A 558,867-nucleotide genomic window follows, 5' to 3' on the forward strand; every position below is an offset into this window, starting at 1 on the left:
TGTAGCCTTGTGTTGAAGTGATATGAGTTTGAAATATATTGGGAAAACCACTTCGTGGAGCAAAAGCCATCTACATAATTAATCCTCTTTTTAGAAAAATGACCTATATGTTGATGGCAGGTAAATATTCACAGAAGAGTAATTGGGCATTCAGAGAAAAATGAGTTGAAAATTTTGGCTTAACTTTCCTGTCTTGAACGGATCTGCTTAAAAGCAATAAAGGTTAATAGTAGTTCCTCAATTTGTTTTCTAGTCCAACAGTCCCCAGCTTTTCTGGCGTCCGGGACCAATTTCATGAAAGACAATTTTTGCACCGACCTGGGTTGGGGGGAATGGTTTTAGGCTGATTCAAGCACATTGTGTTTATTATGCAGTTTATTTCTACTATTATTACATCAGTTCCACCTCAGATCATCAGTCATTGGATCCCAGAGGTTGGGGACCCCTGCTCTAGTCCATGGCAGTGAATGTCTTTGCAACTGCCGGCTATTGGTCATAATAATTTGGGCATGATAATTTTACTGGTTTTGATAGCCTTAGTCACCAATATTGAACAGTTGTCCACCTAGCCAGGGCAGAGGGATTGAGCTTTGGTAACTTTAAAGAAACAGCAGATCTGTTAGTTTCCTGTACATGTGAGACAGTGTTAAATTTTAAATTAGTTCACCGGAGAGAGTCTATTCAGCAAAACCTGAAGGAAATAACTTCAGGTTCAAATGTCAGTAGTAGGTTGTTAAAGAAGTCTAAAACATTTAGACCCTTGCCCTGGACATGCATACATGTGGGAGTATACACAAACAAAATGCAAATAGAATCTGAGTACATCTAGTCAGACTTAAAGGACAATGAATTGTTCTTTAAAAAAAAACTGGCGGTAATTAGCAAAATAGAGCTTGGTATTTCAATTGCCAACAGGTTAAATATTTTAAAAATTTTAATTCGAAAAGTAAAGAATAAGCCCAATGAGTTACAACTTATCTAAAATGAAACTATGGTGGAGTTCAGTTCAGTTCAGTTCAGTCACTCAGTCGTGTCTGACTCTTTGTGACCCCATGAATCACAGCACGCCAGGCCTCCCTGTCCATCACCAACTCCCGGACTTCGCTCAAACTCATGTCCATCGAGTTGGTGATGCCATCCAGCTATCTCATTCTCTGTCGTCCCTGTCTCCTCCCACCCCCAATCCCTCCTAGGATCAGACTCTCTTCCAGTGAGTCAACTCGTCTCATGAGGTGGCCAAAGTATTGGAGTTTCAGCTTTAGCATCAGTCCTTCCAATGAACACCCAGGATTGATCTCCTTTAGAATGGACTGGTTGGATCTCCTTGCACTCCAAGGGACTCTCAAGAGTCTTCTCCAACACCACAGTTCAAAAGCATCAATTCCTTGGCGATCAGCTTTCTTCACAGTTCAACTCTCACATCCATACATGACCACGGGAAAAACCATAGCCTTGACTAGACGGACCTTTGTTGGCAAAGTAATGTCTCTGCTTTTTAATATACTATCTAGGTTGGTCATAACTTTCCTTCCAAGGAGTAAGTGTCTTAATTTCATGGCTGAAATCAGCATCTGCAGTGATTTTGGAGCCCCCAAAAATAAAGTCTGACCCTGTTTCCACTGTTTCCCCATCTATTTCCCATGAAGTGATGGGACCAGATGCCATGATCTTTGTTTTCGGAATGTTGAGCTTCAAAGCCAATTCGGAATGTTGAGCTTCAAAGCCAACCTTTTCACTCTCCTCATTCACTTTCATCGAGAGGCTTTTTAGTTCCTCTTCACTTTCTGCCATAAGGGTGGTGTCATCTGCATATCTGAGGTTATTGATATTTCTTAATATTAAAAACATAAATACGGTAAAATTTTTCTATAGAAAGAAATGTTTTATTGGGTAATAGTTGGTAGTTTTAGCCAACACAAAACTGCAAATTCCTATGCATCATTCATTTTTCCTGTTGTCTGAAGAAATATGACATACAATAGCATTTACATCTTCTCTTCTTACAATTTTTAAATTATTCAGTTACTTTTGTGTAGGTGTATGAATACCTGGCTTGACTCCTAAATGATCACTTGACTTATTTAATTCCATCATTTTCAATACACTCATTACTTGCTGCTGCTGCTGCTGCTGAGTCACTTCAGTCGCGTCCGACTCTGTGTGACCCCATAGCTCTAAAGATGTATAGCATCAGTTCAGTTCAGTTTGGTCACTCAGTCATGTCCAACTCTTTGCGACCCCATGAATCGCACCACGCCAGGCCTCCCTGTCCATCACCAACTCCCAGAGTTCACTCAATAGGTGTATACATTTATGAAAACTTGTATACTGAAAACATATGCATTTTATTTATGTAAATCCACGTAAAATACTGATAAATATTTAAAAATTCAAATAAATAAGTATATAGCACAATCCACACCTAAAATTAGCTATGTGGGCTTAACTACACTTTCAGGATTTTGTGTGCAGTATCACAGAACTCCATAGTCTTTTTCTAAAAATTATTATCCATATCAACTTTTTATTTTTAAAACTTGATTATTTACCTATTTTGGTCATGCCATTCAGCATGTGGGATCTTACTTCCCTGACTAGGGATGGAACCCACAACCTCTCTAATGGACATGCAGAGTCTTAACCCCTGGACCACCAGGGAAGTCCCCAGGAATCCATATTCTTAATATGAACCATAATTAAGACAGTGCTCTCAAATCTATGATAGATCTCAAACTGCCTTCAAGCTCAATACTGTACCTTCATCCTTCAGATCAATACAGGATACCTCTAGCCTTTTTCTCAATCTCTTGAAAGCTTTTTGTCATTTTTTAAATTGTCCTTTATAATCATTTAAGAAAGAATTAGGTTATCTAATGTTTATTTTTTGAAAACCCAATACTGTTAAGCAATGATTAATATTTAAATATTCAAATATTCTTAGACTTCCATTGGCATCTCCAAATACAAAAGACAAAATAGACAAACATAAAAGATACCAAAATTAATGAATACTTGGTATCACTTAGAAGAAAAAGCTAGATTTACTGTTTATCTGGCTAAGCAATATACAACACACAAGGCATGGCCCCCTGCACAAGGGACTTACAGAAACTCACTTAGGATTCATGTGACATAAGCAATATGTTTAGACTTAGGAAGAGAAGGCAAAAGATGTAACAACTGTTATTATATACTTGAAGGTTGTTTTGGAAAGGAGAAACTTGTTCTATGTTATTTCAAGGATAGAACCAAGAACAGGAGGGGAGTTAAGGAAAAAATTTTAAAAAAATTTCTTTTGGTTGTGCTGGCATTCGGGGGCTACTCTTCATTGTGGTGCGTGGTCTTCTCATTATGGTGGCATTTTTTGCAGAGCACAGGCTCTCGGTGCACAGGATTCAGTAGTTGCAGCAAGCGGGCTCAGTAGTTATGGGCTTAGTTAGCCTGAGGCATGTGGAATCTTCCCAGACCAGGGATTGAACCCTTGTCTCCTGCATTGGCAGGTGAATTCTTATCCACTGTACCACCAGGAAAGTCCAAAAATCAAATTTTTAACTCATAGCATTTTCAATTAGCACTGCCAGCTAATAAAATAGTCCATCTACTGAAAAGCTATAGGCTGCTTGAGTTGAATAAGATAGCTTCTAACGCTCCTCCCAGTTTTGGAGAATTCAGTGAAAATCTTTCCCATCTCCACAGGCTATCCTCAAAGATAAAATGAACCATTGTAATAATGTTAGTTGGACTAAGACCCAGCTGAATCTTCAATTTTTCCAAAAGTGAGTTAGCATGAAGAATTCAAAATACGATGAGATTTGGAAGCAGTGTATATATAATATGGGGAAAGTTCAGTTAGTCTAGGCTTTATTTTCTGCTTTTTAAAAAAATGGTAAGTATTTGTCATCTCATAAATGACCTGAGCAGACTATAATTTTCACTATAGTATTTTCACTATCTGCCTTTTGAAACTATGTAAACATGAAATTTGTATGAACCTCACAAATTCCATTAGCATTCAAAAATTCCATAACAGTAGCTTTAGTCATTGTTTGCTGAGGAATTTAACACTAATTATTTGAATAATCAATTCAAAAAGAAAAGCCAGATAAAACTTTGTGAAGAAGGGTACAAAATTAAAACTTACTTTATCTTTTTAATAATACATTTCATTTTTTGATACAGTTTCAACGTAAAACAGGGAGTCTGTACTTATGTTTCAGTCAGTTCAGTTGCTCAGTCGTGTCCTACTCTTTACAACCCTGTGGACTGCAGCACACCAGACTTCCCTGTCCATCACCAACTCCCAGAGCTTGCTCAAACTCATGTCCATTGAGTCGGTGATGCCATCCAACCATCTCATCCTTTGTCGTCCCCTTCTCCTCCTGCCCCCAACCCCTCCCAGCATCAGTCTTTTCCAGTGAGTCAACTCTTCGCGTGAGGTGGCCAAAGTATTGGAGTTTCAGCCTCAGCATCAGTCCTTCCAATGAACACCCAGGATTGATCTCCTTTAGAATGGACTGGATGGATCTCCTTCAAGTCCAAGGGATTCTCAAGAGTCTTCTCCAACACCACAGTTCAAAAGCATCAATTCAAAGTAATGTCTCTGCTTTTTAATATGCTGTCTGGGTTGGTCATAGTTTCCTTCCAAGGAGCAAGCGTCTTTTAATTTCATGGCTGCAGTCATCATCTGCAGTGATTTTGAAGCCGAAGAAAATAAAGTCTGTCACTGTTTCCATTGTTTCTCCATCTATTTGCCATGAAGTGATGGGACCAAAAGCCATGACCTTCGTTTTTTGAATGTTGAGTTTTAAGCCAGCTTTTTCACTCTCCTCTTTCACCTTCATCAAGAGGCTGTTTCATTCCTCTTCACTTTCTGCCATAATGGTGGTGTCATCTGCATATCTGAGGTTATTGATATTTCTCCTGGCAATCCTGATTCCAGCTTGTGCTTCATCCAGCGCAGTATTTTGCATGATGTGCTCTGCATATGAGTTAAATAAGCAGCGTGACAATACATACAGCCTTGACATACTCCTTTCCCAATTTTGAACCAGTCTGGTGTTCCATGTCCAGTTCTAATTGTTACTTCTTGACCTGCATACAGATTTCTCAGGAGGCAAGTAAAGTGGTCTATTTCCATCTCTTTAAGCATTTTCCATAGTTTGTTGCAATCCACACGGTCAAAGGCTTTGGCGTAGTCAATGAAGCAGAAGTAGACATTTGTCTGGAATTTTCTTGCTTTTTCTATGATCCAACGGATGTTGGCAATTTGATATCTGGTTCCTCTTCCTTTTCTAAATCCAGCTTGAACATCTGGAAGTTCTTCATTCACGTACTGTTGAAGCCTAGCTTGGAGAATTTTGAGCATTACTTTGCTAGTGTGTGAGATGGCTGCAATTGTGCAGTAGTTTTAACATTCTTTGGCATTGCCTTTCTTTGAGATTGAAATGAAAGTGGACCTTTTCCAGTCCTGTGGCCACTGCTGAGTTTTCCAAATTTTCTGGCATATGGAGTGCAGCATTTTCACAGCATCATCTTTTAGGATTTGAAATAGCTCAGCTGGAATTCCATTACCTCCACTAGCTTTGTTTGTAGTGATGCTTCCTAAGGCCCACTTGACATTGCACTCCAGGATGTCTGGCTCTGCTGAGTGATCGCACCATCATGATCATACTTATGTTTAGAAGGGGCTAAACTGACAATCTACATTTTAAAAAAACTTTGACAAGGAAACAGATGACATGAGACCTCTGACTAATAAAGTTGTATGTATGTGCTGTATGCTCAATCATGTTCAACTCTTTGTGATGCCATGGATGTAGCCTGCCAGACTCCTCTGTCTGTGGAATTTTCCAGGCAAGAATACTGGAGTGGGTTGCTATTTCCTACTCCAGGAGATAGTCCTGACCCAGGGATCAAACCTGTATCTCTTGCCAGGGATTGAACCCACATCTCTTGCATCTCCTCATTGGCAGCCGGATTCATTGCCATTGCATCACCTGGGAAGTCTGCCTAATAAAGTCACTTAGTTGCTAAGTCACTTCAGTACTGTCCAACTCTTTGTGATCCTATGGACTGTAACCTACCAGGCTCCTTTGTCCATGGGATTCTCCAAGCAAGAATACCGGAGTGGGTTGCCATGCCCTCCTTAGTACAGTTAGATGTCACTAACAATTGTATATTTTGAAAGGATTGTATTTGAAAAGACTGCAGTTTCTTTAGGCTAAATTTTTTTGGAAACAATTACATATCAAAATTAGACTTCATTAGACACATTCTCCATCAAGTTCCTCTCTCCATCAATGAAAAATAGCAAATCAGGTTTCAAATCCATCAAAAGCCTAATTATCAAGGAAGTACTTAGGATAAAACCCTGGTCTCAATTCAGTAACAGTATGTTTAATATTTAAGCAAAAAATGTAATCTATAGTCGTCAGGACTTATTTTGGAAGTTCATAAAATCAGGTCTGTACAGTGATTTGCATTTGGAAGGAATAAAATAGAAATACCTAGTAGGATAAAATCTTAGAAAGCACACACATGAATAGTTGTATGAAAATAAGCATTCATTTATTAAAAACAAACTTCAGAAAAGTATGTCTGTTAATGTTTAACAGGAAGTCAGTGAGCAAAAAGCCTGATAAGGAAGAAAAATATCAGTTACTAAGTACTAGTATACCCACTTTGATTATACCCCCGGTTATCTTGAAAAGCATGATAGTAGCTCTAAGGACTTTAGACAGTTCTGGGTTTATGGCACGATCTGTCTTTCATGTTTTATTGATTTCCACCTTTAAAAGCATAGGCCCAAAGGGTCGTATTTTATGACACTAACCCACTCCAGTACTCTTGCCTGGAGAATCCCATGGACGAAGGAGCCTGGTAGGCTACAGTCCATGGAGTCACAAAGAGTCGGACACGACTGAGCGACTTAAAGAAAGAAGAAGAAGAAGAAACCAAAGGTATATTCTAGGGAAATTCCTCTCTTTTAAAGCAGTCTATGGAATTTTCCTGTCTGATTCCACTATGGAATTCCACTATTCCAATATAAAAAAATTTTATATTTTTGCTGTTGTTTTCAAAAGCTTTATTAATCCTTTAAACCTTAGGACCAAACTGCCCTTAAGTTTTTCTAAGGAGAAGGTAGACAGCCATCCAAATTTTTGCAACATTGCCTCTTTGGCCCCCTTTCTTAAAAAGGGTATAGGTTCAGTTTAATTAACATTACTTTTTAAATGTGCAAAAATCTACCTCTGCTTTTTTAAAGCAAATAAAAGGAAGAAAAATATGGCATCATTCCAATAATCAAATGCCAATAAAATGGCAACAGTACAAAGATCTAAGCAAATCTCAAATACAGCAGATTCATAATTAGAATATCATGTAATAATTTTAGCAAGAAAAAGCTTAATAATGGGTAAAGGAAACCAAATACTGTGGTAACCGTAATTAATCTTACAAACTTTCCAATATCATAACTACTTGCTTTTGAATAACTAAATGTAAGCCTCATTTTTTTAAATTAAATGCCTAGTCAACAAAACTAAATGGAACAAATACATTTATGCAAATTTACATCCTAGAATACCAGAGTAAATAGGAGACATCAGTCAAGAGTGAATAAGAAAGTTCTATTCTTTTTCATCATCTGTGTGATCAGGTGGCAAAGGACATGCTCTGTGGAAAGAAAAGAGAATTTCAGTAGTCACCCGAGTCAAATGTTTTAAAAACAAAACATGAAGTTTTTAAAAACTTATGTAAATCAAGAACATTAACAGTGCAATGGATCTGTTCAAGTGACTAGAAATGAGAGTAAATTAAATTCCCATAAACTGACAAATCCCTACAGATTCCAAATACTAAAGTGACAAAAATTTTTAATATTTTGTCTCTTAATTTGCCAGTCAGTTTCCCCTTTAGAATATGTTGCCATTTTTAAGAGGGAATCTCTATTTCTATAACATCTTCTTTCAATGTGTTAAGTAGATTGATGAAGCAGTATAATCCTTTAGCAAGAACTCTGTGATAATAGAAAGCAAAAAAGTTCAACCAATCCACTTGAACAGAGAATACAGCAAGCTGTCATATTTGACTGTATATCCTTTGGAATTTATGAATGTGTTATCTAATTAGAAAATGTCCAAATTGTATTGTTGGCATATGGTAGACATAGCTTTTGAAAAACAACTTACACTATCCCAAAGTCCTCTGGTACTCAGTATAATTTTTATAGAGAAAAAGTCAATTAAAATTTTTAAATCGGAATTTTTTAGAGCTGCTAAAGATTTGTGAGATCTATCCTAAAACAGTCAGTCTTCAAATTAGATCTAGACATAGAGCTAGAATGTTAAAGAAGGAAGCTAAAACAAGGATATTCTGACTTGATGTAACATTACCATTGACTCATCCACTATTACATTACCAAGAGGTCTTCATTGTACTTTCCTGGAAATTAAATGAAGTTAACAAATGAACACTATTGTAATCCAAAATTCTTTTCTTCAAAGGCCTGATTTAAGGTTTTAAGAAGACAGTTTTTCTTGATTCAGATTCTCCTCTATGCAACAGGGAAATTTACCTTGCCTTTGTGAGAATAATAAAGCCATAAGAGTAGCCATATTCCAGATTAAGAACTAGGGAGATCATAATAGAAATCCTTCTGATATACTGATAGTTTTCTATTTATAATCAATAATAAACTATTGAAAGAGTTCCTACCACAAGGAAAAAATTTTCTATTTCTTTAATGCATCAATATGAGATAGATATTCACTAAACCTATTGTCATCATTTCATGATGTAGGTAAGTCAAATCACTAGACTGTACACCTTAAACTTACATAGTGCTGTTTGTCAATTACATCTCAATAAAACTGGGAGAAAAAAGTAAATCTATTGATTTACTATAAAGGGATAAATGCAACTCTCAAACAATAACAAATCTAAGAAAGAGGCCTAAAGCAATAAGATAAACCTCTATTACCTAGTTTTATGTCACAGATTTTATTATACTATGGATCAAAGTTCTTTATGAGACTATATGTGTAATCTTTCACTATATGATAGGAAACCTTCAATATAGGTTTTATTGCTATGATGATCAATGGTACAGCCATATTTGGCAATATTGCCAAATATTTTGTTTCTTTAATTGAAATCACAAATAATTCAAGAGGATTGTTGAATATTCTTGAATATTGACTATTAGTTTGTTCATATTAGAATGAGAAAAAATAAGAATGGTGACAGTAAATGAGAAGGAACTAAAAGAGACTTTTAGGATCATGATAACAAGTCTGTTAAAAAAACTCTATATAAAAATGTATCCTCTTGCTTGTTGATTTTATTGAAAAAGAAATGATAATAGTGATATAGCAACAAAGTATAAAGTTCAGCTACTGCTCCAGAATTTGACATTCCTTTTAAATATCTCATAAGTTGGATAGTAAGCATTCAATAATAATTTACTAAATGATTTTATGAACAATATTCTTAAAATTTTAGATGCAAAAATATCATTTTATATGTTAATTCCTTTGTTTTAACTTCTCTTTAACCATTTATTTTTATCTAGCTGTGTTCAATGCAAATCAAATCCAAACACAATGTACAATCCAAAATAGGTGTACGGTGTTCAGATATGAAGCAAGAGCGTGTTCATTCACACACATGGATCTCACATAACTTGAGATGGATGTTAGGTCTGGTTGTTCCTGTTTAGATTTCTAAAGATGACAAATATTGGCTAAAATTTATTTAGAGTACTATAAGCATTGAATACTTATCATTTAAGCATCATTGTATGGACATGTAAACCAATGATTTCTACTTCTAAAAAGATTTCTATATATCAAGGCAGTTCTAAAGTTTTACTTTCCAGAGTCCACTTAGGTTTGAAGTGAAGTGAAGTGAAGATGCTCAGTCGTGTCCGACTCTTTGCGACCCAATGGACTGTAGCTTGCCAGGCTCCTCAGTCCATGGAATTTTTCAGGAAAGTATTGGAGTGGGTTGCCTTTTCCTTCTCCAGGGGATCTTCCCAACCCAGGGAACGAACCCGGGTCTCCCACACTGCAGGCAGACGCTTTACCGTCTGAGCCACCAGGGAAGCCCACTTAGGTTTAGAATCATCTAAAAATAATGACTGATGTAGAAAGTGTTCCCCATGTAGCTATTCTTATTCATCAAGTTTAATATATAAATGTATATTTACAGAAAACACAAAACAGTTATGAATTTAATGCAGGCAAGTTTCCAATCTTCACTTCCCAACTACCTAATACACATTATTTGTTACCTCCTTCATATATTTGCCACTTAATTTCCAAATTTATCAAACATGCCTTCAAAACAGCAATTTTTAGGTTTTAAAAATTATTCAGTACATGCAGAAATAAAAAGCAATATTTTAAGATTGTTTGAAGTCAATGCACTTCTGACCTTGGGAATCAAATTAAGAGATCAGAATTAGCTAAACTAAATCTGGCAATATTGTTGTATGGGAATGTGTGACAGGAAATACCTGTAATTTGACTTTTAAGTACATATGCAGGGATTACCTATGTTTGGATTTGTAGTATATTCCAACCCATCATTGCCCTCGAACATCTCAGTTATTACAGAAATCCAAATGCAAAGTCAAATTCAAAAGCCCAGAGGAAAAGAGTTAAGTTCCCAAGAGAACAATGAAAACAATGTAAAACCTTATGGAGAGTATATCAGCATTAAACCAGGCCTGGTGAAACAATACACAGAGGATTTAGTAACTGCTGATTCTTTCCAGTGTACATCATAAACAGAATCACTGAAGCTTTTTGCATCACCTAATTGTTTACCTTCTAGATTTCTTGAACCAAAATGAAAACTGAATCTCCATTCCATAGCTCATCCTTTTTCTCTAGATGAAGATGCAATTATTATCTAGATGCAAGGTAGAGTTTGAAGTGTCCATGTTTCTTGTTACATTTAATCAATCACATCATTAATTCCTGATATTGTCTCCATTCTTATAACCAAACTCCAGGAGATTTAATATTGGCTGTCATTATCTGCTCAAATCCTTCAGATGTTCTTTAAACTAATCCAGTTTGAGACTCTCAACATTTTCTGCCATAAGGGGCGGAATTAATGGATTTGATGAAGACTTTCTTATTTTCTTCCTGACACAGAATTTCTAGATGCCATATGGACTGGGCTTTAGAATATGGGTTGGTAAACCTAGATGTTTCTTGGCCAAGTCTCTTAATGGTAGAGATGTAGAAGGGCAAGCAGGACAACAAGGAGACTAGCTGTTGACCGCAAGGCACAGCTGACCGCTGTAGTTTGGATTGGAGGACCCTCTGTGCTGGTTAAAGGAACGGATGAATAAACTTGTTTGGGTAGGAGCAGAACCAGAAGCAGCAGCCCCAGTGTGAGCCCGGCCACCACCCACTTGTCCATGTTGATCCCTCCGCTTTGGGCCGGCTAGTTGCTTGGTGCCCAGGAGGATCACCTGCTCCTGGCTGGTGCTGGGAGGTGACTAGCAGGGTCTTAAATCAAAAGGCTTCATAATGGCAGTGATGTCATACCACCCACGCTCACCACGCCCCACCTCCAGTCAAATAATTTCTTTTTGAAATGAAAACGTCAATACTCTTTAGAGAGTCTGCACTATTTCTCATAAATCTATTTAAAAAGCAGGTTTCCCTTGTTTTTTCCTCCTCAAAGTATTTTTCCCTCAGATTCTTAAAATCTGTTTGTTGTTGAAAATTGGTAGCGCGGAGTGTGAGGAGAGGTTTTTAAAATATACTCATGATATTTGGTATATTTTGTACAGAGATTTGGTGTATTTATATACATGTCTTTTATTCAATAATGATTGTACTTTTGAATCCAGTTTTGCTCAACATTTATCTTGAGCATTTTCCTGACATTAAAAGCTTGAAAGCAGCAGCCCCAGTCACTGAGCCGCCACCGAAGACTCAGCAGCCTCCCGCTCGAGGCCCCTCGCTTCCCAACGCTCGGTATCCGCTACCCCACTTCTCCCGCCGCTGCCTTCCTCAGGCTGTTTCCACCGAGGAAAAGGAATCATATTTTATGTCCGCTTTCCAGAACCTCCGCTCTTTCGACCCCTTTCCTGATGCAAGTAAGGGTAATGATCTGCTTCCTGCTGCTGCTGCTGCTAAGTCGCTTCAGTCGTGTCCGACTCTGTGCGACCCCATAGACGAGAGTCCACCAGGCTCCCCCGTCCCTGGGATTCTCCAGGCAAGAACACTGGAGTGGGTTGCCATCGCTGATGATTATGATAAAAAGAAACTAGTGAAGGCGTTTAAGAAGAAATTTGCCTGCAATGGTACTGTAATTGAGCATCCAGAATATGGAGAAGTAATTCAACTACAGGGTGACCAGCCAAGAACATATGCCAGTTCCTGGTAAAGATTGGACTGGCTAAGGACCACCAGCTGAAGGTTCTTTTAAGAGCTTTTGGCTCACTGAAGTTTAAGTGAGGATTTCCTTTCAATGAGTAGAATTTTCCTTCTGTCCCTTTTCACAAGTTTAAAAACTTCACAGCTTGTATAATGTAACCATTTGGGGTCTGCTTTTAACTTGGACTAGTGTAACTCCTTCATGCAATAAACTGAAAAGAGCCATGCCCCCCCCGCAAAAAAAAGCTTGAAAGCATGATTTAATTATCTTCTTAGAAAGTTTACACAATGAACTCTGCATGTGTGCAGTTTTATCCCCATCTTGTTTTGTTTTGAAGTATTCTTATGTATTTACAGAGAAATTGTAAAGAAAATATACCATGGTATTAGTTCTGGTTGTTTCTAAGTGATGGGGTTTTCTGTATTTTCCAACTTTTCCACAATGGTTATATATTTCCTATGGAGGCTGGACTACTAGGTTTATTCAAGGTGGGGTTAATGGAAATCAAGGTAAACCAACATGGAAATTACTTTTTGAAAATAAAAAGGACTATGCTGCTGCTGCTAAGTCACTTCAGTCGTGTCCGACTGTGTGACCCCATAGACGGAAGCCCACCAGGCTCCCCCGTCCCTGGGATTCTCCAGGCAAGAACACTGGAGTGGGTTGCCACTTCCTTCTCCAATGTATGAAAGTGAAAAGTGATAGTGAAGTCACTCAGTTGTGTCCGACCCTTAGCGACCCCACGGACTGCAGCCTACCAGGCTCCTCCATCTATGGGATTTTCTAGGCAATAGTACTGGAGTGGCTTGCCATTGCCTTCTCCGAAAAAGGACTATAGAAAATAGAAAAAAAAAAAAGAGAATAAAGACCAGAAGTTCATGATTAATAAAGTAGCACTTTTCATCTGAATGGGAACTGATCCTCTTTAAGTAAATGAGTAAAAATAATACCTTTCATTGATGCTTGAAATTTGGAAGTGACATAATAAGAGGTTAGCATAGTTTAAAAAACTTCTGGTTTGTATTTTCTTATCTGCTCAGATAAAATTTAAAGTTAATATTTAGTTGCTTTTTATTTTCAAGAATATAAGTATTTCTTTATACTTCAGAATATGAAAACTTACTTTCTCTTTGCTTTTCCCAAGCCACTGCTTCCTGCCTCCTCAGGAATTCTATTCTCTTTTTCTGAATCTTTAGGGGACAGCCTGAAGAATTCTCCAATTCCTTTTTGCCACTTGGGAGTTGGGCGCACACAAACTGGATTCCCTCCTGCATACTTATTTTCAGCTATAAAATAAAACAGAACTAAATAAAAATTAAGAATATAATTTCCATTCCTTAAAGGGAAACAATTCTTTAACATCAAATTCTAAAGGATATTAAATGGTGGTACATCTATCTTTAAAGTGAATTTTAAAATATGACATGATAAAGTTGTATTCAGTCAATAGTACATTATACATTAATTTAACATAATGCAGAACATTATTATATATATTATTTAGCCTAGAAAAACAGCATTAACAAGATGTTTACAACTAGAAAATATTTTTCATATTTTGTCCATGAGCAGAGCTATTCAGTTAGTCTTATATACTGTCATACTAAAGTTTGACACACTTTTTCCTGTATATTCTTAACTAGAGCTTGCAGAATTAATCTTCCAAACTGCTCAACTTCCTTCTAAAAGGAATGAGAGACACCAGATGGCAGGGTATTTTCTCAACCTCTTCTAGCACAGAAGGAATAATGTGAAGCTCTCTCCTTGGCCCAGTTTTCCCTCCTAATGTCCAAAAAACAGAATCAGGAGCTGCAAGGTTGGAATACACACAGACACACACACTGACACCAAACTAAAAAAAAAAAAGAAAAAAGAAAAGAAAAAGGGAAGAAAGTAAGGTAATAGGAAAACAAAGAACAATATGCAGAAATGAAAATAAAAACGTGATTAGCATTGTCAACTATTGTCTCAATTCTAGTAAACAGGTGCTTAAGTAGCCTCATACAAGAAAAAGTCCAGTTGTAAATATTAAGAAAAATAACAACGCTAAGGCAGAAAAGAAAAACAGATCTGAAGAGAAAGTGTGTCCGTCCCTAACCCAAGGCTTGAAATTTTTGAAAACCGTGCGACCCCTCCACCTCTACCCCAGACCGCCAAAGAGACCAAGGCTCGCTTATTACATCAAAAGGCAAGGAAGGAAGAAATTCTGGGGGGTGAAGGTCTCAGGAAAAGAAACTCCGTGGTGGGTATGGGGAACAGTGGTGCCTGGCCTGATCTCCTTTTGAGAGGGTTCATGTAGGAGCTTGCAGGGGCGTTTTTACCTTTCCTTGAGGAAAGCGGCGTGGAATTAGCGGCAGAAGTCGAGGAACCAAGCGCCTTCCTGGGGGCTCGAGAAGCCACCACTGCGGAGAGATGGAAAGGAGGGCAATCAGAAGGGGGCACGAAGAGGCTGGGAACCACGTTCTCACCGCACTCTCCGACACAGCCTATCGGAAATGATTGGAGAGGAGAGCCCCGCGATCCAGAACAGCCGCTAACGCTCCCCTGTCCCCGCCGTTTCCTCCTCCCGGTTAAAGGGCTCAGGCTGCTGCTTCCCGGCGGGCTGGGCCAGTCTGGCCGACAGGAGGGGAGGCCGCCTCTTCTCCCGCCCGTAGCGGAGCTGCCCAGAGAACCACCTGCCCTCCACTATTGTGCCCGACTGCCTCACCTTTTCTGTATCTGCCAGGCACGCTGTCTGCTTTAGTCCGCACCATGCTCGATCTCGAGAGGAGAGCAAACTAACTCTCCAGCCGAAGATGTTTCACGGGACAAGGCCCAGAAAACGAATCTCCCGCCACAGTTTATATTGGTCCCTTTCCCGCGCGCTCCACCGACTCTCCCAGACCGCCACTCCCATTGGTTCCGCGCCTTTCAAGCGCAACCAATCGCCAGTGTCCAGTGGTGATCACGGCGGGGCTGGGCGCCGTGTCAACCCGTCCATCAACTTGTAGACGCGTGTGATTCGTATCCGCCTTATGTGGGAGGTGCCAGGGCGCTTTTCTTGGATGCCCTGTGTGTTGGGTGCTAAGATCCGTGCTAAGATTGTGAACTGGGTAAAACAGACTGCTTAGAAAAGAAAACCCGGGAAAGACGACCAATTCCATTTCTTCATAAATTAACTACAGGCTTAAATCCATAATCTCACTCCTGGAATTGACTCCTGAAATGTAGCGGACTTTTTAACATCTCAGGCATGAATTCTCTTTACAGCATCCATACTAAAAAACTCTATGGAATGCTCAAACGCTGCTGCTGCTGCTGCAATTCAGTTTATTTACAGGGATGATTCCACCCCCCCGCCCTTGGCCAGGAGGTGCAGATTGTGGGATCTTAGTTCTTGGATTAAGGATCGAATCCAGTCAGCAGAAATCCCCGAGTCCTTAACACTGGACTGCTAGGGAATTCTCTATTTACAGGAATAAAACTTTTTTTAAAAATGGAACTTTCTAGGATGGTGTGAAACAAGAAAAAACTGAGCAAATTGTACATTTTAAAAAGTCAAAGTGTTAGTCGCTCAGTCGTATCTCACTGCGACCCCATGGGCTGTAGCCCGCCAGGCTCCTCTAGTCCATGGGATTCTCCAGATAAGAATGCTGGAGTGAGTAGCCACTTCCTTCTCCAGGGGATCTTCCCGACCCAGGGATCCAACCCTGGGCTCCCACATTGCAGGCAGCCTCTTTAGGGCCTGAGCCACTGTACCTACATAAAAAGAAACATTATTATAATAATAAGACATTTTCGCTAGACCTATATGGAATCAGAATTCCTTAAAAAGTGAGCATGACCTTAGACTAGGAACTCATAACTATTTTCTATCCCTATGCTTATCTTAATTACTCACAATACACCTGGGGAATGATTTTCACACGGTGAAGACCAGGCACAAAACCCGATCAGATGAAATTGCCCTAGGATGTACTTTGTTAAACCCGCACTTGAAAGGCAACCCTGAAAGTGTAAGCACGGCATTAATTCTCTCTAATAAATTATGCTTGAACTTTCATAATAAAGGCTACTTAGTGCTTTAAAGAGTCAACAATTACTTTATGTTTTTGAATTCGAGACTCTAGACATCAGATGAAATTAACATTATAATAGGAGGGATGGTATTGCAAATTATCTGCAGCTTTGTCTAAATCTTAGAGACTAAGATTACAGCCAAAGTCCTGTCAGAAAAATCAACAAGCCCCAGGGTACCCCTCCTTGTTCTTTATCATCAGGCCCCTCTCAGTACACAATGTTTCTTCAATGCACACTATTTCCTTTGTAGTTAAGTGGCTTCTACAAAGGACTGAATTACCCAGTTCCCAGATCCTTGTAGAAATTAGAGCTGCATAGAGAATCTGCTGGTCTTTTCTTAGTCAATATGCCAAGTAAATTGCTAAAAGTATTGCAGATATATCTTTACACACAGAGGCAATCTACGTATCAGTTTGTATGTCTATCTTTTACATGCCAATTATAATAAGGAAGGAGGCATATTAGAATAAAAACTTAGGAAAAAAGCAGTGATACTTAGTAAAAATTCTTAATTTAAATGTTTGCTTTGGAAAAGTGCTTCTCCATTCCAGTTAAATAAACTAGACAGTTGTGTAGCGTGAACCTGAAAAATTTAAAGGCCTATGGCATTAAGAAAGTTGTAGTATGTACAGATGAAATTTCTGCCTAAATTTCTGCCTAAATTTTTGTCTAAATATACAGAAGAATATCGTTACGGTATGTTAAGTAGGTGTGCTTGCTTTGCTCAGGCATAAATTTATATTAATAAATGGTAATGTTATAAATGGCTTTACATTGCATATATTACAAATAGAGATTATAATCAATAACATATTCCTTATGAAAAAAGAATACTTTTATTTTTGAGGACCTAGAATGTCCTATTGTACAAAAAGTTTAGGTTACTTTGTCTTCAAGAAGTTATTCCTCTAGTAATGGGAAGAGAACATGTATAAAAACAGGTAAAGGATTTGGATAAGTTATAATTTGTATTAAATGTAGCAGATTTTTATGAAGAAACAAAACCTGTACCCACAATTGATGAAAATTCAGTCTTTTTTAAATGAGAAAGCCATATATATTTCAAATTAATAAAATAGTCTAATCTCAACATATGATTTTGATTTTCTCAGTGAAAACTAACATAAAGTAGAAACAACATCCAATTAATGTAATTATTTAGTATAAATAGCCTAATGGGAATGAAAAGCCTACACATGTAACACAAAGCCAGTCAATTAAATTGACCAATGAAATATATCAGGAGACATCACGGTTTCCAGAGAAAGCTGGCTGAATTTTCCCGTTTGTTGTCCCAAAGGAGAAGGGAGTAGCAAAAAGACCCTTAACTCTTGTCATCTTTAGTTGAAAAACCTTTAACTTCTTTTCTAAAAATTTTATTTTTAATTGGAGGATAATTGCTTTACAATATTGTACTGGTCTCTGTCATACATCAACATGAATGAGCCATAGAAATACATATGTCCCCTCCCTTTTGAACCACCCTTCCTCCTCCCACTCCATCCCATTCCTCTAGGTTGTCACAAAGCACCCGATTTGAGCTCCCTGCATCATACAGCAAATTTCCATTAGCTATTTTACATAGGGTAATATACGTTTCCAAGCTACTCAATTCCTTCCACTCTCTCCCTCCCCTACTGTCTACAATTCTGTTCTCTACGTGTCTCCCCTGCTGCCCTACAAGTAATTTATCATCATTACCATCTTTCTAGATTCCCATATATATTCACCTTTAACTACTGACTGAACTTCTTAAAAATCAATTGAGAACTCATATCGAAGGTCATCAAATCCAAATCCAAGCACCTGTTTTATTAAAGTTTTTTTTTCCCCTCCCTCGAGCTTACAGCGTTGTCTTGGCTCTAATAGAAAAGACTTGGCTCAAAAAACCAAATAGAGGTTTTAAAAGTAGCACGAATCAGATATTAGACGACTAAGAGCATCATAAAGCCTCTACTACTAGAGAAAACCCTTACAGCGTTTACTCTAGCTTTAAAGTGTTCTTTTAAGTGTTTTCAATAAAACCAGAACAATATAAAAGCTGACCTCTCAGGTTACGGGGTATTGTTTTGAAAGACCTCCGTGGAGTATCTTTCCTCAGGGGAGACCCTTCCCAGGGAACAGCGAGACCATTCACGTTCGGATGCAAATAGCAAGAGGTTTATTCAGATACACAGGTACCTGGGGCGACAAAGTCCCTCGGTGGACTTGCGCGCCCAACGGCTGGAGCAGGGGGTTTTTATGGGGTTGGGATGCAGAAAGCGCGGGTACAGAAGCGAGAAGCTTGGTTACAGGGTTTTCATTGGTTGGTTTAAAAGAAAACCAAATATGGCGGGGACAGGTTCCAGGAAGCATGATTCAACCTGACGTTGGGGACTTTCCATCTGGCCTAAGGGTGTTTTCCTTGCCTGTAACCGCCGATATCCTGTTGGTGCTTCTGCATGACTAGCTGGGTGTGGCTGTTATCTAGGGTCTAGTACTTTGCTTAAGATGGCAGAGCTGTGGCTAGGGTTGTAAGCTAAAAGCTGGGGTCTTTCATTCCCCCATTTTTCTTGTGACTTCGAATGGAATCCTCCATTCGGGAATCGGGTCATTCTTCTACCTCTTGGTCACTCTGCCTCAGTTGATGATACTGCTGGGTTAGGACCAGGGCCTGGATGACTGACAGTCTATTTTTCATAAACTGTACCAACCGGTTGAGAATGCATGGGCCAAACAGTAATATCAGTAGAACGACCATCAGGGGACCTATAATGGAGGAAACTAGGGTTGTGAACCAAGGGGATCGGTTGAACCACCCCTCAAACCATCCTTGTTCGGCCTCAAATAGTTTCTGCCTTTGTCTAAGCCGTTCTCTCAGCTTGGCCATGCTATCTCTTACCAGTCCCGTATGATCTGCATAAAAACAACATTCTTCCTTTAGAGCCGCGCAAAGGCCTCCTTCTTGCAAGAACAGGATATCTAATCCCCTCCGGTTTTGTAAGACTACTTCAGAGAGAGAGGTTAACGACTTTTCAAGGGCACTGACAGATTCTTCTAGCGCCTGGATATCAGTATGCATAGCCGCCTGGAGCTGTCTGAATTGACTGGTTTCTAGGAGGGCGGAAGTCCCTGTGCCCACTCCTGCTGCTATTCCTCCTACTGTAAGGCCTCCTAACAACACAGCCAGGGTTACGGAGACGGGCTCTCTCTTGAATCGGGGTCTTTCCTCGAAATGGCTATAGACATATTCAGAATCATGGTAGGTTACTCTGGGCCATAGCTCAACCAGAACGCAGTAATCAGAGGTTATGTTAAGCACAGCAGCTGAGACACAGGGAGTGAGTCCCGTATTACATGCCCAGTAAGTCCCGTTGGGGGCTGCTAGGTAGTAATTTCCCATGGGCACCTTTTCGGTGATGTTGCATAGGGCCTGGTGGGTCCCGGGGATGGTTCCAAGGCAAAGTCCTTTCCCCGACACTTGAGATAGGGTTAGTTTGTGCTGGGAGCCAGTGGTGCAACTGGGGGGGGGCTTGGGTATGGTTGGAGAAGTTGCCCCTAACAGCTACCCCTTCATAGTAAGGGGGGTTAGTAACCAGGCATAACCAACATTCTTGGGTTCGGTTGGGATCAGAAACGTTAAGGGCAGAGTAGGCTCCCTGTACTAGGCTAAATAACCGGTCCCCGGTCCCGGTTGGGGGTGGAGGCAGAACAGCAGTCTGGGTGTGGTTGGCACTACCGTTGGTCGCAGTGTTGTATGCTGGGAACTGAGGGTAAGGCTAGTGTTGGTTGGGACGGGGGTCGTTGGTCTCCCAGGATGGTGTTGGGCCCGACGGCGGTGGAGGCTGGGGTTTCTATTTTTAGTCTGATTTTGAAGACAAGGCCGTCGTCCCATCGTTCTTTGTATAGCCTGAGCCCCCATGAATACCCAGCGCCCCACCACCTGGTGGCCTTTTTTCCTTTTTCTGTAAATGACACCCGTAGGGGATGACACCAATTTTTGCATGACCCGTGGCTAAGGGTCTTCCAATCTTTGAAGGGTGGATGAGTGTAATTTGCCCTGACAGTAATATAGTCCCAAGTGGAGGAAGGGTCCCAATATGTGTCTCCAGTAGTCTCGCACCCCCAGCTCCTACAGTAGAAATGTTCCCCTCCTCCGCATTGGGGATTTAGCCCGCGATCCCTGTGGTACCCAGGGCAAACGTAGAAAGGGAGAGTGCTTAACATGGCTCGTCTATCAGGCGTTCCGCACCCTCCCCATGGGTCTAGTCCCAGCCGCCCGGGGGGGCTCTCCTTTTGGGGCGCCTTGGAAGTGTCAAAGTATCCTTCTAGGTCCCAGGGGTGTGGGACCCCCAGGGCCAGCTTACATAGGTCAGGATATAGGTCGGGCCACCAAGTCCCCGTGGGGGCAGTTTTGGTCGTTGACCAGATCACATCACCCCCGGATGTCAGCACCTGCCAGGTTAATTGCTTTGGGGCATGGGGGTTAGTAGGGGATGCAGGGGACAAGGAACCCAAGATTATAAGGATTACAGCTATGTAATCTTTGAGAGTCTTATCTTGAGTGGGTTTTGAGAGCGCTGGAGCTTCCATTGAGGCGGTCTGTCAGGGCTGTCCTGGCTGTTGTCGGCGGAGCTCGATGGCGGGGCGCGCTTAACGTGTGAGGAGTGGATCCAAGCAGCGATGCCGTCTACCTTCAGGGCTGTTGGCGTGGTTAAAAGGACTGTATACGGTCCTTTCCACCGGGGTTCTAGGTTTGTAGTCTGATGTCTGCGGACCCAGACGGAATCTCCGATCTGGAATGGGTGTGGAACTACTGGCTTTTTCAGCTGTTCCTGGTAAGCTGCGGCCAACGGTTTCCAAACCTCTCTCTGCACGATCTGGAGTGCCTGTAAATGAGCTTTTAAGGAAGGGTTGTTAGCGTGGTTTGCAATGTGGGAGTCAAGGAGGGTGGCGGCTGGTGGTGGAGCCCCGTATAATATTTCGAACGGTGTCAGACCATGGGACCCTGGTATAGGGCCAGAGGCAGTAGGAACACCCAGTCTCTAGAGCCAGTTGCAAGCGTTAATTGGACAAAGTCTCCTTGATGGTTCTGTTCATCCGTTCTACCTGTCCTGAACTCTGGGGTCTATAAGCACAATGTAATTTCCAATTGATCCCCAGTAGCTTAGCCACCAGCTGACTTACCTGGGAGACGAAGGCTGGCCCATTGTCTGTCCCCAGCGTTTGGGGCATCCCGTACCTGGGGAAGATCTCTTCCAGCAATTTCTTGGTGACTGTCTTGGCTGTTTCTTGTTTTGTAGGGAAGGCCTCTACCCAACCGGAGAAAGTGTCCACGAATACTAAGAGGTATTTGTAACCATATAGTCCTGGTTTTATCTCTGTGAAATCAATTTCCCAATGAGTACCCGGTCGGTGTCCTCGCGCCCGGGCCCCGGCTCCATATCGGACTCTCCCAGCATTGACCTGAGCGCAAGCCCTGCAGTTGTCGGCTATTTGTTGTAAGAGATTGTCTCTTTCTAACAAATAGTGGGTGTTTTCTTCTCTATCCAGGAGGGTCTTTGTTTTTCGGGGGCTGAGGTGGGTCAGTCCATGTAAACGGTTTAATAATTCTAAAGTCTGTTTTTTTGGCATTACAGGTTTTTCTTTATAAATCCAGTACCCTTGTGTTGGTTCATAGGAAGCCCCCATTTTTTTCAGCAAGTCCGTATCTTCCTTGGTATACTGGAAGGGGCAGTGCACGGGAGCAGTATCAGCAGTTTTTGAGGCCAGGGGGAGGGTTTGTGAGGCTTTCGGCGATTTACATGAGGCTGCCTCTCGGGCGGCCTGGTCAGCCATTCTGTTACCGCGTGCCTCAGGATTGTCTCCCTTCTGGTGTCCCGGGCAATGGATGATACTGAGTTTTTGGGGAAGGAACAGGGCTTTTAGCAGAGCCAGGATTTCAACCTTATTTTTAATCTCTTTTCCCTCAGAGGTCAGGAGCCCTCTTCGCCGATAGATTTCTCCGTGGATATGGGCTGTGGCGAACGCATACCGGCTATCCGTATATACGTTGAGCCTCTTACCTGCCGCCATCTGGAGAGCCTTGGTCAGGGCGATAAGCTCGGCTCTTTGGGCGGAGGTTCCTGGCGGTAGAGCCTCTGCCCAGATTACCTCTGTTTCTGTAGTCACGGCCGCTCCTGCCCTTCTTTCCCCATTGTCCATGAAGCTACTGCCATCAGTGTACCAGGTGATATCTGCATCTGGGAGTGGTCGATCTGACAGGTCTGGCCTGGTTCCGTGGGTTTCCGCGAGGATCTGGTGACAATCGTGCAGCTCTGGTTCTTCCGGGAGTGGGAGCAGGGTGGCAGGGTTGAGTGCCACGACGGGACCAAAGTGAACTCGGTCCGTGTCCAGAAGCATAGCCTGGTAGTGGGTCATTCGGGAGTTGGACAGCCAACGATCTGGTGGCTGTCTGATAAGGGCTTCAACCGCGTGTGGGGCAAAGATGGTTAAGGGCTGCCCCATGGTCAACTTGTGGGCGTCCTTGATAAGGACCGCAATAGCTGCCACCATGCGCAAACAGGGTGGCCAGCCTGAAGCCACGGGGTCTAGCTTTTTCGAGAGGTAGGCTACAGGGCGTTTCCAGGGTCCTATATTTTGGACTAGGACCCCTTTTGCGTAGCCTTGTTTCTCATCTACAAACAGTCCAAAGGGCTTGGTCAGGTCTGGGAGCCCGAGAGCCGGGGAAGTCAATAGGGCTCTCTTGACATTTTTGAAGGCCACGGAATGTTCCTCCCGCCAGTCAAAGAAGGCTCCTTGTTTTGTAAGGGGGTACAGAGGTGCGACCATTTCGGCAAAGCCTGGTATCCAGAGGCGACAGAACCCTGCAGCCCCCAGGAATTCCCGCAATTGGCGGGGGCTTTTGGGGGCAGGGATGTTCATAATGGTTTGTTTACGAGCTTCTGTCAGCCACCTCTGTCCCTCTTTGATCTGGTATCCCAGATAGGTGACCTGTTGTTGACAGATTTGGGCCTTTTTTGCCGAAGCCCGATATCCTAGAGTCCCCAGGGTTTCAAGGAGGGCAGACGTACCTTCTTTGCAGCTTTCCTCCGTTTTTGCCGCTAACAGAAGATCATCTACATACTGTAGTAGGATGAGAGCTGGATGTTGGACTCTGAAGTCAGCCAGGTCCTGATGCAGGGCCTCGTCAAAGAGAGTTGGGCTGTTTTTGAACCCTTGTGGGAGGCGGGTCCATGTCAACTGGCCGGATATCCCTTGCTCGGGGTCTCTCCATTCGAAGGCAAAGAGGAGTTGGCTATTTGGGTGCAGTCTTAGGCAAAAGAAGGCATCTTTGAGATCTAGCACTGTATACCAGGTGTGTGACGGTGGCAACCCACTTAGTAGATTGTATGGGTTAGGGACTGTGGGGTGAATGTTCTCCACCCTCTTGTTGACTTCCCTCAAGTCCTGGACTGGCCTGTAGTCTCCTGACCCCGGTTTTTTTACAGGGAGGAGAGGGGTGTTCCATGGCGACTGGCAGGAGATCAGAATCCCCTGATCCAAAAGTCTTTTAATGTGTGGCCTAATTCCCTGGTATGCTTCTTGGGACATGGGGTATTGTCTAATCGACACAGGGGAGGCTGTGGCCTTTAGGGGTATTATCAGTGGCGGCTGTCGGACGGCTAGCCCCATTCCCCCGGTCTCGGCCCAAGCTAGTGGAAATTTTTGCAGCCAGGGGGTGATGGCAGCAAGTTTTTTGGTCTTGTCGGGTCCTGCTTCTTCGTAAAGTTTGTATTCATCTTCTAACTTTAGGGTCAGGACATGAAGGGGTTGTCCTTGGGGCCCGGTAACATGGGCCCCTGTCTCTTTAAAATGTACTTGTGCTCTCAGTTTTGTAAGGAGGTCTCGGCCCAACAGAGGGTAAGGACAGTCAGGTACGTGCAAAAAGGAATGAGTTACCTCTCCGGTAGCCAGATGTACCTTCCGGTCCGTGGTCCACCGATACCGCTTGCCTCCTGTGGCTCCTTGGACCCAGGCCGATTTGTTACTCAGAGGTCCCGCCGGATGAGTCAACACGGAGTGTTGTGCGCCGGTGTCCACCAAGAAGGTGACAGGTTGCCCCCCAACGTCAAGGGTTATCCTAGGCTCAGGGGGGGGCTCCTGGCCCTGACTTTCCTAATCTTCTAGGGTCAAGAGGGACGTCTGGGGCTTTGGTCGGCGGGGCCCCTTTGGTCGCCTTGGGCAGTCCTTGACCCAGTGACCCTTTTCTTTACAGTAGGCACATTGGTCTTTTTCCACTCGGGGCCCCTTCTTGTCTCCCCCTAACTTATCTTGTCGCTGCCCTGATACTACGGTGGCTAGCAATTTGCTAAATTCTTTATTTCTCTTGCGATCTCTCGCATTTTCTCTCTTTTCTGCTTCTTTTTTAAGCCTCTCGTCTCTTTCTTCTGCCTCTTTTTTTAGTCTTTCATCTCTCTCTTCTCGAGTCTCTCTTTTATTGAAGATGCGTTCTGCCTCTTTTACTAAGTCTTGTAAGGAACTTTCTTTGAGGTTGTCTAGCCTCTCAAGTTTTTTTCTAATGTCTGGTGCAGATTGCCAAATAAAGGACATAGAGAGATTACACCCTGGGTCTTCAGGATCATAAGGAGTATATATACGATAGGCTTCTTTAAGCCGCTCCAGGAAGGCGGAAGGGGACTCCTCAGGACCCTGAATAACCTGTTTTACCTGGGCCAAATTGGTGGGGCGTCTTGCTGCCCCATGGAGACCCGCTATGAGCAACTGGCGATAGAGACGTAGGTGGTTCCTACCTTCAACTGTAGAGAAATCCCAGTCGGGACGTTCCAGAGGGAAGGCGGCATTAATCTCGTTAGGCAGTTGCGTGGGACGGCCATTTTCGCCTGGGACGTTTTTTCGAGCTTCCAGGAAGACCTTTTGCTTTTCTTCAGTAGTCAGCAGCGCTTGTAGCAGCTGCTGGCAGTCGTCCCAAGTGGGTTGGTGAGTAACTAGGATGGACTCAATCAAAGAGGTTAACATGGAGGGATCTTTGGAGAAAGGGGGGTTGTTATTTTTCCAGTTGTAAAGGTCGGAAGCAGAAAAGGGCCAGTATTGGGCCTGGCCGTTGGGCCCTGCTCGCAGGGGAAGGGCCTGGGAGGTGGAATCCGGAGGTGGCTCTCTGCGGACCCTTAGTCGTCCGGCCACCGGGGACGGTGCTGGAGCGACTGGGGCAGGAGCCGCCGCTGCGGCTTCCCTTATTGGGGCTGGGTCTCGGTAGGGTGGAGGGTCCTCGGCCAACAGATCTATGAGCAGTTCGTCTCCCGGCGGCAACACTGTGGCTGCTGTGGGTTTTTCTTTTTTAACTTTTTCCTGTGGAGACTTAGTTAGGGTGGGATATAGGGACGAGTGGGTAGGCGGTCGGGCCGGAGCAGGGAGGGGGAGAGGTGGAAGGGCAGGGGCCGATGGAGGAAGAGGGCGCTTGGGATTGACGAAGGGCTTGACCCATGGCGGAGGGTCGTAGGCCAGGGCTTCCCAAGTCACGATGTATGCAACTTGGTCGGGGTGACCAGGGGGCCCGGGATCCATCACTCTGGCTTTTACCTGGAAAATGATATCAAGGTTAAAAGTCCCATCCTGTGGCCAGCCCACATTGAAGGAGGGCCACTCGGACGAGCAGAAGGTGATCCATTTCTTTTTTGGGACTTCTATTGACTGATTATGGGCGATGTCTTGAACATCTCTCCAATGCTGTAAAGTAAGACTCAGGGGGGTGGTTAAAGATTGACCTATTTCTTCTAGTAAGAGTACTCCTGTTATAAGACAAACAAACACGACACAGAGACTAATACACCAAAATCGCACGTTGCGGTTTCTGCGCAAAACTGAAAGCAAAAGCTCGGATGGAGGCGTAGATGAGGGTCCGGATCCCTCGCCTCCCTGAAGTTTCACGTACCCCTCGGACAAGGGCGGAGCCCCGAAAAGTCCGACTCTGGTCGTGAACTGAGACGGATGAGCACCGAAAAATCGGGCTCCAGTTAGCCTTGGAACGTCTTCCAGGCTTGCGGAGGGAAGTTCGAGCTCGTCAGCTCCTTCCTGACTCCGCCAGATACAGATTGTTTCAGCTGAAACTCAAGTCGCACTACAACAGACACACAGAAAGCACGAGAACATAAAACGCTGGCCAGCTTACCTCCCGACGATGGGTCGGCGGTCCCTGGGCGAGGGGGGGGTCTCCGGATCCCGGACGAGCCCCCAAATGAAAGACCTCCGTGGAGTATCTTTCCTCAGGGGAGACCCTTCCCAGGGAACAGCGAGACCATTCACGTTCGGATGCAAATAGCAAGAGGTTTATTCAGATACACAGGTACCTGGGGCGACAAAGTCCCTCGGTGGACTTGCGCGCCCAACGGCAGGGGGTTTTTATGGGGTTGGGATGCAGAAAGCGCGGGTACAGAAGCGAGAAGCTTGGTTACAGGGTTTTCATTGGTTGGTTTAAAAGAAAACCAAATATGGCGGGGACAGGTTCCAGGAAGCATGATTCAACCTGACGTTGGGGACTTTGCATCTGGCCTAAGGGTGTTTTCCTTGCCCGTAACCGCCGATATCCTGTTGGTGCTTCTGCATGACTAGCTGGGTGTGGCTGTTATCTAGGGTCTAGTACTTTGCTTAAGATGGCAGAGCTGTGGCTAGGGTTGTAAGCTAAAAGCTGGGGTCTTTCAGTTTTATTGTTTCCTAAACTGTAGTTTTTAGAGACATCTGTATCGTCTTAGAATTCCCAGCTCTCGAGCCCCGCAACTGACAATGCGGAAGAACCAGGCGCAGATAGAGCTCCGGTTCAAGTGCAAACACCAGGAAGCGGGAAGGAGTGGGAGGAGGCATAGGTGGGCAGGGTCTGCGTTGGGGGCGGTGCTAAGGAGCGGGGCGGTGCAGGCCGGCGGAACCTGCGCGAGCGAGGTCGGTTTCGCTGGGGGCCTAGTCCAGCGTAGAACGCCGAGCTTTTGCTGCCCAGCTGGTTCCGGCTCGGGAAAATGGCGGTGGCTGGGGCGGCGTCCCGCCAACAGCTGGTGGGCTGGTGCACGCAGCAGTTGCTGAAAACTTTCGGCCTGGATGTCAGTGAGGAGATCATACAGTAAGACCAGTTCGGGTCCGAGGCGGGAAGGAGCTCTGGGATGTGTACTGACTAAGCAAACGGGGAAGCGGAAAGGACTAAAAAGTTGATGAGAATGAAGAAATTTAATAAAAGGGCTGCTGTCTATCTCCGAGCGCCGAATTTTGACCTCCGGCTTTATAGTTTAGCTTCTGGAATAGGGTGTCATGCCCCACCATCGGCTAGTGGGGCCTTCTTTTCCCAGGAAAACGCCAAATCCCTGATAATTAGACCTATAAAGTCTAATTATCCTTCCTTATACATTTTAGAGAGAAGGGGCAAGCCAAGTTGTCTTTTCAGAAATTCCTTGCTCTGAACATTTTATCAATAGTTTGCCCAGTCCTGCTTGTGTCAAATAGGGCCTGAAATTTAAATAAGGGTGGCGTGGTACTGTGCAAAGATACCTCCTGACTTGGGAATCCCTGGTTCTGTTTTCTGTGGTTATTCACCAGTTTCGAAAGCTTAGGCAACTTAGGTTCCAATTTTGTACCTTAGTTTCTGTACATCTGTAAAATGAATAATTCGCACTAATTATCTAACAATTAATGATTCTTGTGAAGTGGAAGTGGTGACTTGATTTAATATCTGCTTGTAATTAATTTAAGTATTTTTTTTTTTGTTACTGCATACCAAGTGCTGGGACAGCACAGATGGTTGATGAGTGCTAAGGTGAAGGAAGTGCAGGGTATTGGGGAGCATCGGAAAAAGGAGTCTGATTAAGGTTTGAGAAACTCATCAGATTAATTGCAAGGGATGAATTTAACTTGAGAACTAAAAGATAGGTAGGTGTCAGTGCAGAGTTCAAGAATAGGGAAAATTTTCTACAAAAAGTGGACTTAAGAACCTAGAAGTGTTTCTTGATTTGGCTCCTTGCTCATTGATGCTGAAACTTAAATTGCAGCTGTAGGGCTTTTGTAGAAAGTTAGGTGAATTTCTGAGTTTGGGAGAAAATAGGCTTGTTGGCAAGGAGAGGTTCAGTTCAGTCGCTCAGTCGTGTCCGACTCTCTGCGACCCCATGAATCACAGCATGCCAGGCCTCCCTGTCCATTACCAACTCCCGGAGTTCACTCAAACTCATGTCCAACAGAGTCGGTGATGCCATCCATCCATCTCATTCTCTGTCGTCCCCGTCTCCTCCCGCCCCCAATGCCTCCGGTAATAGATTATCAAAAAATCCCAGTTAAGTGAATATTGTATGACTTATATGTGGAATTCTAAAAAGTAACATCAATGACTTTTATTTACAAAACAGAAACAGACTCACAGACATAGAAGACTAAACTTATGGTTACCAGAGGGAAAGGGGAAGGGGATAAATTAAGAGTGTGGAATTAACAAATACATATCACTATATATGAAATAGTTGAACAACGATTTACTATATAGCACAGAGAACTATATTAAATATCTTGTAAGTAAGTGTTAGTCGCTCAGTCGTGCCTGACTCTTTGCGACCCCATGAACCGCAGCCCACCAGGCCCCACTGTCCATGAGATTTTCCAGGCCAAGGATACTGGAGTGGGTTGCCATTTCCTTCTCCAGGGGATCTTCCCAACCCAGGGAATGAACCCGTAAGAATCTGAAAAAAAGTACATATCTAAGTCACTTTGCTGTACACCTGAAACTAACACAAAATTGTAAATCAACTATATGTCAGTTTTTTTAAATTTTAAATATTTAAAGATATTTTTTAAGATTAAAAAATAGAAAACCAATCCAGCCAAATTGTATGGCTTGGCTTTACCCTTCTTTGAAGGCAAGATCAAGTTAAGTAGTTTTCAGACATTTTTTCAAGCAGTGGAATGCTGTCAAATGAAATAAAGCTTTGTAATATACTAAACAGAAAAAAAAATCTATCAGTTAAAAAAGATTGAGGCTATTTTTGATGAATCAACAATGGAGTTTGTATAGTTGCAGGCTATTGGGAACTATTTGGGTAGTTCTCAGTCTCAGAATCCAGTTGTATTATGTTGTTTATACAGTATTAGGAAAATTCTAATTCTCATAGATTGTGGTTTAATAGCTCATTTTGCAGCCTTAGATTTTCCTCAGTTAAACTTATCCACATAGTTGAAAGAGTGATCAGAAATTTCTGCTTTAAAGTTGCAGTACTAAGTATGACTGTACACTTGCTTGTATTTAAAAATATTTATAAATATAAGTTTGACAAGAATTGTCCAAAACGTAAAACAAGCCCTAAAGCTGCCATTAGAACCACTTCTAGGTTTTCACTAGCTATTGCACAACAAGCTATGATGCCATGATGAAAGCATTTGCTGTGTAGATTTGCTGTGCCTTGTCTTGCTTGATATTTAATTGAGAATTACCCAGATATACTATAATAGTGTGCTAACTTGAACAGTTTGACACAAGTAGCCTGAATTTTTTAAAAAGACAGCATAAAGCTGTTACCTTCCTAGTCAGTGATTCATTTATTGGACATTAAGGTCTGTACTGTGGTGCTGGAGAAGACTCTTGAGAGTCTCTTGTACTGCAAGGAGATCCAACCAGTTCATTCTAAAGGAGATCAATCCTGGGTGTTCATTGGAAGGATTGATGCTAAAGCTGAAACTGCAATACTTTGGCCACCTCATGTGACGAGTTGACTCACTGGAAAAGACTGATGCTGGGAAAGGTTGGGGGCGGGAGGAGAAGGGGACGACAGAGAATGAGATGGCTGGATGGCATCACCGACTCTGTGGACATGAGTTTGAGTGAACTCCGGGAGTTGGTGATGGACAGGGAGGCCTGCTGTGCTGTGATTCATGGGGTCGCGGAGAGTCGGACACGACTGAGCGACTGAACTGAACTGAAGGTCTGTACACAGAGTTAGCAAAATAAACCTTGTTCCACAGTCTGCATTAGTTTTGGTTGGATCTGTTTTGTTAAGATTTGATGTTTAACACATTTGGATGTATGTTGCTCTTTATTAATATTTAAAATTACAGTTATTCAATTGTTTCTAAAACTCTTTAAGTAATTTCCTAGTGCCTTGCATATTCCAGAGTTAAATGATACTTTGAGGTTCTTTGCAGCTCTCTGAATACTTGATACCAATTAATCTTTTAATGGGGCCTAGTAAGTTTGGGGATCAAGTTGGTTAAACCTTAAAATTCATTAAAAACAGTTGTCTGTTTTGTAAAAATTTGTATTTGATTAGAAGATGCTCTTAAGGAGGCCCAAAGGCACAGGTTTGTTCTCTTATAGATTCTGACTCTGCAAATCAACCACTACATTAAGTAAAGAACCTAGTACATTTACTACCAAGGATGGGACAATTACATGATTTTTTTTAAATTCAAAGAATATAGCATTATTGTAATACTTTTTCTTGCATCTCATACCAGTGTGTCTATATTACAGTTTCCTCAGATCATGTAATGTCATGGTTGATATCTGTATTTTTTCACTTCTCTAATGATGTAACATAGTCACTGTAGAAAACAAACAAAAAAAATCAGCAAAGGGTAAAGGAGGAAACCAAGATTACCATAAAACCATAATCCAGAGATAACACTATTTCTCTCTTAATGTTTTTTCCTATTCATATTGTAATACATTTCCAAAATATATTCGTTGTAAAGGAATAAAGAAAATAAAAACAAACCCAACTGTTTTTAATCATCTCTGTTAGTGGTAATCATTTTAATGTGTAACCTTAGAAGGTTTTCTACAAAAAAGAAGCCTTTTTCCTGCACACAAGTGTATGGATATACTCATTCCTTTTATAGCAATTGAGATCATATACTGTATGGGTTGTCCTACTATTTCAATTTATATGAGAGCATTTTTTTCTCAAGTAATAGTAACTATTCAGGGAATTCCCTGGGGGTCCAATAGTTCGTACTCCAGGCTTTCACTGCTGAGGGCACAGTTTAATCCCTGGTTCGGGAACTAAGATCCCTCAAGCCTGGCGGCATGGTAAAAAATAATAATAATAACGTAAACAAGTTAGTGATTAAAAAAAATAATTATTATTCAAACATTTCACTTTTAGTGACTGCGTTATTTGATTTTGTAAAGTCCAAAAACTTGAATTCATTTGCCCTTCCATTAATGAAGGTTTAAATAGCCTCCAGTTTTTCGCTAACTCAAATAATGATATAGTTAACATTTTTGCATAAATTCCTTTGTCTCTTATTTGTTAAGGTTAAGTCGCTCGCTCAGTCATGTCCGACTCTTTGCGACCCCGTGGACTGTAGCCATGGGATTCTCCAGGCAAGAATACTGGAGTGGGTTGCCATTTCCTTCTTCAGGGAATCTTCCCGACCCAGGGATTGAACCCGGGTCTCCCGTATTGCAGGCAGACGCTTTAACCTCTGAGCCACCAGGGTAGCCCCTCTTATTTCTTAGACTTCTGTAAATGGAATTACTGGATTGTTTTTAAGGCACTTTTAATATATTGTCTGATTGGTATCTAGAAAAGTACTGACTTGTACTCTTACCCCTTTTAGATTTCACTTTTAGAAATCCTTCATCCTATTTTCTTAAAGTAGATCTGCTCATTCTGATATGATGCTAATCTTTTTTTTTGCTAATTTTAATTGATAATTTTTAAGAATGTTAAATCAGTAACTGGTTAGCTTGTAGTATACATATTTTTAGCAAAAAAAGAAAGATTTTAAGTTTTACAGTATAAAAATTAAGTACTTTGTATTGTTCCTAGGAAAATACAATGACTGCAGATATGTAGTTATGGAAAGTATTCTTATGTTTTTAAAAAAAAGCAGTGATTTTTAACAGTTTATTGAGATGTAATTTTTGTTCAATAGTCACTTGTTCAAACGTAAAATTTGATCAATTTTACAAATACGTGTAGCTTTGTAACCATTCCTCAATGAAGACATAGGTAGTTCTTGCTTTGCGCGGTAGTATGGAACCATAAAAATGACTGTGCAGGCTTAGACCCTGCAAAGTGATCTTAATTTTAAAAAACCAAAGACAGTATTTTTGTTATTCTGTGACCTTCAAAAATGTTTGTCAAAATGTTAAAAATTCTGCTATCAGAGTAGAGAAATTTAAAAAATAATAAAACAAAAACTTATTTCATACACTTAATTTTATGTTGGAGTCTGGTTGATTAACAATGCTATGTTAGTTTCAGGTATATAGCAAAGTAATTTAGTTATATATATATATACATATATCAGAGAAGGCAATGGCAAGCCACTCCAGTACTCTTGCCTAGAAAATCGCATGGACAGAGAAACCTGGTGGGCTGCAGTCCACGGGGTCACTACTAGTCAGACACGACTGAGCGATTTCACTTTCACACATTGGAGAAGGAAATGGCAACCCACTCCAGTGTTCTTGCCTGGAGAATCCCAGGGACAGCGGAGCCTAGTCGGCTGCCGTCTATGGGGTCGCACAGAGTCGGACACGACTGAAGCGACTTAGCAGCGGCAGCATATATATATATGTATCTGTGTGTGTGTGTGTATCCTTTTTCAAGTTATCTTCCCAGTTAGAAAGTATTTCTATGTTTAGGAAAGTCCCACAAGCCTAGCTTCAAAACACTAATTTGATTCTAGAAATAAAATTTGTTAGTTTCAGGTGTATAGCAAGTGATTCAGTTACACCTATATATTCTTTTTCAAGTTATTTTCCCATATAGGTTAAAAAGTGTTTCTATGTTAAGGACAGCCCCACAGGCCTATTTTCAAAACACTGATTTGATTCTAGAAATATAAGAAGATAACATGAAAATTAGATTATGAACTAGTTGGCTTTAGTCTTTGTCCTAATCAAATTTATATCCTTAGCATCTAACCTTGAACTTGACTCAAAATAAACACTCTAATGGATTAATAAATGTTTTTAACAACCCTGATCTCTGTTATGATTATTGAAAAACATAGTATAAACTAACTTTGTTTTAACAACTTATTTCTTTGCTTCTTGAGGTATGTTTTGTCAATTGAGAGTGCTGAAGAGATACGAGAATATGTTACTGACCTCCTTCAGGGAAATGAGGGCAAAAAAGGTCAATTTATAGAAGAGCTTGTAACCAAATGGCAAAAGAGTGATCAGGAGTTGACTTCCGATGCTCTGCAGCAGTCCTTCAAGAAAGATGGTAGGTTAAGTTAATGTGATTAACTTAAATAAATTAAAGGTTGAAATATTGGTAAATTGGCTGGTTTATAGGGCCACATATGTTCTATCACCCCATATTCCCTCACAGCTAACTTAAGCAGAATCGTGTTACATGTTTTTAGTTCAGTTCTCTTGTATAGTTGCTAAGTCATGTCCAACTCTTTGGCAACCCCATAGACTGTAGCCCTCCAGGCTTCTCTGTCCATGGAATTCTCCAGGCAAGGATACTGGAGTGGGTTGTAATTTTTTCCTCTAAGAGGTCTTTCTCACCCAGGGATCACACCTGAGTCTCCTCCATTAGCAGGTGGATTCTTTACCACTGAGCCACCTGGGAAGCCCAAATTCAGTTCTACTTGGTCTGTAATGAATATTGTTTTAGTTCAGACTTTTTCAACTTAGAAAATATCACAAAAATACTTGTTTGTAGATACAGTTGTAGCTTCAGAATAACTTGAAAATTTTAAAACATGGATTAAAGAAAAACATTATACAATAATGTAAGTAAATGTTGACCGGTTTCGGTATGAGTAGCATTTACAAGTAACTAATAAGTTAAACAGTGCTAAAGATGAGCACCAAACTAAATAAGTCATTATTATTATAGAGTCTAAAATGTCAGATTTTAATTTAACTTCTGTGTTTTTGGCTGTACTACATGACTTGGGGTACCTCCGTTCCCCCGACCAAGGCTTGAGCTCTGGCAGTGAAAACTGGAGAGTCCTAACCACTGGGAAACCAGGGATTTCTATTTAATTTAACTTCTTTTTTAAAAAATTTTTATACTCTTTTTTTTAACTTGGAAGATGATTGCTTTACAGTGTTGTGTTGGTTTCTGTCATGCAATGTAAATCAGCCGTAAGTATAATTTAACTTCTTAATGTTACCCAGTAGTCTTTATCATTAACTATAATCTTGAAAAATGATAGTTTGAATTTAATTTGATTTGAGAGGAAGAGATAATTTAAAAACCTGCCTGACTTCTTGACTCTAAATATTAAGCATTGCCTTCCTTTTATTAGCTATTAACTTACCAGTGAATCCTACTATTTCCAATCTATCTATGTACATACACACACACACATATCTTTTTCTTCTTCTTTAAATAAATGTTAGATGGCCAGAGATCAGGAGACCAGCTGAAGAGGAGTAGGCGGAAAGGCAGAAACAAACAGGAAGCTCCTGCATTTACTGAACCTGATACAACCACAGAGGTCAAAACACCTTTTGATTTGGCCAAGGTGAGTGCTCAGAAAATGAGACTTTTTCTGGTTCTATGGAAAAGATGAAACACCTGATACATTTCAGAGAGCAAGGGGTATACATTGGTCTAGAATGGCAACTTGAAACAAGTGCATGAATTTTAAAGAGTGCTCAGTTCAGTTCAGTCACTCAGTCATGTCCGACTCTTTGCGACCCCATGAATTGCAGCACGCCAGGCCTCCCTGTCCATCACCAACTCCCGGACTTCACTCAAACTCAGGTCCCTCGAGTCGGTGATGCCATCCAGCCATCTCATTCTCGGTCATCCCCTTCTCCTCCCGCCCCCAATCCCTCCCAGCCTCAGAGTCTTTTCCTGTGAGTCAACTCTTCACATGAGGTGGCCAAAGTATTGGAGTTTCAGCTTTAGCATCAGTCCTTCCAATGAATACCCAGGATTGATCTCCTTTAGAATGGACTAGTTGGATCTCCTTGCACTCCAAGGGACTCTCAAGAGTCTTCTCCAGCATCACAGTTCAAAAGCACCAATTCTTCGGCGCTCAGCTTTCTTCACAGTCCAACTCTCACATCCATACATGACCACTGGAAAAACCATAGCCTTGACTAGATGGACCTTTGTTAGCAAAGTAGTGTCTCTGCTTTTTAATATGCTATCTAGGTTGGTCATAACTTTCCTTCCAAGGAGTAAGCGTCTTTTAATTTCATGGCTGCAATCAGCATCTGCAGTGATTTTGGAGCCCCCCAAAATTAAATCTGACACTGTTTCCACTGTTTCCCCATCTATTTCCCATAAAGTGATGGGACCAGATGCCATGATCTTAGTTTTCTGAATGTTGAGCTTCAAGCCAACTTTTTCACTCTCCTCTTTCACTTTTATCAAGAGGCTTTTTAGTTCCTCTTCACTTTCTGCCATAAGGGTGGTGTCATCTGCATATCTGAGGTTATTGATATTTGTCCTGGCAATCTTGATTTCAGCTTGTGCTTCATCCAGCCCAGCGCTCCTCATGATGTACTCTGCATATAAGTTAAATAGGCAGGGCGACAGTATACAGCCTTGATGTACTCCTTTTCCTGTTTGGAACCAGTCTGTTGTTCCATGTCCAGTTCTAACTGTTGATTCCTGACCTGCATACAGGTTTCTCAAGAGGCAGGTCAGGTGGTCTGGTATTCCCATCTCTTTCAGAATTTTCTACAGTTTATTGTGATCCACACAGTCAAAGGCTTTGGCACAGTCGATAAAGCAGGAATAGATGTTTTTCTGAAATTCTCTTGCTTTTTCCATGATCCAGCAGATGTTGGCAATTTGATCTCTGGTTCCTCTGCCTTTTCTAAAACCAGCTTGAACATCTGGAAGTTCACGGTTCACGTATTGCTGAAACCTGGCTTGTAGAATTTTGAGCATGACTTTACTAGCGTGTGAGATGAGTGCAGTTGTGCGGTAGTTTGAGCATTCTTTGACATTGCTTTTCTTTGGAATTGGAATGAACACTGACCTTTTCCAGTCCTGTGGCCACTTCTGAGTTTTCCAAATTTGATGGCTTATTGAGTGCAGCACTTTCACAGCATCATCTTTCAGGATTTAAAATAGCTCAGCTGGAATTCCATCACCTCCACTAGCTTTGTTCGCAGTGATGTTTTCTAAGGCCCACTTGACTTCACATTCCAGGATGTCTGGCTCTAGGTGAGTGATCACATCATCATGATTATGTGGGTCGTGAAGATCTTTTTTGTACAGTTCTTCTGTGTATTCTTGCTACCTCTTCTTAATATCTTCTGCTTCTGTTAGGTCCATACCATTTCTGTCCTTTATCGAGCCCATCTTTGCATGAAATGTTCCCTTGGTATCTCTGATTTTCTTGAAGAGATCTCTAGTCTTTCCCATTCTATTGTTTTCCTCTATTTCTTTGCACTGATCACTGAGGAAGGCTTTCTTATCTCTCCTTGCTATTCTTTGGAACTCTGCATTCAGATGCTTATATATTTCCTTTTCTCCTTTGCTTTTTGCTTCTCTTCGTTTCACCGCTATTTGTAAGGCCTCCCCAGACAGCCAGTTTGCTTTTTTGCATTTCTTTTCCATGTGGATGATCTTGATCCCTGTCTTCTGTACAATGTCACGAACCTCTGTGCATAGTTCATCAGGCACTCTGTTGATCAGATCTAGTCCCTTAAATCTATTTCTCACTTCCACTGTATAATCATAAAGGATTTGATTTAGGTCATACCTGAATGGTCTAGTGGTTTTCCCTACTTGCTTCAATTTAAGTCTGAATTTGGCAATAAGGATTTCATGATCTGAGCCATAGTCAGCTCCTGGTCTTGTTTTTGCTGACTGTATAGAGCTTCTCCATCTTTGGCTGCAAAGAATATAATCAATCTGATTTCGGTATTAACCATCTGGTGATGTCCATATGTAGAGTCTTCTCTTGTGTTGTTGGAAGAGGGTGTTTGCTATGACCAGTGCGTTCTCTTGGCAAAACTCTATTAGCCTGCCCTGCTTCATTCTGTATTCCAAGGCCAAATTTGCCTGTTACCCAGGTGTTTCTTGACTTCCCACTTTTGCATTCCAGTTCCCTATAATGAAAAGGACCTCTTTTTTGGGTTTTAGTTCTAAAAGATCTTGTAGGTCTTCATAGAACCGTTCAACTTCAGCCTCTTCAGCATTACCGGTTGGAGCATAGTCTTGAATTACTGTGATATTGAATGGTTTGTGATGGCATATTCCTTTCTATATGGTAGTTTTTTTTTTTTTACCGCTTGATTAAATTAGTATTATAAGGATATCTTTTAGAGATTATAAATAGATAGCTACAATAGGAAATATTTAAGGAAATGCACCAGGGCTTCAATTTCAACATTTTTTGTGAGTTTGTACTGAAAGAATTTGAACTCTTTTCACTTTCTTATGGAACCCTGCATTAGTCAAATATTATAGTTTAATTTTTTACCTATAAAATGGAAATAACAATCCCTGTCCTATTACACTGAAAATAAAATTGTAAGTGCTAAAAAAAAAAAAAAAAAAAGAATTTGAACTCTAGCTGTTTTAAGATGTTCCTATTTTAGGACATTCACTGCTACCACCACTGTCATCGTTATTTAGCATTTAAAGTTCTTTCATAGTCTCTCTTGGCTTCCAAAGTAGCCCCATGAAGTAAGCAGAAATATTTATTTTCAGGGTATTTAGTTATGCTAAGATGGAAGAGTAGTGATCAAAAAATTCATTTGTGGTGACCGTGCAAGAACATGTGGAGAAGGGTTTCCAAAATAATGTAAACTTAAAAAAAAATTGTCTTAAGCCTTTTTTTAATTGGAATAAAATGAGCAAAGAGTGTCATAAGCAAAAGAAAAAATACAAATGACCAATAAACATTAAAAATGTTTATCCTTACCAGAAATTAAGTGACCAGTTTGTCCCCTTAGTTGCCTGGACTCTCCTGGTTTTAGCACTGAAAATCCTGTATTCTGAGATTTCCCCTGAGTCCTGGGGAAACAAGGATGTTTGGTTATGCTACTGCTGCTGCTAAGTCACTTCAGTCGTGTCCGACTCTGTGCGACCCCATAGATGGAAGCCCACCAGGCTCCCCCATCCCTGGGATTCTCCAGGCAGTAATCAAATAAATACACGTTAAATCCCCTGAGATACTACTTTTCAAATTGTGGAAGTTTTTGTTTTTTTTGACTGCACCACTCAGGTGTGAGATCTTCGTTCCCCAACCAGGATTTGAACCCATGCCTGCTGTGTGGGAACTCGAAGTCTTCACTACTAGACCACTAGGGAAGTCCCTATAAGTTAGTATTGAATAGAACTGAGGTTTTTCTCTCCTGACTGATTTCATTGTCATTATTATTTGACGTTATTTCTGATATATTTGTACAATTAGGCACAAGACAACAGCAGCTCCTTGAAGAAGAAGACGAAGTTCGTCAGTTTATATACAAAAGAGGGACAGGACAAGCTTGCAGTCCTGATTCCAGGTCGCCACCCTTGTGACTGCCTGGGCCAGAAGCACAAACTCATCAACAACTGTCTGATCTGTGGGCGGATTGTCTGTGAACAAGAGGGTTCTGGCCCCTGCTTATTTTGTGGTTCTCTGGTAAATTGTTTCTCCCCTGTTTTACTACAGATTTGGTTTGGTTTCGGTTTTTTACTATACTTTTGACTTTATTACACCCCTGGTAAGTTCTCTTTTTCTTAGTAAATTTCTTCCCTAAGGTGTTCAGTAAATTAAAAAAAAATTTTTTTTAATTGAAGTACAGTTAATTTACAGTGCTGTGCTACTAGTAAATTCTTATAGCACGAACTTTAGTCAAAAACCCAAGGTGATACCCTAGAATGAGGACTATTTGTGAGAAGGACTTTGATCACATACATTGTGAGGAATCCCAAGTCTTGTGTCAGATTAAATTAAATTCAAGAAAACTTTAGGGCCTGAAATGTCAAAAAGTTTTGTCAGATCTCAGATGTGGCTCATATTTCTAGGGATGCAGAGTCACTGTGACATAATCCTCAGGTCATTATAGCTTGTTTTTCCAGAAAACCTTCTTTTCATAATGCTTCATTATCTGAGTGAGTGATCTCAAAAGTGTAGCTGTAATTACAAGCACCCAAGTGAGTTGTCTAGAAGGCTTGTTCTGCCAGTTGAGCTGACTGGCAGAAACATTGGCATTTGTTATTGGTGAAAGCATATTTTGTGTAGCTTTGTTTTCCCTTCTCTTGTGGGGCCTTTAATTTTTCAATATACTCAGATAATAAGTTGACTGACAGTGGTTGACCTGAAAAATCTAGTATCTAATATCAAAAATGTTCAGAAAACAGCAGCAAATATCCTCCCCTGTGGGGCTTTTCTCTAGAGAAATACCCGACAGCTGCTGCCGGAACTCCATGTGCCACTCAGGCAACTGATAGAAAGTACAGTGTTTTCTGTTTGGTCCCTTGGATACTTCTGTTTAAGAAACAAAGTAATGTAAAGCAGATTGGCCTTGAAGTCTTGCAGTTTTATTAATTAAGCTTAGTATGAAATTGTTTTTAAGTAACCTCCTTTTTTGAAGTAAAATACCTTCTTATACTTTTAGTCATTTTATAGCAGAATTTTTTCTTTGCTTATTAAGTTTGTTACTTTACAAGTAGGTAATGTTTGAAGGCAAAGAAACAAAATACATATAAAAGCTAGACTAGTTTTCACTGTTGGCACTGTATTTTGCTTCTTTTTTTGACTCTTTTTAGTAAGACACTTGCGGGACTTCCCTGGTGGTCCAGTGGTTAAGACTCTGTGCTTCCATTGCCATGTGGTGCAACCAAAAATAAATAAATAAGATACTTGCTTATAATTTCACTCCTAAGACTTGAATTTTATGATTAGAAATGGAAGACTTTTAAAAAATGTATTTTTCTGTATTATTAGTGGTGGTTAGTTTTTGTCTTAGCCTTTATTTTTAAACTAGTCATTTAGGGACACTTGCAGTGAGATCAGTTTTTTGTATGGTTCATAAAAGAAGGAAGAAATGGAAAGCGACTAGGGCAAAACTCATTTGGATATATATTTTTTGGTATATTTGTCTTGATTAAGAAACACTGACAGTTATTTTATTGCTGTATCTAATGTGTAATCTGAGGTTACTTTTTAAGTATAGCAAGCAAACAATATCTTTTAACTATTGGATCTTGTGTTTTGTCACTTTATTAGGTATGTACTCATGAAGAACGAGATATTTTACTGCGTGACTCAAATAAGAGCCAGAAACTACTGAAGAAGCTCATGTCAGGTAGGCAGCAGTCTTTTCATTGGATCACTGTGGTGATGAATGTGTGATTATTGTATCTGTGATTGTTTAAGGAGATCCAACCAGTCCATTCTAAGGGAGATCGATCCTGGGTGTTCATTGGAAGGACTGATGCTAAAGCTGAAACTGCAGTACTTTGGCCACCTCACGCAACGAGTTGACTCACTGGAAAAGACTCTGATGCTGGGAAGGGTTGGGGGCGGGAGGAGAAGGGGACGACCGAGAATGAGATGGCTGGATGGCATCACCGACTCTGTGGACATGAGTTTGAGTGAACTCCAGGAGTTGGTGATGGACAGGGGGGCCTGGCGTGCTGTGATTCATGGGGTCGCGGAGAGTCGGACACGACTGAGCGACTGAACTGAACTGATTGTTTCTCTTACTTGTATCCTGGTGTGTAAGATGCAATTTATTGACTCATTTATTCTCTAAACATTTTTTAAAAAATACTCTTATTAAAACCACCTAACATTGCGCAAAAAAAAAATAGTAATAATAATACTATTGGATTATAACCCGAAGAATATAAGAATTAACTGAATAATAAATGGGGGAGAAGGGACTGCTCTTACAGAATGCTAATTAATAAAATGAAGGAATTATAAGAACAGAAAAATCATCATTTCTACACCACAGTAGTAATAATTGCTACAAGCAGGATCTACTAATGAATGCTGAAATTATTGGATGAAAGTTTAAGAACTGGAGATGTACGTGATCGTGAAAGAAAAGGAAGGACTGAAAAACTGCCACAATTTGAAAAGAGACTAAGGAGAAAGGACGACTAATTGCCGTGTAGGATCTTGAATTGGATCCCTGAACAGAAAAACAATATCAGTGGAAAAAATGTTGAAATCCAAGGAAAGTTTGTAATTCAGTTAATGATATTGTACCAAAGTTAATTTCTTACTTTTGATAATTGTACTATGGTTATGTAAGATAAGGTACTAACATTAAAGGAAGATGAGTCAGTTATACAGGAATCCTCTGTTTTTTGCACCTCTTCAGTTTTTTATAATTCAACAAAGCATAACAGAAATAGTTAAAGGAAAAACAGTCTACTCAGCCATTTCCATTTGTGCAGATGTTTTGTTCCTGCTTTATTTCATAGTTGTTTTTTAAATATAAGTAGATTGGTTATGTTTCTGAACTTCAGTTTCTTTGTCCGTAAAATAAAAATAATAAAAACTGTCTTACAAGGCTATTGTGAGAATTAAGTAATATATAATTTTATAGTCATCCTCATTGCTTTAACATCTGACAAGTTCTCGTTATTGATTTCTGTTCCTTTCCTGAAATTTCTTCTTTTTTTTCCTTTTGTTATTTAGTTTTTAACTTTGATATATAGAAGTAGTTTAAAGATGATATTCAGCCCTACTCAATGAAGTTTTTCATTTGTAAGGCATTTTTATGTTGTTTTACTAAACAGTCTGTTACCCTTAGTAATTCACATTCCCATAAGGAAAGAAGTGGATCCTTAACATTGATTGAGAACTTACTATGTTTCAAATGCTGCTTGATGCCTGTGGTGCCTGTTTGTTTTCCATTAAAATGAAGGCTATCATTAGTGACACAGCCACACCTTCTGATATTTTTTTCTTTGCTGCACATGATACAGCTACTTTGTATGATACGCTGACACCATTTGATTTCCTTATTGAATTTCAGGGACAGACAATTCTGGGAAAGTGGACATCTCTACCAAGGACCTTCTTCCTCATCAAGAACTGCGATTTAAATCTGGCCTGGAGAAGGCTATCAAGCATAAAGACAAGCTGTTAGAGTTTGACAGAACTAGGTATGATGTGGTTAGAATTAAAAAGGCTAAGAAATAGAGTAGTCCATCATTTTGGTGCTTTACTTACAGCAAAAGAAGAGCAAATGCGGTAGGAGGTCAACCGCTTGTTTTTGAATCATGTTTGACTAAGATAGGCTCCCATCAAGAGGACCTAGCCTGCAACATGTTTTGTTTCTTGGCAAATGCTAGTGTACCCCCCGGAAAGTTGATTTGGATGGAATTTCCCACTTGTTTTACTCGAAGCCGTTCATTAATTCAGTCAACATATGCTGATACTCCATAAGAAACTGTCTCTGGGAGAATGTTAATACCATCTCATGGGGACACATGACTTACTCTCCCTTTTTCCTTTGACAGTAAATTTATTTTATGATTTAATAATGCCCCTAAATTGAGTTTTATACTCCTGTGCTTTTGTCATTTAGCCCTGTCACCTCTCTAGGAGACAGGTTTATGGATTTGTTAGTTCTAATTTTTTTTCTTCTTTTGGGCAAAATATGTGTTGAAACCCAATTAATGGTAAAGAATGTTTGAATAAGACGTGTATGCTCACTTCTCAAGTAGCCATGTGGGAATCCTTAGAAAGACCCTGAATCTCTTACTGTCGCAACTGAATATGTCTGTTCCTGGCATTATAATCCTTTGGTTATATGCACCTACTACTTCCAAATCATTTGCTAGGAATACATGAGATATACTTTGAAAGCTATTCCCTAAGTAAGCCCGTCACAAGATTTTTAAATATCACTTTTACCCTTACTCAGTGAAATTTATCATTAGAAATAGAGTACATTTTTTGATAAACAGAAACTGGAAAAGAGTCTCTCCCTATTGATGTTTCCCTTATGCCAGTGTGTTTCCAAGGGCACCAATTTCATTATATAAGTTTGTGTATAGGACCACTCTCAGTCTCTTTTAAAGCTTTTATAATTCCAGCCAAGTCCTGGAAAATTGAAATCAGAATCTGATTTGCAGTATTGCACTGTGCCTGTGTATATCACTAATTAGTAATTATTCCTTTGAGACTGATTTTGTGATTTTAGAGTAGTCACTTAACTACTTTGAGGCCCAGGTTTATTATCTATAGAAGGAGAGAGTTGGGTCATTAGGATTCCCTCTAGTTCTTAATTTCTTTGTTGGTATGATCTTAGAAATAAGCCTGATTGTCTTATCTTGGAACTTGGCACTTGTATAGTGAGGGACTGGGGATGAGGTTAGGGAGGGGGTGGAGGAGGTGGTGGAAACTGACATGTAGTAGTAATGCAGTAATAAGATATCCTAAGAATAAGCTCCAGGACTGAGAGTCCAGGATGGAAATTCAGTTTCTAAGCGAAGTGGCAGCAACTGGGTCTAGCAGGAGTACTCTATGTCTAGATCGTAGAAAGACTAGGTTATTGAGTAAGCTGCCAAGACATGAACTCAGAGGCAGCAAAATGACCCATAAGCCCAGTTATAAGATGGTGAGAGCTGGACTAATAGGAAAATAGGAGGACAGTGGATATGGTGCTGTGTCTTTTTCTGCCCAAGGGTGAGATTTGTTCTAAGAGCTGAGCCTGCAGTAGGAATAAAGTATATACAGAAGCTGGAAATCAGAGCTTGACCCTGCTTTGGAAACATTCTGGAGCATCTACATTTGAAATAAACTTCAGGACAGCATTTCAGAGTGAGCTACTTGTAACAACTTCCCAATAGTCAAATCCCTGTTTGTTAACAGGTGACCTAATTGCCATGTGTTCTTTTTCTTTCCTTAGCATTCGAAGGACCCAAGTCATTGATGATGAGTCAGATTACTTTGCTAGTGATTCTAACCAGTGGTTGTCCAAAATTGAGCGGGAGGCCATACAGAAGCGAGAGGAGGAGCTGAGAGAATTTCGACATGCTTCTCGGCTCTCTAAGAAGATCACCATTGATTTTGCAGGCAGGAAAATTGTGGAAGATGAAGATCCTCTAGCTGAGTATCACAGCAAGTAAGTGGGCAAAACCAGAAAGGTCTGAGAGAATTGGGGAGTTTAACTGTAAAGGATTTGCCCTCCCCCCAGCCCCACCCTTTAATGGGTTTGTTATTTTTGTTAATTTTTAAAGTAATACATTCATTTGGAGTAGAAACATGGACAAGTAACTAAGAAAATTTTGAAAATGAGCAGTGAGGGTAACTTGTCCTATTAGATAACTACTGTGGTTTTATAAAAAGTTGTTTTTAAAGCAATGAGGTATAGTTTGGGCACAGGAATAGATAAATGAAATGTAATAGAATCCAGAAAAGACACCTGTGTGTCTGCATTGTGTGTGTATGGGTGTATGTTTATAGTTGCATAAAACTTTTCTGAACAGTAAAAAAAGGATTAAATAAATGAAGGGCTACCAGCTTTGAAAAAAATCTGCATTAGATCTCTACCTCCAAAAAAAAATCTCTACTTCAAAGTGTGCTGTGATAATAAGTTTGACTAAAGAGTTAAATGCAAGAGAATTCCCTAGTGGTCTAGTGGTTAGGACTCTAAGCTTTCACTGCTGGGAGTCCCAGTTTGATTCCTGGTCAGGGAACTAAGATCACATAAGCCCTATAGTGTCGCCTCCCCACACACCAAAAAAAAGGCTTAATACAAAAGAAAAAGGATCAGAAGGGAATAAAATAGTAGAAATTTATAATATAGTTAATGTCTTGGTATAATAAAGCTCTTTCTAAGCAAGATACAAAACCCAAAAGTAAAAAAGACTAAGATATTTTAAATAATGTAAATAAGTACAAGACTGAGAAAGCATTTTAAACAGTTTTAACAGTTCAAAAAAGCAATACTCATACTATAAAAAGACCTGCAAATTAGAAAGACACATCCGATGGAAAAATGGGCAAAGGCTAAGAACAGATAGTTTACAGGTGAGGAAAATAACCAATAAACATTTGAAAAGATGCTCATTTTCTTATTAGGGAAATGCAAGCTTTGAAACATAATGTATCATTAAGTTGTCTGAAATATAAAATTTATAATATTGCATAATCTGTGACTAATAATATGAATATATTTTCTTACTGTGGAGGGGAATAGTAAAATGTTCAAATCTCGTCACCAAGCATGAACCCTAATGGAAACTATGGGTTTTGGTGATAATGATGTGTCAGTGTAGGTTGATCAGTTGTGACAAATGAGGTGAGGGAAGTTGATAATGGGAGAGGCTGTGGGGGGGTGCAGGGGATCAGGAGGTAAATGGGAAATCTCTGAATCTTCTGTTTAGCTTTGCTTTGATCCTAAAGCTGCTCTAAAAAGTAAAGTTTATTAAATAAAACTTGCATCATGGTCAGTTTCGGGTTATCAATATGAAGTCACTGAATATAGAGTTGAGAAAAGATGAATGTTAGCTCTAGCATAGCACTGAAAAGAAAACATGTGGATATCTCATTCCACATGTTTTGGAAATGGCATACATATCTCTGTCTCTCCTCTCTCTCTCTCACACACACACACACAGAAAATTGGATACTGGCGAACACACTAATGCTTTCTACTCGACCCAGTCCTCGACCTTTCTCTTTGATTTGTGGCAGATCCATCACAGATTTTTCCTAAACAGAGGTTATTCTCTCCTTAAGGCAAATTCTGCCACTAACTTCAGTAAATTTGTTTTCAACTATTGCATGTATGATACACAGATATAAATAAAAATTATTTCTGGGTGATGGGTATAGGAATTTTTCATTTTATATTAATTTGTATTTTCTTGTTTTCCATAATATGCATGATTTTTATAACAAAAATCATTTTTATGTTCAATAAAAAGCAGCGCAGACTTTTAGAAGTAAAATTGGACGCTATCTCAAAATTCAAATTGTGCATAGCTTTTGACTTTTTGACGCTAGATACCAAGATGCTAGTTTCTTTGTCTGTTTCTTAACAACAACAAAAAAATAGTTGCCATTCTGATACATAAAAAATGGTTATCATATTTTTATTCACTTTTTCCCCGCTTTGGTTGTATGATAGTAAGTGTGAGCATTCTAAAATGTATTTAGTAGCTATTTGTATTTTTTCTTCAGTAGATTCTGGAGTTCTAGACGTCAACCAGTGTACTGTGTCTTAAATCTGTTTCCCGCCTTTATATTTCACTCTCCCTGTCCTATTTTAGACTCACTTCTTACCTCAAATTCTTGTAATTTTTGTTTTGTTTTGTCCTTGCTTCATGTCTTTGTTTCTGCTTTTCCCTTGCTTTGGAAATCCTTCCTCCCAACTTTGCCTTTCAAATATCTGCCTCCCCTTTGAACCTTCTTGGTACAACACATGAGATGACAAGTAGTAACTACCAAATGGATTGTATCTGTCTCAGTAATAATTACATCCTCTCATGTTTTGTTTATCATTATTTTAGCTGTCTTAAACCTGCCACTTAGAGTCAAAGCTTCCTGAAGGCAGGAAAACCCTGATCTCCTCCCCTTTTAAGGTGCCTTGTGTGTAAGAAGTTCCTAACAAATACCTCTTTAATTGTATTCAAGGTCAGGTTCAGCCTTCCCTTCTAGAACCTTTTCATTATGTTGTTTAGAATTTATGTTTAGAATTACCATCTTCCACGAACGTTTGTCAAGCAGGGGCATGGTAGTACAGTGGCAAGTAATGAAGAGCTGTAGAGCAGAGTAAGATATGGTTCCTGCAGGACGTGTGATCACTTACTAACCAGTAGGACTAGTTCCATACTCTTTAATTGAAATCATCACATTCTTTTATAGGTTGAGAGCCAAATATTCATAGCAAACACCATAGACACAGGATAACATGGGGTATATTTGGTGACTCTTTAAATAGTAAGTGCTGCAGGACTTCAGAGAAAGGAATAAGTACTTTTGTGCTGGGTGGGTGGAGGGACTCCTTAGAAATTCTGGGCCACGAAGCAAGGATAGAATTCAGATCAGCATGGAGGAATGGGAAGGGACTGTTGAGCAGGCAGAAGAATAATTGAAGGTGTTGAGAAATAGTCTGCCCTAGAATACTCTTCTGTGGGTCAGAGTGTTTCCAGGCAAGTTTTCTAATCTTGTCATTTTTAATAACGTTAAAAAGATGAGTGATTATAATGTGCGCTACCTGTTTTCTTAGTGTTCTGAAACTTTTACTAACTCCTCTTCCTTAGGGTTCTTGGAGTGAAGAGAAGAGAAGGGAAGGGGAAGTTAATAGGGGAAGCAGGGAACGTCATCTGTGGAGCCCTCTTTGAATTTCAAATTGTTACTAATGAAGTGTCTTATGTGTGTGCCAACTAAGCATATTCTGAGCGTAGGACATTGCCAATTACTGCATCCTTTGGTTTGTTATCACAGACTAGATGAGGCAATACATGCCATTGCCAATGGAACCTTGAACCAACCACTGACCAAACTGGATAGATCTTCTGAAGAGCCTTTGGGACTTCTGGTGAATCCCAACCTGTACCAGCCCCCTCCCCAGGTTAGTGGATCTTTGCTCTAACTGATGGTGAGAAAAGTTTGGGCCCAGATATTTCGTCTTTCAAGTGTGCCTGTTTCATAGGCTATAGACACCAATCTGCTCTCTTAATACTCCTACCCACCTTATTCTCTGACCCAGTTTGTCCAATTTTTTTTTGCAGCACTTGTAACAAGTTACCATTTGAGTATTACCCAAGAGAAGGTTTTGTTAAGTATGCTAGAGGTTTAAGGGCTTCTCAGGTGGCACTAGTGATAAAGAATCTGCCTGTGGTCTCAATGTAGACGACCATAAGAGAGACGTGGGTTGGAAAGATTCCCTCGAAGAGGGCATGGCAATCCACTCCAGTATTCTTGCCTGGAAAATCCCATGGACAGAGAAGCCTGATGGGCTACAGACCACGGGGTTGCAAAGAGTTGGACACGACTAAAGCAACTTAGCATACGCACACATAGAGATTTAAACAATACTCCCATGGTCCTTTTGTTAATGCTCTTTGTTTGTCTTTTATAGAATGTGGGTAGTCCCCTAGTGTTGTATTGTAAATTAATACATTAATTCACTTACTCATTGTTGTCATACATTTTGACATTAAGTACGTTGAGCATCTAATGTGTATAATCCCAGAAGTAAGTGATCAACTAGACACTGCTTCTGTCCTCAAAGAACTCATGGACTAGTAGTGGAAAAGATTACATATTCAGTTCTAATATTGATAAAGATATAAATAAGTACAGTGGAAACCCAGAGGAGGGAAAGACAGTTGAGAGGAATAAAAGAGGCTTTTATAGGGAAACTGGCATTTATTAAAAGTAAGTATCAAAGTAAATGGTGTTTGGGGATGGTGGGGGAAAAAACAGTCCAGTCAGAATTAACCGTAGGAGCAAGGCATGGGAAACACACACAGACAGACACACACACAGACACACACACAGACACACACACACAGACACACACACACACACAGACACACACACACACACAGACAGACACACACACACACACACACAGACACACACACACACACAGACACACACACACACACACAGACACACACACACACAGACACACACACACACAGACACACACACACACACACACACACACCCCTGAACAGTGTAGGAAGGACACACACACACACACACACACACACACACACTCACACACCCCTGAACAGTGTAGGAAGGACTGGGAGTGGTGGCCCTCTGCACAGTCAAAAATTTGTGTTTCAGTTATACCGTAAAGTAGGTCCACATCCACAGTAGGTTCCACATCTACAACCAATCATGTAGTTCTACAGTATTCATTTATTTATTTAGTATTTATTATTGGAAAAAAAAAACCACGTATAAATGGACCCACATAGTTCAAACCTGTATCATTCAAGCATCAACTCTATAGGGAACAGTGAATTTGGACTACAAATGTAGTACCCATAAAAGGAATTTTCATAGAAATAGAGTGGGGTTAAGTAGGTAGAGTCAGATCACTAAAGAGTTAAATGTTCAGCTAGAAAGTTTTCACATTTTTATTTCATAAATGTGAATCATAGAATGTTCTTAAACAGAGAGATGCAATCTGAGCAGTGCTTTAGACAGTTTAGCTGGAGATCCTCATGCAGCACTGTACATATGCCAGGTTCTTTGCTGAATGCCCGCATGCATGCTCAGTTGTGTCCGACTTTTTGCAACCCCATGGGCTGCAGCATGCCAGGCTCCTCTGTCCTTGGGATTTTCCAGGCAAAAAATACTGGAGCAGGTTGCCATTTCCTACTCCAGGGGATCTTCTCGACCTAGGGATCGAACCCAAGTCTCTTGCTACTGCTGCCTTGGCAGGTGGATTCTTTACCACTGTGCCACATGGGAAGCCCTCTGCTAAGTGCTGGGAAATTAAAAGATAAAAGCTCTTGAGGTTTTTAAGGACTTCAAGTTTAATGGGAAGATGTGTTTTAATACAAAGAATTTCAGTTCCTTAACATAATTGCTATAATAGACACATGTCATTAGGAGAGAGATCATAAACTCACAGGAGTCACAAAAGAAATGGTGTTTGAGAAGAGACTTAAGGAATGAATAAGCAGACAGATTTGGGGAGGGACTTCTAGGTAGATGGTATAACACATACAAAGGCTCTTAGCAGCTTGAGAGCACTGTAGGTTGGGAGAACCACGAGTAACTAAGTATTCTTAGAGATTAAACTGTTAATACACTATTAAGTGTATTAGTTTCCCAGGGCAGCTGTAATAAAAGACCACAGCTGGTTGGCTTAAGACAACAGAATTTTATTCTCTCACAATTCTCAGCACTGAAATCAAAGTGTTGGCAGGGCCCCACTTCCTCCAAATGTTCTATGGGAGAATGCTTCGTTGTTTCTTTGAGGTTCTGGTGACCCTGGGCATCCCTTAGTTTATAGCTGCATCACTCTACTCTCTGCCTCTGCCTTTATGTGGACTTCTTCCCTGTATGTCTTTGTCTCTAGGTATTCTATCCTTTTTTTCCTCTCTCCTTTTGTAAGGGTATCAGTCACTGGATTTGGGGTTCACCCTAATCCAGTATGACTCTATCTTAGCTTGATTACATCTGTTTGCAAATAAAGTCAATTTCACAAGTTCTGGGAGGACATAAATTTGAGAGGGATGCTACTCATTCCAGTATAGTAGGTAACATCATATCATGAAAGCCCTTGTATCTCAAGAGTTTGGTTTTATTCTAAAGTAGGGAAGACAGTGGGTTTCCCTGGTGGCTCAGATGATAAAGAATCCTCCTGCAATGCGGGAGACCTGGGTTCAATCCCTGGGTCAGGAAGATCCCCTGGAGGAGGGCAAGGCAACCCACTCCAGTATTCTTGCCTGGAGAATCCCCATGGACCAAGGAGCCTGGTTGGCTACAATCCATGGGGTTGCAAAGAGTTGAACATGACTGGGTGACTAAGCACACACACAGACAGGGAAGAGTCTTTGAAGAATTTTAGCAGAAGACTGGCATGACTTGCATACCTGTGTAGAGAGCGGAATGGGGGGGAAAGTAAGACAGAAGCAGGGAAATTGCTAGGACAATGATTGAGCTAGCATAGAGTGAAGACGATGAGGGCCCAGGTTAGTGTTCCTCGGGCAGTAGAGAGTTATTTAGAGGTTAAAAATGGAGATGAGATGGGTTAGCAGACTCTAAAATAGTATTATTAAAGACAATAAGATTAATTTAGAACAGTAGCTGTGGGGTAGAAAAGCAGGTAATATGAATTAGAACTGTAATAGAGATAGAACCAGAGAATTTGGGCCTCAGGATTGTTCAAATACCAACATTTTTATGAAATCACTTTTTTCCCCTGTAATGAATCAGTTGTGCTTCTGTGTTCCCACTTATGGACTTAAATCCTTGTGTAGTAATTACTCATATCTGCCTTATGTTTTGGACAGTTATTTAAGTGTCTGTCTTCTACTAGGATTGTAAGTTCCTTGAAAGCAAGAACCTTGTCTTTTTTTGTATTTTATGTCTTCCTACTTTATATGCTTTTCACATATACTGCATTAAGTACTCAATAAGGGGTTTTTTTTAGTTATGACACAATTAATTACAGTCATTTTATTGCAGAAAGATTCTTAGAGATTCATTTAGTCCAACTCCATCATTTTACAGTTGAGAAAACTGAAATCTTAGGGGTTAAATGATTGCTTAGAGCCTCTACCCTCCTAACATTTTTGTTTTCCCTATAAATTATTAAATAAAAGATTAATAAATTAACACAACTAACTGAGAACCTCATCATCCAGACAGAGCCTCTTTTTTTGTAAATAAATTTCAGAGCACTCAGTCTTCTTGCTCAGGAAGAAATGTTAACCTTTGTCATTCTCTGACTGAACTACTGCCAAGACTCTTTAGCCTCCTATAATTATTCGTAGCCTGTAATTTGGTATTCTTTTTACATGATGGGAGCCTTGTTTCAGTGTGCTCCATCCTTTCTTTTAGGGGACAAGTTGTTCATTGCAGGATAAGAGTAAGAGTATTAATAACTTCATATATCCAACAGTGAGAACCTCTGCCCACTGAAACCATCTGTTTGGCTTTATCATGGTAACAGTATGTGACCCAGTTCCTTAAGCATGTGAAGAACATGTGAACCAAAATGTTGAACCTTCATTTGGCTGATAGAACTGTATTTGAAAATTGCCCAGAATCTAGTATGGATCATTAATAATTTCAAACCAGTTATTTGGTCTGATAGTTGTGCTCTTGCTGAAATTAAGAAGCTATATTTGGAGAATTCAGCATTATCTAACTATCCTTTAAGATGGGACCATGTTATCATACCTGGGACTTCTGCTGAATTTATACCTTCTCCACTTTTTTTGACTTTGTTTCAGACAAAGGTTGGGGTACATTTTTCTAAGAGAATGTTCGCCGCATGATTCATTATTATTAGAATTCATCTCATTTTGTATGCCTACTCCAGATATTTCTCTTGTCAGACAAAATTATGTGTTTGATTTCTTTCTTGCATAGTGGATAGACCAGACGGGTGCAGCCTCACAGAAGAAGGCTTTCCATCCAGCAGGATCAGGACTAGAGTTCAGCTCATGTCGGCATCAGTTTCGAATCCAGGACCAAGAATTTCAGGAAGGCTTTGATGGCGGCTGGTGCCTTTCTATGCATCAGCCTTGGGCTTCTCTGCTTGTCCGAGGGATTAAAAGGTAAGGACAGAAGTGAATTTTGACAGTGAAAGAGTTTACGTAAATTTGATTTAGCTTTATGGATTGGGATTCTTCTTCCCAGCCTAGCAATGATTTATAATACTCTTCGGCACATAGAACTTTAAGCAGTGTATTCATGCATGTTATGGACTTTTTTTTTTAACTGAATAGTTTAAAAGAAACTGAGTTTAGAAAGATGACAGATCCTAGTCATAACAAAGAATAGAATGTAAGTTTTTTCTTCTTTGGAAGGAAGTTTATTGAGAAAACTTCTCTTGCCTTTGCCTTTGTAATATAGCACTCAGCAGCCTTAATGGTTTGATCCTATTGGAAATTCAGAGTTCTTATGCCTATTTTTTTTTTCACTAGCCTAATTATGACTTTGTTTTTCTATCTATACGTCTGTCTTTTAATATGAATAACCATATTAAGAAGCTGTTTTACCACAAATTCCTTTTCTACAAAAAGTGGGGAGGAGTAGTAAGGATAAGTAGAGGTATTGTAAAGTCATTGTACATATGAGTAATGGTGATAGCTTACTCTTCCATGGTTTCATATATTTCCTTTGCATTCAACTGTTCCCTTTGCTTTTGTAAATGTAAACAGAAAATTGATAAATACAGAAAATGAGCTAGAAAAAGAAAGATCATCTATAATTCCACTGCCTAAAAATAGCTGTTGTTATAATTTTGGAGTGTTTGTTTATATCCTTTATCCTTCGCAAATTGTTATATAGTGAGGTCATAATATGTATATATATGTTCATGGTTTTCTTCATTCACTTACTATTATATGTTCATTCTCCCTTGTTTCCCTAGTTTTATTGAGATATAATGGACATAAAACATCGTCAGGGCGTACAGCATAATTACATATATATGTATATTTTGCAAAATGATCACCATGATATGTTTGTCTTAAATCCATCACCTTGCATAGTTACAAATTTTTTTGTTTCTTGCGATGAGACGTTTCAAGACCTACTCTCTTAGCAGCTTTCAAATATGCAATACAGTATTATTAACTATAGTCACTGTGCTGTACATCACATCCCCAGGGTTTATCTTATAATTAAAAGTTTGTACCTTCTGACTGCCTTCACTCAGTCTACCACTGTATTTATGAGTTTGCTTTTTTCAGAGTCTACACGTAAAGTAAGATCGTAAAATATTTATCTTTCTCTGTCTGACTTACTTAGCATAATTCTTCAAGGTTGGTTCATATGGTTGCAAGTGCAAGACTTTGTTTTCTTTTATGGCTGAATAATCTTCATCCATCCATTGATGGACATTTACATTGTCTCCATGTCTTGGCTGTTGTAAATAATACTGCAGTGAGTGTGAGGATACAAATACCTCTTTTTTCCTTCTTGTTTTATCTGTTAGAATTTTATATCCCTGGCAGTGTCCTAACTCATCACAATAATAATGCCTTATATTTAAATACAATTTTATACTTTTCAAAACAGTAGCTGTATTGAAGTATCTCAGTCCAGTATTATTACAGTCTTAAACACTTAAGCAGGCAAAGTATTGGATTGACCAAAATATATGTTCGGATTTTTCCATAACATGTTATGAAAAACCTGAATGAGGACTCCCCTGGTGGTCTAGTGGTTAAGAGTCCACCTTGCAGTGCAAGGGACGGGGGTTCCATCGCTGGTCAAGATCCCACATGCTGTGAGGCAGCTAAGCCTGTGCACTGCAGCTCGAGAGCCCATGAGCCACGACTGAAGAAGCCTGGGCACTCTAGAGCCTGTGCTGCATAACAAGAGAAGTCTGCACACCGCAACTCGAGATAAGCCCACATGCCGCCATGTAGAGCCTACACACTGCAGCAAAGATCCAGTGCAGCCAAAAATTAAAAAAAAAAAACAAACCCAAACAGACATTTTGACTAACCCAATAGCTTGCTCTGAATTGAAAAGCCTAGTTAGTGGCAGATACAGAACTAGAGTTCTGGTTTTCAAAGTGCTGTTTCCACTCTTACTTTGTAAGCTTCAGTCATTTCTTTGCTTTCTTGAAAGAAAATTATTATCAGAATTTAGGAGCAATCATTTCAACTTTAGTGTTTTCCATGGTTAGCTGTGATTTACCTCCTCATGAAGGTGCGTTACCATTTTTCTCCCTTCTTGAAAGTCCGGCTTTCCTGCTTTGCCTCCTAAATGTTCCATAATCCACGTACGTAGTGGCATTACAAGTGCATGTGAATCTGCTTCTGCTCCAGGGCACCTGGGCGCTCAGATGTCTGTTCTTCTCATTCCGTTCTCTGCAGTTGAGGTGTCTTCCTTTCCCAGAGTAGAATACGAAACAGCTTGCTTTCTGCTGAGGGAATCAGAATGTTTATATTGCTCTCATCCTATTTTGGATCTGTGTTATCCACATTTTCTCACTGAAAAGAACAGGATGAACAGCATCCAACCCACAGTCACTAATCCCACAGAAACAAAGTGGGTGGTTCTGCCACATTTGTGAGACTGTTTTCCCAGTATCCCTTGGGATCATTTGGAGTAGAGGGAAGAAATGTATTGATACATTCTCCACTTATTGGGTATCCACCACGAGCCTGGTGCTCTTCCAGTTCATCTATGTTAGAAAACTGAGGATAAGAGAATTTCTCTGTTTCCCATTATAAGGCAAATATATTATCAGGCTACTTTATTTTGTCTTTTAGAAACTAAAGGAGACACATCTTTCTGTAATCCTTAGAAAGTAGATAGCTGTAACATTCTCCTGATTGCATTTTATTATTCTACTTTAAGATTCTTTCAAATTAGTTAACAGGTTGTTTATCTACAAAGAATATAACCCTTTTTAAAATACTTAGAAAATATAAATGAATATGGTTGCAATTTAAAGATGATAGCATTTTTATCTAGTTAAACTCTTAAATAGTAACTATGAAAGTACTATTCTTGAGGAATTATGTGTGAGTGAGAATTTTTCTGTCAGGTTGGAGAACAATGAACAAATCTTTTATGACTCAGAGGCAAGGATTTTAATTTTTGTGATACAACTCAGATGCTTTGAAAACAGAAAATTTGGATCATGGAGGTCCAAAGGCTGGTGGAAAGCTTCATTTCTAAGTTACAGAGATAGGTAAAAAATAGGAACTGAGATTAATTGTGTTTGTTCTAATGAAAGGGAAAACTAGGGAACAGGGTTCATAATCAAGGGAAAGGTATTATAGGAGAAATTTATTTTTTTTCTACCAGAAATACCCCTCTTGGTGAGATATCATCTGTAGATCTCTTGGCTCACCTGGATAATTTTCTGTATGTTAATGAGATCCTCCTGGAGAATGAACTAGCAACCCACTCCAGTATTCTTGTCTGGAGAAACCATGGACAGAGGACCCTGGTGGGCTGCAGTCCATAGGGTTGTAGAGTCGGACATGCCTGAGTGACTTAGCTCGAACGTGTGAGATCCTCTGTGGGAGGAGGACTCTACAGTTACTAGCTAGATCATGGCAATAGTTATTTTGTGTGTGTGTGTGAATTGTTTTTTTAGGCAGAAATGTCCACGTACCAGTCCTCCACATACTAGGAACCAAAGCATCACTACGTTTTTTTAGTAGACACTAGCATTTAGATTCTTCCCACTAAATTTGTATTTGTTTAAGGGTGGAGGGCAGAAGTTGGTACACCCCTCACAGAGGAAGACTTTGGATAGCAGCCACAGCAAAAAGACCCTCTCCTCAAGAAGTCTCAGAACTCCAGACTACTTATCTCCTCCTCCGTGGGAAAGGTAACAGCCACATACACTTCTAATTTCAGTCTTACTTTGTTGAGAGAAGTCATTGACGTTCATCCTCTTTCACTTCCTTCTTCCTGTGGCTTTTTTTGGGTTTTTTTGGCTGAAAGGGACTTTAAACTTTGTGTGTGTGTGTGGCAAATCATGGACAGCTATTCCAAGCATTTAGTCCGCAAACAAGACAAAGAACAATCTCAGTTCCCAGCGCCAGGAATCAACCACCTAGTCTTAATTTTCTACATTTTTTGTTATTATGAGAGTAAAATAACTACTAGAAATTCTGGGATCTTTAGATTGGGAAGAAAAACCACAAATAAGACCTTTTTTCATTGGGAGTGACTCAAATAGACATCTGCAATCGGATTTGGACAGATCAAAGTTAGTTGACTTCAGCAGTGAGTTTTGAGAATCACTGCAAGCACTCTCAATTTATATCCTAAAAAACAATTCTGACCATTAGGTGTCTTGGTTTCCTTTCCCTGATTCAATGCATATAGTAGTTTTGAAGGTAAAATGAGAGAATAATTACAGAACCACCTTTAAAAGTTAAGAAATCAAGCTTTAAGAATCAGAAGTGCATGTTTCCTTAAAAAGAACTTTTTGTTTTGACTGGTATGACTGGGTTCTTTAAAATTTGTATTCTGACATTATTATGTTTTTTACTACTTTTTTATAGTTTCTCTCTTGAAACCTCAAATTTCCAGAACCCAGCACTACCAAACTCTAGTCCGATCCAGTTGAGTTTAGTGGAATTGATGTGTTTGGAGTGAAGTTGTGGGGTCCCTGAACTTCAGTGGTTTGAGGCTTATTTTCCTAGAGCTTAGGATGTGGATAGTGGACTAAGCCAGTTAACCAACATTTTTGTTAAAATTCAAACAATTGTGCTAGGTAACAAGCTTCATGGTTTTCCTTATGTCTACAAACAGATGAGAAAATGATTTATTCAGAATTGAAAACAGATTTGTGAATTCCAGGGTCACAAAGAAGGAAATTTATATAATCCTTCTGTTATTCTTAATTTAGATGTGGAATTTCCCAATGACTATCCATCAGGCTGTCTGCTGGGTTGTGTGGACCTAATTGACTGCTTGTCCCAGAAGCAGTTTAAGGATCAGGTGAGTAAAGAATATGTCTTTTGGACAGATGCTTGATTTGCCAGGATAGCTGTCCTGTAGATTCTTCAGCTCAGAGTATCCTGTATATGGTAAGGAGCTAGAAACTGAATTTAGACATGTGAGGAGAATCTCCTAAGGAGGAAATACTGGAGAGAGAAAAGACCACAGCAGAAGGAAACAAACAAAAACATAGTGATGATGCTTTGCTTCGTAGTATGTGGAGGACTGGTATATGTACATTTCTGCCTAAAAAGCTACTGCCGCGATCTAACTAGTAAGTGTAGAGTCCTTTTCCTTAACAAAACTTTCCTGTTCTTGGGGAAGAAACTGTTCATTATTCCTTGAATTATTTCAGTTAGATGGTGGGAATGGTAGATTTTGTTATATACTCTGAAACATTTGGTCCAGACTAGAGAATTCATGAAAGACATGTATGTTTGAACTCTGATTGCCTGGACCATGCCATCTTTGGGTATGTGTTTGTGTTTGTATATGCATCTTGTATGTATTTTTATTTGTTTTGATTGCTAAAGATTTAAAGGTGGCTCAGTGGTAAAGAATCCACCTGCTAATGCATGAAATGCGTGTTCGGTCCTTGGGTTGGCAAGATCCCCTGGAGACGGAAATGGCAACCCATTCCAGTATTTTACCTGAGAAATCCTCCAACAGGAGCCTGGGGTTGCCGAGTCAGACACGATTGAGCACAAAGCAGAGAGTACAGTTTTGAACAGCAGAGGGAGCTGAAGGACTTTAGCTTAATTGGAAAACTTTAGAAATTTAAGCCTTATGTTAAGACTCAGACTAGCAGGAATCCAAAATAGGAAAGTCCCATCCTTAAAGCCTGAAGAGTCTTCCCTAACAGTATGGTTTTCCTGTTTTTTAAAACAGTTACTTTATGCAGTAGGGGTTCCACCACTGTACTTAAGAATATGTTCTTCACCTTAATTTTCTCAGTTAATTCTTTGTTTTTCAGAAACTCTTAATTCCCTTTCATTATTAATTAAGTGTCTGCTTAGAAAAAAGAAGAAAAACCAAGGACTTTCCTGGTGGTTCAGTGGCTGAGACTCCAGATTCCCAATGTGGAAAGTGCGGGTTTGATCCCTGTTGCCTAGAAAATCCCATGGACAGAGGAGCCTGGTGGGGCTACAGTCCATGGGGTTGCTACTAGTCGGACAAGACTGAGCAACTTCACTTTCACTTTTCACTTTCACACATTGGAGAAGGAAATGGCAACCCACTCCAGTGTTCTTGCCTGGAGAATCCCAGGGATGGCAGAGCCTGGTGGGCTGCCGTCTATGGGGTCGCACAGAGTCGGACACGACTGTAGCGACTTAGCAGCAGCAGCAGCAGGGAACTATACCCCACATGACACAGCTAAGACCCAGGGCAGCCAAATAAATTAAAAAAACAAAAAACTGTTCTCATCCATCTCATTTTTTCTATTCGTTCCTCACAGGCTTTAGCCAATAGGTATTATCCCTCTAGTTTTCTGTGTTTCAGCTTCTTGTGAATTGCCTCCTCAGCCCTTTTCTGATTACTTTGTGTTTGTGAGTACAGTGCTTTCAATCGGTATGAATTTTGACTCTGGCCCTTTTGTTTTGCCCTTAGTACCTGAGCTAGACCTAGGCAAAACTGCAGATACACGAAGGCCGTTTGTTTTCCACACCCTTGTGCCTGTTCTATCTTTCTATGGACGTTTTGCCCATTTTTTTCAGTGTCTTCTTTCCTCTTCTCTTCTCCCTTTTTCCTTTTTTTCATTCTAAAAATAATAATTGTAAAAATTCCTTCTGTTGATGTAGACTTTACAGTTTTAGAGATCCATGAAGAGCTTAATATCACTTGATATATCATATTTCCTTCGTAGGATTGCTGCATTCTCAAAGAGAACACAGGAGCATCTGGCCCTGTGTGTGGTGGGTTTTGGCCAGGGGCATTCCTTTATTATCTCATTTGTTGATCAGGCAGACCACCACTTGATTCAAGGTCAAATCAGTTTCTAGGCAGTTAACCAATCTTCTTTCTGCCACAAATTTGTGTTGAGAAGGGTAGGAGGCTGTAATCGTAGTCTGTAGAGTACCACAAGGTTTATGGAAATAGAAACTCAGTTAACAGAATAAATCTTTTTGGTTTCTCAAGAATTTCTCTATTTCAGTCAGCATGATACCCCTCCTTGAGCTTATTTTCTATCTTTTATCCCGAGGATGATGAGGGCAGCACCCAGAAATGTGTGCTCTATGTGTTCCCAGCTGGAGGTCCTGGCAACTGTTTATGAATTTTCCTGATGTGTATGACATTAGACTATCCCCAAATGCCGAAAGCCACGAGACTTACATCAAACAGGAGCCCCATATCTGTTTTTCCTATGGTCAGGTTTGCTGTGGCTTTTCCGCATTGGTTTTTGTTGTTTTGTTTTTACTTCTGTTTTTGAGAGTAGCACATGAATGTATCCAGAATTGATAATAACTCTTTTAGGGGATTATTTATTGGATAAGGCTCTTACCACTTTCAAAGGTTGTAGCTTTGGTATTTGGTTATCTTTTGGAAAATGTCCCAAGCACCTTTGGTCATCCACCTGTCTCTGAGTTAGGGTTCTGTGATGTAAGAATTGTGATTGCCTAGTCTGTTTTACTAACGTTATTCTCATTTTTTCAGGAATGAGTTGAGAGTTTAGGAATAATAGCTCTAGACTAGCATTTCCCAAACCGTTCCATGGCATAGATGTTCTCTGGGGAAAGAAAGGGGAAGGCATAAGGGGTTTATGTGGATGCACAGAAAATTTATGCAGATTTGGAAAATTTTTTTGGATTTAATAAATTTGTTTGTTTGCTGCAGAGTTTCTCAGAGCCCTTAATGTGCTCGTGTCTATTATGACTCTCTGAAGTAATTCTCTGATTTATTTGATCAATATAGTATACAGTGTTCTCATAACTTTTTGACCACAGCCCCACCCCCTGCCACCCCCACGTATTTACATACCAGTATCTTGTGGTATATATCGTTAGCAAGTGCTGGTCTAAATACGTTTGAGTTTTTTTTGTCCTCGTAGATCAGCTCACTGAGGGACAATAATCCAGGAAGCAGTTTCTTGACTTATGTCTTCTTTCTGCATCTTCACGCTCATTCCTCACCACCAAGCTGAATTGCATTTTCTTTGAAAACCTGTGTAGACCTAGTAATTTTTATTTCAACCGAAACTAATCTCCTTTGTGACTTGGGACCATATTTTACTTCTCCATCTTGTTCCTAAATTTTTCCGTCCCCAGAGGAAGTCAGTAATTTACTTCCTGAGCTTTCATTCTTGGCCTTTCTTTGATTAACTTATTTTTGGGCATAGTATGATTATTTAGTTCCTTAAAAGAAATAACAGAAAAGGTTTTATTGGTGGTTGTTTAAAATCAAGTGCACTACACTATAAGTGGCTTTAAAAATATGTGCTTAAAATTCTTTCCCCTGAGCTAAGAACTCATCTTCCTTTTATCTTCTAAAAGTAATATGGCTGGCATGGCTGATTTGTGCCAGGAAAAAATCCTGCTAGACTGTCAGTTGTCCTGAGTAATGGCCACAGATCAACCTGAACAAGTTAGGAGCAATGCAGAAAAGGCTGTAGCCTCAACTCAGGAAAGAAAGGTAGGTGAGAGCAGTCTAGTTAAGACTTCTTCTGTATTCCCCTGGAATCAGCCCATGCCTTGCCAGGGTTTTATCTGCCAGCAGCAGATGTAAGCTCTCAAAAACAGCAGGGAGGATGTTGACTGCAACAATGCATCAAGGCTGTGGTTTGTAACCTCAATAGTAAGGCAGTTAAAACCTTTTTTTTTCTTTTTTAACAAAGACATTTTGATTGCCAAATCCATAACCATTAGCAGCTGTGGTCTGAGCAGTTCTCTAGACCTAACAAGTTTTCAAACAGAAAGTTGAGTTGGAGGCTTTTGTTTCTCTGTGTCTGTGTTGTGTTTGTGATATTTATATCTCTGCCTTTAATAGAAAATCTGATTTGTCTGAAATCTCCGAGGTCATTGATTATTCTACTTCTGTACTGAATCCATTCCTCTTCTGCTAGCTTACTGATTTTTCAGTCCATTTGATCTTAAAGGCTTTTGTAAGAGCCAAGATCCTGTATTTAAAGAATTAATGCTGGACCAGTTCTACTGCTGGGTTCCTATAAATTGACATCAGCAAAATAAGTACTGTTTTCCAGTGGGGAAGAGAGTCTTACTTGTTCCATTTTCTGTAAGAGTATCCATATGATACAGATCTTCAGGAAGACTGCATGTATCACTTCATGTGTGGAAACCATCAGCTTCTATCACCAAAGGATTATCTGTAAGACTTGAGAGGTGAAAAATTAAATAGTAGTCAGTATTCAAACCAGGCATTGGCATTGAAAAATGCAGAATCCTCAAATTCCCTTTTAAATTATGTGAAAGTGTTTTCTTTGTTTTACTAAGAAAACCTGCCAATTCATTGCCTAGAATGTATGGTTTCTAAGGCATCTTGAGGGCTGCCTCTGAGCCCCAACAAGGAGGGGAACTGTGTCTGCAATGACTAGCCCAGTCAGCCCTAGGCAGTTTTTTAAGATCTCAGCTCACTTGAGGGAGACAGGGAATGTATTTTCAGAATTCTCATGAAGACTAGAACATCTCCTTGAGTTTTTAGGTCAAAACAGACTGTCTTTTGAGTTGTTTGCAACCTTGGTATCAAGTGCCCACTTGATGAGGTGAGGACAACCATGTACATTTTAAAATAATCCAAGAGGCATTATGCTTCCTGTTGTACTTACCCTGAAGAGAAGAAGGGGAATATGAACACTTTTCTGTGCATTTATATGAATTCTTTAATGTTTATTTTTTCATCTGAAAATAAACATATAATTCTTAAGATTTTCTTTATTATTTATACAATGCTTGAGTGCCTTTGTTTTAGGCATTAAGAGAAACAAAAAGGTGAATCAGCCATGGGTTCTGTTCTCAGAATGTTTGAAAGACCACCAGGTAGATGAGATATATCTACAACCAGATTTGTAAACAACGAAATAGCGAAATAGAAAGCAAAGATAACTGTGTTAAGAGAAGTAAAGACTGCCTCTGAGGAATTTAAAGGAGAGAGAGGTTGCTTCCAACTGGGAGGAGGACTTTAATTAGGAATGTGGCTTAGTTTTCCCCATGGGGACTCAGGATTTCTTCAGGATAAACTCTAAGAAGTAGAATTTACAGAGTCTGAGGTACATACATTTAAAAATTGTTACAAAGTGCTAAGTTACCATTCTTTTTTCTTTTAAGTTACCACTCTTAAAGAAAAATCTAATTTAAAATTCTGCCAATGGTGTGAGTCTTTCCTATACCAATACCCTAACCCAAACTGATTATTAATGGTCAATTTAATGGCTGCTAATAAAGTGGGTGAAAACTGTACTTTGTTCAGTTCAGTTCAGTTCAGTCGCTCAGTCGTGTCCGACTCTCCGCGACCCCATGAATCACAGCACGCCAGGCCTCCCTGTCCATCACCAACTCCCGGAGTACACTCAAACTCATGTCCACAGAGTCGGTGATGCCATCCAGCCATCTCATTCTCTGTCGTCCCCTTCTCCTCCCGCCCCCAACCTTTCCCAGCATCAGAGTCTTTTCCAGTGAGTCAACTCGTCGCATGAGGTGGCCAAAGTATTGCAGTTTCAGCTTTAGCATCAGTCCCTCCAATGAACATCCAGGATTGATCTCCTTTAGAATGGACTGGTTGGATCTCCTTGCAGTATAAGGGACTCTCAAGAGTCTTCTCCAACACCACAGTTCAAAAGCATCGATTCTTCGGCGATCAGCTTTCTTCACAGTCCAACTCTCACATCCATACATGACCACGGGAAAAACCATTGCCTTGACTAGACGGACCTTGGTTGGCAAAGTAATGTCTCTGCTTTTTAATATACTATCAAGGTTGGTCATAACTTTCCTTCCAAGGAGCAAGCGTCTTTTAATTTCATGGCTGCAATCAGCATCTGCAGTGATTTTGGAGCCCAAAAAAACAAAGTCTGACACTGTTTTTCCATCTATTTCCCATGAAGTGATGGGACCAGATGCCATGATCTTTGTTTTCTGAATGTTGAGCTTCAAGCCAATCTTTTCACTCTCCTCTTTCACTTTCATCAAGAGGCTTTTGAGTTCCTCTTCACTTTCTGCCATAAGGGTAGTGTCATCTGCATATCTGAGGTTATTGATATTTCTCCCAGCAATCTTGATTCCAGCTTGTGCTTCTTCCAGCCCAGCGTTCCTCAATTTTCCTGACCATTTGGTGACATTTTTGGTAAAGAATCCACATGCAATGCGGGAGACCTGAGTTTAATCCTTGTGTTGGGAAGATCCCCTGGAGAAGGACATGGCAACCCACTCCAGTATTCTTGCCTGGTGAATCCCCGTGGACAGAGGAGCCTGGTGGGCTGCAGTCCGTGGGGTTGCAAAGAGTCAGACACTACTGAGTGGTTAAACACAAGCACACAATCATCTTTTCAAATATTTACTGGCCATTTATATATTTATTTTTATTGAAGAATAGTTGATTTGTGATGTATTAATTTCGGCTGTATAGCAGAGTGACTCAGTTAACACATGTATTTATTCTTTTTAATATTCTTTTTCAATATGGCTTATGCCAGGATCTTAAATATAGTTTAGTTTGTTTGTTAGGACATTGTTGTTTATCCATTCTATATGTAATAGTTTGTGTCTCCTAACCCCAAACTTCCAGTCCATACTCCCTCCACCCTCCTTCCCCTTTGGCAGCCACAAGTATGTCTGTGTGCCTGTTTTGTAGATAGGTTCATTTGTGGGATATTTTAGGTTCCACAAGTAATCCCTGGTAGCTCAGTTGGTAGAGAATCTGCCTGCAGTGCAGGAGACCTGGGTTCGATCCCTGGGTCAGGAAGATCCCCTGGAGAAGGAAATAGCAAACCACCCCTGTATCTTTTCCTGGAGAATCCCATGGACAAAGGAGCTTTGTGGGCTGCAGTCCGTGGGGTTGCAGAGAATCAGGCATGACTGAGTGACTCGCTTTAGTATGATGGTGGTGTTTTAGGCATTAAATCGTGTCCGACTCTTGCGACTCCGTGATCTATAGCCTGCCAGGCTCCTCTGTCCATGGGATTCTCCAGGCAAGAATACTGGAGTGGGTTGCCATTTCCTTCTTCAGAGTGACTCACTTTAGGTTCCACATATAAGTGATGTCGTACGGTATTTGTCTTTCTCTTTCTGACTTACTTCACTTAGTACAATAATCTCTTGTTGCATCCATGTTGCTTCATTTGGCATTATTTTACTCTTTATGACTGAGTAGTATTCCATTGTATATGTATGTACAATTATATATATATATGGTACATCTTCTTTATTCACTCGTCTGTCGATGGACACTTAGGTTGTTTCCATGTCTTGGCTATTGTGAACAGTGCTGCTGTGAACATAGGGGTGCATATATCTTTTTGAATTATTTTTTTGTCTGGATGTATGCCCAGGAGTGGGATTGCTGGATCATCTGGTAATTCTGTTTTTAGTTTTCCGGGGAACCTCTCTAGTGTTTTGAATAGTGGCTACACCAGCTTAATTCCCACCAACAATGTAGTTTAGTTCAGTTCAGTTGCTCAGTCGTGTCCGACTCTTGGCGACCCCGTGAATTACAGCACGCCAGGCCTCCCTGTCCATCACCAACTCCCAGAGTTCACTCAAACTCATGTCCATCAAGTCGGTGATGCCATCCAGCCATCTCATTCTCTGTCGTCCCCTTCTCCTCCCGCCCCCAATCCCTCCTAGCATCAGAGTCTTTTCCAGTGAGTCAGCTCTTTGCATGGGGTGGCCAAAGTATTGGAGTTTCAGCTTTAGCATCAGTCCTTCCAGTGAACACCCAGGATTGATCTCCTTTAGAATGGACTGGTTGGATCTCCTTGCAGTCCAAGGGACTCTCAAGAGTCTTCTCCAACACCACAGTTCAAAAGCATCAATTCTTCGGTGCTCAGCTTTCTTCACAATCCAACTCTCACATCCATACATGACCACTGGAAAAACCATAGCCTTGACTAGATGGCTAGGATTTTCTTTTCTCTACACTTTCTCCAGCACTTGTTATTTGTAGACTGTAGTCTACAGTAGTCAGAATGATGGCCATTCTGATCAGTGTAAGGTCGTGGCTCATTACAGTTTTGACTTGCATTTCCCTAATAATTAGCAGTATTGAACATCTTAGGATTGTGGCTTTTAAATTAACCTTGAAGCGTAGTAATAATAAAATCACTTTTTGATTAGTTATTATGTGCCCAGCCTTTTATCTTATTTTTTAATCCTCATAACAACTTGATACCAGACAAAGTATCATAACCCCTCTTTTAGAGATGAGAGAACTTAAGACTCAAGGTTAAAATAACTTGTGTACTGTCAATCAGTAAATGGTAGAATTGGAGTTTCTGTTTAAGTCTTCCTAGTTATAGGTAGAAAAGCATATTCTAAGGAGAGAGTAATGTGAGGTGAGAAGTCATGAGCCTGCATGGAGAATAATAGCAAACCAGTTTGTTGAATGGAAACGGATGCTGTGGTCAGATGATAGATAACTTTGAGGACAGGCTGCAGAGGTTAGACTTTTCTCTCTAGTCAGTTGTGGGGTGGGAAGGGATGTTTTGAAAATCACTGGAGCCAGAAAATGAATACGGCAGCAATGTAGAAGGTGAATTGTTGTGAAGAGACTGAAGGTAGGAAGTCTAGTGAGAAGGCTCTTGTCATCCAGGTTGGATATATTTTTAAAATCTGTTCCAGAGACTGTCCTGACAGTCCAGTGGTTAAGACTTTGCATTCCAGTGCACAGGGTACAGGTTTGATCCCTGGTCAGGGAACTAAGATCCCACATGTCTCTCGGCCAAAAAACATAAAAAAGAAACAGTCTTGTAAAAATTCATTGAAGACTTTTAAAAATGGTCCACATCCAAAAAAAGAAAAAAATTATTTTAAAAAATCTGTTCTAGGAAATGCCTGTGGAGTTAGACAGAAGGGGTGGGGACAAATGCAAGGTTTTATGCAGGTAGATTCGGTCACTTAATATGACACCTTCATTTAACCTGTAAGTAAACTCAGACTTCCCTGGCAGCTCAGTGGTAAAGAGTCCACCTGCCAATGCAAGAGATGCAAATTTGATTCCTGGGTTGGGAGGATCCCCCAGAGAGAGAAATGTCTGTCCACTCCAGTATTCTTGCCTGAGAAATCCAATTGATGGAGAAGCCTGGTGGGCTACAGTCCATGGGGTCTCAAGAGTCAGACATGACTTGCAACTGAATAGCAACACCACCACCACTACCCAGGCTTAGAGAGAAAGCAGTCTGTTTGATCTCGAAGGAATCTGCTGTAACTTTACAATCTTGCTGTCTTTCTTCAGTCTGTTGAAAGGCTTCTTAATTTGTCGAGTATACTGTATGAACCAAGAGGCAAATTATCTTCTAATTTAAGATTTTACTGCTCAAACTATTATATAATCACACATTCAACAAGCATTTATTGACCATTGTGTCATGTGCAGGCACTGTGCACATTAAGAATCCAGAGTCTTAACAAGATATTCCATCTTCTCTTCATCTTTTAAGTCTGCTGCAAGAGACTGTGACAAGGAAACCCAACCATGATAATTATCATATGTCCAAAGGAATACATAAAGGAGGAGATCTAACTCCTAACTCACCTTGACTGGAGGCAGGTGGGGAGGGTTAAGAAATCTAAAAAAGGCAATCCTTGAAGAGAGCAGAATTTATATCTTCCTCAGCATACCATCCTATATCTTCATGCTTATGTCCACCATGAGAGTTCTGTTCATTCTTGAAAGAGCAGAGAGTTCTTTGTTAATTGCCTTCTGTAGAGTCTTTCCTGACCTCAGCCTGTTTCCTCCCTGACAGGATTAATTACATCCTTCTCTGGGCTCCTGTGTTCATATTTCTATTTGCATCTTTAACCTTTTTTTTTTTTTCCAATAATTATATATTCACATGTAGTTCCTTTAAATCACCATCTGTGTCTAACCTTGTTATCTCCAGTGCCCTAGCATATCGCCTGGTATATAGTAGGTGTTCACTTAATGGTGATAACTATAAATTGAGGGGCAGGCATTGGTTGGCAAATGAGAAGCCTTAAATGCCATGTGAGGGAATTTAGTATTCTGAAGGCACTTTAGAAAAATTGTTTTGACAGAAGTAGGAAGGAATGGCGGAGAAGGCAATGGCAAGCCACTCCAGTACTCTTGCCTAGAAAATCCCATGGATGGAGGAGCCTGGTAGGCTGCAGTCCGTGGGGTCGCTAAAGGTCGGACACGACTGAGTGACTTCACTTTCACTTTTCACTTTCACACATTGGGGAAGGAAATGGCAACCCACTCCAGTGTTCGTGCCTGGAGAATCCCAGGGACGGGGTAGCCTGGTGGGCTTCCGTCTATGGGGTCACACAGAGTCGGACACGACTGAAGTGACTTAGCAGCAGCAGTAGCAGCAGGAAGGAATGGACTAAATGGGGCAAGCTGAAAACAAGTAGATAATTTAGGAAATTATCATGATTTTCCAGGTAGAGGCATGATGGAGGCCAGCAGCAATGGTCTGGCTGTCAAGTTGGAAAGAAAGGACCAGATGATTGGAATGTTTCGAAGATAAAGTCTATAGGACTTGGTGATTTTATTGGTTGTGAAGGGGATAGAGAAAGAAGTCCAGGTTAGATTTTGGTTTCTAGCTGTGGTAAGGGGTAAATGGTAGTATCATTAGTCTGCATGGGTTATACATAAGAAGTGAATTTGCTCAGTCATGTATGACTGTTTGCGATCCCATTGACTCTAGCCTACCAAGCACCTTCATCCATGGAATTCTCCAGGCAAGAATACTGGAGTGGGTTGCCATTTCCTTCTCCAGGGGATCTTCCCGACCCAGGGATCGAGCCCAGGTCTCCAGCATTGCAGGCAGATGCTTTAACCTCTGAGCTACCAGGGAAGTGTACAGAAGAAAAGAATTTTCTTTTAAGGAAAATGACTTTTTATTTATTTAATTTTTATGGTTTGTTTTGGCTGTGCTGGGTTTTTGTTGCAGCGCCCAGGCTTTTCTAGAGTGCATGGGCTTAGCTGCCTTATGTGAAATCTTAGTTCCCTGATTAGAAATCGAACCCAGGACCTCTGTATCGGGAGCATGAAGTCTTGTCTGCTGAACCACCAAGGAAGTCCCTGAAAACGGCTTTTTAAAATAAAGGAGCTGTAGCAAAGGAAACCTGTATTGTTGCAGTGAAGGAGAGAGGTTCTGTAGCGTGTGATCTGTGCACATAATACAAAAATCAGTAGTACAAAAATTTAGAGCCGTGCAAAAATCACTTTTTCTGTGATTTTTCATTTGGATTGTTTAAAATATTTTAATCTGTTTTGTTCTGAAAGACAAAACCCCAAAGGGGTATTGTTGCTGTTAATAACACTCTATTACTTGATAATGATCTTACCTTGATATGTCAACTCATGTCAAAGGATTCTGTGAACTCTGCCTCAGTAGTTGTTCTCAGTTGAGTCAGACCAGCCATTGGGAGATAAAAATATAAAGTCGGCAGAGCCCTTAAAGCAAGAGGAGTCCTAGCATTCTGAGATACTAGGGCAGATTTGAATGGGTAAGGGCTTTACAATGTAGTATCTTTGCACTCTCACTCAGTCATGTCTGACTCTTTGCGACCCCACAGACTGTAGCCTGCCAGACTCCTCTGTGTATGGGATTCCATGCCTTCATCCATGGCATTTTCCAGGCAAGAATACTGGAGTGGGTTGCAATTTCTTCCTCCTAGGTTAGGGGATCTTCCTGACCCAGGGATTGAACCTTGGTAGGTGGATTCTTTACCACTGAGCCACTTGGGATTAAGAGCAATTTTCTTTTGGTTCTTACTAGTTAGAGTGAAAGCCTACTCTATGAAAATTAAGACCAACAATAATTGTTACGAATGGATGATTTTCATTTCGGTCTCGAAGAATCAGGGCAGAAGAGCTATGAGGTTAATTTTAGAGAAAACATAAGTCCTTCTGTTCTCTTGTGTGTAGAGGTTCCAGGATAAATAGGATTCACAAGGGCACAGAAAGTCACACTGGGAATTTTAACAGCAACCCACTCCAGTATTCTTGTCTGGAGAATCCCATGGACAGAGGGACCTGGCGGGCTTCATTCCATGGGGTTGCAAAGAGTTGGACACGACTTAGTTACTAAACAACAAACAAGGAAGGGACCAGGATACCAGTGCTGTGTGGCTTCAGCCAGATCATCTTTCACAAGTGTCTGAAAGACTTCAAGCTGAATATCACCTATCCTTATTCCTCCCATTTGGTGCAAATATGAATGGTCTCTGTGGCATTGAGTTGGAACCCCTTGTATTTGATATTAGGCACATGATTTGCATTGGGTACTGGTACATGAGTTCAGCTGTCCCACTTTCGGACAGTTGGCATGATCTTTATCCGACTCCAGTCAAATATGCTGTAGTCATCTCATCAAAGTATCATGATCAATACATTAACTCTGATGTGAGAAAACGCTTATCCTCCAGTACAGTGGGGCCCAGGGTACTATTTATTCTGTGAACACCTTGAATTGCTTTGAAGGAAAATGAGAACAACTATTTTTTTTTTTTTAATGAGGGCTGTTTATCAGAGAACACAGTTGCTTTCAGGATATACTTCTTTGGATCTGTTGTGGTCTTTTTATCAGACTCATTTCCTTTTCTCTTTCTGAGTATTATCACCTCAATCTTCTTGGAGTTGGTTTTCAGCTAACTAGATTTCAGAGCCTGATTTCATGTCCTGTCTAGTTCCCTAGAGTTCAAACCAAGAAAACCTCCAGCAAACATAACGTTCTTTATCAATGAGTTTCTTCTTAACTGTTTCCTTTAGCTGTTAGTCCTTGGAGACAGGTGTAAGATTTACATGTGGGACATCTGGGGATTTGTTGGGAAGAGTGACATCGTGTAGGACTTTCTGATCATTTCAGTACAAGGATTAAATGGAGGCTTGTGGAGTTGGTGAAAATGCCCACTTGGCTCTGAGACTGTAGTGGTTGCCAAGAGCCACTAAACTTTTTTTTTTTTTTCCCTCTTATGAAAATGGCAAGAGAAATGTTTTCTAGATGGCTGGTGAACAGTTTCCCTCTGGAGAGGAGAAGAAAACGGCTGTTTAGTAGTTAATTACCTGTTATGTTAGACAGCTATGAAACTTATGAGGCATGAAAGAAGAGTAAGCCCACCTCCCCCGCTCCTCAGGCTGGAAACCAGGTGATAGGAGTCATGTTGGTGAAGGCAGGAACAGCAGCAGCATCCTGAGGAGTCTGTTATTGAATGTAAATGATTGCTTTGAATTGCTTGGTCTTATAACTCTCATTCCCTATCCTGTCTGTTGCACTATCTCAATGACTCTTAATCTAATATCCTCTCCAAATCGGATATGACATTGAGAGTTTATTTACATTCCTCACAAATATGAACCTTCTTTTTTTCAATTTACTCTTTCTCTAGGTCAGCTGCATTTTAGTCTTTTGACTCTCAAACCAAAACTCTCTTTCTTGCAAGTCTCTGACTTTTTGGTGTTTAATGTGGTCTATTAGTGTCCAAGACTCAGTTTCAGAGATTATACATTTCTTCAGGTACAGGTTCTGCCAAGCTAGCTTTGCTTTAATGCATTTTACCATAAAAAATAATCCCTTCTTCCAACACACAGGCCTACTTTTCTTTATTCCCGTAGGCTTCTTTGCTCTTTAGCTCTGTTTCTTGTAAGTCTCCTCAAGTTTAGTAATAGAACTTGGGAACAGGAATAGTCACATGAAACTTGGATTTAGATTCAATTGGGAAAGTTAATTTTAGTGTTTATCTTTATTAGAAGGCATGAATGGGCCCAGAGAACCACTTGTTCTATAATTTCATTTATCCATCATTTTCCCCATTATTTGACATTTTCTGACTCTGTTAATATATGTCATGGTAGTTTTTATTAAACATAGGGCCTTACTGGCTACTTCCCAAGACACAAAAGTTCTAATTTAGCTTGAGGAATAACAGATTATAGACTAGTACCTGCTTTGAGCCAGAGTTTAGTCCTAAGAGTGTCCAGTTCCCAGCATGTATGTCTTTAGCATGGTTAAGATAACCTAAAAGCACAGGTTGGTAATTTTTTTTGTTTTTTTTTTTATCCAACAAATATTTATTGATTGACTACCATGTGCCAGGCATGATTCCAAGTGCTAAGGAGTAAGCAAAACAAAGATCCTTGCCTTCTTGGCGCTTTTATCCTAGTAAGGAAAGTCCAAATTTTTAAAATTTAAATAAGTGAATTGGTGGTGGTTTAGTCACTAAGTCATGTCCAACTCTTGTGGCTCCATGAACTGTAGCCCGCCAGGCCCCTTTGTCCATAGGATTTTCCAGGCAAGAATACTGGAGTAGGTTGCCATTTATGATGGTAAGTGCTGTAGAGAAAAAATAAAGAGATGGGGGCTAAGAATGCCAGAGGACCCACTATGAAGTTGACATTTAAACAAAGTTCTGAAGAAAGAGGAAACCAGGTAGATACCGAGCAGGGAAAGCATCCCAGGAAGAGGGGTAAGCTAGTATAGACGTCCAGAGGCAGGAACAAGGAACCCTGTTTGGCGGGAGTGAAAAGTGGGGGAGAGTAGAAGGAGAAGGCATCAGAGAGGAAGTGGGGGCCAGATTGTCTGGGGACCTGTTGGTCATAGTGGGGACCTGTACGTCATAGTGAGGACTTAGTCTTTTATTCTGACTGAGATGAAAAGCCTTTGGAGAGTTTTAAACTTCGGAGTGACTTGATCCGATATATTGAATATGTTTAAAAAATAGCTCAGACTGCTGTGATGTGAACAGACAAGAGGAAGGTTAAGGGCAGAAACAGACCGATTAGGAGATTATCATGGTAATCCAGAGAGACATTGTGGTGGCCTGGACCAGGGGAGTAGCAATGGAGGTCTTAAGAAATGGTGGGATATTGGATATCTTTCGAAAGTAGAGTTAACAGGATTCCCTGAGGGTTGGTTATGGGGTTCTTGACCTGAACAAGTGGAAAGATTAGAATAGCTATTTAAAAGGGATATGAATGAGAGAGGAGCAGGTTTGGAAAGAAAATCTAGGACCTTGATTTTTTTTTAATTTTATTGTGGTAAATATACATAATATAAACTTAACCATTTTTAAGCATACAATTCAGAGGTGTTAAGTATATTCACAGTGTTGTGCAGCCATCCATGTCTAGAACTTTTCATCATCTCAGACAGGAAGTCTGTGCCCATCAAACAGTAATTCCTGTTTCCTCCATACCCCCGCAGCCCCTAGTAACCTCTATTGTACTTTCTTTCTCTATGGATTTATCTTTTTTTTTTGGCTGTGCAGCTCAGCTTGCAGGATCTTAGTTCCCTGATCAGGGATTGAACCCGGGCCCTAGTAGTGAAAGCACCAAGTCCTAACCACTAGACTGCCAGGGAACTTCCAAACTTGTCTATTCTAAGCACCTCACATAAGTAGACTCAGAATATTTGTTCTTTTGGGTATGGTTTGTTTTACTGAGCATGATTTTTCTAGGTTCATTCATGGTGTAGCATGTATCAGAATTCCATTCCTTTTAAAGGCTGAATGGTATTCCATTGTATGTATATGCCATATTTTGTTTATCTATTGTTAGACATTTGGATTGTGGAAACTACTGACTATTGTGAGTAATGCTGCTTTGAACATTGTTGTACAAATATCTGAATCCCTGCTTTCAATTCTTTTGAGTATATACCTAGAAGTAGAACTTATTTGGCAGCATGGAAATGAAAGATGACCTTCAGAAGAACCGTTCTGGTGGAATGATGGAAGAAAAGCCTCTTTATAGTGACTTCAAGAAAAAATAGAGGAATTTGAGGCAAAGTGTATAGTTAATCTTTTAATGAATTTTGTTGTGAAGGGAATCTGAAATTGGGGCAGTAGCTGAAGGAGAATGTGGGATCTGGGGAGTTTTTGTTCTATGACAGACATTATAGAAAGTGTGTTTGTTAACGGGATTGATCCAGTAGAGAGAGAACATTTATTGATGCGCAAGAAAGAGGAGTGAAATGGCTTGTCGTTTTGGAAAAGCAGAGCTGTAAAGTCCTGGCAGGTTTGTCCTCTGCCTCAGCACTCTGTGAGACACAGAGAAGAGAGAGCAGGAAAATCAAAGAGATGTGAATTGTGACTGTTGCTACTTTGGTGTCTGTAGAATTAGGTTTAAAGATCTTGATGGCAGCCTCTGGTTTTATTTGTGCCAAATCACCTCAACAGTAACAGCTGGGCCCCACTTTTCTTTTACTTCTAAAGATCCAAAGGGTAAGAAAAAAAGAAAGTTTCTCCTTCCATCTTCATTTTTTTAAAATGCATTTTATATGTTTATTGACTGCTCTGGGCCTTGGTTGCTGTGCGAGGATTTTCTCTAGTTGTAGTGAGTTGGGGCTACTCTCTAGTTGCCTTGCATGGGCTTCACATCATGGTCGCTTCTCTTGTTGTGGCGCGTAGACTCTAGGGCACCCTGTCTCAGTAATTGTGGCTCAGTGGCTTAGTTGCCCCACAACATGTGGAATCTTCCCACACCAGGAATTGAACCTGTGTCCCCTGCATAAGCAGGCGGAATCTTAACCACTGGACCACCAGGAAAGTCCCGACATTTGAATTTTCTCCCTTGTTCCATTGAAACCTCCATTTTTACTTTAGAGCCTTAGATCTTTACAGGATACATCTTAGCAGGTAAATAAGAGTGGAGAATAATTTCACAGTTTCTCATTACTAGGAGAAAGGCTGCTTTGGTAATGAAGCCTGACCCATGGCCATAGTCAGCTTTAGAGTTGTATTTATTGAACATACTAAACACAAGACATCCCAAGATAGGAAATGTTGAAATACCAAGTCAGTTGCACATTGCTGGAGAGCACTTTTCTGCCAACACCCACTTGTTCCTTAAGTTGTGATCGTGTGGCCAGATATTCTTACTCTAGGTTCTGTGTCTGTCTTTGCAGAAGGAATAAAAGTCCTAAGTATTCACACAGATTCATTTTGTGATAGGAGATCCAAAGGAGGCTTCTAAATTATTTTCAGAATTGCTCTACCATTACCTTTTCACCCTAAGTGAGTCTGGAATGCGTCCAGCAAAACAACTTTGGCATGTTCATACCTTTCAGAATGAATCATCTTCCTTCCCCTTAGTGAGAGAAGGGCCCTGTTGATTGTTTCTGGCAGAATTTCCACAAATGTTCTATTTTTCTTAAACCTTCCAGCTTTTCACTTGAGCTGAATCTGGAGGTGGGTGCCTGATGTTCCTACAGGAGACCTCTGAATCTCCCAATTCACAGTTGCTTATATTGAAAGATTAGTCAGTTTTGATTCTCTGGAAAGATGTCAAACATCTTTTTTTAAGAAGTTGTTTCCATTATAGGAAGTCACAAATGGTGGGCAAAAGACTGCATAAGAATACTGTGCTAAAGCTTGGGGGAAAGTGGAAGGTTTGTTCTTGCTTGTTGAGCATTATCGTCTTTACCTGACTATGTAATGGCGAGTACTACCATCAGAATGTTGAGGTGGATTCTGGGACATCCTTTGATCTCGTTGAAATTCAAAGTTTGTCCCAACTAGCCTGAACTTTTTATATTTTGCAGTATCCGGACATAAGTCAAGAAGAATCTGATTCTCCGTTTGTTTTCATCTGCACAAATCCCCAGGAAATGATTGTGAAGTTTCCTATTAAAGGAAATCCAAAAATCTGTAAGTCACTAGCTTCGATGGTCTATTTTTTTTTTCTTTTTATCTTGAATCTCACTTGTTTACCTTAAAATTTTTTTCTCTTTTTATCCTGTTCCATATCATCTCAAATACTTGAAGGATTAGAAAAATTCTATTTATCATATTCCTGAAACTAACACAACATTATTAATCAACTGTTTAATATTAAAGTTACTGTTAATTAAAAAATTATTTTTATCAATAACTTTAATGTTAGGTTAACTACAGTATAGCCTTTCTGAAGCATACTTTGATCTACAATTATTGGTATATGAGTGAATCAGTCTAAACTTTCAGTTAGGACCCCATTACCTTTAAAATACCATTTGTAAGCCAAAAGCGTACATTTACCCCACTGTACTGTTCTTATCCGTTGTTCCTCAGTATTCGATTCAAGAATAAGACAACTTTTTGGAGGTACCACTTCCCACTATTGCTTTGATTACTGGTCCTAGAGGTCTGCTGTAGCCCTCTTGCTTTTCATCCTCTTTTTGAAACCTCTTGATGGTTTTCTTTTCTGTAATGTTTGCTTTTATGTGTTTGTGATTATAGTACCCTCTGCATGTTCAGTTTTTAGGGAGTGCTTATGACTTTATTCTTTCCACTTCCACCCCACCTTCAACTCCGAACTTCTCTGTTTAGTCATACAGCAGGTTCTTCTATTTCCAGGCAATCTCAAGAAACACAGAGTGTTGTTCTCTCTTTCTTACTTTTAAACACAACATGAAAGCTCTCCCATTTGCTTGTTTACTGTTACTGTTCTGTGCCTGTGTGACACTGCTTTCCCACTGTGTGAATTGGATGCTCCTAGGGCATGCATCGTTGTCAGCTGTCCACAGGGCTACCTGACCTTGTGCCTCAGTTCAGTTCAGTCCAGTCGCTCAGTCGTGTCCCACTCTTTGCGACCCCATGAACCGCAGCACGCCAGGCCTCCCTGTCCAACACCAACTCTCGGAGTTTACCCAGACTCATGTCCGTCGAGTCGGTGATGCCATCCAGCCATCTTATCCTCTGTTGTCCCCTTCTCCTCCTGCCTTCAATCTTTCTCAACATCAGGGTCTTTTCAAATGAGTCAGCTCTTCGCATCAGGTGGCCAAAAATGTATTGGAGTTTCATCTTCAACATCAGTCCTTCCAATGAACACCCAGGACTGATTTCCTTTAGGATGGACTGGTTGGATCTCCTTGCAGTCCAAGGGACTCTCAAGAATCTTTAACACCGCAGTTCAAAAGCATCAATTTCTCGGCGCTCAGCTTTCTTTATAGTCCAACTCTCACATCCATACATGACTACTGGAAAAACTTTGTGCCTGGGGACCAACTATTTTATAAATCTGTTCTATGGAGAAGTAATTCTCATAGTGATTCTCAAAAACCACCTACAGAGCTGTTAAAACACAGATTCCTGGGCCCTCTCTCAAGTAATAGTAATGCTCTTGGTTAGCTGACTGACTACACAATGGATAATACTGCTTTTGGGCACAAAATGAAATGCTTGGAGTATGAATTTAGATGAATGTGTATTCACTCCAAAATTCAGGCAACTCTGATGATTTATGAACTATATTCTTGAGGTTTCCTGCAAGTCAGAAAATCTGAACATAAGTTGCCCTTGACTTAACACAAGTTATTTACTTCATACTTTACCTGCACTGTTAGCCAAGGGGCCCTGAAAATTCTTTTTCTTTCTTCTTAACTATTTAGGATTTAAATCTTCCTTTTTTTCTCCTTTTTAAGTTGTGAAATTATACCCCTTCCTACTCTGGTCTATTCTTAACCTCCCCTTAGGCCCTGAGGGCAACACTGGTGGTCAGGCTTCTCTCCCAGACCCACTGCTATTTGATCTTTAGTTCCAGTTACCTTTTCAGACCTTCCTTCCTATCTTGGTTCTCATCTGCTGCTTAAACTCTTGTGAGAAAATGTTCTGTGTAAACAGAGTTTATATATTTCTCTGAAATGTTTTACTTCAGCACTTTCTCATCTCAGAGACTCACCTTCAGCACATATATGACCTTGGTTTTTATCCACAAGGTTTAGTAGGGGGTGGAGTGAGTGGTGATCTTAAGAGAAAGCTTTTCCCTGTTGCTTCTATTGGTTAAAAGCTTTAAAAAAGCCAAAATGGGCTCTGTGCTTCAGGGACAGCAGGGCTGGAAAAAACTGTGAGACTGCAGCTTTTCCCATAGTAGACCAGGCAAGGTAAAACATGGGTCAGAAACAATAGGTAAAGGGGGTGAGTGGGGTGTGGGACAAGAATAGAATGACCAATCCCTGTGTTTCAGAAAAAGATTTTCTGTTGAGAGGGAGCAAGCCGGAGGATTTAGTCTGGTCTAAAGTTTTCATTCCCTCCAACTCTTCATTCCTTGATCCTTCATTCATCTTTGCTATCTTTAAAAACCTTAACACTTTGTCAGAACTTCCTTCCCTTAGGCCATAGAGGCCCACCTCCAGTAGTTCACAGCTGGAGAAGTCCTTATTCCCACTGCCATAGGGAAAAATACATACTTGGCTCTTAATTTGGAATGCTTCACATTTTCTTCTTAGAATATTGCTACATGACGTGGTTAAGTTCCATGGTATTAATAATATTAGTAGTCCAGTTACAATTCTGTGCCTTAAATATTTTTTATTGTGTGATGGCTTAGGAATTTCACCACTCTTCATAGATTAGTTCTATGAGAAATTTATCCTAAGTTGCAGACTTCTGACTTGCAAATAAACTTCTACAATATAACTCATTTACATGTTGTATCATATGTGTGTGTGTGTGTGTGTGTGTATGGTTTAAATTAAAAGCATATATTTTTATTTATTTTTTTGGACATACAAACTTGTGTTTGCTTGACCTGAGGATAATTGTGCTTCTTGAAGTTAAAATAATTCACAAAACAGTGCACAATATGAAATCACTTGGCTATGTGTCTGCTCATATTAAGAAATGCAAAACAGCTAAGTATAGTAGAATATGTAGGTTGAATGCTCAAAGAGATGAAGGAAATTTTTTACTTTAAATGAACTACATGCTTTATAAATTCATGCAAATTCTGCCTTATATCTTATGCAAAGCTTGTGAAAATCCCTATGAGAGTTCTATCGATTGATGGCAAATAGTTTTTTCCCTTTTAACTTCTCCCCCATCTGCTGCATATGCATTTGATTTTCTTTTAGGCACCATGATTGAGGATGTGGTTTAACACTGAAATGCTGTGCGTACTAAATGTAAAAATATTGGGGAAATACAGAAACTAAGCATTATCACTCTGCTTTTAAGAGAATATACTGTATATTGCTGTAGTTAACTGTTCAGATCCCAAATCTTAAAAAAACAGGCTAACCTAGAACTCAGAGTTCAGAGGGCATCCACAATAACTGCTTCTCCGTGCAAGGAACCCCAGGTCCTGGCCTTCATTGCCCAGGTGACCTAAGGATTGCCACTACTGGCAGTCACTATGTTAGGAATGCAAAGAAGATTTTAGTTGTAAGGAGCTCACAGATTGCTGGCACATGTATGGTTTTCTTAGGTTAGCCTAGGGGATGAAAAGGGGATGAAACACTTCTGAATCCCTGGGAGTACCCTGGAAATCCTTCCTTTCTATCTCCTTTCTCTATCAGTTTTCCATTTTATGACATCGTCATTGAAGCCAGAGATTAGTTTGCCTACCATTGAGTACTTTCCTCCAATGGGTTGATCTTATCTGAGTTGGTCTCACTTGAGGGCTTTCATAATCAGACTGGAGTTTTATGAAAACAATATTTGGGATATTCTTATACAGGAAAGCCTTGAGAATGTGAAGAAGGTAATGTCTTTTTTTTTTTAATATGAGGAGCCTGAAATAAATAGTTAAAAGTCTTGCCTAGAGATGCTGGTAAATTTGGTAAATTAAAAGTACAACTGGGATCATAACTACGAAACACAACTCCCAAGCCTTAGCATAGATAATAAACTACTGTTAATTTTTCAGAGACCTCTGAACTTACGAAGCACTTGAATATATTTTATTTCAATCAATTGTTTGATTAAATGACTTAGTGTATATAAAATATTTGGTTCGGTGCTTCGTATTCAGAAAAGCACTTAGTATTGGCTGTAATCCTCTCAACAACTTTGTAAGTTAGAAATTTTTTTCTTCCTTTCATTTTATAGTTGAGTGAACAGGTTTACAGAAGTTGTATTTTGCTCAGGTCTTTCTATCTCTAGATTTCCTGCTTTTCTCACTTTTATCACATTGCCTCAGAAACAAAGTATTCCCATTTACATTTCATTTTCAGTCCAAAGTATCATAGAGCTGCAAAGGGCCTTCAGTACTGTGTAGTCCAGTTTCCTTGCAGTATTGAAAAAGTTGAGGACAAGAGTGACTAGGTGACTTCCTCAAGGTCATACAGATAGGTAGTCTTAGGACTAAAACTGGGACCTGCATCCTCTAACTTACTCAGTGCAGAGGACTAGAAGTCTGGAGTCCTAGATGGAATTCTAAATTCTGTCCTAAATTGTTCTAAAAAGCTTAATGAGAGGCAGTACTTCGTACCTCTGGGTACCACCACCTTTACAGTGAGTACTCTTTTATGTTTATCTGATATCTGCTATTTTTGGTTACTTAGTAGTTCCTAAACCTTTGCAGTAAAGGTTCTGAAATTTGCAGTGCCTGCTTTCTTTAATTCATTTATTGAGCACCTACCATTTGGCAGTCACTTTGGTAGTCTTAGGATACAAAGGCAAATTTGCCTCATAACAGGGCTTTTTGCCAGATTGCTGGCACCTGTTTGGATTTGCAGCAAGGCAGCCTAGGGGGATGAAGGAAATCCTAAGTCCCTGGGAATATTCTGTGTTTCTAAAGCCCGAATTAAAATCAGCATCATTGTGACTGTTGTGGACATCATTTGTGGTCTCACTCAATGATGGTTTCTAAGGAAGCCCAGAAAAGGAAGTAATGTTATTCCAAAGGCAGGTATAGTCCTGGAGAGATGAGGAAGAAGAGAAAAATTAAGAAAACAGGGAGGAAACTTGTTAGATTGAAGTAATTTTTTTTTTCACATTCTCTTTTAGCAGTAGTCATGACATGAATTCTTATCTTTGTTGGACAGATGAGGATACTGAAGTCCAGACAGATCAGATGACTTGTTTGTATCAGACAAAGGAGGACTAGAACCTGGGTTTCTTGACTTCTTGTCCAGTGCTTCCTCTCTTGCCCCTGATTACTGCGACAAATGAAAATGATAGAGTACAAGGGGCCAGGGTTGTGGGTATAGGACTGTAGTACACTCAGCTGCTTTTGTTTTGGTGTTCGTTTGTTTATTTACTGCCAAGGCTGAACTGAACTATTTCTCTTTCCAGCATCAGCATCTCTGTTGACTTAAATAAGACTTTTTTTGTGGGAGAAAGCCACCTGCCAGCTCTGTTCTCAGGCCAGACAGACAGGAACTCTGTTGAGTTCTTTCTGAGATGGATATTTCTTAAGGCGGCTACCACTGAACTGACCTTTATCCTGGTAGATCTGAGAAGTCAGAGGTCGGAGACCACATCAGTGGAATACGTCTCGTTAGGGTCACCTGGGACAGGAAGGTTGCTTGTTTTCTAACTTTTAACACTTAGAGGAGTCATACAGCCCATGACCTTTGCCCTTCTTAGCTGGTGATAGGGCCCCTTTGTCAGAAAAGCATTCATGTGGATTCTACCTCACTGTTTCAAGTCACTCCCCCTATTAAGTCTGAGGCAGCAAAGGAGTGAATTGAATTGCTTTTCTCACTGTGAGGGAGATTCATGCATTATGCTCAGCCAGTTAACAGGTCAGAGGAATGAGTTTCCCACTGTGTGAAATATCTTCCTTTATCATTATGTTTGTATTCTTTAAAAACTTGCCTTAGTATCAGACACTCCGGAAAACGTGTTTGGTTTTTTTCCTAGTAACTACAAAGTTAGAAATATTAACTCCTTAGATTCTTGCTGTGAATGCTCATTGTGTTGGGTGTGCAGACGTTTGTGTGTCCCTGTACAGTGTTCCCACTGCTTCCTCATTCTTACAGAATGAAACTCTGAAGTTTGAAAGTGTCTGAGTCCTGGAGCAAGATAATTGAATGTGACAGGAACACAGTAACCAGAAGACCTGAGAGGCCGTGAAAGATTTGCATTGCAAATATAGAAAATAAATAACGAGGCTTCTTTTTCTCCCTTACAGGGAAACTGGATTCCAAAATCCATCAAGGAGCAAAGAAGGGGTTAATGAAGCAGAATAAAGCTGGCTGACCCAGGAAAAAAGGAACTCTACAGCATAGTGGAGTTCTGTGTACTAAAATCGCTGTCCACTGGTCTTTTGAAATGGAAGCAGTAGCAATCTAAGGACTTGGCATCAGGCTTTAAACTTTCTCTCAGAATTTAAACTCTTATCAAAATCTGTATATTTTTCTTAACGAGATTCTTACTGTATGTAGTGGGTCAAAAATCTTTGGATACATTATTTATAAAAACTTATTTTAAAAATTCTCAATCTTTGACATTTTTCTTAGAATGATACAGAAGAAAATGGACCAAGTTGGAAATTTCCTCTCTGAGGCTTGGATTTATTTTAGTTAGGAAAATTCTTAACCTAGGTTAACAATATTTTAAGGGACCACTTGAATTTTAAAGTGTTTTTTTTTTTAACCCCAGAGTGATAGCTTGGTGGAGTGTTAGGATGTTTGAGGAATTCTATGTTTGATACAAACAAGTGATGGGAACGAAAAGTCCCCAAACTTAACAGGTTTGCTGCTCTAGTCCAGCATCTCTTCAAGTGAATAGTATTCAAAAACTGAGTACTTTGTTGGCAGATTTTGGGGGGGCTGGTGGGGCTGGGTTGGGGGTATAACATGAAGAGGTGCTGCCACTTTGTTCTTTGGTTTGAGACATTAGGACATGAGAGGATCAGGCTGGGATGAGATGGAGCCACCTGCTAAAGCAGCATGAAATGGCGCTACTTATTTTGTTGGTATTGCAAGAGTATCATTTGGATGGAGCAGTTAGAAACAAACAAAAATAAAATCCGTTCAGTAAATGCATCTAGATAACCCCAGAATGCTGAAACCAAACCCTTTAAGGCATCCATACCCCAGGAAGCTATTGAGTTTTGAAAAAATAGGTTGGTTTGAAATGAGAGTTTTTGCTAGTCATTCTGGTCCCACTTAGTGAAGTACTTTTTTTTTTCTGAGGCTGTTCAGAAGAGCTGTCAGAAGCTCAGTTGCTGGCATCCTCAGGAAATTCATGGTCTTAAATGTGTATGTTCTGCTTTTTATAAAGCAGCACTGCCACACTGGGGAAGTTGGATTCCCTCCAGCAGTTGTGTGCATGACTTAAAAAAGAGAACACAAGGGAGAGAAAAAAAAGTGCCCTGTGTTATGAAAAAGATTAATTTCCCCTTTCTTTAATCTTTCATATTCAGCATTTATTTGCATTGAAATTCCTCCACTTATGCATTGTTCACTCAACTGTGAACCCTGCTTGTTGCATGGCTCTGGGCATTGGTTTTGTGGGGAACTGATCACCCTGGATTCCCAGAGAAAACCCACCAGATTCTTGTTCTGGTGATGCAGACATGCTGTATTCTTTTTTTTTTTTTTTTCTGTTCAACTTGTGCAGAGAAAGAGGAAAGGATACTAATGGCACGTCTTTAGGGGGAAAAAAGTCTCTCTCTGGCCTTCTACAGACCCTAGTACTATTAATGAAGCCACACTAGGTTCACTATGCAGTTACTAGTTTACCAAGCAGTAACAACTTGAATTCTGTGCTGGAATTGTTTGGTTTTTTGTTTGTTTTAATACCAAAATAAAATTGAAAGGCAGGAGGTGAAGAGCCCAGGGAGCAAAAGTAAAGTTTCTCTTTATGCCTTTTTATTTGAATGACAGCCTGAGCACAGAGGAGTATGGATTGATTTCTTCCACCTGGATAGATTGTGTGCGCATGCCTAAAGAAAAACATCAGGAGATGCAAGAGTTCAGGTTACGCAACCATTTTGTGTACTGTGATAAGAAAGTTTACAAGAACTTCACACGTTTATGAGAACCCAACCTCAGCATCCAGAATACACAGCTGGAGCCACATAAGTGCGGAGTAACTTGGAAAATTCTCCTTTTCATGGTCAGCCTGTGAAAGCCTCCCTTCAGTTCACATGGTGGTGGTATAAGGTCTCTCTTTTATTTGTGGAGACACCCGGGAGGAAGTGTGGGAGAGACTTGGGGGTAGATGGCCCTCAGTTGCTCAGTGATGAATAGCATAATTTAAAGTCTAGTGGAAATTCTTAGCAGCCCGAGTACAAACTCGCCCAGGAATAGCCTGTCAGTACTTTACAACACTTCGCACTGACCCTGTTACTCTGGAACAGCTTGGCCTGAGGGAAGGTCCACATTTCTGAACTGGTTTTCTTCTACAGGTTAAAGATCTTACTCTTTTTTGGATGGTTGGGTTCAATGGCTGTCAGTTTGTACAGTTGCTAAAGGATTCAGCTTTTTTGTTTTTGTTTTTCTAGGCAGGACACAGTCTCAATTATATAAGCTCAAAGTAGGATATATATAAAACTGGAGACTTTCCTCTGTCAGGATTTAGAAGGCTTTGGCCATGCAGACAGATGTTTAGAATGGAGTGTGGGGTATGGGGTGGGGGTGGGAGGGTGGTTTGCTTGCTATAGTTAATCTGGAGAAAGAAAACTAGGTATCCTCCCTTCTTTTTTTTTTAAAGCTTATAGAAACCCTTTTTTTCCTTAGGGAGTAGGTATAAAAATTTCAGACTTTAAAGGTCGCTTTTATAAATAATTATAAAGTTATGGCTTTTTATGAGTTATAACCCCTAATCTCTTTCCATTTTAACTACTGTCTCTACTAAAGCCCATTTATGTGAATTTCATTTCATTTGGTTCATTTGGTAAGTTTTTTTTTTGTGTGTGTGTGTGTTTTTTTTAATGTCTTTGCTAGAGCTCCTAGCCAAGACTGAGACAGTATTGGGGTTGTTCTCTTGCCCAGTTAGAAAAGGCCAGTAAAAAAGCAAGCATCTATTAAACTAGAGAAATCAGCTAACTTCAGTTTATTAGGCCTGGGGGGAGGAAAGAAAGTCCTGTGGTGAAGGTTTTTTTTTCCTTGAGATTCAAATAGCAAGTGCACATCTGCTGTTGTCAGCTTCTGTGAATGTGTTTGGAGGGAGGTGATCCATATCACAGGCTCCAGCAGCATCAAGGGATCTAGCATGTGGAGGGCTTTCTACTTCTCTCAGGCAGAGAAGAAAGAACATTGGCCACAGCGCCACCCTCTCACACAGACTTGTGTAAATGTGTGTCCATTTATGTTTGTACACATCATGTGGATTAATTCATGGGGTGAAACTTCATAGACTGATCAGATTTCTGTTGTGACAATGGAGATCGGAGTCTGGTAGGTGACATGGAGATGGTGACTGAGAATGTGTAGATGTGTCACAGGAAGGGAGTGAGATGTTGGTCAAGCGGTAAAAAATGTCAGTACAGAAGAGCCGAGAAGCGTCTAGAGCTGTACTGTCTTAATACAGTAGCTACCTGTGATTATTCAAGTGAAATTAAGAATTCATTTCTTCAGTCACAGTGCCATATTTCAAGTGTTCACATAGCTACATGTAGCTAATGACTTCTGAACTGCGCAGCACGAGTATAGAATAATTCCATCATTGCCAAAAGTTCTATCAGACAGTCCTTGTTTGGAGTAGGGGTCAGCACACTTTATAAAGGGCCAGACAGCAAGGATTTTAGGCTTCCCAGGTTATATGGTCCTTGTCACAACTATTCAACTTTGCTACTGCAGTGCAAGTGAAATGAATCCATAGATAATACATCGGTGAATGAGCATGGCTTATGAGCCTCTATAACTTTTATTTATGAACACTGAAATTTGAACATATTAATGTAATTTTCACATCACAGAATAGTCTTCTGGTTATTTTTCAGCCATCCAAAAATGTAAAAACCATTCTTAATTTATGGGATATACCAAAACAGGTATTGCCCTAGATTTGACCTGTATAGGACCTCAATTGCTTGAAAATTTTTAATGGTACTTCTAAGCTTGAGAAATTTCTTTAAAAATTCACTCTAGGAATGTTTGCTTTCCTTTGTTCCCCATTTTTGCAATTCAGTGTTTTCTGGTGGTAGAGTCAAGCTCTTCAGTAGGAGATGCCACTTTAGTGTTAACTCTTAAGTCATACCTGTCTCAAATCTAACCCTTCTCTTTGTCTACCTGCAAATAGCTGAATCCTCACTTGTAACATCATCACCTGGGGTCAGTTTTGTTCTTGTACTGTCCTACGGGTGAATCAAGGGGAGATTATTTTTCCTAGGCCAGAGCAGCTTAGCATCTTTAGCCATTACCCCCTGACACACACACATACTTTTTGCATGCCTATGTGGAAATGGAGAGCAAAGGGGTTTTATGATCTGCCTTTATCCCCAAATCACATGCTATCTTGAGTAGTACTGTTGAAGGATGCCTCAGGGTAAGGGAAAGGAAAGATTAAAAACTGCAGAGCTGGGACTTCCCTGGGGTCCAATGGTTAGGACTTCGAGCTTCCACCGCAGGGGGACACGGATCTGATCCCTTGTCAGGGAAGTAAGATTACAAGTGCTGGAGCATGCAACCAAACAAAACCGCTGAGCTGACTTAGATGGCAAGGGCACAGGAAGGATATAACTGAGGCTAAGACTTGAGAATTAAGAAAAATTTCTTCTCGCTAGGAAAGGGAGTGGACGTTTTAGGGAAGAGGTGGTAAAGAGTATGATGAGTTTCCTGAGTGAGAGGTAGGTGGGAGGGTTCACTTAAAGAAGGGCTGGATGCCTACTAGGTAGTGTGCTGGGCAATCAGACGAATGGCAGGTAAGAAAAGATAAAAGCTAAAATCGTTAGAAATAGAATGGTGTGTTGAAAAAGGACAAAGTAGGACTTAGAGATAATAAAAGGCAAGATTTGGGGTGACAAGGTGAAAGGTGATATTAGAAGGATTAGAAATGGGTGCTTTGAAGAGGAAAACTAGTGGTAATCCTAAATAAGAAATTGGAGAACAAAGGGTAAATTATTAGGGGTTGCTACTTTGCTGAACCAAGACATAAAGTGGATGAAACCACGATGAGCTGTGCTGGCTCTTCGGTTCTTTGTGATGTTCACGTTCAGACAGGCCCTTTACGACCCTTTGCTCTTCCCATGGTTGGACACCTACAGACCTGGTGTCTTCCGTATTTAAGGTACGATACTTCCCCAGAGACCTCTCTGCGAGGAAGTCTGGTCCAGCGAGAGTTCTTTCCACGAGGAGAGAGCGTTACGTTCGAGCTCTCAATCCAGGCTGCTTCGAGTTTATCTCTGTTTTAACCGGCTTGCCGGGTTTTCCGGCATTCCCAGAGCTCCGCGTCCCTAATCCGGGCTCCGAGTCTCTAATCCGGGCTCCGTGTGACCGTGCGTTCCGAGACCCAGGATTTGGCTCCTCCATCCAGGTTCCGGGTTTGCTCTGCGCTCTGCGGCTCCAGACGGCACAAGGATCCGGATCCGAGGGCCCGGTAGTCCAGTGTCCGGGTCTTCTGGGCGGCCCTGGTTGTCCCGGATCGCGGCGGCGGCGGCGGCGGCGGCGGCTGAGGGACCCGCGGCCCCGGACACAGCGGCCCCGGCGGGCGGGGCGGAGCGGCGCGAGGAGGGGGCGGAGAGCCGCAGCCGAGGCGGGGTGGGGAGGGGGGGAGGGGCCGCGGGAACGGATGGCGGCCTGGGCCCCGTAGCAGCAGCGGCTCCGCGGCCCGGGGCCCAGGCGGGCGGAGGTGGCGGCTCCCGGGACCGGCCGCGCGGTGAGTCCGGAGCTTTGTGTGGAGCCGGGGCTGGGGGAGGAGAGAGGCGGCGGCGCTCCGGGGGCCGGGGATAGCGGCGCCTGACGGAGGAAGTGGGGGTTGGGGGGCTGGGGAGGAGCGAGGAGAAGGTGTGTAGGGCGGGGGGGGTGTCGTTGCCTGGTTGGGGGAGGGGGCCTCGAGGGGCGCAGGGTGAAGTTCAAAGCGTGGCCAGGGCTGGTTCAGACAGAGGGTAGGGGTGCTCGAGAGGGGATTAGGGTCTGGCCAGGTTGTGGGGACAGGCCAGAGAGTTTCCGAGGCGAGTCTGGGTATCTTGAGGGGGCCCGGGGCGACTGGAGCTAGTGAGGGAGTTAGGGGGGTTCAGGGCGAAGGGCTTGGGAGCAGGACGTGCGCGTGGCCCAGGCGGGGGGAGCAAGGTGGCTGGGAGTGTGCAGTAAGTAGGCTGTGGGTGTGTGCTCCTTCCAGGCTTCAGGTCACATTTACTCCTGTCCTTTTCTTCAAGATGGAGGGATTCCTGGGCCTGGCCTTAACTGCTCTCCTAGTGCCCCCGGGAGGGTTTGTGACCCTGTCCTGTTTGGAAAACCCGTGCTGCCCTCTTTTCCCTTTATGTGTAATTACGGTTGGATCATCTCTGTGCTTTGCTCAGATTCTCCTTCCTCCCTCTGGGGTTGAGGAGGAGGAGACACATCTGACCAATTAATGTGTGTTTGTGAAACAGGCAGCAGCAAACAGTCATTTCAGCTTCTAGGAATTAGGCTCACACAGGGTGGAGAGATCAGAGCCCTTCAGGGGGAATATTTCTGAACAAATCACAGATGATTAAATTCTCTAAGAAACAGCTTCCTACCTAAATGAGAGTGGGAAAGATGGGGGAGAAAGCCTGTCTGTTTCCAGCCATGTGTCCAGAGCCCCAGGGGTTGAGGAGAGTCCCCAGTCCCCCCACAGGCCTCTCTTTTTCTCTCTGAGGCTTTGCTCTGCAGCCTTGAGTTAATTTCACCCCTGCTGCTTTGTCTTGGGGGAGGGAGTGCTGGTTTAGGCTGTTGTGAGGAGATGCCTGTTTTGCTGCCACACACAATAGTCGTGTCATTTCATCGGGAGAGCTACCCCAGGGCTGAGAACTGCTGCTGCAGAGATAAACCCGTCCCTCTCACCCGCCTATTGTGTACACAGTGAAGGTCATAGGTTCAAGTCTTGTCTGAGAGCTTTGGATAGGCTCCATCTCCCAGGCTCCTCAGTGCCATTTTCTTCCTTTTCCAGACTGGGGCTTGCCATTGGAGGAGGCCAGACAGAAAGGCTCTTCTTTTTGAGTGAGGAACAATGCAGAGCTCATTGGCACACATTTTTCAGAAGAATAGGGAATGCCAGCCATGTTGTGCCTGCCTCTTTGGCTAGCCTGTACTAAGTTGAGGAGAAATAGTGGCAGGGAGACTCAATCCTGAGATTTGTGTCAGACTTCTAAGGAAAAAGACTCTAAGCTGGTTCGAGCCAGCCAATTTAATCCTTTTTATAGAGATGGGACACTCCTACAAAGATGTTTGTTTATTTGTTTAGGAATACCACTAAAAACCTGTGCAGGGTTAAAATAGGGAGTCACGGATCAAGTACCTTTGCAATGGGGACTTCCTGGTCAGAATAATTGCACAACAAAAAACCCCACAGAATTTGCCTATCTGGGCAAGAGCTGGGGGAACCAAAATAACTTTCCTTTTTATCTTTAATTCTGATGAAAGGATGTGACTTGCTTAATGTTCAGAAAATCCATATGTGCGTCTGTGTTAGGGAGAAATTTGCCAGAGTAACATAAAAAAAATTGAAATCCTGGGAGTTACTGACGAGAGAAGGATGAGAACAAGCTAGAAGAAACCCTATCCTTGTATTTACCTCATAGAAATGCCCAAATAGTACTATTAGTTGGGTACTTCAGTACTATTACTTGGTTAAACAATTATTAGGGACTAGAAATGAGGTTTCCCTTTAGGACATTAAAGAAAACTTTTCTTTGAAAAGAGATTAGAAATCAGTTGTCATTGTGAGAGGACAATTGTACACAATATATGCGGTACACAATAGCCAACCATTTCCTATAGGGTGTCATTGAAGAGGAACTTGAGCCTTTGGTTGTGGTAAGGGTCTTTCCAAGGCCCTCAGTCTGACCACATTGCCTCCCTTTTCTCTTTATTTCAATGAGTTTCTTGAAAATGACGGCTTGTCACTTAGGTGTTAGGCTTTGTTAGGAGGGAACAGGTTGTTCTGACCTTTATATTTCTTGGTGACAGAAGTGTCTTAAGGCCTTGCTAGAGGTGTTGTCTGTCTTTAGACTGCTTCCAGCTGTGTGTCCTAGGTCCCTGAGTGAAGTCAGCTAAACTGAGTCCAAAACTTTTTGCTCTTGGGCTGTTGACTTTGATTTCTGAGTCCTGTCAGGTGACAGTGAAGGCAGAAGCCTCAGATTAAATTTGCCCTGATTAGATTTAGTGGTTTCAGAATTGGGCCCTTCCCACAAGGAAACTTACAAGCCTTCTGATTGTGACCATCTTTCAGAGAACACTTTGGATTTCCGCCCCCCCCCCGCCCCCCCCCCCCCCCCCCCCCCCCCCCGCCCCAGCTTCTTGTTAGAAAATGTTTCCTTGTGAGAGGTCTAGATAGCTGGACAGATTAGTGCTTATTTTGTGTGAGGATATGGAAACATAATTTTGGCTTCTGGTAGTAATTATGTTGCAATTAGCATATAGCAGCTAAATGACTGGAACAGGATAATTTGTTGAGGGGTTTACTGATTGCTCTGTCAAGTGGAAGTGCCACTCCTTACTTATTTGACTCAGAATACCACTGCCTGGGCTCAGCCGTGGAGACCTAACAAGTACAGGAATGATGTGTGGTCTCCAGAAGTTCTCTGCTTTCTCTCTTATTACTGCCAGGTACAATAGAACCTTCTAGTGCCACTTTCTCCTGCTCATAGGTACCTAAGCAATTGTTATTTCCCTTGTGGAAACTGGTCATGAATGGGAATACTGCCAGACAGATGGGGCCACTCTGAGATGAGGCAGCCTTATGTTGTGTGGCAAATTTTCTTTTAAGCAGCTGAATTCTCACTTCTGCCTGATTTTTAAAAATCAGTTTCCTTAAAAAAAAAACTTGCAAAATACAAAATCACATAGTAACTAAATATACCTTTGTGATATCTCATAAAAGTTGGCTGTGACAGACAAAATGAAGATAGGCAATGCTGATTGGCATGTTCTGGGCCCACTAAGAGTCAGTGAAGGGCTCTTTTCACTAGGGAACAGGTAATTCACCAAAGCACCTGCCTGGCTGGGCATGTGGAATTGGCAGCAGCTGTGCAGCTGAAGAGGGATTATTGAGCAGGTGGTTAAAGAATCACATGCCACAGTGACAAGAAAATACTTGGTCTTCTGTGGTTTAGGTTCAGTTCATATGTGTGAAATTCTTCTTTGTTTCACATTTCTTAATGCCTGATGCTGGTGTGTTAGTGAGGCGGTAATGAAATAAAGAGAAGAGATTCTTCCTTCTCTGTATTTCTTTTAGATTACTGAGTAGCATGCCTTAGACGTGGTCCTAAACAGCCCTATTGTATTTCTGTGAGTTCTGGCTTTATGCCCTGTGAATGGGAAGGAAATAATGGTAATTCAGTGTTTCTAGCACTTGTTTATTAGAGGGATAGGGAAGGAGAAAATTCTTTGCTTTTAGTGTGGTGAAAAAGATTTATCCCACTGGGAGGATACCCAGCGGGTTTTGTGCAAAGGATGTAATTGACTTTTTGTGTGAAGTCTACCTGACATGGCTTACTCAAGACTTTCACATGTGTTTTTATTTTATGAGTGTAATTCTTCACATGAAGTTTGCATCTGTTCTGTTGTTTGTTTTATTCCATTTTTAGTTTCTCCCAACACCTTTATAACTCTTTTTTTTCTGGCTTTGAGTTTAACATCACTGTTAGGATCAAGTCATCACCAGAGGGCTAAATCATGTCAAGGAAGTAGCTCAAGTAAATATTTATCTTAAAAACAAGTGTAGCATTTCCTATAACTTGGAGGAGGACTTTCTATTTTTAGGTTTTCTGCAAATTCCCAGATTTTCCTTCTAGGTTATCATCATCTTCTGTTAATGTGATTTCATTTTTCTTTCACATGTTCATGCCACTATAAGTGGCAGTGCTGTGGAGCCTAAAATTTATAACCAAGCATCTTGATGTTTATTTTGTGACTTCTCTGGTATCCTCCAGTCATTTTCTGTATTAGGCTGACAAATTGTGTGCTTGAAATACACGCATGCGCACACACACACACACACACACACACACACACACACGCAACCTAATTGAATTCACAAGGTATTAATTAGCAGTTGATTGACAGGAAGGAAGATATAGTAACTGTTTTGGAGTTCAGAAATCACTTTTCCAAGTGAAGTGAAGGCTTAGATCTGTTTGTTAGAAGGATTGAGACAGATTTGGATATTATAGATGGATGGATACATTGATTTTTTTGATTGATTCAGGGAAAAGGGAGGCAAATAGTGGACCACTGCAGAGACAGGGACATTTGCAAGAATCTGTTTACACCTAGTTCGTAACCTAGCTTTGAGTAGCAGCCTAGCCGTTATTTGTATAATTTCACTTCTGGGAAAGAATATAAACTTCTCTATTTCCCTATATGAAGCGATCACAGGTGTTTGTTTGTTTTAAACTGTTCACAAAGCACCATGTATTTTCCTAGCATTCTCAGTAGTTTGCTTCCTCCTGTTTTTCCCCCTCCCCCATGGCCCCTCCACATTCTCTGCTCTGAAGACTTCTCCAGCAGCTTGGAAACACTCTAATTACTGTAGCTATTATAGTCACAACGCAGATCTTCCACCTCCTTCCCACTCACCCCTTTCTGTCTTCCTTCCCCCTCCTCTTGCTCTAGCAGCAGGAGTTGAACTGCAGTCTCATGAGCACAGTCAGATCTATGAATGAGCTTTATATCTTGTCAAGGCAGAACTCCAGATCCAACAGGGCTGATTTTTCATGGTTCTCTTGCTGTTTGTTCTTGGATCAGAGTCCCAGAAATAAGAGATGGCAAATACCTATTAGGTCATATCTAATCCATCACTCAGGAGCAAACATCTTTCTTTTGTCTCTGTAAGAATCTTTTCCCTTCTTTCTTTTGCAGGTGAGAACCGTCTGATGCCAGGCAAACTCTGAAACTGCTTTCTTTTTATTGTGCTCTCTGGTCATTAGTATCAGGCCAGCTTTGCTCTTGGATTTTTATTCTTATCTCATTTTCAGGATTACTTGCTCCCGGCAGAATCTCCACCCTCTTCAACTCGGTCCTCTCTTCTTGATTGCTGGCGCCACTTGTGTGTATGTGGGTTCCTTTTGTACCATCAGTTATCTGTGCCAGAAGTTATCACTTCTCAAACCTTTGCCACAAGAGTCATTGTGGCATCCTCTTAAGGAGTTTCATTTGATGAAAGCACAGGACACAAATACCTGCAGGTGATAATTAATAAAATGGCTCAGAAAATATGTGCCAGGTTATGCCCTTAGGAAAGTATGTAGTAGGTGAACAAATGCTGCATCTTTCTGTTTGATTTGGGGTACTTCCTGGTCTAGCCCTTTGTTCTCTTTATATGGGTAAATTTTATTTTTGTGTGGCTTAGTTACAGTTATTTTCTGATTTAACAGTGTAGAATGTTTGCTAATACGGCCTTTTAAAGAACAGAGGAAACAGCGTGGGATCGTGTGCCTTAAATCCCAGACCCTGATCACTGTGTTGCCTCTGACAAGCTGTCTCACCTTGTGCTGGTCACTCCTATGTTTTCCTTTTCCTTATCTCTAAAATGAGCATGTTAGACACGATCATCTCTAAAGCTTCCGTGTAGTGTTGAATTTTATGATATCAAGATTGTGATGAAAGAATGGGACAAAAATGATTAATGTAAACTTTTTTTTTTTAATCATGTCAGTATTTAGAAGGGAAAATAAGTGCAATCTTAGCTCCAGGGGCTTGACTCTCACTTCTCTTTGATATGTTTATATTGTTTTGTTTTGTTTTGTTTTCACTAAGCTGTCTTCTTTTGGAGAGTCTTGTACCCTCATTCTGCAGGTTCACCAGTTTTTCAAATATATCTTTTTCTAGCTTGCTCCAGCTATAACAGCGGGGATCAGAAAGCTGCAGAAAAAAGAACCTCAGCTTGGGAAAAGGAAATCAAACCTAGAAGGATTTACCTGATATCAATAAGAAGTAATTTTGTGTATTCGGCCAGGGATTTAAGATCTTTAAATCTCATATCTGAAATCTTTAGCCAAATGGGACTGATATTGGAGGTAGGATTGGGCATTTTTCTGTTTCCGTCCAGTTAGTGAGAAACCTACTTTGAATTAATTTCTTGGGATTGTATAAAAGTTGCCCACTGTTTTGTTTAGAAAATAAAATTGTTATTTTTAATGCTCGAATGCAGAATCAGCAGTTTGACCAACAAGGGGGAATCTCTGAAATACACCCTAAAAGGGACTGAGCAGTTTGAAGCTGATGGGTGACTTTGCTGCTGCTGCTAAGTCACTTCAGTCATGTCCGACTCTGTGGGTGACTTTAGGAACTTTGAAATTGGTAGTACAGTTGATCCTTGAACAACACAGGGGTTGGGGTACCTCCCCCACCCCCAGTGAAATAAAAATATCCTCATATAACTTTGTAGTTGGCCTTCCAGTATCCAGAGTTCTAACCATCTTCTGATTGTGCAGTACTGTAGTATGTATTTATTGAAAAAAAATCCAGATAGACATGGACCTAACATAGTTCAAGCTCGTAGTGTTCAAGGGTTAACTGTGATGTTAGGAAGTCTTTGCTTTCAGGTAGTTTAAAGGAATTGGAGAAGGCAGTGGCACCCCACTCCAGTACCCTTGCCTGGAAAATCCCATGGATGGAGGAGTCCGGTAGGCTGCAGTCCATGGGGTCGCGAAGAGTCGGACATGACTGAGCGACTTCACTTTCATGCATTGGAGAAGAAAATGGCAACCCATTCCAGTATTCTTGCCTGGTGGGCTTCCATCTGTGGGGTCGCACAGAGTCGTACACAACTGAAGTGACTTAGCAGCAGCAGCAAAGGAATAAAAGTGTATAACCTAGTTGTTAAGCCCCTAAGTTAGAATTTTAATCAGCATTTCCCAGTTAATTTTTGGATTTGGAACTTCCAATAGGAGCTTTTTATTGAATGTTAAGAGGGTGATGGTCTTTTCTTTCTTTATTTTGAGGGAGTGTATGTTAACATAACAAAATCACATGTTTAATCTACCTTTGAACATTGGAAAAAACATTCACTGTTCTTAAATTTGTACTTAAAACATCCATCAGTCCGTAATAGAAAAATTTGGTGGGCGGAACTGTTGTTTATTTTGGACTCATAAAAAGTCCTGGGAGTGTTCTGCTTTATTCCCAGCCATCTGTAGCGCATTACTAATTCTCAGGTAATCTAAAAGTTATTTTGGGAAGTGTTCCACTTGAATGAGATTTTTGAAAGATTTGTATTAGAAATATAAGTGGCTTTTGTAGCTGGATTTTTTTTCCCCCAAGTGTCTGGGTTTTGAATTGGACAGTGGCCAGAATAGGTGCTGTGCAACCTTTGGAAATCGTACTACCCCATGATTGGAAATCCAAATCTGGCAGGTAGGCCGTTGCATTGTATGCTGATACCACATTGCATGTTAGTACCTGTAGTTTCTTAGGCTGTGGTTCAGTATTTATAGAGTAAGGCAGCATTGTCTTATCTATTCTACGTACACAGTAAAGCCAGTGGGTTTTTGGTATGTTACCAGAATGTTCCTGGTAATATTCCTAGGTGAGTCTTTGGGTTTGGTTGAGATGAACATTCATGTGAGCAGTAGTGAATTCAGGAATGTACCTTGTAAACTGCAGTTACAAATTCTGAGGTTTCATGTGAAACTCAGCAAGAATGGTCTCAGCAGTGGAGCTAGAGAAATTGGAAGAGACAGTGAAATTGTGAGTCTCACCGAGTCTATGAATCTGAATGGTATAGAGGAAAGGGGGAATTTTTTTTCTACTTGGTATTTGCTCTCAAATGTACCTCCAGTCCATCATTTCTGCAACTTGCTTCCCCTTTTCTCTGCTAAGCATTACAGTTCTCCCAGTTGCCATGACACAAAACTTTGGGTTTGTGTTTTGTTCTTTTTTCTTCCTTACCACCTCATCTGATCACCTCATTCACTAAATTTGAATCATTCTAGATATCTTTTCATTTGGCGTTGCCTTTTCACCTGACTTAGTTTAGGCCTCCATATTTTGTATTATTGTAGTAACTTCATGGTTAATGCTTCTTTCTGTATAACATGTCATATACTGCTGCATTATTATTATAGTTTCTATTTAGTTTATACAGACATCCCTTTCTTACTATGCTTCACAGATACTGCATTTTCTACAAATTAAAGGTTTGTGGCAAGCCTGTGTCAAGCATGTCTGTTGGCACTGTTTTTCCAACATTTGTTCACTTCATGTCTCTGTGTCACAGCATTTCGCTAGTTTTTACAGTATTTCATACTTTTCATCATTATATTTGTTACGATGATCTATGATAGTGATCTTTGATGTTACTCCTGTGACTTGCTGAAGGCTCAGTTGATGGTTAGCATTTTAAAATTAAGGTATGTAGATTGTTTTTTCAGACATAATGCTATTGCATACTTAATAGACTACAGTATATGATAAACATAACTTTTATATGCACTGGAAAGCAAAAACTTTGTGTGAGTTGATTTACTGTGATATTTGCTTTCTTTTTGTGGTCTGGAACTGCATCCCTAATATCTCCAAGGTACGCCTGTATTTATTGAACATTGTGTGCCAGGCCAGATGTGGTCTCTGTCCATTCAGGACTTACTCGTCTAGTTGGGGAAACCAGCAGTCAATTAATGAATGTATGATTCTGAGCTGAAGTGCTCTGAAAGGAAAGAATTTGTTTCTAGAAGAGTATGTAGCAAGGAATCCTAGTGTGGACTTAACAAAAAGTAGTTCTGATTATTTTACTTCTTTGCTGAAAACCTTTAATCACTCCTTGTTGCCTGTATAGGCTAGCACTCAATATCCTCTATAACCTGACCAACCCTGGGCTTCTTCAGTCTCATTTCATTGATTTCTCACTCTTTTTACAGCCATTCCTTCTGCTTAGCTTGCATTTTTCAGTCTCAACACCTTAGTTTTTTCTTTTCTTTTTTGTTGGAATGTCCTTCCCTGCTCCAAGGCATTCAACTTCAAATTTGACTCTTCCTTCAACCTACCAAAAAATTTCACCTCCTTCCTGAAGACTTTCTTAACTTTCTTCTTCCCATCTACCTGTGTCTCCAGAATTGATTTTGTATTTCTCTGTATCTCTTTAACTCTTTGCTAGGATCTCTCTTATAGCACTTTGTCATACCCTGTCTTTGATTATCTAATTATCTAATTATTCATATCTAATTGATATGAATATGTTTTTTCCTCCTTCATTCTAAACTCCATAAGAGAACTGAGTCTCCTGTTTCCCATGACTTTCAGCCCAGTGCTTTGAATATAACTTTATTATGTAATGCTTGCTGAATTGAATTGGAATTTGTCTCTTTGAAAACAGAAACTTCTTGAGATTTTTTTTTTCCCAGAACTTTCTCTGTGTTAAGATAACTTGCATCTAACACATTTTGTCCCAAACTGAATAACCTGGGAACAAGGTGCAGACTATGAAAGCCTTCAGAAAACCTTCAGACTCAAGGACAATCATGTGTCACCCGTAGTTGCCTGCAGTAGTACTGTGGTTCCATATATCCTAGCTGATGGAGGAATTGGGGTGAGGAGAGGCAGTACATGACAAACAGAAGTAATGTAGATCAGGCACGGGAACCAGACCGATTCTGTTAGAGGAGCACAGGCACTGTTGGGCCCTCTAGATATTGTTGGCCTCCAAGAGGTCTTTTTAGTTCTTCTTATTTACTTCTTGCATTCCATAAATATTTACTGGAGTCCTACTATATGTGAGGTCCTGTCCGAGCTGCTTAGGATCTATCAGCGAGCAAAATAGGCAAAAAATGCCAATCCCATGGATCTTATCTTTTAACAAAAGGAAATAGAAATAAGCATAATTAATAATTATGTAGTATAAAGAGGGTGATAATTGATGTGGGAAAAAGAACAGAGTAAGGAGGGTTAGTAGTGTAGAGGAGGGATAGATGAAGGAGATAGGAAGCTTGCAGGTTTAAATAAGATGATCAGAGTCGGCATCTTTTGAGAAATACGGTGCAAGTGTGTTACTGGGTTGTTAGGCACTTCCCTGGGATTGCTGAATGTTCTGCCCAGAAGAGAGAAAGAGGCACTGTCTGTAGTTGTTCCAAAGGGTCTAGCTGACAGTGAGGGGGAAGTATGTTCTTTTTTCCTGGCTGCCCCTCTGGCTGGCATTCCTGGAAGTTAATCATGGTGAAAATTGCAGTCATGTCTGGAAGACAGCAGGGGTAGAACAGAAGGCCTTATAGCCAGTTTCCCTGAGGAGTGGTATTTGAGCCTTGGGTGCCTAAGTAATAGGTGAGTTAGGCCTCTGAATTTTCTCCTTCCTCAAAGGGAAAAGCCCAATATCATGATAGTCCCTCTTTCTAGTGAGGTCTCAGCAACTCTGGGGGTTGGGGTAGCTCATTAAAAATAAGCTTTCAGGGACTATACACTTTGCTTCCAGCCTAAAATTTTAATTTTGAGGTTTGTGTTATTTTGATTTCCTCTCAATGCATAGCTGGCTTTGTTCTGGAAGTCTCAGTACCTGATTCATCAGCCTGAGGGTGAAGATGTCTTGTGATGTCTAGCTGCTCTCTTGTTTGACTTGTGTTTTGTAAATTTTCTTATAGTTCCCTTGCTTGCTCTTTCCTAACCCTTCTACTATTTCATTATTTTTCCTGTTACCTCTTCTCTTTTTTCTTTACATGAAGCTGATAGGCAGCAAAAATCCCTTAGGCCAGACTGGCTGTTTGGTAATTGACTGGAAGCCAAAATTCCTACCTAATGTGTAGAGATGTAGTCTTATTTCTATCCTTGGGTTATGTAAAATGCTCCTTGTGAACATCAAGCTCTCAGCCTGTTTGTTATACTGTATGCCATTTGAGCTAGCTGAGAGGTGCAGGGTACCTGTACACCCTATTTTTAGTTATTTATATCATCAACTTGTGTGGTTGCAATATATAAGGAGGCCTATTTGCCATTCTCTAAAAATGTGCTATTTTTGATATAAAATTTTAGAAGAAAGGTTCTTAATGAACTTGGGATTGATGCTTAAGAAAAATCTGTTACTTATAGGCAGAGAGGGTCCTGGACAGATATCACATTGCTTTTCTTTGTCAGGATTTGCTACATGTCAGACTTGACGTCATAGACTCTCACCACATACGCTCAAGCGGTACAGTACTATATGACTGATATTGTGAATGTTAAAGCCGGTGGCTGTTAATTCGTTATGTCATTATTTTTCTGTAGTGGTTAAAAAGGTCTCAGTTTAACGACCAAGTAGTTTTGCTTTATTAGTAGAAATGCTTTTAACATAGTTTAGTTTGCTAGTGATAGTTGTTTGTTTTCAGTAGTATTGTTTCTGGGGTTTGTATTAGCAGGCCCTTATAGTCCTAACAGAGCTAGAAGTCTGGCAGTGTTTGTTTTCAGATGAGTTCAGTAACACCATCTGACAGAGAGGGAAATGCAGGACAGTGTCTGGTAATATTTTTTTTTCTTATGGAGCCTTTCTATAAAAAAAAAAATTCAGTTTTAACAAGATCACATTGAGGTAGGTAATATAACAGTGAAGTGACATTTTCTTCCAGCAACAAGTCTATAATATATTTTACCTGAATTTGTGATCGGAAGCATTAGATTTATTTAGAAATGTTGCATAAACATGACGAGTGCCATTTCTGTCATCCTTATATAATTTTTTTCCTTCTCCTTTCTTGGTAGGCAAAATAATGATAAACAGTGATTTAATTCACATCTCAGATACTTGATGGAAGGAAACAAATTGTTGAAGTGTTGTGCACTTCATAGGGATGATACAGGCAACAAGGGATTACATTTTTATAGTTGGTGATGGACAGGGAGGCCTGGCGTGCTGTGATTCATGGTGTCGCAAAGAGTCGGACACGACTGAGCGACTGAACTGAAGGATCGAAATCCTCACTTAAATAAAAATGTCATAATCATAATCAAAATAATGTGACTGAGTTGAAACTATTAAAGGAGAAGCTACAAAATTAGGCCAGATAATAATAATGTGGGGTTTATTTACTCTTCATAGATTGGTTAACTACTTTATTAAGAGCAAATTTAAAGATATGGTTTTGAGTAAGGTAAACTTCTTTGCACAGTTGGCAGTTTTAGATCCTATAGAGCAAAGAAATAAACAGGATTTTTGCTTTGAGGAACAAACAAGAATTGAGAAAGGTTTCTGTAGGTCAACACTGTTTAAGATAAATCATATTTTGATGAAGCTCAGCCTTCTTCAGGGAGAGGAAGAATAAAATCTATCCTGTGGGGGTTCATTTTTAAGAAATTGAGCTGCAATAAAGTATGTACAGTAGGAAAAGTGGAAAGATTTCAAATAGCAAATAACCCACTGAAAGTTTAAAGACTTAAAAACCATTTTATTAGAAAGCAAGGGATCAAAAGCACCATACAAAACAGATGGTCATTTGTCATAGTCTCAGAAGCTGTGGAGAGGAGAAAAGCATCTTTAAAAAAAACTTAAAAACATTTTCAGTCAAGACCGAAGAAACCCACAAAGTGATGATGGTTAGTCATGCGTGCTGCCTAGAAATTTTAGGTGAAAGAAGAAAAAGATGTTGAATTAGTTAAGTTGTTTGCTAAACTGATGGTAAGAGTTTTTGTCTTTGCTTTTTTAAGAAGACCGCTAGAAAATTGGTAAGACTACTCAATCATGGTGTGAAAGATCCATTCAGGGATGAAGAGGTTGGAGAATTCTCACTTCTGTTTTTCCCTCTTTCCAAGCAGTTTAAAGCTTCTGGTCAAATGATGATAAACTTAACTTTAAAAAATAAGAAATTAGGACATGAATTAATCTCTTCTAATGCATATAAAGTACAGAAAAATGTATAGAAGTTCCAGAAGTTATTCCGGAAGTGGTAATATTTAGTTAGTCGTTCCAACACATTTTTTTCCCCTAGCTGCCTAACTTTTCTGGATCAGATCTATCTACCCTAGAATTGAGGAAAAAATTCAAGGATAAACTGCAACTCTTAGTGAAAGTACATCACTTCATGATCATTACACAAAGGGACTGGAGTAGATTTCACCATGAGGACGGTTTGGAGGTGGAGGGAATAAAATCTATATTAGAAAGTTGATAAAATGTAAATTAAAGATTGAGATGACTTGGTAGCATTAATATAACTTACTGGGGCCAAGGCAGTGGGTTAGTTTACGTAAAGAGAAGTCACATATGACAAATCATTGACAGTTGTGTGTGGGCAGAGTGGTTACCAGTGGACATCGTTTAGTTTTATTAAAGTCAGGCCAAGGCTGTTTAAAAACTTTAGCCTTGGAATGGGAGAATATGTTTTGTTTTGTATTAGTAAACTGACTTTCTGACAGTAATCACATCCATGTAGGCCTACAGTTCCTTCTCTGCAGTTCTAAAACCCCCAAATTCTGAAAGCTGTTAAGTGTTTTTTTTTAAGGTAGGCACAAACCTGACTTCAGCTAATGAGGCTATTTATGGCTGTTTTCATTGTTGTTTGTTCTGTTTCAAATAAATATTTATTCATTTTGTTGTAAGAATATTAATGAGTTTGATGTCAGGGTGCTATTCCAGTTTCTACTGAGAGTATTACACTGTATGGTATATTAATTATCTCAGCTTTTTATAGGTAAAATAACAGAGGCTCAGATAAGTGCAGTGACTTGCCCAAGATTCTTAAAAATCTACAAGGAGGGTAAGACTAGAAGTGAGCTTTTCCTGCCTCCTCCTTTGTTTTTTCCACTGCACTGTGCTGGTTTCTCATGATATTACCTCCAGAAATTATCTCAATGATAAGTTCTTCTAGGTGGAAGAGTTTAAGCAGAGACACTCATTTTATTTGACAGTTTAATAAATGTTTTACAAAAGTGACATATTCAGGTTTTCTCATGACACTAAGCTCTTTCAAGTGCTTAGGTTCCCAAATTGTTTAAGATTATACATCCAAAGTATCTTGACTGTGTGGGAGGGATGAAAACTCAAAGATGAGCTTCAGTGTGGATAGTATTACATTAAAAGGAGGCAGAAAGTCCAAACTACTTTGCTAGCATGAGTATTCCTAGAGGAGACTGGAAATCTTGGTAAGCTATTCCTTGAAAAATTAGTTCAGTGTGCTGCCAGGGTAAAGCTAGGCATCATTAGGAAGAGAACTAAAGAAAGATAAAAATAAACTTCACCCTGTGCAAAACCAAGTTTTGTCCATGTTTGTGATATCGCCCCTTCTTTTCATCCCTAAGAAATATGTATCAGAACTGGAGACCAAATGAAGTGAAGGCTTTAATGAAAACATGTAAAATGATTTTTAAAAAATCCAGTTTTTAAAGACAGAGGGAATATTATCAGACTCCATCAAGCGATGAGAAGAACTTGTTCACTAGTTCTTAGGATCTGTATTAGATAGAGAGCACCTTTTCAAATTAGAAATAAATTTAGCTTAATTACTGGGTTGCTCTTATCAATAGTAAATAAATAAAATTTGTTAACACTCGAGGTAGTAGAAATTATAAATAGGGTCTAGAAGGATTTTTTTGGTGTGTTTTTTTTTTTAATTAAAACTTTTAAGATAATTGTAGGAGTCTCATGCATTTGTTGGAGAAGACAATGGCAAGCCACTCCAGTACTCTTGCCTATAAAATCCCATGGATGGAGCAGCCTTGTAGGCTTCAGTCCATGGAGTCGCTAAGGGTTGGACACGACTGAGCGACTTCAGTTTCACTTTTCACTTTCCACTTTCACACATTGGAGAAGGAAATGGCAACCCACTCCAGTGTTCTTGCCTGGAGAATTCCAGGGACAGGGGAGCCTGGTGGGCTTCCATCTATGGGGTCACACAGAGTCGGACACGACTGAAGTGACTTAGCAGCAGCAGCAGCAGCATGCATTTGTAAGGATAATACAGAGGGATCCTTTGTACCCTTTACCAGTTTCCCCCGGTGGTAATGTCATGCAAATATAGAACAATATCATTCCCAGATATTGACATTGATACAATCTACCCAGGTTGTTTAGATTTCCCTAGTTTTATTTGTATCCACTTATGAGTGTGTGGATTTGTGTTAGTCACTCAGTTGTGCCCAACTCTGTGACCCCATGGACTGTAGCCCATTAGGCTCCTCTGTCCATGGAATTCTCCAGGCAAGAATACTGGAGTGGGTGCCATTGCCTTCTCCAGGGGATCTTGCCAATCCAGGGATCAAACCTAGGTCTCCTGCATTGCAGGCAGATTCTTTACAGTCTGAGCCATCAGGGAATTCCCACAACAGTCAAGATACAGAACAGTTTCATCACCACAAAGGTACCTCACATTGCCCTTTTATACCTGCTTCACTCCTGCCTCTCATAAGATTTTTGATAAATTATTGGATTAATATGTTTCATAACTTGTAAGGAAATCCAGGAATATTTGGAGAAGTATATATTTTTATAATATTATGTTTAAATATTTTATTTATCAGATTAATTGTTGTCATTCTGTTGCTAAAGTGGTGTCCGACTCTTTGTGACTGCAGACTCTTTGCGACTCCCATGGTCTGCAGCACACTAGGCTCCCCTGTGCTCTACTATCTCCCAGAGTTTGCTCAAAATCACGTCCATTGAGTTGGTGATGCTGTCTAACCATCTTATCCTCTGCCGCCCTCTTCTCCTTTTGTCTTCAATCTTTCCCAGCGTCAGGGTCTTTTCCAATGCGTTGGCTCTTGGCATCAGGTGGCCAAAGTATTGGAGCTTCAGCTTCAGCAACAGTCCTTCCAATGAATATTCAGGGTTGATTTCCTTTAGGATCGACTGATTTGATCTCCTTGCAGTCCCAGGGACTCACCACAATTCAAAAGCATTAATTCTTCGCCTCTCAGCTTTCCTTATGGACCAACTCTGTCGTACATGACTGCTGGAAAAACCATAACTTTGACTATACAGGCCTTTGGCAGCAAGGTGATGTCTCTGCTTTTTAATACACTGTCTAGGTTTGTCATCGCTTTCTTCAAAGGAGCAAGCATCTTTTAATTTCGTGGCGCAGTGCTTTTGGATACCAAGAAAATAAAAGCTGTCACTGCTTCCACTTTTTCCCTTTCTATTTTGCCATGAAATGATGAGACCGGATGCTGTGATCTTAGTTTTATGAATGTTGAGTTTCTAGCCAGCTTTTTCACTCTCCTCTCATACCCTCATCAAGATGCTCTTTAGTTGTTCACTTTCTGCCATTAAAGTGGCATAATCTGCATTATCAGATTAATACATACACTTTTTTGTTTTTGTCCTCCCATGAGCTTTATATTAAAGGTCAAATATTGCTTTTAATGAAAATCTGTAATCCACTATTTTTTTTCATAGTACACTTTTTTATGTATCAAATATAAGGTACATAAGTGATAATAAATGTTTTTGAAGCTGGGAAAGTAGGTATGCCATTCCCAGTCAGATGTAAACTTAGTTATCACATACATAAATCTAAAATGACATGAAACAGAAAAAATGGAAGAACTTCCTTTGCTTTCTGAAAACAGCCAAGAAACCAAAGAAAATTATTTTTAAAAATTCAGTGAAAAATTTTTTTTCATAGTAGCCAACATGCCTTCCTTAGGCATTAAGAGATATTTCTGTTCATAACCTTAATACAGCCATATTTTTACTCTTTATGAAAATCAAGTGACCTAGTAAAAATGGCCTTTTACCACACTAATCTTTCAATTCCATCACTAAAAATGAAGTTATACTGACCAATTTCTAACCTCTTAGAACATTCTGCGTAATGAACTTTAGTCACTGGAATGAGTAATTGCCCAGAAAAGCAGCACTGTCTGAACTGTGATACAATTTGTAGTCAATATTCTTGTTTTCCAGTAAAAAGGAGATCTCATAAGAAGAAACACTGGGCTCCTTGTGGTTTCATTGATCAAGGGAACGTTTCTGATCTGCTTCTGAGCAAGCATTTCTTAATAGGTTGATCACCGATCTGGGGTCTTGACTTCTCATAATGACACTGCCAGACATGATCATGTTAGCTTCTGCCTTTGTCATCATATCTTCCATGAATTTCTGCCCTCCAAACCCAGGTTCTACTGTCATAATCAGTGATATATCTATCTGATTAGCCCATGGTGCCAAATACTCAACTGTAGTTCTGGTTTGATCGCAGTGCCATCCTTCATTCTGTTCTCCTGTGTGTCTTTGATCAAAGCTCCTGGGTTCTCAGTAGCCTCGAGATGAAAGATATATTAATTGGCTCCTGCTATAGCCATTGGTTTTGCCCACTTTTCTGGCCTGGACACCTTCATGTACATGTCAAAGAAAGGGTCCTGGTCTAGCTGCTTTTGGAGGCTTTCTACCACAGGATGACGAAAGGTGATGTTGAGAGCAAAATGCCCGCCTGCCTGTTACATCCAGGTGCAGATAATCGACCTCAGAGTCCAGCAGCTGGAGGCACCTGGCCCCTAAACTGGCCACATCACTGTTGAGGATGGACAAGCCGGTTTATAGCCAGATGCCATGGTGCTGTTTCTCTAGAGCAAGTTACTGCTCAAGAGCCCCAGCTAGATGAAGGCACCTTACCCCAATTGGCCATGCCATTTTTAGTCATCCACTATTTACCCCTTCCCATCACCAAGTCTCACTCCCAGTGGGCAACTGCTTTAGGATTTTCAGTCTTTTTCTTGTATTTACTTCTGTATTTCTAACAAATAATCTGCTATCCTATTGTGCTCTCCTTATCAAATCAAATTTTTGCTTTTATCAGTATCCATTATTTATTAAGTAAATATTTATTATTGAGCTATTTAGTATACTACTATGTTTTCTTATGTAACTTATGTTTTTTTTCCCCAGGGTTTAATATCATTAGTAACCTTAGTGTTTTTAGTTTGTTACTATAATTCATTCAGACTCTCCAACAGATCTATAAATCTCCTCACAATATAGTGAAGCACAGGGTAATCCTTAAATGTAGTTTCTTTCCTTCTTCCCTTTCTTTTCTAAATATCCTAACCTGTGAAGACTACTGGCCTGATTCCTGTTTACTGTGATCACATAAAATGCTATTTTAGGAGCAGGACCATGATCCAGTAGTATAGTACTTTTATTCATAGGTGTATGATTTTACCTTTTTTAAAAAAGATAATGTGCATATGATAAAGTGCATTGAGTATACCGGTCTTCAGTGCATAACTCAGTTTTGCATGTATATGTAGCCATATAACCACCATCCAGTTCAAGAATTAGAGTATCCAACACCTCACAAGTTTTCCTCATGCTTCTTCCCAGTCAGTAAACTCCTCTCAGAAGTGGCCATTTTTCTGACTTCTGTCCTCCTGGATTCATAGGTGTTTAAACTGTGATGCCTCGGCAGTTTCAGTCTGATAGACTGTATCATACGTTTAAGTCTGAGGGCTGCCAGGGGTTGGCTATGTCCTGGTTTGTGGGCTAGCCCTATTTTGGGTAACACTCTGCATGGATGAGGCTGAAGGCTGAGAATATTCTGGACAGTCAGGCATTTTAAGAAATGTGAGGACTAAATTGTTTTCTAACTTTTCCCCTAGACTCTTAATAAATTGTATCCTTTATCTGTATCTTAGAAGAAAGAGAAATCCACTCTCTGTTCTGATAAGTTTGAAGCCTGTTAGGTAATTGAGACAGTTTATAACTAGTGACAAATCAAGCTCAAGTAGGAATGAAGAAGAGAAATGGCAGCCTTGGCACTGTTATGGTTCTGCCCACTGAGGAAAGCAGTGTTCATTCACTCATTTATTGACCAAAATATTTATTGAGGGCATACTGTGACCCAAACCCTGTTATTAGGATATATGATGAACAAAAGAGACACAGCATCTTGCTCTCAGGTGCATGCAGTCAGGTGGAAGAAACAAATGTTAATCAGATCGCTGCCCTGGGAGGCACGGTGTGAGCAGGGAATGTCTGAGGTAAACGCCATGAGGCGGTAACGTGGGTGTGGGGTGCAGAGGACAGAGTGTGTCCATGAGAGACGGCTGGAGAAGTCAGTCTGGCTTAGACATCCTAAAGGATGTGTGTGTGGATCCCTCTATTTTTATGGTCAGGCTGACAGTGTAGATACTATCTTTTGATAGAGAAGTTTTATGTACGCTTTAGAGTTACTGTAGGATAGTAGTTAAGAGATTTAGGAAGGGAGATGAGGCCTAGAATATTAAAATGAAGGTAATTCCTCATGTTTCCTGAAAAATGCCTGAGTTTTTTCCTTTTCGCTCATTCCTATGAGCTCGACCCATAGTATTCCCTGTTTTAGAGGTGAGGAGACTGAGCCATAGAAAAAAGCTTTGCCACAACAGTTCTGTGTGGAGGGCCAGTTTCTTAAATCTCCTGATTCCTAAGCTAACTCCACTTTTTTCTTGAGAATTTGACATCACCTCTTTGGTATATAAAGTTTATCTCTGGGGAAAAGAAGTGAATTATAAAGGGTTACAGAGCCCGTCTGTTGTTCGGAGAGGGAGGATGGTAAAGCTTTATCGTCTGCTTTAGATGATCTTTGCCTTCTGCTTCTTGGCCTACTTACACATAGGCCTTAGTAAGGGTTTTCTCTGTGAATCAGTTCCACCAGTGAATCCCTGTAGGGTTGGGACTGAATTATTTGCATTTTTAGTATGTTATTTAGCCTATTTGAAATGTATGCTGGTACTAAGCAGTACTGACAAACACTAAGGCTCTAAACCTGAGCCCTGTTGAATAGCTTTGTCTAGTGGAAGTGTCAGTTGATTATGTGAAATGAAACAGGTCAAGCCTCATAGTCTTTGTATGAGAATAGCAGCCTGTGAAGACCATAAAACTATTCATGATATGCAGCATATAAACACTGAGGGACTGAGAGATGCTACACTTTTGCTCTTCTGTCTTTAAGTGACACATGGTCAGAGGAGCTCTGCTGAATTGGACCCATCTTCTCAAACTGGCACTGTTAGTCTGTCTTTATTTAATTCCCATTGGAGATATAAACTAAGAGCTGTGGTACTGTGATACTTTAGGATATGACACAGTTCCTTTGTTACAGTAATGAATGTAATAAATTAAGGGAGATACCCAAAGGAAAGTTGATTATTTACCGTTAGAGCTCTAGTTGGAAATTCAGTTGATTAGTGAGGTCTAGTGTGGCAGGTAGAGAGGGAGATGCCTGTTCTTCCAGCTGGATAAGCTGAGTCACCACTGAGGGTTTACATGTTGTACTGGCCTCACCTGAGGTTGACCGAGTATGGTGTGATTTCAGGGTAGCATCTGAAATTCAGGGAAGATGGTATAGTTTGGTTTTCTTCTTGCAACTTTTGTTTTATCCCACTGATTTAGTGATAGTTTCCCAAGACGTCAAACCCTATGAACCTCACACAGTTTAGATTTGAAGGCCTGTCGGGGGTGGGGGTGGTTGGCTCAACAAACTAGTAGATTGGAACAGTTTGTAAAAGAGATAATCCAATCCAGATGTTAAAACCATGAACTTTGGGATTGGTACCTTGGCCCTGAGGGATTTTTGAAGCAAAATGGAGTCTTTCTGTCAGTCACTATAGTGTAGAGTTTCCTGAGCCACATCTGAAGGTACTCCTAGCCTCAATGGAAAACCAGAACAACTGAGTAGTTGAAAGAAGAAAGGATTGCCATTTTCTTTCATAAAACTCAAATGGATATCAGTACTACCTATAATTTAATTTGTAAAAGATTTTCAAATATTTATTTTTCCTTTATTTAAAATACTTTAGACCCCTGTACAGCTGTGAAGCAATCCTCTTTTAGTTGAGACCCTAGAACATTATGAGAATATTTGGGTCATTTTATTGAGTTGTCACATTTTTCAGATTTGGATCCTCATAATATGCTTAGAACCAAGATGGATTCTCCCTCCATTTTATAATAAGAAAATTAATATTTAATAAAGCAACTTGACTAACATCCTGGCTGGAGTCATTGGAAATTTGAGTCTGGAAATCACTTCTCTTGATTCTAAGCTCAGCTTTCTTTTTTTCTACACCATGCTGCCTTCCTGGAATTGAGCATAGCCTATTTTTCTTTGTCCATACAGCTTTTGGTGAGAATTAGTGTTCTTGCCTGGAGAATCCCATGGATGGGGGAACCTGGTGGGCTTCCGTCTATGGGGTCGCACAGAGTCGGACACGACTGAAGTGACTTCGCAGCAGCAGCTAGCTAAGACTGATCACCCTCACATCCAAATGTGTGTGACCTCTCTGGTCACAAGCAGATTATACTCACTCAAACACAACTGTCACTTGATCAGACCAAAGCCTGTGAGAAGATTAATCCAAAAACTGTAACAAGAGGGGAGGACAGTTAAATTTACAGTGAAACAGCACTGGACAATTTGCTACATAGACCAGATTCAGTTCAGTTCAGTTCAGTCGCCCAGTCGTGTCCAACTCTTTGTGACCCCATGAACCACAGCATGCCAGGCCTCCCTGTCCATCACCAACTCCCGGAGTTCACTCAAACTCATGTCCATTGAGTCGGTGATGCCATCCAGCCATCTCATTCTCTGTCGTCCCCGTCTCCTCCTACCCCCAATCTCTCCTAGCATCAGACTCTTTTCCAGTGAGTCAACTCATCCCATGAGGTGGCCAAAGTATTGCAGTTTCAGCTTTAGCATCAGTCCTTCCAATGAACACCCAGGATTGATCTCCTTTAGAATGGACTGGTTGGATCTCCTTGCAGTCCAAGGGACTCTCAAGAGTCTTCTCCAGCACCACAGTTCAAAAGCATCAATTCTTCGGCGATCAGCCTTCTTCACAGTCCAACTCTCACATCCATCCATGACCAATGGAAAAACCATAGCCTTGACTAGACGGACCTTGGTTGGCAAAGTAATGTCTCTGCTTTTTAATATGCTATCTAAATTGGTCATAACTTTCCTTCCAAGGAGTAAGCGTCTTTTAATTTCATAGACCAGATTAGCTATAGGTAATTGGCAGTTAAAGAGATCCTGTGTCTTTGAAGTCCTCTAGGATGGATATAGAGCTCTATCTAGCAGAAAAAGAAGTATTATTTTTCTTATTGTGTTTGGACATAAGTAGGGTCAACTGCTGTTTATGTCCTCTGGGCAGAGCCAGAGTCCTCTCATGAAGACTCTTTTCCCTATTCTTAGCCTGGAAGAGAGGCCTTGCTCATTACTGAGGTAGGGAGGTGGTGTGATCTATGGCATATGTCCTGATAAAAAGCAATTAATGACCTGAAATGTGTGATTACAAACCAGTCTGTGGGCTGGAAGTCAGAGATGGAGTTGGGTTCCAGAGAGGAAACGGGAATTTGAACATTTGTTGTTACAGATACAGGGAATGGGGAGTGATTGTCATGGCCTATTTTGGTCCCTTAGCTATAGCCACTCAGAGGAGAGTTCTTGATGATCAGGTGCAGAACAGAGTGCAATAGCAGTGGCAAATAATTCCAGAATTTGATACATAGGGAATTATAGTACAGTTAGGCAGAAGGAGACAAGAGAGGAAAATATATGCAGGAACTCCTGCAAGTTGGAAGTGCTTTGTGGTCTCTGTAAGGTATTGGTCCTCCCGATTCTGTACTTTCTCTGCCATGGAAGTAGCAGGTCAGTGCTTTTTATTTCCAGCTACCATGTTGGTTACCCTTCCTTCTGTGGTTAAACATCTCTGCAGTGACCTGTCAGAGAGTTGATTATTAGCTGCATAAAGCCAGGGATGCTGGAGAGAGCAGATGGAAAGTGGTTTGGCTGCTACAGCCAGACTGGTAAGAATCCTTGGCAGTTTTTCAGTATATCTTTGGAAAGGTACCATCAGAGTTACTATGAAGGCTGTTGGGTTTGGAAAGCTGAATTTCTGAAGAGTCACCTGGTTGAAAAGTGGTCCTTAACACACTCAGAAATAGGGCGGTGCTCTCTATAGAACATCAGGACCACTACCTATTGGTTCTCAGGATATGTTTTTTTTGTTTGCATTCTGGTCATTCAGAAATTCTAGGTAGTTTTCTAGTAGGGAAGGCACTTTTTGAAAGGTACATTAATAGAACTTCAGATTTGAAAAAGGCCCTGGGCATGTCCAGGCTACCCCTACCACACACTGAAGAATTCTTCATATAATTAGCTTGAAAGGAGAGGATGCTTTTTCTGATCACTGCTTTCAGTGGTAGAGATATGGCTTCATTAAGCATTGTGGGTCATTGTTGGGAATTTCAGATTATTACATTTTTTTCCCTGAACTAAACATTGTCTTTCTGTAACTTCTACTCATTGGTTCTGTTTATACTCTCAGCATCACAGAATAAGTTTCTCTTCCACATTGCAACCTTCATACCCATCTCCCTTCAGTTAACTCCTTTCCGTACTAAAGAATACCAGTTTCTAAGACCTTTTCTCTTATGAAATGGCTTCTTGAGGTTTTACAGTACTCTTGGCTATCTCTCCATTTCATGAATATCTCACAGAAGATGTGGAACCTGAAAATGAGCACAGACCATCAGATGTTCTTTTCATCTCCAGCTACTTTTTAAGAAGCACTTTTAAAAAAAATGTTAATGGCAATATTTCTGCTTACTAGAAAAACCAAAGCAATTTGCCACAACAATTTGGAATTGGGACAAAAAGAATTTGAGGAAGTCTTTTTTTTTTACTGATATTAAGGCTGTAGTTTTTGAGGTTCAACATTATTATAAGCATTGATTTTGCCTCATATCTTCTCCAGGAATATATGCATTGAGTTTACCCTTAAGATTATAAAAATAATTTGATATTTATGTTTACAGGAATTATTCAAATTTATGCTACGCCGAAGTGACTTTAATGCTTCAGATAGTTTTTAGCAAGATGAATATATGTGTGTTACATAATGGAAAATCTATTGTTTTAACACATAACAAACAACATGACTCTGTAAGATTCTTGAAAAATAACTTTCTCTTCAAAACTATAGATTTTTTATTCTTTTTTAACATTTAATGTTACAGAACAGTCTGAGGTTGGCCTAATTTTTGTTCTTTGTAATTTAAAATTTTTGCTAGAATGTGTGCAAGTTTGGCTTTTTAAAAAATTGATTTTGCTGAAAAATTAGTGAACTTTTTCAAGATCTTTTTCAGTTCAAGGTGTTAACTTATTTATTATGTCTTGATGGGATGCTTTTTCCCATTTGTTCTAGTGTCTTCAGTTTTGCTTTGAGTATTATTAAATACTTCCTTTTAATTTCTCTCATTATTTTCTTTTTGCTGTCCTTTTTCCTTTGAAATAGGATCCTCTACTATTGGAATAGTATCCTCTACTCCTCCAGAGGAGTATCTCAAATTTTCTTGTAATTTCTTCCACAGTTTTAGTTCTGTGTTTTTGATTTCTGTATGAATTTTAATTGGTGTTACAGTTTTCATTTCCTTGCATATTCCTTTTTTTAAAAAAATTACATTCTTTTAAGTTCGTATCTTTTCACTTTAGCCTGGTATCTTCTTAATGCTCTGCCTTCCTTACTGTCATGCTTTGTTTATCTTGCTCCATACTTGACAGGTCAGCCCATACAGTAGAGTGAGAACTATCAGGAGCTCTCAGTGAGCTCTAACATTTTCTTATACTTTATATTCTTTCCTTTATATACCCTTCCAGAGTCTCTGTTGCATTACCATCCTGTTTTGTAGAGGAAGAGTTTTTGTTTGTTTTTTAGAGGAAGATCTTTTGAAACTTCTGTTGTTTTTCCAAGAATAAAAAAGCATGGGATTGTTCTAATGATTTACATTACATACTAATGATGGGGCAGCTCCAGAGGAAAGAGAGTCAGTGGTAGGTGAGTGTGGGTTGTGCTCTAAGCCTCACCACAGTTGCAGAGATTGAAAAGGTGATAAATTATGATTTCGGGCAGAACTATGCTTTAATAATCCTTCGTAGTACAGATTCAGTTGGCGTTCCCATTTCTTTGCCCTTCATAATACAATGATTTTCAATATTATGTTTCTACTGCCTTATTCACTCTCATTTTCTGCTATATTCCCAGCGCATAGTTTAGTGCCTGGGACTTAGTAGGCAATTAATACATTTTTTTTTTAATGAACCAGTAGATAGTATAGAGAATTCCAAGCATTTTACTAAAAATTTCTTCAGAGTTTTAGATCATTTTCAGCGGTATCATTTCTCTAATTCTTCAGAAATTATGTTGCTTTTACCTTGCGGGTCGCATTGTTTCTTAGTTATGTGTTCCGTCATCGTTTTTGTTTATCCTTTTATGAAGTAAGATCTATGTGGACTCAATGCCAACTGTGGTTGTTTGCTGTTGGCACTAAGCTCTCTACTTGATTAAAGGATGTATTTTCTTCTCAGTGCGTGTGTGCTAAGTCGCTTCAGTCTTGCCCGACTCTTTGTGATCCTCGAGACTGTAGCCCACCAGGCTCCTCTGTCCATGGGATTTTCCAGGCAAGAATACTGGAGGAGGTTGCCATGCCCTCCTCCAGGGGATCTTCCAACCCAAGGATCAAACCTGCATCTTATGCCTCCTTGTTGGCAGGTGGGTTCTTTATCACTAGTGATTTTCTTCTCAGATCTGTGGCTAAATGGCAGATTAAAGTGCAGTCCTTTCTCTCTTAAAGCCCAGTTGCTCTCAAGCATTCACTTGGTATAGCTGTGGTCTCCTGGGCTGGCATCTTCTCTCGAACAGGTTCTCTTGAACCCTGGTTCTTTGACACTGCCTTGAGAGAGTAGGTGGAAAAGTACAATTTGTCTTATCCCTGTTCTATCTGTAGCATTTACCTGTTAGATATTTACTTCATAGGATTCATTGTGCCCGCTCCGGTTTCCTCTTTCTGCTCTGCCATCTTCTGAGAGTTATTTTTTAAATGCACATAGAAAGATGGTAAACAAGGGAGTAAGTAAGAACAGAATTCTTTGGCTTCATCATAAAGTAATATCTGGATGGTATATTTTGGCTGTCAGGTTTTCGAGATGGTACACTCCCCAAGGAAATATATATATTCCCTTTTTTACCACCCACTTCACCCAGCCCTCTTTTTAGCTATCTCTGTTCCATGTTGTGAGGCCCTGATGTTTATCAATATAGTGTCATCAGTCTTACAAGAATAGGGAGACTTATACCACATTCTAGCATTAAGTTTTTTAGTACTGTTCAGTTATTGATAGGGTAACATTTTTTTCTGTCTCTGTGTGTGTCTATCTTCATGAGGATTTTAGTGGGAACTACATTGAATTCTGCTATTTAGACATAATTTGAAACCTGGAGTTTAATAAGGCTGGCTTAACTGAATGTAACCTGATGGGTTAAGTCCTCTTTGAGGATTGTCTCCTCTAATTCCAGTTTTTGTCCCTATCCTGATATTGTATTTTTCCCCAGTCCTGTTTACTTTGCTCTTTTGCTTACCTACAACTAGATACCCTCCCCCTGCCCCATATTATTTTTAGTAGGAACAGGTCCTATTAGTAGAGGGATTTAGCCTTTTGCTAGGCAATGTTCTAAATCTCTGATAATTCAAGAAGAAGCATGGAGAAGTGATGTGAGTAAAATTGTGCTGGGGTATGTGCCAGGGCCCGTATTGACTGAGGGAAGATTGCCAGCTGGCAGTGGTAGAAGAAATCAGTCTCTTGGGAATGGGAAACTAGAGGATTCCTAGTTAAATCTTAGCACAGAATCTCCGGGCAGTTGGAAATATTGTACTCTCCCCTGGGGAGATGGAGTGGGAATTAGCTTTTTCCTTGATCCAAAGTGACTTGGTTGGAAATACAACTGAACCTGTTTGTCTTGTCCATTGTGATGTGATAGCCACATCGCAAGGGGCTGTTTTGTGTGGGAGTTTATTTCAGGCTGCCTCTTTGCCTGTATTGTTTCCTTTAACAGCTCTTTACATTTTCTTTTTCCAGCAATGATGTTGTCCACTGGGCATGTACTGACCAATGTGGCAGGTCTGAGAACGTAGCTGAAGCTGAAACTAGGAAAGCTGGGGGCAAGGAAGAGCCTTGAATCTTGAGGTGGGACGTTGACTCTAAGATGTCCTTGAGCAGTGGAGCCTCCGGAGGGAAAGGAGTGGATGCAAACCCGGTTGAGACATACGACAGTGGGGATGAATGGGACATTGGAGTAGGGAATCTCATCATTGACCTGGACGCCGATCTGGAAAAGGACCAGCAGAAACTGGAAATGTCAGGCTCAAAGGAGGTGGGGATACCAGCTCCCAATGCTGTGGCCACACTGCCAGACAACATCAAGTTTGTGACCCCAGTGCCAGGTCCTCAAGGAAAGGAAGGCAAATCCAAATCCAAAAGGAATAAGAGTGGCAAAGACACTAGCAAACCCACTCCAGGGACGTCCCTGTTCACTCCGAGTGAGGGGGCAGCTAGCAAGAAAGAGGTACAGGGACGCTCAGGAGATGGTGCCAATGCAGGAAGCCTGGTTGCTGCTATTGCTCCCAAGGGCTCAGAGAAGGCGGCTAAGGCATCCCGCAGTGTAGCGGGCTCCAAAAAGGAGAAGGAGAACAGCTCGTCTAAGAGCAAGAAGGAGAGAAGCGAAGGAGTGGGGACTTGTGCAGAAAAGGATCCTGGGGTCCTCCAGCCAGTGCCCTTGGGAGGACGGGGTGGTCAGTATGATGGAAGTGCGGGGGTGGATCCAGGAGCTGTGGAGCCACTCGGGAGTATAGCTATTGAGCCTGGGGCAGCGCTCAACCCTTTGGGAGCTAAACCGGAGCCAGAGGAAGGGGAGAATGAGTGTCGCCCGCTAAAGAAAGTCAAGTCTGAAAAGGTAAGAGGTGGCCAGATCTGGCTGCCCACTGCCAGTCAGAACTGCCCCGGACTAACCACCTAATGCTGTGTGCACTCTGTGGGAGGCTCATTAGTTTGTGGGTAATGACCAATTACAAGGTCAGAGCAGCTGGTAATGATAATGTGGTTTTGTTCCAAATTAGGGGATTCCCTGCAGATTTATTAACAGCAGGCCTGGACATTTTGGAGAAGAATATCTGTTGTGGGGGGCAGCTGCTTGGTAGAATGAATTTTCTATAAGCCAAGAACCTCCCACCTTGTCCTTGTCCCACCTGAGTCACTTGTTACTAGAGATTGGCATTAGCCTTTATTGGGTTCCCAGCTTGACTGACATTGCATCCTTAGAATGATTGATAAACTTAACAAGTTGATAAGCTTAATAGGCTTTCAGTTGAATGCTGTTTTAAATGGGATAAATGGTGATGCTGGGTCTCTGGAAGAGACAAGGGTTAAATAATTTTCATTACATGTAATCTACCAAGTGTTCTATTGGTGACTGCCAGAGAGCAAAATAAACAATGGAGCAGGAGGTCCTGAGGTACTTAATCAGCTTTTATGAATTAGTGTTGTGACCATGAAATTTTGGCCTTGAAAGAGAGTCTTTGGCCACTAACGTATAGTTCTTGGCCAGGTATCTCCCTCAACTATTGGAAATCAAAGTCTCCTGGTGATTTAATAACTGCCAAACAGTGTAATGATACCTTGCCTTCTGCTTGACTTGGAAGAACAGGTGCCTACAGCCTCACTAGGGGCTTTCTTCCTTTGGGAAAATTATCTTAGTTCATGTCTCAGTAAATGGAGCTTGCAGGTCTGGAGCAGAGTGGATGTGAGTCTAGGGTCAGCTCAGGCTGCCTTAAACTTCTGCAGCTTACAGTTTCCTACAAAGCGGCTGGCCTGGTAATGAGCTCTTCATTGGCTCTTGATTTTCTGCTCTCTGCTCACCCTGTGCTTTCAGCTGATCCCAGCAGATGCAATATAAATTGATTTCTCTGTAATTGCATCAGCTGCAGCAGGGAATACCTATTTCCATATGTAAGTGTTAATAAATAGAGGCTGGATGTGTATGTTTGGGTGGCAGTGTCCTCTCAGTGCTAGCTTATGTTTTCTTTGCTGTAGGTATTTTGGTCCTTGCCTCTGGCACATCTGTAAGTCTTAGCAACATCTGGGCTTCCCTGGTAACAGTGCTGTCAATTTTTTTCCACTAATAACCCAATGGTTTATTCCCTTTTACCAGTGGCAGCTGCCAGAGAGACTACCTGTTTAGGTGACAGATGCTACAGGCCACCTCAGCAGAGTCAAGTCCCGGCAGGTTACTGGCGTGATGCATCCTGTGCTGGCTGTGATTTACCATTTTCTTTGGGGTGCAGATGGGTAATACTGTTTTAAAGAGGCCTAGGAGTACCAGGAGTTCTTGCTTCTGTTCCAGGCCCTTTAGACTGTTCCCTACATCTGGCATCAGGAAGCTTTTGCCACATATCTATTCATGTTCATAGTCTTTGTTCTTCCTGTGCTGCAAAGTGGCCACTTCTGAAGGTGACCTTCATTTTCCTTTCTGTTTAGAACTCTTGACTCATGTTGCAATCTTCTAAGCCCAGTAGTGGTCTGTGGGTGAAAGGATTAATGATGCTTAGCTTAATGTTGGGTTTAAGTCTAAATGTCCTTGAGAGTCTCCAACAGAGAAGCAAATGGAATCCTTACAGGTTCAGGGACCAGGTAGGTGGCTGGCCTTCAGATTATAAATTGGGCTGAAAGATGCAGTATGTTCAGCTAAGAATATATTTTGGTCAAGGGAAGTTTGCTTCTTAATAAGATAGCTGTGTTATACACTTTGTCTCCCAAAAAGACTGAGAATGGGGCAGTAGAATGAGAGAGAAAAAGGAGAGAGACTGCTTCTGTTTTTGGAGGAAAGATGAAAGTGCTGAGAAGTACTTTTAAAAGAGGAAATTTGCTGCACAGTTTGCTGTTAACTCTAGGCAAGAACCTGCTTTCTCAATTCTTTTCCTTGTTCCTTCAACCCTTCTGAACGGTCTAGTTCTGGGGGGTGCCATTCTAAAGCATTTGGCCGTCGGAATAAATAATTATGTAAATAAATGTTTGGAAGTTGCTAGGAGATGAAAACACTGTGCAGAGAGACAGCATTTCTGGAATGGGAGGAGGGGAAGATGCAAAAGGGAACACAGGTTAGGAATCTTGGAGTAGAGTAGCTTTGAGAAACAAGGACCCCAGGGATTGGGGCATAAAGGGTTTTTGAGTTAATGTTTGATGATTGATACTTTACCTTAAAAGCTAAGTCTTTGAAAACTTGTTTAAGATTTTTCTGTCTGAGCTATGGGCTTGCCTATGGCTTAACTGGTGTGGAATGTTCCGTCCATGTGGGGACAACCAACAGAACCAAAACAGCAAAACAGATGTTTTGATATAATCTAGGAATTACATATGCTCAGCTGGAAACTGTCATGAAGAGGGGAAACTCATAAAATTTGGAAAGGTTCTTAGCTGGAGTCTCCTTAAACCATACCCATTCCTCTAGCCCCTTGGAAACAGGAGAGAAGAAAATGGAGTTTGTGGTGTAGCACAGAATTGTTATATGTCTACTGCTAGCTAATGAGGGGGATTTGAATATTCAAATTCTCTACTTCAGGATGTTCTCTCTCATCAGGGTTTAGGTGTCTCAATCTGCTGCGGCTGAGCAAATTCCTGTCAGCAAAGGAGGTGGATTTCCCTTCATGGGATCTCACTTCTGCTCCCCACACTTCTCTCTGGCAAGGCTCACTGTGCTGTTTCCCAGAGTTCTAGGAGAGACCAGAGATGGCTCTTAGCAACTACTGCTGCCCTGAATTGTCATCGAACACTCCTGCCTTATACTTCCTGCCAGCTGAAGAGATGGGGGAAGGGAGTGTTGAGGCATAAACAAGACAGAGCCTTCCGGCTCCTGTCTGTTCCCTTGCCTCTGATTTGATTGATAGGTTGTTAAGTTAGGGATAGAGGGGGAGGTAGGACAAGGGAGGGTGCCGGTCTGAATGTCCCCAGCTTGGTGCTCGTGCTGCTACTCTGACAGGCAAGAAAAAGAATTTCCATACCAATGAAGGCAGTGATCTGTCTTGACTTTGTTGTGGGGCTTAAGCCAGGAATTTAAGGTGAGGCTCCTTCCCCACCCCCGCCACCCCCCCACCCCCCTGCACATCATGTAAAGTAAAGCTCTAGTGGCTAAAGGATACACCAGAAGCTCTCCGTGTCTCTTTAGCTGCTGGTTTTGATCTTGGAAGGTAGAAACACTGCAGTGTGCTTTCCCCATATTTGTGTCTCAGCTGCTGCTGCTCTCAGAATGCTGCATACACATACTTACCACTTCCCTCACTAGTTTAGGATACAAAGAAAGCTCAAGTGTGCTCTTTGCTCTTTCACCTTCCGATCGTGCTTGCTGTCATATCCTGTGTTCTAAGAGCATCTTTGCCCTTGATTTTGTTTTCTTGCCCTAGTTTATGCCTTCCAGCTCATTTCTCTCGTGTTGCAATCCCTCATTGCTCAACCAAGGTCAGGTCTCTTTTATTCTTTCTGATCCAAGGCTTTCTCTCTTAACGCCTTCCTCCTTTGCTAGCTGTTCTTTCTCAGCTATTGATGACATAGCAGTTAGCCTTGCTTCCTGAAGCCAAATGTCCTCAAGCGTTTTCCTTCATGGAAAAAATTAAAAAGAAGTTGAGTTGATATTTATGCGGGACAGAGATGCATTCTCAAACTACAACGAAGCCTGAACTTAATTTTAATTTTTCTTCAGCAGCTCTGTTTTCCATCTGGGTGTTGTAATTCAAGGAGGGCCCTGAGAAAGATTATCTAGTCCAATCTTCTCACTTGATAGAAGAGGGAACTGAGACCAGGGAGGTCATGTGACTTACCTAGACTCAGAGGTAGTCAGTGGCAAAGCCAGGTTTTTGTTTACCAAGTTCTTGTGACATATCGTTACTCTGGGATTCTTAACAAATCCTTCATTGTTATGAAAGATTTTGTTTTCCCCCTCTAAAGACTACCTTAACAATATTGGGTATATTAATAAATGCCCAGATGCTCTTAAGACTGCTTTCATTGGTTTTCTGTATCGATTTTAATATTGTAGACATTCAGTAAACAACGGGTCTTTGAGTTTCGCTTTCTTTAGTAAGTTGATGATGTTTACAAAGAACAACCATTTGTAGCTGATGCTGAACCTCCTCTATTGTATATACAGAGGGAAGAATGTTGCTTTTAACTCTGTACTTCAAGCTTGACTTACTGAGAGTGTGTGTTTGTGTTCTGGAGTATTATTGTTCAGTCAAATATTCATTGTTATCACTGAGGCATTGCCAGCTCTCTCTTTATTTGGCAATTGCAAGTATGAAAAAACAAAACCCTGCCTTTTTGCTTCTTTAATATATCACTAATAGGCAGACCTTAAATGTATTAATATTGTGGATATTAACCGTTTTGTAAAGACATGAAATACTGTTAGGTACCATTATCATCTTTCATTCATTCTATGTATTAATTGAATGCGTTTTAGATTCCAGGTATTATGCTTAGTACTGGATATATACTGATGAATAGAACAGAAATGGTTGCTGCTCTTTGAGGAGCTTACAGTTTACTGGCTAGGGCAGAGTTCTTGAAATTGTGGCCCATAAAACCATGTGCATCATATCATTCCAGTGTCAGAAATGCAGATCCTTGGACTCTACCCCAAATCTGCTAAATAAGTTTTACGGGTAGGGACCCAGAAATCTGTATTTCCAGAAAACTCTCCAGATAATTGCTATATACTTTAATGTTTGTGAATTTTCTTTAACCATTGTTAAAGATGGGCACTTCATAAGGTGGGCGTTGGGAGCCACTTCTAACCTGAAACACCAGACTTGTAAACTTAAATTGCACGTTAGCTCTTACTTATAACTTAATGGTTAAGAGTATAAACTCTGGAGCCAAACTACCAGGGTTTGTATCCTAGCTTTGCCACTTATTAACTGAGTAATGTTGAACAAATTACTTAACTGAGCTGCCTCAGTTTTCTCGTCTACCCAATGAGGAAAACAGTCATTCCTTACTAGAATTTTTATGAAAGTAAATTAGTTAATCCATATAAAACACTTAGAAAAGTGCTTGGCACATGGGGAACATTCGATAAATATTGGAAAAGAAGATAAAACATGATTTGAGTTGAAATAGGTCTCAATTGACTCTAGGCAATAATGAGCTGAAATATCACAACATTCCACCTATACAGGAAGCCCAGTATAAACAGATAAGCACGTTGGCTAAGACTTTCAGCACTGTTCTCAGAAGATGTTCCAAACCTGGATTGGGACCCGTGTATGCTTGTGATGTGTTCTAAAGGCCTTGGTATTTATAGTGGGGTTTGGTGAGGTAGAAGACCAGAAATTGGTTTCCAAAGATATTGCAGTGGCCTGTTGAAATTCAGATTTCATATGAATTGAGTTTCCTTTTTGGCCAGAGCCCTGGTGTGGGGTTGAGTATGTTGGATAGATATTGCTGTGGGTTTGCCAGCATGTGCAATCTCATGTATGCTGGAAGAGCACTGAATGTTTTTGTTTCTGCACAAGAGTGCATGGAAAATCTAAGTCCTAGTCCTTAATCTTTCTCCCCCAGTGTGAACTTGTATTTTTGCCATTTGGGTATAAGAGCTGTTACCAACAGAGCTCATCCAGGGAGGCAGCAGGGCTTGGGCTTTTAGGCTGGAGGTGGCAGTAACATGCACAGCTGAGATACTGCCACTGCTGGCTGTCTGAGCCCTCCTCTCTGTGGTTTTCACTCTTCAAGCCATGCTTGAGTAACCCGCCTCCAGAGCTGCTGACAGGGCTGTGTTCAGAGGCCTTGGAAATTACACTGTTCATTTCCTTATCATCCCCTGACCTGCAGTGCAGAGCCTTCTGGTGCAGGAACAAGGCAGAAAGAAATCCAGACGGCTCCCAGCCAGCATGTGTCAGGGACTACAAAGAAGGAAATTGGACTTGCTCACTTAAAAACCATGGGGTTAGGCTTTGATTTTTGGTTCCTGCCGAGAGTTATTTGTGTGTGTGCACATGTTCTATCTCAGTGTGCATGTATAGAATGAGGCTGTACATGGCAGAGCTGTAGAGGAGGAGCGTCTGAAAGTAGAAAGCAGAAAGGAGATTGCTTTTCTCATCAGTTAATTTCCCAGTCTTGCCACTGGGTTGGGCCTGGAAGGATTACCATCAGGAAGGTGCCAGGCCATATTAATATTTTAAAATATATATCTCTCTAGGTACAGTTTAGTCATGGTTGAGAGCACCCACCCAAGTAAGAAGCTTCCCAGGCTAGCTGAGGAGACATTTTTAACAAATCCTATTCTCTGAAGTTGTTCATCCTAGATGACATTGACATAGTCAATATTTAAGCTGGACAGGGAGGCCTGGTGTGCTGTGATTCATGGGGTCGCAAAGAGTCAGACACAACTGAGCGGCTGAACTGAAGAAAGCAGAGTTTGGTCAGTATCGGGTAAAAGGGGTAGCTCTTTTGAGATGGGGGATAGTATGACAAGGAAAGATAGGAAGAATTTATATCATTCTGTGACTTTTTTTTAAAATTTCTGGTGCAAAATTCTATTATGTTTTCAGAGCCTGTCCCTGTGTTTTTTTCTTATGATCTTATAAAACAGTCTACTTCTTTTTTGCTTTTGAATTTCTCTTGCCCTTGGAGACCCAAAGGAAACTTTTCAGACTGAAGAAGTACTGTGTGTATGGTTCGGTTCTTGAGCAGAGTGTACAGTCATTTGGACCTTAATTTTCCTTTTTCTGTATTTCTACTACTTTAATGTCCCTCATATCTCAGCTGGTAAAGAATCTGCCTGCAATGTGGGAGACCTGGGTTCGATCCCTGGGTTGGGAAGATCCCCTGGAGAAGGGAACAGCTACCCACTTCAGTATTCTGGCCTGAAGAATTCCATGGACTATGTCCATGGGGTCGCAAAGAGTCAGATACGACTGAGTGACTTTCACTTTCACTCTAGTCTATAAAATGCTTGCTTTCTGCAGAGTGTAATATTTTCCTGTCTGCTTGCAGTGTTGGTTGATATAAGAAATGGCCAATGTCATTTGTGATATTGGAGCCCTTGTGAAGTGGGAAAAAAAGAACTCTTTTAAGCTTTCAGTCCCTAGAGATATTTTTAAATCCCAAGTGTCTCTCTTGTTGGAAGTGCCCTGTAGAGAAGTGTTTTTGCATGAGAAACATGACAGCTAAGATGAGAGGGAATTATTTCCTTTTGTTCTTGTTGTTTAGTCGCTAAGTCGTGTTCAACTCTTAGCGACCCTATGAACTGCAGCATACCAGGCTTCTCTGTCCATCACTGCTTCCCTGATGTTCTTTGAGTCAGTGATGCCATCCAGCTGTCTCATCCTCTGTCACCCCCCTTCTCCTCTTACCCTCAGTTTTTTCTAGCATCAGGATCTTTTCCAATGAGTCAACTCTTCTCATCAGGTTGCCAAAGTATTGGAGCTTCAGCTTCAGCCTCAGTCCTTTCAATGAATATTCAGGACTGATTCCTTTAGGATTCATTCACTGGTTTGATCTCCTTGCTGTTCAAGGGACTCTCAAGAGTCTTCTCCAACACCACAGTTGGAAAGCGTCAATTCTTCGGTGCTCAGCCTTCTTTACTGTCCAACTCACATATCCATACATGTCTACTGGAAAAACCATAACTTTTACTATACGGACCTTTGTCAGCAAAGTGACATCTCTGGTTTTTAAAAAACACTGTCTAGGTTTGTCATAGCTATTCTTACCTTCTTGTAAAGCAGTGATCCCTACATCAGCAACATCAGCATAGCACCTGGAAACTTGTTAGAAATTCAAGTATCAGACCCCGTCCCACGTCCCCAAATCAGAAACTTCAGGCTTAAGGCCCAGCAATTTACGTTTTACCATTCGCTCTCCCACTGATCATGCGTTAAGGTTTGAGATCCATTGTGGTAGAGCACATTTCCTCTTAATAGTGAACATCAAATTCACCAAAAAGTTTAAAAGGTAAAAAATAACTCTGGACAGTAGGTATGATTTTTTTTTTTCCATCCTGAATGATGTTCATATATATCTTTTTATGGACAAACTGACAGGAACCTAAAATTGGAAGGAATACCTAAGGATTTGGGAGTTTGAGAGCAGAAGAGATATTTATTTATAACTTTTCTAATCCTTACTTTTCTCATCTATAATATGGAAGTGACTAACTACTGACTTCATAGGGTTATTATGAGTATATTAAATAAAGAAGGTTAAACACTCAGCACAGTGTCTAGCATGTAAAGTTGAAAGTAAAGTTGTTAGTTGCTCAGTTGTGTCTGACTCTTGGTGACCCATGGACTGTAGTCTGCCTGGCTCCTCTGTACATTGAATTCTCCAGGCAAGAATACGTAAGTGGACAGTCATTCTCTTCTCCAGGGGATCTTCCCAACCCAGGGATCGAACCTCAGTATCGCGCATTGCAGGCAGATTCTTTACCATCTGAGCCATCAGGAAAGCCCATCTAACATGTAGTAAGTACTCAGTAAATATTAGCTGTTGCTGGTAGTACACTGTTACTAGCTATGAGGTGCAGAGTGATTGTGAAATTAAGGAGAAAGGATATCCTTTGAAGAGATAAGCCCCTAGAGGTTTTGGAGAGTAATGAGTTTATGATAGCTAATATTTTGAATCCTGATTTCCAGGTAGGCTTAGGAAGAGACTGATTCAGAGCATTTGGAACCATTAATGTTTGGGATTTTATCATTTGCTGATTAGTTTGAAAGGGTTTGTTGGACTCCTTTTGGTTACAGAGCTGATCTCATGTTGAAGAACCATGGCTCTTGCTTAGCTATTTCCCATTAATGGCTAAGGTTTGGTATATACTCCAGCTTTCTGAATTATTTTTCTCAGCATTGGAATGGCTATAAAGTGATTATTTTGTGGCAGGAATGGGAACCCTTTCCAGGGTCCAAGAGTGGGTTCTTATCTAACACTTAGAAATGTCCAAGGAGACACATGTGCTGACAAAGCAAGAGACTTTATTGGGAAAGGGCCAGGTGGAGAACAGCAGGGTAAGGAAACCCAGGAGGACTGTTCAGCCATGTGGCTTGCAGTCTCAGGTTTTATGGTAATGGGGTTAGTTTCCAGGTTGTCTCTGGCCAATCACTCTGACTCAGGGTCCTTCCTGGTGGTGTGCGCTGCACTCAGCCAAGTTGTTTTCAAGTAGAAAGAGTCTGGGAGGTTGGCAGGACATATGGACTGGAGTCTTCACTCTCCTTTTGAATTTTCTCTAATTCTTCCTTTTGGTGGTAGCTTGTTAGTTCTATATTCCTTACTAGGACCTCCTGTTTAAGATAACTCATTCAAGTGGTTACTGTCAGGCCTGACCAGGGTGGGTAGTTTCAGTCAGTGGTTCCCCTAACATTTATAGTTTAGAGAGTTTTTTCTTCTCCTCTGTTAATCCCTGAAGAGTGCAGGCTTTAGAAGGGATTAGAACTACAGGTAGTCTAAACAGTCAGGAGAAGAATAAGGATTGAGGTACTTCTTTTTGTGAATTTGTCACTAGCTGCAGGAAATAAAAGAGCAGTCCTTAGGTTTTTAGGAAGTGGTCCAGAGTACAATTTGACTGTGTGCTTGAAAAATACACTAATTGAATATTTTTTAATTTGAAATCACTGGGTTCCAGCCTTAGTGGCACTACTAGCTTGGTTTAAATGAACCAGACCGGGTCGTTAAATCCTTTCTTGTCCTTTTTTTCTTTTTTAATTGAGGTACAGTTGACATAACATTTTCTAGTTTCAGGTGTACAATGTAATGATACCATGTTTGTGTTGCAAAATGATCATTTCAGTAAGTTCAGTTACGTCCTCATTGCTACAAAAATTTCTTCTTGTGTTAAGAATTTTCACAATTTATTTCCTAGCTACTTTCAGATATGCAAGAGAGTATTATTAAGTGTGTGTGTGTGCGTGTGTTAGTCACTCAGTTGTGTCTGACTCTTTGTAACCCCATGGACTGAAGCCCGCCAGGCTCCTCTGTCCATGGGATTTCCCAGGCAAGAATATTAGAGTCATTTCCTTCTCCAGGGGATCTTCCTGACCCAGGGATATGTGGTCTTAATTTTCCAGAAATCCTTGACACCCCAATATAAAATAATAAAGACCTTATTCCTGAACCTGCTTCTGGACACATTCAAATTAAATACACTCTTTTAAGAAGAGACAGAATCACTTCAGATAGGAGTAGTAAAATTTCTCTGTCTTTCTTTGCTGTTTTTTTTGTAAACACATACTATTTCCTTGAAATCAGGAAGAAATTAAATGTTTTGAATATAAACTATTTCCCTAGTGGGATTCTAAATCTCATACCCAAGAAAGAGTAATTATAGTTAGAATGCTAATTGTTATCAGAGATGAACATATACTTGACTATGCTGCAAACTCATAGTTAAAATAATTATGGAATATCATGTTTGGGGCAAAATCATAATGACATAATCTAAAATTTTCATATAATAATTTTGTTTTGTTTTTTGACTGCACTATATGATATATGGGCTCTTAGTTCCTCAACCAGGGATTGTACCCAGGCCCCTGCAGTGGAATCATGGAATCTTAACCACTGGACTGGCTAAGGAAGTTCCCATATAATAAAATTTAAAACATGGTTTTTAGTACTGATACAAGTGTTATCTAGGCTTTCCAAATTTACATTAATCTGTACTTTAAATGGATCTTTTTTGGTTTTGGTGTATGCATATACCACTGCAAAGGAGGAGAAAAAAATGGCAAATGTAGGGAAGAAATCATACAAAGTGACTGCACATTTATATACACCATATTAGTCTAGATCTTAATTCTCTCAGTATGCAGATTTCTAAACATCTGGTAGACTGTCTGTTTTAGATAAGACATGCCATAAGGCATTTTTCATTTTACTTATACATATGTGCTTAGATTGAGAATGTGATTGCTTATTACAATTTCAGAAAAAGGTTGAGAAATTCTTTCACTTATGTTTGCACTCTGGTGTCTCTCCTGTCCATTCCCATCTCTTACACGGATCAGGTTCTAAAGTCAGGGTTTGATATACTTGGTCAGAAAGTACCCTTGAAGATTACATGGGTGGTACCATGTTAGAGATTGCCATTCAGACTTCACAGAGTCAACATAAACAGTTTTTTCTTTAGCATTGAAACAAACCATCCTTTCTTTAGTTGAAGTCTCATGTAAAAGCTGGCTTTTTTTTGAGGACTGAATTGATGAAAAATATGTTTTGTAAATACTAGAATTAACCGATCCCTTCAAAATACTTACACTATGCGAAGACACAAGGAAATGGAAACCAGATAAATGAACAGCCAGTTCAAGTCTCCCATCTCTGACTCCCTCCAGAGTATATACTCAATGGATGGAATAACTGCAAGGCCCAGACCATTCACATTATTCTTTGTGTTTGTTGTTGTTTTGCCAGTCACATAAAGTTGATTTGTTTATGTTATCTGTTTAGTGTACAAAAGTATTTTATGGCCGAAGAAATATTGGGCTCCTCTTTCTCTCTTTAGTGTAATATTACAGGTCCATGGATTGAATCCAGCCTAACGATTATTCTTTTTAGCATTCCTACCAACATAAATATTCTTGAGCCTAGTCTCTTTCTTAGGTTTAGTGCCTTTGGTAGCCTCTTTCAGCTACTCTTCATTTTCTGTACTTTTCTGACTTAGAATCTAAATCATGCTTTTTTAATATCTTGTAGTTGTTTTATAATAATTGTTTTTTGTTATTTATGATACTCAGTTTTACATTTGTGAATAGGTCCTGCCCTAACCAGATGGGATTATATTTAGTTATGGAGATTTAGAGAAGGGGCTTTTCTCTTCTTCTCCAACTGAAAATAATTAACTAGGAAAAAATAGTCATTTTTATATGTTCTACCATGGGTATAGCAGTCTGGGCATAGCATTGGTTGTATCAAGAAAACCACTGTACTACTGGCTGCAAGTTTTTACCCATAGTTTGAAATCACTATTAGCTACTGCTTAGGGATGATACTGTTGTGAATAGAATGCCTTATTTGAAGGCTTGTTGCCAGTGCTATGCTTTTGGCTGTGTACTGGTGGCAGCTCTTGGCCAGCACATTGCACCTGTCCTATAGGACTGGAGAGACAGAAGTTTTCATGTTGAAGGGCTAAGCGCAAATGTTTCTGGGCGTAGGCCAGTACATCACTGAGGAAGAAGAAAAGTACAGTTTGCCACTCCCTGGGAAGCAATCTGGCCAGGGCAAGCCTCCCAGAACTGGAAGTTTATTGATTTAGGACGGTCTGGGGGTTTGTCTCTCAGCCTCTGTGATATGGAACTTATTTTCAAAGCAAGGGAAGGGATGGGATAGAGCAGACTTAAAAGTAATGTCACTTCTCAACTCTCTAATGCCCCTTTTAGGGCTAAGCAGGTGGTGGTGGTGGTTTAGTTGCTAAGTCGTATCCGACTCTTGCGATCCCATGGATGGTAGCCTGCCAGACTCCTCTGTCCTTGGGATTCTCCAGGCAAGAATACTGGAGTGGGTAGCCATTTCCTTCTCCAGAGGATCTTCCTGACCTAGGAATCGAACACGGATCTCCTGCATTGCAGGTATATTCTTTACTGACTGAGCTATGAGGGCAGAGCTAATATCACACAAAGAGGAGAAGATTGATTGTTGATAAGAAACCAAGTAGTTAAGGCTGTGCCTAGCTTCTGCTGGGTTAGTGACGTGAAGTGGCATTTAATGTAGAGAAGAGTCTGGGAAAGTAGTTGGAAAATAATACTCCAGTGACATTTTCATGTTTGACTAAATTTTTTCAGATTTTTCACTTGTTTTTATTCTGTAGTTACATTTCATCTTCTATTTCATATCTAAACAAAAGCAGGAGCAAAGGGCTAGGTTAATCATACTTTAATCCTTCCCATTCCCTTGCCCGAATAAAGCCTAATACTAAGGAAAGCTTATTGAAGTGAACTGGGAGCAGCTGGATAGGTATGCTTGGAAGATTGTGAGGAGGTAGTGGAGTTGGGCTTTGAAATGGTGTGTGTGGAGAATAACTGCGTAAATATAAATTTTGATGGTTTCATTTTGCTTTTAACAAATAAATACTTTCCTTATCACCTGTTTACTTGCCACTGGCAAGAAAAACAGCAAATGGCTGGTTTACCACCCTTTAAAGATGGTTTTAACTAGCAATTGGAGATACTAAAAAACCTCTTGATGAAAGTGAAAGAGGAGAGTGAAAAGGTTGGCTTGAAGCTCAACATTCAGAAAACAAAGATCATGGCATCTGGTCCCATCACTTCATGAGGAATGGATGGGGAAACAGTGGAAACAGTGTCAGACTTTATTTTTGGGGGCCCCAAAATCACTGCAGATGCTGATTGCAGCCATGAAATTAAAAGACGCTTACTCCTTGGAAGGAAAGTTATGACCAATCTAGATAGCATATTAAAAAGCAGAGACATTACTTTGACAACCAAGGTCCGTCTAGTCAAGGCTATGGTTTTTCCCGTGGTCATGTATGGATGTGAGAGTTGGACTGTGAAGAAAGCTGATCGCCGAAGAATTGATGCTTTTGAACTGTGGTGCTGGAGAAGACTCTTGAGAGTCCCTTGGACTGCAAGGAGATCCAACCAGTCCATTCTAAAGGAGATCAGTCCAGAGTGTTCATTGGAAGGACTGATGCTAAAGCTGAAACTGCAATACTTTGGCCACCTCATGTGACGAGTTGACTCACTGGAAAAGACTCTGATGCTGGGAGGGATTGGGGGCGGGAGGAGACGGGAACGACAGAGAATGAGATGGCTGGATGGCATCACCGACTCGATGGACATGAGTTTGAGTGAACTCCGGGAGCTGGTGATGGACAGGGAGGCCTGGCATGCTGTGATTCATGGGGTCGCAAAGAGTCGGACACGACTGAGTGACTGAACTGAACTGAACTGAATCTTATTTATTTATTTAATTGATTTATTTATTATTTTTGGCCAAGCCAAGGGGCTCACAGGAGTTCCCTGACCAGGGATTGAACCTGGGTTATGGCCGCGAAAGCACCGAATCTAAAACAGTAGACTATGGCTTCCCTGATAGCTCAGTTGGTAAAGAATCCACCTACAATGCAGGAGACCCGGGTTCAATTCCAGGGGATGGATGGGGAAGATCCACACCCTGGAAGAGGGATAGGCTGTGGTGGTGGTTTAGTCATTAAGTCGTGTCCGACTCTTGCGACCCCATGGACTGTAGCCTGCCAGGTTCCTCTGTCCATGAGGATTTTCCAGGCATGAATACTGGAGTGGGTTGCCATTTCCTTCTCCAGGGGATCTTCCCGACCCAGGAATCGTACTCAGGTCTTCTGCATTGCAGGCAGATTCTTTACCGACTGAGCTACAAGGGAAGCCCAGGGATAGGGCCTGGAGAATTCCGGGGGCTGTATAGTCCATGGGGTCACAAAGAGACACAGCTGAGTGACTTTCACTTTCACCAGGGAACTCCAGGAAACTTAGATTTTAGTGTAGTTCTGTTTATAAAAATTATCTTTTCTTAAATATTCTTGTGTTAATCTTATCTTAGGAACGGTTCCTTATCATTACATTTATCCTGCTTAGGTTCTTCTATGTGTTTCAGAAACATTTCCAAAGTTCGACTTGCAGCTGATGAGTAATAAGTCTAGTAGGAGGGACAGAATGTAATCAAATAAGCACATAAGCTTATGAAGGCTAAGGTCAAAGAAAATATCCATGAAGATATCTGAAGAATGAATCGGATCGATAGTTTGGAGAAGGGAGTAAAATGAATGGACAACCAAGTGGAAATGTCCCTTAAGGTCCAGAGGTTATGAGAGAAAACTGGAAATCTAAAGATGTGGGAGTTACTAATGTGAACAAATAAGCGATAATTGATGCCATGAAGGTGGGTGAGCTTGCCCAAGGAGAATGTGTCTGTTGAATGAGACAAAAAGAAAGGGGCCCGGATAGATCTCTGAAGAGCACCAAGAATGTAGGTACGTGGATGACCTATTAGGCGGTGCTTCCCTGTGTATTGGAGAGAATACAGAACTGCAACAGGGGACACATGTCTAGAAAAACATTTAAAAATTCTCTGAGAGTGATTATAGAACTTGCTTAGTTCTGTAGTTAGATTTGGACTGAGTCATGCTGTAAGGAAAAGTGCCTTTCCCATGCTGTTTGTGAACAATGAGAGAGTGATCTTTGGTTTTTACTTTAACCACTTTCCATACTTTTTCTGCTTTTCACAGCCTCTTCCAAATCATGCTTATCTTCCACCATGGAATTAAAATGAAAGCGTAGACTTTGTAATTAAACCTGTGTTCGAACCCCAGCACTGCCACTTAATAGATATGGAATCTTGAAAACTTCCTCTCTGGATCTCATTTCCCTTAAATTTTTATGGATTAAAATCACACTGTAAGTGCACAGTATATGGTAGTCTAGTACTTGTTAACCAGCAACAAATGTTTGTTCTGTTTTCTTTTTTCTTCCTTGCAGTTTCTCCTGTTTTTCCCAGGCAGGGTGATTTTTTTTTTTTTTTTTTTAAAATCTGTGATCATGTTAACCACAGCTTTTCTGCTAGAGCTAAGGAGTTTTGCATTTTTGGTAAAAGCCCTTACTAGAGAGGAAGTAGAAGGAGGGCTTCTAGAACATAATCCAGAAGTTTCAACAACAGCATCATTGGTAGTTGGGGCTAGGAGCAGTCTGGTGTATTGTAGGATGTTTAGCAGCGGCTTTGCTGTTACCCACTAGGTGCCAGGAGCATTCCCCCCAAGCTGGAACAACCAAAAATGTTTCCATACATTGCCAGATGTCCCTGAAAGGACAGAATTCCTTTTGAGAACTGTTTGCTAAAATACTTTTTCTTGATATGTGTGTTACTTACACGGCTGTGTTTATGTAATTTTATGTTTGTGAAAATGCAGTGAGTTGCATAATAAATGCAGTTTTCCGTTGCAAATGTTATGTTCCCACACACACAAAAAAAATCTGTAATTCTTTTTTCACCAAAAGCAATAGAGAACCAGGCACTAATCAATAACTGTCTAAGTATGTTTACATTTTCATCCTCTTTCAGCCCCTAAAAGATGGGGTAGAATTAGCGGGAAGAGGGGTCTGTGGTAGGATGGAAAGGCAAAAAATATTCTCAAAACTTGGCTTCCAAACGTCTCTTTTCAACTCCTAGCTAGTAGGATGTTGAATTTCGAAGATTTCAGTATTGAATTCTGGGTTCAGGACAGAGTTGAATTATTAGCAAAACATGTATCTTCCTTCCCACCTTCTCTCCTGTACTGTGACAGCAAAAGAGAAGGTCACCCAATTTGGTGACCCTCTTTCAACTCTCGGGCCCTCGTTTCGATTCTTGGTACCTCACTGAAGTTACTTCTGAAAGTGTTTGCTTTTATCTTTAATATAAAATCTTTCAGTTTTTCTTTACTTGGTATGGGTGAGTAGTGTCCTTCCGTATTGGATGATGTTGACTGCTCCCTGTGAATACTGACTGTCCCCAGAGAAGTCCTTGACTAGGACCTAAGCTGGAAGCAGTAAGTTAAGTAAACCACCTCCGTGTCTTAAAAGGAGTCCAAAAAAAGATCCCGTTTTGAAGTTTGAAAGATCCTGTAAAGAGAGGGCAGGCCTTAGGCCAAACAGCCTTTGAGGTGGTAACCGGCTCATAAACGAGAACTGGCATGTGCCAACAGAATCTCTCATCCCAGCTCCAGAGTTGGCTGAGGAGGGAAATGTGTGGAAGGCTCTGTAAGTGGAAGGATTGTTCTTGGCTTTGGCTGTAGTGTAGCTGGAAACAGCAGGGCAGGAGCTTGGACCTGATCTCTGGCATCTGGGTATTTCTCTGAGAAGAAGGGTTTTTTTCCCTTCTTTTTATTGTTGATATTTTTCCTCTCCCCTCCTCCCTCCTTCGTATTAACATTTCAAGGTACAGGAAATGGTTGGATATTGAGTGTTTTATAGCTCTTCTAGAACAGCCTATTAATATTGGTCTGCCAAGACGAAAGCCAGAAGGGATTTAACTAGGTAGAATCAAGGCTCATAACTTTTATGAAAGTGCCCCGAGCAAGGTATCCTCAGTTTATTTGGAAATGTTTAAGTTTTACTAAACTCCCATCATTTCCAGCATGTTTTTATAAAGAGGATAGACAGCCATGGTGGCTAAACCAAGGAGAAATCTTAAGACCTGAAGTTGGCAGCAACACAAGCCATCTGAGGACCAAAGGAGAGCATTGGTGTGGCAAAAAAATGCAGCTATGTCTCTGGACCCCTGTCCCCTCATTATTCTCTACTGGCCCTGACAGCTGCCAAAGCTTGCTCAATAGAGTTGTGGGCTGGGGATTGTTTCTTAATCCTTGTAAGGAGTACCAAACCTCAGCTGTGTTATCTAGGCTCTGAGCCTCTGGCACTTGGCGAATGGACTTGCTGAGGCATCTGGTGACTCTAGACAAAAGCCTGTTTTGTCAGTGAGAAGATTGGGGCAAAGTACAAGCATTGTTATCTCTGATGCCCTCAGGGCAAACTGTCCTCTTGGCAAGTGGGAGAATCTTGACCTTGTGAATTACAACAGCCTCTCCACTGGGTTTTAGGTTTCTTTGAGATATTTTCTATTTGTCCACTACTAATGCTTTAAAAAAAAAAGTTTTAAAAATAAAAGCATTAAGTGCTTTATTATAAAGAATTTGGAAAATGCAGAAGGTAAAAGGAAGAAGAGAAAAATCATGTCTAATTCTACCATATTTATTTTCTTCACAGAAGAATTTCTTTAATGTTGTGAAACTGGTTGAGATTATTAGTTCACGGTTGGTTTGTACATGACCTGTACCTCATGAAGCTCAACCTTGTTCCCTTAAGCGTCTTTTATTTTACCATTTGAGAACTGACCTGGTCTGGCTCTACTTGGCTAGATTTCATTACATTTGATGAAATCTCACCCTGGAGTACAAAGTTATCTTCTATATTTAAGTTTTTGTAACTTGTCTCAAGCCAAGTTTTTATCTTCATCTGTGATTGTCTTTAGAAGGCTGGTTGTTTTTTAAATTAGTGATGGTGAATTAGTCTGCCGGGGAAAATGATTCTGTTAGTGACTAATAGATAGCTGGGAAATTTGGGAGCAAGCTGTGAACTGAACAGGTTATAGATGGAGATTTTTACCCCTCGTACATATTTTTTAAAATTAAGGTCATATTTACTTTTTTTAAGTGTTTAACTCAGTGGTTTTATAGTCACAAAAAATGGTGGTGCAGCCATCACCATTTCTTAATTCCAGAATATTTTCATCACCCCAGTTATCAGTCTCTCTCTGTCACACACACACACACACACACACACACACACACACACAGCCATTCTCCCTAGCACACACACACACACACACACACAGCCATTCTCCCTAGCCATCACCATTTCTTAATTCCAGAATATTTTCATCACCCCAGTTATCAGTCTCTCTCTGTCACACACACACACACACACACACACACACACACACACACACACACACACACACACACACACACACACACACACACACACACACACACACACACACACACACACACACACACACACACACACACACAGCCATTCTCCCTTTCCCCCACCCTCTGCCTCTGTTGACAACTAGTCTACTTTCTATCTCTGTGGAGTTGCCTATTCTTTTTTTTTTTTTTTAAGTCATCAGTTTGGTTTATTTTTTTGTTTCTTTTTTTTCCTACATGCTAGTTTTTTTTTTCTTCCTATAGGTATTTTATTTATTTATTTTTTTATTACTTTACATTATTGGTTTTGCCATACATTGACATGAATCTGCCCTGGGTGTACATATGTTCCCCATCCTGAACCCCCCTCCCACCTTCTTCCCCCTCCCATCCCTCTGGTTCATCCCAGTACACCAGCCTCTAGCATCCTGTATCATGCATCGAACTTGGACTGGCGATTCGTTTCACATATTGTAATATACATGTTTCAATGCCATTTTCCCAAATCATCCCACCCTCGCCCTCTCCCACAGAGTCTAAAAGACTGTTCTATACATCTGTGTTTCTTTTGCTGTCTCGTTCTTTTGGTTATCGTTATCATCTTGCTAAATTCCGTATATATGCGTTAGTATGGAGTTGCCTATTCTGAACATTTCGTGTAAATGGAATCCCACAACATGTGACCTTTTTGTGTCTGGCTCCTTTCCCTTAGCATATTTTCAAGGTTCATCCATATTGTACCATATATCAGTACTTCTTTTTATAGCTGAATAATGTTCTATTGTATGGATATATCACATTTGTTTGTCCATTCATCATTGATTGCCATTTGGATTGTTTATACTTTGGGGCTATTATGACTAATGTGACTATGAACATTTGTGTATAAGTTTTTGTATAGACATGTATTCGTTTCTCTTGGGAATATACCTATGAGCAGAATTCCTGGGTCATGTGATATTTAACTTTTAGAGGGATTGCCAGCTTTTTCCTAAAGCAGCTGCACCAATTTTCCATTTCTACCAGCAATGTATGAAGAGTCCCATGTCTCCACATCCTCACCAACACTTGTGATTGTCCATTTTTTGGATAACAGCTATCTTAGTGAGTGTGGAGTGGTATCTCATTGTGGTTTTTATTGACATTTCCCTTCATGTGCAGCTTATCACTTCATGTGCATATTGGCCACTTATATATCTTCTTTGGAGATAATGTCTATTCAAATTCTTTGCTCATTTTTTTTTCTCTAAAATTTTGTTTTGTTTTGCCCATGTTTTTAATTGAGTTGTTTGTCTTTTTATTGTTGAGTTGCAAGTCTGTCTTTATTCTGGATACCAGTCTAGTCTCTTAATAAATACATGATAGGCAAAATTTTCTGCCATTTCTGTAGACTTGTTTCCTCAGTTTCTTGATAGTGTTCCCTGAAGCACAGAAGTTTTAAATTTTGAGAGAGTTGAGTTCATCTTTTTTTCCTTTAGTTGCTTGTGGTTTTTGGTGTCATATTTTATTTATTTATTTTGCTGTGCCTTGGGGCTTGCAGGGTTTTAGTTCCCTGACCAGGGATTGAACCAGGGCAACAGCAGTGAAAGCACCATGTACTAACTAACCACTGGATCACCAGGGAACTCCCAAGGTATCATATTTTAAATCACTGTCATGAAGATTTATGTCTATGCTTTGTTCTCTTTTATTATTTTAGTTTTTACAGTTTGATCTTTGATCCATTTTGAGTTAATTTTTGTACATGGTGTGAGGTAAGGGTCCAGGCTTATTCTTTTACATGTGAATATCCAGTTTTCCCATCACCATTTGGTGAAAGTGAAGGTGAAAGTGAAAGTTACTCAGTCGTGTCCGACTCTTTGCGATCCCGTGACTGTAGCCCACCAGGCTCCTCCGTCCATGGGATTCTCCAGGCAAGAGTACTGCAGTGGGTTGCCATTTCCTTCTCCAGGGGATCTTCCTGACCCAGGGATCGAACCCAGGTCTCCTGCATTGCAGGCAGACACTTTAACCTCTGAGCCACCAGGGAAGCCCCCATTTGTTGAAAAGGCTATTTTTTTTCCCTATTGGATTGTCTTGACACTCTTGAAGAGAACTAACTGGCCAAAAATGTATGGGTTTTATCTGAGCTCTCCGTTCTGTTCCACCAATCTCTGTGTCTATCCTTATACCAGTAGTACCATCTGGATGACCACAAGTTTTTTGGTTTTTTTTGTAAAATTTATTTATTTGGCCCTGTTAGGTCTTAGTTGTGGCACACTCGGGATCTTTGTTGTATCATGTGGATCTTTTGTTTTGGTGCATGGGCTTGGACTCCAGTGTGTGGGCTTAGTATTTGTGGTGTGCTGGCTTAGTTGCCCCATGGCATGTGGGAGTTTAGTTCTCCAACCGGGGATTGAACCTGCATTGCAAGGCAGATTCCCAGCCACTGTACCACCAGGGAAGTCCCAATTACTATTGCTATATAGTAAGCTTTGAAACCAGGAGTTGTGAATTTTCTAACTTTGTTCTTTTTAAGCGTTTTTGGATTCTGACTCCCTTGCACTGCCATAGGAATTGTAGAATCAGCTTGCTGATTTCTACAAACAAGCAAACAAAAACGCTATCTAGGATATTATAGTGAATTGAATCTGTCACATAATTTACAGAGTATTGCAGTCTTAACAGTTTTCCAGTTCATGAACATGGGATATTTTTCCATTTATTTAGATATTTAATTTCTTTCAATGATGTTTTGTGGTTTTCAGAGTACAAGTCTTACAATTTTGTTAAATTTATTCTGAAGTATTTTATTCTTTTGATGCAATTTGTTTTGTTTTTCTTTTTCACATTCTTTTCCCATTTAGGTTATTACAGAATATTGGGCAAAGTTCTCTAAGCTATATAGTAGGTCCTTGTTGGCTGTTTTAAATATAGCAGTGTGTACACGTCAATCCCAAGATCCCAATCTGTCCCTCTCTGCCTCCCTTCCCTGCTGGTAACCATAAATTCTCTAAGTCTGTGAGTCTGTTTCTGTTTTCTAAATAAGTTCATTTGTGTCTTTTTTTTTTTTTTTTACTTTCTGTGTATAAGTAATATCATGATATTTGTCTTTATCCATCAGGCTTACTTACTATGATAATCTCTAGGTCCATCCATGTTGCTGCAAATGGCAATTTTATCCTTTTTAATGGCCGAGTAGTATTCCATTGTATATATGTACCACATCTTCTTTATCCATTCATCTGTTGATGGACATTGAGGCTTTTTTAGCTTTATTTATTTATTTAATTTTGTGGCTGTGGTGGGTCTTCATTGCTGCATGTGGGCTTTCTCTGTTGTGGTGAGTGGGGGCTATTGTCTAGTTGCAGTTCAAGGACTTCTCATTGCGGTAGCTTCTCTTGGTGTGTGTATTTGGAGAAACCTATGTAATGTAAAGTATAAAAGATTGAGAGCACCTGAATTCTAGTGCCCATTCCACCACTTAAATTATATAACTTAGGACATTTTGGTTTATTCTCTGTGCTCCCTTCATTAATGCTTTTTTTCCATTAGATATTTATTAAACGTCTAGTTTGCCCTTACATACTTGAGGGTAAAACAACTGAAGTCATTGTCCTCGGATATAGCCTCTTATACTCTGTGCCAACAACCTCAGTTTTTTAATCTAGAGATAGAGGTGTTGGGCATATGTTCATTTGTGGGCATGTGTTAAGACCCTGCTTATTTTCAGAGTTTGGTATGGCTTTGGTGTTAAGACTGGCCTTATAAGCAGATAGCGTACGTGTCAATCTTATACTCTCACCCACTCCAGTGTTCTTGCCTGGAGAATCCCAGGGACGGGGGAGCCTGGTGGGCTTCCGTCTATGGGGTCACACAGAGTCGGACACGACTGAAGTTACTTAGCAGCAGCAGCAGCAGCAGTCACAGCAATGACCTCTAAATCCTTGTCCTCTGCTCTGACCTCTTTCTAAAGTTTGGCCATGGTTTCCAGCTGTCTAACATTTCCTTACTTGGTTGTCCCCAGTATAATTCAAACTCACAATGTCCAAAGCAAAATTGTCCCTAAAGCCCACCTCATGCTTACTCAGTTTCAGTAATGGGATTATTTCCTTCCTTTTGCCCAAACTAAAAACTCCTGAGTCACTCTTACCTTTTCCAGTCTCTTCACATCTAGTGTATCACAAAGACCCTTTGAGAGACCTTCTCCTGTGTATCTCTTGTTATGTCCCCTCTTTTCTATACTAATTGCCACTTTTTTGTTTAGACATTTTTCATTTTTTAACCTAAACCAAGCTCTACTCTTACCCGCTTTGATTCCCACTTGGTAAATTATTTGTCATTGAGGACCCAGCTTGAATATCACTTCTTTTCAGCATATTCTTATTAGCCAAGTCCTCAGGCTTTAAGGTGAAATTAAATATCTTTCTGTTAATGTTATGGAGAGTTTGAATATTGTATAGGTATTAATAACATCCATTGAAAAATCATACAGACTTGAGTTTGAATCCTAGTTCAGTTCAGTTGCTCACTTGTGTCCGACTCTCTGCGACCCCATGAATCACAGCACGTCAGGCCTCCCTGTCCATCACCAACTCCCGGAGTTCACTCAAACTCATGTCCACAGAATCGGTGATGCCATCTCATTCTCCGTCGTCCCCTTCTCCTCCCGCCCCCAACCTTTCCCAGCATCAGAGTCTTTTCCAGTGAGTCAACTCGTTGCGTGAGGTGGCCAAAGTATTGCAGTTTCAGCTTTAGCATCAGTCCTTCCAGTGAACACCCAGGGTTGATCTCCTTTAGAATGGACTGGTTGGATCTCCTTGCAGTCCAAGGGACTCTCAAGAGTCTTCTCCCAACACCACAGTTCCAAAGCATCAATTCTTCGGCGATCAGCTTTCTTCACAGTCCAACTCAGTAGCGTATTATGCAGCTTCTCTAAGCCTCTGCTTCCGTGGTGGCTCAGAATCTGCCTGCAACGCAGAAGATCAAGGCTCAATCCCTGGGTCAGGAAGATCCTTTGGAGAAGGGAATGGCAATCCACTCCAGTCTTCTTGCCTGGAGAATTCCATGGACAGAGCAGCCTGGCAGGCTATCATAGGGCCGCAAAGAGTCGGACACAACTGAGCGACTGAACTGAACTGAAGCGACTAATACATACACACACTGTCTAAGCCTCAGTTTCCTATCTTAAAGTAAAACTAATAATTACATCATAGAGCAGAAGTAAAGACTAAATGCAGTTATGAAGGTAGTGATTATAGTAATCCTGGTCATGATATATTGAACATTAAATACAATATAATACTTGTTTCAAATTGCATATTTAAAGAAACTAGCTTAGTGCCTATTGTATAGCAGACATTCAGTTTAAAAAAAGCTAATATTTTCTGTGTTGTCTTCTTCCACTGAGCAAGAATCATGCCTTGTTTTTATGCTAGTGTGGTAGATCATCAATAAACAGTTGTTGAATTTGAATTTATTTACTGTGATTTGATGAAATGTTAGGAGGGTCTTATAAAATAACATTCCCTTCCAACTTGACTGTAGTTCCTTTGGGATTTAAAGGTTTTGAGTTTCCTATTAAAGTACATACCCCTGGAGAGAGATAATACCTTGCTATGTCATCAAGAACTATCCTGTGGGAATTAGTTGTTTATCAGCTACTTTCTAATCTGCAAAAGATCTTGAAGGATGAGACTGGGTGGGGAAGAAAGGGGAGAGGAAGAGATCTGAGCACATAGTATCATGGGAACAAAATCACCATTTCCCATTTGCCTCAGAATTATTGACTCTCTTTCCTAATTTGTAATGGACATCACACCGCCTAATATGCAGGGGCAACATTTGGTAGTCTTGGCTCTGCTGTAGAGCCACAGGATTAGACCATGTAAAAGTAAGTCATTTCTGTTCCTTGAAGGTCTGAATTAGTTACCACTTTGTGATGTTACTTGCGTGATTGCAGACTCACTCCCTGTATAGACAATTAATAGCTTTATATTTATTACTGAGAGAGGATATTCTAGACGTAGTTCCTAATTTTGGCCAACTGTCTTGTAAATGGATGTCAGCTATCACCTACCCAATGAACTGCCCAGAGGATTGTTGAGCGCAAGAACAGGTGATAAACCTAAAAGCACTGAAAAGGCTACACAAATGCAAAGTGTATTATTATTCCAAGTCTAATACAGTAAGTCCCCTACATTCAAACAAGTTCCGTTCCCAGAGCACATTCGTAAGTCCAGTTTGTTCATCAGTCCAACAGAGTTACCTTAGGTACCCAACTAACACATGCTATATAGTACTGTATTGCACTAGGTTTATAATACTTGTCATACAAATAATACATAGAAAACAAACACAAAAACTGAAATATTTTAAATCTTGCAGTACAGTACCTTGAAAAGTGCAGTACAACAGCTAGCATACGAGGCACATTCATTTGTTTGAAAGTTCATAACTTGAAGGTTTGTATGTAGAGGACTTACTGTACATGACTTTGGAAAACTCATTTAACTTCCGAGGCCTTGGTTTCCTTATCTCTAAAATGAAAAACTTGGTAAAAGGTATTGCTAATACTTCTATCAGTTCTAAAATTCTGGGATACTCTATTCTGTCTTGCCTTTTAACTGATGTCCCTTGCTTCCATGAAATCTCGGCACATCAGCCATAGTTATTCTAATAAAGTTTGTCAGTCACTATGATTTCTTTCCTCAGAACCCTCCATTGACCCTTTGTTTCATCCTGTTAAATCTGGTGGTCCATAATGCCGTGCATGGTCTGTACTTCTCCCTGCCTTGCCTCTATGACCTTATCTCCTATTTTCCCCCTCTCTCCACTCCCCTTCAGCTTTTCCTTTGAACATCTCAGGTGTGTTTTGGGCTTTCACACTGAAAGTTTCAGCTTCTAGAATTCACAGACAGCAGCATTATCAAGTCCCTCATCTCCAGGGTTTTACTCACGTCACTCTGTTTTAAATTTGCAACTGCCTCTGCACTGCCTCCTCCTTACTCCTTTATCCAGTCGCATTATTTTTGATTTTTTCTCAAAGTATGTATCTCCTCCCAGTGTATGAAATGTGTACTTTATTATAATGTTTATTGTCTGACTCTATCTTAGACTGTAAGCTCTATTCACCCTTGTTTCCCAAACACCTTTCATAGTACTTGCCCCATTAAATATTTGTTAAACATGTGGATAGGCTGTGCAGTGTGGTGAATACTGATCTCATTTTTAGCAGATATAAGCCTCAGTTGACTCATTTATGAAGTGCTGGTTTTTGATCTCTATCTATTTTGTAAGAGGTTTTCCTCAGATATTTGATAGTCCTTGGGTGTCTGCTCATGTTTTAAACATCTTTGAGATGGAACACTCAATGATTGGAATCTGAGTGCATCACCAGAGCATATTATAGTGAACTTCACAGTGAGATAGTTATTAAGTTGGCAAACCCTAAATTTCAATATCTCTAGGTCTTTTCTCATGAGTTTACCAGATTCCTTAGAAAAACCTCTTCTAATCCTCCTGCAAGGTAAGGACTTACTGCCAGCTTTCTTTGTCCAAGTGAAAAAAGAGGACTGGGGCCTCGGCCTTCAGCAATCAGTATGCTTAAGTCCATATTTAACCCCCTTATATTAGATGTTCCTTGTGCCCTCCCCTATGCCTGAAGTGCTCTAGTCCAGAGATTCTCTCTTTCCAGAGAATAAATCTCCAGGCTTCTTAGTTGGGGAGGGTATCTGAGTGAGAAGAAGGATTAAGGATATAATTGTCTCTGAAACAATTTTCAACCAGCCTTATTCAGACTAAATCACCAGGCTATCACTTCCCCACTCCCAGCTTGAGTTTATCTGGCACCACCAGTCCCTGAGCTCTTGGAGATGAACCATCACATCAACTCCTGTGATGGTGATAGGTGTGGTTGAAAGTTTTCTCTCTTGCAGGGTTAGTGGTCATCGTTCTTATGTTGTCTTAGTCTGTTGCTGCTGCTGCTGCTGCTAAGTCACTTAAGTCGTGTCGGACTCTGTGCAACCCCATAGACGGCAGCCCACCATTCTTCCCCGTCCCTGGGATTCTCCAGGCAAGAACACTGGAGTGGGTTGCCATTTCCTTCTCCAAAGTGTGAAAGTGAAAAGTGAAAGTGAAGTCGTTCAGTCGTGTCCGACCCATAGCGACCCCACGGACTGCAGCCTACCAGGCTCCTCCACCCATGGGATTTTCTAGGCAAGAGTACTGGAGTGGCTTGCCATTGCCTTCTCCGTCTTAGTCTGTTACAGTACTTTTATCTGCTTTCTAGATTCCAGAATGTTAACTGTTGTCTCCTCCTTTTCCCTTCCTTTTGAGTTTGTCTTTTAGAAAATCCTTCAGTGTAGTTTTAACGTGTTTTTGTCTACTATATTTATTATAACTATTTTCTTCTCTGTCATTTGTGTTTTTAAAAAATATTTATTTACTGGCTGCATCAGGTCTTAGTTGCGGCACCTGGTATCTTTCTTTGCGGGCACGTTGGCTTTAGGTTCCGTGGGTTTGGTAGTTGGGGCTCGCGGGCTTAGTTGCCCCACAGCATATGGGATCTTAGTTCCCTAACTAGGGATTGAACTTGTGTCCACTGCATTGCAAGATGAATTCTCAGCCACTGAACCACCAGGGAAGTTCCTGTCTTTTGTTTTTAATTGACATTTTATTTGAAATAATCATTTAGAGTCACATGTAGTTAAAAGAAATAATACAAAGATTTCCTTGTACACTTTACCCATTTTCCTCCAGTAGTAACATTTTGCAAAACTATAGTATAATATCAACCAAGATAATGACATTGATACAATCCACCAATCTTGCTCACATTTGTTTGGTTTTGCTTGTTTCTGTGCAATCTTATTGCATGTGTAATTTGTTTATCTACCACTATCAAGATTCTGACCCAGTCCACCACCACAGTCAGTGTAATTCTCTCAAGGTTCATCATTGTTGTGTGTATCAGTACTTCATTTCTTTTTATTGCTGAGTTCCTGTGGTATGGGTGTGTATGTGCCACAGTTTAACCAGTCACCTGTTGAAGGACATTTGGACTGTTGCCTGTGCTGTGCTGTGCTTAGTTGCTCAGTTATGTCCAACTTTGTGACCCAATGGACTGCAACCTGCCAGGCTCCTCTATTCATGGGAATTCTCCAGGCAAGAATACTGGAGTAAGTTGCCATGCCCTCCTCCAGGGGATCTTTCCAGCCCAGGGATCGAACCCAGGTCTCCCGCATTGCAGGCGGATTCTTTACCAACTGAGCCACCACGGAAGCCCTGGACTGTTTCCAATTTGGGGTTACAATGGGAAAAATTGCAGTGAATGTTCATATACAGACTTTTGCAAACATGAGTTTTCATTTCTTTGGGATAAATGCCCAATAGTGCAATTCCTGGGTCATATGGTAATTGTGTGTTTAATGTTTTAAGAAACTGCCGAGTTGTTTTTTCCAGAGTGGCTGTACCATTTCACATTCTTACCAGCAATGGATGAGAGATCTTTTTTTTTCCCATATCCTTGTCAGTATTAGCACTAGTTTTACTTTAGTCATTCTTATAAGTGTGTAGTGATGTTTCATTGTGATTTTAATTTGCATTTCCCTAGTAACTAGCAGTGTTGAAGTTTTCTGTGTCCCTGTTCATCATCACGTCACCTCTTCAGTGAAATGTCTCTGAATGTCTTCTGCCTTCAGTTTGGGTCAGTGATTCCTCCCACTTTATTTTTCTTTGTTGAGCTTGTTTTAGTTATTTTTATGGAAAGGCCAGCGCCTTTAGTTTATCTATATCTGCAGAGAACCTTGGTAGGATTTTAATAGAATTATGCTAAGGAGAGAATTGACATCTTATCAATATTTTGTTTACTGATACATGTTTTTGATCTAATGAAAGTTTATATTTTATGAAATCTGAAAGGTGTTTTTTTTTAAATGACTCCTGAATATCATGTCTAATTTAAAAAGAAATTCCTCATCCAAGGTTATAACAATATTAACCTGTTTTTTTTCCCTTTAAGTTTTTTAAACCATCCAGTATTTATTTAGGTATCCTGTAGGAATCTAATATTCTGTGTTTTAAAATCCAGTTGGAGAGTCAGTTACTCTCATTATTTACTGATTATTATTCATTGATTGGAGATGCCATCTTTATCATAATCCAAGTTGTTATATGTATTTGGTCTGTTTCTGGGCTGTCTTAGTCTAGTCATCTGTTACATTATCATACCTCAATTCTCATAATCTTTTGTAGGCCTATGAGACAACTAGTGTCTAGGAGGAGGCACAGCATGATAGTTTAGAATTTAACATGGAGGTTCAACTTGCCAGGTTGAGTGCTATTGATATTTCCACCTTTACTAGCTAAATGACTTAGTATGAGTCACTGAAATTCTCTGGACCTTAGTATCATCTGTAAAATGAGGCTTATGATATTATATACATTAGTAGGTTATTGTAAAGAGTAAAAGCATTAATATAAGTAAAGGTCTTTTAATGTATAACATAGAGCCATGTAAGAGTTAGACTATTGTAACAGGAAAAAGTTGTGCTAATAGTTGGTCTTTTCAGATTAGCTTTCAAAATGTTTTTTATTCTTCCCCAAATCCAATTCAGCTATTGATTGGAATTACATTGACTATATTTGAGGGAGAAATAGTCTTTACAATAATGTAATAAGCTATTGAGTTATCATTATACATTATTTGTTTACCACCCAAGAACATGGCATAATCTCTTCATTTATTCAAGTTTAGAGTCTTGTGTCAGTTCTGGCTTAATTGATGGAGAGAATATTTTTTGTTCTCTTCCAATCTAAAACATGAAAAGAGAGAAATATTAGAACCTATGTAAGCTTCACAAGTATAACATTGCGTTTCTTTTCCTCTCGAATAACAAATGCTGGAGAAATGTGATGCCATAGACAACATCGTTAGGTGCTGTGTAGGTGTTTGTGCCTGTGTTGGTAGTTTAAACATCTTCTCAGTGTTATCTCACATTTCTTTGCCCTAAAGTGCATGAGCATTTTAGCAAATAAAGAAGAAAAACTCAAAGAATGGAAACCTTTGGAATGATAATAAAATGCAGAATATATGTGAAAAAATGTATGTGTATATACATGTGAATATTGAATGAATATATGGAAATGAAATATACAAATACAATTGATACCTTTGAATTTCTCCATTGGAATTTTCCTAAGTGAGAGCCCCCTGCCCCCCCAGGTCCCTGCTTTAGGAGAGAATGCCTATCTATTCAATCCCTATCTTCTTTCCTCTCCTCAGTCTTTCTTATCATCTGCCTACAAGCTCTAGCTATATTCTTTACATTTTAGATTATTCATTTTTAGAAGAGAAACTGCTTTTGATTGTGTGTAAATGAAATACTTGAAACCCAATTCCCAGTCTGCATGTATCAGATTAACTGCTTCAAGAAAATAGCACATTTAGAGAAAAAAAGGAAAAAAGAAAATTCCAAGTAGAGTGAAAGACTCTTTAATTCCAGTGAGGGCTACGGGAGATGTCATGTACACAAGTAGTTAAACCACGCTTGTTCCTGTTTTTCTGATTTTTCTCCCCGAATTCTTTAGGTTTGATAAGTGCTTATATTTATACTAGGAAGTGGTGGACGAGGGATAAACAACAATATAGCTGTATATTTGGATAAGAAGTTTTGAGTTGACAGACAGATCAGTAAAGATGCCAATCATGATGCACCAATATATACTATTCTCTCTGTATATTTGAAGTTTTTAATAACATTTGGGAGTACAACAATATATGTAAGTAAATAGAGGTAATAATTGTCAATCATAGAATAATATATACTAAAAAAACCCATGTTATTATACATGCAAACAATGCACTAGTTGTAAGTTTACAGCTCAATGAATTTTCTCAATTTGAACACACTCATGTAACTAGCTTGGAGATCAACAGAACATTACTAACCCCTGTAAACTTCCCTTGTGCTGTCTTCTAATCATAAGTCCTCTAAGGCTAACCACTATTCTGACTTCGAACAGCATACATTAATTTTGCCTATTTAAAATATTTTTTTTAGTTGAAGTGTATTTAATGTACAATGTTACATAAATTTCAGTCGTACCACATAGTGATTGACAATTTTTAAAGGTTATGCTCCATTTATAGTTATTATAAAATACTGGCTTTATTCCTTCAGTTGTACAATATATCTTTTTTCACTTATTTATTTTATGCATAGCAATCCGTACCTCTTAATCCCCTGCCCGTGTCTTACTCCCTCCTCTCTACTCCTCTCCACTGATAACCACCGTTTGTTCTCTGTGTTTGTCAATCTGTTTTTTTTTTTGTTATATTCACTGCTGCTGCTGCTGCTGCTGCTAAGTCACTTCAGTCATGTCCGACTCTGTGTGACCCCATAGAGGGAAGCCCACCAGGCTCCCCCGTCCCTGGGATTCTCCAGGCAAGAACACTGGAGTGGGTTGCCATTTCCTTCTCCAATGTGTGAAAGTGAAAGTGAAGTCACTCAGTCATGTCCGACCCTTAGCGACCCCACGGACTGCAGCCTACCAGGCTCCTCCATCCATGGGATTTTCTAGGCAAGAGTACTGGAGTGGCTTGCCATTGCCTTCTCCAGTTATATTCACTAGTTCTTTTTATTTTTTAGATTCCACGTGTAAGTGATATTGTACAGTATTTGTCTCTCTGGCTTATTTCACTTAGTGTAACACACTCCAATCCATATATGTTGTTGCAAATAGTAAAATTTTATTTCTTCTTAGTATTAATAGTAGTCCAGTGTGTATGTGTGTGTGTTTATTTATACACCTCATCTTTGTCTATTCATCTCTTGAGGGACACTTAGGTTGCTTCCATATCTTTGCTATTGTAAATAATGCTTCTATAAACATTGGGATGTGTGTATCTTTTCAAGCTAATGTTTTCATTTTTTTCAGATGTGTACCCAGGAGTGGAATTGTTGGTTGGTATGGTAGTTCTTTATATATATATATATATATATAAGATTTTTTGATGTGGACTATTTTTAAAGTCTTTATTGAATTTCTTATAATAGTGCTCTGTTATGTTTTTGGCCACGAGGCATGTGAGCCTTAGTTTCCTGACCGGGGATTGAACCCATACCCACTGGATTGCTAGGGAGGTCCCTATGGTAGTTCTATTTATAGTTTTTTTTTGAGAAACCTCCATATTGTTTTCCACAGTGGCTATACCGATTTACATTCCCACCTACAATGTATTTTTATATAAATGGGGAGTCATACTTTTTTTTTTTTTTTTTTGACATGTGGGGTCTTAGTTTCCTGACCAGGGATTGAACCTGGCCCTCCTGCAGTGGAAGTGGAATGCCTCAACAACAGGACTGCCAAGGAAATCCAGGAGTCATACACTTTTGAACCTATCAAAGTCATATACATAATTGCATGTAGTTGTAGTTTATTCACTGTCATTGTTCCATAGTAGTCCACTGTGATAATAAACCACAATTTATTAACAATTCTAGTGTTGAATTATTTGAGCATTTACACTTTTCAGGATGGGCTTCCCAGGTGGCTCAGTGGTAAAAAAAAAAAATCCACCTGCCAAAAAATCCAGTGCGAAAAATCCACTGCAGGAGAAGCGGGTTCAGTTCCTTGGTTGGACATATCCCCTCAAGAAGGGAATGGCAACCCACTCCAGTATTCTTGTCTGGGAAATCCCATGGACAGAGAAACCTGGAGGGCTATAGTCATAGGGTTGCAAAAGAGTCAGACACGACGTAGTGACTAAACAACAGCAAACTTTTCAGGGTACCTCTTGCCCACTTTTTAAATATCGGGGATATGGACATTTTCTGAAATACACTGTTGAGGAAATCTGAAATTTCTTATTTATCAGTTCTCTATTTTAGAAGTTCCATAATAGTGAATATACACCTTTTAATTTAGAAATTTACTATCCACATATTCTCCAAACCCATTATTTCAGTTACCTGTAACCTTAGCTGGCTTTTGCTGTATAACAAGCACTCCAACTTAATGGCTTGAAACAACCATTATTTACTTAGCTTTTTCTTTTTTTAATTCTGAGGGTTAGCCATTTAGGCTAGATTCTGGGCTTCCCGATAGCTCAGTTGGTAAAGAATCCACCTGCAATTCAGGAGACCCTGGTTTGATTCCTGGGTCGGCAAGATCTGCTGGAGAAGGGATAGGCTACCCACTCCAGTATTCTTGGGCTTCCCTTGTGGCTAAGCTGGTAAAGATTAGCCTGCAACATGGGAGACCTGGGTTCGATCCCTGGGTTGGGAAGATCCCCTGGAGAAGGGAAAAGCTACCCACTCCAGTATTCTGGCCTGGAGAATTCCATGGACTGTATAGTCCATGGGATCACAAGAAGTCGGACAGGACTGAGCGACTTTCACTTTCACTTTCTTTCTTTCTGGTGATCTGGGCCAGACTTGGCTTACCTTGGTTGGGACAACTGAGCCACCTTCTCCATTGGTTTTATATTCTGTAGCAGGCTGTCTGGGAGTAATTCACTTGGTAGTTATCCCCCTCTCCAAGGGGAAGTGTGAGATGTGTACCAGGCCTCTTGAAAAGTGCCCAGATAGAGAGTTGGCAGTGCTTTGCTTCCTCAGTTTCTGTTAGCCAAAGGACGTCACAGGGACAGCACAGATTAAAGTGGTAAAGAAGCTGAATTCCATCTCTTGATGAGAGAATTGCAAGTGGGTGGGGTTAGGGAGGGAAATAGTTTTATACTTTTTTTTTTTTTTTTGCAGTCTACCATACCCACATTTTAGCATTTGTTCTTAGGGAAATAAATCCCAATGTTCCAGCTTGACTGACATCTCTTTTGTTTTTTATATGCATTTTTATAAACTTATTTTCACCTCTGTTTAAAACAGTGGAGCGATAAGTTGAACTAGGGCTTTCTTGTGTTAGAGTGGTATTTTAATTTTACTTCTTCTTTCCCTGCTTTTTTTTTTTCCTGTGCTAGCCACCTCATCATTCAAGATACTTAAGAATACCTCTTCAACAAGCCTTTTCTGACTTTGTGTCCCCTACCCTGGCATCTTTCCTTTGACTATCTCATGACAGTATTTAGTAACGTAACATTGTATTACATTCAGTTGTTTTCATGTCTTTTTCTATTATTAGACTCAAAGCATCTTTCTGTATCTCTAGTATCTGACATGCAAGTTTTTAAAATGATAAATGAAATCGTGAGAGAGCTGCTAGATGTTTTTATTGATCAGATCTGTTTTCTCTGCTTTTGTTTTGTTTTGCTGCGCATCATGTGGGGATCTTAGTTCCCTGACCAGGAATTGAGCCCAGGCCCTTGGCAGTGACAGCGTGGAATCCTAACCACTGGACCACCAGAGAATTCTCTGTCTTCTCCATTTTAGTACAGAATTGTTTGTCCCTATGATTCTCTTAGGTGTAAATGCTGCTGCTTTGACTGGATGACAGTTAGTACTGATATTTAGATTTAGGTTACTAAGAAAGGTCAAATATCATCATCCATATATAAAATAATTGCTGTTACTTATTTTTGTAATACTTGTGTTATTTTGATTAAATATAATTTTTACTTTCTCCTAAGATACTATGCTTTTATTTATGAAGTATTATTTTATATAAATATGCATTTAATACTTTGGAAGATGGAATAATTTATACATATAATGACATTTGTCCTTTTTTATTGCTATCAATTATCTGAACCTCCGGCCATTGTGGGGATTTCCTCACCTTATAAGTCCAGTGTCCACTGTAAAATCAGAAAATGCCACATGCTTACTCTACTAGCTCTGTTAGCAGTAAGGGTTTGAGACCTGACCCAAGCCTCACCAGCTGAATATGTCATCCCTGGTGTTTTCAGTCAGTCCCTGATGCCAAGGAGTAGTGGAGGGTTGTTTATAGTGGTAGTGACAGCACCATCCAATATCCAGTTGTGTCACTGGTTCACTGGTGGCAGAGCAGTGTCCTTACCAGACTGATAGTGTGGCATGATTTTGTAAATGGTTCTGGTTGTATAGCCTCTTCCTGTACCTATTTGTTTGCTGAGATTTACTCTTCAGACTTTCTGGGAGTTCTTTGAGTCACCCACTTGCATCATTTGCTCAAATCAGCCACAATTAGTTTCTGTGAGCAACCGTGAGAGATACAGTAAGTAGTTGAATTTTGAGAGTGGAAACCACAGTATATATCAAAGAAGCTCATCTTATTGAGAAACAGAACTCATGAGATAGTAGATCTATGTTTAACAGGAAATTGATAGGTTATATAACACAGATTATAAGTGATATAAGGAAAGGAAAGATCAGTGGAAGGGTATGAGGAAACTGATTTATAGAGAAAGTGGGACTCAGATAGCGGGTAGAATTTGGATAGAAAGAAGAAATGTTTAGAGAGTTACAAGTCTTATCTTGTAACTATCTTGTATCTATTGTTAATTATCATCACTGAGAACTTTTGAATTATTGTCACCCCTGGTTCAAACTAGGTGAAATAGGGAAGGGGATGTTAGAAATAGGAAAAGAAGGGAATGGTTAGGACTGTATGTTAAGGAAGCTAGATAAGTTTGTGCTTTCACTATTAGCACTTCTCATGACTGTATATGAGTGTTACAAGTCTCCCTATGGAAAAATATGTAGACATTTACTTTTTCAGAATTTCTTGTTTTCAAGTTCATTTGAAAGCTATAAATAAAGTTTTTTGAGGACAGGGAGATTTCACTGTTTCTCTCTCTCTCAAACTTTAAGAAAAGCTGTTTGATACATGATTTATTTTTGAAGCTCATACTCCCTAAAATTTCTTGATAACCAGTAATCTGTTCATCAGTTATCCTAAGCCTCAGGGAGCATATTGGAGCTTTCTCTTTCTGCATTTGGTAAATGTATTTAATTTTATTGGAGTATAGTTGATTTACAATGTTGTGTTAGTCTTGGGTGTACAGCATGGTGATTCAGTTATGCATATACATATATGCATTTTAAAAAAGGATTTTTTTTTGTTCTTTTCAGATTATTTTCCCATATAAATTATTACAGCATATTGAGTAGTGTTCTCTGTGGAACTACTGTATAGATCCTCTTTGGTTATCTATTCTGTTAATAGTTATGTGTGTATGTTAATCCCTAGCTCCTAATTTATCCCTTCCCCTGATATCCTTCCCCCGACATTTCCTCTTTGGTAACCATAGGTTTGTTTTCAAAATCTGTGAGTCTTTTTCCATTTTGTAAGTAAAATCATTTATATCATTTTTAAAAATTAGGTTCTGCGTATATGTGATATATTTGACTTTCTCACTATGATTTACTTCACTTAATATGAAAATCTCTAGATCCATCCATGTTACTGCAAATGACATTATTTCATTCTTTTTTATGGTTAAGTAGTATTCTATATGTACCACATCTTTATCCGTTCCTCTGCAGATGGACATTTAGGTTGTTTCTGTGTCTTGGCTATTATAAATATTGCTGCAATGAACATTGGGGTGCATGTAGCTTTTCAAATTATGTTTTTCTTGGGATGTATGCCCAGGAGTGGGTTTGCTGGATCATATGGTAGTTCTATTTTTAGTTTTTTAAGGAACCTCAATACTATTCTCCATAATGGTTGTACCGATTTACATTCCCACCAGCATTCCCACCAGTGTAGGAGGATTCCCTTTTCTCCACATCCTCTCCAGCATTTATTGTTCATAGACATTTTGATAATGGCTCTTCTGATCACTATGAGGAAGCTCACTGTAGTTTTGATTTACATTTCTCTGATAATTAGTGATGTTGAGCAACTTGCTTTTTGGCCGTCTGTATGTCTTTTCTGGATAAATGTCTATTTAGATCTTCTGCCCATTTTTTTTTTTTTTGATTTGGTGGTTTGTTTGTTTTTTGACATAGAACTGCATGAGCTGTTTGTATTCTTTGGAGATTAAGTAAATATTAATGTATTTTATAGTTGACTTTGTCCAGATAAAAGTAAAGATTAATTGAGGCCTGTTCTTCTCCAGCAAATAGATTGCAAATGAATATCCTTTCTCTTTGCTCCCAGGATTTTTTTGCACTTTATTATGGCACTGACTTGTTTTATTCTATTGTAGTTTTTGTTTTTGTCTGATTCCCTAACCTCCCCCATCCCAGTCTATGAGCTATTTGATAAGGACCAGGACTCTTACTCATCTGTGTTATCTCCAATGTCTGGCTTGTAATTGGGCTCTATAAATTTTTTTTAAGATATAATAAATTATTTCCTTTAAGTGCTCCTTAGTAGGAGTTGTGAGAATAATTAAGATTTTTTTTAGCTCAGAGTTATCATGGACATTAGGATTGTCCAGTTGTTCTGATATGTTTGTTTTGTTTTGTTTATACGAAAGATTTAAGATACCTTGGTCAAATATGATTTGTTTTGGGGTCCTTTTTTTTCAATTATTCTTTTTTTTACCTTTTAGAGCATTTTCAGATTTACATAAAAATTGATAATAATACAGAGTTCTTATATATCCCAGATTCCTTTACTATTAACATCTTCTGTAATTTATATGGTATAATTATTGCTCTTATTGAAGCAGTATTAAAACATTATTATCAACTAATTTTCTCACTTTATTCAGATTTCATTAGTTTTTGCCAAATGTCCTTTTCCTGTTCCAGGATCCCATCCAGGAGATCACATTGCATATAGTTTTTTATGTCTCCTCCTCTAATTCCTCCAGCTGTGGAAGTTTCTCAGATTTTCCTTATTTTTCATGACCTTGAAAAATTTGTCAAATTTTATAGAATGCCCCTCAGCTGGTATTTATCTGATGTTTTCCCTTAAGATTAGACTGGAGTTACAGATTTGTAGAAGGACCAGAGCGGTAAAGTAACATTTTCATCCCATTACTTCGAAGGTAATACTGTTTACATGATTTATCACTGTTGATGATGACCTTTTTTCCCTAGCTGAGATAGGGTTTGTCAGGTTTTTCCACTGTAAAGTTACTCCCCACCTCCACATTTCTGTAATCTTTTGACGGAAGTCACCCTGTATAGCACACATTTGAGTCAAAAGTCCAAGTGCTGTCCCTTCTTGAGGACAGAGTAGCTACATAAATTATTTGGAATTTTTCAGCATGAGTCATTCTGTTATGCTTTTTTTTTCTTTTTCTGTAATGCTTTTTAATGGTGATGGAGGAAGGTGAAAAGGTGCAGGGTGTTCAGTAGAACTTTGTATTTTCTTGCTCCAAGGGTCTTGTCCCTAGGTTCTTGTTTCTGTAGGTAAAGTCATGATTCTTCAGTTGAGATTGTGTTCTAAGTGATTCTTTGGTTTAGATTCTGTTTCACCTCCTTTTGCTGCCTAGACTGTCTTTGAAAATAGTATTAATAAGCCTGTGGAAAACACTGAGAGCTTTGTCTATGTACCATGTCCCAAAAAAATATACTTAGGGCTCTGAAGAGTGATCTTCGGTTTTAAGGAAGAAGAGGTTTTATGACTACATATAGCCACACTGCACATTGAAAGAAAATACTTGTTATAGTGCTTTAGGAGTCAGAAATCAAGATCCACTGGACTGAATAAAAGAAGGTATATCTTCACTTTTCCTTAAATGTTTGTATCTGGTATAGGACTGAAATATAACAATAGTAAATATTTCAGTAGTACAGTCCATTAGTTTAGGGCCATGGTTTTTAGAGTGTGGGCCCCAGATCAACAGTGTCACCATCATATGGAAGCCTGTGAGAAATGCAGATTTCCATTTTCTTCCGAGAGCTACCATCTTGGAAGCTCTAGCAGTGAGGCCTTGCAACCTGTCTGTCTTCAGCCCCCTATCCCTTAATGATTCTGATACCCTGTGAAGTTTGAGTATCTGGTCTGGTTTATTGAGTGTGAATGGTAACCTGAAGAGCAGTTCTTAGGGTAGATTGGCTATGTGTAGCATCTGCTTTTCCTACAGGGCCATGAAAAATTTTTCTTCTTTTAATAGGAATGTCTGATATCTGAGATGTTAGTTTATATTTTCATCCCTTAAGATCATATTTACTGAACTGCTATATCTCTAACAATGATTGGCAGACCACAGACTACAGGCCAAATCAGAGACAGCTCCTGTTTTTGTAGTCTAAGAATGGCTTTAACGTTTTTTTTTTTTCTTAAAAAACGGCTTTATTGACATATAATTCACATAACATAAACTTCAGCCATTTAGAACATTCAGTGGTTTTAATATATTCACAGAAGTGCATAGTTTGCCACTATCTATTTTTATGGTGCTTCATCACCCCCCAAAAGAAGCATAGTACCCTTTAGCATTCAGGCCCATTTTTGCCAACCCTCACCCTACCCTAGCCACTCTCGCCCAAGGCAACCACTAATCCACTTTCTGTCTTGATCAATTTACCTATTTCAGACATTTCATATAAATGAAATTATACAGTAAATATGTGATATTCTGCGACTAGCTTCTTCCGCTTAGCATAATGTTTTCAACGGTCATTCATATTATAGTCTCAATACTTTCTTCTTCCTATTGCTAAATTGTATTCCATCATGTGGGTACATCACATCTTATTTATCTATTCATCAATTAATAGACATTTGGTTGATTTTTACATTTTTAAATGGTGAAAAAAATAAAAAATATTTTGTGATGTGAAAATTACAGGAAATTCAAATTCAAATTGTCCATAAATAGTATTTTATTGATACACAGCCATACCTACTCCTTTGATGTATCGTCTATGGCTATTTTCATGCTACAGTGGGAGAATTGAATAGTGACAGACTGTACAGTTTCAAAGCTTAGAATATTTACTGTTTGGCCCTTTGGAGAATAGGTTTGTAAACAGTATTTCTCAACCTTTTTCTTCATGACTGTTTCCTAAGGAGCCTTTTTTGATACTTTTTTCCCTACTTGCCTTCCTCCCCATGAAATTTTAATACCAGAGATTGCTATATCTCTTTGTATATTGATGCCTTGGTGGAACACAAACTGTTACAATAATATCTTTTTTTGTCTCCTCAGGGATGATATCACCCTAATTGAGAGTGATACTCTACAGCAGTGTTCTGGTTAGGTTAATATTCCCTTGTTACAGTAGGAGGTGAAAATTTTTTTCAGATGGGTTATATTTCTCTCAGAACTGTTTCTAATGTTGAGGTATTTAAGCATTATGCTGCTGCTGCTGCTGCTGTTAGATCTCTAAGCTATGTGTCAGCATAGAACACAAGATACTACCATGTTGACATTTCTTGATTTGGAAAATTTTGATGATTCTTCATCAGAATACTGCTTTTGTATTTATATCAAAACGAAGGCTTTTGCTTTAGTTCATATTAATAGATTGGTTTATTAGATTATCAGTGTTTATTAGTAAATTTGACTATAGGCAGAGGCCGGAGAGTTTAATTTTTTTAAATTTTGTCTGTAAAGAGAAGATAATTCATTACAGAAAAATTCTTCTATCTTCCCCCATCCTCATCTTTTCTTCCCTAGAGTATATGTTCTTGGAGAGGGAGGAATACGCAGGGCTTTATGCAGATTTGAGGCAGGAGAGAAGAAGGCTGGTCAAAAGAGGAGATTTTGTTTACAATTTACTTTGTAAATTGGAGCAGTCACTGTGGAGAGCAGTATGAAAGTTCTTCAAAAAACTAAAAATAGACTTGCCATATGATGCTGCAATACCAGTCCTGGGCATATATCCAGACAAAACTCTTAATTCGAAAAGATATGTGGACTACAGTGTTCATAGCAGCACTATTTACAATAATCATGATGTGGAAGTAACCTAAATGTCCATTGACTGATGAATAGATAAAAAAGGTGTGGAATATTACTCAGCCATAAAAAGGAAAGAAATAATGCCATTTGCAGCAACATGGATGAACCTAGAAATTATCATATTAAGTGAAGTAAGTCAGAGAAAGACAAATATCATATGATATCACTTATATGGAATCTGTATCACATGTGGAATCTAAAAAAAGTGAAACAAATGAACTTATTTACAAAACAGAGATAGACTCATAGACAGAAAATCTATGGTTACCAAAGAAAGGACAGGGGGAAGGATAAAGTAGGAGTTTGGGATTAACAGCTATACACTGCTATATATCAAAATAGATAAACAACAAGGATGTATTGTATACTACAGGGGACTATATTCAATGTCTTATAATACTATAACAAACAAGCTATAATGGAAAAGAATCCAAAAAAAGAATAGGGGTGGGTGGGTGGGTGTGTGTGCGTGTGGCTGAATCACTTTTCTGTATACCTGAAACTAACAGAACATTGTAAATTAACTATGGTTCAGTTTTTTAAAATGTTTTTTTAAAACGATTCTAATTTAAAACAATAGAACACTGATGCTAAGTACCTCTTTTCTTTTTGTCAATTGTTGATGGCTTTGTGTTTAGTAACCTAGAATAGGCCATTAATCTGTATGAAGACAGATATGTTTGTTAAATGTAGATTAAAAAAACTCAAGTCTAGCAGCAAAACAAAATCCAATTTTGTCCCTTTCCTGTTTTTTATCAAATAGGATATATGGAAAAGTAGAAAAGAGCTGCACTTCTTTGGAAGGAGAATACTTGGCAGATTGAAACACTGTAAATGCATTACACTAGGATGATAACTGATTTCATGGAAAGGGAATTTTTATCCAGATGGAATCTATTCTCTTTGCCCTAGCCTTTTGGGTTCTGCTATTTAGTGAACTGTGACTTTTTTTCTCATCAGTTTATTTCTTCTCTTTAGATTGTTTCTCTCCTGAGAAAGGTGAGCCCAGAACTTATTCCCCAGTATATATTTTCTATGCTATATGAGACTGCTGCTGCTAAGTTGCTTCAGTCGTGTCTGACTCTCTGCGACCCCATAGATGGCAGCCCACCAGGCTCCGCCATCCCTGGGATTCTCCAGGCAAGCACACTGGAGTGGGTTGCCATTTCCTTTTCCAATGCATGAAAGTGGAAAGTGAAAGTGAAGTCACTCAATCATCAGTGACCCCATGGACTGCAGCCTACCAAGCTCCTCCGTCCATGGGATTTTCCAGGCAAGAGTACTGAAGTGGGTTGCCATTGCCTTCTCTCTATGAGACTAGGGCAGCTTAAAAATGGTCTGATGCTATCCTTCCTCAAACTTTGAACTCGCTTTACAATATTTGTAGGCCTCTTGGGCAAAATTTAAAATATAATTTTTGCCAGAATTTACTGGAATTGTTTTACAAGTATTTTTTTTGAGAAATGGATGAAGAAATGATAATCTATTTCAGGCTCTTACATCTATGAGAATGTTATTCCTAACTTAATATTCCTTTCTGTTATTTTTCACATCATTAATGGACTGTCAGCCCTGTAATTCTGAATAGAAATTAAATATTGTCACCTTTCAAGGTTCCATACACTATAGTCTAGTACTCATAATTTAATCAACACAGTTAAAATAGTTATCTTTCTACTTAAACTTGATTGTCTAGTAGTATTCTATATCTTGGTGATGCTTAATGCATATCCATTCAGCTGTTGAATCTGAAAATGTGAATTGTTCTAGATTCTCTCCTTTTCACTTATGCAGAGTCAGAAGTCCCGTGAATGACTCCACTTGAAAACACCCTCTCTTTCCCTCTAAGACCTACAGTCCTTCAGAATCCCATCTCTGATTTTTCCTGGTTTCATCTTCTACCATTCCTCCTCTATTTCAGACATACCAGAATACTTGCATTTCCCTAGACATGCCATGGGGTTTTATACCTCCTATTGTTTTATACAGTTGTGCCTTTGTATATAATTTTTTTCTCTGCCTAGAATACTTTCCTTTTCCATTTTTGATCAAATAACTTCTGAGTCTGCTTCACAAATTAGTGGAAGTTTTACTCTGGAGGGTTTTTTTCAAGACCTCATGTTTATTTGTGTTACAGCATTTATCACACCATATTATAAGATCTAATTCTCTTTTCCACTGAGACTGTAAGTTTGTTTGAGGGCAGGTGTTGTATTATCTTTATCTTAGGCTCCATATTACTTAACACAGCATCTGGTTCCAAGTAGCTACTCCATAAATGCTCATTGACTGACTGTCATTCATGTTAAAAAGAAAAAAATTTCAATGAAGCAGACAGGTTTTCAACTTGAGCTTTAAGCCCATTTAAGTAATGAAATCAAAGAATTTGAAAGCACTTTGGGGCCTGCTGAAATATAATTTGCTGTGCTCTGTATGTTTACTGATTTCTGGTATCCAGGTTCATGCAGAATGTGACTAAAGTAAATTTTAGACAAATGATGTTGAAAGTTCTCTTTTCAGACTGATTTTCATTCCTTTATATTGAAACAGCAGGCAGCGTTCTCTTTTGGTTATAATGAAGGTGTGGTTTCTTCTACTGCCTCATCTGAAACCCCTTTACAAGGCCATGGGTCACTGTCATACTTTGCTTAGTTTTCTCAACAGCAATGTCAGGACTAATCCCCTCTCATAAATCCTCTAAGCTGTCAGCAAACAAACCCCTTCTTACCAGTCTAGCACGAAAGCCATGAGCTAGGAATACAGAGCAGGTACATGATTTATTTAAGGGCAGTTGCTTTTCAGTTTCCAGATTGCCAGTCAGTGCTTCTTTCTCTGCTGTTGGCCCATCGTCGAGTTGTAGGTATTGTGCTGGGTATCTCAGGGTGGTGCCTAAATGTTGAACACTTGCAGAAGGCTGTGATTTCCCTGTTAGGAGAGACCTCTGTACCTGTGGTTTCTGCCACTCTGATTAGCAGGTAAAAGAGATTAAGACTGGCTGCTTTCAGGATTAAGTGAGACTAGAAATCCACTTCTTTCTTAAAACCTTTGCGTCATTCCTGGAGGTACTTTCAGCTGATTCTTTTGCAACCAGAGCTGCTTGATGAAAGGGGAAAGGACTGGTATGGTGAGAAGAGGATCCAGATAATCAGGATTTTTAAAAATTGTTTGTTGAGGTGTAATATCCGCACAATAAAAATCATATATTTTAGTATACAGACAGATGATTTTTGACAAATGATTGCACCTGTTTAACCATCACCGAAGCCAAGTTGTAGACCATTTTAATTTCTTCAGAAAGTTCCTTTGTTTCCCTTTGTAATCAGCCCCCTCCCCACAATCAAGCAGTAATCTGATTTCTATTTCTATAGATTAGTTTTGCCTGTAAGGAGCCATATAGAATCTATTTTTGTGTGTTCAGCTTCTTTCTCTCAGAATGACATCTTTGAAACTTGTTGTATATATTAGCAGTTTCTTTCTTCTTATTGTCTTATTGTTGAGTATTATTTCATTGTATTGATATACCAAAATTTGTTTTTTCACTAACTGAAGAAATTTGAGTTATTTCTAGTATTAGGCTTTCATAATTATGTAAAGTTGTGAATTGCTTTTTATGGGTTTCATTTTTCTTGGATAAATACCTAAGAATGGAATTAACTGGGTCATATGGTAAGTGTAATTTAATTTAACTTTATAAGAAACAGGCAAACGATTAAGTTGTAGCACCATTTTATACTGTGGCCAGCAATGTGTGAGAGTACTAGTTCCTGCGTATCTTTGCTAAAACTTGATATCTCTTTTCATTGTAGCATTCTAGTGGATATGAAGTAGTATTTCATTGTGATTTTAATATTTGATGTTGTTCTAAATGGTATGTTTTAAATTTCATTTTTCATTTGTTGCTGGTACACAGAAATGCAAGTGATTTTTGTATATGACCTTATATCAGAGTCATTTAGTTCTTTTTTCTTTTTGTGTGTGTATTTTTGTTTTTAAATTTCCTACATAGACAGTTATGGTATTACTATTACACTTACCTTATTCAACTTTAGGCAGTAAGATGAGATCAACATAATCTGGATATTTGGCTTGTTTAAGTTTCTGGATATTTGAAAATCTTATCTTTTTAGGCTTTTGCATGCATGTTGCTGCTGCTGCTAAGTCACTTCAGTCGTGTCCAACTCTGTGCGACCCCATAAACGGCAGCCCACCAGGCTCCCCCGTCCCTGGGATTCTCCAGGCAAGAACACTGGAGTGGGTTGCCATTTGCTTCTCCAATGTGTGAAAGTGAAGTCGCTTAGTCGTGTCCGACCCTTAGCGACATCAAGGACTGCAGCCTACCAGGCTCCTCCATCCATGGGATTTTCTAGGCAAGAGTACTGGAGTGGCTTGCCATTGCCTTCTCCGTTGCATGCATGTTAGGTTGACATAATTGAAGTGTGAACCATGAATATGAAGTGGATAAATAAAGTTGCTGCAATAATGATATGTAGAATTGGCAAGGCAGATGGTAAAGAAGGCTCTTTTGCTTTTGAAAATTTAGAAGAAAGGCCCTGTGTTCTAAAGAACAATGGAATTTGACTCTGGCTCAAAAGTACACTTCCTAAAACCAGGTTACATCAATTGATATTGGCAGTTCCTCTGGCCACGTGTCAAGCTGTTTACCAATTCATTCATTGGGCAAATATTAATATTTAGTGAGTGAGTGCCCACCTGGTACTTGGTACTGCTTTGGTACTTGGGATACACTAGAGAACAAAATAGTTTAAAAAAAAATGAAAAAAACTGTTTTGACTACTTTCTTGTAGGAGAAATATGCAGTAAAATATTAAGCATGAAAATCTGCCTCTTGGTCTATTTAGAGTGAACACAGCTTTGGAGAAAAATGAGGTAGAGAAAGGGAGTAGGGGTAACATAGGAAGTATGTTGTTTTTAAGACCTTTATAGACTACTTGATTAAAACTGGAAAGTTGTCAGATTTATCCCGAAAACCAAGTACTAGGAGAAATATTAGTTTATAATTAATTAGTCATCAGTAATGGTCCTTTGAGGATAATCTCAAATTTAGATACATATTCCCTTTGTTTTTGTCTCCAACCTAATTGTATTATTTGCAAAGAGTTTTCAGAAATGGTTCCAAGCAACCTGCACTAATCCCTTGTCACAAAACATCCATTTTCATAGGAAAAGATTTGAATTTTTTCAGCATCTACAAACACAAATTAGGAAACAAAGGTCATAGTCTTACACAGTTGCATAGTTGCTCCTTTCACCATCTTGCTTAGAAATGATCACTATTATGTTTGAGATCAGTGAAGAAAAGGAAATAGAAAAAGTGTTACTTTTGAGTAATTCTACTTGTAGACATTGTAAAACATCAGATTCCATAAACACAAAACTTTGTCAGATGGCTATTAAGCCTTGCTTTTCATTATAGACTGATGAATCAATAGATGTTAGTAAGTGTGCCCAGTTAATAGGACTGGTTAGAATCCCTGAAGAGAAATTCCTGGAATGCTGTTCTCTGCACATCTGTGGAAACAGACTACTTGAACTACTCAAAACTGTAAATGAAACCTAATGAAAAAATAAGATATAATGGATATCTTCCCTCAGTTTGTGTAAATGGTAGTGCTGCATTACATCAGGAGTCACCTGGAAACCTTGAATACAAGTGCACAAATTGTTCTATCCAATTTTGCATTGGAGAAACTCAATTTCGCCTGTAGATCTGACTTCCATATTAAATTATGTTTTCAAAATGGTGAATCTAATAACTATAACAAGCACTTAAAACTGGTACTCACTGAGTGCTAGGACTGTTGCTAGAAGTTCACATATATTTGCTAAGTTAATAACCACAGCAGGTTAATGATATAAGTACTATTAATGCTATCTCCTCTGTAGCTGAAAATAAGACACAGAGCTATTACGTAATTTGCCCAGGGTCACATAGCTAGAAGTGGCAGAGCCAAGATTCAAAGCCAGGTAATCTTGTTCCAGAGTCTATACTTGGTGTTTTTGTTTTTTAATTAAAAAAAATTGTAGTAAGTCATCCGAACATAAAATTAAACCATTTTTTAGTGTACAAATCAGTCGTGTTAAATGCATTTTTTTGTGCACCCAATCTCTTTGCAAAACTGTGTCCATTAAATAACTCCAAATTTTTCTCTTCCACTGCCCGTGGCAACTACCATTCTACTTTCTGTCTCTATGAATTTCAGTACCTCATGTAAGTGAAATCACACTTTTTTATAACTGAGCACTTTTTTTACGTATCATAATGTCCTCAAGGTTCATCCATGTTATAGCATGTGTCAGAATTTAACTTTTTAAGACTGAATAATATTTCATCATATATATATCATATTTTGTTTATACATTCATCTTTTAATGGACACTTGGATTACTTCCATCTTTTGGCTGCTATGATCATATGTATGTGCAGATATTAGCTTGAGTCCCTGCTCTAAATTCTTTGGAATAAACACCCAAAAGAGGAATTACTGACTTATATTGTAATTCTGTTTAATTTTTTGAGAATTTCTATATTGTTTCCATGACGGCTGTATCATTTTTTATTTTCATACTAACAGTGCACAAGGGTTCTGGTTTCTCTGCGTCCTCACCAACACTTGTTACTGGTTTCTGTTTGCTAATAACTGTCCTCATGTGTAAAGTGGCATCGCATTTTGGTTTTGTGCTTCCCTAATCACTAATAATGTTGAGCATCTTTTCATGTGCTTTTTGTGCATTCATATATTTAATTTGGAGAAATAATCTGTTCAAATCTTTTGCCCAATTTTTAATTGGGCTGAATTTTTTTGTTGTTGAGTTGTAGGAGTTCTTTATATATTTTGGATATTAATCCCTTATTAGATCTATGGTCTACAAATATTTTCTCCCATTCACCTCTTGATACATGGAAGTTTTAAAATTTTGATGAAGTCCAGTTTATTTTCTCTCTTGTTGCCTGTGCTTTTGGTGTCCTAGTGAAGAAATTGTTACTAAATCTAGTATCCCCTATGTTTTTGTCGAAGCATTTCATAGTTTTAGCTCTTATGTTTCAGTCTTTGATAATTCTGAGTTAATTTTTACATTTGGTATAAAGTAAAAGTCCAGACTTTATCCTATGGCTTAATTTCTGGCCCACTGTTTTTACTTCTAGGGGTACTTAACCCTCAATTTAAAGAGTTGACATAAAGGATTTAGGAGAAGTGAGTGGTAAAAAAGTGGCAGTGGTAAAAAAAAAAAGTATGCATTACTCATTTAGAAATTTTAGTAGTTAGAAGGAGGAGGAAAATAAAAGGAATGCTTTTTAAAAAAAAAGGAGAGATTATGTTTTTTATTGGAAAAAAATTGGAGAGCTCAAGAAAGTATTAAGAAAAAGGGTCAACATTTTGGATCACAATAATATGTAATATTTATAGATACGTGTGTGTGTATATAAAATAAGTGCTTAAATTCTGTGCTTGGCAATGATAACCCCTGAATTCTTGATAGTGGTTTTACCTGGGCTGTGGGCAGATGAAAGGGAATGGAATGAGGGAAGGGTACATGTATAATGTTTTAATTTTTTTTTAAAAGGGACATCTAAACTAATAAGACCTAATATTAAGATTCAAAAAAACTCATTGATGGGTACAAGGTATTTATGTTTAGTCTTACCTGTTTGAAATATTTTGAAAATAATTTAAAAGAGTAAAGCCTAGATAGTTTGGTCACATCAAGGGAAGATTAGGTCTTCCTTTAACACAGGAAGGGGCAGAGAAAATAGAAAGGAGCTTTGAACTGACAAGAATAGAAATTTAAAAGAGGTCATACAAATCTGTCATACAGATCATACAAATCTGAGTCTTAATGGCAGAGTCATTTGCTGAGGTAAGGTGGGATTAATTGAATGGTTTGGGGAGTTCCAGGTTGGTTGGGAAAGTTTGACAGATTCAGGGTAAGGAGTCATGGAGGAAGAAATAAGTTGATTGCTGCATGGCGTTAAAGGGCTTCTGAAGAATGATTATCAGAAATTTGTTTTTGGGTAAGATAAACAATTAGGTAGATTTACTAACATTGCTCCATAGCCCAAGAGAAAAATAAAAGAATGAAAACAAAACAAAAGCAAAAAATTGAGTGATACAGATTGGATTAAGGTTGTATAAGAAATAATTGGGCTATAAGGAAAAGAAGTCCACTCTAACAAAAGTCAGTGGGAGAGTTGCTGTAAGGAGACAATCATAAGGGCAACCAAAGGCAAAAGTACAGCTAGATACCTTCTGAGTACATACCTATTTGCATCTCTTCTTCTCTCCTCTTTCTTGACTGTCCAGCTCTGCCCATGACTGTATGACTGACATAGCACTTACTTTGCCCAAGTCTCCACCCTTCTCATGAATTGAAGATTTGACTCATTAGTGGGTTGTGAAAGCATGTTGGTTACAGTCAGCATTAAAAAAAAAAAAATTCAGTACAGTTACTAAGGTTAAGTTGTGTGTTTGAATGCATACTTACTGCAATGTAAAATTAATTTATCCCACTTACTGAGTGCCTACTTTGTGCCACATAGGGATACATTAGTAAATAAGCCCAACTCCCTGCCCTTTGCTTCTTCCTGTCCAAAAAACCTTTTTAAGGCAGAGAAGGTAGAATTTAGTTGCGCCATGGGAAAACAAGGGAGTCAGTGCAAGGGATAGGGGTAGAATGATTTGACGATACCTGCATGAATTATATGATATATTCATCTTGCACTGTGTAGGAAACAGAGGTTATCTGCCACTGGAGTAATCTCCACCCCTGAGGTTCAGATGTGCAGAGCCTGCCTAAGGCTGAAACTGGAGGAAGAGTAATCTGTTCCCACCATTAGCCTTACACCAAGTAACAAGCTGCAGCAGTCTTGGGCAAGAACACAGAGAGATACCTTGTCTATGGCACAGGTGTACAAGACCAGCTGAAAACTGAGGATGGAACAAGAATTCTGAGAAAAATTCTCCAGCACTCTATTCCTTGCACTCAAACACAAGGTAAATTGCCAGTTCACTACTGGGAGAATTTGAAGCCTATGATGTACTAAAGCTAATTAAGCAATAATAAAACCCTAACCCACCTCACTCACTGCTGCTGCTGCTAAATCACTTCAGTCGTGTCCGACTCTGTGCAACCCCATGGACTGCAGCCCACGAGGCTCCGCCGTCCATGGGATTTTCCAGGCAAGACTACTGGAGTGGGGTGCCATTGCCTTCTCCGCACTTACTCACTAGGTTGATTCAAATCCCCACCTTAATGGCCTGGCAGAAATAGATGTGCTTATTTCTAAGCAAAATGTTGTTTTTCTGTACTGTTCTTTTAGGCATAGTACTAATTCAGTAAGAAATTAAGAGCTGCGTAAAACGACAAGAAAGGCAGTGCAAACATAACCAGATCTAGAGGTTATCCAGATGTTGACACTATGACATATTGATTTAAAGAACTGGTAAAGAATCTGGAGGAAAAATTCCTACCTTTATGGAATTATAATCTGGTGGACAGAGACAGACAATAAGCAAAATACATATGTGGTGTGTTAGATGGTGATGAATGCTGTGGGGAAAAATAAAGCAGAGAGAGGAAGCGGTGAGGATTTGTGAAGGAGAAGTGCAGAGAAGATGACAGTTGATAAATGACCTAAAGGAGGTAAGGAAGCAAGCTTAAGAGGATATCTGGAGGGAAAATGTCCTTGGAGGATTAAAAACAGCAAGTGCAAAGGTACTGAGGTGAGAGGGTGCCTGCATATTCAGGGAACAACAAAGGGGTCATTGTGACTTAGATCTAAGAGGGGTGAGGAGGTAAGTAGTAGGAGATAAAGTCAGGGAAATAAGTGGTTGGGGTGGAATACATTACAAGTATTTAGGTTTCTACTCTGAGAGTGGAAGCCATTTTAATAACTTGTTCCAATTAACATACTGTAAATTATGCATATTTAACATGTAGTCTTGGGTAAGGAAATGGCAGCCCACTCGTGTTCTAATTGACAGTGGACCCTGACGTGCTATGGTCCATGGGGTCACAAAGAGCTGGACATGACTGAGTGACTACTGCTTTCACTTTCAGTATGTATAGTGATATTCTTTGATATACACACATATATATCTGTGCTATATATGTGTATATATATATATATATATATGAAACAGTCAAGATAATGAAGATAACCATCAGCCAAAAAACTTCCTGGTGCCCTTTTGTAATCTTTTCCTTCCACCCCGTTCTTTGCTGTTTTTCTCTTTCTGCTCTTACAAGGTAACCATGGACCTGCCAATAGTATACATAAGTTTGCATTTTCTAGAACTGTATTTAAATGGAATGTATTCTCTTTTGGGGATGGGGGTCTAGCTTCTGTCAGCATTAATAATTTGAAGTTGCATTTCAGTTCAGTTCAGTTCAGTTCAGTCGCTCAGTCGTGTCCGACTCTCCGCGACCCCATGAATCACACCACGCCAGGCCTCCCTGTCCATCACCAACTCCCAGAGTACACTCAAACTCATGTCCACAGAGTCGGTGATGCCCTCCAGCCATCTCATTCTCTGTCGTCCCCTTCTCCTCCCGCCCCCAACCTTTCCCAGCATCAGAGTCTTTTCCAGTGAGTCAACTCGTCGCATGAGGTGGCCAAAGTATTGCAGCTTCAGCTTTAGCATCAGTCCCTCCAATGAACATCCAGGATTGATCTCCTCTAGAATGGACTGGTTGGATCTCCTTGCAGTATAAGGGACTCTCAAGAGTCTTCTCCAACACCACAGTTCAAAAGCATCGATTCTTCGGCGATCAGCCTTCTTCACAGTCCAACTCTCACATCCATATGTATAGTTTATTCCTTTTTATTCTAGAATAATATTCTATTGTATAAAATGTATACCATGATTCATTTATCCAGCTTGTTACTGGACATTTATATGAGTTGTTTCCAGATTTGGGCTGTTACAAATTAAGCAACCCTGAACAAGTACAAGTCTTTGTATGGAGAGATGCTTCTGTTTCTCTTGAGTAAGTTGTTAGGGTTAGAATGGTTGGGTTACTTTGTAGTATATGTATAGCTCTCTAAGTAACTACCAAATTAGTTTGCGAGGTGGTTATACAGTATTACATTCCTACCAGCAGTCTGAGGGTTCCAGTTGCTCCATAATGTTGCTAACACTTAATTTGGCTTGTTTTTGGGTTTTTTTTTGCCGGGGGAGGGGGGGCGGGGGGGGTGCTTTTTGTTTTTTGTTTGTTTGCTTGGTATTTGGTTATGTGTTTATTTATTTACTATCTTCTCCAGTGAAATGTCTCTTAAAAATCTATTGCTTATTTTTAAATTTTTTTTCACTTAGTTTTGAGAGTTCTTGATGTATACTGGATACAAATTCTCTGTCATGTATCTGATTTTGAAATCTTATCTCCCAGTCTGGTTTGTCTCTTCATTCTCTGATCTGTGATAAGAGAACAGAAATTCCTACAGGGAGCCCAGGCCTGGGGCTCTGTGATGACCTAGAGGGATGGGATGAGACTGGGAGGGAAGCTTGGGAGGGAGCAATTTCACTTTCGTATATATATATATTCATATGAAATATATTCCATATGAAATATTCATATGAAATATATTTTCATATGAAAGTGAAATCGTTCCGTTGTGTCCGACTCTTTGTGACCACATGGACTGTAGCCTACCAGGCTGCTCCATCCATAGGATTTTCCAGGCACGAGTACTGGAATGGGTTGCCATTTCCTTCTCCAGTTGATCTTTCCAACCCAGGGATCGAACCCGGGTCTCCCGCATTGCAGGCTTTACCATCTGAGCCACTTATGAGAGGCAACAGAGGATGAGGTTGTTGGATGGCATCACTGACTCAATGGACATGAGTTTGAGCAAACTCTGGGAAATAGTGAAGGATAGGGAAGCCTGTCATGCTGCAGTCCATGGGGTCACAAAGAGTTGGACAGGACTGAACAACTGAAGAACAGCTGATTTGCGTTGTACGGTAGAAACCGACACAACATTGTAAAGCAATTATCCTCCAATTAAAAATAAAATCCTTCATCTGACCTGGAAAAAAAAAAAAGCTAATTCTTCCAGGAAATATACTAAGTGTTAGAAACCATGGGAAAAAAAACACAACAGAAAATCTTAATTTTATTGTTCAGTTCATCAATACTTTCTTTAATAGGTCATGCTTTTGGTGTCATATCTTAAATCTTTGTCTAAACCAAGATGACAAAAATATTTTCTATTTTTTTCTTCTAGAAGGTTTATAGTTCAGGTTTTATATTTTAGATCTTTCGTCTATTTTGAATTAATTTTTGTATATGGTACAAGGTGTAGATCAAAGTATTTGTTTTTACTTATAAACATCCAGTGCTCTAGCACCATTTGTTGAAAAGACTTCTTTTTTCCCACTGAACTATATTTTCACGTTTTTGTGTGGTTGTATATCTTAATGCCACATTACATTGTCTTAAATGTCTTACATTGTCTTAAATTTTCTCTAACTTTATAATAAATCTTGAAGTCAGGTGGTATAAATCCTCTAACTTTGTTCTTTTTCAGAGCTGTTTCGGCTCTTTTATGCCCTCTGATTTTCCTATGCATTTTAGAATCTGTACATTTCTTTAAAAAACATTTAAAAAAGCCTGCTGTGGTTTTAATTGGGAATCTATTGATAAATTAGAGAACTGTCATCTTAACAATACTGTCTTCTGATCCATGATCACAGTATATCTCTCATTTATTTTAGGTCTTCTGTAATTTCTCTTGGCAGTCTTATTTTCAGTGTATAAATTTTGTACTTTTTTGTCAGTTTTATTCTTAAGTATTTCACATTTTGATGCTGTTGTAAATTTTGAAATTCAGTTTTGAGTATTCATTGATATATGATAGAAATAAAATTTATTTTTGTAAATTGAACTTATATTCTGCAACCTTGCTGAACTCATCAGTTCTTAGTAGCTTTTTGTAGTTCAGTAGTATCTAGCTAGACAAACATGTCTTCTTCAAACTAAGAGTTTTACTTATTCCTTTCCATCTTAAATACCTTTTATTTTTCTTTACTGCACTGACTCTGACCTCTGTAATAGCTCAAGAGAAGTGGTAAGAGTCGATATCCTTACATGGTTCCTGACTTTAGGGGGAAGGCATTCTGTTTTCATCACTAAGAAGGATGTTTTATCTGTAGGTTTTTCATGCATGCATGGTTGCTCAATTGTGTCCAACTCTGTGTGACTCCATGAACTGTAGTCCTCCAGGCTCTTCTACCCATGGAATTTTCCAGGCAAGAATACTGGAGTGGGTTGCCATTTCCTGCTCCAGGGGATCTTCCCGACCCAGGGATCAAACCCATGTCTCCCTGTGTCTTCTGCATTGGCATGTGGATTCTTTACCACTGAGCCACCTGGGAAGCCCAGGTTTTTCATAGATGCCCTTTATCAGACTGAGAAGGTTCCCTTCAATTCCAGGTTTGCTGAGCATTTTATCAGGGATAGATGTTAGGTTTTGCTAAGTACTCTACATTTACTGAGATGATTACATACTTTAAAAAATTTTTACTTTGTTACTGTTTGCTAGTGGTGAATTACAGTGATTGAATTTCAGATATTCAGACATGTTCCTGGGATAAAATTCAGTCATGATGTGGAAAACTTTTTATATAGTCTTGGATTTGATTTGCTAATTTTTAAAGAATTTTTATATCTATAATCATTAGAATATTGATCTAAAACTTTCATATAATATCTTTGGTTTGGGTACCAGAGTAATTCTGGCCTTATAGAATATTCCAGGAAATATTATTCCCACCTGTTGAATTTCCTGGAAGAGTTTGGGCAAAATTGCTAGTATTTCTTCCTTTATTGTTTAGTAGAATTTACCAGAAAAGCCATCTGCGAAGCAGAATTTTTCAGGAGGTGGAGGACTGGGAAAATTAGGAGTGGGAATGCTTTTAACTAAAAGTTCTATTTCTTTAACAGATGAAGGACTATTCAGATTATATCTTTCTCCTTGAGTGAGCTTTGGTAGCTTGTGTCAATTCTGTGATCACCCTTATATTTATTTCTCTGTTTGTAAGTCTGCTTTTAAATTTTCAATAAAATTTAGGTAAATTTAGTGAATAAAAATTTTTAAGCTTGGCTGCTTAAAATTTTTTTTTATCACTTATTTTTATGAGGTTGATTCTGATGTACCTTGATGTAATTTTCTTCATGCATCTTGTACTTGGGATTTGTTGTGATTCTTGTTGCTGTGAATTTATGGTTTTCATCATCTTCGGAAATTTTTCAGCTATTATTCAAATATTTTTCTTCCCCTCTTTGCAGACCTGAATTCCATGCTTGTTATTCTACTTGAAGTTGTCTCTTTTTTTAGATGTTTTTTTCACGGTTTTTAATTTTGTATTATTTCTGTTGCTGTGTTTTCTTTCTTTCTTTTTAAAATCTTTTGACTGCACCCCCGGACTTGTGGGATCTTAGTTCCCCTACCTGGGATTGAACCCATGTCCCCTGCACTGGCTGCTCAGTGTTAAACACTGGACTGTCAGGGGAAGTCCCTGTTGTTGTATTTTTAAGTTCACCAACCTGTCTTCTGAATTGTCTCATCAGCAATTAATCTCCAACAGTGTCTGTTTCATCCTTGACACTATTGTTTCATCTCTGGGAGTTTTATATAGATATTCTTTAAATATTCTTGTGCTTTATTCTGAGTTGTGGTTAGATTTCTTAGAAATAATTTATCCTATTAAACTTGCTTAGTAGGACCAAAGCAGCATTAAGGTAGGGCTGATTTCTCCGACTGCTAAAGCTGAACCCTCATGTGGATCCTATCTGATTCTCTGTAAATTATGAGGTTTTCCTCCCTGATATTAGGAACAAGCACTCTTTCTTCTCCTATGTGAGCTATGGGCTTTCTCTTTTAATTCTTTCGGATGATTCTCTTCCTAGACTTGAACAGTTTCCTCACAGATACATGCTAACTGGTACTCAGCTAACAACCTACAGGAGCCTTCTGCACATCTCCAGAACTGGGATAGCACTTGCCTTTGTTGTACTCTGCCCTGCAGACTTGAGCTGTTTTACCTCTCCAGACTTCCAGCTCTGTCTTCTCTGGATGACTGCTGGGTTGTGATTGGGTTCCTCCTCCCTAAACAGCTCCTCCGTCTCTTAGGTAGAGCTGGGGCATTTGGAGAACTTACCTCATTTGTTTCTCATCTCCTAGGAATCATTATTTTCATTTCCTGATGTCCAGTATCTTGAAAAGCACTTCTTATATTTTTATTGGTATTATTCCTTGTGTTAGGCAGGAGGATAAATCTGATCTCTTGTTATTCACTGTAAGTGAAGGTCTCACCATTTAGTTTTTAATGGCATCCCTCTAGCCTGTCTTGAGAATGGACTAAAGGTTGTCAAGAGTGGAAGCAAGGAGACCATTTGGAAGAGGAGTATGTAAAGTCGAAGAGAGATGATTAAATACAGTGTAATTTTCACTATATGTTACAGTCACAGAGGATGTGAGTCACTGATCTAAATCACTCTCCATCTCTTGTTTTAAATTTTCAAAGATTTAACTTGGGTCATTTAGTAGTTCTCCTCGGAGTTAGGTCTTCAGTACCTCTCTGCCGCCTCTTCTCATGTAGTGCCTTCATTATTGCAGGTGTCCCTGGAGGAGGTTGGTGTGGACAGGGCAGATTTCTTAAAGGAGGAAGAAAAGGAGGAATCAATACTGAAGTGGAGAAAACATCTTCTTAAAAGAACTTCCAAAAGATATGTTCTAAAACAGTGTATTCATGTATATTTTATCAGTTCAGTTCAGTCGCTCAGTTGTGTCCGACTCTTGGCGACCCCATGAATCACAGCATGTCAGGCCTCCCTGTCCATCACCAATTCGCGGAGTTCACTCAAACTCACCTCCATCGAGTCGGTGATGCCATCCAGCTATCTCATTCTCTGTCGTCCCCGTCTCCTCCTGTCCCCAATCCTTCCCAGCATCAGAGTCTTTTCCAGTGAGTAAGCTCTTCGCATGAGGTGGCCAAAGTATTGGAGTTTCAGCTTTAGCATCAGTCCTTCCAGTGAACATCCAGGACTGATCTCCTTTAGAATGGACTGGTTGGATCTCCTTGCAGTCCAAGGGACTCTCAAGAGTCTTCTCCAGCACCACAGTTCAAAAGCATCAATTCTTTGGCAATCAGCTTTCTTCACAGTCCAACTCTCACATCCATACATGACCACGGGAAAAACCATAGCCTTGACTAGACAGACCTTTGCTGGCAAAGTAATGTCTCTGCTTTTTAATATGCTATCTAGGTTGGTCATAACTGTCCTTCCAAGGAGTAAGCGTCTTTTAATTTCCTGGCTGCAATCAGCATCCACAGTGATTTTGGTGCCCCAAAAAATAAAGTCTGACACTGTTTCCACTGTTCCTCCATCTATTAGATCTTCAAATTTTCTTTCCATATATATATTGACATCTTCATGTCAAGTGATGGAAGATGGCCCTACAGCCTTTTCCAGACCTGGTCTGCTATGCCCAGCCCTTCAGAGAAAAGTACTGCTGAAGGGCAGACACTGATGTCCCTTAACTGCCTCTGTTCACCCTGGAAATCCAGAACTGACATTCAAGCTTCAGTTCTGGTTGGTGCATTACATCTTTTTTTCTTTTCTTCCTGGGAAGGAACTGTCCTTTATTTTGAAATTGCCTTTTCACTTTTGGTATATAAATGTCCTTTAATGAAATTATGCTGGTAAATGTAGGTGTTTTATTTTTTTTAACATAAGCTGTCAATCATGTATTTGTCTCCTTTTTTTTTTTTTTCATAATTAGTTGTATTCTATGAAATCCACCCATAGTGAGATCCTAATTTAAATGGTCTTGAAGTCAGGCCAAGTGCAAGGAAAGTGTTGGTGAGAATCAGGTAAACCTGGAATATGAGAAATCAGAGTACTGGAGTTCTCCAGTGATTCACAGTAACTGATAGTAGGGACCTGTAGGACCAAGGGCTAAGAATTATTATTGGAGGGCTTTTGTCATTTAATATCCTAGAGATGAGGCAGTTCAGAGTAATGATGAAATCCATAGAGTAGCAGTGTTTGTGGGGATAAAAATAATTGTGAAAAGTTTCATGTTACACCTTGGTCTTTTTTTTCTTTGCTTGGTGAGGCTGTAGACTGTTGGGGCTAACCCAAGTATATTTAGTACATTGTGTAAACCAAGAAAAGATCTCTTTACTTACTGCTGACTTTTGGTGAAATCTAGACTCAGGATGAAGTATTTGTTTTCTCTCTACTGTCATCTTATCCTTGCTACTATCTGCTTGTTCTTCCTTAAAAAGCTGTTTTTATTGGAGGTATACTGCGTGTGGTTTGGAAAAAAAGTAAAACCCGTCACTTCACTATACTTGTGGGTCCTAAATGATTTTGATAGAATCTTTTTTTTAAAACACAACTTTGTAATAATTGCTTTGGTAAAGAATTATTTAGTAGGAATTCTCATTGTCTTTAGTTCTGTGCATAATGGAACCACATTTTTTCACTTCAAATTGTGGTATTTGGTATGTTAGATATTATTCTGAATGCTAAAGTAGCTGTGACTCCACAGACTTGAAATATATTGTGTTTTTTTTAACACTCGCTAGTGGTCAGAGATTTTTTTTTATACATGTAATGATATTAAGGAGCATTGAGAAACTGCACAAATTCACTCTTTTCCCTCCTCTGTGAACCCATTCAAAATTGTGAAACTGTGCAAGTGTGATAAATATGTTATTTGTAGAATTGAAATATTTCTTCCAAATTTTTGTTCAGCAGGGTCTTTATTCCAAGAGCAAAAATAATTGTATCTGAGGCTGAAATTTGTGATTGGGATTGGCAGAAAACAAAGTTTTGAAGAGCGATGGAGGCAGTTTCACAAGGCTTAATAATTTGGAATGAATTCTATAGTCAGCAGAGTGCTACTAAAGACTTTTTGAGCAAGGTGGTGATATCATGAAAATGATGTTTTAGGAAGTTGAATTCTGATGGTTGTATAAAGAAGATTGTCCCAAAGGAAGAGACACCAAGAAATAATAAGCTCGTTGTGGATTCTTTAGCATCTGAGCCACCAGGGAAGCCCTTGATATACACACCAATGATTCTTGGGTTTAAAATGGAAAGTCTTATTCCAAGGTATAAGTAAGGAGCCCCAGCTTAATCTGGTTTCTCTTATATTTCCTTTTTTTTTTTGGCCACCCTGGTCTTTAATTGTAGCATGCAAACTCTTAGTTGCAGCAAGTGGGATCTAGTTCCCTGACTAGGGATCAAACCTGGCCCTCTGCATTGGGAATGCAGGGTCTTAACCACTGGACCACCAGTAAAGTCCCTTAAATTTCCATTGTTGACCTTTCCCCAGAGCCCACCATACTGCACTTCCTTCAGTTCTCGCTGTATCTTTTCTCGAAGTTGTAATGCATATATTTCTCTGTCACACTTTTATTTTCCCTTTCTTTACCATTTCTTTCCAACCCTCCCCATCACCTCCTATCTTGATGTAGAGAGAAAAATAGAGTCTCTAGAGTATGTTAGTTCTAATCCTGGTTCTGTACCTTCTTAGCAGTGTGACCTTGACATATTACTCAAACCCTCAATTTCTTCACCTGTACAGAGTAGGTAATCAGTCAGTTCAGTTCAGTTCAGTCGCTCAGTCGTGTCCGACTCTGCGCGACCCCATGAATCACAGCACACCAGGCCTCCCTGTCCATCACCAACTCCCGGAGTTCACTCAAACTCATGTCCACAGAGTCGGTGATGCCCTCCAGCCATCTCATTCTCTGTCGTCCCCTTCTCCTCCCGCCCCCAACCTTTCCCAGCATCAGAGTCTTTTCCAGTGAGTCAACTCGTCGCATGAGGTGGCCAAAGTATTGCAGTTTCAGCTTTAGCATCAGTCCTTCCAATGGAACACCCAGGACTGATCTCCTTTAGAATGGACTGGTTGGATCTCCTTGCAGTCCAAGGGACTCTCAAGAGTCTTCTTCACAGTCCAACTCTCACATCCATACATGGCCACGGGAAAAACCATAGCCTTGACTAGACAGACCTTTGTTGGCAAAATAATGTCTCTGCTCTTTAATATACTATCTAGGTTGGTCATAACTTTCCTTCCAAGGAGTAAGCGTCTTTTAATTTCATGGCTGCAATCAGCATCTGCAGTGATTTTGGAGCCCAAAAATATAAAGTCTGACACTGTTTCCACTGTTTTTCCATCTATTTCCCATGAAGTGATGGGACCAGATGCCATGATCTTTGTTTTCTGAATGTTGAGCTTCAAGCCAACCTTTTCACTCTCCTCTTTCACTTTCATCAAGAGGCTTTTGAGTTCCTCTTCACTTTCTGCCATAAGGGTGGTGTCATCTGCATATCTGAGGTTATTGATATTTCTCCCAGCAATCTTGATTCCAGCTTGTGCTTCCTCCAGCCCAGCATTCCTCATGATGTACTCTGCATATAAGTTAAATAAGCAAGGTGACAATATACAGCCTTGACGTACTTTTTCCTATTTGGAACCAGTCTGTTGTTCCATGTCCAGTTCTGACCGTTGCTTCTTGACCTGCATACAGGTTTCTCAAGAGGCAGGTCAGGTGGTCTGATATTCCCATCTCTTTCAGAATTTTCCACAGTTTATTGTGATCCACACAGTCAAAGGCTTTGGCATAGTCAATGAAGCAGAAATAGATGTTTTTCTGGAACTCTCTTGCTTTCTCCATGATCCAATGGATGTTGGCAATTTGATCTCTGGTGCCTCTGCCTTTTCTAAAACCTGCTTGAACATCTGGGAGTTCACGGTTCACATATTGCTGAAGCCTGGCTTGGAGAATTTTGAGCATGACTTTACTAGCGTGTGAGATGAGTGCAATTGTGCGGTAGTTTGAGCATTCTTTGGCATTGCCTTTCTTTGGGGTTGGAATGAAGACTGACCTTTTCCAGTCCTGTGGCCACTGCTGAGTTTTCCAAATTTGCTGGCATATTGAGTGCAGCACTTTCACAGCATCATCTTTCAAGATTTGAAATAGCTCAACTGGAATTCCATCACCTCCACTAGCTTTGTTCGTAGTGATGCTTTCTAAGGCCCACTTGACTTCACATTCCAGGATGTCTGGCTCTAGGTCAGTGATCATGTTATCGTGACTATCTTGGTCGTGAAGATCTTTTTTGTACAGTTCTTCTGTGTATTCCTGCCACCTCTTCTTAATATCTTCTGCTTCTGTTAGGTCCATACCATTTCTGTCCTTTATCGAGCCCATCCTTGCATGAATTGTTCCCTTGCTATCTCTAATTTTCTTGAAGAGATCTCTTGTTTTTCCTATTCTGTTGTTTTCCTCTATTTCTTTGCATTGATCACTGAGGAAGGTAATAATAATACCTAATTCATAAGGTTATTGAGAATCAATTGGTTAATATATGGAATATATATAGTACTTGGCACTTAAAAAGCACCATATAATTATTACTGTTATTGTTGTCTGGCTTGTCATATTCATTCTTCTAATCTCTGCTTAAATTTTACTTCTGAGAAGTCTTTCCTGACCTCAAAGCTGGGTTAAATGGGCCTTTGTATTCCATTAAATTCCTGTACTTCCCTCATCATGTTGTATTATCACTAGCTGTTTGACTGTCACAGAGTCTGTTTCTGCTACCATCACATTGTCAGATCCTCATTGACTGACACATAGTAATTGCTCAATAAAAATTTGTTGTCTAGTGCACACAATTCAAATAGAAAATTAAAATTGATGCAATGTCAGAAGATTTTGTTATTCAAACTAAACTATTGAGGTTTATTTCAAAGAATTTTATTTTACAGATTCCTTTGTATAGCTTTGAAAGTCTAAAACGTTGCTTTGTATTCATTCTTTCCTTTTCCTGTTACCATTTTCTTTTAGTCAGCAAATATTTCATCTTGACCCAGGAAGTTAAGGTTATCTGTGTGAATTCATGCTTTTACAGTTACATTCACACCTTTAGCTATGAAGAAATGCCCAGAGAGGATAATTCCCAGGCTGGACCCTAATCTCGTGAACAGTGTAGAGCCTCAAACACAAAATTTTTCATTTTAGTCTGTGAAGGTGCTTGTTATTCTGCCTTAATTGAAGTGTTTGGAAGAAAAGATGCCTTGGCTTAAAGATGGAATAAAACATGACAGTGGGGGGATTCGATTCCTGGAGATAAGAAGTGGGGAGTCAAAAGCAGACCTGACTTTCTTGGTTAGTCAGCCAAGGGTAGGATGGACAAAAACCACAAAGATTAAAGTGGCTGAGTGGCAGCAACCACTGAGGCCCTGGGGTCTGATACAAAAGGGAGACTGACCGCTGGTAGTCAAGTGAGAACCTTTCAGAAGGGCTCCTGCGGGTGAGCAACTAGAACAGCTTTTTTGTGAAGTATTCCCAATTCTGATTTATCAGAATTTATCATCTGCTGTGGTGCAGTGGTCATTGTTGGGGGAATTAAAAAATGACATGGTCTCCTAGAGAATTTCAGAATTTGATAGGAAAGATGTACATATAATTAATTAATTATATTAATAATGGCTAACATTCCCCATTATTTCCAAGGATATCAACTCTGAAAACACAGACCATATCTGTTTTATGTTTTTGGCACATAGTAGCTGCTCAATCGGAGAAGGCAATGGCAAGCTACTCCAGTACTCTTGCCTAGAAAATCCCATGGATGGAGGAGCCTGGTAGGCTGCAGTCCGTGGGGTTGCTAAGAGTCGGACACGACTGAGCAACTTCACTTTCACTTTTCACTTTCACACATTGGAGAAGGAAATGGCAACCCACTCCAGTGTTCTTGCCTGGAGAATCCCAGGGACGGGGGAGCCTGGTGGGCTTCCGTCTATGGGGTCACACAGAGTCCGACATGACTGAAGTGACTTAGCAGCAGCACCAGCAGCAGCAGCTGCTCAATAAATATTAATTGAATAAATTAGTTTACTCCTTCCCAGTTTACAGATGTCTTCATTTAGTATTCCACCATTCTCTCCTATTCACCCACTTTGTGGTATAAGCAAGATGGATAATAGTATCCATAAGAATAACATAAGTGTAACATAAGAAGGAATAAATTAAATAGGAGTTCAGATATGAGACTGTAAAGGAGAAAAAAATAATTCTGGCTTGCCAGGATCACAGAAAGCTCCTCTAAGGACATAGTCATTTGACCAGGCTTTTTAAGGAGAACAAGGTTTTGATAAACAGAGTAGAGGAGAATAGGAGCTTATGTAGCCATATCTTAAACCAGATGGGTTGCTATTCATCTGTCCTGGACCTAGAGTAACCTTTTACTCTAGGGCCTTTCAATATGTTTTACTCTTCCTACTATAGTCCTAGTTTTTGTTTTATTTTCATCAACAAAGGATCCTTTGGCTTTCTACAACCCTAGACAGAGTTTATATATTCCTTGTTCGTATTCCTCTCATACCTAGTGAATCCCTTATTTCCTCTTCCTGGAAATGAAATACTCTTTTATGCTCATTTAGATTCTGGCAGAGGAAATTCAGGGACCTCCCTACAAAATTATCCCTTCATTTTCTGTGCATTCATATGCACGGGCACATGATTAGGAAAAGGAAGAAAAGAGAGATAAAAAAGATTTTAATTCCTGATTCTTGGCAAAAGGAATAAATCAGTGATAAGTAAGGAGATACTGGCAAGACTTAGCTGACTGGATTAGCAAGGAATAGAAACAGGTCAAAGATGACTGAAATTCATAGAATGTGAATTTTAAGTGCTAAATTTCCTCCATACATTCCTTGTGAATGTTGAAAGACATTATATGAACCTGTGAACTTTAATGAGAAAACAGCATCTTTAGATTTCAGTCAATCTCAATGTCCCTAATTTCTCTGCTTAGAAGTCCTCTGACTCACTAAGTTAGGATAAAATCCAAATTCTTTTAGCAAGGCCCAAGAATCCTGCATATCTGACTATGACTGCCTATTTATATGATCTTAATCACTGTTGCCCTTTCATATAACAGTCATCTGAGATTTCTATCTGGTTTTGCCTCAGAGTTTGTGTACTTGGTCGTCTCAGCCTGGTTGCTTCTCTTTAACATCTGAGTTACTCACCATTCAGCCATCAGTTCTTCCAGAACCACTTCTTTCTCCAGTTATACTTAATCTAACTCATTATCTTCTTTTATTTTGTAATACCACTTACCGCTTTATTGTCTTGTTTGTCAGCCATTCTATTCTAGAGAGATCTTTATGGGAGTTCCTTCTTATCTATTCTTCACTGATTGCGGCAGTCCCATTGTTCAGCCTTGGTATTGTGTAAGCCTTAATATGTGTGTGTGTGTGTGTGTGTCTGTGTGTGTGTGTGTCTGTGTGTGTGTGTGTCTGTGTGTGTGTGTGTCTGTGTGTGTGTGTGTGTGTGTGTGTGTGTGCGCGTGCGTGCGTGCGTGCGCTCAGTTGCCGATCCAGGGATCAAACTTGGGTCTCCTGCATTGCAGCCGGATTCTTTACCCCTGAGCCACTGGGGAAGCCCAAGTCTTAACATAGCAAACCAAAATATATCTTAACTTCAAAAGAGTAATGATGCTACTTATTGAGATTTGATTGCTTAAGGCTTGAGCTTTCTGTATTCTAATTTCCCTTTTGCAATGCAAAACGGATTTTCTCATAGCAGTGTTCTTATCTTTCAGAGCTGATCTCTAGAGGGAAACTTGTATCTACCAAAGTCTTTTGGCCCAAAAACAGTCAAAGGCAACAGATTAACTGTTAACATTAAGTTCCCTGTCCTCTGAGGACTAGGAACTAAACATGGGTTGTGTTATGAGGATGAAAGTCTTTCAATTAGTATTTTTCAGAGCTTTTCAATGCATGCCATTTTGTTAAGCTACCTTAACAACTGGAGTTTGTGCTTAAATTTAATTGAGATAAGGATGTGTCTATTACTACCTGTGAAAATTTGGATATTATTTTAATAATGTATTATCTGACATCTGAATTATCCTTTTGAATTTCATATATCTCCAAACTTCTTATAAATTCTTGAGAATAAATCCCAGATCCTAGTATAAAACCTGTTAATTTCATTTCAATCTTTTCATTCTCCGAAGTCCACTTTTCATTCTTTTAAGTAGAAGCCTATTTATCAGTTTGGCATACTACCAAGGATATTGATGAATGTTGGTTGCCAAATAAATGTAAAAAGTCTGTTCACTAAAAGTCACTGTAATTAGTGATAATGGCTATCATTTATTTTGAGTGTCTTCAGAGTAGACAGTGCTAGGCAGTAATTTATCTTGATAATCTCACAACAACCTTGACAAGTAGATGGTAACTATTCTCGTTTTACATTTGAAGGAACTTTGGCTTAGAAACATTTAATTCTCCAAGATCACACAACAATCAAGGAGCGGAAGTTGATTTATAGCCTAGATCTGTGCATCACTTTAAAACTGGCCATCTTACCACAGTCTTGCCTGCCAGTATGGTTTAATTTGATGGAGGCACTAGTGTGACACCTACACTGGTCTCATATGTTACTAATGATCCCTCTGTATCACAGCCACACACATTCTTAAGAGTTCCTGGTTGAGTTAACTATTGAATTATTTCTCAAATTTAACTAATGATGCTAGACAAAGAGGAAATAGATTTCACATTTACAGTAATCTCATGATTGTTATAATTAAACAATAACCTGAGTTTAGAAGCCAGCAAAAATTTAATCATAGTATTAGCATCAGCTTTGTGTGTGCTTGCATGTGTGTGCATGAGCACATGCATGCATGCCTATAAGAAGAGAGAGTTACTATGCCAAGTAAGCGGTCTGAAGTCTAATGGAGGAGGGGTGACCTGTACTTATAAAAAGAATTAAAAAGATAACTAACTATATACCAAACATGAGCCAGATGAATGATAGTCACAATAATTGTCCCAGTGGCCCAGAGAAGAGAGAGCTGATGAAGTCAGGGAAGTTGCTTGTTGGGAAATCCAGTGGAGTGCAAGATAATCACGTGAGAGTTGCTGTAAGCATACTGAGTACTCTTGCTTCTCTGGTCTTATATTAAATTGGGGGGTGGTACAAGGGAGAAATTTTTAACACTCAGAGGTCGAGAGCAAACAGTGAAGGTTTATTTTTACTTTTTACAGAACTTGAAATAAAATGTGTTTCATTTGTTTTCAGCCATGATATCCATCCCGTAATTAGAACTGATTCTCCAAGGTATTTTGTCATACCAGAGGTATGTTTTGTTGTAGAGCAAGTGAAGAGTACCCATTTCAGGGTGGCTTCATCCTGTGTGATCTAAGTTTAATTAAACTGGCTGTATGTAAGAGCATGTCAAAGTCAACCACTTCCCTTCAGCCCACCTTCATGTCTGCTTAGGCTACTAAGAATGCCCAGTAAGTTACATAAGCATTTTAGTAAGTGAATTTAATGTCTTTAATTTTAGAAGCACTGACTGCAAGAAGGAAAATTAGGAAATTTCAGTTTGGCAAAAAGGCATTTGAAATCATTGCTGTGGTGATTCTGATCATCTCTTAAGAGAAGCAAGATAGGAAGGATACTATACAGAATAAGCATTGTTTTGTTTGTTTTTTTTTTCCCTTGGCTATGGCATGTGGTGATCTTTGTTTCCCAACCAGGGATTGAACCTGTGCATCCTGCCATTGAAGCATGGTGTCTCAACCACTTGACTGCCAGTGAAGTCCCCAATAAGAATCCTTAATATTGAGCCAAGTTTCTTTTTTGTGTCCCTTAAAATTAGTTTTGGTTAAAATAGTAAGGGCAATATCCACTTAATACTGACCTATTTATTCATTTAGGTACCTTTCTGTTGTATTTTAAATGAATCTTCTGAGGTAGTTGTGGAGAAAGAAGTAAGCATGACCATCAGTGACTACCATTTGAATTGTCTGCAAAATGGATTTTGTTTTATAAGAACTTCAAACGACTTCATAGGTGGATACTTGAGAATATGTGTGTATGCAATAGATATCAGAATAGGTGGCCATGATATGATTTGAAGAGACTCTAAGAGTCAGAAATGCTAGCCATTTCTAAAAAGGCCAGTTAGCTAAGCATATTTAATTAGGATTAATTTATTTAGTTGGCTTACAGTTTAAAATTAAATGTGAGTTAAAGAACAGGTACAGAAGGAATTGGGAAGGTTTTAGAATTGGAGGCTCCTAAGCTGCAAGTGAGCTTCCCTGGTGGCTCAGACGGTAAAGAATGTGCCTGCAATGTGGGAGACCTGGGTTTGATCCCTGGGTTGGGAAACTCTGTGAAGAAGGGAATGGCAACCCACTCCAGTATTTTTGCTTGGAGAATTCCATGGACAGAGGAGCCTGGGGGGCTGCAGTCCATAAGGTTGCAAAGAGTCAGACACGATTGAGTGATGAACACTTCTTTCAAGCTGCCAGCAAGGGAAGCGGTAGAGACTGTTGCCTTCTTCCCCATTTTACCTTGGGTGACCCTGGTTACAGTTTACTACTTCTGAGCTGCTTTTGAGAGCTAGGAGAAAGAGATTGTATTACAGCCTTGTAATATATGACTTGGTTCTGCTGGAGGCCACCATCCTCTTCCAGGTCATGGGTGGTATCACTGAGTGTCTTTAAGAGGTGAGGACTGTTTCATGGCAGGCAGCCAGAAACTACTGATAGCACAGAGGCCTTCAATGGTAAGCTTTGGGAAATCTGATTCCCAGAAAGAGTAAACATCATAAACCCTGTAGAGCGTATAAGTTTCACCTGTTATGCAGTTATAAGGAAATAACGGGCTATAAAGGATCTGGTTCAGTAGAATTGAGAGGAAATATTTACAATTTATAAACAGACTAAATATTTTAAAAGCAGGCTTTTATTTTATACTTCCAGTTGCTATAGTGCAAACTGGCATTCTGTCTTAAAAAAAATTACCAAGATAGCTTTTTAAATATAATGGACTAATTATCAATATATTGTGGCAGGAGATTTCCCCTCTCTCAGCCTTTTCTTATGAACAGTTTTAAATATGCAGAAAAATTCAGAGTAAAATAATCACCCACACCTATATTCAATAACTGTTCCAGTTTTGCCATATTTGCTTTGTCTATATATGTGTAGTTCATTTATTTGTTTTGCTGAACATTACATAAGTTTGAGACATTGTTTCTCTCCTAAATACTTCATGCATTTCCAAAAAATGAGGGCATTTGCTTATACAACCAAAATACCATTACTATACTACATAGTAACTCCTTAATATCATCTGTTACCCATGTGTAGCAAGATATTTTATTTAACCCCTTACTTAAGCATGTTTCTTCTTGCTCAAATAACCCTGCTGGCCCCAGGGCCTTAGTTTTTTCTTATGACTTTGCTGTGGACCTGATGCCCAGCAGCAGTTGATGAAATTGTTTGCATGTTCACATGGCTTTAAATTTGAGAACGTCTAGGGCAGTGGTTCTCAACTTGGGGTGCATTAGAATAACTTCAGTGGCCTTTAAACATTAGAATCCCGCTTCATTCCAGACCACGTATGTCCTGATTTCTGGGGCTGGGGGACTCGGGTATCGGTATTTGTTGGTTTCCCAGGTGATTTTTTAGTGCATGGCCAGGAGTGAGAATCACAACTGTGTAGATCCAGCTGATCTTTGATGAGACTGTTCAGAAGTGTTGAATGGTCAGTTGACATTTTTCTGACCAGTATAGAAATGAAGAGTGGTACGTGAAGATCCTTAGGCTATTTCTTTCAATAAACATTTACTAAACATCTGCTGTGTTTAAAGCACTGAGCTAGGAATAAGATATGTTAACTGTGATGTCCTGGAAAGATCGTGAACTTGAAGGTCATAGTTATGTGGAGTTCAATTCTAATTTTACTAGGGGACAGGTTGTATAGTTTGACAACCTGAACATCAGTGAGGCTTTACTATGAGACTTTTCTTTCAGAGGTTAACTCTACCACTTGTACCACCTCTCTTTGTGCTCCAGCCATACTGGCCTTCTTTCTGTTCCTCAAACATTACGAATCTCATTCCTACTCTAGGAGTTTTTTACTAGCTCCCCTACCCCTATCTTGCAGCCCATAACACAGTTTGGCCCTTACTAGTCATTTAGGTTTCAATTTTTTTTAAATATTTATTTGGTCGCACCAGGTATTAGTTGCAGCATATGGGATCTTTAGTTGTGGCATGTGGGATCTAGTTGCCTAACCAGGGATCGAACCCAGGTTCCCTGCATTGGGAGCATGGAGTCTTAGCCTCTGGACTGCCAGGGAATTCCCTAAGTTTCAATTTAAATGTCATCTCCTTAGTGAGGCTTTCCCTGACCACCTGATCTGAAGTAACCTCCCAAATAGTCCATATCTTATCATCATGTTTAATTTTCATTTTAGCACTTACTCTTCTTGAAATTTTCTTGTTTTGTTTGTTATGGACTCTCTCTTCTGTAACGTGAGGACACCATGAGAACTGGGACCTTATTTGTTTTGTTTCCTGTGTTTCCAGTAACTATAGGAAAATACATGAGATAAAGAGGATGCCTAATAAATATTTGTGGGATAAATGAATAAGTAAAGTGGTGACAGTAATCCTACCTTGCATTTGAGATAACTTGTGAAAAGCTCCTAGGGACAATCTCCTATCCATCCTCATATATCCTTTCCCCAAGGAGCATCTTTTCTTATGCTGAAAACTTAGAAAATCTAAGCAGCTGGGGAGTTTCTGCTGAATGTGTAAGAGAGTGTGTTGGTTGTGCCATCTCAGTAATCCCCTCCCCAGAATGGGTTTGTTGGGGATCCTTCTTGCTCTCACAGTGAATCTCCTTGTGAAAAGGCATCAACAGTATTAGTGCCCATCTTAATACTTCTCCCTCTGAATGAGAATTTGTTGTTGAACCTTTGGGTAATTCTAGAGAAATACAATATATTGATAAGTCATTTTTTGTGTATCACTAAGAGTCAAGCACTATGAGGCCGTTAGTGAACTAGTTAACTTTCTTTGTTATCTTTTATAATAGAAAAAACAAGTGTGTTAAAGAATATTCTTGACTTTTTTTCCTTCTGGTGTATTTTTTAAGCCTTAATTTATTGGTCTTATATTATATGCCAGGCACTGAATGATTAGAGCCCATCTCACAATATCTCTATGTTGTTCAGTCACTTCAATTCAGTTCAGTTCAGTCGCTCAGTCGTGTCTGACTCTTCGTGACCCCTTGAATCACAGCACACCAGGCCTCCCTGTCCATCACCAACTCCCGGAGTTCACTCAAACTCATGTCCATCGAGTCAGTGATGCCATCCAGCCATCTCATTCTCTGTCGTCCCCATCTCCTCCCGCCCCCAATCCCTCCCAGCATCAGACGCTTAGTCATGTCCAATTCTTTATCTCTCTGAGATTGGGACCATTTCTTATTTTTGTTTTCCTCATATGAGTCTTAGGAAGTTAAGAAACTTGCCCTAGCTGGCAATTTGTGAAATCAGGATTTTTAATTCAACTTTATATTCCACAGTTTTGACCACACTGCCTCCCATTATGGGCTTCCTGGGTGGTGCAGTGGTAAAGAATCGACCTGCCAATGCAAAAGACTTGGGTTCAATCCCTGGGTAGGGAAGATACCCCTGGAGGAGGAAATGGCAACCTCCTCTAGTATTTTTGTATTCTTGTTTGGAAAATTCCATCAACAGAGGAGCCTGGTAGGCTGTAGTCCATGGCGTTGTACAACACTGGACACAACTCTGTACACAGAGCACACAGGTGAGCATGCATGCACACACGCACCTCCTATTATGTCCTTTTCTCGTCTCGTCTTAATCATTTAAATATTTCTGTAAATCCATTTGAGATGACTCAAGGTGAATTTGTGTTTCAAAGCAATGAATACAAGGAAAGCAGTTCCCAGTGGCCTCGTTCAGAAATCATGTTCTATTCCATTAAGATTCTTAAAGAGTATTATCATCTATATTTGTTAATATGTGTTAGTGGCTGAGTCTGAAAATGGAACCAAGTTTTTGATAATTAAAAGAAAAATAGTTTTATTTCATTCTTAATTAACCACAGTTTTTTAACTAATGTGATATGTGGACGTGTTGGGATGTACATTTCCAAACCTTTGGAGTCAGATTGGATGTCAGCCATTTCCCATTCCACACTGATTTTTCATGTACTTGCTTCTAACCACAATAGTTGAAAATCCAGTTTTGTAAAGATACGAATATAGAGTGATCTAGTGTTGAAACTATGAACTACCTTGTAGTGTGTATGCTGAGTTTGGTGTAGTTTATATTGGTAACAAACATTACTGTGTTTCCCTCAAAATTTTAAAATATCCAGCAGTGCCTTTTTGAGTTTGTTGTACTCCCCAGGGTACCTTAACACTTAACTGGTAAACACAGCACTTTATTAGAAAAAAAAAAAACCTTCTATATAACTCATTTTATTGCTGAAACTTTCTACTTCAGTCCTCCCAAAATTAAAAGCATTAAATATTTGCCTTTCTTTATGTACTACGCACCCATTTCCACTATTGGAAGAATGGTGCATACACCATTCTTCTAAACCACATTTCTTCCCTCCCAAGCTCTACTTTAAGACCTATCTCTTTAGACTCTGGTTACCAATCTGTCACCATTATTCATATTCTACTTTGGAAGACTGGAAAAAATGTTCCCCTCAAAAGAGATCCATGTCCTAACCCCTGTTACCTGTAGAATCCCTTTACTTTGTATGGAAAAAGTGCCTTTGAGGGTGTGGTTCAGATCTTGAGTCAGGAAGAGTATCCTTGATCAGCTAGTTCAGTTCAGTTCAGTCGCTCAGTCGTGTCCGACTCTTGGCGACCCCATGAATCACAGCACACCAGGCCTCCCTGTCCATCACCAACTCCCGGAGTTCACTCAAACTCATGTCCATCGAGTCAGTGATGCCATTCAGCCATCTCATTCTCCGTCGTCCCCTTCTCCTCCTGCCCCCAATCCTTTCCAGCATCAGAGTCTTTTCCAGTGAGTCAACTCTTCGCATGAAGTGGCCAAAGTATTGGAGTTTCAGCTTTAGCATCAGTCCTTCCAATGAACACCCAGGATCGATCTCCTATAGAATGGACTGGTTGGATCTCCTTGCAGTCCAAGGGACTCTCAAGAGTCTTCTCCAGCACCACACTTCAAAAGCATCAATTCTTCAGCACTCAGCTTTCTTCACAGTCCAACTCTCACATCCATACATGACCACGGGAAAAACCATAGCCTTGACTAGATGGACCTTGGTTGGCAAAGTAATGTCTCTGATTTTTAATATACTGTCTAGGTTGGTCATTGGAGAAGGCAATGGCAACCCACTCCAGTGTTCTTGCCTGGAGAATCCCAGGGATGGGGGAGCCTGGTGGACTTCCGTCTATGGGGTCACACAGAGTCGGACACGACTGAAGTGACTTAGCAGTAGCAGGTTGGTCATAACTTTCCTTCCAAGGAGTAGGTGTCTTTTAATTTCATGGCTGCAATCAGCATCCGCAGTGATTTTGGAGCCCCCAAAAATAAAGTCTGACACTGTTTCCACTGTTTTTCCATCTATTTCCCATGAAGTGATGGGACCAGATGCCATGATCTTTGTTTTCTGAATGTTGAGCTTCAAGCCAACCTTTTCACTCTCCTCTTTCCCTTTCATCAAGAGGCTTTTGAGTTCCTCTTCACTTTCTGCCATAAGGGTGGTGTCGTCTGCATATCTGAGGTTACTGATATTTCTCCCAGCAATCTTGATTCCAGCTTGTACTTCTTCCAGCCCAGCTTTCCTCATGATGTACACTGCATATAAGTTAAATAAGCAGGGTGACAATATACAGCCTTGACGTACTCCTTTTCCTATTTGGAACCAGTCTGTTGTTCCATGTCCAGTTCTGACTGTTGCTTCCTGACCTGCATACAGGTTCCTCAAGAGGCAGGTCAGGGGGTCTGGTATTCCCATCTCTTTCAGAATGTTCCACAGTTTATTGTGATCCACACAGTCAAAGGCTTTGGCATAGTCAGTGAAGCAGGAATAGATGTTTTTCTGGAACTCTCTTGCTTTTTCCATGAACCAGTGGATGTTGGCAATTTGATCTCTGGTGTCTCTGCCTTTTCTAAAACCTGCTTGAACATCTGGAAGTTCATGGTTCACATATTGCTGAAGCCTGGCTTGGAGAATTTTGAGCATGACTTTACTAGCGTGTGAGGTGAGTGCAATTGTGCGGTAGTTTGAGCATTCTTTGGCATTGCCTTTCTTTGGGGTTGGAATGAAGACTGACCTTTTCCAGTCCTGTGGCCACTGCTGAGTTTTCCAAATTTGCTGGCATATTGAGTGCAGCACTTTCACAGCATCATCTTCCAGGATTTGAAATAGCTCAACTGGAATTCCATCACCTCTACTAGCTTTGTTCGTGGTAATGCTTTCTAAGGCCCAATTGACTTCACATTGCAAGATGTCTGGCTCTAGGTGAGTGATCACGCCATCGTGATTATCTTGGTCGTGAAGATCTTTTTTGTACAGTTCTTCTGTGTATTCTTGCCACCTCTTCTTAATATCTTCTGCTTCTGTTAGGTCCACACCATTTCTGTTCTTTATCGAGCCCATCTTTGCATGAATTGTTCCCTTGCTATCTCTAATTTTCTTGAAGAGATCTCTTGTTTTTCCTATTCTGTTGTTTTCCTCTATTTCTTTGCATTGATCACTGAGGAAGGCTTTCTTATCTCTCCTTGCTATTCTTTGGAACTCTGTATTCAGATGCTTATATCTTTCCTTTTCTCCTTTGCTTTTCGCTTCTCTTCTTTTCATGGCTATTTGTAAAGCCTCTTCAGACAGCCATTTTGCTTTTTTGCATTTCTTTTCCATGTGGATGGTCTTGATCCCTGTCTTCTGTACAGTGTCACGAACCTCCATCCATAGTTCATCAGGCAGTCTATCAGATCTAGTCCCTTAAATCTATTTCTCACTTCCATTGTATAATCATAAGGGATTTGATTTAGGTCATATCTGAATGGTCTAGTGGTTTTCCCTACTTTCTTCAATTTAAGTTTGAATTTGTCTATAAGGAGTTCATGATCTGAGCCATAGTCAGCTCCTAGTCTTGTTTTTGCTAACTGTATAGAGCTTCTCCATCTTTGGCTGCAGAGAATATAATCAGTCTGATTTCAGTGTTGACCATCTGGTGATGTCCATGTGTAGAGTCTTCTCTTGTGTTGTTGGAAGAGGGTGTTTGCTATGACCAGTGCGTTCTCTTGGCAAAACTCTATTAGCCTTTGCCCTGCTTCATTCCGTGTTCCAAGGCCAAATTTGCCTGTTACTCCAGGTGTTTCTTGACTTCCTACTTTTGCATTCCAGTCCCCTATAATGAAAAGGACATCTTTTTTGGGTGTTAGTTCTAGAAAGTCTTGTAGGTCTTCAGAGAACCATTCAACTTTGGCTTCTTCAGAGTTACTGGTTGGGGCATAGGCTTGGATTACTCTAATATTGAATGGTTTGCCTTGCAAACGAACAGAAATCATTCTGTCGTTTTTAAGATTGCATCCAAGTACTGCATTTCGGACTCTTTTGTTGACCATGATGGCTACTCCATTTCTTCTAAGGGATTCCTGCCCACAGTAGTAGATATAATGGTCATCTGAGTTAAATTCACCCATTCCAGTCCATTTTGGAGAAGGAAATGGCAACCCACTCCAGTGTTCTTGCCTGGAGAATCCCAGGGACGGGGTAGCCTGGTAGGCTGCCGTCTATGGGGTCGCACAGAGTCGAACACAACTGAAGCGACTTAGCAGCAGCAGCAGCAGCAGCAGTCCATTTTAGTTCACTGATTCCTAGAATGTCGACGTTCACTCTTGCCATCTCCTGTTTGACCACTTCCAATTTGCCTTGATTCGTGGACCTAACATTCCAGGTTCCTATGCAATATTGCTTTTACAGCATCGTACCTTGCTTCTATCACTGGCCACATCCACAACTGGGTATTGGTTTTGCTTTGGCTCCATCCCTTCATTCTTTCTGGAGATATTTCTCCACTGATCTCCAGCAGCATACTGGGCACCTATCATCCTGGGGAATCCCTCATTCAGTGTCCTATCATTTTGCCTTTTGATTCTGTTCATGGGGTTCTCAAGGCAAGTATACTGAAGTGGTTTGCCATTCCCTTCTCCAGTGGACCACATTCTGTCAGACCTCTCCACCATGACCCGCCCGTCTTGGGTGGCCCCACCGTGGCTTAATTTCATTGAGTTAGACAGGGCTGTGGTCCATGTGATTAGATCGACTAGTTTTCTGTGATTATGATTTCAGTGTGTCTTCTCTCTGATGCCCCCTGATAATACCTACCGTCTTATTTGGGTTTCTGTTACCTTGGTCGTGGGGTATCTCTTCACGGCTACTCCAGCAGAGCGCAGCCGCTACACCTTACCTTGGATGAGGGGTATCTCCTCAAGGTCGCCCCTCCTCACCTTGAACGTGGAGTAGCTCCTCTTGGCCCTCCTGTGCCCATGCAGCCACCGCCTCTTGGACGTGGGGCAGCTCCTTGATCATCTAGGTGGGCTCTAAATGCAGTCACATTATCCTTACGAGAGAGAGGCAGAGGGAGGGAGATTTGAATACACAAAAGAGAAGGTGATGTGAAGAGAGAACAGAGAGAGACTTGAAAATGCTGGAGTGATGCAGCAAAAGCCAAGGAATGCTGGCAGCCACTAGAAGCTGAAAGGGTCAAGGAACAGATCCTCTTCTAGAGCTTCTTCCAGAGGGAGTTTGGCCCTGCCAACACTTGATTTCAGCTGGCTGAAACAGATTTGGACTATAGCCTTCATAAATATGAGAATGCTATGTTGTTTTCAGCCACTAAGTTTGTGGTAATTTGTTACAGCAGTCACCAAAAACTAACACATCCACTTTCTCTATTAGTTAGCACTTTTTTTGGTATATGGCATATCTAGGATATTCTTTATAGATCCAAAGCCTAAGAAGTTCACTTCCAAGCTGTCAAAGTTTCCTTTGATCAGCTCGACCTGCCTGAAAAACTAAATTTATATCTAATTGGTTAATTACTTCATTTATTTACAAATTCATTCATTTGATAATTTTTGAGAACTTGCTATGTGCCAAACAGTGTGCCAGCTATCATTTTCATGATTAAATCGTTTCTAAAAAAAATAAGTTAATTATTGTAATTATTTGTTGTATATCATCATTAAGGAAGGAAAATCATGTTGCTCATCCTAAAAGGATGTAATGTTATGTCCTGTATTTGGGTCAAACGCTATATTTTTTAATGTTGAAAGATATCTTAAAAATAATTAGCCTAACCTTCTCATTTTCTGTGCACAGGGACTCAGTTATAAAGAAGAAAAGTAATTTGCTTGAAGTAATAAGAATAATGGCAGACCTAGAATTCTATCCCAGTTTATCCTTCTTGCCACTGTGGGCAGAACCTAATTTACTTTAACACAGTCTTAGGCAATGGCAAGCCACTCCAGTACTCTTGCCTAGAAAATCGCATGGACAGAGGAGCCTGGTAGGCTGCAGTCCATGGGGTCGCTACTAGTCGGACACGACTGAGCGACTTCACTTTCACTTTTCACTTTCACACATTGGGGAAGGAAATGGCAACCCACTCCAGTGTTCTTGCCTGGAGAATCCCAGGGACGGCGGAGCCTGGTCGGCTGCCGTCTATGGGGTCGCACAGAGTCGGACACGACTGAAGCGACGCAGCAGCAGCAGCAGCAGCAGATTTACATTTAATCTGGGAATTTTGCTCTGAAGGCTGTTTCCCCCCAAAATGAGGAGATTATTTCATTATGGCTTTTATTTTGGCTATGCCAGGCGGCATGGGGGATCTTAGTTCCTCAACCAGGTGTCAACCTGCGCCTCCTTCAGTGGAAGCACAGAGTCCTAACCACTGGACCATCAGGGAATTCCTAATTATAGCTTTTAAATACCACACCTATGCACTGAAATACTTAACTCCTTTGGATTCAATCCTTTTCCCTTCCAAACTTAAATCTAGTGTTAAAAGCCTAAGCTTTCCCAAAATTGAAAGTTTATATATATCTCTTTCTTGGTTTCATTCCTATTAGAATCACTATATTAGAACAGATTCAGGAGAGACCTGTATAATGAACAAGTTTAGTTCCCTTATTCTCCAGGTAGCCACTTTGAACTGGTAGTTCTATGGAGTAATGGAAAAGGTGCTGGATTAGGAGGGAGAGATTTAAATTCTGTTTCCAGGATCATAATGAACTACCTGTAAGTAACAAGGCAAGTTGGCAAATAACTTCTTTCCTCTGAACCTCATTTTATTCATGTGTAAAATGAAAGATTAATCTGGATAACCTCTAGCATTCTGTGATCAGTGAATCTGAGGATTTTGGCTTCCAGTTCCACACTGTCTTACTACATACCCTCTAGAGACTTTTAAAGCATATGATCCATACGGACAGGCTTATGTCTTTTCCTTTTTTTAAGTCCATGACATTGCCAGAAATGAGAAATCATTTTGCACAGAGTGAGAGTTGAGGTTGATACATAAATTGCTTCTTTAGGCTGTTAATCCTAAAAGGGAAAGAAGGAACTTTGGAGCCTAGATCCGTCAGTGGAGCAGAAAGGCAGAGTGCTTAAGATACTTCAGTAGAATAGCTCATAATGCTGCCACTGATGCTGATGGTAATGAGAATGACTGCCAGCATTTCTTTACTGAATATGATGCTAGGCACTTTAAATGGATAGATTAAATGTGTTAATAAAAGGAGAACACATAGAATAATGCTTGGTACATGATAAGAACTATATAAGTAATCATTGCTATTACCATTTTCATCGTTACCTTATTGTGGTGGTAGTAGTTATAATTAATTTTCATAGCAGCCCTAAAAGGCAGGTGCTATTTTTATTCATTTTGCACATGAGGAAGCTAAATAACAAACGTTAAGAAATATTGATAGAATAAATCTAAACTCTAGTCTATGTAGTCTAGTCTTCATTTGGTTAGTAATGCCTAGAGATATTGGGTAGCTATTATTTTATTTAGAGCAGCCAGGGAAGGCCCCTTTGAGCAGGTGACATTTAGGCTGAAATTGAAAGATAAAAAACTAGCTACTAAAAAATGAGGGTGGCGGGTTGTGCCCTAGAATGTATTCTAGGTAGATAATAAGGCAAGTGCAAAGGTCTGAAGACAAGAAAGGGGTTGATAAGGTTCTAAACATAGAAATGTGTCACTTTCTTAGTGAGTACTCTAAAATTACATGCCTACACAAACTTTCTATCCCCTCTTCCTTGTTTTATTTTCTCCCTAACACTTCTCACTGTCTCACGTATTACGCAGTTTATTTTGGTTTTGTCCACCTCACCCTGCAGTGGGATATAAGGTCCGTGGGGGAGGGGTTTCTGTCTGATTTATTTGTCGCTAAACCATGAAGCTTCTTTCAGCAAATTAGAGAAAAAGTTTCCCTTCTAAGAGGTTGCAGGCCCTCACCAGGACAGGCAGCCTAGCTACCTGTCTGAACTTCAGCCTTCTCCTGCTTCCTCAGCTGGAGCCCTCATGTAAGACATAATCGAACAAGCATTACATGAGAGTCCTGCATGCAATCATAGTACCTACAACAGTGCCAGCATGTAGGAGGCACTGAATAAATATTTACAGAATGACAGCATAGTTTGGAATGAAGGGGGTAAAAGGTTATGAGACGAGCAGGTGGGCAGAAACCAGATCTGGTGGGGACTTGTAAGGAGTTCCATTTTTTTCCTCTAATAGCAGTCAGCTGAGAATTACTTTTCACTAAATCATAATCTTCCGTATTTTTAGTAAGCAGTGCAAGTAATTCTGTAATAGAGAATAGGTCAAGTTAGTTAAGTCCAACTTTCAATACCTTTGGGCCTTGGCCTCAGGAATCTGTCTCCTGTTTGCTTTATCCTTGTCTGTTTGGTATTACAGAGCTTCGCTCATAGCTCAGTTGGTAAAGAACCCTCCTGCAGTGCAGGAGACCTTGGTTCTATTCCTGGGTCAGAAAGATCCGCTGGAGAAGGGATAGGCTACCCACTCCAGTATTCTTGGGCTTCCCTTGTGGCTCAGCTGGTAAAGAATTCCCCTGCAATGCAGAAAACCTGGGTTTGATACCTGGGTTGGGAAAATCACCTGGAGAAGGGAAAGGCTACCCACTGCAGTATTCTGGTCTGGAGAATTCCATGGACTGTATCCTGGGGTCGCAAAGAGTCAGACACGACTGAGCAACTTTCACTTATTTAGCATTGCCTTTTGTCTGCATATGTTGGTTTGTCACGTTTTATTAAGATGTGTGTGAAGGACTTTGAGATAAGCTATATATATATATATAATGATCATTTTCCTTACAATCTCAAATTCAGACACAGTAGGGTAAAATTTTTCAGTGAGGGTTGTTGCAGAAAACCCAAGACCTCTGGTCCTTATGTTTGAATTGTGATTGAGCAGGGAGTTGAGGGCATCTGAGTATCACTCTCTTTTGAAACTCCCTGTATGAATTAGTCAAGACCTTCTAATTTTTCATCAGTTCCCACCCATAGCCCCCAAAAAAATACCAACCTTCACTGATGTAACTTAAGGTTCCCAGTTCACTGGGGAGATAACAGCTGGAATTTTGGCACTAAATGACTTTTGTTTTTCTTTCATGCTGATGTTTTTTCAGTACCCAAGGCCACATTTGAGAATTTACATTCTCTCTGAGAAGTTTTTGGTGGCAGTTTTTATCTTTCTCTTCTGTGATAGGGTAAAAACATAGCTTGAAAAAAAAGAAGGAAACTGCAGGGGATTATTGTTGGAGTTCCCGCCCCCTAGACCTTAGGCCTAGTATATGCATGCTTCTGATGAATCACTGCTGGTAGTATTTAGTATTTACTGATCCTCATATCCAGAGAAGGCAGTGGCACCCCACTCCAGTACTCTTGCCTGGAAAATCCCATGGATGGAGGAGCCTGGTGGGCTGCAGTCCATGCGGTTGCTAAGCGTTGGACATGACTGAGCGACTTCACTTTCACTTTTCACTTTCACGCATTGGAGAAGGAAATGGCAACCCACTCCAGTGTTCTTGCTGGGGAATCCCAGGGACGGGGGAGCCTGGTAGGCTGCTGTCTATGGGGTCGCACAGAGTCAGATGTGACTGAAGTGACTTAGCAGCAGCAGCAGCAGATCCTCATATCCAGTATTGTAAAAAGCATAGAATCTGCCCAAGGGACTCAATAGCTGAGTAACCTACTTGATCTGTTGGTTTCTCCCCCCCTCATCTTTGTTGGTGGCCACAGGGAGGAATATGGGAGACATGGAACTGTAAGGAAGAGGAAATCTAGACTATGTAGCTTTATTGCTGCCTGGGAAGTGGCCTGGGAGTTCAGATGCAAGGATTTGATGCTCTGTGCAGCTGCCATAAATAACCTAACTCTCATTGGGGTGAGAATGAAGTATTTCCACATGGTTGCTCAAGTGTCTGTTCTCTTTGCCCTGATGCTTCCTCCCTCTTTCTGTCTTTTCATTAATTGCTTAGCAGTTGCTGATGCAATTAAAATGAGATGTGTCTGCAACCTCTGTGGTTTGCTGTCAGGGCCCTCTCTCTAAGGTCTTCATCTTGCTGCTAGGGATGGGTGAACATCTGATTTTGAAGCCATAGGAGGGAGGGACCTGTGGCTGCAGTTAAATGCACTTTTTTTTTTTTAAACGCAGCAGCTTGCAGAGCTAGATTTCTCCTGACACTCTAATCATTTTACCAAGCCAAGCGCTGGTCCCTTGTGCTGTTCATTAATAGAGCTTATATTTGGCAGCACAATATATAGAAATGAATTCTGCTGAATTGCCTTTGTTGGTAATATAGAAAGCGCTTTTTCATTTTTAAATAGGCGAACACAGAACGGAAACAGCAATCTCAAAGTGTGGAAGAGTCACAACTAATCCCCAGGTTTCTATGAAAAGCATCTAGAGATGTTAAGAGAGCTCGGTTGCAACACTTAATCTGTTTGGGATCACTGAGTAGCATATGCACTACACCCACTGTTGTGTGTATCTCCCTGCTGGCCAGCATTTTCAGCCGGCCTCTGACTTCTATCCTTTTTGCTTGTCTTTGTATTTGCCGGGAGATGCTCAGAGGATCTAACCATTGTGTTTCTTCTCAGTATCTGGTAGAAGAGTGCTGACTGCTCTTTACCCGTGCTTCTTGGTAATCACGTGGCACATGTGTTGCTTTGAGACATGAATTCTCCATCTGTTTACCTGCACCCCAGACCACTGTATGAATTTGCCTCATTCATGCTGCCTACCGTAGTGAGATTCAAACTTCAGGATGCATGCACATTACTTGGAGAGGATGTTAAAACACAGATTTCTAGGTTGAATCCACCAGATAGTCTGATTGAATAAATCTGGTGTGATGCCATTTGGCACTTTTAAGAAGTTCCTAGGAAATGCTGATGCTCCCAATCTGGAGACCTTCCTTAGAGCTTAGAGTAGTCTAGTCTAGGGATAACTCTTGCATATAAATAAGACTCAGTATTTATTGATTTGATTTTTCTTGTCTTATATGTGTTTGTGATTAGACAACTGATCTGATACATTGTGTGACTGGATGACAGGTTCCAGTTTTTTTCCTAAGGTAAGGGGGAAGTATGCAGTATGTGTTTCTTTGTGAACTCTAAATTTTTTCAGTTCCTTTACCCATTTTGGGTTGGTCAGATCTCATTCTGCTATAGCTGCAGGGATCATTATTGTTTTTTTCTTTTCAATAGACTTTACTGTTTTAGAGCAGTTTTAGATTTGCAGAAAAGTTGAGAAAGTAGACAATTATATATCCCCATATCCAGTTTTCCCTGTTAACATCCTGTATTATTAGATGAAATACTCCTTACAACAGTGAACTAATATTGCTTTATTAATACTGTCTGTATCTTATGTTGATTAACCTTTCCTTTTTTCTGTTCCAGAGTCTAATCTAGGATACCACTTTAAATCTAGTTGTCAGGTCTCTAGGTTCCTCTTGGTGGTAGCAGTTTTTCAAACTTTTCCTTGTTTTTGATGACTTTGACAATTCTGAAGTGTAGTGATCATGTATTTTGTAGGAGATCTCACTGTAGGAATTTGTCTGAAGTTTTTCTTATGATAAAATAAAGGTTATGGGTTTTTGAGAAGATAACCACAGAAGTAAAGGGCCATTTTCATCACATCATACCAAGCATTGCACATGTGCTTAGTCACTTCAGTTGTGTCCGACTCTTGTTACCAGGCTCCTCTGTCCGTGGGATTCTTCAGGCAAGAATACTGGAGGGTTGCCATGCCCTCCTCCATGCTTTCTTTACACATGAACATTGAGTCTAGGCTAGCTTAAGTGTGTTATAAATTCTGACACAGACTTCTGTGTCATGTATTTCTCCGTTCCTATGTCAACTCAATTAATTATCAAATTTTTGCTCTAAAAATTAAAGTCAGTGCACATCATTGTCAGAAACTGTATCCAAGAACAGAGCCTAGATTTTTTTTTTTTTTTATTCAGCCAAACTATCCGTCTTGTCTGGAAAGCTAGAATAAACTTGTAATGTCTCAAAAAATGTCCTTCCTTCCCATGCACCGTTCTCGGAATCTACTGAAAAATGTTCTCCACAAAATAAGGTCATAAACCAGGAAAGACAGAGACGTGACTGAGGAAATGGAAGACTCAGTAAACAAGACGAACTAGGGGATTCCTCAGATTAGTGACTGGAGGTTTCAGGTAAACAGCTTACCAACACTGACAGGGCATCCGGTCCAGATTGAAGAAGGTTCAGTCTCCAAGAGAGACTTCTTCAGGAAGATGAAACAGAATATTGATATCAGTATCTTGAGAGGAAATTCAGACAATTGGCAAAGATTCTCTGGGGCAAAATGCCGATAAATACATAGAAATCTAAGCAAGTGAGTTAAAAAGATAATACTTATAGAAAAATAGAAAACCTATGTAGGAAAGGAAAAGGAATCATGGTTTACTATATGGCTCAAGTGTGAATTGGCTTACATAATCATTACTGCTTACACTGAATATTGAACTAGTCAGAATTATAGTATCACTGTAAAGGGTAGTTTGAGAGATAGAAAGGATGCATGTGTATTTTGGGTACAGAAGGAAGAAAAGAGGTCATCTTCCAAAGTGGGAAATCAATGGATAATTCACAAAACTGAAAAATCAAGAGGTAGCAACACAAGCATGTCATTTAGAAGCATAAAGATTAGTTTGAAAATAATTAAAAGAAGTGCAATGGTTTATTCTCTAGGGAGTAGAAATGGGACAGCAACAGGGGTGAGGGGCAACTTTTTTTTTTTTAGACACACTTGGTAAAACTCTTATTCTTTAAACAATGTGTATGTTAACTTTATGTGTATGATTAACTTTAATCTCTAAAAAATAGTTGTGTATGCCTAATCATCAGGGAAATGCAAATCAAAACCACAAGATGATACCTCACACCTGTCAGAATGACTGTCATCAAAAAGAATACAAATAACATGTTGAGGGAGAAGAGAGGAGGAAACCGTAGTATATTGTTGGTGGGAATGTAAATTGAAGCCATAACTGTGGAAAACAGTATGGACGTTTCTCAAAAAACTAAAAATAGAACTACCATATGATCCAGCAGTTCCACTACTGGGTATCTTCCCCCAAAAGCATAAGCATTAATTCAAAAAGATATACACACCCCATTATTCACAGCAGCATTATTTACAGTTGCCAAGATATGGGCACAACCTAAGTGCCAATCAAGAGTGGAATAGATTGCCAATCTAAGTGCCAATCAAGTGCCAATCATGAGTGGAATAGAGGGACTTCCCTGTCCAGCAACATTGATGGACTTTGGGGGCATTATGCTAAATGAAGTAAGGCAGAGAGTGACAATTATGATATCATTTATATATGGAATCTAAAAAATACAACAAACTAGTGAATTAAAAAAGAAAGAGACTTAGGGATATAGAGAACAAAGTAGTGGTTACCAGTGGGGAAAGGAGAGGGGGAAGGGGCAAAATAGAGGTGAGGGGAGAAGTGTTGTTATGGGATTATATGAAATCACATGTGTGAAACTTTGAAAACTGTAAGATGCCATAGAATTTTAAGAATCTTTTGTTCAACTGAAAAAAAAATAGTTGTATATTAAAAAATGGTAAGGGAGAAAAACCAACTTAGAATACAGTTATTCTCTGTAAATAATAAATTTTACTATGGTGAAAATCCTAGTTCAGTACATAGACCTTTGTCTACGTTTCTGATTTATCAGTTAATATGCTTTTGCTAACCCTGTTTTTAAATGGCATTAGGAAATTTCTTATCAGTCATAACAGAATTTGAGAAATAGGTCAGGGGTGGGTTTTTTGTTTATTTGCTGTGGATTATATGCTGATTCCAGCTTTGTAAAAATTTCATCCAAATACCACAACATGAGGTTAAGAAGGGAAATTTGCTTCTAGCTAGGAGTAACAAAGCCCTTCCCAGAAGCTCCCAACAGACTTACATCTTATAACTTACATCAGACTTATTCTTACATCTCTGACCATAACTGGGTTATAAGCCCTCTTTTAAACTAGTCACTGACTCGGGGAATGGGATTTCAATAATTGTCTTAGACTGATGTTCTCAGGTGAAACGGATGTTGGAAGCTGACCACAACATCTGCTACCCTAGTCATTATGTGTTAAGTACTTTTTGAGAAACTCCTCTTTCAGGAAGCTTTACTCTTTAGTTGAAGGTAAAAAATGAGTGGATAAAGCAATCATCAATATGGACAGGGCCACAGGTCCATATTAATTGAATGAATAAGGTGAATGCAAAAAAAGCTGTTTGATATAGATGTAAGTGATTTAGGAGTTGTAAATTAGGGGGAAATAAATGAAACTAGTTTAGCAACACCAGACCAGAAAGCTTCTTGAAGAAGGAAGAAGACTTAAACAACTGTTTCCTTATTAGCTAGTCACAATGAGGGTCTACTTTTGTCCAGGGATGTGCTGGTAAATGTTTAACCACCTTGGAGGAGGAGATGGGGCTTTTTGTAGTGTTTACCAATTTTCATAATGTAAATAAAACCCTGGGTGATTTTAATCTGTCAAGGTGCAGTCAACTGCTTTGCATACCACAGCTTCTCTTTAAAGAGGATTGTTTAAATTTCTAATTAATCTCCTGAGACCACATATTGACAAAAGTAACATTTTACTTTTTTAGCCTTGTAAATGACCAATAATAAAACCTAGGTTACCAGTATAAGGTAGTTGGTTTTGTGTTTTGGACAGTGGTGTGTTAGAGAGTTGTAATTTTAAGATAATATTAAATACTGGTCTTTGTAGACTTTGAGAAATGAAAAAAACCTGTTCGCCTTAGACAGTAGGTGAAATGTTACTAATTCAGCTTTTATGGAGCACCAACTATGTGCTCAGCACTGTAAAAATGAAAATAAATAAGACTAGAATTTCACTGGCCACTCTCCTCAGTCTGATAGGAAGACAAAAAATTATCAACGGATAAGTTCAAGTGGAAATGTGGTAAAGACTCTTGGGCTTTAAAGTGCTGGAAGAACACAAAGGAGAAGTCAGCTGAATTTGGGGACATCATGGAAGAGGGTGTTTAAATTTTATCTTGAAAGAAATACGGCATTTGCATCGAGGAGATGAAAGGATCATTCCAGACAATAAGAAGCACATGCTCCTAATTGTTGAGGGATGAAAAATCTAATGTTTCATGGTTTTTTGTGTGATGTGCAGTTAAAACCCAGGATGGGTAGAGGATAGAGAGAAAAGAAAGATAATCCAAGGCCATATTGTGAAAGGGCTTAAGTCATATTGTGGAGCTTAGATTTCCTTATTATTGAGTATGAAACTTCTTAATATGAGATTTTAATATGAAAGTTTCTGCTACTCCATATCTTTAATCAAACCTGGTGTTTATGATTCTTTATAATTAATGATGTGATGAGGAAGATGCTTTTGTCATTTTAATTTGTGCCTTCTTAGTTATTAGTATGGTTGAATATAATTTTTAGAATGTATCTATTGGTCATTTGTATTTCTTCTGTGTGTTGCTTGTTCCTAACCTTTACTCATTTTTCTCTTGAATTATTTGTTTTTCCTAATTTGTGGGAGCAATTTATATGAGCTATAGATATGAATCCTTCATTTTAAGGCTTTTCTAGCTTTTGTGATGGATGGATTGAAAGAAGGAGAGATTATTGTCAATTTGGCCAATTCACCAACATTTGGGGGATATTATAATAACCTATAGCCATAGACCAGAGATGATGATGTTTTATTTAGTCACTAAGTCGTGTCCAACTCTTTTTCCACTCCATAGATTATAGCCTGCCAGGCTCCTCTGTCCCTGGGTTTTCCCATGCAAGAACACTGACATGGGTTGCCATTTCTTTCTCCAGAGGATCTTCCCAACCCAAGGATTGAACCTATGTTTCCTGTGTTGCAGGCAGATTCTTTACCAGTGAGCCACCAAGGAGGCCCCAAAGGTCTTTGATAAGATTATTGTTGTTGTTTAGTTGCTAAATTGTGTCTGACTCTTTTGCAACCCCAGAGATAATGTGATGTTAAACTGTGGCAATGGGGGAAGAGGGCAGTAGACCAGAGATCCAGCTGCCTGCCATCCAGTGGCTTTGTAGTGGAGTTTGGATTAAATGTCAGTACTACTGCTTTTTAATTTAGTGCTTTTTCTATAATACATTGTCTCCTTTACTCTCCTTTCCTTCTGCTCTATGAAAGAAAAATAAAGAGAGTTTTAAACAGCAGAGTCTACAGTAAGGTTAAAAGGAACTGAGGCTCTAATTTAGGAATCCTATATAAAAAAGAGAAAACATAGATGAGTATTTTTTATTGGCTCTGGGAATATGACTGCCTTTCTAAGCATGAATGCTAAGGAAAGAAACATAAAGGAAAAATGGACAAATTTTTACGAAACAAAAAATTTAAATTTTGTTTTGTCAAAAAAGATCATAATCATCTCTATAGGATCCTGCTTCAGTGCAGTCCTCTCATGTTCCTTATGTCAGTCAGCCTAAAAGTGGGTGTCATCTTTTTTCCTTCTTGGCACTTGTGGATCACTCTCTCTTTCCTTATTCTTTAAACCTCCTAGGTTTGTAAGTCTTGTCTCTTGTCTGTTTTGGTAATTTTATAGACTCTGGGTTGCTTCCCCTCGTTCATTCATTCATTTTGGCCATGCTGCGTGACATGTGGGATCTTAGTTCCCCAACCAGGGATGGAACCCATACACCCTGCGTTCGGAGCACAGAGTCTTAACCATTGAACCACCAGAGAAGTACCCCCTCATTCTTTAATTGGAGTGTTTAATTTGGTTACATTTAACATAATTACTGATGAGATTTATGTCTGCCATTTGCTGTTTATTTTCTATATGTTTTATGTCTTTTTTGTTCCTCTATTCCTCCACCAAGTCTTCTTTTGTGTTAAAGGGAGGTATTCTAATGTACCATTTAAATTCCTTGATTGTTTCTTTTAATATAACATTTTAGAGCTATTTCTTAGTGGAATAATCTAGTTTGGATTAATACCAATTTAATTTCAGTAGTATGCAAAAACTGTATGTATGTGATAAGCAGAATGCTACTGCTAAGTCACTTCAGTCGTGTCCGACTCTGTGTGACCCCATAGGCGGCAGCCCACCAGGCTCCCCCGTCCCTGGGATTCTCCAGGCAAGAACACTGGAGTGGGTTGCCATTTCCTTCTCCAGATAAGCAGAATAATGGCCACCTAAAAATATCCTATGACCCCTGGAACATGTGAATGTTACCTTACATGCATGTGTGTGTGCTCAGTCACTTCAGTCGTGTCTACCTCTTTGTGGACTGTAGCCCTCCAGTTTCTCAGCCCATGGCATTCTCCATGGAGAATGGAGTGGGTTGCCATGCCCTTCTCCAGGGGATCTTTCCAACCCAGGGACTGAGCCTGTGTCCCCTGCATTGCAGGTGGATTCTTTACCAACTGAGCCTCCAGGGAAGCTGATTACCTTACATAGCAGAGAAATTTTCTATATGTGATTAAGGATTTTGAGATGGAGAGAGTAGCCTGGATTATTCAGGTCAGCCTAGTATAATCACAATAGTCTTGATAAAGGAAAGTGGGAGATAGGGAAGTAAGAGAGAAAGATTTCAAGATATTATACTGCTGGTTTTGAATATGGAGGAAGAAGATGCCATGAGCTGGGCCATGCAGGCAGCTTCTGAAAACTGGAAACAACAAGAAAACAAATTTCCCCTAGAGCCTCTACAAAGAAATGTAGCCCTACCAACGTCTTTTCCTCTGCCATTCTACAGAAAGTGCCCTTGTTAAAGTCACCAGTGACCTCTACATTGGTAAGTCCAATGATCAACTCTCAACATTTTTTAAGTAGGCATTTTCTTGAGGTGCAATTCACATGCCATAAAATTCACGTATTAAAAGTATGAAATTCGGGGGGATTTTAGTGTATTCACAGACTTATGCAGCTATCACTATTATATGATCACTATTTTAGATCATTTTCATCACCCCAGAAAGAAACTCCACACCTGTTAGTAGTCAGTGTACTACTCGCCTCCTCACCTTTGGAAACCCTTACTCTGCTTCTGACTCAACATTTCATATCAGTGGAATTAAATAATTTATGGCCCTTTGAGTATGGTTTCTTTCACTTGGAATAATGTTTTTAAAGATCATCCATGTTACAGGATTTATTTATACTTTGTTCTTTTTTTAAAAGCTTTTTTTTAAAATTTATTTATTTTTGGCTGCACTAGGTCTTCAGTGCTGTGCACGGGCATTCTCTAGTTGCAGCAAGTGGGGACTACTCTCTAGTTGCAGTGTAAGGACTTCATTCACACTGTGAAGGCTTCGCTTGTTACAGAGGACGGGCTCTAGGCACTCAGGCTGAGTAGCTGTGGCATGCAGGCCTAGTTGTGAGGCATCTGGAATCTTCCTGGACTAGCAATCAAATCTGTGTCTCCTACATTGACAGACTGGTTGTTAATCACTGGGCCACCAGGGAAGTCCACTTTGTCCTTTTTTATAGCCAAATATTCCATTGTATGGATATAAACACATTTTATTCATCCATTCATCAGTTGATGGACAAATTTATGTTTCATTCTCTTTTCTGGTTATTATGAATAATGTTGCTGTGAACATTCATGTGCACAATTTGTGTGGACATATGTGTTCAATTCTTTTGATTTTATACCTAGGAGTGAAATTGCTAAGTCACATGATAACTCTGTTTAACATTTTGAAGACCTGCCAAACTTTTCCAAAGTGGCTGCACCAGTTTACAGTCCTACCAGCAATGTTAGACGGTTCCAACTTGTCCTTACCAGCACTTGTTATCATCTTGTTCTCTTTTTATTTGAACCATCTTCATGAGTGTGAAGCTATTTTAATTTGCATTTTCCTAATTATTAGTTGGGTCTCCCCGATGGCTCAGCTGGTAAAGAATCTGCCTTCAATGCAGGAGACGCGGATTCAATTCCTGGCTTGGGAAGATGCCCTGGAGTAGGAAATGTCAACCCACTCCAGTATTCTTGCCTGGATAATCCCATGTTCAGGGGAGCCTGGTGGGTACAAAGCATGGGGTTGCAAAGAGTCAGACATGACTGAGCATATGGCACATGATAATTAGTGATTCTGATCATCTTTTCATTTGCTTGTTGGTCATTTGTATATATACTTACTTTTTTGGGAAAAAAATCTCTATTTGGATCCTTTGCCTTTTTTGTTGTTGTTGTTGGTCACCCAGTTTGTGGGATTGTAGTTCCCTGACCAGGGACTAAACCCTGAAGCTTGGCAGTGAGATCCTGGAAGCCTAACCACTGGACCACCAGGGATTTCCCCAGATCCTTTGCCCATTTTTAATTGGGTTGTCTTTTGGTTAACAGATATGTGGTTTGCAGATATATATTCCTACTCCCTAGTAGGTTGTCTTTTTACTTTATAATAATTCTCAGTTCTCAATCCTTATCTTACTTGGCCTCTCAGCAGATTTGATTACTTTCTCTTTCCTATACTTTATTTGATTTCGAGAACATCACAGTTTCCTGATTGTTTTCCTCACCTTACTGTATTCTTCACCTAAGTCTCCTTTGCTGCTTATTTTTAATCTCTCCAAACTCTAAGCATTGAAGTGCCCATGGCCTCCGTCCTATTCTCTATTATCTCTTCTGCTCTCATTTATATTCTGACAACTTCACATTTACTATCTGCCTCATGTATTCATCTGCCTACCTGACATTTTGACTTAATAGATATCTGACAGGCATTTCAAACTTAAAAAATGTCCAAAATCAAGACTTCTCAATTTTTTGTCCAAAACCCGATCCTCTTTCAGTCTTCATTGTCTCAGTAAATAGCAATTCCATTTTTCTAATTGCTGGGGCCAGGGAGTCATTCTTCTCATTCTCTCCCTCTCCACATACAATCCACCAACAAATTATAGTGGCTTTATCTTCAAAATATTTAGAATCTAACTCTTCTTACCACTTTCCCTGATTCCAGCTGATCTAAACAACTGTGGATTATTGTAATAGCCCTTAACTAGTCCCCTTGTGTTTAGTGCCTTAGCAGTCAGAGTGATCCTTTTAAAGCATATCAAATTATTTTACTCCTCTACTTAAACCCATATAGTGTCTTCTCATATCATTCAAAAATCTCAAAGTTCTTACAGTCACTTAGATCATCTGGCTCCTATTTTCATTCTTACCTCATTTACTGTCCTCTCCCTCTGTCACTCTTTTCCTTAATATTCCTCAGATGCTCCAGGCGCATCCCTAGCTTATGGCCTTTATGTGTGTTGTTCCTTGTGTCTGCAATACCCATCCTTCTATTATTCCTAGGGCTTCAATAACAGTGCTATGCAGACCCAAATTAAAGCCAAAAGCCAAAGGAAAAATCAGTAAGATTAATCTGATCTTTATTTAAATCTCAGTATTTTGTTCATTGTGATTTTTTGCATTAATTTTTATTTTTTAAAAAATATTGTATTAAAATATCATTTCTTGATTACTGAGGTTCTTGGTACTCCCTTAAATTTTGCACCCATGGTCAATACTTTTCATGCCTCATTTGCCTGTCGTTTGCCTCATCCTATTCAAGAAACCAGGAATAGAAGGGAATCTCTTCCTAAGAGAGAGTATCTGTCATAAACCTAGCTAACACTGTAGCTGACATTGAAAAACTGAATACTTTTCGCCTTAGGATAAAGCCTGAGGTAAGGGTGTCCCCTCTTACTCCTTCTATCCATCATTACTTTGTAGGTTCTAGCTAGTCTAGTAAGACCAGAAAAAAAGAAAAGGCACCCAAAATTGAAAAGGAAGAAATAAAACTGTCTTTATGTAAATAAAGATGTTATGATCGTTTGTGTAGAAAATGCTACGAGGAACAAAACAGGTAACGTGAGGTTTTAAGAAAGAAATATTTTTTATAGTCTTAAAAAGAGAAACTCTTAAGAAAGTTACAAAAAAGCTATTGAAACAATAGTAATATGTGAATTTAGCAATAGTGCAGAAGTTCGTTGTATTAAAAATGATTGTATTTCTATATACTGGGAATCAGATTGAAGTTTCTAAAACATAATTTTTAATAGCATTAAAATAGGGATAAACCTGATAAAAGATATGTAAAACATAAACACTGAAAACTACAAAGCATTGCTGAAAGGAATTTAACACTTGAAAAGATACTCAACATTGCTCAGTATTCGAGAAATACAAATCAAAACCACAATGAGATATCATCTCATGCCGGTCAGAATGGCCACCATTAAAAAGTCTACAAACAATAAATGCTAGAGAAGGTATGGAGAAAAGGGAACCCTCTTACGCTGTTGGTAGGAATGCAAACTGGTACAGCCACTATGGAGAACAGTGTGGAGATTCCTTAAAGAACCGGAATGAGAACTGCCATACAACCCAGCAATCCCACTGCTGGGCATACACACTGAGGAAACCAGAATTGAAAGGAAAATATTGAAAAAGGGTACAGTGTTCATTGCAGCACTATTTATAATAGCTAGAACATGGAAGCAACCTAGATGTCCATCGGCAGACGAACGGATAAGGAAGGTGGGGTACATACACACGATGGAATATTACTCAGCTATAAAAAAGAACGCATTTGAGTCAGTTCTAATGAGGTGGATGAAACTGGAGCCTATTATACAGAGTGAAGTAAGTCAGAGAGAGAAACACCAATACAGTATATTAATGCATATATATGGAATTTAGAAAGATAGTAACAACGATCCTATATGCAAGGCAGCAAAAGAGTCACAGATGTAAAGGATAGACTTTTGGACTATGTGGGAGAAGGCGAGGGTGAGGTGATTTGAGAGAACAGCATTGAAACATGTATATTATCATATGTAAAATAGATGGCCAGTGCAAGTTCGATGCATGAATCAGGGCACTGAAAGCCCGTGTTCTGGGACAACCCAGAGGGATGGAGTGGAGGGGGAGATGGAAGGGAGGGTTCAGGATGAGGGGATATATATGCAGCTGTGGCTGATTCTTGTCGATATATGGCAAAAACCACCACAATATTGTAAAGTAATTATCCTCCAATTAAATAAATAAACTTTTTAAAAAAGGATATGTGACAAAAACCCTACAAGTCCACTTATAAGGAGTTTACCCTTGTAGAAAGTAATTGGAAACATTTTGCAATAACTTACAAACAAGGATGCTTAAAAAAAAATTCAAGGACTTCCCTGGTGATACAGTGTATAAGAATCTGCTGCCAATGCAGCAGACATGGGTTTGATCTCTGGTCTGAGGGATTCCTCCTGCTGTGGAGCACCTAGGCCTGTGTGCCGCAACTACTGAGCCTGTGCTCTGCAGCTGGAGAGCCACAACTGCTGAGCCCACAAGCCACAACTACTAAGCCTGTGTGCTGCAACTGCAGAAGCCCATGTACCCTGAGCCTATGCTCTGCAACAAGAGAAGCCTGCAAACCCCAACAAAGAGAAGCCCCTGCTTGTCACAGCTAGAGAAAGCCTGTGTGCAGCAATGAAGACCTAATGCGATCAAAAAATAAATTAAAAAAAATTCAACCCAAAATTCTAATAAGGAAGCAAGTTAAGATAAATTTCAGTGTACATCCTCAAACTTGCTACTTTATATATATATACATATATATATGTGTGTGTATATATATATTTTTTAATTTCTACAGTAGCTTTCTTATACTCTGAATGCTTTTTCATAATCTCTTGTTCCATGGATGCAATATCTTATATATGATACAGTAATTTTTTCTTTTTTTTTTTCTGCTCTCTACATTATCTCTACTTGTTTCAAGTTCATTCGTTGTTTAAACTCAGAGTGTTTTTTAATCAAATGTCTTGCCATTCTTGATTATCCACTTGGGTTTAAAAGCAAAACACTACAGGGGCTTCCCAGGTAGCTCAGTGGTAAAGAATCCGCCTGCCAATCCAGGAGATGCAAGACCCACGGGCGTGATCCCTGAGCTCGAAAGATCCGTTTGAGGAGGAAATGGCAATCCACTCCAGGATTCTTGCTGGGAAAATCCCATGGACAAAGGAAACTGGCAGGCTACAGTCCATGGGGTCACAAAGAGTCAGATAGGACTGTGCAACTGAGCACACATACGCAGGAACTAACGTTCCCCGCCAGGTGGTGTATAATAAATACTTGCTAAGATGCCAGAATAATTGGAACCTAAAGAATGATTATAAAAGCAAAACTCTACAGTCCATTTTTTTTAGAAGCTGTTTTTTCATTGATGGAGCTTGTAAGTTGTTAGGCTTTACTGTAGGGGTGATTGACTGTTCAGGTGAGGGTCACCCAGTCACCAACATTGGTCTTTTGACTTAAGTCATTTTTCCCTCAGAGGAATCAGCCACTTTTTGCCTGCTTTAGCAGAGCCCAGTGAAGGGAAAGGAGTTTTAGTCAGTGTTGTACTATATTTTCTCAGTTGTGCTTGGCGTCGGTAAGTACGGAGTCTGTCTATTCAACATATCCAGAGAATAAACCTTCAGACTTCTGCTAGAATTGTGAGGGGTAGTGGGTGGGGAGGTGAGGACGCTACATTGTTGATGAAGATGGTTTAGAGTCCTGATCTATCTTTTAAAGACTTGGAGCTGATCTTCCTGTTTTGAGCCCTATCCTCTTTTTAGAAGTACCTGAGCTTTTCCTGGGTTTTGAATGTTTGCTAATATAGTTCCTTTTCCTTTACCTTATACACTGAGGTCTCTCATAGGCTTCCTTTGATCTGCTAGGTTAACATTTATACATCTGTTTTCTAGTTTGTGAAATGTTTTTGATATCTCCTCTGCTCTTCTCTCTTGCTTTCTTGGTCCTCAGAAATTTGTGCCTATTTTTTTCTGTTTACACATTTTCATTTTAATTAGGTTTTGGAACACAAAAGAGAAAAACATTAAGACAGTCACCCTCAGTTATACAGAGTGTGTCCTTCGGGAAGGTCTCCGCCTGAGAGGCGTTGAATAAAGGGTTGATATCCAGCCTGAGCTTGGCTCACACTATCTTGAACCTGGTCAATATGTTGATGGCAGCTTCTCTCTAATTCAGAAAGGTCTTATGCTGATGGTAGCCCTAGATGTTTTATTTGTTGCTGTTGTCTTTAGGTAATAATTTGAATCTGATATACAGTTCTAGTTCTGCTTTATTTTTTTCAGTTCTACAGCAAATTATGAATGTTTTTTAACTGAGTTAAGTTACCCAACTTTTGATAAATATCCCCATATATTCCCTTTGAATACAGTAATAAATTTTATTTCTAAATTTTCTTTCTTGGCTGTGTGGCGCATGGCATGTGGAATCTTGTTCCCTACCAGGGATCAAACCCATGCCCTCTACAGCGAAAGCACAGTCTTACACACAGGGCTGCCAGGGAAGTCTCAGTTCCTAAATTTTCTTAACTAGTTTCCAGTTTAGCTACCAAGCACCTAATTGAGTATTCAGTATCCTTAGTTAATGCTCATTTACCTTTGGACTCATTGACGCCTGTGCCAGCCATACTCAGTCTAGATCTGGGTATGAATGAATTACTTCAACATTCTGAGTGTGGAATTCTTCTTCCATAAACAGTGACTCACAGAGATGAAAACTGAATATACTTTGAAATGCATTTTTTTTTTTTTTAGTTTTTTAATACATATTTTTAATGGAGATAATGTACAAAAGGAAATAATGCCTTGCAAAGTCAAATTACTGATGACTCTGTTAAATTCAGGAAGCAAGTTAATTGCCTAAGAAGGAAATAGAAGCATAATCCATTTTGAAGGATGTTGGTTGTTCCCTTCATGTCCTACCTAATTACACTACTCACCAACTTTCATTTCTTAAATTTTAGGTTGGCTCTAGGAAGAAGGGAGTCAGGAATAACTAGAACTGATAATAGAGGTGTCAGCAGTATTTTCTGCTGTGGTCATTAAAGGAATGCTGGGTAGAATGATGACTATATTGAAACAGAATGAAAAGCAGCAAAAGTTATGAGTTTAGTGAAATGAAGTAGTTCTCAAGCTTATTACAACCACGATTTAATGCTTGTCCATTCCTTGTCTCTAATTTTAACCTTTTTTATAAATCACAGGCAGAGGCAGCTGTAATGTGACCACCTATGGCTCGTGTCTTTTATCTCCAGAATAGAGATGTTTGTCTTCAAGATAATAATTTCTTTCCTTTATAGCTTTTCCTCCTATGAGGTATGTCTCTGCCTGTTGCTTTCTAGAAGAGGTTACAGAAGGACAGTGCTTCACTGTTTATTCAGTGCTTTAGGAGAAGCTACTCTGCAGAAGAATAATTTAAGTCACAAGGGTACAGAGACTAAAAGATTAGTTCATTGTTTAGAGCAGCAGAAGGAAATAGCAGCCCATTGTTTTCCACAGTGGATCTTGCCACACACCATTTGTTGAATCTCAGGCTTGCCTTTGTATACATTTCATTCTTCTAAGAGGTCAGTGGGGACAATCCTATCCTACCGTCTCCATTATGCCACTGAATGGCTGTTTTATAGACAAATGAGACTATGCCTATCCTGTCACTGCCATGTTTTTAGCACCCAGGACAGTGCCCACTTATAGTGAGACCTTAGTAAACTTTTTCATAAATGCTGAAATACCTACTAATTTCTGGGACAGAGGTTCAGAGAGCCAAATGACAGGGATGAAACATGAAGTTTCTGAAGAATTGTGGTGTGTTTTCCTACATTTGTGGAGAGACTAGTAATAGTTGCCCCAGCCTAATTAGATTTTCAAGATCATTTATTCATTCAGAAATTTTTATTGTGTACTTCCCGTATCGAGGAACAGTGTTAGATCTTGGGATAGTGTGTTGAAGGAGAGAAGGCCTTCCTTCATGGAATTTCCAGTTTATCATGGAAAGGAGATGTTATAAAAAGTTATATTACATGAGATAACTATGCTGCAAAGGAAACTTCTCCCTCTGAGATACTATGGAAGTGGACCCATTAGCTAATTTTCTGAAAACTAACATGATTACGCAAATCTTTTACCTCTTGAAAGGGTCATTGGAAAGTTTGGCATGTTTCTTCATTGTATCAATGTGTAGATACTAGATAATAAGGAATATCTTAGTGTAATTTTTTTTCTTTTGTTAGTTTTAAACTGAGAAATATATCCTGTTAGGGTTCAAAGAATAATGATAAAAAGAACACATGTACGTGTTACCTACCTTAAAAAGTAAAGCTTGACAACACTATTAGTCACCTGCTTATTTGTCTGTGTCACTATGCTGTCTTTCGTAGTTTTACCTGATTCTTTTCTTGATTTAAGTAGAGTCACAGTGTCACACCTTTTTCTGTGACTTGCCTTTTCCTTGTCCGTGTTGCTATATGCAGTATAGTTAATGTGTATTATTTTTTGATGGGCATTTAGGCTCTTTCGAGCATTTTTGTTATCACCAACACTGCTGCTTTGCACATTGCTGTCTCTGGGCCACAAGTGCCAAAGTTTCCCTATTGTACAAACCTAAGGGTGGAATTGCTAGGAAGTTGGATGTGCACATGTTCTACTTCACTAGGTATAGCCACTCTATGAAAGTGGTTGAACCTGTAGTTTATGCCTCCACCAGTCTTGCTTAATCAGTTCCTGGTACTGTCAACTTTTATTTATTTATTTATTTTAACCAGAATCATGGGTGCATAATACGGTTTTATATATGGCCAGAAAGTGATTAAGGACAGTATGAGCACCTATCAGTATGTTGTGTACTGAAGCCTGTCTTTTCTTTCCCTTAATCTCATGCTTTGAAAGAAACAAACCCAAAGGGGGATACAGGGGTGGGTGGAAATTTTAAAATTCTTGGGGCATTCCCTAAGATTTATAAGGGGAAAAGTCTCACTTCCTCTGAGTGCTGTGAAACAAGAGCAATGTACTAAGATAACATCCTTCTAAATATATGTGTATTTAGACGTCCACCTGAGTGTAAAGTCTTACTTTCTCTTCCTCATCCTACTCTTACTGGAATGGTAATGAAACAACTTGGTACTTTGCCACATGGTTTGGGTTATCTTATATATGAAATGAGAGCTTCTTGGAATGTTGAGTTTATTTTTTTCTACTGGAGATTAGAAAAGAAATTTTTTTATATACTTCAAAACCTTAGTGCAAGAGAGGACAGAAATATCTGGTTTTGGTCTGCTGGTGTGGTCTTACTATGGCACAGAATGGTGCCCATAGTGAAATTTTACTAGGAGTTTCTCTTTTGACCATTGGGATTAACTGGATGTTGATTAAGGACGTGAGGTAAATAGCAAATTAAAAGCATGTGTTTCTGCCACTTGGACTTGTTAGAAATATAAACGAAGTATACTTCTTCTATACTGGTCGCTTCCTCCTTTCTGGTAGTTGTGACTTGGTTTATTTCATTCTTACGTGCATGTGCCTGCTTACTCACTCTAAACTTCTACTTGATCACATCCACCCAGCTTTGAGGCTAGAAATCCATAGAATCTCTTCTAGCAACCTGAGCAAAACCTGTAAAGGAAAAAGAAAGAATATCTTTAGAACTAGACTCTAGAATACTAGAGATGTGAAAACCAGGGTAGGCCATTTTAATATTTTATATACTGAAAGAAGATATCTCATTGCCTGAGGGATAAATGCATCTCAACTTTTCCACTATTTATTGTATTTGAAATACACAAATCTCTATGGAGCTCTAAAATTTTGTTTCTTCCAACACCTGTCATGCTTGGACCCTATACCTGATGCTAGTCCAAAACCACTGTGGTTTAGGTGCTGCCTTTATCTCATCTATATCATTTTGAAGAGGTTCCTGGTTGGCACTGTTTTATTTTCATACTGAAAATGTGTGTCTGAATGTAGAGGTTTCATTTTGATGAATGCCCTTGTAAGAAAGCTGAAGTTAATAGCAGTGGTATTAAGGATAGTTCTACCTGACAGTCACAGGCTTCCCTTATAGCTCAGTCGGTAAAGAATCTGCCTGCAATACAGGAGACACAGGTTTGATTCCTGGGTTGAGAAGATCCCCTGGAGAAGGAAATGGCAACCCTCTCCAGTATTCTTGCCTGGAGCAATCCCTTGGACTGAGGAGCCTGGCAGGCCACAGTCCATGTGGTCACAAGAGTTGGACATGACTTAGCAACTAAATGACGACTTGACAGTTACACCAGTTTGGATTTAAGGAAAATTAGAATTTAGGAATATAAAATAAAATCTTAGCTGCTTTTTTGTTTTTTTGAATCTCATAAAGAAGCTGAAGTTAAGAGAGCTTAAATGACCACAGCTATTATCTAGAAATCTTGAGGGTGTTAGAAAATAGTTATGCTGCTGCTGCTGCTGCTAAGTCGCTTCAGTCGTGTCCGACTCTGTGCGACCCCATAGATGGCAGCCTACCAGGCTCCTCTGTCCCTGGGATTCTCCAGGCAAGAATATTAGAGTGGGTTGCCATTTCCTTCTCTAATGCATGCATGCATGCTCAGTTGCTTCAGTTGTGACCGACTCTGTGCAACCCTATGGACAGCAGCCCATCAGGATCCTCTGTCCACAGGAGTCTCTAGGCAAGAATACTGGAGTAGGTTGGAAAATAGTCATAGAAGCCAGGAAAGCTTCCTTTGCAAAATTAAGGTCTAATGGTTAGAGAGGGCCTACATAGGAGGAACAGGATTGAGGGAGGGCCTCTCTGATCTTTTGAAATACTTTAAACAGTTAAAGTTTGTTTGAGATTCCCCATAACATGGTATGGAAAAACCCAAACAAACTTTTTGGCCAATCCAGTATTTGTGCTCTTAGGCATTTCCACCTTATTGGAAGATGTCTTGCTGCTGCTGCTGCTGCTAAGTCGCTTCAGTTGTGTCCGACTCTGTGCAACCCCATGGACTGTAGCCTACCAGGCTCCTCCGCCCATGGGATTTCCCAGGCAAGAGTACTGGAGTGGGGTGCCATTGCCTTCTCTGGGAAGATGTCCTACTCATTTGTTTTTCCAAAAGTTCCTTCTCTAGCAGGTGATTAACCAAATGCCTCATTGAACTGATGATTAAGTGCTTTCTCTCTAACTCCTTAGAGAATTTTAGGATTAATACCATGTGTCACCTGCTGACCAGTTTTATCTGCTTAGGGAGACTGTGTGCTGGTAGATTATACAGTGTCTTCTACAAGAAGAGATGGAAGTACAGACAGTTGGAGATTATGGCAGCCTCTTTCTCAGTCTTTGTAGTATGACAGGGATGATGTTTCAGCTACTCATGCAAGACAGATCATTAACTACACATCAGAATGTCATTCAGGGACTTTTTCTCCTGGGTTTGTTCCTGGGTGGCTCAGAGGGACACTAGTGGAGTTCCATTCTAACTCTTCTGAGGGAGCCAGGTGTAGAGGAATTATGGAACAGGTATTCACCTTGTGTGCATATCTCCCAACCTGAAATAAGAACGGGCTTGATAAACTTTTAAAAAATAAAAAAAAAAAACTCATTTGATTTTTTTTAAATTGCTGATTTAGTAGCCAACTCTGACCTGCTTTGAGCCTGAAAAGAGAATGCTGATATCTGACTTGTGAGTCTTCTACCCAGACCTTCACTTGTAGTAAAGGTTAGTGGATGATGCCCGTTTGGAGGATCCCTGCTGCTGCTGCTGCTGCTGCTGCTAAGTTGCTTCAGTCGTGTCCGACTCTGCGACCCCATAGACGGCAGCCCCCCATCCCTGGGATTCTCCAGGCAAGAACACTGGAGTGGGTTGCCATTGCCTTCTCCATGGAGGATCCCTAGATCACATTTAACAATAACAGAAACTGTAGCAGCGTTTAGCATTTATCAGAGTATGTGCCAGGTAACAAGGCTGAATGCTATTTGTATAGTATTTAATTCTCACAGTAGTTCTGTGAGACATGTATTATGATTTCCATTTTACTAATGGGAAAACTGGCTTAAAAAGGTTAAATGACTTGTCTAACATTGTACATCCTATCGTGGAGGATCTGTTTGAACCTAAGTTGACTATCATCAAAGTCCATTTCTCTTAATCATCTCTTTTTGCTTATCTTCACCATTTTCTTCTGTTTGAAAATGTCTTTCAAACCCTTATCACACTCATTCTTAATCTAGAAACGTTCTCTCGTTGTTTAGTTGCTAAATCATGTCCGACTCTTGCGACTCCATGGACTGTGGCCTGCCAGGCTCCTCTGTCCATGGGATTTCCCAGGCAAGAATACCTGGAATGAGTTGCCGTTTCGTTCTCCAGCAGATCTTCCCAACCCAGGGATCAAACCTGTGTTTCTTACATCTCCTGCATTGTCAGGCAGGTTCTTTACCCTGGCACCACCTGGGAAGCCAGTCCACATCTATGTAGTTTTTCAGAGATGTCCTTTTATGTGAAATTGTCTTTTTTACAAGGTTCAGATTATAAATAAAGTAGTTAAGAAAGTTTACATATTGGAGATAGCCCCAGAAACTCGAGGTTTGTTGATTATTATAGAGATTTGTCCAGAAAAACTTCATAGATAAGTGACTGAAAACTGAGACTGATAGATACTTGTAAAATATTAGATGGTATGATTGATCCTGCTGGTTATGGTAAAAGCTAAAACATTATCTTAGTTTACTAGAAAGTTGAAGAGCTGCTAGAAGAAGTTGGAGAGAGGAAGAAAAAAAACACACTGCACTTTGCCCCCAGTTCATTTATGAACTTAAGTCTTTCCTGTCTGTCAACTTCTTGCTGATTAGAAATCTCAACTCCCAATCTATACTCCAAGAAATCTAACCTTAAAGATTCCAAGCTCCCAATGCAGGGGCCCAGATACAACCCCTGATTAGGGAACTAGATCCACACCCACATGCCTCCTCTAAAGATTCCACATACTGCAATAAAGATTGAAAGATCCCGAATGTCTCAACTAAGACCTGACACAGCCAAATAAATAAACATTTTAAAAACAATTTTTTTAATAAAAAAAGAAATCTAGCCTTTTATTGTACTGGCTTAAGAGGCATTCAGACTCTGCCCAGTATTTAAGCCTAAATTATTTGAATTGAATATTACCTATGGGCTCCCCTGGTGGCTCAGATGATAAAGAATCTGCCTGCAATGAGGGAGACCTGAATTGGGAAAATCCCCTGGAGAAGGCAACTGCCCTCCAGTATTCTGGCCTGGAGAACTCCATGGACTGTATAGTCCATGGGGTCGCAGAGTCGGACACAACTGAGTGACTTTCTCTCCCTCTCTCTACATATATATATATATATATATATATATATATATATATGCACACATATATATGTATACACACACACACATATATATGCATACACACACACACACATATATATATCTGGGTTTGGGGTAGTCATTTGTAACCCAGGAAAGGAATCAGGAATTAGTTGTAGACCTTCTTAAGTGAAGGCAAGAGTAGTGGCAATAAATGCCAGTTTACAGGGTTATAGTTTAACAATTTTTTTAAGCTCTAGTGAGCCTGAAAGTTGATGGAATAGTGTGTATCAAAAGCCATAAAACATGCATACCGTTTTATTCTCTAATCTCATATATAGGATATTAGCCTGTAAAAGTCATAAAATGGGTACAAGAGATGTAGCCGTTAAGATACTCTCTTAGCCTTGTTTATACAAGTGAAAATTGGGACAACCTAAATATCTACCTGTAGGAAATTGGTCAAATAAATTATTGTTTGTTTGTTCAATGTATTTGTGTTTGAGCACAAATATTTAAACTTATGTTTGAAATTACTTGACACAAAAATGTTTGTGGTATAGTGAAATTCTGATAATCTGGGTTTTTGCAATCTGAAAATGCTATTTGGTCTTCAAGAAAGTTCCCATATTTAATAATAATTCAGAATGTTCTAACAATCCAATTCTAACTCATTTCTGTAATATAATTGAGTAGATAAGAAGGACTGATGTTTGTTGTCTGGCCATATTAATACTTTTGTGATGTGCTTTAACTATCCCTTAAGTGTTTTGTTTGAGGCAGATGCAAAAATTTAATGCTTTTAAGAGCAGGCGAGATTTGAAGGGTTTTATATCTTGAACAGGCATGTTAAGGATGAAGCATAACTCCACCTTCTAAAAAAAATGGAATAAGGATTCCATCAACAGCTTATTTTAGAAGAAATAAGTAGACTGATGGTGAACCCCCTCCAGAGACAGGTGACTAGAGCGGCATTATGACTGTCTGTCTTACTAAGAGCACAGGGACTGGGGAAAGGGCTGTTTTCTATGGAAAATGGATACTGGGCAGACAAAAACTATAGTGTACTATGTACACTATGGTACTACGTACACTATGGTTTTAAAAATTAAAACCTGAAAAGGCAAAGACTTGGAAGGGATATGCTCAAATATTTACAAAATATAAAGTTTATAATGAGTTCCAGAAACTGGTCCAATCAGAAGGAACTTCAGGAGTTTTGTTAAAGTGGTTAGGAAAGAACCTGTCTTTCCACTGAGTTGGAGTTAAGAGCACTGCTGCAGCTACCTTTTCACCCAGGAGGAGAGCCTGTCTGAAAGTGAAGTAGAATGAAAAACACAGCACCAAGAGAGGGAGGGATAGAAATGAGGCCCCCGTGACATCATGTGAGCCCCTATATCAGGTCGTGCTGAGTTTGAGCTTTTTAAGTATTCAGTTCAGTCGCTCAGTCGTGTCCGACTCTTTGCGACCCCATGAATCACAGCACGCCAGGCCTCCATGTCCATCACCAACTCCCGGAGTTCACTCAAACTCATGTCCATTGAGTCGGTGATGCCATCCAGCCATCTCATTCTCTGTCGTCCCCTTCTCCTCCCTCCCCCAATCCCTCCCAGCATCAGTCTTTTCCAGTGAGTCAACTCGTCACATGAGGTGGCCAAAGTATTATGGTAGCCTAATTTGGACTTTTTGTTTAAGTCAGTCTGGCTGTGCTTTTCTGTCACTTGTAACTGAAAAAGTCCTCATACAGTCTCCTTCAGTTCAGTTCAGTCGCTCAGTCATGTCCAACTCTCTGCGAGATCAAAGTCCAACTACTTCATTTCATAAGGTCAAAGTTTAGAGAAGTAAAATGGCTTGTCTAAGGTTATACAGCTAAGTAGTGGAAAACTGGGACTAAACCTGGCCTGCTACCTCCTTTATAAGCTCATTGCTGCTGCTGCTAAGTCGCTTCAGTTGTGTCCGACTCTGTGCGACCCCATAGAGGGCAGCCCACCAGGCTCAGCCATCCCTGGGATTCTCCAGACAAGAACACTGGAGTGGGTTGCTATTCTCCTTCTCCAGAGCATGAAAGTGAAAAGTGAAAGTGAAGTTGCTCAGTCGTGTCCAACTCTTCACGACCCCATGGAGCCTACCAGGCTCCTCCGCCCATGGGATTTTCCAGGCACAAGTACTGGAATGGGTTGCCATTGCCTTCTCCGTTACAAGCTCATTACTCCAACATAAATCAGTTTGTAAGTATGTTTGGGGTAAAGTCTTTGGTGAGTTTGAGGGTGCCATTTAAGATAAACTAAATCAGCTATATACAGTGTGTCTTTTGGAATGACAGTGACTGCTATTGGCAGAGAACTAGCTCCTGTATTTTTCAAATTATTAGATAAAAGTGGATAATATTTGAACTTAATGGATAATATTTGACTAGCTGTTCTCATGTTGTCCATTTTCTGGGCCTCCTTAAGCTTCTAGAATAAGCAGCCTCAAACATTTTTGCATAGGCTTGTGTAGTAATTAAATGAAATATGGCCCTCAAATGCATGCCAAGCTCTTTCCTGCCTTGAGGGTTTGCATACACTGTTCCCTCTGCCTGTCTTGTTCAGTCCTAGGTTCTTCATGTCTTCTCATCTTTTAGATGTCAGCTTAAATCCATCCTCTTCAGGAGGCCAACCCAAGCTATACCCTAGGTGGCTCACATGTCCTCTGACCTCTTACTACTTACCCTGTTTGTTCCTTAGTGGGATTCTAATTTACAGTTATTCACCAGTCTCTTTCATTTCCCACTCCATACCCAGTGTCTAGGACAAGACCTACACATAGGGACTACGCAGTAATTATTTGTTAAGTGACTGAATTTTAAAGGTATTCAAGGCTTAAAGAAAAACAGTGAAAGCACTGAGTATTGAGGCCCTTCCCCTAGCTCTGTCCCAAGTACCTTGAACTGCCCACACACCTCCGACTAAACATACGGCACAAATCCTGAAGACAGCGGAAACTAAAAACTGTCCTTAACCACTGTACTGATTATTGTCTCAGGCATTTTTGAGTTAATATTTTATTACCTCTATTCTTCAGCTTGTTGTGCCTTGCTTTTTTCTCTTCTCTGTGACTTCTCACCTACCCACTTGACTCTGACTCAGACTCCTCACACTGAAAGGGAGTATCGGAGAAGTGAGTGGCCCTGAGAGCAGGGGAAGGATGGGGTGACGAGGGCCGCCAGCAATCTCTTTCAGAGCTCTAATCGCTCTCAGGTCACCGCTTCAAGTCAGGAATGAGGAGGACTTTGAGTGCCTCTTTTTCTTGCACAGTGCCCTCAACTTGAGTGCTTAGCTGGCAGGCAGGCACCTTTTCCTCCTCAGTTAGTGTCAGAACAACATGAAGGTCAGGCAGAGAAAGACAAATGAGAGCAGCTCAGGGAAGGGAGGTTACCACGGTAACAAGCAGGCCAGACTGCTATTTGGAAACAGGCCTAATCTTTCTCCTCCTCCTCCCTCCTTCTCAGCACAAGAAGATGGGTATTGTTTAGCTGACCTGCATCCTTGGGGTGGGAACCATAATCCTTTTCTGACAGTTCCCAGTGACACTGGAATGAGCTGCTTTGCATTTTAATTTGATAAGCAGCAGCCACAGTTTTCTCAGAAGTGCTGGAGACATGGCTTTTTCTGGCCCTGTTCCAGGTAGGATTCTGGTTGCCACAGAGAGGGGTTTGGGATTGTTGTTTATTTCTCAACAAAGAATTTGCATATTTGCACATGCGTAGAAGATGCCACTCAGTTCTTGGCAATTAGAATCAAATGAATACAGGCAGCCATGGGTTATAAATATTCACCTTACGAAGGTCATCGAAATGTTCCTGTAGTATGGCCCATATTCCAGCTCTTAGGAACAGAGGCCAGTCCTGTGGCCCCTTGTCCCAGTGACCTGTGCAATGGAGGTACTGACTTAATGTTGTTATTTTTCTGCTTCCCTCTCCTACTTATGTGCCCCATTATTCTCATTCTTTTCACCTGCCTGCCAATTTCCTCGTTAACCTAGGCCCCTTTTCTTATAATAAGCCTCCACATATGTAAATATCACTCCCTTTTCCCTTTTTCTTTAAAAATAGTTTTAAAAAAAACTAGAATAATAAATTTTCAATGTAATGAAAAAATCAAATGCTGAAAAGTATAAGGCTGTGTGCTCAGTCATGTCCAACTCTGTGACCCCATGGACTGTAACCCACCAGGCTCCTCTGTCCATGGGATTCTCCAGGCAAGAATACTGGAGTGGGTTGTCATGCCCTCCTCCCGAGGATCTTCCCAATCTAGGGACTGAACCCAGGTCTCTGGCATTGCAGGTGAATTCTTTACTGTCTGAGCCACCAGGGAAGCCCGAAAAATATAAAAGAAACAGAATGGCTGCTATCCAAAAGGCTACAAGCAATAAATGCTGGAGAGGGTATGGAGAAAAGGGAACCGTCTTACACTGTTGGTGGGAATGCAAACTAGTACAGCCACTATGGAGAACAGTTTTTTAACATTCCTTAAAAAACTGGAAATAGAACTGCCATACGACCCAGCAATCCCACTGCTGGGCATACACACCGAGGAAACCAGAATTGAAAGAGATACATGCACTCCAATGTTCATCGCAGCACTGTTTATAATAGCCAGGACATGGAAGCAACCTAGATGTCCATCTGCAGACGAATGGATAAGAACCCTGTGGTACATATACACAATGGAGTATTACCCAGCCATTAAAAAGAATGCATTTGAATCAGTTCTAATGAGGTGGATGAAACTGGAGCCTATTATACAGAGTGAAATAAGCCAGAAAGAAAAACACCAATACAGTATACTAACGCATATATATGGAATTTAGAAAGATGGTAACGATAACCCTATATATGAGACACCTAATCTTCGAATGACATGAGTTTGAGTGAACTCCGGGAGTTGGTGGTGGACAGGGAGGCCTGGCGTGCTGTGATTCATGGGGTCGCAGAGAGTCGGACACGACTGAGCGACCAAACTGAACTGAACTGAATCTTCGAATGTACAGACATAAAGTTGTTTCCATTATTTATATTCTTAATGCTTCTATGAGTAATTCCCATTTTGAGTATTGTTTATTTTCAAGATTTTTCTTGTTGATTATTGTTACCTGATGTTTCCCTTTTTAGAGAAGCTTTTTAAGGCAGCTTTGACTCTATTGAGCCTCTCAATTTTATCTTTATTTTTATTGCATTAATACCTGGTATGCATTATTTGCTTTCTTTTCTTTATGATTATTCTGTTTATTTTGCTAACTTCTTAAACTGGCTGTATACTTGTATACGCATTGCTTTTCCTTTTTATGTAAGGTCTACTACATTTAAGGCCTCAGTGGATAATATTTTCCATATCCCGTAGGTTTTAAGACTTTGTATTTTTGTTATCTTTCTGTAATGATGTTGTTTTTAAATGCCATGTACTCAGTGAGTGATATAAACACATTGTAAATTTCAGTTTTCTAATAAAATTATATTAAAAAAAGAAGAAACAAAACATTATCCAGAGTCTCACTACTCAAGGATGATTACAAGAATACTCTTCTAGATCTCAACTTCTCTTTTTCAACTTCTGATCTGCATAGTACATAAGAAGTGTATATAGAGACTTCCTTGGTGGTCTAGTGGTTAAGACCTGAGTTTCCATCCTGCATGCCACCCAGGGTGTCCAAAAGAAAAGAATCATAGGCAGTTGCATACAGTCAGTTTAACATTAGTGGACTAATTTAATACATGCTGTATTGTAATTTTTTTTTCACTCAGAAATGTGCTGTGGATATGTGTCTTTGATGCTAGTTATAAATCTGTGCTATGATGGGCATTCAGATTGTTTGTGTGGTTATTAAAAACGACACTGAGGGCTTCCCTGGTGGCCCAGTGATTAAGAGTCTGCCTGCTAATGCAGGGGACAGGGGTTTGATCCCTGGTCCAGAAGTATTCCACTTGCCCTGGGGCAACTAAGCTGCTGCGTCACAAATACTGAAATCTGCACACCCTGGAGTCCATGCTCCACAATGAGAGAAGTCACCACAGTGAGAAGCCTACACACCGCAATGAAGACCCAGGACAGCCGTGAATAAAGTGAACACGTAAAAAAAAAAATTTAAAAAAAAACACTGAAACATACTGTACATCATACGTTTTTGTGCACTTGCCCTTTTAGGTTAATATAAATTCTAAAAATGGAATTTTTGGACAAAAGAGCATGTGCATTTTAACATCCAAATACCTATTGTCAAACCGCTGTCTTCAGAGTTTCTACCAATTCATATTCCCATCAGCTGTGTAAAGCGTATTCCCTGGTGGCTCAGATGGTAAAGTGTCTGCCTGCAATGTGGAAGACCCGGGTTTGATCCCTGGGTTGGGAAGCTCCCCTGGAGAAGGAAATGGCAACCGACTCCAGTATTCTTGCCTAGAAAATTCCATGGATGAAGGAGCCTGGTGGGCTACAGTCCATGGGATCACAAAGAGTCGGACACCACTGAGCAACTTCATTTTCAGCTGTGTAAGTGATTCCCATCACTGTCTTTTTTTTTTCCATCAGTCAATTCAGTTCAGTTCAGCTGCTCAGTTGTGTCCGACTCTTTGTGACCCCATGGACTGCAGCACGCCAGGTTTTCACGTCCATCACCAACTCCCGGAGCCTACTTAAACTCATCATCGCGTTGGTGATGCCATCCAACCATCTCATCCTCTGTCGTCCCCTTCTCCCACCTTCAGTCTTTCCCAGCATCAGGGTCTTTTTCAATGAGTTGCTTCTTCGAATCAGGTGGCCAAAGTATTGAAATTTCAGCTTCAGCATCAGTCCTTCCAATAAATATTCAGGACTGATTTCCTTTAGGATTGACTGGTTGGATCTCCTTGCAGTCCAAGGACTGTCAAGAGTCCTCTCCAATACCATAGTTCAAAAGCATCAATTCTTCAGCGCTCAGCTTTCTCTGTAGTCTAATTCTCACATCTATACATGACTACTGGAAAAACCATACATGACCACTGGAAAAAAAAAACATTTTTTCCCATACTCTTGCCAAAATGGATATTGTTCAGCTCTTTCGTCTACCCCTTCAGATTGTGCACTGCAGACCCACCTCCTCCTCCTAACTCATTTCCAGTCTTCTTTTCCTGGAATGCTGGCAATTAAGCAAAGTAAAAACAATGTAGAACTAATCTCAGTCTTTCCCAGCCTCCCCAAATCAAAACTAAACCCTGTTCCTCCTCTTTTTCCTTTCTTTTTCTTTCAGTAACAGAATACCATCCATTTGAACTTAAGTTCCAAAGACTGGGATTTTGGGCTGTTTTGTGCACTTAGAATAGTGCTTGGCATGTGGCAGGTGCTTAGTAAATATTTGTGGAATGAATAGTCTCCCAACCATATTAATTAGAAATTCTAATCATACCTGACTCCTTCACTGATTACCTATATGTCTGATACTTCATGAAGTCTTCTTACTGCTTACATACTTACATGCCCTGAACTGCTTACATGCCCTGAGTGTCTCTTGAGCCCTCCCCCCAGCGTTTGTTACAGCAAGCATCCATCCAGCTAGGGCCCCTCCTTTTCAGTTTCTTTTAGTCTACGTGCATCTATTAACTTTGCTTTTAAATATACAAACATGATACCACTCCTTTGCTTTAATTCCTTAGAAGTTGCTTCATACCTGCAAAGTTAAGTCCAAATTTTACTCTCCCTGTACTGGTCCCTATTCCAACCAAACCAAACAACCTGTGGTTCTTTGAACGTACTAATTGTGTTTGTTCATGCTTGTGTACCTTTGAACAGGCTGTTCCTTCTGCTTGGAGTATGCTTTCTTTTTTCTTTTCGTTTTTTTAAATTGAAGTATAGTTGATCTACTTTGTTGTGGTGGTTTCTGGTGTACAGCAAAGTGATTCAGATATACATATATATTAATTATGTTTCATATCTTTCCCATTATGATTTATTATGGGACATTGAATATAGTTCTCTGTGCTGCACAATAGGACCTTGTTGTTTATCCATTCCGTATATAATAGTTTGCATCTGCTAGTCCTAAATTCTCAATTCAACCCTCCCTCACTCCTCTTCCCCTTGACCACCACAGGTCCATTCTCTTTGTCTGTGAGTCTGTTTCTGTTTTATAAATAAGTTCATTTCTATAATGTTTTTAGATTATGCACATGAGTTGTATCACATAATATTTGTCTTTCTCTGACTTAGTATGATAATTTCTAGGTCCATCTATGTTGCTGTAAATGGCATTATTTCATTCTTTTCATGGCTGAGTAATATCCCATTGTATATGTGTATTATATCTTCTTATCCATTCTTCTGTAAGTGGACATTGAGGTTGCTTCCATGTCTTGGCTAATTGTAAATAGTGCTGCAGTGAATATTGGGGTGCACATATTTTTTCAAATTATAGTTTTGTCTAGATATGTACATAGGAGCGAGATTGCTAGATCATATGGCAACTCTTTTTAATTTTTTGAGAAACCTTCATACGGTTCTCTTTAGTGGCTACACAAATTTACATTCCCAACTATAGTGTAGGAGGGTTCCCTTTTCTCTGCACCCTCTCTAGCATTTGTTATTTGTAAACTTTTTTATTGATGGCCATCCTGACCAGTGTGAGGTGTTACCGCATTATAGTTTTGATTTGCATTTCTTTAATAATTAGCAGTGTTGAACATCTTTTCATGTGCTTGTTGGCCATCTGTGTCTTCTTTGGAGAAATGCCTATTTAGATCTTCTGCCTATTTTTTTATTGGGTTGTTTGTTTTTTTCTGTTATTGAATTGTATGAGCTCTTTATATATTTTAGAAGTAAAAAGCCCTTGTCATCACATTTGCAAAGGTCTGCAAATGATGCAGTCTGTAGGTTGTCTTTTCTCCCAGTCTGTAGGTTGTCTTTTCATTTTGTTTATGGTTTCTTTTTCTGTGTAGATGAAGTATGCCTTCTATACTTTTCTTTGGAAACTCCTTAGGTCCACTTCAGTATGAGGTCTTCCCTGTTGCCTCTAGCAGTCACTCCCTGGACAGGGTACTTGCAGCCCTCTGTTCATCTTTGTTATGATAATTTGTTTATCACTTTGTTTCCTAATCTAAAATGAAGTTTTCCAAGTAAGGATATAAACTTTGTGTTGACTCTACAAATACAGGATATCTGTCTTTTTCTGATCCTTAATAGTTTTCCATTTTATTATTCTGATGAATGGATTTGTGAATGTTACAATAAGAACCATGTTTAATAATGAAGGCAGTAAAAATCTGTTACCTAGAATATAGTGACTCTTACTTACCTTGTTGGGTTTGCCTAATGCTGTACCTCCGTGAGAGATTTTTAAAGACAGAGTTCTTTCCAGTATTGAATGCTCTGATGCCTTTGTAAATTAATGATACCTAGAAAACTTAACTTTTCTGTCCCTTGAAAGATGAATTGCCCCTCTCAGTTTCTATAAGATTTTGTGAGCCCTATGTGCTAAGTATGTTGTAACAAAATTCTAAATTTCATAGAGTGTTGTTATTTGGTATTTTCATATTTGTTGGTCTGTATTAGAGGAGCTAAGCTAATAAAAACATCTATTTCTGCTTTATGACTATGCCAAGGCCTTTGACTGTGTGGATCACAATAAACTGTGGAAAATTCTGAAAAAGATGGGTGTACCAGACCACCTGACCTGCCTCTTGAGAAACCTATATGCAGGTCAGGAAGCAACAGTTAGAACTGGACATGGAACAACAGACTGGTTCCAAATAGGAAAAGGAGTACGTCAAGGCTGTATATTGTCACCGTGCTTATTTAACTTATATGCAGAGTACATCATGAGAAACACTGGCCTGGAATCAAGATTGCCAGGAGAAATATCAATAACCTCAGATATGCAGATGACACCACCCTTATGGCAGAAAGTGAAGAGGCACTCAAAAGCCTCTTGATGAACGTGAAAGACGAGAGTGAAAAAGTTGGCTTAAAGCTCAACATTCAGAAAACGAAGATCATGGCATCTGGTCCCATCACTTCATGGGAAATAGATGGGGAAACAGTGGGAACAGTGTCAGACTTTATTTTTTGGGGCTCCAAAATCACTGCAGATGCTGATTGCAGCCATGAAATTAAAAGACGCTTACTCCTTGGAAGGAAAGTTATGACCAACCTAGATAGCACATTAAAAAGCAGAGACATTACTTTGCCAACAAAGGTCTGTCTAGTCGAGGCTATGGTTTTTCCAGTGGTCATGTATGGATGTGAGAGTTGCACTGTGAAGAAAGCTGAGTGGTGAAGAATTGATGCTTTTGAACTGTGGTGTTGGAGAAGACTCTTGAGAGTCCCTTGGACTGCAAGGAGATCCAACCAGTCCATTCTAAAGGAGATCAGTCCTGGGTGTTCATTGGAAGGGCTGATGCTGAGGCTGAAACTGCAATACTTTGGCCACCTCATGCGAAGAGTTAACTCACTGGAAAAGACCCTGATGCTGGGAGGGATTGGGGGCAGGAGGAGAAGGGAACAACAGAGGATGAGATGGCTGGATGGCTTCACTGACTCGATGGACATGAGTTTGAGCTGATCTCCGAGAGTTGGTGATGGACAGGGAGGCCTGACCTTCTGCGATTCATGGGGTCGCAAAGAGTCGGACACGACTGAGCGACTGAACTGAACTGAAGCTAAGGAGTTGTTGAAAAGTGAAATATAGTTTAGCAAGGCTTAACTGCATTATGATAGGTATTTCATTTCCACTTCAAGAGGATATTTGTACTGAAAAATCAGAGCCATATTATGATGCAACTTGAAGCAAAAAATTGTTGTATAAAAATTGTTGTTTTGGTAAGGATTTACCAAAACAAATGTACAAATCCAGATCTCAAAGACAGATTAAAAACTCTTGAACAGCCTTTGTTCTTTTTACAAAAGATGAGTTTGCTTTACCAGATACTAACCAGCAAGTACAATCTGTCTTTTCTGAAAGAGCACCTCAATTTTTGACAGAGTTCAAATGCCTAAATCCAAATTAATCACACTGTAAAATTTTGAAAGAGTTTGCACACGTAGTCAGAGATCCTTTTGTCCAAGGACTCCTGGTAAATCGGAGAGAACCATAAGACTGCAGACAGGCAAATGTCCACATTTTCAAAATTGTCGGCCATCAAATTTAACACTAATCTCCAGCGAAATCCTAGAACAAAACGTTAAACAGATAGTTTGCAAACTATTGACATTTACTCTTCTTCCTGGTTATGCCAAAGCTGCTTTGGAGTAGCATTGTGTCATGATGTACTCTGCATATAAGTTAAATAAGCGGGGTGACAATATACAGCCTTGACGTACTCCTTTTCCTATTTGGAACCAGTCTGTTGTTCCATGTCCAGTTCTAACTGTTGCTTCCTGACCTGCATATAGGTTTCTCAAGAGGCAGGTCAGGTGGTCTGGTACACCCATCTCTTTTCAGAATTTTCCACAGTTTATTGTGATCCACACAGTCAAAGGCTTTGGCATAGTCAATAAAGCAGAAGTAGATGTTTTTCTGGAACTCTCTTGCTTTTTCCATGATCCAGCAGATGTTGGCAATTTGATCTCTGGTTCCTCTGCCTTTTCTAAAACCAGCTTGAACATCTGGAAGTTCACAGTTCATGTATTGCTGAAGCCTGGCTTGGAGAACTTTGAGCATGACTTTACTAGCATGTGAGATGAGTGCAATTGTGCAGTAGTTTGAGCATTCTTTGGCATTGCCTTTCTTTGGGATTGGAATGAAGACTGACCTTTTCCCGTCCTGTGGCCACTGCTGAGTTTTCCAAATTTGCTGGCATATTGAATTTGAATCCCAGTTTTATCATTTGGCAGCTGTGTGACCTTGGCCAGATTACCAAGTAGATTGGAGTGCCTTGATTTCTTCAAGATATTTGAAAAAGCCTTTTATGATATTCATGTCATCATGAATATCATGTCATCATGATGACATGTCAGTGAAAGGTGGATAGGATGGTGATACAGTTGGGTGACTTTATAGTCGGCTGAAGAGCTCCAAATTTAAAAAGTATTGGTCACTGGATGTTCCCTCAGATAAAGGTGGTATACCATAAGACTCTGCCTTTGGTCTAGTCTTGTTCAGCATTTTCATTATAACTTGTGACTAAATAGAGAGTATGTATATACATTTGTGGGTGATATATTGTGGTCAAGACTTTTTCAGTTGTGATGGAAACCTGGATCAAGCTAGTTCAAGCAAACAAGGGATTTATAGATTCTCACCAGTGGAGTGTTTTAGTTTCTGACCAGGGGTTCAGATTATGTCACTGGGATTCTACCTTTGCTCATCTCTCTGTTCCCCTTTCTCCTAAATTGGCTTTATTCTCAGATAAGCCTTTTTGAAGTATTAAGGAAAAATGTCCACTAGCAGCTCGAGGTTTAATTAGTCCTTCCAGCTTAAGGGACCAGAGGAAAAAAGAATCTCTGTAACCTATAGAGGGATTTCCTGGTTACTCAAATGGTAAAGAAACCTCCTGCCAATGCTGGAGACCCAGGTTTGATCCCTGAGTCAGGAAGATTCCTTGGAGAAGGGAAGGGCCCCCCACTGCAGTATTTTTGCCTAGAGAAATCTATGGACAGAGGAGCCTGGTGGGCTACAGTCCATGGGGTCACAAAGAGTTGGACATGAGTGAGCAAGTAACACTTTTGACACTTCCATAACTTACAGAGAACCTATCCTATATAGTCTGAGTAGAGTTGGGCCCACTCCTATAGTAGAATGATGTTGGGGAATGGATTTCCCACAGGAAAAAGAAATTCCTATGCAAGAGAAAAAGGGAAGACATAATGAAGTAAAAACTATGCTAGAATGAACCACTGCAGATGGATCGTTCAACTACTGAATGTCCGAATAGAGATTGACAGTGTTATAAAAGACTGAAAGATTTTGTTATTATTGCCATCATCATCATCATTGTTGTTGTCTAATATTTATAGAACATTTACTGTGTTTTGGGCACTATACACTGTATACTAAACTTTATATTCAATTGATTGCTGCAATGACCATATGAAGTATAGGTATACCTCCGTGTTTTTACAGAGCTGAGATTTCATCCAGCTTTTAGGAAAATGAGCGTTTAAAGCTTCAAACAGTTGCCTACATTTCTGTTCCGTAAGAGATAAGGTACAGAACTGTGTGTGTAGTGCACTTCACAGCACAGGCTCAGTCGTGGGGCATGGGCTTAGTTGCTCTGCAGCATGTGGAATGATCTTGGACCTGGGATCGAATTCATGTTTCCTGCATTGGCATGCAGATTCTTTCCCACTGAGCCACCAGGGAAGCCCCTCAGAGACGTCTTATCCTTAGCAATTTGAGACAGATAGGCACTAGAGAGACTGATTCCCCCCCACACCGCAATAAATAAAAGCTCTTTGGGATTGTCAACTTTTTATTAATCTTTTTATTTTGACATAATTGTAGTTATAATAAACAATTCATAGAGATCTTGTGTAACTTTTACCTAGTTTTCCCCAATGGTAACTCCTTGCAAAACTATAGAACCAGGCCACAATAGGGATGTTGAAATTGCTGCAATCCACCTATCGTGTTCAGATTTTCCCCATCTTACTTGTACTCATGTCGTGTGTGAGTGTGTTTAGTTCTATGCAGTGTCATCACATGTCTAGTCAGGGTATCTACCACACAGTCAAGAACTAAAATCTTTCAGTTTTAATTTCTAACAGTAAATATCAATAGATATAGCCAACATAGATCAAACCTGTGTAAGGTTCTCAACTTTAAAATATGTAAAGGTTTCCTAAGACCAGAAGTTTAAGAGCAGCTGGCTTAAAGCAGGGAGAGTCGTTCCCATTTCACCTTCCCAAGCTACTGCAGAGCACAGTGTGGTTTGTGATGTCTCAGTTAAAATGCTCGTAGGACCATCGATGCAAATGATAATTAGGTTCTTTAGTACAATTTGTCCATCCATATTGGAGGATAAGTTGAGACTCTTCTTTGACATCTGTGATTCTGAATGATTCAGAGAAAGGTTTAGCTTTCTGTTGTGTTTACTTAAGCAGGAAGAGAATGGAGTAGAAAAGACGCATTCCAGCCGTGACTTCTTAGGAAATGAGTAGGTAAAAGGAGGTAAGAAGTGTGTTCAGGAAGGAAAGTAGTTGTAGCCAAAGGATGAATTTTTATACAATCCTTTATTCTTGAGAGCCAATTTTAGTGCTTCCTTTGGAACATTATAGGAATGGGAGGGGAGGGATCATCAACCTTCTATGGGAAAAAAACTGTAGTCAGTTTCAGAGGTAGTTCTTGGGTCCCTGTGGTAACTCATCATAGGTGATAGCTGTGCTGAAGGAAAATCGGTGAATTCAAGCAGGCAGGACATTGCAGAGTAAGAAGACTTGGAAGATTAAAAGAGACGCTGCATTCAGCAAAAGCCTTTGCCACTGCATTGGACACTGCCATGTAATTTGTGTTGTGCATTGGTTTTGCTTATAAGATTTTTTTTTTCCTTTGTTCAATTCCCAGCATAATTTATTCGGTCCCACACATTGGGAGTTTTAGAAAGGCTTGAATATTAGGATCATTTGATCTGACATCTTCTCTTCACTGAAAGAGGTCTTTAGGGTCTGAGCCTGAGATTCTCTCTATAGGGATCATCACAGGAGAATTCCCTGTGGCTAATCTGTAGTCTTCAAATTATGTGTTGACTGCACTTGCATTTTCTAGTGCACATTGGAACAGCCTTCACTGCTGACCTTGACCAGGTACTGACTGGTTAAAATTGAATGCAAAAGTAAGTCTTCTGTGAATAATAGAATATGTAGCTTCTAAGAGCTGTTTGATGTTTGGCTACGAAGCCAACTACCACATCTTTTGCTCTTTTTTCTCCTGTCTTGTGCTTCAAAATGTTATGAAGTCAACCAGAGTTACAATAAAATTCTTCAAAGCAACCCACATGAAATCTGGAAGTTCAGGAAACCAGCAAACCTCTTTCTCCCCCTCTGCCTTCCTTTCCCTTCCCCTTCCCTCCTCGCCCCTTCCTTCCTTCCTTCTTTTCTCTCTTCCTTCCTCCCTCCCTTCCTTCTTTCCTTTACTTGGAGAGATACTTGGAAAGATACTTAATGTTTGAAAGGGTCTATTTTTTCCTTCACTAATAGTTAAACGTTAAGCTGGTTTGGGATTTGCAAGGAATGTTCTGTTGCGTCCTGAGAAGAGCTTCGTGGAGAGGAAGAATTTGGACTTCTGCCGTCATCTTCAGTTATTCCATGAATTCCACCACCAGCCTCTAGCAGTAAGAATCTTTCAGAATAAGAAAAAAAATCCTAAATTTTAAAAAATATTTATTTATTTGACCATGTCAGGTCTTAGTTGCAGCACATGGGATCTTTGTTACGTTGTGCAGGATCTTTTGTTGTGGAGCACAGACTCTAGTTGTGGTGTGTGGGCTCTGGAGTGCATGGGCTTAGTTAATATATTTATTTATTTATCTTTGGCTGCACTGGGTCTTCGGTGCTTTGCACAGGCTTTCTTAGTTGTGGTGAGCAGGGGCTGCAATGGCTTCTCTTGTTGCAGAGCACAGGCTTAAGGGCATGCAGACTTCAGTAGTTTCAGCACATAGGTTCAGTAGTTGCGACTTGTGGTCCCTAGAGCTTGCGGGCTTCGGTAGTTGTGGCCCATAGGCTTAGTTGCTCCACTGCATTTGGAATCTTCCTGGACCAGGGATCAAAGCCTGGTCCCCTACTTTGGCAGAAGGTTTCTTATCCACTGGGCCATCAGCAAAGTTCCAGCCCTAAATATAAAAACAACAAAAAAATACAGTGAACTTATTTTATATCGCAAATTGCCAATCAATAGAAGGCAATTCAAATAATTTGAGAATTTTTCTCACTGTGTTTTAATTTGTTGTTGTTCAGTCACCAAGTCGTGTCCGACTCTTTGCGGCCCCATGGACTGCAGCACGACAGTCTCCCCTGTCCTTCACTATCTCCAGGAGTTTGCTCAAACTCATGTCCATTGATTCAGTGATGCCATCCAACCATCTCATCCTCTGTCATACCCTTCTGCTGCCCTCAATCTTTCCTAGCATCAGACTCTTTTTCAATGAGTTGACTCTTTGCATCAGGTGGAAAAAAAGTATTGAATCTTCAGCTTCAGCTTCAATCCTTCCAATGAATATTTAACTTGAGAGAAATATAAATAACACAATAAACTGATAAATGGAATTTTTTTAATTACCTGGTTTTTTAATAATGTGTGTTAGTCACTCAGTCATGCCCGACTCTTTGTGACCCTTGGACTGTAGCCTGCCAGGCTCCTCTGTCCTTGGAATTCTCCAGGAAGAATACTGGAGTGGGTAGCCATGCCCTTCTCCAGGGGATCTTCCTGACCCAGGGATTGAACCCAAGACTCCAGCATTACAGGCAGATCCTTTACCATCTGAGCCACCAAGATGGCCTTATGAGCAAATCATTTTGCTATACTGTATCAGGGTGAGTACTTACATTTGTCCATGAATCAAGAACATATATTACTGTTAGTATTACTAATGCCGAGTCACTATAAAATCTTGAAGAATCTTTGGAATTATTGAAGAAAGAGGACTTATTAATGTGTGTGTGTGCACGAGTGCCGAGTCATGTCCAACTCTTTGCAACCCCATGGACTGTGTGTAGCCTACCAGGCTCCTCTGTCCATTGAATTTTCCAGTCAAGAATACTGAAGTGGGTTGCCATGTCCTACTCCAGGGATCTTATTAATATAGTATTTAGTATATTTGATGACATTCTACTTTCTGCACAATATTTTCTGATTAATCTGAACATTCATCTAACCATCATCCCCAATAATCTTTCATTCTTGGATAAAAGGGAGTTTCTTAGAGCTACTGAAGTTATCAGTAGAACCAGCTTCCTTTCTGCCTTTTGAGTGTGAAGGTAATGATATCAGACTCATATTTGTGAAGGAGAGAGTCTGTCCCAAATACTTTTTCACTTCATTTTCTACCCCTAAAATTATGTTGCAGCCTTTTCCTCCTTTAGTGCCTCTCAAGTGTGGGAGGCAGCTCGAGTCAGTATATGATCACTTCTTGCAGGGCGATTAATGGCTCTGGCCTTTCTTTATTCTCCCAGTCCTCATTTCTGTGTCACCTGCCTATCAGCACTCAGATCCCTGCTGCTGCTGCTAAGTCGCTTCAGTCATGTCCGACTCTGTGCGACCCCATAGACGGCAGCCCACCAGGCTCCCCCGTCCCTGGGATTCTCCAGGCAAGAACACTCACCTATTTCCAATAGGTGCTATTAGGCTAATATCTAGAGGTGAATTGAAAAGAAGTGTCATTAAAAGATAAAGGACACAAAATATTAGGAAACTTCAGAGATCTCCATCTTTAAGTTTTCTGTCTCTTTTCAGGTTTCTCTTTTGTTGTGTTGTTTACCTTACCATTTCAGCGAGCCCCTGGAGCCACTGTGGCACTTAGTAGCATTTCAGAATCTGAGAATTGGCCAGCTTTTATTGTTGTCATAGTTGTGGAGGTATTCAGTGACCCTTACTTTTCCTATTTTTATTCCTTATTTTCCCTGATGGCATCAGTCTTTTGACAGTCCCTGCTTTTTGCATCCTAGGTATACAGGAAAGATGGCAAAATGAGTCCTTTTTTGATTTTTATTCTCTCCTGGAGAGTGATAAATGAAGCTATGTTTGTTCCAATGAATAGTAGAATTTGAAATGCCACAAAGTCACCTAGCTTATTAGATGAATATCACAGAGCTGCTTATTATGCACTGTGGCTTAATGTAGATTATAGATGTGACCAAACAGTAATTAGCAGAGCTAGAGCTGTAATTAAACATTATTGTGCTGCTCTGTGATTTCTCCTTAGATTTCTGTTGCAAAGTAGGAGGAAACTGAACAGTAGTTCCAAATCCGAAGGTACATTTCCTCCCTTCTCCTCATTCCCCAAAATCCCATTTAACTAATCACGTAGTTAAGTCATCCTCACACAAACAGATGCTGAGCTCTACTTAGTAACTTACTAATAACTTCGATTATTAGGAGTAGTTTGACATGCACACACACATTAATCAGCTCCTCATGTATTAATTCTGTTATTCTTAGTGATCAGTTCAGCTAAGTTTCTTCTCTTCAGATATTTAGGGTTTAATTTAACAAGCTGCTTGAATACAACAGTGGTGTTTTGTGCTTACGTCTTAGATGTTGTTTTCTGAATCTGTCAGTATAGAATTGGGAGCTTAGCTTTGTCCAGAATGTCAGTAGCTTATCTTCTCCCTGGCCTCCCAACAGTACTGAATAAATTAACAGGAAATGAAACCACTTCTAGAAAAGAGCTGTCCTTGATGTCAGAGAGTGTGTAGGTGACTCCCTGGGGACTTCCTTCCTTCTCTGATTTGGATTGCTGCCTCAGCAATGGGACAGGTTGGCAATAGGTCTTGCTCAAGCCAGGCAGTCAGAAAGTTCACAGGAGTGACCCAGAAGGTTTAGGCCAATTTCTTTGTTCAAGAAAGAGGACTTTGCAGGAATTTCTCTTGCTAGTAGAAGAAAGGTATAGAAAAGGGGACAAATTCTAAGCAAAGGAAATGCACATATTAACTAACTCTGAAGTAAATTCTATCTCAGTTCTTCCCCAAGAGAAAGACCCGAGAAACAGAGGCAAGGCGAAGAGTAAAGATGATCTGAATACTCTCTAATTTCCCTTTCTGATAATTCTCATGGGTGAAATCTCTAGGAAACTTTCTTTCCAAAGTTAACTTTCCACCGTCTAAAAGCATTCCTGAGAGGGCTTAATGATTAGACCCAGAGTCTAGCATTACACAGGAGTAGTAGGAAATCCAGTTTATTTTTCCTGTTCTTCTTACCTTCAGATCTGTGCTTAGAAATTTTAAAGAGTTTTTCAGGGATCTAACACATCCCAAGAAGTTTGTCAAATTGAATTATAAATACCTGATTTTCAGGAGTACAAAAGACCAAAAATGCCTCTTGGCATTTGTCATTAGGCAGAAGATTCACAGGACAGGCTTCCACTTTCATTTAATGAAAAGGGTGGAGTTAGGAAAGTACAGGGTGGATGTGTGTAACCACAAACAGATAAGGATAATGTTTTGGCAGCTATTCAGGGACCAGAATTAATCAGAAACAGGGTTTTAGCATTCTGTGGACTCTGATAGTGATGATCTGCAAATATCACTGGATTTTTAACCCAAGAAGTCAGAGCTACTTTAGAAAATGGATTCAATACCCAGACCTAGGCTTCCAGGGTAGTATTTGAGGCCAGGAAGATGTTTGTGTGTGCATGTTTGTGTTTAAAATGAGGGAGATGGATTATAGGTAGAGTGGTGGTCATGCAGTAAACTATTTCAGGACCAGAGTCCTGTCGCAGAACTGTGCAGCAGCTTTGATAATGGGTACATGGGTGCCTCACTCTGAATGTGGGCCTTTTGAAGAAGTATGGTCAACCTGGTCCTTCACAAGGGAAAGTGTCCCAATCCTTGACTCCTCTGTTTTAGGTCTTCTGATTGGTATCATACATAATCTTTAGGAAGGATCAGTCAGTGTGTACTGAGTGCCTTTGCATGTGCCAGACACTGTTTAGTTAGGATGTGGGCACTATTAACTCAGAATTGGTACTTTGTCAACCTGATAAATGCTAGGGTTTAAAGAATTAGGGATTATTGCTCTTTGTTACAACTTTAAACTCTAGATGTGTTAATTTCTTCTTGGAATCTAAGTAAAATTGCATTCTTGTGAGAGGGTCTAGTTTTGGTGGTAGAGATTGCTGGTTCTTTTGGGGTGGGGGGCTGTGCTGGGTCTTCGTTGCCAGATTCAGGCTTTCTCTAGTTGTGGGGAGTGGGGGTTACTCTCTAGTTTTTGTGCACCAACTTCTCGTTGCAGTAGCTTCTCTTGTTGCAAAACATGGGCTCTAGGGTGCCCACGTTTCAGTAGTTGGGGACACAGGCTTAGTTGCTCCATAGCATGTGGGATTTTCCAGGACCAGGGATCGAACCCATGTTCCCTGCATTGGCAAGCAGACTCTTAACTACTGGACCACCAGGGAAGTCCTAGACTGTTGACTATTTTTATGTATGTGTGTGTTTTCAGCTTCATGTGCAGACTGCTGTGGATTGGCTTCTGGGTAGTAACAGTACCTCCTGTTTCTTCTCTGCACATTTGATGTTAGATTCACACTCTGAAATGTGAATTGTCATTAACCTATCATTATCGTTATCATTGTCATTAACCTATCGCTGTTATAATCTCTATGGGTTAGAAACCCCCATCAACCCTCCTGTAACTTTTAAGTGCATTTCCTTCTACCCAAAGATGAACTAAAGCTTCAGTCTTCCTGGAATGGCATTCCTAGGATCTGGGTATTTCTCCCTGTCTTTATCCCCATATGTATTCTTGGATTTTATACCTGATTAATATATTATTTGTTGAATGATAGGTTGCAGAGAAGCAGAGTGGCAGCAGTAGAACATGCCTCAGAAGCTGAGCCTTTCTTTCTTATCAGTCTGTGTGCTCTCTTCTCTTGCTGTTGAAGTTTGGCCCTGATTCTCTTTCAGTAGATTTTTAAAAGAGACAAATTTTTTATACAGTTTTAGCCAAGCACAGTTTATAAGGAGGGCCGTTAATAAGAAATAGAGCTTCTCCTAGCCCAGGGTGCACTCATCTAAACCACTTAGATTTATAGTGGTATCATGAGCTAGAACTTGAAAATAAGGACTAAAGTCTTACATTTAAAGCCCTCTGCTTTCTGGCAGGAAAGGATGTAGTACTAGATTAAATACAGAGAAGATATTTCCTGTAAATGTTCTCCTTGCAGCTCATCTACTGCTTTCTCTTCCCCCACAGATGGAGTCCCCTGTCTCCACACCAGCAGTGTTGCCACTGCACCTTTTGGTACCAGTGGTCAATAATGACATCTCATCCCCATGTGAGCAGATCATGGTTCGTACCCGATCCGTTGGGGTCAACACATGTGATGTGGCTCTGGCCACAGAGCCTGAGTGCCTGGGCCCCTGCGAACCTGGGACAAGTGTCAACCTCGAGGGCATCGTGTGGCAGGAAACCGAAGACGGTAAGTACTACATGTGGCTTTCCTGTACCCTCTCAACCTGCTTCTGTCAACAAGGACTTATGGTTGTAAATAATACCAAGTATTTATTAGGAGTCTCATATGACCATCCTTGCCTGGAAAATCCCATGGATGGAGAAGCCTGGTGGGCTGCAGTCCATGGGGTCTCAAAGACTCACGACTGAGCAACTTCACTTTCACTTTTCACTTTCACACATTGGAGAAGGAAATGGCAACCCACTCCAGTGTTCTTGCCTGGAGAATCCCGGGGACGGGGGAGCCTGGTGGGCTGCCGTGTCTGGGGTCGCACAGAGTCGGACACGACTGAAGTGACTTAGCAACAGCAGCAGCAGCAGCATATGACCATCGTTTGCTGGTGATGCCTACGCAGAGGATTATAGCACACTTCTCTGTAAAATTGCTTGGTTTCTAGAGATTGCCAGTATTTTTTAAATTAATTACCTCCCCTTCAAAAAAAAATAATAATTATCTCCCCTTCATAGCCAATCAACAGTGTTGGCACTGGTACTTAAGCAGTCGTTTGATAGGTGCTGGCCATATAACTCAAACTGTATCTATACTGTTTCCCTCTCTATCATTTTATATGGGAGAATTTGAATATACATGAACTTTTGGGTCAGGCTTGAAGAGAAAAAGTAATAAAAGGGCAGCTGTGGGAGTCAAGGAAATGGAAAACAGTCAGTCTTAACTTGACTTAGTATTGACTCATTGAATATGCAAGTCTTGCCTTTTTTAACGCCTGGAGGCACAGCCAGCTCCTTCCTACTAGTTGCCTCATTGCCCAGCCACCCACACCACTTTATGCATCTGTCACTTAGTACAGATTTTATAGGCCTGGGCAACAGGGAACTGTTTACATGGTCTTGTTTTCAGGCGTTCAGTAAGCAGTTGGCTCACTGTAGGGTGCTACTTCTTGTATGTTCCACTTGTCCCTGACAACAGAATCTCTTCTGTTTTGAAAGTTTGTTAACCTGAAAAATTAGGGGTGCAAAGGGACTTTGCAGATATTTTAGATCCCCTTGGTACCATCTATGGCAATTTGATTTCAGTATACATTCTTTTTATAAAGAATCCAAGTCCTTGTCAAGGCTGTGTGGTTAGAGAGGCTGGGCCTCAGAGTCCCATTAGGTCTTTGCATCAGTAACCAGGCTTTCAAAGCGTCACCACGCTGAGGAGTTTAGAAGCCCAGAGGAGCACAGCTAATTATCTCTGATTATCATAAGCTATCTTGTCAGTCTGCCCATGGAAATTCAGGCATTTCATTTTAGTCATTCCAGTAAAAAAAAAAATCTGTTTCTCTGAATATTCTGTTGTGATTCAGTTTTCCATGCAGTAGGCACTGATGTGATACAGGTTAAGAATTCTGTGTTCTTGGCTCTCTTGTTGTTAGCAATATAGTAAAGTTTCAGCTTTCAGAATAACATTGCTGATGAGGTTTTATTGTGTGTCTGAAGCCATAATGCAAAAAGAAGAAAATAATCCCATTGTGTTAGAAACTGTGAAGAGAGAGGTTGACCCAGAGGTTGACACTGTAAGTGTGTATACAGTGTACAGGCTGGAAATCACAAGTGGCTATCTCTGATCCTATGGCACATGTCTGAACAGCCAGAGTCTATTGGAATTACAAACATATCCAGATCACAGCTCTGTGCCACCAAGCAAACTTCAGGGCCTGTTGCTTCAGTATATTGAAGATCAGAAACATCAATTTCCTGCCAATTCACTGTATTCCACCCATCTTTATAGTAGTGACTTTCTCCAATGGCAGTATACTTTTCGTGTATGTAAACCTGATAAAAACTGTGAGAATGAGGCTAATAACCTTTTCCCTCTCCTGAGAACAACGGTTACCTTTTCATCTGGGGATTCTTGTTCTCCCTCCCTACTCGGGATTGTTAGCATAGATTTTTTTTAGTTGTTATGAAAGACTCTCGGGTTGTCACTGGCAGCCTATTAGTAAGTTCCCCTGTCACACACTTTCAGTGCACCCTGTGTACTTTATTTCACAGCACTTACCACAATTTGTAATATTGTGTATAATTACATTTTTCTGTTTTTAAAAAAATATTGTTTATTTATTTGGCTCTACCAGGTCTTGCAGCATGTGGGATCTAGTTCTTTGAGCAGGGATCGAACCCAGTTCCGTTGCATTGGTAGCACGGGAGACTTAGCCACTGGACCACCAGGGAAATCCCAGCGTTTTTCTATTAATGTCTATTTCTTCCACTGTTTTAAAAGTTCTGTGAGCTCAGGAACTATGTTTTGCCCACTATTATATCCCCAATACTTAATGCCTGGCACCTGTGCCAGGCCATCACAAATACTTATTTGAATGAATGGATGCTTACACCATCTCATTGTCATTTCTGGATCTATGTTAGTATATATGTACTAGATACTAAACTCAGATACTTTCCAGAATTCTATACCTTCTCTAAAACTCAGAATAAATATTATTTTCACCAAGTTTAAGATCATTCTAATTTATTTAAACCTGTAAGATGTTAGTTCTCTAACTTTTAGTACTGTATTTTTCCCCACTTAACATATTGTGTTTCAGGGCTTATTCTTCTCTTCTTTTGCTTTCATCCCAAGGGAAAGAGAACTGTTCTGGAGTGATATACTCTACTCTGCTTTCTGGCCATCCCAGAGGGCCTTCACCTGTACTGTCTGTTGGCAGAGGTCTGAATTGGGATCAGAGCTGGTTCACATTCCTTTTCATCTTTAGATAACAGAGATTTCCTGCAAAGATCATTCTTGGCAAATCTAGAAGACCTAGTATACTGAGTCCGTTTTCAAGCTAATAGTAAGAACTATTATATACATATACTTAAAAAAAAGTCCTTCCTGCCATGTAGGTTTCTTGTCTGCTACCCCAATTTTTTAGATTTTCTGTCTCCTTGCCCAGCAAACTGCTGTCTTCAAATTGAAAAGCCCTTCTGCTTTAGAGAGAAACTATAAATGTTTGGCCTCCGAGGGGAATGGAGGGTCCTGTGCTCTCTGTAGAACTAAGCCCCTTGCAGAGAACAAGTGTAGGGGTCATGGCCTGAGTTATTCCTGATTTCTTTGCTTACCTGTTCTGCAGTGTTACTTCTTTCTTTCCTATTTCTCACTATAAACCTTACCTTGGAGGCATTTTGAAATTCCTGCAGATCTCATATCTTTTTAGGCTGTTCATAATTCAGCTGGCATCTACAAAGATCCTCCTTAACTAGGCTCAACTTTAGGATTATTAAGAAGACCCAAGTATAACCTGGACTGTCTTGACTTCCTTTGCTTTTTTGAGATGTATTCTTAGCATTTATGCAGAGGTCTGCTTCTCCCTGATTTCACCTTGTCCTACCTTACTTCAAATCGAAATAACAGGTCCCAAGTCTATTTCTGGTTCAGGAATCTTAGCTAACCCACAGTCCAGGAAACAATGTATAAGAAACCTCAGTGTATAAGACCATATACTTCTGTTGAGGCAAAATTGCTTACTGACTTCTATGGTATTTTAAAGAAAGACAGAGCTGACTTTTTAGATAAGAATTCCAGGAAGTGCTACAGATCCTCCTTTCTAGACTGCAGCACTAGGTCGAAGGCCATCACTAGTGATATATTTTGCTTTGGCAAATGTGCTTTCTAGACAAATTTGTGATATACTGGAAAGAGCCCTGGAGTGAAAATCAGGAGACCTCTATGTGTCTGTCACTATTGTTGTGACCTTGGACAAGTTCCTTAACTTCTTTGGACCTTAGTTACCTCATATCTTAAGTATAGTTGAATTGGATGACCAATAAGGACATATCCAAGCTTGTAAATTATTATAATCTATGGCTTTAAACCTTGAAATCAGCATGGATCCAATACTAGTTGACTATGGCATCTTGAAAATGAATGGTTTCATATGCCAATCACGAGAGTGAAGACTGAAAAATATTAATACTATTGATGAAATTTTATTATACACTTGTTTATATAGAGCAGCAAATTAATCTGCTTATCTTGCCAGTCTCAAATTCAGGAAATCTCCACCTCCCATTTTTCAGCCCCCGATCCTAGACTGACAATGAAAGAATTCACAAAACTGAGCTGATTTTGATGCAAGTTTATGCTGGCTGACATAAAATGAGCTTACAGGGAGCTTGGCAATCCCTTCATCTCTCTATTACATTTGCATTCCACAGTACTTACTTCATTCTCAAGATTTCATCAGTCCAATTCATTCTTTCCTTGTGCTCTTAAATAACTAAGATCAAAGCCACCCACCTGAGTCCTCTAGCTTCCCTCCTCTTTATTAAAGTGTATTTTTCTTATGCTGTTACTTCCTTTTTCTCTTATTCCAAAGATTCTTTGACTTGACACCCTGAATTTTATCTACTTTTTTCTTCATCTTCATGCTTTCCGCTTCTGTTTAAGCTCTTTCCCTCTTCAATACTTCCTTATAGTGAAAATATTTTCCTCATCATTACTACCCCTTTGAACTGCTGCTGCTCAGTCGCTTCAGTTGTGTCCGACTCTGTGCGACCCCATAGACGGCAGCCCACCAGGCTCCACCGTCCCTGGGATTCTCCAGGCAAGAACACTGGAGTGGGTTGCCATTTCCTTCTCCAATGTGTGAAAGCAAAAGGTGAAAGTGAAGTCGCTCAGTCGTGTCCGACTAGTAGCGACCCCATGGGCTGCAGCCCACCAGGCTCCTCTGTCCATGCGATTTTCTAGGCAAGAGTACTGGAGTGGGTTGCCATTGCCTTCTCCATTGAACTACTGACCTCTCCCCTTTTCTTTACTCCTAGCTATTGCTGTTTTCAGTCTCTTTTTACCTGCCCAGTATCATCTAATGTCTTGCCGTCATATTTCTTCTGCTACCATTTGACTGAAACATTTCTCATACCAGTGATCATCTGCTCTCCAAAGGTCTTCTCTCTGCTCTTCCTAGGCTTTTAGAAGCTCTGCTATTTATTCATTCTCTGAACTCACCTCTCTTCCTTTTGTAATATTGCACTTCCCCAGATTTCCATGTTTCTTTCTAAATTGGTTATTCTCTTTATTTTGTGTCAGTCCCTCTTCCTCCTTGTATTCATTAGGTCAGAAACTCCTGATGGGTTTTAGGATGCTGAAGTATTGGTCATTTCTGTCCTAGTGTCCTCTAGGGTGGGACCTGTGGCAGCTAATGCCCTAGTCCCTTTCCTCCAGACAAGCAGCTTCATCCAGAGTGTTTTTTCATTTTACTATGTGTGCCACAGTGGGGAAAGTTGAGGAAACATTGAATAAAGAATGGAGTTTGGCTGCTAGAAACAGAAAATGGTGTAATACAAAATTTCTAAAGATAGGCAATCTAAGGCTGGTATGATGCCTTAAGTGTAAGCAATGTTCCAGGCTCCTTCAAGTTACTTACTAATTGTGAAATTGCTAATGTAGCTCTAGCTATCACATGTACTCTTCAGGCTTGAAAACGAAGGAGAAAAGTAAAACAGCATCTGCCTCCCACCTCATCCATTTCCCTTTGTCAAGCTTTTGAAAAAGTTTACAAACGCTTGGTTTTATGTATTACATCTAATACACTGAAAACCCCATAAGACCACTTAAATTTTTTTTCCCTTTCAATTATCTTTTATACTTTAAAGAATTCAAGAAACTAGTTTGTTATATTTACCCAGACACTTCACGTGCCTGTTGTTCTTCCTCCACTCCTAATGTCCTCAGTCCCCTCTGTTGTTTGCATTCTGTCTGAAGAGTCTCCTTTATTAATTCTTTTAGAGCAGGTCCACTGCCTATTAATTCTCTGAGAATGCCTTTATTTCACTTTTATTCCTAAAATTTTTTTTTCTTATATAGAAATCTAGCACTTCTAGCATATATAGAAATCATATATAGAAATCTAGCATTTCTTTTGGCACTTTAAAAGTGTTTTACTTCCTTTTGACTATCATGGTTTCTGAGAAATACACCTGTAAGTGTATTTAAGTTGTTCCCCTGTAAGTAATATGTTATTTTCCCCTGGTTGCTTTCAAAGCTTTTCTATCAGTTTCAGCATTTTGATCATGATGTGTGATGTGTCTAACATGGACTTCTTTGGGCTTATCTTGTTTCGGGGTTCACTTAACTTCTTAAGTCTGTGAATTTCCTTTTTTCAAATTTTGGGAGTCTGACCTTTACTTCTTCAGACATTTATTCTGCACCATCCTCTTTCTCTTCTCCTTCTAGGACTACAGTGATATGAATATATGCCACCCACAATTCCTATGTATATTTTTTCCTTTATTAGATTATAAGATGGTTGAAACCAGAAACCACATTTTATGTATCATTTTATTTCTCCCAAGAACTAATTCAGTCTTTACACAAAAAGTAAAATAGTCAGTGAATATTTGATTAATAAAATTGTGCTTGTACCCATGTGTTCTAGGCATGTAGGTAAAAATGGTAATTTTTTATTAGCCTCTCTTGGGCTCATTTGCTAGGTATTGATCAAAAATAATGAGGGATTTTGTAAGGTATTGAATGCTTTCTTTTAAAAAAAAAAGTGACTTCTACCTTCAATCTTTTGAGATTATAAAAGTCAGAGACAGAACCTTCAGACATTTTCAAAGGAAATGGTTTGAAGTTATTCTCTGAGGAACATGAGCGTGGAGGAACCTCAGAAGCAGTCATAAGGGGTGAGAGGTGTTGAGTGGGCAGGCCCCAGCTCCACCTCTGCTACCCAACCAGATGCAGCCCAGAGCCGCTCTACTTTTGGATGACTTATATGTTAAGCTCCTTTGTAAAACTATATTTGAAGAGGATTCTGCTGGTAAAAAAAAAAAGTTTTGATAATTATCTAGGTTCATCCTCCCATTCTATGTAGAAAACCTTCTTAAAACATCTCTGAAATTGGCCTGATCTTTAACAAAATATCAGAAAGACAGAAGTTGTAATGCTGTAAGACCAGTTTTTTTTAATGGGGTTTAATTTTTTTTTTTTTTTTAAGATTTACTTAAAAATCTTCAGTAAGTGCAGCAAGTGGGGGTTGCTCTTTGTTGCAGTGTGCAGGCTGCTCATCGTGGTGCCTTCTCTTACTGTCAGGCACAGGCTCTAGGCCTGTGGGCACAGTAGTTGGAGTATGAGGGCTCAGTTGCTCCAAGGCATGTAGGCTTTTCCTGGACCAGGGATTGAACCCATGTCCCCTGCGTTGCAAGGTGGATTTTAACCACTGGACCACCAGGTAAGCCTTAAGACCACAGTTCGGAAGTGGGAATGCGTACAAATCCCTGGTATGCCAGAGAGTATGAAAAGCTCTGTGATAAGCTTGGCTTGTCTTCCAAAGCTGAATTCTAGCTTAATGATTTGGTGGGTAGGAGATATTTGTGATTAGAAAAGGTTTTGTCATATATGCGCACAAACATGGAAAGGCTGTCCATCCCCAGCTCCACATCAGGGTATATATTTTTAATCCAACAGCTGGGAGTATCTGCAGCTGTTTAAGGTGAGTTGTTTCAAGGAATAATAGTGCTCTAAAGACATAGTGCTACTGCTGCTAAGTCACTTCAGTCATGTCCGACTCTGTGCGACCCCATAGACGGCAGCCCACCAGACTCCCCTGTCCCTGGGATTCTCCAGGCAAGAAATGGGTTGCCATTTCCTTCTCCAAGGCATAGTAGTACAGAACAAATACCTCTGAACTAGAGTCTGGAGAGTTGGATTCCAGAACAGATTATATAGTTAGCAAACAATGTGATCGTGGATAAGTCTCTGAACTTCTCCTGGCCTGAGATTTCTAATTTATGGCCTTGGTCTAGATCTGTCCTGTCCAGTAGAACTTTTTGTGGAGGAAAGAGACTCTCCAAAATGATAGACTAGTGACACGTGATATTGAGCACCTGAAATGTGGCACACTGAACTGAGGAATTTTAATTTTTATTAAATTTAAATATTCTTTATAGCTAGTGGTTTACCATATTGAACATAATGGGGGCTAGGTGGTCTTTAAATTATAATAAACATTCTGAAAGTGTATATGTGCTCTGAGATGGAAATTTCGGTTATCTATGGAGGAGGATGAGGGCAGGTAAATAGGTGACATCTACAAGACCCAGGGTGACTTCTGTGTACTGTGGCCCCTGTTACCTAGCAGAAAAATTGGCCTTGCTTCAGACTCTGTGGTTGAGTCCTGTACTTCGGTCTGTGGGCCGAAGTTTTCTCATTATCAGGGTAGTAGGTAGTGGTTTTGCTTAGCAGGAAGTTAGTTTGACTGTGGTAGCTCCGCTGAGAAACTGCTTCAGCGCTTCTTTATCCTCATCTGCTTACAGATCCCTGCTGTGGGTCTTTGTTGTTCTCACTAAAACAAAGAGGCTGTCCATTGATCTTGCATGAAAATGATAACCTTGATAGTCACCCTTGGTTTATTCTCTGTGATTCTGATGTAAGAAAGTATGTATGTGAACTGTGAAATAATCTAATTTTAGATATTTGTACTGAAAAGTTGGGGCTTCCCTGGTAGCTCTGCTGGTAAAGAATCTGCCTGCAATGCAGGAGACTCTGGTTCGATTCCTGGGTCAGAAAGATCCCCTAGAGAAGGGAACAGCTACCCACTCTAGTATTCTTGGGTTTCTCTGGTAGTCCAGATGGTAAAGAATTCGCCTGCAATGAAGGAGACCTGGGTTAGGAAGATCCCCTGGAGGAGGGCATGGCAACCTACGCCAGTATTCTTGCCTGGAAAATCCCCATGGAAAGAGGAGCCTGGTGGGCTACAGTCCACGGGGTCACAAAGAGTTAGGCACGACTGAGAGACTAAGCACAAGCACACTGAAAAGTTAAGATGGGTCTCAGCTACTGATTTTTCTTTTTCCTTGGCTTAATTAATACTCTTTCACCTTCAGTCTCGCCTCAGGCAGCATTTACCTAGCAAGAGATGGTGCACAGTGACCTGGGTTTCTCCACTGCTTAGCCAGTTGCTTACCAGCCTGACTCCTGCAGAATCAGCTGTACCCATAGCACAGTTATAAAGAGTCTAGCAGCCATTGTCTGGCACCACAAATCTTCATAGCAACAGACCACCACATGGCAACAGCAGACACACAAAGGAAACATTAGGGAAATCAATACTTAACTTTCTCCCAACCCCTCCTATACAGCGAAGCAGCAGCCAGCACGTTCTTCCCACCTAGCAGTTTACTCCTAGGGGATGCTTTAGGGCAGTTACATGTTTGTACACCCTGATGGATCGTGTTATCTGTCCACTGTCATATATTTACATCCAAAAGCCCTAAGGAAAAATTTCAGTTACAGACTATTTTTTGAGTTGCATTTTGCAAATTGCAAAATAAACTAATCTCCAAACAGATTCTTTTGTGCACTCTTACCTACCTCCTCCCTGCCGGCCAGCAAAGGACAGTCAGGCAACAGGGTGGCCAGGATTTGGGCTTGCCAGATAGGTAAGGGTTATTTCAGATGAGATTCTTTTGATATTTCAGTAACGAAAGCTTCTCAGATGGGCTCAGAAAAAGCCCCATGTTGTTACTAATGCTGTCCTTTAACAAATGGTTAGGTTCCTGATACTTCTGTGTGAACCTTGGTAAGTGATACCTAGGCAGTAAATATAGTTCTGGTCTAAAGTCGGGGGGGTAATCATTGTCCCCAGTTGATTCTGCTTTGACGTATGATTCCAGGGGAGAAAAGACCCTATTAGAGACCTTCGCATTTTCTTGCCCTGTTGATGAGGTTGTTTAACTGGTCTGGGATTTAGTCTGCTCATTTGTAAAATGAAGAGGTTGGACTGCATAGCTCTGTGGTCCTTTCTGTTCTGATATTTATGGTTCTCTGATCTTTTGTGTGGAACAGAAGAGGGATTGTCTTTGTTCATCACTGGTTGTGGCGAGATCTGCTGGAAGATGTTGTCGTACCCTCCTGTTTCAGTGCTAACAGTGCTGCTCAAAACAGGTCCTGGCCCTGCCCTGACTGATAAAGCTGCTGTAACAGTGATGGGCAGAAGCTGTTAACAAACTTGGCGACTAGCCTTTTTCTCCCACAGCAGTAGTTTCAGACCAGTTTAGACAGAGCTTTGCTTGCAGGTCGCTGCTGCTGCCTCTTAATGACACCAGTGAGATTCTCATATTCTTTCTCTCTCTCGCCCCACACCCCCTCTCTGTCTCTTGACTACTCTGTGAAACGAGAGGCTGTTCTCTACCTCTTCTGCTACTTCATTATCCCATCTCCCTTAGGCTTTACAGAACAAAGAAATCATAGGGCATCAACTTTGTAATTTAGGCAGCTGGAGATAATTTCCCCAGGATAGGGTGGGTAGGTAGATGCTTCCCCCTGGCATGAGGCAGCCCTGCTAAATGGCCATGTGTTTTGTCTGCCAGGCTTGGGCTTTGTTAGGCCCATTTTGGCTCCTCTGTATTTGAGTGAAATTATAGTGGCAAGCCAGGCCCATGTACTTTTAGAGGGTTAGGGGTTAAGAAAAAATGGAAAGTGTGTCATTTATAGGCGCTGCTACTTGCTAATTACATAAGGAATTTCTGTTTAAACCACTGTCCCTGTGCTTACTGCTGCCAGATCCTTTATTTCCCTCAGTTGCTGCCTTCATGGCCTTCTCCATAGCAACAAGGTCTATGACAAAAAGGCTATGGTGAGAAATTGAGCAGTTCCCCTCCCACAAGTTGTACTCTATTTTCTCTTTAGGATGTCTCAAAAAAGCCTGAAAGACTGCTATCAAATAATTTTCTACCCCCATTGAACTCATAATCAAATGAAAGTTTTAACCCTGAACTAGTTCAGTGAACAACCTGCTTTCTGCTTATTTGACTCTGATTATTCCCATCTTTTGAAAATTTTCCTATTTCATTCAGTACACTTGGAACACAGTGCATCTTCCCATTTAGCAAACTCGCCTCTGCTTTTTAGCTTTTACTCTGCTCCTTTGAATTGTTGTATCTTTTAAATCTACCAAAATCAAGTATCAATATGGAGAAAGAAAGTGGGAGCCCCACCCCTCCCTCACATACTGCTGCTTTAGATTCCAGACTGGTCTGCCACACTGGAGGCTGGACAGACTGCCTGAAGGATAAAACCAGTCTGCATTTCAGCTGATCCACAGGAGTCACAAACCCAAAGTTTTTGTTTTTATGTTAATAGATCTTATTCAACAATAATATAGATATAAGTATTACACAGGTCCTTGAATTTTCAAGAGTAGTGTTACCCATTTTGAACATAAATAGAATATGTACTTTCTTGTGTGTTTGTATATCCTCGTAGCTGTTCAACATTGTGCCAGTGAAATTCATCATGTTGTTGCATGTAGTTGTACTTTGTTTATTCTCTCTCTTTTTTTTTTAACAGTATTTTGTGAATATAGTGTGAATATAATAACACTGTTTACTCAGTTGTTGATGGACATTGGGTTGTTTTCAGTTTGGAGCTATTATGAAAAGTGTTGCTGTGAAAGTGTTTGTACGTGTCTTTTGGGGGAATATATGTACACATTTCTATTCTGTATATATTTAGGAATGAAATTCTTAGGTCATAACGTAAACATATGATCAGTTTTAATAGATGTTGCCAGTTTCCCAAAGTGTCTCAACCAGTTTATAACTCCTGCTTCCAATTAGAATCCTGGTTGCTCTGTATCCTTGTCAACACTTGACATTATGTCTTTTTCATTTTAGCCATTCTAGTTGGTGGGTAATGGTATCTCACTGTTTGCATCTCCATGATAAGTCATGAAATTAAGCATATACTTATTGGACATTTGGAAATCCCATTTTATGAAGTACATGTTCAAATCTTTTAACTATTTTTGAATTGGGCTGTATGTTTTCTTCTTATTGATTTGTTAGGAGCTCTCTTTATAGTATGGTTAAGAGTCCTTTGTTCGATATATGTATCATAAATATCTTCTATTTTCTGCATTTTCTCTTAATGGCACCTTTTCATGAATGGAAGTTCTCTGTCTTTATAAAGGCTAGGTTTTTTTGTTTTTTTTTCTTTCTTTTTTTTTTTTAATAGTTAGTGCTTTTTGTGTCTGTTTAAGAAAACTTTGCCTTTCCCAAAATAGTGAAGATATTCTCCTTTTCTTCCCTGAATTTTTATTGTTTTTCTTTTCACCTTTAGATCTGTAATGTATCTGAATTTTATTTTTGTTTAGGGTGTGAATAAGGAGTCAAGATTCTATTTTTTTCATATGGATACCTAACTGAGCTAGCACCTTTTTGAAAAGACCATCCTTTCCCCCACTGGACTTCAGTGTCACATAAGTCATAAATCAACTGATATATATCTAGTAGTGTAAATCCTCCAACTTGATGGTACTTCAGGATTGCTTTGGCTGTTCTTGCCCTTTGGCATTTCCATATAAACTTTAGGATCAGCTTGTGAACTTTTACTTGTAGGGGGAGGGGGGCGGGAAACCTGTTGAGATTTTGATTGGGATTACATTGAATCTACAGATCAATTTAGGGGAGAACCTAAAGTTTTATCCTTTTATTTAAGTTTAGTATTACTCAGTTGGCAGATTGTGCAAAATCAGAGAAAGTCAGTGATATTACTTGAGGAGATTGTTTAAAATACATGTTAGCTACCCTCCTCCCCCACCCCCACTCCCACCCCCATGCTCATATTCTGAATCATCAGGTTCAGGATGGAGCTTGGGCATGTTTATTGTAAAACAGTTCCCAAGATTTATGATTTGCTGCCGTCACCACAGTTCTTCACCTACCTTGTTGGCAAACTACTGACCTAGACTATAATCTCCTTGGCTAGTGGCAGTAATTCACTGAAGCTAGTTAAAGTAAAATCTGACTTGTTTAATTAATACCAGTCTGCTGTTGGTGGGCTGCCATAACAACATACCAAAAGTTGGGTGACTTAAAATGACAAATTTATCATCTCATGGTTCTAGAGGCTAGAAGTCAGAAATCAAGGTGTTGGCAGAGCTATACTCTCTCTGACAGTTCAAGAGGAGAGTCTTTCCTTGCTTCTTCTAGCATCTGGTGTTTGCCAGCAATCCTTGGTGTCCCTTGGCTTGTAGGTGCCATCACTCCAGTTACATGGCTTTCTTTTCTTTTTTTTGGCCACACCATGGCATGTGGGATCTTAGTTCCCAGACCAGGGATTGAACCCACACCCCCTGCAGTAGAAGCACTGGAAGTGCGGAGTCTTAACCACTGGCCCACCAGGAAGTCCCTCACATGGCTTTCTTTTCCCTGTGTGCCTTCACATTTTCTTCTTTCTAAGTGCATCTGTCACTATGTCCAAATTTATCCTTTTTATTAGGACACCAGTCATATTGGATTAGAGCCCACTTAAATAACCTCAACTTGATTGTCTCTGTAAGGACCCTGTTTCAAAATAAGGTCACAGTCTGAAGTACTGGGAGTTCAGACTTCAGTAGTGTACATTTTTTGGGGGTGGTGGGGACACAATTCAGTCCATAACAGAGGCCATCGAAAATTTCAGAATAATTATTGTCACAAGTTAAAGGAAGGAAATCTAGAACTGCACATACTAATGAGAGGCATTGCTTCCCAAGCCAGTCTGGGCAGAGGAGCATCCACCCCATGATCCCAGCTGTTCCTCTCCTACATTACTTTTTCCCCCTCCCCTCCTTGGCTCTGAGAACCTCAGTGTGGTTCAGTTCTGCTTTGTTAACAAACCCTGAAAATGCCAAGCGGAGATTACCAGCAAGACAAAGAAGCTTAAGCAGTTACCTACCTCTCTCAACCTCTAGCTGAAGAGGGCTGAAAGGAAAAGTACCTCTTGTAGGCTAACCCCCAGCTATGTTCTTATCTTGATTCTTCCTGCTAGGTCTTAAAAGCAGTAAAACTGTGGCCAAGTGTGATTCCACCTCAACCCCAGGCAAGTATTTCCTCAATACTGTCCCACTGAGATGATACCTTCCTTCTTAGACCCAGAGGTTTTCAGATAAAGACTTCAGATGGACAGCCGAAGCCGTGATGGTCTCTCTGAGCCACCTCTCACTATGGGTATACAGTGTGGTTGCCTTACCAAGAGGAAAGGGAGGGTGTGAGATTTAAGGGTGTGGTGAAGCAGCCTCTGTTACACTTACAGTTTCCATGGTGTGGGAACTTGTAGGTGGGAGGAGGAACTGTTAGATCTTTAGCTTTCCTCCTCAACCTCTCAGTCCCCATGGTCTGGGGGTGGAATGGATTACACTGGGTGGATGTTCCACTTTGGCCTTACATCTCTAAGGTATACTTGAATATAGTTTTCCTGCTTAGAGTTTTAGCAGCATCAGATTTACCTAACCTATTCCCCTAATTGGTACTTGCCTGATAATGGTTTCAGCTGGTCTCTATTATTTTACCTGAATTTCTGTGGAGAGAAAACACCATAGTCACGTGAAAAGGGTTCCAGGCTGATGGGTATTACCTTTGTACTTTCTTTGGCTCATTCTGCCCCAGAGGATCCCAGAAATAGGGGTTTAGGATTTTTGTTTTGTCATTCCTAGAACATCTTTGCTGCCCATTAGAATGTGGGGGCGGGGACTTAAAAAGCCCTGATGCTCAGGTCTTACCGAGTTAAATGAAATCAGAATGACTGTAGGTGGGAGCCAGGTGTCAGTATTTTTTAAAGATCTCCAGGTGCATCCAATGTGTAGCGAGTTGGGAACCGCCGCTCCATAGGTTTCAAACACTTCTGCAGAAGACTTTATCCCAAATTGCTCTATTGGATAACCTCACAGATTTCTACTTAGAATGTTAGTAATGGGCTCCTGGAAAGTGTAGATTCTCTTTGAAAGTATTCAGGTATTCTCTTTAAAGGAATAATAACCACATTTCTGCCTTTGGGTTTCTGATTTTTAAAGATCCATACATGATTTGATCCTTCCCTACAGCCAGATCTATGACTTGAAGATGAATGGATTCCTAGGATAAGTGAGATAAAAACCTGGAAATGTTGCTATTAAGCTGATTTTAGGTTCTGCCTGCATGAGGCTTGATAAGACATAGAATTTATAGATAACAAAACGTTCTTTCTAATAATTTTCACTGCAGTAGACAGATTTGGGACTAGAGTTTTCCTTGAAATATGGCACTCTTTACCAAAGTTCCTGATGTTACTACATAGCAAACCCATAAAAAAGTGGTTTTCAGATAATAACCAACTTACAGGGAAAAAAATCTTAGTTGGTCGATGAAACACAGATGGTCCTAATTTACCCTGGTCTTTTCAGAACTTCTGAATGCTGCTCACTCTTGTGAATTTCTGATTATATTCACCCTCTCTGCATCTGTGATTTGAACTTTTGTCCTGGAAGAAACAGTGCTCAGAAATTTGCATAATGTCTTATCACTTGGCAAGATTAAATATTACTCAATAATGTACCAGAGATAAGCTATGGGAAGTGAGTGATTCCTATATTCCCCTAGTTGAGGCTTCCATGGAGGTAGTAGTACCCAGTTTCAAACCAGCCTTCCTCACCAACATCCCCTTGTAACTCCCTCCTAGCCATTTTACTGTACTATACTGCTACTGGCCAACTGCAGCTATGCTTACAGGTGTCCAGAAGCTGTGACTTATTGACTTTCTTATGATCTCTTTCTCTTATCTGTGTCGCTAGAGAGGACTAGAAAACCTGAAACTAGTGTTGACTGGGAGCTGAGATTTGTTACAGATGCATTTCCCTCCTGCATTAGTAGACAAACATGTCTGTCTTTCTCCTTTAGAAAGAACTTGGACTACACAGAGCCCATTAGTAGGCTCTTGATTATTTAGTGGTGGCTTTATATAGTGATTATTTACCATTGGCCCAGATAAAAGGCTTGGGAAGGGTAAGGAGGACTTTACCAGGAAAGCAAAGAGCACAGCTGAGAAGTATACTCAGCTTCTATAGGACAGGACTAAGTGAAGTGAAGATGAAAGTTGCTCAGTCGTTTGCGACCCCATGGACTATGCAGTCCATGGAATTCTCCAGGCCAGAATACTGCAGTGGGTAGCCTTTCCCTTCTCCAGTGGATCTTCCCGACCCAGGAATTGAACCAGGGGTCTCCTGCATTGCAGGTGGATTCTTTACCAACTGAGCTATCAGGGAAGCCCAGACAGGACTAAATTGAACAATAATTCGGCACCAGTATAAAAAGTGTCAGCAACAACCGTTAGTGCTTATTGTTAACCATTCCCATTAGGTTTAGCTCTTTTTCTAAGGTGACAAGTTTTTAAAGAAGAGACTAACAAAGAAACAGGTTTGTTTTGCTTTGTTTTGTTTTAAATAACAGGACTGGTGTTTACACATCCAGGAGTAAATCTTTTTACCAGAGCTTCTCTTGAGATGTGAGTCTTGGGGATCAATTGTAAATTACATAAAATGTATAAAATCATTTGATACCAAAGGGCTGTTGCCAAGTGTACTAGTTTTTAAGTCCAAAGTGGACACTGTCCAAAGATCTGACATGCCATCTGTAGTTGGTGAGCCAAATTGACGAGCCCTTGATCCAATCTAATCTTTTTTTAACAAGAAATAATTCTTATGGTGATTTTCACAATATTCCCCAAAACATTTTAATGTGATTTGAACTATTTTCATTTATTGAGGTATAGTTGATTTATAACATAGAGGAGAGGTTCCTCTACCAGGTCATGTTCTAGTAAAAGGAGGAATCTGGATACTTAAAACAGTCTTTGTTTTAAGCTGTGTTATGCTGTGCTTTGTATTCAGAATGAGAGAAAATAAACTATACTTCCTCCTACATTTTCTACCTCACTATTAGCAACTACTTTTTCCCCCGATGTTTTTTAAAATTACATTTTTAAAAATGATTTAAAAAGTAATGCTTTGTTCCTTGGATATGACACCAGAAGCACAGGGCAAAAAAAGAAAAAATAGATAAATTGAATTTCATGAAATTACAATATATTGCTCATCAAAAGACACTATCAAATTAATGAAAAAGACAGCTCACAAAATGGGGAAAATATTTGCAAATGATATTCTATTCATTAATATTTATTAAATATTTGTTATTAATTTAATTAATATTAATATTTAATTACTATTTTAATTTAATTAATAAATTAAATATTTATTAATATTTTATTATTAATAATATTAATATCCAGAATATATAAAAACTCCTGCATCACAACAACAGCAACAACCAAAAGAATGGAACAACCCAATTCAGAACTTGAGTAAAAGGACTTCCCTGGCAGACCAGTGATTAAGACTCTGTGCTCCCATTGCAGGGGACATGGTTTCAATCCCTGGTCAGGGAAGATCCTACATGCTGCATGGCATGGCCAAAAAGCAAGTGAAAGTGAGTGAGTGAAGTCACTCAGTCGTGTCTGACTCTTTGCCACCCCATGGACTGTAGCCTACCAGGCTCCTCCGTCCATGGGATTCTCCAGGCAAGAGTACTGGAATGGGTTGCCATTTCCTTCTCCAGGGATCTTCCCAACCCAGGGATCGAACCCGGGTCTCCCACATTGGAGGCAGACGCTTTAACCTCTGAGCCACCAGGGAAGCCCAAAAGCAAACAAACAACAAAAGCAACAACCAAAACTGAGCAAAGGACTTGAATAGATGTTTTGCCACATGACCCATAAGCACTTGAAAAGATGCTCAGCTTAATTAGTAAGAGAAATGCAAATCAAAGCCACAGTGATATACCACTTCATACCCCACTAGGATGACTGTACTTTTAAAATGGAAAATAAGTGTTGGGGAGGGTGTGGAGAAGTTGGAACCTTTGTGGACCGCAGGTGAGAACCTACAATGTTGCCACCATTGTGGAAAACAGTTTGGTGGTCCCTCATAAAGGTAAACACAGAATTAACAAATGATCTAGGAATTCTGTTCTTAGGTAGGTATGCACCCAAAAGAATTGAAAACAGGTATTTAAGCAAAACTTGTACACAGGAATATTCATAGCAGCATTACTCACAATAGCCAAAAGATGAAAACAATCCAGTGTCCATCAGCAGATGAATGCATAAACAAAATGTGGTATATACTTACAGATAGCAATAGAAAGGAGTAAAATTCTGATACGTGTTACAATGTGTATAAACCTTGAAAATATTTTGCCAAGTGAAATAAACCAGACAGAAAAAAATAAATGTATAATTTCACTTAGGTGAGGTATCTAGAATAGGCAAATTTATAGAAACCAAAAGGAGAGAATAAATTTGCTAGGAGCTAGGAGGCAGAGGGAATACGAGTTACAGCGTTTCTGTTTCAGTTGATGAAAAAGTTTTGAAAATAATAGTATTGATGGTTCCCCTCAAAAAGTAACAGCTTTTTATTGTTGGCAATTTGGGAATCAAAGAAAAAGGAGAAATCCTAAATTGCAAAGAAGAAAGTCATAAATCACCCAGAGATAAAGCCACTATTATAATTATGTTATGTTATTCATAAACTTTTTTTAACAAATTGGTGCTTATCTCTCTATATTTGTAGTCTTTTTTGTTTATAGAGGAAAATACCATAAACATTTTCCTGTAACATTAAATGGTCTGCTATATAACATTTTAAATAGCTACACATTATTCCACGTTAAGGATGTATCATGATTGATTTAGGTAAGTTGTTGTTCGTTTGTTTTTCAGTTGCTAAGACATGTCCAACTTTTTGTGACCCCCATGGATTGCAGCACACCAAGCTTATGTGTCCTTCACTGTCTCCCCAAATTTGCTCAAACTCATGTCCGTTGAGTCAGTGAGTGATGCCATCCGACCATCTCATCCTCTGTCTTCCTCTTCTCCTCTTGCCCTCAATCTTTCCCAGATCAGGGTCTTTTCTAAGGAGTCTGTTCTTGTGGCCAGTCTATTGGAGCTTCAGCTTTAGCATCAGTCCTTCCAGTGAGTATTCAGGGTTGATTTCCTTTAGGATAGACTGGTTTGATTTCCTTGAAGTCCAAGAGATTCTCTGGAGTCTTCTCCAGCACCACAGTTCGAAAACATCAATTCTTTGGTGCTCAGCCTTCTTTATGGTCCAACTCTCACATCCATACATGACTACTGGAAAAAACCATAGCTTTGACTCTATGGACCTTTGTCAGTAAAGTGATGTCGCTGCTTTTTAATATGCTGTGTAGGTTTGTCATAGCTTTACTTCCAGGGAGCAAGCATCTTTTAATTTCATGGCTGCAGTCACCATCTGCAGTGATTTTTGAGCCCAAGAAAATAAAATCTGTCACTGTTTCCACTTTTCCCCCATCTGTTTGCCATGAAGTGATGGGATCGGATGCCATGATCTTACTTCTTTGAATGTTGAGTTTTAAGCCAGCTTTTTCACTCTCCTTTTTCACTTTCATCAAGAGGCTCTTTAGTTACTCTTCACTTTCTGCCATTAGAGTGGTATCATCTGCATATCTCTTGTTGTTCATATTTCTCCCAGCAGTCTTGATTCCAGGTTGTGATTCATCCTGCCTGGCATTTCACATGATATACTCTGCATATAAGTTAAATAAACAGGGTGACAATATACAACCATAATGTATTCCTTTCCCAATTTTGAACTAGTCTGTTGTTCCATGTCTGGTTCTAACTGTTGCTTCTTGACCTACATACAGGTCTCTCAGGAGACAGCTAAGGTGGTCTGGTATTCCCATCTCTTTAAGAATTTTCCACAGTTTGTTGTGATCCACATAGTCAAAGGCTTCAGTGTAGTCAATGAAGCAGAAGTAGATTTTTAAATTCCCTTGCTTTTTCTGTAATCCAACAGATGTTTGCAATTGGATCAAACCCATGTCTCCTGTGTCTCCTGCATTGGCAGGTGGGTTCTTTACCACTAGCACTACCTGGGAAGCCCAAGACGTGAGAATTTGCAGCTCTTTAAGAACTGAGCTTCATTTCTCATGTCAATAAAATACTCATAGACAAAGGGAACACATTTCCCTTTGCGAAGGGTCCCTTTGCATGGCCCTCCCTGTGCAAAGGTTCTGAATCCACAGATTCAACCCAGCATGAAATAAAAATCTTCAGAAAAAAAAATAATTCCGAAGAGCAAAACTTGAATTTGCCACTCACTGGGAAGTGCTCGCATTTTGTTTACAACTGTTTACATTGCTTTTACATTGTATTAAGTATTATAAGTACTCTAGTGATGATTTAATATATATGAAAGGATGTACATTGGTTATATCCAAGCATTGTGCTGTTTTATATTAGGGACTTGAGCATTCTCAGATTTTAGTACTGGGCAGGCGGTGGAAGGTATTCTAGGACCAATTCCCTGCAGATACTGAGGGATGACTGTATGTGTTTCATGATAACCTTGCAGCTTTGGACTTTTGAGTTTCTATCTCCTGTTCTTTTTTCTGTTTCTATCCTCTTGGTGCCTTTTGCTTACTTTGACATTTTCTTTTTGCTTCTTGCCTCTTCTGCTCCATATATTTTTCTCTTTGCCACCAATATGCAGTTTTTATTGCTGTTTCTATTTCTTTTCTGGTAGAGAGAGGTCAAACATAAAATCAGTGAGCTGCTTCTCAGCCAGAAATAAACCTGTAAGTGTTGATGTCTTTCACTCTAGTCCACAATTTTATTCTCAAGTACAGTACATGGACTATTTAGTGTCTTACACCTGGAAATGTGAGCTGCTGAGAACCAGAACTGTATATCCTCATCTTGCGAGACAGCATAGTTAAAAATACAGGCTCTAGTTTAGAGCCAGACTGATTTGGATTCAGATCCTGGCTTTGCACCTTGTTTAGCTATGTTACATTGGAACAAATTGCCCTAAGCTTCCATTTCTTCATCTGTACAATGGGAATGATAGTACTTTTGGGGTTGTTGAGAGGATTAAATATAAGATAATACATGGAAGGCTCTTAAACACAGTAAGTGGAAACTAATCTTGAAAGCTGTCACGCCTTCACAGAAATAATGTACACACCACCTCCCCCACCAAAAATTAAAATCAGAGAAAGCAACAAAGTGTTTAACCCATTGTGTGTAGGACTAAGCATCTTTTTGTATCATTTAGGATTTGGGAAACCTCAACAAAGTTAGGAGATTAAATTGGAGTCTAAATCTTAATTCAGTGGGCATATTCAGTGTGTGATGATGGTTAAGGTCTAGGATACTACTGATGGTTCATCTCCTGGATGGAAGGGGAATATGGATGCTTATTGCCAAACTTAGAACAGATTTTGTCTGACAGCAGGACATAAGTAAAAGGCAAGAATTTGAACTGACTGCAGTTTTGGTTGGTTAGATAAATCAGATATTTGCTTTTAAATATGAATCCAATGTAATAAAAACATGTTGGGTTTTTACAGTATTTAACCCTAAGGTTATTTTGAAGAAGTAGAATTTTAACTTGAAGTGAAGCATCAGAAATTTAAGACTCCCTTTCCTTGTATTTGTTGTTCAGAAAGAAAATCTAAATCTTTACGCTACATTTTAATACCATAAACTTGTGCACACTTCATTGACTTTTCTTCATGTTAAGAGAAAGAATATTTCTGATGTGTTAAATAAACCTTTGGAGATAAATTAGCAGCATGATTTAATTTACCCATTGCTGCCAGTCACCTTCAGACAACAGCAAAACAAAACAAAATACCATAAACTGATAATTATTGATAAGGATGTTGTCACCTAGGCTTTCCAACACTTCTTTCCTGAGCTCTAACCTGTGTGTGCATGCACTCATGCTGCTGGAAATTTGGTGAACCACACTGGGTTAGTAATCAGAAAGTAACTGGAATTTTTAAGTAAGTAGTTGAGGAGTTCCTATTCCTATTCCCCTTGTCATCCCATCAATCAGAGGTGAGATCTGGTGCCTAACCAAACATTTCCTTGATGGATTGAACCAGTATTGTGGTTATTCGTCCTGTTCAGCAGTTACTGAGTACCTACTAAGTATTTATGTAGGTAAAAGGAAAAAAATATAGATATTACCTCTTCTAATATAGCATCATTGGGGTTTTGACAGGGGAGCACAGGTTATTTTTCATTTTTTACATGCAAATATAGCAGCTCAGTAGGGCTCCCCTGGGGGCTCAGATGGTAAGAACCTGCAATGTGTGATACCCGGGTTCAATCCCCTGGGTCGGGAAAATCCCCTGGAGAAGGGAATGGCAACCCATTCCAGTACCCTTGCCTGGAGAATTCCATGGACAGAGGAGTCTGGTTGGCTGTAGTCCACAGTCCACGGGGTCACAAAGAATAGGCACGACTGAGCAACTTCACATGCGCGCGCGCACACACACACACACACACACACACACTGGGTCAGTAGAACCAATTTGACAGTCCAGAAACAAGCCCTAACTTATACACAAGCTAAGGGAAATGGAAAGGGTTTTTAGTAATATAGGTATTGGGGGAAACCCTCTGTGAGGGAAAAAAAAAAATAGATTCACAGACCTATCTTACACTCTCTAATGTAAGTTTACATAAAGGTATACATGTCTGGAATTGACACATTTTATACTTTAAATGTCTGACAATTTTACTTGTCAATTATATATTGATTTTTTAAAATAATTCTAAAATAAAATAATTTCCAAAATAGAAAAATAAGTTCTATGTGTATATATATATACATATATATAGTCAAGATTCTTAGTTATGTGGTTTTTTTAACTTTTATAAAGTCATTCAGTTAAAAAATACATAAGTAAATATCCAAATGTCTAGATGAAAAGGCTTTAGCATAAATGGAAGAAATCACAAAGATTGATGGATTTGTTATGTTAGAAATGTAATCCTTGACTAAATCAACAACTTCACCTAACGCTAGTCCTACTTACTTTCTAATGAGTCAGAATTAAAATAAAATTATACCTTGACATATTTTTGCTATATAATGCCAAAAAGACAGCTTTGGTTCCAAAATTTGTGGAGTGTTTTTTTTTTTCACATTTGACTTGTATATGGGAGCTCATATACAGGAAATTTTATAATTGAAGTATCTTCAAATAAATAGTGTGTAATAATGTGTAAATAAGCCCACCAAACAACATGTGTTAAGAATTCTACAAATGATATAGCTACTAATAATGATATTATTGATATTCTGCTAATAAAAAAACTAAGATCATGGCATCTGGTCCCATCACTTCATGGCAGATAGATGGGGAAACAACGAAAACAGTGAGAGACTTTATTTCCTTGGGCTTCAAAATCACTATGGATGGTGACTGCAGCCATGAAATTAAAAGACGCTTGCCCCTTGGAAGAAAAGCCATGACAAACCTAGACAGCATATTGAAAGGCAGAGACATTACTTTACCAACAAAGGTCCATCTAGTCAAAGCTATGGTTTATCCAGTAGTCATGTATGGATGTGAGAGTTGGACCATAAAGAAAGCTGAGCACTAGAGAATTGATGCTTTCGAACTGTGGTGCTGGAGAAGACTCAGAGTCCCTTGGATAGCAAGGAGATCAAACCAGTCAATCCTAAAGGAAATCAACCCTGAATACTCACTGGAAGGACTGATGCTGAAGCTGAAGCTCCAATACTTTGGCTACCTAATGTGAAGAACTGATTCATTGGAAAAGACTCTGATGCTGGGAAAGATTGAAGGCAGGAGAAGGGGATGACAGAGGATGAGATGGTTGGATGGTAACACCAACTCGATGGACATGAGTTTGAGTAAACTCCAGGAGTTGGTAATGGACAGGGAGGCCTGGCATGCTGCAATCCATGGGGTTGCAAAAAGTCGGACATGACTGAGTGACTGGACTGAACTGAATGATGTAGCAGATGCCATATAATCAAGAACTGAAAGAGATCACATTTGGCTAAGTTATAGAGCTCAGTTCATTTTCAGCTTCTTTTGAAAGGGTCACTCTGGGTGAGGCAGCTGAGCAGACCACAGCAGCTCTTCTTCAGCCTAGTTATTTTTAACTAGGAGACCAGGTAATTGCAATAGGTACCTGTTATTATAATGGGTTAGTTAGGAGCAATGAGCCATTGCTTAGCTTCTTTTCAGTTGAGGGAGGGAGTGCCCAGCCAGTTTAATCACTAGCATTGGAGGGGAAAGAATGTAACAGGAGCTTTTAAGAGGACTATATGAGAAGGACATATGACCTAAAGGTTTATAAGCTGCTTTGGCAGTGATAACTGAGAGTGAAGGCCTGGTTAAAAGTTTGTCACCTGTGTTCTCCAGACATCAACACTATAGTTTTCTACAGATGCTCCCCTCTTGGGGAGGAAGTGGAAACTGGTTTCTATTCACATATTATGTGTTAGCTCTCTCACCTTACTCTCTGATTAACCACTGCCATCACCACAATCCCACCATCCTCAGCTCTCTCCATGCTAGAAGTTTGGTCATTCAAATTAAAAAAAAAAAAAAATTATAACATGCACTCTTAGAGCTCAGTCACTCTCCATCATTATACCCCATAGTACATGAGACACTGAAAGTCTATACAGAATGCACACCATAGCTGTTCCTAGACAGGGCTTCTCTCTGGGTATATCAGATGCCGGTAGTCTTGGGGAGCTACTACATGTACATTCAGCAATAACTTCAAGCCAATTTTTAAAAAAATTATTATTAATCTTTAAAGAACCCCTTGTATCCTTAGGCAGGTTAGAATATTCTTTACCTACTCTTGTTATTTCTGTGATCTCTTACATTGCTAGAGGCTGGTGATAATGTCCTCTGTTTTATATTAAGAGTTCTATCCCTTCATTCTAAATTACATGCTTCCCAGATTCAGAGACTGAAAATTATACAACCCCACTTCTCCACCCCAAACACATATAAATAGTACAATGTTTAGAATAAATAGTTCTTTGTAGGATAAGAAGCCATTATGGGGTTTGAGTTGTCTGTGACTTAAATTTCTTAATAGTGTCCGGGACGTCCCACTATCCTGGACACTGTATGCAAGCCAAAAAGCAATAAAATTGGTAGAGGAGCCATCAAGTTGTTAATGAGTCATAAATTACCTCTTACTCTTTAGAATGTAAAAGGAAACTTGGGTTATAAAAGACAATCTGGTTGTTATAGCACCATCTAGAGGAAGGCATAGAAATGGTTAACAGCTTTTACAACAGCACCATATCAGTTCATTTAAATCCAAATACCACATCCTTCCTATCTCTCCTTTTGCACTAAGTATGTCATGATATAATAAGGTATAATTCATTTGGCCATTAAACCAAACTTTACTCTCTTTTTTATCAGTTCCTGGCTGATAGCGTGTTATCTTTTTGTGTGTTTATCTGTTCCAGCTGGATTGTAAGATAGGATAGGGACCCTGGCTTTAAAAAAAAAAATTTACATGTGGGATCTGTCAGTTGTGGTGTGCAGGCTCTTAATTATGGCATGTGAGACCTAGTTCCTTGACCAGGGATTGAACCTGCACCCCTTGCATGGGAGCACGGAGTCTCAGGGACCACCAGGGAAGTCCCTATAACTTATTTTAATATATTAGTACATTAATCAGTAATTAACAAGAATTTTTTTAACATGAAATATTAGACTTTTTCAGATCTTCTTCCTGCTGTTTGACACGTAGCCTCAGCTCATTATCACATGGTTTCACTCTTTCTTATGTGTGCCAAGCTCATCCCAGATCCTCTTAAAAGTTAGAAAATCCTACCCATTCTTCTCTGGTCTGTCTATACCACAGTATGTGTAGCATATTTTTTAAAACAATGATTTGATATATATTCATTTTCCCTGCCCCCAAACAGAGTAAAATTTTCAGTTAAGTTTTGAATCTCCACTAGCACTTGGCATAATGATGACGCATAATAAGTAATGTATATTTGCTGGCTCATTGCATGAAAGCAGTGTTTGAGGCATATTCGTCTCAGAGGAGTTTACTGGCTGGATTGACAGAAAAAATTAAAGATTGGAGTTAGGAGCATAATTCAATCTGTTAGAATAATCTCGAGGTAAGTTAATGAGGACTTGGATTCTGATGGTTGTGGTTGGGGATGGGGAAGATGATATTATTCAGAGAGAGTTCAAAGGCAGAATAGACAGGCCGTGGTGACTGGCTTGTATCCAAATGTCACAGAAAGCCAGCTCTGCTTCCTCGTTTTACTGCTGATGCCTTTTCATTTTGCCCCAGATTTCCTGCTTTCTTTAGAGATCATCAGTTGCCTCTCTTTAGGGTCCTGAATTCTCATAACTTAGGAGAATTCCAACTGGGCAAGTGGATCCCCACAAGGTAAAACTGACAATAGTGGTAGAACTGGCTGGCCCCTAAGTTTCTGTCGCCCAGCATGAAGATAGCTGAAACTTAGTTAAAATCTCCATAAAAAGGCAGAAGTAAAATAACGCTTGGGTTATATGCCTTAAGTCAACAGTTCTTAAACTTTTTAGACTTAGGACGCCTTTTCATCCTTAATTATTAAGGAACTCTAAGAGCTTTTGTTTAATATCTATTGATATTATCATTATTGATATTTGCCATGGTAGAAATTAAAACAGAATCTGTTAAAAATATGTTTTAATCTATTTAAAAATAACAATAATAAACCTGTTACATGTTAACATTTATGAAAAATAATTATAGTTTCTAAAACAAAAATTTAGTAAAAAGAGTAGCATTATTTTACATTTTTACACATCTTTTTAATGTCTGGCTTAATAGGAGACACTCTGGATTCTGATATGTTCTTCTATATCCAATCTGTCAAAATATCATGTCATGCCTCCTCTGGAAAACTCTTATGGTACACTGAGGATAGAATGAAAATAAAAATCCAAATTTGTCTTAGTATTATTATGAAAATAGTTTTGACTCTGCAAACCCCTTGAAACTGTCTTTGGGACTGTCAGACATCCCTGAACCATACTTGGAGAATCCATGCCTTAAGCAATGCTTTTTAGTTTCTCTATCTAAGAAAGTCTTAAAGATGTATGTTTCATTTTATAGACATGCGTAAGCATTCTTGGCATCTATATTGAGACCCTCTTTACCTATTAGTAGAAATAACATACTTAAAAGTAGAATAAAAACAAGTCTTCAATTTAAAAAATTTTTGTTTATTGGACATTGATCATACACCCAATACTGCATCCAAAGCTCATGACAAATTAGTTATAGAGAGTTACCAAAAATCATTTTGTCTGACTAACTGATTCCTTTGGCTAATATCAATAGAATTTTTCCCCATGGACTTTGCATTGCAAATATAACAGATAGAATCATGGCATTAATGCATGTGGAATGTATATGGCTATGAAGTCAGGTAAAAGCGCCCATAGAGTCTGACAATAGAGTTACATTAGTATTAACGCCTTTATTTCCTCATCTAAAGTAGATTATAAGAAGAAAGTTGGATGTGATAGAGAGCTTGGAAATATGGAAATGACTACTACTGCAAAAGGTAGACATGTTGGGCTTCCCTGGTGGTCCAGTGGTTGGAAGTCCACCTGCCAGTGCTAATCCAGTAAAAGCAAAACACAAAACTCAACTGAGAAGTCTGATCTCAATGAATAGAGTCATGAACCCTTAATATTTCAGTAGCCTTTAAGGGGACATTCCTTTACCACACCACAAGATAATCATATCTAGAATAATGTTCCTGAGTCATGAATAAAAATATTAAAATATACTTCATATATTGAGTCCTCAATGTATGAATGGCTTTTCTTTCAAAGTTAATTTAACTTTCAAAAACATTTATTTATAGAAGCAGCTAAGTAATTGGTATTTTGGGTCCCAATCTGTTTTTTCAGTTTATCTATTCAACAAAGAACCTTTGAGTGCTTAATGTCAATAGAAATGTTTCAGTTAGCTCTCATTTATAGCTTTGTTTCAGTGAAGGAATACATTCTAAGGCCAAAGCCTGGGTATATATACTGTTTCCCTCGACCTCCATTATTTGTCGTATAAGGTGCTGAACTTTTGCTAGCAGGGTCTGCAATTACAGTCCAAGTGCCAAATTCAGTCCACTGCCAATTTTTGTAATTTCATTGAAACACAGCCATAACCCATTCATTTGTGTATTGTTTGTGACTGTGCTATAAGAATTGAGAAGTTACCATAGAGACTGTGTGGCCTGCAAAGGCTAAAATAATTTGCTATGGGTTCCTGACATTAAAGGTTTATAAACCGCTCGTCTACACGTTCTGGCTTGCCCTGATCTCTGACCTCATTTCTTCCCACTCTTCTTACTCCACTTTAGTCTCATTCCACTTTGCTCTTCCTGAAAACATGCCAAGCACATTCTCACTACAGCACCTTTGTACCTGCTTTCTCCTCTGCTTCAAATGTTCCTCCTTCTAATTTTCTCATGGTTCACTCTCTCAGGTTTCTCTGCTTGCATGTCACCTTCTCAGTAAGACTTCTCTTGACTGCCTATTGTAAAATAGCAACATGCCATTCCTCACATTCTTTATTCTTTTGCTCCTGTTTCATTTTTCTCCATAGGGTTTACACTATCTAACATATATTTACTTGTTCTCTGTCTCCCATCACTTGAATATAAGTTGTATAAGAGAAAGAGCTGTCAATTCTGTGCATTGCTATATCCCAGATACTCTGAGCCGAAGTAGATATTCATTTGTTGAAGGGAGCGAGGGAGGTAGGAGGGAAAGGGAGATTTGCATGCTAATCTGGACTTCCCTGGTGGCTCAGACGGTAAAGCATCTGCCTACAGTGCAGGAGACCTGGGTTCAATTCCTGGGTTGGGAAGATCTCCTGGAGAAGGAAATGGCCACCCACTCCAGTATTCTTGCCTGGAATATCCCAAGGACGGAGAAGCCTGGTAGACTACAGTCCAAGAATCAGACACAACTGAGCGACTTCACTTTCACTTCTGTCCTTTATCAGTTCAGTTCAGTTCAGTCGCTCAGTCATGTCCGACTCTTTGTGACCCCATGAATCACAGCACGCCAGGCCTCCGTGTCCATCACCAACTCCCGGAGTTCACTCAAACTCATGTCCATTGAGTCGGTGATGCCATACAGCCATCTCATTCTCTGTCGTCCCCTTCTCCTCCTGCCCCTAATCCCTCCCAGCATCAGAGTCTTTTCCTGTGAGTCAACTCTTCGCATGAGGTGGCCAAAGTATTGGAGTTGCAGCTTTAGCATCAGTCCTTCTAATGAACATCCAGGACTGATCTCCTTTAGAATGGACTGGTTGGATCTCCTTGCAGTCCAAGGGACTCTCAAGTCTTCTCCAACACCACAGTTCAAAAGCATCAATTCTTCGGTGCTCAGCTTTCTTCACAGTCCAACTCTTACATCCATACATGACCACTGGAAAAACCATAGCCTTGACTAGACGGACCTTTGTTGGCAAAGTAATGCTTTTTAATGTGCTATCTAGGTTGGTCATAACTTTCCTTCCAAGGAGTAAGCATCTTTTAATTTCATGGCTGCAATCAGCATCCGCAGTGATTTTGGAGCCCCCCAAAATAAAGTCTGACACTGTTTCCACTGTTTCTCCATCTATTTCAATCCCTGGGTTGGGAAGATCTCCTGGAGAAGGAAATGACCACCCACTCCAGTATTCTTGCCTGGAAAACCCCAAGGACGGAGAAGCCTGGTAGGCTACAGTCCAAGAATCGGACACAACTGAGCGACTTCACTTTCACTTCTGTCCTTTATAGTTGTTGGTAGATTGGGATTGAAACAAGGTTTAAAAGCAGGATATAGGTACATACTTCTGTTTCCATTTGAAAACTCAAGGCTACTGGCAAATTCAATCTCATGTGACCTCTTCCCCCAACCTCCTTTTCAGTCCCTTGAGAGCAAACAGCTGTCCTTGTTTATCTTTGTTCTCCATACTAGTCCAGTGTAGGCTCTTAATTAATATTTTCTCCCAGCCCAGAAATGGACCTTGGTATCTTCTTAGTTTTGTTTTTTTTTTTTTAAATAACTTTAATACTTCCCATAATGCCTGGCAAATAACAGAAACTCAGTAAATATTTGCTCCATGAAGGAATAAGTTAAATTAATTCTTTCTCGACTTAGGATAAAATACTATCATAGGTTTTCTGTTGTTGTATAACAAATTATTCCCAAAATGTAAGGATCTAAAACTTAGAAAGTTTTTTCTGTGGGTCAGCAATTCAAGAATGGCTTAAGTAGCCGATTCTGTCTCAAGGTTGCTCGTGAAATTGTGGTCAAAATGTCAGCTGGACTGCTATCATCGGAAAGCTTATTTGAGGATCACTTCCGAGTTGGCTCACCCACACGGCTGTTAGCAGAAGGCTGTAGTCTCTGGTCTCATGCACCTCTCCATAGGGTGGGCTTCTTTAGTGTCCTTATGACACGGCAGGTAACTTCCTCAAAAGAAGTAATCCAAGAAGAAAAACATTGCCTTTTATCATCTAGTCTGAGAAAGCTACATCCACCACATTCTTGTTTGTTATAAGCAGGTAGCTAAATGTAACCCACAATCAAGGTGAGGGGAATTAGATCTCTCTTTTCCCCATGATATGTATTTTTTTAATTGGAGGAAAATTGCTTTACAGTGTTGTGATGGTTTCTGCCATACAACAATGAAAAGAAGCCATAATTATACATATATCACCTTCCTCTGGAGCCTCTGTCCTCTCCCCAATCCCACCCCACTAGAGCATCACAGAGCATCTATCTGGACTCCCTGTGTTATATAACAGCTTCTCACCAGCTGTCTATTTTACACATGGTAGTGTATCATCCCACTCTTCCCCCAGTGTGTCCACAAGTCTGTTCTCTGTATCTACATCTCCATTCCTTCCCTGCAAATAGGTTCGTGAATAACATTTTTTCTAGATTCTATATATATGCGTTAATATACGATGTATGTTTTTCTCTTTCTGATTTCACTCTGTATATCAGGCTCTAGGTTCATCCGCCTCACTGGAACTGATTCAAATTTGTTCTTTTTTATGGCTGGGTAATGTTCCACTGTATATATATACCACATTTTCTTTATCCATTCATCTGTCGATGGACAGCTAGGTTGCTTCCATGTCCTAGCTATTGTAAATAGTGCTGTTGCGAACACTGGGTTACATGTTAGACTTCTCCTTTTTGAAGGGAAGACTATCAAAGAATTTGTGGTCATATTTTAAAACCTCCACAGTCACTTTGATACTCTGAATTAAATAAAGAGACATTTCCCATTTACAGGAAGTGAGACAGGGTTTCAGAGATGGTGTTATCCTGCCACTTATTTGCCCTTTTCAAGTATATTATTGCCTGTGCTCTTTCCTAAAGGGAAAAAAATTTCAACATTTTTTAAATAGTCCTACGAAAATTAAGTACTATTTTTACCTTTTTTTGAATAGATAACACATGTGTATGGTACAAAAATTCAACAGTAAAATGAATATACAATGAAAAGCAAGTTTCTTTCCCCTGAATTCCAGCCAGCCAGTTTCCCTCCTTAGGGAAGACCACTACTTTATTTATCCTTTCAGAGACCTTCCATGCACTTATAAACAGATATTTATATGTTTGTTTGTTTGTTTACACAGTGATAGCATACTGTAATTACCGGTCTGTATCTTGCTTTTTTTTTTCCATTTGCCTGTGTGTCTCAGACTTTGTTCCATATCAGTTTGTTTAATAGTTGCTTTGTTCTTCATAATAGCTGCATAGTATCCCATCATGTGGATGTTCAAAAATGTATTTAATTGCTTCTTCATTGAAGCACATTTAGTTTCCCATCTTTTGCTGTTGTAAACACTGCTGCAGCAAATACCTTGTTCATTTTGTACACTGAGAATATTTGTGGATAAATACCTTGAAGTGGATTTGTTGGGTCAAAGAGTATGTGTTTTTTGAAAGATAATGCCAGATTGCCATCAGGGGTTGAACCAGCTTTATACACCCACCAACAACATATGAATTTCCTGTGCCCCTCTAGGCATAGTAACAGTAGAAACATGTAGAAGTGTTGCCAATAAATAAAGGATTATTATACATATTTTACACTTTAAGCCTGACACTATCCCCTGGCGTATGTTGACACCAAAAAAAAAAAAATTGTTTGTTTGTTTGTTTGTTTTGAAAGTTTTTTAAAATGAAGTATTGTTGATTTACAATGTTGTATTAGTTGTATTTCTTACGTATCTGGCTGTGCTGGGTCTTAGTTGCAGCACATGGGATCTTCATTTCATCATGTGAGGTCGTTTGTTGGGGCACACGGACTCTCTAGGTGAGGCCCATGGGCTCTCTAGTTGTGGGGTGAAGGCTCAGTAGTTGCAGCATGGAAGATTGGTTGCCCCGCAGCATGTGGGATCTTAGTTCCCTGACCAGGGACCAAACCCACGTCCCCTGCATTGGAATGCTGATTCTTAACAGGACCACCAGGGAAGTCCCATACAATGTAGTGTTAGTTTCTGGTGTTAAAATATTGTTTGTTCATTAACCTCAGGGGAGATAGACTTTCTCTGTGGAAGTTGACTGAGTTGATAACCATATCCCAGAGTTTTTAATTCTTTGACAGAATATAATGCTCCTGAGAGAGAACTTAATACCTGCTGTAGATTGCTTTAATGGTTTATTGAAGTATAACATAAATAAATATTAAGTACATGATTTGATGACTTTTTACATATTTATATGGCTGTGTGACCATTACCTATATCCAGAATAGAACATCACCAGTTCCCCTTGAGGATTCTGTCATGCCTTCTGCAGTCAGTACCATCCCAAAAGGTAACCACCATTCTGATTTCTACCATTATAGATGAGTTTTCCTATCTTGAAATGTGATCACATAGTATGTACTCTTGTTTGGCTTCTTTCACTTAACGTTATGTCTGTGAGATTCATCCATTCTGTAGTGTGTAGCAGTAGTTCATTCTTCAGAGCTTTATAGTATTACATTATGAATATACCATAATTTATCCATTCTACCTTTTACAGATAGTTGTGTTATTTCTAGTTTGGAACTATTATGAGTGAAGCTGCTATGAGCATTCTTTTACATGTCTTTTGTTAAATATGAATTCTTGTTTCTGAGAATTTCTGGGTCATAGATTTGTTGTTGTTGTTCATTACTCAGTCGTGTCCAACTCTTTGCAACCCCATGGACTGCAGCACGCCAGGCCTCCCTGTCCATCACTGTCTCTCAGAGTTGCTCAAACTCATGTACGTAGAGTCAGTGATGCCATCCAGCCAGCTCACCCTCTGTCGTCCTCTTCTCCTGTTCTCAGGCTTTCCCAGCATCAGGGTCTTTTCCAGTGAGTTGGCTCTTCGCATCAGGTGGCCAAAAAAGTATTGGAGCTTCAGCTTCAGCATCAATCCTTCCAATGAATATTCAGGACTGATTTCCTTTAGGACTGACTGGTTTGATCTCTTTGCTGTCCAAGGGACTCTCAAGAGTCTTCTCCAGCACCATTGAAAAGCATGAGTTCTTTGGAGCTCAGCCTTCTTTATGGTCCAACTCTCACATCCGTACATGACTACTGGAAAAACCATAGCTTTCACTATACAGACCTTTGTTGGCAAAGTGATGTCTCTGCTTTTAATACACTGTCTAGGTTTGTCATAGCTTTTCTTCCAAAGCGCAGGCATCTTTTAATTTCATGGTTGCAGTCAACATCCGCAGTGATTTTGTAGCCCAAGAAAATAAAATCTATCACTATCTTCAATGTCAGAGGTTGGGTCATAGGGTAGATTATGTTTAGCTTTATAAGATCTGCTTAGATATACATGAGTTTGGTAGAAATAAAATAGCTTTCCAGAGTGCTTTTACCAATATATACTCCCACTCAGCTAAAAATTTTTTCTACCAGCTAAATAATATCTGAAATGACATGCTTTATATTTCTTGCCTTTTATTTTCTTTAGCTTAAGTCTTTCATCATTGGTAAAAGTCCACAGGAAATAATATTTTGTTAGTCATTTATACTTTTAAGTGCTTGAGTTTCACAGCCTTTCACAGAATCACAGAATTTTAGAGGTCTAGTCCAACAAAGGAAGATAAAGTAGCTTGCCCAGAATCATACAGTTGGTTACTAACTCAGTTGAGTACAGTAGATGCTTATTCAACTCACAAAATAAACCATTACTGTATTTAAACACTAGTAAGACTCCCACTCTGTATAAGAATGGAACTGTTTGTAAGTTTTTCTTTTATTGACTTAAATAAAACTGCCAAATACTGCTCCAGCAAAGAAGGGTTCATTCAGGACAGACAGAGAAATGCAGTTTGGGGTCTGCAACTGTGATGAGCCACATGCAAGTCCCCATATGGCAAGGGAAGGAAAACACTTTTATAGATGGGAAGTGGAAGTTCCCTAAAGAAAACAAAGAAACCCTGATTGAGTCCTTGCCAGGAAAGAAGAGGATACATTCTTCTTCCTGATGGGCTCTGCTGTTATCACAGGGCATAAGAGCACCTTCAAGGCTCACAGCTCTACTTAGGTTTTTGTTTATTAATTTTTTACACGTCCCCATCCCTTTTAATCAAGATCTTTCTCTGAAAGTATCACTGACCAAAAGTCAGTTTAGCTAGTTTGAGTAGGTTTTTGTCTCTCAATGCCAGGAAGGACCTTTCCTGGATGTAAGGTCTCCCATCAAAGGGCAAGTACAGATTAGAAACCTATTTGCGGTTACATCCTAGTGACAAGGGAGGGTAGAAGGGCGAATTCTCAATCACTTCTTATCTGAAGTCCATATGTTTTCAAGATCTGAAACATTTCAGATCATCTGAAGTGTTATGTCAAATAATCAGAGGTTTGGCAATAAACTTACAACAGGGCTGGTCCAGGTATCTTGGGAAAGCTGGCTCAGTGGATGTTGTTGCTTCATTTCTGGGAAATCTTCATTTTCAGATAACCAGATACTGTGAGGTCGTCAGGGTTTGCTGCTTTCTTTACTTGTATCACATGACTCCCCAAGAGTCTGTTCCTTGGAGTTAGGTGGTACAGGAGTTGGTGGTGCCTGATAGGTGCCTTTGCAATGAGGTATAAGAGAGTTCTTTCCCAGTAGACGAAATATCCAGGTTACAGGGTGTAATGCTTAAGGTCTTCACCTTCCCCATGGTGCACTGCGAAAAAGACTGCTCTACCAAAGAGTGGTTATTTTTAACAGAAGCAGTTAGGCCTCTGCAATATTGCAGTATCTCTTCTTTATTACTTGTGGGTCAAAAGAAGCAGGAGCCAAGTGCATCGGACATCTTATTACTATCTCAGAGGGTGAGAGTTTATGACTTCTAAAAGGGGTAGATCTGAAATTTGGAAGGACTAACAACAGTTTTAGCCAGGGTATTTGGAGGGCCTCCACCAATTTTGCAAATTGAATATTTAAAAAAAAAATATGTGTGTGTATTTATTTGGCTGTCAGGTCTTAGTTGCAGCACAGGGATCTCTGATCTTCACTGTGGCATGCAGGGTTTAGTTGCGACACAGGGAATCTGGTTGCCTGAACAGGGATCAAACCTGGGCCCTCTGCATTGGGAGCAGGGAGTCTTAGCCTCTGGACCACTAGGAGGCACGCATGAGTGCTCAGTTGCTCAGCCGTTTACAGCTTCATTCATGACCTCATGAACTGTAGCCCACCAGGATTCTCTGTCTATGGCACTTCCCAGGCAAGGATACTGAAGTGGGTTGCCATGCCCTCCTCCAGGGCATCTTCCTGACCCAGGGATCAAACCCACATCTCTTGCATCTCCTGCATTGGCAGGTGGGTTCATTACCACTGGCCACCTGGGAGGCCCTAGTTAGAGAGCTAAAGGTGCCTAAAGTACTTAAATTTGTAACAATTTCTTTTCCAATGTCCTGACTCTTTGCAATAGTAATAGAAACTGGGGGGATTTGGGTTTTGTTTAGGAGCCTTCATTTGCTGGATTTGAAGATTAAGAATTTTGGTGGTCTCCCATTTAGTCATTCATGTAGCATGCAAGAGAGCTAGTTTGTCAGATTAAATCTCAAGTGGACACAGTTTCCCGTTCTATTGTGGTCCTTTTTACTAGAAGGGAAAGCTCCCAACTCAGCTCACTAATAAATATAGAGTTGAAAATTTCTCAGGTGGCATCAACATGTGAAGGAAGACCAGAATTTTTTTTTATTTGAATTTGACTTAATATTTATGAACAGGTTCACCAGATTTTTCTGTGCAAACCTGAATTTTGTTTCAATTAACAGGCTTTGAAAAAGCCCTCGGAATTGCTCAGTGAAGTCACTTAGCAGTAACTCAAACTTGATCATATAGTAAGTTAGTAGGCTGATCTCTTAGTTGCAATTCTAGAGACATTACAGGATTTTCCCAATTAGAAGTTTTCCTCCAGTGCTGGGCCTGGCTTTCACCAACATGTATATGAACTAGCTAATTTAAGCCAGGGAAACCTGTTTGGTAAATTTGAGTGATTACATTAAATTCCTCAGCAAATCTGTGAGGATCTTCTGTTACTTTGGGAAAATCTTTGACAATGGCTTACAGTTCGGTATAAGGGAATATAAGAAATTAGAGGTTTAACCTCTGAATCCTCCTTGAAGGCTTAATTTTAAAGGGACAGGTTTTAACAAGAAGAACAGGGAACTGGGAGAGTTTCAGAGATGGGCTAGGTTCCCAGAGAAGATCTGTATGAGGGAACTGAGGGCATGGAACAGGCACAGGCAGTATAGAAGGGAGGCGCGGAGGCAGAGTCTGGCCACAGGAAGCTAAGGAAGGGAAAGAGACAAGATGGTGCTGAAGGTGGAGGGAAAAGGTTGGTGCTGGAAACAGAAGTTTGAGTCATTAGATATGAAGAAATAACAGCAAAAGGTACTGAAGAAGAGCAAGCAGAACAGCAAGAAGAAAATCAGGCCAGAGTGGTGTCCTTCTTCTGAAGACCAAATGAAGAAAATGTTTCAAGAAGGAGATGGTGAAAGACTTCCCTGGTGGCTCAGTGGTAAAGAATCTGCCTGCTAGTGCAGGAGACACGGGTTCGATCCCTGGTCTTGGAAGATCCCTGGAAGATGCCAAGGAGCAACTAAGCCCGTGCGCCACACCTATTGAGACTGCGAGCCCTAGAGCCTGTGCTCTCCAACAAGAGAAGCAACCGTAGTGAGGAACCTGCGCACGACAACGAAAAGTAGACCCAGCCCTCTGCAACCAGAAAAAGCCTGAGCAGCAGTGAAGACCCAGCATAGTCAAAAAATAAAAGTGTAATAAAAAAGGAGAGTGGTCAACTGAGATGGTTGGACGACATCACCTATTCGATGGACATGAACTTGGGCCAACTCTGGGAGATGGTGAGTGACAGGGAGGCCTGGCACGCTACAGTCCATGAGGTCACAAAGAGTCGGACACGACTTGGTGGCTGAACAACAACTGAGCATGAGGCTACTAGATCCCTGAGAGAAAGAATATACTTAGTGGAAATGGTAACAACGAGGGCTCTGGAGGTAAAACTTACGTTTTCGACTATTGAGCTAATATCAGTCTCGACTCACAGCTGTTTTGAACTGTCCTCTGAAACAGAGTAGTGCTGCTTTGGCATCAAGTTGTCTTAGCACTATCACTCCCGTGACTTGGGGGATCCTGACTGCTGCCTCATACCTAAGTCATTTCCCCTTTACTGTGTTCCCGTGTTGGTCACCTTTAAGAAGGGAGAATACTCAACACTCTAAAACTTAATGACGGTTTATTGAGATTATGTCTGTGAGGCCCATGGTAACTATGCGTATAACCACCTTGAGAAACACAGAGCACTACTGTTACTTCTACTTCTAGCATTGTTATTATCTTTAAATATGCCAAGCCTTTCCTCATTCTGTGAACACTTATTCAAAATAGGGAACTTTCTCAAAGGAAAACCAATTTTCCTCTTTCTCTTCAGCCTCCTTGCTGCCCTATAGTTAGCCCCTAATAGTGAAACGAGGTCTGTTAAGTGTTATTTTCTGCTTTTTCCTTCCTGTCCTCTTATTCGCCCAGCTGTCTCAAGCCAGAACCTTACAGGAAGAGAGTTATATTTCAGAAAACTGTTTGCTCTGACATTTAAACAAGCTTCCATTCTGTTTTTCCATATTAGAATTTTTTCTCTTCCCCTCGTCCACTTCCAGCACTCTGTCTGACCTGTCATCTTTTCAGCTCATTCATTATTGTTAAGGTTTGCAGATTATACCAGAAGAAGGAGACGGATTTATAAACCTGTGTTCCTGGCCAGCTGTTTCAAGAGGAGGAATAACATTCTTACTATTTTATACCTGCTCTCTTTATACAGCTGTGCTCATCTGCTCTTGTTAATGAGGCACCTATTTCAAAGTCTTACGTTGTCTAGAAATAAATGGATGCTGCTCCTATTCAAATTGGTTATGCGGTAATCAGATCAGGTTATCACTGGGAGGAGACATCCATATGAATTCACTTTGCTAACAGCCAGAGAGACTTTAGCCCAATTGCTATCTTAGGAGGTCTGTCTGTGTATATACATGCACACACACATACACACACAGAGCTGAATCACCTTGCTATACACTTGGAACTAACACAACATTGTAAATTATACTTCAGTTTAAAAAATAAATACATGAGAGAAAAAAAAAAAGAAAATGGTTAAAAAAAAAAAAATCCAACTGACTAAACCAAAGTTCTTTCCTGCCCTGATTTCATTAGATTGAGACTTTCTATTAGGATAATCTTTTTATTTTCAGCTCCCTTGTCTGACCTGATTTTATGATAGAGCATTCTAAAATCTGATTCCAAAGAGAACAGGAGCATTAAAAAAGTACCCTTGATAAGGAATGACTATTACTTACAGTCATTTAAATTTTTAAAAAACTCAATACATTGGATAAATTCTATCCTGTATGTTGTAGTCAAAGAAAAAAATTTAAAGTTGCAAGAATCAAAAACAAAGAGAAAAGAATATGAGAGATTGGTATGAGTCCTAGAAAAGAAAAAAAAAAGAATGAAAGAAATTGCAGAAATTTAAAATAGTAAAAGTGAACATTTCCTAGAAGATGAAGGAAATCCCTTAGCATCAAAAGACAAAGAAATGGGATATAGGTTGAAAAGATAAGAGGATTAGTCTGGAAGATTCAAATAGGAGTTCCAGTAAGCAAGAACAAGCAACAAGTATAACTAATAAGAAGACGGAAAATTAATAAGGATGTACAAGATTCGAAAAACATTAACAATCCACTTGATCTATATAGGCTACCCAACAACTGCAGAATATACATTTTGAAATATTCTTTTCAAGTGCACATGGGATATTCTTCAAGATAGGCCATATTTTATACCTAAATTGATTCTCAATAAATTTAAGAGGATTGAAATCATATATAGTATGTTCTCTAACTATAGTAAAATTAGAAATCAGAAACAGAAAGACAGTTGGAAAATTCCCAGGCATTTGAAAATTTGACAACACTCTTCTAAATAAACCCAGAATAAAAAATTTTAAAAAAAGGGAAACTAGAAAATGTTTTGACCTGAATGATAATAAAAACATATTAAAACTTGTAAAATGCAACTAAAGTGGGCTATGAGGGTAATTTATACCTTCAATGCTTATATTAGAAAAGAAAAAAGATCTAAAACAGGTGTTGGCAAATGTTTTCTATAAAGGGCCAAATAGTAAATATTTTAGGCTTTGAGGGCCATATAGCTTCTATGACACACACTCAGCTCTGTCTGCCTTAAGGCATGAAATCAGGCATAGACAGTGGGTAAATGAATAAATGTGGCTATGTTCCAATAAAACTTTTATTTCTGAGCAATATCTGAATTTCATAAATTTCAGATGACATAAAATATTATTCTCTTTATCATTTTTTTTTTACCATTAAAAAATGTAAAACCGTTCTTGTTAAAGTTACCTTTAAAATATTTCATGGTAGAATGTTCATGACCTTGTGGTAAGACATAAAAGCACAAACCATAAAGGAAAAACTTAACATATTTTACTTCATTAAATATAAAACTAACCAAAAATAATTTAGAATTAAGGCAAAACAAACAAAAAAGTCCATGTCAGACATTTTATACCACGTTAAATTCCAGATGGATGAAAGAGTCAAATATAAAAATTCAAACCATAAAAATACTAGGAGAAGCCATAAGAAAAAAAAAGAAAAACTATTAATGAAGTGATGGACTGGGGAAAGCCTTTTGAAATATGACAAAAATTCTGAAGCTATAAAAGACTGATACATCAAACAACCTAAAAGTAAGGAATTTCTTCATAGCTATAACCACCATTAACAAATAACAAATATTTGTTTTTGCGACCCCATAGACTGCAGCACACCAGGCTTCCCTGTCCATCAGCAACTCCCAGAGCTTGCTCAGATTCAGTGATGCCATCCAACCATCTTATCCTCTGTCATCCCCTTCTCATCCTGCCTTTAATTCTTCCCAGCATCAGAGTCTTTTCCAATGAGTCAGTTCTTCCCATCAGGTGGCCAAAGTATTGGAGCTTCAGCATCAGTCCTTCCAATGAATATTCAGGACTGATTTCCTTTAGGACTGACTGGTTGGATCCCTTGCTGTACAAGGGGCTCTCAAGAGTCTTCTCTATGACCACAGTGCAAAACCATTAATTCTTTGGCACTCAGCTTTCTTTATGGTCCAGCTCTCACATCCATACATGACTACTAGGAAAACCAGTGCTTTGACTAGATGGACCTTTGTTGGTAAAATAATGTCCCTGCTTTTTAATACACTGTCTAGGTTTGTCATAGCTTTTCTTCCAAGGAGCAAGCGTCTTTTAATTTCATGGCTGCAATCACCATCTGCAGTGATTTTGTAGCCCAAGAAAATAAAGTCTCTCACTGTTTCCATTGTTTCCCCATCTATTTGCCATGAAATGATGGGACCAGATGCCACTATCTTGGTTTTTTGAATGTTGAGTTTTAAGCCAACTTTTTCACTCTCCTGTTTCACTTTCATCAAGAGACTCTTTAGTTCCTTTTTGCTTTCTGCCATAAGGGTGATGTCATCTGCATATCTGAGGTTATTGATATTTCTCCCAGCAATCTTGATTCCAGCTTGTGCTTCATCAAGCCTGGCATTTTGCATGATGTACTCTGCATATAAATTAAATAAGCAGGGTGCTAATATACAGCCTTGACATACACCTTTCCCAAAAGTACATAAAACAGTATTTGTCTCCTCTCAGATTGGCAAAACCAAAAAGTCTGAGAACACTGTATTGCCAAAGGGAAAGAATAACAAGTGTTCTCGTGCACTAATGGGTTTATAAATCAGTACATCCTCTTTGAGGACTAATTGGAAGTATTTATGAAAAATACAAATACTCTGAGTAGTTTTACTTATAGGAATTTACCTTACAGACATATTCTATAATATGTAACATAAAGCATGTGTACAAGATTAGTTATTCAGCCTTATTTGTAGTAGCAGAAGAGTGAAGCAACCCAAATGTCCTTCAACAGGGAAACGGTCAAATCAATGATGGTACAGTTTGAAATCATGCATATGCAGCCATTGAAAAGAATGAAGTAGTTCTATGTGTGATCATATAGAATGATCCAAAATATATGGTTACATGAGAAATGTGTATAATATTGGTATACACTGCTACCATTTGAGGAAGAATATATAAACATATTTGCTTATAAATATATAAACTACCTCTGGAGGAATACATGGATATCCATGGATGTTTCTGAGTAGGGAACCTGAAAAACTGAAGAATAGTGACAGGAAGAATACTTCATTTTATCTTGGGGTTTGTTTACGCTTTTTTTTGGCTACCTTTTAAATTTTGGAATGTGACTGTATTATGTATTCAAAACCATTTTAAAATAAAATGAACATGTCAGGAATGTTCATTATGATGTCATTTAGAGTGAAAATGTGCAAGAAACATCTAAATTGCCATCAATAGGATATATAAATTGTGGTCAAGTCATGCAGTGACATACTTGAGCACCATTAAAACAAATGGGTTAAGCTCTTCATGTCAACACTGATATATCTCAAATTTGTAATGTTCAGTGAGAGAAGTAAGTTATACAACCAGCATGATCCCATCCTAGGTTTGAAAATATAGTAAACAATGCTTTTCAGCTATGATATTTTGTTCTTTAAAAAAGAAATTTGTTGCAAGTATAGCATAAAATCTTATAAATCCATTGAGCTGCTACATCGGCACATGAGCTTTTTAAGTTAACTTTTGTATTTTTTAGTGTATTTGAAATGCTGCATAGTTTTTTAAAAGTTAGGAAAATGTACCTTTACTGGACCATGGAATCTCTGCAAATGTTCCCCATCCTAAGGGTCCCTGGTAGTGCTGTAGGCAGTTCCCATGGAACTATTCCAGCCTACTCTTCTTAGGCCCATTAGGACATAGTTCAGTTCAGTTCAGTTCAGTCGCTCAGTCGTGTCCGACTCTCCGCGACCCCATGAATCACAGCACGCCAGGCCTCCCTGTCCATCACCAACTCCCGGAGTACACTCAAACTCATGTCCACAGAGTCGGTGATGCCATCCAGCCATCTCATTCTCTGTCGTCCCCTTCTCCTCCCGCCCCCAACCTTTCCCAGCATCAGAGTCTTTTCCAGTGAGTCAACTCGTCGCATGAGGTGGCCAAAGTATTGCAGCTTCAGCTTTAGCATCAGTCCCTCCAATGAACATCCAGGATTGATCTCCTCTAGAATGGACTGGTTGGATCTCCTTGCAGTCCAAGGGACTCTCAAGAGTCTTCTTCCAACACCACAGTTCAAAAGCATCGATTCTTCGGTGCTCAGCTTTCTTCACAGTCCAACTCTCACATCCATACATGACCACGGGAAAAACCATTGCCTTGACTAGACGGACCTTGGTTGGCAAAGTAATGTCTCTGCTTTTTAAAATACTATCAAGGTTGGTCATAACTTTCCTTCCAAGGAGCAAGCGTCTTTTAATTTCATGGCTGCAAACCCTCCTACAGGAGCTAGAATGCTACTCAGATGGAAGATACTCTTCTCAGTGGCCAACAGCGCTTCTTTTGTGTATATCTGAGTCTTCTTGTCTTTCAGGGATGTTAGTGGTGAATGTAACATGGAGGAACAAGACTTATGTAGGTACACTTCTTGACTGCACACGGCATGATTGGGCACCCCCGAGGTAAGCACGCAAAGCTTTTTGTCTATGTTAGTCTGAACCACCCTTATCAGTGATCCCTCATATCTTTATCTTGTTAGAATTGGATAGCTTTTAAAGGACACTCAGCTTTTAAAGGACAGTATGGTATAAAAACAAAGGAAGACATCATATTCATCTGGCATTCAAGAAGAATAAATCAGTTAGGTGTTGGTTTGGGTAGGAATAGTGAAGAGATCCTGTTTAAGCCTTTATCTAGAATGACTGAATTCTGGCTTTTACCTAAAGTCACCTCAAGACCAAGGTCCGAATCTGACTGTGGGTGAACAAGCATTCGTTGATGATGTTTTTTGATAGTAGCTATCTCTCAGAAGTTAAAACCTCAAGGACATTTTCAGTTTCATAAACTCCATCAGACAATCTGGATTTCACAAACACCTTTCAAGTTGCAGTTGGCCATAAGACTGATATTTCAGTGAATTTCATCTTACAGCTAGTTCTTAATATTAATTTCCAGTTCATCAGGGTTGGGGGAACCCAAATCTTGGGGAATAATTTATAGCTAACATGCAGGTAACATCTTAGAAGCTCACCAGTAATGCAGTTAGCATGTTTTCAGAAGTTTCTTTAACAAATGATATTCATTGAAAATGATAGTTACCATTTGGACAGTTCTTCTGGAGGCTGCAGCTAACCTGATTTGAAGGTAGCTTCTTTTCTTAATAATATCTTGTTGTGTTTGTCATTTGCCAAGGTTCTGTGACTCTCCCACCAGTGACTTGGAAATGCGCAATGGTCGGGGTAGAGGCAAACGCATGCGTCCCAACAGTAACACGCCTGTCAATGAGACAGCCACAGCCTCCGACAGCAAAGGGACCAGCAGCAGCAGCAAAACCCGAGCGGGAGCCAATAGCAAAGGCCGTCGGGGCAGCCAGAATTCTTCAGAACATCGCCCACCTGCCAGTAGCACCTCTGAGGATGTCAAGGCCAGCCCTTCCTCAGCTAATAAGCGGAAAAACAAACCCCTTTCAGACATGGAGCTGAATTCTAGCTCAGAGGACTCCAAAGGGAGCAAACGTGTCCGTACGAATTCCATGGGCTCAGCCACTGGCCCCCTCCCTGGGACCAAGGTGGAACCCACTGTTGTAGACAGAAATTGTCCTTCCCCAGTCCTGATTGATTGTCCCCACCCAAACTGCAACAAAAAGTACAAGCACATCAATGGACTTAAGTACCACCAAGCTCATGCCCATACAGATGACGACAGCAAGCCAGAAGCAGACGGAGACAGTGAGTACGGAGAGGAGCCCACCCTCCATGCAGATCTCGGGAGCTGCAATGGCGCGTCTGTCTCACAGAAGGGTTCCCTGTCCCCTGCCCGCTCAGCTACCCCCAAAGTTCGGCTCGTGGAGCCCCATAGCCCTTCTCCTTCAAGCAAATTCAGCACAAAAGGCCTCTGTAAGAAAAAGTTGAGTGGGGAAGGGGACACAGATCTTGGGGCCTTATCCAATGATGGCTCTGACGATGGACCCTCAGTAATGGATGAAACAAGCAATGATGCTTTTGATTCTTTGGAAAGGAAGTGTATGGAAAAGGAAAAATCTAAAAAGCCCTCTAGTTTGAAACCTGAAAAGATTCCTTCCAAAAGTTTAAAGTCAGCCCGGCCCATCGCCCCTGCCATTCCCCCACAGCAAATTTATACCTTCCAGACAGCCACCTTCACAGCAGCAAGCCCAGGCTCCTCCTCAGGCTTGACCACCACTGTGGTCCAGGCCATGCCCAACAGCCCCCAACTGAAGCCCATTCAGCCCAAGCCCACTGTGATGGGAGAACCTTTCACAGTCAACCCTGCCTTGACTCCAGCCAAGGACAAGAAAAAGAAAGAGAAAAAAAAGAAGGAATCTTCAAAGGAACTTGAAAGTCCTCTGACCCCTGGGAAGGTATGTCGAGGAGAAGAAGGCAAAAGCCCATTCAGGGAATCATCGGGCGATGGGATGAAGATGGAGGGCCTCCTGAATGGCTCCTCAGACCCCCACCAGAGCCGACTGGCCAGCATCAAGGCAGAAGCTGACAAGATCTACAGCTTCACAGACAATGCTCCCAGCCCTTCAATTGGAGGCGGCAGCCGCCTAGATAGCACTACCCCTACCCAGCCCATGACCCCATTACATGTAGTGACCCAGAATGGAGCTGAAGCCAGCTCAGTGAAAACCAACAGCCCTGCATACTCTGACATTTCTGATGCTGGGGAGGATGGAGAGGGCAAAGTGGACAGCGTCAAATCCAAGGACCCTGAACAACTGGTCAAGGAAGGGGCCAAGAAAACTCTTTTCCCCCCTCAGCCACAAAGCAAAGACTCACCATATTACCAAGGCTTTGAAAGTTACTACTCTCCAAGCTACACACAGTCCAGCCCAGGGGCTCTGAACCCCAGCAGCCAGGCAGGTGTGGAGAGCCAGGCTCTGAAGACAAAAAAGGATGAGGAACCTGAGAGCATAGAGGGAAAAGTGAAGAACGATGTCTGTGAGGAAAAGAAGCCGGAGCTGAGCAGTTCCAGCCAACAGCCCTCCGTCATCCAGCAGCGTCCCAACATGTACATGCAGTCCCTGTACTATAACCAGTATGCCTACGTGCCCCCCTACGGCTACAGCGACCAGAGCTACCACACCCACCTCCTGAGCACCAACTCCGCTTACCGACAGCAGTACGAAGAGCAGCAGAAACGGCAGAGCTTGGAGCAGCAGCAGCGAGGATTGGACAAGAAGGCCGAGATGGGCCTGAAGGAGCGGGAGGCAGCACTCAAGGAAGACTGGAAGCAAAAGCCGTCAATTCCACCAACTCTCACTAAGGCCCCCAGCCTCACGGACCTGGTGAAATCAGGACCCAGCAAGACGAAGGAGCCAGGGGCGGATCCTGCCAAGTCAGTCATTATTCCCAAGTTAGATGACTCTTCCAAACTCCCCAGCCAGGCCCCAGAAGGACTTAAAGTAAAGCTGAGTGAGGCCAGCCACCTAGGCAAGGAGGCTTCTGAGGCCAAGACAGGTGCCGACTGTGGCCGACAGGCAGAGGTGGATCCAATACTCTGGTACCGACAGGTAACTGTTCTGGAAAGAAATGGAAATACTGTTGGATAGTCTTTCTCTCTTCCTCATAAATCAGGGCCATCCTTATGTAGGGAATCAACATAGTACAGATAGCAGGAGAAGTCTATAATGTTAGGGATTCTTTACCTTCGTAAATCATTTTAATGTTTTTTTAAAAAGTACTTTTTACACCAGTGAAAGGGGTTTTTCCCATTTAACAAGAGAGGCCCAGGTAAGTTAGCTTGATTTGTCTAGAGGCACTCAAGACTTCACCAGCAGAGCCAGAACTGGAACCAGGTATCTAGTGATGCCTAATCGCGTCTCATCCACTGTGTGGTTCCACGGAATGAGGAAAGGTGGTGTCTCCGGGTTTTTTTAAAGGAAGCAGAGGCACACTGCTCAGACTGGATTTACCCTCAGAAAGATTTTATAGGCAGAGTTAGAACTAAGAGCTTGGTCTTACTTATTTCTCTATTCATGAGGCTTAGGAAGGCCCTCTCTTGGTGCCACTGTTAGCCCACCCTCCCCCGAGTGAAGTGGCCCCTATAGCTCTCTGCCCCCAAACTTGCTTTGAAGAAGGGAAACCACCTAAATATCCTTGGAACAGGAACAGCTTCTTCCAGTCACTTCCTTCAAATGCTTGCTTTCTCATAGAGAAGACTCACCAGTGGATTTTCCCTCTCTTTCCCCACATTTTATATCCTTTTGTTGCGGGGAGGGGACAGCATTTAAGCTGGAGGGACCATAGTTGGTTTTGAGCAAAGGTCAGTAGAGGCCAGGATCCCGAGTCCCCAGGTGTCTGGTACTGTCTGCTCTGCTCTGGCGTTTCTCCTGGGACCTCCCTCTTTCTTACCTGTGCAACACTCATGTCATTCTGTGATTGCTGCAGGAAGCAGAGCCCCGGATGTGGACATATGTCTATCCTGCCAAGTACTCGGACATCAAGTCAGAGGATGAGCGGTGGAAAGAGGAGCGGGACCGCAAACTGAAGGAGGAAAGGAGTCGGAGCAAGGACTCTGTTCCCAAGGAGGACGGGAAGGAAAGCACAAGTAGTGACTGCAAGCTGCCCACATCAGAGGAATCCCGCCTGGGGAGCAAGGAGCCCCGACCCAGTGTCCATGTGCCTGTGTCCTCCCCCCTCACCCAGCACCAGTCCTACATCCCGTACATGCACGGCTACTCCTACAGCCAGTCCTACGACCCCAGCCACCCCAGCTACCGTGGCATGCCCGCCGTGATGATGCAGAACTACCCAGGTACGGCACCGCACCCCAGCTGCTGCTCCGTTCACTGGGAAGGGAAATGAAGCAGATTTCAAGTCCAGTTTTCTTGCTCAGCTTTCTTGCTAAGGCTTCTGAGGCTCAGGTAGATGGTAACTCTGATGTGAGTGTGGTATTGTGGTCACTCTAACCCTGAGCTCCTTGAGTGACCCCTACTTACAGTCTGTGGGACCACTCCTTCCTCCCTCGCACCAGGTGAAGGGTTGACTCTGCAGTCAGTTTTTGTGGATAACTGAAGGCAAAACCCCACCTACCAGAGGCATCTTCCCTCAGCTGGGATTTTCCAAACACATACTTTAAGGACTTAACCACCGGGGTCCAGCTGTAAAGCTCCGCTTCCACTGCAGGCGGCGTGGATTCGATCTTGGTCAGGGAACTAAGATGCCCTTGGGGTATGGCCAAAAGAAAACCACATACTCTATATTTTGCAGCATGCTAGACATGGGGGGGAATGTAAAAGAAATAGAGAAGACTATTTCAGTCCCCTCAAGGAGCTCACAACTTAATTGCAGCAGGAGAGACATGGAACAAAGTAAAATTCACACCAGGAGAATGCATGTACCCCTTTGCAAGATCATGTTTAGCATAAAGTCAGCAGGCAGTCAGGGAGGGGCGGTCCAGTGAGGGAAAGGTTCAGTTTGGGAAAGATAAGCTCTTATACCGCCATGGGAGTGTAAGAGGAGGGGAGGGCAACACAGCATAGGGCTTTAAGTGTTTCTGAACTAGTCAGAAGAAAATGCTTCCTTTACTCACTGATCTCTGTTGCCTGAAGAGCCCTTCTTTCACTTTCTGGAGCTCCCACCTCACTGTAGAAAAGCAGCTCAAACAGTCTTGATATTGACATTTTAAGGCATATTCCAAGTAGGACATGTGAGCTTTTCAAACAGAAATAGGAAATTGTCTCTTCCTGCAGTATTCCTTTCTCCTGTTACCCCAGTCCTTCTGTATAAAAACGGTAGTTCCATTTGATGAGCAGGTAGTTCCTGCTCTAGGCCAGGCACTGGACTATGTGATTGATGTACATTATCTCACTTAATCCTCTCTGTAACTCTATGAAATCACTATTAGTATCTTCATTTTGATGGTCAAGAAGTTGAACCTCAAAAGGTTAATTTGAGCTAATGAACTTGTTTATTTGTTCAGAGGTACCCAACTGGTAAGTCTCAGAGGTCAGATTTGAGCCCAAGGACATGACTTCAAATCCAGTGACCTTTCTAATCCTATGACTCTAACACCTCTTGGAGATGAATCTGAGACTGGGACTCTAAGGAAGTTGATTCCCCAGAAACTGAGGGCCATGTTCCTAATATCCCTTAGCTTTGTGCCTCCTGAGCTCAGTAAAGGAAGGACACACTAAGAGTCTCAGCCTGAAGACACTGTGGTGGAACATCCCTCAGCCTGAGCCTCACCAGGCTCACTGAAGCAGAATCTCTCCTGCCTCTCCCATCTCTCTGACCATTTTATTTCTCTCTCCCAGGTTCCTACCTGCCTTCCAGCTATTCTTTCTCCCCATATGGCAGCAAGGTCTCGGCAGGTGAAGATGCTGACAAGGCCCGAGCCAGCCCCAGTGTCAGTTGTAAATCCAGCTCAGAGTCCAAAGCCCTGGACATCTTGCAGCAGCATGCCAGTCACTACAAGAGCAAGTCTCCCACGGTAAGGGACGTGCAGAGATACTGGCCATTGTCAGAGACCAGGAAGGGTAGAGCCAGGGTCTGGGAGAAGGTGGGCTGGCTCGAGTCCCAACAACAGTGTGGTGGCCGACGTGACCTGAGCTGCCCCGGGCACCTCCTTGATTCTTGGGTGTCCTGCATCTCTAAGGAGTCAACGTGTGGGCTCGGGGCATCTTGCTTTCACGTGTGTGCCTCACAGTAGAGCTTTTGTGTCTTCTTTCCTTTCCAGATAAGTGATAAAACTTCTCAGGAGAGAGATCGGGGAGGCTGTGGGGTGGTTGGGGGTGGTGGCAGCTGTAGCAGCGTCGGGGGAGCAGGCGGGGGTGAAAGGAGTGTTGACCGGCCCCGCACCTCCCCTTCTCAGCGCCTGATGTCCACGCACCACCATCACCACCACCTGGGGTACTCACTGCTCCCAGCACAGTACAACTTACCCTATGCAGCAGGTAAGCCTCGTCTCCCCACTGCTATCCAGCAGCACTGCCATAGCAGGGGTCCCCTGGCAAGAAGCCCCTCCTCCTTTTCTTACTCTTGAGCCTCCAGTCTGTCCAGAATCCCAGCCTCCTGCAGACAATCAGTATAATCATAACATTTATTTCCTCCCTTGGAGCTCAGGGATTCTCAAACTCCTCCAGAAAATTGACTTTGATATTCAGAAGAATAAGGGGCAGGTGTTCCCACAGCCAAAGAGTAACAAGCAACTGAAAAACAGCCTGACTGTCTATCCCCAGCTGCTATATCTGGCCAAGTATCAGATTTTCTTCTGTCAGCACCCCAAAACTCAGTGGAGCTAGGCATTGAAGAAACTCCTCCCAGCACCCACCCAGCTGGCAGAGAGCACAAGTGCTGCACTAACTTGTCCCCCTTCTCACTCAGGGCTTTCTTCTACAGCCATTGTTGCCAGCCAGCAAGGCTCAACACCGTCACTCTACCCACCCCCCCGGAGGTGAGAATGGTGAGTAACTTTTTAACTCAGACCACACAGAGAGCGCAGGGATAGTTGATACCTGGATCACAGAATCCCTGTGGAGCCTCAGTGAAGGCCATCTCTGGGCTGCGGTCTGGAAATGGAGCAACCCTGGCCAAGCCTCTTGTATAAGTTTCCCCGGGAGCCTCTGAGAGGGGCTGTGGACCACGCGCCTCCCCTGGGGACCAGCACTGGCCTCCCCTGCAGTTCATTTTCTTGGAGCGCCACCTTGTGGTGGTTTTACCAGCCAGTTGAGCACCCGGTTCTCTGTCCATGTCTCCCTTGCAGAACACCAAGTGCCCGGATAAAGTCAGCTTCACGGGCCCGGACTGGCTTACCCAAGGAGGTGCTGGAGGTGCCGTTTAGACGTCAGTTAAATGGTGTTGATCATCCTGTTTGCCGTTCCCACCATGACTGAAGGCAGACCCTTGGCTATCTCGCCTCCACCAGACCCCCGGACTCCCTGACCCTCCCTCTTCCTCAGGAGCTGGAGAGCTGGTACTTAGCAAAAATATTTATTCTCTTGGCCACGACTGGGACTGTTGTGGCCTCTGTGGAGATGAAGGCACGGGGAGCAACCAGGGGAACATGGCCTCAGCCCAGAGAAGTCACTGCTCTGTTCCCCAAGCCCTGGTCAGTTGCTGGAGCAGTACCAACCCCACAGGGAGGGCCCCCCAAGCACTGGGTAAGGTCTGAAGACAGCACAGCAGCCATACCCCTCTCACCATCATTACCACCATCACCAGACCCTGCATCTCCCCAGTGGTTTGGGCCCTGGGAACTGGCAGCACGTGGAGGAATTAGAATCTCAGGAAAGAAATTGGGGGCTGTTTTCTCTGCAGTTGTGAAAACAAGGTCTTCAAACATGAAGACTTCTCCCCTCTCACATGAGCACATGTAAACGCTCAGAGCCCAGCCTGGAAAGGGAGACCAAGGCATCTGCCCACTGTGGCCTTGGGCTGCCCGTCAGGCAGAGGGCCGGGGTCCCGAGGCCAGCACCGGGCTCCCTGGGGATTCCAGGCAAGAGCTGGAGCACGAACAGAGTCTGTGAATGATACGCTGCATCCCACCAAGTCCTGCTGCTGCTTAGCGTCCCCCTTGCCCTTTCCTCATCTCCCTCCCAACCCCTTGGTGCCTTTCCCAGGGGCATCTCATCTCTCTTCTTCCTTTCCACTGCTTGGCTTTAAAGACTCAGGCAGGTAAAATCATATTCCCCCGGCATGGGGAGCTTTGGAGTCTGCCAGGAGGCAAGCCCTGGGAGCGCCTAGCCCTCTGAGAGATGTCCGGTCCAAGCAGCCATCCAAGTGTCGGCCTCATCAAGGGGTCCAATTCTGTCCAGCCCAGTTTCTCTGTACACAACCACATGACTTCCTATAGCTCAACATGTAGCCCCACGCGTGCCAATATGAGCCGTGTTTCTTTGTAACACACGTTTTTGTTTTAGGAAACACTGCACTTTGGAGGGCATCTGTCTGTTCCTTTGACCCTAGGACAACACATGCAAGCCATTACTCCTCAGAGCCACCGGGTGTAGTCAGTGGAGCTGTGCTCTGAGGCAGAGACAGTTCTCTGCTCTCCTTAGAAATGCAGTCCAGTCCAGGCTTTATGCGCTTTGTCCTGGGAAAGTGACAATGATCTGGTAGCTTTACTACAGTCGCTTCTTCCCCAAGCCTGTGGGGAGCTTTAGCTCTTACTTTCTTTTTGAGATATCATCCCTTTGTCCTCCTGTCTTTCCTTGACCCTCTGGATTGAGAGATGAAGACTTACAGACACCAACCTAGGTTAGAGACGAGTCTTTGTGACCAGAGTGCCAAAATGACCATTTAAGAGCAGGGACTTGACTCTATGACAGTGTGGGGCATGGAGATGGAAGACAGTAAGCACAACGCCCAGCAGAGGCTGCTTTCCGAGATCCCCGGAGCCCTATTCTAGAGAGGCTTAGGGTCTTTTGCCCAAGAGGAGCCCCGCTGATCTATAGACCTTTCTTCTAGGTTCCCATGTCCTTGTTTTTGTTCAAGTTGGGTTCTGAGCCCTCTCCCAAACCCCGCTGATTTAGACCTCTTAGCAGGCCCTTGAGCAGCCTCCCAGTCCCCCTCAGTCCTTCAGCCCCCCGCCGTCCTTTTGGGCAGTGCTCTGAGCAGTGACTTCCCTTTCACCCACGGAAGCCGTCAGTGTGGACACCTTCACCCCACCTTACCCGAGTCGTCCCCACCCAAAAGATGGCTCTGAGTTTCAGCCTGCTCATGCCCTCCCGGCTCCTGTTGGGTGGAGTCGTGGGCCCACCTCTGTTCCTGTTTGTTTTTAAATATTGTTGTGTGTTTTGTATCTGTGGCGCTGTCCTACAGCGTGCTCTGTACATATTGTGAAGAAACTGTTTGGAGTAATTTTCTTTTCCGTTGGGCAGGCATAGCCCAGGATTCCTGCCCTTTCCACTTCGTTCTGTAACAGAGAAGAGGAACTTCTGTATTAGCAGGGCAGCCTTGGGTTCTGCAGAAGGGAACAGCTTCTTTTTTTCTCCCCCTTAAAAAACATTTGGCTTTTTGATCCTTACATCCTGAAAAGCAGGAGCTGAGCTGCCCAGAAGAGCAGGTGAGAGCATCAATGGCAGAACAGCACTGCCTTTTCCTGATCCTCCTGGTCCCTGATCCTTGCCAGGCCCATCGTCCCTCCCTGAAGTAACATGAAGCAGCAGCGGTGACGGGTCAAACAGAGCCTTGAGGAGCGCTGAGTGAAGGGTTTGCTGTCCACTTCTGGCCTCTCCCCCTGGGGGGGAGGACCACAGGTGGGGAACCCATGGCACTGGCAACCCAGTCATAGGGATGAGACTCTCAAGGATCCCCACCCCACTTCACTCCAGCAAAGGCTGGACGAGTTTGCTGCTAAGGGCCGAAGTCACCAGACCAAGGCGCTCTCTGAGCTATCCCTAGCCCAGTTCTCTTGACAGACTCGGCTCATCCGAGCCCCATAAAGAAGCTGGAGGGAGGCAGCCTCGTGCCCAAGTAGGACAGCCAAGGCTTGGAGACCTGCTCTTTAGGACTCGCATCTGCTTCCTCCTCATTTAAGTTGTGCCAGTTCCCTTCATCCCCTTTACTTGCCTGTACATGTATGTATACATGTATATTTCCTTCTCTTACCTCACTCCCTCTACACATCTCAAGGTCAACGGACCACATGCAGAAGGCTTGAGAGGGCACCCATGAAATGAAATGATGCTTCTTTAATCTCTTCTCTCCAGGCTCCAAGGTGGGGGTGGGAGGGCTTGGTCTTGGGAGTGGGAGGAAAAGGCTAAAGAAGGGCTAGTGTCATTGTATACGGGCCACTCGTTATCCCACACACCTTATCACCATCTCAAGTGTCTACTCCGATGCCCCCAAGATTCAACTGGGCAGCTAGCTGGCCCCCTAGTTCTGGGCCTCTGTTATTTGTTTTATTATTAGGGCATCCCAGGAAGCTTTCTGCTGATCCTCTGCCATGGGCCCCTCCTGGGATTGAGCCCCTCCCAGGCCCCGTCCCCAGCCCCTCCTGCCCCAGCCCACCCGCTTGCCTTGGTGCTCAGCCCCCCATTGGGAGCAGGTTGGGGCGAGCTGGAGGCCCGGGCTGGAGGGGCAGTGTTGCTGTTCATAGCTTTTGTTCCATTGGCGTTGCTCTGTTGGATTTAATTTCAGTCTTCCTGATTCTTCCCTTCTGTAAAGTGTACATTACCAAGTTCCTTGTTTTTTTATATATATATATAAATATATATATATACAAACTGTACTCTTTTTGCCTTTGTACATTCAGGCAAGAAGAGAAAATAAATCTTTTTAAGAGACAATCACAAATCTGTGAGGGCTGCTGGTTATTTCTCCCGGAGTCTGCTGCTGAGCTGCCTCTCTCCCCTCCTCACTGTTCCGTCCTCCCTCAGCTCTCCTGATCTTCCGGTCCTGCTCCATACGCATCCTCAGCTCCACCTTCCCTGGCAGATGGCATGCTGTGGAGTCCAGTGTCCAGACTACATGCCCTGCAGCCCTTCCCTGTCCTGGCCACAGGCTTACCCAGGAGCTTTATCCTGGGCCCTGGCCTGTCCTGTTGCCCCGTGCCACCCCCCCCCACCGCCCTACCCCCATAGATCCCATTCACCAAAGTGGCTTTGGACACTCACCAGTGAGTGGCTTTCACACTCGCTATGAAACTATGCAGCTGGGAGCTCTCTAAGAGTTTGCACTACTTATACCTGCCTGGGAGTTAAGATGATTTTTAGGAATGAGTGGGAAACTGAACACTCCCCTAGATGCTAGTTGCCAGAGTTGCTCTGACTAGAGCCCAGAGCATCATGCTTGGCCGGTGGCTAACCACATCAGAACAAGGGCTACGGGCTTATGGGTCAAGAGCATTTGATCAGAATTTTAAAGGGCAGTACATTCAGAAAGGCAGCCCAACCAAACCATTGTTCCACCTCTTGAACTTTCTCCCTTCCCTCTAATTTCCTCCTCCTCCTCCCCTTTTTACCCTTTCTACTTCCTTTTCTTAATTGGCTTTGGAACTGAAGTATATTTTTAAATTATTTGTTGTATTTATTGAATAAAGTTTTTAATGTCCCTGTTCTTAAATTTAGACTTAGTTTGCCTTTCACATATCTCCCCTTCCAACTCCACCCTCCCACTCCCCAAGATGTTTCACCTTCTGAGTTGTTTTAATCGGAGCAGAACTTGGGTACCATGTTCCTGTCCTGCCAGTGGTCTCATCTAGCAAGTTTTTTATTTTTGAAAGAGAAATAAACTTGAGCTGAGTGCCCAGGTTTCCAATTCAGCCTAACTCTGGTTGTGTTAAGGAGGATCTACCAGCAGATGGCAGCAAAGTCCCAGGTATGTTTCCTGTCCACTCTGCTAGCTTTGCAAACAGAAAACTATTTCCTGGTTCTTTATCCCTGTCCTGTAGATTCCTCGGGTTTCAATTTGGATTCAATGTGAATCCTAAACTGCCTACATTAACTTGGCCATTGTCAGTGGTCACATGGATTCCCATTGTAAATATCTCACTTGTAATGACTTTACAAATGACTTGTAAAGTCATTTTTCAGACTTTATGTTATTTCTAGGGATCATCTGCTCAGTGGAAGACATTTTCAAAGTCCTTCACATTTCAGTTGAATTCATCTCTGGGCCCAGACTTTTTTTTTATTTTTTTGGCCGTACTGCACGCCATGTGGAATCAGATCCCTGACCACAGATCGAACCCATGCCCCCCGGCAGTGGGAGTGCAGATTCCTAACCACTGAACCACCAGGGAAATCCCTAGGCCCAGACTTTCTCTACTAATACCACGTGGGATGGAGGTGTTGCACTCACTTCTTTTCATAAATGTTATATAGGGTCCAAGGTTAATGACTTGGTCCAGTATGAAAACACAAGCTCCACACGGAACAATGTGAAAATGCACCAAAGACTCAGAAAGAAAATAAGGACAGCCAAAGTTCAACAGTAAGTAAAAAGTTCTAAAGTCATAGGAGGAGGAGGAACATCCCCAGTACTTCATTTGGGAAAGCAGAAGCAAAAGGAAAAAAAAACAAACACTAGTAAACCCTTGAGAGACAACATAGGTGAAGCGGATTCTATCCCCCTCCAGTGCCACTGAGAGGTGATTCATCAGGCTGGTGGTACAGGGGAAGGGCAGCCGTGCCTTAGGGCACTGGGCTCCAAAAGAAGAACACTGTCTTCCTAGGGAAGATGAGCTCCGCTTCCTTCAGACACCCCCCCAGGAACAGGAATGTCAGGCAGCTCTGTGGAAGCCAGAACCCAGTTTCAAGACCTGGCCTTCTAGACAAAAAAGAAGTCAGGTCCTGGTATGTCTAGCCTCTACTCTGGGTGCAGCTCTGTGTAACATACCTGTCTCCAGGGGGCTCCAGCATTCTGTCCCAGACTCCTAGCAACCCCTTGCTTTGCGTTGTAATGTGGCCCCAGAGACCTCAGCTGTTTGTCCTGATGCAAGGCGGCTTTTTTCCTGAGAAGCGTGTATCACACCCCTGCTGGGCTCTAGACTCAAAAGACACCAGTAGAAGGAAGCCAGCCCTGGTTGAGGAGTAAAGGACAGACCAACCACAACTTTAAAACAGTTTATTGACACACTAACACAACACACTTGCCTCCCTGACACCCCCTCCCCCCTCACCCAATCTAGCTCTCTCCCCCTTCCTTCCCCCTTAGAACAAGCTGTTCAGTGAAAACAGAAAAGGGCAGGCCACTTCTACACCCTCAGTCCCACGAAAGCCCCGTAGAACAAGGTCTCAGGCACTACTCAGAACCTGTTAGGGAAAGGAGGCAGTTAGCACTAGACTCAGCCAAGCAGAGGCATCCAGTCCCTAACAGCAAATTCCCCCTCAACCCCAAGGCCCTGAGTTGCTATTCCTCTTCCTCTCTGCTGTTTGCGACCCTAGGAAGGAGACACCTTGGGGCCTAGGCCTGCAGCCCAGAGCAAGAACTCCTGGCCATAATCTGAGAATTGGAGTTTGGCTAGTGTTTTTTAAGACCCAGGCACCCCCAAAATAAAGCCCTGGTGGTAGGAGTAACTTCAATGCCCCTATTTTGAATGCACTGATAACAAACAGATTAAGCCAGTTTAACCAAATGCCAGAATAACGCTAAGCTGTAAAGGAGGGGTCAGACCTGCTTTCTCCAGGCCAGATACAGATGCACAGAGAGAAGCCCAGGTGGAGTGTCAAAAAACAATAGAAGGACACTGCCCAGGGGCTGAAAAGCCTATACGCCAGAGTTCCCTGGGTGACAGGAAGCAAGGAAAGAAAATACACAAGTCTTAAAGAACAAAAAAGAAAGCCCAACAGCACGGTTACCTGAGCCCGACAGTGCTGTCCCCAGCCCTCAAGGCCTGGCCCCTGGATGCAGACAGTCCCTCCCCTCTGGGCAATGTCCTCCCCTAGGCTAGATAGAGCACATCACACAGCGCAGTTTAAAAAGCTTCTAATGCCAGTTCATAAACATCTTCATTTACTATTGGTGATTACATGTGAATAATATGTTTATACTGTTCTTTATGGAAAACAATTTCAACGAGTCAACTCCAAGAACACAACAGGCAACCCTCACCCTGAGCCCCTCAGTGTCCTTCCCTGGACAGCAAGAAGACCCCTCCTCTGTCTCAGGGCTGCCTAACTTCCCCGCTTCCCCCACTGTGGCTCTTGGGCAAAGCATCCTCTTTGACCATTAGTCCTCATCGGACAAGTTCTGGTCCAGGGGGTAAACCATGAACATCACATCTGGTCGAGAGGGGACACAGGGATGGCCTGGACGCACAATCTCAAAGCCCAAGAAGCTGAAAGTCTTCAGGAGTGGAGCTGCAGAAAAAAGTGTAAAAAAAGATTCTGATAAGAAACAAAGGTAGGCTAAATCAAGGGAAAACCCAAAACAAAGATGGAATAAATGCACTGGCCTTTCCTAAATTTGGGCACAACCAATCCCATGATTTCCTAGGGTTTATATGTCAAACTCAGGAGCCCCACCTCACTAGAAGCCCCCTTTTCCCTCCCCAGCCTGGTCTCAAGCTGCTCAGCCCCTCACCTCTGTCTTCCCGGCCCTTCCTGAAGCAGATGAAGACGTAGTTCACTTTCATCTTCTCTTCAGCAAACTCTAGCAGTGCTAACAATCTGCAGGAAGCAAAGAAAACCACTCAAGCCCACTGCCACCTGTGGACCTCACCCCACCCTGCTATACCCCCTGCTGCAAAGGCTTTTCTGAGGCTTACAGTCAGCACTGTAAATAGGGAAGCTTCAAGGAGAACTTCCTATTTCAAGACCTCAGGAGCCCTGAGTACGGAAAAAAAATAAAACCACAATCACTAAGAAAACTGTTACAGAATTCTCTCTTCCAGGAGTTAAGGTTCTTCGTCTGAAATTAATACTAGCTAACTTAATCAATGCAATTTACAAGAAAGTATGGAGCCTAGGAAGAGAACCCAGTTTCTCAGGGGCCCTCCAAAGTTGCCAAGTCTGATGGTGACCACTTGCTGCCGAGAGGAACTCTGGGCCCTACCTCCACCTAAAAGGACTTCAAGAGGCTGAAGAACGCCACTCACAAGAACGCCATCCTCAGGGCTCCTTCTTCCACAACTGGGTGCTTGGAGGGCCATGCCCAATCCAATGAAATTCCACGGCTTCTTTGAGCTTCTGGCCGTTTAAACCACACCGTTATATGATAAGAATTTGGTTAATGTGGTAATGATCTGCTTTCATTATCACAGGCCCATTTTACTGGCTAAAACTAACCTTTAAAAAAATGGTATATACTTGGGCAGCGCTAGGGGAGAAGGCTGGCCATCTGCTGCCCCCAGGAAGCACACGCCCTTCTCCGGAGTGGGCTTCCAGCCCTTACCCAACACTTGCTCCTTACCCTTCTTTGCTCCCATCAGCTAATAATCCATCTGGAATTTCTACAAATAGGCTCTGGCTGGACAGGACTGCATCCCAGGAAGAGACCTTCACCTCGGTGACCTCATACTGGAAGTGGACGATGTGAGGCTTTCCATCATTCACAGGGAGGTCCTGGGTCACAGTGAGCTTCTCGTCCTGGGAGGAGATCAGGTCAGAGGACCAGGTCACTACTGCTTCTGGCCACATCAAAGGCTCCCCAACCTAGGTGGTGCTGGGAGCCCTCCTGGGTCAACCTCAGGGTAGCATGTGACAGGGCACACTGGAACATCAGAGCAACATGCTGCCTAAATGGAGCCATCACTCACTGGGTGTGAGACCAGCTGGTGGTGGCTAAATGCCAGCATGATTGGAAGGGAATATTTACCAAGAGCCCACTGGTTGTCAAGTACTGTACAAGGTACTTTCCCATTTTTCCATCACTGCAAGACCTTGAGGTAGGCATCAGCATCCCCACTTTAAACCTAAGATACCAGGGGCCCAGTAGAATCAAGCACCTGACCCAAGATTCCACAGTGAGTAAACGGCAGAGCTAAGATTCAAATGGGGTCTCCCTAACTGAAAGCCATGCTTGTCCCCCCCAATATTGTGTTACTTCCCTTCCCTCTGAAACAGAATCATCAGAAACAAATGAGGATGTTCCTGAGGCTCAGCGGGGGCACAGGTCAACCCAAGCTGGTTCTGGGTGACTGCAGAGTCCATGTTGTCACCCTTGCCACCGTCTCAAGAGCCCAGGACTCAGCTACCCTGCCACCCCTCAATGCCAGTCTCAGGGAGATGCTAAACCAACCTCTGGGCTCACAGATTAAAAGGCAGCAAAGTCTGTCCCAGCCCAGACCAATCTCAGAACAGACTCCCAGGGTTCTCAACAGCTACTGGGCTGTGCCCTGAGCTGCCAGGGTGACCCTCTCGTTACCACCCCCCACCCTGCAACATGCAGTACCCCACGCCCTTGGTATGGACAAAGGGAAAAGCCCTCCTGGCCCTTGGCATTTCTCAGGAGAAAATGAAGAGCTGCACCAACAAGCGCTCATGCATTCCTCCACTCCCCAGTGCCCCTAGCCCTAGCTGTGCCCCCTCACTCACGACCCAGAGCCAGCACTTAAGAGCTGACCTAAGCTAAGACAACAGGGCGTCTGCTTGGTGCTCCCCAAAAGCTTCCCAGCAGCTTCAGTTCAAAGTCCTCCCCAGTTCCACTACTGACCTAAGACTCAAAAGACTAAGGAAAGCCATTGCTGCCCTTAAGCAGCCACTCAGCAGTGTCTGAGGAGGACACTGCTCCAAGCCTTCCATCCCATAGTCCCCTTACCTTATATATTAGAGCTGAGAGAGAAGGATCCCTGCCGCCCCCTCGCCCACCGGGGATCTTCGACAGTGGGTGAGGGGCATCAGGAGCACCACAGAGGCCCCGGAACAATGTGCCTGCAGCACTGGAGCTGGGGACAGTTACTCAAAGGCAAAATACTACTGCAAGAGATAAAGACATTGAGACAGCAATCAAAGTTCTGAAGATTTAACTCAGCATTCCACCCACCACTGCCCTGGTTCTCCCTCAACTGCCCCAGTCCTTCCCGCTACCTCTCTCAGAACTCCTCCTTAAAGGCAAACCCACCATCCTACAGAGGCACAGAGAGGCTCGGAGGACTCAGGGTGAGGCCGGATGTCTGATCAAAGGAGCCCCCGTCAAACGTCAAACAAATCTCCATGACACCAGCAGACCTTGGGAGGAACCAGATGCTGGCTAGACTGCTAAGCAGAGAGCCCCAGACCCCCACCAGCCCATCTCCTCACCCTAAGTGTCTCAACAACCTGTGTGACAGAATCACAAAGCCTCCACAATCGCCTCAGGGTGGAGAGGCATATAGGGCTTAGAAAGTCACAGGGGCTAGCACCATTGTCCCTGAGGAACTCCCAAGGCCATGTCTCCAATGATGGCCTCCCCAACCTGAACAATGGAACTAAACAAAAAATCACCCAAATCCCTCTAGAGTCTAGAACTGAGTCAAACCCAGGGATCTGGCTCCTGGAGAGGAGATGCACCACAGTACAGAGTATTACGGTATCTGAGTTAGTCTGCGGCATACCACCAAAAGCAGACTTGCCCTTTGCTGGACCTCGGCATGCATGGGAGTTCAGGTAATACCCGTGTGGTCAGAAGGGTCACTCAAGTGAATGTATATTGCAGGCGTGGGGGTTGCTGGGACCTGAGTGAGGAAGCCAGTCATCGGCTGGGCCACAGAGGGTGAATGGCTCTGAAGGAACCCCCTGTCGCCTTCAGATGTGTGCCCTTCCTGGCTACCATGATTTTCAGGTGGACCCAACAGAGCTCCAGAGCTACTCCACTGCCTTCTTTGAACCCAATTTACTGGCTCTTTAGGCTGAGATATGGCTCACTCCACAGGCAAAGGGCAAGTGAAGCAAGCAAAGAGGAAAACTGTCTGTACATGTAACACCGTGACTCAGCAACAGGCCTGGCCCTGGCACAGTGGCCAGGCAGCAGTAACATATAGGTGAGGGTGCGGCAGCGGGGTGCTGGAGCCAGATCACCCAACTGTGCACATCTCTTCCCAACCAGAGCTGTGTTTAGTGACAGCGTGTTGGTAACTTGAATCAGCCACAGGGCAAATATTTAAACCACAGAAATCAGCATATACCATAAACCACGGCCTTGGTTCCCTGAAAACCCTTTGTAAAATAATGAGGCACCGTTCTACACACTGTCCTTTGCTTTCAATGGCACAGCGTCATCTGGATTCTTTGCTTAGTGACAGAACTAAAACTCACACCTAACATTTGGAAAAATAACCAGAGACACAGCCCCCTGAGACCCTCAGTACTAAGAGACATACAGAGGCATTCCAGCTGAGCCAGGAAGCCCCAAAGCATCACCTCTGTAGCTCAGCTCCTCTGTTCTCTCAAGGATTTCAGCCAGGGGCCTGAAATTACACTTGGAAATTTTGCTGGGAGATGAAGTGGGCCCAGAGGAGCATCAACACCTGGGGATCAACCACATGACCACCTCGCACCTCCTCCGGAGAGCCTTGGGGCATCCTCATCTCCCTCCCAAGGCCTCAACCAACAGCTACTAGCAGAAGGGGCATGACAGAAGACTGTGCTGTTTTCAAGATCAGGGCCTGTTTTCTCCTGGGGACAATGAGTTGTTAAAATCTTCACCTTCCAGTGTGTTAAGGGATAGAAAAATGGAGTGTCCAGGCCAGAATAAAAGAAGACAAAGGTAGGAGTTTCCCCAAGCAAAGGCACACACCCACCCCTTATGCAGTGGGTTCCTCCCCATTCCCTGGAGACCACCTTCAGGCCTCGGTGGAGGTTCCTTCAGGAGCACCAGGTAGGTTGGACCACTGGAGAAAGCTGGCTCACTTGTACTGGTCAGTAGGGCTAGCGAGGGACTGAGGGTAGACAGCCGAGATGTAGACTTGTGTATCAGGGTAACTGCAGGGGTTCATAAAATAAGCAGATCGCCAAGGCCCTAGCAGTTCTAAAATTCTGGTGCTAACTCACTTCCAGAAAAATTATTCCTCAATGCTCTCTAGATGGGAGAGCTACTTTAAACCCCGATCTGCATTCCAACCACCACCTTTTTTCTGAACTAATTTTCACTTGCAAATAGTAGAAGTAATGGGGCCAACCCACTGAAAAGAATAAGATGGGTTTTCTCTTTTTTAGATCCAGAAGCCCCTTTGTCTTCCTAGAAATAAACCCTAGGGCCTGCCCCGCGTCCAGCACTCATCTATGAGCTCGTGATGTTTCTCATGTCATGATCTCACTCCTTCAAATAAAATGCGAGACGTCTAGTCCATGGTAACAAATCATTTACTTTCCCACTCACACAAGGATTCTGGTAACTTTCCTCCCCAACAAAGTCTGCACAGAAAGCAATTGTGGATGTGTGCGTGCGTGCGAGTTGCGGGTGGAAGGGTGTTTCAGGTCCCCACCCTGAGATCTAGCTCCAGTTCCCTACAAGAAACAGCTGGGATCTGGGATAAGCTTAGTAGCTAGCAGTTCACAATCGTTACTTTAATCGCCCATCATATTAGATCTGTTTTTAGTTACTTGCTGTGTAAATGCCAAATTGTTCTCTCAAAAAAAAAAAAAAAACACCTGTCATTTCTGACATGAAAAGGGAAGGGATATGGGTACATATGTCATGGTTAAAGTAATTAAGGGGTATAAAATTGCCCAGCAATGGCCTTCTCATATCAGCTTTAGTGTTCAAAATATTGTGGCAAAATAAGCCACCAACCTTAACAAGAATGTGAATCCTGAAGGAACTTAAGCACAAAAGAAAGTGGCTTTTAAACCCAAGTCTCCCTGTCACAGATCCAAATCAGGTAAGTTTTCATATTCAGTTCAGTCTTGTTTCTACTGGCGCCAATGCCCAGCTTTTTCCTTTCCTTCCCCATATCCTGCTTACTCCACTTGGGGGCAGACATGGTTTAATCTCTACCACCAAAGGATGATTTAAGAAGCTCAGTCTAGAGGCTGAAAAGATCAGACTGATTAAGGAGAATCAAATGTGTCAGACTGAACTCAAACATCCAGCTGGGCTGGTCCTGCTTTTGGAGAAGAAGAAAAAAAAGACCACACTGGAAACGAGGGTGTCAGGTATCCAAGTCAATTCGGAAGAGAGATGGGAGATTAGAGCCGAGCCAATCTGTTGGTGCTTTTATTTTCTCAGTTGTTATCAGACATGTCCTTGGAAACACTCCTCAGGATACATATGAATGCTACCGACTTATCACATCCTGCTGCCTCTAATTTAAAGCATTCTGTGAAACTGCTGTTCAAAATGTCCTTAGCAGGCTGTAATTTCATACGCCAGCTACAGACAGGCAGCGTATGCTAGATGTATTCCTGGGGAATGCTGCTAGTAAACTGACTTTTTATAATTCAAATCCTATTTTTAAATCTCTAGGATGCTTACTAAAGGAAGTAACCTAAAATCTCTTCAGAAAATAAAAAGATTTCCTGCTAAAGAATCACTTCCAGTTGATTTCATGTCAGTTTTGATTTTCACATTTAGTTTGCTCAAAGAGAGTACAGTCTGCTACACAGAGGTTTATACAAAAGTAATTCTGTGGCTAGTTTCTATTCAGCTACATTCAACAAACACTTGAATTCACATTCTCCTTGATATACTTTCAATCATGTTTCACTTGAATCAGTGGCCTAAGCTTATCGGGTTTATACCCTCTCTTTCTGATTTCCATTCCCTGATAGAGGGTCAAATGGCCTTGGTATTACAGACCTTATGGTATCAATCGAAAAGACATAAAAACCCACATTCCCAAGCATTCTACATTCATTCCCCTCGTTCAGCCTCTTCTGACCCACTCCTGTCTCAGCCCTGCCTCACAGAATTCTCTCTCTAGGGGCCCTGACTACCCTTCACACAGGCTGCTTTTACTCCAAGATGGTCTCTGATGACTAATCCCTATGCAGCAGAGAGAGACCAATTCAGGGTTGCCATCACACTGAGCTAAAGAGAAATGGGAAGAAAGGTGGGAGGTGAATGGCCACCTTCAGTCTAATGTGAGCCCAGAGGCTGATTTCCAGCTGCCGATTCCTTTTCCATATGAGAGAGGGGCCTGGTCAGATGCCAGGCATAAGTCATCTCACTAGGGCTGTTATGTGTGCCAAAGGGAGTCTACTTGCTGAGCATGATTATAAAGAAAATGACATCACCACTCTGAATCACAAACTGAAAGCAACACTGGGTTCTGGTTGATTTTCCACAAGAAACACACTTACGGTGGCAGTTAGAATATCTACGTCTCTGAGATTTGCTTATCGCGTTACACAGCGGATACTGCTAGATTTTCCGCCAAAGGTAGGCAAAACTACACATGCTGCCAGAGATGGGGACATGGCTAGGTGATCATGCTTCCAAATAGGATCTTAATTTTGCATTTCAGATACCTCAATTTAGTTTGTATAGTAAGTTCATCTCCCAGTTCCAGCCTCTCTTCCCAGGATAGAATTACTTCATTGTTTATACACAATCAAAGGCCTGGGGAATTTTCTTGACGCTTATCTTATACAAAGCATTTTACTCTGCTGCTGCTAACCAGAAACCACCTATTTTGTTCACTTCAAGTAACAAAATTCTTGCTAACCTACTTGGCCATTTCTGGTCTATAGATTTCAATTAGGCTTCACAGCCTTCCAAATCATGGTATCAGCTTGAATCAACACTGTATAGTTTCAAAAAGGGATGAATTACTTTTTTTTTTCTAGAAATACACATATATAACATTCCTCTACCCCATACTTCAGTCCCCATTTTTTGTATTTCTGAGTTGCTCTGAGGCTAAATTTGGATTTCTTGGCAAAGTGAAGAATTACTATTATTAGTCCACACAGCTTTCTAAAGCTTACCTCCAATTTGGGGGGATTCCTGACTATGCTAGGATTGTCTCTCTCTCTCTCTCTGTGGGGATGACCTTGAAGGCACATCAAAGGAAAACTTGCTCTCCCTACCACTCCACACCCAACGAGTCATAGTGCCAATAAATAAGGAATAATCAAAACCAAATTCTTGGTGGGAGAGACAGAAATCCCACTACTCAGGGAACCATTCAGTGAAGATGCTCAGGGTCACTAGGATGTGCCCTTGTACCCTGGCTGCTCCACCACCCCGGAAAACCACCTGTGGAACCAAATGCTTCTCCTCCAAGAATATCAGACACAGACTGATTATAAGGCTATGAAGCGAGGGCAAGCTCTTCTCCACACACTGTACTGTCAAAAGGTACTAAGCAAGCCCTAGACAGACACTTACTGCCCCCACAATTCAGGGAGAGAAAGGTCCATGAAGCTTGATTTACTTGGATTTAAACCTGTTGCTCAAAAACCATAATAAAAGTTCTTGTAGTAATGTCTTCTTCCCTCCCCCACCATTAGGAATTTTGATATTTTGGAGGTACTGATCAGAACAAAACTGGAAAAGAAGAGCCTTGTTTTCAAAACATACTGCAGGCTCCTCTGTAACTGTTTCTTCCAGGAAACCAAGCCTCCACCTCTTGAGTATTTCACTGAAGACAGCAAAGCTCCAAAGCCCATCCCCTACCCAATGTGCATTCAACCATTGCTCGCCCCTCTGTGGACAGAAAACATCAATACACTGACTGGGAAGAACGTCTGGATCTTAATCCAAATCCTTAGTTAGAGGTCTACCAGGATTCCTTTTAGAAAGTCAGAGGCAGGCCAGAGGAGGCTCAGAAACATGCTATAGAAACAGGACTGCCATAACTCAAAGAAACCAGACACCCTGCACACACCACCCCACCCCCAGGCCAGAGTGGAGGAGCCTGATCCTGGGCTCCTGCCCAGGCCTCTCAGGCCAGCTGGCTCCTCCCTCCACCTGTCTTTCACACAGCCAAGCCCCTCAAATTACCAACACGCTAAGCAAGGGTTCTCTGGAGACAAGCAAGCCTGTTTTGCCACTTAGGAGTCTGGAAGAAATCTTCAAAGTTAAGTGAACCCAACCCTCTCTTTTTTTTAACATGTGAGCACATTGGCAAAGCCAGGACTGGAACTCACAGTGGGTGAAGACCTTATAAACTGGTCCCCAAGTGCTCAACTCTCGGGGCTCAGGCTGCAAAGGATTTGGCACCTAGACCAGTTCAGTCTGGAGGACTCTAGAGAAGGCCTGCTGAGACCACACCACCACTTTCCAAATCCCACTGCAGAGACAAGAACCGAAGACTAGAAAAGAAAAACCCATCTCACAAAACCCTGGGATTTCTGGCAGGTTCCTCAGCTTTCCTCTGCCCCTGCACTTCATCATGTCCTCTCATACCTGGGTTCTATCCTCAGCACACACAGTCTTCTTTACCACAAGCAACATCTTTCGCATCCAGCACCACCCAACTACATATCCACCTCCACCTCCTCAGCTCCAGAGGACTGGTTTAGAGAAAATGAAATAAGGGACTGCAGAGGAAGATGGATATCGAGAGTCTTGGAAAAGGGAAACAGCACCAGAATGGGGCTCTAGGTAAAGAGGGCTTGGGAGGTTGGGGTACTGGGTCAAACAGGGCCATTACAAGCCAGGAAATGAGTGAATTTTCTTTCTGCATGTAGGGAAGAAACGAGGATGTGGGAGCTAGATAAGTCTAAGAATTAGAAGAAAGTGGCTAATGGCTGAGAACTGAGTAACAAGGTAGAATTTAAGAGGCTGCTGCAGATATCTTGCATATCTCTGGAGAAATCTTGGAACAGTTCTGGAGAGTTCCTGGGAGAGGACGACTAAGAAATCCCTGAAGATGACAATACCCTTTTCCTCAGAGAAAGGGCTGACACCCACTAAAGGAATATGATGGGAAGGGTCTTCTCAGAGGAAGGGAGAGGAGGCAGTGTTTCTCAACCCTGGTGGCCCATTAGAGAGCTTCAAAATATATGCTAATACCAGGCCCCACCCTAGGCTAATTACACAAGATCTTTGAAGGGTGGGGGCCAAGGGACTGATTTTTCACAGGTGAACCTAGGGTTGAGAAACACTGAGATGCAAAAAAAAAAAAAAGCTGAAAACTCAGATGGAATATTTAAGGATCGGGCTGCTAAAGGAATGGGAAATAGCAAGTTAGAGACCATTTTTTATGAGAAGGGAACCCAAGTGTGAGAGAAACTTTGAGTGGTAGTTAAGAGCTCTGTGTGAAGAAAAGCAATAAGGAGGGCTACGTTCTTAAGAGGAACTAAAATCCATTTCTTCTAGACAGACCATGGCACAACTTAAGGATGATCTGCAGGGAATGAGTCCGCTTGCAAAACAATGAGGCTCAAGTGAGCGGCAGAAGCCAGAAGGCCAAATCTGGAGACAAAGAGCCTGGTGTGGGGAACTAATGAGCTTCAAGCTCACTCTGGAGGGGGCAGCAACAAGTCTTGGGAAACAATGAGGAAGAGAATTAGAACCCAGTTTGTAAATATAAAAGCCATCCTGATGTATAAGCAGCTGGGGTTAAAAATCATGGGAAATTAGGAAACAATTTCACAGAAGAACCTGGGGGAGAAATATGGGATATGCTGGAGGGAGAGATGCATGACGAGGGCTGCCTTGGAGAAAAAGAGAAGTAGAAAAAGGAAAACTGAATAATGAACTCTGCTGAGTGTCCACAGGGGGAAGTATATATGAAGCAACTGGTGCTCAGTATCAGAAAGATGTGCAGCCTTTCTCGACAATTACTGGGGGAAAGCTGGGGTCAGGTTTTGAGGGAGAAAACTTGCACAGGCCCAGTGAACAGAATATGAGGACTAATTTGAAAGTGCTGGAGGTACAGGTAAAGGGGGCAGGTCTCCAACAGAAGCTGAATGGGCTGAGTTCTGTGATCTAATATTCTAGAAGTGGGGTTCAGTTAGGATGGGAGGAGTAACAGCAGTCATGAGACAAAGTGTTTAAAGGGTAGGAGTGTTTAAAAAACTGTTAGGGGGAACGGCATTAGGGGAACAGGATGGCGGACAGGAGTCAAGCCCAAAGTGAGAAAAAAAGATGATGTTGTGAGACAGGGGAAACGGGGCCTAATTGGGGAAAGGGGTGTCTAAGGAGGACGGGAGAGAAAAGATGAAGCTGGAGTGAGGGACCAAGGGGAGGGCCAAGCATCACTGTAAAGGCTATTAGGCCTGGGGTGGGGGGGCGGTGAGGGTGACAGGTGGGGATAATGGGTCCAGTAGAGAACTGAAGGACGGAGCCAGACCGGGGCCGGGGGGGCAAGGGGGGAAGCAGCGATAAAAGCAGCATCTGGTTGGAAGGTGCAGTTGAAATAAGGGAAGGGATTCAAAGCAGAAGATGGAAACAATTTGGGAAATGGGCCGCCGTTCGGCGGGGCTGAAGGGAAATGTGGACAGGACTGAAAAATTGGGTCCCGGTCCGTGGGGGCTTTACGCCTTGATGAGGGGGATGGGTTGGGCTGGAAGGAGGGAGACTGAAGGGCGGAAGAAGGCCCAGTTGCGGGGCTGGGGCTCGGACTGGGGCGGCTGAAGCAGGGAAGGGAACCCGTGGGGGCCGGCTGGGGCCTTGTAGGAGGGGCGAGAACCGGCTGGGTGGTTGGGGAGGAGGCCCTCTGGAGCAGACGAGGGGAGGATGGGGGCGGGGAGCCTGGACCGGGCCGTTACCTGTCCTGGGTGTTTATCATCCTCGGCGGCTCTGTTCAGGGTGGGAGGAGGCGGCGCAGGGAGTGGGTAGGTGGATGAGTGGGTGAGTGTGGGGTCGCGCGCGGGGGGCCGATCTCGGCGGGCTAAGTCCCTGTCAGGCCGCGGGACCAGAGCCCTCCTCCTGCCTCAGCGAGCGCCTGCCTCCAACTGACCCTCCCCGGCCGCCGCCGACGCCGCCGCAACCGCCCCGCCCCCGAGTGCCTCATCTGCATAGCCCCACCCCAGCGCCGCGCGGTGTCCTGGGAAACTGGGGCCCACAACAAAGGGCAAAGCACCGCCCCGCCTCCGCGCAGGCGCACCAGGGGCCGGTAGGGGCGGGGGGCGGGACCGGGCAGCGGAGGGTGCTGCAGACGGAAAGCAGCTTGCGGGGTTGATCGTGGCTCGGGTGGAGTCGTGGCCGTGGCGGTGTAGTGCCCGGAACGAAATGTTGAGTTTCAAGCGGCATTTCCTGAGCATTGGTCTCTAGCCCTTGTTTGCATGGGGCTGTGTTGGGCTGTGTCATTTGTAGGTCCCAAAATCTTAGGAGTACTACACATGTATTAGTGCCATTTGAGACTAAGCCCAGGCCCACAAATCCGTTACCTCAGCTCATACGCAGATCAATAACCTCAGCTATCACTGAGATCAACAATCTCCGCATCTTACAGACAGGTCTCAAGGGCAACGGTCAAAGCTTAACATTGACTGAGGTCATCTGAAGTTTAATGGCTGTGGGTCAGGATCATAGTCACCTGACAGCAGTAGTGGAAGGAACCAACACTGACTTGTTTAGAGGAGCTTCGCATCACAATCATTCAAGGTTACTAGTTAACAGTCACTGTCCCTAATGAACCTTATCCCAGATCAGTGCCAACAGGTTACAGTCACCGGTGCACAGAACCCTCAGATCACAGTGACTGCGGGCCACAATCACAGACACTTCAGTAGTCGTCAGAGCTTCTGACTCTCACTCTGTCAACCCAGACTACAAACAAGAGCGGTCACATCTCAGGTCACAATGGGCAGCTATCACCTCAAATCCCATTCATTCATTTATTCAACTGATAAATTACTGAGCAGCTACTTACTCTGTGTTCCTGGTGTGTGCTGGAGTCCAGGAATACTCAATGATCAACTAGGCAAAGTTCCTGCCTTGGATGTCACAATCTGATCAGAGGGACATAGGCAGGCCATCATAATATGAGGTAAGTGCTCAATCTGAGGGAGGCCACAGAGAGAGTTACTAGGGAATTAGAGATGTCTTCAAAGAAAGGGTGATCACAATCACTCCAGATCAAAGGTTACTATGAGCCCCAGTTGACAGTAGCCCCAAGACACAAATGTTCCACCTTAGAGCCATGATGCTGTGAAAGTGCTGCACTCAATATGCCAGCAAATTTGGAAAACTCAGCAGTGGCCACAGGACTGGAAAAGGTCAGTCTTCATTCCAACCCCAAAGAAAGGCAATGCCAAAGAATGCTCAAACTACCGCACAATTGCACTCATCTCACACGCTAGTAAAGTCATGCTCAAAATTCTCCAAGCCAGGCTTCAGCAATATGTGAACCGTGAACTCCCAGATGTTCAAGCAGGTTTTAGAAAAGGCAGAGACACCAGAGATCAAATTGCCAACATCCACTGGATCATGGAAAAAGCAAGAGAGTTCCAGAAAAACAGCTATTTCTGCTTCACTGACTATGCCAAAGCCTTTGACTGTGTAGATCACAATAAACTGTGGAACATTCTGAAAGATATGGGAATACCAGACCACCTGACCTGCCTCTTGAGAAACCTGTATGCAGGTCAGGAAGCAACAGTCAGACCTGTACATGGAACAACAGACTGGTTCCAAATAGGAAAAGGAGTACATCAAGGCTGTATATTGTCACCTTACTTATTTAACTTATATGCAGAGTACATCATGAGGAACGCTGGGCTGGAAGAAGCACAAGCTGGAATCAAGATTGCCGGGAGAAATATCAATAACCTCAGATATGCAGATGACACCACCCTTATGGCAGAAAGTGAAGAGGAACTAAAAAGCCTCTGATGAAAGTGAAAGAGGAGAGTGAAAAGTTTGGCTTGAAGCTCAACATTCAGAAAACAAAGATCATGGGAAATAGATGGAAAACAGTGGAAACAGTGTCAGACTTTATTTTTTGGGGCTCCAAAATCACTGCGGATGCTGACTGCAGCCATGAAATTAAAAGACGCTTGCTCCTTGGAAGGAAAGTTATGACCAACCTAGCAAGCATATTAAGAAGCAGAGACATTACTTTGCCAACCAGGGTCCATCTAGTCAAGGCTATGGTTTTTCTCGTGGTCATGTATGGATGTGAGAGTTGGACTGGGAAGAAAGCTGATCACCAAAGAATTGATGCGTTTGAACTGTGGTGCTGGAGAAGACTCTTGAGAGTCCCTTGGACTGCAAGGAGATCCAACCAGTCCATTCTACAGGAGATCAATCCTGGGTGTTCATTGGAAGGACTGATGCTAAAGCTGAAGCTCCAATACTTCGGCCACCTCATGCAACGAGTTGACTCACTGGAAAAGACTCTGATGCTGGGAGGGATTGGGCGCAGGAAGAGAAGGGGACGACAGAGAATGAGATGGCTGGATGTCATCACCGACTCGATGGACATGAGTTTGAGTGAACTCCGGGAGTTGGTGACGGACAGGGAGGCCTGGAGTGCTGTGATTCTTGGGGTTGCAAAGAGTCGGACACGACTGAGCGACTGAACTGAACTGAACTCTTCTTCACAAAAACATGCTTACGGTTTTTAGATGATGGGAATTCAAGGATGGAAGAAAGGCAGGAGCTGCTGAACTAAGGTTTTTACAGCAAAAATTGAAGTGGTAAACCAGAACTGCCCAGATTATCACTAGATATTAAATTAAGCACAACTAGTCCCTCAGGGTCCCACACTCAGCTCACTTTAGATACTCTACCTCGTCCCCATGATTATGCCTACCTGCTTTTCTACGTTCAAGCCAGGTATGTTCTTAGTGCACAACAGAACCGGACAATTAAATCCAGCCCTGACCTACCCATCTCATAGTCCCAGAGACCTGGGCAATCCTCCTGCTCCCTAAAGGAGCTGGGGTAGTTTACATCTGCCAACCCATCACTGGATAAGTAACCCCTTGACCTAAAGGACTATTTTTGACCAACCAGCAGATAGTAACTCACTATGTCAATAATAGCCACCATTTATCAAGTATCATACTGAAGCGCTAATTTTTATAACAGCTGCCCACTCCCATTTTACACATGAAATGAGATTTTGCCAACTATCCAGGCAAGTTAACTTATCTGCTCTAATTCAAAGCTAGTAAGTAGTGGAGGTAGAATTTAGACCCAGTTGCCTATCCTGTGATTTGTTTTCACGTTGTGGAGGAGTGACACGGGATCTGTCACAACTTGCCGCTTGAAGGAGTGACCACCTTGATGTCTGCCTGAACAGCAAGTAAAAAACTAATAAAAAACAGGGAGTCAGCTTCCTCTAATCTGTACGTCAGATATGTCAGTCACTAGCCACACATGGCTATTTAAACTTAATTAAAATGAAACAGAGTTAAAAATTCAGTTCCTCAGTCCCAGTAGCCACATTTCATGTGCTTCACAGCCACATGTGGTGCATTGTTACGGCACTGATCACTGTAGATTTTCCATCCACTCAAAGTTCCAGAGAGCCCTATATCCCATCCTTCCCCTAACCCTATTTATAGCAGCCATCATCACAGGTTCCAGCCCCATCTCATTCATCTATCATCACCCCATCCTCACACCCGCTCCCCTCTCTGCCCCAGATGACATTTCCCAGCCCCTGCCTTACAATATGCTACCTTCACCTCTTCGCCTTACCTGGAACCTGGCTCTGTCCTGCTTCTTTAGCAGCCCTCTCAGGTGAATGCTATTTCCTTCTCAGTCTTGTGTACCTCAGGGTCAGGAAGAGAGTAAGCCTATTTCTCTTTCACCCCCAAATGCCATTCTAAACCCCTCCCTCCTACAGCACTTCCTATCCCTCCTACTAAACCCCAGTTCCTTGGAAGCTTCACTCTCTGGACATAACCATTTTGGTTGATGTCATCAATCAACTTCCCGGTCGATGCCCTTCATTTAGTTCTTGGCTCACTGCCTCTCTGACCTCAATTTTGTTTTATTTGGAGAGCTCAACATTGCTGTGAATGGCCTCTCCAGCATCCTCCTCTCATTTCCTTGACCTCATCTCCAGCGCTATTTCCCACAGTCCACAGCAGCTGCCCATTCCTGCATTCACACCCTCAACTTTTTCACCCAGAACCACACCACTTCCAATATATAGACTCTCTAACCACAACTTTTTCCTTAATTAAGCCTTCCTCAACAATTCATGAGCTCTTATCCCTTGACCTTACTTATTTCTCACTATTCACAAGCCCCAGTTGCCACATTTCTCATTCTCTAGCTCCATTTCCATCATCCCTCACTGTAACCCCTCTCTCCTCCTTTGGTGCTTGCTAGCAAAACCCTTACTCTGGATCAACCCACCATTTGCCTTTCCAATGCTTTTGCTGGAGCAAAATCACACTGACAGGTAGACTATTTTCACTTCACAAATCCAAACCTCAAACGAGCTCTCAACACTGCCTGGGACTTCCTACTACATTTCTTCAATTTTTCCATTCTCTAAGGTGAATTGTATACCTACACTCCCTCTACAAAACCTCTTCGCCTCTCATTTTAGCTGATGGCCTAACCTCTGTTTTTTCCCCCAGCTTTATTGAGCTATAATGGACATATAACCTTGTATTAGACTTTGGTGTGCAATAGGATGACTGGATATGTATAAATATATACATAAGGGACTTCCCTGGCAGTCCAGTAGTCAAGACTCCATGATTAAAATGCAGGGGACCTGGGTTCAATCCCTAGTCAGAGATCTAGGATCCCACATGGTGGGCAGTGCGGCCAAAAAAAAACCACAAAAGAGGGTCACATACACACTGCTGTGTTTAAAATGGATAACCAACAAGGACCTACAGTATAGCACATGGAACTCTGCTCAATGCTATGTGTCAACCTGGATGGGAGAGGGGTTTGGGGGAGAAAGGATATATGTATTTTTATGGCAGAGTCCCTTCACTGTTCACCTGAAACTATCACAACATTGTTAATCAGCTATACCCCAATACAAAAATAAAAATTTAAAGTTTTTGGGAAAAAAACCCAAAACAAAAAAAATGTGCACCTATATACATCTCCTTAACCTCTTATGTTACTGAGGAAATAGAAGCAAAGAACTCCCTCTCATTCCTAATACAACCTGCAAAGCTATCTGCTTCTCCACCCACCTGTATCCCCTTCTAGTGTCCCCTCCCTTACAAAAGACCAGCCAGGCCCTTCACAGGAGCTATGGAAACCATCCTCTCTCCCCTTTTCAAAGACCTGGCTCAAACAATCTAATTTCACCTTTCTGCACACAAACACACTCTCCGATCCTTAAAAAAATAACAACACAGACATTCTAGAAAACAGTTTGGCAATTTCTTAGAAAACTAGCCATGCAACTGTCAGGAGACCCAGAAATTACACTCCTGGGCATTTACCCAGAGAAATGAAAACTTATGTTCACATAAAAACTTGTATGTTCCTAGCAGCTTTATTCATAATAGCCAAAAACGAATCAGCTCAGATGTCCTTCAGCAGGTGAATGGTTAAACAAACTGGTACATCCAAAATGTGGAATATAATTAAGCAATAAAAAGGACTGAACTATTGACTGGTACATGAAACAACTTGGATAACTCTCCTAGGAGTTAGGCCAATTTCAAAATGTCACATATGGTATTATTCCATTTATATAAACTTTTGAAATAACAAAAACGTTAGAAATAGAAAACAGATTAGTGGTTGCCAGGGGTTTGGGATGGGTGGAGGAAGGCGGGAGGAAGTGGGTGTGATTACACAAGGGCAACAGTGTGGATCCCGGTGGTGATGGAACTGTTCAGCATCTGATAGTGGTGGTGGAAACATGAACCTACGCAGGGGCTCAAACTGTATAGAAGCAAACACACAGGCACATGCAAATGAGGACAGGAAAAACTGGGATAACCTGAATGAGACAGGTAGATTGCATCAATGTTGATATCCTGATTATGTGGTAGGTTTTGCAATATGTTGCCACTGGGACAAACTGGACAAAGTGTATAAGTGCATATTATTTCTTACAACTGCATATGACTCTACAATTATCTCCATCAAATGTTCAAATAAAAGTTTATATATATATATAAAGTGATAAGTTTGCGTTCTTGTGATAAGGTTATATACATGTATAAATACATGTGATAAGGTAATTACATATATATAAATATCACAAAAAAATGTATTTAACAACAACAAGAAAAGTTATGAATTAGTTTACAAGGCAGAGTATTCTAGTCCCTAGGAATTGCTCTTGCAAGTATGAGAGTGACAAACTCAAAGTAAAATAAACAGATGACACCACCCTTATGGCAGAAAGTGAAGAGGAACTAAAAAGCCTCTTGATGAAAGTGAAAGAGGAGAGTGAAAAGGTTGGCTTGAAGCTCAACATTCAGAAAACAAAGATCATGGCATCTGGTCCCATCACTTCATGGGAAATAGATGGAAAAACAGTGGAAACAGTGTCAGACTTTATTTTTCTGGCCTCCAAAATCACTGCGGATGCTGATTGCAGCCATGAAATTAAAAGACGCTTACTCCTTGGAAGGAAAGTTATGACCAACCTTGATAATATATTAAAAAGCAGAGACATTACTTTGCCAACAAAGGTCCGTCTAGTCAAGGCTATGGTCTTTCCCGTGGTCATGTATGAATGTGAGAGTTGGACTGTGAAGAAAGCTGATCGCCGAAGAATTGATGCTTTTGAACTGTGGTGTTGGAGAAGACTCTTGAGAGTCCCTTGTACCGCAAGGAGATCCAACCAGTCCATTCTAAGGGAGATCGATCCTGGGTGTTCATTGGAAGGACTGATGCTGAGGCTGAAACTGCAATACTTTGGCCACCTCATGCGACGAGTTGACTCACTGGAAAAGACTCTGATGCTGGGAAGGATTGGGGGCGGGAGGAGAAGGGGACGACCGAGAATGAGATGGCTGGATGGTATCACCGACTCAGTGGACATGAGTTTGAGTGAACTCAGGGAGTTGGTGATGGATAGGGAGGCCTGGCGTGCTGTGATTCATGGGGTCGTGGAGAGTCGGACACAACTGAGTGACTGAACTGAACTGAAGGAGAAAATAGAAGAGGTAAAAAGGCTAGAGGGGTAATCAGTGAACCTTAGTGTCTGTAGGATCTCACTTAAGAAGGCTATGTGGCTGATATCACTTATATGTGTAATTTAAAATACAACACAAATAAACATATCTGCAAAATAGAAACAGGCTCACAAACGTAGAGAACAGACTCATGGTGCCAAGGGAGAGGGAATGATTAGGAGTTGGGTATTAGCAGATGCAAGCTATTACATATAGGATGGATGAACAACAAGCTCCTATTGTATAGCACAGGGAACTATATTCAATATACTGTGATAAATCACAGTAGAAAAGAATATGAAAAAGAAACACTTTGCTGAAGAAATTAACACAACATTGTAAATCAATTACACTTCAATAAAATTTTAAAAAATAAGAGAAAGAAAGTTATGTGCCATGTGGCTCAGACAAATCTGAGCTTGGCCACTGCCTGGCCATATGATTTTTGGACAAGGCAGGTGGCTACTGAGGGCCTGTCGCCTCCTCAGTGAAAAAGAGGGACCAAGGCACTTCCCCTCCAAGACTGCCATGGGATTAAATAAAATAGTGTGTGTGCGGGGCGGGGCGGGGGGGGGACTTCTCTGGTGGTCCACTGGTTAAGACTCTGCACTTGCAATGCTGGGGACATGGGTTTAATTCCTAGTTGGGGAACTTAGATCCCACATGCCAGGTGGCACGGCTGATAGATTAAAAATATAGTGTATGTGGAAACACCTAGCCCAGGGTCTAGAAGATGTTCCATAAATGTAAATTCAGTCCCACTTCTCTCTGTATAAAAATCCCTCCAGAAAAGATCTCATAAAAACTAATTTATAATAAGATTCATGAATGCTCATTGATGCTCAAAAGAAAGGAAAGAAAGGAAAAATTAAAGGAAGAAAACCCATCATTGACCACCTTTAGAGAATTCAAAAGAACCAACTCATTTTCTGAAAACTGCTAAACAAAGGGAGAGAATAAAGTCAAGCAATGAACTTGCCTTTCTTATCAGAACTGTATTTCAGGTTAACAAAATGATTGATGGGAGATGATTCTGAAAACTGCTAAGGAACAAGCATTCAACCTGATTTTCTTTACAAACATGCTTCAAGACAATTAGGTGATAAAATGAAGAGGGAATAATAGAGTATCACCATTTTGTAAACCCTTAATGAGATCATGTGGAGAGAGAAGCCCATGGACAGAGAATCCTGGTGGGCTGCAGTTCATGGGGTTGCAAAGTGTTGGAAATGACTGAGCGAGACAAGGAGCAGGAATGAGATCATGATCACCAGTAGCTCTTAATATGACAAAGGAAGCATATGAATGACGGTTATATGCCTCCTGATAAAAGGATACATCACCACCTATGAAGTATTTTTTTATTTTTTTTATTAGAAAACTGAAATATACAATGTGTGAAATGATCTATATTTAAAAGTACACATCTAATTTACTTCCTTGAAACTCAGTTGGGCTTCCTGAAGTATTTTTGAAAAAAAAAAAAAAACTTGAACCTGAATCAGAGCAAGCCTTTATATCTAACTATGTATTGAGTCGCTTAGTCACGTCCAACTCTTTGTGACCCCATGGACTATACCCTGCCAGGCTGCTCTGTCCAGGAGCCTCGGATTCTCCCAGCAAGAATATTGGATTATATCTAACTACAGTTTACAGTTCTGCAAAAGGAGACAAAGGAACTTGTCGAATGGCATCATGGGACTGTTAAATGCAATCAGCAAAATCCCAAATGTTGGAAATTTCTAAAGAACAGAAATCTCTATTTTTTCACCAGAAAAATAAAAGGAGAAATCTGTAGATTAAAATTGACTTAAGAGATTTATCCATCAAACGTAATCAATGACCCTTTTTATATGGTGATTCAAATAATCCAACTGTTTAAAATACACACACACACACCCCCCACCTGACAGTGCACCCTGCAGGGAATTCAGGAATAAAAAAACAGGATACTGGCCCTAGACAGTTGAGATGCATATCTAAGAAATGATTTCAATAAGCTCAGACTCTTGCATCTTCTCATACATAGAAAAAGCACTAAAATAATGAATTTGAGATACGTGATTTCTTTTGTGATTAGCAGTAATCTTTTGACATTCAACTATATGGTTTGTTTCTGTTTTCCAGCAAAATTCCTGTGTATCCTGGCTCCTCTCTTACCCCTTTGGGAACGGTTTCTCAGAGCTGCCTCAAAGATTGGCTCTGAGGCTATAGTCCTTAGTAAGGTTCCCAAATAAAAATTTGAAACACAATTAGAAACTTTTAGGTTACAACAGCAATAGTGACCATAATTAACAATACTGTGGTACATGTATTTGAAAGTTGCTAAGAAAGAGTTCTTTGGGATTGGAATGAAGACTGACCTTTTCCAGTCCTGTGGCCACTGCTAAGTTTTCCAAATTTGCTGGCATATTGAGAGCAGCACTTTCACAGCATCATCTTTCAGGATTTGAAATAGCTCAATTGGAATTCCATCACCTCCACTAGCTTTGTTCGTAGTGATCCTCTCTAAGGCCCACTTGACTTCACATTCCAAGATGTCTGGTTCTAGGTGAGTGATCGCGCCATCATGATTATCTTTGTCGTGAAGATCTTTTTTGTACAGTTCTTCTGTGTATTCTTGCCACCTCTTCTGAATATCTTCTGCTTCTGTTAGGTCCATACCATTCTTGTCCTTTATCGAGCCCATCCTTGCATCAAATGTTCCCTTGATATCTCTAATTTTCTTGAAAAGATCTCTTGTTATTCCAAAGAAAGGGAATGCCAAAGAATGCTCAAACTACCGCACAATTGCACTCATCTCACACGCTAGTAAAGTCATGCTCAAAATTCTCCAAGCCAGGCTTCAGCAATATGTGAACCGTGAACTTCCAGATGTTCAAGCAGGTTTTAGAAAAGGCAGAGGCACCAGAGATCAAATTGCCAACATCCGCTGGATCATGGAGAAAGCAAGAGAGTTCCAGAAAAACAGCTATTTCTGCTTCATTGACTAGGCCAAAGCTTTTGACTGTGTGGATCACAATAAACTGTGGAAAATTCTGAAAGAGATGGGAATACCAGACCACCTGACCTGCCTCTTGAGAAACCTGTATGCAGGTCAGGAAGCAACAGTTAGAACTGGGCATGGAACAACAGACTGGTTCCAAATAGGAAAAGGAGTACGTCAAGGTTGTATATTGTCACCTTGCTTATTTAACTTATATGCAGAATACACCATGAGGAACGCTGGGCTGGAAGAAGCACAAGCTGGAATCAAGATTGCCGGGAGAAATATCAATAACCTCAGATATGCAGATGACACCACCCTTATGGCAGAAAGTGGAGAGGAACTCAAAAGTCTCTGATGAAAGTGAAAGAGGAGAGTGAAAAGTTTGGCTTGAAGCTCAACATTCAGAAAACAAAGATCATGGCATCTGGTCCCATCACTTCATGGGATATAGATGGAAAACAGTGGAAACAGTGTCAGACTTTATTTTTGGGGGGCTCCAAAATCACTGTGGATGCTGACTGCAGCCATGAAATTAAAAGATGCTTACTCCTTGGAAGGAAAGTTATGACCAACCTAGATAGCATATTAAAAAGCAGAGACATTACTTTGCCAACCAAGGTCCGGCTAGTCAAGGCTATGGTTTTTCCCATGGTCATGTATGGATGTGAGAGTTGGACTGTGAAGAAAGCTGATCGCCGAAGAATGGATGCTTTTGAACTGTGGTGCTGGAGAAGACTCTTGAGAGTCCCTTGGACTGCAAGGAGATCTAACTAGTCCATCCTGCTGCTGCTGCTGCTAAGTCACTTCAGTCGTGTCCGACTCTGTGCGACCCCATAGACGGAAGCCCACCAGGCTCCCCCGTCCCTGGGATTCTCCAGGCAAGAACACTGGAGTGGGTTGCCATTTCCTTCTCCAATGTGTGAAAGGGAAAGTGAAGTCGCTCAGTCGCGTCTGACCCCCAGCGACCCCACGGACTGCAGCCCACCAGGCTCCTCCATCCATGGGATTTTCTAGGCAATAGTACTGGAGTGGCTTGCCATTGCCTTCTCCGAGTCCATCCTAAAGGAGATCAATCCTGGGTGTTCATTGGAAGGACTGATGCTAAAGCTGAAACTCCAATACTTCGGCCACCTCATGCGACGAGTTGACTCACTGGAAAAGAGTCTGATGCTGAGGGATTGAGGGTGGGAGGAGACGGGGAAGACAGAGAATGAGATGGCTGGATGGCATCACTGACTCGATGGACATGAGTTTGAGTGAACTCCGGGAGTTGGTGATGGACAGGGAGGCCTGGCGTGCTGTGATTCATGGGGTCGCAAAGAGTCGGACACGACTGAGCGACTGAACTGAACTGAACTGAACTGAAGAAAGAGTTCTCATTACAAGAAAATAAAATCTTAACTATGTATGGTGATGGATGGTAATGTATTCTGGTAATCATTTCCCAGTATATGCATTTATCAAATCATTATGTTGTACTAAAACTAATACATGAAGTAAAATTGAAAGTGTTAGTCACTCAGTCGTGTCCGACTCTCTAAGACCCCTGGACTGTAGCCTGCCAGGCTTCTCTGTCCATGGAATTCTCCAGGCAAGAATACTGAAGTGGGTAGCCACTCCCTTCTCCAGGGGATCTTCCTGACCCAGAGATTGAACCTGGGTCTCCTGCATTGCAGGTGGGTTCTTTACCATCTGAACCATATGTCAATTATGTCTCAATTTTTAAAAATTAGATTTTTTATGTCTGATAATTGTATTTTTTTAAAAAAGAACCATGTATTTTTGTGAAGCACACAACAATTTATGGATGAAATGATATGCCTGAGATTAGCTTAAAAGAATAAAAGAAGAGGATATGGATGAAACCAGAAACGATGAGTTGATAATTGCTGAATCATGCTTTTAACATGAAAGTTTGACAGTTTCTGTAATAAAAAAAAATTTAATTAAAAAAAAAAAAACAAAGTGAGGGGGACTTCTCTTGTGGTCCAGTGTTAGGTCTCCAAGCTTTCACTGCTGGGGCCCAGGTTCGATCCCTGGTTGGGGAACTAAGATAGCCATATGGTGTGGCCAAAAAAAATTTTTTTTAATTGAGAAAAATACAAAAATAAATTAAAAAACAAATAGCAATAATAGCAACAACAAATCTCAAACCCCACCCTACCACTCCACAAAGACTGCTCCTGTGTAGGGCCCCTCTAATCTCTAAGTGGCCAAATCCAGAGTTGGCTTTCTGTCCTATTGACTTCAGGAATGCTTTTCTCTTTTTTAAAAATGTGTTATTTTTGTCTGCGCTGGGTCTTTGTTGCTGCGTGTGGGCTTTCTCTGGTTATGGCGAGCAAGGGCTACTCTCTAGTTGTGGTACATGGGCCATTGTGATGGCTTCTCGTTGTGGAGCACGGGCTTCAGAGTGTTCAGGCTTCAGTAGTTGCTGCACGTGGGCTCCAGAGCACAGGGTCTGGAGCTGTGGGGCACAGGCTTAGTTTTTCTGTAGCATATGGGATCTTCCTGGATCAGGGATCGAACCTGTGTCCTTTTGCAGGTGGATTCTTAACCACAGGAACATCAGGGAAGTCCTGACTTTAGGAATGCTTAAGAGTTGACCACTCCCTCCCTCTTGGGACACTCCTTTCTTCCATGACACTCTCCCAAGTGGCTCTCTGGCCATTTCTTCTAAATGTCCTTTCCAGTTTCACCAACTCTACCTCCCCTTTAAAGGTTTAATCTCCCCAAGATCCAGTCCTGGACCCTCTTCCTTATATCCCTAGGTAATCTCTTTCACTGCCATGGATTTCAATATCATCCTAGTCTAGTGGCTCTCAAGTCCATGTTTCTAGCCTAGAATCCTCTTTTAAGTTACAGACATACAGGTCATATGACATGACATCTGACGAGGCTAGCCTGACATGTCTATTAAATGCTTTAACCTGACAAGCCCAAATCCTTAATTCCACCTGCCACCTCAAACCTGGTCCTTCCTAGGACTCCCCCATCTTTTCCGTCTCCTTAAATGACCCACTAACATTCTGATTGCTCAGGCAGGTACCAAGATGCTGTTACAATTCCTCTCTTTCCCTCATTTCCCCACCTCTTGTCATCCAACTCATCATAACAAGTCCTGTCATTTCTGTCTCCAAAAGGAGTATGTGTATCCTCCATTTCTCCCACCCTGATCCAATCCACCGCCATCTTTTGCTCAAATTGCTGCAGCCTCCTAATGGTCTCTCTGTCTCCTTTCTTGTCATCTTCCAATCCATTCCCCTCAAAACAGCCAGAGTAACATTTTAAGTATTAAAAACATAGATTGTGTTATTCTGGTTCTCTAAACCCTCCAGTGGCTTCCTGTCTCACTTGTTTTGTTGTTGTTCAGTCGCTAAGTCGTGTCTGACTCTTTGTGATCCCATGGACTGCAGCACACCAGGCTTCCCTGTCCTTCACTGTCTCCCGGAGTTTGCTCAAACTCACGTCCATTGAGTTGATAATGCCGTCCAACCATCTCATTTTCTATCGCCCCCTTCTCCACCTGCCTTCAATCTTTCCCAGCATCAAAGTCTTTTCCAATGAGTTGGTTCTTTGCATCAGGTGGCCAAAATATTGGAGCTTCAGCTGCAGCATCAAAATCCAAATTCTTCACCTCACCAGCACACACGAAATCATGCAGGATCTGAGCCCTCCCATCCTCCAACTGCATCCCAAGTCCTCTCCTTCCTGCAGTGCCTCTGGCTCTTTTTCAAGGTCTTAAACGTGGCACACTGCTCTTTGGCTCAGCCATTTATTCCTACTACTCCCTTGGTCTGGCCCACACTTCCCCCAGATCTCTACCAGGCTGACTCCCCATCCTTAAGACAGTCCCTAAAATGCCACCTCCTCAGTGAGCCCTGGGGAGCACTACTGTACCCTGGGCATTTCCTTCACAGCAACTATCACATCAGTAATCATTTAGTTAGTTGTCTCCTTATGTAACGGAGAAGGCAATGGCACCCCACTCCAGTACTCTTGCCTGGAAAATCCCATGGATGGAGGAGCCTGGTGGGCTGCCGTCTATGGGGTCACACAGAGTTGGACACGACTGAAGCGACTTAGCAGCAGCAGCAGCAGCAGCAGCTCCTTATGTAAAGTGTCTTGTGCCCCTTCAACTGAAAACTCTGTAAGAGTGAGAAGCAAAGAGCTTGGGCCATAAGAAGCAGTCAGTGAATTTTCTTTTATCATGGTAGAATTCCATGAAGCTTAAGCTTACAGGCTGGTTGGAGACATGGTTTATATGTATGAAACAATTAGGAAGCAAATGCAGACAGCATAATTAGTGCAGAAGTGGGTTGCCCAGCTTGTGAATGCAGGAGTGTGGAAGAATTCACATCAGCTTCTTTATTAAGCACAAAGACAATTCACGTGCCACTTTTTCAAGGTGGAAATAGAGACTGGGGCACTGAAAAATGCAATAAAAAAGAAAGGTTTGGAAAGGCCCAAGCAAGAAGATCAGGATACCAAGAGACTGGCATTTTTCTCCTGTTCCCTCCCAAGGCATGCATGCACGTTCAGTCACTTAGTCGTGTCCAACTCTTTGTGACCCCATGGACTATAGCCAGCAAGGCTGCTCTGACCATGGGATTCTCCAGGCAAGAATACTGCAGTGGGTTGCCATGCCCTCCTTCAGGGGATCTTCCTGACCCAGGGATCAAACCAGCATCTCCCTGCATCAGCAGTTGGATTCTTTTACCACTGAGCCAACTAGGAAGCCTCCCGCATGTACCCATTCACTCCCAGGGTTATGCCAAAATCACCTTTGAAAGTCGCAGAAGGTTATAGACAGACATTGCTCTTTGTGGCTCCGTTTCTCACCTAACACACAGGGAGCAGACTCTTTGAGGCTTTTGCCTGCACTCCAGACTTTTTAGGTGTCCAAGTGACCACATGTAGCTGGGTGAGCAACAAAGGGGCAAGAGATCACTTACAGGGTGAAACCAAAGGTCAAGGGAAAGCCACTGGGACTCACGGCTCATCTCAGCACATTCTGGAACCACACTGGGTGTGTTGGGAGATCAGCCTGTTGTCACCTATTCAGTAACTGCTTCTATCCACTCCCAGAGTCAGGACCCAGGGAAGAGAGGGGAGGCTGGCTCTCAGACGCAGTCAGAGATTTGTGAGGAACCCTGCCCCTTGGCTCCCAGGCCAGGAAATGCCTGGCGGAAGGCAAGGCAGTTGAAAGCTCTTGGAAGACAGCCAGCCAGCAAGGGGCAGGGCTGCCCAGGGTGTGGGGTTCCGGGCCCAGGGAGAACATTATTTTAGACCCACAGGAAAAATAAAAGTCGTGGTTCCCACCAACTGCCCAGCCCATGGAATTGGGAATTACTAGCCACCCCCAGACCTGTGAACACTTCCACCTCTCCCGCACCACAGAGATGGCTCTATCCAGGGAAGAAGATGAGCCCTCAGCATGCACTGTTCCAGCACAGTCTCCATTCACAGGGCTTGCTTTTGCCTCTGGAGAAAAACTTTAGGAAAAAAAATATATACGTATCTTTTTAGTAAGTTTTCTGGTGACCCAGTGGTTAAGAATTTGCCTTACAATGCAGAAGACACAGGTTTGATCCCTGATAAAGGAAGTAAGCGTGTGTGCCATATGCCAAAACGGAGATCCCGCACGCCACAACTAAGACCCACTGCAGCCAAATAGATAAGCATATTCCTTCAAACGACCTTTTCTTCCCACCCACCCCCACAGGCCACACTCTCTCTCCAAGCTCGGCTTCAGCCCCTCATACTAGGAATTATACCCCAGTGGGAGCATGGACACCGGCGGCCACCATGCAGTAGGAGAGAGCAAGGGGGAGAGAGTCGTCAGCTATCTGGAGTTCCACAGGGATGGGGAGAAGGTGGGGAGAGAGGTCTTTGGAAGGCCATCCTTCAGGGAAACCAGCTGAGGGGGTGGGGTGTGAGGTGAAGGACAGCCAGGGTGGGAGCCCAGGCCCGCCAAGGACCGGCCCTGGGTCCCGGGCCCGGTGCCCATTCTCTGATCCCCCGCATTGTTCAGCTACTTCCTCCCTGGAAGTAGTAAGCAAGCAGAGGGGGCCATGGGGGTTGTATGGTGGGGAGTGAATGGAGCAGGATGGAGCGTCCACTGGGGGAGGGGACCTCTGGTCCATTCCCACGACCGGCTGCCCTTCCGGCTACCCTGGGGCTTTGTGGGAAAAGGTCTTGGAAGTGTTGGGGACAGTGTGTGTGTGTGTGTGTTTTCATTTTTGTCTGACTGCCTTGCTTGGCTTCAGTCACAGGACAAAGCCCTTTGAGAAACAGTTACCAGTCTACATTCCCACTGGGCTGTGTCCAGGGAGAGGTGTAGGAGCCTGCCTCAGTGCCTGAGAGAAGAACCCTGGATGCCTGAGGGCCCCCTGGGGGAATCTTGGCTTCTCATGAGTCTACATTGGCTGACTTCCTGGGTTTATGAGGATGCTTCTGGAACCTTCTACTAAGCTCCCAGCATCCTGGTAGAGCTCTGTTACTAGCTGGATGTTGGAAAGGGAGTGGGAACTGGACATGGAGAGTGAAGTCAACCATTCCCACAGCATCTCCGTAAGAAGCCCAGAATCCTTCACAGCCACTTAGATCTTAGTGCCAAATGGCTTGCCAAGAGATTATGTGACAGGCTAGTGCTCTGCCTTCAGGCAAGACTCCTTAGAACACACACTAGCAGTCCACAGGTCAAGCCCAGCCTGCAGACACATGCCTTGTTTGGTAAACACAGCACTTAAAAAGATCTCAAAACAATATTGGGGGATTTCACACCAAAACCTCCATTTTTGAAAAGCCCGCAGGTGTGACTAACATTGTAGCCACATCCTTCCAAGATGGCCATTCCTCCTGATCCCATGACAGAACTGAAACCCCTTAGCCTAGGTGCTGTATCAGGAAGAGACCTGCAGCATGGGTGCACGGAAACACATCTGAGAGAGCCAGCCCCAAACTGAAAACCAAGGTCGCCTCTGGAGAGATAGGAAGGGGACCAGAAATGGAGGAGATGGAACCAAGTTTATCCATAAAGTTTTACTCTTGTACAAGGAGATTAAAACCTTACAAGACTTGAGTGTAATTAAAATTAACAAGAAACCAAAATGCCTCAGCTATAACTGTTAGTCTGAGCTCAATTTACCTTCCCAGTTCATCTCAGGTTACTCTCTTCCACTCGGTCTCCTGAACACACCCTCTTTCTGCTTGAATATCATTTCTCTCTTCTTCGTACCCACAATGCCTTTCTCCTCCCCCACCCCCTTCCACAAAGCCACCTCTAGTCCATCCTTCAAGGCTGTAGTCTTTCAATAATTTAACATATGCACACGCTAAACAAAATTTTAAATTATATGCTCGACAATAAAGCTGGTTTGGGGGACTTTCCTTGTGGTCCATTGGCTAAGATTCCACCCTCTCAATGCAGTGGGCCTGGGTTTGAACCCTGGTCACAGAACTAGATTCCACATGCTGCAACTAAAGATTCCGCAGGCCGCAACTAAGACCTGGTGCCAAATAAATAACTAAAGATTAAAATAAACAAAAATAAAGCTGGTTGGGACTTCCCTGGTGGCACAGTGGATGAGAATCTGCCTGTCAATGCAGGGGACATGGGTTCGATTCCTGGTCCAGGAAGATTGCACATGCTGCAGAGCAACTAAGCCCATATGCCACAACTACTGAGCCCACATGCTCAAGAGTCTGTGTACACAACTACTGAACCTGTGTTTCAGAGACTGGGAGCAGCAACTACTGAGGCCTGAGTGCCCTAGAACCCACGCTTCTCAACAAGCGAAGCCCACACACTGCAACTAGAGAGTAGCCCCCGGGCTTGCTGTAACTAGAGAAAGCCCAAGCACAGCAACAAAGACACAGGGCAGTCAAAAAGAAATAAAGACATACCCCCCTAAAAATAAGTAGAGCTGTCTTTTTAAAAACCATGTCTTCTCTTAAAATTTTTAAATTAAAAAAAAAAAAAATGTTTTCCAACCAGCTTTAAATAGTTGCAAACGATGTGATTTCTGGTATGTTGGAAATATTGACATTTAAAAATAAAACTTAAATGTATCCAGTAGAATCACAGTGATTTTATATCCATCATCAATCATTTGCAAAATACATAAGCAATCTCTTCTTTAACAGAGGAAAATTTATATCACTGCTTTTTCTCTTTGAACACATATTTTCTTTCCTCTTCCCCCTATATAATGCTGTCCTAATAGAATATACAGTTTATGCTTGAAAATCTCTTATTGATCATCAAATCATACTTCTCTACATAAACAAATATATATATATATATAAGTTAAAACAATAATGAATAAACAAACTGTAGTATATGTATCCCGGAGAAGGCAATGGCACCCCACTCCAGCACTCTTGCCTAGAAAATCGCATGGACGAGGAGCCTGGTGGGCTGCAGTCCGTGGGGTCGCTACTAGTCGGAGACGACTGAGCGACTTCACTTTCACTTTTCACTTTCACACATTGGAGAAGGAAATGGCAACCCACTCCAGTGTTCTTGCCTGGAGAATCCCAGGGACGGCGGAGCCTGGTCGGCTGCCGTCTATGGGGTCGCACAGAGTCGGACACGACTGAAGCAACTTAGCAGCAGCAGCAGCAGCAGTATATGCATCCAATGGTATATTTTTTAGTCATAAAAAGAGTTCACTCTTTCTCACTCATGTACTGATACACGCTGCAAACATTATGCTAACTGGATGAATCTCAAAAACATTAAGTATAAGAAGAAAAGCACAAAGGGTCACATTATTATACAATTCAATCCATAGGAAATGTTCAGGAGAGACAAACGCATAGAGACAGAGCACAGATTATTGCCAGCAGCTGAGCAGAAGGAACGGGGTGACTGTTTAATGGGTATGAGGTTTTTCTTTGGAGTCAGGGAAACCCTTTGGAATAAGACACAGGTAGTGATTGCATAATATTGTGGATATACTAAATGCCATTGTTGTTCATTTTAAAATGGTTACTTTCAAGGACTTCCCTGGCAGTCCAGTGGCGAAGACTCCACCTTCCAATGCAGGGGGCCTGAGTTCCATCCCTGCTCAAACTAGGGTCCTACCTGTTGTGGGGTGCAGCCAAAAATTAAAAATATATAAAATGTTTACTTTTAGTTATGTGAATTTTACCTCAATAAATTATGTTTTAGAAGCTTAAAAAATTAAATGTGTATCCTTTTCCTATTTTTGGTGTCCGTAAGTCTCTAAAGTCTTCTTCTGGACTGACTTATCATTCACTGTCAAAACAACAAATATATATGCAAATGCTGATGAGGAATTATTAAACATTAGAAGTAAAATTTTATAGGAACTACATCTCATATTGAGATAGATGTATACAAGCTGGAATGGAGAAGGAACTGGCAACCCACTCCAGTGTTCTTGCCTGGAGAATCCCAGGGACAGAGGAGCCTGGTGGGCTGCCGTCTATGGGGTCGCACTGAGTCGGACACGACTGAAGCGACTTAGCAGCAGCCGCATACAAGCTGGAATGAGACAGTGATCCACACCAATTTTATTTCCACATTTCATTTTTATAGATGCTAATGCCGAGAATCATATTCACATAGATAAGGGTGCAAGAGTGGGAAGCTCTGCCAGAGCCCCTCAACACCACCTTATCATCCAACAGGTGATAACTGAATTTGTTTCATCTCCTTCAACTGTTGAAAGCAAAATATTGTGAAATCTTTGATTTGCAAAAGGATTTATTGCCCAGTCATTTTGAGTCATTCCTTTCTCAATACTGCAATCACTCTTGTTTGTTTTTATATTTTTACCCGCACTGCGGCACATGAAACTTCCCTGATCAGGGATCAAACTGGCACCCCTCTGCAGTAGAAGCACAGAGTCTTAACCACTGGACCACCAGGGAAGTCCTGAAATCATTCTTTTAAATTGTTTCTTTATTTGGAACCCCAGAGAATTTTACACACCAAGGCAACACACCAAAATAAGATTTAGGATGGGTGGGAGATAAGTCCTTTACATAGTCCAGGCTGAGTTATCCTGTAGGCACAAGTAACCTCAAAATCTCAGTTCCTTAAACCAACAAAGGTTCTCTTCTCCTCCACCCCAACCCCCAACTCACGATACATGTCCATTGCAGGCCAGTTGGAGGTTCTGATTCGTGCCATCCTCACTCAGGCATCCAGACTCCACCATCTGAAATGTCATCGGTCACCATGGCAGAGAGAAGGTAAGAAGAAGAATCACACACTGACTCTTAAACGTGTCCACCCTGAAAAGACTCATTTTTGCTCCTGTTTCACTGGCCAGAGCAAGTCACATGGCAATACCTAACTTCTAAAAGGTGGGGTAGGACCTGGAAAAAGGAGAACAGGGAAAGCAGGTGAATGGCACCAGTGATCAGCAGACCTTTCTTCTGTGAAGTGGGAGTCAAGCCATCATGAAAAGGAAGAGGAGAGGCATCCTCAGGTGTGGAACAGTACTTCTTCACAGTGTTTGCTGGAGACGAATCCCCTTCAACACGACCCTGCCACCTACCCTTAGAAAAGGTTTTCTGTATCTCTAGGGGTACAGATGCCCAAGCTTGAACACCACTGCTGCCCTGGCAAAGCTCCCCTACCTTTTAGGTGCAGGGACATCTCCCTGAGCTCCTTCTGTTCTGGACTAGCCATTTGGAAGCTTCTAGGAATGAGTTACCTTTGATCCATGTGTATCATGTTCTCCTAACAAGCTGTAGTCTCTCAGGATGGGAACGATATCTTCAAGTTTTTATATCCCTTAGGTTACCTAGCAAGGATGCTCAGAAAATATGAGTTCTGCTTGTTGGTTGAACTGGTCACTTTCTCTGTATGCTTCAGTCTTCTCATCTGTGAAACTGGAATTGCAAAGCTTGCCCTTATGATTACCATTAAGATGACAGGAAATCTCTGTCCACTCTCCTTTATTTAACAAGGATCAGCATCTTGACACTGCACATCTGAAAAGCTGTATGTGATGATGAGCCACTGAGGGCTCTTGAGAAGCTCTGGGGAAAGCAGGTTTGGGCAGATCAATTTGACATCAGTAATTGATGGGTGGTTGGGGTACATGGGAAACAGTTTGGGTCAGGGGCTAAGGGCTGGAGGTCCAGGTAGTTTCCCCAGTGATACCGAGGTGAGGCAATAGCACCCGCTGGGAGGTGAGGCAGGGGATGGCGAGCTACACTGCATCCTCAGGAACTACCACAGATGCCTTCCTGAACACCCACCTCTGGATTAAAGACAGATCTGCAACCTTGGCAGAAATCCTCACTCGCTGCCAAAACCAACTGTTTCCTGCACCCTGCCTCTGCCCCCTGGTGGCCTCTGGAGACATTGCAGATAGAGTGTCAAAGCGGAATGCTTCTAGTTCCCCACAGGGAGATTCGAGACTGACGTACAGGGAAAATGACCCAAATTGTTTCTGTAGTAAAAAAAAAAAAAAAGAAAGAAAGAAAAAATGGAACAAGGGAGGGATAGGAAGAGGCCTCAGATACCTGGGTAACTGAGAACTTGGCAGTTCACAAAGTGAAAACCAGAAGCAAACTTTGATTTACCAACCGACAGCATATGGACCTTGGTTTACCCTGCACAACAGTTTTAAATTTGGATAGTTGCCAATATCCAAGATGTCTTTATTTTCTTTTGTATGTTTTGAATTTCCTATCTCTATGAAAAAAAGATTCGCCAATACAGACTTCATATTTTCTCGTCTCCTAAATTAAATCATTTTTCTTGTTTTACTTTTTTGCATGTAAACATTTATTCCAGCTGGAACTTACTTTTGCCAACAGAACTTAAGAGTCTGAGGTAGGGATCCGACATTATTTTCATCCAGAAAGATACCCACTTGGGCTAGCACCATCTGTTAAGCCATCCTTTCCCGTTGAATTTCCACTCGCTCCTGTTGAATTTTCTCCGGGGAGGACAAGGCTGGGAAGCTGTCATGGAGGAGGTATGGTTTTGGGAACTGCAGGAGTATTGGGATGAGGTGCTTTGATGAGGGAGGAGACTTCCGAGGATGCCAATAGATTCTTCCTGGAAGCATCTCATACTTTGTATGGGCTTGCCCTGTGCATGGGGCAGTCCGGAAATGCTAATTAACTACTGGCTTCAGGAGCAGACCTCAATGCAGGATGGGTGAGATTTGGTGGACAAACCCCCAGCTTGTTTGGTCCTTAGGTGGGCAACTCTGAGCAGTGGTCTGCACCCTCCCTAGAGGTCCTCACCAGGACCCAACTCCAGTTGCCCATGGCAATGATCTTGGGAACACACCTTTCCCTCGCTCCCCTACCTGAGCTTCCAGGGACCACCTCCCAGATCAACTCCTGGCACTCGCATCCTTATCTCAGAGGTTGCTGCTGGGGCAACCCAAACTCCAATGTTAGGTCAGCACTCCAGAGGGCTGGTAGAACCATCTCATCCCTCCAGCTTCAGGCACGGTTCGCCAATATCCAGAATCATGAATTTTCCCATTAAAATCTTAACGTCCAGTTTCTCTTGAAAAATCAGAACATCAAGTCACATGGGGCCTCCATCCGGCTGACCAGCTGACTGGAGCTGAGGAGAAGCCCAGGCCCCTTTCAGGGCAGCATGAGTTCTCCTGCCACCCAGTCACCCAGGCTGCCTCCCCCAGTCCTATCACCCCTGGCTGAGAGCTTACGACTCCTAAGGCATGGTGGAGAACAAGGTCAAAACGTATCAGGACAGAAGCCAACCAGTCATCCAGTGCTTGACTCGCCTTCTGAACATCCCCACTAAGCACTGTCCAGCAAGCATATGCTTGAAGACCTTCAGGGACAAAAAAAGTCATTGCCCTTATTGTAGCTCACAGCACCTTCAGATCTCTCCGACTGCTTTCACAGCGTGGGAACCTCTGTCAAGTGTGCATTCCCATGAGGACACATGTCCAGAGAGAAGAGACTTGCCTGCTATGTGTCTCAGAAGGGAAGGAACCAGTTAGCAGGCTTGTGTTATGTACCACCAGTTGCCCTAGACTATGCTGGTGAGTGAGGATGGCATGACCTATGCCTTAAAGAAACAAGCCATCTGGGCAGGGACCAGCAAAGTCCACACAGATGAGATCAAGGCTTGGTAGTGCTGATAAGACTGACATCTGGGTCAAGTGCACTGAAAATGCTCAGTTGCATCTGACTCTTTGTGACCCCATGGACTGTAGTCTGCCAGGTTCTTCTGTCTGTGGAAATTTCCAGGCAAGAATACTGGAGTGGGTTGCCGTTTACTTCTCCGAATTTTGCTTGTATGGCTAGTTGCTTATATGGGTCTTGCCAATGATAAAATAACAAAGCTTGATAAGTTCATCCATGCCCGGTGAACTTTGTACATTGAAGGGGAACCATCCAAATCAAGTTCCCAGGGAGGTCTAGCCTGGCCACTCCAGTGGGTGAAAAGTCAAATATGTAAGCTCTGAAGATATCAACTGTGGTTTTAAACTCTATGTCATTCCTGGTTTATTACTATGGACATAGTGGGATTTCAATCAGTGAGATGGAAAAGGATACAGGTAACTGACTGGATTGTCTATGAAACCGTGAGTCAGGACACCTGAGTTTTATGTTCGTTCTGCGCAACAGAATGTACTTGGACACATCTCTTTGCCGCTGAGGGCCGAGGCTTCTTGCTTTGTGAACCAAGTCGGGGTGAATCCAGTTTCTCGGGACCTCATATTCACTTTCTGCCTCCAGTGCCAGAGCAGGGACTGGCTACCTATAACATAAACTAGGTACAAATGGAGTAGGGGCTCCATACATGTCTGCAACTACCAACTCTGCCTCTGAGAGCACTGGTCAGAAAAGAGGCTCCCAGGCAGCCCAGAGCAAATGGACCCTGAATTTTTTTCCCAGGCATAGTTCCTGCTGGAAGACCAAAAGCAACAAGTATCTGTGAAGCATGTGAGCACTTTTAACCAGAAGAGGGCACCCCAGCCTCACTCCAGCCACCCAGCACCTGGAAAGACAGGCCAACAGTGTAGTTGTCTTCAGTGAGCGTAAGTCTTACCTTGGGTACGGCCAAGGTCAAGACAAGAGGCCTGACATGTAGACACAGGTGGACATAGGACAAAGGAGCAATGGAACATGCAGGGTTGGCAGGACCCGCAAGGGGCCAAAGAGAGAGAAAGGGACTTGCTATGGTCATAGAGTGCCTAGACCTGGAGTGAGGTCTCACCAAGGCCCTACACCCCCTTGAGAATGAATGCAATACTGTTTCATAGGGAAAGACCTCTCCCTGTGAGCATCTCAGAGTCTGCACATGTTTTGACTTGAGCGCACAGTGAAGAAGAGGCCAGAAGTCAGACTGGGATGAGTCTTGAATGCCTGACTCCGGCCACAGACTCTAGAGGACCAGGAAAAAAAGCTCTTTGAAATCATGAAAGTGAATTTTGGCATGATTCATCTGGCGGCTGTAAACAGAAAGAGCTTTGTGTGTATATATATATATATATATATCTCCATGGAATGTATAAGCAAGACAGACTCGGGAGTATGGTCTTTGGGGGAAATCCTAGTGATGACCATTGCTCTTTGTTCCCCTTTTACAGTGCTTCTGCCTCCATCTCTTCTGAGCTAGTTTCCAGGAGATATACTCTGTTGGTTCCAGGAAGAAGAACCCAGGGCTAGAGAACCAGGCACATTTGAGACACCTCTATGGTGAGAGCCCACCTTCACCAGAGGATGGAATCTATCTTGCTCTGGAAGCCAAAATGGGTGACCTTGGAGTGGAAAATGGGGCATCTCCCTCCATGCCCACCTCTTAAGTCTCCCATGTAGCTGTTCTGAGAAGCCAAGCACAGAACCACAGCACTACAGGCTTGCAGGAGGGTCTGTACTCATGCAGGGAGGAAGCAGTGGAACAGCATGGGGGCAGGAGAGGGCACCAGCCATTTGGAACCACCAACTCCTAAATCTTCCCCTTCCTGGTTACCACCCATTTCAGTTCCTCCACAGTCCAGGCTCAGACCCCAGGCTGGACCCCGAGAACAGTGACTGTACATTATCATCCACCTCAGCCCCAAACACAGGCTCCAGAGAGCAGATGCTCAGTATTTGCCCAAGGGAAGGATGAATGGGTGGAGGCGTGATACTTCCCCAGGGGTGATAAGAACCCCAGAGTTCAGTGCCTCACCATGGCACTCACTGCCAAATGTGACTTTAACATCTCTCCAAACTTGAACTTCCTATTCATCAAACGGAGATAGCTGTTCCCTAGACTATGTCCCAAAGACAGGAGGACTCATGGCTGTGTGGATCAGAGACAGGAGGATTTGTGGCTAAGCCTGTGAACTTTGGTCCCCTTATCCTCATGTGGTTACATTACTGAAAACAACAAACTCAAGCACTTCATCATTAGTAAGAACTCCTTCAGGCAGCACTGAGGATAGTCACTCACAGACCCTAACGAGATACTCAGACTCAGATACAGGTGGTTGATATTGACACATGAATAATCCTGCTTTGGCCAAGCTAGGAAACAAGTCCACTTTAAGAGATTTCTGAGGATGAACTGGGAGATTGGGATTGACTTATATACACTACCATGTATAAAATAGATAAGTAGTGAGAACCGACTGTATAGCACCCGGAACTCTACTCAATGCTCTGTGGTGACCTACATGGGAAGGAAATCCAAAAGAGAGGATATATATATATACAGCTGATTCACTTGGTATATAGCAGAAACTAAAGCAACACAACATTGTAAAGCAACCACACTCCCATAAAAATTAATTAAAAAAGAGCTTTGCTCACCCTTATCCAATCAACTTTTTTTCCCTCCCACACACCCTAATGGTTGTAGCCTTTTTCTCTTGTTGGTTGATTTTTTAGCCAGGTTACTAGAGAGGCCTGGGGAATGGCTGCCCTTCTAACCACTCAAGTAGGCTTCTCTGGTCCCCATGACGCCCCTCCAGAGTCCCCCAGGAATGCTGGCCTTCATGGGATCCCTACGGCCCCAGAAACCCCCAGAATCATTTAACTGTGAATGGTAACACCAGAAAACCAGAATCTTGAGCCTTCTGCCTGCTGTTGGGCCTTCTTACCTTCGGTTTCCATAAGTGCAAAAACTAGGTAATAGTGCCTTTCTTGCTTATCTCATAGGGCTTCTGAGAATCACCAGAGATAGCATATGCAAACATGTTTTGTCAACTATAAAGTTGTATATGAATGTATTACTATTACTTTCTGCTGCTGCTGCTGCTGTTGTCAAAGCTCTGAAATCCTACATGATTTGATCAAAAGGCTAAAGTCAGACCCAAAGGTGCCTAAGTACCAACAGCTAGCTCTGGGTGCTTGTAGATGGTTTCCATGGCTCCTGGGTCCCTGCCCTCTCCTTCCTCCACCTCTCCTCCCAGCAGGGGAAGGGTTAAACACCTTTCGAGGATTTAATATACCGTTAGAGAAATAACCAAGCAGAGTATAAATTAGCATCAACTCAATTTCATTTCTGGTTAAGGATGAAAGAAAGAGGAACCTGTGTTCTTTAAAGACGACTGCAGTGAATATTTATGGACTACCTCCCCTATATGAGGCCCATTCCTGCACTTTCATAACTCCCACAGCAGCCCTGTGAGAAAAGGGCACAGACTTGCAAAGAAATAAGACATTCAGAGGAAAGATGGGCTCTCATGGAACTATACAGCCATTCTTTAGTTCTTAGACTCCTTCTACGGGGTTGAATTGCATTTTTTCTACCACGCACAGAGGTGCAGAGACACAGTCTTGGTTCTTGCATGCCCAGATGGGTCTTGCAGACCCAATGACTCTGTCCTCCAGGTTAAAAAGCCAGAGAGACTGCACAGGGCTAGACTGAAGCTAGATTAGTCACTGGGGGCCCTCTTTTTGTCCCTTGATCAGGGAGCAGCACGCAGGAATCCAGGGAGAGGTCAGGCTGGAGTATGGCAGGTAGGAGACACGAGCTCTAACCCTGACTAAAACTGCAGAGGAGGTCGCCAAGCCCACGGCCATCCTACACCTGCTGCCTCTCTGCCCGGGTGTTAGTGAGCACGTGTGTGGCTCTGGAACAGCCATGTGGGGCAACGGACTGGGAATCAGGAGACACAGGTGGAGCACACCTTGGCCACTGTTTTCCTGACCTTAGAGCACATTTCCAGAGAAGGCAATGGCAAGCCACTCCAGTACTATTGCCTGGAAAATCCCATGGATGGAGGAGCCTGGTGGGCTGCAGTCCGTGAGGTCGCTAGGGGTCGGACACGACTGAGCGACTTCACTTTCACTTTCACACATTGGAGAAGGAAATGGCAACCCACTCCAGTGTTCTTGCCTGGAGAATCCCAGGGACGGGGGAGCCTGGTGGGCTTCCGTCTATGGGGTCACACAGAGTCGGACACGACTGAAGTGACTCAGCAGCAGCAACAGCAGAACACATTTCATCACCTCTCTGTGCTTCAATTTCCTCATCTGTAAAATGTGAGAGGGGACTGGATCAGAGTCTCCATGCTGAATTCTGATTCTGACGGGGAAGAGCCTTCTGATGGTCTGCTCTAAGGTCAAGAAGACAAAATGGCCCAAGGGCACCTGACCTCGTTCACTGACCTCCTTCAGACCCCTGCTGGGGCTCCCACTCACTCACCCAGCCCAACCAGAAGCCAGAGGGTGAGGGGGCCCATGGATGTTGTCCACGCTGCCCAGAGGGTGTGGGTGGGCTGTGTGACAAGCGAGGAGATCCAAGGCAAACAGGAGCTCAGGCCCCTTTCTGGTCAGCTCTGGAAACGCTGCCGGGGCAGTGCCCAGCCTCTCTCCTTACAAGCGTGCACTCTCAGCTCCTATGGCCCGTCTTCTTTCCTGAGGGAGCACTTCAGGGAGGAGAGTCCCGGAGGTGGCCCGCCCCAGTGGAGGCCCTGCGGACGGACAGAGGCGGGAGAGGATGCAGCCAGATAGAGAGGTTTTTGCTCTCTCCTCCTGACACTATGTGGTAAAGTCTTTGCTTCCTTCCGGGGTCCCCTTCTGGCACTCTCCCTAAACCCTGCCCTGAAGGCTTTGCCCTGTTTCTCAGGATATCTGTGTTCTGTCAGGGAGTTCCTGGAGATCAGAAAGCCTGGATTCCGGACCTCTGCAAATGAGGCAAGGCAGACCTGGCGGGCGGAGCAGAGGGAAGGGGTGAGAGTGAGAGCCTGAGCCCTCCCACATTTACCTGCACGGACTCCCCTGGAAGCTCAGTGTCAGGGCTTGGGAACCTGCTCACCTGTGAAGGCTCCAAGAGAAGCCACATCCGTAAAAACACTGGCCAGGTAGCAGCACCCAATGACCCCCAGCCCAGGAAGTACAGAGCTGGCTTCGGGCCAGGGCCTCAACAAGCATCCACTTGCCGCCAGCCTCGTCCATGTGAAGCAGTATGGGAGGCATGTGCGCTTATGAAGGCAGCCTCCTCCGCCATGGGGGAGATTTAAGTGCTGATGGGAAGGGACTTCTGAGTAAAAGAGGCCTGGTTATTCCAAGGCCTAAAATCCTTCCAGAAAGGAAAGAAATATTTCAAGTAATCAGATCAGCTGGAAAGGAAGAAGGTGCTTTCTAAATGGGGAGTCAGGACCTGGACACTGCTGACCCCAGCTTACTGTGTCCTTGTCTGGAAGCCCTGACACCTCCACGCTAGGTCCAAACGCGACTGTCCACTGAGGCCTCTCTGCAAAGGCCTCACCCTGAAAAAGGCCCCCATCCAGCTGAAGAGCCCCCCTGGGATGGCCTCCGGGCCTCCCTCCCTCTCCTGTCAGACTCGGGCCCTGCTCAGTAAAGCGTGAAGGAGGCCCCCCAGGGAAGCTGCAGGAACACAGGCCTTTAAATTATGAAGCAGCTTTCTTAGCCCCTCTCAGAAAGGCCCAGGTGCCCCAGCTAAATAATTCACCACCTCAGGAAGACCCGGTGGCTCCCGCATCAGCTGAAGTAGGTCAGGCATCGGTCTGGCCCTGGGTGGGGGCTGTGGGCCTCTGTGCCGCTTCCCCAACCTCCACTAGGAGGGGCGCCAGGCTGGGAAGGCCTTGCTTGCTTGGCAAGTGCGGAGCCGGTCCAAACACTGCAGAAGGGTCCAGGCAAGAGAAGCGTCAAGCCCCCTCCTCTTGCTGGCGTGACATAGCCACCAACCCCCTCTCCTCCCAGAGCCTCCCTCCGGAGCCCAGACAACCCACCCACCCGCCACCCAGTTACCTAGAGGGCCAGGGCCTGGCCAGGCGCCTCCTCCCTCACAGCACCTGGGGGGCAGCCTCGCTTCACAGGCAGGTACCAGCTGGGCCGGCACATGTCACCCAAGAGCCTTTCACAGCAGACGGACTCATCAGCAGGACACCTTAAACACAGGCTGCTCAGTGCAGGCCTGGGATTCAGGAGAGCGGGTGAGGCAGGCGTGGAGAGGGACGCCAGGGGCACCTTGGTGACCATGTGAGGAGCTGACCAGGGCCAACCACAGCCACTGCAGCTTTGCCTGAGCAAGGCTGGAAGAAAGCCCAGCAGGAAGGGGGCTCTAGGGCCTCCTCTCCTACCCTCCCCTTCTGGGCTCAGCTTTGAATCAGGCTGGGAAGGGTGCAGGGGTGGAGGGAAGGGGCAGGGGATGGCGGCAGGGGGCGGGGACATTAAAGACAAACAGCCATCAGGTCAGTGCTCCCATCCTCCAGAAGGAAAGAACTTCAAACCACCATTTCACAGATGAGGAAACTGAGGCCCCAAACTGCAAAAGGGAAGAATCAGGGTCGGCTGCTGGCATCCTGACAGGATCCAGTGCAGCCCGGGGTCTAAGCACCTCACCATTTCCCTGACCTCTGTACCCGCAGCCAGCAAGAACCCGGTTCAGGAATGGGAGCTGCAGCTGGGGGCCTGCAGGGTGGGTGGGCTTAACCCCTTCCAGGCCCAGCTCCCGGGTTCTCTGCTTCTCTAGCACAGGGACATGACACACACCAAGGACACTCCCGCAGGAGCCCAACCTCTGAAACCACAGTCCTCCTCTACGCAAGGGCTGAAAAGGCCATGGAGTTAGGCCAGCCAGAAGACACCATCGGAAACAACGAAGGTTCCATCTGGGTGCTTAACCTGGGTGCAGGGAGCCTCTGCCCCCATCCTCAGACAAGAAAGCAAAGAATGAATTAAACACAGGCTGGACTGATAGATAGGCCCCTGCTGCATGACCCCTGGCAGGCAACTTCCTTGGCAGACTCAAGTCACACACAAGAGGGCGAGGTCACGTGAACGAGGCCCAGGCCTGCCTTGCCTCCTCCCCACTGAGTCCCCAGCACCTGTCCTCTGGCTGTGCCCAGCGATGGCCATCTACAACCCAAGGAAGCACAGGTCGGAGAGCAGTTACTTTGGATGATTTCTTTTATTTTGCGTTTCATATATTATCCAGTTTCACATACTCACAGAATCAGCAATTACAACAGCCACCTCGTCTCCCAAGACTGAAAACGGCAAGACGGCCACCGCGGCCAAAGACGAAGCACTGATGTGCTCACGAAACAAAAAATTGCACAATTTTTCCTTCATTTTTCTTAAACTAATGGCTGACGCTAAGGCTCACTGCTGGAGAACGGAAACCCTTTTCTTCTTCATGCCTCAAACGAAAACGTTAAACTTATCTGACAAGGCGGACAAGGTCTCTTCAATAATTAATTGCACACACACACGAAAAAATCCTTTATGTTGCATAAATATTTTGTTACACAGGGTACAAAAATACTTTCACTTTTTTGGTTGGTTTCAAAGTTTGGAAAGAATGAGGAGCCATGGCAGGGTTGGGGTGAGCCGGGGAGAGGTAAGCAAAACGGGTAGAGAAAGCATTTTCTTAATGGTTGTTGGCCCATCTGAGGAGGAGGAAACGAGGACCCTGATTTGAAATGACCAGGAAAATGCTCTGTCTTGGCTGGGTGGTCCTTCCTGTTCAGCCTGGAAGTGAGAGGGGTAGTGGTGGTGGTGTTGGGGTGCCAGCTGCTGGGTGTAACTGGCTGCAGGGCTTGGTCCTCACTGAAGCAGGGTTGGTGCAGGGCAGGGGTGTGGGGAGAGGGACCTGGAATGATGAACTGTTAGTGGCCAGGCCTTGTTGCCATGGTGACACAATGTGAGAACAAACTGTACACTCACATATACACAAGTTTAAGTGTCTTAATTCATGCCAGAAAACATGCAAAATTAAACGCCTTGTGTCTCTGAGGTGGGGCTATGGAAGCAGATTTGGACTGGAGGTCGGGCCTTGCTCAGTTCCCAGGGAGGCCTCCCCGTTGGGCCTGGGGGTCCCAGCGAGAAGACCCCGGCCATGAGGCCTTGGAGTGGGGCTGTGGGGCAGGACAGGGCTGAAGAGGAAGAGAGGAAGGAAAACAGTCCACTGAGTCAGGCTTAAAATTCACAGTCTTTGGAGGGCAGCAGCAGCAGCTCTGCAGGGCCACCTGGGGGCAGGGGGGGCGCTAAGGGCGGCTTCCTCCCCCGTGGGTCGGGGGCCTCGAGCTGTGGTGACACGACCTGGAGGGAAGGGGGAGAGAGGGGGGCGTGAACAGAGGTGGGAGACTGGAGCGGGCCCGCCCCCTTGCAAGGTGGCTGCCAGGTGGAGGGGAGGGGGTCGCAGGGTTGGGGGAGCGGGGAGAGTGCCAGAGCGCCCCCAGTGCAAGCTCAGGTCGCGTGAGCACCAGCGAGCCCCCAGGAGCCATGGCCCTGCAGGAGCCGGGCTCTGGGAGGCTCTCTGTCCTGGTCTCAGAGCCAGCACTTACTGAAGAACTAACAGAACTGCCGATATTTCCATCCTGGCTGGGTGGTATCAGAGGAAGGGTACCAGCGCACCTGTAAGAGAAGCCAAGGTTAGGAGCTGGCTGAGCAGTCCCTTCGCTCAATGGGGAGCCTGAGAAACGTGGCCTTCTGTGCCCCTGTCCGCGTCCTGGCGCTGCCTCTGATAGCGGAGTCAGGCCAGTTACTCACTGCTGGGTGTCAGTTTCCTCATCCCCAAAATGGGAGAGTGCCTTCTGACCTGCCTCCTCTACAGGATGGAGGTTCAGATGAGAGGACGGTTACAAAGCTGTTCACGCTCCTCCACTGAGTCTGGCAGTGGTGGGAGGAGTCCTGGCAGCCGGCGGAGGGTGGCGGGTGCGCAGGGCCCAGTCCACCCATCCCCCTTAACCAGGAGAGTGTGGGACTCCTAACATCAAGGAAGGGACCTAACACATTTTCTCTCAACTTCTTTGAGTCCCAGTGTCCTCACAGCTCCAGAACAGACATGATTAAGTCACAGGGTGTGACTGAACTTGAGTAAACTCCAGGAGACAGTGGAGGACAGGGAAGCCTGGTGTGTTGCAGTCCATGCGGTGGCAGAGTCGAATGCCACTGACGGACTGAACAACAGCAAAGTCACAGGGTGTCCACAAGGATCAGGTGTGACAGAATACAAACACTCGTTAGAAACCGGAGTCTATGTGGCCTCCAAGTGGTAGGACCCCCAGATGTTGGTCCTGGCCTTGTAGGAGTCAAGGAAGGCACAGTCGTGACCCAGCTGGGGCTTCCACACCCATCCACCGCCCATCCTGTCCCCTCCATTATTGTTCTTTAGCCACTCAGTGTGTCCAACTCTTGTGACCCCATGGACTACAGCCCACCAGGCCCCTCTGTCTACGGGATTTCCCAGGCAAGAATACTGGAGTGGGTTGCCAGTTCCTTATCTAGGGGATCTTCCACATCTGGGGATTGAACCCACATCTCCTGCACCGGCAGGCAAGTTCTTTACCACTGCGCCACCAGGGAAGCCCATTCTTCTCAATTACAAGACTCCTAACTTTAGGGATTTGAAACCTACCAGCTGGGCCTGCCAGGAGGGGCCTGGCAGCCACCTCAACCCTGGATTTGTCAGAAGGCCCCACGGAGCAGTGGCCCCAAAGTGGGATTCCCAGAGATAGGCCAGGAAACGAAAGGTACTCCCTTCTCCGAGGGCCGGGAGTCTGGATCGTGAGCTGTGCTAGGGGCCAAGCCAAGATCGCGAGGAGGCTGCCTGCCCCAGTCACAGACAGCATGTTTGCCCCTGGCTACCTGGGAGGGTGGGGCATCACAGGGCCCCAAGTCAGGGGTCGGGGGAGGAGAGCTCAAAGAAGGGAGCCAGGCTTCTCTTAGGAAAGAGAGGGATGGCTCAGGAGAGCCCTTGATGAGGAAACTGAGTAGTAGCTGGGCACAGAGATCACCCTCAAAAAACTGGACAGTAGGACCCGGCACCCACTTGGCTGCTGGGAGCCCCTGCTGCCATAAGCAGAGAAGACATCAAGCAATGCCAGGCTACCTGGCGGCTGAGAACTTGCTGCTGTGCCCCCTCAGAATTCCAGGTGCTGTTCTCTACAGCTCAGGACCACCCCATGCTCAGCAGGAAGTCGGCGCTGGTTCCTCTGAGATGCCAGGACACTCGGCACATGGCACAACTGCGTCCCCGGCCACCTGCCCAAGGCCAGAAGGACACTCTGGGCTCCGAGGATGGGGCACCGATGTTGCCAGCACACGGCTGACCCCGACCTGCCAGGACCACCTGGATTAGGACCCACATCACATGAACAGGGTCAAGAGCCTTGTGGAGGCATCCAGCCTCAGAGGCCACCTTATTTTCTTTCATGTCTTTTAAACATCTGGAAGCACTCCCCTCCCTTCCTGGCTGACAGCTGAGTAGGAGGAAGCCTCTCCTCCCCTTTGCTGAGCTGTGGGCTGCCCTCCCAGCTGGAAGCCCAGCTGGACACCAGAACTAATTCCCCAATAGAGGGATGATGAGGAAACCAGCACCGCTGCCACAGGACAAGCCTGCGGCCAGTCCAGCTCGGGGAAGCCCTAGTGGGCCCAGACCACCGCCCTTCACCAAGCCTCAGGCTGGAGCAGCCCCTCATCAAGGAAGCTCAAGGCAGGCTGGGTGCCCTGCAGTGCTGGAGCAGGGAGAGTGTCAGGTGAGAGTGGGAGGGACCCTGGAGGCCTCCAACCCAGCCTCCTCCCCCAGCGGCTGCTGAGGGGCCCCTGCAGCAAGCCTGCCTCATCCAGCCTATCCCTCTCCACTAGGTGCTGCGCCCCGCACTCCAGAGCCAGAGACAGCTGCCACCTCCTTGGGGAGGAAGTAGAGGAAAGCCCTCATTTCTGAGCTCAGCATGGTTGTAGCCCTCATTTCTGAGCTCGGGATGGTCGTGCCACTGAAGTGGACAGAATGTCCTTGAAGCGTTGTGCTTCCACTTTCCTCAGATGCCTAGGAGAGGCTGGTGGTCCAGGTCCCTCAAAAAGCACGATCCCTTCCGGCCCCTGCTCAGGCTCAGGGATCATGGTCAGCTCAGCAGGGAGCGAGCGGCTGGTGCCTCTCTCAGGGCCTCCAGTCATTCACAGTGGCGGCTTGGGAGTCCCACGTGGCCATCCCACAGGGACAGGCCATGGGCATCCAGAATGCCTACAGCTCCAAGAGGAGCAGCAACCAAAGGAATTGAGGGCACACACTCAGTCCACCCTCAAACCTGGGACTGACGGAGAAGATACACCAAAATGTGGGCGAATGGATGAATCTGCATGAGAAGAAATAGGAACGGCCAACAGATACAGAAGCCTCGCTCATCACAAAGGCCAATTTTGGGACTTCCCTGGTGGCCCAGTGGTTAAGACTCCAAGCTCCCACTGCAGGGGGCATGGGTTCGATCCGTGGTTTGAGAGCTAAGATCCTGCATGCCACGTGGTGCAGCCAAATTCAACAGTACCCAGTCTTCCTTAACCCAGACTGGCAAGTCTACACTTGGACCCTGTGAAAGTTCTAGGAAACTTATGATAAGGAAAACAAGCAGGACAGGTGTCCAGAGAGGTGTGAACAAGGGCATCCATGACAGCACAGCCTATCAGGGCAAAAAAGAAAAGTGTGAACAGCCTCAGCCTCAGTTGCCTGCCATCGACAGGGAGCTAGACACACTTACACAATGGCAGGACAGCCAGAATGCAGATCTACACTTACTGATATGGAAGCATGTCCCGACACTTTAGTTCTAAACTGATTAAACACATAATTTGTGTGAAAGGTTCATACCCGTGGATTTACTTACACTCCTGTGTCCAACCACCTACCAAGTCTAAGGACTAAAAGTGCTGATATTTTGGGGAACAGCAAAGGGAAAAGAGAAAAAGCCCTATCTATTTCTTCTCATGAATGCAAACCTCTAACAGCTTAATGCTTAGGCACCTGGCACATGACAGATGCTGTTCTTAGAGGTTTCACACACTAAGTTCATTTAATTCTCAGAAAAGCCCTGTGAAGTTGATGCTATTATCATCTCCATTACACAGATAAGAAAAGAGAGGCAGCGGGGGTTGTGTAACTCATCAGTAAGTGGCTGAGCCAGTATAAGGGGGTTGGGGAGACGGGCCACACTGAAAGATCCATATCCTCAGGTCAAAATGGAACCACCTGGGTGCATGGGGACATGCAGAACCCTGCTTCTAGGCCAACATCTTCATGTGCCTGACGCTAGCGTGCGCCTGCCACCCATACCCTCTGAAAGGAGACGTTTCTATCAAGATGATCACAAGGTTCAACAAGACAGCCTCATTCATGCCAATACAGATTCAGGCCTGAACCATCTAGCTTATCCCCTTTCTTCCTGCAGGTCTTGTCCTCACAACGACACGAGGACCCCGTTCAGTTTCGCTCAGGCTGAGCTACTGGCAAAGGGCATGAGGTCAGGATGTACATTTTGGCGTAGAGAATGGAAGGACCAGTGTTCATCCCATTTTGTCTATTGGCTGCTGCCACCTCTCCAAGTCACCTCCTTACCCCCAGGGGCAGAAAAACGCAGGCTACTGATCCTCTGAGTTCAGAATAATCTTCTTAGTGTCCACTTCCTTCATGAAGGCGTTTGCAACCTCCACCTCTGGGACAGCACTGTGGCGGAGCGGGGGGCGGCAGGGAGGGGGCTCTTGAAGTTAAAGAGAAAGTGCTACTACTTAGAAGATGCTTTTAGCGACTTCCCTGGTGGTCCAGTGGTTAAGAATCTGCCTCCCAATGCAGGGGACACGGGTTCAGTCCCTGACTGGGGAACTAAGATCTGACATGCTGTGGGGCAACTAAGCCTGCAAGCCACAAACCACGGAGCCAGCCCATGGGCTCTTGAGACCCGGTGTACCTCAACATAGACCCGATGCAGCCAGGAAGGGAGGAAGGGAGAGAGGAAGGAAGGAAGAAAATGCTTTCAGGCCTTTTACTGCATTTGGTCCTAATGGTGTGTTTAACTGTCAAGGACACGGCTGTCCAGAGAACTCAGGTAGCGGGGCCTGAACCAGTCACCACCTGATCCAATCACTTATCATCAGGCTGCCTCCTGAAAAAAGCCACCATCCTTTGAGGTGGCCTTCATCCCATTCCCAGGGAGGTCAAGGTGACAGGAGCTCAGGCACAAAGAGTCCTCTAGCCTCAGAGGTGACCTGGGGGGAATTAGACGATAATGATATTAAATGTGTGCTTAGTTGCTCAATCATGTCCAGCTCTTTGTCACCCCATGGACTGCGGCCCGCCAGGTTCCTCTGTTCATGGAATTCTCTAGGCAAGAATACTGGAGTGGGTAGCCATTCCCTTCTCCAGGGGATCTTCCTGACCCAGGGATCGAACCAAGGTCTCCTGTGTTGCAGGCAGACCCTTTACCACCTGAGCCACCAGAAATATTAAATAACCATCAGCACTCCCTCTCTGCTTACAGGCTACCAATCATCCTATAAAGGAGCTACGACTATCATCATTTCACAAAGAAATGAAGACACAGTGAGGTCAAGAAAATTGCACAAGGTCACAGAGGTGTTGAAAGAGAGACAGGGCTTAGACGGAGGCAGCCACAGGGTATGGGTTGTGGGGGGAGGCTGGAAAGGCAGACAAGAGGCGGCACATAGTCCTGCTGCACAGAAGCTTAGGGACGGGGAACAGCACACCACTCCCATCCAGCTGGGGGCACCACCCTGAAAAGGGCAGCGATGTTGCTCCTGAATAATCCGACATTCTGACTGTCCTGGCTCCCAGACCCTGCCTCATGTGGTCATGGCCTAGCATCTCAGAGCAGATGGGGCGGAAAGGCTCCACCCAATCTGGTCCTGCTCTCTCATGTTACAGATGAGGACCACACAGGGGCCCAGAGGTGCAGTCACCTGCCGAAGATCAGGCGGCCAACGAGTGGCAAGGCTGGGGTCAGAGGTCTCGTGGGGCCCCTGCAGTTAGCCCCCACCCTCACCCCACCGCTTGGTGGGGAGCACCGTCCACCTTCTGCACTCCGCCTGGTCACAGAGGACTGTCTTCACTCACGGCTCTGTGCCCACCACAGTGCTGGTCTGCAGTCAATCCCAAAACAGTGCCCAGGAGAGGAAGAGCCTTGCTGCCTCCCTTCCAAGATCAATGTTCCAGTGTCTGTGGTACACAGCTGGGGAGACTGCCAAGTGCAACAGCGAGTCTGCCCTCGTTCAATCCAAGCAGCCGTGGCCCGGGGACTCTTTGTGAGGGTAGCAGCCAGGGAATCTGAGCCCTCCACCTTGGGGCTGGGTGAATCCTTCAAAGGCCTAGGATGGGACACACACTTGGCCCTCCCATGAGCAGGCCCCCAAATCCTCCCATCTCAGCTTGCAGTTTCTGCAAACCCTCCATCCTGGCTTCTCATATCCTTGAGCTGCTCATCTCCTTCCACTGCCCTGGTCAAGGACCGGTGTCCCTGCCTCTCAACAGCCAAGCTGCTCTTCCCGAGCCTCAGCTAGCTCACTGCGCTGATGAGGCCCAGGTGCACTCGCCACACACCCCGGCCCTCCCGTGCTGCCTGGCGGCGCCCTGTCACTGTGGCACCGAGGCATGGCCAAGAGCTGACCACCTGGCGTGGTACCCGGCCTGGCACTGGGCAAGCATAGAGCCCTCCCAGCCCAGCTGTACCCCCCACCCCAGAAGCGCTGGCTGCATCTTCTGCCCAGCCTGCAGAGTTTCCAGGCTCAGTGAACACAAGAGCAAACAACCGACGGGCACCTCGGAGGCTCCAGGCGCAATTCTAGCCCCTCACATGTCTTAACGTTTAATTCTCACAGCAACCTGAGGCAGATAATACTATTCTTATTTTTCCAGATGAGTAAGAAAAAACAAAACAATCCAGACAGATCTTTCAGAGCTTTCTGGCCCAGTGACCACACCCTCTCACCGCTGGCACAAAGGGCACAGCCTGCCCACGGGTGCTGAGAGGACCCATGGCGGCGCTCTCCTCCGTGTGGGCAGCAGCCTGAGCGTGGCCTCACAGCTCACCCTCTCCGCCCCCTGCCACATCCCAAACCCCAAGGTACTCTCAAGCAAGGAGCAGTGCCGTGGTAAGAATGGAGCCTGGCCAGTTCAGAGCCTTCCTTCTCCCCCATCCTTCTTGTCCCGTCCAGGCTTACCTGAGCATGCAGGGCAGCGGCGGCAGCAGTGGCAGCTGGGTAGGTGAACGCAGTATGTGAGATGGCTGGGGTCAGCTCTGTAGTGTACAGAGGGTAGGGGGCCCAGGCCTCGGGGGATGCGGGGATCAGAGCGGCCCCCATCAGGTCATCTGCAGTGGAGACAAGAGGCCTCATCATCAGAATGCTGGCTCCGCCTTGAACCACCCCATTCCAAGCAGAGAAGGGAACCCAACACTATCGTTGAACATGAGGTCCCTTCTCAGCTTCCCCGAAGGACACCAAGACTCTAGGAAAGAAACCATAGTAACTTGGCCAGGCTTGGCAACCATCCTGTCTGCTTCAAGAAGCCCTCGGATGGGTTCGTCTCAACCAAGAGGATCAGGGCAAGCTGCGAGGAAGCTAGGCAGAATCCACAGCTCAGGAGCTCAGGCTCAGGTGCAGCAAAGGCTATGGGGCTGGAAGGAAGCCTGGGACCCGTGGGCGTGGGTAACGGTGGGTGCAAGAAGCTCCTGGAAAAGGGGGCGAGCATCCACTCCCTCAGGGGTGCCTTCTGCATGCAACTTCATCCACAAGGGCCCCCAGCTCTGCCAGGTAGAAGGCAGCAGACGACCGCTGAGTGCCACTCACAGGGGTCCCGTGCGATGAAGTGTGTTCCGAGGGTGGGGTGAGCATTGGTGGGATTTGGTGTAGCCATTAGCTTGTTCTTGGCCATCTTGGTGTTGGCTTTGGCAAACTCTAGCCTCAGGGTCTGCGGGTTCTCAGGATCAAAGCGAATACCCTGTGAGAAGACGAGGAAGGGAAAGGCTTTACTCTGTGGGACCCAGCCTGTCCACTGCAGACCTCATGATCTACCCTGAAAGACTCAGCCACACAGAGGCCAAGACAGAGTTCATGCTGGTTGGGCCTTGTAAGGAGTGGCATTTGGCACAGATGGTAAAGCCAAAGATTCTGCCCCAGGACGGCTGGGGAAGGTACATCTGCGGACCCTTTCCTTAGGGGTGGAGTGGAGGAAGCTTTGCAGAAGACACGACAGAAACCCCGCTGTCTAGAAGCCTGTGGGTTGGAGAAAGGCCTGTTCTCCGTCTACTCACGTTCAATGCGTTCTTGGCTGCTTCTGCTCCTGCCCGGCTGTCAAAGATCACAAAACCAACAGGCTAGTAGGAAAAAGAGAGAATACCCTTGCATCTCTCCCAACACTCCATCTCCCCCTCAAGCATACAAAACAAATATATATATATAACTCTTGTCCATATCCTCCTGATGTTCAATAGGAAGAACAGGGAAAGTGTCTTAGGCACCAAAACTCTCCCACCCAGGTATCACTTTCTGTGAAACGATGCCAATACAGCGTTATCCCACTGCATGAAACATCACCCACTCTTTTGCTGTTATTGTTTAACGCATGCAGGTAATTAAGTGTTAGTGTTTTGCCGAGCAAGGAAGGGAACACTGATGTATCAAGGGCATGGGAAGGATCCAGGTTCAATCAAGGGGCAACAGGTTCAAAACTTTTCCAACTTCATTCTGCCAAGGTTCAGTCCAGACCACAAACGGCCCCTACAGACTCTGGGCCCTAGAACTCCCGGCACTAGGAGCCAGGGCACAGCCACCACCTCCGTGGTTCTCAGCCTCCAGCCCCACTATAGTTTCTCAAGGGCCAGAGAGTGGGGACCAGGAGCTGACCAGTAAGGAGAGGGAACCTGTCTACTTTTTCATCCTTTTACAAAGGAGGCTACTTTTTCATCAGCCCAGGACAGGACCAGGATGACAGGGGGCAGGTCTCAGCTGCTAGATGCTTCAAGACCAGCTTAGGTCCAAGCTCAGCAGTCAGTCGGGGCTTGGAGGAAGAAAAATCTTGGAGAGAAATTACCTGTCTTGATGTGAGCTTGATCAGGGACCCTTCATACCCCTGCAGAGAGAGGTGATCAATAACAGGGAAGGTCAGACGCCTCTGTTGTGCTACCCCAGCCACCCTGCAGCCCCACCTTTCCCCAGCTCACTCTCTTCTCCCCAGCAAAGGCGACCCACCCAGATCTCCACCCCCCGCTGAGTGCCCTCAGCCCTAGAGTCCCACATCACACGGCCTAGCACATGGGGCGGGCATCACGTGGCAGCATTCATCCTTTCGTGCAGGAATTCCCCTTTGCTCCATTAGCCTGTCATCTGGAAGCTCAGACCTCCCCTTTTTAAGTTTTCTTATCTGCAAATAGAAAATGCCATGCTGAATCTCAAAGATTCCTTATTTGGCAAAGTCTACTGAGGTTCTACTGTCTCCACTTTACAGATGAGAAAACAGAGGCTCAGAGGGGCTCAGCAATTGACAAAAAGCCACATGTGAGTCAGCCGAACCGGGGAAGAGAGCCAGGTCTGCGATCACAGTTTCTAATAGTTCTCCTGCTGCCCAGCTCGGGTCCGGACTCATTCCTGATGCTTCTCCTCCATCCGAGGCTCTGCCCATGGGTGGCTGGGTCCAGACTCACTTTGAACGGCCTGAAGAGCAGGTAGAGTTCTCTGGGTTTAATATCCACAGGGAGCCCACTGACGAACAGCGTCCGGACCTGGGGAAGAGACCACGGTGATGAGGACCAGGCTTACAGAAGAACAAGGATGATGCCTTCTCCTTCAGGAAACGAACTGGAATCCTTCCAGGGTTGAAAGAAGAATTCAGGATTTCCTGAGACTCCTTTAGAGGCTGAGGCAAATAAGCACCCAGAGTCTGACAGCATTTAACCTTTCAGAACCCTTTCTGGACCCTCCCCTCTCTCTGGATTCATCCTGCTGGCGTCACAACAAGCATGAGCCAAGCACCTTTGTGCAGACCGTCCACCACCAAACAGCCCCAAGGAGAGCCCTGTTTAACAAGAGCACAGACCAAGGACTCGGACCCCTCTGAGGCTTGAAAAAAGCTATGGTCTCTGACCTCCAAGAAAAGCAAAGGTAGAATCATACATATTTTTCAGAAGATGCCATGGACCCCTGGGGGAGAGAGGCTCTGTCTGGTTAAGTGATTTCATCAGAGGGCCCAGCATGTTCATATCCATCTCTTCCTGCTTTCTAAGCCAGATGTAGGCTCTTCAGTGGCCGGGAATGTGTTGTGTTCTTGCTTCTCTGCCCAGTTCTCTGGAGGGTGCTGGTACTAAATGTTTACTGAATAAGGAACTTAGGGAAGGAGTCAGAGATGGAACAATGATGCTGGGCTTTGAAGAATGAGTAGGATCTTGCCAGCTTCTAGTGAGGCAGAGGATGGTGTAAGTTTCAAGCCTTGCCCTCAACAAAGTTACAAGCTGTAGGTGAAGCTGGGTCTCGACACCAGGTGCCCATCTCGTGACTCAGGTTTGGCAAACCTGACCTCCTGAACGGTGGGTGAAGTCCAGGAGAGGACTGGCAGGAAAACTTTCTTAATTCACCTCTGCTGGTTAAATGTAACCAGCAAGACCAGATCAGCCAATAATTATTACAAGGGAAGGAGATTTTTCAGAGTGTAGATCTATTAAAAACATCTTGAAACTGTGCTTTCCTGAGTAACGAAAAATCTGAAAGAGCAGAACTTCCCAATACACTTGACTCCTGTTTTGTTTTTGGCTGCATAGCTTTCGGGACCTTAGTTCCCTGACCAGGGATCGAACCCTTGCCCTCAATAGTGAAATCTCAAGAGTTCTAACCGTTGGACTGCCAGGGAATTCCCTCAACTCCTGGTGCAAGTCGCATCTCATACCATGAAGCCAAAAGTCAGTCTTCAACTCATCACTGACAACTAAGAACAAGTTCACATGCCTGATGGCTCAGATGGTAAAGAATCTGCCTGCAATGCAGGAGACCCGAGTTTGATCCCTGGGTCAGGAAGATCCTGTGGAGAAGGAAATGGCAACCCGCTCCAATATTCTTGCCTGAGAAATCCCATGGACAGAGGAGCCTGCCAGTCTACAGTCCATGGGGTTGCAAAGAGTAAGACACTGAGCGACTAACACTTTCACATGCCTCAACCTACCCGTCACGTGGTTTATTCTTGAAAGCCTTTAGTGTGCCACATCCCCTCCAGAGGCACCAAAGAACTTCTGTGCTCTGATGACGGCCTACGAGATGAACCCAGGCAATAGCCTTTCTGGAGACAATGGCGTAAACCAGGAGCCCAGAGCAGTCAGGCAAAGTTACACACAACACACATTCTCTCTCTCCAATGACACACACGTCAACAACAGAGGTAGGAGTAGCTCCAAGCCCGCAGCTCACAGAACAGGTTAAGGACAGCTTCTTCTCTCACATGAGTTTCCGCCAAGAAGCAAACTGAGCAGAATCCCCTGCCAGTCAGGACACCCCGTCCCCTTCAGTGATGCCTTCCCTCACCACACACACTTCTGCTCCTGGGCTGGGGGTGAGGCTTCCCTGTGTCTCACAGTCCTTGGCCACTGTGTCCCTGCACACACAGTTCCTGAGCACCACCCTGTTCCAGAAACATCTGGGACAGACCAGACAGCCCAGGCTCCAGGAGGGTTCGATCAAGCTCCTGGACTCCAGAGGACGGCTGTTCTCGACACCCCTCTGCCCTGTGATGAATGGCCTCTCATGTACATGTAAACCCCCAAGCAAAAGTGTCTCTCTCAGGTCATGCAGCTTGTTTTGAAAAGGTTCAGTTCAGTTCAGTTCAGTCGCTCAGTCGTGTCCGACTCTCCGCGACCCCATGAATCACAGCACGCCAGGCCTCCCTGTCCATCACCAACTTCCGGAGTTCACTCAAACTCATGAAGGACTCAAAACCCAGGTCTCCCTCCCAACTGCTCACCCACACTGGTAGAGATGATGCTTGCTCTGGGGTGCCAGACTGGAAAGCCCAGCCTACCCTAGAGAATGGACTGAAAGTATACAAGCCAGTCAGGGCCCTGTTTCCTCCTCCCAGGATGATGGAACGTACTTTGGGTCAAAGACACAGAACCAGAGCTGCCTCACAGCAGAAACCTCTGCCTCAGTTCTCCCCAGGGGCCACCCATCTCACCCCGGCTAATTTTAAATCCTTCCTCCAATGGCTCCTTTCTGGCCAGACCTCCCCAGAGGCCCCCTAAAATAGAAAGTTCTCAGCACAAAGTTTCCTGCTTGAGGAAGCAGACGGGAGTAAGTACGGGGGATCCTTCCCTCATTCCCAGTTCAGATCCTGGTTTCCAGCCTTCTCTGGGCTATATGACTCTTTTCTTCTGCTTCTCATCTTTTAGGTTCTAGAGGCTACAATACAGGTCCCATCCTGACCTGGGCCATCATCCCATAGGAAGCAAGCCAAGGTCAAAGCCGCTATGGGTTATGTGGTGGGCCTCCATCTGCCAGTTCACAGACCCTTTGCTGGGAGGCCAACCTGAATGCTTTCCTTGGTTTTTACTTGACCCTGGACACCCCAGCAAATAACGTGCCCTCTGTCTGTCCCTGTTTGCAGACATGGAAACTGAGGCCCCAGAAAGGGCTCATGAAAGCTTGGAGCAAAGCTGGGTAAGACCCAGGAAACCCTGATTCAGCCATCCGTGCCATTCATCTGGCTGTGGGGAAGAGGGAGCAGTGGCTGGGCAGCCTCATTAGCCCCAAGGATGGGTCAGGTGCTGCCATGCATCCTTCCAGTAGCCAGGCCCTTCCCTGGCCTGTTTAGGATGACAGCAAAATTTCAGTGACAGGAAGCATGAGCTTAGCAGGCTGGCCAGTCACGTGTCGAGACGACAGAGTTTCCAGAGCCCACCTACCCGCTGTGCTGCTTCAACTGCATCAGGTCCTGCCCCAGCCCACTGACCCTAGGTCCCCAACAAAGACCCACACAGACCCACTGCTTGGCAGCTGCTCATGCTGCCCCACAGCCCGCCCCTTCCTCATTCCTTAACTAAAGGGCATCCACCCTTCAGATCCCTCTATTTCCTCACCCCACTTTCCTTCAAGTCTTACGAAGGCCCTGAAAGACCCCCTGGTCTTTTACTGGTCCTACCGTCTGCACTCACCTGGACTCCAAAACCCACAGGCAGGAGACAAGTCTCAAAACTTTCCTATCTTCCAAGGTGGCTAGAGCCAGGCTCAACACCTGAGACCTCCCCCAGCTCTACACCCCTCGGTCCCTCCAAAGAAGGGACTCAGAGCCACAGACGAATGTGGCCGAGCGTAGCAGAGTGATGCCATAAATGGGAAAGGCTTTAGTGAGAGAGACCAGAGTTTGCATCCCAGCTTTATGCTTGGCTTGGCAAAGCTACTTCACTGCTGCAAATCTCAGTTTCCTTATCTGTGCAACATGGATATCATCTACCTTCCAGGATGATGAGCACACTTTATTTACTCTATGCCCAGCATACAGGAGAGGCTGAACAATATGCTTGTTCACTTAGGGCTCCTGTAATCTCGGCATTTACCTGCACAAAAACCTCACCTATCAGGTACCGCAGGCCATTTAGTTATAAGTCTAAGGAGGCTGGGGGCTACCCTCGTGGCTCAGTGATAAAGAATCCGCCTATCAATGCAGGAGATGTGGGTACAATCCCTAGGTCCGGAAGATCCCCTGGAGGAGGGCATAGCAACCCACTCCAGTATTCTTGCCTGGAGAATCCCATGGACAGAGGAGTCTGGTGGGCTACAGTCCACAGGGTCACAAAAGAGAAGGAAAAGACTTAGCAACTCAACAACAGTGAGGCTGGATCAGGCCCAGATCAGACTGGGGCTAGGAATGTACGGGAGACGACCTTAGGCAGTCGCTGGATTCTATAGTGCTCCTCTTCCCCAGGGAGCTCATGTCCAAGGTGGGAGGCACTGTGGAGATCAGCTAGTTCAACATCCTCATTTTATAGATGATGAAACTGAGGCTCAGAATAGGAAGCTGAGAAGGCAATCTAATGGCACAGCCAGGATCCTTAGGTTTGGCAGGGACAGACACATGCAGTTACTTCTGTAAGGTCTGGTCAACAGTCCTGTCTCAGGCCAGCATTGGCGACCACCACTCCATGCCAATCACTAGTGCCATCCTCACGATAATGCGACACAACATTCAGCAAAGCGTCAAGCACAGACAAGGAGTCAGGAACCAACTGCCACTGATAAAAGATGGAAAGATTAACCAAAGAACCCACAGCCTACTCCACAAGGCTTCCCAGGTGGCTCAGCTGGCACAAGAATCCGCCTGCAACGTGGGAGACCTGGGTTAAACTGGGAAGATCCCCCGGAGGAGGACACGGCAACCCAAGAATACTCCAGTATTCTTGCCTGGAGAATCCCATGGATACAGGAGTCTGGTGGGCTACAGTCCATGGGGTCACAAAGAGTCTGACACGACTGAGTGACCAACACTTTCAACACAAAAATGTCTTAGGGTAACTGGAGGAAGTGTAAGGGGTTGCTCACACAATCCCAGTCTGCTGGAAGGCACCAGCCTTGTTTACCTGGGCCCTTCTCCTTCCATACACTCACTCTCTCCAAAAGCATTCACACAAGCCAAGAGAATACCTCTCTTGCCACAAAACATGGAAAGCAACCACAGTCCTGTTGAAATGGTCACTTTCATGGTAAGTACCAGCAGATCATGCTGGACCACAGCCTCATCCTTGGCACAGTTAGAAGGCAAGTTTGGAACAGGGTGGAGAAGGCAGTGATTGGGGAGAGGCAGAGAAAAGATAGGGAATCCTTTGCAATCCCCTGATGGCCTAGTGGTTAGGACTTGGTGCCTTTACCGCTGTGGGCCAGGATTAGAACCCTGGTAAGGGAACTAAAGATCCCACAACCTTCATAGCTCAGCCAAAAAAGAAAAGATGAGGAATCTTTAGAGGCCAGCGAAAGAAGACACATGTTGAGGAACCTGCTGGAAGCATCAAATTCAACACAGACAAGGAATCTGGCCACAGAGGTGTCCCCACACAGGACCATCACAGACCCGGTGTGCGGCCCTCATGACGGTCAGAAGCAGACTCAATGGAGGCCCCAGCCAGCACCAGGCCTGCCTAAGGCAACAGGCTGACCTTCATCACAATGGTGTCCCCAGCCAGCTTGGCACGGGGGCTCCAGAGGCTGCTCATCCAAGCAAGCCCTACTGCCTATCTTTCCCTCAGGCTGCCGGAAGCCAGGGAGTCCAGCCCACAGGCTATTGCTGGCGGGCAGACTTCCTGGGGTCGGCTGGGTCTTCACTGTATGGTCGTGGGCCCTTTTCCTCCAGCTAGAGCCAGACCTCGGGTGCATGGAGCTCCCAATGACCTCTGGTCGGCTCCTCCCTCCTCCCATGCTCTGGGGAGGGGCGGAGGAAGGCACAGGAAGTGGTGGCCTCCACCCTCGGCCTAATTTTTTTTTTAATTTATTTATCATTATCTTGGCTGCATTGGGTCTTAGTTGGCGGCATGCAGGATCTTCGTTTCCTCATGGGGGCACAGACTCTCCAGTTGCGGTGAGTGGCCTCCAGAGTGCCCGGGCTCAATAGCTGTGACATGCAGGCTTAGATCCTCTGAAGCCTGTGGGATCTTAGTCCCCCAATCAGGGACTGAACCTGCATCCTCTATATTCCAAGGTGGATTCTTAACCAGTTGACCACCAGGGAATCCCCCCTCAGCCTTTTTCTTTTTAGCCTGTGCTGGATCTTTGTTACCATGCATGGGCTTTCTCTAGTTGCAGCAAGCGGTGCCTGCTCTCCAGCTGCAGCGCACAGGCTTCCTACTGTGGTGGCTCCTGTCATGGAGCACCTGCTCTAGGGTGCACAGGCTTCAGTGGCTGTGGTACATGACTTAGTTGCTCTGTGGCATATGCAATCTTCCCAGACCAGGGATGGAACCTGTGTCCCCTGCCTTGGCAGGTGGATTCTTATCCCCTGGACTACCAGGGAGTCCTATCAGACTTATTTTGAGGCACACGTAGGGCCCAGACCACATGGGGGGGCCTTGCAGGAGGAAAGCCCCCATGTGGGATAGGACAGGGCTGTGAGGTCCGCAAGGGTACTCCCCAAAGTCCTCCCTCCCTAGTTGGGGGGACCCCACACTCAGTCAGCCCAGGCTGGGGCCTGGCTGCTCCACCTTCATTCGCAGCATAAACACTCAGTTTCCCAGGTAAGGGCAGCAGCGGGATATTGTGGCTGAGAGGATGGGCTCTGTATGTACCACTTTCTTTTGTTGGGTCTCAGCTGTAGCATGTGGATTCCTCTCGAGTTTCAGTCTGTGGGCTTAGTTACCCCACAGCATGTGGGATTTTAGTTCCCTGACCAGAGATCGAACTCATGTCCCCTGCTTTAGAAGGCAGATTCTTAACCACTGGACCACCAGGGAAGTCCCCACCAGCTTTTACAAGAGATGAAAGGGGTAAACACTGCTGTCAAAACAGTCGTTCGTCCTTGGATATTAAACCCCCTTATCCTTTAACTCAAAAGACAACACAGCCTCCTTCCAAACCCCAGCCTTGTACTGTCCAAGACGGCAACCTGGACGCTGGGGACCCCCTGATTGGGGCCCAGATCTTTGTCCACAAAAGATGCTGAGGTAGAAAATACCAGGGCCACCCCCATCCTTCCCCCATCCCCCAATAAATCCCAGAGGTCTACCAGGAACACTACTCACTGGAAGAGAACTCGTGAACTCGTGCCTTCTAGGCAAATCTCTGCCTCACAAGGCTAGGAAACTTGACTCTGGGCAATAGAAACATCACACCAAAGAGATAAAAGACGCTCTTTGAAAACTGATTCCTTGCAGCAATCCTTTAGCAACTCTGATAGTTAGAATCCAGTCCGGAAAAGGAACTGTTTCAACTGTCCACTCCATCAAAACATCTTGCTAGCTTTGAACCCTGCCTGCTTGCTGCTTAGCACAGGGAGCCCTCCTGGTGTCATCTGGATGGAAAACACCACTTACAGAAGTGGGTGGGGGAGGAGGGAAATCCAAACAGGGGAAAAACAAGCCTCTCGAAAGCCCCTCCCACATCCTTCCCCAACTCCCAGCCCTCTCCAGCAACCGAAATGCAGAATATCTGAGCTGGAAGAAACCTTATTTTTAGCTGAGATTCAGGGAGTTGCTCCAAGTCACCGAGCACATCAGAAGTACCCCAGTGTCCCTGGGTGCCCAGCTCACAAGTCAAGGCTCTTTGGCAGACCTTGATCTCACACCACCAACCCACTCAGACCCCAGTGGGGGTCAGCCTTAGGTGTCCAGAACAAGTGACCTTCAGCGTCTGAGCTAAGAGGGCAGAGGGATGACTAGGGGAGCACGGGGGTTCCACTGGAGGATCCATGGTTAGTCTTAAACAGTTATATAGGGAAGTCAAAGGGAAGACTGACAGACTGCCAACTCTCAGCGGCTGAATGGGAGCAGCCTTGTGCAGTGGGGAAGGGGCTAGCAGTAGAGCAGGGCCCCTCCAGCCTCAGGAAGCCCCGAGTCCAAACAGAAGCCCAGGGCACCTCATTGCAGTGTCTCACTACCGCCCCTACCAGCCAGATCACGAGAGTTATGAGCTTCAGACTGCATCATATAAAGCTTGCAGTTTTCCTGCTACAAACGTCCACTGCCCAGCATCACGCCCAGGTCAGCTCTGGCTTCTCCAAGGGGAAAAGATCCACTGAGAACCAAGACACAGGACTCAGGCTCAGCTTCCTGCTCGGCCAACAGAGCTGACACCGAAACAAAAGAAAAAGTGCCTCAAGCCAACTATCAAAGAGCCTGACTGAAGTCCCAGCCCTGCGGTCAGGCAAGTGGCTTCAAGGCCTTTACCACTGCCTCAGCAATAGAGAGGAAGGGTGGGCTAGACTCAGGGCCCTTCACCACCTGACTTTCTAAGAAACCGGGGAAGGGGGAGAATGTGATGGAGTCTCTGAGTGATGCTCCGGCACTGTCCTCCATGGGCTCAGGGCTCCTACGCCTTCCTTTTTGCCCACAAGACAGCAAGTAAAGAAGGGGACAGAGGTTGAGAGGGTGAGAAAGCAGGATGCCGGAAGCCAGGCCCTGGGGGTTTCAGAGGGGTCTCTCTGCTGGGGCAATATTGCAGCTGCCAAATGGAAACCTCAGAGCAGGCACCATACACCCCTGCAGAGATCTCAGGGGCCTGGGCCTTTTCTTCTTTATACATGTGGGGGGTGGGGCTTGGTTCTGCCCAGGTCCTGTGCTTAGCCTTGGCTCTGGTAGGTCACTCTTACCCCTCCCAGGGGAAATAAGTCCCTCTCAGTGGGGCCACTTGACGAGAGGTGGATGGAATGTGGTGACATGGCCCGCAGACCCAGGACTTATAAGGGCTGAACAAGGACACGGGGAAAAGAGCAAGCAGATACAGCCAGACAGTAGAGCAAACAGATACAAACACATACACTCCCAGAACCCCAGGGCCTCCCGTGTCCTCCAAGGAGCTCTGGGCTGCTCAGCTCCCAGCTAGAACACTGCCCGGCTTCCCTCCAGCAGGCCCCACCTAGGACACCTCCAAAATCACCACAGCCCGACCTGGTGGGGAAAAGAACAGGCTTGGGAACTGTTCTACAGTGCTGTGCCTTCCTCTGACAATTCCGGCCCCAAATCACACGAATCAGGGCCTGGCTCTAAGGCCCTACTTTGGGCAGCACTTTGTAATTTCCACTTCTTTCACACCTACCATGGGAGTGTGAGCCTGAGGGGTCTCTGATGTAACAGGCAGAGCAATACAGGCCCATTTTACAGGTGAGGAAACCAGCTCAGGAATTAGGTGCCTGGCCAGCCATTGGCCAGGCTGGGGGTCAAGTCCAAGTTGCCTGGGAAGTTAGGGCGGGAGGAACTAAGACGGCCTAAATAAAGCTTTGGACCTTATAGTCCAAGCTATTTCTAGCCCCAAGAACGGAAGGCTCCGCATCGTGGGAACACACCTGGTCACAGCTGCTGCAAGCCCTGTTCTATACCTCATTAGGGAACCCAACCAAGTAGCATGAACTGTGCTATGCAGACTCCGTATTCCCAGGCTGGCTGGAAGTAGGAGCCAGACCTGCTTTCCATCTGGCTCCAGACAGAGCCAGAGAACCATGCTTTCAGAGGCAATTCAGAAAGACAGGCTCACAGGGGCTCCAGCACCAAGCTTCTGGGCATGGCTCCCTTCCCCTCCGTACCATCCACCCACCCTGTCCCTCCTTCTGCTGTGTGGTCAGCCAATACCCGTCTACTGCCTGACCCTGTAGCTGGCAAAGGTTGTAGGTATCACCACAGCTACACACCACCCCACAGATTCAAGGAGTTGTCCTAGGGGAATCCCATGTCCTTCCCCTAGCTCCAAAATCAGTACCTCCAACCCTTAAACCGTGTAATGTTAATCCACTGAACATGGCACCATGCTCCTGAACACAGAGCACTGAGCCTGTCACATCTGTACACCACCTGACTGAGGCAGATGAAGTCTGATGAGTTCCCTAAAGGGATGCTCCTGTCGGGAGAGGGTCTCTGTTCAGGGATGGAAACGCTTCTAGAACCTGTATTCTAGTTTGAAGCTGCCCTGTCTCCAACACAGTAGGACCCCTCCATCCTAAGTCGTGCCCATATATAGCTACAGCTACACATCAGAACAGGGACCAGTCTGGGTGGAAGTTCTTCACAGCTGTGATAGCAACAAAAGTTCCCAAAACTGGTTTCAGGTCCTATTCCGAAAACTTCTCCAGATCTTTCCCAATTAAAACCCCAAACTTAAAACAAACAAACAAATCACTCACTTGGGAAGAGGGAGGGTTCAGTTCAGTTCAGTCGCTTAGTCGTGTCCGACTCTTTGCAACCCCATGAACCACAGCACGCCAGGCCTCCCTGTTCATCACCAACTCCTGAAGTTCACTCAAACTCATGTCCACAGAGTCGGTGATGCCATCCAGCCATCTCATTCTCTGCCGTCCCTGTCTCCTCCTACCCCCAATCCCTCCTAGCTAACCACAAAGAGGAGGTAGAGACTCCAGGACTCTCACAGAATGGCATGGTTCGGGTCAGGCCCTGCCCTTTCTCCCGGAGGGTGCTCGGCTTGGTCAGAACTATACAGGTAGCCACGATGACGTCAGTCAATGGCCTGTCCTCAGTCGGCTCTAAATGGCTGTAAATGACCAATGGGCCAAGGCAGACCCTCCGACTACACCCAGCCCCTGCTGTACTCTGGAGGCAACCAACATGGATGGATCCACCAGCAGACTCTTCAGGAATGGAGGACTCAACGATCCTGCCACCCGTCTAGCCTTGACACACCTCACAGGTAACCAGGGATGGAATAGGGAAAGGAGCTGAAAGCGGGGAGGCCATGCTGGTCCCTGGGCAGGCAGTAGACAGGGTTCGGCATAGGAAGCTCTGTGGGCTGTCTGCAATTCCCACCTCACAGCAGCGTGGTTTCTGAAGTATATGAGATGGGCTCTGCCCCAGGTCCTCACACTGTGCCTGGGGTGTGAGGTCCCCTCTGAGGTAGCCACGGTTAGGGGATGGCAGAGAAACTGACAAGTTACCAAATGTTGCTGCTGCCCAAAATCAATGGCTGAGCAGAGGCTGGGGCCACCAGGTGCGGCCAGAACCCAACACTCTAGTTGAGCTCTCGGTAAACCGAGATGGATGGCCTTGGACCAGGAGCTCAGCCCTCAGGGCAGGTGAAAGGACTCCTCTTCTCTCCTCTACCTCTAGGACCCTCTGGAGAGCCAGTGTGATAAATGGGTGGAGATAAAGCAAGCTGAGTACTGAAGAATTGATACTTTCGAACTGTGGAGCTGAAGAAGACTCCTGAGAGTCCCTTGGACATCAAGGAGATCAAACCAGTCAATCCTAAAGGAAATCCACCCTGAATATTCATTGGAAGGACTGATGCTGAAGCTGAAGTGCAATACTTTGACCACCTGATGCAAAGAGCCAACTAACTGGAAAAAGACCCTGATGTCAGGAGGAGGAGGAGACAATAGATGAGATGGTTGGATGGCATCACCTACTCAACAGACATGAGTTTGAGCAAACTCTGGGAGCTAGTGAAGGACAGGGAAGCCTGGCGTGCTACAGTCCATGGGGTCACAGAGTTGGACACAGCTTAGTGACTAAACAACAACAAACAGGTAGAGAGCATGAGAGCAGAACAAAACATCCCACGGTTCGTATCTTGTCTCCAGTTACAGTACTGGCCAGCCGCCTCTGCCCTGCTCCACCCCAGAAGTGGAGATGAGACATCAGAATGTCCAAACATCGAATGATACTCAGAAGCTAGTTCTTACTGGGGTGAACCAGTCAGGCTAGCCACTTACGGGGAAAGAGGAGATAAGGAGACCCAAAAGAGAAAGGCCTCCCAAATGAAAGGCAGTCACTTTAGAGTTACTTGAAGTACCTTCTTTTTTTTTTTTTTAAGATGTCCAAAGCAACAGGGAATCAAGGGGTTGGGAGGTGAAGGCAGTCAGCCCCAGCACAGGCTACAAGGGGGATGTACTGTCTGTAGAGAATTCACCTGATCTGGTTTTTATCACCACACAATAACAATTCTAAACATCATCTGTGATAAACTGCTCCTCCCGCAGGGGCTGACAGCTCCCACCACCCAGTCTCAGGATGCGACCAACTCAAAGAGAACTAGTCTGGAGCCAGCCCTGGGCTTCTATTTGGGACCCTGTCATCACCTAAAGCTCAGCCCTAAAGAGCCAGAGATGCAGATCCTCTCCCCTCTCCACCCTCAAGCCTCATCCAAACCCCCAACATAAAACAGAAGAGCCAGCAGAGTGTGTTAACAGCAAACTCTGGGTTCAAACCCCAACTTAACTATTTACGAGCTACACAAAAGCTATTTAACCTGTGTCTCAGCTTCCTCATTTATAACATGGTAATAAAATAAGTACGTCACAGTGCTGTTATGAGAGTGAAATGAGTTAAAATGGTCAAATGCTCAAAACAACACCTGTTATAAAGACTAGATATGGGTTCACAGTACTGCAAATAGTTCAGTCTCTCCATTAGGTTATCTGAACAGAGGAGACACATCCCAGCAATCCCCAGGGCAGAGGGGAGTCTGATCTACCAGAACCTGTCTGGATTGACCTGCTTGGGTCCTGTTTCCAGGTAAAAGCCCAGAAGCATAGATGCTTCAATCCCCTTATCCCCTAGAAAGTCTTCAGACAGAGCACCAAGATGTCCCAGATCCTGGCAAATATTTTTGATGGCAGAGAAAAGGGGGCAGTGCCCAAATCACACACTGGACCCTAAAATTCCTTCGCTCATTTGAGAACTAACCTTGACCCATCCTGCCAGAGGCTAGCGACCAAGCTGGTTCTTCAGAGACCCCTAGAGGACACACGATGGACCCTGGGGTACCAGACCTGCAGGAAGCAATTTTGACCCAACTCTAGTGGATGCAAAGGACAAAAATGGGGATGGAGAACACAGAGGGGCCAAGACCCTTAGGTCAAGCTGTAACCCCCTTAGCCACCATTAACCCTGCCTTTCTATAACTTACCGTTAAGCTGGCTTAAAACTTTAACTTTTAGAAACTTGAACCTCACCCCTACCCTAAGATTCCAAATACCCCGCTCCTCATAGAGCGCCCTCAATGAGTAATTACTGTAACTTAATACTACCCTGTATTATGAAAGTGAAGTCTCCATTTTCAAATAGAATATACTTTCAAACCAAATATATCTTTCCCCAGAAACACTGTAACTATCCAGCCATCCCTCAAGAATCACTAAGCCAAGACAACGCTTGGGTCTGGGTCTGGGCAGCATCAGAGGCAAGCCCAACCTGAGCTGGGTTCTTGTGCGATGTTACATCCTCACCTCCTGGAGCTCGGGCACCAGTTAAGACACACCCGGGGGGAAGAGTATAGCCTCTAGACTGAAAAGGACACTTGATTTTCGAACCCATCTCCTTCCCAAGTGACAGAAAAACGCCAATTTCCTCCCAGGCCTGCATGATCTCAGGCTGTTCATAATGTGGCCCCCAGCATCACTTCAATATAACAAATTCCCTGTAGTCACCCAAACAAGTCATGTGGTTCCACAGTCCACCCCTATTTTTATATGCACTATTCCCTCTTCTTGGAATGCCTCTACTATTCCTCCAGGTCTAACCACCACCCGCTCGGCCACATCTTCTTTGCTTTCCTAGTTTGCTTTAGCTAATATTCAATAGCCAACTGGGAAGAGCCAGCCTAGGTCAGCCATGAGAGGAACCACCTCTGCTAAGGTGGATTTCTCCGATGGTGGCTCTTGGGGGTTGCAGAACTGCCTACCTGTGGGCATCTAAGCTGAAAAGAATATGTCCAGTTCCTGCTCAAACCACTGATCTAAGATGGAACCCTGGATGAACAGTTTTTGGCCAGAGAAAAGGGGCCGACTCTCGTGCTTACGTGAGCAGAACAGATGTGGGGCTCCAAGAGACCACTGCGGCCCTTGGTTTTAGACCTCTGTAGTAACAAGAGCCCATGCTCCCCACCCTCCCCAGCACCAACTACACTGACTCCCTGAAGCACTACAGGGCTGTAGCCCACCTCTGCCCACAAGGAGAGAAATTCCACTTCTTGACGGTTCTGCCCTCTCCCTCAGAAAAGCTACTTAGAAAAAAGTGACAGTACCTCAAATGATTTCTCCAAGATTTTAGACTGGCCACATGGTTCACCCTTCTCACTTCAAAGGGGTGGGTCTGAGAGTCTCAGGCAGGGTAAAATCCTAGCTGAAGTCAACCCTCCAGCAGAAGTGGTTCTGGATCCATGTCCAGCTTCACAGGAAATGGACAATTTCAGTAGAGACCACACACACACACACACACAGCAACCCTGTCACCCTCCCCCAACTCTCGGGGAAGACTCTGAACAACCAGGTAAGGTCAGGATGGGATCCTCAAAGCCAAGAGCCTGTCAGCATCAAAGTCCAAGACAGACAAGGCCTTCAAGAGTCAAAAGAACCCCAGCCCACACCACACTCGTGGACAGATGTCAGACTCTCTGGTGTAGTGAGGAGTTGTGTAGTCCATCTTTCCTTCCCCACAGAAAGCGGGGTCTAGACCCAGATTCTCAAGACATCATGCCATTGGTGGACTGGGCCTGGCACCAGACCTCTGAATTGCTAAGAGTGGGAGCTAGCCCTGTGACCCTCCCTCCACCCCTCCCACAGTGAGGAGCCCAGCCCAGCACAGCCAGTGCCGCCATTCTGCACCAAACCTGTAGCACGGAGGCCAGCAGCACTGGATGGGAGGCAGGCAGCATCGCCAACCCCCAGCAGGGGCTCTGTGGTTTCTCCCCCAGACCAAAGGGAAGGGAGCTCAGGATGGATAACCGGCCCTTGGTTTCCTGGGCAAGAGCATGCCGGACATGGCAGGAAGGGTCTCCTGGCCCTAGAGTGACACAGCAGAGGCCCCTCCAGAGAGAGAAAGAGCAGCGAAGCCTGCCTCCTTTCCACACCAATTTTGTCTCCGCCGGCCAAGCTTCGGGTCTCCATTCAATGATAGCCTTAAGGCTATATCTACACACCCATCGCTCCACTCTGTATACACACACCCTCCCGGGTTTTGCCACATCCAATTAACCACCCAGCTGCTGGTGATTCCACGAAGCCTTCAGACACTCTCCTCCTAGCACATGGCCGGTGAACATTCCTTGTAGAATCCCACCGGGGCCAGCTTTGGGGTCCTGGCTTGCCTGCCAGGGCAAAATCCGACAGAGGAGAACCGGGGACTTGAGAGTCCTTAGGTATCTCCTTCTCAAATCAGTCAGTTGACATCTTTGCCAAAGCCCAGGCTCTGGTGCCTTGAAGAAAGCCCGTCTATCCCGCCATGAGTACAACTCCAGTGAACCAAGGTGCCGCGCAGCCGGCCCAGGCCTCCAAGGTCACGAGGGGGGTCAGGGTGGAAAGTGCAAGGGAGTGAGGGTGCCGCCCGCCCGCCGTGCTAATCCCGCTCAGTTTCTCTCAGCCGAGGCAAGAGTCCCGGCCATGCGGGAGGAGCGCCTCGGAAGAGGACAGCGAGCCGGGCGGAGTGCGGAGAACGCGGGCGGCGCGGGCAGCGGGCGCGGGGCGGACGCGGCGCAGCTCGCCCACCGCGGGCCGCACGGACGGCGGCCGGCGCGCTACCGCCCCTAGCCCGGGAGGGCGGGGAGACAATGCCCGCCCGGCGGGGTAGTCCAGGCCGCACGCCCCCGCCCGCCGGACACGGGCTGCTCCTCCCCGGCCGAAGGGCAGCGGCGGGAAGGCGCCGGGAGCCCCTGCCAGACCGCGCGGGGGGCCGCGCGCGCCCCGTCCCCCGCCCCCGTCCGCGCGCACTTCACCGGCCCGGCCCCGGGGGCGCAGACCCACCTCCTCCTCCAGCGTGCCGCCGGAGCCCGTGCCCGCGCCGGTGCCGCTGCCCGCGCCGGTGCTGTGCTCGCCGTCCGGCTTCAGGTTGCTCATGGTGCGGGGGGTGGGGTGGGGCGGGGGTGGCGAGGGGAAGGGAGCGCCGAGGGCTCGCGCGGCGCCCGGCCCCGGCGAGGAGGTGGGGAGGGGCGCGGTGAGCCGTGCGCTCCGGGGGTGCGGGGCGGGGTGGCGGTGAGAGGGGAAGCCGCCGCGGCGGGCCGGGGCGGGGGTCACATCAAGTTTGGCGGGTGCGGGAAGCGGGGAGGGGGTGCGGCGTGGGGAGGCACCGAGAGCCGGAGCGGAGCCGGAGCGGCCGCCGCCTCCGCCTTTTCAGTGCGACCGGCGAGTGCGCCCGCGGCGGCGGCGGCGGGGCGGGGGGCGGGGGCCGGGGGCCGGAACCGGCCTCAGCTGGGGCGCGGCCAGCCCCCTCCCCCGCCCTCGCCGCGGTCTCCGAGGGAACGCGCAGCCAATCCCCGCCGCGCGCTGCGGGCTCGCCCCGGCCGGGGCTGCGGCGCGCCAGTCTCCGGCGGGGTTTTCCCCTTTCTCCCGCGTCCTTTCTCTCCCTCTCCCTTTCCCCTTTCCCGTCTCCACCACGAGTTTTTAAACTTGGATGAACTCATCCAGCGAACTTTCTTAAAGGGACCGCGCGCACCGCGCCGCCCGAGCCCGCCGGAGGGGGGACTGGGTGCCCAGCGCCCCGCGCTCCCTCGTCCCCTCGTCATCTTCTCCCCGGCGGCCCCACGCGAGGGGGCGCCCGAGGCGGGACTCCAGGGTAGTCCGCTTCAGGAAGGAGTCTCCGCTTTGAACTCTGACCTGGGGTTAGGGGAGTCCGGCGCGCTTTCGCCTCCCCGCAGCCCCCCATCCATCCACCCAGCCCCCGTCCGCCCTCCTCCCTCCCTCCCAGCGTCGGACTTCTGGAGGGCCAGGTTCTGCGGCTCGCGGCCAAGGCGGGGCAGATACCTGGGCTTCGGCCCCGGCTAGGCGCAGTCTGCTGCGTGACCTTGAGGAAATCACTTCCCCTCTCTGGCCTCAGGCTTCCAGCCCAGAGGGTGGGACTTAGACCGCAAACTCGCCTCCCGCCGGCAGTCACAGACTAGGACTCTGGGCTGGGAGACGAGTCTCGGGGATCCAAACGGTTATTAGCCGCTGGAGGCGGCGGGGTGTCGGTACCTCGAAGGACCGAGAAGGTTTCATTCATGCGCCCCACCCCCAGCTTTAGGGTCCTCGCCTCCCTTTGTTTAAATACCACCCAACACACACATCTTTTCTCCCTTTTCCTCTTCAGAGCCTGAGGCTTGGGCACGGCTGCGGTGACCCCGCTCCGCGGGTCTCAAGGGCGCGGCCCCCGGTTGGGTTTTCCTTCAAACTTTTGGAAACCTGCGCCGACCGCGGCCGGCCCCTGAGGCCACCGTGTGAAAACCCGAGCCCACGTCGGGTCGCCCTTGAAGCGCAGCAGCCTGGAGCCCCTCGGAGCGGCTCGGCTCCTCCCAGCGCCCCCGCCCCCACCTCGACCTCCGGGGCATCCCGGCCAGAGGCTCGGTCGAGACTGCAAAAGGCTCTGCCTGGAGAGGAGGGAAGTCCTGCGGGACCCCGCCCAGAATCAGGCGTCTCCGGGAGTGATCTGTCACCTTGCGCTTGGTGCCTGTTCAGACTTTCCCTGGCAAACCTTGTAGTGGCACCTGTATTTTAAGGCTGGAAGCGACACACCGCGTCGGTGGAGTGGGAAAAACTACTTTTGCAGTAATGAACCAATTAGGATCCCAGACCTGGGACAAGTGACTCAGCCCTTCAGAGCCTCAGTGTGCCTACTTCTAAATAGAGCCGGCAGTATCCTGTGAGAGGATGGAGTATGGAAGTATGCTGTGTTTAACCTCCCCAACAAATTATAATCTTTCCTAACCTGCCATTTCACAGATGAGTACTATAAATTGAGGTCTATAGATAAACAATATCTTTTCCAATGACGTTCATTTAGTAGATAATTGTTGAGGAACCACTGCCTGCTGTGGCAAGGCCAGGAGTACCCACCCTGGTTTCCCACCACCTCCACTGCCAACACATTGTTCAGGTCCTAGTATGAGGGAAACTGGGGCTTCCCAGGTGACGCTAGTGGCAAAGAATCTACCCGCCAATGCAGACTTTCTTCGATCCCTGGGTTGGAAAGATCCCCTGGAGGAGAAAATGACAACCCACTCCAGTATTCTTGCCTGGAAATTTTCATGGGCAGAGGAGTCTGGCTGGCTACAGCCCATGGGGTTGCAAAGAGTTGGACACAACCAAAGGTCTTAGCACATAGGCATGAGGGAAACTGCTTCCTATAGGAATCGGGCATTGCCAAGAGTGGTGGAGCTTCACTTTACCCAGAGTTTTCTAGGTACATCCAGCCTCTGGCACCTCCAGACAGAACCAACCCGTGAACCCCCAGATATTCTGACCATCCTTCATGGGCCTGTCTCCAGTTTGGCCCTTTTCCCCAGCCTCTGCTCCTTTCCCTAGTGTAGATCTTCCCAGTAAGGTATCTCTCCCACTTTGGCCCAGCAATGTTCTTCCTCTTTTACTGTCTCCTCCCAGCCCTCCCTCCATGTCAATCCCCTTAAAATGCGGGGTCAGCCCTCCTTGTTCCAAGACAGGGAGGCTGGCCCATTTTCAAAATTCTGGCATCCTCTAGAAGTTAGTTTGAATTTTTCAAAGAGGAAAGATTTCTCAACTTGTCCTTCAGGTCTACCTTTTGTAGACAAGGAAGCTGAAATCCAAAGAGATGACAAATAATGCAGGATCCACAGTTGACCCCCATCACCGTATTTTTCCTAACATGAAGCTGATATTTATTGCTATTCTGATGATATAGCAACCCATGCTTATTGTTGAATAGCTGGAAGATTATAAAATAGTTTAGAGAATAATCTACCGGGTAGAGAGCAAGATTATTAATATTTCCTCCTAGTCTTTTTGTCTGTGCATATTTTAAAAAACAAAATTGCCGAACAATTTAAATACTCCTTTTTTTCTTAAATCTATCATGAACATTTCTTTTTAAGTTCTTGAGTCATAAATTTTAATGATTGCTTAACCCCCATCAGATGTGCTGTAATTCAACTTATCTCTTGTTGTTAGGCATTTGCATTTTTTTTTATTTTTTGCCTTCATAAGAAACATCTTACATAAGGATGCTTAATGCCTCAGAAAGCTTCCTATATGTGACCAGCCCTAAGCAGTTTGAAGGCATCCATTGTCTTATTCCTCCCTGTCCTCCCCACCCCTCCCACCGCGCTGCCCCCCCAGCCCCCACCCCACTGACACGCTGCACCACAGCTGCTTGTGGAATCTTAGTTCCTCAACCAGGGATGGAACCCACACCCTTAGCAGTGAAAGTGCAGAGTCCTAACCACTGAACTGCCAAGGAATTTCCCTCTCTCTACTTTTCACCACCCCAGGAATGGGAGAATATCTGACCCCAAAGGGAACTGGATATCATATAAATGCAAAGGTCCCACCCAGGACAGCAGGACTACCCATCCATGCTGACCTGGGGTTGATACAAGTAGGGCTGGAGAGAGGAGAGTTCAGGGTGTAGAAATGGCAGATCGCTTGACAGGTAGAAACTTTCATCTGTCTCCCCTGACTGTAACCTAGTAACCCAACCTCTAGCTGTCTCTATAGGTTCTTCCCACCACCCCCTGTGCCAGGCTCCATGTCACCTCTGAGCTTCTCACATTTCTGTTCCCTTTGCCTGGAACTACCTCCTTCCCAGACACCTAATCCCCTTCTAGAATGCTCTCAGAGTACCTTCTCTATGTTCTCTTGAGCCGGGGAATGCCTTGTCTTGCAGTTCACCTACCAGATGGGAAAATAGGACTCTGAACTGTGTCCACACACCTGCTGGTGAATACAGCCTTAACCCTCTATCTCTGCAGCCCCCTAGCCTCCAGTAAAGACCTTGGTGGGGTGGGCATTTGCAGGTGTTCAGTGAGCCATTCCTGGGGCTTCTGGGTTATCTGGTGCCTGTGGTCCTTTCTCTTTGATTTCCTATACATACATTATCCTTTGATGTTTTGTTCTTAGGGTAAGGAAAAGAGTCAAATGGTTTCACTCCTAAGAAATGCTGCCCTGGGACCCAGCATCCTAAGGGTGTGCCTGACTACCTCAGGGCAGGTCCACTTTCTAACCCCAGTTCCCCCACTGTCAAGAAAGTCTGAGCAACAAAAAGGCAGGTAGAGACAGTGACATTGAGGCCCAAAGGCTGGTGTATATCTGAGGTGTATTTTCTTGGCACGTGAGAGTTAAGCTGCACAAGAGGTTTCAAGAAGGGAAGGGGGGCAGGCTGCTGGCATTTATAAAGTACCTATTCCTTCCTGCCCCAAGCAGGTAAATGCCTTCTCCTGAATAATTCTTGCTAGCCTGGTAATAAGTTAGAAAACAAGCTCAGGAGAACTAGGGGAACTTGCCTAGCTACTGGTGGACGGCATGGATGGTGGGGAAAGCATGAAATAGCCCTGTTGTGAGCTTATCTGCTGCTGCTGCTAAGTCACTTCAGTCGTGTCCGACTCTGTGCGACCACATAGACGGCAGCCCACCAGGCTCCCCCGTCCCTGGGATTCTCCAGGCAAGAACACTGGAGTGGGTTGCTATTTCCTTCTCCAATGCATGAAAGGGAAAAGTGAAAGTGAAGTCACTCAGTCGTGTCCGATCCTCAGCGACCCCATGGACTGCAGCCCACCAGGCTCCTCCGTTCATGGGATTTTCCAGGCAAGAACACTGGAGTGGAGTGCCATTGCCTCCTCCGTTGTGAGCTTATCAGTTCATCTCTAAAATGGGGATGCTAGTGCATAACTCCAGAGATGTGCTATATAAGAGTTCATGGTAAGCTCATGGTGATTGTGATTATTGCCTGTGGCCCTACTTCTAGTTCGAAGGTCAAGGTCAGAGTGGTAACAGGTCAAGATGAGAGACTGGGTCATTTTAGCCCAAAGTTCCTGAGCTGTCTCCTCTCCTCTTGCCCTCCTTACTCCAAGCCACATAGTTACCAAATTCCCAGGTTTAAATCCAAAGCAAACAGTATTTCCAAAACAGCTGTGCCAGACTCAAATCTGGTTTTGAGTCCAAATGACTGTGGCAACCTGTGTGACCGCAGACAGGTAGTTTAATCTCTCTCAGGGTTTGTTTTTTCATAAAACTAGAGATGTCCTTTAGGTTCTTATAAGTTACTCAGGTTTTCTTAAGTATTTACTGAGATCCTGGCTCTCAGAATTCTTAGATGCCCTCAAAGCTCTAGGGCAGTGACTTCCCTGGTGGTCCAGTGGCTAAGACTCCGTGCTCCCAAAGCAGGGGGCCTGGGTTCAATGCCTGCTTATGGAACTAGATCCCATATGTGGCAACCAAGAATTTGCATGCCACAACTAAAGATCCTGTATGCCACAAATAAGACCTGGCACAGCCAAATAAATATAAATACATAAATATTTTTAAAAAGAAGATCTAGGGCCACAGAAGGGTTGATTGTAAAATCAGCAAAGGAATAGAACCATGAACTTCACTTCAATCTTCCCAAAAGGCAGTGTCTCCCCGTCAATGCCCCTTCCCCAAAGATATTATTTCTTCTGTCTCCACATGGCTGAAAATTAGGGGAAGACCCTCTGGCCAGAGATGGTGTCCTTTTGCATCTTTGAATCCTCTGTGCCTGGCTCAAGTTCAATAAATAATATTGAATGAATGAAAGGCTTGGGTTTCCATGGGAAGAGCTCTGAGAGACGTATTTTTATACTCACATGTCAATGACTACATTTCCTCTCTCCCAATGTGGGAGAAAGAATGGGATACCAGGAACCTGAAACAGAAGCAGAAGATTTAAAACCAATGATCAGAAACCCAAAAAAGGGTGTCTGGCAGGCCAGAGGTTTCTGGCCTAGACTCTGGGGGCTCCCAACTTATACTTCCCCCTCAGCATTCAAAACACCTGCCCCACTGCCACTTCCTACCCCACCACTGGACCAGTGGCCTTTGCAGATGGGGAAATTGAAGTTCAGCAGCTGAAATCAACTCACTTGAGGTCACAGACAAAGTCCTGAGTTCATTTCACACGTTTTATTGAATTTTACAAACTGGTGGCTTGGAAATTTTCTAAGAAAAAATAAAAACTAATCAAAGATCTTTTTGACTCAAGTCCTCAAATGATCTTTTACTCCCCAGAAAGTCTATGTGTTTTTTGGTTTGGTTTTTTTTTTTAATGAATTTTAAGTTCTGGCAACGATTAAATGGCACTTGCTAAACTTTTACTGGTTTTGAGTCCTTCCCAGGGAGCCAAAGGTCATCGAGAATGGCTCTCTGGTCTGTTTCCCTGCCTGAATTGTTGGCCTCCCAGAGCCTGGGATAGGAGACGGCCCCTCAGACCAGAGAGACTGCACAATTGCCAGGCATGCCTGGTAAGCTGGCCCCACTGGGCAGAGTTTCCAAGAAAGACCCAGGGGCTGAAAGTAGGAATGGTTGCACTTAACCAGGGTCCAGTGGGGCAAATGGCAATGTTTTGGTTATCAGGGCTCTGTATGGAGTGAGGTAGAGCAGGACAACGAGAGAAGGTGGACTGGTTGTACCCTCACCACTGAAGGTGGCAGCCATGCTCCTGTGGTCTCCATCTTGGCAGTCTCCTTTGCCTTCCAAAAAGCTTATTGCTCTAAAGAAGTCAGGGTGCAGGGGCAGTCACTCTGTTTAAGGCCTTAGGGGTTTAAGGAGGCAGCTTGGGGTGAGGGCAAGGCCTAACCCACAAGAGTGCTTCTTCTGAGGTGGGCATTAGGGCACGTAGATCACAGACTCGGTGTTAGAAGGGGCCCTAGAGGTCAATCCAAGCCAGTGGACCTCACACTTGGCTGCAGACCAGAATCACCTTTTGAAAAAGACTGATTCCTAGGGCCCATCTGAAAACAACTACATCCACATCTCTGGAGGCATACCTTGGGAATTTCCTTGTACCCAACAGCTAGAACCCCAGTACCAGAATCCAACTCCCTGCATCAGACACAGAAGCTAATCCAGCCTCTGTCTGAATTTGGGGAAAGGCAACTCCACCCCTACCCCCAGCTGCTCATTCCACTGCTGCAACTCCAGCTCTACTTGTAGCTGTATTTGTATCAGATAATGATTAGTGATAATTAACATTTGTTCAATACTTGGCCAATGACCTCTTAGCACAGAGGCTAAGTTTCTATATTCTAGGCTGAGACAGGCTTGGATTTAAACTTGCTTCACCTTGTTTTTGTAAATTTGGGTAAAATGACTAAGGACTCTGAGCTTCAATTTTCTCATCTGTGAAATGGGGATACCTTGTATGGAATCACACAACAGTGCTTAACACAGTGCTTGGCATATGCCCTGTCAGTTAAACGTTTAAATTGCTGGAGGCTTCTCTGGTGGCTCAGTGGTGAAGAATCAGCCTGCCAGTGCAGGAGACAGAGGTTCGATCCCTGGTCTGGGAAGATCCCACATGCTGCAACTACTGAAGCCCCCTGTGCTCCGCAACAAGAGAAGCCACTGCAATGAGCAGCCCGAGCCCCACAACTGGAATGTAGCCCCTGTTTGCCGCAACTAGAGATAAAGCCCGAGGAGCAACAAAGACCCAGCACAGCCATATATAAAGTTTAAGTTGTTGGAATTCCCTGGTGGTCCAGTGGTTAGGACTCATTGCTACCAGTTCAAGGGGTCAGGTTTGATCCCATCCCTGGTGAGGGAACTAAGATCCCACATGCCACATGGTATGACCAAAAAAAAAATAAAGTTTAAGTTGTTCCTCCATTTAAACCCAAATCAGTCCCCCTGTGTCTCCACCCAGCTCCTCCTAGCATTTGGTCCTGGGCTCCAAAGCTCCATAGAGCAAACCATGCTCCCTGCCCTGTCCTTACAGACAGCAGGCCCATCTCCCAGCATCTGACTCTGGTTCCTGTACCCTCACACCCTGGCTGGCCCCTTTTCTTTACTGTGTGGCATTAGGAGTGGTGAAATATTATGGGACAAAGACTCTCCTCAGCAAGTCCAGACCTCCAGGAGTACCTTGAGCATGTGGGGATCCAGAGAAATTTATGTGAAAAAGACTGCAGAGAACACACCCTACTAGTATAAAGCCGCCAACCTAGGCTGCCAACCATGTGCCAGGCACAGGGCTGAGCATAATACACTCCTGAGTTCATTCACCTCTCATAGCTGGCTGAGGAGACGACTTTTCTTTATTTTACCTTTGAGATGCAGAGAGGTTAACTCACCTGTTCAGTGATATACCGCTGTAACTGACATGACTGGGGTTTGAACCCAGGACTCCCTATATTCAACTCCTAGAACTAGAGTGGATCAAAGGAACCTGAATTGAGGGCCAAGTCCAAAATGCAGTGTTCTTCCAGGAGTTATCTAGATGGATATTTGCTAAATTCTTATCTAAAACCATAAGCCCTTACATTTATTGTATACTTTTTTACTTTTCCATGAATGTCCACCTTCATTTTTTTTTCTTTTTCTTGGGAAGAGATGATATTTACATATGATGTTCCTAGTTTAAAATTCACAAGGTACAAAATAATTTTTTATACTCAAAATAACCCCTTTTTTATTAGAGTATAGTTGATTTACAGTGTTGTGTTAGTTTCTGATGTACAGCAAAGTGAGTCAGCTATACATACCATATACCACTCTATTTTTTTCTTTTTTTGACCATGCTGAGTGGCATGCAGGATCTTAGTTTCCCAAATAGGGATCAAACCTGTGCCCCTTGCAGTGGAAGCACCAAGTCCTTACCACTGAACCACCAGGAAGGTCCCCTAGCCACTCTTTTTCAGATTCTATTCCCAGATAGGTCATTACAGAGTATTGAATAGAATTCCCTGTGCTATTCAGTATGTTCTTATTAGTTATCTAGCAACCCACTCCTGTGTTCTTGCCTGGAAAATCCCAGGGACGGGGGAGCCTGTTGGGCTAACGTCTATGGGGTCGCACAGAGTCGGACACGACTGAAGCGATTTAGCAGCAGCAGCAGTAGCAGCAGCAGTCTATATATTGGAGAAGGAAATGGCAACCCACTCCAGTGTTCTTGCCTGGAGAATCCCAGAGACAGGGGACCCTGGTGGGCTGCTGTCTATGGGATCGCACAGAGTTGGACATGACTGAAGCGACTTAGCAGCAGTAGCAGTCTATATATATAGGCTCCCTCTGTGGCTCAGCAGTAAAGAATCTGCCTGCAATGCAGGAGACAGGAGTTCGATCCCTGAGTTGGGAAGATCCCCTGGAGCAGGAAATGGCAACTCACTCCGGTGTTCTTGCCTGGTCAATCCCATGGACGGAGAAGCCTGGCAGGCAGTCCACAGGGTAGCAAAAGAATCGGACATGGCTTAGTGACCAAACAACAACTATATATAGTAGTATGTGTATGTCAGTCCCAATCGACCAATTTATCCCTCCCTCCAGTGCAAAGGAACAATGAAAACAATCGGCAGTTCTTAAAAAAACTAAGCATGGGACTTCCTCGGTGGTCCAGTGGTTAACAATCCACTTGCCAATGCAGGGGACACAGGTTTAGGAAAAAACCTGTGTGCAGCAACAAAGACCCAGTGCCACCAAAAATAAATAAAAATTAAGTAAATAAATAAAATGTAAAGTTTAAAAAAAAATTAAGCATGGAACTACCATATGACTCAGCAATTCCACACCTGGATATGTTCCCAAAAAGAGCTGAAAACAAGAATTCACGCAAAAACCTATATATGACTGCTCATAACAGCACTATTCGCGTGAGCCAAAAATGGGAACCTGAATGTCCATCCACAGATGAATGGATAAAGAAAAAGTGCTACATCCATACAATGGAATATAAAAATCCACAGACAGTAGGGACATGGATAAACCGCAAAAAACACGCGAAGTGAAAAAAACCAGATATAAACGTTCACATATTATTTGACTCCATCTTTATGAAATACCCAGAATAGGCAAATCCTTGGAGACAGAAAGCAGGCTTGTGGTTGCCAGGAAAGGGAGATGGAAAGTGACTGCTACTGGGTACCGGGGTTTCTTTCTGGGGTGATGAAAATGTTGTGGACTTGATCCAGGCGATGGCTGAACAACAGTGTGAATATACTGAATTGTATACTTGTAAATGCTTAAAATAATTCATATTATGTGAATTTTACCTCAATTTTATCAAAAGAATATTGAACATTAACCCCAGCCCCATCCCTTAGCAACTAGTACAAGTTCCAGAGATGCTCTGAGCGTTTATAAACATGTGTGTGTTTAGTTTTTCATATAAATGGTAACTCCCTGTTATATTGTCCTGTACCTTGCTTCTTTCACTTGGCAGAGATCTTGGAGATTATTCAACGTCAGCACTTAGCAGACTTCCTATGTTGTATTTAACGTCCCTGTACTGTTCCATGTTGTAGATGTACCCTGATAAGTTAACCTGTCCACTTCTGGTGGACACTGATTAATTTTTAAATTTATTTTCGGCTGCGCTGGGTCTTCATTGCTGCATGCAGGCTTTCTCTAGTTGTGGCACGTGGAGGCTACTCTCTACTTGTGATTTGCAGGTTTCTCATTGTGATGGCTTCTCTCATGGCAGAGCACAGGCTCTAGGGCACGTGGGCTTCATTAGTTGCGGCTTGCAGGCTCTAGAGTGCAGGTTCAGTAGTTGTGGCACCTGGGCTTAGTTGCAGCACAGCATATGGGGTCTTAGTTTCCCGACCATGGATCAGACCTGTACCTCCTGCGTTGGCAGGTGGATTCTTAACCACTGGACCACCAAGGAAATCCTGATGGACATTTAGATTGTTTCCAGTCTTTGGCTGTTTTAAACAAGGTGGCTGTGAATTGCCTTGTACATGGGTCATTTCACACATGCCTGTGGAGAAATTCCTACAAGTGGAATTGCTGGGTCGAAGACTATGTACATTTTAATTTTTCCTTGCATACTTGTTACACAAATTTCTGACAACTCTGAAGCTTATTGGTTAAAAAATGAAAGAAGCCCTCTCCTTAACTCCAAACCCATGCCTCTAGTAGAGCTGTTCCTTCTTTGTCTGCCTCCCTTTTGCAGTCACTTCCTCCCTGGCCCTGGGGTTCAGCTCTCAAAGCCACCCCTGCTTGCCTGATCCTGGGTCTCCCGTCCTCCTCCTGTCCCGCCTCTTCCTTCTCTCATCCCTTAGTAGAGACTTCCCCACCAGTTCCCAGAGCCTAGGCTGGGACTGAGGCGCATAGTCAAATATAACCCGTGAAAGTGAAAAGTGTTAGCCTCTCAGTTGTGTCTGACTCTTTGTGACCCCGTGGACTGTAGCCGTCCAGGCTCCTCTGTCCATGGGTTTCTCCAGGCAAGAATATTAGCGTGGGTTGCCATTTTCTTCTCCAGGGAATCTGCCTGACCCAGGGATCAAATGCAGGTCTCCTGAATGGCAGGCAGATTCTTTACCGACTAAGCCACCAGGGAAGCCCCAAATATAACCTATTCCCCACCAAACCTACCAATGGCAGGCGCCTGGCAAATGCTTTCAAATCATGGAATGTTCAAACCAAAAGGTTAGGGCCTTCTCATCCAACCCTCACATTCTACCTTAGGTAGTTTTACACAGGAGGCAACTGAGAAAAGTATTTCCCATGGTGGAAAGAGCCCTGTAAGGATAAACAGTGACTTGGATCCAAGACTTTTTTTTCAATACTTATTTCCTTGGCTGCGTCAGGTCTTGGTGCTACACACACGATCTTCGTTGCAGCGCGTGGACTCTCTAGTTGTGGTTCTCAGGCTTCGGAGCCTGTGGGCTCAGTAGTTGTGGGCGGGGGGCTTAGTTGTTCTTCTGCATGTGGGATCTTCCTAGACCAGGGATCGAACCCTTGTCCCCTGCATTGCAAGGCAGACTCCTAACCACTGAACCACCAGGGAAGCCCTGGGTCCAGGAGTCTCGATTGGGTGGTGATATCTGAGTTGGGACCTGAACGATAGGAAAGAGCCAGGTAAACCATCACATGCAAAGGTCCTAAGGTAGAAAGAAGATTTGTGTATTTGACAGACAAGAAGAAGGCCAGTGTGACTGGAGCAAATGAGGTGGCAAAGGTGCCCAGGGCTAATCACTTAGGGCTCTGGTGAAGTCATTTTGTAATGCCATAAGGTCAGCTTATATGGTAAAGAGTGGTAAAGAATCTGCCTGCAATGCCGGAGACCCGGGTTTGATTCCTGGGTCAGGAAGATACACTGCAGAAGGAAATGGCAACCCACTTCACTATTGTTGCCTGGAGAACCCCACGGACAGAGGAGCCTGGTGGGCTGCAGTCCATGGAGTCCCAAAGAGCTGGGCATGATTGAGCAACTGAGCACACAGTTGTTAAGAGCCTTAAGTATATTAACACTTTTATAATGAGAGGCTCAACAAATCATTGTTCTGTATCTCATCTGAATCTTGGATGATGCCCTTTAAGTCTCAGCTGGTATCTCTGGATGTTTGCTCCAGAAATTTACACAGACTCGGACACAGAGTTGTACACACAGTTAGTGGGTGATTAAGGACCTCTGAGACCTTTATGGGCCTCTGGATGGATAATTCCTAAGGCCTCTTCTGCCTCAGATAGTGACCAGTTGGGGGAAGGTCAGGGGGAGGGCTCTGAGAGGTAAGTAGGGACCAGGGACTTCTGGGGGTAGACAGCACAGTCTGGGACAGTGGTCAAGGGGCTGGCTGACGAGAGGCCACAGTCTCTCTGCCGGCATCTGTAGTGTGAGCCCTAGATGGTTGTCTACCTGCCACCCCCACCACCCGCCACCCAAATGTGGCCCACTTGGTCCCTGGATGAGTTCCTTCCCAAAGTCAATGGCAGGAAAAGCCTAGCTTGGGGCAGGACCTTGGAGGAGACCCCCTAAGTCCAACTCCTGGTGGCAGTGGTGGGCCGAGCACAACCCTGTGCCTCCAGTGTAAAATAAAGACATTGGATTAGCCTCATTCTTTCCAACTGCAGACATTTATGAGCACCTACTGCATACCAAAGACCATATTGGAAAGTTGTGAACCACTATGTTGTACACCTGAAAATTATGTAATATTATACATCAACTAAACTTCAAAAAAAAAAAAAAAGTACATTGGACCCCACCAGTGATGAAACAGCCTCAAGTACAAAGAACTACTCTTGCTCCCCTTTGGGAGCAAGAGGCCACTTGCAGCCTTTAGCCAGGTCAGCTGGGAAGGCCCCTGGACTCCCTGGATGCCCAGCACTGCAGCTGGACCCTGACGATGGGTAGTTGTGAGCATTCCTGGCAGAGCGCTAGGCTTCTCTGTCCATGGGATTCTCCAGGCAAGAATAGTGAAGTGGGTTGCCATTTTCTTCTGCAGTGGACCTTCCTGACCCAGGGATCGAATCTGGGTCTCCTGCATTGCAGGCAGATTCTGTACCACTCTTTACCACATAAGCTGACCTTATGGCATTGCAGAATGACTTCACTCTGTCTCCAGGGCCCTAAGTGATTAGCCCTGGGCACCTTTGCCACTTCATTTGCTCCAGTCACACTGGCCTTCACTGGCAGATTCTTTACCATCTGAGCCAACAGGGAATCCCAGAGGGAAGGACATGGGTGTGGAAAACTCAGCATGTGCAGGGCCTGGAGTGTCAGGTGAACAGAGAAGACCTCTCAGGAGCAAAGAAAGGCGAATTGAGTCCACAAGTGGTTGAGGCCCTGCCTGGTGGAGCTAGACCAAGGGCCATCAGGAGGTGACAACAGCAGGGCTTTAGGGCTGGAGAAAGGACCAAGTGCTGGGCCTCCCTGAGCTTTGTGGGAGGGAGATGGTGGGGGACAATGACACAGAGGGCCTGGGCAGAGAACCCGGTGGCAGGACACAGAAGAAAGCCAGATTTGGTAGGATATTTGTCTCTCAGGCAGTTGGAAATGGGAGGCTGGAGCAGGGAGAGATTAGGGAAAAGACTGCCCACAGTGAATGGCAGGCAGTGGCCAACTTCTCAGAGGGGAGATGTGGGTAGGTGATTTCAAAAGTGAGTATGGGAGTCTCCATTGCTCCCCTCCCACCCCAGACAGTCTCTAGGAGCTTCACAAAGTGCATTAGCATGTGAAAGACTCAGAAAGCAGGAGGTTTAGCTCCATTCTACCCTCTTCCCCTGTCAGTAAAGAATCTGCCTGCATTGTAGGAGACCGGGGTTTGATCCCTGGGTTGAGAAGATCACCTGGAGAAGGAAATCGCAACCCACTCCAGTATTCTTGCCTGGGAAATCCCATGCACAAAGGAGGCTGGTGGGCTACAGCCCATAGGGTCACCAAGAGTCAGACACGACTGAAGTGACTTAGCACAGCACACACACCCACTGTGTGTGGGTCTGGGGGCTCACTGAGGCTCACACATGGACTTCCTGGAAGAACATTCCAGACAAATACATAAACTTAAGCAGGCATCAAAAAGATTTAACCATCTGTCAAAATTAAGTAATTATGTATTTATGTGTCTGTTTGTTTATCAGTGTTCTGAAGTAAACTAGTTTCAGTTCAGGGCTAGATGGAGTAAATGTGGTTGGGCCTGAGCCTGTCCATCTCTACCAGAACCATCTCCCTTTACATTTTCGCTCATGAGGTTGATATGACTGTCTATCTTCCAGATGGGGAAGCTACAGTTCAGAGAGGTTCAGAAGCTGTCCCAAGATCATGGAGCAAGAAAGTAGGAAGCCAGGGCTGGGCTGGAACCCAAGTGTCTCTCACCTCAGATTCCTTGCTCTTCACCTTCAGGCCTTACACAGCTGGCAGTTAAACTTAACTCTTGAAAACTTGATAAGGGACTTCCCTGGTGGTCCAGTGGTTAAGAATCCGCCTTGTAATGCAGGGGAGAAAAAGCGAAAGTGTTAGTTGTTCAGCTGTGTTGGACTTTTTGCAGCCCCATGGGTTGGAGCCTGGAGTTAAAAAGAGTTGGACAGGACTGAGTGCACATGCCTGTCAAGTGTGCAATTTGATAAGCTTTGTCACAGGTGTACATTTGTGAAACCATTATCACATTCAAGATCATGAACATATATCACCCACAGAGGTTTCCTCCCCTCACCCCTTCTTAAGCCTTTCAGCTCCTCCCAGACCCACACCCTAGGGAACCACTGAACTGCTTTCAGTCACTATACATTAGTTTGCATTTTTCAGAATCTTATGTAAATGGAGTCATACAATGTATACACATTTGTCTTCTTTCAGTTGGCATAATTACTTGGAGATTCATCCATATTGTTGTATAACTTAATAGATTCATTTTTGATGCTGAGTAGTAATCAATTTCATGGCTATACAACAATCTATTTACCATTCACCTCTTGCTGAACATTTTGGTTGTTTGCATGTTTTGGCTGTTAACAAATAAAGCTGCTATGGGGGCTTCCCTACTGGCTCAGTGGTAAAGAATCTGCCTGCCAGTGCAGGAGACGTGGGTTCAGCCCATGATCCAGGAAGATCCCACATGCCACCTGTGTACCACAACTATTGATCCTGTGCTCGAGAGCCTGGGAGCCCCAACTACTGAGCTCTTGTGCCCTAGAGCTCATGCTCCGAAACAAGAGAAGCCAAAGCAATGAGAAGCCCGAGTACTGCAACTAGAGAGTAGCCCCTGCTCGCCACAACTGGAGAAAAGCCTGAGTGGAAACGAAGACCCAGCAGAGCCAAAAATAAATAAATAAATGAGAGTTATAAAAAATATTTTTTAGAAAGCTGCTTTGAACTTTCAGATATGTCTCTGACTATGCACTTTGATGTCTTTTACAGAAATACCTAGGAGTGGAATGGCTTGGTCATAGAATATGTGGTCATATGGACATTATGTTATGTTTAACTTCTTGCAAAACTGCTAAACTGTTTTCTAAAGTGGTTACACTGTTTTACATTCCCATCAGTAATGTATGGGAGGTTGTTACTTCACATCTTCAGCAAACACTTGATTTCAGTCTTTATAATTTTAGAAATGCTAGTCAGTGTCCATAATTTTAAGTTTTACCTTTAGATCTGTCATCTATTTTGAGTTGATTTTGGTATATACATGAAGTATCAGTCAAATTTCATTTCGTGTGTGTATGAGTATCAGTAACCTCAGATATGCAGATGACACCACCCTTATGGCAGACAGTGAAGAGGAATTAAAGAGCCTTTTAGTGAAGGTGAAAGAGGTGAGTGAAAAAGCTGGCTTAAAACTCAGCATTAAAAAAACGAAGATCATGGCATCTGGTCCCATCACTTCATGGCAAACAGATGGGGAAACAATGGAAACAGTTACCGATTTTACTTTCTTGGGCTCCAAAATCACTGTGGACGGTGTCTGCAGTCATGACAATGACAAACCTAGACAGCATATTAAAAAGTAGATACATTACTTTGTTTACAAAGATCTGTATAGTCAAAGCTATGGTTTTTCCAGTAGTCATGTACGGATGTGAGAGCTGGACCATAGCTGAGCACTAAAGAACTGATGCTTTTGAACTGTGGTGCTAGAGAAGACTCTTGAGAGTCCCTTGGACTGCAAGGAGATCAAACCTGTCAATCCTGAAGGAAATCAACCCTAAATGTTCACTTGAAGGACTGATGCTGATGCTGAAGCTCTAGTACCTGATATGAGGAGCTGATTCATTAGAAAAGATGCTGATGCTGAGAAAGATCGAAGGCAGGAGGAGAAGGGGATGGCAGAGGATGAGATGGTTGGATGGCATTCACCGACTCAATGGACATGAGTTTGAGCAAACTCTGGGAGGTGGTGAAGGACAGGGAAGACTGGCGTGCTGCCGGTCCATGGGGTTACAGAGAGTGGGACATGACGGAGCAACTGACCAACAACAATGGGGATCCAATTGTTCAAGCATCATTTGTTGAAAAGATTTTCCTCTTCACAGTGAATTCACTTCTTTAATAGATCCAGGGCTATTTAAATTATTTTTTTCTTTCTGAGTAAGCTTTCACACTTTGTATCTTTTGTTAAGGAGTTTGTCCATTTCATCTGACTTGTCAAATTTATTGGCATGACGCTTTTATGAATGATATCAAGCATCTTTTCAGGTGCTGGTGAACATGTGTCCTCAGTCACCTCAGTCGTGTCCAACTGTTTGCGACCCCATGGACTGTAGCCCACCAGGCTCCTCTGTCCATGGGATTTTCCAGGCAAGAATACTGGAGTGGGGTGCCATTGCCCTCTCCAAGGGATCTTCCCAACCCAGGGATTGAACTCATGTCTCCTGGGTCTCCTGTATTGCAGGTGGATTCTTTAACACTGAGCCACTGGGCAAGTAGTTTTCATGTGCTTATTGGCCGTTTATATATCTTATTTGAAGTAATGCCTGCTCAGAATCTTTGCCCAAGTTTTTATTGATTTATTTTTCTTTTTATTGTCTACTTATTTGAACCCTTGTAAAGATTATTGCTGTGATTCATGGGGTCGCAAAGAGTCGGACACGACTGAGCAACTGAACTGAACTGAACTGAAAGATTATAGATTCTATAAACAAGTGCCTTATCAGATTTATAATTTGCAAATATTTTCTCCATTCTGTGAGTTTTTTCCCCTTTCTTGAAAGTGTCCTTTGAGGCACAAGAAATTTTAATTTGATAAAGTTTATTTTATCTAATTGTTCTTTTGCTGCTTATACATTTGCTGTCATAGCTAAGAACCCATTGGCTGATTCAGGATTCACTACTGTGTTTTCTTCTAAGAATTTTATAATTTTCTCTCTTACAATTAGGCTTTTTATCTATTTTGAGTTACTTTTTGTATATGATCTGAGCTAAGGGTTTCAACTTTATTTTTTTGTATGTGAATATTCAAGTGGCTCAAGGAAATGGCAACCCACTCCAGTGTTCCTGCCTGGAGAATCCCAGGGACAGGGGAGCCTGGTGGGCTTCCGTCTATGGGGTCACACAGAGTCGGACACGACTGAAGTGACTTAGCAGCAGCAGCAGCACTATTTGTTGAAAAGACTCTTCTCTAATAATGGAATGGTCTTTGCACCCTTGTTGAACTGACTGTAGACACATGGTGTTTATTTTTGAACTCTCAATTCTATTTTCATTGATCTGTTTGTGAGTCCTTACGCTGGTACCACACTGTCTTCCTTACTGTTGGTTGCTTTGTAGTAAGTTTTGAAGTGAGGAAATAAGGATCCCCCAACTTTGTTCTGTTTCAAGATTACTTTGGCTATTCTGAGTCTCTTGCAATTCTGTATGAATTATAGGATCAGCTTGTCAATTTCTACAGAGGTGTTAACTAGGATTCTGATACAGATTATTATGTTGAATCTGCAGATCAAATGGAGAGTATTGGTATCCTAACAATGTTAAGTCTCCTGATGCATGAACATGGGAATGATTTTCCATTTATTTAGGCCTTGTTTAATTTCTTTCAACAGTGGTTTCTAATGTTTCTCATTTCTTTTGCTAAGTTTATTCTTAAGTATTTTATTCTTTTTGATTCTATTATAAGTGGAATTACTGTAATTTTATTTTCAAGTTGCTGATTTGCATATACAAATACAATTGATTTTTATATATTGATCTTTTAAAATTTTTATTTATTTTTGGCTCTGCTGGGTCTTCGTTGCTGTATGCAGGCTTTCTCTAGATGCGGTGAGCAGGGGCTACTTTCTAGTTGCTATACGTGGGCTTCTCACTGTAGTGGCTTCTCTTGTTGCAGAGCATGGGCTCTAAAGCTCCAGGTGAGTAGTTGTGTGCACTGGTTCAGTTGCCCTTCAGCACGTGGAATCTTTCCAGAGCAGAGATCGAACCCATGTCTTCTGCATTGGCAGGCAGATTCTTGACCACTGGACCACCAGGGAAGTCCTGTATATTGATTGACCTTTTATCCTGTAGCCTTCTTGAACTTGCTTATTAGTTCTAATGGTGTTTTTTTCTAGATTCCTTACAATTTTCTATATACAAGATGATGTCATCTGCAAATAGAGGTAGTTTTATTTTTTTCCTTTCTAATCTTGATGCTTTTTATTTCTATTTCTAATTGCCCCTACTATTATTTTATTGCTCTTAGTTTCAACTTTCAGATCTACTAATATTTGACTTACATACTTAGGTGATTTGATGCTGGGTGCTTATATATTTACAATTGCTCTATCTTCCTATTGAATGAGGCTTTTATCATTATTAATGATCTTCTTTGTCTCTAGTGCCATTTTTTGGCTAAAAGTCAACTTTTTTTGGTATAAATGTAGCCACTTCTGCTTTGTTTTGGTTACCATTTGCCTGAAATATTTTCTTCCATCACTTCACTTTCAGAAGGTCTAATTGTCTCTAATGGGGCTTCCCCCATGGCTCAAGTGGTAAATAATCCGCCTTCCTGGGTTGGAAAGATCCCCTGAAGGAGAAAACGGCAATTCACTTCAATATTCCTGGCTGGAGGATCCCATGGCAAGCGGGGCCTGGCAGGCTACAGTCCATGGGGTGGCAAAGAGTAGGGCACAACTGAAACATGGACTGGGGCCCACCAGGCTCCTCTGTCCATGGGATTCTTCAGCCAAGAACACTGGAGTAGGTTGACATTTCTTCTTCCAGGGGACCTTCCAGACCCAGCGATCGAACCCGTGTCTCTTGGGTCTCCTCCATTGCCAGCAGATTGTTTACCATCCGAGCCACCAGGGAAGCCCCTGGTCAGGGTTGAGCACGCATGCAATTATCTCTAATGGGTGATTCAAGACTCTGGTAGCATCCCACCCAGCAACTCGGACACCCAGAGGGGAAGGCTTTTGTAGGCAGAAGGAGGGTGGGGCAAGGAGGTTATTAGCAAAAGGAGAGAAAGAATTGTTTCAGGCCAGGGCTCTTCTTTTGGGGGGAAGGGAAGGGCCAGATCTTTTTATGCAGATTGTCTCACTGATTAGGATGTTTAAAGTATCTCTTTAAAGACCACATTCCTGGGAGAGGTTGAAAGTGCAGTTAAGTCTGGTTTGCTGTCCTGGGGGCAAATAACTTCATTTTGGACTTGTTACTTTTTTATAACAATTCTCCCCTTTTTTGATAAACTCTCATCCTAACAGAGAGATGTGATCAAAATTTAAGGCATTAGTGCCACTCTCAGCTATATGCATGATGTTCTGTTAGTAAGTCAAAAAAAGATCCCCAATGGAAATGTCTTTTTTTTTTTTTAATTCATTTTTGGCTGTGCTAGATCTTCACTGCTGCCCTCAGGATTTCTCTAACTGAGGTGATGGGGACTACTCTGTGTTGTAGCGCATGGTATTCTTATTGCAGTGGCTTCTGTTGCAGAGCGCGGGCTGTATGTGCACAGACTTCAGTAGCTTGGCCTCATGGGCTTAGTTGCTCCACGACACGTGGAATCTTCCCAGAGTAGGGATTGAACCTGTGTTCCCTGCACTGGGCGGTGGACTCACAACCACTTGACCACCAGGGAGGCCCCCAAGAGTCATCTTAAGTCAAGTTTGCTCAATAATCTTATGTAACTGAGTTTCAACTTTCCCAGAAGTGTTAGCTCAGGTACAGCAACTTCACTTGTTTTGTTTCTAACCAAAAAAAAAAAAATCTGCTGTCCTTATTGGTATGTAATGTGTCTTTTTTCCTCAGGCTGCTTTTAAATCTAAATCACTTTTTTTTTTTTTAAGTATTATTTTATGAAGGAATCCACTCCCATGACTCATGAAGCCCAGGCTGAGTTATGAGAGATGAGTTCCAGAGGTAATGACACCCAGCTCTGGACTTTCTGGTTGTAACTACTGTCTTCTCTCTCTACCTCAGCTGAAAACCCAGACTCCATGAGGTGTCAATCCCTGCCCTCCTATTCCTGTAAGATACCAAAGCCAACTATGAAAGAGGCTTTTTCCAAGAAGATGAATCTGTCTTCCCAGAAGACAAATCCTCTACTTTGCTTTATGAGACAGATAGGAATCCCAAACCACAGACAGGTTTGGAATTCTCTTTTTACTACTTTTCTTTTTTTCTTTATTTTCTCTCTCTCTTTTTTTTTTTTGGCCTGAGCTGCCACATGCAGGATCTTAGTTCCCAGTTCAGTTCAGTTCAGTCACTCAGTCGTGTCTGACTCTTTGCAACCCCATGGACTGCAGCATGCCAGGCCTCCCTGTCCATCACCAACTCCCGGAGTTTACTCAAACTGTTGTCTATTGAGTCGGTGATGCCATCCAACCAACTCATCCTCTGTCGTCCCCTTCTCCTCCCACCTTCAATCTTTCCCAGCCTCAGGGTCTTTTCCAATGAGTCAGCTCTTTGCATCAGGTGGCCTAAATATTGGAGTTTCAGCTTCAACATCAATCTTTCCAATGAACATTCAGGACTGATCTCCTTTAGGATGGATTGGTTGCATCTCTTTGCAGTCCAAGGGACTCTCAAGAGTCTTCTCCAACACCACAGTTCAAAAGCATCAATTCTTCGGCGATCAGCTTTCTTTATGGTCCAACTCTCACATCCATACAAGACTACTGGAAAAACCATAGCCTTGACTTGACAGACCTTTGTTGGCAAAGTAATGTCTCTGCTTTTTAATATGCTATCTAGGTTGGTCATAACTTTCCTTCCAAGGAGTAAGCGTCTTTTAATTTCATGGCTACAATCAGCATCTGCAGTGATTTTGGAACCCCAAAAAATAAAGTCTGCCACTGTTTCCACTGTTTCCCTATCTATTTCCCATGAAGTGATGGGACCAGATGACATGATCTTAGTTTTCTGAATGTTGAGCTTTAGGCCAACTTTTTCACTCTCCTCATTCACTTTCATCAAGAGGCTCTTTAAGTCTTCTTCACTTTCTGCTGTAAGTGTGGTGTCATCTGCATATCTGAGGTTATTGATATTTCTCCTGGCAATCTTGATTACAGCATGTGCTTCCTCCAGCCCAGCATTCCTCATGATGTACTCTGCATATAAGTTAAATAAGCAGGGTAACAATATACAACCTTGACGTACTCCTTTTCCTATTTGGAGCCAGTCTGTTGTTCCATGTCCAGTTCTAACTGTAGCTTCCTGACCTGCATACAGGTTTCTCAAGAGGTAGGTCAGGTGGTCTGGTATTCCCATCTCTTTCAGAATGTTCCACAGTTTATTGTGATCCACACGGTCAAAGGCTTTGGCATAGTCAATGAAGCAGAAATAGATGTTTTTCTAGAACTCTCTGGGATCAAACCTGAACCCCCTGCAGTTGGAAGTGCAGAGTCTTAACCAATGGACCACCAGAGAAGCCCCTCTTTATCATTTTTTAAAATTATTTATTTTATTTTTGGCTGTGTTGGGTCTTCGTTGCTGCACGTGGGCTTTCTCTCATGCTTGGCCTTCTCGTGGTGGTGGCTTCTCTCGTGAAGAACAGGCTCTAGGCTCCCGGGCTTCAGTAGCTGCAGCCCCCAGGTTCCAGAGCTCAGGCTCAGTGCTTGTGATGCATAGGCTTAGTTGCCCCAAGTCATGTGGAATTTTCCCAGATCAGGGATGGAACCCATGTTCCCTTCATTGCAGGGCAGATTCTTAAGCCACTGGACCACCAGGGAAGTCCCTTTGTCTCCTTGTCTTTATCATTTTTTAAAAAGCAATTTGTGATATACTCTGGTATATATATATTTTTTTCTGAGTAGAATGTACTTTATTGATGACAAAATAGGGTTCCCCAAGTCCCTCCCCCTCTTCAGGGGGCCTGGGGTGCAAAGTGTGTCACAAAGGAGAAATTCTCAGAGTGTTGGAAGACTGAGTTGGGGCAGGGACTCCCCAGCAGCTGAGCCCCTCTCCTTCTTGTGCTCTTGGTCAGGCTGGTGGTCCAGGGACTGTTACTCCTCAGAGCCACGTAGATCTTAAGATCCATCACCCAGTTACAATATCAGATTCATTGTCATACCAGAAAATACGCTTGATAAGGTGATTGTTTAGGGCAGTGGACTCTGTGATACCTGCTCTACCATCTTCTTTTACGTTTTTATTTAATTCTATTTTTGGCGGTGCTGGATTTTCGTTGCTGCCCATGGGCTTTCTCTAGTTGCGGCTAGCAGGGGCTTTCTCACTGCGGTGGCTTCTCTTGTCGCAGAGTACAGGCTCCAGAGCACTCAGTCTTCAGTATGGTGTGCCGACATAGTTGCCCTGCAGCATGTGGAATCTTCCTGGACCAGGAATTGAACCTGTGTCCCCTGCATTGGTAGGCAGATTCTTAACTATTGGACCACCAGGGAAGTTCTCTAACACCTTCTTTCTCCAAATGGAGGTAAGACCCAGAACCAGCAGGTTGTTGATGTATATATACACACATATATATATATGTGTGCATGTGTGTTGTATTAACATTTAGATTTTTAACTTTTTTGTTGTTTAGTCACTAAGCTGTGTCTAACTCTTTTATGACCCCATAGACTGTAGCCCACCAGGCTCCTCTATCCATGGGATTTTCCCAGGCAAAATACTGGAGTGGGTTGCCATTTCCTCCTCCAGGGGATCTTCTGGACCCAGGGAGCAAGCGGTGTTCAGTGTTTTCTCACTTCTGAGCCAGAATCTCTTCTGACGCTGGCCCGTCCTCCTTGGCGTCCCGTTAGCTGTGCCGTGTCCGCTCTGGTTTGTGGAAAGCAGCACCACTTGCAGCTCCGAGGACGGTCCTCCAAGCTGTGAGCTCCAAGGATGATCCTCTGTCATCCTCCTGAGTGGTGCTTCCTGGTGGTTTCTTCACGTGCAGGCCCTGAGCAGAGCTACTGCTGGAGCCCCGTAGAGCTCAGAGCGCTCTGTGTGAAGCTCTTGCCTTTTCAGTTCTCTGCTGCGGCTTCTGTCCTCCCAGCTTTGCAGGCTTCTCAGTGCCAGTGCTGGGAGGCTGTCAGAGTTCACCTGTCTTCCTCTCGCTGTGCTCCAGCCTGGAAACTTTCTTCAGCAGTGGGAACTTAGAGGGCTCACCTCATTTGTTTCTTTACTTCCAGAAGTCACTATTTTTCCCTCTCTGCTTCCAGTGTCTTGCGAACCACTGTTTCATAAATTTTGTGGAGTATTTTGGTTGCCTAATCTGCCTGCATACAGGTTTCTCAGAACTGTACATGGAACAACAGACTGGTTCCAAATAGGAAAAGGAGTACGTCAAGGCTGTATATTGTCACCCTGCTTATTTAACTTATATGCAGGGTACATCATGAGGAACGCTGGGCTGGAAGAAGCACAAGCTGGAATCAAGATTGCCGGGAGAAATATCGATAACCTCAGATATGCAGATGACACCACTCTTATGGCAGAAAGTGAAGAGGAACTCAGAAGCCTCTTGATGAAAGTGAAAGAGGAGAATGAAAAGGTTGGCTTGAAGCTCAACATTCAGAAAACTAAGATCATGGCATCTGGTCCCATCACTTCAGGGGAAATAAATGGGGAAACTGTGGAAACAGTGTCAGACTAAATTTTTTTGGGCTCCAAAATCACTACAGATGCTGATTGCAGCCATGAAATTAAAAGACGCAAAAAATAAAAATAAAAGACGCTTACTCCTTGGAAGGAAAGTTGTGACCAATCTAGATAGTATATTAAAAAGCAGAGACATTACTTTGCCAACCAAGGTCTGACTAGTCAAGGCTATGGTTTTTCCCGTGGTCATGTATGGATGTGAGTTGGACTGTGAAGAAAGCTGATCGCCGAAGAATTGATGCTTTTGAACTGTGGTGTTGGAGAAGACTCTTGAGAGTCCCTTGGACTGCAAGGAGATCCAACCAGTCCATTCTAAAGGAGATCAATCCTGGGTGTTCATTGGAAGGACTGATGCTAAAGCTGAAACTCCAATACTTTGGCTACCTCATGCGACGAGTTGTCTCACTGGAAAAGATTCTGATGCTGGGAAGGATTGGGGGCGGGAGGAGAAGGGGATGACAGAGAATGAGGTGGCTGGATGTCATCACCGACTCGATGGACATGAGTTTGAGTGAACTCCGGAAGTTGGTGATGGACAGGAAGGCCTGGCGTGCTGTGATTCATGGGGTCGCAAAGAGTCGGACACGACTGAGCGACTGAACTAAACTCAACTGAATCTGCCTGCAATGCAGGAGACCTGGGTTTGATCCCTGGGTTGGGACGGTCCCCAGGAGAAGGGAATGGCAACCCATTCCAGTATTCTTGCCATGGACTGTATAGTCCATGGGGTCACAAAGAGCTGGACACGACTGAGCGAGTAACACTTTCACTTTAGTTGTCTTAGGTGAGGATGTAAAGCCCCGTCCCTGTTACTCCATCTCAGCTGGACGCAGAAATCCTTACAATCAGATTTCCTTGATGGTCCAGGAGCTAAGACTCCATGGTTGATCCCTGGTTGGGGAACTAGATCCCACGTGCTGCAACTAAAGATCCTGCATGCCTGCAGTGAAGATCAACAATCCCTCACTCCACTGCTGAGACCTGGCACAGTCAACAGTGAATAAATAAATAAATAAGTCCTGGGCCACCCTGGTGGCTCAGTGTTGAAAAACCCACCTGCCAAAGCAGGAGGCTCGGGTTCGATCCCTGGTCCGGGCAGATCCCACGTGTCATGGAGCAACAAAGCCCATGTGCCACAACTGTTGACCCTAGGAGCCACAACTTCTGAGCCAAGGGGCTGAAGCTACTGAAGCCTACATGCCTTTAGAGCCTGTGTTCTGCAAGGAGAGAAGTCACTGCAGTGAGAAGCCCGCACACCGCAACAGAGTAGCCCCTGCTTGCTACAACTAGAGAAAAGGCCACAGGCAAGGACAACACACCACAGCCAAAAATAAACATATACAATTATTGTTTTAAACTCCTTATGGTCATTTGTTGATTTGTTCAGCTGGCATTTACTGAGGGCAAGCTCATGTGTGCCCACCTCCCATTGGTCTTACTGATCTCCAGACACTCCAAATTTTCCTGCCTCAGGGCCTTTGCTTGGCCCCTGTCCTCTGACCAGAAGGCTCTTTTTACCTGTGCTTCTTCCCTCAGCTCAGAGACCTTCTAGGACTAATCTGTGTAAAGTAAGCTGCCCTCTTTTTGTTTGCATCACACAGTGCTTTCCTTTACAGCTCCTCTTACTATAGTATAGGCAGGAATTTTTGTCTGATTCCTCACCGCCAGCTCAGGGCCAGGCACACTGTCAGTGTTCAGTAAATATTTATTGAATGAGTGCAGTCTCTGTGTATTTCACGGTGCCTGTCACATAACAGCTCAGTCAACTGGAGGTGCTTGACCGACGGGAACACAGCTCCATGACTGAAGATGCCCAACAGGGAAGGGATCCCAGGCCCCCGGACCAAGGCCACCCTCAGCTCACTCTTAGCTGCGCTCTTCTTGGTGATAACCGGAGGCCCCGCGTGCTGGCCAGGAGGGCTGACAGGTGGGGCTGATGAGTTGCAGACCCAGGCCTCCACCAGGCACAGAATCAGATGCTGGGCAGGAGCCAGAGCCAAACTTCCCTGATGCTGCTGTCTTCCAGGGCCCTGTCTCTCATCCACCCCCTCAGAGAGTCTGCCACCAGCCTCTGGGGAAAGATGGAGCCATCCCTCTAATTCTAGCCCCAGATCTAGTTGTGTGACCATTGACAACTATTAAAATGCTCACAGGAGGAGTGTGTGCTTGCTAAGTCACTTCAGTCATGTCCAACTCTTTGCGACCCCATGGATGGTAGCCAACCAGGCTCCTCTGTCCATGGGATTTTTCCAGGCAAGAATACTGGAGTGGGTAGCCATTTCCTTCTCCAGGGCGTCTTCCCGACCCAGGGACCCCCGTCTCTTCCATCTCCTGCGTTGGCAGGAGTGTTCTTTACCACCAGCGCCACCTAGGAAGCACCTCCACAGGAGGAGGTGGTGGCTCTATAAAGTGAATGGTACTTTGTAAACTGCAGACCTTTCTACGAGCACTCACAGCACCTTACAAGGTTTCTGTTCCAAACACCTACTTTTGACAGAGGAAGGGACTGAGGTTTAAATGAGATGATGTAAGGAGACTGCTTAGCACAAGGCTGGGGACTTTGTGTTTCTATTCTAGCTGCTAACCAGCTGTCTACCTCTGGCTAAGCAACCAACAGCCTGCAACCCCTCAGCTGGGGGCCTTGATCCATCTGTCCTGAGTAAAGATGATAGCTACCATTTTTTGAGCATTTACGAGGTGCCAGGCCATGAGCTCAGCGCTTTGCATGCATGCATCATCTAATTCTCTCATCAGAGGATGAGATGTTATGAGGAAACTGAGGCTCAAAGACATTAGGTAAACTACTCAAACCCTTGCAACTAGTAAATGACTTAAGCTATGTTCAGACCCCCGGCTGTGAGGTCCCCAAGCTTCTAGGTACTGGCCTCTCTTCCCTTAGTGATCTCTTCTAACTGGTTTTTCTTGCCAGCTTCTCCTTCCTGGGCCTTGGGGAAAGGTTTCTGAGAGTCCTTTTGGCCAGTCACCAGATCAGGGCAAGACAGGGTCTAAAACCTCCAGTTGAGCTTCTGCCTCAAGGCCCAGCTATGAGCTTGTGGAGTTGGCAGTCAGGACATCTCTGAGGGTCAAAGAAAATCCCACGTTAAAAACACAGCCCTGGGGAAGGAGAGGGGGTGGTGGGCCGAGCCCAGAGACCCAGCCGTTCCCTCAGCAAGTATCCTGCCAGCTGGTTCCCTGCAGGGTGGCAGGAGCTGCAGGTGCAGCCAGGTGAGTGCGTCCAGCCCCGTGGGAGCGCCACATGGGTGAGGTTACTCTGATGGGGCCTCCAGGGGGCCTGGCCACTCCAGGAAGGGGGGGGGCTTGAGCCAGCCTCGGAGCACCCAGCCAGTTTGGATGAAGGAGTGGGAGTGAGATGGGCAGCCTCTTAGCACAGAGAAACCTGGAGGACTGCTCAGGCCATCCAGCCTTTCCCAGGCTCCTCGCCTGTGCCCCCACTGTGTGTCCACACCACGGGCCCTGAGTGAGGGGTTGTCAGTGCTTGGTAGGTGAAGACACTGAGGGTCCAAGGCTGTGGGTGGGATGGGCTGAATGCCAGGTGATAAGTTGGATTACCCTGACGGAGGCCATGGGGGGCCATGGGAGGTTTCTAAGCATCAGGAGGTTACTTAGACAATGTCTGGGGTGACTTATTACAGGGGAAGAGAGTAGAGCCAGAGGCAGTGTGGAGGCTATTGGAGCAATCTTTTTTTTTTCTTTGGCCACACAGTGTGGCATATGGGATCTGAGTTCTCCAAGAAGGGCCCAAACCCATGCCCTCTGCAGTGGAAGCACGAAGTCTTAACCACTGGATTGCCAGGGAATTCCCTGTTGGAACAATCTTGAGGGGCTATGAGGCTGCCCAGGTCAAGAGCTGAAAACAGGCCTGGGGTTGGGGCTGTGCTGATGGGAGGCGCAGGGGATCTAAACAGGAAGACATCTGGAACTTCCCTGGTGGTCCAGTGACTGACTCCCCACTCCCAAAGCAGGGGGGCCGGGTTCAATCCCTGGTCAGGGAACTAGATCCCACATGCCACAACTGAGAGATCCTGCATGCTGCAACCAAGACCTGACACAGCTAAATAAATATTAAAAACAAATAATAAAAATAAACAGGAAGTGGTCTTAAAGACCATCTACTCAACCCATTTGTTCTACACAAGGAAACTGAGGCCAAAGAGAGAAAGGGGCTTGCCCAAGGGCACAAAAGAGGTGAGTGGTAGAGCCAAGCTGGAAAGACCTGGAAAAGCTCAAGGGAGGAGCAGAGTTTCCTCCTATAATAGACCCTCCTTCCCCTAGGATCAGGCCTCACCTGAGGTTATCAGGGGTCCCAATAAAACCAAGGTTGGCTTCTGTCTCACTGTGGGCCCTGGGGGCCTCCCCTACTGTTTCCTGGGCCACAGTAGCTCATCTGTGAAATGAGGCCGTGGGATGAGCTGACTGCTTTGGGCCCTGTCTGCTCTAAGCACCCAGAGGAAGAGGAGGCCAGGGCTTCTTCCTCCCTCTGGTCCTGCACCCCCTCGTCCAGCCTGACACCCATGTGCAGGTGGGGCTGGCCCACTGGGCTTGCATGCCTGAAGAGTGAGTGCCTGGTCCTCAGGAGGCAACATGATCTGTAAAGGATCCCCGAGTGTCTCCTTTTGAACCCTGGAGAGGGCGCCTCTATCATGTGAGGACCACAGCGGGGGATTAGCCACACTAGATGGAGGCTGGGGAAGCGGCCAGGGCACCTGGGGAAGGAGGGAGAGGGGGAGGCCGGAGAGGGACGGCCTCTGCAGCCTAAAGGGGGAGAAACTGAGTGGAGGGATGGCCCTGCGGGGGTCCTGCAGTGGGGCGGAGACTCACTCCTTTGGAGGTGGATGGGACGTGCCGCTTTCTGGCTGTAAGTTTCTTAGTGTGTGAACCAAGTAAAAGTGAGCTGTTCTGGAGGCCAGAAAGCCAGGAGGAGAAGGAGGAGAGGGGTGGTGGGCCTTGGGAAAAGAGAGGGAGCCAGGGTCTTAAGTGCTATGCAGGCAGAGGAAGGTGTGTGCAGGGGCCTGTGAATGATGGCTGGTCCCTGATGGGTCACTGTCAGGTGTCACATACAGCCCCGGCCCGAGGAGACTTGGCATGGAGGGGCAGAAAGCATGAAATTTGGAGTGGCCTGGCCTGGATTTCAGACCTTCCCACTCACGAGCTGTGTGACCCTGGACTGGTCTCTTGGCCTCTCTGAGCCCCTGCTTGTAGAACCCAAATAGCAGTTGTTTCATCCTTTCTGGGCAGCTTGAGATTAGATGTCAGTCTTACCCTAGACCCTTCCACTCCCCTTGCCAGTCAGGTCAAATGCCACCTCTCACCCAAGCATACCACCCCCAGGTCCTAGACGTATGTAGTGCTGTTCCTCAGTCTCCCATGCCCCACCTCAGTCCCTGCGGCTACAGGAAGTCTTCTTGGAGGGCCCTAGCCCCCTAAAGGGTTTGGAGTCAATCCAGGGCCTGTGCAGTGAGGGGACCAGATGGGAGGCTGGGGAAGAAGGTACCAGGACCCTCCCATCCCCCTTCACCTCTGAATCTCCCGTTCTCCCCGCTCCCTGTGGGATATTTGCGACTCACTCCCCTTTTTGTAAGCTCAGGCCCTGCTCCTTTGCTCCACAACAAGGAGCAAATGTTACTTAAAAGGAGATCAGAAGATTTGCCTTAAATAGGCATGGAGCGCAGTGCCAGGGCCCAGGGTGGGGGGTGGGGGAGAAGGCCATCCTGGGTGGCGGAGAGAAAGGACTGGAGCTGAAGGAGAAGAGAACACCCTCCCCAAGGATGTGCACAGCCCTTCACAGTTTACGCAGATTAGTCCCAGCTGCGGTGATCGCTCACACAGGGTTTATTGTACCCTATCCCCATTCCGAGGATGGGGAAACTGAGGTCAGCTCAGGGAACTGACAGGTGTGCTAGCTGCCAAGTGGCATCTGAGGAGGATGACATGGCCTTTCTGCTTCAGCCCCCAGGAGCTGGGGCCTCTTGCATCAGGGATGGGGCTCCTGCAGGGTGTGGGGTTTGGGGTTCCCCCCATACCTACCACCACCCCCTACCAGGGCCCAGGCCTTTAGTTCCTGCCCCTGGGTTGCCCCAGTCTGTCCTCCCAGCCCCAGCCTGTAACTGGACGCCCTGCTCACTCGGGCACCTTCCCAGGTGAGCTGGGCTCTGCTTACTGAACCCAACACCAGCTGGGGGAGGGTGAGGAGGGGGCACCCCTGAGCGGGCTCTGCCAGGAGGCTGCCAGGCTGAAGGAGGGAACTGAGGGGGTGGGAGTCCGTGGAGTGGAAGGCGGGCTGACTCCCAGTCTCCCCACAGGGCTTGTCAGGCATCCGGCTCTCTGCCCTATTCAGGGTCTCCTTCCAAGCCCGTCCTCTTCCACCTCGGCCCCTCCCAGCCATTTACGTCTCAGCAGGTGATGCTCTTGGAATCTGAAAGAAATGGAGTCTTGCATGTGGGGTTTCAGGGACAAAGCTAGAGGCCGGGAAGCACCGCCTACTTCCTCCTTGTTTGCAAAGGCCCTGAACTCCAGGGTGAGGCGTGAGACACCCAGTGCTATCCCAGCTCTGCCATTCACAGCCCTGTGACCTTGAGCTGCCCACCTGCTGTGAACCTCCTCCGTAAACTAGGCATAAAGATCCCCCTCCTGGAGTCGTCAGAGACACTCAGTCGAGGTGGACAGAGGCAAGAAGAGGGCCTCTGTGACACAGAGTCATCCACCAGGACTAGGACTCAGGATTGTGGCAGGAAGGAGAGGGGACCATCCTCATTCTCCCCTTCGCCAGAGGCTAGGCACAGCCCGGGCCTTCCAGGAGGGAACACTGGGCTCTGCTAATTAATTCTTCTGTTATTCCCTGGCCACTCTAGAGGTTGGGGGGCGGTGGAAAGAGGGTGGCCTCTTCAGGTAAGTGTAATAAAGGCCAGTGGGAACTAACCAGGAGGGTTTACCACATGCCTGGCCCTGCCTCAGCTCTTTACCTGTCTTAACTCCATGGCTGATGATGAAATTTGGGCTCAGGTTTAGGCAGCACATCCAACGTAACACAGCAAGTGGTGGAGCCAGTATCTGGCTTCAGAGCCCTTCACTGACCTTGCAAATACCCCCGGACCCTGGGGTTTGGGTTCCAGATCCAGTTCACTGTGTGGCCTTGGCTGAGACACCTAAGAGACGAGTTTTCTTTCCCCGTGCGCTGGGGATGTCCCACTCTCCTCTCAGGGTTATTGTGAAAAACAAGGGGCTAATGAACTCGTGATGGACAGGGAGGCCTGGCGTGCTGTGATTCATGGGGTTGCAAAGAGTCAGATACGACTGAGCAACTGAACTGAACTGAATGAACTCAAACTATGAGACACTCAACAGGTACCTGGTACAAACTTCTCAACAAAGAAGCTTCCCTATGTCTACTGGCTGCCCAGCTCCTGAGGTTCCCCAACCCCCATCCAGGCACAGAGACTGGAAGACAAAGGACCTGCCAGGTCTCTGGGAAGACACTGAACGACCACTTGGCGCCACCTAGTGGTACATTGTGTGTGGTGCTTGGGGAGCAGGAAGCCTGTTTGGTGATGGAGGGGTCTGGGTACCACCATTGGCTTTGTAGGGGTGGGCAAACTCTGCCCAGACCTCAAAAGGGAGGAGGTTATGCGAAGCTAGGGCTTCCGTTTGGCTCAGACTGCAAAGAATCTTCCTGCAATGTAAGAGACCCAGGTTTATTGAGTCGTGAAGATTCCCTGTAGAAGGGAATGGCTACCCATTCTTGCCTGGAGATTTCCATGGACAAAGGAGCCTGGAAGGCTACAGTACATAGGGTCGAAAAAGTCGGCCATGATGAGCGACTAACACTTCATTCCTAGCTAAGCCCTCCCTTGGTCTCCCAGCTGGGGGTAGGGTGAAGGTGGGCAGTCCTGCCATCTCATGAACACCAAGGGGAGGGCACAGGATTCCAGTTCCAGCTTTGCCGCTGCCTGGGTCTCAGCTACATTCTCTGCAAAATGGGAGTGAAAACCCCCACCTCTCAGGGAATGGCACTGTCCCTGAATTCTTTAACTATCAAACATTTTATGAAGTGTTTCCTTTCCAAAGTCATTGTGTGGCGTGCTTTGGCACACGAAGACATCTAAGCCTAGTTTCTCGCTACCAAGAGATCCACGTTATTCCCAGGGGAGACCGACATGTAAATTACTCATCACCTGCAGCAGCAGGGGAAATACACGGGGGCCAGCAGGAAGTGGGAGGCATAAGAGCCACCCCCCACCAGGTAGGCTCTCATCCCATGCTGAGCCCCCTCAAGGTTAGGCCCACTTCCCCCAACTCCCAGCTTCTCTTGCTGGACCACTGAGCTCCATCTTTCACACCTCTGTGCTTTGATCCTACACACCTTTCCTAAATGCCTTTCTCCAACTTGTCCACTTGACAACTCCTCTCTCTCTAGCCTTTCTTCTGGGATGGAGGGGGGAGTGGGAAATACCCATGACCAGGCAAGTAGGGAGGACATGGAGGTCAAGGTGCCGTTTTCGATGTCTTCCCACTGCCCCCTGACCCCCAACAAGCAGTGACACAGACACTGTCATCATCAGGGCAGCAGGCTCAGGTGGGTGGCAGGCTTTTCTGGTCCCCTAACTGCAGGCTTTCTGAATCCTTTCAGTCCTATATTTACTCATTCTGCCTGCTCCATTTCAGGGGCTGGGTGGACCCTGGGGCTGCAAGAGTCAGGAGATTCAATCATGTTCTGAGGAACTTTCTGGTGCAGGAGACAGACCCACAGCAAAGAACAGCATATGCATATGCTCAGAGACCTGAAATGACCATTCTGCCTAGGAAGGGGCAGGGCTGTATCCTGGGAAACAGAGGGGGTGAAGTCTGAGGCAAGTCATGAAAGGTTAATCTGGGTATTTCAGATTTGCTAGAAACATGTAGTCAAGTCAGGGAGCTGTGAGGTGGGAAGGCATCTACCCCAGAGGCCCTTTCTTTGACCATCCTAAAAGTAAGCGCTCCCCAACTGGAAGGTTCTAATATTTGATTATTTGCCACTTCTCGCAGTGTGAGGTTATTTGCCTGCTTGTTTGTAATCAGTCTCCCGCCTATAACTGTATGCATCCCAAGTCAGGGCCATGTCACTCTGGCACACTGTGGGGTCTCCAGCGTCTAGCCAGCAGCTGAATAAATATTTGTGGGATGAATGAATAGACGAACACACAAGATGGGTGGGAAGTCTCCTTTACCCCAGTGTGACAGGATAGCACCAAGATTTTCTTCCTACTGTCTGTCCTTATCCCTCCACCCCTGCTCCCAAATTCTGAGTGGGGTCACCAGACTTCTCTGTCTCCAATCTGGAAGCTATTTGAGGGCACACCATTTCTTGGCTTTTGCATCCTGGGTCCAGTTCTTTGAGGGGATTATGTTAGGGGTAAGGAGCATCAGGGGGCTTCCCTGGTATATCAGTCAGTAAAGAAACCACCTGCAATGCAGGAGAACTGGGTTTGATCTTTGGGTCGGGAAGATCCCCTGGAGAAGGGAATGGCAACCTACTCCAGTATTCTTGCCTGGAGAAGTCCATGGACAGAGGAGCCTGGCGGGCTACAGTCCATGGGGTTGCAAAGAGCTGGACATGACTGAGTAACCAACACTTTTACTTTTTTTTTTCCACAAGGAGTCAGAGAAGGAGGTGTCCAAGACTGGAGAGGGGCGAGTGATCACTGTCCCCTGGGAGCACCGCAGGGAGCTGCAGGGTTCCAGAGGGCATGGTGTGAGGCCCCCAGAGAGGCTATGACTCTGGGAAAGCCTTCCCCCACCCTGCCCCTGGGCCTGGGCAGAATTATGGCCTGTGGATGCTGTTAACTGAGGGTGTCAGCAGTTACCATTAACACCCTGGAGGTGACAGGCCTGCTTCTAGAAGACCCACTCACTGCCTATACGACCTTCAGGGTGGGGAGTGACTGAGCTAGGGTTTCCATACACTCCCAGGGATACAGGTTCGAAGTTAGATTAAATGAGGGGACTTCCCTGGTGGCCCAGTGGCTAAGACTCTGCACTCGCAGTGTAAGGGGGCCTGGGGTCAGGGAACTAGATCCCATATGCTGCAACAAAGAATTTCCACAACTAAGACCCTGCATAGCCAAATAAATAAATAAAATATCTTTTAAAAGTTAGATTAAATGAGATGCCAAGAAAATAAAGAACTCGGAGGTTCCTTGCATACCTCCCTCATGAGGCAGTCTACTCTCATGATCTGGCCTGAGGGACAGGGGTGTCTGGAGATCCCCCTTCTAGGGAATCTAGAAGTTTGCCCTCCTCCCGGGGCCTCCTGGAAAGCATCTTCACCATGAAAGAGGATTGCTAAGGACAGGAATTTTTGGTGTCCAGGCGGTCTTGTGAGGAAGACATCTTTAAGTAGGGTGAGCTCATCGGAGACTAGGGAAAGCTGAAATCAGTCCCTGGTGAAGGGAAAGGGGTTGGGGTGCTGGGGGGTGCCTCAGCAGTGTGAGTTGAGGGTGGGGTCAGAGAGGAGAGTCACAGGAGAGGGTACAAAAGAAATAACTGTATCTCTAAGACATCTTCAATAGCCTGACTCTGGAGGATGATGGGAAATTCATCTCTGGGCAGAAGCCCTGGTCCTTCTTGCACCTTGAGGGCATATTCAGCCTCTTGCCAATGGCTGTAGGCCCTGCACAGGAGACCAAGCTCAACCAGCAACATGCCCACCTGTTGTGTAATGGTGATTCACCTTGTCATCAGCTACCTCAGTTTTGCGAAGTAACCAGTGATACTAACAAAACCTCCCATAAGGGTGCTGTGAGCTCAGCCATCAGGACATAACAGACACCTCTGCGTAAACAGGCAGGCCAGGTGTTTTTTGGCTATGCCAGTTGGCAAGCAGGATCCTAGTTTCCCGATCAGGAATCGAATCTACACCCCCGTGGTGGAAGCACAGTCTTAACACTGGACCACCAGGGAATTCACTAGGGGTTCTCAAAGGGAACAGAAGTCTCAACAAACAGTCTTCATACACTTTACCAGTTTATTTGTCCTAAATAAATACAGTCTGAGAATATCCATACTCCCACAAACAATGTCTTTCCCAAAAGAGCAGCTTAAGATACAGATGCACATTTTTGCAGCGCGTGTTCTCCAGTTAGGCTCAGGACAGTGTGTGTCCTGGCTTGTGCAGGCCTGGATCTGGCTATGAATACTCCCCCCAGGTTCCCCTCTCTGCTTTGGACCTGAGTCCCCTGCTAGGACCCCGACAGCCTGCTCCTCCTCTTGGAGAGTCTGCCTCTCCTCTCAGTAGCTCACAGGGAGCTGCACCCACAGCTGTGTGGCCCTGTGGCTGGCCGCCCACAGAGAGCTCTGTCCTATATCACCACTACCACTGCAGGCCCCGTGCCAACTCCCGACCCTGGAAGCAGCTCACCCAGGGCAAGGGGAGCAGCTGAGGCACAGCTGGCAAATGGATGGAAAGCCCGGCTTGTCATGGATGGAAAGCCAGCTGGAGGCTGAGAGCCCCTGGCAAAGGAGGAAAGGCACACTGACCACCCTTCCCCTGGGATCCCCCAGGTCCTGGCTCCCTAGGGAGCAAGAGGAGGGGGAGACCACCATTTGTCTTCTCTTCGCAGATTAAAGGTTCGGGTCCACGTTCTCCTGGTCTGAGGTTCCCTCCTCATCATCTGGGGACTCCTATATCAGAGCCAGAGAAACCCACTCATGGGCTTGTACCATCCCCTAGAGTCATAGCTGGAGGGCCAGCATCTCCTTCTGCCCTCGCCTCCCATGGAGCCAGAGGGGGCTCTGCCACCCCCACCCCAGTGTTTTTGGCCTTCCCTTCCTCCTAGATCCCAGGCTACCCATGGCCACATTCCGCCCACCATTGGGTGACTCCCTCTTACCAGGCTGAGGGCCCTGTCCCGCCGCAGGGTAGCATAGAAGCTCAGCACGCGGGGGTCACAGCGAACCACCATGGGGTCAAAGTCCAACACGCGGAGGCCCTGCAGGCTGCGGGCCCGGGAAAGGGCCACGTAGGCCTGGCCACTGGCAAACACACGGCCCAGAGACATCTCCACACAATCCAGGGACATGCCCTGGGGCAGAGAGAGACAGGGCTGGAGCCACCTCAGCCTGTATTCACTTGTGCCCAAGAAGCTGACCCCACCACCACCAGCCCAGCTATGGCCCCTGATCTCCTCACCCCATTAATTGAGTCTGAGCCAGAGAGACAGGATGATTGGTGTCTGAGTAAGGGGGTGTCCAGGAAATATGGATCCAAGATAAGAGCAGAGGGATAAGGGTGAAAGGAAAGAGCTCAGGTCTGGGTCAGACAGGCATGGAAATGAGTCTTGCTCTGCCCGGCACTACATATATGACCTTGGACGAGTTACTTAACCTCTCTGACTTTGGTTTCCTCTTCGGTAAAACAGAAGGGATTATTACAACTATACCTCACAGAGTGATCATAACATGTTAAAATTAACATATCCAATAGTGGCTCAGAAAATGGCAGGAGAGGAAAGAAGGGAAATATGTGTCCAGGAAAGAGATGAGGCAGGAGGGGAAATGTCCTAAAGAAAGGTTTATTCTACAGATGGTCTGGAACTTTCCATCACTCCCAAGGCCTTTAAGACCCCCAACCTTCAACGTGCCCAGGCCTATCCTGCCCCCTCCACCCTGCCCTGCTGCCACCCCCTGCACTCACCTGGCTCTTGTGAATGGAAATGGCCCAGGCCAGCTGCAGGGGCAGCTGCTGCCGGCTGAGGAGCTGGCCCCCAGTGGTCTGCACCGTCCAGCGGTCAGCACGGATGACCTCGGTGACTCCACACAGGAACCGTACCTGGGGCAGCCCTGAGGGAGGTGCAGAGAAGTCTCACCTTTCATTCCCACGTCAGGACTCCAAGGTGAGACCTGTCCTAACCTTTCCACACTAGCCTTTTCCTCCATACGCTAACCCTGGGGCCCTGCTGCGAACCTGAGCAGTTAGGACTGCTTCCCCACCACTTACCTCTCCCCTCGGCCTCGAACCCGACTACCACCCCTCGGGCACCATTCACCAGGCCCCGAGACACTGCCAAGTTCTTCACCAGCATCACCTGCGAGGGAAAGAAAACTGGAAGCATAGACAGCCGCCATCCCTACGCCTGGTCTCAGCTCCAGACGTTGCTGGGAGACTGGGGGCTGTCATGGAGAGGCACTGAGTCCAGGGATCCCTGGAACAAGCTGCTTTCTTTCCCGAGGTTTCCCCTTGTGTCAGAGGAGAATGACCTTTGCTCAGTTTGCCTTAGAAGGAGGGGATAAAGAATAATAAGGTGACAGGGCTTCGACAATGACCATGTCTATTACAGGTTATGTTTATGAACCTCAGTCTTGAGCGACAGCCTTCTTCCAACCACTATGCCTGCAATTCCCCCTGGGGGTCCTTTGAAACCTAAGGAAAGGCCCCCATTTGGCTATCCTAACTCTCATGGAGGGAAGGAGAGACTCACAATACAGGGGGCACTACAGAAGACATTGTGTGCGATAGGTATTTTACTCTGAATTTATTTATTAATATTTTTGGTTGTGCTGGGTCTTTGTTGCAGTGCATGGTGCGGAGCATGAGCTCTAGAGCAGGTGGGTTCAGTAGTTGTGGCTGCGTGCTCCCTAGTTGCAGTGCTCAGGCTTAGTTGCCCCATTGCATGTGCAATCTTAAGTTTCCCGACCAGAGATTGAACCCTCACTGAAAGGCAAATTGTTAACTATTGGACCACCAAGGAAGTCCCCTTCTCTGAATTTAGAGATGAGGAAACCCAGCTTCAGCAAAGGAGAGTGATCTGTCTAAAGCAACACTGCTTGGAGCGCCAAGTGGAAGAAGAGGAGAGCAGTGGAAACTAGAAGCCAGGAAGGTGGGTGGGAACAGGAGGGAAAGAGTTTACTGTGGCCACAGGTGGGTCCTCTGGCCATGGAGCAGGCTGTACAGAAGGGCAGTGATCTGGGAGGCCCAGCCCTCAGGGTCTAGGCCCCACCTCCCACTCACCTGGGCCCCCAGCTTTAGCTGAAGGAGCTGGCTAACAGGACACTGGGCATCCAGGGTCCGGGCTTGCTCAGGGTCACTGTCCATGGCCGCAAAGCTGTGTACTTCACCTGGGGAAAGAGTCAGGCAGACAGACACAAGTCACTGACCTGTGACTCAATTTCCAAAAGACCACATATTAGCCCAGGGCATGGGGGAGGCAGTGAGGACAGCTCAGGCCTAGCTGGGGCTCTGAAATCAGAGGCCTGTTCAAGTCTCATTTTTAGTGTTTACTGACTGAGTGACTTTGACCCAGAAAAGGTCACATCTCTCAAAGTCACAATTACATCTGTGGACGTAGGGGACTTTATGGCTGTTAAGGCTAGGGACCAAGATATTCAAATGACACCAAGGGGCCAGGCTGCCTGGAGTGGGGGTGGTGGGGGAGATGTCTGCCTGATGGCCTTTTCTAGCTGGTCTGGCCTAGCCCCAGCTCCCTGCTCACCAGGTAGTTCCTGCAGCTGCCTCTCATTGGTAAGGGCCACGTCATCCTGGTGGGTGCAGAGCCTTGTGGCCACAATCCCATCTCGCCCCACCTTGTGGGCAGCTGTGGCCCGGAGCTGGCGGGTGACTTCATCTGAGCACCTGTGGAGGCCAGGTTATCAGGGCAGAGCCAAGCCGAACACCAGGGAAAGTGGGGCGTGTGGCCCACGTGTCAGGCCATGGACCAGGCCTGGGGACTGAATGGGCTACCAGGGCAAGATTGGCTGGTTCCCAGCCTGGCCAACTTGTTTCTTCCTCACTTGGACCCCAGACATGGAGCAATGGTGCATGACTGTGATCAGGGGCAGGCACCCTTCCCTGTGTCTGTCCTCAGATTGGAACTAGCTGCCCGCTTGAGGAAGTTGGATCTGATGAGTGAGCATGGATGCAGACGAGGCTCTGAGGTTGAGGCTGATACCCTGTAATTCTGGCACCCTATCATCAGATCACCCTCCAGGCTACAATTTTCTAGTCCCTTGCCTGCTGCCTTACAAGAAAAAAAAAAAAAATCTAGCCTGTGTTTCTGTTTTCCCCATTTCAAGCCTTCAGCAACTCAAGTGGGAGGAGGGGGCAGAGTTGGGGCCATCTCTGACTGCTCTGCCACTCAGCCTTCCTCTGGTCCCCTACACCACTGGTGTGTGCCGCGCACCTTTCTACCTGCCTCCTGGAAAGCCCCTCACCACCACCCCTCCCCAGTTTGACTTGGGTCTCAAGGCCCAGCTCTAGCTCATTTCTTCTGCCCTCTTGGCCTCCTTTCCACTCCCGTGTTAGAGCAGCTGTAGCATCTCAACCTTTTGTCCTTGCTAGGGTGGGATCACGTCTGCAGCCTCTCCTCCTGCACCAGTTGACCTCATGGACTCTTAGAAGGAACTTGGGTTTCACCATCAGACCCGAGTGCAAATTCCAGCTCGGCCACTTATTAGCCATGACTCTGGACAAGTCACTTCACTTCTTTGAACCCTAGTTTCTGCATCTATAAAATGGGAGTGTCTCTACCTGCCCACAATTCCCTGAAATGCACTCTGTGCCGGGCCCTGTGCTGGCTGATGCTCACAGAGTGACCGTCTCGTATGGGGTCATGAAGCACTTCTCCCCCTTCACTGGGTCCCTGTGCTTCTCTCTGACCCATGCTTGGATCCTCATCCAGTGGCCCCTTCTCTCTTTACCAGGCCCCACCTGCCCAGCCGCACAGCTTGCAGCAGAGAGATGAAGGTCTTGTCCGTTTGCCTCCACACCTCAGTCAGTTCCAGGGTCACTGGGACACACCTCCTCCAGCTCTTGGCCTGGTGGAGGCAAGGTGGGGGAGTCAGGGAGCAGAGCAGACCCCCATGGGGGTTAGGGCCGGAGGGCAAGCGGTACCTGGAAGCAGAACTGCGGGAGCTGGGATCCCTTGGTTACAGGTGGCAGCTGCAGGAAGTCCCCACAGATGATGAGCTGGATCCCTCCGAATGGCTTATTCTGCTGCCGGACAGCTCTGGAGAGGAGCGTGGGGTGCTCTAGGAGCTGGGGTGGTTGGGTTCCACCCAGCAGACCACCAGCACCCGGTCCTCACTGCATATACTGACCTGGCCACGGCCTCCAGCTTGTCAAACAGGTCCGCTTCCACCATGGAGATCTCATCAATGACTAGCCGCTGGCAATTCAGCCAACCCTGCCGCACACCGGGCCGCTGGGCCAGGGCCACACACTGGGCCAGGGGAGCCTGGCCCGAGCCAATGCCTGTGAGGGACACTATTCAGCCTGGGCTGAGATCCCAGACTGCCTCAACCCTGACCTCCCCTCCCTTCCCACCAGCCTGGCTTGCTCCCAGTTTAAACCCCAGGGGCTCTCACTTACCTGCAAAGGCATGGAGGGTAGTGCCCCCGATGTGGCAGGCCGCCACCCCAGTGCTGGCAGTGGCCACAGTGCCCGCGGGAGGCAGTGAGCCCAGGATTCGCTTCAGCAGGTAAGACTTCCCCGTCCCTGGGCAGAGGGCAGCGTCAGGGCCACTTCTCCCCCATCCCAGCGCACCCCTGTTCTCCCCACATCCACTCAGCACCCCCCCACCTGCACTTCCGGTGAAGAAAATGCTCTGGCCTTTCAGGACAGCCCTCAGGACAGCAGCCTGTTCCTTAGAAAGCTCTGGTTTGGTGGGGGGCAATCTCAGCCTCTTCACAGGCAGGGGCCACCTTGTGACTTCCTGCGGGGAGAGGGCTGTCTCAGGACCTCCCCACATCTCCTTGGCATCACCCCCTCCCTTCTTGGTCTGGTAGCCCTTTGTGTCTCTGCCGGCTTCTCTCCTTGGAGCCCTTGGGCAGCCATGGCTCACCTGGAGATCTTGCCAGTAACCACAGGGGTCCAGGTCTCTCCCTGAGGAAGGGATCAAAGCTGGATCTCCACTGACTCCGGGTGTCACCCCTGAAGTCCCCTGTCTGCAGGTCTGGATTCTCCTCAGCGTCCTCTCCTGGGTTCCCTAGCTCCTGGTCCTCTCACCCATCCCTCCTTCTCACAACTCTTTCTGTGACCTAAAATCTCCCAAGCCAAACCCTGCTTAGCCAGGGCCCCTTTTTGCCCCATCTCCATCTTCTCTCCAGCTTAGTCCCAAACCCCTGTGGTTTGTGATCCATCTGTTCCAGTTTGCGAACACTGTCACATCCACCAGACTTTGTCCCCCAACACCTCCCCCGCATCTGATTGGACCTGTGGGCTGCCCCTAACACAGCTGATCACTTTATTCTCTCCAAAACCTCCTCTCCTCCTCGAGGAGGACCTCATTTCTACATTTCTTCTGAAGCACCGTCTCTGCTTTCTCTTTTAACGTGACCTAAGCCCATTTTTCCTATTCTCACTGCTCAGTCTCAAGGATTGCACTATGAGAAACACACGCACAATTCCCATATTTCCGTTAGTCTCAGAAGCCTGATGAATATCTCCTCTGAAGTAATCAGCAGCCATCTCAAATACCACCACCATCTTCCCCCTAAACTTGGGCTTCCTCGGTCTCTTCCATCTCCCACTCCCCGAGGTGACCCCCGTTTTCCTGTCCTCACGGTGCTGGGCTTGGCTCCCGCCCGAGGTTCCGTGGGCCGCTTCACCGGCGTGGTGTCCGTGACCCGGGTGGCCGCCGCGCGCCGCAACTCCTCGGGCTGCACCGGGCTAATGCTGATGAAGTCACGGGGCCGCGGGCCAAGCAGCTGCGTGCGGGCGGAGGCCGGCCCAGGACCCGGGGCCGCCGCCAGCTTGAGGCGCAACGTACGCAGGAAGCGGCGCAGGCGGTCCGGGGGGCAATCGGAGAGCAGCAGCTGCACGGCGCTGGCCCGGGGAGTGCCGTCCGCGGGGAACCGCAGAGTGCTGCGCCCCGCTGCAGCGAAGCGGGTGAAGAGGCGCGCGGCGCGCACGGGGAAGCAGCGCGGCCGCCCAGCGGCCCCGGGCGCCTGCAGCCTCAGCATCAACTCGCGGCGCTCGTTACGACCCAGGCTCAGCTCCGCGGTGCGTAGGGACTGGCGCCTTCGCGGCTGCCCACCGGGACTCAGCTCCTCCACAGCCACACGGCACCGCAGTTCTCCGTCCTCGCATTCTGCGGCCGCTGCCTGGGTGCCCGAAAGCATCTCCGCCTCCTCTGCAGGTCTGCAAAAAGACCGGAGCACAGGCGTCACAGGGACTCAGGGGACATCGTAGGTGGTACAGAAGTCTGGACAGGGAGCCCAGTCAAAGCCACAAAGGGTCCCAGGGCTGTCACTGGTAACACAAAGAGGTCATGGAGACTGTAAAAGCACCCTGGGGCAAACCGGAAATTCTCCTAGACATTTCTCTCCCACACAATAATTTCCAGAGCTGCGGACGGGCAACGTCAAGCGCACCCAGGATTGGGAACCTCTGCTGTCATAGAAGAAGGGAGCCCTTGAACAGAAAAGGAGCTTGCTTCTAAGAGACCCAGGGCGGGCACGGGAATCTTGAGTCCTTCTCTGCAAGGAAGCAGGAGACTCTCACTTGTGGAGGTAAGCCAGAACTGACATGTTATCAGCGCCTTCCCTCTCCCAGCTACGTTCACTGGTTTATATGCAGCCAAGCTAGTGTCACTATTTCCCACGTACAGAAGTGGAAAACAGGCTGAAAGAGACCACAACGGCTGGTAGGAGTCAGGGATCGTGTGATTCGGAAGGTCTGGTGCTTCCCATCTCTAAGGTGGGGTGGAAGTAGAAAATATTTGGCTACGGAAATAGTGGAGGGACCCTGGCTTCCGGGAACCAGTCCACGCGCAGTCTGATTCATTCGTATGCACCCTCCCGGCAGGGACCCCTTGAAGAAGAACTTTCTGCCTCCCACGTCTGGGATCAGGTGGACACTCACTTGTGCCAGCACTCGGACGAACCAGTTGAGAAAAGTCGGCCTGCAGGCAAAAGTAGCACACTGGAAACTTTCAAATTCTGGGAGTTGAGAATCATCCTATCACCTGCAGGATCTTTAAATTTTCTAGCCAGTCAGAGAAAGCGGGCGTGACAGGGGGGCGTGTCTTTCTGTGCGTTTCTGCCCTCAGAGCTTGGGCTGTACCAATAGCACGCCAGAGAAAGGAGGCTTATTGTGGTGGCGGAGCATACCAAGTCTAGCGGACGAGTGGATGTGGTGGGAGGGGACGGAGACTGCAGCTGGGCCGCGCGTGGATTAGTGTCACCAATCGCGTTTCTGAAGATTTATTTTCAAGACCTTGCCTCCAACACAGACTCCCTCCCCTCTAGCCCTCACACAGCGGTTGAACTTGGCCTTGGGGAAGAGCTGCCTCTGATCCCTCCCATCTCTGTTTACACTCACGGGACCTTTGTCCATTTCTGGGCAGACCGCCCCCCAGCCCTCGCCCCCTGACCGAGACCTGCTGCTCCCGCTGCCCCCACCCCCAGCTCCTTCCACGCTTATCGGTCGTTGTGTCATTTTACTCATTTGTCTTTCCCATCCGTCTGAGACACATCAGTGAAGAACTGAGACCTGTGACCAAGTGCTCAGAGAGTACAGGGGAAGTGAGCGAGCCTCTGTCTTCAGGGAATGTGTATCCTTCTCATTGCACTGAATGCACAGGGAATTTGTTTTTAGTTTTCTTTTCCCTCATTAAATATTGGAATGACATAGCTAGAAAGCATCTTACAGGTGAGTCAGCTCGCTCATTTACTGAATTGCCCACATTTTTCAAATGAGGAAACCAAGGCTCCAAGAAGTTTTACCAGATGTCACGTAGCTTATAGCAAAACAAACCCTGGAAGTCAGGTCTAAGCCTGTTAGTTTAACTACTGCACCACGCTGCTCCCAGAGAGAGAGAGAAAGACAGAGAGACAGAGGCTGGTCTAACCTGGTGAAGGGAGTCCAGGCCTGGACTGGAATCTCAGCTCCTGAAAGGCACTGTGTTACGCCAGACCTGCAGGTTTGATGTTACTCTAAGCAAGTTTCCTTAATATCTCAAGCCTTTGTTTCCTTATATTTAAAAATGAAGAAAGATGAAAAAGTGATGATCGCATAACTATGACTATACTAAAAACCTTCAAATTATTTGCTTTAAATTGTATGGTATGTGAACTGTATCTCAATAAAACTGTTAGGAAAAAATAAAATTGAAAAATATTTTTCACCTTAAATGTTTTGACATATGACTACTAATAGCACAGAAAAAATTTTAATATTACTGTTGTAAGCAGAATAATGATACCCCCCCAAATATGTCTACATCCTAATCCCCAGATTCCTTTTGTATGTTACTTTACATAGCAAAAGGGACTTCGCAGATGTGATAAATTAAGGATCTTGACATGGGGAGACTACCCTGGGTTGTCTGGGTAGGCTCAATTAGGATTCTTATAAGGGAGGCTAGCTGGATGGCATCACCAACTTGATGGACACGAGGTTGGGTGAACTCCGGGAGTTGGTGATGGACAGGGAGGCCTGGCGTGCTGTGATTCATGGGGTCGCAAAGAGTCGGACACGACTGAGAGAGTCAGAGGAGATGTGATGAATAAGTGGACATGTGTGTGTTTGTGTGTGTGTGAAAGAAAGAGAGAGAAAGGCTGATTTGAAAATGTTACTGCTAGCCTAGAAAATGGAAGAAAGGGCCATGAACCAAGTCATATAGGATACAGGTTTCTTGAAGCTGGAAAAGGCTAGAGAAAGTGGGTTCCCCTCTAGATTCACCAGAAGGAACACAGCTCTTGATTTTAGTACAATGAGAGACATTTTAGGCCTCCAGAAGTGCAGGGTAGTAAGTTTCTCTTGTTTTAAGCCACTAAATTTGTGGTAATTTGTTACAGTAGCTATAACAATAAGAAACAAATACAATCATAGCTAGAAAATGAAAACTGGGATCATGAACGTATGACTGTGTCTATTTCCAAAACCTGTGTTCTCTCTTCCCACTACCCTGGGCTCAAAGTAGGCCCAGCACACTCACACAGCCTGCTCCCTTCTCCCTTCTCTCTGTGTAGTACCCCAGACTGGTTCTAGAGAAAGCATGGAGACTTCCATATGAATTTTCCCCCAGTATTTTTTTCTTCTGGACTCACCATGCAGCTTGTGGGATTTTAGTTCACCAACCAGGGATCTAAACCAGCTCCTTGAAGTGAAAGCCCCAAGTCATAACCACTGGACTGCAAGGGAATTCCCTCAAATTTTTTTTAATTGTAAAATGTACATAACATAAAATTCACCATACTATTTTTCAGTATATAATTCATTACCATTAACTGCATTCAGATATTGTATAACCATCACAGCTATTTCCAGAAAAGTTTCATTATTCTGAAATAGAAACATTGTACCCATTAGACTAGACATCCTGGAATGTGAAGTCAAGTGGGCCTTAGGAAGCATCACTACGAACAAAGCTAGTGGAGGTGATGGAATTCCAGTTGAGCTATTTCAAATCCTGAAAGATGATGCTGTGAAACTGCTGCACTCAATATGCCATCTAATTTGGAAAATTCAGCAGTGGTCACAGGACTGAAAAAGGTCAATTTTCATTCCAATTCCAAAGAAAGGAAATGCCAAAGAATGCTCAAACTACCGCACAATTGCACTCATCTCACACGCTAGTAAAGTGATGCTTAAAATTCTCCAGGCCAGGCTTCAGCAATACATGGACCGTGAACTTCCAGATATTCAAGCTGGTTTTAGAAAAAGCAGAGGAACCAGAGATCAAATTGCCAACATTCACTCAATCATTGAAAAACAGAGTTCCAGAAAAACATTTATTTCTGCTTTATTGACTATGTCAAAGCCTTTGACTGTGTGGATCACAATAAACTGTGGAACATTCTGAAAGAGATGGGAATACCAGACCACCTGACCTGCCTCTTGAGAAACCTGTATGCAGGTCAGGAAGCAATGGTTAGAACTGGACATGGAACAACAGACTGGTTCCAAATAGGAAAAGGAGTACGTCAAGGCTGTATATTGTCACCTTGCTTATTTAACTTATATGCAGAGTACATCATGAGGAACGTTGGGCTGGAGGAAGCACAAGCTGGAATCAAGATTGCTGGGAGAAATATCAATAACCTCAGATATGCAGATGACACCACCCTTATGGGAGAAAGTGAAGAGGACTTATAGAGCCTCTTGATGAAAGTGAAAGAGGAGAGTGAAAAAATTGGCTTAAAGCTCAACATTCAGAAAACTAAGATCATGGCATCCGGTCCCATCACTTCATGGGAAACAGATGGGGAAACAGTGGCTGACTTTATTTTTCTGGGCTCCAAAATCACTGCAGATGGTGACTGCAGCCATGAAATTAAAAGACACTTATTCCTTGGAAGGAAAGTTATGACCAATCTAGACAGCATGTTAAAAAGCAGAGACATTACTTTGCCAACAAAGGCCCGTCTAGTCAAGGCTATGGTTTTTCCAGTGGTCATGTGTGGATGTGAGAGTTGGACTATGAAGAAAGCTGAGCACTGAAGAATTGATGCTTTTGAACTGTGGTGTTGGAGAAGACTCTTGAGAGTCCCTTGGACTGCAAGGAGATCCAACCAGTCCATTCTCAAGGAGATCAGTCCTGGGTGTTCATTGGAAGGACTGATGTTGAAGCTGAAACTCCAATACTTTGGCCACCTGATGCAGAGAGCTGACTCATTGGAAAAGACCCTGATGCTGGGAAAGATTGCAGACAGGAGGAGAAGGGGATGACAGAGGATGAGATGGTTGGATGGCATCACCGACTCAATGGACATGGGTTTGGGTGGACTCTGGGAGTTGGTGATGGACAGGGAGGCCTGGCATGATGCAGTTCACAGGGTCGCAAAGAGTCGGACATGATTGAGCGACTGACCTGAACTAAACTGAACTGAACTGAGACAATAGCTCCCATTCTTCTGTTCTCAGCCCCTGGTACCCCAAATATTTTATTCTGAAAATATATTCCAGCATGTACAGAAAGACTGAAAGCCTTTTACAGTGAACACCATATACCTACTATCAAGAGTCTACAATTAATATTTTGCTTTATTTGTTTTGTGTGTTAGTCGCTCAGTCGTGCCTGACTCTTTGCGACCCCATGGACTATAGCCTGCCAGGGTCCTCTGTGCATGGAATTCTCCAGGTAAGAATACTGGAGTGGGTTGCCATTCCCTTTTCCAGGGGATCTGTGCAACCCAGGGATAGAACCAAGGTCTCTCGCGTTGCGGGCAGATTCCTTACTGGCTGAGCCATCAGGGAAGTATTTGTTTTAACACATCTATCCATCCCCGCATTCATCAATCCATCTTTTGTGATGCAGTTCAAAGTTTCAGACAACAGTATATTTCACGTCTAAACACTGCAACAGGCATAGAATTAGCTAGAGTTTATGCTTACCTTTTTAATGTAAACTTTACATATAGTGAAATGCACAGAGTATACAGTATGTATTCTTGTGTGTATTGGCTTCTTTCACTTATCGTGATTTTGAGATTCATCCATTGTTGCTGAGTGTATCAGTAGTTGGATCCTTTTTGGTGCTGAGTTGTGTTGCAATTGTATGGATATACTACAGTTTATCCATTTTCCTGTTGATGGATATCTGGATTTTGTGGTATTTATGCTTTATTTTCTCTTGGAAAAATACCTAGGTGAAAAATTGCTGAGTCTTGGAGTTTACATTTAATTTTATATGAAACTGCAAGCGCTTTTCCCAAAGCGGTTGTCTGCCCACCAGGTTAACCGTGAGTCCTTGGGCAGAGGAAAGCTAGACACCGCTTGGCGGTGGATTAAGGGTCCTCAGGCTCCGGCCTCCTCCCCGCCCCAGCGCCCCGGGTCTTCAGCTGGATCGTGATTGGCTGATGCAGGAGGGAGGCGGAGGCAGAGGAATTGCTCACGCCTGTGACCCGACTTCCTCCTTATCGGCTTTGTGCAGCTTTTGCATCCGCAGGTCTTCTGCTCACTGCTGCCGCCGCGGGGTCAGTTCCAAGTGAAGCGCAACACTGCTCTCTGGTCTCCTCGCCTAACCCAAAGCCTGGTTTTCACGCAAGCTGTCTGGAGGAATGGATTTTCTTCATTGTGACATTTCCTCCTCCAGAACTCTGTTCGTCTTTTCTGCTTTCTCCCACTTGGCGGTCTCAGTCCAGTCTCCGACTCACTAATAATGACGACATCAGCACGGAACGGGGTGGTTTACTAATTGCACTGTTAGGCATTTTCTCTTTTGATACATAAAAGAGCCAGCCCTCCCCCTTTATGATCCTTTCTCGCCGTGCTCTCTCCACCTTTACAGTCCTAGGCTTACACAGTCTTGCAGAGAAGCTTGAAAGGGTTTTTCGTGGTCTTCCAGTTTACGGAGCACGACTTCACCTCTCACTGCTGCTTCCCTGGGGCAGCTGACACTCATTTTATTGAGCCTCCGGTACAGGTGATTCTGATTCTCCCTTATTAAAATAGTCTCAATTTCCATAACACACATTCCCTCATTTTTCCTACATACTGGCGGCTTCGTGTCATTCTCCCTTGCTGATCCCTTTTCCTCAGCCAGCCCTCTCAATGTGGGAGGACTTTTTTTTCTTCTCCCGTTTTATCCAATCCCACGGATTAATTATTAGCTACATGTTAATTCTCAATATTAGGACCCCCGCCCGCCTTTCTCTGATCTCCAGACCATATTCATTTATCCTCCTGATGCTGTCTCCACACAGGTGCCTAAATGGCATGTTAAACTCATTCTCTCCAGAACAGATTTTAATCTCCTCCTCCGCTATAGCTCAACTGGTAAAGAATTCGACGCCCCCCGCCCCCCGCCCGCAACGCGAGAGACCTGGGTTCGATGCCTGGGTTGGGAAGATCACCTGGAGAAGGGAAAGGCTACTCACTCCAGTATTCTGGCCTGGAGAATTCCATGGACTGTGTAGTTCATGGGGTCACAAAGAGTCGGACACGACTGAGCGGCTTTCATTTTCCAATACCATATAAACTCGTTTTTCTCTTGTCTTCATCTCTATAAATGGCACCTCCATTTTTAGCTCGAGTTGAAAAAACCACACCACATTCTTGATCCCTTCTTCACCTACAACATCCAGCTCGCCATTGAAAAATATTGTTTCCACCTCCAAAATGTTTGTTTTTTAAAATTGAGGTATAGTTGATGTAAACAAAATGGAAATGAAATCTACATACTGGAAGAAAATATTTGCAAATGATGCTACTGACAAAGGCTTACTTTCCAAATATACAAACAGCTCTTACAACTTAATGACAAAACCCCCTAAACAACTCTATCAAAAACTGGAAGACCATTTCTCCAAAGATGACATACAGCTGACCAATTAGTATATGAAAAGATGTTCAACATCACTAATTATCAGATAAATGCAAGTCAAAACTACAATGAGATATCACACCAGTCAGAACGGCCATCATTAAAAAGTCCACAAATAACAAATGCTGGACGGGGTGTGGAGAATGTACACTGTTGGTGGGAATGTAAATTGTTACAGCTGAAACTGTTTGGGGTCATTTTGGGGGAGGTGGGCTCCAAAGAGCTGCCAGTACCATAGTCCTTAATGTCTCAGTGCAGAAAAGATTTCATCGAGAGGCAGAGTGATAGATAAGAAGTGGTTTATTACAATAGGATGCTTGTCAGGCTTACAAGCAGGCAGATGAGGGCGTGCTGCTAAGAAGTTACTGGGCTACAGTTTTACAATCAAAAGAAAAGTAGGGAGGGGGAGAAGAGCTTCTTTGTCACTCTTGAGTAGATGTCATGATTCCATCATTAGCTTCTTCTCTAGGATGGGCAGGGGAATTTTCTTGTCCCTACATGGTCATGCTTTATGTGTCCAGAGAACATGTCCTAGGGGTCATTAACTTACTGAGTTCACTGGGCAGTATGTGTATCTCATGCCACCATTGTTTTATTATTTGGGGCATGTCTCGTGCTTTTGTTGCATGATTTTGTCACTAAGCAAGGCTGCTTGGTTTTGTGGCTAAGTAAACCTGCTCTCTTTGCTGCTGCTGCTGCTGCTAAGTCACTTCAGTCGTGTCCGACTCTGTGTGACCCCATAGACGGAAGCCCACCAGGCTCCCCCGTCCCTGGGATTCTCCAGGCAAGAACACTGGAGTGGGTTGCCATTTCCTTCTCCAATGTGTGAAAGTGAAAAGTGGAAGTGAAGTCGCTCAGTCGTGTCCGACCCTTAGCGACCCCACGGACTGCAGCCCACCAGGCTGCTCCATCCATAGGATTTTCTAGGCAAGAGTACTGGAGTGGCTTGCCATTGCCTGCTCCGCCTGCTCTCTTTAGTAATCATTAACTTCCAGGGGTCTCCTATATTTTTTGTACCGACAATCCCCTGGTGGAATTAACTATTTCATCACCTACTTTATCCTTTTACTCTGTCCTTATCAAAGTCACTATGGAAAATGGAAGCTGTGCGGAGGTTCTCTATACAGTGGTTAGGAATCCGCTGTGCAGCACAGGGGACACGGGTTCCATCCCTCCTCTGCAGGATCCCACATGCTGCGGGGCAACTGGGCCCATGAACCACAACTACTGAGCCCGTGCTCTAGAGCCCATAAGCCACAGTTACTGAAGCCCACATGCACTAGAACCCATGCCCTGCAAAAAGAGAGGCCACCTCAATGAGAAGCCCATACACGGCAACTAGAGAGTAGCCCAGCCCTTGATTGGTGCAACTAGAGAAAGCCCAAGCACAGCAATGAAGACTCAGTGCAGCCAGAAATAAGATAAATAAATAAATTTTTTTAAAAGTATCGCTAAAATGTATTTTAAAAAATAAAAATAAAAAAACACTAAAAATAGAGTTACTGTATGATCCAAACAGTCCCACTCCTGGGCGTATATCAGTAGAAAACTCTGATTCAAAAAGATACATGAAACAACAACAAATCCCCAGAAGATATATGCACCCCAATGTTCGTAGCAGCACTTTTTATAATAGCCGAGACATAGAAGCAACCTAAATGTCCGTCATTAGTTGAATGACATTGAAATTATTTGAAAGAAAAATCTGAAGTATAGTTGATTTAAAACATTGTTTCAAGCATACGAATGATACATGTATGATATCCTTTTCCAGATTTTTTTCTATTATAGGTTATCAAAATGTGTTTTGAATGTATTCATTTCCCTCCATCCCCACAGCACAACCTAGAGTTAACAGCCTGTCAGATCTCCCCTGGATTACAGGATGCGTGCATGCTAAATCGCTTCAGTTGTGTCTGACGCTGCAACCTCATGAACTGTAGCTCACCAGTCTCCTCTGTCCATGGGATTCTCTAGGCAAGAATACTGGGGTGGGCTGCCATGCTCCATCCTCCTCCGGGGGATCTTCCCGACCCAGGGGTCAAACCCGAGTCTCATGCATTGGCAGGCAGGTTCTTTACCACTAGTGTCATCTGGGAAGCTCCCTGGATTAGAGCAGTTGACTCATAATCTCACTGGATTCCTGGATTCTGCTCTGTCCCCGCCTACAATCCTTTCTCCAGACAGCAGCAGGTGGGATCTTTTCAAACACGTAAATCAGGTGTTGCTGCTGCTCTAGTTAAAGGCTTCCAATGCCTTCCTAGGCTACTCCTTCTTACCATAGCCTGAGGCCAACTCTCTCGCTTTCTTCTACTGTGACCTCAAATCTTCCACTTTCTTCTTCTGTTTTATTTAAAGATTTATTGATTTAATTTGTTGACCGTGCTCGGTCTTCATTGATGCTCATGGGCTTTTCTCTAGTTGCCACGAGCAGGAGCTACTCTCTAGTTGCAGTGCATGGGCTTCTCATGGCAGGGCTTTTCTTGTGCAGCAAGGGCTCTAGGCGCACAGGCTTGTGGTTGAGTGGACTCAGTAGTTGTGGCTCGCAGGCTCTAGAGAACAGGCTCAAATAGCTGTAGTGCATGGGCTTAGCTGTTCCTTGGCATATGCGATCTTTTCAGACCAGGGATCGAACCCGTGTCCCCTGCTTTGGCAGGCGGATTCTAAACCACTGGACCACCAGGGAAGTCCTGCCACCTTCTTCTTTACGCACTGTGCTTCTGTCACACCTGTCCCCTTTGTGTTCCTTGAAGACCCCATGCCAGAGTCTCTGCGTTTGCTGTTTCTTTTGTATGAAATTCATCCCTCCTCTCCCCTTTGCCTCTTTTTGAGACTTTCTCTTTCTCATCTTTCATGTCTCAGCTGAAATTCTACTCTGTGGAAAGGTTCCCCCCCCCCCCACCACCACTCACACCATATCTAAAATTACTATTTTATTACCTGTTTATTTGCCTTAGAAAACTTACCACATTGTGTTGTTATCTTGGTCATTTGTTTATTTGCCTATCATCACTCTCTTCCGGCTTCAAGAGGGCAGAGATCACCCTTGTCACGTTATGGCTTTGTGCTCTGTGTTTAGAACAGGGCCCGAAACATGGTAACCTCTCAACAGATATTTACTGAATGGATATTTATCAATGAATAATGAAGCCATTCTCTCCAAGTCCTGACCCTCTACCTCTACTATCTCTTGAATTTGCTTCTACCATCCATATAAACCACTGGCCTGGTTCCGGCTCCATAGGCTCCAACCTGGATTTCTGTGACAATCTCTGACCCAGTGGGTCTCCATGTCTCTCTTGCCCTGTCACCATTCTTTACATACTAGTTCTTTTTTTAAAATTTATTTTTAATTGAAGGATAATTGCTTTCAATATTGTGTTGGTCTCTGGTATACATCAACATGAATCAGCCATAGGTATATATACGTCCTCTCCCTCTTGAACCTCCCTCCTAACACTGACCCCTTCCCACTGCTTTAGGTTGTCACAGAGCCCTGTTTGAGTTTCCTGAGTCATACAGCAAATTCCCACTGGCTATCTATTTCACATATGGCAGTGTATATGTTTCCATGCTACTCTCTCCATTCATCCCACCCGCACACAACAGTTCCAAAAATAAGGTATTAATATGAAAATCCATGTCAGATCCTGCTTCAGTGTTTCAGCAGCCCCCAGCTACTTGCAGGAAAAATTTCCAGTCTCTCAGGTCAATATTCAAGGCACTCAGTACTCTAGTTCCTGCTGCCTCCTTAGTGGCATCTTTCTGAACTCCCCACCACCATCACACACATATGACCACAGACACCTGCCTACAGTCCCCTAACAAGTCAGGGTGTTCTGCAAGTTCTCTTTGTGAGACATTCCCATTTCCTAAATTCCTGCAACTCCTCCTCTGCCCCCATCCATCTAACCCTGCTAGAATACAGCTTAGTCACACCAGCCCTCTGGAAACCAGCTCTTAGCACACACGGTGTACCCCTTCTCAGAATTTGTCTACCTTCCTACTGATTTATACCTCTCCAAGGCAGGGCCTAGGCTTTTGAGTAGCCTGGTCACACAATGCTGCAAAAAGACGTAATTTAGTAGAGAACACAGACTCTGGAGTCAGGTGAGGTTTTAATCCTGGGGCCATCACTTATCAGTCAAGTGACCTTAAACAGGTCCAAGCTTTGGATTCTTTTTTTTTTTTTTGTCTGAGATGAATCTTTGTTGCTATGAGGGCTTGTCTCTAGTTGTGGTGGGCGGGGGCTACTCTCTAGTTGCAGTGTGAGGGCTTCTCATTGTGGTGGCTTCTTTTGCTGCAGAGCATGGGCTCTAGGGCACAGGCTCAACAGTTGTGGTGCACAGGCTTCGTTGCTCATTGGCACGTGGGATCTTCTTGGATCAGGGATCAAACCCATGTCTCCTGCATTGGCAGGCAAATTCTTTACACTGAGCCACCAGGGAGAAGACTCTTGAGAGTCCCTTGGACTGCAAAGAGATCAAACCAGTCCATCCTAAAGGAAATCAGTCCTGAATATTCACTGGAAGGACTGATGCTGAAGCTGAAACTCCAATACTGTGACCACCTGATGCTAGGAGCTGACTCATTGGAAAAGACCGTGATGCTGGGAAAGATTGAAGGCAGGAGGAGAAGGGGACGACAGAGGATGAGATGGTTGGGTGGCATCACTGACTCAATGGACATGAGCTTGAGCAAGCTCTGGGAGTTGATGATGCACAGGGAAGTCTGGCGTGCTACAGCATGGATTTTCATATTAATACCTTATTTTTGGAACTGTTGTGTGCGGGTGGGATGAATGGAGAGAGTAGCATGGAAACATATACACTGCCATATGTGAAATAGATAGCCAGTGGGAATTTGCTGTATGACTCAGGAAACTCAAACAGGGCTCTGTGACAACCTAAAGCAGTGGGAAGGGGTCAGTGTTAGGAGGGAGGTTCAAGAGGGAGAGGACGTATATATACCTATGGCTGATTCATGTTGATGTATACCAGAGACCAACACAATATTGAAAGCAATTATCCTTCAATTAAAAATAAATTTTTAAAAAAGAACTAGTATGTAAAGAATGGTGACAGGGCAAGAGAGACATGGAGACCCACTGGGTCAGAGATTGTCACAGAAATCCAGGTTGGAGCCTATGGAGCCGGAACCAGGCCAGTGGTTTATATGGATGGTAGAAGCAAATTCAAGAGATAGTAGAGGTAGAGGGTCAGGACTTGGAGAGAATGGCTTCATTATTCATTGATAAATATCCATTCAGTAAATATCTGTTGAGAGGTTACAACTACAGTCCATGGGTTGGCAAAGAGCTGGACACGACTGAGCTGAACTGAACTGAGTCACCGGGGAAGCCCCTACACTTTGAATTCTTGATCTGTAAAATAAGGATAAAAATTCTAACTATCTCATGTATGGGTACCTACTTTTGTGAGGATTAAACGAAATATATGTGAAGAGTTTAGTACAGTGAGCAGATATTGGAGGTGTCCTAAGTTCTTTTGAGTGAACAGCAAATGCCAGGATGATGATGTATTGGAAAACAAACCACTTCAGAGGCACTCAGTTAGAGGGACAGCATAGGCTGGATGGGGAAAAACTGAGACCAAAGTGGTGATCAGTGGCTCACTCTCAGTAGCAACAGAGATGACTGAATTTCAGAACTGACCTCACTCCCACTCCACCCCCACCATGAGTTGCTTCTATGCAACCACATGAATTCCCCAGGGTCTCTGATCTCAGGCAGGTGGAACGTGAGTTTCTAGATACAGGACCTTCTGAGTCCTCAGGCATTGGGTACACCAGCTGCACAGTTCTGCAGGTTGAGGGACTTATACCACATGGTGGCTTTAAGAGGTTGTTGCCATGTACGCTGACTTTCTCAGTTTCCCCAAGCTGGATTTTCTTTATCCCTTTAGATAAAGGAACCCAGGCACAGGTATGAAAAAAAAGTATGACCCCCATCTTCCTTTCCCTTGGTCCTGGAGCTCCAGGCTGCCCTTTTCCATGCTGGCTGGAAGTGACTTGGAAGTGTGAGGGCCAGTAGAAGGCAGTGAAAGGGGAGCTGGGTCAACTGGTACAGCTGCTGCTATGGCAGCCAGAGCCAAAGGAGGTCACCACTGATTCCACCGGCACTTAATTCTTCCTGCAGAGGCATTAGGCATGGTTGACCCAGAGAGCTAAGAGGGAAGAGGTGTGTGTGTGTGTGTGTGCGCGCGCGCGTGCGTGTGTATGTGTGAAGGTGCTGGAGGTTGGGATGCAGCCAGTCACCTTTTCTCTGTAGATCTGTTTCTCTAAGTGTAAAGTGAGGGCACAAGGTCTAAGTAACACCATTATCCTTACATTTCACTTCCCAGCAAGGTTGTCAAGGCTGCAAGATTCACTGCTGGATGGGGGTGGGGGGACCCCTCAGACACAGGAATTAGGCGGACAGTTATGAGCAATGCCCAGCGAGGGCAGGAGAACACTGATTTGGGGAACTGTGGCCCTCTCAGGACCTCTGGCCCTGAGAGCCAGAGGCAGACCTCCACCCCCAAAGGGACGCGGGAGTCCCGACTCCCAGCCCCAGGTCTTCCCGTTATACGACTCTCTTGGGATCCAAGCTCCAGGCGCCGCCCTGCCAGGAGATTCCGGGGAGGAGGACCAGGTCGTTGCCACTACCCCAGGGTCAGGGAGGAAAGAAGGAATCTCTTGATTGCCCCCATTTCTGGGCCTTCCAGGCCGGTTAGCCCAGTCTGGCAACCGCAGCCCACTCGGTCAGGAGATCTCAAAGGCGGGAGCGGTCAGCACCTCGGGGGCTGACTCCGTCCTGCCCCACCCCGGCCCCGCCCTCGGCCCCCGCCCGTTCCCCTCGCCTCCGCGTCTGGCCGGAAGCCCCCTCCCCCGCGCCCTCCCCCTGCCGTTCCCCCGCACCCCTTATTCCCTTCCAGCCCCTGTCCTTCCGCGGGTCAGGGAAACCGCTCTCCGTCGGGCCCCTCCGTCTTCCTCCAGCCCGGGTTCCTCCATCCAGGTCCCGAGCCCCCGCCGGGCCCCGCCCAGGCTCCTCCCTCGGCCCGGCCCCGGCCGCGGTTTCCCGCCCGGACGGCGGCCTCCAGGCCCCGCCCCGGCCCCGCCCCCGGCGCCCGGAAGCCCCGCCCCGCCCTCGGCCCCGCCCCCCGAAGTTTCTTGGGCCCCCGGCAGCCCGCGGGACAGAGCGCGCAGAGCCGCCGCCCGGCCGGCGCTGGATGGAGGTGTCGGAGGCCGCGCGGCGCCGGGAGTGAGCGGCCGAGCGGCCGAGCAGCCGGACCTCAGCGGACTCGTCATGGAAGAGGAGGTGAGGGCCGGGCCAGGCGGGGGGCCTGGGCTGGGGTCTCTGAGACTCTTGCGGCGTTTGGGGTCCCTGGCTCAGGCCCTTGTTCCTGCCAGCCCCTCTCCTGCGGCGGGTCTCCGGACACCCTCACCCGCCCTGTCCACCCCGATCCCCCAGGCAGAGCCTAGGCCCGATGAGACGAGGCAGGGGCGGGAGTGAGGGATCGCAGACCCATTCTCCTTCATTATTTCTGTCTTCTCCCACCAACTGTGGTCATGGTGGTGGTGGTAATTCCCGTTGGACAGATGGGGAGACTGAGGCGCCGGTGAGTTTGATGACTTGCTGAAAGTAGCCTGAGTCGCTGGGCTCGAACCCTTGTTACCACTGACTCCCTGTGCTGTCCACGTCGGATCCGAAAAGGGCACAGTGTGTGTGTGTGTGTGTGTGTGTGTGTGTTTTGTGGTGGCTCTGTGGGTTCTGGAGTCCTTGTCTCAAGGAATCTTGAGGCTGTGACCCTGTCTGGTGGCTGGAGGACTGCACAAGTTGCATTTTCTCCCCTACATCCCTGTAGGTCCTTTATCCCTGGTGGGTCCAGCTTCTTCCCTGATTAGGTGTCAGGCCCTGATCAGGGCTGATCCCTGCCCCTGCCATCCTCACATCCCTGGAGGGCTGATTCCCTGGAGGAGCAGGGCAGCTGGACCAGCAGTGGTCCTTGAGCCTCCCTCATTCCCCTCAGGACCTTCATGGTCTGGAGTGTGGTCAAGCATTCTGTGACCCCCTCCCTTTACTTGCAAACTCAGTTTTCTCAGTAGCCCCCTCTTCCAGGCACACTGCCAGCACTTAATGTGTGACTGTGGAATGAATAAACTAGGGAGGGGCCTGCTGAGACTAGAGGATTTTGCTTCTGGTCCCCCAAGGGGGTCTCAGCTTCTGCCCCTCCCAAACCGAGGGGAGGGGCTGTGTCTTTGCCTGGGTAGGTGGGGAGGAAAGATGAAACCTTCACTCTTGGGGCAACCCTGGCCAGCTGGGGACCAGACTGCCTGTGTCCCCATCCGTGCTCATCTCCCTGCTTCCTGGGACCACTGTCCAGGAGCAGCTGGGGTATCTGTCCCAGTTCTCTCAGGCCAGGCCCTGCGCTTCTGTGGGATGGTAGATAAGTCACTTCCCCTCTAAGCCTGCGTTTCCTCTTCTATAAAATATTGGGCCTGGTCTCCTCCCTGGGTCTTGATTGTAGCCCCTTCTCTCAGAGTGGGTGGAAATAGGGGGCACAGTCAGGCCTCTGTGATTTGCTGTGGTTTCTTGCTGACAGGGGTGGGGCTCCCTTACCCTTGCTGTGAGGGCTGGGCTTCTTCCTCTCCTTTTCTCCCAGAGGATGTGGGACAGGACTACTCGATCTCGGATCTGCTCTGGTACCGCACCCCCCTCAATTAAGGGAAGTTCCCCTGGGGCCTCCTTGCCCAATGGCTTGTCTGGTGGTCAACCCAGCCCCTAATCCTCTGGTCTTGAGTCTCTCACATTGCCATTTACTAACTCCCAGATGCCAAAAGCTCCCTGCATACCTAGGGTATCTAAGGCCTCGCCCACCACCTCCCCACGTGACCACGGGCTTCCCTGTTCTCTACCCTTCCTTTGGCATCCCTCTTTTCCTCCCATTTCTTCTCCCCACCGCTTCCTCTTGTTTCTCCTGGCCTCAGTCCCCATCCTCCTTTCTCTTAAACACTGCTTAGATTGTAGTCACCTTCTCTGCCCCATGACCCCAGGCCGGCCTCCTCACCTCACTCCCAAATGGCTCCTTTAGTTCTCCTCCTAGCTTTGAATTTCCTCCCCAGGCACACTGGTGCCAAGGCCCCTCAGTGACCTCCTGCATATGGATGGAGTTTCATCAGGTTGAGGTTTGTTGCGGAAGTGCGGGTCTGGTCACCGGGCGTCTGTCCATCTGTGTTCTCAGGGCCACAGTTTCCTCATCTGTAAAATGAAGGAGGTGGGCATTCCAGAAATGTGATGGTTTATGTGCAAAAGCTTTGAAAGCTGCAGTGATCAGTGTGAGGTTATTGTGGCAACTGGACTCAGGCTTTCCTGTCTCCGCCCTGGGGTTCTGCCCCCCTCCTCTCAGTCATGCCTTTCCCTGGCTTGGCCTCCAGTGGCACCAGGCTGCTCCTTTGCCCTTACGCATCTAGAGAGAGGCAGGGCAGTGGCCTGTCCCAGTATGGGTTTTGGAACCTTAAGCTAATCTTCGACTCTTTCTGGCCTGCAATTTCTCATCCTGTAGTGAAGGGGTTGAGAATGTAGGGTCTTTGATGCCCTTCTCTGGGCCAAGATATGTGTCTCCTTCCTCACAATCCTACCAAAACCTTTCCTTCTGCAAGGGCTTCCCAAACTAACCCCAAGCCCTTACCCTACCAGAGAGCCAAGACTGGGTACCCATCTGGGTAGGTGCTAGAGCCCTCCCGATGGACTGGGATCCTCTCAAGCAGAGGATGCCCACCCAGCCCCCAGACTGGGGATTTCCCTTGTGTGGGGTCTGTGTTGCGCCCATCAGACTGGAAGTTCCCCACGCAGAGCCTGTGCTTCGTCTCTCTGATTGCCCCATCACAGGGCTCTGACATGGTGGGTTCTTAGCAGAGTTTGGTCAGAGCATCATGGGGTTTAGTCCAGTCCAAGAGCAAAAGTCATTATCCTAAGCTTTTTGTGATGTGAGGTGCCAGCAAGTTCTTTTCTGCTGGTCTGTTTCTCCCTGGCATGGCTCCTTTCTGTGCGGAGGGCTGGGCTGACCTGGTATCTTTTTCTTTCTTTTTTTTTTTTTAAACAAATGGCCCAGAGACCCTCCCGTTTCAGGCAAAGCAGAGCCAAGCTGGTGCCCAGGGGTGCCTCAGAAGCTATTCACGGTGGGCATGGGGAGGGGCTTGAGTGTGGCTGGGTGGGAGAAGAGAGGGCGAAACAGGAAGAAGAGTGGTCAGCCGGTCAGTGAGAGGAGAGGAGGCCAAGAAACTGGGGTGAGCAGGACAAAACCTCCCCTCCGAGCCCACCAAAGGGAGGGGCCGTTTATTAAAACTTACTGGGACATAGATAGCCAGCCTCCTGGTGGGAGAGTGTCTGAGGGGCAGGGAGAGGGACTGGGTGAAGGGTGGCAGGACTCTGACCTCCAGCCAGGCCTGTCCACTGGTATCTGCTGTGACTGATTCCTGGGCAGGAGACCCTCCCATGGGCTTGGGTTTGTGCCACCTCCAGTTCCTCAGTTGTCACCCCCATCCCCAAGTGCCTTGTCTGAGCCCTATGCTGATATCCACATCCCCGAAGGCTCTGGACTTGCTTCTGGCTCATACAATCATGGCAGTCACTGGGCACTGCTCTGCTACCTGCAGAGAGGATGCATCAGGGCACAAGCTTCCAGCCTTGCCCCCGGGAGCTTCCAGCTGGCAGGAAGTTTTCACATCTCAGGCTGTGGGTGAGGCAGGCAGGATAGTCATAAGTAGAGGGGCTGTGAGATCCCACGGGGTCGTGGGTGGGCCCCTGGAAACAGGAGGCGAGCTTGGAGCTCAGAGGTGGGAGATCTGGGCCGCTGCTCTGCAGTCTTGTGTAAGAGAAGCCTAAATCTGCAGGCGGGGTGGGGGTGGGGGGGTGGCCAGCTGCTGTACTTGCTAATGGAGGGGTGTGACGTGTCAAATGTGGGGGTGGGATTTCCCTTGTCCCACTTCTTCCCCTCCAGCCCTGGGCCTAGGCCAGCTTGCAGGGGTCCCTGAGTGGAAGAGGCCCCAGGGGGTCACACAGCCCATAGGGCTGAACACAAGCGATGAAGGTGGGGCTTTGGGTGCATAGTAGGATCCTAGAGCCCCGCTTCTTGTCAGAGGCCCCGAAGTCCTTTCTCCTGATCAGGGTGGCTCATAACTAGCCTGTCAGCAAGCCTCTCACTTCCTCATTCTCCATCCGGGAACACCATTCGGGACCGTTCCACTTCTCCATTTCTCTTGCCATCTATAAGTTAGGGAGAGATCTTTAGGGGGCACCTCATATTCCTGGAGCTCCTGGGGGCATTGAGGCCCAGCAGCTGAGCCCAGATAGGTCTTGTCTTGAATTCTGAACCAGGCCCAGGGACAGGGTCCCCGAGAGGCAGAGGGAAAGACAGTGACAACAGTAACAGTGACAGCTGCCATTGACTAAGTTTAGGGGGTCCTAGTTTGAGTGAACTCCGGGAGTTGGTGATGGACAGGGAGGCCTGGTGTGCTGTGATTCATGGGGTCGCAAAGAGTCGGACACGACTGAGCGACTGAACTGAACTGAGGCATTGCTTTATATGTTGTGTCTTTTTATTTAGCAACAAACATTTATTGAGCACCTACTGTGTGCCAGACACTGTCTAGCCACTGGGGATACAACAGTAAACAAAACAAAAAATCCCCAGCCTCACGGAGTTATAGCCCTTGCAACTTCTGTCAATATCACCATGTCACCGATGAAGAAACTGAGGCTCAGAGAGATCATGTGACTTGCCTCTGGTCTGTGTGGCTTGGGCTTCAAAGCTCAGACCCCTGACCAGTGGAGTGTGCAGCGCAGTGGGGGAGGGGGCCACAGTAAGGACCAGACTGGGGGTTCCCTGCTGTGATGGAGCTCAGGAAGGCCATGCCCTGCCCCACTCATGACAGCTCATCACTCTTCTCTCTGGACTTGTCCTTCTAAAAGCATCGGTGACCACAGGATATCTCTGGGGAGAGATGTGCTCCTTTTAACTGGAGCCCCCCTTTTTTTAAGCTTTATGTAAATTATAAAGTAGTCAAAATTAGTCAGTGCTGATTTCCTTCTAGCATCCTGTAGATTCTGACATGCTCTCAGCCCTTTCTCCTCCACCCTCCCCTTCACACTCACCACTCTGGGTACCAGTCATTGAAGCAAAGTGGTTAGCAAACTGGGTGTATTTTTATTTTCATTTCACAGGTCTTCCTCAAGCACCCATTATGTGTAAAGAAACAGTACCGGGTGCTGGGTACTAAATGTGAATTTGGCCCCACCTGGTAGGCATATACCTGGCACCCAGATACCCAGGTGGGTAACCAAGAGACACGAGATGTCAGTGACTGGCCTGGAGGCTCCAGGGTGGCTGCTGTGTCCTTGAGAAGAGTTTGAGTTTACCTCCTGTACCTGCCTGTGATTGAAGGCAGCCCTCGTCAGGTGGGGTGGCTGAGCTAAAGTCCTGACCTGGGGCACGGATGAGGGCAGTGGAACCTCCTGCTTTGGGGCCGGATGCAGGGGCTGCGGAGAGGGCTCTCTGAGGCAGGGGTGAGGAGGAAGATTACCACTCTGCCTGCCTGCCTCCTCCCATCCTTCTGATCCTGCTGGGACATTCTTTTCTCTGAGAGGCTGTCCTGTGCCACCCTGACCTGACCCAGGTCCCCCACTATCCTGTCTCACTCCCTCCTCTTCACTTCACTTTCACTGATTGCTTCATAACATTTCACACTTGTTCGTGTGTTTATCTCAGGTGTTTAGTTGTTCAGCGCCTTCTTCCCTGCATTGCCAGCTCTGGGAGGGCAGAGATGTGTTATTTTTATTCTTCCCTGCCTACTCTAGCACCCATGACATTGTGGGTGCTCAGTACCACGTGTGTTGACATGGTTGAATGAATACACTGGGAGCAGAATAGTGGAGGGGAGGGCAAGGTCAGAGGCCCAGTGTGAATTCTGTAAGTCACCTCCCCTGTCAGAGCTTCAGTCTGCAGTGACATGTGGATGAGGATGCTACCACCTAGGAGGGTAGTTGCATGGGTTAAATGAGGCAGTTTGTGTAAAACATAATACAGTGGCTCAATATAAGATGCCTGCGGTTATTATTGTGGCTGCTGTTATTATTGCCATTTCTGATACTGGATTGAGAGTAACTGCCTCAGGGATTGAGGGGGAAATTCACGTGGGGTGATATCCAGCAGAGGGTTACATCTCCGTGTGGCCTCAGGGCAGCAGCCCTCGTGGTGTGTCCCAATGCTCTGTTACAGGGTGTGAAGGAGCAGGGCCAGAAGCCTCGGAGCGCACAGACGGCGGACAAGGCTGGCTGGATCAAGAAGAGCAGTGGGGGCTTCCTAGGGCTCTGGAAGGACCGCTACCTGCTCCTCTGCCAGGCCCAGCTGCTGGTCTACGAGAATGAGGTAAGGACCGGCCTGCTTCTGAGTTGGAGTGTTCTGTGTTGGGGAGCCAAGTGAGGGTAGCCCAGTCCAGAAAGAGATCCTGGACCTGGGACTGGAAGGCCTGTTTCACTTTGGACCTGCTGTGCAAACTTGGGCAAGTGCCTGGTTTTTTCTGGGCCTGTGCAGTACAAGGGCGGTACCTCTATGTGCGAGTGTAAGGCTTCCAGGTGAGGGCTGTTTGAGGTATATGTGGGTAGGGATGAGTGCGTCTCCTTAGCTGGTCACCTACTCTGCAGCTTGCTGTCCCGGGGCTAGGTTCCACTTACGTGAAGTTTCCAGAAACTGAAGCTTGCTCCACTCAGTAATGAGAGTAGAAATAACACTTACGTCTCATGCTTGTTTGGCGATCTTGCCTACCCCTCTTGGACAATGGGCTTCCCTGGTAGCTCAGATGGTAAAGCGTCTGCCTGCAATGCGGAAGACCCGGGTTCGATCCCTGGGTCGGGAAGATCCCCTGGGGAAGGAAATGGCAACCCATCCCAGTACTCTTGCCTGGAAAATTCCATGGACGGAGGAGCGTGGTAGGCTACAGTCCATGGGGTTGCAAAGAGTCGGACACGACTGAGCAACTTCACAGCAACTTCTTGGACGATGCTCACGACAGTCCCTGAAGAGCAGCCATCATGTCACATTCTACAGAGGAGGATCCTGAGGCCCAGGGTGGCCAGATCCTATTCAGCATCTCAGTGAAAGAAGGTCAGATCTAGACCTCCCAAAGTCAGGGAGCTCTCCATCCAGCTATGCCAGCAAGTAAACTCTAAAACTTGTTTTTTATGGAAATCCTCTAAAACAGGGGTCCCCAAACTGCAGGTCGAAGACCAGTACCTCTATCGGATCAGCGGCAGCATTAGAGTAGAAATAAAGTGCACAGTAAACGAAATGTGCTTGAATCACCCCAAAAGCGTCCTCCCACCCCTGCTCCATGGAAAAATTATCTTCCACAAGATAGTTCCCTGGTGACCAAAAGTTTGGGGACCGCTGCTCTAAAACATGTTGGATATTCTTGTCTGCCTGCTTCAGCAGAAGATGCTGGCCTGAACAGTCTTCCTGAGTGACTCAGTCACTGGTGAGCCAGCTGCTCCTGCTGTCGAATGTACTTTTCAGCTTTTCTTTCTCCTTCAACATCAACCTTCCGGTTGTCCCTTTTGCTGTCCTTGTCCTCTCACAGTCCCCGCATCTTTCCACTTCAGACTCGTGCCCCTTTTCATTTTGGCAGGCTTGGAATTTAGACAAGCCAGCACGTGGAAGTTGTGTGTTGAGTAAGTGTTGATGAAGTTCTGGGTGAAGACCTGAGGCGGAAGGGTGGTCTTTACTTGGGAATGCTCTTTGTGTTTTGGGGTTGAGGCTGTAAGAGGGCTGTCGCTGTGTGCCTCTGACCAATGGGTATGCGGGGAAGAACTGGGCTGGGGGCAGGGGAAGGGGGATCCTGCCTGTTCCCCATCGGCCCCTGTTGGCGTGCCTCAGGCTGACCTGGTCAATTTGTCCTTGTCCCAGGCCAAGAGAGATCTAGGCATTTAAAGGAGCTGCCTTTGAGATGCACCTCACCTTTCCTGACTGAGTCCCCAGGCTCATGGAGCTGGGGTGTCAGAGAAACAGCCAGAGAAGGCCAAGGGGGTGAATAGTGCAGACAGTCCCCAGACGTTCTGCACTGCCACCAAATTAGGATATGCTGTGGTGGCTGCAGGGGGCTATTTTTATAAGTAAAGGGGGCTGTCACAGCCTCCTCCAGTTCCAGCAACCATAAGAATTGAGTGACAGGCCCCCAGCTGTCAGCTCGTCAGGTGCTGCCAGCCTTGTCCTGCGCCACCTCCTGAGCCACATCTGGGCACGTCTGGGAAGCAGGAAGGATTTCACATCCCCTAAACACGAAAAGTCTAAATCACACTTTAAAAAAAAAATCACTATTAAAAACCTCAAGGCGGTTTCAAGAACTTAGCGCTCGGGGGTGGGGGAGCTTGGCACAGGAGAGGGAATTGAGAAATGTTCAATTCCCCTTTCTGATGTAAGGAACTAGGCGAGTGCAAATGACTCTTGGCTGTTTCTTTGCTGTCAGTGAGGCTGACATTCCAAAAGTGCAGCCCCCACCCAGTGCCTGCTGGGTTATCTGATTTTTCTGATCTGCAGAAGGGCCAGATGATTCAGTGATTCAGGTTGAGAGGAGACCCAGGTCAGGCAGCCATGGGGAACTGGGTGGTGGAGATGGACTGACCTTTTGTTTCCAGACAGAGGAGGGTGTGTTTGGGCCAGTTATCTTCCCAGTGGGGGGCGGGGGAGGCCTGTGCACATGGGGTAGGTGAGGATCTCTCTCTGGGATCTGAGGGCGGGGTGGGTTTCTTCCTGGAGTCTTGCTCTGAGTCAGGCATTCAGTTTAGCAAACTTTTCCTCTGGAGCGCTGTTCCTTATAGGGCACTGGCAGGGGAACAGAAAGGAGACACAGGCAACAGAAGTGGAGAGAGGTGGCTCCAGGGAGTTAGGACGTCCTTCCCCATGACAGCTTGTCCCTAGTGCCTAGTAAGATGCCTGCAGATGGGGAATGTCAGAGGAGAGAGAGCGCTGAGGCTCAGGCTTGTGTGGGAGAGCAGGCGGCTTCCTGGAGCAGGTGGATTTTACCAGCCTTGTTTTGAGTGCAGACACATGCAATGGATAGAAGACTAAGGATTGGAAAGAGCTGCATGGAGGCAGGAATGGGAAAAGATACTTGTTTGACTCTAGATGGGAGAGACAGGTCACCCTGGCTACCTATTGCCTTTTCCCCGAGGGGCTGAAGAGAGAGTAGGTCAGTGGTTACAAACCTTAGCTGTACAGTCATTTGCTTTGGAAAATACTAATGTCTGGCTCTGTCCTCCAGGGATCCTAATGTAATTGGTCCGGGATGTTGCCTGGGCATGGGGATTTTTAAAGCTACCAGGTACCACCAAGGTTGAGAATCTCTGGTGTAGGGCAGAGGTTTGCAAGCTTTTGTAAACATTACAATCACCTGGAGGGCTTCTTAAAACTCAGATTGCTGGCCCATTCCCCCAAGATTATGATTCAGTAGGGTGGGGACTTGAAGATGAGCATTTCTGACAAGTCCCCAGGTGATGTGACTGCTGCTGGCCCAGGTACCACAACTGGAGGACCACTTGTGCAGAGCACCCTGCTGCTAGGGCCACTGTCTAGCCTCTGGCTCTGGCTGGAAGGAGTGTGGTGTGCTAAAACGGCCCTCTGGCTTGGAAGTCAGAGGATGTGTGTTTCCATTTGGCACTGCTCCTATGTTTGGGTCTGTGTGTGCTCAGTTGCTCAAGTCGTGTCCAACTCTTTTGTGATCCTATGGATTGTCACCTGCCAGGCTCCTCGGTCCATGGGATTTTCCTGGCAGCAATACTGAAGTGGGTTGCCATGTCCTCTTCCAGAGGATTTTCCTGACCCAAGGTCAAACCCACATTTCCTGTGTCTCCTGCATTGCAGGTGGATTCTTTACTGCTGAGCCACTGTGGAAGCCCATATTTGGGTCCGTGCACTAGGGCAGTTCCCTTTGCCTCCAGATGTCATTCTTTTTCTCTATAAAATGAGGCAAATCCTGGGATTCTAGGATTTCAGGGTGCTTGAGGAACTCTGGAGAATCAGGGAAGCAAAAGGGCTTACTAAGTGTCAGGGTTTCTTAGTAGGTGAGAATTATCATGGAGGGAAATTGGGTTTATTTCCTCTGCAAAGAATCGAGTCAACTGCCTCCACCCCAGATATTCCACCCAAAACTGTGGAGCCCTGAGGTGGTCCCTGGTTGGATGCTCCTCCTGGCTTTGCATGGTGTCAACAGCAAGAGTTGACTTCACTTGCTAGCCAGTCTCCCAGGGCATGCAACTACTTCCCTGGAGTCTCCAGGGGGAGAGTGTGACACACTGAGGAAGCTATTTCAGCCTGGTCTTCCCCAGAAGAGGAAGCAGCTGGCCACCATGGAGGGAGGAGCATGTCCCAGGCAGCTTGCTGCAGAGGCACCCGGGGGGTGGAGCCCAGGAGGAGAATACACTCAAGAGCCAGGGCTGGTGTGTGGGAAGGTGGCCCAGGCAGTGTCCAGAGGTGGCTGAGAAGAGACTGGTCACTGTCCTGGCCACCAGCCCTACTAGTGATGGATCCTCACGGTGGCAGACTTGGGATGCTCTTGAAGGAACTTTTGCCCTGTCTATTGTGCTGGCCGTGGAGAGTGGCCTCTCACCCCAGGTGAAGGGTCAGAGGAGGAAGATGCCCAGTGGGGAAGTCAACTCTGGATCACTGTGGTGAAGTCAGGTCATATAGCCCCAAACAGCTTCTCTCTGTGGCTCTACCTGGAAAACCTTTTTTCCCTTTCAACTTTCTCCTCCTTCCAGGCCACCTCTTGGACTGATCTCTGCCTGGCTTCTGGGCCCGCACGGACTCCCAGGCACACTTGCCTAAGCCCTTCCAGCTTCCCCTGTTTCCTCCTTTGATCTTAGGCACATCTGAATCAATCCTGCTACCTACCTTTGTGCTGAGAGCCCATTTCTTATATGGATGGAGAGCTTTGAGGACATCCCTCCAACCAGCGTAGACTGAACATTGTCTACTTGCCAAGTCTGAATGCCGCCTCTTGGTGGTTGATTTTCAGCCCGAGGGCCCCCTCTGACCAAGCGATGCCCTCACTGAGTGGGATCAGGGTCTGGGGTGGGACTGGGTGTTTGAGGGTCTAGGGGCATCTGGCGCTTACTGTGTTCCCTCTGTCTCCCTCCCCAGGATGAGCAGAAGTGTGTGGAGACAGTGGAGCTGGGCAGCTATGAGAAATGCCAGGACCTTCGTGCCCTCCTCAAGCGGAAGCATCGCTTTATCCTGCTGCGGTCCCCGGGGAACAAGGTAGGGCTGAGCCCGCTGCTGGCTGACCTCCCTCTAGGCCAGGGTCTGCTGGGGAAGGTCACCCTGGAAGTTTCTCAAAACAGTCTGGGCCCCTGGATGCAAGCCTGCCGGGTTTCTGTTCAGTGTGGCGGAGGCTTGGACCAGGGTTCTGCTGTTGGTGGGACCTATGGCTTGTTTTTGTCTTGGAGCCCCCCAGCCCCTGGTTGATAGGAGGTGCATTTAGGCTCTGCCGAGAGCTCCACTCCTGTCTCCCCTTCTAGGCCCTGGGGGCTGTAGTTGGAAAGTAGTCTTTGGGAGGTGGGCCCTTGGCATTCTCCCACTGCCTGGACACAGGAGGCCAGGGACTGAGGCAGGAAGGCTAGGGATGAGGTCTTCACCCTGCCAGACCTCGGCACCCTGCCATAGTCAGGCAACCACACGCTTCCTTCATCCCAGGCCTTCCTGGGTGGGCCACCCCTCCTACCTTCCACCCCAGCTTCAGTGCTCGGACCTACAGCTCCAGCTTTCCTCCCTTTGCATTGTCCTTTCTTGGCTGAAGCTGGAGGAAGTCTCTTGCCTGAGAGGTTCATTCCCTGGGACAGGCTGTGTATATGGACGGAGTTCGCTGTTTGCACCCCTCATCTCTGGCAGGGAGTCCGGGTGGGTGTTGCCACGTGGCGGAGTTTCACAGATGTCAGGAGGGAGATCAGCTTGGAGGCTGGTGTGCACAGTGCTGCTCGCCAGCTCGCGCCCATCTGCAGCTGGGCCGTGCCTCGCCCCAGATTCTGCTCATCATGTGGAGCCTCGCAGAGAGGGGCTGAGTCACAGAAGCTGGGGGCTGGGGAGCGGGCCTGGTCTGGGCTTGCCCCAGGCCATTCTGATCCTTTCATAGCTTTAAGGGCCGGGAGCCCAGTCCTCTGTGGTCCCCGGGGGAGACCATGATGACTTGACGCAATAACCTTCTGTCCCACTCAGTGGTAGGTGGGGGCAAGGAAGCATGGAGCTCTGATCCCGGGGATGGGCTTGTGCCAAGGTCAGGGGCAGGTTTCACTTGACTTCTGCTGCTTAGGGTTCCGTGAGGAAGATGGGGAGAGCAGCCGTATTTTGGTCTTTCAGGCCCTAGAACCCCTACCCTGTTCTGGAGGTGCACTTTCCGTCTGAGTGGTGCTGTGTGTGTGTGTGTGTGTGTGTGTGTTTGGGAGACGTGTAGAGTGTGAAGGTTTGCCTGTGTGCCTGAGGCCCGTGAGTGCACCTCTGTGGGCAGGAGAGTGTCCGCCTGGCCGGGGAGCTGTCTGCGTCTGTGTGTCCCTCGGCGAGCACCTGTGGATGTGGGCAGAGGGGGCTTGCTTCTCTGCCCTCTGCCAGTGCCATTCTGTGGACCACCTCGTTTCTCTGAGAACCGGCTGATGGTGGGCTAGGTGGTTCGGGCCCCACTCAGGGTGGGACATCACCTTCCGAGTAAGCGGCCTGTTTGTGCAGCTGCATTCTCAGCTGCTTCGGCCAACACCCTCCCTTTCATCCCCCAGTCAAGCCAGGAGTTCAGGTTGACTCTGGGTGACTCTAGGAACAGGACAGTGAGTTGGGGAGATGGGGAGTGATTGGTGGGGGCTGCTGGGCAGCGGGAACACAGTCCATCCTCGTTTCAGCTCAAGGGCCCCCGACCCTTGGTACCCCAGGAGCTCACACAGAGAGTGGGGACTCTCCAGAGATCAGATGGTGGGCTGCACAAAGCTCCGCTTCCCCTGCCCCCAGCTCGCCTGCACCCTCTCACCCTGCTTTCCTATCGCCTTGGGTGTTCCCGGCCTCAGTGAGGCCACAGGCTGGCCAGGAGGTCACATGACCCCGGCTGTCTGGTCCTGAGGCCGCCTTTTTTCCCCTCTAATCAAATAAACAAAGACTCCAGTGTCTTGCATGCCCCTCTCCCTCCTGCCTCCCTGTCCCCACACCCCTGCCATGAGGTCACAGGCAGCCGCTGCCAGGAAGCAGGGTGGCCTCTGCTGGGCCTCGCTGCCCTGCTGGTTTCAGCCAGCTTGGCCCTTTCCTCTCTCCTGCCTCCTCTCTCCTCCTCCCACTTCTTTCCTCTCTGCCATTTTGTCCTCCCCCCTTTCCCAGCCAAGTGGGCCTTCTCTGTGTCCAGTCCTGTTAGCTTCTAAACTCCTGCCGGGGCCTGTGCCCTGGGGCTTCTTGGGAAGGCATGGGGAGGGACCATCGGTGCAGCCTGTGGCTGCCTCTTCAGGATGTGGGGTGGGGGTGGGGCAAGAGGAGCAACTTCTTGGTCTTCTATCTGTCCCTGTTCTGATGCCTAGCTCATTAAGGCAGGGTTACTGGGTTCCTTAGGGTGGGGCTGGGTCCTGTATAACTTCATATTCCCTCTCCTGGGGAACCCCTGGGCTGGCACACTCCCCCCAGCCTGCTTAGGTGGGCTGGCCAATGGGAAAGAGTTACAGTTTGGGTTGGGTGCAGTTGTTGGATATTTTGTCCCATTGAGGCCCCAGTTAGTACAGAGACCCTTGCAGTTCTCATTGCAGGTTAGTGGGACTACAACTCAGATGTTGACTCCTCGGTCAGTGCTCATCCTCTGCCCTACTCTTGCTGCATCCTTTTCTGAGTTCAAATGTATGTCTCTCAAACTGTCTGGGATGCTAAGTCCTGCACCAGGCAGGGGCCCCACCCCATTGACTCTGGGCCTGCAAGCTGGGGCAGTAGCTGGGCTGATGGGCTGCCTGGGGCCACCGTACTCGCAAACCCAATCAAAGGGTTGAGCGGGCCCTTTCAGAGTTCAGATGCAGTGTTGTCCCTTCCTGAGCCCCGAGCAGCCCTGATGGCTGGGCCGAGGCAGTTGCCAAGGTGCCCTGGGGTTTCTGACTTAGCTGCCGATCTCCTGCCAGGATCGAATTTACCCTGGTCATGCAAATGAGCATTTGGCTGTGCCTGGCGTGGGGAGGTGGGTGGGACCAGGGCCCTGTATGAGGAGAACTCAGAGGCAGCCAGGAGGAAGTTATATAACGAGGATGCTGAGGGGGCCAGGCAGGCCGTGTGTTACATAACCAGGAGATCGGCAGGAGGGAAGGCACGATCTAACACCCGGGCAGGGATGGGCAGATGGTGACCTGCCCGACAAAGAACTAGGGCATCTCGAGGTCAGAGAGTGGGCAGAGACCCCAAAACGGGAACCAAGGGCCAGCTTATTCATTGATGAGCTGTTCATTGAGTAACTACTTACTGAGTACTGACTGTGTGCCAGACCGTGGCTTTGTTATTATTTAGTTGCTAAGTCTCGTCCATCTCTTGTGTGACCCCATGGACTGTAGTGAACCAGGCTCCTCTGTCCATGGGCTTTCCCAGTGAGTTGCCATTTCCTCCTCCAGGGGATCCTCCTGACCCTGCAGGGATCGAACCCGCATTACCTGCATTGGCAGGTGGATTCTTTACCACAGAGTCACCAGGGTGTTCAGTTCGCTCAGCGTTGCTTTGTAGTAGGTAGTGTCATCCCTTTTTCCAGATAAGGAAACTAGGACTGTTTTGTGCAGGAGAGAAATGGTGACAGTTCCTATGACTGAGCACCCTGTCTGTGCTCACTTCCACGTTTAACACTTTGCTACATCATTGATCTTCACAGCTCCCTGAAGTTCAGGGTCAGCCAGCTGTGAGTGCTGGTCTGTCCAGCTCAGGGGCCCTACTGCTGTGTCTGCCATGGAAGGCAGCTCCTCGGTTTGTGTGGCTTCACTCCTTCCACTATTTCCTGTCTGACCTTGGGGCCTGGCCAGGAGGGGCCTCTCTGATTCTAATGTAGGAGCTTGGAGCTCCTGCCTGAGGTGGAAAGGGACCTGTGTTGTGGGGTGGGGTGAGGGGGGATGTGAGGTTGAGTCATGGGATTACCTCAGGCCGCCTTGGGCCAAGTCCCGTCCCTCTGATGAGCCTCATCTGTATGATGAGGGGGCTGAAATGGACCTCCTAATGCCCTTTCTCTCTTTCAGTCCATGACCCAAGGCCAGAACGGAGACCCTGGGACTTTTTCACTTGGCCAGGACTGGGTGTGGGGTCCCTGGGCAGCTGTAGGTGGCCTTGTTCTAGAAGGCCTTCTCTGATGGCCACCCCTCATGCCTGTCACCTGTGTCGTACTCAGTCTGGCAGATGTAGACTGGGACTGTATTCCTACTTCACAGAGAAATCTCAGAGGTCAGGCTGTGGTCTGGAGCAGTCACAGAGGGTGAGACCAGATCTGGGCAATGCAGATTTGAATCCACCTCCCTGGCAGCTGTATCCGTGAAGAGGGCCCCTTCTCTGATGGGTCTGTCTCCTCCCTTGCTCTGGAGCCCCTTTGTGAGACCTGATATGGGGGTCATTTTGATTTGCTTCTGACCAGCTGTGGGAAGTTTCCCTAAGACCCCAAGTGTGAACCTTTATAAACATCTGCCATTCATCACACCCATGCCTGTTGCAGGTCAGTGACATCAAGTTCCAGGCACCCAGTGGGGAGGAGAAGGAATCCTGGATCAAAGCCCTCAATGAAGGAATCAACCGAGGCAAGAACAAGGCTTTTGATGAGGTGCGATGCAGTCCTCTGGACTGCTCTGGGTCTCTTTTCCCTCCACGTGTGATCTCAGAGTGGACCCTGCCCCCCACCCCAGACAACCCCTTGATTATGTCACTGCTACAAACACTGGGACACCTGCTGTTGTTACCTCATTTAATCCTCACAACACATTTCAAAGTAAGTGACTGTTCACACCTTTCAGATGAGGAAACTGAGGTGTAAGGAAATTTAAGTATGAATTTTTAAATTGAAACATGGGTAGAATTTAACTGGTTGCAACCGTGCTTGCTTTCCAACCCAGATCCAGCCTTAACAGCAGGTGGGCCCAGGGCAGAGAGGTCTGAAGTGAGCTGAGAGCCTGGCAGCTCACTCTTCAGTTGGGCCGTGGAGTCTGAGCTTGGCTGGCTCTAGGCCAGGCCCTCCTTTCCTGTCTGCAGTGGCCATCCAGCCCCCTGTCTGTAGTGGTGATGCCAGCAGGGCCGTGATCAGGTTCTGGGCAGGAAGGGTGTCCCACAGGGCCAGATCTCCTAGGGAGGGTTTATCTTTGACATTATGGATTCATAGCTATTTGGGCTAAAATGGACCTGGGGGCCACCTAGAGTGACCCCTTGGATTGCAGAAGACTGAGGTTGATAGGGGACGAATTCTCCCGGGCAAGTTCCCTCTTAACACCCAGGTTCCCTTACTGGCAGCTATGGCTCCCAGGTCATGTCTTATGTGACTGTGTCATATTCAGCCCTTCACTAGTTTGGTAAAGTGTCCCCGTTTCATGGGAGAGGATGTTGGAGGCCACAGGAGCATGGCCTGGGCCTCGGCCGACAGCCTTGATGGAGCAGGACCAGCTGCTCCACTGCAAAGACCCCCAGGTGGGCCTGAGTCTCACCTCGGGGGAGAAGAATCTTAGAACACTTCCCATCACAGGGACCAGCTGCGCTGGGATTCAGTCTGGATTTCCCGCATGACTCTCACTGTGGCTTCCTGGCTACTCCTTGCCCACCTTCCTCACCCTCAGAGAGGGTGCCCTCCAGGCTTCCCGACCCAGGGGGAGTAGAGTCCCTGGTCTTTCTTGAGCTTTCTCTCAGGATCCTCAGGGGTCCTGGGAGAGTGACTGGGGCCAAGGAAGGCCTTTTCTGGAAGCCAGGTACTAGGGGATCATGGGCTGTCTCGTCCCCACTCCCCTCAGCTAAGCACAAAAACAGCCACAGGGCTGCTTATGTATTTGCAGTGGACTGAGAAGTGAGGGCTGATAGCCTGTTTGGGCAGGAAGACTGAAGCACAGAGGGCAGCTGCAGAAGAGGGAGAGCCTTGGACTGCAGAGAGACGACAGAGGCCGTGTAGAGGCAGGGTTAGAAAAGCAGACACCTGGACGCAGGGAGAGGCCTCAAAGAGAGAGACAGTGTGGGGCGCTTGACCCCGTCAGGCAAGGAGGAGGTGCAGACCCCACCTCTGAGTCAGATCACCACCTGGGCATTTCTTCCCCTCCCCAAGGCTGGGTGGGGACTGACACGGTTTCCTCGTTCCCAGGTCAAGGTGGACAAGAGTTGTGTCCTGGAGCATGTGACACGGGACCGCGTACGTAGGGACCAGCGGCGCAGGCCCCCTACGAGAGTCCACCTGAAGGAGGTAAGGCCTTGCCCCCAGCTTGGAAGGGTTGGGGGTCAGTTGAGCCTGGGACCGCAGCTGCTTAGATGGCAGCAGTCTGGGGGCTACCTTGTTCCTAAGCACTGTTGGCGTCAGGCTGAGCTGACCTCTGAAGCACAGGAAGGGTTTCAGTGGGGAGACTTGGAGTGAGGGAGGTCCTGGGTGTAAGGAATGGTGTGAGTTTGAGGCCCCAGCAGGGGAGTTTAAGGCGTGCTCTGTCCCTTTGACTGGGAGATGGTGTGGGAAGGTGGGGTTGGGGGAGGAAATTGTGGAGGTCTTGAAAGCAGGGTTTAGGGGCAGGATGGATGGAAGGATGTGTTCCAGATGTCAGTTGGAGGCCCTGGGTAGTATGGGTTGGGTTGATGCAGGGGAAGGCAGGGGGCCAGGAAATAGAGGCAGAGGTAGAGCCTCCAGGCTCCAGGAGGGGTGAAAAGGGAGGGCCAGTGGGAGAGACACTAGGCAGCAAGAGCCACCTGGCCTTGTGACTGAATTCAGGGCTCAGGGAGGCAGAGTGGACACGGAGGGTCGTCAGAGTGCCCACATGCCAGGAGACCCAGGCGTGGGAGGGGGAAGGACACAAGGAGGCCCTCGATACAAGGAATTAGGGAGAAGTTGTGGCCAGGGGAGGGGAAAGGGAGGAGTCCTTTCTCAGACCATTGTTACTGATGGGGGTAGATGGTTGGGGGGGAGATCTTGGAGGACAGGAAAGAACCTCAGCAAATGTTGCCTTTGAGGAATGAGGGGCACAGGAAGCCAAGGAAGAGGGAGCCTGAGAGGGGTGCATCCAGAGAGAAGGGCACTGGACCGTGGGTCATCAGCCAGGTTGGCAGCCACAAGTCATGGGGCAGGACAGGGGAAAAGGCAGATGGTGATGATTCCAGCACGTTTTCTCAGAGAGTCGGCTTTGGGCTGTCATGGCTTGCAGAGCTGGGGGTGCTGGTGCGAAGGAGACTGTGGCGGGGAAGCAGGGAGACAGAAGGGGGTCTAGGTCATTGGATGGTTTGCTTTTGAGATGAGACAGCCTATTCATGTCTGTCAGCTGAGGGAAAACATCCTGCAGAGGGAGTGACTGAAGCAGCCCGAGAGGAAAGGCATGTCTGAGGGAGAAAGCCTGGGAGCTATGGGGAGGGCCAGGCTTGGAGAGGGGGACCCTCTGAGAAGAACTTAGGGAGGGACTTGTGTCCAGTAGTCATGTATAGGCCTGGTCATCCTTTGCGTGTGAAAGGGAGTGAAGACCTTGAGGGACCTTGGGCAAGGGGCCTCCTGCCCAGTCCCGCTCCAGGCCCTCTGAGGAGTTATCCCCATGACCTTGGGGCTGCTGGGTGTCCCTGCGGGCCCCTGGGGCCAGGTGGGGACAGCTGCCTGCTGGGTGCAGCTGTTCTCCTCTGGCGGTCAGCTGTGGTCTTGGGCTGCCCATGTCTGGGGCCACATGTGATGACATGAGGAGAATGGGTACTGGCTGCTCAGCAGCTGGGCAGGGGAAGGCTGGAGAGCTCTGGCCCAGAGGGCTGGCCATGGGACTAGCAGGCTGGACAGAAGTCTCCACGGCGAGTGAGCGCAGGGTGATGTGGCAAACTCATGTGTGAGATCTGATCCTGTTGCCTGCTGGGTGGGTGGTTGCAGAGAAGGGACCCTCTCAAGGCCTACAGCCAACTAGGGGGCTGAAATAGGGCTGGAAACTATGTTTCCTGCCACCCAGGCCAGCACAGTTGCTTTTCAAAAGAACAGCCTATTACATAGGCTGGAAGAAGCCAGGCTGAGGCCTGAGAGGACACCTTGGTTCTGGCTTCTTGGCCTGTGATTCCAAAACCAGGAATTTATGGAAGTGAGAGAGATAAGCGGATTCATCAGAGAATCACTTTAGCTACTAACCAGATGGCTTTGGAAGCCAGAGCAGAGGGCATGGACGGCGTGGGAGGCCAGGGGCATGGGAAGCCTGGATGAGAGGACTTGAGTACTCTTGTAGATGGGCACAACTGACCCAGTGGCCAGTCATCCAAGTTGATGCCATGTCCTGCCCCTGCAGGTAGCCAATGCTGCATCTGATGGGCTTTCGCGTCTGGACCTCGATGTTCCGAACAGCGGGCCGCCAGTGTTAGCCCCTAGCAATGATGTCGATGCAGCCCAGCCCCGGGAGACACCCCGGCCGCCCATGCCTCCTGCCAAGCCTTCCCCAGCGCCTGAGACCAGCAGTGCTAGTGACAGAATGGAGACCCCTGTGGGGCAGAGTGCCCCTACCCCTGTCCCAGCAAGCGCTGAGGCCCACCCTGAAAGCCGAGAAGACTCGGAGACTCCAGTGGTGGAGGATGGTGACTCTGAGCAGCCCCCCAACAGGATCCTGTCTGACAAGCTGAAGGTGAGCTGGGAGAACCCCAGCCCTGAGGAGGCCCCTGACTCTGAGAGTGCAGAACCGCCCCAGGTGCCGGGTGCTGAGACTTCTGAGGCTGGGCCCAGGGAGGGTGGGAAGCCCCCTACCCCCCCGCCCAAGATCTTATCAGAGAAACTGAAAGTGTCCATGAGTGGCGTGGAGGCTTCTGGGCCAGCCCAGAGTCCTGGGGCCTCTGAGGCGTCTGACTCAGGCCCAGCAGAGGTCTCAGTGAATGGTGTGGATGACAGTTCCGACGCTCTCCAGTCGTCCCAAGCTGCAGGCCCCCCAGGAACTCCCCCAAAGGCTACAACGACATCCACCGTCCTGCCCCCTTGGGACCCGCAACCTCAGTTCCATCCCCGCTGCTCCTCCCTGGGTGACCTGCTGGGGGAAGTCCCCCGACGTCAGCGGCAGCCTGGGGAGCAACTGCATCGGGCTCAACTGGAGGTGAAGGTGGCCTCGGAAAAGACAGAGAAACTGTTGAACAAGGTGCTGGGCGGTGAGTCGGCCTCCGTGAACGCCGAGACTTTGCTCAGCCAGGCTGTGGAGCAACTGAGACAGGCCACCCAGGTCCTGCAGGAGATCAGGGATCTGGAAGAGATGAGCCAGGAAGCACCTGGGCTCCGGGAGAAGAGGAGGGAGCTGGTGACCCTCTACAGGAGAAGCGCACCCTAGGGCCTGCCGGGCCAGGGACGTTCCCTGCTGGCCGGCTTAGTCCTCAGAGCCCAGCCCTGCCGAGAAATGTGCTTCTTCAGGCTGTAGAAGGGCCATCAGGCATGTCGGGGTTCGGCCAGGACCTGTAGAGACTCCTGGGATCCTTCCCTCCCTGCCCTGGCCAGAGGTGCCAGGTACCGCCCAGGGCTGCTGTCTGGCTGGGCCTCCGGCTCTGGGCTTGGGCTGGGAGCACACTCTCGGGACTTCTGTGCTTGCGTGGTTGTTCCGAACACCCCCAGGGCCTTGGCACAGTGCTCGGGGTTTCCGGGGGCGGCATCATCTCTACTTTCCGCCCTCAATAGTTTACATTCCTGACCTCTGAACAGAGCACAGCTGAGCCCCCCTGCAGCCTCCATGGCCAGATGTTCCCAGGCAGAGTCTCATGGCAGAGGCAGCTTCAAGCCATAACTGACCCTCCCCACCCACCTCTTCCCAGAAGTGGCTGGGGCCTCGGGTCTAGACCAGAGGTTCGGCCTTTAGTTGAGTGTGACCTGGATCCCAGCTGGAGCCTCTGAAGGCAGGTGGGAGGCATCTGTGTGAGAAAGCCATTAGCTATGTGGCCCCTCCCTGGGCCCGTTTTGTATTCTGCAGGCCTTCCCCTCTGTTGAGCCAGGCTTGGTGGACTCCAGGGTGGAGGAGGAACTTGAAGGGTCTCATAGTCTCTTCCCTGCCCCTGGACCAGCTTGGGTCCAGCCTTGCATATTCCTGTTCAGGTGAACCTGATGTCAACATCAGAAAATCTTGTATGTAATTCATTACAAATCAACATTCAGGAGTGAAGCTGCCCAAACTTCTGTGCTTCCCAGATGGGATTTATATCTGGGTCTTTTTGATTCCTTCTCAACCCAGACGGGTCCAGTATCCCAGTTATTTCTTCAAATGCTCATGGGAGCTGTTGGGCCTGAAATCACTTCCCTCTCCCCTTTCCCCTCCTCCCGTGGCTCCGGCTCCACATGGATTGCTCCTCCTGAACTTCCTTGTGGAAGGAGCTTTATCTCCTGTCCCTTTCCTGGTCCGTCCCGTCCCTACCCCTTCCCTGCAGTATCATCTCTGGCTCCGGAGCACATCCGGTGTCTGTCCTGCTGCAGCGGCTGGACTGAGGGCAGAGTCTGTAAGGTGCGGAGGCTCTGAGGGCCACAGCCGCTCCCTGGGGCCTGTGGGAGTAGGAGCAGCTTCTGACAGGCCTGCTCAGGGGTTTCTGCAAGTGCACTTTTGTTTACTGAAAGAGAGGGAGGCTCACAGCTGCATGCTTTGGCCTTCCTGCCCATCGCCCCACCCCCAGCCACTAGTCATGCCCACTGAGGCCTGCAGGTGCAGGTCCCTGCCTTCTTTACTCTGCTTCTGTTTGGTCTTCAGGGTAGTGGCAGGTATCAGGAGGGGCACGTGTCCACTCTGCGGCCTGACTGTGCAGGGGTGTGGGCGAGCAGCAATGTCATGACTCATGAGCCCCCACTGGCCTCCCTAAACCACACTCCTTGAACAGGCTAGGCTCCCAGACCTAGCCTGTATGAGGTTTCCTCATACATCAAATTAGATCAAGGTCCACCCGTCTCTTCATATGTCTCCAATATGAGAGCAAGAATGTTACCAGGGGCCTACCTTCACGTAGCCCCCTGCTTTCTTCCTTGGGGAATAGCCTTTCCTCACCAACCACCTGGGCTGGGTGAGGCATTCACCAAGTCACCTCCTTCCTGGGACTAGAGCCTCAGTTTCCTGCTCTGATAAGTGACCAGGCTGAGCAAGCAGCTCCGGGGTCACCTCAGTGGCTTGATGCCATTGGTTCCTATGGGGTGCCTGTGCCTTGGCAGCCTGGGCCCACGGGGGACTCCAGCTTCCAGGGGAGGGGAGGAGGATCCGGAATATGCAGGGGCTGCCTGGCTGGCCTCCCGGAGGGGGATGACATTCCATGTCTTCTGCTTATGAAGCGCCTTTCTTGAAGTTTGGCAATAAATCCCTTTTTATGGAACTTCTCTGCCGCAAGCCTGTTTGTTGATGTGGAGACCAGCTCCAGGGCCTCATGGAAGCAGAGGATAGTTGGTGGTTGATGAGGGCATCACCAGTCCTGCAAACTCTGTTCCAGGGCCCCCTTCTCATAGGCCAGGCTGGGGGGGCTCACCTTTGCACAGTGCTCCATCTTCACTAAACTTGGTCTGGCCTTGCAGTCTCACCCCTTCCACCCAACACATTTCTACAGCCTGAGGGCTAAATATCATAGGGAACAGTACTTTTCAGTTTTTAAAAACTTTATTTGGAAACAATTTCAAACATAGAGAAACATTGCAAGAGTAAGTACAGTTACAGAGAACACCTATGACCTGTTGGCTTATCTCTTGAGTGCCTTTTTTCTGTTACAGACATACAGTTCTTTTTTGGAGACTTTGGAGAATTAGTTATCATGGCCCCTTTCTTCTAAATACTTCAGTGTGTATTTCCTAAAAATAAGCATATTCTATTATTTATCACAGTACAGTTAGCAACTTCAGGAAATTTAACATGGATAGAATACCATTCATATTCTGGTTTTATCATTAGACCCATTAACATCCTTTAATCATGTTGCCTCCAGGGTAGGGTTGAATATTGCATACATGTCCCTTTAAGTCTCCTTTAATCTGAAATGTTTCCACAACATCTATTTTTCATGATGTGGGTATTTTTGAAGAATACAGTCCTCCCCAGCTTTTTAATAGAATAGTCCTCCTTTGGGGTTTGTTGCGGTTTCCTCATACATCAGGTTAGATCAAAGTCATAGAGTCTCAGCCAGAGAATTGCACAGGTGATGTTAGGTCCTTCTCAGGACATCATATCTGGAGACAATCTCCATCTGCCCTTCACTGATAATGTTAATTTTGATCACCCAAAGTGTCTAATTTTTCTACTGTATAGTTACATATTTTTCTTTTGTAACTAATAAGCAATCTGGGAGACATTTAGAGACTATGCACAGGACTTCCCTGGTGGTCCAGTGGTAAAGACTCTGTGCTTCCATTGCTGGAGCCACTGTTCGATCCTGGTCAGGGAAATAAGATCCCGCATGCCACATAGTGTGGCCTAAAAAAAAAAAAAAAAAGGACCATTCATAAATGTGTTGCATCTCATCAAAATTTCCCTCTAGATCTAGTCTCCACTGATGATTCTTGCCTGAACAGGTATTTCCTACGATGGTTCAAAATTATTCCAGCTGCCATTTTAACCTCAGAGCCTGCCTGGTTGGGGTGAGCCTGGGCCTCACCTGATGCCTGTGGCACCCCTGACGCATCTCAGCAGGACCCAGGGCTTTGCTGAGTGCTCTTTAGAAACCCCTGGGCCAGCAGACAGCTCCAAGTCAAGCGACCAAGTCAAGTCAAGCTTCTGGCAAGGTGTTGAGTCCCACCAGGAACCTCAGTAAAGCTCAGCCTCTGGAGGCCTCAGTTTTCTCACTCATAAAGGGGATCACAGTGCCACCCACTCCTAATGTGGGAAAGCACCGCAATTTGCTCTCCAAAGGCCAGCTCCCTTCCTTATCTTTGAGGGCTGCTGAACAGGCCTGGTGGTCAGCACAACAGGAAGCACCTGACCCGGGACTTACTGACTGTTCTCTGACCTTCGTATTATCCCTCAGGAATTCCCCTGTCACTGGCCTGACATGTGTCCACCGTACCAAGTGGGTGGCCTGCAGAAGCAGGGGACCCCAGGCGAATCGGTTCACTTCATTTGTGAGGGAGGTGAGGGAGAGAAGTTCCTTTACTGATGGGGTGTGCCCCCACCCTGGCCCAGGAACACGGTCTCCTCCTGAGGGCTGCCTTGAAGGGAGCGGCTGCCGGGAAGGTGTCAGTGGCCAGCCAGCCGCAAGACTGAGGAAGGATGTGGTGAGAACTTTCTTTCCTCCTGGCCTTGGGGGCAGGAGGCCTGTGCAGAGAAGCGGAGCCTTTTTCTTCTAAATACGAGTCCTGGTATCTCTGGTCTGAAGCCCTGTGGGGTTTTGCAAACCACAGATGGCTGCCTTCAAACTGGACTCCGGACAGAGGGGGAGGATCAGGTGGGGAAGGGGACATCCAGAGTTCCCCTGCCTCTGGTCCCACCTGAGCCCGAACCCTGGAACCTCCCTGTTTCTTTCTGGAGCCACTGTATTTTGTGTCCCCCCAATCTTGTGTTCCTGCCTCCCCACCTTCCCGACCCCTCTCTCCTGTCCCAAACAGGAGACATGTCAGAGACTTGAGGCAGGGCTGTCAGGAGACCTCATGAACTCACTCAAGTGGAGGTTTCTGAGACATTACCAGGAGGCTCTGTGGGCGGACATGGAGGGTGGAGAGGTCGTGGTAGAATTCAGCCCTGTTGTCATAATTTTATTAAAGGAACAAAGTTCCTGGAGGAAGTAGCAGGGTGTGAGTAGAAAAATATGACTTTAGTTTTGGAGGTAGACACATCTAGATTCAAATTCTAGCCATGAGTGAGTTTACCTTAGGTAAAGCCATTTACCTTAGGTAAAATGTGCCTCTGTTTTTCCTGTTTGTCAAATGGGCTAATCTCCCTCTTCACAGGATTATTGTGGAACACTTAGCCCATGGTCTGCCTCACAGAAAATGAGGTTAATAGACTGTAGCAGCCCAGCTTCATAGAGCCCCTGCTGTTTGGCAGGCCTGTTTTGGTCTCTCACTGTCACCAGTGGCCTCATGAGGATTTCTTTTCAGTCCATTTACAGGTTAGGAAACTGAGACTTAACTTGCCTAGGAGACCAACCACAAGTTAAGCATTGGGACCTGGGATTCCACACCCTAGGTTTTGGGCCTGGGGTGACAATCAACTGCTTCCTGTTTCTTTTCTGGAGAGTCTGTGACTTCAGATGGATGCTCAGCCCAGGGAAATTCTGGCTGACCTGGGACATCCCCACCTTTCCTGGCCCCTAAAGGATACCCCGAGACTGGTCTGGCTCTCTACCAGCCAGCCAGGGCCCAAGGGAGAGGCTCAGGAGGCCCTTCCCTTATAAGGACAGCAACTCAGCAGTGATGAAACTTCTGGGCCTCCCAGCTGGGTGGGCGGGGGAAGGGAAATGACAGGCTCCAACGCTACAGCTGAGAGCCTGAGCCTCTGCAGGAACTCGCCCACGAGCCTCCCCTCTCCCCTTCCTGTGTCGGCACTCAGAGGGGCTTTCCAGAGGGTCCCACTGGCCAGAGTGGGGAGGAGGAGCCAAGGCCTGGGAGCCCAGGGCAGGCGGTGGACCATGGAAGGAAGATGCGTGAATCAGGCCAAGAGAGGGGACAGGACCCTTGTAGGTCCTGCAGGAAGCACGCAGTTTGGACTCCAGGTTGGCCAGGCAGGGCCAGGCGAGAGGGAGGAGGCTGAAGAGAGGCTCTTGGGCAAGTCTCTTCCTCCCTTTAGGCCTCTAAGGTCTAGTCATAAAGGGGTGGGGACCCAGATGGGGAATGGTCAGCTTGCAGCAAGACCTTCTCCTCCCCTCTCTTTAGCTGTGTCCCTAACTGGCCTGCCCTCCCCAACAAAACTTATCAGTCCAGATCCATATGGGCAACTTGTTGAAGAATCATAGGTTATCAGTACTGATGTGGATCATTGTGATCATCTAGTCCCTCCTGCAGGTTTTAGAGTGTGGGAAGTAAGAGCTTGGTGGGAGGACCTGAACAACTTGCCCATCTATTTTGTTTAACACATATATGTATATATATAATATATACATACATCAGTTCAGTTCAGTTGCTCAGTTGTGTCCGACTCTCCGCGACCCCATGAATCACAGCACGCCAGGCCTCCCTGTCCATCACCAACTCCCGGAGTTCACTCAAACTCATGTCCACAGAGTCGGTGATGCCATCCAGCCATCTCATTCTCTGTCGTCCCCTTCTCCTCCCGCCCCCAACCTTTCCCAGCATCAGAGTCTTTTCCAGTGAGTCAACTCATCGCATGAGGTGGCCAAAGTATTGCAGTTTCAGCTTTAGCATCAGTCCTTCTAATGAACACCCAGGATAGATCTCCCTTAGAATGGACTGGTTGGATCTCCTCGCGGTACAAGGGACTCTCAAGAGTCTTCTCCAACACCACAGTTCAAAAGCATCAATTCTTCGGCGATCAGCTTTCTTCACAGTCCAACTCTCACATCCATACATGACCATGGGAAAAACCATAGCCTTGACTAGACGGACCTTGGTTAGCAAAGTAATGTCTCTGCTTTTTAATATAATATCAAGGTTGGTCATAACTTTCCTTCCAAGGAGTAAGCATCTTTTAATTTCATGGCTGCAATCAGCATCTGCAGTGATTTTGGAGGCCCCCAAAATAAAGTCTGACACTGTTTCCACTGTTTTTCCATCTATTTCCCATTAAGTGATGGGACCAGATGCCATGATCTTTGTTTTCTGAATGTTGAGCTTCAAGCCAACCTTTTCACTCTCCTCTTTCACTTTCATCAAGAGGCTTTTGAGTTCCTCTTCACTTTCTGCCATAAGGGTAGTGTCATCTGCATATCTGAGATTATTGATATTTCTTCCAGCAATCTTGATTCCAGCTTGTGCTTCTTCCAGCCCAGCGTTCCTCATGATGTACTCTGCATATAAGTTAAATAAGCAAGGTGACAATATACAGCCTTGACGCACTCCTTTTCCTATTTGGAACCAGTAGATTGTTCCATGTACAGTTCTGACTGTTGCTTCCTGACCTGCATACAGGTTTCTCAAGAGGCAGGTCAGGTGGTCTGGTATGCCCATCTGTTTCAGAATTTTCCACAGTTTATTGTGATCCACACAGTCAAAGGCTTTGGCATAGTCAATGAAGCAGAAATAGATGTTTTTCTGGAACTCTCTTGCTTTCTCCATGATCCAGCGGATGTTGGCAGTTTGATCTCTGGTGCCTCTGCCTTTTCTAAAACCTGCCTGAACATCTGGGAGTTCACGGTTCACATATTGCTGAAGCCTGGCTTGGAGAATTTTGAGCATGACTTTACTAGCGTGTGAGATGAGTGCAATTGTGTGGTAGTTTGAGCATTCTTTGGCCTTGCCTTTCTTTGGGATTGGAATGAAGACTGACCTTTTCTAGTCCTGTGGCCACTGCTGAGTTTTCAAAATTTGCTGGCATATTGAGTGCAGCACTTTCACAGCATCATCTTTCAAGATTTGAAATAGCTCAACTGGAATTCCATCACCACCACTAGCTTTGTTCGTAGTGATGCTGTCTAAGGCCCACTTGACTTCACATTCCAAGATGTCTGGCTCTAGGTCAGTGATCACGTTATCGTGACTATCTTGGTCGTGAAGATCTTTTTTGTACAGTTCTTCTGTGTATTCTTGCCACCTCTTCTTAATATCTTCTGCTTCTATTAGGTCCCTACCATTTCTGTCCTTTATCGAGCCCATCTTTGCATGAAATTTTCCCTTGGAATCTCTAATTTTCTTGAAGAGCTCTCTTGTTTTTCCTATTCTGTTGTTTTCCTCTATTTCTTTGCATTGATCACTGAGGAAGGCTTTCTTATCTCTCCTTGCTATTCTTTGGAACTCTGCATTCAGATGCTTATATCTTTCCTTTTCTCCTTTGCTTTTCGCTTCTCTTCTTTTCACAGCTATTTGTAATATATGTGTATTATTATATGTGTATGTATGTATATTATAATATGTATAATTATAATATATGTTTAACACATATATTATACATATATATAATATACATACATACACATAATAATACACATATATTAATGTGTATGTATATATATAATATACAAACACACATATATTAATGTGTATGTATATATATAATATACATACATATATTAATGTGTATGTACATATAATACACATACACACATATTAATGTGCATGTATATATATAATATACATACACATATATTAATGTGTATGTATATATATAATTTACATACATATATTAATGTGTACATATATATAATATACATACATACATATATTAATGTGTATGTATATATATAATATACACACATGTGTATATTAATGTGTATGTATATATGTAATATACACACATACCTATATTAATGTGTATGTATATATAATATACATACATACATATATTAATGTGTATATATATAATATACATACATATATTAATGTTTATGTATATATGTGTATGGGACTTCCTTGGTAGCTGAGACAGTAAAGAATCTGCCTGCAATGCAGGAGATCTGGGTTTGATCCCTGGATTGGGAAGATCCCCTGGAGAAGGAAATGGTTTACCCATCCCAGTATTCTTGCCTGGAAAATTCCATGAATAGAGGAGCCTGGCAGTCTACACTCCATGGGGTCACAAAGGTCAGACACAACTGAGCAGTGGCGTTTTCATATACGTTTATGTTTGTGAGTGCTTTTTCTTGGTTTACTATTTAAAATTACTTTTCAAGACATCTCAACTTGTTAGTTGAAAAAAAGGACAAAGTGCTTCTTCTGCACCCAGGCCCGGTTAGCTCTGGGCATCGGTACTTCGCTGGAGACTTCTGAGCTTGGCAGTGGGGGTGAGGCAAGACCCGAAGGAAGAACCAAGTGTGGCAGATGGAGAATCAGTCTCGGACACTTCTGTGCACGAGTTGTGTGGCCTGAAGCAGCTGCAGCCTCTCTGAAACTCAGTCTCATCTCTTCCGGAAGGGTGATCTTGAGGATAAAATGAGATTATTTCAATAAAGCATCTACCTCAGGGCCTGGCACAGAGTAAGGGCTTAGTAAATGGGTGACATTACTGTGTTGGACACATATGCCTTGCCAACATTACATTAGGTGCTGTGGATTCCAAGCACATTAAAATGAGACAGACACCCTGACTCAGTGAACGCAGTGGGATCAGCCCTGGGATGGAGGGGCAAGTTTCTGCAGTAGCATAGAGAGATCAACAGGCAACTTTTGCAGGCGAAATCAGGCAAGGCCTCATGGAGGAGGTGACCTTTGCTAGGGCCTTGAAGAAGGAGTAAGAGTTTACAAACAGGAGTTGGGGAGACCATTGGAGAGAGGGAACAGAGTGTGCAAAAACAGAATCATAGCATAGTACTGGAACTGGGACAAATTCTGCGTAGTATCCTGTAGAAAGAGGTGCTGAGGAAAGGGGAAGGGTGTGTGAAATGAGGTGGCAGAAGGCAGGGGGTCATGATGTTTCCCAGAAAGCCTGAACTTTGTCCTAGTGACTAAAGGGAGTCATGTGATAGTTCTCAAGAGGGCCAGGACGGACTGGGTGGGGACTGGAGGCAGGGAGACCAGTTAGGAGATGGTTGCAATGAACCAGGTGTGGAGAGGTCAGGGGCTGAGCTGGGACACTTGCTCCTGAGGTGGAATGAAGGAATAGATCCTTTTTATTATAGGAAGCAGAATGGGGGATTTGGGGTCTTGCGGGTACAAGAGAGATGGAGTAGGGGGAGGGGAATCAGAGATGCCTCTGGGGGTCGGGGCTGGGAGTGTGGAGGTGCCCTTTCCTAAGACAGGAAGCACTGGGGGAGGGGCCACTTGGAGAGAGGTCGGCTACTGTGTAGAATTGTCCAGTGAACTACCAGGACTGGGCTGGGGCAAATCTGAAGTTCACAGACATGTGGACAGTGGGTGATTGAAGCCACAAGTATGGCAGAGTTATGTATGTTACTTAGGATTAGATTTGACTGTGACTGACAAGAAGCTGTGGTATCAGGAGAGTTCATCAGAGGCTATAATCAGCTCTGGAGAGATAGCCAAGATAGCAGTGACTCAAGTTTATTTCTCTCCATGAGTTAAGTCCAGCAGGAGAGTCCATCTCCACCACGGCATCTCCACAGACTTCCAGGATCTGGCATTTCTTCCTTATCATGTGTTTTGCCATATTAGCTCTAGATACCCTCTTCATAACCCATGAGTGACATTGCTCTGGTCACCACACTTGCATTCTAACCAGTGGGAATGGAGAAGACGTCATAAGGACACACACTTTCCCTTTAAAGACAGTTTCTGGAAGTTGCACTTCTGCCTATCTCTCCTTGGCCCGATCTTAGCCACGTGGCTACACATAATTGCAGTGGTGGTCTTGCTCCTTGATCTTTGATCCTGATGACTACATGTCAGCTGAAAATCAAAAGTCTTATTACCAGGACTTCCCTGGTGGTCCAGTGGTTAAGACTCCACGCTTCCACTGCAGGGTGCATGGGTTCAGTCCCTGGTCAGGGAAGATCCCACATTCCTTGTGCATGTGTTCATGCGAAGTCGCTTTAGTTGTGTCCAGCTCTTTGCGACCCCATGGACTGTGTAGCCCACCAGGCTCCTCGGTCCATGAGATTGTCCAGGCAGGAATACTGGAGTGGGTTGCCATTTCCTCCTCCAGCAGATCTTCCCAACCCAGGGATTGAACCCGCATCTCTTATGTTTCCTACATTGGCAGGTGGGTTCTTTACCACTGAGCCACCAGTGCAGCCAAAAAATCTTATTACCAAAGATAGGAAGAATGTGTCTAGAGCAAATGGGGACCCTGTTGCCCTCCAGGAGACATTCGGCAGAGCTCGGAGATATTTTTGTCACAACTGGGAGGGGTGCTACCAGCATCCAGAGACTAGAGACTAGGGACGCTGTCAAACATACTACAATGCCCAGTGCAGCCCCCACCCAACAGTATCTGGCCCAAAATGTCGGTGGTGCTGAGGTTCAGAAACCCTGACCTTGGTAGACAATTTATAGTTCCACTGCCAGGACCAGAAAAGTGTGTGCAGAGTGAGCGCTCACTGGTGGGCTGGAAAGACAGCTGTCCCCAGTAGGCCACATATCGGGGGGGTCCAAGTGTTCAGACCTAGGCTCAGGGGATTTTTCAGATTTGCCCCAGCCTGGAGGGGCTTCTGCCCTCTTACAAAAGCGAACAGACTTAGTTTCATTGTGTCTCTTTGTTTCTTGATGTTGGTCTCAGAAGCAGTTTTCCAGGCTGGACTCTTGGGGAAGGGGATTAAGCTATAGGCGTTTCTTTGCCCACGAGCCACCAGCCCTGCCCCTCGCTGCTGGTGAGGGAAAAAAACCACATATTCTGCACAGCAGAGGCCAGACATGGGTTCAATTCCTCATTCACAGTGCGACCTTGTCAAGATCCTCCCTCCAGCCTCCTGGCCACAAGCCAGGGCTGAGTGGCCCAGGTAAGGCCCTGGTGGCCCTGCATCTTCAGAGATGCCAGGGCAGCTTTGCTGGCTTTGCCCACAGCCCCAGGCCGGGCCTCTGTGCTTCCTCCCTCCCAGGCAGACTTCTAGCCAAGTCAGCGTTTCTGGGCCCCTCCCACCTTCATTTCCTTCCTGGGCTGTGGCCTTGGGCCTGAAGGGAAATAGGCCTGCCCGACTGCGGCCAGTGCCAGGCCATGCTGGGCTTAGCCTGTGGGTCCCCAGAGTCTCCAGGACGTGGTGTGGCCAAGAGTGGGCCTGACTGTGAGAGGACAGTGTGTGAATGGCTCTGCCCCTGGGGAGGGCTAGAGACAGAACTAGGCCCCAGGCCCTTCTGAACCGTCTGGGGTCCCTGCTATGGGTGAGCAAAGGTCTCCTCAGGTCAAACAGTCCCCCACTCTCCTCTGGCTGAGAAAAGACTTTCTGAAAGAAACTGGTCTCAGAACCGTCCATTGAGCCTGAGCCTGGGTCAGTTCCTGCAGTAGGCCTAGGTGGTACGGTCTCTGCAAGCTCATAAAGGGTTAACTCCTGCCTCCCAACCTGTTTCTGGAAGTCCCGAGGGACCCTGAAGTTTTTCTACCCTTTATCAGAAGGTCTCCTCAGAGAAGTCACTCTGAACTTATCACAGAAAGTCCGTGGTAGGAGGGACCTCAATAACCTGCATTTTACAGATGCAGACACTGGGAAGGGACTTGCCCAAGGTCACCCAAGGGAGCCTGTGGCAGGCTATCACCGGTCTGGGCAACATTCTTCTCCCGCCCTGTCCTGAGGCTCTCCACCCCCACTCAGGAAACAGGCCCAGTGCTTTCATTTTGTACCATTGTTGGGAAGAGCCCCAGATACCAACAGGCTGTTTTCCTTCTGTCCAGCTCAGTGTTGATGTCTGGAATCAGGAAGCGGGGTGATGGGAAGTGTCCTGTCTGACATCCTCCTTTTGGGGTGGGGGGTCGGGGCGGGAATCTCACAGGGCTGGGCTTCCTGAAATACAGTTGTGGCAGCAACTGCAGGAGTTGGCATAACATGCAGCATTCATTAAAAAAAAAAATCAAACATTGAGAATGATTGAGAAGGGAGGAGCAATGGGGGAGATGGAAGAAAACTAACTTTGGCAGCAGAGAATAAATAGAGTGATTCTAGAGTTGATAAATCAGGAGGTAGAGCCTGGTGGGCTACAGTCCAGGGGGTTGCAAAAGAGTCGGACACAACTTAGCAACTAAACAACAACAACAAGAAGCATCAGGCATATTATTTGCAGGCAGGGAGAGAATTCACAAGAGCTAAAAAACCATTACTAAGCCACTACTGAAGTGATTACCTCTGGCAGTGGTAAAATTTAACTTCATTTGATACTTTGGAACACTATTTGAAGCATTATCATCATTATTTGCCATATGTGTGTGTTACATGTTTAATAAAATAGTTAATGCTGAGCTCCAATGCAGGAAGGGGCTGCTTGGGCAAAGCTATAGTGCGGCTTCGTTCGTCTCTAGGCTCCCCGGATGTGACACCCCCTCTGAAGTGCTTGTCAGGCATAAAGGGAATTCTGTGTCATTCAGGCTTTATCTGGGCCCTCCCTTCCTGCCCCCTCAAGATCTGTTAAGACTGGCTCCAGGGGGACTTCCTTGGTGGCCCAGTGGTTAAGAATCTGCCTGCTAATGAAGGGGACACGGGTTTGATTTCTGATTTGGGAAGATTCCACATGATGTGGAACAGCTAAGCCCGTGGTGGGTCACAGCTACTGAGCCCAAGCACCTACAGCCTGTGCTCCCCAATAAGAGAAGCCACTGCAGTGAGAAAGCTGCACAGCACAACAGAGTAGCCCCCAATCTCCGCAACTCGAGAAAGCCTGAGCAAAGTAACAACAACCCGGTGTAGTCAAAAACAAATAAATACAATGGTTTGAAAACAAGAACTTCTACTTAACAAAGACACCTTGAATAAAATGAAAGACGAGGCTACAAACTAGGAGAAGATGATCATTTTATATAACTAACAAAGGATGAGTATTAAGAATGTATAGATGGCTTCACTGGTGGTTCAGGGGTACAGAATCCACCTGCCAATGCAGGACACATGGGTTGGATCCCTGATCCAGGAAGATCCCACATGCCTCACAGCAGCCAAGTCAGTGTGCCACAACTAGTGAGACTGTGCCCTAGAGTCTGTGAACCACAACTAACGGGGCCACATGCTGCAACGACGGCAGCCTACGCACCCTGGAGCCCATGCCCTGCAGCAGACGAAGCCAGCACAGTGAGAAGCCTGCCATGAAGGGTGGCCCCGCTCACTGCAACAAGAGAAAGCCCTGCAGCAGTGAAGACCCTGCACAGCCAGAAGTAAATAAACTAATTAAAGAAAATAAAAAAGGGACACAGTTGTCTAAAAGGAAAAAAAGAATATATAGAAAAAAACAAAATTCCTATGAATCAATTAACAAAAAGGTATATAGTACGATAGACAAGTGAACAAAAGATATGAATAGGCTTTTCCCTGAAGGGAAAATATATCTGACTAGTAAACATGAAGAGGTACTCAACCTTATGAGCATTCAAGAAAATGCAAACACACATCGTCATGAATACCATTTTACATCCATTTGGCTGCCCAAAGTTTGATAACACAAAGGCAGAAGAGAATGTGGGCAATCAGATCTCTTAAAACAGAGCTATTGGGAATATACATCGGCACAACCACTCTAGAAAACAATCTGAAGGACTTTCCTGGCAGTCCAGGGGTTAAGAGCTTTCACTGCAGAGCGGGCATGAGTTCAATCCCTAGTCAGGGAACTGAGATCCTGTTTGTGGCAAGTGGCACAACCACACTCTCCCCCGCCCCCCAAAGAAAACAATATGATATTTTCTTGTCAGGCTGAATATACATCTACCCAGCAGTAGGCTGAATTATTATTCCCAAATGAGGAAATCAAGGTACAGAGTGGTTAAATGACTTACCCAAGGTTATACCTAGTGTCAGAGCTGGGGTCTGACCCAGACTCTGTAGTCCCAAAGAAGGAAGACAGGGCATTGATGAAATTCTCCCAGACACTGGGGTAACTGCAAAGTGGGCTGAGGTTTTCTCTGACCCCAGAGTGGAGAGGTAAATGATATGTGTGAGAACAATACAGATGTAGACATGTGATCATGGCCTCACAGGGAGGAAGGGGCCTTCCTGGGCTTTGAGCCCTGCTGTAACGTGAGTTCTGGAATAGTAATTACAGGTGCCCCGAGTTGTGAGTACAGAAGAGATGCACCGCTTTCTCCTGCAGGTCAGTCCAGTGAGGAGATGAACTTGTCAGAGGCCTAGATAGATGCTGTGCTGGGAGTTGGGGTGGGTGGGCACTTCACCCAGCAACTCATTTCACCCTGCAGGCATTTCTATATCTCCTGAACACGTGAATCCTAGGAAGACCCTCCTGAGTCGGTTATCACAGGCCCTTTACAGACAGGGTGTGCAGACCCAGAGATGGCCAGTGAGCTGCCACGGATACACAGTTTGGGCACAATAGAGCGGGGTCTGGAATCCAGGCCTTCTGCTGCGAAACCCGATGTGATTCCCAGCAGGTGACCCTCCAGGCCCACACGCCGACAAATGGTTTGAACCTGCCCTCCTGTGAGCCTCAGGTTTGGCTCCTGGGGTGCAGCACCTTTCCAGCTTTCCTCCTCAGAAATGGGTCCCATCCTTCCAAATCTCCCTCTTCTCATTGTCCCTCTTTGACAATGGTTGAGACAAACAGGATGAATCACTTCTAAAGCAGAAGCAAATCTGCATCACCCACATCACCTACTCAGTCAATTTCCTGTGTTGGGTTTATAGGGGTTATTTTTCCAGAGTTTTCAAACTCCCACTCAGATCCAAGACCAGACTCTGCCTCCAAGGGCATGTCTTATTTGGGGTATGATTTAGGGGATGGGGTGGAACTGTGTGTCAGGGCCTCAAGTTAAATGGATCTACACTCTTCCTTTGTGGATGTAGCCATGAAATTAAAAGACGCTTACTCCTTGGAAGGAAAGTTATGACCAACCTAGACAGCATATTAAAAAGCAGAGACATTACCTTGCCAACAAAGGTCCGTCTAGTCAAGGCTATGGTTTTTCCAGTGGTCATATATGGATGTGAGAGTTGGACTATGAAGAAAACTGAGCGCTGAAGAATTGATGCTTTTGAACTGTGGTGCTGGAGAAGTCCCTTGGACTGCAAGAAGATCCAACCAGTCCATCCTAAAGGAGATCAGTCCTGGGTGTTCATTGGAAGGACTGATGCTAAAGCTGAAACTCCAATACTTTGGCCACCTCATGCAAAGGGTTGACTCATTGGAAAAGACCCTGATGCTGGGAGGGATTGGGGGCAGGAGGAGAAGGGGATGACAGAGGATGAGATGGCTGGATGGCATCACCGACTCGATGGACATGAGTTTGAGTGAACTCCGGGAGTTGGTGATGGACAGGGAGGCCTGGCGTGCTGCGATTCATGGGGTCGCAAACAGTCGGACACAACTGAGTGACTAAACTGAACACTCTTACTGAAACACCACCACTTTCATTTCTCCAATAGAATCCATCGAAACACATCTTGTAACTTGTCATAAGTCCCATATTATAAGTCCCATATTATAGCTCTGAATGCTTTAGAGTTTATGAAGTGATTTCACATCTAAAAATGTTCTTGGTCCTCCAAACAGCTCTGAAAGGTAGGGCAGCAATTTAGACACATCATGTGGGATTTCCATGGTGGTCCAGTGGTTAAGAATCTGCCTGCCAATGCAGAGGACACAAGTTCAATCCCTGGTCCAGGAAGATTCCACATACTGTGGGGCAACTGGGTCCAAATCCCACAACTACTGAAGCCCACATGCCTACAGCCCATGCTCTGTAACAAGAGAAGCCACCACAATGAGAAGCCACTGCACCGCAACTAGAGAGTAGCCCCTGTTTGCCCCTGACTGCATGCAGCAAAGAAGACCCAGCACAACCATAAATAAATAAATTTAAAAAAACACATCATGTAATAGATGAGGACACTGAACAAGCTCAAAGAGGAAGGGGACTTCATAGCTAGTCAGAGCCAAGATTTGAATACAGGTCTTTTCACTCTAAATTCCGCTTACCTCAGATAACTGGGAGTTGCCTTAAAGCAGAGGCTGACAGGACGCAGAGTAGGAGGGTTTTGATAGGAATGTGGAAAGGATGAGGGAAGAAGGTTCTGGAGAAGGGACACCTGGATGGCAGACCTTGGCTAGAGGGAAGGGAATGAGCCCCATGGCACTGACAAATCAGGCAGGGGAAAGAGCAGCCTGGCCGTACATGTGTGTGTGCTAAGTCACTTCAGTCGTATCCCACTCTTTGCAACTCCATGGCCTGCAGCCCTCCAGGATCCTCTGTCCATGGGATTCTCCAGGCAAGAATACTGGAGTGGGATTGCCATGCCCGCCTCCAGGGGATCTTCCCAACCCAGGGATCAAACCGGCATCTCTTATGTCTCCTGGCAGGTGGGTTCTTTACCACTAGGGCCATCTGGAAATCCCGGCCTAGCCATGGGGGAGGCTGCAGAGGAGGAGTAGGGCCTGAAATCTGGGGAGTCAGAGGCTGAGGGCCTGGGGTCAGCCTCTGTTCTAGGCTTCCGTCTGTCCTCTGGGGTCTGAGGGCCTTGCAGCTCTGCCCTGTCTGCTGCCTGATTCCTGGCCAAGTGTCTTGTGAGCCTGTCAGCACTGACCTACTCACACTGGCTCGTGACTCTGTTCCTCATGTGACCACAAATGAGTCAGGAAGGGAAGCAGGCGCCTAAGGGCTTCTGGGGAGTTCCCGGGATGCAGGCCATTCGAGGTTTGGGTGTGAGAAGACTTGGGGGGCCTGAGAGGCTGGGGCTCACAGGGCTGGCTGTGAAGCCACCCTCCTCCAGGTCAGGGGCCAGTCAAAATATTCCCAGATCCAATGAAGTTCTTCTCCTGCCAAGTGGCATCAGTGTGAGGACAGGCACAGAGGCCCCACTGGTGGAGGAAGGCCTGGCTCCGTGCCAAGCGGTCTGTGGGCATCTGGGGCACAGTGCCTTGTTATAACCCTGGGAGCTCCACTTTGCGGGTGAGCAAACAGAGGCTCTGTTTTTCCTAGGAGAACAGATGGAGTAACCTTAGCAGGAGCTCTAGGCCTGAGACACAGAGATTCTCATTTCTCATTTATTCTCATTTAAGATCCTCATTCTGAGGATCTTAGTCTCATTTACTTGTAAACTTAATCAGATTTTAAAAACCACATCTACCCATATTTACACACATGTGCTGTAAAAGATAGAACTAAACCAGTTCTTAACCTGGGGACTGTGGAATCCCTAGAGATCAAAGGATAGAATTCAGAAGTCTGAAAGTTGGAAGGAGAAAATAAAAACTTTTCTTTTCACTGACCTCTACCTGAATTTTCCTTTCCTCATCAATAATATGGCAACATCATTGCCAGTAACAGTATCAGCACTGTCAGTATTAGAAGGAATGGTGCTGGGACTTCTCTGGTGGTCCGGTGGCTAAGTTTCTGTGCTCCCAATGCAGGGGGCCCAGGTTCGATCCCTGGCCAGGGAACTAGATCCCACACACTGCAACTAAGACCCAGTACAGCCAAATAAAAATAATTATTAAAAAAAAAAAAGAAGGAATGGTGCTAGTGTCATGGGGAGAATTACAGTTATTTTCAAATCACTCTTTTCAGATATTTCAAAATATGGTTTACATTCATTGCTGGTTTGAAACTACATTAGTGATTATACTTGTTGCTAGATCTTGGTATTTTATGCATTGATTGGGAAGCACTATCTACATTAAAATATTTTTAATATTTGATAACTACATTTTAATATAGTTGGTTTCCTTCATAATCCTGTTATTTATGCTATGCATTTAAGAACATTATTCTGAGAAAGGGTCCATAGGCTTCTCCATATGACAAAGGAGGTTATGGCATAGACTCACACGAGGTTACAAGCCCCTGATCCAGGCCTGTGTATGTGGGCATGCGCCAGTGCTAAGTCACTTCTGTCGTGTCCAGCTCTCTGCAACTCTATGAACTGTAGTCTGCCAAGCTCCTCTGTCCATGGGCTTCTCCAGGCAAGAATACTGGAGTGGGTTTCCATGCCCTCCTCCAGGGGATCTTTCTGACCCAGGGATTGAACTCACATCTCTTATGTCTCCTGCATATTGGTGGGTAGGTTCTTTACCACTTGCGCCACCTGGGAAGCCCCGTTCTAGGTCTGCCCTACTGTCTTTTGGGAGGATCCTGATTTTTTTAAAAGACTGTTTTCCAGTTACATCAGAAAGTTGAATGCTGATCTGGTTATTTTTCACAATCAAGTGAAATTTAGGGATTTGCCTGGTGGTCCAGTGGTTAAGACTCTGTATTTCCACTGCAAGGGTTTGATTCCTGGTCAGGAAACTAAGATCTCATAATGCTGGGCAACTGAAAAAAAAAAAAAAGTGAAATTCAACTTCCTGCCATCACTGGACGGTGAGCAACCCACAGCTCTCCAGGTGAACGTATGTAACAGCCTATTAGCAGAGAAGTCTTTCCCCTGAGGGATGGCCCAGGATGTCCAGCCATCGCCTGGATAGTCTCTGTTTTCTCATTGCTACCCACTACTCTCCTTCGTCACCCTGTCTCTTTGGGGTCCTAGTTCCTTTTAACAAAATGTGCTCTAGGGGACTTCCCTGGTGGTCCAGTGTCTAAGAATTCATGGTCCTAAAACAGGGGGGCCCGGGTTTGATCCCTGACCAGGGAACTAGATCCCACACACTGCAGCTAAGAGTTTGCATACTGCAACTAAAGGTCTCATGTGCCAGAGCGAAGATGAAAGATCCTACGTGCTGCAGCTAAGAGCCAGTGCAGCCTAATTAATTAATTAATTTTTAAAAAGTGCACTGGGAGAAAGGTCCTGAATGAGAGGGGGTGGTGTAGAGGGAGTGGCCCACCTAACAGAGGAGCTGGTTGCAGTGCTAGCCAGGGCATTGTAGGACCAGTCACCACACTTCCCTGAGTCTTGTGTTTCTCAACTGTAAAATGGGCATAACGATATCTGCTCTTTTTGGCATGAACTCAATAAGATGCTAGATGAGAAAACATTAGTGGTACAAGGTCACAAAGATCATCCATTCACACTAAGGTATAGGCAACTGATAATGCTCTAAGGATGACTACTCTTGGGACTTCCCTGGTGCTCCAGTGGTTAAGACTCTGCACTTCCAATGCAGGGGGCATGGGTTCCATCCCTGGTCAGGGAACTAAGATCCCACATGTGTCACAGCCAAAAAAAAAAAAAAAAGAAGATGACTATTATCAATCTGTTTGGTATTGAAATTGGGGGTGGAGTTAGGTTGAAGAATCCATCTTCTTCTCTAATAGTGAGCCCTCCCTTCACACAGAAGGGGAAACAGCACAGATTCAGAATCATATCGAATCCTGGCTCTTCCCTGACAGATGTCTGACCTTGGACGAGATGGTTTCACTTCTCTGAGACCCAGTTTACCACCTGCTTAGTGTTGACAATAACAGAATCGACCCTGAGTGTTATGAAGATTCAATAAAAACCTGTGTCAAGAGCACTTAACCCAGAGCTTTGGGGAAAATACTGGAAAAATGTTTATTGATGAATATGATCTTGATCTTTCAGGATTCAAATCCTGGATGGGTGACTAGGCCATGAATCATTAAGGCAGGCTGGACTCACCAGAGGGCTAGTGTGGGGAGGAGGCTGAAGGAAAATGGAGCCCTCCCCATCCCGCAACAGGGCTTCCTACTGACACAGGGAAGATGCTTCCCAGAGGGCCTAGGGGTGAGTGCACTCGACATTCCCCATGGCCAGTCCCTGTGGAGCTGACCCCAGACAGCAGGGTCAACCAGATAGGCCCTCGAAGGCTTTGTGTCCTCCCTCAGTCCCCTGGGTCCAGGCAACAAGCCTGCCACTAGGCCTGATGCTCAGCTGCGTGTGGACATGGCTTCTAGGCTAGGCCTGGAGACCCATGAGGAAAGGCCCAGGAGAGGAGCTGCCTCCTGGGTGAGGCCCAGAGTCTCCCTCCTGCCTGGACGGCACCTCAGAAAATGAGCAAGGCTGAAACCTGTAGGGACATTGGAAAGTGTAACCAGGACCCAAAATGAGGAGCTAAAACCTAGAGAGGAAGGCGCACCCACACAGCGCATACCACATGCCGAATGGCGCTCTCCTCAGAGCTGACTGCCGCTCCCAGGGACTGCATCTCGCTCTCTGAGCCTTGCAGGCCTCCCTTCCTCACGCCCACCTCCCTCCCCAGAAGCCGGCAGTTCCTCTCTCCATCTCACTTTCCCACAGGGCAGGCAGCGTGACCTCAGATGAACTGGCCCCTTCACATACACCAGAGCCTGCGCTGCTTGGCTAGGACCAGACAGGTGGACAGGGTGGGGATGGGGCACACACTCAGGAGTCACCCAGGTGTTTGCCAACAGAGGCCTATATTTAGTGCAAAGGATTGCTTCTAAAGCTTCAGCCATTCATGCATTACTTACCAGAGTTTTGTTACCTAAATGATTAACCATTTGATAATTCTCAAGTCCTTTCAAAACTTAGTCTAGTCCCAAGCAATAATATCTGTGGATTCATGAGTTTGATGGCAGATTTGTTTTTTCCTGATTTATATTTGGATCAATATATTGGTTTTTGTTTTTTAAATTTGGCCACAGAATGTGGTCTGTGGGATCTTAGTTCCTCAACCAGGGACTGAACCCACACCCTTGGCGGTGAAAACACGAAGTCCTAACCACTGAATTACCAGGGAATTCTCAGATCAGTTTAGTAGTAAAACAATGAACCATCCATCCACATATCATCTAAACTCACCTTATGGATAAGGTTTTTAAATTCATCTGTGGTCTTTGTGGAGGAATTATTTAGTGGAAAGACAAAAATTTTGGGGTCATACCACATAGGTGAGTTTGGGAAAGTCACTTAACCTCTCTGGGCTTCAGTTTCCTCATCTGTAAAATAGGCACAGGTGTGAATACTGAGCATAGAGTCCAGCCATGGTAGCTTTTCTCCTTCTCTGGGAATCCTGCCCATTTCTGTGCAGGATAACGGGCAGAAATCTTAGCCTCTTCAGCCCTCTTCTTAACCACGAGGAGCTACTGCATTCTAGGGTATTCTCTACTCTAAAGGTATGCCTGTGAGGAGGTGAGTGTTCCTTTGGCACCGTACTGGAGAACCCCAGGGGAACTGCTTCCTGGCTTCTGTCCTAAATGCCTGTGCTGCAATGTCAGCTCCTGTCTTGTATTCCACCCTCAGTGGAAATGAGAGTTAGGGACCCTCCTTCATGGGCTTCCCAGGTGGAACAGTGGTAAAGAATCCACCTGCCAATACAGGAGATGCAAGAGACACAAGTTTGATCCCTGGGTTGGGAAGATCCTCTGGAGGAGGAAATGGCAACCCACTCCAGTATTCTTGCCTGGGAAATCCCATGGACAGAGGAGTCTGCCAGGCTATAGTCCATAGGGTCACAAAAGAGCTGGACGTGACTGAGCGCGCGCGCACACGCACACGCACACGCACACACACGCTCCTTCAGGGAAGGGCAGCCTGATGGTGTGGAAAGGCTTGTGGGAAGCTGGGTGCAATCCTGACACCACCATCTCACTCTGTGTTCTCATCTGTGAAATGTGAGGGAACTTGGGTGTGAACCTGGCCTCTCCTCCACGAACTTCCCCCACTGCAGATGGGGTGGGTGGAAGGACAGGGACGCCTTCCTTTTCCTGAAGGTAACGCCTGGTGGCGTTTGTCCACCAGGCTCCTCCGTCTATGGGATCTCCCAGGCAAGAATGCTGGAGAGGGTCGCTATTCCCTTCTCCAGGGGAACTAATTTGTTTCCTACAGAGGAACTAATTTGTTTCTCTTCTGTTTGGGGATGTGGGAACCAGGAGGGAGCAGGGTGAGGTCCGGTAGGAGTGGAGAGGAAGTTGCTTATGATGGTGGGAGACTTTGCTCCTTTCCCCCAGGAAACATCTTCCCTGTCCCCTCCCCCATACAGCCACACAGAAGAGTCTAGCTTAGGTTTTCAAGGGTAGTCTGGGAAGGGTTAGATCAATGTGAGGTGGGCGGTGTGCCTAAAGAGAAATTGAACTGTGCATGGTGTCTCCCTCTGAAGAGGGTACTCTGTATACTGATCAGTCTCCATGAATGAGAGGGTTCAGAGATCACCTAGTCTCCATCCTGCTATTACAGAAAGGGAAGCTGAAGCCCAGAGAAGTGTTGTTTGGGGGTCACACAATAGCTTGGCAGCAGAGTCCTGCCCCCTGTTCCCATCCTTCCTGCCCTGCCTTCCCACCTTTCATCCCCCAAGCTCTGATGATACTCCCGGGGAGATTTGGGTTTCTATTTTTTAAAAAATGTTCTAATTGATTCTTAACAGGAAATGTGGGCTTTTTTTCTCTCTAAGTTGACAACCACAGCAGCTACACACATACTCAGATAAGCAACATATGCTCCCGCATACACACCTCCCCCAACTTTGCACACAGCTGCATGCACACACACAGAGCCACCTGCTTGTACTTGTTGGCATTTAGGTGCACAGATAAGACATACCTGTGCATTTCTCTCCATGGTGCCAGGAGAGGCCCAATCAGAAGCTCTTACCTGGTGCTCTGTGACCTGCCTTATGTTTCTCTAGTGGAGGGTGGGTTTGAAGGGGTGGAACTGAGCCAAGGGGATCAGACATGGCTTCAGTGGGTAGCAAAGGCCTCCACGAACCAGGTTTGGCCCCAGAGCTGATGCCCACAGTGCTGGGCCTGGAGGGGGTGTCATTCACAGGGCAGAATGAACAGGAAACCACCAATGTGGCATAGGTGGCGGGAGGTCAGAGAGGCTGAAGGATGGGGGTGTGGGGAGGTGAACTGCATGTAAATTGCAAAGCCTAGATTTGAAACCGGGTCTGTTTGACAAAAAGCCCGGGCTCCTGGTTCCACAGGCACACCTTTTTTTTTGCTCCAAAGCAGCTGATCCACAGAACTTCCATGGACAAAATAAAGGAAACAGTACTAGTGGGTGTCTAGGTGGGGTTGAGGGAAGCTTCATGGATGAGCTGGCATTTGAAGCTGATTTAAAAATGAATGAGGCTTTATTATTAGGTGAGTGGGAGGGGACTGGGAAGGGTATCCCTAACAGTGGGAACAGCATAAGCCAAGGCAGTGCGAGAAGGTGCAAGGGACAGGGCGGAGCAGAGTAGCAATGGAACGGGAGCAACTGGCAAGAGAGGTGTGTGGTCAGAGCACTGGGTTGAACTGGAGGGTTGATTTGCATGTCGGGGGTGGGGGTTGAAGAACCTTGGGTGCCAGGCAAAGGCATTTGGGTGCCAGGATATCCTGGCAGGTGTGTAAGGAAAGGTGTGCTTCCATCAGTCCTGTGTTCCAGAGGCTCACTCTGCCTCCAGGCTGAAGGATGCTAGTGAGTGGAGCAAGCAGGAGAGGCTGAGGAGGGGAGTGTCCAGGCAGAGGTTGTGGGGTTAGAATCAGGCCTGGGACAGGGAGTGGAGAGGAGGGGGTGATGGGAGAAGGGAGACAGCCTGAGGATGGACAGCGGAAGGGGGAACTATGCAGCCACCGGGCAGAGCTTTTAAGACCACTGAGTGCCCACCTCCTCCCCACCCCAGGCTCCTGGGTTTAGGCTGGAAGGCCTCAGAGAGTCTCTGTCCAGACTCCCCGCCCTTTCCAGTTTCTGCCCATCTCCTCTCCTTCCCTGGAGGAAGCAGCAGGGACCCTACCTGTAGGCAGGGCAGGATTTTCTCCTTTCTCTAGTAGCTAAGGCGGGATACTCAAAATTTCTCTGCAGAAGACAAACAAACATTTATCTGCAGAGCTGGAGGGACAACGCTAGCTCCCAACCACTGACAACAGACACTGGCTCCACCAGCAGTGAACCAGCGACCCTGCCCCTACAAATGGCTTCTGGTGCCTCGGGGAAGTCAGGTGGGGCCCTGATTGCTGTGTTGGATATGTGCAGTTATTGCTTCAATAGCAGGTATGGGATGGTCATGCTGATTGGCCGGGCCTAGTCACATGCCCAGCCTTAACTGCAAGGAAGGCTGGGAAAAGGAGTATCTGGCGTACTTAGTCTCAGACATGGAAGTTGGGCTCCTCCTCATGCATGAAGACTACCCCACACATAGGAAGGGGTTTCAGATGCTGAGTGGCCAACACAAATGACAATGTCCAATATGCTGCCTTATAGAGATGTTTGTGAGAATTAAATGATTTATTCCATGTACACATGTTTTGCGAAGCATCTGGTATTACTTTGGTCAATGTCAGCTCTCACTGTGTTAAACTGTAAGCTTCATGAGGGCAGGAACTGGACCTCTTTTCTGCTCTCCACTGTATTCCTAGTGCCTAGTGTGGTGCCTGGCATGTAGCAGAGCTTGACAATTTTTTAAATTTTTCATTAAAAAAAAAAAGTGAACCATTTTTAAAGTCTTTATTGAATTAGTTATTGTTTCTGTTTTACGTTTTGTGATTTTGGCTGCGAGGCATGTGGGATCTTAGCTCCCCGACTAGGGATAGAAACCTATCCCCTGCATTGGAAGGCAAAGTCTTAACCACTGGACCACCAGGGAAGTCCCACAAATATTTGTTGTATGAATGTCTTGCTCCTCAAAGCTGGGCTCTGTCCAGCCTTCCTCTCCTCCCCCTTTCTTCTTTGCCTTGGCTGTGACCACAGCATTTTCCAAGGAGCAGCCACATGCCAGAACAGAGAGAAAACTGTAACAGGAGTCAGATGCCCGCAACTCAGCTTCACCATCAGCTCACAGTGTGAGGAGGGCAAGTCACCTCCCCTTCCTTGGTCTGGGTCTCCACACCTGCAGAATGGATACAATAACCTCAGCTGCTATGTCCTATATCTCTGGTATGAGGGACAAATGAGAAAATGTGAGAAGTTGATTGCAAAGCCACAAAAAGCCTTCTGTACCAAAGCTGGGGAGGAAGTTGCTGCTCAAGCCATTCAAGAAGTGTGAAGACCCCACCCCTAAGTATCCGATTTTGAATGGGGGCCACGGGAATGTAGGTGGGGACATGGCCTTCCTCTTCCCTCAGTGGAAAGGCCTAGTGTTCAAGCACTGTGAACTGAAGCTATTTTTATGTAGCACAACTGTGATTATGACAGGGCCTCTTCCTGAAGGGGAAGGGTGGGGAGTAGACCTGAGTCATCAGTGGGGCCACACAGCTGACACAAGTCTGCTGTGAAAATTAGTCCTATTCCCCCAAATGACTCTCACCCTCTGTCTTCCTCAGTAGAGGTGCCAAAGAAAGCTGAGGGGTGGACTACATGCTCCAGGAAGGACTAGGTCAGTCACTGGGCTCAGGGCCTGTCAATCATGGTTGATCTTCCAATGAGCTAAGGGCTGGCAGTGTCCCTGGGCGGGAACCTGAGGACCACTGGAAAGAGCTGGAAGAGAGGACTGAACCGTACCTGACACAGCCTTCCGGCAGGCTGCCGGGTTGGCCAGCTGAACTGGAAGTTCCAAGCAGTGTTTATTGGGGACCGATTGTGTGTCCGCACTGTGGATATGGACTTTACATCTCCTTTACTTGAATTTTCCCAACACCCTCCCGCTTAGGTAGAGGTGACTTGCCTCAGTCTTACAGATAAGGGCGCCTAGGCTCCGTGTGGATATGACTGACTCAGCTCCACTGCACTCCAGACTATGAATCCTGAGCTGAGGGAGCCAACAGGAAGGGTGATTATTTTCTTTACTGGAAGGATAGGGAAAGGCTTCCCAGAGAGGGTGACATTTGAGCCAGGACCTAAACAATGAGCAGGATTTAGCTCTCTTAGGGGGCAGGGAGAGGAGAGAAGGAAAGGCCTGTGACACAGAGGGAAAGGGCATGGACAGAGGCACGGAGGTGTGACAGTGCATGGCTTGTTGGGGCAGGGGTAAGGGGGAACGGTGTCAGGTAACTCTAGGTGACTGGGGAGTGTCAGGGACGCTGAGGGTGCTAGGGAGGGGCCCTGCCTGCCAGACTGAGGGGTTTAGAGCTCTTTGGGGTTCCTGCAGAGCTGGGCAGGCCCTCGGCATTGTCCCGGAAGTGTGGTCATGCAAAGAGACGGGAGGGAAGCCCACAGGGGAGGTAGTTTAGGGGGGGCCGTTAGGCCCAGAGGAAACCAGGTGGGTTTCCTGTCCTGGAGCCTGAGCTCAGGCAGTGGTGGGCCAGGGGCCCTGCAGGCTGCTATGCCTCCATCAGAGCCTTGGCGCCTGGCTCCCCTATGCTCCCCAGGGCTCCTCTCCTCTGCCTTTCTCTGAGTGCCTCCTCTGTGACAGCACGTTTGTACACAGTGTTCCCTTTAATCCTCACAAATACCTGCAAGGTGAGTGTCACCCCGTTTTGTGAGGGAGGAAACAAGAAGTTAGGGGACTTGCTCCCAGTCACATAGCTCCTCTGGGTGACCTCATGAAGCCTCCACCATCATCCTTCAACAAACGGTCCTCTGAGCTCTGCTTTCAGTCAGGGCAATGACAGCCTTCTTCCTTCAGTGAGAAGGGGACCCTGAGGCCAAACCTGGCTGTTACTCACCTGCCTCCCAGGCATCCGCAGTACAGACTCAGATGTTCACTCCAGAGAGCCCCTTAGAGATCATTCTGTCCCCTCTGCATGTTACAGATGGGCTAACTGAGGCTCCGAAAGGAAGAGACTTGCTTGGGTTCGCACTAGTGGTGATTGACCAGCCTCTTTTGAACGAGAGTCTCTCACTGTGGCTCTAGCTCAGCTGAGAAGCTGAGCAGTGAGGGACAAGTGGGTTAGAGCACTGGCCTTGGGGTAGTGGCAATGTGTGGGAAAGATAATGGCCTGGGACTTCTAGGAGCTCAGAGCCAAAATGCACTCAGCCCCTTTATCCCACTCAGCTCACTTCAAACAGATGCCCTCCCCACCCCACCCCAGGATGCTTTACTGCCATCTGCCTGAAACGTGTGCTAATAACTATGCAAAACCTGGTGACACTGAGGTGACTGTGCCCCTAGGGTGGTGCAGTGCCTAATTTGTACAAAGGTGAGTGGCTGTCCAGCCCTGAAAATGTTAACTCTCCCCACTTCTCTATCCCCTCTCTTCTTTCCCTTACCTCTTCCCACAGAGCCAGGGAGCAGGGGGCCATGTCTCACCAGCGTGGGAGAGGGAAGGAGGGACAGAGACAAGGGAGGAGGAAGGAGAACGTGGAGGGCAATAGAAGGAAAGGTTTCTGCTGTCAGAAACCAAAACCGAAACTCCTGGCAGGAGGCAATGTGAAAGGCAGGTCTGCAGCTAGATGCTAAGATTGAAAGAGCACAGCCTCCATAAACAGCTGGTCAGAGACTCCCGACGTTGTGTCACCCAGACCAGACCTTGCCCTTCATGCTGACAAGGAGTGTGCAAGGCCAGAGGATTTTCCTCTGTCCATGGAATTCTCCAGGCAAGAATACTGGAGTGGGTTGCCATTCCCTTCTCTAGGGAATCTTTTTGACCCAATGATCAAACCCTCGTCTCTTATATTGGAGGCAGATTATTTTACTGTCTGAGCCACCAGGGAAGCCCGAGGATTCAAAAGGCCCCTTTAGACATTACAGTGCCCAACTCTAGGGTTAGAATCTCTGCTGGAAGACGGGGGAGGGCGCTCCTCAAGCCACAGAGTCAGCTAATGTCCCAAGACTAGGTGACCCTTAGCCTTAGTTGGTGTTAGTGTCTGTGCGGACATGCACACACCAGTGAAGCAGAGGCAGCTGGCATCAGTGTGCCTGGAAGAATGGGGACTGTATTTCCTCCAAGCTGAGCTCAGGACATGTGAAGTCACATGGATTTTTGTGACCCATCTGGATGGGAGGGGTTATTTAGGTGCCATAATGTTTAGAAGCCTCAATCCAGGCTCTTGCTGCTTTATTCCAACAATGAGATGGAACGTTCAAAACTTGGGTTGCCTTTAGAAATTCAGAATTTGTATGGTTACCATTAATTATGACCTTTGTGATTCGATGAGCCAGTCCTGTGTCAGGGACCCAGGTGTCACCCCTCCATGGAGGTTCCTGGATGCTTTAGGTGGGGAGGGATGCTGTTCCCAGAGCGCTGTGTCTCTTGTCTCCAGAATGGGCAGCCTCTTCTGTTTAGTTAATCTTTGTATCTCCCATTATGACAGGAGCCTCCCCCCACCTTGGGGTTCTCAGAGTGTAAGCTCCTGGCTTCTCTGTTTGTGGGGTGACACCTACTCTGTGCTGGCCTCACAGAGATAGGGAAGAAGGGGACAGATGCAGGGGCAGGGCCTAAGGGGATCTGGCTCCATCATTTCTCAGCCCTGTGGTCTTGGACAAGTTCTGTTCCTCTCTGAGCCTCAGTTTCTTCAACTGGAGACGGGGATGACTTAAATAGCTGACTTTTCTTGAGCACATACTGTGGGTCGGGCACTGTGTTAAGCGTATTACATGCAGTAGCTTGTTCAGAAATACTGACAAGGGCTTCCAGTGTGCAAGGGCCACTACAAGGTCAGCTGAGGAAGTGGAGGTTTGGAGAAGTTAGCTGACTTCCCAAGGTTATGTGCAGATGAGTGGAAGAACTTGTATCCCAGAACCCACACTTCTAACCAACTCACTGTACTAGATGGACCCCAGGGGACCAGGAGGACAGGCCTGTGGAGAGCTCAGCATGGAACTGGCTTAGGGAAAGTTCAGGATGGTGGTGCTGTTATCCGTGGAGGCCAGACCCGGCTGGACTAGAAGGTGCTCAACCTGACTGCAGGGGCTGGAGCAGGGAGAGTCCAGCCAGGTGACCCCACAGGATGCTGTGGGAAAAGGTCCTCCAAGCCAGGATTCATAAAAAACATAGCCAGCAGGAGGGGTGAAGGCTCAGAGCCCTAAGGAAGGGAGCTGGGCCACCCCTGAGCAAGGTCATTACTCTCCCCTCCCCTCGGGTGCCTCCACTGAGGGCAGCAGCCTTAGAGGAAGCCAGCTGGGCAAGTAATGGAAGAAGCAGCAGGTCATGTTCAGTTCAGAACCCAGGCTGAAGAGCGTGGGCCTGGGACTGCCCCACAAAGCAGGTCACCGATGTGGCAACCGTCAGTCCACTCACAGGGCTGCCTCTGGGGATCTGGCTTAGCCTCCCTTCCCAGTGCCACAGCGGCTGAATCCACACTGACCCTGAACCAAGGACCCACACACAGATGGCCCTGAGCAGAGGGAGCTGTGGCTTGCTTAAGGACTGCCCTCCCTGTACCCGGCTAAGGCTGGCCAATCTCTCAGCCTGCCAAAGAGGAGATGCATCTGCATTGTACAGCCCCAGGGGCTGGACACACACACACACGCAGGCATGCATGCCCACAGCTCTCAGAAACCCAGGCTGGGTGGATGCAGAGAAGTCACAAGAAATCTAGTAGCTAAATCCAACAGGCCAGAGTCCTTGGATCACCCTTGCTTCCTTTCTCTCATTCTCCACACCCAATCTGTTAGCAAATCCTATGAGCTCACTCTGTCCCCATTGCCACCTGAGCCACCACTGTCTCTCTCTGGGACACTGCAGTAGCCCCCGCACTGACCTCCCTATTTCCATCCTTAACCCCCATAGTCTGTTCTCAACCCCGCAGCCAGAGTGACTGTTAAAAGATCATATCACTCCTCAGATTGAAGCCCTCCAGTGCCCTCTTCCTCAATACACTCCACTAAGATACCATTTCCCACTGCTCCCTTCACTCTGCTCCAGCCACTCTAGCCTTTCTTTGAAACAGTCAGGTATGAGACTTCCCTGGTGGTCCAGTGGTTAAAGATCTGCCTTGCATTGCAGGGGTTGTTGTTGTTGTTTAGTGGCTAAGTCGTGTCCGACTCTTTGTGACCCCATGGACGGCAGCACCCCAGGCCTTCCTGTCCCTCACTCTCCCCTGAAGTTTGCCCAAGTTCATGTCCATTGAATTGGTGATGCTATCCAACCAGCTCATCCTCTGCTGCCCTCTTCTCCTTTTATCTTCAATCTGCAATGCAGGGGATGTGGATTCAATCCATGATCTAGGAGCTAAGATCCTACATGCTGCAGAGTCCTTGCACTGCAGCTACTGAGCCCATGCGCTCTGGAGCCCCTGTGCTACAACTAGCTGACACAGCTGAATGAAAAAAAATAAAAAAGGGTCAAGGGTACTGTCATATCTCAAGCATGGTCCCCTCTACCCAGGACTCTCTTCCCTTGGATATCAGCATGGCCTGATCCTCAGCCTGCTCAAATGTCACTGTACTTCTCAGTCTTTTAGCAGAATACAACACTTAGGATTATTCAAGCACTATTGGTAGAAATGTGGATGGGAGGTAAGGAAACCCCAAGGGAGAAAGCAGTGCACAGGCCCAGGAGTGCGGGGTGCCTTTAGCTACCCCCAGGCCTGAGCGGGAAGGAAAGAACTGGCTGCCAGAACCAAGAAGGTGAGGGGGAGGGTCAGCAGGCTAGAGCTGTGACCCCACAGGGAGAGAGCTGGGAGAATAAACCCCTTCCTCTCCTTCTTGCCTCCTCTGCGAGGGCTGCCCATCACTTAACCAGGCTGATGGCAAATGGATGTCCCTCATCTGCTTGCCTCCAGTTCACAAGATCTCATACTTGGCCCTGTTTTCTTTCAGTGTTATTTCCTATCATATTTACATATGCACTCTGGTTATTTGTATTGTCTGTAAGCTTCAGGAGGGCAAGAAATCTCATCTCTTTTATTCTCGGGACTGATGCTGAAGCTGAAGCTCCAATAATTTGGCCACCTGAATTGAAGAGCCAAGAGCCATTGGAAAAGCCTCTGATGCTGGGAAAGATTGAGGGCAGGAGGAGAAGGGGTGACAGAGGATGAGACGGTTGGATGGCATCACCGACTCAATGTCGTGAGTTTGAGCAAACCCGGGGAGATAGTGAAGGACAGGGAGACCTGGCGTGCCGCAGTCCATGGGGCCGCAAAGAATCGGACACGACTGAGCGACTGAATAATTGATGTCTACTATGTGCCAGTCAGTCTTCTTGGGATATTTGTTGTTGTTCAGGCATCAATAAATAATCCCTGAGTAAATGAATGCCAGGACTTCCCTGTTTAAGAATCCACTTTCTGATGCAGGGATCCCTGGTCAGGGACCTGAGACCCCATGTGCAGCAGAGCAAGTCGGCCCGCGCGCTACACCTGTGGGCCTGTGTAGCCTGTGTACTCCTGTGTGCCGCAACTGGAGAGCCCGTTTGCTGCTACAAAAGAGCCCTCGTGATGCAATGAAGATCCAGTGTGCCGAAACTACGACCCAAAGCAGCCAAATAAATCAATTGAAAAAAATTAAACGAATGCCTACTCAGTCTCCCTGGGCACCGAGGAGAAGGCCTTTGGGTCCTGCCTGGGGAATGTTTGGGTGAAGGACACTATTGTCTGGGGCTATGGATCAAAGAAAAGATAGCGGAACCCGGCTGGGTAGGAGGTAAGCCTGACGGTCTGTGCTCAGAGCAGCCTGCTGTATCTGAGGTTCCCAGAGCAGATCCCTGCCTCCCCGCAAGTCTGTGATGTTGAGTCCATAGGACTGTCCTTGGCAAAGGTGTTACTGTGTTTGGTCTCCTGAACAGGATGCCACTCTGTAAAATCTCCTACGTTGTGAATTAGCTCTTTGAGAGTACGTCTGGCCCCTCTCCTGGACTTGCAAGGAATGTTTCTTTGAAGGAGGCCTAAGTTCACCGTGCAGTGGAGGTCTAGGAGTCACAGACCTCCCCTGCCCAGGCCTCAGGTTCAGATGGACAGGGCTGTGGGGAGCCTGCCTGACTCCACGCTTCCCTTTGGGCTCTTGGGCTCTCTTTCTTGTTAGGTACCCAGAGTGCTGGGGTCTCCTCAAGACGGCATTGTCACCCCCCTCAATAAGCCTCAATGTCCTATGGAAGACAACAAGGTGACTTGCAGCCCTGCCCCTGCCATTGTAAAGTTGTGCATTTTCTTTATGGGGTGTCCCAGGTGACTCAAATGGTAAAAGAATCTGCCTGAAATTCAGGAGACCCAGGTTCCATCCCTTGGTCAGGAAGATCCTGGAGAAGGGAATGGCAAACTACTCCAGTATTCTTACCTGGAGAATCCCATGGACAGATGAGCCTGATGGGCTGCAGTCCATGGGGTTGCAAAGAGACTGAGCGACTAACACTTTTACGTTTTTTTTTTTTTCTTTATGAGATCTGTCCAAACACCAATCGATTTGGAGAGGAAGCCTCGGAAAATGATATTAATCTTCTAGAAAAATAAACATTTGAAACCAGCGAGAAAATTCTGGAAAAGGAAAGGAACGTGCCACATAAAACTCAGAAGTCTTAAAATAAAAGATTGATAATTTGAACATGTGAAAACATTGAAAAACCTGAAAGGAGAAAATTATATATACATGTGTCAAAAGCGTGTAGTCCACACTGGGAAAACTATTTGTAACACAATGTCAGATAAAGAGTGAATCTCACATTTTAGAGATCAGTATGTAAAAAGACAACCAAATTTTAAAATGGGTCAAGTATGGCATCTGGTCCCATCACTTCATGGGAAATAGATGGAAAAACAGTGGAAACAGTGTCAGACTTTGTTTTTTTGGGCTCCAGAATCACTGCAGATGCTGATTGCAGCCATGAAATTAAAAGACGCTTGCTCCTTGGAAGGAAAGTTATGACCAACCTTGATAGTATATTAAAAAGCAGAGACATTACTTTGCCAACCAAGGTCCGTCTAGTCAAGGCAATGGTTTTTCCCGTGGTCATGTATGGATGTGAGAGTTGGACTGTGAAGAAAGCTGATCGCCGAAGAATCGATGCTTTTGAACTGTGGTGTTGGAGAAGACTCTTGAGAGTCCCTTATACTGCAAGGAGATCCAACCAGTCCATTCTAAAGGAGATCAATCCTGGATGTTCATTGGAGGGACTGATGCTAAAGCTGAAACTCCAATACTTTGGCCACCTCATGCGACGAGTTGACTCACTGGAAAAGACTCTGATGCTGGGAAAGGTTGGGGGCGGGAGGAGAAGGGGACGACAGAGAATGAGATGGCTGGATGGCATCACTGACTCTGTGGACATGAGTTTGAGTGTACTCCGGGAGTTGGTGATGGACAGGGAGGCCTGGCGTGCTGTGATTCATGGGGTCGCGGAGAGTCGGACACGACTGAGCGACTGAACTGAACTGAACTGAACTGATATAAACAGACAATTCACAGGGAAAGAAAAAATTTTTAATGAACAGTTGTTACATGAAAGATACTTACCTTCCCTCATAATTAAAGAGATGCATAACAAAGTAACAAATACCATTTCAACTGCCAGAGTAGTACCAATCAAACTGTTTCACAATGAATAGTATCAGTGGGGAAAGTCAGACTTGAACACTGGTGGTGGAAATGTAAGCTGACCAACATTTTGGAGGACAATTTGGAAATGCCTACCAAGGTAGAGTGAAAGTGTCCACGAATTCTTTGACACTTCTCCCATAGGAAGATGGGGTCTGTGTCCCCTTCTCTTGACCTTGGCTAGTCTATGAGTTCTCTAATGAAATGCAGCAAAAACGATACTGTCCTAATTCCAAGTACATCCCCTTAGCTTGTCCAGTGGGTTTCACTTCTTACATCTTACCTGAACTGTGATTACCTGACATCACCTGTTCTGATGAAGCCAAACCACGTGGGGAATCCTTGGAGGATAGGACACCACGTGGAAAGAGAGAGGTTGAGGAGCACGGAGGCTCGGAAGAGAACCAAAAATGAGTCACACAACCCAGCCCTTCCTGAATTCCTGACCTAAAAATCATGACTCAGATAAAATGGTGGCATTAAACACTGAGTTTTGGGGTAGTTTGTTATACAGCCATAGGCATCTGGAACATTCAGATTTAATTTTATTCTTGAGCTTCCCTGGTGGCTCAAGAATCTGCCTGCCAATGGGGGAGACATGGGTTCCAACCCTGATCCAGGAAGATCCCAGATGCCTCAGAGCAGCTAAGCCGACGTGTCACAACTTTTGTCTGTGCTCTAGAGTCTGGGAACCACAACTATTGAGTCGGTGCACCCAAAAGCCTGTGCTCCACAACAAGAAAAGCCACTGCAATGAGAAGCCTGCACACTACAATGAAGACACAGCCAAAAATAAATAAATGGATAAAATTTAAAAAGAGAGAAACTTAAGTTTATCCTTTGAGCTAGCAGTTGCCCTTCTGTGAATCTAAATTACTGAGATGTTTCCACAAGTGCACAAAAACACAACAAAAACACCTGCCTGAAGAAATTCATCGCAGCTTGTTTGTGATAGCATGAGACTGGAAAAATCTATCTGCCCATCATTAGGGAAATGGATAAATTAATTCTAGTATATCTAATTAATGTTATATACTGTGCCTGCTGATACCCTGAGACAAGAAAAAGTCTCATTTATGGTCCTGTGACATAACAGAAGAGTTAAGAGCACAGATTTTGGAGCCACAGACCCTGGCTCTGCCATTTATGATTTGAGTGACTTTAGGAAAATTGTTTAATCTCTCTATACCATAATGACCTCATGTGTAAAGCAGGAATGATAATCAGAGTCCCTACTTCAGACAGCTGTGGTGAGAAATAAATGAGTTAAAATGACAAGCCTGGTGTGTACCTGTGAGAGATATACTATGAAGATGCAAAGAGCTTGGAATTTCAGTTGGGTTGGGCCAGATGGTTAATATCTTAAAGGGACTGCATAGCAAAGGATCTGCTGGATTGCCAGCCTAGGACAGGAAAAGAAGCGTCAACGAACAAAGGTTTGAAGGCAGTGGGTGGGAGAGTGTTTGTAAAAAAGAAAAATGGACTCATCCTCTGCTTTCTATTCTGCATCTTGCTATCTTTCGGAGATTCTTCCTACCTCAGCACTCACAGACACACTCGGTTCTTTTAACAGTTGCTCAGCATTGCATTGAATGATTGCACCTCAATTTATCTCACCATCCTCTACAGATAGACTCTTGGATCGGTTCCAGTTCTTTGCTATCATCACAGACAACACTGCAGCAGACATTCTTGCACATTTATCTCTTCCTGCTCACTGATATTACTTCTATGGTGCAGATTCTTAGAGGAGTTGTCAAGCATAAAGTATATGTATCTTCTAAAAAATTCTGATAACGCTTGTCAAATTGCTTCAATATCTGGTCCCATTTTCCCCTCCCCTGCTTTTGTTTCCATACCTTCCATACTGTTTGCACATGTTTTTAGCATTGTTTTGCCAAGTATTATTAGGCCTTGTTTTCAAATGAATACACCAGGACTGAATTAGCCACCATGCATGTCTTGAAAGCTTTGCCGTCTGGCAGGATTGGAGTGGGGATAGCAGTGTAGTGCAGAATGATAGCTGCGGATAGTTATTTCCATCAAGGCCAGAGCTGGCACCAAAGACTGGACCATGGGCTCTGGGAACCCCCAAGAAAGAGCAGCATTTTGGGTCTGGGGTCACACTGACTGAGCTGGCAGAGCCCTGGGCTGTGGGCACTACCCCTGGACTCAGTCCAGGCCTGGGTGGCCTCCTTACAGAGCCCTGGGACCCAGACCTCACTGTGCAGGTGGACTGGGCTTTCACAGCAGGCTGGCCCTGGCTCCTGCTCTGGGGCTCACCACAAGAAGCTGTCCCATTTTCCCACCCAGGAATGCCAGGTCATCACATCCCTTCTCCACATCCCTTGTCCTACCCTTTGTGACCCCATGGACTATAGCCCACCAGGCTCCTCTGTCCATGGAATTTTCCAGGCAAGAGTCCTGGAGTGGGTTGCCATTTCCCAGAGTAATTTCCAAATGTTCTGTATGAATAAAGTCATTTTACCTTTTCCTTCAAGATTAGAAAGGCCCGAGGTTCTCTGGGAGGTCCCTGGTGAAGTGGGAAATAAGGGGAGTGGGAATTAAACTGGAAGTGTTAGGGGAAGCACACTGATTGAAACGGCCCACTCTGGCCAGGACCCATAGTAACCATCTGCATGAGTTGTTTTATGACAGGAGATCCTGATAAGGAATAGGGAACTAATAAGCCACCACCAACTGGAAGAGTTCGGGAAAGGTCGAAAGGAGACACCAGTTGTCCGTCGATTTCCCAGAATCCCTCTCGCTAACATCCATCTTGGCTGAGCAATGCATGCGCCACCAGGTGAAGTGAAGTGAAGTCACTCAGTTGTGTCCGACTCTTTGCAACCCCCATGGACTGTAGCCTGCCAGGCTCCTCCATCCATTGGATTTTCCAGGCAAGAATACTGGAGTGGGTTGCCATTTCCTTCCAGGAAAGACTCTGAATTAGAATGATTAGCCAAAGACCACCCAGAAACTAATCCCATCACCGTAAAACCCAAGAACACGAGCCACGCGGCAGAGCAGTTCTCCTGGGCTCCCTTACCCTACTGCTCTCCACCCGGGTGCCCTTCCCAATAAAATCTCTTGCTTTGTCAGCACGTGTCTCCTCGGACAATTCTCTTCCGAGTGTTAGACAACAGTCCAGTTTCAGGCCCTGGAAGGGGTCCCCCTTCCTGCAACAGAAGTTAACTCCACATTACCAACATCCCTGCCACAACTCTCTCTCACCCTAGTTCTTAGCCTGGCATTCAAGAACTTTCACCACCAATTTTGGGGAAAGCTTCAGAAAAGAGAGCAGCAAGAAATCCAGAGTGGAAGACACAGCAGGGAGAGACGACTCCTTCACCGGAGGACACAGTCAACCATAGCTCAGACTTCAGCCTGTGTCCACCAGCCTCTCCGGGGATGGCAACAGATTACTTACGCTCTCACGGGAGGAAATTACGCTATTTCCCGATGACAGCTCTTTGCCGGCTCTGGCTCCCCCGCTTGTCGACAATGGGAACTGCAGTCGAGCAAAATCGGCTCCTCCCACTCCCGGAGGCGTTCCGGGGGGAGGTGCAGCTTGGGGAAGCAGGGCGCCCACGCGCCCCATAACTCTCTTGTCCATTTCCTCCGCACCGGGGTGCTTGCTTGCGCTGTTTGCTGAGGTTTCCCCCAGATCGCTTTCCTCCTGACCACAGAGCTACCCCCTAGAGTTGGAGTACCCCCGCAGACGCTGATGTGAAGGATGTTCCCTGTCCTTATCTGCAGTCGTGGTCGCTGTGCCCCGCCCGGGACCAGCGCCGGGTGAGGCGCCTTGGGGCATCTGAGTTAGCCTTTGGAGAAGCACAGCTGGATTCCACACTGAACTCAAACTTGCCTGCAGTGTGTCTCTGGGCGAATCATTAACCTTTCTGAACTTCACTGTCTCCTCTGTAAAACGGAGCTTAGATTTACTGTTTACCAGTCTATGGGGTCTCACAGAGTCGGACATGACTGAAGCGACTTAGCAGCAGCAACAGCACTTGGATCCTAGGGACTCGATGTCCAGATGGCAGGTGGAGAGCAAGATAATAATCACCACCATAATGGGACACTCCCTGGGTGCAGGGGACTGCTCTAGGCATTTTGAAGTGGCCCTATAAAAAGGTATCATTCACAGATGAGGTATCATCCATGAGTTAAGAAATTGAGATTTAGTGATTTTCCCAGAGTCAGACAGCTGGCGAGGCAAAGCTGGGACTGGACAAAGGTGGGCATGGGTACACAAGTGCTGGGAAGTGTGGGTGGGGGTCCAAGGTTTCTGAGTTTAGGAAGGTGCTCAGAGGCCTGAAAAATATCCAGCTGTTCCTCCCTTTGGGTCATTATTCAATGTTTTCTGATAATGGATTATTCATGCCTTCTTAATGCTTTTGTGGGCAGAGACCTCAAAGACCATCCACGCCTCTTTCCTTATGGAGAGCCAGGGAGAGACTTGTCCAGGGTCACATTGGCTGGGCAGCTCCGAACTGGACTGGAGCTCAGCTCCTTCCCTACGCTCCTGCTTCTCTGCTTCATGGGAGCAGTTATAGTGGAGGATGCTCCTTCCCACCCACAAACTGCCCACTCAGTACAGGTCTCTCTGTGGGGCCTCCCACTGGCCACTCCTGACCTCACTTGGCCAGGACCTTCTGCCACTCCCCTCCTCTCCCTCCTTCAGATACTCTCGGTCCCTCCCGCCTCACAGGGGTAATGCCCTAACCAGTGCCTCCCCTGACTCCCAAGTGCTGGCATAAAATCAGCCAATATTTTACTATTGTGTGCTTGTTCATGTGCATCTTTGTTTTGTTTTGTTAGAAAGGGGCTAAGCAACAACAGTAGAAGGTTGTTGTGTCAGTCAGGATCCATGTGGGGAACAGAATCACTTTGAGGTTGCATGATAGAGGCTTTATGATAGTAATTTGCCTTGCACAGTTGTGGAAGGAGCTGGGGAAGACAGTGACCAGAAGGGGAGTTACAGCATCAGTGGAGTCAGTAATCATTCTGAGAAGCCAAGTTGGTCCAGCTGTGAAAGGGAACCACAGGGGAAGCTCCAGGAGGTCTGTGGGAAGCTGTTTCCTCTGTGTAGAGGATGCCTCTGGGTCTGCACTGAGCATCTGTGGTGGCAGGAGGCCACTACTGGTCAATTGGATCATCAGTTGGGAATAAAAGTTGGATATGGAGTGGAGGAGAGAACAAGGTGGATGCTGCAGGTCTTAGATAACTGACTATAACAACCTTCAGAGACTTGACTTTGAAATCTGTAAACATTTTATATAGTTCTAAAACAAAAGTATGTTAAACATATCTAAACAGTTCACTGCTGTACGTGATATATGAAAGAGTAAATCCTAAGAGTTCTTATCACATGGGAAAAATTTTTTTTCCCTTTTCTTTAATGTTGTATCTTCATGAGATGATGGATGTTCACTAAGCTTATTGTGGTAATCACTTAATAATGTATGTAAATCATATATTATCCACACAGTGCTGTATGTCAATTGCAGCTCATTAAAATTGGAATGGAAAAAAATCTAAAAAGCAAAATGAGGACTTATCTGGTGATCCATTAGTTGAAAATCTGTTTGCCAATGCAGGGAACACGGGTTCAAATCCTTACTCTGGGAAGATTCCACATGCTGCAAGCTGCAACTGCTGAACCCATGTGCCACAACTGCTGAAGCCGGAATGCTCTAGAGCCCATGCTCTGAAATAAGAAAAGCCATTGGAAGGAGAAGTCGGCACTTCACAAATTGAGATTAGCCCCAATTCGCAGTAACTAGAGAAAGCGCTAGAGAAGGCCCACATGCAGCAGTGAAGACCCAGCACAGCCAAAAATAACTAAATAATTGTTTAAAAAGCAAAATGAAATAAATAAACCTATGCCTGTTGAGTTGGTAGCATAATCACATAGAGAAGAACTATTCCAAGTGGCTTTAAAACAGTAGTGTGACTATACAGTTACCCCTTGGTATCTTCGAGGGATTGGTTCCAGCACCCCTGATGCCCAAATCTGCAGATGTTCGTGTTCCTTATAGAGAGGCATAGTGTTTGCGTCTAGCCTACCCACATCATCCCACATTAAATTATCTCTAGATTACTCGTAATTCCGAATACAATGTAATGCTCTGTCAGTTCAGTTCAGTTCAGTCGCTCAGTCAGTATGTGACAAATTCAAGTTTCCTTTTTTGAAACTTTCTGGATTTTTTTTCCCCCAAATATTTTCGATCTGGGACTGATTGAATCCTTGGATTCAGGCCCTGCAGATATGGAGGGCCAGCTATAGGTCCCTGGTGGGATGTATACAAAATGACAAGACAAACTTCAAAAACAAAGTTTTCAGGAATCAAGTTATTGGTTAATGTGTTGAAATTGTTATTCTGAGACTGTTGTGAGTATCTAATGGAGTATATATAATATATATCTGAGAAAATTACCTGTGACTTTTTAAAGTTGAACTCTACTCTTACCAGCAAATGATAGTATTGCATTTTGAGAAGGGAAAGCCAACTGTCTCTTAATCTCACTCCTGACAATATAGTAGTTCCAGAAGCCTGCACATTGAGAAGGAGCAGTAAATAATAACAGGGAGTAGAGAAAAGTCATTCTGGCATTGCAGCTGAAAAATTAAAGAAGTGAGTTAAGCTATGAATATGTTAACCCAGAGTATGTAGTTGATGTACAAAGTAAGGATTGTGGGTCAGCAAGAAAAGGATAAAATATATTCATTAATATTAATAAGAAAGATAAGTAAATTTTAGAATGATTAAAGTGGTTGAAGTCTTATTGCTTAAAGGAGTAAATTTCAGTTATCTGGAAAATTAAGTGTGGTGTCGATGGAGTACCTCTTTGCTTCTTAAAGGAAAGTCAATGCATTACTGCAATAGAATCTTCTAAAATTTGTGAATGTACTCCAGTCTGTTACTGGAATCTATTCCAGATGTAGCACTTAGGCAATTTTATAATCTAGAGAAACAGGGAGCAAAAGAGCAAATAATTGGTTAGCTGGGATATTGGGTACAACAGAGATTAACAGAGAAGAAAAGCTATGCAAATGAACGCTTATAGATGACTCGTCCCATATTTCTTCGTTAGTCCTAAAATGTATCTTGTGATATGTGTAATCAGAGTCATAGTTATATAAATTCCTTTCCTGTCCATTGACTCTTTCAGGCCCATGGTTTGTTGGTGAAATCACTAAAGGCAAATTGGGCTGCTGCTTCTCCTTTGGGATCTTTGTTGATGGACATTTGCTACAAGGCAGTATGACGTTTTTAGTTGGAATTCTCCAGGTAAGAATTCAGAAATACAATTTAAGAACATCTTGGTCTTGCTGGACTAATTGCATAACAATTATGAATTATATCCCAAATCCCAAATTAAATACCACAGATCATGTGTCCTAACTTACCAGCAGGGCAGTCTTTAGTATTTGGTGTTTTATTTGTTTTTATAGTGCTTTCCAAGCTGTTTTTTCCACCACTCTTGTAAGCATCTAAGATACATTTTTGGCAGGAGGGTTTATAAGAGGTGAGAGAGGTTTTTGTTGATTGTTTCATTGTGCTTTTTCATCTACAAACAGTGAAAGAAGAGACTTATGATAGAATAAATGATAGACCTCTGGGTAAACCAAAATTGGTTATAATAATGAAGAAGGAAACTATTTCAGAGGGAGGAAAGGAAAAGTAGACATACAAGAAAAGTGCATCAGTTACCCAGTGTAAGCTATCTAGCTGACTTAGCAGTTCACTTGTTTATGGAAACACTGATATATTATGTTTACATTTGGATTGAGATTTCTTTAGAACAAACGCAAATAAAAAACCCAGACCCGTAGCAAACCTCTGTAAACAGGTTTGAAAACTGTTTACCTAACAATTTATTTATTTATTGTTCTCACCTAATGGGGCTAATGGATTAAAATCTGAGGTGATGATCTGAAGTTTTATAAGAGATCCAAAAACACTGTTCAAAGTAAGTTCACAGCCTCGTAAGAGGCCAGTAAAGCATGATCTGCAGACAAGTAGGGAAGATCTCTGCCTAGTGAACACTGACCACAAGCCAGAATATTCTGGTTAGCAGCATTTCATATGTGATGAGATCCAGGTCTAGTTCAGTTTTCTGTTACATAGATGGAGGCTATCTCTCAGGAGCATCTTTCAGTTCAGTTCAGTCCCTCAGTCACGTCTGACTCTTTGCACCCAACGGACTGCAGCACACCAGGCTTCCCTGTCCATCGCCAACCCCCAGAGCTTGCTGAAACTCATGTCCATCGAGTCAGTGATGCCATCCAACCATCTCATCCTCTATCGTCCCTTTCTCCTCCTGCTTTCAATGTTTCCCAGCATCAGGGTCTTTTTCAGTGAGTCAGTTCTTCGCCATTAGGTGGCCAAAGTGTTGGAGCTTCAGCTTTCACATCAGTCCTTCCAATGAATATTCAGGACTGATTTCTTTTAGGACTGACTGACTGGTTTGACCTCCTTGCAGTCCAAGGGACTCTCAAGAGTCTTCTCCAACACCACAGTTCAAAAGCATCAATTCTTTGGTGCTCAGCTTTCTTTATGGTCCAATTTTAACATCTATATACATAACTACTAGAAAAACCGTAGCTTTGACAGGAGCATCCTTATGCCAACTAAAATCTGAGCTTTACCAAAAGGTGGGTTTACAGTCATATTTTAATAAATAGCATACCAAGAATGGATTTTATGTATCATCTAGGCCCATAGCTCATAAATCTATTATATCTCTGACCTAGACTTCTTCTCTCCTCCTCAGGTGCCTGTATATACAACTGGCATTTCGCATCTTCCTTAGATATCTCACAGGAATCTCAGCTTAATATACCTCTAACAGAACCTTTCATTTGTATCCGCAAACCTGTTTCTCCCCAGTTCTTCTCAGTTTCAATACATTATTTAGGATGCATCTTAAGTTACTCCCCTTCCCTCACACTTTTTGTCTAGTTCATCAGCAAGTAGCACTGTGCATGTCTTTTCTCTGTCATTCTTACCATCATTCTTACCTAGTCATATTTCTTTATTAAAAAAACTGTTTGGCTGGGTCAGGTCTTCATGGCAGCGTGCAGGCTCTTCGTTGCGTCATGAGGGGCCTCTCCTTGCAGCACTTGGGCTCCGGTTGTGGTGCTCGGGCTCTGGAGCACAGGCACTCAGTAGTTGCGGTGCATGGGCTTAGTTGCTCCACGGCGTAAGGGATCTTAGTTCCCCAACCAGGGACCAAACCCACATCCCCTGCATTGCAAGGTGGATTCTTGCAGTGAACCAGGGAAGTCCCCAGTAATTATTTCTTGCCTGGGCTACTACAGTACCCCCCTAACTGGTTTCCCATTGTTGCTCTTGTCTCCCTGTTGTCAGCTTAAAACAGATCCATGACATGATCTGGGTCCTGCTGACTGCCCCCAATTCCACCTGCCTTATCATGTTCTAGGCCAACAGGAGGGTAACGGGAGATGGGCCCATCTCTGGGCTTTTTATTTGTTCTTCTGCCTGGAATGCTCTTCCATTGCTGTCCTTCAGACCTCAGAGGGCCCATCTCCCGTTGCCCTGTAACCAGTTATTTTCTTCATTGAATTTATCACCATCTGTAATTATCTTCCCCCTCCTCTTTTTTGGGGGGTTGGTTTCCTCTTCTCTGTCCTAGAATGTAAGCTGTCTGAAGCATCTTTTCTGACTTGTTCATCAGTGTGTCCCTTGCCTAGAGCCTTGCACGGTGCCTGCCACATAATGAGTGCTCAATAATTATTCGGTGAATGAAAACTCATATTGTAGTTATGGTTGGATTATAAATCTTAAATCTTCTAGTTTGTATTCCAGTATTCATTATGTTACTTCAATTACAAATGCAAAGTCAAGAAAAAATATTGATATCCAAGTTCCCCCCTCACTCTGCCAAAAAAAAAAAAGAGTACTGTATGTATGTATGTATGTGTGTGTGTGTTTGTACATAGACATATATATTCATTTCTACCTTAAACATTTGAGGGCTTCAACAGAAATGAAATGACACTTGCCTTTAAGGTGAACAGAAGGATGCAGGCAAATAAACGACTTTGACACAGTATGAATAAAGCATAAGGGATCAGTTAACCCCCAAGAGAGAGAGCAACATATTTTTAGGAGCCAGCAATAATGTGTTAGTGAGACCTGACCCCACCAGGGCTTAATAAGCTAATAGTTCTGTTCTGTTCTTTCCAGCTGGTGTTTTTTAACATCCCCTTGATGGTTTACCTGTGTTGGATTTTGCTGCAGCGGTGCTTTGGTCACAGCTTCAGGTCTCATCTCCGTCAAGGAAAATACTTGAAAATTATACCTGTTCATCTAATTATGTTACTGCTGTACATCTGGCATATTTATTCCTGCTACTTTCTGAATGAGGAATTCCCCAGGTCAGTAGGTGCCCAGTATGCTACTGGAGCTCAGTGGAGAAATAACTATAGAAGGAATAAAGGGATGGCGCAAAAGCAAAACCAGTACCCAGTTGTGGATGTGACCAGTGATAGAAGCAAGGTCCGGTGCTGTAAAGAGCAGTATTGCATAGGAACCTGGAATGTTAGGTCCATGAATCAAGGCAAATTGGAAGTGGTCAAACAGGAGATGGCAAGAGTGAACGTTGACATTCTAGGAATCAGTGAATTAAAATGGACTGGAATGGGTGAATTTAACTCAGACGACCATTATATCTACTACTGTGGGCAGGAATCCCTTAGAAGAAATGGAGTAGCCATCATGGTCAACAAAAGAGTCCGAAATGCAGTACTTGGATGCAATCTTAAAAATGACAGGATGATTTCTGTTCGTTTCCAAGGCAAACCATTCAATATTACTGTAATCCAGGCCTATGCCCCAACGAGTAGTGCTGAAGAAGCCGAAGTTAATCGGTTCTATGAAGACCTACAAGACCTTTTAGAACTGACACCCAAAAAAGATGTCGTTTTCATTATAGGGGACTGGAATGCAAAAGTAGGAAGTCAAGAAACACCTGGAGTAACAGGCAAATTTGGCCTTGGAGCACGGAATGAAGCAGGGCAAAGGCTAATAGAGTTTTCTCAAGAGAACGCACTGGTCATAGCAAACACCCTCTTCCAACAACACAAGAGAAGACTCTACACATGGACATCACCAGATGGTCAACACCGAAATCAGATTGATTATATTCTTTGCAGCCAAAGATGGAGAAGCTGTATACAGTTAGCGAAAACAAGACCAGGAGCTGACTGTGGCTCAGATCACGAACTCCTTATTGCGAAGTTCAGACTTAAATTGAAGAAAGTAGGGAAAACCACTAGACCATTCAGATATGACCTCAATCAAATCCCTTATGATTATACAGTGGAAGTGAGAAATAGATTTAAGGGACTAGATCTGATTGATAGAGTGCCTGATGAACTCTGGACGGAGGTTCGTGACATTGTACAGGAGACAGGGACCAAGACCATCCCCATGGAAAAGAAATGCAAAAGAGCGAAATGACTGTCTGAGGAGGCCTTACAAATAGCTGTGAAAAGAAGAGAGGCGAAAAGCAAAGGAGAAAAGGAAAGATATAAGCATCTGAATGCAGAGTTCCAAAGAATAGCAAGGAGAGATAAGAAAGACTTCCTCAGTGATCAATGCAAAGAAATAGAGGAAAACAACAGAATAGGAAAAACAAGAGAGCTCTTCAAGAAAATTAGAGATTCCAAGGGAACATTTCATGCAAAGATGGGCTCGATAAAGGACAGAAATGGTATGGACCTAACAGAAGCAGAAGATATTAAAAAGAGGTGGCAGGAATACACAGAAGAACTGTACAAAAAAGATCTTCACGACCAAGATAGTCACGATAACGTGATCACTGACCTAGAGCCAGACATCTTGGAATGTGAAGTCAAGTGGGCCTTAGAAAGCATCACTACGAACAAAGCTAGTGGAGGTGATGGAATTCCAGTTGAGCTATTTCAAGTCTTGGAAGATGATGCTGTGAAAGTGCTGCACTCAATATGCCAGCAGATTTGGAAAACTCAGCAGTGGCCACAGGACTGGAAGAGGTCAGTCTTCATTCCAATCCCAAAGAAAGGCAATGCCAAAGAATGCTCAAACTACCGCACAATTGCACTCATCTCACACGCTAGTAAAGTCATGCTCAAAATTCTCCAAGCCAGGCTTCAGCAGTATATAAACCGTGAACTCCCAGATGTTCAAGCAGGTTTTAGAAAAGGCAGAGGCACCAGAGATCAAATTGCCAACATCCGCTGGATCATGGAGAAAGCAAGAGAGTTTCAGAAAAACATCTATTTCTGCTTTATTGACTATGCCAAAGCCTTTGACTGTGTCGATCACAATAAACTGTGGAACATTCTGAAAGAGATGGGAATCCCAGACCACCTGACCTGCCTCTTGAGAAACCTGTATGCAGGTCAGGGAGCAACTGTTAGAACTGGACATGGAACAACAGACTGGTTCCAAATAGGAAAAGGTGTACATCAAGGTTGTATATTGTCACCTTGCTTATTTAACTTATATGCAGAGTACATCATGAGGAACGCTGGGCTGGAAGAAGCACAAGCTGGAATCAAGATTGCCGGGAGAAATATCAATAACCTCAGATATGCAGATGACACTACCCTTATGGCAGAAAGTGAAGAGGAACTCAAAAGCCTCTTGATGAAAGTGAAAGAGGAGAGTGAAAAGGTTGGCTTGAAGCTCAACATTCAGAAAACAAAGATCATGGCATCTGGTCCCGTCACTTCATGGGAAATAGATGGAAAAACAGTGGAAACAGTGTCAGACTTCATTTTTTTGGGCTCCAAAATCACTGCAGATGCTGATTGCAGCCATGAAATTAAAAGACGCTTGCTCCTTGGAAGGAAAGTTATGACCAACCTTGATAGTATATTAAAAAGCAGAGACATTACTTTGCCAACCAAGGTCCGTCTAGTCAAGGCAATGGTTTTTCCCGTGGTCATGTATGGATGTGAGAGTTGGACTGTGAAGAAGGCTGATCGCCGAAGAATCGATGCTTTTGAACTGTGGTGTTGGAGAAGACTCTTGAGAGTCCCTTATACTGCAAGGAGATCCAACCAGTCCATTCTAGAGGAGATCAATCCTGGATGTTCATTGGAGGGACTGATGCTAAAGCTGAAACTGCAATACTTTGGCCACCTCATGCGACGAGTTGACTCACTGGAAAAGACTCTGATGCTGGGAAAGGTTGGGGGCGGGAGGAGAAGGGGACGACGGAGAATGAGATGGCTGGATGGCATCACCGACTCGATGGACATGAGTTTGAGTGAACTCCGGGAGTTGGTGATGGACAGGGAGGCCTGGCGTGCTGTGATTCATGGGGTCGCGGAGAGTCGGACACGACTGAGCGACTGAACTGAACTGAACTGAACTGACTTTCTTCATATGACATATGGCACTCTAGCTTTATTATTCTCCCCTTTACGGACCTGGTTGACACTGGCGACACCTGTTCTCATTCGTGGTGTTTGGACACTGAACTCTGTTGAGCTTGGAACCTTCATAGTGCGGTTAAAAAGTCACTTGAGCTCCTGAAGTCTGTATCTCCTCATCCACCTCTGTAGCCCAGGCCTCTGCCTCAGCAGCAGGCGAAAGGCCAGTATTGATGGGCAAACTTCAGGGAGCTGCTGTTCCTTGGACACCTGGGAGTTTGGGGGATTACCTACTACTGATTCTTGCAGAATGGACTGCAGAAAATTCTGTATATAATGCCGTGATTCCTTCTTTCCCCAAGAAGGGAAAGGGTTGATTTCCTTTTGTGAAGAGAAAGCGTTTATCTAGGAGATCCACAGGGCAGGGGCTGATGGATATGGGAGTATCTGAGGCCCCTCAGTGTGTTTTTTAGATAGCTCATGTAAAGTACCTAGCACAGTGTCTGGAACTTGGCAGCCTGTAAGGAGGCCACTTTAGGGACAGGGAACGTGCAAACTTGGACCTGACCCTGACTACCCTTGATTAGTTCCTAGTCCTTTTTTCGACAGGATTATGGGCTCTCTGCTTCCTCAGTCGGGGGTGTTTTCAACTAATCAAAGACCAATAAATGAAGGATGAATAAGAAACAACTCGGTCTGGGTCTTGCCTGTGTCGCTGGAGCGGGAGTGAGGCGGGGCTTCTGAGAGCGGAAGGGGCGTGGCTGGGCTTCGAGGCGGGGCAGGTTGTTGCCGGAGCCAAACCGTGGCCTGGAGGAGGAGCTGCGGCAGCGGTGCGGCTCCGGGGGCAGCTGTGCGGGCTTGGTCCGCTGCCTCCTAACGGTGCTGGGATGGAGAGCGCAGCTGTAGCTGCAGCCCCAGACCCCACCCTGGATCCGCCTCTGGAGCAGCCTCGGCACTTGGCCGGGGAGCTGCGGCAGCCGCTTCCTGGAGTGCGGGGTGAGCTGAACTAGCGGGGCCGGGCGACCGCAGGGCCGGGCTTGGGTGGGAAGGGGCCAGGCTTTGGCGGCCGCGGCGGCGGAGCCTGGCGGAGGGGCTGGGGCCGGGAGGTCGTTCCGCTTACCTGTGCTCTTTCGTTTGTCGCCGCCCGGCCCACACCCCGCACCCACTGGTCGGCGAAGCGCAGGAAACCACCAAGGAGTTTGATCGGGAGGCCTTTTGGAGAAGACTCAGTGAGTGCCTCCCCGATTGGAGACGGCTGTCTCATCTCTTCCCGCCTCCTTTCCTTCCTGCTTCCCCCCGCCCCGGCCTCTCTGCGGGGATACTCCTCCTTACCCATCCTTGATACCTCCGAAGTGGAAATAGAAAACACTGATTTTTGGAGTTGTTTTTGAGACGTCTCAGCGGGCATGGGTGGAGAGGGAACGCATTATCTGCACAGGCCTTGCAGTCGTTGCAGCCTTGTCCTTTTGGCACTAACATATTGGCTCTTGCCACCTGCTGTGTCACCCCCCCCAGATGAGGCAGCTGTGACAGTGTCAAGGGAAGCCACGACTCTGACCGTAGCCTTCTCTCGACTTCCACTGCCATCTCCACAGGTGGGCTTCACTTTTCTAGAATTCTTGTGCTGCTTCAGTATTCCTTAGGAAGCCTCTCATTTTCTTTCCACCTTTTTCACTCAAATCTGGGGATTTAATTTCCTCAATCTGTCGAGTAAGATGAAGTTTCTCAAACCACAGGATTGTCCTGAAGATCAGCTTGTCAGATGCAGTAGTTGTCATGGGGTAGATGGCTCTTCTAAATATTGATTCATTCTGAGGTTCATCCTGGTTATTTCCTTTCTGACATTTTTAAAAGTACTTTCTGTTTGCTAAGTGTTTTCACATGCATGATACCTTTCTGACAGATGAACAGGCAGGCTCAGAGGCTCAGTTTAAAGTAGATAAGTAGTGGATCTAGGACTTAAATTAGGTTCTATCTGATGTTTGAGCTCCACCTTTTCTATTATACTACATAATACTTATTTGTACTGAATTATTTTTATACTTAATTTTAATAATGTAGACAGTATAAAGTTCAAAAGATATCAAAGTTAAATGTGCTAAACAGTTTATATCTCCTGTCTCTGGTCCTTTGGTATTATTCCATATATATGCTATGCATATTCACACTTAAATGCATATGGTTTCTTCTTTTTACACATGTGATTAAGAGTTTCTGTTGAGAAATCAGCTGGTAACCTTATGGGAGTTCTCTTGTATGTTGCTGCTACTGCTAAGTCACTTCAGTCGTGTCCGACTCTGTGTGACCCCATAGATGGAAGCCCACCAGGCTCCTCCGTCCCTGGGATTCTCCAGGCAAGAACACTGGAGTGGGTTGCCATTTCCTTCTCCAGTGTGTGAAAGTGAAAAGTGAAAGTGAAGTCGCTCAGTCGTGTCTGACCCCTAGCGACCCCACGGACTGCAGCCCACCAGGCTCCTCCATCCATGGGATTTTCTAGGCAAGAGTACTGGAGTGGCTTGCCATTGCCTTCTCCGTCTTGTATGTTATTTGTCACTTTTCCCTTGTTACTTTTCATATTTTATCTTTGTCTTTAATTTTTGTCAGTTTGATTACTCTGTACATGCTCAGGGCAGTGGTTTTTTTCATTCGTAGATGAAAAATTAGAATATGGCTTTATATGAATTATATATATTTGAATCATGATTGCTTTCTTAGGAGCTCAGCACATTAATTCTGCCAAAGAATGGGTGTTTTTTTTTTTTTTTTAATTCCAGTCCATACAACGTGGTATTTTTATAAAATTATATGTTTGGATGTTGAAACAATGTCAAATTGGCATAAAAGTTTCTAAGTATTCTCAATCTTTGTACCTATCCATCTCAGACTGGTAACAGATCATTTATGGACTGGCACCAATCTCGTAGGTCACATTTTGCGTAGCACTGGCTTGGAATTTAGCAGAGCAGTGAGGACAAGGAAGATAAGGGAAAGCCAGTGACTGCCTCGAAGGAAAATAGTCAGCATTGAGCATTGTAAAGTCCCTTCTAATTTCCTTTAGGTATACTGAGATTCTGTTAGAGACAGACAGAGACAGACACAGAGGCAGAGAGACAGACAGCTGGTTAATGGTCTAAGATGGAGCTGACAACTTTTCTGTAACGGGCCAAATAGTAAACATGTCAGGCTTTGCAGTCCACCTACTCCACTCTGCCTGTGTAGTGCGAATACGATTATAGACAACATGTAAACGCATGATTGTGGCTGTGTCCCAGAAACATTTTATTTGCAAAAACTGTCAGTGAGCTGGATTGGGCCCTTGAGCCCTAGTTTGCCAACTCCTGGTCTAAGATATGGTGAATACCTCAAAGCCAATCACAGATATCTTGGGATATAGATTATCAGGGATGTTTTTCCTAGTTTCTTCATGTCTTACTGAGTTTCTGCTCAGTATCTGGTATCCAGCTAACTCCTCCTTGGTATGTGATGAGAACAGCACAGGGCCTGATGCATAAAAGGACTTCAGAAAATGTTTGATGTTGCTGTACAGATGTTTGCTCTTTTCCCCTATAGGTGGCTTGACCACATTGATCTAATCCATTTCTTTTTTTCTTTCTGAAATTGGCTTATCATCTCATAGGAAACCCAGAGATTCTGTGAACAAGTGCATGGTGCCATCGAGGCAATTATTGCAGTGTACTATTTGTTTCCCAAGGATCAGGATAAGCCACTCCATACACGTAAGTGTTCAGTTTATGGGGTGGATCTTTGCTAATGTGACAGCTTATGTCCTGAGAATTTTACCTTTTCCTCAATTTGAGTATGTGATGTAACTTTCTCCCATTAAATGCAGTCAAAGGTAGTTATATAAGTGACCTCTGTAAGTAAGTCTTTGTGCTAAAGTTCAGATACTGTGTTTTCATGTCCCCTGCCTTACGTTTTTAATTCTCACTGGCTTCTCTGTCTCTAACTCATTATAAGCACCACAGATACCGCTTGGTTATCAGTGCCATCCCCAGGCTCCTCCTCTTCATCACATGCTGTTTCTGAGCTCCCTTATAGGTTAAGTAGCCTCCAGCTCTGCTTGCATATTCGTGTCTTGATTATTATCAGGTTACAATTATAAATGAAGACATGTCTCATGGATCTTCAGGGTTAACTCATGTGGTTTAAACTTGAAGTGTTTTATTCACAAATGTCAAGAAATCACTGTTTTTTTAAAAATTTATTATTTTATGTATTTGGCTGTGCCAGGTCTTAGTTGTGGCAGGGGCGCTCTTCAGCCTTTGCCTTGGCATGCAGGGTCTTCGGTTGCAGCATGTGGACTCCTAAGCTGTGGCGTGTAGGATCTAGTTACCCGACCAGAGATTGAACCCTGGCCCCTGCATTGGCAGCGTAGAGTCTTAGCCACTGGACCACCAGGAAAGAAACTACTCTTTAATGAGTGAATACGTGCTGTCATGGAACAATTTTGTTCCAGATCTCTTTTGGAGAATACCACTAAGGAATGGTGGGAGGAGCAAGCAAATGACATGGGGATATACATGAGACCTGGGTTTTGTGTTGGCACTGCAGTTAAAGCATGTGGGTGCACATTTCCTCAAATTCTGTAGGGCTTAGATTCTTGGGAAGACTTTCCAGACTTCTGGAGAGATGAATAGGCTGCTTAGTCTTTGGGCCTGGCTACAGGCATCACCCTGCGAAAGCTGGTGCGGAGCGCCACTCTGGACATCGTGGATGACATGGCTCAGCTTGTGGAAGCACTTTACATCAATCCAGCTTAGAGTAGTGATGCCATAGCTGGAGTTATTGGGTAATGGGGTTCTTTGGTTCTGGGAGCGGGGGAAAAGTCATTTTAACAGCAAAGTTACTGATAACTGAGATTAATGACCAGCAGGAAGGACCTTGGTAGGAAACAGGAACCGAGTTATTGATATATCCTTATTGATTGCTTTCAGCAGCCCTGAGAACCTGATTTCCTATAACAGTGTCTGGGATGCGTGCCAACATGTCCCTCAGATCCCAAAAGGTGGGTGAAAGTGGAAAGTAGACATTGGCTCTGCTGGCCAAAGCTGACAGACCTCACATCTAACTGCCGGTTTTATAGTATGTATGTATCTTTACTTACGTAAAGAACTTAGTGAAACAGGTCTAGTTTATCGCCGACATGAAATGATAGGTATTAATTCTTGTTGCCAGTCTTTTTAGTTCACATAACTTTTAGACTCAAACACCCTCTGGCTGTGGCTCTGTCTCTTGTTGAACAGATGTGGTTTCCTCTTCTGGTCCTGCCTCAGGGGCAGTATTTTGGGGACACTGAAGCAGTTACGGGGCAGAGCCTGCTAGGCCGAGAGCAGTGGTCATGCCAGGGCACCACGCTGAGAACCAGCATGTGACTGTTGTAGTTCTTCCTATGGTGAATGACAGAAAGCTTTTTACCCCCCTGTCTGGGCACCCAGAGGATGTATGTGAGAAGAATTGTACATTCAACTGCTGCCCTTGTTTACTGTCCTTGGCACTCCCTTCAGATGAGAACACTGTTGCTCTTTGCAGACTCAAGAAAATTGTTGGGATTCTCCACTAACTGGTGCTTCTGATTCTTCACTCATAGATAACAAAGCTGCAGCCCTTTCAGTGCTGACAGAGAGTGTGGATCTTGTAAAGGATGCACATGAGGAGATGGAGCAGGTGAGAGGACCTCTTTCTTTGATGGTCATTGGAAGGCCACTCTGTGTCTAGTAGATGAGAATTGGTTATAGAGAGAGAAGATGTGTCAAGCGTGGACCACATGGGTCCCCCCTCACTCCCATCCTCCATCTCCCGTCTTCCCGCCCCATGTGGGGGTGCGATTTGTACCATTCCTCTCTGTTCCATTGCTGCACTAGGAGAGTTAGAACAGCATGTGTGAGGTGATTCAGCTCTGTAGCCATTTAGGGAAATAGCTGGCTGAAGTTTGGGAACAACCCAGACGTGATGCTGAAAGTATTAATACTTGGTTTTTTTTCTGCCATTCACATATATCATATTGTATCTTAGGCTGTGGAAGAATGTGACCCTTCCTGTGGCCTCTTGAATGACATTGAGGAGGACAGCTCTGACAGCTGTGTTGATGAGGAGGATATATTGGGATGTCCAAACAATCGGGACTCATATTGGTCAGAGGAAGACCAGGAGCTCATAATCACATGCCTTGCACTGGTGAGAGCATCCAAAGCCTGCCTGAAGAAAACCCGGCTCTCAGTGGCAGAGAACGGGAAGAAGGATCAGGTGGCCCAGCTGGATGACATTGTGGACATTTCTGATGAGATCCTAGGTAGATGTGACCTCCACTCAAAACCTCCCAGCAGCAGCATTCTGATCTCAACTTGTGCCGTCACCTGAAGGTTTTTCCCCATCTTTTTGTTTTGAAAGTTTTCAAACCTGTAGGAAGGGTTAAAAAGTATTGTAGTGAGTACCTGTACTTCCATCTAGGTTCACCTGTTGTTCACTTTTTTTCCTGTATTGGTTTATTTCTCTGTAATTAGATGTGCCTTTTTAAAAACTGAAATCGATGTGCTGTTTTTATCCCTGAAGCATTCGTGAGTAAGTTGCTGACATAAGTGACGTTTTCCCCTGAATATTTCAGCATGTATTTCCTAAGAACAAACAGTTTTCGTATTACATTTCAGAAATTTACATTGAATATGTGTTTGTGTGTGTTAGTCGCTTAGTCGTGTTCTACTCTTTGCAACCCCGTGGACTGTAGCCTGCCAGGCGCCTCTGTCCATGGAATTCTCCAGGCAAGAGTACTGGAGTGGTTTGCCATTCCCTGATGATAAAGGTTATACTGAATATAATAATATTATCTAATATTCAGATTTCCCAAATTGTCTCTAAAACGTCTTCTATAGCATTTTTGTTTGTGTTTGTTTAATTCAGGGTTCTGTCAAGGGGTCATACTGCATTTGGTTGTCTTCTCTTTGGCATCTTGCAACTAAAGCAGTCCCTGTCCTTTTTTAGCTTTTTTTGTCATTGACATTTAAAAATTTTGTAAATTTTCTTGACATTTTTAAAGAATCCAAGTCAGTTGCATTGTAAAATATCCAGCAATCTGGATTCGTGTGGTTGTTTTCTCATAATTATATTCAGGTTGAACATTTTTGGCAAGAATATCACTTAGTTGAGTGTTTCATGCTTTTCACTGCATCATATCGGAAAGGCACATGGTATTAGTTTGTCCTCTTTTTGGTGGTACAGCACTAACTTGATTGCTTGATTAAAGTGGTGCCTCCTTTAATGGCATTCAGGGATGAACCCTGCTTATATCAGTTATTAAACTTATGGTTTCAGATCCTAAAATTTTTAACTGAATTAATAATATCCCATCCTACTGGCCAAGGGAGTTCCCCCCACCCTCAACTTCTTAGTAAATGTGTTCCATAAATACCAGTTGAATTGGTTATTTATTGGTTGCCCAGAATAAGGAACTGATGCATTTCTGGGATGGAGAGGGCAATGGCAAGCCACTCCAGTACTATTGCCTAGAAAATCCCATGGATGGAGGCTGCAGTCCGTGGGGTCGCTAAGGGTCGGACACGACTGAGTGACTTCACTTTCACTTTTCACTTTCACACATTGGAGAAGGAAATGGCAACCCACTCCAGGATTCGTGCCTGGAGAATCCCATGGATGGAGAAGCCTGGTGGTCCACAGTCTATAGGTTCGCAAAGAGTCAGACACAGCTGAAGTGACTTAGAAAACCATGCCTTGAGAGAAATTAGTACAGTGCTTTAGTATTCTTTCACTGTGAAGTTACAAGTTTCTCATTTCCAGTATTGGCCAAAATAGGTGAATAGTCTAATAGAGAATACTCTAATTTAAAATATTAGAATATGTTTAATATCTATTCTAATTCTATATCTATTCTCTATTCTAATATGGACATATTATATGATTTAACCGTGAGTGGTCATGAGGGGTTAAGCTCTTTATAAAAATCTGATTTTTTTGTCTTCTTTGAACTCCTAGGTCCTGTGCTAGAGTTCTGTTCTCTTATTTTTTATAAACTTTAAGTTATTATGTCTCATTTTATAGGAAAGAGAAGTAAAATTGTGGATAGCTTATATTTTACCATCAGATGTATCAGTTCTAATAATATTTGGTAAATTTGTGGAAATTATTAATAGAGTCATCAAATGTGTCTTCACAATGTGGAAACATCTTGGAGTAGAATTAGGAGCCTTTTGGACATTAACATTTTTTCCACATTCACTTTTTAAAAATTGACTTCTGAAGAAGTAAACATCCTTAGTAATACGCCATGTCAGTTACCTAAAAGCAGTTTTAAGGAATGCGTGGTGTGCTGGTAGGATACATACATCCTCATGTTACCTTGTTATTGGTATTCTTAAAATTTTAAGTTTTTTAAAAAAACCCAGTTGTTTCTGCTGTATATATCCTGAACTATCAGCAGTTAGGACAAATTTAGGTTATATTTTTCCTTTTTTTGTTTTCTTTAAAAAAATTTTAAATATAAAAAGCTTATAAAGATACTATGGCAGCAGTATTAATAAGATTTTGCTAAATAGAAAAGAGTCCATGATCCTGCCACCTAATCAACATTTTTATTTTTGACTGTTTCCTCCAAGGTTTTTATTTAAAATGACTTCTTATTACTTGAGTATTAAAATATTGTAATATTTTAACTCTCCTCCTTCCTTTTTTTCTCACTTTCACTTTTAAAAAATTGACTTCTTGTCCCACCTCTGCTGATAGTTCAGGATATGTATAGCAGAAACAACTGTTTTTGTTTTTTTTAACTTACAGAATTTTAAGAATACCAGTGACAAAATAACGTGAGGATGTATGAATGCTACCAATGTACCGTGCATTCCTTAAAATTGTTTCTAGGGTAACTGACATGGCGAAATGCTAAAGATGTTTATTCCTTAAGTCAGTTTTTAAAAAGTGAATGTGAAAAAAAAGGGGAAGAGAGCTAAAGTATTAAATATTTTAATATTCAAGTAAAATATTTTTAGCTCTACTCTCCCCCCCGCCACCACTTTTTCCTCCTTTCCTTTTTTTCCCCTAAATATCTGTTTTATTTGTTTGGCTGTGCTGAGTTTTAGCTATACCCCGAAGTATCTTTGGTCTTTGTTGTGGCATGCAGGATCTTTTAGTTGTGGCCTGTGGGGTCTACTTCCCTGACCAGGGGTTGAACCCAGGCCCCCTGCACTGGGAGCTCAGAGTCCCAGCCACTGGACCTCCAGGGAAGTCCCCTATCCTTTCCTTTTTGTGATAGGGCTCAGGGTGAATAACTTCTCTTGTTTCTTTTTTTTTCTAGTCTGCAAAACTTGTATCCGTTTTAAAGAATGCACTGGAAATAACAAAGTGAGTATGAAGACTTATCCCAAAATAGCTTTTTGAGAATAAGCCTGTACAACCATTCTCAACTCCCAAACCTCCATCTCGAAGCGTAGAGAGTGAGTGTGGTATTTTCTCTCAGCTTTGCTTATGGAGCAGCTGAGACCCTTGCCCTCTTTTACTGTAGTTTTCCCTGTGCCCCCTTTTGAGGATAGGTCTTTCCCTTGACAGTGTAATAAATTTAACTTCTCTTTTCCCCATTGCATTTGCAGAGCAAGTCATGTGACCCCACAGCCAGAAGATAATTGGATTCCTTTACTTATTAATGCTGTTGATCATTGCATGAACAGAATCAAAGAACTCTCTCTCAGAATGAAGTTGAATCATGAATTTCAATCCTGGTTCATTTGAACTCTCTTCTCTTTCTTACTGTTACAGCCAAGCTCTGATGTCTGCTTTGAGAATGGAGCTAGGATGCTTTCTGGATTAGAAGGGAGTATCTGTACTTACTAAGAGACACAATTACCAAAGTTTGGTGATTAGGCCAAACTGGCAATTATTTATAAACCATATGAGTATATTTTTCTGTGCTAGATACAAAAGACAATTACATGAGTTTTTGTGATTGAGTTGCCTCTCAGAGATCCCTGGGGAAGCTGCCGTATTCCCAATTCAGTAAAATGTGTCATTGTCAAAGATATATTTTAGCATGTTGCTGAATATTATTCTTACCAGCAAGTTCTTTTGAATGTTATTCCAGTTTGTTCCATTACTATATTGTTATTGAAGGGCTTCCCCAATGGCTCAGCAGTAAAGAATCTGCCTGCAATGCAGGAGACACGGGAGAGAAGGTTCAATCCCTGGGTTGGGAAGATCTACTGGAGAAGGAAATGGCAACCCACTCCAGTATTCCTGCCTGGAAAATTCCATGGACAGAAGAGCCTCACAACTGAGCACACAAGAGAGAGTTCTGTTGGTGTTGAGCTTGTGAAAATTATTAAGTGTATTAGTCGCTCAGTCATGTCTGACTCTTTGCGACCCTGTAGACTGTAGCCTGCCAGGCTCCTCTGTCTTAGCGATTTTCTAGGCAACAATACTGGAGTGATTTGCCATTTCCTTTTCCAGGGGATCTTCCCAACCCAGAGATCAAATCCGAGTCTCTTACGTCTCCTGCACTGGCAGGCAGTTTCTTTACTGCTAGTGCCACCTGGGAAGCTGGAAAATCAATTAAGTGAAACCTTATTTAAAATGGAGTCGAGAGGCCAGAAGGAGGAGCTCTCACACAGTATTACTCTAGGTAAATAACAGGAAGGATTGTCAGTTATAGACAGGAATAGTGTAAATTTTATCTTCTCCAGGAAATTGACCGTAGCTACTGCCTAGAGAATCCCATGGATGGAGAAGCCTGGTAGGCTGCAGTCCACGGGGTCGCAAAGAGTCGGACACGACTGAGCGATGGAACGGAACGGAACTAAGCTAACGAGAACCCCTCATCACCCTGAACTCTCGCTTTCCTCCGTGAAATTTTGTTCAAAACAACTGCTCCCAACTTCCTTCCTTTCCTTCCTTCCTTTGTGGAACTTGGCTGTGGTTTTTACTGTCGCTGGCTTGACCCTAATTGCAGTTGTTTGTTGTTCCCAAATAAACCCATTTTGCTGGTGAAATAACTGGCTGTTTCATATTTTAGGTCAACAAGCTCAGTTGTTAGGTGTGTTCACTGTATTGAATAGACTTATTTTCCTTATACATATTTATATTGTTCTCTGTTTTGTATTGCCTGTCCCCAAATGTAAGTACAAAAGTTTTCTAAATAAAAAAATTTTGAATGTATAAGATTATAGCGTTTATGTAGTATTAAGGGCCTCTTCAGTTAATTCTTTTGCAAAACCATCACCGGTTAATTATATTTTTGCATCACTCTGGAAGATCACATATTGGAAAGCAAGGTAAACCTGGAAAGTAACATCTTAGAAAGCAGGGTGTACAGTGCTATCCCTGACTAGGCCTTATGCCTGTCCTACAGGTCTCCGCACTTCTTCTGGGCGTCCTTTGTCTTGTGTAGATGTTCTTCATCACATCAGCCCATCTGACATCCCCATGGTCTCTTTAGGCGCACTCAGCAACAGTCGCTGTCCTGTTTTTTATTCCCACCACCCCTTCTTTTTTGTTATGTTCACTAATTTGTTATATTTTTTAGATTCCACATGTGATATCATACAGTGTCTATCTTTCTCTGTCTGACTTATTTCACTTAACATAGTAGCCTGCAAGTCCAGCATCCGTTCTTTGGAGAGAATACTGTGTACTTGAGGCTGAAATTCTTTGAGTCAGGAGTTTTACTTTACTTTAATAAAGTGCCATTCTGTACTTGTTCACAAGTATTACAAAGAAAAGGAACTAAAACCGAGAGTATCAAAGCAACAAAATGGAAACAATGAAACAAATGTTAACTTTGTACAAAAGGAGTCCAGTTTTTTTTACAGGTCCTATTTTCTTTATACTTAATAATTGCATATTTCTCTACTGGACCAAATTCATGTTTTTAACATGACACTTAATTGTGGAATATTTACTCTTTCATAATATTCAACTCTAATAAGGACTTATCCATAGCTAAATATTGAAGATCATTCTCCACTCAGGTCTTATGCTGTGTATTTTATAACTTTCTTTAGTCATCTTTGGATCTTTAAGGATAATGGTCAGGGATGGCATTGACCAGTATAATCAGGATTGTCTAAAAATCATATTTTTATTTAATATTGTCCCATCTCATCAGAAATACAAGAGTGCTTTAAATATTAGGTTATTTTCCTTACCTATAAATGAATGTATGTATTGATGAATAGTAAATGGTTATGAAAAACCCTGAACTCAAAAAAATCTTAATTATCTGAATACCTTTATAAAGGCTTTTTAAAAAAATTCCTGGAGCCCAATAGTTTCTATTTTAAGACAACTAGTCTTCATAGGTGCCTTGAGCTGGGGTGACAGAAATGAGTGTTTTTTCTGTTGATTTCTGAGAATATAAGTTTTTTTGAGGTGGGGAATCTAGTTTTGTTCTTGGTCCTCTCCTGCTTAACCTGAGCAGAGAATCATTTGTCTGATAAGCAAAGTTTCTCTTCCCAGCATGCTTGGTTTTAGATTGTAGATTGAGGAGGTGGTTGGGGAACGTGATACTGGAGCTGGAAGTTTAAGTTGGAGGCTCAGGGGCTACCACCGTGACAGTTCTGAAGTTGGTTAGGTTCTGGAACATGTTTCAGTCCATTTCCACAGTGAGCCTCTGGTGCCCCACCTTCACTGGCATGAACTCGAGTTGGGTGCGCAAAGTGTTTCTGGGCTGCACCGAATTCTCTCTGAAATAGAAGAAAAGAAACATCCTAGTTCTGTCTCAGGGCCATTCCTTTGCTGGTCCCAGTGAATCTGATCCTTCCCTGCTTACAGAGGTGGACCCTGAAGAAATAAACATATAAGTACCCAGCTGTTAAAACAGAGGAGGTTTGAAGGGGGTGGAAGGCAGGAGCCTCCATGGTGAGCAGCTGTATGGTTGAGAAACATCCTATTCCAAGGGCTTCCAGGTTGCATCTGTTGTTTCATCACCTGTGACTTCAGTCTGGTCCCATTCTTGGTAATAGTTGGTCGGTCGGTCGGTTCAGTCGCTCAGTCGTGTCCGATTCTCCGCGACCCCATGAATCACAGCACGCCAGGCCTCCCTGTCCAAGTAGGCTTGAGAAAACTATGGTTTTAGAATCCTCGTTGCTAACTGCAGCGGGTGTAGTGGGCATACTGAGATGTCAGGATGCCGGCAGCTGCTGTTTGGGGGCCTGTCAGCAGCTTTCTTGTCTACCTGGGGACCTTCATATGGTGACTGAGCACATGGTGCAGATTTCTTTTGAGAAGCTTTGCCTTACAATCTATCTGGGAGACCACAGAAGTCTGGTTAAATGCTGGCAGTCCTTCTGTCAACTTATGGCCAAGAGTGACTGAGTTTCTTGAGGCTGAGGTGGTGGCTCAACAACCACACAACCTGTCAGGGACCTCGGGGTTGTAGGAATAGGCATCGTGAACTCTAAACTGTATGTGTGTGTTTAGTGGAGGATGCTGTGGACCTGACGAGAGAAGGAGCAATGATTAACATAGATACTTGCAATATCTAAAGCCAACAAGGTGCTAATAACCTAGATTATACAGGGTTTGTGTGTATGAATATATGTGTGTATATATATACCCACAGATCAACAAGGAAAAAAGGAACAGCAAAAAAAGTGGGCAAAGTTAAGGAACTATACAGAGGAGGAAATGGAAAAGGCTAATAAACATGAAGAGTTGCAAATTAAAACAATGATGAGATGTTATTTTATTCCTGTTAGACTGGATTAAAAGAGAAAACTGCGTATTGCCAAGAATGGAGGAATGGTAAGAATATAGAAGCTGTCAAGTACTGCTGGAGGGAACTGCAGCTATTCTACAAACCAATCTGGTAGCATGTGGTCAAACCAGGTCTTATCCTATGTCTCAGCAACTCCATTCCGGTGCATTTACCCCCCCCCCGGCCCCCCACACACAAATTTTCAAGCAGGTGTATCAGGGAATATGTGTATTTGCGGTGTCTGAGAGTTGGAGGCACTGTGGAGGGGTGTGGTGGGAAGCAGGGGTATACGTGACGGAGAAATTTGTAACAGAAGCAATGGACGACCTGTGGATGAGTGAAAAACTGTTCTGAGTGAAATGAATTAGACCTTACATTTATATAGTTTAAAAATACAGGCTCGAGAAGCAACAGTACACATTTTATACATACTAAGACAAGGATCTGAGAGAATGGGAGTAGGGAATAAGAGTAAAGGGAATGTGGAAATAAACTTCTGTGCTGTGTTGTCACTGGTAGAGTGCAGCTCCTGCCTGTGATGTTCCCTAACCCCCTCACCTGCGCTCATCAGGAATCCCCAGGCCCTCTCTGCATGACCAGGGCTTCAACCAGCATCACGTGCCTAAGGGGCACAGAGACCCCCTCTCTCCTGTACCCCAGTAAACATTGATGGCCCCAGGGTGAGAGAGGCCCTGATCTTTTAGTTCAACTCTGGCAGGTATTTGCTCTGTCTTCATGGACATAGCAAACAGAGTGTCATCAGTCTTGGGTTCCTGCCATTCTTTACTATTTGAGCCACCAGGGAAGCCCAGGTTCTTGCCTTCCTGACAGGTTGAGACACTTCTGTGGGATGAGAAGCTTGTGGCCTCTTACCTGTAGCTCTTCTCTCTGTGAATGAGCCCCTTTCCGAAGATGGAGATCACACAGTCTTCCAAGGGAACATCGAGGGGCTTATGGATGCTGACCAAGGCCATCAGGGGCTGATGTTGCTCTGCTGTCTCTGGCATCTATGGGGGATCCCAAGAGCACAGAGCTGTAGTCACGCCTTCCCCTCCTGGCTACCGTCCTGAACCCTTTCTTGGTTATTCTCCTATCTCTACCATCCTCACCTAAACTCAACTGCTGACTTCCCTCCCCTCTACGTGGTCTTCTGAATGTCCTCTCAGCCTTGATCCATCACTGACAACACTGATGGTGCCTTTCCTTCACTTGGAAACCTTGGAAGGTTTCGCATTGTCTTCAGAATTCAGCTTTGGTTGGCCTTCAGAGGCCGTCACAATCTAAGCCCAATCTATCCTAGGCTCATCTGTCCCACCCCTGACTCCACCCTAGCCTCTGTGGGCAGTTTCCCAGCCCCAGCACAGCCCTCAGGCTCCCTTCCTTTGGGCCTCTTTACTCAGTCTTCCATCTGCAATGGCCTTCTCCCTCCTCTGCACTGAAAGCTTACCTGTTGTTCAAAGCCTGACACAAATGCCACCTCCTCCATGAGGTTTCCCCAAACCCCCAGCCGGAAATAGGCCTCTTTACTTCACTTGTGCCAGAGTGACTTTGCTCCTCTGAAAGCTGTTACATAGAAGACCACATGTGGTGGCACCCTTGCCCAACTGTAACCCCCTCCAGGGCAGAGACCAAGTCACGTTCATTTTGATCCGAGTACACATGTGGAAAGAGGACTGGACTAAGAGCCCTAAGCCTCTAAGACAGGCCATTTTTATGATGATGCTTTCCTCATCTGAATAACGGGAAGAGTTCACCTCCCAGGGCTGTTGTATTAAAAGAAGTAAAACATGAAAATACATTGGTATTGTATAAAATGCTAAATGACCATAGGCTATTATCTTTGTAAGTTTGGAGGCAGCCACTGAGAAGACTCCAATTTTAGAAACTTTTACTTAAAGTGGAAAGATTTAAATCTTAGTATCATATATATAAGAAATCATCTCTTTCAAGAGAAGGAGCTCTCAACCCAGCATTTCCTGATAGTTTCTTCAGCACGGTCACCTGCTCTGAAGCTTGAGGGGCTCTGTTCTTTCTGAATGGCGACCTGAATAGCAGCAAACACAGCGATTTGGGGAAGGACCGGTGCCTACCTCGATGGCAAGGTGTGGTCTGCAAATGGCAATGTCTTGCTGGGCGAAGCAGGTAAGGCTGGAGTGCGTTGCCATGGCAGTGAGTCTGAGGAAGCTATTCTCTGGCAGGCTTTGTTCAAAATTGGAGTTGAACAGGGAGGTAGAGATTTTCTTAGCTGAGACACGTAACAGGGGGAGTCAGGGCCCAGGAGTGAGTGCACGTGCCCCAGAGACAAGCAGTGGTTTCACACATGACTCCCAGGAATCAGGGCCTCACTGACGCCAGAAAGATGCCTCATTCCTCACAGCAATTTCAGAATGAACTCGCTCAAGAACCCACCCAAAAGGACTTGGCTAGTGGTCCAGTGGTTAGGACTCCGTGGTCCCAAGGCAGGGGGTCCAGGTTCAACCCCCAGTCTGGAAACAACAATTCCCACATTCCACAACCAAGAGCCCGCATGCTGCAACTAAGACCAGGGGCAGCCAAAATAAAACAGACAAGCAACCCATCCAAGACCAGCATCAGCATCATGGGCGCAACACTCTTGGCAGACCGCCTCCACAGGGCTCTGGAAAGGGCCCTGTGGACGACAAGTGGAGCCTCAGTCTCCTTGTCTAGTAATAACACCTACCTGGCGGGATGGCTTCTGGTTCATGAGACAGTTGTTAAGTGCTGGCCTCAGACCTGCCACCCAGTCATGGCTGAATATATGCTTGCTTGGTCCCCTCCCCTTCTCTGCTTCTGTTCTTTCCCGTTTGCAGAGAAAATGAAGCCACCCTTCCTTCCTCGCCACTGCCTCCAGGGCGAGGCCCCCCTCTGTGCGCAGATCCTGTCCTCTGCTTTTTAGATCAGTGCTCCATCCCAACACCACCGCTGCTTAGCTGTGTAACTGTGGGCAGTTTATTTAACTCTCTGTGTCTTGGTCTCCTCATCTGTAAAGTGGGATGATAATGGTTCCTGCCTCATAAGGTCATTATGAGGATAAATGAGATAATGCATACAGAACACTTAACATCACGTTTGCTGAAAATAAGTGCTCAATAAATGTCAGCTATAATTATTCTAGTTGTGTCTCATTTCCTCAGAGGTTGCACCATCGATTATAACCCATCTCTCCTGAGGCTTTGTCTTTTTCTCTCCATTAATTCTTCTTCAGCATATAAGCAGGTTCTGCTCTCTATCATCTTAGAACAAAGAACACCTTCCCTCTCCCGAGTGTCCCTGTCTGCCGCCCAGCCTCTCTCCTTTTTCCATCCATTCTTCCAGGAAGGACTGCGTACCTTGTCTCACCTCCTCAGCTCTCAGTCAGTTTAAGCCCCAGGATCCTACTGCTTCTCCACCAGACCTCCCTTTGTGAGAGTCAGACCGAAAAGGAGGTTGAGCACCAAAGATTTGATGCCTTCGAATTGTGGTGCTGGAGAAGACTCTTGAGAATCTGTTGGACAGCAAGGAGATCAAGCCAGTCAATCCTAAAGGAAATCAACCCGAATATTCCCTGGAAGGACTGATGCTGAAGCTGAAGCTTCAATACTTTGGTCACCTGATGAAAAGAGCCAACTCATTGGAAGAGACCATGATGCTGGAAAAGAGTGAGGGCAGAAGGAGAAGGGGGCAACAGAGTATGAGATGGTTAGATGTGATCACTGACTCAATGGACATGAATTTGAGCAAACTCCAGGAGATAGTGAAGAAGAGGGAAGCCTGGCGTGCTGCATTTTGTGGGGTCACAAAAAGATATAACTTAGCAACTGAACAATAACAACAACAAATTGGCACTTGACATGGGTACTTGCCATCTACCTCTGCAAGGATTAAATCATGTGCTGCTGCGGCTGCTGACCTTCAACACCCCATGAAGGAGTTCAGGGTAGAGAGCAGAAATGAGGCACTCTGTGCTCAGGGAAAAAAAACTGGCAGGACAGGTCTTCAGATAGTTAGATAGTCTCAGGAGCTGATTTTATGAGCCCAATTCTTGTATCTCCTCATATCCAGAGAAGCACTAGAATCCTTCATGGTGACGACTATTTCTCGTGACTAGCAGAAGTTTCACGAGACCAGCAGAACCTTTCAATAAAAAAATATGTGCTTGATTGCATGTACTCCCCCTTTACCAAAATCACATATATACTGTCCGTCCTCCTGATCTCTTTGGAGCAGTTTCTCAGAGCTATCTGTAGATAGCTATAGTCCTTATTTTGCCGCAAATAAAACTTAACTCACAACTCTCATGTTGTGCATTGTTTTTTAAGTCGATACAAGCAAGTAAGCAAATATTCACATGGCATAGTGTAAATCAACTGTACTTCAATTGAAAAAAAAGTGTTAAGCTAGGAGTCTTTTTAATTTATTTTTTAGTTAGAATATAATTGCTTTATAATGTTTTGTTAGTTTCTGCTGTACAACAACATAAATCAGCTATAAATATACGTATATTCCTTCCCTCTTGAGCCTCCTTTCCCCCTCCACCTCCATCCTCCATCCTAGGCCATCAAAGAGCACTGAGCTGAGCTTCCTGTGCCATACAACAGTTTCCCACTATAAGCTAGGAGTCTTTACAGACTCTGAAGGAAGAAACTGGCTGCTTGTGGGCACTAGGGCGGAAATCCCAGTGGCAGGAGGGGTGGGCAGACAAAATTGTTTATATAAAAAATGAAGCTGGGCAGAGAACATTTGGGTGTCACAAAAGAGTCTGGTTAGGAGCAGATAGGCAGAGCTGGTTTGGGATGAGAAGTGGGGGCCCTATTGGATGAGTGGAACTCTGGGGAAAGAGACACTGAAATACGATTTTTAGGACATTTTGTTCTGTCTGAACTTCCCTGAATTCCTTGCCACTTGTGTATTGGTTTGATATGATTTCAAACCCAGCTGTTTGTGATCAATGTGCAATTGTTTCAATCCACTTGTTTGTGTCAAAGACAAACAACAAAAAAAGAGCTGTTTTTGGAAGTGAAGTTTTTTTTTTATTTGAAAGTGAAGTAAGCTGTGTTGGGATGTCTTCATCTCATCTGTTGCTGTTGATAAGCACTTAGGGGCCCAGCTGCTGAGGGACCCGGATGGGGGTTGATCGATAAGAATGTGTAGAGAAACAGCTATTGCAAAGGGGACATTTAGATGATAAATACTGAGAGTTTGGGGGGAATATCTGAGAGTTTCAGTCTGGGCAAAACTACCTCTTGCTGATCTAGCTCTCTGAAGACCTTGGGGCATTAGTTCCTGCCCTGGTAAAGCCTACTCCTTCATCAGTGGTGGTGACAAACCATGCAGCCTGGAAGGACATCTGCCTGCCAGTCAACACAGGCACCATTTTGCCTAGCAACATGCTGTAGCAACAAGGGGCTTTTATTTTTGCGTTGGTAGCTCTATGTGGGCTTCCCCTGTGGCTCAGCTAGTAAAGAATCAGCCTGCAATGTGGGCGACCTGGGTTCAGTCCCTGGGTTGGGAAGATCCCCTGGAGAAGGGAAACGCTACCCACTCCAATATTCTGGCCTGGAGAATCCATGGACTGTATAGTCCATGGGATCGCAAAGAGTCAGACACGACTGAACGACTTTCACTTTCACTTAGGGGCTTCCCTCATAGCTCCGTTGGTAAAGAATCTGCCTGCAACGCAGGAGATCCCAGTTCGATTCCTGTGTTGAGAAGATTAGCTGGAGAAGGGATAGGCTACCCACTCCAGTATTCTTGGGCTTCCCTTGTGGCTCAACTGGCCAAGAATCCAAGCTCGATGTAGCTCTCTGTTGGCAAAGATATCTTCTGAGAAACCAAAACTGGTAGAAAAGGTACATCTCAACTGAGTTTCTCTTCATCTGTCCTTGCCTAGAACAATAGTGTAATTAATTTATCATTTGTTCTGAGTATGTTATTTAACTTTATTGGCTTTTTAAGAGATATTACCTTGTATGCTAATAGCTTGTGAAATTGTTATAATTCCTGCAGTGAGCCTGTGTTAAACTGTTGATGAAGAAAATCCCACTTGCATTATTTTTCAAAGCTTTGGAACCACACTGGTGTTTCTTTTGAGTATGAAATGACACAACAAGGGGTTCTGAGTGGGAAGAGATGGACCCAGTGTTACTTGTGTGTCCCAGAATTACAAACTGTGACCTCTCTCTGGAGGAAAAGGCATCATGGAGAGGTTAGTAAGAGGACACGAGATAATGCCGATAAAGGACTGACACAGTAGCTGGTACACAGCTTGTGCTCAAGAAATGATGACAGTTCAAAGAGATTAATTAGACCTGCTTGGGGAAAACAGGCATAAAAGCCTGAAAATGAGGGATTGGAATGAAGTGGTGTTGACAGCTTAGAGCAGTGCTTCTCATATTTCGATGTACATAGGAATCACCAGAGATCTTGTTGAAATGAAGGTTCTGATTCAGTCAGTCTACGGTGTGGCCCACGATCGTGTCTTTTTAACAGAATGTCACCCAAATAACAAAGGAGCATGCAATCAACTAGGTAGATTGTGAAATCTAGGTCATAATTCTTTTTTTGTAAAACAAAAACTCTCTGTCAAATTTCTGAAGTGATGAAATAAGAGCAAGGAAAAACCAGGAGGGTTATCTTGTGGAGGAACTGGCCCAGCGCTAGGGGTCCGCAACCCCTCTTGGGTGATCTCAGGAAAGATCACTCTGCCTTGTCTAGCCAAGAACCATCAGAGCTGGACGGCTCACAGGTCCTACCTCCAACCCAGTGGTTTTTACAGATGAGGAGACTGTGGCCCTCAGAGGCAAAGGGACTGACCTAGATCACCAGCTAGTTATAGCAAGCATCTACAAGGGAGCCTTCCTGGGAGGCTGGAGGCTAGGGGTGGGTGCTGTGGAGTTGAACTTGAAGTATGGGAAGGGGTTTGATAATGGGCCAGTTTAGTCCAGACTGACAGGTAAGCACGGTTCAGAGAGTTTGAATCCAGCCTTTCACACGATTTACTGCTGTGACCTCAACAATCTGGAATCAAGTTTGCCGGGAGAACTATCAATAACCTCAGATATGCAGACGACACCACCCTTATGGCAGAAAGTGAAGAGGAACTAAAAAGCCTCTTGATGAAAGTGAAAGAGGAGAGTGAAAAAGTTGGCTTACAGCTCAACATTCAGAAAATGAAGATCATGGCATCCGGTTCCATCACTTCAAGGGAAATAGATGGGGAAACAGTGGAAACAGTATCAGACTTTATTTTTTGGGGCTCCAAAATCACTGCAGATGCTGATTGCAGCCATGAAATTAAAAGACGCTTACTCCTAAGGAAAGTTATGACCAACCTAGATAGTATATTAAAAAGCAGAGACATTACTTTGCCAACAAAGGTCCATCTAATCAAGGCTATGGTTTTTCCAGTGGTCATGTATGGATGTGAGAGTTGGACTGTGAAGAAAGCTGAGCACTGAAGAATTGATGCTTTTGAACTGTGGTATTGGAGAAGGCTCTTGAGAGTCCCTTGTACTGCAAGGAGATCCAACCAGTCCATTCTAAAGGAGATCAGTCCTGGGTGTTCACTGGAAGGACTGATGCTAAAGCTGAAACTCCAATACTTTGGCCACCTCATGCGACGAGTTGACTCACTGGAAAAGACTGATGCTGGGAGGGATTGGGGGCAGGAGGAGAAGGGGACGACAGAGGATGAGATGGCTGGATGGCATCACCGACTTGATGGACATGAGTTTAAGTGAACTCCAGGAGTTGGCAATGGACAGGGAGGCCTGGTGTGCTGTGATTCATGGGGTCGCAAAGAGTCGGACATGACCGAAGTGAACTGAACTGAGCCTCAGTTTGCTCCTATTTAATGGAGTGACATTGTCACTCCTATTTTGCAGAATTATTGTGAGGATTAAGTGAGATAATGAATTAAAAGCCCGTTAACTAGGGACTTTCTGGTGGTTCAGTGGTTAAGAGTCTGCATGCCAATGCAGGGGACATGGGTTCGATCCCTCATCCGGGAGGATCCCACATGCCTTAGGGCAACTAAGCCCCTGAGACACAACTACTGACACAGCCAAAAGTAAATAGATAAAATAAAATAAAAATCCCTGGCCAGAATGTGGGAGCACTGAAGGATGGTGAGGCCTCCTAGTGGAAGCCCATAGAACCTTCTGAGTTTACCTGGAAGCACCAGATAGGTGTGGCCTGCCCTGGGCTAGGGTGGCTAGTCTGGAGGGAAGGGCCAGGCTTCTGTCTGTCACCCAAGGGTTTCTCTAATGCTGACTCATGGTCACTTGGGTCTCACCTCCAGGTTCCATGGGGGAATTGTGGAGCCACGGATCGTCTCCTGGCAGCAGTGGCTGCAGGAAGAAGGTGATAAAGTAGCAGCCACTTCACTCTGCTGGCTAACGGCCATGGACTTCAAGGATGGCAGCTGGGCAGCTGTGCCAGCTGACTGCTCCTTGGCATCTCTGCATCCATCTGGGAGGCCAGGGTTTGGACAGTGACTAACCACCAGCTGTCTGTAGCTGACTCCATCAAGGGTCCTGTTTACCACCAGATCCTCATGCTTAAATTAGACCAGCTGGGTTAGAACCCTGGCTCTACCACTTACCTTCTGAGGTAGGGAGAGTTATTTACCCTCTCTGTTCTTCACTTCCTCCCCCATAATCAGGTGGTAATAATGTCCATTTCTTAGGGTGGGCTGGAGGACAATAGGAGATAATCCACACAGTCCTTACTGTGGGGCTCATTAATTGTTAGCTCTTCTCACTATATTATTTTTCAAAGTCCATTTCAAGTACTTCCTTCCCCAGGAAGTCTTTCTGAACTACAGGAATGACTGAAAGATATTTGTCCTCCTCGGATCCAGAATAAATAATAATGACTTCTTGCCTTGGGGCAGAGATGCCTGGGACCCCACTATCCCCAAATCTAAAGAAGCTGTAAATGCTTATAAGGAAACAAAGAGGAGTCACGGACACCCCCCAGTGTCTCAAGTCCAGCCCATTCTGTTGAGTTTAACGAGTACTTTTTTGTTTGTATTGTATGTATCTTTGCAAATCTGTGTTGTTTTGTGCACAAGCACTTTTATTGGTGTTGTGTTTTAGGTCTCATTTAGTTGGTTTACTTTTTCTGCTCAGCATTTGGTGTATCAATCCATGTTGGTGTAAACACACCTGGTCCCTTTTATCTGTAGTTGCACAGTGTTTTGCATTCTCAATGGTGTCTGACTCTTTGAAACCTAATGGACTGTATGTAGCCTGCCAGTCTCCTCTGTCCATGGGATTTTTCAGCAAGAATACTGGAGTGGGTTACCTTTTCCTTCTCCAGGGTATCTCCCCAACCCAGGGATCAAACCCAAGTCTCCTACATTGGCAGGGGGATTCTTTCCCACTGAGTCACCTGGGAAGCCACCTTGCATGGTAGTATCACATTTTACTTATCCATCCACTTTCTCAATGTGGACACTTGGGTTGCCTCCAGCTCCCAGCAACCACAAAACAACAATCCAGCAATAAACATTATTTAACATGTCCCCTTATGAGCCTGTAAGAGAAGGAGCCTAATTTCAGGGTCAAGATTCACTGTGTTTAGTTTCCCTCATTATTGCCAAGATTCTTGGCCAGAATGGCTGCCCCAGGCTACCCCCCACCAGCACTGCATCTTGTCAGAACACCCCTCAGTCCCCACCACATTTGACATTATCCAGTTTTTCTAATTTTTGCTAGCCCGATTGGTGTAAGTGGTATCTCATTGTCATTTTAATTTGTATTTTTCTGGTCATAAACAAATCTGACCATCTCTTGAAATGCCTTCAGGCCTGCAGAGGTTTCTGTTCTGTAAATGCCCATTCAAGAGCTTGGGGTGTGAATTTCAACGCCTGGGGCCGCCAGACCAGGCTCCCAGGGCCCTGGGGGAGGTCGCACATCCAGGCCAGGAAGGTTGGGACAACTCGCTGTTAGGAAGAAAAGCACTGGGGGATCTGCGGAGTCCCGAGTGGCTCCCACCCACCTGTCCGTAGCCTGGTCCAGGGAGCCCGAAGAGGGACCCTCAACCTGGCCTGAGAATAGAGGGCGAGCGGGAGGCCGCCGCAGCTGCCTGCATAACATACCCGAGGTGGGCGGAGAGGCGAGGGGTCTGGAGGACTGTTGCCTGCACCCGGACGCTCCCGTTCCCGGGAGCCTCGTCCTCACCCCGAACTCAGTTCGCCCTCCCTCGGTTCATCCGGTCCAAGCTCGCGGACGGGAACAAGCGGCTCGCGGACGGGAACAAGCGGCTCGCGCCCGGGCACAATGCAGAGAGGGGCTCCGAAGCGGAGGCATGGAGGAGGAGCTGGCGTGGGAGGCCCACGGCCGAGAGTCCGCGGGGAGGGGGCCGGGGCAGGCGGGCAGAGGCCGAGAGGATACCCCTCACCCCCGCAGGGGCGACCAAGGCTGCGATTGTCCGGATCGGCCACCTGCGTCATGGGCTTCTTTGTGGCGCGAGGAACGGGCACCACCTGGCGGAGCATATGGGCTGCTCGTCTGGGACTCAGGCGCTCCCCACCCTGGAGCGGAGAGTTTGGATGGAGGAGACATTGGCTAGAGAGCAGATGGCAACACGATCCTTTATTGAGTACACCGTGTGCCAGACTGAACCCCGGCAGGCAGCCCTCCAGGTAGGGCCCACTGTTACCTCCATTTTGCGGAAGAGAATGCTGAGGCACAGAGTGATTGACACGGTGCCGGAGATCACACAGCCTTCGCGTGGTAGACCTGTTGAAGGCCTCGGCTCCCTCAGCCTGTCCGTCTGGATGGGGAGTGAAGACGGTGTGGTGTGTTGCAGGGGGTATGAGGGCACCTCAGTGCCTCCCTCCAGGAGTGTGCTTGCTGCTCGGACGTCTAGACCGGGCAGTGGCATCCCTGTGGACTTCAGCTGGCTTGGGGACCTTTGGCTGCACTGCCTGGATGGGGGGAGAGAAGGACAGTGCCATTGTCCTCACTGGGGTGGGGATGGGAGTGGGCGCTCTGTTGGTGCTAAGTCTTTCCAAGGGTACAGAGTTGTGCCTGAGGCAGACATCACTTGTTCAGTTGCTCAGTAGTGTCCGACTCTTCCTGACCCCATGAACTGCACACCAGTCTTCCCTGTCCTTCACCATCTCCCTGAGTTTGCTCAGGGACAGGGATAAGGAAGCCTGATGTGCTGCAGTCCACCGGGTCATGAAGAGTCCGACACAACTGAACACACACACAAAAGAGAACTCATTTGGAAGCAGAAAAGAAAATCTAGTTTTAATTAACTATAATTTTAAAATTTAAAAGTAACAATTCCTGATAATCATACCACTTTAATATGATTCCTATTTCTAATGTGAAATATTTCCTTCCAGATTAGTCTGCTGTTCAATACTACATGAGACTTCCCAGGTGGGGCTGGGGTAAAGAACCTGCCAGCCCACGACATAAGAGACAGGCGTTTGATCCCTGGGTCAGAAAGATCCCCTGGAGGAGGGCATGGCAACCCACTCCAGTGTTCTTGCCAGGAGAATTCCCATGGACAGAGGAGGCTGGTGGACTACAGTCCATAGGGTCACAAAGAGTAAGACTGAAGCAACTGAGCACGCATGCACAACACTACACAGAAAACACTGTAGCCTGCCTGCTTCTTAACGTATTTTCCATGTAGTATCATCATATCTGCAGTTCAGTTGAGTTAAATTCAGTACAGTCCCTCAGTCATGTCTGATTCTTTGTAACCCCATGGACTGAAGCACACCAGTCATTCCTGTCCATCACCAAATCCTGTGGTTTACTTAAATCCATGTCCATAGAGTCAGTGATGCCATCCAACCATCTCAACCTGTGTTGTTCCCTTCTCCTCCCGCCTCCAATCTTTCCCAGCATCAGGGTCTTTTCAAATGAGTCAGTTCTTCACATCAGGTGGCCAAAGTATTGGAGATTCAGCTTCAACATCAGTCCTTCCAGTGAACTTTCAGGACTGATTTCCTTTGGGATGAACTGGTTGGATCTCCTTGCAGTCCAAGGGATTCTCAAGAGTCTTCTCCAATACCACAGTTCAAAAGCATCAATTCTTCAGTGCTCAGCTTTCTTTTATAGTCCAACTCTCACATCCATACATGACTACTGGAATAAACCATAGCCTTGACTAGACGAACATTTGTTGGCAAAGTAATGTCTCTGCTTTTTAATATGCTGTCTAGGTTGGTCATAACTTTTCTTCCAAGGAGTAAGCATCTTTTAATTTCATGGTTGCAGTCATCATCTGCAGTGATTTTGGAGACCAGAAAAATAAAGTCTGACACTGTTTCCCCATCTATTTGCTGTGAAGTAATGGGACCAGATGCCATGATCTTAGTTTTCTGAATATTGAGCTTTAAGCCAACTTTTCCACTCTCCTCTTTCACTTTCATCAAGAGGCTCTTTAGTTCTTCTTCACTTTCTGCCATAAGGGTGGTGTCATCTGCATATCTGAGGTTATTGATATTTCTCCTGGCAATCTTGATTCCAGCTGGTGCTTCTTCCAGCCCAGTGTTTCTCATGATGTGCTCTGCATATAAGTTAAATAAGCAGGGTGACAATATACAGCCTTGACATACTCCTTTTCCTATTTGGAACCAGTCTGTTGTTCCATGTCCAGTTCTAACTGTTGCTTCCTGACCTGCATACAGATTTCTCAAGAGGCAGGTCAGGTGGTCTGGCATTCCCATCTCTTTCAGAATTTTCCACGGTTTATTGTGATCCACACAAAGGCTTTGGCATAGTCAATAAAGCAGAAATTGATCTTTTTCAGGAACTCTCTTGCTTTTTCGATAATCCAGTGGATGTTGGCAAGTTGATCTCTGGTTCCTCTGCTTTTTCTAAATCAGCTTGAACATCTGGAAGTTTATGGTTCATGTACTGGCTTGGAGAATTTTGAGCATTACTTTACTAGCATGTAAGATGAGTGCAATTGTGCGGTAGTTTGAGCATTCTTTGGCATTGCCTTTCTTTGGGGTTGGAATGAATACTGACCTTTTCCAGCCCTGTGGCCACTGCTGAATTTTCCAAATTTGCTGGCATATTGAGTGCAGCACTTTCACCACATCATCTTTTAGGATTTGAAATAGCTCAACTAGAATTCCATCACCTACACTAGCTTTGTTTGTAGTGATGCTTCCTAAGGCCCACTTGACTTCGCATTCCAGGATGTCTGGCTCTAGGTGAGTAATCATGCCATCATAATTATCAGGGTTGGGAAGATCTTTTTTGTATAGTTCTTCTGTGTATTTTGCCACCTCTTAATATCTTCTGCTTCTGTTAGGTCCATACCATTTCTGCCCTTTATTGAGCCCATCTTTGCATGAAATGTTCCCTTGGTATCTCTAGTTTTCTTGAAGATATCTCTAGTTTTTCCCATTCTATTGTTTCCCTCTATTTCTTTGCATTGATCACTGAGGAAGGCTTTCTTATCTCTCCTTGCTATTCTTTGGAATTCTGAATTCAAATGGGTATATCTTTCTTTTTCTCCTTTGCTTTTCACTTCTCTTCTTTTCACAGCTATTTGTAAGGTCTCCTCGACAGCATTTTGCTTTTTTGCATTTCTTTTTCTTGGGGATGGTCTTGATCCCTGTCTCCTGTACAATGTCACGAATCTCTGTCCATAGTTCATCAGGCACTCTATCTATCAGATCTAATCCCTTGAATGTGTTTCTCACTTCCACTGTATAATCCTAAGGGATTTGATTTTGGTCATAACTGAATGGTCTAGTGGTTTTCCCTACTTTCTTCAATTTAAGTCTGAATTTGGCAATAAGGAGTTCATGATCTGAGCCACAGTCAGCTCCTGGTCTTGTTTTTGCTAACTGTATAGAGCTTCTCCATCTTTGGCTGCAAAGAATATAATCAGTCTGATTTCGATATTGACCATCTGGTGATGTCCACGTGTAGAGTCTTCTCTTGTGTTGTTGGAAGAGGGTGTTTGCTATGACCAGTGTGTTCTCTTGGCAAAACTCTATTAGCTTTTGCCCTGCTTCATTCCATGCTCCAAGGCCAAATTTGCCTGTTACTCCAGGTGTTTCTTGACTTCCTACTTTTTCATTCCAGTCCCCTATAATGAAAAGAGCATCTTTTTTGGGTATTAGTGCTAGAAGGTCTTGTAGGTCTTCATAGAACTGTTCAACTTCAGCTTCTTCAGCATTACTGGTTGGGGCATAGACTTGGAGTACTGTGATATTGAATGGTTTGCATTGGAAATGAACAGAAATCATTCTGATGTTTTTGAGATTGCATCCAAGTACTGCATTTCTGATTCTTTTGTTGACTGTGATGGCTACTCCATTTTTTTCTAAGGGATTCTTGCCCACAGTAGTAGATATAATGGTCATATGAGTTAAATTCACCCATTCCAGTCCATTTTAATTTGCTGATTCTTAAAATGTCAATGTTCACTCTTGCCATCTCATGTTTGACCACGTCCAATTTGCCTTGATTCATGGACCTAACATTCCAGGTTCCTGTGGAATATCACTCTTTACAGCATCGGACCTTGCTTCTATCACCAGTCACTTCCATAACTGGGTGTTGTTTTTGCTTTGGCTCCATCTCTTCATTCTTTCTGGATTTATTTCTCCACTGATCTCCAGTAGCATATTGGGCACCAACCGACCTGGGGAGTTCATCTTTCAGTGTCCTATGTTTTTCCCTTTTCTTACTGTTCATATCTTTTCATACTTTTCATATCTGCAAAGTAGAGATAAAGATTTGGGAGATCAGGGAAGAGGGGGATCAGAGGCTGGAGATATTGCCACCAGGTAATGCTGGAGAAGACTCTTGAGAGTCCCTTGGACTACAAGGAGATCCAACCAGTCCATTCTAAAGGAGATCAATCCTGGGTGTTCATTGGAAGGACTGATGCTGAAGCTGAAACTCCAATACTTTGGCCACCTCATGCGACGAGTTGACTCACTGGAAAAGACTCTGATGCTGGGAGGGATTGGGGGCGGGAGGAGATGAGGACGACAGAGAATGAGATGGCTGGATGGCATCACCAACTCAATGGACATGAGTTTGAGTGAACTCCGGGAGTTGGTGATGGACAGGGAGGCCTGGCGTGCTGTTATTCATGGGGTCGCAAAGAGTCGGACACGACTGAGCGACTGAACTGAACTGAATGCCTCTAAGCCAGAGGCTGGACTCATATCTGCAAAGTAAATCCTAATTATTCTTCTAACTGCTGGACAGCTAGGTTGTTTCCAATTATTCAATAACAACTACATTTTACATTTTTATTCATATAGTATTTCTGTGTTTGGGGATCTGTTCTTAGGACTGAATCCTAGCTGTGAAATTACTGTATCAAAGAATATGATCTGTTTTGAAATGACAGTATATGTTTCCACATCTCTTCCTAAGAGGGTTGTACCAATTTACATATTATTGGTAATGATTAAAAATACCACTTTCAGCACACCCTCCCAGCACTGGATAGCTACTGTTTTAAAAAATATTCTGATAATTTAGTAGATCAAAAAAATACCATCTCATTGTTTTGATTTGCATTTCTTTGGCTTTTGGTGAGATTGAAACTTTTTCCAAGTTTATGAGTTTTCTTTCTTCTTTTTGAGCATTCTCTGTTCATGGTTTTTTTTTTTTTAATTATTTTTGGCCATGCCACATGACTTGTGGGATCTTAATTCCCTGACTAGGGATTGGACCCAGGCCACTGAAGTATAAGTGCCAAGTCTTAGCCACTGGACCACCAATTCTCTTTGTTCATGTTCTTTATATATTTATTTTGAGGGACTTAAAGCTTTCTACTAAGTGAGCTGTTACTACCACAACCACTACCGCCACCACTGTGTAGTGATACTGACACTTAGAACTGGCCCTCATTTGTTGAGCAACCATAATATGTCAAATATTGCACTAAGATCTTTACATAGATTTTAAATCCTCCCCAAAATCCTGCATGGAGAAGGGAGACTGAGTCTCAGAGAGGCTAATCACTTTACCCAAGTTCACATGGTCTGGGATGGTTACTTTCTGTTACAACCTCAGCCTCAGATAAAGATATGTTGTTGTTGTTCAGTTGCCAAGTCATGTCTGACTCTTCGTGACCCCATGGACTGTGGCACATCAGGCCTTCCTGTCTCTCATCGTTTCTCAGAGTTGGCCCAAGTTCATGTCCATTGCATCGGTGATGCCATCCAAACAGCTCATCCTCTGTCAACCTCTTCTTCTGCCTTCAATATTTCCTAGCATCAGGGTCTTTTCCAAAGAGTCAGCTGTGTGCATCAGGTGGCCAAAGTATTGGAGCTTCAGTGTCAGCATCAGTCCTTGCAATAAGTACTCAGTTTGATTTCCTTCAAGATTGATTTGTTTGATCTCCTTGCTGTCCAAGGGACTCTCAAGAGTCCTCCAGCACTGCAGTTCAAAAGCATTAATTCTTTGGCACTCTGCCTTCTTTTGGGCTTCCCTGGTGGCTCAGAGGTTAAAGCGTCTGCCTGCAATGCTGGAGACCTGGGATCAATCCCTGGGTTGGGAAGATCCCCTGGAGATGGAAATGGCAACCCACTCCAGTATTCTTGCCTGGAGAATCCCATGGACGGAGGAGCCTGGTAAGCTGCAGTCCACGGGATTGCAAAGAGTCGGACATGACTGAGCAACTTCACTTCACTTCTGCCTTCTTTATGGTCCAGCTCTCACAACCATACGTGATTACTGGAAAGACCATAGCCTTGACTATATGGACCTTTGTTGGCAAAATGATGTCTGCTTTTTAACACAATGTCTAGGTTTTTCATAGCTTTCTTACCAGGAAGCAATCATCTTCTAATTTCATGGCTGCATGTATATTATCATATGTGAAACAAATCACCAGTCCAGGTTCGACACATGATACAGGATGCTTGGGGCTGGTGCACGGGGATGACCCAGAGGGACGATAAGGGGAGGAGGGAGGTGGGAGAGGGGTTCAGGAAGGGGAACTCATGTACACCCGGGGCGGATTCATGTCAATGTATGGCAAAACCAACCAATATAATATTGTAAAATAATTAGCCTCCATTAAAAAAAATAATCTGCGGAAAGACTGGAAGTCTAGAAGAGAGCTTGTGAACTAGTGGGAGGACAGACTTCAGCAATGAAATGGAGCCTTGCTTGTATTTTGCCATTAAATGCTCCTAGTGCACAGGAGATAAATAAACAGGTTTTTTTTTAAATATAAAAGTACTTAATAAACAATTGTTTCAGTGATTGGGAAAAAAAATATCCTATCACATCCCTGAAAAAAAAAAAATTTCACGGCTGCAGTCACCATCTGCAGTGATTTTAGAACCCAAAAGAGGAAATCTGTCATTGCTTCCGCCTTTTCCCCATCTATTTTCCATGAAGTGATGGGATCAGATGCCATGATCTTAGTTTTTTTAATATTTAGTCTTAAGCTGACTTTCTCACTCTCTTCCTTCACCCTCATAAGAGGTTCTTTAGTTTCTCTTCACTTTCTTCCATTAGAGTGGTATCATCCACATATCTGAGGTTGTTGATATTTCTCCCGCAATCTTGATCCAGCTTGTAACTCATCTAGCTTGGCATTTCTCATGATGTGCTCTGCGTGTAAGTTAAATAAACAGGGGGACAATAAACAGCCTTGTCATATTCCTTTCTCAATCCTCAAGCCAGTCAGTTGTTCTGTACAAAGTTCTAACTGGTATGTCTTGACTGGCATACAGATTTCTCAGGAGACAGGTAAGATGGTCTGATATTCCTGTCTCTTCAAGAATTTTCCACAGTTTGTTATCATCCACACAGTCAGATTGACTTCAGTATAGTCAGTGAAACAGAGATAGATGTTTTTCTGGAATTCCCTTGCTTCTCTATGATCCAGCAATTGTTGGCAATTTGATCTCTGGTTCCTCTGCCTTTTCTAAACCCAGCTTGGATATCTGGAAGTTCTCAGTTCACATAATGCTGAAGCCTAGTATGCAGGATTTTGAGCATAACCTCACTAGCATGGGAAATGAGTGCAGTTGTCTGGTGGTTTGAACGTTCTTTAGTACTGCCCTTATTGGGAATTGGGATGAAGATTGACATTTTCCAGTCCTGTGCCCACTGCTGGGTTTTCCAAATTTGCTGACATATTGAGTGCAGCACTTTGATAGCATCATCTTTTAGAATTTTAAATAGCTCTGCTGGAATTCCATCCCCGCCACTAGCTTTATTGACAGCAGGTTTCCTAAAGCCCACTTGACTTCACACTCCAGAATGTCTGGCCCTGAATGAGTGACCACACCATTGTGGTTATCTGGGTCATTAAAATCTTTTTTGTACAGTTCTTCTGTGTATTCTTTCCATCTCTTTTTGATCTGCTTCTACTAGGTCTTTACCTTTTCTGTTCCTTATTATGCCCATCTTTGGATGAAATGTTCCCTTGATATTTCTAGTTTTCTTGAAGAGATCTCTAGTTTTTCCCCTTCTGTTGTTTTCTTCTTTATTTGCATTGTTCATTGAAGAAGACCTTCTTATCTCTCCTTGCTATTCTTTGGAACTCTGAATTTAGTTGGGTGTACCTTTCCCTTTTTTCCTTGCATTTCAGTTCTCTTCTTTTTTCAGCTATTTGTAAAGCCTCCTCAGACAACCACTTTGCCTTCTTGGTTTTCTTTTTCTTTGGGATGGTTTTGTTTGCTGCCTGCTGTACAGTATCATGGACCTCTGTCCATAGTTCTTCAGGAACTCTGTTTACTAGATCTAATCCCTTGAATCTATTCATTGCCCCTGTATAATCATAGGGGATTTGATTTAGGTCAAACCTGGCTTGCCTAGTGGTTTTCCCCACTTTCTTTAGTTTAAACCTGAATTTTGCTATGAGAAGCTGATGATCTGCGCCACAGTCAGCTCCAAGTCTTGTTTTTGCTGACTGTATGTAGCTTCTCCATCTTTGACTACAAAGAATATAATCAATGTGATTTCGGTGCTGACCATTTGGTGATGTCCATGTGTAAAGTCGTCTCTTGTGTTGTTGAAAAAGGGCGTTTGCTATGACCGGTACATTGTCTTGGCAGAATTCTGTTAGCATTTGCCCTGCTTCATTTTGTATTCCAAGGCCAAACTTGTCTGTTACTCCAGGTATCTCTTGTCTTCCTACTTTTGCATTCCAATCCCCTATGATAAATAGGAGGCTTTTTTTGGTGTTCGTTCTAGGAGGTCTTCTAGGTTGTCATAGAACTGATCAACTTCAGCTTCTTTGGTATCAGTGGTTGGGGTATAGACTTGAATTACTGTGATGTTGAAAGATTTGCCTTGGAAATGAACTGAGATCATTCTGTCATTTTTGAGGTAGCACCTAAGTACTGCATTTTGGACTCTTTTGTTGATTATGAGTGCTTCTCCATTTCTTTTATGGGATTCCTGCCTACAGTAGTGGAGAAGGCAATGGCAAGCCACTCCAGTGTTCTTGCCTGGAGAATCCCAGGGACGGGGGAGCCTGGTGGGCTGCCGTCTATGGGGTCACACAGAGTCGGACACGACTGAAGTGACTTAGCAGCAGCAGCCTACAGTAGTAGATATAATGGTCACCTGAATCAAATTCACCCATTCCTGTCCATTTTAGGTCACTGATTCCTAAGATGTCGATGTTGCCTCTTGCCATCTCCTGTTTGACCATGTCCAGTTTACCTTGATTCATGGACCTAACAGTCCAGGTTCCTATGCAATACTGTTCTTTACAGCATTGAATTTTACTTTCATCACCAGAGACATCCACAATGAGTGTCATTTCTGCTTTGACCCAGCTGCTTCATTCTTTCTGGAGCTATTAGTAGGTGTTCTCTGCTCTTCCCCTGTAGCATACTGGACACCTCCTGACCTGGGGGCTCATCTTTCAGCATCATGTCTTTTTGCCTTTTTAATGCAGTTCATGGGTTCTCACGGAAAGTATACTGGGGTGGTTTGCCATTCATCCTCCTCCAGTGGATCACGTTTTGTCAGAACTCTCCACTATGACCTGTATATCTTGGGTGGCTCTGCACAGCATAGCTCATAGTTTTATTGAGTTATGCAAGCCTCTTTGCCTCGACAAGGCATTGACCCATGAAGGGGATGTAGAGATATACTGTAGCTTTATTGATATAACAAAGATATTAACCCTTTGAGATTTTTTTCCCAGGGCTGTCTGCCCTTTTACTTTAGCTTTTTTTTTTTTGACATAGAGAAGCAGCATATAAACTGTAACTGTAACATGTTTTCAAAGCAAAACATGTCTTGGCTTTAATTAGATGTCACATAATGACCATTGAAGATAATAAAAAGACAAGACATGCTTGATTTTCTCTACAGACAAATTAGGCCCTAGATTAATGTGTTTCAAATCATGAAACAATTACTCCTATATCTTATATTTACTAATCTTTCTCTTCCTCACTGATGTGAGTTGCATTCTTTGTCATGTATATAGTAAGATCTATATTTGGACTTGTCTTTACAAATCTAGCCTTTTCTTTGTACATTCATCACATTATTTTAATTATAATATCTTTATATGATTAAAACAGAATAGGGCTGACCTTCTCACAACTAATTTTTGTTCAGTACTTTCTTCCCTTTTTATTCTCCAAGTGAACTTCAGGATCATTTTGTCAATGTGGGCAAAATTACTCTTCTTTAAAAGAAGTAACTCAGAGGACATTTTGATTGGTATTGTATTAAACTTGTAAATTAGTTATTTTCATATGCAGTTTTCCTAACTAGGAATATAATTAGGAATAAATAACTGGTTACTTTTCCAAGTCTTACTTTATATTTTTATTATAATATGCATTTTTTTCCTTTATAACATCACTACATAATAACTTGTTAAGATTATTCTCAGGCAATATGTATGTTTTATTTGTTATAAACAAGACCCTTTTTTTGGTTTGTTTTTGTATAACTTCTAGTACTTAAGAATGTTATTGATTTTATATATTTTATATTAATCTGTATTTATAAACTTTTATTTATCTTAATAGTTTATCAGATGATTCCTTTATATTTCCTAGATATACAATTTCAGTTTAGAATGATGCTTTTCTTTCTTCTTAGAAAATTCTATGTGTAGAAAAGAGCTAACAAAGCAAGCCTGAGAGTGCCATCATTAGACAGACTTGCTTGCATAGTTGGCCCTTGGCTGGCTTCTGGGAACTTGAACTTTGGGAGGGTTTCCATCATTCTCTAAGTGATAAGGGTCGTTTAATATTTTTAGACTGTGCAAAATGTATGGCTTTCCACTTTCCTTCTAAAAGTCTGAAATTTTGTTATGTGCCAGGTAGATGCTGCTTATGTGACCAACTCCAACAAAAACTTGTCCCTAATGAACATCCCTGTGGACAACACTTCATAGGTGTCATCACAACTCATTGTTGGAGGAATTAAGCCACATCTGTGTGACTCCACTGGTGAGGACTCTAGGAAGTTTGTGTCTGGTTTTATCTGCACTTTACCCCACGTGCTTTTTCCCATTGCTGACTGTACTTTGTAGCCTCCTATTATAATAAACCATAGCCACAAGTACAACTATGTGTGAATCTTGTGAGTTCTTCTAGAGAATCCTTGAAGTTGGTGTAATTTGTACCTCTTCTGTGTGGTGCTTTTTGTCAAGTCTAGGTATCGATATAAATGAATCTGCTCTGGGTGACTTCGATGGAGAAAGATTTGGATCCCCTGTATGTCAGTGTGCTAAGTTGATTCAGTCATGTCTGACTCTGCAACCCTCTGGATTGTAGCCCTCCAGGCTCCTCTGTCCAGTGGGATTCTCCAGGCAAGAATACTGGAGTGGGTTGCGATGCCCTCTTCTAGGGGATCTTCCTGACCTAGGGATCGAATCCATGTTTCTTACGTCTCCTGCATTGGCAGGTGGGTTCTTTACCACTAGCGCCACCTGGAAGCCCCTTTAGACCCCTACTGATCTGATTTCCTGACAGCTTCTCTCCTGTGCCCTCTTTTCCTGGGGCTCTGGAAAGTGGACTATGAAAATTACTGGTGCCTAAGGAAATGGCAACCCACTCCAGTGTTCTTGCCTGGAGAATCCCAGGGATGGGGGAGCCTGGTGGGCTTCCGTCTATGGGGTCACATAGAGTCGGACACGACTGAAGTGACTTAGCAGCAGCAGCAGCAGCAGCAGCAGCAGCAGCAGCAGCAGTATCTTCCTACAACTGCAAATTTTTATCAGTGTCATATCTCTGTGATCTTTAATTTTGTTTTGTGTTATCTTCCCAGTTAATTTAATTTGTCTTTCCTACCTCTCCTTCTTCCCCAAAGAATAAGCTTTTGGTTCACTTATATTTTTTCTCCTTCTTTCGTTTATTTGTCTTTATCATTTTAAATCCTATTTTGCTTAGGAACTGTGTTCTTTTTTTATTAAATTGTAAATAATGTTATCTTTTTTATATTAAAAATACTTGGGCCGACAGAGGATGAGATGGTTGGATGGCATCACTGACTCAATGGACATGAGTTTGAGCAAACTCTGGGAGATGGTGAAAGACAGGGAAGCCTGGCATGCTGCAGTCCATGGGGTTGCAGAGTCAGATACAACTGAGTAACTGAACAACAATGGCTTTCCCTCTAAAATACACAATCCTATACTTTTTTTTTTTACGTTCATCAGTTTTAATTATTTACTAAAACAGTGTTAGTTATTTCATTAAAGAGATTCCCTCCCTGTTCCCATGGTTGTTCAATAGTCTGAAAACTTAAAAGAAGTAATATTTTGAGGAATGTAGCAGGCTACACTATTAAGACTAATCCCCCAGATGAAAACAACTAAAAAATGTTTTGCAAAGATTTTAAAAACCTGAAAAGCATAATAAAGATAAGATAGTAGGGATTTATGAGGCCAAAATCTCAGTGAAAATGGGGATCTGGAGGGAGAGTAGAACACTGAGGTTGCTTTTGCCTCTGATGACATCTGCCAACTAAGGAAACTTGGTTATTTTTTTAAGTCCTCTGAGGGCCCATGAATTTAGAAATTAAAGACTTAGTTGTGCAAAGATGGAGAGCGTAAGAGGAAACCTTCCCCTACAAGACTAGGATCCTAAAGGGTTATTATTTCCTCAGGTTAAGAATGAATCAGAAGTAAACCTGCTCACACTCGAATTCTCATTCCAAAGAGACACATGAAAAATAAAATCCTTTGATGCTGAACAGTGCAGAGGGAGTAAAGAAAAGAAAAACCCTACCCCAGGGAAGTTAAAACCACATGCTGGCAGAGACTGTGAGTATGTAACCTGATTCACCTTTCCTGGTTGGTCCAAAAAAGCATCATGCTGTGAACTGGTCTAAAGTAGTCATGGATTGACTCTAGGTGCCTGGCCCAAATACAGATCCTCTCTGGAGGAAGGCACCATCATCCCAGGCCTCAGAATCTCAGAAATACGATCAGTTAACATACTAACAAGCTCATCAGGAAATGAGACACCAGAAGCCAGATTCAGCAGAAATACACCTACAGTGGCTTCAGGTATCCTTCATTATCTACATTCTTATTTTGAATTCCAGAAACTAAATAGATTGAATTTACTAGAATTCCCACTCTGTACAAAAGTTAGCCACATACTGCCCAGATTCAAGAACCTAATATATTCGGATGATGAGATGGTAAAAATCAATATGCAAATGACAGACTAACATTCTATAAATGGGGAAAAGACTTTAACAGATCTTCACAGACAAGGATATCCAAATGCCAATAAACACATGAAAAAGTGCATACGGGAATATGCAAATTAATACCACAGTATTATACCGCTATACAGTCCCAGAAAGCTAAATCGAATTAGAAAGATGATATGTCAGGTATTGATGAATATGTGGATTGACTGGAAATTTCATACAGTGCCATGGAAGTAGAACCTAATAAAGTCCATTTTGAAAGACTGCTTGCAGTATGGGTCAAAGACAAAACCTATGACTTAGCAATTGCATTCACAGTTGTTTCCTTAACAGAACTGTATGCTTATGCATACAAGATGTGTACAAGAATGTCTATTACTATCTGTAATAGCCACAATTAGAATATCTTGAATGTATATCTTCAATGGAGTGGATTAATCTATTGTGATAAATTCATACTGTGGAAGACAGTGAATGACAATGAAAATAAATAAAATATAGCTATCTGAACAACATGGATGCATTTCATAAGCATAAAACTGAATGAAAAAAAAGCCAAATACACACTGTGTGATTTTTTCCTATGTAAATAAAGTTCAAAAGCAGACAAAATAAACATATAATATTAAAAGTCAAGAAAGTAGCTATCCTTTGTGAGTGAGGTTGGTAGCTAAAAGGGGATTTTTAGAGACATGGGATTCTGGTGATATTCTGTTTCTTAATTTGGGTGCTGGTTAGCTACCGTGCTTAATTTGTCTACTTATAATTTCTAGACTTTTCTGTATGTACAAGTTAATAAAACCCCCAAATTTTAAAAGAGACACTGAAGAAGACATAAGTAAATTGGGAGATACACCAAACTGATAAATTTATCAATAGATCAGGTGAAATCCCAGTAAAAATCCCAGCAGCTTTTTTGTTTGTTTTTGGTGTAACTTGGCAATCTTATTTTAAAGTTTCTGCAGAAACACAAAGCACTAAGATTAGTAAGGTCCTTGAAATTCTTGGAAAAGAATTAAAAGAAAAAGATGGATTTAGTGAACCAGGTACTGTAAAATTGCAGTAACTAAGACAACAAGCTAATGGAATAGTATAGAGAGACTGAAAACAGAACACATATTTAGAAACTTGGTATATGACAGGATAATATTTAATATCAGTGAGGAAAGGATGGATTTTTTTTATAACAAGTTCAATTGGAGACAACTGGTTATTTATATGGTAAAAATACAGAATTGCATATCTATATCACACCATACACAAAATAAATTATAGGTGGGATAAAACCTAGGAGTGAAGGCAAAACTATAAAGCCTTTATAAAATAATGTGGAAAAATATTTCATCATTCCAGATTAGGAAAGAAATTTCTCAAGCAGGACATGAAAAGCTGAACCATAAAAGAAAAGCTTAATAAATTAGATTCCAATAAATAAAACTTCTATTCATTAAAAGTCACCATAAAGAGACTGAGAAAGATTACAGAAGGGGAAAATATTTTTGCGACACATGTCACTAACAGAGTAACCACATACAGTGAAGTGGAAGTCGCTCAGTCGTGTCTGTCTCTTTGTGACCCCATGGACTATACAGCCCATGGAAGTCTCCAGGCCAGAATACTGCAGTGGGTAGCCTTTCCCTTCTCCAGGGGATCTTCCCAACCCAGGGATTGAACCCACATGCCTCCTACATAATAGGTGCTTTTCTAACAAGGCTAACAACATATAGGACATATACACATCAGTAAGAAAAGACAGACATTGCATGACAAACCTAGGCAAAAGACTTGAACAAAAATTTTATAAAAAGAGAATTTCCAAACTTCCAGTTTACAATAGAACATTATTCAGCGTAGATATCATATGAACTGCAGCTATACAGTGAGGTGAATCTCAAACATAATATGTAGTGGAAGCTGCACAATTTCCCTTTCCAGGCCAGGGCACCCACCCCTCAGCTCCTGTATTGGCTGATAATGGTTCACAGGTGGCCCCTGCTCTGGAAAATTGTCCTCTTTTAAAAATAAAATTATTTATTTATGGCTGTGCTGGGTCTTTGTTGCTATGTGTGCTTTTCTCTAGTTGTGGCGAGTGGGGGCTACTTTCTACTTGCAGCTTCCTACTGCGGTGGCTTCTCTTGTTGTAGAACACCAGCTATAGGGCATGTGGACTCTGTAGTTGCAGCTCCCTGGCTCCAGAGCAAAGGCTTAATAGTTGTGATGCATGGGCTTAGTTGCCCTGCGGCATATGGGATCTTCCCAGATTTGGGGCTGAACCTACATCTCCTGCATTGGCAGGCGAATTCTCTACCACTGAGCTACCAGGGAAGCTCCTGGAAAATTACACTTGACCTGAAGGGCACCCCCAGTGCACCCTGGCCAAAGACTGCTTATGACCTGTGGGTCCAGCACTGTGGTGTTTTTGCTCAGGGAGTAGGCTGCAGCTGAGACTTCATCTTTGCTTAGCGCTTGTAACTGCCCTGTCCAAGCTTCCTTCACTGCCTTTCTTCTGAGAACACGAGCTCCACAGATCACACACACCTGAAGCCCTGTCTTGTGTCTGCGTGGGAGGAATCTGATCTGAGACACAGTGCTAAGCCTAGGCAGAAAGATATAAAAGAGTACATATTTTATGATGCACTCTCAGGTGGTAAAGTAACAAAAAGTGAAGACATGTCATCCCAATGTCAGGATAATGTTCACCTCTGGTTCTGTTTCTTGACCTGCATGGCATTTACTTGAATGTTCACTTTATTATTTAAACAATATATGCACGTTTTATGCACCATTTTAGTATGTAATCCATTTCCTAATGAGAGCTTCCCTTTAGACATAATCTCTGGTAATGTTATTCTGTGAATGAATGCCCTTTGCTTAGTTTTATTTCACAATGAAACAACTGTTAGGCTTAGACCCAATAAGCATCTGCATGAGGATAAAGAAGCAGCTCCTCTGGAGGAGTATCTTTCCGTCATGGGCCAAAGGCTCCTCACTGCCATTAATACTACGAGCATGTGAAGTAGTGAGTTGTGATGATTGCCTGAACAGAAGTATTGTAATGGAAGTATTACAGATAACACGCTTTGGGGAGTTAGGTGTCAGTGAGTACAACTGAAAAGATCTGAGAACCAGAGGTCGGAGAAACATTATGAATGGAGTCTTCCTTGTGTATTTTTTGGTCATTTGGCCAGTATTTTCTTTTTTTTGGTGGAGCAGTGGTTCTTGAACTTGAACATACATGAGAATCACCTTAAAGCAGACTGCTGGGCCCAGCCCCAGAGATTCTGATTGTGGGGGCAGGGCTGGGTAATGTATGTTTCTAACAAGTTTCAGGTGATGCTGAGGCTGCTGGCCCAATATCAAGTTTTGAAAAGTGCTGGCATAGAACACAGAAATCATCAGTTAAATGAGCAAGAAGGTTGTGTGGCTAGTGAGTGTCTAGGACCATCATACTGCTTTTTTTTTTTATTGGAGGCAAATTACCTTACATTAATATATTGGTTAGTTTTGCCATGCATTGACACGAATCCGCCCCGGGGGTACATGTGTTCCCTTTCTTGAAACGCCCTTCCACCTCCCTCTTCCCCATATCCTCCCTCTAGGTCATCCCCGTGCCCCAGCCCCAAGCATCCTGTATCATGCATCGAACCTGGACTGGTGAGTCATTTCACATATGATAATATACATGCTACAATTCCATGCTCCCAAATCATCCCACCTTCACCCTCTCCCACAGAGTCCCAAAGACTGTTCTATATACCTATGTCTCTTTTACAGTCTCGTATACAGGGTTAAGGTTACCATCTTTCTAAATTCCATATATATGTGTTAGTATACTGTATTGATGTTTTTCTTTCTGGCTTACTTCACTCTGTATAATAGGCTCCAATTTCATCCACCTCATTAGAACTGATTCAAATGCATTCTTTTCGACAGCTGAAAAATACTCCATCGTGTATATGTACCAAAGCTTTCTTATCCATTCACCTGCAGATGGACATCTAGGTTGCTTCCATGTCCTGGCTATTATAAACAGTGCTTCAGTGAACATTGGAGTACACGTGTCTCTTTCAATTCTGGTTCCTCGGTGTGTATGCCCAGGAGTGCGATTGCTGGATCATATGGCAGCTCTATTTCCAGTTTTTTGAGGAATCTCCACACTGTTCTCCATAGTGGCTGTACTAGTTTGCATTCCCACCAACAGTGTAAGAGGGTTCCCTTCTCTCCACACCCTCTCCAGCATTTATTGCATGTAGACTTTTGGATAGCAGCCATTCTGACTGGTGTGAAATGGTATCTCATTGTGGTTTTGATTTGCATTTCTCTGATTATGAGGGATGTTGAGCATTTTTTCATGTGTTTGTTAGCCATCTGTATGTCTTCTTTGGAGAAATGTCTGTTTAGTTCTTTGGCCCATTTTTTGATTGGGTCATTTATTTTTCTGGAATTGAGCTGCAGGAGCTGCTTGTATAATTTGGAGATTAATCCTTTATCAGTTGCTTCATTTGCTATTATTTTCTCCCATTCTGCCGGCTGTCTTTTCACCTTGCTTAGAGTTTCCTTTGCTGTGCAGAAGCTTTTGATTTTAATTAGGTCCCATTTGTTTATTTTTGCTTTTATTTCCAATATTCTGGGAGGTGGGTCTTGGAGGATCCTGCTGTGATTTATGTTGGAGAGTGTTTTGCCTACGTTCTCCTCTAGGAGTTTTATAGAATCTGGTCTTATATTTAGCTCTCTAATCCATTTTGAGTTTATTTTGGTGTATGGTGTTAGGAAGTGTTCTAGTTTCATTCTTTTACAAGTGGCTGACCAGTTTTCCCAGCACCACTTGTTAAAGAGACTGTCTTTTCTCCATTTTATATTCTTGCCTCCTTTGTCAAAGATAAGGTGTCCATAGGTCCGTGGATTTATCTCTGGGCTTTCTATTTTGTTCCATTGATCTATATTTCTGTCTTTATGCCAGTACCATACTGTCTCATCATACTGCTTTTATTCGTGGGATCCCTTCTCTCCCCAAAAGTTTCAGGAGTACCTGGCCTAGTCAGCCTTTGATGGACTTTGGAACTAAGTTAATAGTCTTAATCACTAGCCCTTTATTAACATGGCTGGGTGGTTGTTGTCATTGTTCAGTCGTGTCCAACTCTTTGCAAGCTGGGTAATATATAATTAAAATCCACAGTGGACCCAGAAGCTTCATTAGCGTCGTAACAGCGATCTTCTATCCAGGTATACTGGCAATGTCAGGAAAAAAAGAAACAGACTTTTTTTCAGAATTCTTCCCTCTCCTAACTTATTCCTGAGTATATTGAAAGAAGAAAAGGCACAGGTGGGTCATAAGTTGGAATCCTCCCTATCAGCTCTACCTATTATAAAGCTGTACAACTCACCTTTCCCTGGCGGGGCCTGAATTCACCTCCTCCTCTCCTCTGTCCCTCTCTGGAGGCCTGGTGCTCTGGGCCTGCATAGTTGGCACTTTTATGCTTCCTCCCAGTAGAAAGATCATCAAAGGGGGCCCTTTCTTCTGAGCTGGTGCATTCCACGTACAGACAAGCAGCCAGGCAAGCGAGTCCTTGTCTGCATGCTCAGTTGTGTCTGACTCTTTGCGACCCCTTCACTGTAGCCTGCCAGGCTCCCCTGTCCATGAAATTTTCCAGGCAAGAATACTGGAGTGGGTTGCCATTTCCTACTCCAGGGGATCTTCCTGACCCAGGGATCGAACCAGTGTCTCTTGCATCTCCTGCACTGGCAGGCAGATTCTTTACCACTGTGCCACCTGGGAAGCCCAAGCAGGTCCTACTCATGTCCTTAACCAGCACGCTGGTCTAGTGCATGGACTGTACAACCTCATCAGGCCTCCATCTGCCCATCTGCAGTCCATGCCACGAGCATGACCTCCCTCAAACTCCATTCTAGCTGCACCCTGGCTTCAAAGCTTACAGTGAGAATATGGGCCCCACAGGAGCTCCAACACTTTGCCCTGGACCCAACAACTTTGACAGTGTGAAAACTGCATCTCTTTTCAGCTTCTTTTCCTGTCACCTCTGCTTATAATTCCCAAGCTACTGCCAAATGGAGCTACTAAGCCTGGACACGCCATACTCCTTTTTTCTTGCATGGTTTTGTACATATTGGTCCTTTAACTTGAAAGCCTGTCCTGCATGCCTTTTCCCCTTGTTTTCGCAGCCAATTTCTATTCATTATTTTAAAAAAGAATTTCACGTGCAAGAAAATTTTACTTATTATTTTAAACTTGAAAAATATGAAGAATTATGGGGAAAATGTCCATAAAAACGATGTGGTCCACAATTTGATTCTCTGTTTTATTTTTTCAAGGTCTTATATATATATACACACACACAAATATATATTTTAATTATGGATCATACCTTAAAATAGTTTATATCAGGCTTGTTCCACAGCATATGACACTGTAAACTTTCTTCTCAATTTTTATAAATTATTTGAAAATATCTTGTTATATGGCTGCATTATTTTCATATATGTGTGTGTGTGTGTGTGTGTATTATACATGAAGAGTTTGTCTAACCCTTGTTTCAGTCATTTAGATGGTTTCCTTTTCATTTTTTTTTGTTATTTTAAACAATGCTACAAGGAAGAGTTTTGCACATAATTGTGACAGCCTCCCTGATTATTTTCTGGAAGAGAATTCTAGAGTGGAGTCACTGGGATGGTAGAAAAGAACACTTTTAGGTTCCTGATATGCAGTGTTGGGTTGCTACTGAGAAAATGTGAACAGGGCTTCCCTGGTGGCTCAGTGGTAAAGAATCTGCCTGCAATGCTGGAGACATGGTTCCATCCCTGATCTGGGAAGATCCCACGTGCTGTGAAGCGGCTAAGCCGGTGCACCACAACCGTTGAGCCTGTGCTCCAGAGCCCAGGAACCACAATTACTGAGCCCATGTACAACAACTAGTGAAGCCCAAGGGCCCTAGAGCTTGTGCTGTATAACCAGAGAAGCCACCGCAACGAGAAGCCTGAGCACTGCAAGTAGAAAGTGGCCCCCACTTGCCACAACTAAAGAAAAGCCGGAACAGCAATGAAGACCCAGCACAGCCATAGATAGATAGATAAATAAATAAATAATTTTAAAAAAAAGAAAGAAAAGGTGGACAAATTTATAAACTCACCAGGGGAGCACCAGTGTTCTTTTTATTTAATAAGAGCCTTTCTGTTATTGACAGTCATAATTATTTTTGTGCATGGTCCTTGATAATTTGATTTTAATTTAGCATTTCTTTGGTTAGACAGGAATTCTTTTTTACATTTATTAACCATATGTATCGGAGAAGGCAATGGCAAGCCACTCCAGTACTATTGCCTAGAAAATCCCATGGATGGAGGAGCCTGGTAGGCTGCAGTCCGTGGGGTCGCTAAGGGTCGGACACGACTGAGCGACTTCACTTTCACTTTTCACTTTCCACTTTCACACATTGGAGAAGGAAATGGCAACCCACTCCAGTGTTCTTGCCTGGAGAATCCCAGGGAGGGGGGAGCCTGGTGGGCTTCCATCTATGGGGTCACACAGAGTCGGACACGACTGAAGTGACTTAGCAGCAGTAGCAGTAGCAACCATATGTATTTCCTCTCATGTGGACTATTTTAGTCCTTTCTTTAGTTTTCAACTGGAGTCAAAATTCCTACTCATCTTCAATACTTGACTTCGGTATCTTCTCACTGTGCGGTTCTGACAACCCTACAGAACTACCCCGAGTTAGGGTTACTGACATCCCCTACCCTATGGAACCCCGAGTTCAGATTTTCTCTTCTAATGGGACTCTGCATGCACATTTATTACTGGGATTTCCATACTCTGTTGTAGCTGTTTACATGCTTGTCTCTCCCACTGGACAAAGAGCAACTTATGGGCCAGAACTAAGTCTTATGTATTTTTTTCCTCAGCACCCAATTGCCTGGCACAAGGTATCTGTCAATTAAAACATTTAATAATATAATGAATAAATAAATGAGGATCATTGAAAAGTTGACTTTTGACTTAACAAGGATGTCATACAGATGGTTTATCTACATTGTGTTAGACAGAAAGGACCACTAATTCCTTGAATAAACCTATGCAAAATTGTTTAAAGTAACGTATTTGCTAAAAGGACAGTCTATAAAAATCCATTCTATTAAACTGCTAGAGAATAAAAGGCTGCTGGTAAACTTTTACTCAAAACAATGAAACAAAACCAAAACATGAAATTCTTTTCTCTCATTTGAAAAAAAGTAATTTTCTTTGCAAAATATTATAAAATTATGTTTATTGATTCATCTGGGAACTTTTCAAATGATCTTGACAATGATCATAACATTTTCTAAAAGGAGAGCATAAAAAAATGAACTTCCTCTGACAATAAAACACATAGGCAGTTACACATTAAGTACACAAGCGAGAGTTAAGGTTGAAAACGAGTGTATATTGCATCACATCACAATCTCAGATTATAATTTGTGTATTCCTGTATTTGACCATTTCACAGTTTTAGTACACACAAAAAATACACGTATATTTCCAGGTTAATACCACCTCTGAGATAAACCAGAGGTAAAAGCTGGGCTGCTGCTAAACTGGAAATAAGGCAAATACTCTGGTCTTTGGAAGGGATGGCTAAATGGGGGTCTCAGGCTATTCAAATGTAGCTGGTTCTCCAGCTCAGAGTCTGTGTTGGGTACAAAGGGACCCCACAGATGCCAAAAGCCCTCTGATGCCCCCGTGTATTCTTCTACCCAAGGTGAAAGTTCTCCCTTCAAGCTGGGTCTACCTACAGTCTCTTGTTTGGTTTAACAGCTGCAGCTGTATTTTCCCCACTTTTCCCTTTTGGTCATAGTGTTGCTAACATTTGTAAACATTACGTACAATTAAAGTGCTTGGTTGTGCTCCATCTGAGCCATATCCTGCTCCAGTTTGAAACTGCATTTCTCAGGAACCTCCATAAGATCTTACCATCTCCACCAAGGGCAGAATATGGCTTCAACAGGTAGGTGTTAAGGTTATTGCCACCACGCTCAGCTGAGGCTGACTGAGTCCTGGTGAGCTTGTCGCTGTGCTGAATGCCCGGCTCTGTTATAGCCATTCATAGTAAACATGCTTTCTGGGAAATTATACATCCCAGTCTTTCAGAGAACAATAAATCCCTCCCCACCAAAGAATCCATCAATATGATAAACCTACAAAATGGAGGTTCCAAAAAACTGAAACATTTTGTAGCCCAATCCCAAATTTTCATGCCTACTGACACCCTCCAAATAAGAAATTGGACTTAAAGGATAAAAGGAAATTTTTTCTTCTTTGGATTGTAGACCATAGTCACCTTGCCTCGCATTTACTTATTTATAGCTTTGGCTCTTCACGCAAGGCAGTGAGCCTTCTCTCAGGGGTTGGCCGGAGAAGGATGCTCCAAATGCCTGATCTAGTTAGATTTTGCACTTCCCTTTTAGGAGGGGCATCTCTAATTCAGGCTGTAGTTGCATCAGTTGGCAAAGAAAAGATTTAAATGGGCAATTGTGATACACAATAAACAAATCAAGTTTCACTAGAAATAAGGAGAATAAGAAAATTTAAGAATAACCTATCCCATAATTGTAAACAGTGGCGTTTCTTCTGGATTTAAATAAAGACCCAGAGGCCTAAGATCTCCTTAAAAAATTAGGGACAAGTACAAACATTGAAACAATCACTATAATCGCTTTAAGACTTTCAACACTGTTTGGGTTAGTTGCTAAGTTGCATCCGACTCTAGCGACCCCATGGACTGTAGCCCATCAGGCTCTTCTGTCCATGGGATTTCCCAGGCAAGAACAGTGGAGTGGGTTGCTATTTTCTTCTCCAGGGGATCTTCCCAACGCAGGGATCGAACCCAGTTCCCAACCCAGAGAATGAACCTGGGTCTCCAGTTTTGCAGGCAGATTCTTTAGAAACTGAGCTACCAGTTTAACTGGTATAACTCAAAATGAAAAACTATTATAACTATTATTAGTTATAATAATAATAGTTATTATATTATAACTCAAAATGAAAAACTCCACTGAACTGATTCATGAATACAGAGGGACAACACATTATTAAGAATGAACAAACAGGTTTGAAAATACATTTAGATATTTTGTTATGGAACATACCTTTTAAGGATATAAATTATAAGGTTTTTTTGTGGCTCCTGGTTCTTTGCAGAAGATGTGATGTATTCTTTAGTTTATGAGAGAGGGTAACATAGTTATAGACTGGATTCCATGTTAGTTTGGCAAGAATTGCTGTGCCAATTTCTATACATAAGAGGCCTTATGAAAATCTTGCGAAAAAACATTCGAAACACTGATGTTCTGAAAATGATGAAAATCCAAGGGTCCACAATTGAGATCACAGAGAAAAAGCGCAAGGCTCGGAGGTCTTCAATTTCTTCAGCAGTTCCATTTTGCTGGGGAACAGCTTTAAATGCTCCATAGTAAGCACGATACTGTTTTAAAGAAAAACATTAGATTAGGATAGCAAAAGGTCTATGACCGCGATAAATTCCCTTACTTCACTTAGGAAACATTATTTTTCCATAAGAATATGGCAGCTTGCCTTGTGATATTCATTTTGGCCACTGTCATGGATGGGTGCAAGTGAGGAGCCAGGGAGGTGCAGGTCCTTCTGGAAGCCCCAGGCTAATCTCTGGAGCTAGTCTGCAGGCAGTCAGAGCTGCAGGGCTAGCATTACCTGGTGCAGAGGAAAAGCTGAAGTGGGATAGATCCAGTCCACTGAATTGTTTACAAACAGGGTCACCAGACTCCCAAAGATACTAAATTTCTTCCCTTCTTTCTTCTGCCTCCTTCCTGTCCTAGATTCTTAGCACAGAAATAAGTCACACGTGAAATGTCGCATGTGTGGAGGCACCAATGAAACAGAAACGTCCCTTTCTCTGAACTTTTTTAATTGAAGTATAACTGATTCACAATGTTTCAGGTGCACAGCATATACACACACAGATGCATATATATATACACACACACACATATACATCTGTGTGTGTATGTGAATATATATACACATATATGTGTGTGTGTATATATATCCTTTTTCAGATTCTTTTCCATTATACGTTACTATAAGATACTGAATATAGTTTTCTCTACTATACTGTAGGTCCTTTATCTATTTTACATATAGTAGTATTATCTGTTAATCACAAATTCCTTATTTATCCCTCCCCCCAATTTCTCCTTTGATAACCATAGTTTGTTTTCTATGTCTGTGAGTCCATTTGAAACAAACTTTTAATCAATGTGAAAAGGCAGGAAATATTCCAGTGGAGGGGCTTCCCAGGTGGCGCTAGTGGTAATGAACCCTCCTGCCAATACGGCAGATGTAAGAGACATGGGTTCGATTCCTGGATGAGGAAGATCCCCTGGAGGAGGGCATGGCAACCCATTCCAGTATTCTTGCTTGGAGAATACTGGACAAAGGAGCCTGGCAGGCTACAGTCCATAGGGTCATACGGAGTCAGACAAGACTGAAGCGACTTGCATGCATGCATTCCAGTGGAAAGACAGGAGACAACTCATGTAAATTAGTTATTCTCAGCACAGATGCTCTTTCTGTGGTTGGCATCCTCTTTTCAGACTAGGAAGAAACCTACAACATTCCAGGCACTATAATTCAAGGACCGAAAGATAAGCCTACATACCTGTGCCCAGCCACTCCTATTGTCTTGCTCTTCCCTGAGGTCTCTGGCCTCTGGGTAGCCCTGCAAACTGCCTCATCCCTTTCCTGCCATTCAGTCAACACTGCTGTTTTTACCAGCACTGCCACTGCCTCCCACTTGGTTGGAGGCCGACCGCTTTTTCTCAATACCCTTACATCCCCCAAGCCCGCTGAGATTTTTAAATTCATAATGAGACAAAATAGACGCTAATGGACCAGAAAGTATGCAAACTCAACATTAATGGGAGGGGATACAAATAAGTGCACGGACCAAACCCATTCAAGGCAGTCAGGGATGTGAGAAGATGTATGTTCCCATAATTGTTTCCTTACCTTTTTATTCTCTTTTTGGTAGAGCATTTCAGCAGGCTCAGATACTCCCATCTAGTGCACTTAGGAAAACAGAGGTTATCTGGAAGCCCTCCCCCATTATAACTGTTCAATAACACAAAGAGTAATAATAATGGCTAATGCCCACACAGTTTCATATTCCTAGGCACCATTCTAAGCATTTTACTTTAAAAAGTTTGTTTCATACTCACAAAAATCCTGTTAAATATGTTCATTATCTCCATTTGACAGATGTGGGAATTGATCATGTGCCCAAATCCTACCTTTTTTCCAAGCCAACCTAAAGAATTACCCCCATCTCAAAGCCTCTTTGAAGTGATGGTTAAGCTTATCAGCTTTAGAGTCTGGCTACCCAGGTTAGATAGAATCCTCTCACTGGCTATGACATTTCAGGCAAGTTACTCTGCTTCATCATCTACACAATGGGGACAATCGAACCCATTTTCCAGCATTGTTACAAAATTCTAATGAGATAGTATGAGTAAAACCTTGAGAACAGGTCCTTGCATATAATAATAATTCAATAATTAGCTAGCATTACTGTCTTATCAATTAGGAGTTAATCCTTTTCTTTTCTAAACTCTTTTCTGGCCCTACTTACTCCCTCTCACCCCCAGGATTATAGCTCTGTGAGCAGATGTGAGGTTTTTCTCATTTTAATCCCCTGCAATGAATTACAGTGCCTGGAATGTTGTAGGTTCCAGATCTGAGACGAATGAATAAATGGATGGCAACAGGCTACACACTTGAGTCGATTGAAAAAGGAAACACTTCATATGACTTAAATCTTTATATTTGCTCCTTTCTCCTCAAAGTGGAGTCCAGAAAGATATAATTCTTACTATTTGAGAATGCTTGATTAGTTGGCATATGGGTAACTGAACGATGTTTAAATTATGAAGACAAATCATTTTATTTCTATGTAGTATTCATCAATATCAATTATCCTGCATATTAAGTTATTTCAATTGATATTTTCAAGTCACTTGATTTGTATTAGAAATGTAATATTTATTCTACAAATGGCCTTTTAATTTTATTTATTTTGGGGGTTTAATGAAATTATGACAAATTTATTCACTTCTGCTGCTGCTGCTAAGTCGCTTCAGTCGTGTCCGACTCTGTGCGACCCCACAGACAGTATCCCACCAGGCTCTACTGTCCCTGGGATTCTCCAGGCAAGAACACTGAAGTGGGTTGCCATTTCCTTCTCCAATGCATGAAAGTGAAAAGTGAAGGTGAAGTCGTTCAGTCGTGTCCAACTCTTAGCTACCCCATGGACTGCAGCCCACCAGGTTCCTCCGCCCATGGGATTTTCCAGGCAAGAGTACTGGAGTGGGGTGCCATTGCCTTCTCCGTTATTCACTTCTGAAAGTGATCAAAATGCATACTCTATTCAAGATATTTGTTTGAACACAATCTAGACTTTCAAAAAAATCTCTGATGATCAATAGTATTCCCTAGAAGATACTTTATAAAGCTGCTCCTATAAGAGAGGGTTGACTAAGAAACATACTCAGAATATACAACAGGCTTGTTTAGAGAATGCAGTCCATTACAGGGAAAATCAGATGGGAAGAGTGCCCTCTGCTGAAATTAGTGATCCATGAAAAAATGTTGCTGGTGCAGCTCTCTGGATACTTAGCCCTGATTTGCTAACTCCTGCTTCAGAGTGTGTTTCTTCAAATGTGATCTCCACATCAGCAGGTGAAGTGGAGGACGCTGAATTCTTCAAAAATGTCTGAATCAGCAACTGGAGAACAGAGCCAGCCATGTTTTTAAAAGCACTGCTGATGAGTCTGAGTGTGTTAAAGTTTGAAAACCATTGCTAAATATCTCCACCTATATCTTTATCTCTTTGTTTATATAGCTATATGTTTATTTATTTTGGGGAGTTCGATCCTAATCCAGACAACTATTGGCCCAATACTAAGACCTTCATTTAAGGGAAAAATCACATTATATGTCACTTTCATCCACCCTTGAAAGTAATGTCCAAAACTGCTACACTGCCATAAGAAACTTAACTTTCCTATTCACATAAGTCTCAGGGCTCCAAAAACATGGACTTGACAATGAATTTATTTAAACGTTGTTCATGTTGAACAAGTACACTGTGGAGTCAGGAGAGAAAGAGGAGCAATACTTCTAGCCTCAGCTACTCCTAGAAGTCTTGGCAGGGATCACAGGAGGAAATACCTTCAAAACGACGAAGTAATTCAATCTGCACCACCACCTGCATCAGTAAATTGAAACCCAAGATAATGGCTCTCATATCACCTCGCTTGCCAAGATAGAAACAACACTGGTCGAGACAGGTTATCAGAACGACACAACCAGTTGAAACCTTCCTCCACACCTGCTAGTCCAAACAGCCTTTCCGCCTCTGCAGCCACTATCCCCTGAAGCGGCAGCACGGGAAAGGGCGCCCTCCACTCCTCAAAGTTTACACACCAGTTAAAAAAAAGACTAAACTAAACCTACGCTTTTAGTCACTCGCATCTGCAAATCACTTTGGCAGGATTACACCTTTCCATGCCAACACCGGGGCGAGGGGTGGGTGGGGTGGGAAGAACGCCCAGATGTCATTTGCGCATTTCTGCGGCCACTAAAATCATGGGCAGGTGTAACGAAATAAAACCTCGCTTAGCCATCGGAAAGTGGGAAAGGACTCGTACTGCCGAGGAAACCAAGTTCTGCTTCTCAAAGTTCTGAGGTGCAAAAATGGTCCTGAGACCATCTCAGAGCACTGGAGAGGTTCTGCTGGGCTAAGGGGACACAGTCCGGCTCCTGCTTTCCCTAAATTTCTGTGGCTTTACCTCTTTTCGCTCAACAAATTAGATTCTCTCTCCTGAGGACTGCGGAGGGAACAAACCCTCGGGTCTCCGGGCGCAGCTTCTCTTGCACCGCGCCCAGCACGCCCCACCCGTCCCTCCCCTCTCCTGCGGCCCACCGCGCGTCAGTCTCCTGCAGCTTTAGCGCGGACGACTCACAATTAAAGGCAGGGAGCACATCGTGAAGAGCACCGTCATGAGGGCTAGCAGCAGGAGGTGATCCAGCTCCTCCAGGTGCAGCGGGGTCGCCTCTCTCTCGCCGGCGCCCGGCTCGGCTCGTTCCCTGGGGCCAGGACGCAGGAGTCGCCGCAGCCGCCGGTGCATGGCATAGAGATTGCGCATGGCGCTCAGGTTGCACAGCACGATGGCGAGAACCAGCAGCAGCATGAGGCTGGCGTAGAGCACCGAGTAGCTCAGCACCGACAGCGAGCGGTCCTCGTGGACCATCTGGAAGAAGCACCAGGTGCCAGGGCAGTACTGCACAAACTTCCCGAAGCCCACGAAGGGCAGCGCGCAGAAAGCGAGGCAGAAGGCGCCCACCACCGGCGCCACCATTGCGCCCCGGCGCGGGGTGAGGTGCCGTCGATAGAAGAAGGGGTGCCCCAGGGAAAGCCAGCACTCCAGGGCCATGGCCAGCAGCTGCAGCGTCGAGGCGAGCCCGAAGAAGGACATGAAGAAGGCGAAGGCTTGGCACAGAGAGTTATCCGATCCGGGCACCAGCCCCCGCAGGCTCCGGTTCTGCGCGTAGGCGGACAGCACGAAGGGGCTCACGAGGCACTTGCCCAGGAGGTCTGTGAGCGTCAGGCCGACCACCAGCACGTGGAAGACGGAGGGTGGCGGGCGCGGCGAGCGCGGCGGGCACGACCCCAGACCGGAGCGCGCCAGCAGGCCCAGGGCCAGCAGGTTGCCCACGAGGCCCGTGCTGAAGAGCACCCCGCCCATGGTCGCCGAATTGCCCTTCTCCACCGACGTGCTGTTGTGGCAGCGGTAATACAGCGGCCTCATGACCAGCGGCGCGGCTAGCCGGAGCGCAGGCTGCGGGAGGCCCGGGGTTGCGGAGGTCCGGGTGCAGAGAAGCCTCCCGGCCGCTCCGCGCGCGTCTCTGCCGGAGAGGCTGCGCCGCCGAGGAAGCTGCGCGGGCGGCGGGGTGTCGCCCACGGCAGGCGCCTCCTATCCAAACTCTCAGGTCACACCCCGCCCCTCGGGGCGGGACGCGCGGCGGGGCGCGCAGCCGGCACTGGCTTTGCAGGACGCTCTGGGTCCTGAGCAGCGAGACAGACCCTCAAGCCCAGAGTCGGGGGACACAAAGAAGTAGGTAGACTGAGCGCCCAAGGCCAGTCCTTCTTGCGAGGCAAGAGAAAGTACTGAAATGGAGGGGAAATTAAGCGGCAGCCACGAGGGTGCAGAGGGGTGAGAGGAAGTGGTGGTGGTAGGACTCTGAAGTCGAGCGCCGGTGGGGTGCTCAGAAAGCGCGACACTAGTTTTCACCTTAGTGGTTCGGGGAGCGGAAAAGGTAACCAGCCTTCACGTTAACACCTATGTCCTGAAACAGGGTCTTCTAGATCCTGGGAGAGCAACAATGAGCTTCCTTCCCTAGGTGAGGAAACACACCTTGGAAGGTCACGTCACCTCTTAGGGTGACAGAGCTAGTAGTTGGTCGAGCTGTCCCTGAAACCCGGATCTGCTATTGAAAGAGTCCGTCTGTCTTGCTTCCACGGTTTGTCCTCTCAAGATTTCAGGGAAGTGGCTCCAGGGGAAACCAACAGGAGATGGTGGGTGGCATGAATCACGGTGACTGTGCAGACGTGATAAGAGGATGGTTAAGAACGCTGATGATATCAGACCTGGATTTAAGTCCTGGTTCTGCTACTCATTGCCCGTGTGACCCTGAGAGACTTGCTTAACCTCGCGAGAGGTAGCCATCTAACGGCTTGTTTGCCTCGAAACACAGGGATGATGTGTGTAAAGTGCAGACACATAGGAAGTGCTGAGTATAGTACATTTATCAGGATTCTCCCCTGTTTTAGGGAGGCTGTTTTAGTAGCTAATGTTTAGCTGCAATCTTGAGTATGGGTTTTGAAACCAGAAAATAGGAGACTTAGTTTGGAGCTTTTCCACTCCGGTTTGTGACTACCAGAAAACATTTCTTCTCTTCTGGCCTTTGACTTGGTTGCACTGGAGAGGCAAAGGAGTTAAATTGTGGTAAGTGTGGTAATATCTTTAATTAACGCTTGATACCCTGTGAGAGTGGAGAAGGAAATGGCAACCCACCCCAGTATTCTTGCCTGGAAAATCCCATGAACGAAAGAGCCTGGAGGGCTACAGTCCATGGGGTCACAAAGAGTCCAACATGACTGAGCGACTAATACACACCATGTGAGAGAAACTGGCTTGAGTGTATAAATTTGAGCGGGATGACCAGGGCCTTATTACGTAAACAAGTAAATTATGCTTTGGCTTGAAGAAACTAATTTTTAGGCTCAATGCCTTTTCTGATGGACAGACTCAGAGAGAGAGAGTAAGACTATTGGGCTTAAGATGTAAAAGCCTTAAGGGTAGCAGGAAAGGCTGCTTTCAGACTGAAAGCCTGGCCAGTAATTCAGGTCATGGGGTGGAGATGCAGAGTCCACGCTTTGGAGTTAGATAGTTCTGTAACCTGGGAGTTATTTTACTCAATCTCTCTTGAGTCTCATAAATAGGATATGGGGCTTATGCTGACCTTGTAGTGTTATTATGAAGCTGGGAAAGCATAGGGCATTTATCATAGAATAATAAAAATACTGAGAGCTAACATTTATAGACCCTTGTTTATATATGCGGAACCCTCTGTAATCCTTTCACATCTATTCACTCAATTAATAGGTCTTCGAGGGCTTAGTTACTTTTTCTCTCTCCTTCCTACCACCTCTCATGCCCACTTTCAGCCCCTAAAGATGGATTTTGAACAGCTCCATTTGCATTGATAAAGTGGAAGAAGTAGCAGTCTCAATAACCAAAGGGCATAAGAATCTGATGAATCTGAGGTCTGCTCTCTAGACAGAAACACACACACAGGCACAATTTATACCGATTTCACTGTTTTCACAGTTTCGTAAAGTTTCGCTATGCTGCCCAGAGGAAGCCCAATGGACTTTAGCTTAAGAATCTTCCTCTAATGATGTTGTATAGGGAGGTTCTCTGAGATGTACCTATTCCCCCCCCTTTTTTTTTTCTTTTTGCAGTCTTATTTTTCTCTTCCAGCTACCTTGACCTCTACAGCCCTTCTGATAATGTAAACACCCTTTTAGAAACAACTCTAAAGTGGGACTGAAGGGGCACTGTCGAGCCTTGACATGATCTCTGTATGTCATGCTTCAAAATGTTGATGGATTTGAACGGATATAATTCAGGAAACCACATGCTTCCTCCTGACCAATGTAGCTGGCCTTTACCATGGGGTTTCTGGCCTGTTCTGCCTGTTCCCTCTGGTTCATCCTGCCCTGTTTTCAGGCTTAACTTTCGAGTCTTTTGTCCCTCCTCCTAAGGAATCTTGTTTTACAGCTTCACTCTTCAGCCCAGAAAAGAATCATTTGTTCATTCATCAAGTTTTTTTTTTTTTTTTTTGAGCTTTTACTTTGTGCCAGGCATGGGGGTGAGTTGTGTGGGCTTTGAGGAACATACAGCAGAGAGAAGGCCAGTGACTGTCATGTGATTTCTACATGGTTACATTAATACATTTTTATATCAGTTTTCAGAGTAACTAGGCTAAGTCATCTCCGCTCCCCGCACCCCCCTAGCAAAAGAGAAACTTCTAATGAAAATATCTTGGGTTCAGTTACATAGTAAAGGTATCTTCATTATCTGCAGAGCTTTACCATGCTGTTTATTTGGGTTATAAGACAAATCTACTGGAAAAATATATATGGTATAATGTAAGCAGACCAGAGAAGGCAATGGCACCCCACTCCAGTACTCTTGCCTGGAAAATCCCATGGACGGAGGAGCCTGGTAGGCTGCAGTCCATGGGGTCGCTACAAGTCGGACACGACTGAGTGACTTCATTTTCACTTTTCACTTTCACGCTTCACTTTCACACATTGGAGAAGGAAATGGCAACCCACTCCAGTGTTCTTGCCTGGAGAATCCCAGGGATGGGGAGCCTGGTGGGCTGCTGTCTATGGGGTCGCACAGGGTCGGACATGACTGAAGTGACTTAGCAGCAGCAACAGCAGCAAGCAGACACATCTAAATAAATAATTGTATGAGGATTTTGTAAATATAAAGACTGCATATGCTTATGGACAAGAACTAGAAGTTGACATAGACACATAAAACATGAACTTAAACTTGAGAAGTGATGGTAGAAAATTTCTTTTTAGATTTGTGATATTTTTAATACAGTATCTGTAATAATTATCTGAAAAGATTTTAAACAGAAAACAAGCACATGCTCATGACCAGATTTTAGGAAGGGAAGAGTAGGAAAAAGAGTAGTATTTCCTGGATCCATCCTGATTGTCCTTACCCATCCCTCACTCCCATTGAACTCTAAAGTGATATTTTGGGCTGGGAGATTGTGAAGAGCAGAGAATAGAGAGGAGGAAAGCTAAAAAATAAAGAACAAAATTAAGTAATGATTTTAGAGCGTCTGCTGTGTGCTAGTGGGTGTGCTGGACACTCTGCACATGCAGGGGTGAGGGGGTGGCATGTATATCAGTGTGGCAGTGATGGAGGGAGGGGAGGGTCTTTGCAGTCATACTGTGTGAATTCACATCTCAGCTTTACCCCGTTGCACAGCATTGTACCCTTGAGCAACCTTCTAACTTTTCTAAATGTTTCCTTGTCTGTGAAAATGGACTGAATTCAATGAACACATGTGGTAGTTTTGTGGCTTAAATAAAAATACTCTTCATGGAGCTATCATTCTTAGCCTTGGCTGTACATTATTTATCCTTTTTTAATTGAAGTATAGTTGATTGACAGTATTTCAGGTATACAGCAAAGTGATTCAGTTAATACGTTTATAAACCTGTAACCCATTTTAGTATCTTTTGCTGCCAAAGTGAGTGATTAAATCCTCCTGAGATTCTGAGGAGTGGGTGTGTGTGTCTTGACTGACCTCAGTGGACCTTCTGTGTCCACGTGTAAATCAGGATCAATGTCTCTGTATGTTTGGGTCTTGGAGAAAACATATTCTGAGTTATGGCCTGGCTGTAGTTTCAACATTAAAGATCAGAATGAAGTTTTGAAAATGATTTTGTATGATGATGAGCTGGGAATAAACAAATGGTGGAATATACATTTGTTAACCCAGTTATAGGTTAGACAGTCCCCTGATTACTGAGATTTGCTAGCAGTTTGCTCATGGTTCTAAGGAGGAATATTATTGATAGGTGTGGCTGGTTTGCTCCTTGTGATGCAGATTCTGAGATGGAGGCTGGCACATAGGATATTCATTAGGGAGTGCTTGGGGGATTAACACCTGTGAAAGAGAAGAAACGGAAGCAGGACTGGGTCGAGGGAGGAGTCAGGCTGTGGTCCAGTTTCAGTAAAAGGCCTGAACCAACCTGACTGGAAGCTCAGAAGCTGAAAGGGGTCCTCAGAGTCGCCCTGAGCTGGGGAGTGAGGGCCTTATTGTGTTGTGTAGGGTGGGCCAGACACTGGGGACCCAGGGAAGGGCATACGGCTTTGGGTGCAGCAACTCTTTTGAGACCTGGAGGGGGCTTCCCTGGTAGCTCGGAAGGTAAAGAATTTGTCTGCATTGCAGGAGACCTAGGTTCGATCCCTGGGTCAGGAAGATGCCCTGGAAAAGGGAATGACTACCCGCTCCAGTATTATTGTCTGGAGAATTCCGTGGACAGAGGAGCCTGGTGGGTTATAGTCCATGGGGTCGCAAAGATCTGGACATGACTGAGTGACTAACACTTAACTAATGCCTGGAGGGAGCTGACAGCCAAGGGCTGGAGGAGTAAGCCCTTTAGTCTGGAGGGAGACCTGAGTGGTGCGTCAAAGCGTCTGCTACCTGGATGGTACTGGTGGGGATCTCAGCTGAGACATGGAGGCTTCACCCACACTTACCTCAGGTTTAACAAAGCCTCCCTAAACTTCTTTGTGGTGTCCCAGGCAGGTTAGGCCAATGCCTTGGTTACAGCGTTCCAATACTAATTTTTTTATTCATACTTTTTTGGTGTGATCTAGCTTTCCTCAGCATAGTCTTGGATTTTTATTTCTTCAGATTCTTCCCAGAAGTCACCCTCATCCCCAAACCTAAGAAACCCATTCTGTTGGCCTCCTTGAAAGTCCCATTGCATTTACCGTATTACATTGTGTTGTGTGTTTGCACATTGGGTTGTGAGTCTCTTGTGAGCAACCATGTCTTATTCAACTTTCTCCCACATGTCCCAGCACACACTGCTAGGCATACAATAAATATTTACTAAATGAGCAAATAACCAAAATAACTTTTATTTATTTGTTTTTGTCCTGAAAGTCTATCCTGAATCTGAAACAATTTTAATCTTTCCTTCTAAGACGCTAAGATATTCTTCTGTATTCAGCTGCCAGGCAGAAAGCCCAGGGTCAAACAAATTTAAGTTGTATGCATACTCAAGGCTGGGTCTCAAAATTATTTTGTTTATCTGTATGTGGCTCTGGAGGAAGACCTAAAGGAAATAATGGAGACTGGATTTTTTTTTTTTAATTGGAGATAGTGGCTTTACAATGTTGTGTTAGTTTCTGCTGTACAGCAAAGTGAATCAGCTATATGTATACATATGTCCCCACTTTTTTAGATTTTCTTCCCATTTAGGTCACCACGGAGCACTGAGTGGAGTTCCCTGTGCTATACAGTAGGTTCTCATCAGTTATTTTTAATTTATGACTGTGCTGGTGTTTGTTGCTGTGTGTGGGCCCCTTTTCTAGTTGCAGCGCTGGCTTTCTCTAGTTGTGGTGAGCTGGGGCCACTCTTTAGTTGTGGTGTGTGAGCTTCTTATTGGGGTGGTTTTTCTTGTTGCAGAGCATGGGCTCTAGAGTACACGTGGGCTCAGTTGTTGTGGCTCACGGGCTTAGTTGCTCTGTGGCATGTGGAATCTTCCTGGGCCAGGGATCAAATCTGTGTCCCCTGCGTGGGCAGGCAGATTTTTAACCACTGAACCACCCAGGGGAGCCTGGTTAGTTATTTATTTTACATGTAGTAGTATATATATATGTCAATCCCAATCTCCCAAGAGACTGGCTTTTGAAATCAATTGTTTTTCTGTATCTGTGCTAATTTATATGAAAGATTATTGTTGTTCAGTTGATCAGTTGTGTCCAGCTTTTTTTGACCCCATGGACTGCAGCATGCCAGGCTTCCCTGTCCTTCACCATCTCCCAGAGCTTGCTCAAACTCATGTCCATCGAGTCGGTGATGCCATCCAGCCATCTCATCCTCTGTCATCCCCTTCTCCTCCTGCCTTCAGTCTTTCCCAGCATCAGGGTCTTTTCCAGTGAGTCAGCTCTTTGCATCAGAGGATTGGAATTTCAGCTTCAGCATCAGTCCTTCCAAAGAATATTCAGTCCAACTCTCACATCCATACATGACCACGGGAAAAACCATAGCCTTGACTAGACGGACCTTGGTTGGCAAAGTAATGTCTCTGCTTTTTAATATGCGTTGCCTGCTATAAAACAGCAACAAACAGTTTAAGGTATGTAGGTAAACTGGGTCTCTATGACCAGCTCCAAGAGCTGAGCTCTAAACCTAAGGAGCCAAGCTTTAGTGGAGAAGAACAACTAAAACAGGCTCCTACACACCAGAGGCACAGAAGGGAAAAGGTGATCATTTGAAACAGCAACAATAGCAAAGATAACAGCACTTAAGGAGATGTGAGTCTAGCTCAAAATTTTTTTCCTAAAACTAGAAACATGAGTGTCAAACACAATTTAGTAGATGAAATTAAGAAGTTGCTTTCTTTTAAGACAGAGATGCTTTCTTTGGCTGTCTGATTGTTTATTCAAAAGTTCAGCTCCTTTTGTGTATTATGGTTGGAATGGTTCATAGCCTCTTTCTGGACCCAATCATGGCCTGAGAGATTTGGGTTTTGGGCCTTAACAATTCTCTGTGTCTACCCAGGTATATTTTTCAAACTCCTTACACTGTTCCTAGGATTTAGAAAACTTGACATGCCCCTGAAAACTTCCCTGCAGCCTTGCATCAGCACACTGCTCCTCAGGCAGCTCAGCTGTCTCCCCACTGTGGGGTAGGAATGCAGGTGCAAGACCCTTGGAGGGCTTTGCTTGAGGTTCTTTTGCTTTTCCAGGGCTGCATTCCCAAGGCCTCTTCCCGGGCTCTGCATGTACTTCACCTCCCTTTTCTCGTCACAACTTTTCCATTAATTGCAGCCATGAAATTAAAAGATGCTTGCTCCTTGGAAGGAAAGTTATGACCAACCTTGATAGTATATTAAAGAGCAGAGACATTACTTTGCCAACCGAGGTCCGTCTAGTCAAGGCAATGGTTTTTCCCGTGGTCATGTATGGATGTGAGAGTTGGACTGTGAAGAAGGCTGATCGCCGAAGAATCGATGCTTTTGAACTGTGGTGTTGGAGAAGACTCTTGAGAGTCCCTTATACTGCAAGGAGATCCAACCAGTCCATTCTAAAGGAGATCAATCCTGGATGTTCATTGGAGGGACTGATGCTAAAGCTGAAACTGCAATACTTTGGCCACCTCATGCGACGAGTTGACTCACTGGAAAAGACTCTGATGCTGGGAAGGGTTGGGGGCGGGAGGAGAAGGGGACGTCGGAGAATGAGATGGCTGGATGGCGTCACCGACTCTGTGGACATGAGTTTGAGTGTACTCCGGGAGTTGGTGATGGACAGGGAGGCCTGGCGTGCTGTGATTCATGGGGTCGCGGAGAGTCGGACATGACTGAGCGACTGAACTGAACTGAACTGAATATTAATGACTTCCAATCTACATATATGTGACCCAAAATTTTAGAGTTCTAGAATTTATGTTCGTGATTTTCATATATTCCAGTTTTTTTGTGTGAAGTTCTCTATCCTATCATGTATTTTTACTGAATATTTTAATCACAGTTATTTTAAAGTCCATGGCGGATCATTCTAATATATGAGTTGTCTGTAAATATATTTCTATTGTCTGCTTTTTCTCTTGGTCCTGCCTGGTCATTTTTTAATTGAATGCTGAACATTGTTTAAAAATTCTGTAGAAGCTTTAATGAAGTTATCTTTCTCCAGGGAGGGTTCACTTATCTTTTAGAGGATAGCTAGAGTGAGGGCAAATGACCTTAGTCCATCAGGGACTCAGGCTTCTCTGGTGGCTCAGTGGTAAAAAATCTGCCTGCTAATTCAGGAGACACGGGTTTGATCCCTGGAGGAGGAAATGGGAAAACTCCCTGGAGGAGGAAATGGACATGGTCAGAGGAACCTGGTGGGTTATAGTCCATGGGGTCACCAAAGAGTCAGTCACAACTAAACAACAATACAACAATCAGAGACTACGCTGACTTGAGGCTGAGTGCAAGTCTTTGTAAAGTATCCTAGTCTGAGGGAGTGAATGGGGGCTGAAATCTAGCTAGTAACTCTGCTCCCTAAGCCATGATTCCCATTGTGATCTGCATGTGCCCAAGAAACATATGATCTATTCAATTCTTACAAAAGTATGCATATGGGCCAAGTAGTTGCCCATTTTCAGCTCTTCTCATTGCTGTCACATTCAAGGAAAATGAGAATGGAAACGAATCTTTCAATGAGGTGAGGGCTTCTGTGGCAACCTCAGTTACAGCTATGGTCTTGTAAAACTTGTTCTGAAATTCCAAGAAACTTATAAGACTAACTGAAAAGAAAAGCACCGGTCCATTAAAAAAGAACATGAGTAGCATCATGATATGTAAATCTACATTTTAATAATAAATTTGTAAAACATTGTCCTGAGGTGTCTAACTAATTAGATGTCTAATTAAATGTCTAACTAATTCCAAGCAGTAATGAGTGGCTAGTGTCAAGACAAAGGGGCCAGGATACAGAATAGATGCTCTCTGAAGAGTGACAGGCAAATTTTCTCCAAAATCCCACAGGTGTGTTCAGTGGACATTTATAAGCCTTCTTGGTTTCAAGATGATGGGAACAAAGAGAGTAGTAGTTGTTGTTCAGTTGCTAAATAATGTCTGATTCTTTGCAACCCCATGAACTGCAGCATGCCAGACTTCCCTGTCCTTCACTATCTCCTGGAGTTTGCTCGGATTCATGTCCATTGAGTTGGTGATGCTATCTCATCCTCTGCCACCCTCTTTTTGTCTTCAGTCTTTCCCAGCATCAGGGTCTTTTCCAATGAGTTAGCTCTTAGCATCACATGGTCAGAGTATTGGCACTTCAGCTTCAGCATCAGTCCTTCCAATGAATATTCAGGGTTGGTTTCCTTTAAGATTGACTGGTTTGATCTCCTTGCAGTCCAAAGGACTCTCAAGAGTCTTCTCCAGCACCAGTGTTAGAAAGCATCAGTTCTTCAGTGCTCAGCCTTCTTTATGGTCCAGCTCTCACATCCATACATGACTACTGGAAAAACTATAGTTTTTAACTATACAAATCTTTGTTGGCAAAATGATGTCTCTGCTTTTTAACACACCGTCTAGGTTTGTCGTAGCTTTCCTTCCAAGGAACAAGCATCTTTTAATTTCATGGCTTCAGTCACCATCCACAGTGATTTTTGAGCCCAAGAAAATAAAATCTGCCACCGTTTGCACTTTTTTGCCATCTATTTGCCATGAAGTGATGGGACCAGAACCCATGATCTTAGTTTTTTGAATATTGAGTTTTAAGACAGTTTTTTTACTCTCCTCTTTCTCCCTCATTAAAAGGCTCCTTAGTTCCTCTTTGCTTTCTACCATTAGAGTGGTATCATTGGCATATCTGAGGTTGTTAATATTTCTCCCAGAAGTCTTGATTCCAGCTGTGCTTCATCCACTCTGGCATTTCACATGATGTACTCTGCATAGAAGTTAAATAAGCTAGGTGACAAGAGTAGAATACCCAGTAAATAGCTAGAATCTCTGCTAAAGCTAGAAACCAGAGCTGCCTCATCAAATAGGGTATACACTTGTTCAAAATACTTCTTCACTTAGTTAAATCACTTTATTTATGGACACTAGGCCTCAAACAACAAAAATATTTAGAAGTAACTCTTGCAGTTTGTTTTGACTAAAGGAAGTACCACTTCACTGGATCCCAAACAACTTTAAGTTGGGTTTCTCTGATGGCTCAGTGGGTAGAGTCAGTCTGCAATGTGGGAGACACAGGAGACTCAAGTTTGATCCCTGGGTCAGGAAGATCCCCTGGAGAAGGAAATGGCAACCCACTCCACAATTCTTGCCTGAAAAATCCCATGGACAGAGGAGCCTGGTGGGCTACAGTCCAGAATTTGTCAGAGTTAGACATGACTAAGCACAGCACAACTTTGCAATTACATCATATTTTCCATGAATTAGTAAATTAGGGTAAATGATATGAAACAGAAAGAGAAAGCTGCTATAGTCTCTATTGTAAGATGGCATATTAAAAAACAGAGCTACTACTTCGCCAACAAAGGTCCCTCTAGTCAAAGCTATGGTTTTTCCAGTAGTCATGTATGGATATGAGAGTTGGACTATAGAGAAAGCTGAGTGCCGAAGAATTGATGCTTTTGAACTGTGGTATTGGAGAAGACTCTGGAGAGCCCCTTGGACTCCAAGGAGATCTAACCAGTCAATCCTAAAGGAAATCAGTCTTGAATATTCATTGGAAGGACTGATGCTGAAGCTGAAACTCCAATACGTTGGCCACCTGATGTGAAGAACTGACTCCTTGGAAAAGACCCTGATGCTGGGAAAGATTGAAGGCAGGAGGAGAAGGGGACGACAGAAGATGAGATGGTTGGATGGCATCACCAACTTGATGGACATGAGTTTGAGCAAGCTCTGGGAGTTTGCAATGGACAGGGAAGCCTGGCATGTTACAGTCCATGGGGTTGCAGAGTTGGACAGGACTGAGAGACTGAACTGAGCTGATAGATAGCTTTTAGCACATTTATGATAGTTCACACCATTTAGAATCATTTATGAATTTCCAATTAGAGATACCTAAATATGAAAGAAAGAAATTTGGGGAAAAAGTATCTTTCATGATCTTTCCTTCTTCCTTAATGTATGTGTCTGTATCCTGTTCAGAGATCTTGTCCTATGCCCTATTTCATTGTATCTGGATAGTCCCCTATGACTAAAGGCGCAGTAAGTAGGAAAGTATGCACTCCTTCACATTAGGACTCTTCTGTTCTTTCCTTTAACCCAACTGTGACTTGTGGGTCTGGCATCTGAAATGAGAAAGGAAAAGACCTAGGGGCAGCCAGCATGACCCTCCAGCTGTTATATCTAACGAATGCTGCATGATGTGGGTATACTCGGTTGAGTTCAGTTGCTCAGTCGTGTCCGACTCTTTGCGACCCCATGACCGCAGCAAGCTGGGCCTCCCTGTCCATCACCAACCCCCGGAGTCCACCCAAACCCATGTCCGTTGAGTCGGTGATGCCATCCAACCATCTCATCTTCTGTCTTCCCCTTCTCCTCCTGCCCTCAATCTTCCCCAGCATCAGGGTCTTTTCAAATGAGTCAGCTCTTCTCATCAGGTGACCAAAGTATTGGAGTTTCAGCTTCAACATCAGTCCTACCAATGAACACCCAGGACTGATCTCCTTTAGGATGGACTGGTTGGATCTTGCAGTCCAAGGAACTCTCAAGAGTCTTCTCCAACACCACAGTTCAAAAGCATCAATTCTTTGGCACTCAGCTTTCTTTATAGTCCAACACTCACATCCATACATGACCACTGGAAAAACCATAGCCTTAACTAGACGGACCTTTGTTGCCAAAGTAATGTCTCTGCTTTTTAGTATGTTCTCTAGGTTGGTCATAACTTTCCTTCCAAGGAGTAAGCGTCTTTTAATTTCATGGCTACAATCACTATCTGCAGTGATTTTGGAGCCCCCAAAAATAAAGTCTGACACTGTTTCCCCATCTTTTTGCCATGAAGTGATGGGACCAGATGCCATGATCTTAATTTTCTGAATGTTGAGATTTAAGCCAACTTTTTCACTCTCCTCTTTCACTTTCATCAAGAGGCTCTTTAGTTCTTCTTCACTTTCTGCCATAAGGGTGGTGTCATCTGTGTATCTGAGGTTATTGATATTTTTCCCGGCAATCTTGATTTCAGCTTGTGCTTCTTCCATCCCAGCATTTCTCATGATGTGCTCTGCATGTAAGTTAAATAAGCAAGGTGACAATATACAGCCTTGACGTGCTCCTTTTTCTATTTGGAACCAGTCTGTTGTTCCATGTCCAGTTCTAACTGTTGCTTCCTGACCTGCATACAGGTTTCTCAGGAGGCAGGTCAGGTGGTCTGGTATTCCCATCTCTTTCAGAATGTTCCACAGTTTATTGTGATCCACACAGTCAAAGGCTTTGGCATAGTCAATAAAGCAGAAATAGATGTTTTTCTGGAACTCTCTTGCTTTTTCGATGATCCAGTGGATGTTGGCAATTTGATCTCTGGTTCCTCTGCCTTTTCTAAAGCCAGCTTGACCATCTGGAAGTTCACGGTTCACGTATTGCTGAAGCCTGGCTTGGAGAATTTTGAGCATGACTTTACTAGCGTGTGAGATGAGTGCAATTGTACGGTAGTTTGAGCATTCTTTGGCATTGCCTTTCTTTGGGATTGGAATGAAAACTGACCTTTTCCAGTCCTGTGGCCACTGCTGAGTTTTCCAAATTTGCTGGCATATTGGGTGCAGCACTTTCACAGCATCATCTTTCAGGATTTGAAATAGCTCAACTGGAATTCCATCACCTCTGTTAGCTTTGTTCGTAGTGATGCTTCCTAAGGCCCACTTGACTTTACATTCCAGGATGTCTGACTCTAGGTGAGTGATCACACCATCATGACTATCTTGGTCATGAAGATCTTTTTTGTACAGTTCTTCTGTGTATTCTTGCCAACTCTTCTTAATATCTTCTGCTTCTGTTAGGTCCCTACCATTTCTGTCCTTTATTGAGCCCATCTTTGCATGGTATCTCTAGTTTTCTTGAAGAGATTTCTAGTCTTTCCCATTCCATTGTTTTCCTCTATTTCTTTGCACTGATCACTGAAGAAGGCTTTCTTATCTCTTCTTGCTATTCTTTGGAACTCTACATTCAAATGGGCATATCTTTCTTTTTTTCCTTTGCTTTTCCCTTCCCTTCTTTTCACAGCTATTTGTAAAGCCTCCTGAGACAGCCATTTTGCTTTTTTGCATTTCTTTTTCTTGGGGATGGTGTTGATCCCTGTCTCCTGTACAATGTCATGAACCTCCATCCATAGTTCATCAGGCACTCTGTCAGATCTAGCCCCTTAAATCTATTTCTCACTTCCACTGTATAATCATAAGGGATTTCATTTAGGTCATACATGAATGGTCTAGTGGTTTTCTCCACTTTCTTCAATTTAAGTCTGAATTTGGCAATAAGGAATTCATGATCTGAGCCACAGTCAGCTCCCGGTCTTGTTTTTGCTGACTGTATAGAGCTTCTCTATCTTTGGCTGCAAAGAATATAACTAGTCTGATTTCAGTGTTGACCATCTGGTGATGTCCATGTGTAGAGTCTTCTCTTGTGTTGTTGGAAGAGGGTGTTTGCTATGACCAGTGCGTTCTCTTGGCAAAACTCTATTAGCCTTTGCCCTGCTTCATTCCATGCTCCAAGGCCAAATTTGCCTGCTACTCCAGGTATTTCTTAACTTCCTGCTTTTATATTCCAGTCCCCTATAATGAAAAGGACATCTTTTTTGGCTGTTAGTTCTAGAAGGTCTCGTAGTTCTTCATAGAACTATCCAACTTCAGCCTCTTCAGCGTTACTGGTCGGGGCATAGACTTGGATTACCATGATACTGAATGGTTTGCCTTGGAAACGAACAGAGATCATTCTGTTGTTTTTGAGATTGCATTCATGTACTGCATTTCAGACTCTTTTGTTGACCATGATGGCTACTCCATTTCTTCTAAGGGATTCCTGCCCACAGTAGTAAATATAACGGTCATCTGAGTTAAATTCACCCATTCCAGTCCATTTTAGTTCACTGATTCCTAGAATGGCAACATTCACTCTTGCCATCTCCTGTTTGACCACTTCCAATTTGCCTTGATTCATGGACCTAACATTCCAGGTTCCTGTGCAATATTGCTCTTTACAGCATCGAAGTCGAGTCCGAGTCTTCGTGACCCTTGGGACCGAAGCCCACCAGGCTCCTCTGTTCATGGGATTTTCCAGGCAATAATCCTTGGGTGGGGTGCCATTTCCTCCTCCAGGGGATCTTCTTGACCCAGGGATTGAACCTGTGTCTCCTGCATTGGCAGGCAGATTCTTTACCACTGATCCATGTGGGAAGCCCAATCTAAAGTATTCAGTTCAGTTCAGTTCAGTCGCTCAGTCGTGTCCGACTCTCCGCGACCCCATGAATCACAGCATAGTATATGGTAAAAAGCTACACCCTTCATCCATTAGGATCCAAGATTATAGAAATTTAGAGACCTTTTCCCCTCAGAACTATAAGCTCTAACATGAATTTCAAAATCCTCAGTCCAAACTGAAAAGCCAAGTCTTATTTTTTTTGTTTCTTGGCTATCTTGTTATAAGCCTTTCCCTAGGGGCTTCACAGCTGGTGCTAGTGGTAAAGAAGCTGCCTGCTACTGCAGGAGATGTAAGAGATGTGGATTCGGTCCTTGGGTAGGGAAGATTCCCTGGAGGAGGAAATGGCAACCCACTCCAGTAGTCTTGCCTGGAGAATATCATGGACAGAGGAGCCTGGCCGGTTATAGTCCATAGGGTCATAGAGAGGCAGAAATGATTTAGCACATAAGCAAGGCAAAGACAGAAAACCCTTTCTGTTTGTTCTGGGGGATGGGCCAAATATACAAGACTTCAGAAGAACTATGATACACATGAGGTGTCATAACAATTAAAAATATTTTTTTCACAGCTAATACTCTTCACAATCTGACCAGGCCTACTTTTTGAAAAACTTTATCATTTATTCCCTGCCTTCCTCTATCCCCTTTCCCAGACCCCTGCCTGCCTGCTTACTCACCATTTATCCTGTGATCCAGCTGTTTAGGACAACTTTTTGTCTCCTGAGCATGCTTTGCACTATTATGCCTCTGTTCTTTGCTCATGCTTTCACTGCCTAGAATGTTCTTTCATCCTCTTACTCTCTCTGCTGCTGAAAGCTTACTATTCTTTAAGGTTCAGCTAGTGACTTCCTTCGGAGAAGGCAATGGCAAGCCACTCCAGTACTCTTGCCTAGAAAATCCCATGGATGGAGGAGCCTGGTGGGCTACAGTCCATGGGGTCACTATGGGTTGGACACGACTGAGCGACTTCACTTTCACTTTTCACTTTCACACATTGGAGAAGGAAATGGCAACCCACTCCAGTGTTCGTGCCTGGAGAATCCCAGGGACGGGGGAGCCTGGTGGGCTTCCATCTATGGGGTCGCACAGAGTCAGACACGACTGAAGTGACTTAGCAGCAGCAGCAACAGTGACTTCCTTGGGCTTCCCTGGTGGCTCAGTGGTAAAGTACTTGCCTGCCAAAGCAGGAGACGTGGGTTCAGTCCCTGGATTGAGAAGATCCCCTGGATGAGGAAATGGCAACCCACTCTAGTATTTCTTGCCTGGGAATTCCCATGGACCAAGGGGCTTAGCGGGCTACAGTCCATGGGGTCACAAAGAGTTGGACACAACTTAGTGACTCAACAACAGCCACAACAATGACTTCCTTGGAGAAGCCTTCTGGCCTGTGCCTTATCCTGGATTCTTCCTCTGTGTTTTACCAACAGGTAGTTCCTACTATTATAAAAAGGCATGTATCATATCACTTATGGCCAACCCAACATCTGTGAGGTGGGTCTCCCCTGTAAAGATGAGCCCCTAGAGAGATGGAACGTTGTTCTGGGCATCTTTGAACTCCTAGTGCTTAGCACATGGAAAGCATTCTATAAATGGAAAGTATTTGAATAAATGAAAGAATGAATGGGAAAAAAGCAGAAAAGTCTGAAGGAGGAACAAATTTAGATGAAGGGATGGTAATCATGGATTTGATTCTAGATGCATTAAATTTGAGGATACCAGTGGGACTTCCAGGTCAAGCTTTCCCATCATCTAAGTTATCCCTAGTATCCCTCCTGGATTCACAATGGCTGCTGCATGTGTCTACAGGTTATGCTAATTGGACCCATTCAAGGTTGGAACTGTATCAGGTTCTGGCAAGAAAGAGATATCATCCTTAAGTGGGAGAATTGAAAAGAGTTAATGGACTGATTACAAACACACTGGGGGAAGGTACCTGGGGTGTTGAAGCACATACTAACAGTATATTTCTTCATCTTGAAAAGGCAAAGAGTGGTTACTGGAATTTACAGGAGTGGAGCTGGGGTTGTGGTTGTGGCTGGAGCTGTAGGAGAAGCTGCTATCTTTCGTGGAGGGATCCAGCCACTGTCAGCCTGCAGCCACACAGAGGGAGCTGAAGGAATAAATATCCTGCCTTCTCTTTCCTAAGTAAGGGCTTCCAAGGTAGCTCAGACAGTAAAGAATCTGCCCGCAGTATGAGAGACCTGGGTTTAATCCCTAGGTCAGGAAGATCCCCTGGAGAAGGGAATGGCAACCCAATCCAGTATTCTTGCCTGGAGAATTCTATGGACAGAGGAGTCTGGAGGAGTCCACCGGGTTGCAGAGAGTTGGGCATGACTGAGTGACTAACACACACACATACTCTTTCCTACTTACTCCCAAACTCCAGTCATTCCTTTCCATTGGCCTAACTCAACTGGAAATCAGTGGACAAGGGATCCTGTTTACTATCCATGGAGTGACCTTTAGATAGTAGACAGGACCCCTTCTAGTGGCTGGAACAGGTAGAAAGGTGTGGAGAGTGGATCTGGAGGGCAACCTAAGATCATCTGGTACAGAGGCTCTCTAAATCAAGCCAGCACCACAGTTTGCAGTCTTCAGCAGAGCTACCCTCTTGAGCATATGCCATTAGAGATTCCAGGGCTCATGTTGGATAGACAAGGTGATGAGCTACAAAGCAAGGATCTCGAATGGAGTAATTGTAATGGAGTATGGTAGCTGGAAGTCAGAGCTGGCTAGCGAAGCAATACCAAGCCTAAGTCTGTGGAGTGAGACCAATAGAGGGATGAGTGAATGAGTTAGAAGGAGAGCAGGAAGAAGCAGGATGTAGAGGGCTGGAGTGGTGGGGCTGTGTGGTTCAGGAAAGGAGAACAAAGGAGGTGAGTTGTGAGCTCTTACCTGAGCAACACTGCAGAGTAAAGAGAGCCGGCAGCCTCTTCAGTTAATTATACCAGGCCAGCCCCCACAGAACTCTCGTCTTTGCATTGACTGTTTGCAATTGTGACCGCAGTTCTTAAGCTCCGCCCCCAGCCCAGCCTACCTCTCTCAGCACTGGAGCTGCCTCCTACTTCACCAGGGTGATTGAAGTCATCAGAAGTAGGTTTGCTCGACCTCTACTCACTGCCTCACTTCCTGTCTCCATTTCCTCTTGTCCCAGAGAAAAAGTTTTCTTTCCTCCTCTGTGTGGCTCTCTGAGCCTTCTCCTGTATCCTTGATCTCTTCATCGCCCCTATTCTCCAAAAGGAAATTGACACTTCAGTTGTCTTCTCTCTCTCTAACACTTTCCACTAGCTTTCCTTCACACAAATTAGCCTGAGAAAACAAAAATCACAGACTGATCACCCTTTTCCAGCTACTGTCCTCTCACTCCTTGTCTTGGGTACAAAAACCCTAGAAAAATTAGCTCATGGTCAGTTCAGTTCAGTTCAGTTCAGTTGCTCAGTCGTGTCCGACTCTCTGCGACCCCATGAATCACAGCACGCCAGGCCTCCCTGTTCATCACCAACTCCCGGAGTTCACTCAAACTCACGTCCACAGAGTCGGTGATGCCATCCAGCCATCTCATTCTCTGTTGTCCCCTTCTCCTCCCACCCCCAACCTTTCCTAGCATCAGAGTCTTTTCCAGTGAGTCAACTCTTCGTATGAGGTGGCCAAAGTATTGGAGTTTCAGCTTTAGCATCAGTCCTTCCAATGAACACCCAGGATTGATCTCCTTCCCAATTCTACCATCTGCTCCCTCTTTACTTCTCTGTGTTTTGACTCCTTTGACATGGCTCAGCTGAACATGAAGTCTCCAGCAGTCAACTAATCAGCCCCTCAGATTTTTTTTCTCCATCTGGAGTTATGAATTGTTTGAGAGATTTTAATTATAAACAATCCTTGCCTTCTTGAAACTCCTTCATTCACATCCATGACCCAGTGTTCTCCTGGACCTCTGCCCTCTTCTTCCAAAGTCCCTGTGCCTTCTCCAGCAGTGTTGGGCAGGGTGGAGCTCTGGAATTAGACTTCCTGGGTTCACATCCTAGATCATCCACTTCCTCCTATTTGTGCAGTGTTGGACAAGTCCTTGGATCTTGTTGAACCTTGGTTTCCTTGTCTGATAAACAGAAGTGGGATTGGTAGCTGCCCTTTTGGGTGGTGTGAGAATTCAATGGCATGATAAACATAAAGCACTTTTCAGGCTGCCTCGCTTGTAATAAGTGCTGCATTAGCTGTGAGCATTTTTATCTCTCCCCTCTTATCTCTGATATAGTTTCTTCCATCAGGTGTACCTATACATCATTTCTTGAACTTTCTTTGTGCTTGCCTGCTTTTTGCTCACATCATTGTACCTCTCTGGAAGGTTCCCCTCTCAACTTCATTTATTGAAGTCCATCTACTTCTTTAAGACCCACTTAAATACCACCTTCTCTCTGAAGCTCCCCCAGGTCACTCAAGGCAAAACTTATTTCTCTTCCAGTGAAAGCTTATAATCTTTTGTTCACTCTTCTGGCATATTTTGCATTGTATTGTAATTAATTATATAATTTACCTTATTTATTTTCAATTATTTGATTGCAAAGGGATAACTGGTGGGTATTGAGTACTAGGTGGTCATGAATACATTAATATGTTGCCATGTATCCTAATCCAGTGAGGAAAGCATTACATTAGAGTCAGTGGAAATATTTTTAAAAAAGAAAATAGACGATCTCAAGGGAATATTGAACAGAGTTCACTTAGGTGATTCTGAAATAAGATGACATGGGAAAAGCAAAAGAATGAGCACATGAATTTTTCATTCATTTTTAATAAATAAAAAACACTGGGGAAATATGTAGAAAACTGGAGGTTAAACCTCAGAAGAGCTATTTGATTTTAACACACATAAGAATGAAGTGCTGAGTCAAAGTTGTTTAGAAATTAATCAAGTAAAAAAGAAAAGTTTATGTATTCCATGCCTGTTCTCAGAAATTCAGAAGATAACTGAGAGAGTTTAAATTTGGCTGAATATGAGAGAAGGAGAGAGATGATAGAATAGATCTTGCACACGGTGTGCAGCCATCAAAGTAAAATCTTAGTGCTTTAAAATCA

At 44.0% G+C, this 558,867-nt stretch overlaps 10 protein-coding genes, 1 non-coding gene and 1 pseudogene across 26 annotated transcripts; 5 read left to right on the forward strand and 7 right to left on the reverse strand.

The window, feature by feature from the left end:
• Nucleotides 1–6,542: 6,542 nt before the first annotated feature.
• On the reverse strand, nt 6,543–18,442 carry PCLAF (PCNA clamp associated factor). 2 transcript variants are annotated; one of them, XM_055437453.2, is made up of 4 exons: nt 15,107–18,442; nt 14,721–14,801; nt 13,523–13,685; nt 6,543–7,674 (listed from the first exon to the last, which is right to left on the reverse strand). In XM_055437453.2, exons 1-4 carry the CDS (start codon nt 15,150–15,152, stop codon nt 7,629–7,631), a joined length of 336 nt encoding a protein of 111 aa, XP_055293428.1. In that variant the 5' UTR covers nt 15,153–18,442; the 3' UTR covers nt 6,543–7,628. The 2 variants fall into 2 exon arrangements, with proteins under 2 accessions (XP_055293428.1, XP_088695816.1); XM_088839690.1 differs by lacking the exon at nt 13,523–13,685.
• Nucleotides 18,443–21,343: 2,901 nt separating this feature from the next.
• Nucleotides 21,344–26,589, reverse strand: LOC129563332 (uncharacterized). The gene has a single exon (XM_055437180.2). It carries the CDS (start codon nt 25,999–26,001, stop codon nt 24,595–24,597), a length of 1,407 nt encoding a protein of 468 aa, XP_055293155.2. The 5' UTR covers nt 26,002–26,589; the 3' UTR covers nt 21,344–24,594.
• A 747-nt stretch (nt 26,590–27,336) lies between these two features.
• On the forward strand, nt 27,337–81,692 carry TRIP4 (thyroid hormone receptor interactor 4). Its single transcript, XM_055437454.2, has 13 exons — nt 27,337–27,544; nt 33,466–33,635; nt 34,769–34,893; nt 38,755–38,967; nt 40,558–40,636; nt 42,323–42,452; nt 44,204–44,419; nt 47,749–47,875; nt 52,372–52,559; nt 56,181–56,305; nt 57,335–57,426; nt 75,095–75,200; nt 81,388–81,692. The coding sequence occupies exons 1-13, from the start codon at nt 27,444–27,446 to the stop codon at nt 81,453–81,455; spliced, it is 1,740 nt and encodes a 579-aa protein (XP_055293429.1). The 5' UTR covers nt 27,337–27,443; the 3' UTR covers nt 81,456–81,692.
• Nucleotides 81,693–86,877: 5,185 nt separating this feature from the next.
• Nucleotides 86,878–290,583, forward strand: ZNF609 (zinc finger protein 609). 9 transcript variants are annotated; one of them, XM_055435722.2, is made up of 10 exons: nt 86,878–87,020; nt 114,106–114,400; nt 236,698–236,923; nt 279,699–279,786; nt 280,517–282,857; nt 283,735–284,101; nt 285,603–285,778; nt 286,025–286,241; nt 286,672–286,750; nt 287,051–290,583. In XM_055435722.2, the coding sequence occupies exons 2-9, from the start codon at nt 114,233–114,235 to the stop codon at nt 286,743–286,745; spliced, it is 3,657 nt and encodes a 1,218-aa protein (XP_055291697.1). In that variant the 5' UTR covers nt 86,878–87,020; nt 114,106–114,232; the 3' UTR covers nt 286,746–286,750; nt 287,051–290,583. The 9 variants fall into 9 exon arrangements, with proteins under 9 accessions (XP_055291697.1, XP_055291692.1, XP_055291693.1 ...); XM_055435717.2 differs by having other exon boundaries at nt 86,879–87,020; nt 114,106–114,979; XM_055435718.2 differs by having other exon boundaries at nt 86,879–87,020; nt 114,106–114,979; nt 286,687–286,750.
• Nucleotides 104,166–104,767, reverse strand: LOC129562521 (ribulose-phosphate 3-epimerase-like; annotated as a pseudogene).
• On the forward strand, nt 258,279–258,406 carry LOC129563637 (small nucleolar RNA SNORA19). Its single transcript, XR_008687380.1, has one exon. It is a non-coding gene; the product is annotated as a small nucleolar RNA SNORA19 (small nucleolar RNA).
• A 3,136-nt stretch (nt 290,584–293,719) lies between the features above and the next one.
• OAZ2 (ornithine decarboxylase antizyme 2) lies at nt 293,720–305,513 on the reverse strand. The gene is given in 6 exon segments (XM_055435729.2): nt 293,720–294,089; nt 294,313–294,398; nt 295,141–295,316; nt 296,488–296,568; nt 296,570–296,645; nt 305,307–305,513. Coding segments are annotated over 6 exon segments (570 nt in total). The 5' UTR covers nt 305,327–305,513; the 3' UTR covers nt 293,720–293,958.
• Nucleotides 305,514–325,410: 19,897 nt separating this feature from the next.
• Nucleotides 325,411–362,752, reverse strand: RBPMS2 (RNA binding protein, mRNA processing factor 2). 2 transcript variants are annotated; one of them, XM_055436857.2, is made up of 8 exons: nt 362,171–362,740; nt 346,458–346,535; nt 345,848–345,886; nt 345,069–345,131; nt 344,605–344,755; nt 343,978–344,126; nt 337,320–337,389; nt 335,927–337,074 (listed from the first exon to the last, which is right to left on the reverse strand). In XM_055436857.2, exons 1-7 carry the CDS (start codon nt 362,261–362,263, stop codon nt 337,327–337,329), a joined length of 636 nt encoding a protein of 211 aa, XP_055292832.1. In that variant the 5' UTR covers nt 362,264–362,740; the 3' UTR covers nt 335,927–337,074; nt 337,320–337,326. The 2 variants fall into 2 exon arrangements, with proteins under 2 accessions (XP_055292831.1, XP_055292832.1); XM_055436856.2 differs by lacking the exons at nt 335,927–337,074; nt 337,320–337,389 and adding an exon at nt 325,411–325,784 and having other exon boundaries at nt 362,171–362,752.
• Nucleotides 362,753–397,563: 34,811 nt separating this feature from the next.
• On the reverse strand, nt 397,564–405,753 carry PIF1 (PIF1 5'-to-3' DNA helicase). 2 transcript variants are annotated; one of them, XM_088840300.1, is made up of 13 exons: nt 405,394–405,753; nt 404,094–404,670; nt 403,111–403,243; nt 402,901–403,026; nt 402,630–402,783; nt 402,424–402,538; nt 402,241–402,347; nt 401,027–401,166; nt 400,546–400,652; nt 399,535–399,622; nt 399,232–399,377; nt 398,429–398,620; nt 397,564–398,219 (listed from the first exon to the last, which is right to left on the reverse strand). In XM_088840300.1, exons 1-13 carry the CDS (start codon nt 405,486–405,488, stop codon nt 398,160–398,162), a joined length of 2,040 nt encoding a protein of 679 aa, XP_088696426.1. In that variant the 5' UTR covers nt 405,489–405,753; the 3' UTR covers nt 397,564–398,159. The 2 variants fall into 2 exon arrangements, with proteins under 2 accessions (XP_088696426.1, XP_055292148.2); XM_055436173.2 differs by lacking the exon at nt 405,394–405,753 and having other exon boundaries at nt 404,094–404,854.
• Nucleotides 405,754–418,974: 13,221 nt separating this feature from the next.
• On the forward strand, nt 418,975–441,312 carry PLEKHO2 (pleckstrin homology domain containing O2). Its single transcript, XM_055436324.2, has 6 exons — nt 418,975–419,117; nt 425,077–425,226; nt 429,991–430,107; nt 434,531–434,635; nt 436,148–436,246; nt 438,291–441,312. The coding sequence occupies exons 1-6, from the start codon at nt 419,106–419,108 to the stop codon at nt 439,305–439,307; spliced, it is 1,500 nt and encodes a 499-aa protein (XP_055292299.2). The 5' UTR covers nt 418,975–419,105; the 3' UTR covers nt 439,308–441,312.
• A 45,612-nt stretch (nt 441,313–486,924) lies between these two features.
• LOC129537445 (cyclin-D1-binding protein 1) lies at nt 486,925–497,312 on the forward strand. The gene is made up of 10 exons (XM_088839696.1): nt 486,925–487,131; nt 487,305–487,366; nt 487,653–487,732; nt 489,775–489,854; nt 490,822–490,917; nt 491,090–491,163; nt 491,746–491,822; nt 492,171–492,447; nt 495,457–495,503; nt 495,749–497,312. Exons 1-10 carry the CDS (start codon nt 487,025–487,027, stop codon nt 495,779–495,781), a joined length of 933 nt encoding a protein of 310 aa, XP_088695822.1. The 5' UTR covers nt 486,925–487,024; the 3' UTR covers nt 495,782–497,312.
• Nucleotides 497,313–498,510: 1,198 nt separating this feature from the next.
• On the reverse strand, nt 498,511–539,475 carry PTGDR (prostaglandin D2 receptor). Of its 5 annotated transcripts, none has more exons than XM_088839693.1 (3): nt 538,503–539,475; nt 500,719–500,852; nt 498,511–498,832 (listed from the first exon to the last, which is right to left on the reverse strand). In XM_088839693.1, the coding sequence occupies exons 1-3, from the start codon at nt 539,346–539,348 to the stop codon at nt 498,736–498,738; spliced, it is 1,077 nt and encodes a 358-aa protein (XP_088695819.1). In that variant the 5' UTR covers nt 539,349–539,475; the 3' UTR covers nt 498,511–498,735. The 5 variants fall into 5 exon arrangements, 4 of the variants coding, with proteins under 4 accessions (XP_088695819.1, XP_088695820.1, XP_055292049.2 ...); XR_016038220.1 differs by lacking the exons at nt 498,511–498,832; nt 500,719–500,852 and adding exons at nt 510,428–510,778; nt 533,595–533,929; XM_088839694.1 differs by lacking the exons at nt 498,511–498,832; nt 500,719–500,852 and adding an exon at nt 510,428–510,778.
• Nucleotides 539,476–558,867: the final 19,392 nt, after the last annotated feature.

The sequence above is a fragment of the Moschus berezovskii genome, chromosome 9 (assembly GCF_049115385.1).
Source record: "Moschus berezovskii isolate FMDL1 chromosome 9, NW_MosBer_1.0, whole genome shotgun sequence".
In the NCBI taxonomy this organism is placed as follows: Eukaryota; Metazoa; Chordata; class Mammalia; order Artiodactyla; family Moschidae; genus Moschus; species Moschus berezovskii.

What these genes read in the sequence shown, in the direction of transcription:
- PCLAF (XM_055437453.2), bottom strand. Translation starts at nt 15,152, where the DNA reads ATGGTGCGGACTAAAGCAGACAGCGTGCCTGGCAGATACAGAAAAG. An exon ending in GCCTGGCAGATACAGAAAAG is followed by an intron (nt 14,802 to 15,106) that starts GTGAGGCAGTCG and finishes ATCTCTCCGCAG; the next exon opens with TGGTGGCTTCTCGAGCCCCC. An exon ending in GCCGCTTTCCTCAAGGAAAG is followed by an intron (nt 13,686 to 14,720) that starts GTAAAAACGCCC and finishes TTTATTTTATAG; the next exon opens with CTGAAAATAAGTATGCAGGA.
- LOC129563332 (XM_055437180.2), bottom strand. Translation starts at nt 26,001, where the DNA reads ATGGATCCCGGGCCCCCTGGTCACCCCGACCAAGTTGCATACATCGTG.
- TRIP4 (XM_055437454.2), top strand. Translation starts at nt 27,444, where the DNA reads ATGGCGGTGGCTGGGGCGGCGTCCCGCCAACAGCTGGTGGGCTGGTGC. An exon ending in GCAGTCCTTCAAGAAAGATG is followed by an intron (nt 33,636 to 34,768) that starts GTAGGTTAAGTT and finishes AATAAATGTTAG; the next exon opens with ATGGCCAGAGATCAGGAGAC. An exon ending in TGTACCAGCCCCCTCCCCAG is followed by an intron (nt 47,876 to 52,371) that starts GTTAGTGGATCT and finishes TTTCTTGCATAG; the next exon opens with TGGATAGACCAGACGGGTGC.
- ZNF609 (XM_055435717.2), top strand. Translation starts at nt 114,233, where the DNA reads ATGTCCTTGAGCAGTGGAGCCTCCGGAGGGAAAGGAGTGGATGCAAAC. An exon ending in CAATACTCTGGTACCGACAG is followed by an intron (nt 282,858 to 283,734) that starts GTAACTGTTCTG and finishes TGATTGCTGCAG; the next exon opens with GAAGCAGAGCCCCGGATGTG. An exon ending in GATGATGCAGAACTACCCAG is followed by an intron (nt 284,102 to 285,602) that starts GTACGGCACCGC and finishes TCTCTCTCCCAG; the next exon opens with GTTCCTACCTGCCTTCCAGC.
- RBPMS2 (XM_055436856.2), bottom strand. Translation starts at nt 362,263, where the DNA reads ATGAGCAACCTGAAGCCGGACGGCGAGCACAGCACCGGCGCGGGCAGC. An exon ending in TGCTCTTCAGGCCGTTCAAA is followed by an intron (nt 345,887 to 346,457) that starts GTGAGTCTGGAC and finishes CTCTCTCTGCAG; the next exon opens with GGGTATGAAGGGTCCCTGAT. An exon ending in CCGCTGCCCTGCATGCTCAG is followed by an intron (nt 325,785 to 343,977) that starts GTAAGCCTGGAC and finishes ATGACATTTCAG; the next exon opens with ATGGTGGAGTCTGGATGCCT.
- PIF1 (XM_088840300.1), bottom strand. Translation starts at nt 405,488, where the DNA reads ATGATTCTCAACTCCCAGAATTTGAAAGTTTCCAGTGTGCTACTTTTG. An exon ending in TCCCGCAGTTCTGCTTCCAG is followed by an intron (nt 402,348 to 402,423) that starts GTACCGCTTGCC and finishes TGCCTCCACCAG; the next exon opens with GCCAAGAGCTGGAGGAGGTG. An exon ending in GCAGCTGCAGGAACTACCTG is followed by an intron (nt 400,653 to 401,026) that starts GTGAGCAGGGAG and finishes CTCTTTCCCCAG; the next exon opens with GTGAAGTACACAGCTTTGCG.
- PLEKHO2 (XM_055436324.2), top strand. An exon ending in AGAACAAGGCTTTTGATGAG is followed by an intron (nt 434,636 to 436,147) that starts GTGCGATGCAGT and finishes CCTCGTTCCCAG; the next exon opens with GTCAAGGTGGACAAGAGTTG. An exon ending in CGAGAGTCCACCTGAAGGAG is followed by an intron (nt 436,247 to 438,290) that starts GTAAGGCCTTGC and finishes CTGCCCCTGCAG; the next exon opens with GTAGCCAATGCTGCATCTGA.
- LOC129537445 (XM_088839696.1), top strand. Translation starts at nt 487,025, where the DNA reads ATGGAGAGCGCAGCTGTAGCTGCAGCCCCAGACCCCACCCTGGATCCG. An exon ending in GGCCTTTTGGAGAAGACTCA is followed by an intron (nt 487,367 to 487,652) that starts GTGAGTGCCTCC and finishes CACCCCCCCCAG; the next exon opens with ATGAGGCAGCTGTGACAGTG. An exon ending in TGTCCCTCAGATCCCAAAAG is followed by an intron (nt 491,164 to 491,745) that starts GTGGGTGAAAGT and finishes CTTCACTCATAG; the next exon opens with ATAACAAAGCTGCAGCCCTT.
- PTGDR (XM_055436074.2), bottom strand. Translation starts at nt 539,348, where the DNA reads ATGAGGCCGCTGTATTACCGCTGCCACAACAGCACGTCGGTGGAGAAG. An exon ending in TGTGCTCCCTGCCTTTAATT is followed by an intron (nt 533,930 to 538,502) that starts GTGAGTCGTCCG and finishes TCTTTAAAACAG; the next exon opens with TATCGTGCTTACTATGGAGC.